General features: G+C 47.5%; 8 protein-coding genes, 2 long non-coding RNA genes and 2 other non-coding genes across 31 annotated transcripts; 6 read left to right on the top strand and 6 right to left on the bottom strand.

Moving 5' to 3' along the window:
- Positions 1-2,228: 2,228 nt before the first annotated feature.
- Positions 2,229-8,620, top strand: ACRV1 (acrosomal vesicle protein 1). Its single transcript, XM_025286367.3, has 4 exons — positions 2,229-2,332; positions 4,621-5,145; positions 7,164-7,283; positions 8,247-8,620. Exons 1-4 carry the CDS (start codon positions 2,281-2,283, stop codon positions 8,369-8,371), a joined length of 822 nt encoding a protein of 273 aa, XP_025142152.3. The 5' UTR covers positions 2,229-2,280; the 3' UTR covers positions 8,372-8,620.
- An 8,697-nt stretch (positions 8,621-17,317) lies between these two features.
- On the bottom strand, positions 17,318-36,432 carry CHEK1 (checkpoint kinase 1). 3 transcript variants are annotated; one of them, XM_006057674.4, is made up of 13 exons: positions 35,140-36,432; positions 34,307-34,391; positions 32,360-32,583; positions 31,209-31,273; positions 31,045-31,114; positions 29,896-30,084; positions 29,378-29,482; positions 27,158-27,253; positions 24,513-24,621; positions 24,144-24,321; positions 23,437-23,568; positions 19,834-19,935; positions 17,318-18,189 (listed from the first exon to the last, which is right to left on the bottom strand). In XM_006057674.4, exons 1-13 carry the CDS (start codon positions 35,567-35,569, stop codon positions 18,094-18,096), a joined length of 1,881 nt encoding a protein of 626 aa, XP_006057736.1. In that variant the 5' UTR covers positions 35,570-36,432; the 3' UTR covers positions 17,318-18,093. The 3 variants fall into 3 exon arrangements, with proteins under 3 accessions (XP_006057736.1, XP_006057738.1, XP_025142151.1); XM_006057676.4 differs by lacking the exon at positions 35,140-36,432 and adding an exon at positions 34,588-35,056; XM_025286366.3 differs by lacking the exons at positions 34,307-34,391; positions 35,140-36,432 and adding an exon at positions 32,684-32,702.
- A 5,288-nt stretch (positions 36,433-41,720) lies between these two features.
- On the bottom strand, positions 41,721-64,589 carry STT3A (STT3 oligosaccharyltransferase complex catalytic subunit A). Of its 2 annotated transcripts, none has more exons than XM_006057672.4 (18): positions 64,446-64,589; positions 62,258-62,390; positions 61,433-61,493; positions 58,986-59,107; positions 58,456-58,601; positions 56,834-56,924; positions 55,396-55,502; positions 54,574-54,738; positions 53,178-53,358; positions 50,975-51,130; positions 49,958-50,049; positions 48,884-49,039; positions 48,422-48,610; positions 47,354-47,470; positions 47,134-47,236; positions 43,875-44,063; positions 42,943-43,058; positions 41,721-41,999 (listed from the first exon to the last, which is right to left on the bottom strand). In XM_006057672.4, the coding sequence occupies exons 2-18, from the start codon at positions 62,343-62,345 to the stop codon at positions 41,961-41,963; spliced, it is 2,118 nt and encodes a 705-aa protein (XP_006057734.1). In that variant the 5' UTR covers positions 62,346-62,390; positions 64,446-64,589; the 3' UTR covers positions 41,721-41,960. The 2 variants fall into 2 exon arrangements, with proteins under 2 accessions (XP_006057734.1, XP_006057735.1); XM_006057673.4 differs by having other exon boundaries at positions 64,364-64,502.
- An 8,203-nt stretch (positions 64,590-72,792) lies between these two features.
- Positions 72,793-87,449, bottom strand: EI24 (EI24 autophagy associated transmembrane protein). 4 transcript variants are annotated; one of them, XM_044943544.2, is made up of 12 exons: positions 87,254-87,449; positions 84,103-84,215; positions 80,520-80,665; positions 79,723-79,783; positions 78,820-78,886; positions 78,046-78,170; positions 77,097-77,120; positions 76,896-77,000; positions 76,524-76,635; positions 75,727-75,838; positions 75,101-75,175; positions 72,793-73,825 (listed from the first exon to the last, which is right to left on the bottom strand). In XM_044943544.2, exons 2-12 carry the CDS (start codon positions 84,142-84,144, stop codon positions 73,663-73,665), a joined length of 1,032 nt encoding a protein of 343 aa, XP_044799479.2. In that variant the 5' UTR covers positions 84,145-84,215; positions 87,254-87,449; the 3' UTR covers positions 72,793-73,662. The 4 variants fall into 4 exon arrangements, 3 of the variants coding, with proteins under 3 accessions (XP_044799479.2, XP_025142149.3, XP_006057733.1); XR_003109598.3 differs by having other exon boundaries at positions 72,793-73,157; positions 73,452-73,825; positions 76,896-77,120; XM_025286364.3 differs by having other exon boundaries at positions 76,896-77,120.
- On the top strand, positions 86,721-102,210 carry LOC123333790. The gene is made up of 2 exons (XR_006551354.2): positions 86,721-86,834; positions 101,902-102,210. It is a non-coding gene; the product is annotated as an uncharacterized LOC123333790 (long non-coding RNA).
- An 18,957-nt stretch (positions 102,211-121,167) lies between these two features.
- FEZ1 (fasciculation and elongation protein zeta 1) lies at positions 121,168-163,496 on the top strand. 3 transcript variants are annotated; one of them, XM_006057668.3, is made up of 10 exons: positions 121,168-121,319; positions 126,892-127,247; positions 135,420-135,519; positions 146,730-146,816; positions 148,720-148,888; positions 151,997-152,268; positions 153,238-153,318; positions 155,839-155,914; positions 160,082-160,147; positions 163,143-163,496. In XM_006057668.3, the coding sequence occupies exons 2-10, from the start codon at positions 126,937-126,939 to the stop codon at positions 163,157-163,159; spliced, it is 1,179 nt and encodes a 392-aa protein (XP_006057730.1). In that variant the 5' UTR covers positions 121,168-121,319; positions 126,892-126,936; the 3' UTR covers positions 163,160-163,496. The 3 variants fall into 3 exon arrangements, with proteins under 3 accessions (XP_006057730.1, XP_006057731.1, XP_006057732.1); XM_006057669.3 differs by lacking the exon at positions 121,168-121,319 and adding an exon at positions 121,672-121,918; XM_006057670.3 differs by lacking the exon at positions 121,168-121,319 and adding an exon at positions 122,286-122,397.
- Positions 161,384-161,456, bottom strand: TRNAG-CCC. The gene has a single exon. It is a non-coding gene; the product is annotated as a tRNA-Gly (tRNA).
- An 11,751-nt stretch (positions 163,497-175,247) lies between the features above and the next one.
- PKNOX2 (PBX/knotted 1 homeobox 2) lies at positions 175,248-472,545 on the bottom strand. Of its 6 annotated transcripts, none has more exons than XM_044943541.1 (13): positions 472,416-472,545; positions 387,723-387,788; positions 279,674-279,844; positions 259,893-260,001; positions 245,279-245,418; positions 226,083-226,254; positions 211,915-212,103; positions 198,456-198,585; positions 197,910-198,007; positions 196,956-197,075; positions 179,810-179,886; positions 178,421-178,599; positions 175,248-177,400 (listed from the first exon to the last, which is right to left on the bottom strand). In XM_044943541.1, the coding sequence occupies exons 4-13, from the start codon at positions 259,977-259,979 to the stop codon at positions 177,174-177,176; spliced, it is 1,419 nt and encodes a 472-aa protein (XP_044799476.1). In that variant the 5' UTR covers positions 259,980-260,001; positions 279,674-279,844; positions 387,723-387,788; positions 472,416-472,545; the 3' UTR covers positions 175,248-177,173. The 6 variants fall into 6 exon arrangements, with proteins under 6 accessions (XP_044799476.1, XP_006057729.1, XP_025142148.1 ...); XM_006057667.3 differs by having other exon boundaries at positions 279,740-279,844; positions 472,416-472,538; XM_025286363.2 differs by lacking the exon at positions 279,674-279,844.
- On the top strand, positions 204,003-214,612 carry LOC123333789. Of its 3 annotated transcripts, none has more exons than XR_006641128.1 (5): positions 204,003-204,251; positions 204,639-204,735; positions 211,716-211,916; positions 212,008-212,132; positions 213,948-214,612. It is a non-coding gene; the product is annotated as an uncharacterized LOC123333789 (long non-coding RNA). The 3 variants fall into 3 exon arrangements; XR_006551352.2 differs by having other exon boundaries at positions 204,004-204,251; positions 208,020-211,916; positions 212,008-212,122; XR_006551351.2 differs by having other exon boundaries at positions 204,004-204,251; positions 208,020-211,916.
- A 48,816-nt stretch (positions 472,546-521,361) lies between the features above and the next one.
- On the top strand, positions 521,362-539,051 carry TMEM218 (transmembrane protein 218). Of its 3 annotated transcripts, XM_025286362.3 has the most exons (5): positions 521,362-521,534; positions 529,986-530,185; positions 531,286-531,388; positions 532,961-533,050; positions 535,278-537,866. In XM_025286362.3, the coding sequence occupies exons 2-5, from the start codon at positions 530,076-530,078 to the stop codon at positions 535,410-535,412; spliced, it is 438 nt and encodes a 145-aa protein (XP_025142147.1). In that variant the 5' UTR covers positions 521,362-521,534; positions 529,986-530,075; the 3' UTR covers positions 535,413-537,866. The 3 variants fall into 3 exon arrangements, with proteins under 3 accessions (XP_025142147.1, XP_006057728.1, XP_044799474.1); XM_006057666.4 differs by lacking the exon at positions 532,961-533,050 and having other exon boundaries at positions 521,377-521,534; XM_044943539.2 differs by lacking the exon at positions 521,362-521,534 and having other exon boundaries at positions 530,076-530,185; positions 535,278-539,051.
- A 7,965-nt stretch (positions 539,052-547,016) lies between these two features.
- On the bottom strand, positions 547,017-574,495 carry SLC37A2 (solute carrier family 37 member 2). Of its 3 annotated transcripts, none has more exons than XM_006057661.4 (19): positions 574,336-574,495; positions 559,738-559,819; positions 559,176-559,269; positions 558,982-559,060; positions 556,690-556,825; positions 556,233-556,309; positions 555,112-555,278; positions 554,550-554,587; positions 554,162-554,314; positions 553,745-553,835; positions 552,197-552,259; positions 551,839-551,924; positions 551,327-551,375; positions 551,083-551,156; positions 550,741-550,819; positions 550,523-550,620; positions 550,226-550,290; positions 549,941-550,012; positions 547,017-547,962 (listed from the first exon to the last, which is right to left on the bottom strand). In XM_006057661.4, exons 1-18 carry the CDS (start codon positions 574,392-574,394, stop codon positions 549,970-549,972), a joined length of 1,533 nt encoding a protein of 510 aa, XP_006057723.2. In that variant the 5' UTR covers positions 574,395-574,495; the 3' UTR covers positions 547,017-547,962; positions 549,941-549,969. The 3 variants fall into 3 exon arrangements, with proteins under 3 accessions (XP_006057723.2, XP_006057727.2, XP_006057724.2); XM_006057665.4 differs by lacking the exon at positions 574,336-574,495 and adding an exon at positions 562,073-562,167; XM_006057662.4 differs by lacking the exon at positions 549,941-550,012 and having other exon boundaries at positions 574,336-574,493.
- Positions 568,048-568,120, top strand: TRNAE-CUC. Its single transcript has one exon. It is a non-coding gene; the product is annotated as a tRNA-Glu (tRNA).
- Positions 574,496-575,080: the final 585 nt, after the last annotated feature.

Genomic DNA, 575,080 nt, shown 5'->3' with positions numbered 1-575,080 from the left:
ACAGGTTTCTCAAGAGGCGGGTCAGGTGGTCTGGTATTCCCATCTCTTTCAGAATTTTCCACAGTTTATTGTGAGCCACACAGTCAAAGGCTTTGGCATAGTCAATAAAGCAGAAATAGATGTTTTTCTGGAACTCTCTTGCTTTTTCCATGATCCAGTGGATGTTGGCAATTTGATCTCTGGTTCCTCTGCCTTTTCTAAAACCAGCTGGAACATCTGGAAGTTCACGGTTCATGTACTGCTGAAGCCTGGCTTGGAGAATTTTGAGCATTACTTTACTAGCATGTGAGATGAGTGCAATTGTGCGGTAGTTTGAGCATTCTTTGGCATTGCCTTTCTTTGGGATTGGAATGAAAACTGACCTTTTCCAGTCCTGTGGCCACTACTGAGTTTTCCAAATTTGCTGGCATATTGAGTGCAGCACTTTCACAGCATCATCTTTCAGGATTTGAAATAGCTCAACTGGAATTCTATCACCTCCACTAGCTTTGTTCGTAGTGATGCTTTCTAAGGCCCACTTGACTTCACATTCCAAGATGTCTGGCTCTAGGTGAGTGATCACACTATCGTGATTATCTGGGTCATGAAGATTTTTTGTACAGTTCTTCTGTGTATTCTTGCCACCTCTTCTTAATATCTTCTGCTTCTGTTAGGTCCATACCATTTCTGTCCTTTATCGAGCCCATCTTTGCATGAAATGTTCTCTTGGTATCTCTAATTTTCTTGAAGAGATCTCTAGTCTTTCCCATTCTGTTGTTTTCCTCTATTTCTTTGCATGAAGTAGAGAAAAGGCAACTCATTCATTCCTTCATGCAGGAAAAAAAATGTATTGGGGTGGCCAAAAAGTTCATTCTGGTTTTTCGTTAACAGCTTATGGACAACCCAAGTGAACTTTTTGGCCAACGCAGTATTAAACACCTGTTGTGTGTCAGCATGCTCTCAGGTAGCAAGGACACAACAGTGATCAAGACAGACTGAAACATCACTTTCATGGAGCTTAAAGCCTAATGGGGGAGAAGAGCATTCAATAATTATGAGTGACAAATATGTCTATTCTAGATCCAGCATTCTGTGGTATATGTAATGAAGGGTCCAAGAGAGGTGAGCAAGGAAGAGGAGGAGATGGGGGCTAGGAGACCTCTGCCACCAGTCATGTCTGTAGCCCTCCAGGCTCCTCTGTCCATGGGATTCTCCAGGCAAGAATACTGGAGTGGGTTACTATGCCCTCCTCCAGAGGATCTTCCCAACCCAGGGATCGAACCCACGTCTCTTACATCTCCTGCATCGACAGGTGGCTTCTTTACCACTAGCACCACCTGGGAGGCCCCGTCTTCCAAAAGTTCCAGCGTAATACCAGGTAGATGCTTCGCTGCACCCATCTTTTCAGCAGTCAGCTCGAGGCTGTAAATCCCTTTTCCATGTCCGTATCAGGTACATTCTCCTGTCACCCATCTGAGTTTGCCATCTGTTTCCTGCCGAAACCATGATTGATATGGACCTTTATGAAAAGATGATTGACAGAAGTGAGCAGGGTTAAGGAAAAAACAAAAATAAAGTTGGGGCATCCAGGTTTAGCAACAGTAAGAAATTATCATCCTTCTTAGGCCTCAGCGGGGAGGGGAAGGAAGCCATGCTCCCATAGCCTGGTGGAGAACTGGAGCCATGAGGAGAGACAGTCAACAGAAACTGTCAAGACCCAGCCAGCGTCAGAACTGTGGTAGGAAGGTAATAGGAGGAATAAATACTTCAGTCTCAATCTGTATCTGTGTTCCCTTCTCCAGTCTTCCACTGGCTCAACACAATCTGAAGCCAAACCCAACCAGCCTTCAAGGTGATCAGCTCAATAGAGATCGGCCTTCTGAGGCCCCCAACCCAAATAAAAGGGCTCATATAGAGAACCAAATAAAAAAATAACCAGCTAATCACACCTCACTGTCATGAACACTTTAAAAAGAGAGTAGATGGCTTTTAAAATTTATTACAGAGAGTATATATGTTATTTTGGCAACTTGATTTTTTAAAGAAAAGGCAGAGGGCCACAGTAAAGTACCAGGCACAGGGCATATCAGCCCCACAATCTGGTTTGCTGGGGGTTGCCAGAGCGTCAACATGCCGGATCAGGCACCTGATCAGCACAACCCATTGTGAGGAATCATGGATTGTTTCTGAGGTTCTAGAATTCGCAGACTCTGTGGCTCGGCACTGGAAGCCTCCGCTCACAGGTTTTCTTCACTGCTCTTGGGTGCCCCACACCAGGGTCCCCTCTTGCCCAAAATCCAGATGAAGAATTTCCTTCTACTAGTGAGTCTGTGTTTCCTTGGATCTGCCAGAGGTGAGTTCTCTCTCTTGGTTCCAGGTGGACATGGAAGAGGCCTGTTTAAGGCCCTTGAAGAATGAAGACCAGTATCTTAGTTACCCAGATCAATCTGAAGCAGGAGTGGCTGAACAAGTTCAACTCTGAGAGTTGTTGAATCGGTTGATTCCCCCTAGTTAATGGCTTCACCATCACAGACTAGCTTGGCACAGCTCATTCCTAATACTTTCAGCCACTCGACATTGTACCTGATGCTCTGTGAAATGAGAAGACAGGTCTAGGGTTCTGGAAGTCTGGGAAGGTTTGCCCCAGTGAACTGAGTGTGTGGGATCCTTGTGTACTTAAAATAGAAGGAAAAACACAGGAGAAGGGAGTGAGGTATGCCTGAAAGTCATCCAGGGGCCAGAGATCCTAGAACCCTCCTCTTCTGGGTTCTGGTCTATCTGTTCAGTCATCTGTTTCTCCTCTCTCAGGATCCCCATTCAGGGTGAGCTCTATTCCCTTCTTCCTTCTGCAGAAGCCAGAGGCCATGAGTTTCGAGCTCTCCATTAAATGAGAGTGTTTTCTGTAATGTTGGTTCTCTGAGATTTTGTCTTTTGCCCTCTTCAGTTTTCAAAAATTGACTCAGAAACAAGCTACATACCAGATGGTAGTATGTGCCAGCCACTTGGTGAGGCAGTGAGTCATAAATGATAAGAATGACTAAGAAAGGAGTGTGCTTTTTCAAGCCTCTTTTTTTTGTATCAAAAATCTCTTTGTTAAAACTTCTGTTCACTTTTGAAGAATCAGTCAAGCAGGTAGTATTTCTGTAACAACTTTTTAAAATTAAAAACTCCTAAAAGCCTTAGTCGGATTTCCCAGGTGGCACAGTGGTAAAGAATCCTCACCTACCAACACAGGAGATGCAGGTTCTATCCCTAGGTCAGGAAGATCCCCTGGAAGAGGAAATGGCAACCCACTCCAGTATTCCTGCCTGGAAAAATCCCATGGGCAGAGGAGCCTGGCAGATGCACAGGGTTGCAAAGAGTGTACACAACTGAGCACTTATGCAAAAGCTTTAGTCTATCTTATCTTTCCTTTATCAACATAGTCTAATGCTAGTCTTTTAAAAGTCATTGGTTATAAGGACTTCAAATCACTCAAGATACACACACACACACACAAATTCTTACAGGATCATAATCAGGATGATACTGACTATATTATATTCCTCTCAGCTTTTTGATAGGATTAATAACATACTCATCATTAAAGTCTATTCCCCACCCTCTTCTAGGTTATTCAGCCTAAATCAGTTACTCAAAGAGTAATAATAATTTAAAAAAGGGTAATAATCAAATTGTCTGCATGATGCTACACTTAATAAAATAAAAGCTATACTTAAGGAGTATTTGTCTGACGGTCATTGATAAACTGGATTAAATGTAGGAGAGACACGTCAGAAGAGAATGACCAGCTAAGAGTTTTGGAATTCCAAATGCAAGGTCAGGAGGAGGGAAAATTAAAGTTAATTAAGCACTTCAGCAATGGACTAGGCACTTCACAATTTATCTTATTGAAAACTCATGACAACTCCATGAAGTAGGAGTAAATGGTACATCAAAAGGAATCTCAATGCAGAGATATAGAAGTATATAATATTTTTGTCTTAATAATTCATGGCAACTTGGTTTTCGGTTCCCAACCACATGGATAGGGGATTGGGTGTGGGAAAAAACATGAACTTGCCAAATAAAGGTCTTAATCCCTTCTGGTAATTTTCATGGCCTCATTATGTATCTGTCATCTCTAGTTTCAAATTCATTTTGTTTGGAGTTTAAAATCTTCCACCCTCGGTTTCAGGTAGAATTACTCAGTTGCTGAAACACTGCAGAGTCTCTCTCTGTTGTATCTCCATTCCAACCTTTCACCCACAGGGGAACTGGAGGGAGGCGAGCGGTGGAATTCTGGTTACATGAACGATGGGACGTTGATTTCCTGATGCTGGCTTTGTCAGGGAGGCACAGGCGCTTTTGGTGCCCCATGCCCACTCAGGGTACACAGATCCACACAAATATTGCAGATCTTAAAATTCTTCCCTTCAATCACTAAGGTAGCCTCTGCGGTTCCTTAACACCCCTGGCCTTCATGGTCCCTTGAGCAATCGGTTGACTGCCTCCAGCCTCTGCAGTATCTTCAGGTGCTTGACCAGACCCCCAGAAACCCAGCGTTCCCACAACATGAGCCTTGCTTCATAGGAAAGGACGCCTTACCGGGACATCCTCTCTCACCCTCACCAACTCTCTTCTATTACTTCTCCACCCCAGGAGCATCAGCTCAATCTGATGAGTTTCTTGGCTCTATGGATCATCAAGCATCAGTTCAGCAACTCTCAAGTGACTACTTTTCACTTGCAAACCCTTTGGATGAGGCTTTATATGAGACTTCTTCAATCGACAACACTTTGAGTGAGCGTGGCTCAAGTGAGACCGCCGCAGCCCAACACGCTTCCGGTGAGCCCTTGGCAGTTGAACATGCAAGTGCGCCCGCTTCAGTTGATCACGCTACTGCGGTTGAGCATGCTCCAGGGGAGGCTGCTGCAGGTGAGCACACTCTGAATGAGCACACTTCCGGTGAACAACTTTCTGTGGAACAACCTATAGGTGAGCGGCCTCTAGGCGAACAGTCTGTCGGTGAACAGGCCATAGGTGAACAGCCCACAAACGAACAGGTTGCAAGTGATAAACCTGCAGGAGAACAGTCTGCAGTTGAACCGATCTCAGCCGAACAGGTCTCAGCTGAATCATCAGGGGAACAGCCCTCAGAGCTCCCACCTTCAAGCACATTCTCAGGTGAGTCGTATTTGCATGGGTGCCCTTCCTTGACTTTCGGGGGGAAGTAGGTGACACATCAAGAAAGCCAGTTTTAAGGCATCAGAAGAAAGAACAGTTCAGACAGAACAAACAACTCTCTCAAATAATCTCTTTACATTTCTTTGCAATAATCCCCAGAGGCAGAATTTAGGTGTTGTGGGGCTTTTGAAGGCTAAACAGTTCAGAGGGCCCTCTTTAAGAAAAACAAAATACAAACTGCCAGCTGTCCCTGCAACTTCATTCCACATAAGAAATTAGGAAAATGAATGCCCACAGCTCCACTGGAAGAAGGGGCTCATGGAAGACAACCTTGGTGAGCTTCAGGCTAAATCGGCCTGTTCACAAACTATGTTAAAATCTTTGCAAATCCTCCAACAACATGGCTAGCACCAGACAGGTAGCTCTGGGCTTTTTTTGTCTGAACATGATGTCAGTGGAAATAATAAACAATCATTAATAATAGAAAAGTTTTATTTGAGCCAAACTGAGGACTAGCTGGCTCCGCAGATTAGTCTGAGAAACGGCCCTGGAGAAGCAGTTTTCGGCACAGTTTTATATCTCATCCAGACAAGGCATATTGAACAAGTCAGGGTTATATTTCTTCACGGTTTTAAAAAACCATAACAGACCAGTTCATACACATACAGCATGTACAGTTTGGGCTCCCCACCTGGAAAGGGAGTTTAATCATCAGTGGAGGACTTGAATCGGTGTCCCAGAAAGAAGGGTATTTAATCTTTATTTTTAACGTGAACCTTTTTTTAACTTCTGGTCAATGTGACCTTTTCTTTACTAATAAAAGAGATGTACAATGTATGTTTGATAGGCCACAAAGAAGTTATTGTAGTTAGCAAAAAATTCAAGTTAACTCATGTATAAGCCAGAATGACTTCTCTAGACCTCAATATGTGACCGTTTCTTTTATCAATGGAAAGTCAAGCATGCCAACACTTTGGTCTACAAGATACAGAAATAAGTTCCCAGGACAACTGCAGCTCTTTGGCTCTTACAAGGGTTTATTCAGGAAGAAAAACAAGATTGAAGGTTGTCGTCTCAAGTTATTACTAGACATAAACTTTATGTTCACCCCATTTGTGTAAGTAGCAGTATTCTAGAAGAGTATTCCAGTATTTTCAGAAGACAGAGTGAGGTTTACCTCATCTGGCTAGAAAGAAGCAGAGCTAAGATTCCCACTGAAGTATGACTCCAAAGCCCATATTCTTTCCACTTTATGCTTCCTTAATTAGGAAACTGGCAGTGGAAATAGGCAATATTGAGTCATTTCAGAGAGGCTCTGCCCTTTGTGACAAACTGCCCTGATGGAGCGAATTGATACAAACACTTTGCCAGGTTTGCAACATTAGAACATTCCAACATAGTCTTTTAAAAAAAAAGCAATTTCTCTTTTCTTTGTTATTTACTTTTAATGCATACCGTTTAAAAAGTCTTTATTGAATTTTACAGTACTGCTTCTGTTTTATGTTTTGATCTTCTGGCCTTAAGGCATGTGGGTTCTTAGCTCCCCAACCAGGGATTGAACCTCCCCTCCCCCTGCATGGGTAGGAGGAGTCTTAACCACTGGATCACCAAGGAAGTCCTTAACACAGCTTATTAATCAGTCAAATTTTACCGCAAGTGTCTGTGCCTTGTGGATAAGTGAGAATATCGTGAGGAGTATGAATGTCATGTGAAAAGTTCCATCGCTCCTATTGAGTTAGACACAGCAGAAGGACATCTAATGATCAATGTCCAGGAAGCCACTGGGCTATGAATTAAAGTCAGTACTGGAGGGAGAAAGGTGGGATTCATCAGCAATGAATATCATAGATGAAGCAGTAAGGATGAAGTCATTTTCTCTGGTATGGAAGAGAAAAGATGCTTTCTCAGACCTACAAAATGGTTCTACTTGTTGTCCATCATCCCTTCCCAGATGTGTGAGTCAAGGCTACACACTGGATCACAGGGTTATTTCATCAGGCTGATCTTAAATTTTTCAGGCCCATCGTTAAGCTGCCACACATGCTCTTATATGAATGACCAAGGGAAATGTCTTCGTGGAGAGGGAGTCTGCTCCACTCAGAATTCCCAGCAGTGCATGATAAAGAAGATCTTTGAAGGTATGTGGGGACTTCATGGGCTGGTCTTTGACAGAGAACTCATCAGCCAGCTTGAGTACTGATGGGGGAGGGGGTGGTTAGGGTGGCAGGGGCCGAAGGAGGGATCAAGCTGGGATTCCCTAGAAGCTTAGAGATTCAAGAGGACCTCAATTCTTACAAGAATCAAGAGTAGAATTCCAGCTATTGAGGGAGAGGCCCTTCCCCAAAGGCCTCTGATGTCTTAAAAGAAGACAGGGAGATTGTCTCTTCCTATTAATGTGTGAGTTGCCCCTTGGGCCAATGGGACATTGACTGCAAGCTCAGGAATGTGTCTATCTTGTTCATGGCTATATATTCCTAGCACTTAGCACAATGCCCAGTCCATGGTAGGCATTTAGTAAGTATTGAATAAATAAAGTAGTCAACAGTTGTCCACTAGTCTGTGTTCACAAGTTGCCAGGCCTGAGTATATTCCCACACCCCTCCACCCTTACACTCAGTCCTTGTGCTCGGTTGCTCAGAGGTGTCCAGCACTTTGTGATCCCAGGGAATGTAGCCCACCTGGCTCCTCTGTCCATGGGATTCTCCAGGCAAGAATACTGGAGTGAGTTGCCATTTCCTACTCCAGGGGATCTTCCTGACCCAAGGATCGAACTTGCATCTCCTGTGTCTCCTGCATTGGCAGGCAGGTTCTTTACCATAGTGCAACCTGGAAAGCCTGTATTCAGTCCTTATCCCTCAAATAAGGGAAGGGATCTTGGTTACTTTATCCTGTGAACCCCATTGCCTGACTTCTCTTGTGGTTTGTCTGGTCCCTCACTAGAGAGCATAGGCAACTGATGGGGAAGCAGCCCAGAAGAAGCAGGTGGAAGGGGAGGGGAGAAAGAATATGCAAGTTGGAGGACTTGGTCATGCCTGTGCAAGGACTCTGGGGACCATGATGAAAGCTCTGTGCTCTTTACAGTCTGTCTCTGCTTCTTTCAGGTGGAAAACTTCAGTTCATGGTTCAGGGCTGTGAGAACATGTGCCCATCCATGAACCTCTTCTCCCACGGAACCAGGATGCAAATTATATGCTGTCGAAATCAGTCTTTCTGCAACAAGATCTAGCAGCCTATGCCCTGGCTTCTTGATCTGACTCAGCCAGCAAAAATCCTCCACCACACTAATGCACTCAATTTAGTGTCTTCCCCAGGCAACTGCTAATGACATCTTTCTCTGCCTGTCAGACCAGAAGCTCTAATATCCTATCTTTCCTCTCCATGTCATTACCCATCCTTCTCTGCCCTCCGTCTTTCCCATTCCTTTACCCCATCTCTCAACATTCTTTCCTTTCTCAATAAATTTTGCAAAATTAGAGTACTGACTCTAGGCAGACATCTTTTCCCATCAACCAGGGGCAGGGTCACCCTGAGCTTCCTTCTGCTCCACACACTACAGTGGTTGCAATTTTTAAAAAGATTTATTTTATTTTTTGGTTTGTTTTTGGCTGTGGTGGGTCTTCGCTGCTGTGTGTAGCTTTCTCTAGTCGCAGCTGCGGAGCACAGGCTCTAGGCACGCAGGCTGAGTAGTTACAGCGCACGGGCTTAGTTGTCCCGCGGTATGTGGGTTCTTCCCAAAGCAGGGATCCAATCCGTGTCCCTTGCATTGGCAGGTGGATTCTTTACCACTGGACCACCAGGGAAGCCCTTGAGTGGATGCATTTTTAAACAATTCCACATTCCTCAAAGTGAAGGGGTCCCCCAGGGCAGGGACCATGAAGAGGAATGCAAAGTAGGTGCTAACATTTTAGGAGCTTAAAATAATATTGCAAGTCCTTGTCTCTGACCCCAACCTTTCCATCCCTATGGAAACCAAACTCACTTCTACTTACCAAGATGTTCAAAACCCACCCCTTCTTGGGACCTTGAGAGTTATAAGTGGAGACTCTATGCTTAACAGAATTATAATAATGATTCCTTCTAATTTATCTGCTACATAAATAGAACAGGTCATAATTATCTTAATTAAATCTTTTTCTCCCACACAATGTCACTGGTTTGTCTCAGCATAGAGGGCAGGTGGAAATTGCATACAGCCCCTTTCATCTTGTATTAGAGTTACACTCTTCAAAGTGTTTTTACATCTGATCCACTGAAAAGGGCCCAGAAAGGCAGGCAGGAAAGATAGCATCATCCTGAGTTCACAAGTAAGAAAGTCTGACATAGAAATGTTCTATATATTCAGATTCCATGTCATTCCAAACATATCAAGGTTACAGAGCAGCAGTGAGCCAGGGCCAGATTGCATGATCTCAATCTGAGCAAATAGCACAGTATAAATATTAGGTAAAACAGTTCTTTCAACACCAAACCAAACCTCTGTCCCACACAAGCCCATTTCTTATCAGCCACTGCTCCCACACCTCTGTTAAAAAGCCCCTGAAAAATCAATGCTTTTGCTCTGGTTCTTATCAAGGATTTTATGTGTGTGTGTGTAGGAAAGATCTACCTGAAGAAATACTACAACATATAAAAACTACATTAGGTCTTAATTTCCACTCATACAGTGGTAAATTTGATATGATACATAATAAAAAACTTTAGGAATCCAGAATAGACACAGTACTGCACAGTTTGATCACTAAGTCAAATTAGCTAACAAGCAAACTTCACAGAACAATCTCAGCCAAGGTCAAAAACACCATGTACAACACATCTGAACTGACAGATTTTAAAATATACTAAAAATATAACAATGGTGGTGCATGTTGGGAACCCCCGGTATCAGAAGCAAAGAGAAATAAAACCCTACTAACATTATAGATGCTCTTTTTTTGATGGAGGGAGATAAATATTAGCTAAATGTATTAAACATAGCTAAATCTACTGTGCTGTGCTTAGCCATTCAGTTGTGTCCGACTCTTTGCGAATCCATGGACTGTAGTCTGCCAGGCTCTCGTGTCCATGGGATTCTCTATGCAAGAACACTGGAGTGGGTTGCCATGCCCTCCTCCAGGAGATATTCCCAACCCAAGACCCCCGCATTGCAGGGGGATTCTTTACCGTCTGAGCCACCAGGGAAGCCTAATCTATTAGCTATGTATTTTGAGGAAATAAATTCAAATATGTTGTAACAATTGAAGGGTAGGGGAGTTTTGGCTTCCAATAATGCTGGATTATTCAATATCACAGTATTCAATATCCAAGTCTATGCCCCGATCAGTAATGCTGAAGCAGCTGAAGTTGAACAGTTCTATGAAGACCTGCAAGACCTTCTAGAACTAACACCCAAAAAAGATGCCCCACTCCAGTATTCTTGGGCTTCCCTTGTGGCTCAGCTGGTTAAGAATCCGCCTGCAATGCGGGAGACCTGGGTTCGATCCCTGGGTTGCGAAGATCCCCTGGAGAAGGGAAAGGCTACCCACTCCAGTATTCTGGCCTGGAGAATTCCATAGACTATACAGTCCATGGGGTTGCAAAGAGTCGGACACAACTGACCAACTTTCACTTTCACTATAGGGGACTGGAATGCAAAAGTAGGAAGTCAAGAAACACCTGGAGTAACAGGCAAATTTGGCCTTGGAGTACAGAATGAAGCAGGGCAAAGGCTAAGAGTTTTGCCAAGAGAACGCACTGGTCATAGCAAACATCCTCTTCCAACAACACAAGAGAAGATTCTACACGTGGACATTACCAGATGGTCAATACTGAAATCAGACTGATTATATCCTGTGCTGCCAAAGATGGAGAAACACTATAGAGTGAACAAAAACAAGACCGGGAGCTGACTGTGGCTCAGATCATGAACTCCTTACTGCCAAATTCAGACTTAAATTGAAGAAAGTAGGGAAAACTACTAGACCATCCAGGTATGACCTAAATCAAATCCCTTATGATTATACAGTGGCAGTGAGAAATAGATTTAAGGGCCTAGATCTGATAGACAGAGTGCCTGATGAACTATGGATGGAGGTTCGTGACATTATATAGAAGGCAGGGATCAAGACCATCCCCAGGAAAAAGAAATGCAAAAAGGCAAAATGGCTGTCTGAGGAGGCCTTAAAAATAGCTGTGAAAAGAAGAGAAGCAAATAGGAAAGGAGAAAAGGAAAGATATACCCATTTGAATGCAGAGTTCCAAAGAATAGCAAGGAGAGATAAGAAAGCCTTCCTCAGCGATCAGTGCAAAGAAATAGAGGAAAACAATAGAATGGGAAAGTCTAGAGATCTCTTCAAGAAAATTAGAGATACTGAGGGAACAATTTCATGCAAAGATGGGCTCAATAAAGGACAGAAATGGTATGGACCTAATAGAAACAGAAGATATTAAGAAGAGGTGGCAAGAATACACAGAACTATACAAAAAAGATCTTCGTGACCCAGATAATCACGATGGTGTCATCATTCACCTAGAGCCAGACATTCTGGAATGTGAAGTCAAGTGGGCCTTCGGAAGCATCACTACACACAAAGCTAGTGGGGGTGATGGAATTCCAGTTGAACTATTTCAAATCCTGAAAGATGATGCTGTGAAAGTGCTGCACTCAATATGCCACCAAATTTGGAAAACTCAGCAGTGGCCACAGGACTGGAAAAGGTCAGTCTTTGTTCCAGTCGCAAAGAAACACAATGCCAAAGAATGCACAAACTACCACACAATTGCACTCATCTCACACGATAGTAGAGTAACACTCAAAATTCTCCAAGCCAGGATTCAATACATAAACTATGAACTTCCAGATGTTCAAGCTGGTTTTAGAAAAGGCAGAGGAACCAGAGATCAAATTGCCAACATCTGCTGGATCATCGAAAAAGCAAGAGAGTTCCAGAAAAACATCTATTTCTGCTTTATTGACTATGCCAAAGCCTTTGACTGTGTGGACCACAACAAACTGTGGAAAATTCTGAAAGAGATGGGAATACCAGACCACCTGACCTGCCTCTTGAGAAACCTGTATGCAGGTCAGGAAACAACAGTTAGAACTGGACATGGAACAACAGACTGGTTCCAAATTGGGAAAGGAGTATGTCAAGGCCGTATATTGTCACCCTGCTTATTTAACTTATATGCAGAGTACATCATGAGAAACACTGGGCTGGATGAAGCACAAGCTAGAATCAAGATTGCCAGGAGAAATATCAATAACCGCAGATACGCAGATGACACCACCGTTATGGCAGAAAGTGAAGAAGAACTAAAGAGCCTCTTGATGAAAGTGAAAGAGGAGAGTGAAAAATTTGGCTTAAAACTCAACATTTGGGAAACTAAGATCATGGCATCTGGTCCCATCACTTCATGGCAAATAGATGGAGAAACAATGGAAACAGTGACAGACTATTTTGAGGGGCTCCAAAATCACTGCAGATGGTGACTGCAGCCATGAAATTAAAAGATGTTTCCTCCTTGGAAGAAAAGCTATGACCAACCTAGACAGCATATTAAAAAGCAGAGACATTACTTTGCTGACAAAGGTCCTTCTAGTCAAGGCTATGGTTTTTCCAGTGGTCATGGATGAATGGGGAGAAGGAAATGGCAACCCACTCCAGTATTCTTGCCTGGAGAATCCCATGCACAGAGGAGCCTGGTGGGCTGTCGTCTATGGGGTGTCACAGACTTGGACATGACTGAAGAGACTTACCAGCAGCAGCAGGTATGGATGTGAGAGCTGGACTATAAAGAAAGCTGAGCGCAGAAGAATCGATGCTTTTGAACTGTGGTGTTGGAGAAGACTCTTGAGAGTCCCTTGGACTGTAAGGAGATCCAACCAGTCCATCCTAAAGGAAATCAGTCCTGAATATTTATTGGAAGGACTGATGTTGAAGCTGAAACTCCAATGCTTTGGCCATCTGATGCGAAGAACTGACTCATTTGAAAAGACCCTGATGCTGGGAAAGATTGAAGACGGGAGGAGAAGGGGACAACAGAGGATGAGATGGTTGGATGGCATCACCAATTCAATGGACGTGAGTTTAAATAAACTCCGGGAGTTGGTGATGGACAGGGAGGCCTGGCGTGCTGCAGTCCATGGGGTCGCAAAGAGTTGGACAGAACTGAGTGACTGAACTGAACTGAATGGTGGATTAGTTTGGGTGAACTTCCTTCAGATAAGAATTAAAAACTATGAACCAAAAGTTAGAAACAACTACTTAAAAATTCCTCGAAAGGGAACCAGAGAGAAGTCACCCCTAAAAAGACTAGGACAGCACTGGGTGAGACAGACAGTTCTGAGGTTTTATGCCTAAGGGTATTCTCAATCCATATGTCATAGGGTGGCAAAAATCCAGTCTACTGGCTTGAGGTCAGAGAACATAGGCTGGAGCTGGCAGAGCAGCTGTAAAATTAGGGGGAAATCCTGGAAAGGGAAACACAGAGGGGATAAACTCCAAAACTTGAGTATAAACTGTGACCACATTCTTGGTTGACACTGATCCGAGGAGGCTCAACAATAGCACCTGGAAGGAGAGAGAACTGAGCAGAGATTTCAGCTATTGTCCACCTCAAAGAAGACCAACTTTGGAGTTCAGGTCAACCCAAGCTACCTATCTACCAGAACAAATGTCAATACTCTTCAGAGGAACAGAGTCCAGAATCTCTCAAATGCATCATTCACTATGTCCAACACATAATACAAATCATCAAGCAGAAAAAAAAAAAAAAAAAAACAGGAAACTGTAACTGATAGCTAAGAAAATTTTTTTAAAAAGATACTGGCCCCAAGCTGAACCTGACATTGAAATTAGTGAACAAAAGCAATAAACAACTATTTGAGATATGTTCAAGAGCTAAAGGAGAGGATTAAGAGGTGTAAACTTCCAGGGACAAAAGAAGTCAGGGGAATATAATGAATGTACAGCATACGAAACACAGTGAACAATAGAGTAGCAACTTTGTATAGTAATAGATGTTAACTAGACTTATTGTGGTGATCATTTTGTAATGTATAAAAAATACCAGGGACTTCTCTGGAAGTCCAATGGTTAAGACTTCACCTTCCAATGCAGAGAGTGAAGGATCGATCCCTGGTGGGGGAGCTAAGATCACACATGCCTCATGGCCAAAAAAACAGAACATAAACAACAGAAGCAATACTGTAACAAATTCAATAAAGACTTTAAAATGGTCCACATAAAAAAAAACTAAGAAAAATATCAAATCACTATGTTGAACACCTGAAAATAATACAATACAAGTCAATCATGCTTAAAGATAAATGAATCCAAAATTTAAAAATTAATTTAAAAGGTGGGAAAGAATCTAAAGGAAGTTAGAGTTATATGAATAAACAGACTCTCAAAGGTTTAGAAACACAAAAACACAATTCTAAATGATCCATGAGTCAAAAAATAAATAATAAGATAATTAGAAAAAAACCTTGAGCCAGGTAACAAAAATACAACACATGAAAAGTTGTGGCATTTAAGTAAAGTGAAACTTAGAGAGAAATGCATGATTTTAAATACTTATATGCATAAATACTTATATGCAACATTTAGGGGCTTCCCAGGTGGCGTTAGTGGTAAAGAGCCTGCCTGCGGAGGCAGGAAGCAGGAGACAGGAGACCCAGGTTCGGTCCCTGGGTCGGGAAGACTCCCCTGGAGGAGGGCACGGCAACCCACTCCAGTATTCTTGCCTGGAGAATCCCCGTGGACAGAGGAACCAGGCCGGTTACAGTCCACGGGGTCACAAAGAGTCGGACACGACTAAAGTGACTTAGCACACACAGGCAACACATAAAACTGACACAGGACTAGTATCCTGAAAGTAAAAAGTTCGAGTCGCTCAATCGTATCTGACTCTTACTGATCCCATGGCCTGTAGCCTGCCAGGCTCCTATCCGTGGAAATCTCCAAGCAAGAAGTGGGTATTCTTGGGGAAGGGAGAAGATTCCCTTCTCCAGGGGATCTTCCTGACCCAGGATCAAATCTGGGTCTTGTTCACTGCAGGCAGATTTTTTACCATCTGAGCCACCAGAGAAGCCCAAATGTCTCTATTTACAGAAAACACAACGGGCAGTTGAAACATGTAGAAACTGAACCACATTGATGCAAATTCAGACTAAGAGTTAGACAGTCAACCAGCTGGGTTCTTCTACCAATAAATGACAAGGAGAAAAAAAAATCAGACAGAGGGAGAACAAAGGGGGAACTTGCAACCAAAAGCAACTTAGACATCAGTCAATTTCTAGTATGGACTTTATTTCAATCCTGATTCAAAAAACTGTAAAAAGTAAGAAGTGGAAATCTGAACACTGGATAGATATCAATGAAGACCCATGGGGAAAGGATAATCTTTTCACCAGAGCTAAAACAGATAGCCATACGGGGAAAAAAATGCTACCTGACCTCCTATTATACACAAAAATCATTTTCGGGTAAACCATAGATCTAAAGGTGAAAGCCAAAACTATAAAGCTTTTGGAAGATAACATAAAAGAAAATCTTCATGATTTTGAAGTAGGGAATGAGTGTTTAAGTAGGAAACAAAAACTGCTAGACAGAGGCAAGTCTTAGTTGAACTACATTAAAACTACAATCTTATATGAAGTGTGAAATAAGTCACAGAATGGAAATACACATGTTGTTGTTGTTCAGTGGCTCAGTTGTGTCTGACTCTGTGACCCTATGGACTGCAGCCCACCAGACTCCTCTATCCATGGGATTTTCCAGGCAAGTATACTGGAGTGGGTTGCCATATGCCCTCCTCCTCCTCCAGGGGATGTTCCCAACCTAGGGATTGAACTTGAGTCTCTTATGTCTCCTGCATTGGGAGGCAGGTTCTTTAACAGTAGCGTCACCTGGGAAGCCCTATTTTGTACATATTTGCTGAATTAAATAGGAGCTGCTGAACCGAATTCAGAGTATAAAAACCATATCAAGGATGATTTCTAGAGTTTTGGCTTAAGAAACTAGGGGACTAAATGTGGCACTTATTGAGGTGGGGGGAACTAGGGAGGAGTAGGTTGGAGGACAGGGATCAAAAGTTGTATTTGGTCAGGAGATGACTATTAGTCAAGGGGAAATGTCAGGTACACCATGGCTGTAAAAGTCTGGAGTTCAGGGGAGAGGTCAAAGCCAGGGACAACTTTGTTTATGAGAGTTACCAATGATTGGCTGACAATTTTCTCTCTTCTTTTATTCTTTTGGCCATGCTGTGTGGCATGTGGGAACTTAGCTCCCCAACCAGGGATCAAATCCTCGCTCCCTGCAGTGGAAGCTTGGAGTCTGAACCACTGGACCACCAGAGAATTCCCTGGCTGACAATTCTCAAGAACAAAATTTCTTATTTGAGAATGTACTGGCTTAATTCTTAGAAGTTGCCTGTAGGTTTAAATTTATTCCTCCTGTGGGTTGTCGTTGTTGCTCAGTCGCTCATGTCTGACTCTTTGACCCCATGGCTGCAGCACACCAGGCCTCCCTATCCTTCACAATCTCCCAGAGTTTGCGCAAACTCATGTCCATTCAATCAGTGATGCCATCCAGTCATCTCATCCTCTGTTGTCCCCTTCTCCTCTTGCCTTCTATCTTTCCCAGCATCAGGGTCTTTTCAAATGAGTCAGCTCTTTGCATCAGGTGGCCAACGTATTGGGAGTTTCAGCTTCAGCATCAGTCCTCCAATGGAATATTCAGGATTGACTGGTTGGATCTCCTTGCAGTCCAAGGGACTCTCAAGAGTCTCCTCTAACACCACAGCTCGAAGGCATCAATTCTTCGGTGCTCAGTCTTCCTCATGGTCCAGCTCTCACATCTGTACATGACTACTGGAAAAACAATAGCTATACCACAATAATACCATTTACCAAGATATACAATATATGATAAAAAGTTTCATGTTCTTGGCTTCAGACTAGAATAACTGGCTAATATTTATAAATCACCAAGAAACGGGAATACTGGGACCCAATCTAACACATTCAAATGTTAATATAAATTTCACTGAAAGAACAAAATCTTACTAAAATTAACAGGGGAAAAAAGCCAGGAATCAGATCAATTTCCATTACTTTCTTACATCTCCAACCTCTTTCATTCCTCACCATCTAGAAGTTTAGTCACCATTGAGTTTACAGAGTTAGCTATTCATTTTCAAAATAGAATTTATTTATGTAATAAAGAATTAAAATATGGCTGTGAAAGTAGAAAATAATATAGAAAAATATTTAAAATGTGCAACAGTAATTCCAAGTAAAAGTAGTTAAGCACTAGAGTTTATGCTCAACTTCTATTTGAAAGACCAATCATACATATTAACTATACCAGAAAAAAACATACCTACTTGCAATTTTAATTATTCTTCAAAAACAGCTTTATGTACCTGGTCAGGCCCTTTTAAGTACAAATCTTGGGGTATACATTTTGAAGCTGGCTTCAATTCACAGACTGATAAATTTACTGTCCCACAAATAACAAGGTGGTTTTGTTTTTGTTTTTTTAATTTATCCATGTGATTAAGTCAATGTGCAGGAAATATGTACTTTTTGGATGGAACCAAATGTTTTGGTAGAATGGGACAAGAGTAACATTTTTCATTATATTGGTATAAAAGCTGATAAACTCATGTAACCCCAGAGCATGGTTTCCACCAGGCGGGTCTCAATTCAGACGCTAAATGCAAATGAAGGAATATCTAAATGAATTCTATCTACCCTTTCCCCAAAGTTTCACTTACAGTTAGGATATAGATTATTATTTGTATGAAGAATATACAAAAGAATTGGAAAATGTTTCGCTAGAGGGAAGACAACTCTTCAGGGATTATTGTTTGCAGTTTGCAGAAGAGATAATCTTCTCTAGGAAGAATAATGTCCACATAGCAGCACTATATTTACCAGGAATCCCAGAACCAGTGGATCTATCATGTGACAGGAAGCCAAACCTTCTGGCTGCTCACAACATCACTCAGCTTCCCCTTGATCTTCAGGAAGTGTCTCTTGAATTCCAATCCATCACCCTATATTAGGAATAATATCCAAAACTCATGTTAAAAAAAAAAGACTATGCCATAAAATCAAACTTTCTTTAGTGGTACATAGAGACAAACATCCATAGATATGTCCAGCTATCCTCATCTTCAGGTCCTCTTACAAAAACAAAACACCTTCGTAGAAGAAAAGTGAAAGTGAGAGTCGCTCAGTTGTATCCGATTGTTTGTGACCCCATGGACTATACAGTCCATGGAATTATCTAGGCAAGAATACTGGAGTGGGTAGCTGTTCAGTTCTGCAAGGGATCTTCCCAACCCAGGGACTGAACCCAGGTCTCCCGTATTGCAGGCAGATTCTTTACTAGCTGAGCTACAAGGGAAGCCCACGAAGAAGAAATGGCTACATAAATAATTCTGACTTGACTTTGGGCCCATTTCACTGGGCCCAGAGAGCAGAAACCAATGGCATCTTGTTTGTTTCAACTGTTGATAGCTCTGGACCTAGGTCACTGTTTTTCATAGGTACTGGAAGTTTATAAACTAAAAATAAGCTACACAACTACACTTAAGTCTTGCCAAAACACTGTGGCAACAAAGCCAGTGATTCAGTTATGAGAAGGATTTCACTACTCTAGTATCTTAATTTAATTCCATATCAAGCATCTGGACAATAGTATTGCAGCAAGCTGCCAATATAAAGAAAGTGACCAACTCTTCCAGCCTCGTTCAGAGCCATGTACAATCTTATGTATCAAGGGCTTTAAAACTATAACCTCAGAACCACTAATTTCTACAGAAAGAATCAGAAATGTGAGTAAAACTCTGTATATGAGTATGAATCACAAAGTAGTTTGGAACAGATAAAGGTTCATTAACTATAATGTGCAAACATTTTGACAAATCACAATTTTCATGAAAAATACTATACACAAATTCAATAAGGAAAAGCTTAAAATGCTACAAAATGCCAAAGGTAATTAAAGCTAAAAATAATCTATGACTATTTTTATTCTGTTATTTACAGATTACACAAAAAACAAAAACTTTTATAATAAAGAATGTTATTTGAAAAACTGTTTTAGAAGACTAGATAATGACAAAAACAAATGTTCATAATATTAACTAAAAAAAAAAAAGTTAACATATATCTAAAATATAATGCCAGTAAAAATCTCCACATGAGTATTTCCATATAGCATGTATTACAAGTAATAGGTTGCTGCTGCTGCTAAGTCGCTTCAGTCGTGTCCAACTCTGTGCGACCCCAGAGACGGGAGCCCACTAGGCTCCTCTGTCCCTGGGATTCTCCAGGCAAGAACACTGGAGTGGGTTGCCATTTCCTTCTCCAATGCATGAAAGTGAAAGTGAAGTTGCTCAGTCGTGCCTGACTCTTAGCGACACCATGGACTGCAGCCCACCAGGCTCTTCCATCCATGGGATTTTCCAGGCAAGAGTACTGGAGTGGGTTGCCATTGCCTTCTCCGAATAGTAAGGTTACCCTAATACAATATCAAAAATAAATTTGTTTTCTATGGAAGATAAAATTAAACTCAATTCTTACTTTCTTCTTTACACTTTGTGTTTTTAAAATTTCTAAAATGAACATGTAATACTTCTTCAAAAATAACAAAACAAAGTTTTCTCTCTTAAAAAATGTGCTAATCTATATACCTTAGAAAGCCGGAAGTCAACTAAGATCTTCTCATCCATTTCTACCAGATTCACTTTGAAAATCAGCTTATTGTTTCTTCTATCAGTTGTTGATACAGTAACCTAAGACAATAAAAATAAGGTTAAAGCATATATGTGGATAGAAAATACTCTAAATAAAAGCTATAATCTCAGTTCAGTGATATTACTGGGATGCAAATTTGAGAAAAGCTTCTACAGTAGGAGCAGTGCTGCCGAACATCCCATTCCTTCCAGGACTTGTCCTCTCCCGACGGGTACGTGTGTGACCACCCAGGCCGACGTGTAAACAGAATGCAGTGCATCACTGGGGACTGAGTCTATGTGAATGGTTAGCAACAGAAGAAATTTAGTGTTTTATCAAAATACAACTAAAAGAAGAAACAATTGAAGAGAATGAAACCAGAATGAGAGGGAAAACAAGATTATTAAAACAGGGGAAAGAAAAAGAGAGGCTAGGTTTTGGGGTAAAAAGCTACAACGGTGATCAGAAGATGGCGAAGGTTCTAAGAGGTCTTTCAACTTCCATGTTCAGTGTTTTAGAAGCACAGGTTAGAAGACTGATACGGAAAGAAAGGCCCAGCCAACAGGCAGCACCAAGATCCCAAAAGTGGATGAGGCTGCCTTGGACCACCAGGCACAGAAAAGCCATCAACTTCAGCTGGATGGATAAGCCCAAGATCAGCAGATTTGTCTAGCTAAGCCCAGCCCAAAGTACAAAAACATTTTTAATAATTCTCATCTCACACAGGGAGGGCTTTCATTAAAAAGAGACAATAGCAAGTGTTGACGAGGATGAAGAGAAATTGGAACCCTCATACATGGCTGGTAGGAATGTAAAATGGTGCTGCTGCTTTGAAAAATCATTTGGCAGTTCCTCAACAGATAAACACAAGAGTTATTGTATGCCCAGCAATTCTGATCACAGGTATATACCAAAGAAATTGAAAACATCTTCTGGACTGACACTGTGTCCCCTCAAATTCAGATGCTGAAGCCCTAATTCCCAATGCCTCGGAATGTGACTATTCTGGAGATAAAACCTTTAATGAGGTAGTTGTTGTTGTTGTTGTTCAGTTGTTCAGTCGTGTCCAACTCTTTGTGACCCCAGGGACTATAGCACACCAGGCTTCCCTGTCCTTCACCATCTCCCAGAGCTTGCTCAAATTCATGTCCATTGAGCTGGTGATGCCATCCAACCATCGCATCCTCTGTAGTCCCCTTCTCCTGCCTTCAATCTTTCACAGCATCAGGGTCTTTACCAATAAGTTGGCTTTGCATCAAGTGACCAAAGTATTGCAGCTTCAGCTTCAGCATCAGTCCTTCCAATGAATATTCAGGGTTGATTTCCTTTAGGATTAACTGGTTTGACCTCCTTGCAGTCCAAGGGACTCTCAAGAACCTTGTGCACCACCACAGTTCAAAGGCATCAATTCTTTGGTGCTTAGCCTTCTTTATGGTCCAGCTCTCACATTTGTACATGACTACTGGAAAAACCATAGCTTTGACTATACAGACCTTTGTTGGCAAAATAATGTCTCTGCTTTTTAATATGCTGTCTAGGTTTGTCATTGCTTTTCTTCCAAGGAGCAAGTGTCTTTTAATTTAGAGGTGACTAAGTTCAAAGGAGATCATTCAGAGGGCCCTAATCCAATCTGACTGCTGTCTTCATTAGAAAAGGAAATCAGGATACAGAAAGTGACAGATATGGGGGATGTGTGCACAGAGAGGACAAAGCATAGGAGGGGACAGCAAGAGGGTGGCCACGTAAAAGCCAAGGTTCCAGAGGAAACCTGCCCTGCCAGAACCTTGGTCTTGGACTTCAGTGTCTAGAACTGCAGGAAAATAAATTTTTGTAAATAACCAAATAAATACCTCCTAGTCTGTGGTATTTTGTTATGATGGCCCTTGCAAACTAAAATACCTGTGTTCATACAGAAACCTGAATGCTCACAGCAGCATTATTCTTAACAGCCAAAAAGTAGATACATCATCCCAAATGTCCATCAGTAAATAAATGGTTACACAAAACAGTCTATTCACATAACGGGCTATCATTCACCCTTTAAAAGGAATAAAGTACTGATAAATGCTACAACATGAATTAACCTTGAAAATACTATGTTAAGTAAAAGAAGACAAACACAAAGGGTGATATACTATATGATTCCATTTATATGAAATGCCCAGAAATAGGTAATCCACAGAAAGTATATTAGTGATTGACAGGGAGGAAGGAACGAAGAATGACTGCTAATCGGTACAGAGTTTATTTGGGGGGCACTGGGAAGTTCTAGATTTAAATGGTGATAACTCCACAATCCTGCGACATACTTGAAACCACTAAATTGTACACTTTAAAATGGTTAGTGATTTTTATATCATATGAGCTTTATCTTAGTAAATCTACCTAAATTAGAAAAAAAAAGTAAGATATCTATATAAGTGAGAAGATAATCAGGCTGGCTTCAGGTTTCCTCACAGTAACATTTTCCCCGAACTTTTAATTTTGAAAGTTTACAAATCTACAGAAAAACTGAAAGAATCCTACAATAAATAACCACAAATGTTTATTGGCCTTATAAACCTAGATAAGCATGTTTACTTCTTTTTTACGTGATTGTCTTTTTTTTTTTTAGTTTTTAAACTAAGTTATAAGTTACACACACTTTACCATGTGTCTCCTGCAGACATTCTCTTACAAACCACAGTATTATGATCACACCAAAGAAATCTGACACGGATACAAAAACATTATCTTACATAAAACTCATGTTCAAATTTTCCCAATTGTTCTAATAACGTCATTTATAGCTTTCTTTTGGAGAAGGAAATGGCAACCCACTCCAGTGTTTTTGCCTGGAGAATCCCAGGCACAGGGGAGCCTGGTGGGCTGCCGTCTATGGGGTCGTACAGAGTCGAACACGACTGAAGTGACTTAGCAGCAGCATAGCTTTCTTTTTCTTTAAATCCATGATCTAGTGAAAGATCATGCATTACATTATTTATCAAGCCTCTTTAGTCTCCTTTAATACAAAATATTCCTTTCTCTTCGTTTTCCACAATATTAAGACTTTTGAAAAGCCTAAAGACAGATCAGAATGTCAGTATTATAAATATGCTATAACAATGTAAACAACAAAAATCGGCAATTGGGAGCAGGGAAGATGCAGGAAGCATGGAATTGTTAATGGATCCATCTTTCACAGAAGGAAGCTCATTGCTGTTACAATTTAAGTATAATGCATAGTTTTAAAGAAAATAAGACTTGAATCTCTTAGTATGTGTAATAACCTTAGAGACGTCTTCTTTTAAGAAATACTAGTTCTTAAGGAAAAAACATTGTACTTAAATTTCAATGGTTTCTTTTTCAAATTAAACTAATTACTTTATATTTTTAATATATAAATAAAATGATAGCACTTTAAAATTTATTTTTAATTGAAGGATAATTGCTTTACAGTATTGCACTGATTTCTACCAAATATCAACATGAATCAACCATAGAATGATAGCTCTTTTTTTTACTCAAATATTTTAAATTTTTCTTCAGGAAAAGATCTAACAAAAATCAATGAAACATACCTGATTCATACAACTTTTCTTCCACTGATAGCCCAATTTCTCACAAGTTTCTTTCAGGCATTGATAAGATTTGTCTGCATCCAATTTGGTAAAAAATCGTGTCATTCTTTTGACTAAGCGCTGCCAGGGGTTCTACAAGTCAAATAGAGGAAAGCTGAATAAATGATCAGATTTACCACCAAAAGTAATCATACTATAGCTATTTGGCCTGAAAATTCTTTTTTCTGACTTCAGATTCTTATACTTAAGTGTCTCCCCTAGGGAATTCCCTGGCAGCCCAGTGGTCAGGACTCTGCTTCCAGTGCCGGGGGCCAGGGTTCAATCCCTGGTTAAGGAACTCAGAACCGCATGCCATGATGTAGCTAAAAAAAGAGGAAAAAAAGTCTTGAGTCTCAGGATTTCTCTGGTGGTCCAGTGGCTAAGACTCTGCGCTCTCAATGCAGTGGGCCCAGGTTTGATCCCAGGTCAGGGAACTAGATCCCACATCCTGCAATGAAGATTGAAGATCTTGTGTACCACAACTAAAACCCGGTGCAGCCAAATAAATAAACATTAGAAAAAAAAGTCTCCCCTAATTCTCTCCTCCATGTCAAAAAAAAAAATCTGTATCAAGTGTTAATACTGTATTTCTTAGATTGACAAAAAAAAGACTTTAAGACAATAAAAAAGAGTTGCCATTATTTATTTGAGGAACTAAATTCCCTTACCTGCGAGGATCCTGGAGTGCCGAGCAATTGACTATTCAGAAGCATGTGATCAGGACAAGTGGGCTGGGAAAAGCTGATCCCTTGTACCAGTTTGTCAATGTATGAAGGGCTGGTGTCCCATAACGAAAGGCCTGTCCGTGGTTCTGGCTGAGAACTGGAGTACTTCACACTTTCTTCACTGAGGCATTATGATATGGAGAAAAATATAGCTTTAAATAAAGTTCTTTAGGCCTTTCTTATATGGCATTATCATTCTCATACTGAAAAAAATTGTATTCATCTTCAGAAAACATTATGTGCAAGGATTATTTTTCATGGGAACTATTATATCCAATAACTACTTGATCTTTTATTATTAACTGACCTTACCTAGAAGCACAGTTTACTGGAGAGAAGTCCAAGTTGGATTGAATATGCTTAGAGAATCCACCAGGAGACTCTGATACACCACTAGAAGTAGCCCGGGGCCTCTTTGCCCCTAAAAAAGAGAACATAAATACAAATGCTTTCCCAGTTGGCAACTTGAAGAAGCAAAACCATATCTAAATTCATTTCTTAAACACAAAATACTTATACAATAGAAAGTGGCTTTTCCTACATAATTTTATGAGAAATGCGGTTAGGAACTTCTGACTCGGACTCACTTGTCAAATTGTGCAAACTACACATTTCATAAATCTTGGCCTGTAAGTATGTCCCAAGTGCATGGTGTCAATGTTAAGGCAGTCATTTTAATGGTACCATTTTTGGTAACAGAACACTGTTCTATGAAGACTGAGAGACCCAGCAACAGGATCAAAACCTTTTAAAATAAAAAATAATTTGTGATAATGACAATGAATGTTATGAATCTGCCCTACTCAACCTTCTTTGCTTGTGAGAGAGTCAATTCCTAGGTAGGTTGATAAGAAGTCCAAGGTTTCCAAGGAGGAGAAAGGGGTCTGGGGCTCTCAAGGAGAAAAGGTCAAACCTTTCTACATTGCTTTGTCTTAGTCAATATAACTAAGAAGGCAATGGCACCCCACTCCAGTACTCTTGCCTGGAAAATCCCATGGATGGAGGAGCCTGGTAGGCTGCAGTCCATGGGGTCGCTGAGAGTCAGACAGGACTGACCGACTTCACTTTCACTTTTCACTTTCATGCATTGGAGAAGGAAATGGCAACCCATTCCAGTGTTGCCTGGAGAATCCCAGGGACAGGGGAGCCTGGTGGGCTGCCGTCTGTGGGGTCGTACAGAGTTGGACACAACTGAAGCAACTTAGCAGTAGCAGTCAATGTAACAATGTATCTTGCTCAATGACATGTTTCTCCTCAATAAGAACCTTCTGACTAATCCTGTCATCTTAAAATGTGTATTATGGGGGTGGGTGGTAAGATTTTTCTACTGTTCGTTCTAATCTTATTAATTTAAATGTATGTTGTGGGAGTGGGTCTGATAAGGCCTTGATAAGACTAGCTGGTGGGGGCGGGGGGGCATTTTGTCCCCTTTCTGATGTCTATGTCAGAAGCTTTCTCAGTCCCTTCTCACTTTAATAAAACTCTGCTATACAACAGCTCTTGAGTGACCAAGGCTGGTCCCTGGTCCCAAAGTTAAATCTTCTTTGAAGATCACTAATCCGAGATAGTTCACCATAAGCTATCACTCCCTTGGAAAAGCTTTATGGAAAATAATCATTATAGAGAACAGGATGCCACTGTAAATTCAAGGCTACTCCCCTCCACTGGATCCTCACCCCTAACAGGCTATGCTACATTTCTCTAATCAGTTTCCTCTTCCTTTCCCCATAATGATTCTTTCAAAACTTCTGTACTCCTGTCAAATTACCAAGACACCCTCCAGTACCTCATTACTTACATACATCTCCCATTTCAGTCATTGGAAGCTCCCTCGATTTGCCACTACCAAATCTAACTTACTTGCATTCCTACCTGTCCTCTCTTCCCTTCCATCCTCCCATCAAATATTCATTTCTCCACTTGAAAAGGAGCCCATACCCTCCTTTCTCCTCAAGGACCTTGCTGCTTTTTTCTTCCCTCTCTCTTAGACTTTTAGCGTTTTCCTCCCAATTGGATCTGGTGGCTCAATGGTAAAGAATCTGTAATTCTAGAAAGATCTTTTAAAACCAAATATATAAGCATGTCATTTTCTTGCTTAAAATCTCCCAGAAGGTTTTCCCATGGCCTTCAGTTAAAGCCCAAGATTCTTAGCATGGGTTATAAGGTCCTCCATGGCTTGGTTCCTATCTACCACCTCATCTCAAATCTCTCTCCCTCCCCTCCTTCTCTACTCACTTATTCACTCCATGAACATTTATGAAATGCCTACAGTGGACTACACACTGTACTAAGCACTGGCGATGCAATGCTGAACAAGCCAGACATGGTCCATGCCACACATGCCTTTTCCAAGCTCCTCAAATGCACTACTTTCTAACCACCAGGTCATCCCTGATGCTGCTTCCGTGTTTGGAATCTGCCACTCGTCTTGCTGCTACTCATCTGGCTAGCTCCCCTTTAATCTTCAAATCTTAGATTTAATGTTATTTCCTCAGCAAGGTAAGCGTTCTCTGTCACTTAAGATTAGGTCAACTACTGTATAGCTCAGAGAACTCTGCTCAGTGTTACGTGGCAGCCTGGATGGGAGGGGAGTTTGGGGGAGAATGGATATGTGTATATGTATGGCTGAACCCCTTCACTGTCCACCTGAAACTATCACCACAGTGTTAATCAGCTATACTCCAATACAAAATAAAAAGGTAAAAAAAAAAAAAGACTTGGTCAAATTCTTAGCTACAGTACCCTGATTTTCTACTTTATAATTATTAATGAACTAAAAATTATTTTTTTATATTTCTGTTTTTTGTACCAGAGGCTATCATCTCCATGAGGACAGAGACCACAGCTATCTTGTGTTGTTGCCTTATGCTGACTTTACAAGTACCTTTTCTTTCACAAAAAAAAAAAAACAAAAAAAAAAACACTTAAAAAAAAAATTTGTATTTTAAGCATATTACCTTTCTTGAGTGGTTTGTTGTACCATCTGTCTTTCTTAATGTCTGAGATGGTAATCCTTACTGATGGGTTCTCAACTAAGATTTTATGTAGCAGAGCTGAAAACAAAATATTAAGACAACATTTACAAGAGTCATGCAGATTAGAAAAGCCTATAGCTTGTAGTGTAAAACACACATTCTCTATTGCTCTCCTTATGTCCAAATATTACTTCTGGGGAAGAGAAAACAAAGCCACTAAATTTTTGCTTGAATGTCATGCAATTATTCCTTGCTACTATCTATATCTTTGAATATTCTTCCCAGATCAGACTCTCAGTTGTTTGCAAATAGAACAAGAGCCAGGTGGAAATGTTTCCCTCCACTTGATGATATTTACACAAAGATAATAAAAAATAAATAAAAACCCTGAAAACCCCTATTTACACAAAGATTAAAAAAAAAACCTCATCCATTTTCAATACCAAACTTCATTGTTCTAACATGTCATATTAAGTTCTCATTCACACAATTTTATAATGAAAATTTACTTTCCAATAACTTTTTAAGAGACAGTAATAAAAGCAACAATCATCCTAAGACCTTAATTTTATTGATAAAGAATTCATACACCTCCCAACACCAAAGAATCTTCTAATGGACCAAAGATTTAAATAGAAAACAAAACAAAACGAAGAAAGCCATGAAAACACAGGTAATTTTTTTATACTGTTGAGGGTAGAAAAGCAGAGAAGGCAATGGCACCCCACTCCAGTACTCTTGCCTGGAAAATCCCATGGGCGGAGGAGCCTGGTAGGCTGCAGTCCATGGGGTCGCTAAGAGTCGGGCACAACTGAGCGACTTAACTTTCACTTTTCTCTTTCATGCATTGGAGAAGGAAATGGCAACCCACTCCAGCATTCTTGCCTGGAGAATCCCAGGGACAGAGGAGCCTAGTGGGCTGCTGTCTATGGGGTCGCAGAGTCGGACACGACTGAAGCGACTTAGCAGCAGCAGCAGAGGGTAGAAAAGACCTTTCCAAACATGACAATATAGTCAGAAATCAAAAAGGACAAGATACTAGATTTAAATACATAAAATATAAAACTTCTGTATGTTCAAATAGCATAACAGAGTAAAAATACATGACAAACTGTCAAAAATACTTGTAACAAATGCAATGATATAATGACACTAATATTTTCTTAAAAACGTCACATAGAATAAAAGGAAAACTTCCTGCCAAAAATGAGCAAAATAGACAAGTCCACAAAAATAGACAAAAAAGCTAATAAATCCAAAATGGATGTACAACTTCATTGATACTAAATTTAAAATAAAAATTTTAAAGTTAGAATATATTTCTTATAGGTAGGCCTATTAGATTAGTCAAAAAGAAAAATGTGTAAGGGGCCTCCCTAGTGGTCCAGTGGTTAAGACTCACTGATTACACTACAAGGGTACAGGTTCATTCACTGGTGGGAAAACAAAGACCCGTGTGCCTCAAGGTGTAGCCAAAAAATAGCTTAAATGTAAACTAGGTAGACTGTGATGAAATGGTACAAACTTTCTGGAAAATAATTTGGCAAAGTAAACCATAATAATTAAAGACTGTGTATATACATCTTTGACCCTGCAATCCCACTTCTGGTGTTTCACTTTAAATAACTGAGACGTATGTACAAAGATTAAGGTATATGGATGATCATATCTCTTTAACAACAGTGAAAAATTAGAAAAAATTCTGAATCTCTAAAAAGATGAACCGGAGAAGTGTAGTAAGGCATGTCCATATAGCTGAATTTACCATCACAGCTTTTAAAAACAGGGATGAATACTTACAAGTATAGTCATGAAAAAGTGTTCACTTAGCATTAACACACACACTCACACAAAGTTTACAAAATAACATGTATAGTGTGATGTCATTTTTTTTGTGAAAACAAATATACTTATAAATAATATACATATATAACAAACATATATACTTACATATTTTCTACTACAAAACACAGAAGCAGATATCAAAATAATAAAGGAAGCTATTTCTGAGTACTAGAATTATAGGATTGGATTTTTAATATTTTATTTATTATTTTTCTACTTTATCTACAAAGATTATGTATTATTTATGTAATGAATTAAAAGTTAAAAAGAAAAATATACGTAAGAAAAAAAAATTCAAACAGCACTAGACTTCATTTTGCAGGAAATCAGTACTTTATATCAAGATAACCCAGTTACCTAGAGGAGCAGAATCAATTTTTTTCCAAGGGTTGAGGTATGTTTTCTTTTCTTTCCAATCACAATATTCCTGACAACTATCACTAGGCTGGTCCCATGGCAATTCTAAAAAGGAAATAGGACTCGGTTTTCTGAATGTTCAAATCATTTTACAGTAACGATTTTAAGGGAAAATAATCGGTGACACAAATCCATTAAAAGTTTTCTTCAAATTAATTAAATATGGTTTAAGAAATTTTAAAGATACTTCTAAGATAGATAATTCACTGCCGTCTTACTATTTCCAAAAGTATTCACATAATTTTAAGAGAGAGCTACTGTGATATTTCATTTAATAGCTACACATAAATCATTTTTTTAAATCTTTGGGATTAAAAGTTCCAACTTAGTTATAAATAGGTTAATATTAAAATACTATTACATAAATATGGATCTCCTTGATTTATTTCATTTATTTTGGTACAGGAAACATGGCCTTCCAAAGGACAGGAATTTTATCATGATTAAACAGCTCTTACCTCCAGCCAACATTGCAGTAAGTACTATTCCACAGGACCAAATATCGACTGGCTCTGCATGAAATTCTTTTCTCTTTAGAAGTTCTGGAGCAACATATGGTAAAGTACCACACATCTTGTTCAACAAACGCTCCCGATTATTATGCCGAAACACGGTTGCCAAGCCAAAGTCAGAGATTTTGAGGTTATCTAAGCCAAAGGAAAAAAAGGATGGCACCGAATGAGAATGTTTTGTAAATAGGTATGCTTAAAGGGGCTTCCCAGGTGGCGCAATGGCAAAAGAATACACCTGGCAATGCACAAGACTCGGGTTCATTCCCTGAGTAGGGAAGATCCCTGGAGGAGGAAATGGCAACCCACTCCTGTGTTCTCGCCTGGAGAATCCCATGGACAGAACAGCCTAGCAGGCTACAGCCCATGGAGTCACAAAGAGTCAGACCCGACTGAGCAACTGAGCACACACACTGATACTTAAAGGAGTCAAGGTTTACTGGAAAACTGCTGGTGTTATTTTAGATTTGTGGAACTTCTCTACCTTAAAGTGATCAAAAATAAATTGTAATAAATAAGAAATAAAAGACATCATCATATAACTAAAACTAGAAAAAGGCCTCATGGCTTCTATTAACTTAAGACAAATACTGTCAATATACAAACAGCATGGACCAGGTTAGAGGAAGATCCTGGAGTCAAAAGAGTCTTCTGGAAAAGAGCACTTAGACACTGAGAGCAGAGCCATGTCCTCACCCGGCTGTGCAGAGGCAGGAGGTATCAATAATACTCTAGGCACAACGTTCTCAGAGATGTAAAAACCCAGCTGGCTGGAAGGAAGCATATAAAGACACATAGAAACTCAAGATCCACAAACCTCCAGAGCTTCTCATCAAGGTGGCTATGTTTATAAAAGGAGGAGGAACTCTGTACAAAAAACAAATAAGAAGAGCAAATTTCCTCTCTAACTTGCCACCTTTAAGACACACAAACTGTAGGCAGAACTTTCACCTTAACTATACTTACTGAATATTTACCGTAACTGAGTGGCAAATTAAGAAGCTGCCCTGAAATTTGAGTAATGCAAAAGCCTTGATCCTGCCTTTGTAAGGCTGTATTAAAATGATTTTGGTAGCAGTGACAAAATGCTAAACTTACCCCTTTCATCCAATAGGAGATTTTCGGGCTTAATATCCCTGTGAGTTATTCCAATACCATGCAGATAAACCTAAAAGAGAAGCAGAGGGAACCATATCAGAACTGAGTAACTTATTTCACTAAGACAAATTTTAAATAAAAGGAAAAGAGACCACTGTACCTACCACCCCTGCCATAAGTTGATGGAAGAACCTCTGAGCATCTTGTTCAGGCATGCCTATGTCTGGCTCTATAAGAATTAATTGTGAAAGTTAGTTTATCAGGTAAATATAGTCAGGCATCAACCACATGGTTTCCTAATTCTAAAGTTAAACATCTATGATCGTACTTTTGCAAAGAGAATCTAATGCTTACAGTGAAATGATTCTGGAGTCCACTAATACATATATTGCTAACAATTCACATTTCCCCAGCTGTTAAGTGGCAAAAATAAGTTAACATCACAGGAAAATTAGAGAATAACAAAATATAACCCAAATCAAGAATGCAAGATATACCTTGAAAGCCCCGACTTTTACTACTTATGATTTACTTTATATACTTCAAATTCACCCCTAATTTCTTCTAAATGCTATGCCAATATTTTTTCTACTCCTGAAATGTAAATGTCAAAGCGGAAGCCTAAGCAAATCTGATTTCCTAAATATTTAACAACAAATTTAAATTTCATATAATTTCTCACACCACAAAGCCATGCATGTCTGTGAATTGATTTCTTTTATACTCAATTCTTTTCTGAGATACATTTTTTTGAAGATTCTAATGATCACTTTTTAACTATTAATACATCTAAATAATAAATTTAGGTCCACAGAATATATTTTATGTACTTCTCGGTATTCTTTAATATCAAGACTTTTAATCTTAAGTAGCAAAAACAGTACTTAATATATATATATAAATCCTATAAAATTCTCAATTATTTCACTTATTTAACAAACTCTTATTTCAGATCTGTAAATGAATGCAACAATTTCATGAGACTAGAATATCTACAAAGAAAACAACTGCATAGGCATACAATACATTGCACTTATGATACTTCACGCACCAAGAAACCACAGCTTATCATTCGTAAACTCTACAAAACAGAAATGCCAACCAAAATCACTTATACAACTTGGGGAAAATTTTCTTTGATGATTCTACATATGCATTCAGTGTTGACATAAGTTGTAAAAACAAAAAAATTTACTCCAGTTTCACTATTGCATAAGCAATTCTGAATGGACAGTGAACAAACAGAAGCCCCAAAATTAAAAGACAAATTTAAAAACTTATTTAGCAGAAGAATTATCTGAAATTTTTTCCATACCTATTCTATCAAAAAGTTCTCCCCCACTGCAGTACTCCAAAAATAGATACTGGATATTGCCTTCTCTTCTGTGACCGTAAAATTTCACTACATTCTCATGATTTAACATTTTATTGATACAGATCTCTTTCTTAATATTTTCTGGACAGTCTATGGCACGTTTCATATCCACAATCTTCACTGCAACTGCTTCTTCAGTTCTTCTATTCACAGCAAGTTGAACTCTAAAAAGAAAAAGGAAGAAATATAAAATTCCAGACATTTGAACTGTAATTCTTTTAAAACTTCAAAAGATTAAACATAACTCATCCAAAACTATTTTACCTTTATTACTTTCGCCACCTGGAAGAAACCATGGGAATGGTTTCTGCCATGTCCTCAACAGATAATACTCCTTTCTGAAATGTGAAGTATAATAGCTAATGCTCCAAAGAAGTCATTATGTTGTACAACCAGAAGTAATATATAAACACTTGATAAATTAAAAATGGAATAACAGCAATTCTAGGCCACATCACACATATAGATGCTCTATTCATTTAATTTCTCTTCCAGTTTTACTGAGATATAATTGCCATAAAGCACTGAAATGATTATCACGATAAATTTAGTGACAATCCTTTTACAGATAAAAAATTTAAAAAATAGAAAAAATAACTTCGCTTGTGATGAGAACTCTTATTATTTACTATTTTAAATTTAATGTATAACTTATAGCAGTGTTAATAATATTAATAATGTTGTATATTACATCTCTAGAACTTACTTATCTTATAACTGCAAGTTTGTAGCTTTTGACCATCTTCACCCAAATCCCCCTCCCCCCACACCCTGCTCTGATAACCACAAATCTCATCTCTTTTTCTATAAGTCTGTTTGTTTTTGAAGTGTAATTGACTTACAATGCTGTGTTAGTTCCTGTTACAAAATAGTGATTTGATATTTCTAGACATTTCAAAATGATGACCACTGTATGTCGTTAGGATATGCTACCATACAAAGATATTACATAATTACTGACTATACTCTCCAATTGTACATTTCATACTGGAGAGTTATTTTGCAATTGTAAGTTTGTACAAGTATTTCTCTCCCCCTCCCACCACCCTCCCCTCTGGCAACTACCTGTTTGTTTTAACTCTGTTTCTCTTTTGTTACTTTTGTTTATTTGTTTTGTTTCACCTAGTAAGTGAAACCATACAGTATTTGTCTTTCTCTGTCTGACTTATTTAAACTTGGCATAATACCCTCCAGGTCCATGTTGTCCCAAATGTCAAGATTTCATTCTTGCTCTAGTCATTTAATTTTAATAACATTACCTAACATTTATTAATTTGATAGTATATATGTCTATGGTAAATGTTCTAAGTACCTACACGATATGTACTATTATTGCCATTTTACAGCTGAAGAAACAGGCACACAAGGATATTAGGAAGCTCACCTAGGGACTTCCTTGGTGGTCCCCTGGTTAAGACCCCACCCCATGTTTCTACTGCTTGGGGCACAGGTTCAATCTCTGGTCCGCCTCCCTGCAAGCAGGATGGCACCGCCAAAAAAGAAAAAGCTTGCCAAAGCTTCACAAAACAAAGGCCAGTAATGTGGCTCCAGAGTCTGTTCATTTGCTCATTTAACCACTATGTTTAAATCCCAGGAAAGAATATATGGGAGGAGAAACCGACTTCAGAAATCTCTAAATTTTAGGGGAAAAATGCTTAGCTTTGCTGTTTTGCACCCCACCCCCCAAAAAAAGAAGAAAAAACAGTTAACCCTTACAAAAGACTGTGTAGCTTCAGTTTCCCAAAGTTTTGGAATTTGCATGCAAAGATCTGTTCTTTTGGGCGCCACAGTGTTAAAATAAACAATTCCAGAACAATGACTATGTACTCAAAGGAGACAGAAAACTAAAGCAAGTGTGAAGGCGGGTAAAAACGGACTCAGACTCACTCTCCATAGGCACCTTCTCCCAGGGTTTGCACCAAGTCCCAGTCTTCCACAAAGGGCACTGCCATGACTCCACTCAGTCCCGCGGCTGTAAGAGCAGGAACCCAGAAAAGACGGTTGGTGAGGACTAGCCTCAATCATTTCTAAAGCCTCTGAGCTCCGCCTCTTGCCGTGATTCCCTCAAGATAAATCACAGCTCCTGGTTTCACATCATCCGTATTTTATCCAAGTCTTTTAAAGCATGAGCAAGTATCCTAAACTGCGGCATTTGGTTGATAACTCACAAGGCCCACTGCCACGCAAACCCAAAGCTGAAACCCATCTTTCCAGGCGGCAGAGGAAATGTACTAGCAGCGCCGAGGAGCTGGCGACCAGTGCTGTACGGTGGGGACTGGTGAAGGGGGTGAGAAGTGAAGTCTCGGGTTAGAGTAAGGGGGTGAGGGCTAGTGGAGGAGGAAATAACCGCGGGGACCGCAGCCACTCCTCCCCACCCGCTCACTCCCAATTCCCACCCCTACCCCGTCCCCCAAGGCCAGGAGGAGCCCGGGGCGGGGCCAAAACTGCCCCAAGAAGCGGAAGGAAGGGCTGGGTGGCACGCGAACCGCCGGGCCCCAAGGGCTCCCAGCCAGCAGAGGCGGCTTCTCTCCAGTCCCTGTACAACGGGGACCCCCGCCACCATACTCCTCCACCCTCCGAAACCACCCCTCCGAGGGAGCCTCTCCGATCCTTTGGGATCGGAACCGAGAACGTTCTGTCACCGTGCCCCTCCTAAATCATGTAGTCCCCGAACTCCAGCTCCAGGCGCCCTTCCCACTCTACCGGCCGCCCTTCCTCACCAGGCCGTCCTTTGCCCGCCACCACAGGAATCCAAATGCAGGGCTTTTCCCGCCAAAACTTGCTGGCGTCACATTGTCGCAAACGCGCGCTCCCTTGCCGTAAAGCAGAGAGGTGCGCGTTCCCGGCCCGGCGGATCTGCAGATTGGCAGCGCCTGGGGCCAGCGTTGGTCCTCCGTGCCGGCGGAGACCGGCAGGACCAGGGTTACTTTGGAATCGGGACGAGATCCTGGCGGAAGAGGTTTTGGAACTGCAGACTGAATCGGTTGCGAGTGACCTCCGGGCCCAAACGCGAAGTGGGACTCGGCCTGTGACTCCGCCGTCCGGCCTCGCGCTCCCGGGGACAGCGGCCCCGCGGGGCTCGCTGCCCGCCACCGAACCCCCGAGCACCTCGCCCCGTGGCCTGGCAGGGTAACCAGGAGCACACGCCATAAGAGCTGCTTCAGTGACTTTAAAGCTCGGCCTAGGTAAAACTGGAGCCTAGAAGCTGGGAACAGCTGTTGAGAATTGATCCTGTTTAGAATGAAAGGAACTTTGTGATGTGAGCGAGAAGCATCAAACACTGGCCACACAGCAATGGGGTGGGAAGGCATCCGGGTGAAGAAAGCTATTTTTTTGTGGCTTGAGATAATGTCAAGAAAACCAATTTTGCCCTGTCTTGTCCGAACAGGTACCAAAACAATACCTCCAACTCAACCTTTTTGAAGGAAGTGCAACTGCACAGCTTAGTTCTACCCACTGTCTTTATAAGAAACAGGCAAAACAGCGTTTTGTATAAGCAAAAACGCTGCGTTTTTACAATGCATAGTTTAAAAGCATAATAACCAGTTTAGGTGGGAAAGTAAATTCTGGGAAAGAGATTGGCTAGAGAACAAAACAATGTGGAAAAACTGAAATAGATACTCCCTCTCGACAGTAAAGACTAGGAACTCAAGGCACAAGTAAGGTCATCTTCATCAAATTCTCCAGTTCTTAAAACTGGGCCACATACATTTAACATAATTAGCTCTTGATTGTGATACGGGTAAAATAAGTGTACAAAAATGCACACACTGGATTTAAAGTCAGGGACAAAAAACAAGTCAGAACACTTCGAAATTCAACCACGCTTGAGGTTTCATGTAAGTTTTCCAGGTTGTTTACTCCATTTTCTCTAGTTTCTGCACGGCCTGTTGCAAGTAAATATGAAGCGAAGGCCTGCAGTTTTTTGTGTCTGGATACAGTAAAGGTATCTTACCCTGAAAAAAAATGAGGTATACACATTTCAGGCAGCATATCAGCTAAAGATAGCATATGGGAGAATACATACAAAAAGCTCTGTTCCTTTCTGAAACCTTACTAAAATACTAAATTTTAATAGTAAATATTAAAATATTCCATTAATTTAGTTTAATATTTACTATTAAAATTTACTATTTTAGTAAGGTTTCAGAATGGAATAAAGTTTACTATTTTAAAGTAGACTTTTTAAAGGCAATAACCTACAAATATAGATGAAAAAAACAAAATTTTAATATGGATGAAAGATGAATTCCATCTTAGAATTGCCTAAAGGCTCAAGTTCAATTAGTTATATGACAACATGTAATTGAATGGGGTTTTGCAGGTGGCGCTACTTAAAGAATCCACCTGCCAGTGCAGGAGACACAAAACACAGGTTCAATCCCTGGGTTGGGAAAATCCCCTGGAGTAGGAAGTGGCAATCCACTCCACAACTGAGCACACACATACATGTAACTGAATGAGGCAAAAGTGAAGTTGTTCAGTCTTGTCCGACTCTTGGTGACCCCATGGACTGTAGCCCACCAGGCTCCTCCATCCATGGAATTTTCTAGACAAGAATACTGGAGTGGGTGCCATTTTCTTCTCCAGGGGATCTTTCCAATCCAGAGATCAAACCTGGGTCTCCAGCATTGCAGGTAGACACTTTATCCTCTGAGCCACCAGGGAATCCCTGGTGGTAAATGACGCAAAGGTGGGGCTAAAAGATGGTGAAGGACTATTAATGAAGCAAACAGATCCCTGGTCTCCTCCCTTTTCTCTGTAAGGAAGGAACTGCCCCTCTGTAAAGTAGGTCCTAGACTTGAGAGGGAAAATACATGGTTATCTAAACTGCAGAGGATCAGGCCCAGTTAAGTCTTGGGTACCTAACTGAAAACAAAAGGATTAAGTTTATACACTGCAGGTTATTTTCCAATCCCAAAGAAAGGCAATGCCAAAGAATGTTCAAACTACTGCACAACTGCACTCATCTCACATGCTAGCAAAGAAATGCTCAAAGTTCTCCAAGCCAGGCTTCAACAGTACATGAACCGTGAACTTCCAAATGTTCAAGATGAATTTAGAAAAGGCAGAGGAACCAGAGATCAAATTGCCAACATTTGTTGGATCATCGAAAAAGCAACCGAGTTCCAGAAAAACATCTGCTTCTGCTTTATTGTCTACGCCAAAGCCTTTGACTGTGTGTATCGCAACAAACTGTGGAAAATTCTTCGAGAGATGGGAGTACCACACCACCTGACCTGCCTCCTGAGCAATCTGTATGCAGATCAGGAAGCAACAGTTAGAACTGGACATGGAACAACAGACTGGTTCCAAATTGGAAAAGGAGTACATCAAGGCTGTATATTGTCACCCTGCTTATTTAACTTTTATGCAGCATACATCATGCAAAATTCCAGGCTGGATGAAACATAAGCTGGAATCAAGATTGCCAGGAGAAATATCAATAACCTCAGATATGCAGATGACACCACCCTTATGGCAGAAAGTGAAGAGGAACTAAAAAGCCTCTTGATGAAAGTGAAAGAGCAGAGTGAAAAAGTTGGCTTAAAACTCAACATTCAGAAAACGAAGATCATGGCATCTGGTCCCATCACTTCATGGCAAATAGATGGAGAAACAATGGGAACAGTGACAGACTTTATTTTGGGGCACTACAGAATCACTGCAGATGGTGACTGCAGCCACGAAATTAAAAGATGTTTGCTCCTTGGAAGAAAAGTTATGACCAACCTAGACAGCATATTAAAAAGCAGAGACGTTACTTTGCCAACAAAGGTCCGTCTAGTCAAAGCTATGGTTTTTCCAGTAGTTGTGTATGGATGTGAGAGTTGGACTATAAAGAAAGCTGAGCACCAAAGAATTGATGTTTTTGAACAGTGGTGTTGGAAGACTCTTGAGAGTCCCTTGAAAAGCAAGGAGATCCAACCAGTTCATCCTAAAGGAAATGTCCTGAACATTCGTTGGAAGAACTGATGCTGAAGCTGAAACTCCAGTACTTTGGCCACCTGATGCAAAGAACTAACTTGTTGGAAAAGACCCTGATGCTGGGAAAGATTGAAGGCAGGAGGAGAAGGGGACAACAGAGGATTAAATGGTTGGATGGCATCACCGACTCAACAGACATGAGTTTGAGTAAACTACAGGAGTTGATGATGGACAGGGAGGCCTGGCGTGCTGCAGTCGATGGGGTCGCAAAGAGTCAGACACGACTGAGCAACTGAACTGAACTGAAGGTTAAACCTCTGAGCCTTTTTTCCTCACTTGACTCCCAGAAGTCTGGCAGCCTGGCTTATATTCTTCCAAGGACATAAAAGCCATCTCAAGGAAATCTTACCTACACAGAAAAGACTTAAAGATAGCGATATCAGGGACTTCATAATGTTAACAACTCAGCCAGATCACAGGAGCATGAAGCCCACATTCAGTAATTCTCTACCCCACCCCCAACAGACCTTCCAATCAGCTTTTTGGGGTCCTTCTTTTTTTAAAAAAGAAATCTTTGTTTATTCATTTGGCTACACAGGTCTTAGTTGCAGCATGTGGGATCTAGTTCCCTGGCCAGGGTGTGAACCCAGGTCCGCTGCATTGCGAGCACAGTCTTAGCCACTGAGCCATCAAGAAAGTCCCAGGGTCCTTCTTTTTAAAAAGAGCAGACAAGCAAGAATTTGAAATGGACTTCAGTACAAAAGATGTCCAAACAAAGGAATATTCAAACACAAGAAGCTCTTGGATATTAAAAAAATACGACAGTAGGAAAAAAGGAAACAAAATAGATAGGAAAAAAAGTTTAGGAGATCTCCAGAAGGAAGAATAAACATAGAAAACAGAGGAATAAATATAAGAATATTGGAAGACTAATCCAAGAAGTCCAAAATCCAAGTAACTTGTTTTTCAGAATGTAAAAGGGAGTTGGGGGAATCCAGAAACAACTCAAGGAAATTTCCCAGACTGAAGAACTTGACGTTCCATATTTTTTTCGTATTTTTCCAAGTTTAAAGTACCCAGCTTTCTGGATACATTATTGGGAAAATTTCAAATTTTACATACAAAGGGAAGAATACTAAGAGTTCTGGGGAGGGAATGAGATGGAATGAACACATACAAAAAATTAAGAATCAGAATATCATTGTACTTCTCAGCATTTGGAAGACAGAAAGCAATGGGCCAATGCCTTCAAAAATAATTCTAAGGAAAAGTTATTCCCAACCTGGAGCTCTACACCAAGCTAACCTATGATTCAAGTGTGACAACAGACACTCAAGATCTCAAGAAATTACCTCCCATACACTTTTTCAGGAAGGCAGTGGTGATAAAGCAAGCAAGAAGTCAGGAGATTAACACACAATATGACAGTGAAAGGAAACACGACACCAAGTCCAAACTGGAATATACCAAACAGAAGGCATTGCTAAGAAGGAATACCTGGTGAATCTGAACATACCGTAAGGACGCTGGCACAGATGAAGGAGAACTAGGGGAGAAATCAGTGACAACTACAAAACACAAATGAAAAACCTCCCCCCTCAAAAGTTATACAGAAAAAAAACAAACTTGCTGCAGTATACCACATGGTCTCGTTGTGAAAAGCCTTAAGGTAAAAACTACTGAGTTAACCTAAACCGTAACTGTAACAGAACCCTGAGATGCTAAGGACGTGTCCATGGGAATAGCAGGATGGTGAAAAAGAGCTAAATGCTCATTTTCCACACCAGAAAGTCAACAGATGATACTAAAAATTGAAGACCCAACACAGAGCAAAAGAAAGCAAGTTATTTAATGATATGGAGGTAAGTAATGTGAGAATCAGCAGAGTTGAAAGTACCTGAACCTTTGGGTACCTCTGAGGGGGGTTGAAAACAGTGTTGTCTCTTTTTAGAATTAATGTTTTTTTACACTCAGTTCACTGTAACAGTGGAAATTACAAGTAATTAAAAAAATATATATATATAGCTTCGTGTAGTCTAGAAAGTAACAAAATCATAAGAGCAGCAAGTGCAGTGATAAAGGGTTATCATCCTTACAGAGGAAGACACTAATGATCTCTGGTATTACTCCCATTGGTTTAAAAAAAAAAAAAAAACAATAAACAAAAAAAAACCCACCTTAGAACAACCTCTTCCACTAGGAAGGAATTCTGTATATAAGTCATGTATTTACATACAGTAAGTCAAGTCTTAACATCAGTTCTAAATCTCACCCACAACTGAAGCACTTGGTTCATAAATTGTCTTGGAAGGCTGCTTCCTGGGTACACAGGTACACCTTTCAGAACACCATTCTGACTTATCTGAAAGTCATGTCATTGCTCCTATTTCTTAAACAGGTAACAGTAAAGAGTTACTTTTTTTTTTTTTTTTTTCAAATAACTAAGGGTTTATATATCTCACTGATGTAAGTCTTAAAATACCCTAGTATAACTGAACATAAGGCTGTTTGTCCTGACATTAAATATGATGGGACTCCTGTGCTTTCTGTAGCTAACTTGGCAAGGCCTTCAAAACCAGATCACAGAGCTTCTTAGTAAGATGTAATAATAAAGAGGCTGAGACGAAGGGACAAAAGCAGCTCACCTTTAAGTAAAACCAACAGGCTGAGTGCACAAACTAAAGGAAACTAGCAGAGACATGGACTATATCATGGATGGGTGAGAGTGCTAAAAAGCGAGATTTCAGATAGATTTGTATGGTTACAAGTCAGCTAATTCAAGAACACCTACTGACCATCAAGTTCTATACATAACGTTGGAAGAGCTTCTTCCGTTCCATTGAGAACACTGTACTGTTTGCCTCAAGTCTTCAAAACTATTGATTTAGTCTCCCTGGATGTACTCCTGCTCAAAAATAAAAACACACAAAAATACCGAGGCTAGTCCCAAAGAAGACTGGTGTGATCAGGTCTGGGTAGCCACCTCCTGTCCCTTTGTAGTCAAAGCACCGCTAAGGACAAGCGATGTTGAACAGAGACATTATGGCAACACAGCTGCCTTTCCTGCCCAGAAATGGCACTCCTCTGGTCCCGTGAACTTTTATTCATTCAGTAAATGCTTAATGAGCACCCACTATGTGCAAGGCATTGGGCTAGGTGCTGCAGTTTTTGAAATGACAAAACTCTATATGTAGGATCGGCTAGTCCTTTATAGTTTTCCTGATTCGAGAGAGAAAGAATGACAGAATGCCCCATACATGGCTCATTTAGAGAGCTAAGACCACAGATGAGGTCTGCTCTCTGTCCTTCTACCAGCCTGGCATAAACTTTAGGCTTCCTCAAATCAGTTATAAGTCAAAACAAATAAGGCACATTTAAAAAAAATTCCCCCCTTTAATTGACCAAAGTAAAGCCACGACATTTCATTTGGTAACCTGCTCAGAATTATAAAGATCATTCCATTTGGCCCAGCCCACACTGCCCAGGGCAAAACCTCCGGACAATTCTAATCTCATCGCGCTCTGTTCTTATCAACTGCATATTTTTTAAACTGTCTTCAGCGCCCTAAATGGGACGCACTCAGTGCGAAGCAGATCAGAACCAGACGTAACATTTATGTTCTTGACAAGCCTCGATTATCCAGGTCCTTCACCTGCAACACAAAGGTATCAGTTTAATGTTTATAATCAGGTCAGCACGGGAGAGCTTTTCTACTGAGTTGGGTTCACCCAGACAGGAAGGGGTTACACTGGATTCTGCTCCCTGGTTTGCCTCTGGTGTGAGACTAGCTATTCTCTGCTGAGTTTCTCAGGGTACCTTGTAAGGAGCTGTGTAAATGATCTATCCTCCAAATACAGCAAAGGTTCTCAACCTTTTCTTATGTAAGAGATATAACACACTTCTATGTGACTCTGAGCACTGAAGAATTGATGCTTTTGAACTGTGGTGTTGGAGAAGAATCTTGAGAGTCCCTTGGACTGCAAGGAGATCCAACCAATCCATCCTAAAGGACATCAGTCCTGAGTGTTCATTGGAGGGACTGATATTGAAGCTGAAACTCCAACACTCTGGCCACCTGATGCGAAGAGCTGACTAATCTGAAAAGACCCTGATGCTGGGAAAGATTGAGGGTGGGAGAAGAAGGGGACGAGAGAAGATGAGATGGTTGGATGGCATCACTGACTCGATGGACATGAGTCTGGGCAGACTCCAGGAATTGGTAATGGACAGAGAGGCCTGGCGTGCTGCAGTCCATGGACACGACTGAGCGCCTGAACTGAACTGATGTGACTCTCTATGCCATAAATTCTTCAGTGGGAGAGAAGAAAACATAGTTCAAACAACACACACACTCTCCTACTACCTCCCCCAAGCCTGAGAAGCACTAAAACAGACCAAGCCTAACTCCAACTGGGAAAATATCACTGTAACCACTGCCAGAATGACAGCAGACTGGGGTGTCTACTAAGAACAATCTAAAATAAAAGAAAAATTCCAAGCAGGCTATTTTTCAGACACAGAAATATCCCTATTTTAGAAATATGTGGCCTATTTTTAAGCACTAGAGCTGCTTTCACAGTGTAACACCTGCTCACCTTGTATATCCTGACCAGCCAATGTTCTGTGGTGTATGCTTCTTCTAGGACATCAAGCTCGAAGTCTTTATTCCCAATCTCAGCATTCCGAACACGGTCATAGCCTAGTGGACGCTCTAGAAAGGGAGGAAAAAAGACGATAAATTCCTTTCTACAGTGCTCATTTCCTAAGGAAACAGTAAGTCCATGTGCTAAATCATCCCACTGGAATGTTACTCCTTAGCATGCAGTTTATGCAGAGAGTAGGGCCTACAAAAAAGGACATCAGTCAGGAAGGGCAAATTGAGTGCTATCCTAACTCACATCTTCCTCAAGATGGTGCTTGGCAGAGTCCACGGAGGTTTTCTCTTCTAAAAGACAGAGGCCTGACCTCCAAGCACCTCTATTCCTGAGGACTACCACCCAGGACCCCTGGGACACACCAGTAACCCTTCCATGGGACAGAGAAGAACTTTCCAGATGTCACAGGCCTGCATCCACGAAACAGTCCCAATTGCAGAGCCAAGAAATTGTGAGTCAGAAGGAAAAGACTTAACCTAAGCACATTCCTTTCAATTTATCTGAAGAAATGTAAAGTCTTTTATCATACTCTATTCCCTTTCATAATCCTTTCTCCAGTAAAACACCTTTTACTGAGAGGTAAGAAAAAGTAATGAATAAAAGCACAGACTTTTCTAGAGCCAGACTGCCTGAGTTTAACCTGACTCAGCACTAGTTATAGGACTTTGTGCAGTTAAGGAACCTATTTGTACCTCAATTTCATCACATATAAAATGGGAATAATATTAGCATCAACCTTTTGGACTGCTGTAAGGATTACATGAATTAGTAGAAATAAAGCATTTAGAGCAGTGCCTGGAATATAAAAAATATCCTGTATATGTTAGCTACTACTCTTCTTACTGTTGTTAAGGTTCTCAGGAATCACTTACTGGCTTCTGTGTAAACCTGTCCAAATCGGTAGTAACACATCTTGTACATAAGGCAGTTGAGCAGCACTGGAGAGCCCTCACGGTCCACACGAAACTCCCCAGTTGGAGTATAATAATCGTGCTCCTTGATGTGTTTCCCTGTATCTGTGCTCCCTCCAATCCGGACCATCCACAGAAATTTGTTGATGTCTAGAAAAAGAAAAAACTGCTTTATCACCAAGGTAGCTACAGCTCAATCACATAATGAAAGTTCACTATTTCTAATACTTTCCTAGTGGCATACAGTACCATATAACTCTGAAGTTATAAAAATAAGAAAGCTACTAATGAGCGTTGTGATGAGGGTGAAAGAAGAGAGTGAAAAAGCTGGTTTAAAACTCAGCATTCAAAAAACTAAGACCATGGCATCTGGTCCCATCACTTCATGGCAAATAGATGGGAAAAAAGTAGAAGCAGTGACAGATTTTATTCTCCTGAACTCCAAAATCACTGCTCATGGTAACTGCAGCCATGAAATTAAAAGATGCTTGCTCCTTGGAAAGCTATGACAAACCTAGATAGTGTATTAAAAAGCGGAGACATCACTTTGCTGACAAAGGTTTGTATAGTCAAAGCTATGATTTTTCCAGTAGTCATGTAAGGATGTAAGAGTTGTACCATAAAGAAGGCTGAGTGCCGAAGAACTGAAGCTTTTGAATTGGGATGCTGGAGAAGACTTGAGACTCCTTTGGACAGCATAGAGATCAAACCAGTCCATCCTAAAGGAAATCAGTCCTGAATACTCATTGGAAGGACTGCTGCTGAAGCTGAAACTCCAATACTTTGGCCACCTGATGTGAAGAGCTGACTCACTGGAAAAGACCATGATGCTGGGAAAGATTGAGGGCAGGAGGAGAAGGGGGCGAAAGAGGATGAGATGGTTGGATAGTGTCACCAACTTACTGACATGAGTTTGAGCGAACTCCAGAAGACAGTGAAGGACAAGGGAAGCCTTGGAATGCCCTCAAGTCAACGGGGTTGCAAAGACTCGGACACCACTGAGCAACTGAGCATGCACACAGGCAAATCAGAACTACAATGAGGCATCACCACATACCCGCTAGAATGACTCTTGTCAAAAAGACAAAAGTCATGCTGGTAAAGATGCTAAATAAAGGGAATCCTTGTGCACTGCTGGTCGTAATCTAAATTGGTACAGACACTATAGGAGTCAGTAGGTAGGGTCCTCAAAAAATTCAAAATAGAACCACCATGTAATCCAAAAATCCCATTTCTTGGGATATATACCCAGAAGAAATGAAATCACTACTCCCAAGAGAAATCAGTATTCACCGCAGCATTACTCAAAATAAACAAGATATGGAAATAACCTCAGTCTATCAACAGATGACCTAATAAGAAAATGTGGCAGGCAAATATATATATGTCTTATGGAATACTAAAGATTTCAGGGAACCATCTATTTCTACCACCTATGTGTATACATTCACACATATAAAAATACATATGCATACAAACACATAAGCACACAAACATACATACACAAAAAACTTTCTGTACTATTTACATATATTCTTATTATCAATAAGAAAAAAACCTAGAGTCACACATAACCAAATAGTGCTGAAGCAATTGTCTGTGAAAGTGCAAGTCCACGGGAACACATCCCGGCTATTGTCATTCCTCCTCTGCCTATACAAGACACACATAGAAACTAGTCTTACTACATTATACTGACACTTTATACATTCTATCCAGGTGAATCTGGTAAGTCTGTCCATATCAGAAGCCAGATATAATCTAAAATTTGAACATCTCTAAGAAGCAACCATATAGTCAAAATTAAGATAGAAATGAGAGGTAATTATTAACTGCAGGAAAACAAGTTATTCTAGATAAGAATGTTAACCACAGTGTACAGGTTGACTCAGCAGTACATAGTATTTATTTAGTCATGATTGTGAAAACGCTTTATCTGGATTTAACCAAAAACTGATCATTAACTCTACCGAGAAGATGCAAGATGGGAAGAGGGAGAGAGAAATACAGAGAACTAAATTCCTTATCTAGTACAAGAAGTTGATAAAGGGTATCTAAAATGATCGATCCGTGGACAGAATATACATATTATTTAGAAATATGAATATAAGTACTAGAAGAAATAACTGAAGGAATAATTTTCCTGGGAACTGATATTATAAGGTGGTTTAGAAGCAGAAGCACCATTTTTATTATAAACTTTCAGAAGTGTTTAACCTTTTAAAGTTGAAACAGGTATTGCTTTAAGTTTTTCAAGGTTTTTTTGAGGCAGAGAACTATATTTGGATGATTCTTCTAACCAGAGGATTTGCTAATAATTATAAGGAACATGGTTAACATATGCCATATATATGTATATACACACACACACACACACACACACACACACATATATATGTGTGAGAAACATTTTAAGTTGGGAGATGATTCTATGGCTTAAACCCACTAAAAAATGCTAATTCTTAAGCTCATTCTCCGAGGCCTTATGTTCTTTATTGTTCACTGCTTGTGGAACTATTCCTAGGTCTTCAGACAATTATAGCATGCCATACTTACAATGGCACCCCACTCCAGTACTCTTGCCTGGAAAATCCCATGGGCGGAGGAGCCTGGTAGGCTGCAGTCCATGGGGTCGCTAAGAGTCAAAGACGACTGAGCGACTTCACTTTCACTTTTCACTTTCATGCACTGGAGAAGGAAATGGCAACCCACTCCAGTGTTCTTGCCTGGAGAATCCCAGGGACGGGGGAATCTGGTAGGCTGCCGTCTATGGGGTCGCACAGAGTCGGTCATGACTGAAGTGACTTAGCAGCAGCAGCATACTTACATGGAGCTTCCCTGGAGGCTCATGGTAAAGAATATGCCTGTAATGCAGGGGACCCAGTTCAATCCCTGGGTTGGGAAGATCCCCTGGAGGAGGAAATGGCTATTCTTGCCTGAGAATCCCATGGACAGAAGAGCACGGCAGGCTACAGTCCATAGGGTCACAAGGAATCAGACATGACTGAGTGACTAACACTTTCACTTCTCATACTTGCATGAGAATTCTTTACATCTACGTCCTACTTGTTTGAAACAAAAATCAAAATAACCAAACCTCAAGTTGCATATATGTATCAACTAAGAAAATATGTTGATAAGATAAGTAAAAGGATAGAAAAGTAGGAGATTCATCTAGTTTTCTTAGTCTTGTAGCTAGAAATATAATCAATTTCATTACCATCTGAAGAATACCCAGTGAGGCCTCCAAAAATGACCAGCACGTAGCTGACATCAAGCTCCCTCATGATCTCATAGGCTTTTTCTTCTGTGGATGCCATTGCCTAGAAAAACACATGCACATTTCTCAGAGCAAAATTCTAGGCCATATGATCCCTGGTGGAGAAGTATTTCCCATGAGACCCTGTGCATCAAACACTCAAATGACCCCTTCACCTTACCTGCCCTACTCGAGATATATGGGTATTATTCCACGTGTTATTATCCACTAAAATCGTCCGATTCGCCATAGCTGTAATCTGGTAGCCATAATCCCACCATGACATGACCTTCGCATCCTGAAAAGAAGAATGAGAAACAGAAATTACAAGTGTCTCACCAACTCCAAAAATCAAATACTAGTAGTGGAAAGGCATCTGACAGGAATTAACATACAGCTAATTAACATCTTTACAGAATCAGTTCAGTTCAGTTCAGTCGTTCAGTTGTGTCTGACTCTTTGCAGAATAACGCGTGCCTAACAAGAAAATAAATCTTGGCACCTGGTCCTACCTTTGTATACCATAATGAAATCTCAAGGCAAATTATACAATCCAACATTGCCAATACTTTCATTCCAGATAATCTTATAAAAATAAACATAATGGCATGGGAGGTGTAGGGAGCTATGTAATATTTCCAAATAAACAGCTTGGTGTCATCAGAGAAATGATCATCATAAAAAATGATCATAACAATATCATAAAAATCAGCTCCTATAAAGAAAGGAGGTAGGAGGTGGGAGGGGATAAATCGCAGGATATGACGAATAAAGAAAAAGAAATTCTTATAAGAATCTAACTCACAATTGCCAATCTCAGTAGCTACTGGAAAGGAAATGCTCCAAAGGTATAAACCAAAATATTAAAAGTGGTTATCATTAGGTGATCCTTTATAGAAAATTTGTGTCTTTGTTTTTTGCTTCTGTTTTCTGATTTTTCTACAATAAACATGCATTACTTACTGTTAACCTTTCTCTTTTATAATTGGGATGGCCTACCTCACAATAATATCACCATGCTGTCAATACAAATGTCCAAGCAGAGTGCAGATAATCTGAACCAGGAAGGGCTGCTACAGAAGACATCCTAACTTGAGTGGAGGTTGACCTTTAAGGCCCATTCACCACCAGGTTCTATAGTTCCAATTTCTCCAAGCTTTCTACCATCTAAAAGCTATTTGATTCACTGTAACAGCAAATGTCTTTCCCGTCCTCCTACCCCACAATCCCACACCTCCCAAATTTTCACCTCTGGAGTATTGTGACGAAGCCAATAGTATGCTTCTCGAAAATCATCAAAAATGATCCTACTGCCATCTCCACCACGAGCGGACAGCACAATGGAGGGAGAAGAGTAGGCCTCACTGGTCACCCAGGTCGAATGGAAGGTGTAGGTGATGAGAAAGAAAGCCATGACCAGTATCATGCCACTTGCCACCTAGACAAGGAAGAAGAATTGTGTTGTAAACCAAATTAAATTTACAATAGCACAGAACAGCTTCTTACAGACAGTCAATGATTTAGAAAAAATGAACCAAAACAAGTCAGAGGCTATATGCATTAATCCTGACCCCTGGTGACAGTGCTCCACTTTACGCCCCCTCACTCAAAAAACACCCCACAGTGCTTGCACACGCGCGTGCACACACATGTGCGCGCACACACACAACACATGCAGTTCCCCCAGCCTGTTCTATGTGTTGCCTCTCACTTCATTCTTAATAGGGTAAGTAGAATCCTGCTGTTTCTTGCTCTTCTTGTCTTGTCGACTTATGTCCAAATTCTTCATGTAAGTGGACAGCACCTGAGAGACTCCAATGCCAGAAAGAATGCACATAACAGGCGCCAAGACTAGCATCAGACGCACCTGAAAAAACAGGAAGCAAAATCACAATCTAATTGGTGTTTTACAAATTACAGATTTCAGCCTATTAGTAGATGATGACATCTGTTTAGGGGTTTTCAACAAACATGGTCTGTCAATGGAACAGAACAAAATAGGAGAGAAAATACTTGACACATCTAAAATAGAAGTTATGTGGGGTTTTTTTAAGTCTTTTTTTCCCCCCAGTTCTACATGTATGAATGTATGTACATCTTGAGTAATGATAGGCTATAAAAAGTATTTCTTAATTGTGGTTTGGAATCAAAAAAGTCTGAGAAGCACTGTCTTAACTGCAATATATAAAATCTCTCTTCTCTTTTAACAACCTGGCACTCAGCACCCAAGCCTTTAAGAAAAAAACATCATCTCCCTTTCTGAGACTCCAGGAAGAGGGGGGAAGGAACCTGCACAGGGCCTCTCCCTGACACAAGGGTACGAATCCAAGAAAGGTGGGCCTCACAATCAGAAAATGTGAGTACCCTGTACCTTCCCGGGAAAGGTCAACAACAGTGAGCAGCTTTACCACGCAGCTCCTCAAGTGCTCAGAAGGAAGCCTCTGCACAGCTGCAGCACTGCATCCTCCCGTGCCGGGGGAGGAAGAAAACCCCCAGGGTCAAGATGGAAAGGTGCACCAGGACTGAGGGCATTCCAGCACTGAATCCTCCCGTGCCGGGGGAAGAAGAAAACCCCCAGAGTCAAGATGGAAAGGTGCACCAGGACTGAGGGCATTCCAGCACTGCATCCTCCTGTGCCGGGGGAAGAAGATAACCCCCAGGGTCAAGATGGAAAGGTGCACCAGGACTGAGGGCATTCCAGCACTGAATCCTCCCGTGCCAGGGGAAGAAGAAAACCCCCGGAGTCAAGACGGAAAGGTGCACCAGGACTGAGGGCATTTCTCACCATTACAGCTGAAAAGTACATGCTGGTCACACCATACATGATGATGAAAATCCGGGCATCAGACAGGTTGCTAAAGCAGTAATAGAGACCAACTACAAAAATAAAGGGAAAAAAGAAGTGAAGAGCTGGAACAATCAGACACATGCAAAGATGTTACTATGGCACTCTAAAATAGCACAAAATCTGAAACCACCTAAATGTCCAACATAAAGGAGGTATTTAACTACAGAATATTTATAAAACAGAATAAAACACATCAATTAAAATTTTGCTTCAGAAGTTTATGGACCATTTGCCACCTTCTTTACATACCTCTGTACTTAAACAATTAACAAATGCTGTATCTTAAACACTATTTTGCTGACGTAATCCTAAATAACATAAATTATGATTATAAAATTTTAAAAGTCAGGAGAAAAACTCTATCATCTGACTTTTAATCAGTAAACAACTGGATGAATATATGTTCCAAGTGTTAACAGGAGCAACAGGTGTGTGGTGAGAACTCCTGAAACTTTAAATTTGTCTCTATTCATATAAAAGACAACTTATTTTCATAGTAAGAAAAAATATAGTTATTTCAATTAAAAAAAAAAGTTCCCTACCAGTGGTAAATTCTTATCTCTGAAATGGCCAGAAGGTAAGTTAGATGAAGAGGCTTTACAATCAGCTATGCCTACTATCAAAATAATATCAAGAAGATAAATGGGAAGGAGTCAGGGATGAGGGGTTGGGTACACTATAAGTGATAAAAAAAAATCTGAATTAGAGTTGAATTTTATAATACAACTGAACAGAAAACTGTGAGACTCTGAACTTGCCAGTATCTGCAATTGTTCAACTTCTGATTTCCATCCTGCTTCAAATATTAGAAAAATGTGTTTAGCCATCTTCAGTACCACATAAATACACAGGCAAAAAACAAAAACAATAAAAATATACGGATGGGGGTATTTTACTTATTTTCAATCAAATAATTCTTGCAAAGAAGACCACTTCAGAACAAGGCAGACAGACCTGGAAACATGAAGACAAGAAGCTGTAGGTCGAAATAGTACGAGGACCAGGTCGTAGGCTGATGCTCAGACACGGAGGCGATGATGGGGATGTTATTCTTAGCATAGGAAGGGTCCAACAGTGAGTAGAAACGCCCCGTCCAGGGAGATATTTTTCCTGGCAGCAAAGAGGCAACAAATATTTCACAATTACTTCTGAAACAAAATAACATCTGATCCTAACTAATCATAACTTTCCATTTTAATAAGATTCTCTGAGACAAAGCAAGACTAGGTTTTTGTCTAAATGTCACGAATACCTTGAGAATTTCACCGATTCCTTTCTTTCAAATTTGAGAGTACTTATGTCAGCAGTCAGCAGAATAAAGTCAGGCTGTATGATAAACTCAGAGAAGGAAGGTGGAAATGCTTCCTGGAAGGGTTAGACTAAATCTGGTCAAACCAAGGCCAATGCTATAAACTAAGTCAGGCCGTCCTCCAGTGTTGCTCTGAATTAGACAATACAGAGGACTGGGCAAAATCAAATTAGACTCTGAGACATCTACGTGAGGAAAATATGCAATGCTAACTGTTGGGGGCCAGAGTGAGGCACTCCGCCCATGGCAAAGGTCATGAGGAAGGAGGCTCAACATACGCATAGGTGGGATTGGGCCATGGGCGTCCCCCTGGAAATCCTCGAGCATCTATCCCCATAACCAGAGCCTGCCTACTTTACTACTTTGTGCTCTCATCTACACCTGACTTTACGGGGGGCTGTCCCCCACCACCTCTTTCGGAGAAGGAGGTAACTTAGAGCTCCAGTTAATAAAAACTCCTGGGCGTGACAAGAGTGTTTTAACCTACAAACCCCTCTGAAGGTTCTCTGGCCTGCCTGACAGGCTCGTCCGGCCACATGTGAGGCACGAGATGCTTTAAACCCTCTAAAAACAGGTTCTTTAGAGAAGTTAGAAAACTATTAGTATAAGTATAGTGGGCTGATTAGAAATTGTATTGATGAAGGGTTTTTCATTTGTTGAGCCGATTGTTGCTAAGTCTCCACATCCCCTGCCCTTACACACATTAATGAATATATAGAAGAAATAAGTATTAACTTTTGATATTAATCACGTTAGACCTTAGGCTAAGTAAATTCTTTCCTTAACTAAAACCCACTACACCCTCACCCTATAGGAATGTAACTTTATTTGGGTGGCGTCTGTTTTAAGAATAATCACCCCTGGAGAAATAAGTGTCCTGGTTGACTGACTGCTGTCACAAGGAGAGGGTCATAAATTGTCAGCAGGCCCCCTGGCCAGAAGATGATGTAACACCCCTAAGACCTCTGTATACATTTGTATGAAGCACCTGACTTTAATAAAAGTCAGGACTGCTGTCCCCGCGTGACTTTTGCATAACATCTCAGTGTATAAAAGTAGACCATGGAAAATAAAGAATTGGGATCAGTTTCTCGAAATACTGGTCTCCCCATGTCTCTCTCTCTCTCAAATTCTGGCTGAGCCTCCATCTGGAGCGCGGAACCCACCATGCTTACTAATTATGCCTGGGCTTCTAAGATCTGACTGGGGAGGCCTCAGTGTCTCCTCTCCTTCGGGAGAACGGAAGGACGCCTGCAGCCTACGTAAGTGGTGCAAACTTCTTGTCTTGAAGTTTTATTGGTCTCCCGCATAAACCAAGCTACTCAGCCTCTTTTCTCCACTGAATTTTCCTACTGAGGTATCCTCATTCTATTACTCTTTATATCTCTAATTAATATTTAAATAGTCGCCGACGCTGTCTCCCCTTCGAATACCCTGGATCAGCCGGGCTGGACCCCGGCAGCTAACCAAACTAAAGACACAGTTCTGTCATTTAGGATTAGATGAAGTCACGTTGTAGGGCAAACAATGTTAGGATTTCTCCTAGCCTACCAATATAGGAAAGAAAAGGACAAAAGAAAAAAAGAGAAAGACAAGCATGGTAAATATAGTTCTGTTACCAAGTGTGAATCTTCTGAGATTAAATACTGATCTAGTAAGATCTTTTTTCTATGCTGAATCCAAACACTGGCTGACAAATGGATTGAGTGTGTAATATGGATTTAATATGCATGAAATCAAGAGAAATGGAAAAGAATGCATCTTCCTGTGGTCAGGAAATAACCCATGTTTTTGGAGTTTATGCTATGTTCATACCCATTTACACTTAATACTAAAAGTCTTTCCTACCTGTCAGCATGAGGAGAGCTCCAATGGTGAGAAGGACAAAGCCCACCAGGGAGATGACACTTCGGAAAAGAACTTCAAATTGCTGTGGATTCAACTTGCTGCGTAGATAATCCACAAAGGCGTGAATCTGGCAGAGACCAAACACCCCAAAGGCTGCCATGTGCTCTGATGACAGGACGGGCTGTAGGTGAAAGCAGATGTGTGAGAATGTCAGGAAAACAACGGGTCCAGCCTTGACCTGAATTATCCGGACCAAGTTCAGACCAAAGGGTCCAATGAGTTCTGAGGCTACCAAGGAATTAGGGCCAATCCAGGGGAGGGTCTAATTTACCTGCCACATTCCCACAGAATACCTGGAGTCCAAAGTGTACCATACTCTATCAATATCACATGCCTGGCCTTTGCTCAGGTATTTCTTGAGCCTCGATTGTAATTTTCTCATTTTCCCAAAATTTGCATTCATTGAAATTCCCATCATTCAAGGCCCCAAGCAAATACTATTGCCTCCTACTCTGCCAAGCTGAAATCCATCACGCTCCTCTATATCTACACACCTTAGATCTCTCCTGTAACTTAGACAAACAGTTCTCAAACTCCACCAGGCAGCATAATCATGGTAGAGTGAAGGGGGGTGTTTAGACACAGACAGCTGAGCCCTACCACCAGAGCTTATAAAACTCAATAGATTCAAATCCTGAATTTGCATTTCTAATGTATTCCCTGATGCTGCTGAGCCTGCTGGTCCAGGACTACATTTCTAGGACCACTACATCACAGAGAGCTATATGGGTGTCTTTCACAGCAAGACTTCCTTAAGGACCAGGATCAAATCTTTAGTTTTTATATTTCCCAGTTATTAGCAAATTGCACATTGTAGGGGATGAGCAAAGAAATACTTGCTGAGCTGACTAAGGGTTCCACTTTTCATAAGAATTTTACATGAAAAATCACACATCACTCCTCTGATTTAATAGCTGTCTCTTAACCCTATGGAGTAATGTGGTTAAAAGGTCTATGTTCTGCTTCCTAAAGGACTTAATTACTTGGCCCCATTAACAAGTTCAGGGGTCATTACTACTGAATGGGATCATTCACATTAAGGACTGAAAAAGATAACTGTGATCACCCACATCAACTCAGTTCTACCAAAATATCCCTGCTTCTCCCCAAACTTAAGCTAACTTAAGAGCAATTAAACGACATGAACAAATATTAATACTCTCAGGGGGCAGACTTTATCGACCAATGATTCTGTTGTTTCAGTTAACACAAGCAGTCCAAGGTCAGACCTGTAAGTTTTAACATCCTCACCAGAATCCAAGATAAATCAATTTAGTTGGAGATGATTAGGAAAAAAGTGGAAGAAACTAAAAACTCCACTCAGTCTAGGGCTCACCTGGAAACCCACAAAGGAGATCTGCATGGAAAGAATGGTGCCCAGGCAGTAGACAGTACAGTAGGCCACGTAGATCCGGTGGGAGAAACGTCCTGTGAGCATCAGCACTAGTACATGAAGAGGGATCAAGTTGATCAAGAACACGTAACCTCCCCAGGAAGAGACCTAGGACAGGAGGAAAAAGGACAGCTCCTCTCAGCACTCCTCGTTACCTGTGACCTTTTTACAGAACACCTATTTATGGTAACCAAAAATTTTATTAATGCCAAGTGGTTTAAATAGTTTAAGTAACTGACTTCTTTAAACAGGAAAATCAAATTAAACCCATTACTGTAACTCAGTCCTCTGTTCTATATGGCTCTTGTCATTGTGATCACAAAACAAAAGGCCCCTAACCCTCGGTGTTAATCTGGATGCAACCTACTATAAGGTCACATGGAGGATTTAGGGATACACGTGAAATGTGAGCAAGCAAAAGAGTTAACGGAAGAAGTCTCAGGGTTAATGAAAGATTGAACAGAAAAAAATATGTGTTAGGAAAGGAAAAAGTTAAGAGAAACATATCAGAAAAGAGAGCTGGCCAACCAATATGTATCCATAAGAAATACAGTATCTGGAGACCTCTAAAAATTAAAAAAATTTCCTCTATCTTATCATCCATCTGCCTTGGGTTAGGCTTTGTATGGACACAAGAGACAATAAAGGCTTCTGTCCTCTGCTCTACGGTCTCAAACCCCAAAAGCTACTTCCAGTTTACATCAGTTGATCCCAACAGGTATGCAGACATAGAGAGACTCCTGGAAGAAGGGAGTGAAGAGTTACCATGTAGAAGTAAGCAAGGGCACACTTTGCTGCCCAGTAGATGGAACCAGTCTTGACTGCTTTGATCCACATGTAATAGGTAAGCAGCATGCAAAAGATGGCAATCCCTGCAGAGAGAACACAAAATTCAATAGAAGGCCACACTGGGATATTAAATCCTGATCTGCAACAAACTACCTGCATATCTCAGACCTACAACCCAGTAACAGTGTAACTGCTCTACATCTCTTTGTCTTAGTTTCTGGTAGAAGAAAAAAAGAGTCCATAATAGTGTCTACTTCATAAATGTGTCATAAAGGCCAATTTAACCACTGCATGTAAAGCACTTGCAACAGAATCTAGCCTGCAGCAAGCACTCAGTGTTAGTCATTATTGCTACTCTTCTTTTCAGGCACTGAACCTGCTATTTGAGTCCTAATGATATCCCATACGATCAAGCACCACCCTGCTTCTACGTCTTACCACAAGCTGGTCTTTATGCCCTGACTGCCTCGCTCCTTAATATTTGCCTAATGAAGTTCCAACTTCAGGGCCCAGTTCAAACACAACTACTTCCAAAAAGCCTTCCCTGATCCCCAAATCGGAATCTCTTCTCTCACTGCATTCCCAAAGTAACTCTGTTCATACTTCTCTCGTAGCATACAATACTATCTGCCCATTAGATTTATTTTGATAGGTCTGCATTAATCTGCATTAATAGATTATGGGCTAAATTATTTTGTTCTTTATCTATCTCTGTAATTCATTAAGTATAAGCCAATACTCTTATTCATTAACTATTCTGTAATACCTAACACTGTTTTACCAATAACATTCAATAAATACAGAGTGATTTGGAAATAAGTCAATAAAAGTCATTATGGTTTTAAGAATATCCATTCCTTTCATCTAAAGTAAAGCAAATGATTACAGTGTTAAAACAACAGTATCATTCAACCCTGGAGCTTGGTGGGCTACAGTAAATGAGATCGCAAAAGAATCAGACACCACTGAGTGAATACACAATAACAAAAACCCATCTAGACTTCACTTTCACTTTTCACTTTCATGCACTGGAGATGGAAATGGCAATCTACTCCAGTGTTCTTGCCTGGAGAATCCCAGGGACGGCAGAGCCTGGTGGGCTGCTGTCTATGCGCTGGCACAGAGTCGGACATGACTGAAGCGACTTAGCAGCAGCATCTAACCCTAAAACCTAACTCTCCTTTTAGGAATATAGAGATGAGCCAGAGGCCTTATTTAAGGAAAATTACCAGCTACCTTTCTAGAGAAAATGAGAGAGAGAATATAAACTTAACAGTCTGAGGTCCCTTCCTGCCCACTTCTAATCTTCTGAACCAGACACCATTTTGGCTATTGCTAAATAGCAGATTTGAACCCAGATTCTATTACCCTTCACAGAGCTCTACTGGATAATAAGGTGAACTTGAAGTCTTACCTTCATTATCATAGGAGCCAGCCACAGACCGGGAGATATAGCCAGGAACCACAGCAATCATGGCGGCAGCAAGAAGCCCAGCTCCTGCATCCTGTAAGGCAAGAAGGGTAACAGGAAGTCAACACCAATACAGCTGTGGAGAGGAGAGGGTGCACTAGTCCAATCTGCTTCTACAGGGCCCAGAGAATAGTTCGACACTTTGCAAGGGAGATGTGACGCTAGGAATGCTTGCAGCAGTGCAAGAAAGTTCCACACTTCACAACCAGTTCCCTCCCTGCCATGGCACTAAGTCTGAAACTGAGTACACGTGTGCCAAGAACAGACAAATCATGAAATCAGGCAGATGCTACCCCAGAACGGGCGGCTGGGTCGGAGTACCCCCGGATTCGAGTCCCCCCGCAACAACATCTGCACACCACAGGAACACCAGTCACACCCCTAAAAGCTATGCAAGAATAGACAAAGGAAGACATAAGTATTTGAGCTAAAAAGTCAACAAACAGAGGTGATAAACTACAGTGGACTAAAGATGCCATCTTAGATAATAGAGCTGGAATATTCCGAGTCAATCTGTGAACTCGGGAAAGAGGAAAAACAAAATATAACCCACACACCGAAAGAGGAAGGACCTGTCTGTTGGTAAGAGTCAAATCTGGAACAGGGCAGCAAGGAGAAGGATGAAAGAGCTTTCAAACTAAACTCAAGTTTCCCAAGCCCTCCAACTGGTTTAGCACCTCCAGTATCTCCCTGACACCACAGCCACAGAGAACAGCATCCCAGGAGCCAAGGTCAGCGAGGCAGACACCTGGGGAAGCAGAGCCCCTATCACAGACTCTAAGTATAAGAGCCAAGGGGTTTCAGAATTTTTAAAGAAATGTTTCTTAAAAAATCAACAAAATAATTGTTAAGCTAAGTGTCCATTTCCAGTAGGAAGAACTAACTGTTTTGGAACATATCTTGTAGCTATTTTCTCTCTCCCTAGATTGTGAGGGATACTAGATTCAAAATCTAAATCTCACTTTAAATATTTTTTTCCAGGACTTCCTTGGTGGCCTGGTGGATAAGAATCCACCTGCCAATGCAGTGGACACAGGTCAGATCCCTGGTCCAGGGAGATTCACACGCTGCAGGGCGAGTAAACCCGTGCGCCATCATCATAGAGCCTGTGCTCTAGGGCCCTCGAGCCGCAACTCCCGAAGTCCATGTGCCTAGAGCCCAGGCTCTGCATTAAGAGATGCCACCACAAATAAGCAGCCCCCTCTCGCTATCTGCACAAAGCAATGAAGACCCACTGCAGCCAAAAATAAAGACAGCAAAAAAAAAAAAAAAAAAAAAGGGCAGTCCTGTGATGAGTAAACTAACACAAAAGTTCTTTTTCCATATACAACAATTTACATTTGACCTTCAAACATTCCCTTACATGGACAAACAATTGTTAATGATAAGACACCACATATTCTAGGGAGGGACTGGGATGAAACTAGCAATTCGGCTCATCAAAAGCTATCTTTAGCCCCTAGCTCCCTGCCCTTCTTAAGCTCTCAGTCCCCCACCCTTTAGCATCTACTAGAGAGGTTCAACAACATCCATTCCCAAGCCTCCTGTCACCCCAAATCCTTCACCTTGAGCTCTTTGGTAAGGTGGTACGTGACGATGGTGGTGAAGGAAGAGAAGAGAGGGGCCAGGAACACACAGACATTCCGAATGTCGATGGTGATGTGGAAAAAATGGAGGACATGGTAGATTGCAGCAGAGGTGATCATTAAGCCTGCAACAGGAAGAAGAGAGGCCAACAGGTTAACCCCTAAGACAAAGAACGCAAGGGAACGAGAAAGGGAAAATCCAAGTTATCAATACAGTGGTAACACGGGTCTCAACAACCCACCAGAAACACTAACATAGCAGCTGCAGGAGGCCTATAAATTTCCATCCTGTGGATTCAATCAGAAGTCCAGAATTTATGAAACACTACCCATCCCCACTCTCTCATACACGTTCTGCCTTCTATATAGGATCTACTTTTACGAATCTGTAATCAGAATGAAATTACAAGTGTCACAAACCAAAGATATTAGAAATAAAACACACTATTCCATATTATACAAATAAGTTACTGCTGTAAGGAAAAAAAAAAAAATCCTGTTCCCCTCACCTGGGTAAATTGTTCCTCCAATGATTCGTCCCAAGGGGTACCAGGCCCGGTCATCAAACCAGTTATGGAATTTATAAAATCCCTCCTCAGCCAGGAACCGGGTGGTGCGATAATTAAAGTACCTGCAGCAAGACAGGGAAGAACTGTGTCTGCTCCTCCCCACACCCAGGTATTCGCCCCAGTGTGCAGTGAATCGGGCTCCTCAGGTTCCACCACCGAGGACCTTATCATCACTCCAATCAAAGTCAGTGTGGTACCCAGAAGTATTCGAAGCAGGAAAATCACTTCACATTACCACAAGTCTCCTCATTTGCAGCTCCATGTCTGTCTCAGTTAAACGCTGCTTCTCTCGTAAGGAAATGCAACTGGAGGCTAATTAAACAAAGGACACTTCACCAGGCTGGCATGTAGTAGGCATCAGCCCCAGCCAGAAGATTCAAGCACTCAGAAGACAGGACAGCTGAGATGTGGGCACCAACAGATTCTTTTCAAGTGCCAGCGACACACAAAAGAACATTTCCATAACACACACGAGGACACACGGGAACTTCAAGTGAGGAGCATCTCTATAAAGATGTGGGTGTTAACACCAGATGCAGGATGAACATTTTTTAGTCTACTCCATAACACACACCGCTTAATGAGTATTTAAATTTGTAATCAGATCTACTCATGTTGTTATTTAAAATAGTTCTGAATGCCACCTAAATGGTAGCATAAAAATAAAAATCACATAAAAAGCATTTTATACAAAATGCTTAAGAGTTATACACAAAAAAACACAGTTCTTTAGGCTCAAGCTATGAAGCCCCATAAGTTTCTCATTTAAAAAGTAAAAAAGAAAGACAAATAAAATACTATGTATATAATTTATCATATAATTTATTTATATATATATCACATATATATTAACAAGTTTATTACAAATAATAAAATATAAACAAGTAAAATGAAAAGAACTGTTTAATCACTAAAGATGATTATGACTAACCATCTTTCCTGCCCACTGCTCTAACCCTATTTCCTCCTTGGTCAGTCAAATTTTAGCAGCTGAAGTGAGTAAAGAAGCAGATGGCATAGATATCTATCCTTCTATTTATTCTGATGAATGTTATTTTGGTAACTGCCAGGGACACAGAAAGGATAGGGGTAGCAGGCAGTCACCAGGTGTCAGAATCATGCCCTTCACCTAATGGCAGGAGCGGCAGAGTGAGACAGAGGAAGTGCAAGTTAGGGGGAAAAGGTCTGGCCTGGGGTCACACTCTGGGCATCAGCTTCCTGCTCTGCAAAAGGAAGTGTCAAATCACATGATCTGTACCATCCCGTCTGTCTCTATGACTACAGAGCAGATACTCTTGCTTTCCCTGACCATCTCATCTCAATGTTCACTCATCTAGAGTGTGTGAGAAAAAGCCCTAACATACTGGTGATCAAGAACCAAAAGAATATAAGTTATCTCATTCCTGAGGGAAAAAAATTTATGACTGTATGCCTCCAAAGTGCTTTCAAATATCTACCCAAAACAATATGACAAACTTGCAAACACATGTGGGTATTAAACTTGAATCAATGTTCCATAAGCCTAATATTGTATTTTTATGATATCAATAATGCATCAAGATTCTATGATTCTAGCTCTCTAAATTTTAATTGAAGCCTTAACTTTCAGTAATACAAGTTACTCCAGTGTCTAGAAACAGACAAACCTCAGTTCAAATCTTGGCTCCTCCATTTACTATACATGTAACATTTACTATATGTGTAACATTTACCATACATGTGACATTTACCATATATGTAACATTTACTATACATGTGACCTTGAATGGCCTCTGCCAGCCTCAGTTACATTTGTAAAAAGGGGACACTAATACCTCCATCTCATAGGGTGACTGGGAGGATTTATAGATAATCTGTACAACAGCTCTTGGAACAGAATGAAGCTCAGTAAATGTCTTTCACCTATGCCTCTTTTTAGCTAATAAAATCCCTAATCAAAATCACAACTTTAAATTTTCCTCAATGTCTTAGAACTTAACTGACAGACCCAATTTATACCACACAAATTGTTAAACAGAAAAAAAGTCATGGATCTCAAGTTTACGACCTCTGATTTTTCTCTTGAGCCTCAAACACACACCAGGCCCAGTCCCCTTTCCCTTAGCCTGTACCATTAAGTGTCGACCAAGCTGAGAAGTCAGACTTCTCTTAGCTTACCCAGGTCTTAAGCAACAGGTAGGCACACCAGCAAGGCCTCTCTCATTTTTTATAAGTTTGAGAGACTCATTTGGTCTCAAATTCCACTGGAAATGTTTCAAAAAGGGGACCATTGTAGAAATGCATAGAAAGTACATCCCCATTACCAAGAGTTCACTGGAATTTGAATCTGAAACCCATTAACCTGAATGCTTCTTGAAGGAAATACCAGACCAAGCAAAGGTACTCACGGATCAAATTCATGGATGACACTTTCAAATCTCAAGACAGCAAAGAGACGAGTAGAGAACGCTGCACAAAACAGAGAACTAATATTTAATGGCAATATACCATGAAAAACAATAGTAGATAGTAATGTTACACAGACAGTAGTATTATCCAGCACAGAAGTCACAGGAAATACAAAATAATGACTGAATCAAGTATTTACCCATCCCTCCCACACACAAGAAACAAGGAAGTTCATTTTCCCGTGACAATAATACCCACATTTCCACTGAAGTAGGACACATTGAACTACTCATTATCAAGGCCTATAACACCACATTCACCCACTAGTGTTGCGCCTAATTTACATGGTCATCTTCTACATACGTTGACCTCCTCTTTCCACAACCTTAGCCTTGGAGTGAACTAAGAGGTAAGGGAATCTAGACCACTTATGACTCATGAAGAGCAAGAAAAACCTAAGAAAACATAATAAGTGCTGGAAAGACTTTCAGAAATACTGAGGCAGGCAACTACGGAAGACAAATATCTTTTACAAAACTCAGTATCCCAGGGTCTCTGGTACCACTTTCAGTTCTAAGAAAAACCAAAATTGACACAGCACGCTTCCCATTCTTTCCCAGATGACCACTAGTCCAAACTTCTACAATCCTTGTGTTTCTTTTGATTTCACAAAATTCTACTGGTTGAGAACAGTAAAAAAGAACACATTACAATCTGCTGCAAGAAAAGCAAAGCATTTAAGAAAGCCATTGCTAATTTTTTTTTTCTTCAGAATTTTCTCCCTTCCATATCCTGAAGAAAGGGAGGTCCACATGCACACTCACATAACACAGCAGCCATCGACAGAATCAGAAGCTTCAGAAGTGTGTCCTGCTTCTCATAGGACAACCGCAAAAATCCCAGCTTGGTCATCTTCACATCGGTGGGCGGCAACAGATGACAGTCAAACAGCTAAAACTGGAAAGCCAAGACCATGAGATATCAAACACCTTCAATTTAGCTAATTCACTTTCATATTTTATGGTGGGAGAGAACCACAGAGAGAGGAAGTAGTGAACACACAAGAGAGGGTCAGGACTAACTGAGACCCAAGCTGACCCTGAATTATGACCAACAGACAAGGAAGTCGGCATGTCAGAGCTGTAAGTCAAGGACGAAGAGGAATGATGAGACTCTATCACCGTAATTCTGTTTCTCAGTCTTTGCAGCTACCAAGGAGCACAACTGGCAATCGTGTGGTACGACAGGAGTAAAGAAGAAACACAGAAAAAAAGAGAGTCGGAGGAAGAGAGGCAAAGCAAACAGGAAAGACTGAAAACAGAGAAAAGAATAATTAAATGGAGAAACACAGCATTCAAGAAAAGGCAGGAATGTATGAAGGAAAGCAGGGAATGAGCACAGAAGTGAAAGCAGAAGGCTGAGAAACAGAAGTCATGACTGAATTGGCACCGTTTACATCCCTAAATTTCAGCTCCAAACTTTCTGGCTACACACTTCTTTCTGTTCCAAATCCCAATGGGGTTGCAGGGTCAACTAGAGCACACGACTCTTCAGCAATACAAGTAGTTATGCAGTCAGGAAGGGAGGGAGAGGCACACAGATCACTGCACTTTCAATCTCTTCTATCACACTTTAACTGCGGCTCAAATCTACACCCACTTCCCATCAGCTGTCTCAAAGCATCCTGTAACTGACACTGCTGATTTAAGCCACTGATCCGAGAGACAGAACCAGATAATAATCTGGAGGGTAAAGAAAATAAAAATTTTCTTACTAAGGCCAAAAAAAAAAAAAAAAAGATTGGGCTGTATGTGGGAGGAGGGGGTTTATTAGATTAAAATAAAATGTTGAAGGAGGGAAGTAGTCTCTAGACCATTCAGAACGGTGATCACTTAATGGACAATATTTTATCAGCACTCAGTAGGAGCATAGCTATTTCTGTTTAAAACAGCACTGCCTTCTTAAATCATAAGCTGGTCAAGGGCTAAGGGATAAAGAATATGCAACACTAAAGACTGCAGGAAAAAAAAAAATAAAAGGAACCTGGATCCCTCCTGATCTTTTTCCAACTATTACTAGAGGAAAGGAGGGGAAAAAGTAACACTGGACTAGGTGGAGGGCATCAAGAATCATATATTCCTAGCTCCAAAAGTAAGGACTCAAGCATCTTTTTCCACAATTAACTGTCCCAGAGGAGCAGTTGTACATTTATTTTTAATTATAGTCCCAAAGGAGAACCATACCTTGCAATCAAAAATAAACACCTAACTGTAGGAAGTCCGTAACACAGTTACATCCCTCAGGACTGTACTTGTTTTCTCCAACGCCTGAAACAGGAAAACTTAACCACTACTGAGCTGATAGGAGCCACATGCCTAGAAGACTAAGCGGAGGAAATGAGAGCACTAGAACCTTTCCTTGAAAACGGAGTAAAGAAGCTGGTAATTTAGGCCAGGATCTCAAGGAAGTTTCCATACTGTGCTCACTGGTGGTGTTCGCACATCGCTTAACGGCAAAACGCACTTTTCTTAAAACACTGGGCATCTGTCCTCCACTTCAACTGTGCCTGCAAAGTGCGGCGTCTTGTCTCACCCTGGTTCTTGTTCCCAACTTGCTCACACTTCCTCACGCCTGTCCCTCCCTCCCCCACTACAGCAGGTCCCTCCCTCCGTCTCCCATCTTCCCAGAACTCAACACCTCCTGCACCACCCGGCGTGGGACACCCCACCACCCAACGATCCTAAGCGCCACCCCCTCCCAGGACTAGTCGGTGCCGGAGCTCCATCTTTCCCACGCCCACCTGGCCTAAGTGCACGACCCATCCCAGACGCTCACATCCTTCCATGCCCCCCACACCACGTCCCACGCCCCCTCCTCTGCAAGGCCCCAGACTCTGCCTGCGCCCACAGCCGCAGCCATTAAAGCCGCACCTCCTGCGCTTCGCTCAGTCCCACCAACGCCTTGGACTGCACCTGCCGCTAATCCTCAAGTTACATCCCAAGGCCTTCTCACCTGACCGGCGTTCCTCAGGAATCCGCTCGCCTCCCTCTGCCATCTGTTCAACGGTGCACCCAACCCTGGCAGCGCCGGGTCCGCCTCCCGGACTGCTCCCCATTGGCTAGTTCAGGTACAATCCTACACTTAAAGGGAGCGATAGGGTTCTGGAACTGTCTGTCAGACTCGGAGGCGTGAACGCAGCCGCGAGCCCATGTTTTAACTGGAAAATACAGATATCACTTAGTACCAGGAAGGCGGGACTTCGTCCAACTGCCCAGCCGTGATAGGCCGGCTCTTGAGAGCCCGAGCACGAAAAGAACACGGTCGGAGCAGTTTGGTTGAGGGACGAGCAGTGACGTGTCGGTCTGCGGACAGCGAAGGAGTCGCGGGCGGAAGATTCGGCGCGTTTAGCCCAGTCACGTGACAAGAAGCGGAAACGACGCAAAGGCATAGGCCGAAACTGCAAATCCCCCAAAGCTAAACTGAGATTGTCCGCTTCCGTTTCAGAGAATCTTGTTTTTTGAAAGGTAGAAATTGACGTTACCTTAATATAAGGTTAAAGGAGAGGTGAGAAGAATTTTTTTTTTACTAATTCTCAACGAAAACTCAAGCGCTTCACAATCCAGACTGTTACCTCTTGTACAGGATCTTATCTGACAGTTCGCTGGAAAGTCATTTTGACCTTGCTCTGGTAAACCGGTGGACGAGAGACCTGCAAATACCACGAGGCATTTCTCTTAAGCCCCTGATTCGTGAATGGGCATGCGTAGGCTAAAAGGGTCGTGGGGTTTCGGTGGAAGAGTCTACGCGCGGGCTGCGTTCACCAGGACGGCAGAGGCGGTCCTCCCAAGTTGTAGACAGGCTTCTTCCTGGAACCAGCTTGCAGCCTGGCGGTGCTTTGCTTATCCCTTTGTAAGTTACCTGCCAATGAAAAGTGTCCTAACTGCCCCCTCTTACCCCTCACACCCAAAGAAACGTTGCTCAGGGCAGGGAAAGGGGCGAAGTTTCAGCAACGATTCTGTCATCTCTCAGACACGCACTTCCGCTCCCTAGAGACCTCAGTGAACAAGAGCCACAGCGAAGAAAATGGGAGCATCTGGCAATTGTGTAAATCTAGTGCCAGTGTACTCAGTTCTCTTTAGCAGTTACAGTACTATGAGTACAACCCACCAAACTTACCGAAAGTATATTAAACTACTGCTTTAAAAAAATAAATTAGTGCTTCAACATCACGAGTACTTTTTACAAAATTCACATAGCCAGGTTCACCCCAGGACGTCATGTTCCAATAGATCTGCTTTTTCGTTTTGTCTTTATAATGTAGTCAATGTAATTGTATTAATAGAAGGAAACTGAAGCTGAACCTGAAGGAAACTTCAGAAGGAAACACAGAACTTCAAGTAAATGCTTCTTCAAAATGAGGTTGTTTTTTTTTTTTAATGAAATAAAATTAAGAGGACTCCTCTAAATGAGAAAACATACCATTTCAAGAACATTAAGATATCGAGATTCTCAATTTTTTTAAACTACCGAACCTGTTTCTTAAAGGGAATATCTTTAAGTTTCCAAGTGGTAAAATTAAGTCAATTTTTTCAAAAGCCAAAATATACATCTAAAGAATGAAGTTCAAAATCTAAGTCAAAGGACTTTAATGGTGGTCCAGTGGCTACGTCTCCACGTTCCCAGTGTAGGGGCCTGGGGTTGGATCCCTAGTCAGGAAACTAGATTACATGCTGTAACCAAGAGTTCCAGTGCTGTAAGTAAAGATCCTGAATGCTGCAACTAAGAAATGGCCCAGCAAAATATATTTTTTAAAATCTCAGCCTGTTTTTAGGATGATTCTTTAATATCAATTGATAGGGAAAGGCTGAACTACAGGTAAAACTCAGGATGGCAAAGTTGTGGGGTAGGGGGGGAATTATAGTTATTATAGACCCAGAGATTATATATGAACATTCAGCATATCAGTTAATCCTTCTCCCTCCTGACTTATTGCACCGAAAGTTTTGAGTTGGTTGTTTCAGAAAAATGTTTTACAATCCCATCATTGTTTAAAATAATGCTATTTTTTAGCTTGCTTTGTAGGAGTTGACTTAAATGGAAGAAAGTAGGGAAAACCACTAGACCATTCAGTTATGACCTAAATCAAATCCTTACAGTTGTACAGTGGAACTGAGAAATAGATTCAAGGGACTAGATCTGATAGACAGAGTGCCTGAAGAACTATGGATGGAGGTTCGTGACACTGTATGGGAGGTAATGATCAAGACCATCCCCAAGAAAAAGATATGCAAAAAGGCAAAATGGTTGTCTGAGGACACCTTACTTATAGCTGTGAAAAGAAGAGAAGTGAAAAGCAAAGGAGAAAAGGAAAGATATACCCATTTGAATGCAGACTTCCAAAGAATAGCAAGGAGAGATAAGAAAGACTTCCTCAGTGATCAGTGCAAAGAAATAGAGGAAAAAAATAGAATGGGAAAGACTAGAGATCTCTTCAAGAAAATTAGAGATACAAAAGGAACACTTCATGCAAAGAAGGGCACAATAAAGGACAGAAATGGTATGGACCTAACAAAAGCAGAAGATATTAAGAAGAGGTGGCAAGAATACAGGGAAGAACTATACAAAAAAGATCTTCATGACCTAGATAACTGTGATGGTGTGATCACTCACCTAGAGCCAGACATACTAGAATGCTAAGTCAAGCAGGCCTTAGAAAGCATCACCAGAAACTAAGCTAGTGGAAGTGATGGAATTCCAGTCGAGCTATTTCAAATCCTGAAAGATGATGCTGTCAAAGTGCTGCACTCAATATGCCAGCAAATTTGGAAAACTCAGCAGTGGCCACAGGACTGGAAAAGGTCAGTCTTCATTCCAATCCCAAAGAAAGGCAGTGCCAAAGAATGTTCAAACTACCACACAATTGCACTCATCTCACACACGAGAAAAGTAATGCTCAAAATTTTCCACACCAGGCTTCAACAGTACATGAACCATCAACTTCCAGATATTCAAACTGGATTTAGAAAAGCCAGGGGAACCTGAGATCAAAATACCAATATCCACTGGATCGTCAAAAAAGCAAGAGAGTTCCAGAAAAATATCTACTTCTGCTTTATTGACTATGCCAAAGCCTTTGACCGTGTGGATCACCACAAGCTGTGGAAAATTCTTCAAGAGATGGGAATACCAGACCACCTTAACTGCCTCTTGAGAAATCTGTGTGCAGGTCAAGAAGCAACAGTTAAAACTGGACATGGAACAATAGGCTGGTTCCAGATCGGGAAAGGAGTACATCAAGGCTGTATTTTGTCACCCGGTTTATTTAACTTCTGTGCAGAGTACATAATGAGAAATGCTGGGCTGGAGGAAGCACAAGCCGGAATCAAGATTGCCAGGAGAAATATCAATAACCTAAGATATGCTGATGACAGCACCCTTACAGCAGAAAGCAAAGAAGAACTAAAGAGCCTCTTGATGAAAATGAGAAAGGAGAGTGAGAAAGTTGGCTTAAGACTCAACATTCAGAAAACAAAGATCATAGCATTTGGTCCCATCACATCATGGCAAATAGATGGGAAAACAATGGAAACAGTAAGAGACTTTATTTAGGGGGACTCCAAAAATCACTGCAGATGGTGACTGCAGCCATGAAATTAAAGGATGCGTGCTCCTTGGAAGAAAAGCTATGACCCTAGACAGAATATTAAAGAACAGAGACATTGCTTTGCAAACAAAGGTCCATCTAGTCAAAGCTATGGTTTTTCCAGTAGTCATGTATAGATGTGAGAGTTGGACCATAAAGAAAAGCTGAGTGCTGAAGAATTGATGCTTTTGAACTGAGGTATTGGAGAAGAGTCTTGAGAGTCCCTTGGACTGCATGGAGATCCAACCAGTCCATCCTAAAGAAAATCAGTCCTGAATATTCATTGGAAGGACTGATGCTGAAGCTGAAATTCCAATACTTTGGCCACCTGATGCGAAGAATGGACTCCTTGGAAAAGACCCTGATGCTGGGCAAGATTGAAGGCAGGAGAAGGGGACGACATGGGATGAGATGGTTGGATGGCATCACTGACTCAATGCACATGAGTTTGAGCAGGCTCTGGGAGTTGGTGATGGACAGGGAAGCCTGGCATGCTGCAGTGCACGGAGTCACAAAGTCGGACATGACTGAGTGTACTGACTGAACTGACTGTAGGAGTTGTCATTCCAGTGGAGCTTTTGGTCTTTCCTGAAGTGTCTACTTATCTCTTTTATGTTATTGATAAAAATAAACACATCTTCATCTAATCGGGAGCAGACCAATATAACATCTGATTTTTTCTTGAAGACGTTCTCCCCAGAACCCACCTTTCCAGGTTTCACCACAGCTATATTACCAAGATTTCTTCTCAGCACATTCTGATTCCACTGTTTCACTTTGTTTGATTGGGCCTTTGTTTTAATTAGTCATCTATTTCTTGGACTTTTTCCCTTTGGTAGATTCTTCAAGTAACTTTTTCAGAAAAGTTGAATGGAAAGCAAACAATGCCTTTATTTTGTCCTTGATAATATCGTTAAGAGTTTTAAGAACACAAAAGGGACTCACCAATCTTACACACACACAAGCACACATAAAAGCACACTTTCAGGGCATTACAGTTTTATCTTCTATTACTCAGAGTTGTTCTTGAGAAGTCTAATACCAATGTGAATCAGGGTCTCTTGGAAGTAACCTACATTTCTGATATTTTTCCTTAGAGATCCCATCTGGCTTTTGTTTTTTCCTTTCATTGCTTTTCACTTGGCAGTGGAAAGCATCTTATATGGAAACTACTGGGACTCCCCTGGTGGTGCAGGGGGTAGGAATCCACCTGCCAATGTTGGGAACACAGGTTCAATCCCTGGTCTGGGAAGATTCCACATGCCTTGGGCAACTAAAGCCCAAGTGCTCTAGGGCCCTCAAATCACCACTAATGAGCCCCTGTGCCACAAGTACTGAAGCATGTGCTCCTCAACAAGAGAAGCCACTGCAATGGGAAGCCCAAGCACTACAACAAAGAGTAGCCCCCACTCACACAACTAGACAAAGTCCATGCAGCAACGACGACCCAGGACCACCAAAAAAATAACGAAAAAAAAACCCTGTAGATGAAACTATCTATATGAAAACTCCGATTGTAGACCCAGCACCACCAAAAGAAAATAATTTAAAAAAAGAAAACTCTAGATGAAACTATCTATATGAAAACTCCAATTGTCATGATCAGTCCAGAAAAACTTCCTGATTTTATTGTCTCCATGCTTCCGTTCTCATTTTTTGAAAAAATGTTGGATATGATTCTTGGACATTGTGATTATTAACTTTTTCCATGTCTTAGTCTTTTTGGTCTTTGTACTGAGAAATTTCCTCAAGTTTACATTGTGGTTCTTTAATTTAGCCTCCTCAGCATCATTTTTATAAGCCATCTCATTTTACTTCCACATTTTGTTAATTTCCAAGAAACTTCCTATTCTGTCCCCTTTTCACAACAATCTGTTCTTACTTATGGATGCAATAGTTTACCAAGTTCCTGTGAAAAGTAGTTATTAGAATTTAACTTTTATTTTTAGCATTAAATTTCCTCCAGGGACTTCCCTGGTGGTCCAGTGGTTAAGAAACCACCTCACAATGCAGGGGATGGCAGTTCAATCCCTGGTTGTGATCCAAGATCCCACATGATGTGGGACAACTAAGACCACAGCAAAAGATCCCGCATGATGCAACAAAAACCCAATGTAGTCAAATAAAAATACATTTTAAAAATAATTCCAGGTCCAAGTGGTGTTCCTGTGCCTCTTAGGAAAGTCCTCAGATGATGCTGATGTTAGCCCCTGGTTAAGAACTACATACTTACCTAAATGATCAAATGGTCACTACTTGTCTCATAGGTCTGAAGGTGCAATAAAACATTTAAACTTGAAATCAGAGAATGAGTCTGAGGATGGGAGGCTGAACACATGGGAGACACTCTTATCTTACCCAAAGCTTCTCTGAATTCCAGTGTTTTATCCAGCTTTGAGACATATGGGAAACAGTAGGTATTTGAATACAGAATTCTTCAGAAATTGATCATTTCTCAGTCTCCTACACGGTACTGTTAGATCCAAGAGGACAGCAATCATCTCTCTGGCTTACCCTTGAGTCCTCAGTGCCTTGCAAAGACTGACAGGGAAGGCACTCAAATGGTCATTACATGAGTAATGTTATCTTTTAACGTGGTTCACTAACCCCTAACCCATTAGTCACCCTCTTCTGAGTTTATCCCAGTTTGTCACTTCTCTTAAATTTAATCTTGGCCCCTTTCTATGTTCAGAGCAACGAACAAGTCAGTGCATACATATGTCCATTTAAACACTTCCAGCAGACTTGAACATACTCAGGTCTGAAGCTTTTACTTTTTAGAGTTGCTATAATGGACAACTCGACTTTAGATAGGATAAAAGGGTTGTGCTTGGAACCACACATACCTGTTCCTAAAGAGAGCTTTGTGCATGTGATTACTTAGATCCTCCTGGCTGCATGACTGAAGGTCAAGCTCTCATTTTCATCCGTAGTGATGTGCTCTCCCTTATTTTCAGTTATTATTAGTCCACCTTAAGCTGACTAACCTAGATAGCATATTGAAAAGCAGAGAAATTACTTCGCCAACAAAGGTCCGTCTAGTCCAGGCTATGGTTTTTCCAGTGGTCATGTATGGATGTGAGAGTTGGACTGTGAAGAAAGCTGAGCGCCGAAGAATTGATGCTTTTGAACTGTGGTGTTGGAGAAGACTCCTGAGAGTCTCTTGGACTGCAAGGAGATCCAACCAGTCCATTCTAAAGGAGATCAGCCCTGGGATTTCTTTGGAAGGAATGATGCTAAAGCTGAAACTCCAGTACTTTGGCCACCTCATTCGAAGAGTTGACTCATTGGAAAAGACTCTGATGCTGGGAGGGATTGGGGGCAGAAGGAAAAGGGGACGACAGAGGATGAGATGGCTGGATGGCATCACCGACTCGATGGACATTGAGTTTGAGTGAACTCTGGGAGTGGTGATGGACAGGGAGGCCTGGCATGCTGCAATTCATGGGGTCACAAAGAGTCGGACACGACTGAGCGACTGAACTGAACTGAAGCTGCCATTGTGAATTTGGCAAAAATAGAGCCTGCTCTCCCTTTGATCCCAATTTCCTAATCACTGCCCTCGCTGCCTGTGTGCTAGTGAAAAGGCAAGAGCAATTTACACTGCTTCTGTGTACACCTCGCAAGATTAGGCTTATCTACAATAGACATTTGCTAACCTAGCTTTTGTACATGCCTGGGTCTCTCAGTCACACTAATAAAACTTTACAGATCCCTCACTTCCAGTACGAAGAAGGCAATGGCACCCCACTCCAGTACTCTTGCCTGGAAAATCCCATGGACTGAGGAGCCTGGTAGGCTGCAGTCCATGGGGTCGCTGAGAGTCGGACACGACTGAGCGACTTACCTTTCACTTTTCACTTTCATCCACTGGAGAAGGAAATGGCAACCCACTCCAGTTTTCTTGCCTGGAGAATCCCAGGGACGGGGGAGCCTGGTGGGCTGCCATCTATGGGGTCACACAGAGTCGGACACGACTGAAGTGACTTAGCAGCAGCAACAGCACTTCCAGTAACTTAAATCATTTTCTATAGCCAGGCATATGCTGGATAATATCACTTACCTTTATCTAATCAGGTTCCCTCATCCTTCTAAGACCAGCTTAGCAGACACAATTACACATTTCAGACAGCAAAAATGTGACCTTTTAAAATTTCATTTTAAAAACTACAACAATTTATCTTAAATAAGGCAACTGCCGATCAGTTGCAAACTGATGAAACAAACTACACACTATTTTAAAACCTTCTGTATTCAAACTTGGTTCGCATCTCCTGGCAACAATTTTTAGATCCTTATTTTTGTCTTGTATTTGGTAAAGGTTTCTGTTAACCATGTCTATTCTCTTCCCTCATGAGAATGTCCAATTCATTGAAGTCTGGACAGACCTCTCTTCTTCACAAATATAGAGGAGATGTATAGACTTTAAAACAACTCAATTCCAAATTCTTTCACTAGGTGCCAACAAGATTATAACAACATATCCCAAACTTCCTCAGGGAGTATTTTTCAGAACTAATTTTCAGAATTAATCATGACAAAGTCTTGTGTTCCATGAATATGTTTCCTGAAGTGACAATTTATAAATTCGACGATTACACATATGTGAGAAACCGGCTCACACCTGTGACATCTTAACACTGTACAGGTGTTTTGACATCTGCCCCCTCCCTCCATATTTAGTCTCTTTGAAATGACAGGAAAAAAACCAAGCAATCACAGGTTTAATGGGTTTAATAAGTTTACCCCTTCAGTTCCTATTTGCAGCACCCAATATTCTTTGAAACACCAGACAGACCCAGCAGTGGCCAACAGTCAAGATCAGACCTCCCGAGTGTAAAAGTTCAGGTTCTCCGAGCATTCCGTGTTGCAGTGGCACTTGTCCGAAATTGGTACCTCCCTATCTTTGGGGAGCTTTAAATGTACCAGTGAAAAAAGCTTTTTCCCCTGCAAGGGGAAGAAGGAAAGTCATTCCTCAAACCCAGTGGAGATCTGGCTGAGGTCTTTCTTCTGTCCCATGTCTTCAGGCTTGTGTTTTTGTGTGTTTTTTTTTGCAGTGGAGCAAGAGACCAAAATCTAACCTGAGTTACAAGAAACAAGACAGTGATGGCTATAAAGGGAGTGACCAGGAGCAGCGGAGCCTCCTGTCCCTCCCACATCCAATATATGTGCTTCACAGAAAAACAAAAAAACAGGTCCACAAAACACAACAGCTAAAATTACAAAAATCCATTCATCCAAGGGCGGTGGGAGGCAGAAAGGGAAAATGGAAGGGAAATGGCACAGGGAGAAAGAGTATTCAAATCAGTCCAGGCACGGGGCTGGCAAATGCTAGAAAAGAGCTGCAGAAAAACCTGTGGTCCTTTCAGACTCACCAGTGTTTAAAATCCATACTGGTCGCAGGAAGATTCTGCCTTACGTGCACCAGAGACAAAAATCTGGATTCCTCAGAGAGCAGGGAATGTGGGCAGGGCCCTTGGCAGGGTGGGCCTGCCTTCCCTGGGAGCGGATGGAGGTGAACCAGAGAAGAGCTGCCACAGCATCCTTCCCATCCCACCCGGCCCCTCCGGATGGCGGGTGACCGACTCAGCGGCCTGCGGCAGCCTTCAGTTTGGCAGGAGACGGGTGCGGCGAGGGTAATTTTTCTGCAGAAGTGGAGCTGCTCAGGGCCGACTGCAGGTAGACCGTCTTGTGGAAGAGTCTGTTGCTTAAGAAAACCACCAAGGAGAAGAGGCGCAACTGGAAAAGGCTGCAAGGCAAGACAGACCCAACCTCTTAGACCGGCCAGTTGAGAAAAACCGTTTTAATCATTTGGCCACTTATTTGACTATTTTCAATTTAAAATGATACAGGGGAAAACAAGACCACTGAAATTTGATCAAGCGACTACATATATTGGACACACAGATTAAACAGGTAGCAACTACAGAAAGCGCTGGCATTGTCATTGTCAGGAGGGCAGTGGAATCAGGTTCGATCCCTGATCCAGGAGGATCCCACATGCCACGGAGCAACTAAGTGCATGCACCACAACTACTGAGCCTGTGATCTGGAGCCCACGATCCGCAACATAAGAGAAGCCACCACAATGAGAAACCCGTGCACTGCAACTAGAGAGAAGCCCCTGCTGGCCGCAAACAGAAAAAAGCCCATGCAGCAACTAAGACCCAGCACAGCCAAAATAAAGACTTCAAGCTGTGGTCTGAAGATATCACATGCTAGGTATGGTTCACTTTCAGGAGAGTTCCAAGAGAAAGTCAATTACGCTATGATACACACTTAACATTAATGGATCGCAAGAACATGTAAGACCCTAAGGCAGACTGGAAACTTTTCTAATGCATGGGTCCTCACTGACTCAACCAAAACTGTCAAAAGATTGGGGTTTTTTCTGAAGTGATCAAATTTCCAGAGTGCTAGTATTGCTAAAGATTCATTTTTAAAATACTGTTTTGTTATCATTATCAATAAACTCATGTAGCCACATCACATGACCCAGTATTTTTAAAAAGGTGGCCATTCTTACAAAATGAGCTTAACTACAGGTATAAGCGTCTTATTCAGTGAACTGTTGCATTTTAAGAATATGTATAAATATGTATAATAGCATCAATTTTTGAAACAGAAATGCACACATATGCATGGGGAAAATCTTGGGATACATCCCAGAAGTGCTACTCTCATAAAACTGTATATTAATATTTTCCTGCAATGTGAGGAAAATAATGTCACAAACTTCAGCAACTTTTCAGTTGTAGAATAAGCACCCTATAGTGTGTTAATGACTGAAACTGTACTTGTCTTCAGGTGTGCCCTAGTCTGTCAAGTTCTGCTAGGGAGAATTGTTAAATTGTTTCCTTAATAAACAATTTTCTCATTTGTTAAAAAAAAAAAAAAAAGGATCAGTTATACAGTTTTTTAAAAACTGTAAAAATGTCTCATTCACATAACTGCAGTGTTACAACCCCAGTATTTTAGACAGAAAACACTTGCTACATTTTAGCTAATACTGGCTAATACTTACTATGCTTTGCCAGGGGTCTTTGCTTCATTGGCGCTGATAATGAATAAAGGAAAGAGGATAGAGAAGAGGCAGCCACTGTTTGTGAGGAAAAAAAAAAAAGAATTAGTCACCTTCGAAATAGCCATGACTCTGAAGATATTAGAAGCCCAAAGTTAGTTACCTCCAGTGCTAAATAGCATGGCTTGATGGACCCTTAATCTATCAAACACATGTTTAAAATTTTTTTTTAAAAAAGGATTTTTCTAAACACAGGCTATGTTTAACATTGTTCCAGGAAGCAACATAGAAGAAAGAATATGGGATATAGGATCATGCAGACAATATTTTAATGCTAGGAATTCCTTGGCAGTCCAATGGTTACAATTCCATGCTTCCACTGCAGGAGGCTAAGATCCTGCATTCTTCAATGTGTGGCCCCCCCACAAAAAATAAAATAATGCTAACTGACAGACATCCGTGACTATCTGTCAGGGAGAAAAATCCTACAGACCTCTAGACGGCCAAGTAAAAATGCAGAATGCCTAGCACCGAACCAGTGCGCACAAGGTGCTCCCTACACTGAGTTATTATTATTATTATTACTTTTTTTTAAACTAGTTCCCTTCAAGTCCTTGCAGTCCAATTACCTGACAATGTAGGAGGACTGCATTGCTGTGAGGAAAGCCAGGGGCAAACCAAATCCAAAGTAGTAAGGCCAATTCCTTTCTATGTTTGATAACCGCTGGTGCATTTCAATTCCTAAAACAAGGAGCCAACATAATTAGGCTGCATTACTTCCTTTCAGTCAAATGACTAAATATCATTGACAATTTATTTGAGGTTTGAGTTTTAGGTTCAGATCTGCTATTTAGAATACAACTAAAGTATACTAGAATTGCCCAAATCCCATAAAGCTTCCATGCAAAGATTTTACAACTGAACCATCACAGTTCAAAGCTGGCAAGCCAAGTGAATTCTGCATTCAATACCAGCAGCATCCTATGTCAGTATTAGTTTTGAACAAAGCAAGATATATCAAAAAAAAAAAAAAAAAAAAGGCAGCCATCCTCTAGAAATCAATTAACCTCTTTCAACCATCCACACCCAAATATACCAAGGACTTTCAACATATCCCTCAAATGATCTGTATGCACCAGCATCAAATTAACTTCTCTGATTCAGAATAACTGGTGCTTTTATGCCACCTTATGGCTCTGTCTGAGCTACATGACATTGAGCTCCACAGGGTAGTCCTACAGTGCGACATCCTCCCAAGCACCAAAGGGTTAAAAAAACCTCTAAGCCAAATGTAAGTCCCCTCTTGCCAAAAAGGCTGCTTCATTCCAGTGATGGGTTTGCCAAGGGCCTCAGTATTGAAGTTTCCTTGGCAGCACCATTTCCAAACTGGGCCTCCAAGCTCTTGAGTTTCTTTGGACAGGCTTACCTTTATTGAACCAACGATATTCGAAGCAGTATAGTGAGTAGAGGAGAGACATATGCAGGAGACTAACCAGCTGACCAACAAGATGGATGGGAAAGAGACTCACAAACATCCCCTGGAGAACAAGTATGGAAAAGCTTAATTCCAACGCTTCAGAGACCTAACGCTGTTCACCTGCCACTCTGAGTTATTGCTCTCGCTCTCTACCCAGCCAGCCAGAGAGCTGCTTCTCAAGTTTCTAAAATAGCAGGTGAGTGCAGAAGGCTCAGGGTGGCTGGGAAGAGCAGGTAAATTCATGTTGTTGTTTTTTTAAATCATTTTATGATTTTAAAAGTCTCTAGTTGTTTCTATGAAAAATGATTTAAAAATCAATACCTCCCATAAACATATCTGCTCAGTATAAACGGGATACCCTGCTTTTGTGAAGCTCCCTCTAGTGGATCTTTGTTTAATCCGCCCATGTGCCCGGAATGGTCTCACCTGGAGAAGGAAGAGAGCCTGAAGCAAGAGGTTGAAGAGCATGTCAGCAATTATTTTGCTGACACTAGGAAATGGGTGAGGTTTCCTCCCAGATACCTCAAATGCCAGGTCCGCTATATCCTGCAAGAGAGAAAAGAGCTCACCAAAACGTTCAGTCACTCAGTCGTGTCCAACTCTGCAACCCCATGAACCACAGCACGCCAGGCCTCCCTGTCCATCACCAACTCCCAGAATTCACCCAAACCCATGTCCATTGAGTAGGTGATGCCATCGAACCATCTCATCCTCTGTCGTCCCCTTCTCCTCCCGCCCTCAATCTTTCCCAGCATCAGGGTCTTTTCCAATGAGTCAGCTCTTATCAAGTGGCCAACGTATTGGAGTTTCAGCTTCAACATCAGTCCCTCCAATGAACACCCAGGACTGATCTTTAGGATGGACTGGTTGGATCTCCTTGCAGTCCAAGGGACTCTCAAGAGTCTTCTCCAACATCACAGTTCAAAAGCATCAATTCTTCGGCGCTCAGCCTTCTTTACAGTCCAACTCTCACATGACCACTGGAAAAACCATAGCCTTGACTAGACAGACCTTTGTTGGCAAAGTAATATCTCTGCTTTTTAATATGCTGTCTAGGTTGGTCATAACTTTCCTTCCAAGGAGCGTCTTTTTGTTTCGTGGCTGCAGTCACCATCTGCGGTGATTTTGGAGTCCAGAAAAATAAAGTCAACCACTGTGTCCACTGTTTCCCCATCTATTTGCCATGAATTAAATGGCCTAATTATCCATCCCCAAAGTGAAGGCCACTAATTTGCCATGAGACCTACCAGGGGAGAAAAGCCCCTGGACACCTGGCCATGAGACGCCCTTGTGAGCTGAGAGAATAATTTCATTTTACAAGAGCCCAGATCTCACCCACTGGCTGCCTGACCAAGAAAAGTTCAGGCTGTGGAGTCGCTCCCTACGTAGCTACTAAATTGACAGACTGAAATCTGCCACCAGGTGACCAATCATGCCGTCAGACCCAGACTCCATGCTGCCCTGGACTGACCTGAAACCAAATCGCGTTGACGACTTTGCTGAGCACAAAGAGGGGGAGCACCCAGAGGGCACTGAAAATTGATGTGAGGAAGAACTCCAGCCACGACCAGACATCCCCATGTAGCGATGGGTCACCTAGGACGGGGGGAGGGCTTATTAGTTTACCTGGAGAAAGGGAAAGCCAGAAGACCAAAGGTGCATCCCCTGATTTGTGACTGTGCTTCCCCTCCACACACACACACCTTTGCTTCTTGCCAGCACATCACTGTACCTGTTCCAGGCAGTCTAACTTTGCCATAGAAACACCACATTCTGGCCATGACTCCAATTCAGAGTGGCCATGGATGTGTGCTGCTTACTTGGACACAAAAGTGCTCCCTTGGTGGTGGCTGACGGGTCAGTGACTAGTAGTCACTGGATGCAGGAATCCACCTGAGTTCATATTCCAGCTTCGCCACTTACTAATGGTTTAACCGTGGTAACCAATTTGCATTTCCTCATCTACAAAATGGTATCCACAGCAATACCTTCTCAAAGGGTTGCTGAGAGATTTGACTTCGAGGAATCTGCCTTGCAAAGCAGGGGACATGGGTTTGATTCCTGATCACAGAACTAAGATCCCACATGCCTCAGGGCAAGTAAGACCTGATGCAGTCAAACAAATAAATACATAAAAAACCTAAAGCTCCGGGTTCAAAGTAAGTGTTCAATAAACTGAGGGAGACAGGAAAAACCTCCCCCCCTCTATCCTGGGCAGATAGCACACAGCAATGGAGTTACTTACCAATAATCTGGGCCGTTACTGATTGAAGGACGGGAATAAACACTCGATAAAACAAGAGGAGACTGAACTAAAGGAGAGAAGCAATAAGGTAAGCATCAAAAGCCCTTCTTTAAAACAAGAATTTCAAGTTTCAGTGTGCTCATTTTCCAGATGGAAGTGCCTTTTATAAATCAGGAGTCCTGCAGGGGCATCAGAACCGGACTTGCTGCTCTTTACCAGTTCTCCAGCGGAGACACACACCCAACACTGCCTACGAAAACAGACTTTTGGAGGCACAGGAGCACAAGTCAATCAGTATCCATGCCAATACCAAGAACACAGTCTAATTTCATTAATTAAAGCTAACACCTAAAAACATCTGTGAAATGCTTAGATTAACAAGTTGAATTATACTGAATTTCAAGTCAAAGAAAATATTTTGACTCTTTGTTTTTCAAAGTACTCAAATTTCTCCTGGGGCTGTGTTGGTTCTTGGTCAACTGTAGACAACCTTCTGGTGTGAGTTTCCATAGTAATCAGTTTGAGGACACTGCTGTGACCAGCTGACGGGAGAGCCTTGCTAATGTCCATCTGTCCCTCCCCTTTGCGCCTCCACAGTCACTCTGAACCAAAATGTCCAGACAATGTCATGAGAAATTGTTACCTATGACAATAAAACTTGTTAAGTCATTTAACAAAAGAAGTGTATGTGCAGGGCTGTCCCTGACATTTACATACAAGAAGTCTGAGGGGACATAAAATGACTGAAAATGCACAGAATCCTGAGTGATGGCCTTAGGAATGTATTACTATGTGAAAGTTACCTGTCTCAGGTTTAAGAGGACAGCTGAGAACCATGAACACTGCAACAACCTGAATAAAGATGCTTCTAAGGCACTTGGAATTTGAGGAAAAAGAACTTACCCAGAAAACTCCACCATTCCAAGCGCAGCACTGAAAAATTCTGCTCACAATACGTGGTTCACTGGAAAAGACCACATGTGTTTAGCTTAACAGGTATATAGGCTATTTCCATATTGTCATTCAGCAGCTCTCCTTTTTATATATTTTCTTAGCACCATATTATTTTTTAGCACCTATTGTTCTTCCAATGTTCTTCCTAATATCAATGAGAAAGGCTAAAAATATTTCAAGAGAAGCATTTTTTCTTAAAAACAAAACAAACTCCTTTATTTCCTAAGTCCAAGACTGGAGAAGATTAGAAGGGAATGTCAGGTTCTTTTATCAAATTCCACATAGGTGCTCCTAGAAGCATCCACTCAGCCAAAAATATTTTTTATGGTTCTCTATTCACCATTCTTGGAGAAGGAAATGGCAACCCATTCCAGTATTCTTGCCTAGGAAATCCCATGGACAGGAGCCTGGTGGGCTATAGCCCATGGGGTCACAAAGAGACAGACATAACTTAGCAACTAAAACAATAACAATATTCATCATTCTGATTTCTTTTAGACACCACAATATTTTGAACAAGGATTACTGCTAGACCTCAGTTTAATTCAGTGTGAGGGAAGTGGGGAAAAATCACCTGTAACTTTTATGGGGAGAGAGTACAAAAGACAAATAATGGGGTACTGAAACTCCACATCATTATGTAGTGTCTGAATTTTATGCTCAATCTGATCACTTCCTAAAGTGCCCCCCTACCCCCGACTGGAAGGGAGTTCAGATGCTCCCTGACCTCAGCCTCCACTCCTTACCTCTCCTGCTTCCTCTCTATGCTCTGGGCTCTCCTCTGAGCCAAGATACTGCTTGCCCTTCTTCGACGCTGCTCCTCTCTCTTTTGTTGAATTCGAGCATCTAGCTTTGAGATGGTACAAATTCCCCAGATGGAGTCTTTGATTCCCTGTCGACATGAGTATTTATTGTTTTTAAAGACGGAAAATTAGGGATCAGAAGACTTCCCAAAGTTAGATACAATGAAATAATAGTGTAAATCATTCTACTTAGTTTGCTACAAGGCTGAAGTGACCCTTGATATTCTTCTGTTTAGAAATCATTCCCAATTTACAGAAGAGTTGCAAGAATGGAGAAATTCCTAATATCCTTTCTCGAAATCACCAGTTGCTGTGCCACACTGTTATTTACGGGCTTCCCTGGTGGCTCAGAGGTTAAAGACTCTGCCTCCAATGCAGGAGACTCGGGTTCGATCCCTGGGTCAGGAAGATCCCCTGGAGAAGGAAATGGTAACCACTCCAGTATTCTTGCCTGGAGAATCCCATGGACGGAGAAGCCTGGTAGGCTACAGTCCACGGGGTCGCAAAGAGTCGGACACGATGGAGCGACTTCACTGTATACATATATACTCATTTCTTTCTAGATCATTTGAGTAGGTTGCTATATCGTGTCTCTTTACTTACAACTGTTCATTGTGTATTTCCTAAGAACAATGATATTCCTTAATACAAGATCAGTTCAGTCAGTACAGTCGCTCAGTCGTGTCCAACTCTTTGCGACCCCATGAACCGCAGCATGCCAGGCTCCCCTGTCCATCACCAACTCCCGGAATTCACCCAGACCCATGTCCATTGAGTTGGTGATGCCATCCAATCATCTCATCCTCTGTCGTCCCCTTCTCCTGCCCTCAATCTTTACCAGCATCAGTCTTTTCCAATGAGTTCATACTACAATTTCCCCATTTGTCTCAGAAATGCCCTCTACAGCATTTTTACCCATCGCATACCACACATCAGTTCAGAATCACACATTGCACTTAACTCTCGTATCTCTTTAGTCTCCCTCCATTAGGAACAGCTCTATAGCTGTCTTCCTTTTTGAAGTATACACATCAGTTATTTTATGGGGTGCCCTCAATTTAGGTTTGTGACTCATGATTAGACCCCAGGTTACAAATTTTTAGCAGGAGTTATCACCTAAGTGGGGCTTCCCAGGTGGCTCAGTGGTAAAGAATCCACATGCCAATACAAGAGACATGGGACTGAACCCTGGGTTGGGAAGATCCCCAGAGAAGGAAACGGCAACCCACTCAAGTATTCTTGCATGGGAAATCCCAGAAAGAGGAGTCTGGTGGACTGTAGTCCATGAGGTCGCAAAAGAGTTAGACACAACATAGTGACGAAACAACAAGAATCACCTACGTGATGGTGTGCCTTTCCAGGTGTTACACCCAGAAGCACGTGATGTCTGTGTTGGCCCTTGCAGGTGACACTGATTCTACATATTCAGAAGGTGTTATCCAGCTCCATTGTATGGCTGCAAATTTTTCTCCTCGCAACTAGTAAGGAATCTGCGGGCAGACATTTCTGAGACCAGACAAATATCCTGCTCATTAAGTCCTCTTCCCTAGATTTGGGCATCAATTAACAAGTCTTGATCAAACCAATCTTGAATAACACGTTGCAAAATAGTGGTTTTCTAATCTGTCTAAGAGTTACCAATACTGTTAAGCCAAGTTATAGCCCTCCTTTATACTCTTCTATTATCAGTTGAATGCCTACAAGTATGATTTACATCCTATATCAAACAAGGATAGATTAAACACTGGTCTCCAAAAAGGACCAGGGCTGGACCAAGGCTGAAGGAAGACACAAAGAAATAATTAGCATAAAAGTATGAAAAGCTATTGCTGAGTAAGACATAAACAGCATGGCAGTATAGCTGGAGAAGAATGTCTTTAAACATGTATGGTGAGGGAGAGAATGATTAAGTCTATAAGTCACTGACGGGGCCACTTGCCAATAACTGTAAGAGCCCCAGTGGTAGAAAGGTTACTGTCATTACCACGAACATTAGACCTGCCTATTACCCAGTTCAAAGGACTACCCTCATTCATCAACCCACTTTCATACTGAGCATCCTTAATGAGCCAGACATCAGTCATATGGATGTGCTTAAGAAACTCGTAACTCGGCAGGAAAAGTACATAGGCAAACAACAACAACAAAAATGTATAGTTTAGTAAGTGCCAGAACAGTTTTATATCCAAAGTAGAGAGGGAAGAACTAGGGTATTCAACATCATCAAGAAGCAGAAAAAGGTATTCTGGAAACAATGGTCAACCTGGATTTAAGAATGACATTTTCTCCTATTATGAGCAAAAACAAATTTTAGAGAAAGTTGTCAGAATACAGAGAAATGGACACGTTCATGAACTACACACTGAAAGGAGCATACATTGGCAAGGTTCACATGATCTTTTACCTATGAGTAATGTTTATTCTTATTTTGCTTTTTAACTTGAGTCTTCCACAAACAGTTTAAAATTTTAAGATCATTAAGTTCAAGTGGCTTAAGGCCTAGCATGTGCCAGGATGACGACAGGATCCCCACCTCTGTCTGATACTTGCAGTCTGTCTGGGGCAGACACACACACAAAGTGCATGCTGTATAACTGATCCAGAGTTGACATTTTATCGCACAAGAACGGCAAGACAAGGATGTAAGGTATTAAAAGAAGGTCACATTGCATGAATTCGCTTTGGCCCTTCTGAGATATTCCTTCAATTCCACCTCTTTTAATCAAAGGAAATAAACTTATAAACACGCCCACTCCCAGGCAGAACTTGTCTCTCTCCTGCCCTCAAGAATAAAGCGACAGGGGCTCCAACTAGGGCACTGGACCTCAGACATCACTATAATGCAATGTCATACGATAGATCATTCGGGTTACTGGGTCCTAAACAGACCTTTATGGGTCTGTTGATTAGGGGGTCCTAAATGTCCCTTTAATGGGACATTTTCCTAGAGCATCATCGTCTCCCTTGTAAATGGGAGAATAAGAGAGGTTCTATACTGTAGATCCAAAAAGTAGGTTAGGTATTACACCAATGTTCATTGCTTGGTTTTCAACAATATACCACGGTTACATAAGATGGCAGTATTAGGAGAACCTGGTGAAGGATACAGTGGAGCTCTCTGTATGACCCTACAACTTTTCTGCAAGTCTAAAATTATTCCAAAATAAAGTTTAGGGAATTCCCTGGTGGTCCGGTGGTTAGGACTCCATGCTGTCAAGGTCAAGTGCCCGATTCAGTTCCTAGTAGGGGAACTAAGATCCCACAATTCACTTTGGTAAAAAAAACAGTTTAAAAAAAAAAAAGACAGTCTGGGCCCAAGCTGAACAGGATCCCCATACCAGAGACATTCACTAGACAGGTCTCCCAAGTTTCTGTGAGATGCAGGATAATTCCTCTCTCTTTGAGTAGTATGGATTAGAGTGAAAACCTGTATGTGAAGAATCCAACAAATACAACAACACTACGTAACAGATTTTCTAGTCCTTTCCTGCAGCAAAAGGGTCAGAAGAAGACTGGACGTACTCACCCTGGCAAGGTCCTGCAGAAAGGTTTTGACACTGTCAGCCATCTCTTTACCGCCCAAACTATCAGCTACACAAAGGAGAGAGAAGTGTCCCCAGATTTTTCATCATGAAGGACCTGAAAACAGATGGAGTATAATCAAGGAAAAATATTTATCTTCAAGTTACATGACGACGTTTTCCACATACTTCTCTAATAGGAGTGCAGTAGATTCTATCAGTTACATAGATACTAGCAAGTGAACTAAGTGAGATTATAGCTGTAACTGCTGAAAAACCTGAAATCAACAATTTTTAAGTCACTTACCCACCTTTCACTTTTATTCGGGGTAAATGTACTCTTGGACCAGTAGCCTCTTCTCTGGGCCATGATGTCCCTAACTATTCCTCCTCTGTCGTTGTTCAGTTGCTAAGTTGTGCCCAACTCTGTGACCCGTGAACTGCAACACACCAGGCTTTCCTGTCTTTCACTATCTCCCAGAGTTTGCTTAAACTCATGTCCACTGAGTCGATGATGCCATCCAATCATCCCAGTCACCCTCTTCTCTTCCTGCCCTCTATCCTTCCCAGCATCAGCGTCTTTTCCAATGCGTCGTATCAGGCTACCATCCCTTCTGCATGCCCCAGGTATTTTTGAGATCCGAGATCATGAGTGACAATTACACTTCAATATCCTCTTAAGCAACATTTGTGCTTGAAGTTACGTGAATGCAAATACGAGAGCAAGATGAAAGTTCTAACCAAAATTGTTAAATACGCACTTCATACACGGGGCCCTCCGGCAGCGGTAAGTTTGGATGATGATGTGAAATTTCCCACCAAGACCCTCAAATATGCCTTTCCTGTTTTCCAACTTTAAATACATACATACATATGTACAATTTTAATAAGCATGCAAAAAATAATGAATTTTAAACTAGGCCCAAAAAAGGTTAAGTTCACATATGCAAATATTCTTTAACACACTATAACTTTCCCACTGTATTTTTTGAGTCCATCTATGTCTCTGCAAACAACTCAACTTTGCTCCTTTTTATGGCTGAGTAGTACTCCACTGTTGTACTTCCTCTGTTGATGGACATCTAGGTTGTTTACATGTCTTGGCTATTGTAAACAGTGCTGTAATGAACATAGGGTTGCGTGTGTCTTTTTGCGTGTGACTTTTTGAATTATGGTTTTCTCTGGGTTCCCACTGTATTTTTTTATTAGGTGAATGAAAAATCTAGCTTCATAAAATAATAACTTGAAAGTTCACATGTATAAATATTCTTAGACTATTATGCTCCCAAGTAATGTGTTTAAGGTGAACGAAGAACCCATTTTCAAAAACTTAATTAAGAACTTGGGATTCTAAACTTCTCAAATGTGACTTAATCAATCTGAGATATCCTCAGTTTAAGAGAGAGCGCATAATGACAGTATCATAGGCAGCTTCTATAAACCTCAAATTTCAAAACATAAGCACCCTTTGCTTAACGACCACTTCATCAAACTATACCTTACTGACCCAACTGGACTACTGCCACCCAGAACAGGAAGAGCAGGGAATACAGCAGTAGGAAGGCAACTTGCCCAACAGTGTATGTACCATCTGCTCCTTGGGTCAAATCCTATACAGATACACTCAGAGTCAGGTGAATAGTTAATGCTCATGATGATACACAAGACACTGGTTGCTAAAGACTATCACGGATTCACTCTTAATCATCTACTTCCTCATCAATGAATTAAGGGTATTAAATTTCTTCCTAGGTGTTGAGTATACAGTGCAATAACATGAAAATAAAACCTTAACTTCTAATATAAACATAACCCCACTACAGAATGAGCTAGTTTGGGAATTTAAGGAAACACTACTTAGTCTGGGTTTCTCACAAGGCGCTGACACAACTTGAAGCATGTTGGTCCTAATTCAAGGGAAAAGAGCTCTGTTATCTGAACCATGGCCATTAACACCTGGCTTCTGAAGGGCTTCCCTTGTGGCTCAGCTGGTAAAGAATCCGCCTGCCATGCGGGGGGCCTGGGTTCCATCCCTGGGTTGGGACGATCCCCTGGAGAAGGGAAAGGCTACCCACTCCAGTATTCTGGCCTGGAGAATTCCATGCACTATACAGTCCGTGGGGTAGCAAAGAGCCGGGCACGACTGAACGACTTTCACTCTGCAGGTAACAAGTCGCGAGTTACCTACTGACCAACAGGGGCTTTTGAGGACAAGTCACTTCAATTTTACACGGAAACCCTAGCAGCCTTGCTACAGAAATAGGTGAATTATCCGGTTTAGCAAAAAAGGTCAGACATGGAGAAAAACCTGCCACAACTGGAGACCAGAGACTGAATAATAATACGGAGGGAATCCTCGAACTGAGGTGAAAGTAAATGAGATACATCTAGTTCACATGATTTCACAGAGGGAGGAACTGAGTCTCTGAAGTTAAATGGCTTGCCCAAGATTACAGCACGCGAAAGGCTACAGAGAACTTCAAAACTCCGGTATTCCAAACCCCTCAGTCGAGACTGTCTACTCAAGCTTTGCAATGAGGAATTTTGTTTAACCAGAGCATCCCAGGGACAAAATGTTTCTTATGCCTGTAAACACAGCTGGCCATTAAATTTCTAAGCAGTCATGAGAACTGACCGAGTATCTACTGAGGCACAGTCCTGTACTTTCATTTCTAAGTCACTAAACCCAAGTCCGGAAGGCAGGTGGCTGTCACATCCCACTCCAGGTGCGCTAAAGGTAAGCATCCTCTCTTCTCACCGGGCTCCGCGGACGCTCGGAACCCACAGGTCCCTTCGGACCCGTCTCCCTGCAGCTCCTGGGCAAACTCCAGTGGAGGCTGGTCTCTCTCGACAACCAGAGCCGTGCACGAGGCGCGGGGCAAGCTCACTTCCCGTCACACGGTGAGCTAAACCGAGCCGCGCCGCACCTGGGCAGAGGTTCGCCCGCGTCTGCCGGCTGCGTCCCCCGCCCCAGCCCTGCCCCGCCGCCGAGGCACTTTCCGGTTCGGGATCCCCGCCCGCAGCCTCCGCCCGCACCTCCCATCCCCGCGCTCAGGCCCTGCTGCCCTCCCACGCCCTCGCCGCCCCAGCCGCCGGGGTCCACCCCGCGAGCGTGCTGCGCGGCGCCAGAGCCTGGCTCGGCCGAGCTGCACCTACCCGGGAGCTTCGCCGCCGCGGTTCCGGCTCCGGCTCCAGCCGGGTCTCTCGCCCACCGAGGGCCCGCTCGTCTCCTCAGAGCCCCTCCGCACCGGATCGCACGCTCCCGCCCGGGCGCTGCCAGGGCCGGGGCCGCTGCGCCCGCACTGGGCATGCCCGGGCCGCACGGGGCCGCTGGGAAGTCGGGCGGGCGCCGAGTTCAGCGGCCCAGGAGGAGGGGGCGGGGCCACGGCGGAGGAGGGGCGGGGCTACGTGCGGACGCAGGCTGGAAATACCGGCGGTGCGCAGAACCGGTTCCGCGCGCCTGGTCTGTCCGCGCAGCTTTCCCGGACGCTGTTCCTCCACCGCCGCCCAGTTGCCCTCCTTCCCGATCCAGTATCTATTAACAGTTCTTTGCTCTCTCTTTTTTACTTCTCCGAGGTTGCCTGTCTTTCTATTATAAAGCCTAACAACGGAACAATAAGATGCAGAAGTCATCTTGATCTATTTGGTTGGAGATTTTCTATAACCAAAGAGTACTAAGGAATGCTGGGTTTAAATCAAGCTCATTCACCTATTAAGAATAAAATGACTAAGAATAGGTCAGTGGGCCTTCCCTGGTGGTCCAGTGGCTGAGGCTCCCGCGCTCCCAACGCAGCGGATAAGGGTTTGATCCCTGGTCAGGGAACTAGATCTCACATACCACAGCTAAAATTTGCTGCTGCTGCTGCTAAGTCGCTTCAGTCGTGTCCGACTTTGTGCGACCCCATAGACGGCAGCCCACCAGGCTCCACCGTCCCTGGGATTCTCCAGGCAAGAACACTGGAGTGGGTTGCCATTCCCTTCTCCAATGCGTGAAAGTGAAAAGGGAAAGCAAAGTCGCTCAGTCGTGTCAGACTCTTCGCGACCCCATGGACCACAGCCCACCAGGCTCCACCGTCCCTGGGATTCTCCAGGCAAGAACACTGGAGTGGGTTGCCATTCCCTTCTCCAATGCGTGAAAATGAAAAGGGAAAGCAAAGTCGCTCAGTCGTGTCAGACTCTTCGCGACCCCATGGACCACAGCCCACCAGGCTCCTCCATCCAGGGGATTCTCCAGGCAAGAGTACCGGAGTGGGTTGCCATTGCCTTCTCCAACTAAAATCTGGCGCAGCCAAATAAATAAATAAATATTAAAAAAAGAAGAAGAAGAAGAAGAAGAATAGGTCAAGCTGCCATGCAGTTTAGCTGCATTAGACTTTGTCTTCTGGCAGCACAGTGTTGGCCGAGATGAAAACGGTCAAGTAAATAGAAATGAAACTGTTTTCACCTCTGAGGCCACCAGTCTGTCTACCCCAGGGTGTCGAACCATCAAGCCTGACTTATAACCTTTTTCACCCCTATTCCCAACCTCCTATATCTCTCACTCCACATTTTTTTTTCTTTCCATTTCCCTTTTCCTTCACCTCTAGGTGTGCTTAGAGCTGCTCTGCTCGGGCCACCAATAGAATCAGAATTTTACAACTAGAAGCTATTTAGTATTATCTTACATAGTGTAAGCCCAGATGTCTTCTGACTTACTCAAGGTCAGTGACAAAACAAATACCCAGACCTCTTGACTCTCCTTGAGTTAGTTACTGACCTCTTCTTCCCTGACCAACTTCCAGCCCCATTCCAGAATAGCCAAGACCCCTACCCTGAGCCTGTGGAAACTACCAGGAAGACTGTCCCGGAGTAGAAACTAATAAGATGGGAGAAGAAAACTAAGTGTTGAGAATAGCACAAGCCTCTGAATAAAGGGCCAACCTGGAATTTATATATGTAAACCCCTTGGGAGGGGAACTTTTTTCTTATTTGTTTTTGCCTTGGCAATAATTTCATTTTCACTGAGAATAGATCTATGACTATCCAGTCAAGTTTCCTTTTCTTATAAATCTACTGCTTGATTTTTTCCACAATTAAAGAGAATGGAAAGGTGGAGCAGGAAGAGGTCTCATCTCACTTGCCTTCCCTCTCAGGATGCCTGTTCCGTGTTGCCTGATAAATTGTTTCATGTATGTTGTCTGTTTTACTTAATGCATTTATTTTCTTTTTTGGCTATACCTCACAGTTTGCAGGATCTTAGTGACCCAACAAGAGAGGGAACCTGCCCCCCTTGCAGTGGAAGCATGGAGTCTTAACCACACCAGGGAAGTCCCTGTGTTGTCTGTTTTTGTATTGTTTCAAATGGAAAGTGAATTCAGGTCCTGTTACTGCATTGTGGCCAGGAAAGGAATTCCCCTTCCTACTTAATTTGAGTCATAATTACTCTGCAGTGCTTCATAGGTGGCGCTAGTGGTAAAGAACCCTCCTGCCAATGCAGGAGATAAGAGACTCAGGTTCAATCCCTGGGTTGGGAAGATGCCCTGGAAAAGGGAATGGCAACCCACTCCAGTATTCTTGCCTGGAGAATTCCATGCACAGAGAAGCCTGGCGGCTAAGGTCCATGGGGTTGCAAAAGAGTCGGACATGACTGAGCGAGTTAACACTTAAAGTCATCACAAAGAGGAGACGTTCCTAAACTTTCTTTTTGTCACAAGAGTAAATATCTTCAACTATTTGTTATAAGGAACTACATAGAAATGATTTTTATTTCTTTTGGAACTTAATTTTGATTAAAATATAAGCAGGTCGTCTGCTGAGTCTTAGCTATCTTGTTATAAGGAGATTTAAGTGGTTTAATGATAAACTGATTATTGTAATTATTACAGTAGCAGTGATCCCTCCAAGCTGCAGCCTTTCTCAAAAGTGTGAATTTAACTGCTTTATATAAAATGGATAACTAATAAGGACCTACTGTAGAGGATAGGAAACGCTGCTCAATGTTCTGTGGCACCCTATATGGAAGGGGAGCTCGGGGGAGAACCAATACATGTATATGTATGGCTGAGTTGCTCTGTCATGCACCTGAAACGTGTCACGGTCCGGGTGCAGGTTGGAAAAGAATTTCCAGACATGAGGCAGAGTGAAAGAAGAATCAAGTTTATTAGAGTGGTGAGGGGAGAGTCGCTGCCAGCACAGGGGGCCAGCTTCCTGATAGTCAGAGAGAGCTGATGTTGAACAGGGGTCCTTGATTCATTTTTATACCCAGGGTGTAAGGAGCAGGATAGGGGTCTTAGATGAGGCAGTTATATGGGAGGAAGGGCAGGAGAGAAAGACATACCTTCTCCCTTTATGCGGAAGGAGAGGAGACAGGTTATGCTGGTCAGGAGGACCTGAAATTCATTAAGAGTTACAACATTGGGGATGGGAGGGAAGGATAATAAAGGTCTGGTTTTTCCATTCCTGTATTCCAAGACCCTCCTTGGTTTTATCTGCTCTTTCCTCCTTCAGTTCAGTTCGTTGCTCAGTCATGTCTGACGCTTTGGACATGTTGGACCTCTCTGTCCAACACCAACTCACAGGAGTTTGCTAAAACTCATGTCCATCGAGTTGGTGATATCATCCAGCCATCTCATCCTCTGACACCCCCCTCTCCTCCCACCTTCAATCTTCCCCAGCATCAGGGTCTTTTCCAGTGAGTCAGTTCTTCGCATCAAGTGGCCAAAGTATTGGAGTTTCAGTTTCAGCATCAGTCCTTCCAATGAATATTCAGGGCTGATTTCCTTTAGGATGCACTGGTTGGATATCCTTGCAGTCCAAGGGACTCAAGAGTCTTCTCCAACCTCAGTTCAAAAGCATCAATTCTTTGGTGCTCAGCTTTCTTTATAGTCCAACTCTCACATACATACATGACTACTGGAAAAACCATAGCTTTGACTAGATGGATCTTTCTTCACAAAGTAATGTCTCTGTTTTTTAATATGCTGTCTAGGTTGGTCATAATTTTTCTTCCAAAGAGCAAGCATCTTTTAATTTCATGGCTGCAGTCACCATCTGCAGTGATTTTGGAGCCCAAAAAAATAAAGTCTGTCACTGTTTCCGCTGTTTCCCCAACTATTTGCCGTGAAATGATAGGACCAGATGCCATGATCTTAGTTTTCTGAATGTTGAGTTTTAAGCCAACTTTTTCACTCTCCTCTTTCACTTTCATCAAGAGGCTCTTTAGTTCCTCTTAGCTTTCTGCCATAATGGTGGTGTAATCTGCATATCTGAGGTTATTGATATTTCTCCCTGCAATCTTGATTCCAGCTTATGTTTCATCCAGCCCAGTGTTTCTCATGATGTACTCTGCATGTAAGTTAAATAAGCAGGGTGACAATATACAACCTTGATGTACACCTTTCCCAATTTGGAACCTGTCTGTTTTTCCATGTCCAGTTCTAACTGTTGCTTCTTGACCTGCATAGATTTCTCAGGAGGAAGGTCAGGTGATTTGGTATTCCCATCTCTTGAAAAATCTTCCACAGTTTGTTGTGATCTACACAGTCAAAGGCTTTGGCATAGTCAGTAAAGCAGAAGTAGATGTTTTTCTGGAACTCTCTTGCTTTTTTGATGATCCAGCAGATGTTGGCAATTTGATCTCTGGTCCCTTTGCCTTTCCTAAATCCAACTTGAACATCTAGAAGTTCTCGGTTCACGTACTGCTGAAGCCTGGCTTGGAGAATTTTGAGTATTATTTTGCTAGTGTTTGTGATGAGTGCAGTTGTGCAGTAGCTTGAACATTCTTTGGCATTGCCTTTCTTTGGGATTGGAATGAAAACTGACCTTTTCCAGTCCTGTGGCCACTGCTGAGTTTTTCAAATTTGCTGCCATATTGAGTGCAGCACTTTCACAGCATCATCTCTTAGGATTTGAAAGAGCTCAACTGGAATTCCATCACCTCCACTAGCTCTGTTCCTAGTAATGCTTCCTAAGGCCCACTTGACTTTGAATTCTAGAATGTCTGACTCTAGGTGAGTGATCACACCATTGTGATTATCTGGGTCATGAAGATCTTTTGTGTATAGTTCTTCTTTGTGTTCTTGCCACCTCTTCTTAATATCTTCTGCTTTTGTTAAGTCCATATTATTTCTGTCCTTTATTGTGCCCTTCTTTGCATGAAATATTCCCTTGGTATCTCTAATTTTCTTGAAGAGACTTCTAGTCTTTCCCATTCTATTGTTTTCCTCTATTTCTTTGCATTGATTACTGAGGAAGTCTTTCTTCTCTCTCCTTGCTATTCTTTGAAACTCTACATTCAAATGGGTATATCTTTCCTTTTCTCCTTTGCCTTTCACGTTTCTTCTTTTCATAGCTTTTTGTAAGGCCTCCTCAGACAACTGTTTTGCCTTTTTGCATTTCTTTTTCTTGGGGATGGTCTTGATCCCTGACTCCTCTACAGTGTCACAAATCTCCATCCATAGTTCTTCAGGCACTCTGTCTATCAGATCTAATCCCTTGAATCTATTTCTCATTTCCACTGTATAACTGTAAGGATTTGATTTAGGTCATACCTGCATTGGAAAAGACCCTGATGCTGGGAGGAATTGGGAGCAGGAGGAGAAGGGGATGACAAAGGATGAGATGGCTGGATGGCATCACCGACTCGGTGCACATGAGTTTGGATGAACTCTGGGAGTTGGTGATGGACAGGGAGGCCTGATGTGCTGCGACTCTTGGGGTCGCAAAGAGTTGGACACGACTGAGCAACTGAACTGAACTGAATGGTCTAGTGGTTTTCCCTACTTTTTTCAATTTAAATCTGATTTTAGCAATAAGGAGTTCATGATCTCAGCCACAGTAAGCTCCGGGTCTTTTTTTTATTTTCTGATTATATAGAACTTCTACCATCTTTGGCTGCAAAGAATATAATCAATCTGATTTCGATATTGATGATCTGGTGATGTCCATGTGTAGAGTCTTGTCTCTTGTTGTTGGAAGAGGGTGTTTGCTATGACCAGTGCACTCTCTTGGCAAAACTCTATTAGCTTTTCCCCTGCTTTATTCTGTACTCCAAGGCTCAGTTTGCCTGTTACTCCAGGTATTTCTTGACTTCCTATTTTGCATTCTTTTGTCCTTGGGTCACCACGAAGCTGTCACAACATTGTTAATCCACTATGCTTCAATATAAAGTAAAAAGTTTTTAAAATAAATAAATGCCCAAAAAGTGTGAGTTTAGAAAGAATTTAATAGGTGAATCTAACTTGCCTGATGAAGGGCATTTTACAAATTCCAACATGTATAATACAATCTAGATTTTAAAAACAGTAACAATTATACCTTACATTTTTAAAGAGCTCTTGCATACTTATTGAATATTGGGTGTCATCCATGAAGCAAGTAGAAGGTGTATTATTTTCCTAATTGTATTTTTGTGTAATTATTTATTTTGTGCAATAATTGTGTATTATTGTGTATTATTTTCCTTACTGAGGAAGCTGTGTGGCAGAGCACTGAACTCAGAAGACTTGATCTCCAGTCTAACCTCAAGCCTTAGTCTCCATAACACAGGGCTGCTAAATGGGATCTATGTGAAAGTCCCTTCTAACTCCGTACTTTCTTGATTTAGTGAATTGATGTCAATACTAGCTCCAGAAGCCATAAATCCTAGTTTCAAGCCTTAGAATATTCTAGGGGAGAGACATTAGTACTATAATTTATTAGGTATCTACCATGTACCAGACCTTTCCCATTTATTATTTCACAACCATCTAAGTGTCGTAATTGATTTAGGAAAAAAGAATCCAACCTGGTTTGCCAGGTTCCCAGAACACTGTCTTTTTAAAAACATATTTATTTGTATTTATTTATTTGGCTACACCGGGTCTTAATTGCGGCATGCAGGATGCATATGGGATCTAGTTCCATATGGGATCTGTTTACTACTATTGGCAGGACCAGAGATGTAACCTGGGCACCCTGCATTGGGAGCACAGAGTCTTAGCTACTGGACCACCAGGGAAGTCCCTCATGCTTTTCTCCTTACCACACCTGCCCTCCCTTATGGCTCACAAGGCCACTCGGTTAAATTAGGGCTTTGTGTATCACCACTAAAGTAGCACCCCTCGAATTCAAAACCCATCACCTGGAGATCTTGCTAAATAGATTCTCATTCAGTTCATCTTGGGTAAAGGCCAAGACTGCATGTCTAACAAGCTCCCAGACATATAAGCATTTACCTAGTGCCTATTCTGTATCTATTGGTTGGCCAAAAGGTTCATTTGGGTTTCTCTGTAAGATGTCATGGAAAAACCTAAACAACCTTTTTGGCCAGCCCAGTACCTATCTTGGCTATGTGTTTGCCCTCAATTTGCTTCCCTCCAGTGGGGCTTCCCAGGTGGCGCTAGTGGTAAAGAACCCGCCTGCCAATGCAGGAGATATGAGATGCGGGTTCCCCTGGGTCGGGAAGATCCCCTGGAGGAGGGCATGGCAACCCACTCCAGTATTCTTGCCTGGAGAATACCATGAAGAGAGGAGCCTGGCGGGTATATAGGGTCACAAAAGTCAGACAGAACTGAAGTGACTTAGCACGCACATGCTTCCCTCCAGTGGGAAAACAGACAAGAAAATGCAATGGGATAAACGCAAAGTCTCAAGGGACAATGAGGAATTAGCAAAGAGAACAAAGGATCGCAAGGGAATTCTACTCAGAGGAAAAAACACCAGCAAAGCTACCCAGAGTATTTAGAGCACTGTAATTTGTCCATTATGGCCGGAATAGAAGAGGAGGAGAAATGGCAAGAGATAAACTTCCTATTTACTGAGTGCCCTCGATTTGCCAGACTCTTTTCAAGTAATAGGATTTAGTGGTAAGCAAGACAGACAAGATGTCTGCTTTAATGGAGTTTACATTCAAGTAAATAGATAGAATAAAATAATGTAATAGTGATAAGTGATTTTAAAAAGTAAAACATGAAAATGTCCTAGAGACTGATTGGCAGGGCAGCTGCCACTGGCTCTTCGAAGGGAAGGCAAGTTTGAGGAGCTGATCTTGTCTTTAGATTTGAATACAGAGAAGAAGCCAGCTATGTAAAGGTCTGGGATTAGCAGAGGAAACCAAGGATACAGCTGTAAGATCAAAACTTGCTTGGTCTGTTCCAGGAACCAGGACAATGCGGCTGCAAATATGACGAGGCCGTATTTGGCTGCCTCTCCTTTACCTCCCATATCCAATCAGTTACCAAATAGTTTTGTTTTTTTTAAATATGTATTTATTTATTTGGCTGTGTTGAATCTTAAATGGGGCACACAGGATTTTTAGCTGTGACATGCTGGATCTGGTTCCCTGACCAGGGATTGAACTCAGGCTCCCTGCACTGGGAGTGCAGTCTTAGCCACTGGACTGCCAGGGAAGTCCCAGTTACCAAGTAGTTTTGATTGTACTCCCTAAAGAAATGCTCAAATCCATCCCCTTGATTCCATCTCTACTGGGCTTCCAATCAACTGCCTCTAATTGATTCCCTACACAGTAGCCCCTCGACCTTTAGGAAATGGAAATTCAATTACTCTTTCTTCTACCTAAAACCCTTGAGTGGCTCCTATTCCCATCAGAATAAAGTCTAAACTTTTTATCATGATTTGTAAGGGCTCTGGGGGGTCTGTGTCTGCATACCTCTTTTACCACATGTCTCTCTGTACTCTCTATGTCAGTCATCATTCCTAAAACACACCAATTTCCTCTGCCTACTAGGTCTTCACATAGCATTCTTTCTGCCTCCCTCCATCCTCCCCACATACATATCTTTCTTCTGGCGAGTCCTCCTCATCCATCACATCTTCTGTGAAACCTTCTCCAGCTACCTCCCTGTTCATCCTTTGAGCTCCTGGGACATCCTGAACTTCTCTTATCAGAGTGTTCATCCTGCTAAATTGTAATCACTTATTTAATCTGTTTCCCCCATTTATATCCACATGTCTAGCATTGGAGTAGTAGGGACTCAAAAATTTGTTAAAAGAGTAAGTCAATAAATTAATGGAAGTCGAGATAGGCAGTTATATCATAGCTTTAGGTCACTACATGAAATTCGGACACTATCTTGATGGCAGCAAGGAGCCACTGAAGAACTTTAAGGAAATGATTCTATTTGTATTTATGAAAGATCAACGAAGCAACAAGACACAGATATCAAGTGAATGAAACTGGAAATAGTGAATGTAAAGGTAGGAGGCTGGTTGTTTCCATTACTGAAGGGAGGAATGATGAATACCTGAATCTGCAGAAAACGGTTTAGAGAGATAGCAGGAAAGAAGAAATTTAAGGACTTAGTAGCTGGATGAGAAGGTAGAGAGAAAAAGGCCTCAAGATTGGCACCTACATTTCTAAGTTGGCTAACTTGATGGATAGAAATGCCATTCCCTGAAACTTGAAATATATAAGCAGAAATTAAAGTAGAAGATAAATTCAGTTTTAGACATGTTGAGTTCCAGGCCATATGTACAAGTGGAGATATTTTGGTAGGCAATTGGATCTGGACTTAGGAAAGAGATCTGGGTGACAATACAGATTTGGGAGTCGTTGGCATATAGATGAGATTTAAAATCATGTAGGTAGAAGAGATCACCCAGAGAAAATGCACAGATATTAAGCAGCATAAACTGAAACCACAAGCTTAACAGTTTTCAGTGAGTGGTGTGTATCCTTCTAGCAAATTGTCAGAACTAAGGAAGGTCTTGGAACCCATGACTTACAACTAGTGTCAGTAGTAAGGGTGATCTAACAGGCTGTGCTCCCTCAAATTTCACAATTCACCAAAAGTCACACCTAAGGATTCATAGCAGCACTCTTCCTAACTGTCAAGTTCTAGAAACAAACAAACCCAAAAACATCCATCAGCAGTAAGTGCATAAAAAAATTTTCAGTGTATTTTTAAAGTTGAATACTATATACATAAAAGTGGATCAATCTCATACATGTTAAATTTGGGAAAAAAGACCTACACCTAAGGTAGCTCAGAAATTAAAGCATCTGCCTGCAATGCGGAAGAGCTGGGTTCAATCCCTGGATTGGTAAGATCCCCTGGAGAAGGAAATGGCAACCCACACCAGTATTCTTGCCTGGAGAATGCCATGGACAGAGGAGCCTACCAGGCTACACTCCATGGGGTCGCAAAGAGTCAGACACGATTTTGTGACCAAACATCAACAAGCGACTTAGCACACATGCACTAAGAGCCAAGAATACTTTGTGTTCCCACCAGCCACAGTGGGAAAAACCGGATAATTAGAAATTGCCTCAGTAGTAGGGAAAACTAGCCCCTACTGAAGGCTACTCTGGTCCTCCCTTAGGTGAAAGTTTGAAAGCTATCCTTATTCTTGAAAGTACCAAAGTATTTCAAGTAAGATAACTATGTCCTAGGTTTCCCTTGTAAGTCAGTGGTGAAGAATTCACCTGCCAATGCAGGAGACAAGAGTTTGATCCTGGGTCAAGAAGATCCTCGGGAAAAGGAAATGGCAACCCACTCCAGTATTCTTGCCTTGAGAATCAAACAGACAAAGGAGCCTGGTATGCTGCAGTCCATGGGGTTGCAAAGAGTCAGACATGACTTAGTGACTAAACAACAACAACCATGTCCCAGGAAAAAAAGCTCAAGGATATGTATATGAATCCAAAAATATCCAACTCCCAACAAGAAAATATGCATAGTGTTTGGCATTCAAATAAAAATGACCCGGCATGCAAAGATGCAGGAAAATATGATGCATTATAGAATAACCGATCAATAGAAACGTCCATGAATGATGTAAATTATAGAATAAGTCGACAAAGACATAAAAACCTTTTTTATAAAGAAAGTTTTATTTATTTGGTCGCATCAGGCTTTAGTTGCAGATCTATGGATCGTCATTGCGTCATGTGGGATCTTTCCTTGCCAACTCTGTATAAGTGTTATGTTATCGATTGTTTCTCTCTGAACTAACAGATAAGAAACTGAGATTTAGAGAGGTTAAGTAATTGCCCAAGGACAGACAGATAAGTGGCAGAACTAGTCCAAACACAGATCCATGTTACTCCAAAGTTTATATGCTTAACCATTGTTCTATGCTGTCTCCTGATATTGAAGAGGAAACTACTGGTTCAGGATGGTCACTGATACCAAATAATTAACAACTGCCTTAGACCTAGTTCTGACACAGATGCTAAGGATACAAACACACACACACACACACATATATAGATAGACATATATTTGGGCTTCCTTGGTGGCTCAGTGGTAAAGAATCTATCTGCCAACACAGGAGACTTGGATTCAGTCCCGGGGTCACGAAGATCCCCTGGAAAAGGAAATGACAACCCACGCCTGTATTTTTACCTGGAGAATCCCATGGACAGAGGAGCCTGGCGGGCTACAGTCCATGGATCACAAAAAGTTGGACAAGACTTGCAACTAAATGACAGCTATATGTGCAACACATATTTATATACATACACAGTATTTGTGGTATTACATCAGTTGTGACTGAATGAGTTCACTGAACTTCTCAGTTTTTCTGTCATTTTTGGTCTTGTCAAGGTCTTGTTTGTTTTACTTGTTTTTTAATTGAAGTATAGTTGATTTACAATGTTTCAGGTATATAGCAAAATGATTCTGTCACATATATATTATATATATAATAATATATATATTCTTTTTCAGATTATTTTCCCTTATAGGCTATTACAAATACTGAGTATAAGTTCCCTGTGCTATACTGTAGGTCCTTGTTGTTTGCCTATTTTGTATATAGTAGTGTACATATATTAATCCTAAACTCATAATTTATCCCTCCCCAGCCCGATTTCCCTTTGGTAACCATAAGTTTGTTTTCTATTTCTGTGAGTCTATATTCATTATCACAGTAATCCAAGCCTATGCCCCAACCAGTAATGCTGAAGAAGCTGGAGTTGAATGGTTCTATGAAGATCTACAAGACCTTCTAGAACTAACACCCCCAAAAAGATGTCCTTTTCATTATAAGAGACTGGAATGCAAAAGTAGGAAGTCAAGAAACACCTGGAGTAACAGGCACATTTGGCCTTGGAGTACAGAATGAAGCAGGGCAAAGGCTAATAGAGTTTTGACAGGAGAACGCACTGGTTATAACAAACACCCTCTTCCAACAACACAAGAGAAGACTGTACACATAGATATCACAAGATCTTCAATACCAAAATCATATTGATTATATTCTTTGCAACCAAACATGGAGAAGCTCTATACAGTCAGCAAAAACAAGACCGGGAACTGAACTGACTGACGGCTCAGATCATGAACTCCTTATTGTCAAATTCAGACTTAAATTGAAGAAAGTAGGGAAAACTACTAGACCATTCAGATATGACCTAAGTCAAATCCTTTATGATTATACAATTGAAGCGAGAAATAGATTCAAGGGATTAGATCTGATAGAGTGCCTGAAGAACTATGGATGGAGGTTCGTGACATTGTACAGGAGGCAGAGATCAAGACCATCCCCAAGAAAAAGAAATGCAAAAGGCAAAATTGTTGTCTGAGGAGGCCTTACAAAAAGCTATGAAAAGAAGAAACACGAAAAGCAATGAAGAAGAGGAATGATATACCCATTTGAATGCAGAGTTCCAAAGAATAGCAAGAAGAGATAAGAAAGCCTTCCTCAGTAATCAATGCAAAGAAATAGAGGAAAACAATAGAATGGGAAAGACTAGAAGTCTCTTCAAGAAAATTAGCAATACCAAGGGAACATTTCATGCAAAGAAGGGCACAATAGAGGTCATAAATGGTATGGACTTAACAAAAGCAGAAGATATTAAGAAGAGGTGGCAAGAACACACAGAAGAACTATACACAAAAGATCTTCATGACCCAGATAATCACAATGGTGTGATCACTCACCTAGAGTCAGACATCCTAAAATGCGAAATCAAGTGGGCCTTAGGAGCATCACTAGGAACAAAGCTAGTGGAGGTGATGGAATTCCAGTTGAGCTATTTCAAATCCTAAGAGATGATGCTATGAAAGTGCTGCACTCAATATGCCAGCACATTTGGAAAACTCAACAATGGCCACAGGACTGGAAAAGGTCAGTTTTCATTCCAATCCCGAAGAAAGGCAATGCCAAAGAATGTTCAAACTACCACACAATTGCACTCATCTCAAACGCTGGCAAAATAATAGTCAAAATTCTCCAAGCCAGGCTTCAGCAGTATGTGAACTGAGAACTTCCAGATGTTCAAGCTGGATTTAGAAAAGGCAGTGGAACCACAGATCAAATTGCCAACATCCAGTGGATCATCAAAAATGCAAGAGAGTTCCAGAAAAACATCTACTTCTGCTTTATTGACTACGCCAAAGCCTTTGACTGTGTGGATCATGACAAACTGTGGAAAATTCTTCAAGAGATGGGAACACCAGACCACCTGACCTGCCTCCTGAGAAACCTGTATGCAGGTCAGGAAGCAACAGTTAGAACTGGACATGGAACAACAGACTGGTTCCAAATTGGGAAAGGAGTATTTCAAGGCCGTATATTGTCACCCTGCTTATTTAACTTATATGCAGAGTACATCATAAGAAACGCTGGGCTGGGTGACGCACAAGCTGGAATCAAGATTGCCAAGAGAAATATCAATAACCTCAGATATGCACATGATGCCATCCTTATGGCAGAAAACGAAGAAGACCTAAAGAACCTCTTAATAAAAGTGAAAGAAAAGAGTGAAAAAGTTGGCTTAAAACTCAACATTCAGAAAACTAAGATCATGGCATCTGGTCCCATCACTTCATGGCAAATAGATGGGGAAAGAGTGGAAACAGTGACAGACTTTATTTTTTTGGGCTCCAAAATCACTGCAGATGGTGACTGCAGCCATGAAATTAAAAGACGCTTGCTCCTTGGAAGAAAGGTTATGACCAACCTAGATAGCATATTGAAAAGCAGAGACATTACTTTGTGAACAAAGGTCCATCTAGTCAAAGCTATGTTTTTTCCAATGGTCATGTATGGATGTTAAAGTTGGACTATAAGGAAAGCTGAGCACAGAAGAATTGATGCTTTTGAACTGTAGTGTTGGAGAAGACTCTTGAGAGTCCCTTGGACTACAAGGAGATCCAGCCAGTCCATCCTAAAGGAAATCAATCCTGAATATTCATTGGAAGGACTAATGCTGAAGCTGAAACTCCAGTACTTTGGCTACCTGATGTGAAGAACTGACACATTTGAAAAGACCCTGATGCTGGGCAAGATTGAAAGCAGGAGGAGAAGGGAATGACAGAGGATGAGATGGTCAGATGGCATCACCAACTCAATGGACATGAGTTTGAGTAAACTCTGGGAGTTGGTGATGGACAGGGAGGCCTGGCATGCTGCAGTCCATGGGGTCACAAAGAGTCAGACAGAACTGAGTGACTGAACTGAAATGATTTCTGTTTTTGTATGTAAGTTCATTTGTATCATTTTTTTTTGATTCCACATATAAGCGATATCTTATGATAATATTTGTTAGTTTTCATTTATATGTTCCTCTTTATCACCAATAAAAGTGATAAGAGATTCTCCCCTCTATCCTTTCCTACACAGGTGTTTCAAAATGTTTGATAGCTATGTATTAGTTTATTTGAATTTGTTCTTGTAAAATGTGAATTGTTTTATTATGGGTACGTAGTTTTAGTTTTTGTAAAAGATGGGCTTTTACAAAAAGATGGCTCTGAGCCTGTTTCTTTTTTCCACTCAGCTGTTTTGAAAATGGCACCACATTTGATACTGAATGACAGCTAATCGTTTACCTCTCATTGCTGCCTGAGGAGACAATTTTGTTTTTTGACTTTTTCCTGCAGACCCAGAGGAACATTCAGACATGATTTTGAATGTCAGATGTCTGCAGGGCCTGTGACAGGCTGAACAGGATGCTCTCGGTGGAGAAGGCTGTCACTTGGGTCCCGGTAGTTGCTGCCATTCGGCAGTACAGGAAGTGCCGCAGAATGGTCACACTCATCGAGAGGCCAGCATCAAGATTTTCAAGTAAAATCTCCTGATTTTTTAAATGTTGGAAAAACTGAAGACTAAACAAAATACTGGATTCAGCAGCCTGGATTCAGCCAAGGATTGCTCCAGCCTGACTTTTACATTAAAACGTTTGAATCCAAGAAGGAATGAGATCAGATTTGTTTCAGAAATTAAGAGGGGCATGAAATAGAGTAGAGGGTAGGAGACCGAAGATTAGGAATGGAGGCTTAAATGTGAATGAACCTATGGCTTATGGGTTGAAATTCCAACACTGGCTTATGGGTTGAAATTCCAACACATGCTACATGGAGGAACCTTGAAAACATTATGCTAAGTGAAAAAAACCAAGCATAGAAAGACACATATTGTATAATTCTACTTCCATGAAGTACCTGGAATAGAGACAGAAAGTACAATAGTAGTTCCGGAGGGGAGGGCAGGGGGGGTGGAGGCTGGTGCCAGGAGAGGGTGGAGAGTTATTGTTTAATGGTTATGAAGGTTCAGTTTGAGATGATGAAAATGTTGTAAAGATGGATGGTGGTGGTTGCAACAGTCGTGTGAACGTGTTGCAGAGAAGCCCAGGTTCTGATTTCTTGGTGGATTTGTTTCTTTGACTTTAACCTTTGCTTCTCATTGTTTTTATCATTATAATCATATGTAAATGACCAGCCTCAAGGAACCCTGCCCCCTCTGATTAACACATCCCTGCCCTGAGGTTGGTCATTCCAGGAGATATCTGCATGATAATAGCCCTTACTTCCTCAATTCCTGCCCTTCTCGGTCCTATAAAGGAACCTGGAATCGTGGTCAGCCAGCTCAGTACCTTGTCTCGCAGGTAATTGGCCTGCCATGCGGCAAGCGGACTGAGTTTGGACTGGGTAACAAAGGCACTTAATGTCATTGAACAATACACTTAAGGGTTAAAATGGTAAATTTTGTGTTGTGTATATTTTATCACACACAAGCTTACTACCAAATCAGCCCTCTTCTGTTAACAGGACAGAGCTGAGTTTCTTTCTTTCTTTCTTTTTTTTTTTGAGTTTATTTCTTAGGGCAGTAAAAGGGAACACCACCAGGACAGAACTTTCACAGTGTCTTAGAGGTCAAGGTTAAGTTAAAATTTATTGAGAAATTGCAGTTTGGTTCAAGGCAATTCTCCCCGTACTAGGGACTTGATTGGATAAGATGAGTAAGAATCATGATAAACAGACTAGGCATGGTAGGAAAAGCAGGCTGAGGATTTGAGAGGAAGAATTTAAAGAATCTTTAAAAATAGGAGCTTTATGGAGATATAACTCCCATACCATTAAATTCAACCATTTAATGTGCACAATATGATGGGTTTTAGTAACTTCACAGAGTTATGCAGCCATCATCACAATCAATGTTTAGATATTTTCACTAACCCTCCAATTAAACCCCTACCCATTAGCAGTCACCCCTATTTTCCTCCAATCTTCCGCATCCCCTCTGTTGGGAGGAAAATCTTTCGTCCTACCAAATTAGGTTCAATAGTTTGAATTAACAATTGAGTAACTGGAGAAAAGAAAGCAAGTCATATTTATAGGCAGACAGGATCATTCGTCACTTTCACTTTCAGGACCATTTAGATGAAGAGGCTCTCTGAACTGCTGGGGTGTGTGTCCGATTCTTTGTGAGCCCACGGATTGTAGCCTGCCAGACTCCTCTTCCATGAGATTCTCCAGGCAAGAAGACTGGAGTGGATTGCCATTTACTTCTCCAGTGGATCTTCCTGACCCGGGGATCAAACCGGATCTCCTGCATCATAAGCCGATTTTTTACCATCTGAGCTATAGGGAAGTCCCAAACTGCTGGGGACAGGAGTTTACATATCATTTTAATAGGGTAATGAGAAAGGAGAAAAAGAGCTTCCATGGGAAGCACAGAAGGCTTGCTGTTGTATTTTGTTTTAAGAAAGACAAAAGGCTTTTTAGGAAAACAAATGCATTGACAGTTCTTGATAAAGTTTGTTTATGCAATTTCTCTTACTGAGAGTGAAGCTCCCCCAGGTGATTAATGGCAGTTTTACACTTGCAAGGACTTGTCTATTGATCAGATAGGGATGCTCTTGAAATGCTTCTTTCTGCATTTGCTATGTCTCTAACATCTTCCATTTAAAGTAATCTTTATGTTCACAACACTGTAAATCAACTCTATGTATATGCTCAGTCATGTTCAACTCTTTGTGACTTCATGGACTGTAGCCCACCAGGCTCCTCTGTTTAAGGGATTTCTTAAGCGAGAATACTGGAGTAGAATGCCATTTCCTTCTCCAGGGGATCTTCCCAACCCAGGGAGCGAACACACTCTCCTGTGTCTCTTGAATTGGCAGTTGGATTCTTTATCACTGTTCCACTTGGGAAGCCCAGGTTAATCAACTGTACTTCAATTAAAAAAAAAAAAATCATCAGTGAGACTTCCTTGGTGGTCCAGAGGTTAGGACTCCGCACTTCCACTGCAGGGAGAGAACAGGTTCAACCCCAGGTCAGGAAACTAAGATCCCACATGCTGCATGGTGTAACCAAAAACACAACACAATCATCAGGAAAAAAATCTTTTTTCTTTCTTTTGTCTGCATTGGGTTTTAGTTGCCTTCTGCAGGCAACTAAACTCTCTGGTTGTGGCTTATAAGCTTAGTTGCCCTGCAGCATGTGGGATCTTAGTTCCCTGACCAGGGATCATACTGTCCTGTCTGGAAAAACACAATATGATGTTAGGGATTGCCCCTCAATGAATGTTTAGGAAGGTTAGTCACATTTATTCCCTTCACTATGACAACATCCAGGAGTTAAAAGTAGCAAGACGTTTATGGCAGAGTTAAAAACAAAGGTTCTGGACTGAATTTGCTGAGTCCAGGAATTAGGACAAACTTTAAAGCAATCTGCTCCATGGTTAACTGTAGATTCAGGCCAAGAGATCTGCTTTGTTTGTCTTTTTGCGTTAAGTTACTAGAGCTACTGGAACTCAACAGTTTACTAAGAACTAAATACTAGTTTTGTTTTTATTTTTCAATTTTTAAGAAAGTTTTACTGAGATATCATTCACATACCATACATTTCACACATTTAAAGAGTGTAATGCCATATTCCCTGGTGGTTCATATGGTGAAGAATCTGCCTGCAATGCAGGGGTCCTGGGTTTGATCCCTGTATCGGGAAGATCCCCTGGAGAAGGAAATGGCTACCCACTCCAGCTACTCTCTCTTGCCTGGAGAATTCTATGGACAGAGGAGACAGGGTCGCCAAGAGTCGGACATGACTGAGGGACTAACACACACACGTAGGATGTTTTATAGTAAATTATTTCATGTAACTGAGTGGGGCCCTCTGGGGCTCCCGGGCACGGAGGCCTCTTTGTCCCCCATTTCTTGTAGGTGTTGACTAAAAAAAGATGCACAAAGTGAAAGTTGTAGATTAAGTTTTATTTGGGGGCAAAATGAAGACTGCAGCCTGGGAGACAGCACCTCAGATAGCTCTAAGAAATTGCTCCAAAGAAGTAATGGGAAAGGCAAGACTACAGCCTTTATGACCTTTCCTGTGTTCCTAAGGTCGAATTTAAACAGTTGCTAATCGAGGGAGGAACCGCCAAGAAATCATCTGACGCAGATTAAGGGACTAGAGAGGAGGCTGACCACCTGAGATCCTGCACACACCCTAATCCTGTCAGACCCCACCTTTGACCCACGGTTATGAAAACCTTCATCAAGTTCTCTGGGGTTGAGATGCATAGTTTTTCTAGGCAGAAGTCTGGTGTGTCTCCCTTTGCCTGGCAAAGCAATAAGTTATCCTTTTCACTAGCCTGGTGGCTCAGATGGTAAAAAAAAAAATCTGTCTGCAATACAGGAGACCTGAGTTCAATCCCTGGATTAGGAAGATCCCCTGAAGAAAGGAATGGCTATCCATTTTGATATTCTTGCCTGGGAAATCCCATGGACGGAGGAGCCTGGCGGGCTACAGTCCACGGGGTTGCAAAAAGTTGGGCACAAATGAATGACTTTCACTTTTCTAGTTTACCCAAAGCCCTGTCTCTAGGACTTAATTCAGTACCCACGTACAGAGAGGCCGAGATCTTGGTTACACAACCATCACATCGTCCTCAAAAATGAACCGTTCCCAGTAGCTGTCACTTCCATTCCCACCTCTCTCCAGCCCTAGGTGACAGCCCTTCCTGTCTCTATAGATGCCTATTCTGGACACTTCACATACTTGGAATCTTACAGTATGTATCTTGTGTGTCTTGCTTCTTAGCACCACGTTTTCAGGTTCATTCATGTTGCAACATGTAGCAGTTCTTTCTTCCTTTTACAGCTGAAATAATATTCCATTGTATGAATAGACTATCCATCAGTTAATGGACTGGTGGCTTGTTTCCTTTTGTTTTTTGTTTTTTTTTTCAGGAATAATGCTACTGTGAACTTCCCAGGTGGCTCAGCGGTAGAGAATCCACCTGCCAATGCAGGAGACACAGGAGACACAGGTTCAATCCCTGGGTCAGGAAGATCCCCTGGAGAAGGAAATAGCAACCCACTCCAGTATTTCTTGTCTGGGAAATCCAATGGACAGAGGAGCCTGGAAGGCTACAGTCCATGGAGTCGCAGAGTCAGACACTACTAAGTGACTGAGCATGCATGCATGCATGAACTTCCTGCACACATTTTTATGTGGACATATGTATTTTAAATTTTCTCCTGGGTATGTACCAAGGCATGGAATTGGTGGGTCATATGGTAAGTCTATGTTTGTTTGTGTTTTTTAGATTGTGGTATAATGCACATAAAATGTACCCCCTTAACCATATGTTAGTGTACAGCTTCATATTAAGTATATTCACACAGTATGACCCATCTTCAGAAGTTTTCATCACATAAGCTGAAGCTCTTCACTCATTAAACAATTCCTCATTTCCCCCCTTTCCCTAGCCCCCCAGAAACCACCATCCTGCTTTCTGTTTCTCTGAATTTAGATACCTCAGAATTTATTTTTCTGTGACTCATTTATCTCACTTAACATAATGTCTTCAAAGTTCATCTTTATTACAGCATGTGTCAGAATTTCCTTTTCAAGGGTCAATGGTACTTGTATTCCATTGTATGTGTCTGTATATACTACATTTTGCTTATCTATTCTATCTATTGTTGGACACTTGGGTTGTTCGCTGTTGTCTATTGTGAATAATTGTGCTATGAACATGGGTGTGTCAGGGAGGAAAAACTTTTCTCTACCCTTTTAACTTGCTCTACTCTTTGACTTCCTTATAGCTCAGATGGTAAAGAATCTACCTGCAATGCAGGAGACCAGGGGTTTGAACCCTGGATCAGAAAGATCCCCTGGAGAAAGAAATGGCTAATCCACTCCAGTATTCTTGCCTGGAGAATCCCATGGACAGAGGAGCCTGGCAGGTTACAGTCCATGGGGTCCCAAAGAGTTGAACACGACTAAGTGACTGACACACACACACACCTGGGGCCTGTGAATTAAACTGAGAAAAGGCCAATCGAACAGGAGCTGCTGCTGCTGCTAGGTCGCGTCAGTCGTGTCCGACTCTGTGTGACCCCATAGACGGCAGCCCACCAGGCTCCCCTGTCCCTGGGATTCTCCAGGCAAGAACACTGGAGTGGACTGCCATTTCCTTCTCCAGTGCATGAAAGTGAAAAGTGAAAGCAAAGTTGCTCAGTCGTGTCCGACTCCTAGCGACCCCATGGACTGCAGCCTACCAGGCTCCTCCGCCCATGGGATTTTCCAGGCAAGAGTACTGGAGTGGGGTGCCATTGCCTTCTCCAAATCGAACAGGAGAAAAGACACTTAATTTTTAATAATGTTCATATGCATGGGAGATGACAGAGAGTAAAACTCAAAGAAGTGTTTACACTTGGACCTAATTTACTCTTTTAACAAAAAGAATTTGGCCTTCAACAGACAATAAATTGTGGGCAAGTGATTAGGAAACAGGAGAAATTGATGGGAGATAAGGACAGTTTCAGTAAGGTCTATTTATGAAAATGTATCTTGATGTCGGCTTCCCATCTTAAAGGATAAAAGTCTCTTTTCTCTCAAAGGCAAGTTTACCCAGGTTTTAGGCACAGAAGGTCTATGTTTTCCTGAGGAACTGCCATTTTTAGTTGACAACTAATAGAAGCAAAGAGAAAAGACACCATAGCAAAACCTGAATAAACTAAATTGTATTCCAAAAATGATGTTCCACAATTACCCTATACAAACCAGTAGCACACAGCAGCAGCAACAACAAAAAGCTGTTCGTTTTTAAGAAAAGAAGTAAATATTTTGATTTTGGAACCATGAATGATTTTTTTTCTTTGTTTTTGAATTTTGTATTTTAATCCACTTCTTTATATTTAAGAGAAAACAAACTTTGTTTGAAAAAACAAACAGTCCTGGTGTGGCCTAAGACAGTCAACCCAGGGAGGAACACCATAAGGAGAAAAGCATATTCTCAGAGAAGATATCCAACAGACAAGACCACAGAGTATGTTTTGCCTTTTGCCACTTTCCTAGCCAGAGCCAGACAAACAGCCCAGAAATATTAGTAAATTTACATATCAACATGGTCTTCACAGTCTCCTGCCTATTTGGACCCCACACTAGGTGAAACAATGGACTTGAACTACTGCTGGGTGCTCTCTCCCTAGGCTTAAGGAAGAGAAAACTTGAGTGGAAGCCGCAGGATTTGGTCCAAGGTCCAGCCTGGAAACATCAAAGATAAACAAATCTGTCCTTCAACATCCCCTGGACTGCGATCCCCTTTGGTCCCCCTTCCCTCCCCCATCTCCGTTTTTTTTGCCCTGGGGGCCATGCTGGTCCCCTTTTCTCTTTTGTTAGGTAGGTGCTGCCTATGGGAATGCAGCAGCTCTTCTTAGTAACCATGGGAACCTTATTGGCATGGCAACCTGGCAGCCCGAGGAAAAGGCAGCAAGAGGAGGAGGATGGGAGTGGTGGGAGGTAGTTCTATGGCAGAAGGGAGGGGGTAAAGCCAGTTTTCTTCCTGCTGAGGCAAGAAAAGGAGCAGAAAAGATGCCCACCTCTCTAGATGGCCCCAAGGAGAAGCCCCTGATGAGTTTAAACCTCACTCCATAGTCCAGTTCAGGAGGAGCTTGGGCCATGGCTGTAAGCCAAACTGGACACCAGGTCCTAGACCTACTGGTGCTTCTTTATTCTATGGCATGGCTCAGCAGGGGCAGAGGGGCTGGGAGACACAGTGAAGCATCTCATGTGAGCATATTCTGACACTACATTCTGATTACAGGCAAAATACCACGTGGAGCTGTTGTTCCACTCCGAGAGTCCAAGCACCTTTTGTTAAAGACGTCTAGGGGCCAGGAAATTTCCAAGCAGCATCTAAAGCAAGAAACAAATCTGTGCAATATGATTAAAGAAGGCCACTGATGGGAGGGGGGTTTGGGGGAGAACAGATACATGTATATATATGACTGAGTTCCTTTGCTCTTCACTTGAAACTACCACAACATTGTTTATTCGGCTATACCCCAATACAAAATAAAAAGTTTAAAGTTTGGAAAAAGAGAAAAGATTAAGGAAGGCTGTTGTTGTTTAGTCCCGAAGTCATGTCCGACCTTTGGAACTTTAGCTCACCAAGCTCCTCTGTCCATGGGATCCTCCAGGCGAGAATGCTGGAGTGGGTTGCCATTCTCCAGGAGATCTTCCTGACCCAAGAATAGAATCTGAGTCTCCTGCTTGGCAGGTGGATGGCTGAGAATGTAGTAAAAACAAAACAAGATCGAGAAAGTACTTCGACTGGAGAGGAAGGAGCGAGCAGCACGGTCGCTGCCAGTGCCCTGATGGTCCTGTTGCTAGGCTGAGCTAGAATCCCTGGCTTTCTGGGTTTCTCCGGTGGATAGGTGTGACCTGAGGCTACCCTGCACCATGGAGTCTGATGCTGCCTTGCACGGTACTTACCTGTGTGTGCCTCAAGCAGATTGGTCTTTCAGAGTCCATGTCCCCTTTTCCTAAGACAGAGGATAATAATACTCTATAGGGCCATTGTGGAAATGAAAGGAGATTAAGAACTTTAATAAACAGTAATAGTAATTGAAGCTCCTTGCATGTCAGGCACACAAATAACAGCTACTCTGGTTACTCTGCTGGCTCTTTAGAACTGGCTCTCTTTGTCTGGTTCTGTACCATCACCTGAGGTTTGACCAATGTTTTTTTTAATGCACTGACTTTTTTTTAATGTCATAAAATTTTTAGTTAGAAAAATTCATTAGGTTTCTAGAATATATATATTATACATATTATATATATGTATACAAGAGCTTTTCTACACTTGACAAAGGCTTGAGAAAGAACATTAAAAAAAAAGAAGAGATGGAGAAATTGGAGAACATAAACTAAATGAAATGGGAACACTGAATATGAAATAGAGAAAGTGAAACAAACTAGATAATAGTAAAAGATCTTCATATAGTTCAATTGTTTTCAAACATGGCTTTAATGCATTGACTTTTAAAAAAGCAACTTTATTGAGATGTAGTTATATATCATTAAAGTCACACTTTTCAAATTGTACAATTCTGTGGATTTTAGTATAGTTACAGAGTTGTAAGCATCATCTGATTTTAGTACATTTTGATAACCTCAAAAGAACCTAGAGAGGGCCTTCCCTAGTGGGCCAGTGGTTAAGACTCCAAGCTCCCAATGCAGGGGTCCCCAGACTGATTCCTGGTCTGGGAACTAAGATCCCACTTGCTACTGGGTAGCTAAGCTCACAGACTGCAGCAAGAGAAAGTTCGTGTCCAACATCAAAGACCCAGTACAGCCAAAACAAAAACAATTTTTTTTGTAATGAATAAAGCTGCTATGAATTCAGTGAGCCCCGAAAAATTGATGCTTTTGAACTGTGGTGTTGGAGAAGACTCTTGAGAGTCCCTTGGATTGCAAGGAGATCCAACCAGTCCATCCTAAAGGAAATTAGTCCTGAATATTCATTGGAAGAACTGATGCTGAAGCTGAAACTCCAATACTTTGGCCACCTGTTGTGAAGAGTTGACTCATTTGAAAAGACCTTGAGGCTGGGAAAGATTGAAGGCAGGAGGAGAAGGGGATGACAGAGGATGAGATGGTTGGATGGCATCACTGACTCAATGGACATGGGTTTGAGTAAACTCCGGGAGTTGATGATGGATAGGGAGGCCTGGCATGCTGCAGTCCAAGGGGTCTCAAAGAGTTGGACATGACTGAGCGACTGAACTGAACTGAACTGATGAATTCAGGTATAAGTTTTTTGTGTATATGCACTTATCAAGTTTTAGTTCATGGTTTATCATGCCCCATGGCCTACATATGACCAGATAAAGAAAATATAAATATGAAAGATAGGTTGACATGATTATTTCTTTTTAAATTTCCCTCAGACTACTTTCCTTTACTCCTATTCTCCTCCTTACTCTTACTCTCATCTCTCTCTAGAGAACAATCTAGTCAATCTCATGCATATTTCCAGATATGGCATCTGAGATGCTCACAAAGGATATTTTCCCCCACAAAGATATTCTTAAAGTGTGGAAAGGGGAGAGGTAGAGAGGGACAATGAAGTGTAGGCCAAGTTTATTATTCAATGACAATCAAAATATCACTTAGAAACATTGTTTTAAACTTTACTGAGATAGGCTAGCCACTCTAAAAACTGTACAAGTCAATAAATTATCACACACACACCACCATTTAGGAATTGCCTACCTTTACCAGTCCGTCCTAAAGGAGACCAGTCCTGGGTGTTCATTGGAGGGACTGATGCTGAGCCTGAAACTCCAATACTTTGGCTGCCTCATGCAAAGAGTTGACTCGTTGGACAAGACTCTGATGCTGGGAGGGATTGGGGGCAGGAGGAAAACGGGACGACAGAGGATGAGATGGCTGGATGGCGTCACCGACTTGAAGCATATGAGTTTGGGTGAACTCCGGGAGTTGGTGATGGACAGGGAGGCCTGGAGTGCTGCGATTCATGGGGTCGCAAAGAGTCAGACACAACTGAGCGACTGAACTGAGCTGAACTGAACCAAAGTAAGGATAGATGTAGAGTAGCCAGAAAAATTACAGAGATAGAGTGCCCAGTGATATTTGAATTTCAGATAAATAATGATTAATTTTTTTGTATAAGTCTATTTTAGGCAATATTTGTGGCAGTTTTTTTTTTTTTTTTAAATCCATTGTTTAGGGCTTCCCTGGTGGCTCAGTGGATAAGAGTCTGCCTGCCAATGCAGGGAACATGGGTTCGATCCCTGGTCTGGGAAGATTCCACATGCCACAGAGCAACAAAGCCAGTATATGCCACAACTACTGAGCCTTCACTCAAGAGCCCAGGAGCTGCCAGCTACTGAAGCCTGTGCTCTGCAACAGGAAAAGCCACTGCAGTGAGAAGCCAGTGCACCGAAACCAGAGAGTAGCCCCCACTCTCCGCAACTAGAGAAAGCCTGTGCACAGCAGTGAAGACCCAGTGCAGCCAAAAGTAAATACATAAATAAATTTCTTAAACAGTCAAAGACAGGGATTGAAAAAAAAAAAACTAACTGGATGTCCCTTATCTTTCCTTGGAAAATCCCTAGAAGGGGAAATTAAAGAACATCCAATGAATATAAATAATTTTCATGACTGGGTAGCAACTGAGGTTTAGTTGTAGGAAGTCTCAGAATAAAATGGAATTTAGAGCTAATTTGTTGATTTAATTTACTTTGCTCTCTCCCTAGGGTTCTGTGCAACTAAGTGTTGTGTCATCTTTCTTTCTCACAATATCTCTATGAAATACTTAGTCTACACATGGAGAAAGAAAAGCAGAGGTATTTAAAGATACTCCAAGGACTCCCCTGGTGGTCCAGTGGTTAAGACTGTGCTTCCAATGCAGGGGATGCCAGTTCAGTCCTTGGTTGGAGAGCTAGGATCCCACATGCCATGGAGCTACTAAGCCCATACATCAACTATTGAGCCTGAGCATCACAACTAAGAGCCCAAGCACTGCAAGGAAGACCCAGCACAGCCAAAAAATAAAAGTACATATATATATATAAAAGACATTCGAAGTGAGTTTGGAGTCACTTTAAACAAAATGTCATGAATGGTTTTTGAAAGAAAACATAGATTTTAAGAAGAAAGGTGTGGGGATGGATAATCGGGAGACTAGGATTGACAGGTACACATATACCACAATGTATAAAATAGATAACTAATAAGAACCTACTGTAGAGCACAGGGAACTCTACTCAGTACTCTGTAACGGCCTATACAGGAATGAAATCTAAAGAAGAGTGGATATGGGTATATGTATAACTGATGTACTTTGCTGTACACCTATAACTAGCACAACATTATATATCAACTATACTCCAATAGGAATTGAAAAATAAATTAGAAATATAGATTTTAGATTCATTAAACTTAAGATTAAGATAAGATTTTACTGGAAGCCCTTTACATTAATATTATGAAAGAGGAAACTGAGATTCAGAAAACCTAAATAATTTTCTCTAAGTCACAAAGCTCACTAATAGTAAAGTTGATACTGAAGTCTCAAACACCGGACTCCTAGCCTATGGAGTTTTTCCTAATTTAAACTAAATTGTGCCCCTTCCCTTTAGTTTGTTTGCTTCTGTCTCAGTCGCTTCAGTTGTGTCCCACTCTTTATTATCCTGTGGACTGTACCCTGCCAGGCTCCTCTGTCCGTGGAATTCTCCGGGCAAGAATACTGGAGTGAGCTGCCATGCCCCTAGAGTTCTTCCCAAACCACGAACTGAATCTGTGTCTCCTGAATTGCAGGAGGATTCTTTACCGCTGAGCTACCAGGGAAGCCCTCCCTTTAGTTTTCCTCTCCATTAATGTGGTCTAGATAGTCAGATCACCCATAATCACACAATTAGTGAAACGTGAAACTGGGAATTCTCCTTAGATCTTCCAAGTATTAATAGTAGAGAGCTAGATTCCTTAACACGGAACAAATAGTTTCCTGTTCTAAACAAGATTTCCCGAAGGGTTTGAGATTAATTTCTTTTTATATCTTTTAGCTGCAAAGAGTTGCCGTGATCGAATTTGGGGATAATCTTTCTTTTCTAATTGGAGCTTTCCTAGCTCAGCTGGTAAAGAATTCGCCTGCAATGCAGGAGACCTGGGTTGGGAAGATCCCCTGGAGAAGGGAACGGTTACCCACTCCAGTATTCTTGCCTGGAGAATTCCATGGACAGAGGAGCCCGGCGGGCTGGGTAATGAGTGAGATTCCCCTGATTTATACATTTTGCATTTCCGTGTCCAGTCGTCATACCCAACAGGCAAATTCTTACTCCGTAAAGTAGCTGGATTTGTTTGAATATGCAAATCTGAAAAAACAAGTCAGCAGATTTTTGAATGCTCATAGATTGCCAAGCCTCTCAAATCTTCTGGTTTTACATTCATTCTATGTGGAACTAAAACAACAGTTTTAGTACTTTGCCTCATCACCTTCTCACACATTCCAGGGATCTGATCAATATCCAAAAAAAAAATAAATAAATTTTTCCTTTCATAGCTCTCCAAAACTTCCAGTACTGGGTCATAACAGTATTTTTATTTATTTATTTAAAAATTTATTTTGGTCCGTGTATTTTATTTAATAAATTATTTTATGTTATTTATTTACTTGGCTGTACTGGGCCTTAGTTGCAGCAGGCAGGATCTTTAGGTTTCGACTTTGGAATTCTTAGCTTCAGCATGTGGGATCTAGTTCCCTGAGGAGGGATCCAACTGGGCCCCCTGCATTGAGAGTGCAGAATCTTAGCCACTGGACGGACCACCAGGAAAATCCTGGTGTGTGTACTTTAAAGGGAAAAATCTTGACCATCGCCAATCCAGCATTCTTCTTCGACCTTGGTGTTCAATATGGTCAAACTGTCACCTTGCCGGATGTGACAACTAGAAGAGGCTGACTTATATGAAACCTGGCTACAATGACTTTGCCAAAAAGACTAACTTAAACTGAGGCTTTGGGGAAGAGATGGCTTCTTTGCTCATCATTTTCACAGGGTTGAAAATGCTGTTGTCACCCGCGCCTTAGGATAGCTATGGCCCTGGGCAGGATTTGCAGAGTGTGCTGGGCTCTAGGGGTTTGCAGGTGAAGTGATTTTTATATGGCTAGACTGGTGCAGGAAAATGGCAACTTTTTTTTGACATTTTTCTTCCCTCAAGTTTATTTCTGATTTGTCTCTGAATACCAGGGCATCCTGGGGATAGCAGAAAATAGAGACGTTCCTTGAGATTGAGGGGATGGGAGTCAATCTTCAGGGATTTATACAAATAATGTCCCTGAGTGGACTAGGGAGGGGCTCATAAAGAACCAAAAGTTAACCTAAAAGTGAGCCTGTGGAACTGAACCATGTCATGAGCGGCTTTCCCTCATGACACTGCCTCTAGGCTCTTTGCTATTGTGAGGACGTGGCACCAATGGGCCAGTCTATTCTGTCCCCATTCACCCAGGGCACATGCTGATTTGCGCTAATGAATCACTTAGTAGCCACTGAGAAAGGGAGATTAATGACCTTTATTTTATTTATTTTTGGCTGCACTGGGTCTTTGCTGCTGCTTCGCTGTGGGCTTTCTCTAGTTGCAGTGAGAAGGGCTACTCTCTGGTGGGGTGCATGGACTTCTCATTGTGGTGGCTTCTCTTGTTGCGGAGCATCAGCTCTACGCTCATAAATGTCAGTAGTTGCGGCATGCAGGCTTTAGGGTGCAGGGACCTCAGTAGTTGTGGCTCGTGGGCTTTGGAGATCCGGCTCAGGAGTTGTGGCGAACAGACTTGGTTGCTCGGAGGCATGTGGAATCTTCCTGGACCAACCAGGGATTGAACCTGTGTCCCCTTCACTGGCAGGCATATTTTTATCCATTGTACCAATAGGGAAGTCCAGGACCTTTCTTTTTGACCACTGTAGACATGAAAGCTTTCCTCACACTGGGGACTTCATTTGTGTTTTCCTATTAAAATTTGTAGTTCTCCTTTCTTGAAATATCTAACTCGTTTCTAGAGTAACACTTACAGCATGTCCAAGGGAAATCTCATTCTTTAAGGGATGAGATTCTTCAGGATCTTAAGAGATCTCATTCTTTATTTGCCAACTAGCTCATGTATTTTGTCTTTTTTCATTAGAAAACAGAAGTGACTGTTCTAGAGTTTATCATTGTTCTTGGGTGTGATTTATTGTCAATTTTTATAATGCTGCTTATTCTTTTTGAAAGTAATACAGTCTTGTTCTTGGTGCAAGTGCTTTGTGGTAGGGAGTAATTACTTGCTGACTGTATGGTTATGAATGGAATTTGAATCTTGGGGAATGTTCCTTTTCCCTTGTGGAAACAAATCAGGGAGTTTAATTAACCCTGGAGCTTGAGGATGGAGATGAATATAGGCTCAAACTGAATGTTGCTGCTCAAGAACTACCAGTGATAGAAAAATCAAGTAATCTTACAATGTTAGCAGGTGTGATGATCTCATCTTTATTTGCTGGGCTGTGATAGACATAAGTTTTCAATGAAGATTTAGCTGCTCATTTCCAGAATGTCATGGAAAACTGGCTTCTTCGAGAAGGGTCCTTTTAAGGAAGGTCAAATACGATGAGCACAATACATATCGTACTTTCACTGAATTTCTAAACTGAAAAAGCCATTTCTAGCCTTGAAAGCCATTTAAAAAAAAGGAATGGGCAGCCCTGTAAGATCAAGTTTCTCATCACGAGAGGCATCTAAGTAGAATCTGTGTATAACATAATCTAGAAGGATATTGGTTTCTGCATCAGGTGAGTGATTAGACCAAATGACCTTTAGGTGCTCTATTTATGCTAAGATTCTTTGATTCCATCGAGTAAATTTGGAACTAAAATAAGTTCAGTTCGGGAACTAAAATAAGACCCTAGAAAGTTTTTGGTGAAATTTCAAGGGTGGTGGTTCACCCTGTATTGTCAACAATCAGTGGTTTTTACCTCTAACCCAGTCTTCATCTTTCATACTTAAAAGGTGTGTGTGTCTAGGCTTTAGTCCTGCTAATGCCCTATGTAGGAAAAGCAGTACCATTCTAGCAGAATGTTTACTCCTGAAAGATTTACATCAAAGCTCGTGGTTTTCAGCTGGGGCAATTTTGTAATTTTTTTTTTTCAGCCCTGCAAGTCCAGTCTGGAAACATTTTTGGTTGTTACAGCTAGGGGGTTGCTACTGGCATGTATTGGCCATGGATGCTGTTAAAACATCCTACAGTGCCCAGGACAGCCCCCAAGGACAACCCCTCAACTCAAAATACAACAGTGCCAGGTTTGAGACCCTTGGTCTAAGTTAGGTGACCTTTTGGGCAACCCCCTGCTCTGTTCTCCACTATCACATAGCAATCGTGTGTGTGTGTTTGTGTGTGTGTGTGTTCAGTCTCTCAGTCATATCCAAGTCCCTGACCCCATGGACTATAGCCTACCAGGCTCCCCTGCACATGGAACCCTCCAGGCAAGAATACTGGAGTGGGGTACCACTTCCTACTCCGATAGCAATTATAGAGCTTTGCTTAAAACACTTTTTAACTTCTTTAAAACACATATACCTTTGTCCATTGGGAGTGTCATATATTTAGAAACTTTTAAAGCTCTAGGATGGAGAAGAAAATGGCAACCCACTCCAGTACTCTTGCCTGGGAAATCCCATGGACAGAGATGCCTGGTGGGCTACAGTCCATGGGGCCGCAGAGTCAGACGCGACTGAATGGCTAAGCACACACTGGGTATTGTATATCCTAGGGCAAAATTCCTCTCCATTTCTGGACCTGTGAAACTGATCTGCTTCCAAAATACGATGGTAAGACAAAGGATTGACTTTCCCATTCAGAAAGGGAGAAAGTGAAAGAAGAAAAGAGATTACTAGTGTAAAGCTACTTCAAAACCCAGCAGGGCAAGTTCCATGAGGTTTCAAGGACTGAGAATCATCCTCTGAGGCTCGAAGCTCCATCCTCTTGGCCCTGCCTTCAGAGTCATTCTTTCTGTTTCTCGAAGGATAACGTTCACCTCTATCAGCCTGTTTCTTAAACATGAAATTTCAGAAGTCTTAACTGTCTATCTTTACCGTGTTCCATCTCTGTGCCTTTTAGTTCAGGCTGGCAGTGTTTCTGCTGGTATAACATTCTCAGAAACGTTACATGCAATTTGATGCTTCGGAGCGAAGGGTGTCCAGGCCATCATCCTCACTGCATTTTAACATCAGCAGCAAGGAGAAACCAGGCCACATCCTCCACACTTTAAACATCTCCTCAGCTAAACATCTAAGTTCATTGCTTACAAATCTACTCACCACTCAACAGCAAAAGACATTCCAGCCAAGCTTTCTGCCACTTTCTAACCAGGCTGCCTTTTGTCCAGTGTCTAATAACGTGTTCCTCATTTCCATCTGAGACCATAATTATGAGAAGCACTTTAACATTCATATTTTTAGCAACATTCTGCTCATGACAATACAGGTACTCTCTATGATAATAGAAGCTTTCTCTATAATTCATCTTTTTTTTTTTCTGAGCATTTGCCAGATTTGCCCTTTAACCCATATTTCTACCAACAATGTCTTCAAGGCAACCTAGGCTTTTTCCGTCATGTGTCTCAAAGTTCTTCTAGTTTCTATCTTTTTCCCAATTCCAAAGCCATTTCCACATTAAATTCTTTTTTTTAAGCTGCACTGTGCAGCATGTGGGGTATTAGTTCCCTATCAGTGATGGAACCCATCCTCCATGCTTCAGAAACTCAGTCTTCACCACTGGACCACCAGGGACAGTGCGTGTTAGCCTCTCCGTTGTGTCTGACTCTTTGCGAGCCCATAGGCTGTAACCCTCTAGGCTCCTCCGTCCATGGGATTCTCCAGGCAAGAATACTGGAGTGGGTTGCCATGACCTCCTCCAGGGACTCTTCCCAACTGAGGGATTGAACCCAGGTCTCCTGCACTGTAGGCAGATTCTTTACCATCTGAGCTACCATGGAAGCCCGGATCACCAAGGAAGTCCTAAATATATGTTACAGGAGCACTCCACCACCAAAGTCTGTGTTATTTCCCTAGCATTGCTGTAACAAATTACCACAAACTGATGGCTTAAAACAGGAGAAATTTACAGTCTCACGGTGCCAGAGACTAGAAGTCCAAAATCAAGGTGTCAGCAGGGCCATGCACCCTCTGAAAGTTCTGGGAAAGAATGGTTCCTTTCCTCTTCTTGGCTTCCTGTGGCTCCTGGCATTCTTTGGTGTCCCTTGGCTGGTAGTTGTATCACTCCAATCTCTGCCTCCATCATCACGTAGCTTCTTTCCTATTTCTCTGTGTCCTTTCTTCTTATGAGGATATCATTCACTGCATTTCAGTTCAGTTCAGTCGCTCAGTCGTGTCTGACTCTTTGCGACCCCTTGAACTGCAGCACACCAGGCCTCCCTGTCCATCACCAACTCCCGGAGCCTACCCAAACTCATGTCCATTGAGTTGGTGATGCCATCCAACCATCTCATCCTCTGTTGTCCCCTTCTTCTCCTGCCCTCAATTTTTCCCAGCAGGGTCTTTTCAAATGAGTCAGCCCTTTTTTATCTGGTGGCCAAAGTATTGGAGTTTCAGCTTCAATATCAGTCCTTCCAATGAACACCCAGGACTGATCTCCTTTAGGATGGACTGGTTGGATCCCCTTGCATTTAGGACCACCCTAATCCACTATAGCCTTTTTTTTAGCTAACTATATCTGCAAAGATTCTGTTTCCAAAAAGGTCACATTCTGAGGTTCTAGGTGGATATAGATTTGGGGAAAGACACCTTTCAACCACTACTGGTTCCAAGTAGCAGAGTGTGGAAATTGACAGACTAAATTCTGCACCTCTTGAAGACAGGCCTGAATTTTTACCTCCCCAGTGTCTAGCACAGGTCATAGAACAATGTATTTTTTTTTTTTAGAACAATATTTTTTAAATGTTGCCTGAAAAGTGTACCCCTATGTTCAACAGCTGAAAGGCAGAAACAACCCAGGTGTCCATAGATGAAAGAATGGATGGGTCTGACTCTTTCATGACCCCATAGACTGTAGCCCAGGAGGCCCCTCCCTTCATGGGATTCTCTAGCCAAGAATACAGGAGTGGGTTGCCATTTCCTCCTCCAGGGGATCTCCCCAACCCAGGGATGGAACCCCCGTCTCCTGCCTGAGTATTTTACATTGGCAGCTGGATTCTTTACCACTTGAGCCACCTGGGAAGTTTGTTTTATGTACATTCAATGGAATATCACTCAGCCTTAAATGGAAATAGAATGCTTCCACATGCTATAACACGGATACACCTTGATAGCCTTATGCTAAGGAAAATAAGACAGACACAAAAGGACAAATGATTCCACTGACAAGAGGTATTTAGAATAGCCAAATTCATTGAGACAGAAAGTAAAATGGTGGTTACCATGGGCTGCAGAGAAGGACTGAAGAGTTAATGTTTAACTGGTACCGAGTTTCTGTGTGGGACCCATGAAAAAGTCCTGCAGATGGATAGTGGAAATGTTTGCAGCTTTCTTGGCCTGAAGCCAGCCCCTACCCTGCATCTTTGGGTGCTAAAAGCGTTTATTACTTTTGAAACCTCGAGTGGGTTGTAGGCATGCCTCCGCTTGCTCACGGCAGTCCCCAGCAGAATAAAACGGGGAGTCCAGAAAGTCCAGGGAGGTCTTTGAGTGTGACTGCGGGCATCCGCCTGCGCACCCCGCCCATCCATTCGGCCACCCGCCTACTCTTTCATGGTGAAGCTACAGTGCCCGGCCCTCCCAGTGAGAAACCCACACTGGGAGTTACTGCAAGTACGCATCTTGAGCTTCTGAATATTCATGAGCGAAGCAGAAAGGCCAGCGCTAAAGGGTAGGGGGAGGAAAGAGAAATAGTAGTCATAAATATTCATAAAGGCAAGCCACATGCACCAAGGAAAGCAAGGAATGTTAACGAGAAGATGACGTCCGGGTCCTGCGCGTGCCCGCTGTGCGGGTGCCCGGCGCGCGCCACCCTCCCCCCTCCCCGGAGCCCGGGCACGAGCGCGGGGAGGGGCGGAGGGGGCGGAGTGGAGGAGGGGAGCCGAGAGCCGGGCGCCGGCGGAGCTGCGAGGCGAGCGCTCTCTGGCTCGCCGCTGCCGCTGCCGCTGCGCTCCGGCCGCTCGCCGCGGCCCTTGGATGGGGGTGTCCAGCTGAGCCCCGCGATCCGCCTCCCTCTGCCAGGACCCGCACAGGTGCCGTCGCGGGGGGCGACCTTTAGTCCGGACCGACCCACTGCCGTGGGTGGGGGGTGGACCGGGTTGTTGAAGGAGGCCCCGCGCGACTTGGGATGCTCCGGTGGGCAGGGCTGGGGGCACCGAGTCTCTGCACCCCATCCTGTCCCATCCTGGAATCGCAAAGGGAGAGTCCGAGGGCCATCGCCCTCCTGCCCAGCCCTTCGCGGGAGAGCACGGTGGGCTGCCGTGCCCGGGGCCGTGGGATTCGGGAAGACCCGCATTTTTGAGCATCCTCAGAGCCGCGGCCCGCCAGCCAGGGGCGCGCGCGCGTGTGTGTGTGTGTGTCTGGAGGCTGCCTGGTTTGGGGCTGGGGGAGGCAGGGGACGCTGCCGGGTGGTGCTGGAGCAGTGGGTCAGTACCTCCTCCCAGGACTGTCATCTGGTCCGGCTCCCTTACACGCCCCAGCATCTTTCATGCCAGTAAGAACCTGGCCCTCAGCCCGCCCGCGCCCCTCCCTGGGATGCCGAGCCTTTCCCCTGGACCGTGCATTCCTGCAGTGTCAGAACCACTGGCAGCTGCCGCAGACGCTGGCGGAGCGATTGTTTTACTACGAACAGGTCAGAGAAAGGACGAGTGTGATGCTGGTGGGGGCGCACTGCGCTCCTGTGGGCCCAGGGCCTCTGGGGGCTGGGGGCGCATCCGACAAAGCCCCCCAGGGGCCTGTCACCGCCTTCTCTTCTACTGTCTTGCCCGTCCCTTCCCTCCTCGCCGCGACACCACCTCCTGACCCCCCATTCGTCCCCCGCGTCCGGGTCTGGTTGGGCCGAAAGGGCCGTGGCCGTGGAGTATGTGTGCGGCCTGCGCGGGGTGAGCCCGGCTTTCTCGGAGCACCAGGCTTTGTGCTGCTTGGAGGGGCCTTTCTTTACCCCGGCAGCCTGGGGGAGGGGATGTGGGATGAGGGTGGATGGAGCAGCAGGAGGGAGAAGGGGGGAGCAGAACTACAAAGAGGCTGCTGACTTCTATGCGGTGAAATACTCTCTGTCCGAAGGTGCGGCTTGGCACTGGTTTTTGCTGAGGAGCAGTGGGGAAACCGAAGGTGGGTTAGTGGACCATCAGCTTCGGGGACGGTTTGGAGGGCGGTGGGCACATAGGATCATTTGATCTCTGGGGCAAGTAGTGGGAAGAAGAAGGGGAGCTGGAGTGGGGCCTGTGTGGAGATGCAGAGGCCCGGCAGGGGGAGGCATGGTGAATTCTTTGCTGCTCAGCTCAGCAGAGCAGGCACTGGGAAACCGGTACCCGCAGCCTGAGCTGAGGCGACCGTGTATCATTGTGCTGCACGAGAGGCTTGTGTGTTTCCTACTGGGTCTCTGTTAAGCTCGGCGCGGTCCTTTCTTTTCCAGATGACACCATCTCTTGGCAGCCTAAATAAACGGAATAGGACATAAACAAACTGTAGTCCTGCACTCTCGTTCTATGATAAAGAGAAAAAGACAAGACCACCCTCCTATGATTCCTTTTTTTCTGCCATTCTTCATTTTTATGTTTCTTCAAGTTGATTTTGGAAGTACAGAGAAGGAGGATAAATGCTCAATTGAATTCACCCCAGCTTTAAGGGAAGGAAGCTTCTGAAATGAGCTGTGACTGAAGACAAGCATGAGCTTGCCAAGATACAAGAGTAGGACATCTTATTTGGGGGCAGAGGCACTCCACTAAGGGAGAAGAGGAAAAGGAGGAGAGAAGGGGCACCGTTTAAGAAGGATGGCCAGCCCCAATTCAGGGAGCCCTCCTTGAAGCTGAGGTGGGCCAGATGCTTGCACCTCCTCTGCCACAGCCTGGGCTCTTTCTACAAAATCTGGGCTCAGTTTGGGTGTCAAGTGCTTTCAATTTTAGCTTCATCCGCCGCTGGTCAATCATGCAGACCTTCTCGGCGCTTGGGGAGTGAGTGAGTTGATGAAAAGAAATCAGGCTATATTGTGAGTTTTCCAGTGATCATGTTTCGGAACTCCAGAGTGAGTGGTGATATCAATTTCTTCTTTTATAATCTTCTAGGTGAATCCATTTTCTCTAGAGCCTGTGCTGAGGACAGGTGCTTTTAGAACAATCTTGCTTGTTGCCATCACTCAAAACTCAATTGTAGTCTTAGATTCTGATTGGATTGCCCTCTTGTTACTGGTTGATGGGATAGATTCTGTTGTTTGCAATCAGCATCCTCCTTGGTATAGCTTCTCATGCCAGCTCCCTTGTCCCCTCCAGGAAGAGTACAGATTTAAAGGAAGTGTGAATATTTGGAATACAAGCTGGTTAGCTTTCATGTCTTGCTGAAATGGAACCAGTGATCTGAGAAGCTTTGACCACATGAATTGAAAATAGCAGGAGTGCCTTAGTAAAAAGCATGATAACATTCATTCAGCGATAGTTCTCTCTTTTGATAAGCATTCTGAAGCATCACACAGGGAATATCTTGGCAAGGGTAGTTTTAATTTTACTTGAAGCACTGTCACCTCACATTTTCATGTAACTGTCTTTGCTTTCCTAATATTGTTGACATTTTTGGACACTTCATGTATTCCATACATTGTGCATAACACTTCAAAGATTGTCTCATTTACTGCACAAAGCAACCTCCAATATAAGTACTATTGTAAACCCCATTTTACAGATGAGGAAATGAAGTCAAAGAGGTTTATAATTTGCCCAGAGTCTCAAAGCTGGGAAGTGATAGGATCAGGATGGGAACCTGGGGCTCTCTGAACACAAATCTCTCATCTGTAAACCTTTCCCTAATTTCTGTCACACTGAGTGATCTTTTCTAACTCACTCTTTTGGCACTCAGGGATTCCTAATCTTTTTTGTGCGATGAGCCACTTTAGCAATGTAGAGGAGTGCTTTGGGATCTTTCTCAGAATATGATTTTATCTCTCTTCTTTTTTTTTTTTTTGGCCACATTGAGAAGCATGTGGAATCTTAGTGCCCCAACCAGGGATCAAACCTGTGCCCCCTGTAGTGGAAACTCACCGTCTTAACCACTGGACCACCAGAGAATTCCCTGAAATATGCTTTTAAATGCAAAAAATGAAGTGTGGTATATTCAAAGAACCCTCAGGAGTCTGTTGACCATAGGTGAGGAAGCTCTGACTGGCAACTAGTTGTGTATTGCTTAATAGTTGGGGTGTCTGATATGGTAGCCACTAGCCATACGTGGCTGTTGGACACTTGAAATTTGACTGGTCCAAATGGAGACACAGTGTGAATGTAAAATACACAGTATATTTTGAAGACTTAGTATGAAAAAAGAGTGTCAAATGTCTCATTAATATTTAAAAATTTGGATTAGATATTGAAATGGTAATATTTTGGATATATTGGATTAAACTATATTATTCAAATATACAGTTAAATTATTAATTATGTTAATATGTTATTAAAAGTGACTTCCAAAAGTATTAGCTCTATACCAACACTTTCTTTTTAACAGTTGAGGAAATCAAGACCCACAGTTCTTCTTACTCAGTCAGACATTGGCAGGTCTGTTGACTCTTGACCCTGTGTTCTTTCTAAGCTGTCATACTGCTTTTGTATCTTTTTGTATTTTGAGGTCTTAATCCCGTTGCGTTTGCAAACTATAAATACTCAGAATGTGTTTTGTTGAGATGTGGTGGTAACTGACTCAATCCCAGTAAAATCCCAGGAAGAACTGTCCAGGTCCTCACCTGGCATGCCATCTGCTTTGCTTATGTAGAATTTTAGTTTTAAAGGTAGGGGTGGAGGATGGTTTTTGCTCTCTGTTTGCTTCTCCTTGGGTAGTGGTTCCAATTTAAGCATCTGACTGGATCCGTCACCACACAGATAAGAGATAGAAGTTTGGTTGCCTTGCTGTGTTCCAGGGAAGGAAACGGAGTAGGTAGAGAAGGGCATGATAGACAATAAGCTTGTGCTGCCTGCAGTGGAAAATGAAAACTCTGTGAGGGGGACGGAAGATCATTTGTCAGTGAGCACACATTGATTGATTGCCTTGCCGCAGGCCGTGTGTGCTAGAAACCGTGGAGGGTATCCAGAGGATGTTCATGTCCTCGAGGAATTTAAATTAAAATTGGGGAAGGGCTTGGTTGTATACATACGGATGGATAAATCACAGCTGAAGGCCCGGAGCTATTGGGAAATAAAGGGAGGCCTGAATGTACAGCTTTCTGGGGTGCAGTGCCCCAGGTGGCTGTGGAGTCTGGCTTTGGAGGACACGGGTAGTTGGGTCTCTCTCTTACAGGTCACTCATCCACTCTTCTAGTTCCAGACGTAAGCTGTGTGTCTGGAAAAAACTCAGGTGCTTGTATGAAATTCTGTATTAGTGCTCTATTAGTCTACCGTTTATTGATGAGAGTAGTAATACCCAGGTCCATGAAGCCCTGTCGAAAACCCCTGGGGCCGGGCATGTTTCAGAATTGAGATGATCTCAGGTTTTGGAATGCAGTAATAGAGTGCATATTCTGCATATCATCCCTTGGGGGCTGGGGATGGGCAGCCATCTCTATAATTAAAAAAAAAAATTAAAATTTCTGCAGCAAAACACACTAAATGGGATACATTAAAACCATAAACAGCTCTGTAAGCATGTAGATCAGGTTTAGTTGCCAAATGAGTTTAGGTCATGGCAGGTTTTGCCACCAAATAAGTAATGGAAAACTTCCAGGTTATTTATTTGTTTTGGCTGTGCTGTACCACGTGTGGAATCTTAGTTCCCTGACCAGGAATCAGATCCATTCCCCCTGTGTTGGAAGTGTGGAGTCTCAACTACTGGGCCACCAGGGAAGTTCCTTTTCAATATTTATTAAAATTTAAAAAAATTGCTTATTTGGCTGTGCCGGGTCTTATTTGCAGCACGCAGACTCTTAGTTTTGGCATGTGGGATCTAGCTCCCTGACCAGGGATCAAACCACGGCCTCCTGCCTTGGGAGTGCATGCAGTCTTAGCCACTGGACCAGCAGGGAAGTCCCACAAACCTCCAGTTTTGAGAGCACACGGTTAAGGATGTAGACCTATGTTAATCATCGCCATCATAATACAAAGAACATAAATTGAACAACATTGATGTTTATTATCTCCCAGGCACTGTTCTAGGCACTTCCCTGTGTTTACTCCTTTAACCTTTAGGACAGCCCTTTGAGGTAGGTCCTGCTATTATTTCTGTCTTAAGGAGAATAAAAGAGGAGCAGAGAGAAGTTAAATTACTGCTACGATCACAGCTGGGCAGGAGCTGAGGCGTGAGCAGATGCACACCTAGGCAGGCTGGTCTAGGCGGGCTGCATCCTTAACCTTTGTTAAAGTTAGGCTTTGTTTTTGGGGGCAGGGAATGGAAAGCAGGTGTGTCTCCAAAATGCATGCTTATTAAGTTAGCATTATTCACACTGATAATGACGTTCGCACTCCTTAAGGGTATAATAGTGAGGAAGCACAGACAACGGAGCCAGTAAAGCAGGATCTTTGTTTTTAGGGGCTGAGAGTAATGAGTGATTATGTAATAAGTGATTGTGGCTCCTCAACAGAGCTGGCATAAAAGCCCAGTCCAAACTCACATTACCGTGTCTATTTCTTCCAGATAAACGAATCCTGAACGTTGCAGTTTTCTGATTGCTGTGCAAGGATGGAGGCCCCACTGGTGAGTTTGGATGAAGAATTTGAGGACCTTCGGCCCTGCTGCTCGGAAGACCCCGAGGAGAAGCCCCAGTGTTTCTACGGCTCGTCTCCCCACCATCTCGAAGACCCCTCCCTATCTGAGCTGGAGAATTTTTCTTCTGAAATCATCAGCTTCAAGTCCATGGAGGACCTGGTGAATGAATTTGATGAGAAGCTCAACGTCTGCTTTCGGAACTACAATGCCAAGACCGAGAACCTAGCTCCCGTGAAGAACCAGTTCCAGATTCAAGAGGAGGAGGAGACCCTGCAGGATGAGGAGTAAGGCGTCTCAGTTGTTCTCTGTTGTCTCAGATTAGAGCCCTGGGGTCTGGGGCTCCCTGACATACAACGAGTTTCTGTCCGTGGGTTTATGGCATATTACTTATATTTTTGTATCAGTGAGACCGCACCCTGGTAACTGCTGACCTTGTTCCCTTATATCCCTTTACAGTCACCTGTAGAGTTTTCTTAAGTTGAAACCACAAAGGAATAAAGTATTTTTAGGAAAGAGATTTCCCCAGATACAAAATCAAAATTCAGGAACATGGGAAATTTGGGGGTCTGTCTATTTTCAGCTTTTTTAAATCGTAATAATCCATCCAGATATCAGAGATAAGGGCAAGAAAAAAATGAACTAAGATGAACTATGTTGTTGAAACAATTTGCTTTACAAAACACCAGAACTGTGAAAATCTCCAAGTTGTTTACACCCCCTCAGGACTGGAAAGATAATCTGCAAAAGTTAAGTCTAAATAAGAAAGCATGAACATTGAACCAAGAGATTGAGGAATTACCCTGGACAAAATAAAGATGATAAGCAGGTGAAGTGGCTTTTGAGTATTCCCTGTGTCACTTAATAGTCACATTCCAGGGTCTTAACCGGAGAAGGCAATGGCACCCCACTCCAGTACTCTTGCCTGGAAAATCCCATGGACAGAGGAGCCTGGTAGGTTGCAGTCCATGGGGTCGCTGAGTCGGGCACAACTGAGTGACTTCACTTTCACTTTTCACTTTCATGCATTGGAGAAGGAAATGGCAACCCACTCCAGTGTTCTTGCCTGGAGAATCCCAGGGACGGTGGAGCCTGGTGGGCTGCCATCTATGGGGTCGCACAGAGTTGGACACGACTGAAGTGACTTAGCAGGGTCTTAACAGGAGTCAAGAACAGAGATTTGAGAAAAGTGCTGTTCAAGGAAGGACTAGAAAGAGAAGAGGGTGTTTATTGTATGAATTAAATAAGATGTTTGGGGTATTTAGTAAAAATAGGCATAAATTCCCCATAGGGATAAATATGCATCAACTATTCTTTAGGGATCACACAGGAAATGTCAAGTAGTTGGTAGTGGAAGTTTCAGTCAAAAGAGTAACCGCACTTTGGGTTTCTCTTTTTTATGTACTTGGGTGGGAAAAGTTGCCTGTAAGTAAGTGGGGGAAGAAGACCCCTTCCACAGCAGGGGTCCCCATCCTACAGGCTGTGGACTGGTACCTCTTGTCAGGTCAGCGGTGGCATTAGATTGGAGATAAAGTACACAGTAAATGAAATGCGTTTGTCATCCCCAAAGCATCCTCCCTACTCTCGGTCTGTGGAAAAATTGTCTTGTACGAAATTGGTCCCTGGTGCCAAAAAGACTGGGAACCTCTGCACTACAAGATTGAACCTGATTATATTTGGCAGATAGTTGCTTATTGGAAAACTACTGAGACTGTATCTCTGTGAATATTAGGGCTGTCTGTCTGTCTGCCTTACTCGCTATTCTGTCTCCAGTATCTGACACGGTGCGTGGTATATAGTAAGTGATCAAATCATGTTTTTTGAGTGCATATTGAATGACCTGGATGAGCAATAATAGCTAGCCTCATAGGTACATGTAATGCATTTCCTTTTCTTTTTAATTAATGCTAGCCTGAAGGTACGATCACAGAGGACATTTCACTCTGGTGACCAATACTGTGACTGTGGGCTATGTGTTTCAATTCAATTTTAAGTTTCAAACTGATTTTTTTAGATTTGGGGCCTGTTACAATTTGCTCAACTCCTCGAGGTGAAAAAAGAATGGTTCTGGGGCTTTATTATAACACAGAGCTTCTTTGACCATGGCTCACTGCAGCACGCAATGGACTAGAAACACTATGAACTGTCGTTTTTACACTCTCACTCCCTGTGTGACCCTGGGCTCATCGCTTAACTCTAGCTGACTGTGAAGGTGCTCGTCTTTGGAACCTTTGGAGCTCAGTTTGGATGAGGCAGGGCTAAGGACTGGCTAAGAACCTCATTTCTCACCTCACCCAGGCTGTGCTCTGAAAATTCCTTTTGCTTCCAACAGATCATGTCTCCTTGTCTAAACCACCCTCTGCCTCACTAAGGACAGAGGTTCAACAACCAGGTTCTTACCCTTTTCTAGCACATTAGCAGAGGCCACTCAATGTGAATTACCATCACATGGGATTATTGGTCTTATCCTGATTTCTCTGACTTGCCTCCCTTACTGACTGCTCAGCTAAATGACTGAAAGCTGAATAATTCTTTAGAGGTAAAATATGATGTGGGGATAGTGTGGTGGGAAGAATCTGGGGAGAGAAATCGTAATACTGTGCTTTCTGGGCATTCAGCGTGTGTTTCATACATATCTAAAGCTTTACTGCTTAAAAATTTGAATCAAGAAAAAAAAGAAAAGAAAAAATTTGAATCAAATTACACACTTTGTTTTATAGACACCCATCCAGCTACTTCAACTGTAATATTATGATGGGGTAAAGGAAAAAGATAATTTAATATCCAACCTGGTTAATAGTCTCCTGAGCCCAGCCTTCTTGTTCTAATAAACTTGGTAGGATTTGGTAGTTAGAGGTTTCATCTGCCAATGAATTGCAAGTCTTTTGGATGGGCTAGAGCTACATAATGGAAGCTTCAAACAAAAACAATGAAATTCTTGGCCAAAGTAATCTCCTGAAAGATAGCACAAATCAGAAAGCAAGGGGAGTGATTCCCTTTGCAGTTTTGATTTTTTTTCTTTTCTTGTTCTTGACCCTGCCATGTGGCAGGTGGGATTTTATGTCCTCGACTAAGAATCAAAACTGGACCCCCTGCATTGGATGCACAGAGCCTTAACCACTGGATGGGCAGGAAAATCCCAAAGTTTTCATTTGTAACTATTTGGCTCAAAGAGAATTGGCTGAGATATCAACTTATCTCTGCCTTGTCAGGGCATGGAAGTCTTTAAAAGAGAGTCAATCTGTATGAAAATGTATTTTCAGTTTTTTAAATTTAGAAAATATTCCAGAATCTCTTCTCTGCATATGTAGATTCACCCTTTCTCTGTCATAAGAGATCCAACCTGGAGGCCTACCGAGTGGGAATGGTTAGCCTTCACCCCACTTCCTACCTTTCTGGGTTTCCCTGTCTGTCCTCTTACAAGGACCCTAGTGACAGAGGGGCCAAATATATGAGAACACTGAGTTTCCTGTTCCTCCAATAGAATTATTGGATTAAAGGTCAGGTTAAAAATCAAGTTCCCATGATAAATAAACAGATTGTAGTCAGCCATGCTTTAAGTTGAAGACAAGTAAATCCTAAATAATCAGATAGGGAAAGTCGACAGATAGATGTGGTTTTTAGGAAAGTTAATTCTCTTCTCAGAGGTTCCGTTTCCCCATATGGAAGGCAGGCATAGTGTGGATTCTATTGAAGCATTTGAAAGAATCTAAAAAGTTGTTCAAGGTCATTGGTGTGTTAATAATTCGTAATTCACAAGCGTTAACAGCAAAAGTGTACTCATGTTAACACACATCTAAGTGTGGATATTGGCCTGACTTGAAACCAATAAAACAATGGATGAGGACAGTACGGCCTAAGAGATGTTGCTGCTGCTAAGTCACTTCAGTTGTGTCCGACTCTGTGCGACCCCATAGACGGCAGCCCACCAGGCTCCCCTGTCCCTGGGATTCTCCAGGCAAGAACACTGGAGTGGGTTGCCGTTTCCTTCTCCAGTGCAGGAGAGTGAAAAGTGAAATCACTCAGTCGTGTCTGACTCTTTGCAACCCCATGGACTGCAGCCCACCAGGCTCCTCCGTCCATGGGATTTTCCAGGCAAGAGTACTGGAGTGGGGTGCCATTGCCTTCTCCGCTAAGAGATGTTTCCAAGCTGGAATTCTAATGAGCACCTTACCCTGTGTACCATATGTCAGGAATATGTATATGGGTGTGTGTATGTGCAGCAGGATTGATGTAGCCTTGATGGCTATGTTGCCAGTTCCAGACCCAGATTTTAGTGTACACGTCTTGTCTAACTTCCCTTGTGGCTCAGCTGGTAAAGAATCCGCCTGCAGTGTGGGAGACCTGGGTTCGATTTCTAGGCTGGGAAGATCCCCTGGAGTCAGAAAAGGCTACCCACTCCAGTACTGTGGCCTGGAGAATTCCATGGACTGTATAGTCCATGGGGTTGCAAACAGCTGGACACGACTGAGTGACCTTCACTTTCACTTGTCCAGTGAATTCTGTTCGCTTTGCTCCTCCTCTACTAGCATCTTTTTCCAATCCCTAGCCCTCCACGGTAAAAGACGGTTTTGTCATTTCTTCAGGTATATGTGTATACTCAGTCATTAAGTTGTGTCCTATTCTTTTGCCACCCCATGGACTGTAGCCCTCCAGGCTTCTCTGTCCATGGGATTTCCCAGGCAAGAATACTGGAGCAGGTTACCATTTCCTTCTCCAGGGAATCTTCCCTACCCAGGGATCAAACCCAATTCTCCTGCAACCATATAAGCCCAAGGTATAAAATATGCACTTGAAAAGGCATTTCTATTATTATAGGGACTGAGGAAAGGTGGCAGTAGTGGTAAAGAGCCTGCCTGCCAATTCAGGAGACATAAGAGAGTCGAGTTCAATCCCTGGGTTGGGAAGATCCCCTGTAGTAGAAAATGGCAATCCACTCCCGTATTCTTGCTTGGAGAATTCCATAGACATGGGAGCCTGATGGGGTGCAGTCCATGGGTTGCAAAGAGTCGGACACGACTGAAGCAACTGAGCATGCACGAGGGAACAAACTGGATTTCAGGTGTCATGACAGCATAATAACGAGAATTGCGGGAACTTGTTTAATCTGAATGTTTTTGATGAAAGATAATAGTGGATAGCTTTCAAAGTCTCCTTTCCCTAAGATAAGTGTAATTAGGAGGATGCCTCTCAGGAAGTGGAATTTTACAGTCCACCCAGGGTACTTCTGACAGGGAATACATCTCTTCCCAAGGATCCTGCTTAGGATAGGATGGACGACCTCTCTGGGGACAAAAGTCTAACCCATTCTCTCCCTCCAGAAAGCTTTGTGTTTTCCCCTCCCAGGCCTCTCTTCGTTCCCGGGGCTGCGTGCCTGCCAGTGTGCCTGCCTTTGCCTTCCATTTAACCTTCCCCGGGCTGGAGATCTAAACAGAAAGCAGGCGTGTACCCCTGCTGACCTTGCCAGTTCTCCTTTCACAGATTGATGAAAGCACCATGTCCAGAATAATGCAGTTATAGACCTTTCACACAGAGGCGGCTGCTGCCCTGCTGTTCTCAGTTGTGATTTTTAACTTGGCATGTGTTCTGATGCTCACGAGAATCATAAAATTTATAAAGAATTGGAATAGTCGAGTGGGTAGGAATATAGGCTGTAAAAACTGTATTGCATGGGTTCATATCCTACCTCTGTTATTACTGTGTGAATTTAGATTAGTTAACTTCTCTGTGTTTCAGTGTTTTTTTCCTCCTCATCTGCTTTACAGTGTTGCTGTGAGGAATGAGTGAATTGATCCACATAGAGAGTTTAGGATAGTACCTGGCTTGTGTTTAGTAATTGCTCAGTAAGATTGGCTGCTATGGTTATTATTGTTAAACGAGCATTGAATGAATATGGCAAGGGGTGCAAATGACAATGAGTCATTCTATTAAAGGTTGCTTATGAACCTCAAAGGATAAAAAATGTCTGTGAGAAAGAAAGGAGAAAACTTGAAAGAGAACAAGGATGGCTTGAAATCCCAAGGAGATAAAGGTTTAGGGAATTGTCACTAAAAATCTAGAACTAGAAGATGAAATCCAGGGTCTGTTAGTGAAGGCTCAGGTGAGAAAAGTTGATGCCCTAAATGATTTTAGAGCATCTTCATGTGTCACTTTAAAGATGTAAACAGTTTCAAGGTCATTGGAAAATGTGTAGTCCCCCATTCAAGGTCCCAGCTTCCATCCTATCTAGGAGAGGCACTGCCTGTTTTGGGTTTTGCTGAAACAGTTTTCCAGGCACTTGCTGCAGGGTCAGACTTCAAGGTCAGTGCCTGCATGCCTGGCGTTCATTCTGAGTGTAACGCCGTGATGCACGGAGGGTTTGTCCGTTGATCTTCCTGGTGGGTGTGGTGCTGGGATGTTTGTCTTGGAGGCAGCAAATCATGTTTGCTCCTTGGCGTTAGAGTGCTAACAAGACTTGGATTTAGAATTAGGCTGGATTAATGACGCTCTAATAGTGCTTGATGGAGGCTAGACTGTCACCCATGTTTAAGATGTAGACGCTCAGTCCTGCTGAATGAATGTCTAATGAACACTTGATGAGCTCTGTGGAAGTGCTTCCTTATAATTGTAGGGGAAAAAATGAATTGGTGGAGAGCCAAAGCAGTGCCATTAAGTTGTGTTTTCTTGATTGCTTTTGTTTCATCACCAAATTGTATGCATTGTACACTAGGAAAATCTCCCTGTTTATATACTTGTATATTATACATATTTTATATATGTTAAGAACACTCCCCTCCCTCATTTTATGTATCTGATTTCAAGTGTCTGTGCTCTGACATATATATGTGTGTGTGTATACACACACATATCTACTTGTATATATATCTATATACTTGCTATATATATATATATGTACACTTATCTTTTCAGCATCTTAAACCATACTTTGTCATGTTTTGGATTTGATCCATTTGTGTACATATTTGCTTGTTTTTAAATGGCTATTTCCTTATATTAGTATAGCTAAATAAAATATCCCTTCTTGTACTTGTTTCACAGGTATCAGTCCTGTTTGATGTGCACAGGCATCTGAAGGAGATTGCATCGAGCCCTCATTATTTCATTACTTCATATTCACTCAAGTGCTGCTGACTTCCATGGAGAGCGTTGTTTTAGGAGCTTGGTTTACTGATTTACATGAACTCTTGCTGTTAACTGATTTATTTATTTTCCTGTGTGTGAAAGTTTGTGACTTCAGGATTTTCCCCAATCCCCTTCCCACTTTTTTCCCCAAGAAAACCTTTCTGAAATAGTGAGTTAAACAAAAAGAATTGTAGAATATCCTTTTTTATAATGTACCTATCAGAAAATTTTTTTTAAAATATAATAAAGGGGACCCCATCTCCCCCCACTAAAAACTAATTGTGTAGGCACTGGTGTGTTTCATATTCCTTTCATATATTTTCCTTAGAGTCTCTGTGATGGAGACAGGGCAGCTTAAACTCTGCATTCCTAGAAACAGGGCTGTGCCACCCTGGGGTCCCCGGAACATTTTGGGTAATAAGAAACTTAATAACATTGGCATCATCCTTTTACCTCCATTAGGTGTCAAGGAGTTAATTCCTGACTGTTTGGATTGTAGGCATCTGAAACTGAAATACAGTTAACCCTTGAACAACAGGGGGGAATAGGGGTGCTCACCCCTTACGAAGTGCATTTTTCTGCTATTTCTGCCTCAAAAACAAAGGAATTGATAAATGACACGGGCAGGAAGCTGAAACAGTTTGAAGAGAATCAGGGCTCAAACCCTAGTTCTTTTGATTCCACATATTGTGATCTCTAAACTAACACAAACTTTCCCCTGTACTTTTTAGTTAATATAAAGATCTGTGAAATGAAAATATTGGTACTACAATATTCCTTGGAAAAATATCCACATGTAAGTGGATGCTCACAGTTTAAACTCGTGTTGTTCAAGGGTCAGCTGTATCAATAAACCAGACGATGACCTTGTGCTTAATGAGATTCAGCCAGAAAATCTGCCCAGATCAGTCTGTCTCTCTCTTCCTTCCTCTTCCTCTCATTCTTCTCTACCCATAAGAAAGGAAACATGGACATTTCTTAGATTCATGGGACAGGAGCCATTTGGTTGAGGGGCAGATTTAGTTCTGGAGTAGTTTCTTTATGTCCGTGGTGTTTTAATTGTAGACGCTACCATTGGTATCTCAATGATGAGAAATTCCTCCTTTTTTTTTTTTTGGCCCTGAAGTTCCTGGCTAGGGTCCATTCCCTTGGCTCCTTCTCTCCTGGTAGTGCCTGAAATTCAGTTTTTAAGCTGCTTCACTCCTACATGCTGGAAGGCAGATGATCTCAGCCTGGCACGCACAGAAGCCTCTCTCCTCCCCCGGCCTAGCTCTTCCTTCCTCCAGGCGGGGCCAGGCCACAGATGTGCGCTAATGAGAGCTTCTCTTTGTTTCCAGGGTTTGGGATGCTCTGACAGACAATTACATCCCTTCACTCTCAGAAGACTGGAGGGACCCAAACATGGAGGCTCTAAACGGCAACAACCCTGACACCGAGGTACCTCTGGGGCCCCTAACTTAACAGGGCTTGAGGAGCTGTGGATTCCAGTTTAAAAAAAAATTTAAAAAGCACCCAGTAACTCAGCAGTCTTCCCCATTATGTAACAAAGCTCAACATCATTGCTGGGAAGGCAGGGATTGTGGAGGAAGTGAAAAGTAAGATGAAGAAGGACATCCAGGGTATATGAGGTGAATGGAATGATTGTAAAGTAGTGTAAATGCAGGTCACTTCTGTTGCTCATCTCTGTCCTCAATGTGCAGAATTAGGTGATCTGAAGTAAGACAGGAGGGTAAGTATCACAGGCTTCTTTTGTGTTCAAACAATGATGGTTAAAAAAAAAAATCAGGGTTTACCATCTAAAATGAACAGTTCAGTCCCATCAAAAAACAGTATTGACAACATGCATGGCTGAATTCCTTTGCTGTCCACCTGAAGCTATCAAAACATTATTAATCAGCTATATTTCTATATAAAATAAAAAGTTAAAAAAAGCAGTATTGACAGGCTTGTGACAAGCTCAGGGCCTGGCTAATGGCCACAGTTGGGGCCCAGATAATAAAGAGGTCATCATGCAATAGAAAGCAATTCTTTTTTTTTTTTTCCATATAATTTTTGTTGGCATATAATCGCTTTACCATGTTGTGTTAGTTTCTGCTGTACAGCAGAATGAATCAACTATATGTATATATATCCCTTCCCTCTTGGGCCTCCCTCCCACCCTCTAGGAGGAATTCTTTATGAAACTCAACCAACCAGGCATGCATATGACTGGACCTGAGTCATAGTCTGTGGTTACCGACACCAAAGAAGAAGGTAGCCTACTGGCTTCTGAAAAAAGCAGAAAAGGGAATACTTGTTTTGAGTTGATTTGCATAGGTTACAGGAGCTCCAAAATGCCCCTCCTAGCTGAATATAAGTGTAGAAAAGTATTACTAAATCATATAATGGCTCTGTCCTTGCTCAAAGCCTCGTTCTATTCTGCTTAGTTTTCTCGTTTTAGCTGCAAAGCAGATCTGACAATTCCCTATCAAGAGGTGCTGCCACGATTCTGTGGGCTCAGCAAATGAGGGAGGGAGGGGGATCTGATCTTTCTAGGTGCTCCAGGGTTGAGTCCAGGGAAGGGCAAGAACCAGATTTCCCTTACCAGGCGATATTTCTGTAGACCATTGCCCAAAATAGCAAAGCAGAGAGATCAGCAATCAGTTGATTTGTTGAAAGGTGGCTCTATATAGCCTTTCTAACTCTTCTAATGATTAGCTATTCAAAATACCCAGAACCTTGAGGCTTCATTTACCGGGCAAAATAGACTTTGAATCTCAGAGATTTGCTACAATCCTACTTAGCATGGATATAGGATATCTCAGGTCCTGTTTTGAACTCCTGAGTGCTTTTTTTCCTCTTGCAGTGTTTCTATGGACAGTGTTGAGTCCTTACCCAAAATGCAAAGGAGAAGATAAGCAGTAATAGAGTAAACCTCATCACTGAAATGAAATCAGGCCTGTCGTGGTGCAAAAGGCAGATTTTGCTTTATTATCTCCTTTGTCACCTTTCTGACTCATTTTGTGGATTTAGCCAAAAAAAAATATAAGATAACCTCCCCTTCGAAAGGACTCTAATTTATCCTCACTTGCAGATTTCCCTCAAGAGGGTTAATATTTCAGGGGAAACTGAGTGACCCTGGGAAAGATGATCTGATCTCCTCATAGAATTTTCTCTATCTAACCCACAGAAAAGGACGGGGTAGCAATAATGGATGGATTAAGGCTGTTTTATTTCAGCCTCCTTTATTATCTGTGTTCGTTACAGCAGAAGCCCTTTTCACTGACCTCAGTTTAAATCACTTGCTATGTTACCCATGCTCTGTGTTCCTTCTGTAAAACATGGTGACCAAACACCCTTGGCATGCAGTGTCCCCACGGCTGGTCGGCCTCTCTCTCTGCCAAGTCCTCTTCTCTCTACTTCTGCTTAGTTCATTGCCAAGGATCAGTTATATTTGCTTTCAAACCTGTTCATGCTTGTCCTTGCAACTATAACCAATTTAATGAAATAGAAGCTGTAGGGTTATGACTGCAAAGACAGTCATTTTTGCTTTTACAAAATTAAAGTAACACATGTACATAATTTTAAAAGTCAAATCATGCTTTTAAAATAATAGGAGACAACAAAAAATACATACAGCAGCCCCTGACTTACCTTTCCCTGTTCCACAGAGGCAGCCACATCTGCTGTTTTTAGTTATTTTTTGGTCAGGCATCTACAGTTTCCTAAATAACACTTTTATATTGCTATTTCTTTGATTATTTAAAAAAGCAATTTTGTTTGTTATCTATTATGGAAGAGAAGATTTAATTCTTTTGCATCACCTCAAATACTCCCATTTGGCCTTCCCTCTTGTCACTAATTTATTGTTAAATCAATCTTATGTATAGATACTGGGCTTTCTGGTGGTTCAAAGGGTAAAGAATCTGTGTCCAGTGCGAAAGTACTGGGCTTGATCCCTGGGTCAGGAAGATCCCCTGAAAAAGGGCATGGCTACCCACTCCAGTATTCTTGCCTGGAGAATCCCATGGACAGAGGAACCTGGTGGGCTACAGTCCATGGGGTCAGAAAGAGTCAGACAGGACTGAGTGAGACAGGGGAGGAGGATATATAAATACGAGTATAACTGAGTAAATACTCTTGGTTGCTGAATCATGGAGTTTTTAAAAAAAAATACTTCCTCTCTTAACTCGGAGTGAAAAATTGCCTTGGTTTTCACTTGCTTAGTTTCCTGTACATCTATCATTAGTTCAACTCCAAATTCTGAGTGAACTCTAAATCTCATATATATATTTTTAAAATCAGATAGTCTTTTAATTTTTAAAATTAATTTAAAAAAATCAAAATTAGTACCCTCTATCTTTCTTCTCTAAACGAATATAGTTGTATTCTAGATCTAGTGCACAGCTCTTGTCTTGGGAATTCTTCTTGCCTCTCTCTCCTGTCCTGACTGCCATATTTTTATCTTTCTGGGTGTATTCTCTTGTTCTAGTGAAAATAAATTCAGTGTATTCTTAAGAAAGGGTGGAAGGAATGTATTTGTTAGAATAGATGAGCGTGTTTTTATTTTCCTGTCATACATGTGACTGAGAATTTGACTTGATAGAGTTATTTTAGGTTGCAAAGGAATATTTACTTAGAATTGCATAGTACCATTCTCTTATCTTTCAGCTTTCAGTTCCTATTGAGAAACCCCAAATCCATTCTGATTCTTTGTCTTTTATATGTGACTCTCTTTTGGTTCTCTTTAGAAGCTTTGAGGATATTCTCTTTTTCCTTTCTCGTTTCTTTTACAGTAATGTGCCTTAGAGTGAGCTGTATGTTTTTCATCCATCCTGCTTTATACTCCGTGGGCCCTTTCAACCTGGAAGCTCATGACTTTAGATTGTGGGATGTTTTCTTGTTATTTCTCTGAAGACAAACTGTTTCTGTTTTCTGCCTCTATTGAGATGATTATATGGTTTTCTCCTTTATTATGTCAATGTGATGAATTACATGAATTGATTTTCAAATGTTAAATCAACCTTGCGCTCTTGAGATTAAACTCACAGCTTTACTGAAGAATAATTGGCATGCAGTGAACGGCACATGTTGAACTATGCGGTTTGCTAGGTTTTGACTTATGTTTATGTCTGTGAGACCATCACCACAAGATATTAAGCAAGATAGGAAGCATGTCTACATGTCCATCACTCTTCCTTCCACCCCCTATCTTCAGGCGACCTGATTCTGTCACTGTAGATCAGTTTGCATTTTTTAGAATTTTGTATAAATAGAATCGTGAAGCATGCACTCTTTTTGTCTTTTTTTTTTTAATTCAGTATAATTATCTAGATATTCATTCATTTTATTGCATGTATCTACATTCATTCCTTTCTATTGCTGAGTAGTATTCCATTATATGGATATACCATAATTTTCCTATTCATTCACCTGTTAATGGACATTTGGGTTGTTTCCAGCCTTTGAATATTGCAAATAAAGCTATTATGAACATTCTGGTGTAAGTCTTTTTGTGAAAATATGTCTCTGTTTTTCTTGGATAAAATCCTATGAGTGAATTGGTTGGGTCATATTGTAAGTTTATGTTTCACTTTTTAAGGAACTGTCAAACTGTGTTCCAGTTTAGAACTCAAATTACCCCACCAACCCTTGGCATGCACAACCTTTTTGATTTTAGTCATTTGAGTGGGTATAAAGCAGCATCTTATTTTGATTTTAATTTGCATTTCCCTGATAATATATGATGTTGAGCATCTTTTCATGTGTATCCTCTTTGGTGAAGTGCCTGTTTAAATCTTTTGCCCGTGTTCTTAGTGGGCTGTTTGTGTTATTATGGAGATGTTCGAGTTCCTCATGTTAAAAGATAAAATGAAGCATATTAAATTTTTGACAGTTTATTTGAGCAAAAATCTGTTGAAATCTGACAGTGCCAAACCTAAAGTGGTTAAGAGTGCTCCGCCCACAGAAGTTAGAGGAAGGACTTTTACAGAGAAGAGGTGGAAGCAAAGGAAGAAAATAAGTTGATTGGCTCTAGTTTGAGTGGTTGTATTATTTGGGAAAATCTGATTGGCTGTTTGTGAGTGGTTGTCCTTTGGTTTGATTCTTAGCTTTGAGGCATTGGAGGTTTTGGTTTTGCTTTGCTTAGGAACCTCCTGAAGCACTGAAGTCACCTTAGCCTAATGGTCTCTTTGTTTAATTAATTTAACACGTACATTCTAGATATAGATCCTTTGTTTGTTGTATGTTTTGTGAATATTTTTTTCTTGTCTAAGAAAGTTAAAACTTTTTTAACATTATCTTTTGAAGAGAAAATGTTCTTTTTAATGAGACAAAATCCAATTTATTCAGTTTTAAAAAACAGCTTCTGCTTCTCATGTAGCATTTAAGAAATTGCCAAGCCCAACATCACTAAGATTTTTTCTTATCTCCTAGAAGTTGTGTAGTTTTAGCTTTTATATGATTTATGATCCGTTTCAAGTTAGTTTCTGTATATGGTGTTAGGCTAGATCAGGGTTCATTTTTTGTGCATGGGTATGGCTATCTAGTTGTTTCAATACAATTCATTGGAAATATTATCTTTTTCATATTTAATTGTCTTGGCATCTTTGTTGAAAATCAGTTGACCTAAATGTGCAGACCTATTTCTGAATTCTCGATCATGCATCTATCTGAATGCCAATACTCTACTGTCTTTGTTACGTAGCTTTATGGTAACGTCTTGATAGAAAGCACATGTCTTTCCACTTTGTTCTGTTTCTTCAAAGCTGCTTTGGCTATTTTAGGTCCTTTGCATTTCCATATAAATTTTGGAATCACCTGATAAATTTGTACAAACTTGCCAGAAGTTCAGCTGTGATCGTGTTAAATCTATGGAACAATTTATGTGTATAGATCAATTTTTTATGTTAATGTGATGAATTACTGCCCTGGGTCTCCATTGCTGCATGCGTGGGCTTTCTCTAGCTGTGAAGAGCAGGGGCTACCCTTTATTGTGATGTGCAGGCTTTAGTGTGGTGGCTTCTCTTGTTGTAAAGCACAGGCTGTAGGTGCTCAGGCTCAGGAGTTGCAGTGTGTGGACGTAGTTGCTCCGTGGTGTGTGGGATTCTCCTGGACCAGGGATCAAACCCATGTCGCCTGCACTGGCAGGCAGACCTTATCCACTGTGCCACCAGAGAAGTCCCTTGTTAACATTTTATTAAGGACTTTTGCATCTATGTTCATAGGACTCTTTTAGTTTTCTTCTCCTGTAATGTCATAAAATGAGTTAGAAATTTTTCTTCTATTTTCTGAAAAAGTTTCTGTTATGCTGGTATTATTTCTTCCTTAAATGTTTGATTGACTACACCAGTGAAACCATCCTTCTCTGTGAAAGTTTTTGATTACCGATTTAATTTCTTTAATAGGTATAAGGCTATTTAGATTTTCCATTTCATGCTGATTTTCTTTAATTTTGGTAAATTGTGTTTTTCAAAGAATTTATTCATTTAATCTAAGTCATTGAATGTACTGACCACAAAGTTGTTTCTGATATTCTCTTATTCTTTCAATGTTAATAAGAGCTAGAGTGATGTTCCCCTTTTTTATTACAGATATTGTTGATTTGTGTTTTCTCTCTCCTTCTGTCCCTTCCCCTCACCCCCACTGCATCAGTTTATTTATGGGTTTATCACTTTTATTAATTTTTCCAGGGAACCACTTTTGTTTTTTTTTTTTCCTTTGTTGTTTTTTCATTTTCTGGTTTGTTTATTTCTTCCCTTACCTTTATTGTACCCTTCTTTGTACTTAAACTAGGGTTTTACTTCACCGTTCATTTCTTTAAGCTTCTAAGATGGGAGCTTGTGGCTTCCTTGGTGGCTCAGCAGTAAAGAATCTGCCTGCCAATGCAACAGACTCCGGTTTGATTTCTAAGTCAGGAAAATACCTTGAGAGGGAAGTGGCCACCCACTCCAGTGTTCTTGCCTGGGAAATTCCGTGAGCAGAGGAGCCTGGCGGACTACAGTCCATGGGGTCACAAAGAGTCAGACACGACTTACTGACTAAAAGCAGCAACAAAGGTGGGAGCTTAGATCCTATTTCAAACTTAGAAAAAATGATGTTGTTCCATTTGGGCTACAAAGTACCACAAACTGGATGGCTTATGAACAATAGAAATTTACTTCTCACTCTTAGGGAGGCTGGATATCCACAATCAGGGTGCCAGAACGGTTGGTTCTGTTAAAGGGCCTCTTCCAGCTTGAAGACTGCCAACTTCTGGCTGTGTCCTCACAGGACACATTGTGCAAGGAGCTCTGGGAGCCTCTTTGATAGGAATACAGACCCATTCACGAGGGTCCCACCCTCCTCAGCACCTCCCCAAGGCCCTCCTTCCTAATGCCGTCACACTGGGGGCTAGGATTTCAATGTATGTGTTGGGAGGACACAAGCATTCAGACCATAGTCATAACACAGCATCTTAAAACAGGAAAGTTTTAAGCATTGCCTCAACTGAATCCACAATTTTAATATGGTATGTTTTCATTATCATTCAGTTCAGAATATTTTCCATTTTTCTCTTGTGCTTTCTTCTTTGGCCCATGGGTTACTTAGAAAAATGTTTATAGATATCATTTTGTCATGGATTTCTAATTTAGTCAGAGAACAAAATCTGTATAAATAAATCTTTTAAAATATACTGAGACTGATTTATGACCAAGCGTATGTTGTATCTTGGTGAATGTACTGTGCGCCATTGAGAAGAATGCTTATTTTGCAATCGGTTGTGATGTTTGTACAAGTCAACTAGATTAAGGTGGTTTATGGTACTGTTTGGAGAAGGCAATGGCACCCCACTCCAGTACTGTTGCCCGGAAAATCCCATGGATGGAGGAGCCTGGTAGGCTGCAGTCCATGGGGTCGCTAAGAGTCGGACACGACTGAGCGACTTCACTTTACTTATGGTACTGTTGGACTCTCCTATATCCTGATTTTTTTGTCTCTTTGTCTTATCAGTCATTGTTATATATTCCTGATTGACCCTTTTATCATTATGATATGTCTTTTGATTTTATTTATTTACCTATTTTCGGCTGTGCTGGGTCTTCGTTGCTGTGCGGGGTTTTCTTTAGCTGCAGAGAGCAGGGGCTCTTCTCTGTATGTGGCGCGTGGCCTTCTCACTGCAGTGGCTTCTCCCGTTGTGGAGCACGGGCTCTACAGCACAGGATCAATAGTCGTGGCGCATGGACTCAGCTGCTCTGCGGCGTGTGGGGTCCTCCTGGACCAAGGATCAAGCCTTCCTGTGTCTCCTGCATTGGCAGGTAGATGCTTTACTCCTGAGCCACTAGGGAAGCCCTGAAATATCCTTCATCTCTGGTAATACTCCTTGTTTTGAAATCTACTTTGTCTGATATGAATTGAACCACAAAAGCTTTCTGTTGCTGTTACGTAAACATTTTTCAATCCTTTTACTTTTCACCTATCTGTGTCTTTAAAAATATATCTTTTATAGATTATATGTAGTTGGCTCTTTTATATTTAGTCTGACCATGATGATCTATGCTTTTTTTTTAATTGTGTTTAGTTCATTTGCATAGTGTTTAATTCATTAACTTTTAATGTTAATAGTTTGTGTTTAGGCATACCATCTTGCATTTCTATTTGTTCCACCTGGGTTTTTCTTTTATTGTTGGTATTCCTCTGTTTCACCTTCTCTGCCTTCTTTTGGGTTAATCGAATACTTTCTGGTCTTCCATTTTATTTCTGCCATTGGATTTTTAGTTATACCTCGCTCTTTTATTAATTTAAAAATATTTTTTAAATTATGAAAATATGATAACACTTTCATATTATCATATCATATCATATGAAAGTATAATATGAAAGTTTACAGGAAAATTGAAAAATACAGAGCAAAGTTACATATAGTCCCACTATATCTTAAATTATTTTTTTAAGCAAATAAATTAAGATTTTTAATTGGAATTTCAATATCAAACTCTCAAAAATTAATAGAATGAATATAAGAGAAATAGAAGAATACAGTAGACTTGAAAAGCACTGTGAACCAATTCAACATAAGTAAGATTTATTCAATTTTCACATAATAAGGATACAAATTCTATTCAAGTTCCCATACAGTGTAAACTAGGAGACACTGGAACATATCCAGGGACATAAAACAAGCTGCAAAAATTTCATGGGATCTGAGGATGTATGAGTTAGATATAGCTCCCATGTTACCAGGAACTCACAGTAGCATTCACACATGTCTGATTTTTTGTGACCCTGTGGACTGTAGCCCGCTAGGCCCTGTCCATGGGATTATCCAGGCAAGAATACTAGAGTGGGTTGCTATTCTCTCCTCCAGAAGATCTTCCCAACCCAGGGAACAAACCTGGGTTTCCTGCATTGCAGATGGATTCTTTTACTATCTGAGTCATCAAGGAAGCCCTCACAAGCTTACAGTTCATTTCAAATCATTTTTGCCCATGCCTGACAAATCAGACTAGTACACTGTACATCAGAGAGAAAAGAGAAGGCTCTAATTAGGAGTCATCCATGCTGCTGCCCAGCTTCCATGCTTCCATAATGTCTGAATGGCAAGAAGGGTCAATGCCTAAAAACTCTCTCCCCGCCTTCACCAGGAGCCCAGGGGGAGGACCTTGGGCAGGGGGCTGGGATAGTTGAAAGATGCAGTATTAACAGTCAGTGAGGTAAACTTGCTAAAATTGGCCATATCTCAGAAAATGTAAATATTCCATTTAAAAAATAGACTTACTAGAACAAAATTCTGCTTAGAGACTAACACTGGCTGTCAGATGCTTGTATATTATTATAAAAAATAATCCAAACAAGAAAATAAAACTTTCTGAACAGGAGCCTAACTCCTACCACAGGACTTCCTAGCCCTAAAGAAAGTTCTACCATGAGAGAGTAGTTGTGAAGAAGCCGTGGCTACAGGAGTTTCCTTCTGCACAGCTGGGAGCTGTGGGAAGCAGGCATGTACCACAGGTGGTGGGCTTGGCAGAGAGAGGAGCATATGGGTTCGACAGCAGAAATAGATGTCACCATCTGGCACAAAAGCCCCTCAAATAATCTCATTACCTCACTGTCCTACCCCTTACCCAGGTTGAGAGCAGATGGCCTTTGAGATGTATTTAAGTTTTTTGTTTTTGTTTTTTTATGACATAGTCCTGGTTTTAAGCAAAAGTAGATAGAAGGTCATATGTTGTTGGGGGTGCCTGCCAACGTAGAGTTTAAGGAAACAGGGAGATGTTTCTGAGGATGGATTCCCTCTGACATGACTGCTTGGACTGGAACCGGGGTGTTTCCTGGGGGTGCTAATTAGAACAGGAAATGTGTAATCCCCAGTAGTCAGTCAGACCAGCATGCCAGCTGTTGGTGTACAAGTGAAATTGATTCCTGGATGAGAGGTGTCTGCAGAAAGGTTTCTTGGAGGCACTTCTTGCCAGGCTGGAGATGACTTTCAAATGAGACTCCTGGACACAGACAGCTTGTTAGTTTGTTAATGGCTAGTTGTTCAGTCACTCAGTCAGGTCCTACTCTTTGCGACTCCACGGACTGCAGCAGTCCAGGCTTCCCTGTCCTTCACTGTTTCCTGGAGTTTGCTCAAACTAATGTCTGTCGAGCTGGTGATGCCGTCCAATCATCTCATCTTCTGTCTCCCCCCTTCTCCTCCTGCCTGCAATCTTTCCCAGCTCTGTGCTTATTTGTGCAGGATTTGACCAGCAGTACCAGGCCTCTTGGGACACGGGTAGTAAAGTCAAACACGTTGTGAATACCTTGCCGGGCTTCAACATCTAGAACCTCGATGGTTGTCGACTTTCAGTCTTGCTTGGGATGGAATTTGGAGACAGTGCAAATATTTCAGTATTTGCTGTTGCCATTGGAGTTTGTTCTTTGGTTTGTGTGGTCAGGTTGTTCCATGGCATGTCCTGTGGAGCTCTGACACATCCTTCATCCTTCATCAGCTATGACACCATGCCTAGATTCCAACACGATGACTTTTTGTCACATTTTAAAAGCATGACTCTTTGGGCTGGAACAACTCACCCTTTATAATATCTGCATGTTAAGTGGCTTCAGTTGTATCTGACTCTGTGTGACGCTGTGGCCCACCAGGCTCCTCTGTCCATGGGATTCTCCAGGCAAGAATACTGGAGTGGATTGCCCTGCCCTCCTCTAGGGACTCTTCCCGTCCCAGGGATCAAATCCGTGTCTCCTCATTGGCAGGCAGGTTCTTTACCACTAAAGCGCCATCTAAAGTAAAATCTGAAAACAGAGTCCCAGTTGAAACTCCTTATATAAACAGATGTGCCTTTGCTGCAGGAGTTGATTGCCATTATTATTCACCTTGAGAAGGTTCCTTGTTCACCTGAAGGTGACCTGTCTATGGGTTAAACAACTATGCTTCTCCCCTTGGGTGAGAATGGTGCTGGCTACACACGCCTCACTGTCTTTTTCTGACCATGTTGGACCCAGTGATGTATGCTGTATGGACGGAGTATTCTTGGAATTGAATGAAACTCTGCACACCTCTCAGATTCTCTCTTTACACAGTGGGTAGCCAGGGTGCTCTCTGTCAGTGCCATCGGTTCTAGAGACTGGAGAGAATCCTAGTTCTGCTGATGGTCAACCAGAATTCCATCCCCCCTCTTTACCCCTTTCAGATCCATGAGAAAGAAGAGGAAGAGTTCAATGAGAAGAGCGAACACGATTCTGGAATCAATGAGGAGCCTCTACTCACAGCAGATCAGGTATGAATATGTCTTGGTTCTTGGGACTTTTGGTTATTTTGATAGAGAAAAAGTTTGAGTATGCACTTGCCACATCCCTTTAAGGTGACAGAAAAATGTATGGTCTTGTGGTGGCTATGTCATGACTGAGAGTGTGTTTGATAAGGGATTGCATGTCTCTTTAAGACTCAGTTTACCCACCTGCAATAAATGGGAATGTAACTCCTGACATGTGCGTCGGGTGGGGTCCGTGTTTGGTAACAGCCAGAGAGGGGCCCAGCATTTACTGCCTCCATTTCCTGCTAAGCCTTTTTATTGCAACTCATTGTACTTGGTGTCAAGATACTTAAACAAGGGTCCCAAATCCTTGTTCTCACGAGAATAGAAATGACAGATGAGGCTTTCAAGTGATGGATATTTTCTCATATTTCATAAAACATTGCAAATGTTGAACCTTCCTAAAAGAGTCTTAGAAACACTCGTTTGGTAAAAAAAAAAAAAAAAAAAGATATAATGCTTCACGTTTTATTGACTTACTTACATTTTGGTTTTAATAATTTGTTACTTAGGGAGAATACTCCTGGGTCTCTGGATTCCTCATTCAACCTTTCAGTCAACAACTATTTATGGGCACTTGCTTTGAGCAGGCACCTTTCAAGCATTTTCACAGAGCGATTCTGAAAAAGCTCTACCAGGAGCCTTTGGTGCCAGAAAGTGCTTTTCAGTAAAAGGAACTCTTTCATATCTGTGGTAAAGGGTGGGATATAAACAGATAAGGATCAAGAGATTAAAGGGAACTGGATTGAAAAGAAGAGGTACTAGCATTTATTCTTGTGAATTTTGGGAGGAAATGCAGTTCAGTGATCCAAATTCAATGATAACGACTTCGAGGGAAAGAGGAACTCTGCCATAAAATTCCAAAGAGGGGTCATGTCATTTGCTTGTATTCCATGAACGGCTTAAGTATCCCCAACATTTGTGAGTGGAGATGTGGAAGCTTTGGAATAAAATGGAAATTATTCCAAAGGAGGGAACTCTAAGCGCCTTTATCTTTGGTCCAGCCTAACATAAAGGAACCCACTTCAGTGACCAGTGGCCTTGGAGCCAGAGCCCATCACAGCATCGAGAACAAATATACAGATGCTCTGTTCTGACCAGACTCATCAATGGCTCCTTCCAAAGAAGCAGCCTTTGCTCATTCCCTTTTTTTCACGTGTGAACAATTAGTGTCCAAAGTCTTGTGCATTGTTCAATAGTTCACACTTTTCCCTTTTGGCAGTTATCCAATTTTACTCTCATCTTCTAGAACCAGTCCCGTACAATAGTCTAGATTATAGCTGAGTTTCTTACCTATTTCCTGCTGTCTAGACCCTACTTATTCTATTACTATTTGTCTTGATTTGTACTTGTTGGCCAGCTTTAGTTCTTGTCCTGGTGAATTCTGGAGGCAGAGCTCTTTTCCTCTATGTGAAAAGCAGTACATGAGTTTGAGCTGTCCTAGGAACACGGCCATTTCCGGTCATAAGCATCATCACAATGAATGGACTGGATTTTGTGTTTGAGCTGGGTGGATGAAATATTCTTCCACTCAGGAAGAAAGTGCTCAGCAAATTGAAGTAAATGTTCCCTTCCAGGCAGCTCTGCTTTGGTTCCTGAAAGAGCAGTTTATTTCCAATAAAGCACTCATCTAAATGGTGTTCTTGGAAGAGGTTTGACATTAAAGAGGGCTTTGCATTAAAGGAGAATGTTTGCAAGCCTTCGGTCAGATCTATTTTTATTATTATTCAATATTTATTAAGTAACAATGTTGCTTTAGGAATTTTACAAAGACAGCAAATTAGGCACATCCTTCATTGATCATCCTTCACTCTGAGATATTCCTGCAGCAGAGAAGAGTGAGTGCTCTCTTGTGTACCCTCTTCAGGTGATTGAAGAGATTGAGGAAATGATGCAGAATTCCCCCGACCCTGAAGAGGAAGAGGAGGTCCTGGAAGAGGAGGATGGGGGAGAAACCTCCTCCCAGGCGGACTCGGTCCTCCTGCAGGAGATGCAGGCCTTGACCCAGACCTTCAACAACAACTGGTCCTACGAAGGTGAGGGTCCTGGGGGTGGACTCGTGAAGGATGAACTCAGCTCTGCTGGGTAGGGCGTGAGCTTCACGTGCCAGTAACAGAGCCTCAGGATCTAGGGAGTTGATGTCACTGTTCTTACTGTATATCAGTAGAGAAGTTCGCATCACAGAGGGTGGGGAGGAGGCAATCAAGCAAAATTAAAATGGTGAAATGAACCAAAGAACAAGTAGAGGAAATCTGAACTCACTATTCCAAATGATGCTTCCCTGGTGGGCTTCCCTGGCAGTCCAGTGGTTAAGACTCTGCACTTCCAACAGAGGGGGTGTGGGTTCAATTCCTGGTTGGGGCACTACGGTCCCACATGATGCACAGAGCACCCCGTGAAAACCCACATGATGCTACCATAAAGTCAATGAAAAAAATCTACAAACAGTGATGATAATAATAGCTCGTATATTTAGAGAGCTTTGGAGTGCCAAATTCTGTTCTAAAACTTTGTATGCATAATCTCATTTCATGCCTGTAGCAGCCCCATTAGGACTGAGCTAACTGAGTTTCTGGACGAGTAAGTGACTTGTTTGAGGCCATTGTTGGGGAAATATGATTTAAAAATAATATCTCCTCCCCACCTGAGAAACCTTTTCACAGTAAAGGAGAAAGGAAACAATTTTATTATTGAATAAGCAGTAAGCCAGAATATGGTGCATATCACAGTTCAATCAGTTCAGCTGTGTCCAACTCTTTTCGATATGAACTGCAGTCTGCCAGGCTTTCCTGTCCATCACCAACTCCTGGAACTTGCTCAGACTCATGTCCACTGAGTTGGTGATGCCTTCCAACCATCTCATCCTCTGTCATCCCTTTCTCCTCCCGCATTCAATCTTTCTCAGCATCAGGGTCTTTTCTAGTGAGTCAGTTCTTCGCATCAGGTGGCCAAAGTACTGGAGCTTCAGCTTCAGCATCAGACCTTCCAATGAATATTCAGGACTAATTTCCTCTAGAATTGACTGGTTTGATCTCCTTATCACAGTCATCCACCAAGGGGCTTGCAAAACCAGAAAGAAATCTCACCTTTACCTACAGGCAATTGGACACAACCCATTGTATTGAGGAGGTTTTGCAATTTGGAGTCAGGTGACAAGTGAGGCCCCTGTTTTGTTTCTTGGTGATGACTTTTCAAAGCAGTGGCTCCCAGATCCTTGAGGAAACATTCCTGAGTCCTGAGACTGGCAGGAGGTGTATTTAGCCATGAAAATGAATGACACACATTTGAAAAGGACAGAGAAAGAGATTGTGGAAGAAAAGGGAAGGAAGGGAGGGGGGAAAGTCTCTTCCCTTATTTTCAACAGGGAGAATCGAGCCTCTTTCTTTTTTTCCCCATCATGTGGTACGTGGGATCTTAGTTCCCCAACCAGGGATCAAATCAGACCCCCAACAATGGAGGCATGGAGTTTTAACTGCTGAACCACCAACGAAGCCCCAAGCCTCTTATTTTTAATGCGTATTTGCCCCTACACCACCTTCAGGTCATAAGGGGTGGAGCCAAAATTTGAAGGCAGGCAGGTTAGCTGCAGAGTCCACACTCTTAATCTGCATATCGTATTAACTCTCTGACACAGGTTTGTAGTAATTATGATCCTGCAAACAAAGAGGCAGATGAAGCATGAAATTAAAAGATGTAGCACCAGTGGCAAAAACGGTTATAAGCGTATCAGTCTGTAGGGATAATGGTAACCATGCTGCCGGAAGGGCCACATTCCCTGGAAGTGGATTTGCATGGGGGTAGCAGGACTTAACAAACGACAGAGAGGGAAGGCGGGATGGTTAGGGTATAAAAGTCCAAACTCTGATGAGAATAGTGGTGAAAACAGAGGCGTGACCTGAGGGACCGCGTCCGATAAGTAAGACCGTGGCTCCAGAGAGCGGAAGCAGGGCGATGTTAGCAGAAAGAATCTGTTGGGAGCCATGGGTTTGGCCCCGGCACTGCACTCACAGAGGCTCCAATCAGGCCATTCTCCGCCACACAAAGGTCCCATACACAGAACTGCTCGGTGAAAGACTGGGGAAAACAGCTGAAACGCAGAGTTAAATGGCAAAAACAGAAGGAGGAGGACAACTCCAAAGAGTGAATTGAAAGAGAAGGTTGAAGTAAGTCAGCAAATACCCCGGGCAAAGCAGGGAACACAAAGAGAGAGGAAAATGGATTCTGATGTAGAAGAAACAAAAGATGCCATTAGAAAGGAATACATTCGAAAAGATGCTCCCGGATCTACTTTAAATGAAGAAGTCTGAGGGGATAAGAATTTAAAATAAAGTGATCTGTGTTCTGTTCTCCCAGGTTCCCTTTTCTTTTCTCTAACACTAGCAGAAGACTCGGTGCCAACAGGCCAGGCTTCATTTTCCCATGTGTGTTGCCTGTCTTTGCATGTCTCACGTATTTTTGGACACGTATGCTGTGACACAGGACAGTCAGTGTAGAGAGGCCTCAGATGACTCTGCCTGTTTTGCTGTTGGCTCTCTCTTGATCAGATTTTGGGAATAGACACCACCTCTCTATTGCTCTTCGACACAGATGTTGAAATCTTTATGTCCCCCTCTCCCAATTCTTGACCCATTTCACGTGAGAAATATTATATGTGCTCAGTCGCTCAGTCGTGTCCAATTTTCTACGGCCCCATAGACAGTAGCCCGGCAGACTCCTCTATCCGTGGAATTTTCCAGGCAAGAATACCAGAGTGAGTTGCCATTTTCTACTCCCGGGGATCTTCCTCACCCAAGGGTCAAACCAGCCTCTCTTGTGTCTCCTGCATTGGCAGGTGGATTCTTTACCACTGGCACCATCTAGGAAGCCTGAGGAATATTATAGAGACAGAGGAAAACTAGGGAGACCAATCAAGCGATCAAATGTCACATGTCTGTCCACCTGCATTTTTGTGGACAGAGTCCACAGGTCTCCCCCGAGGTTGGTTTTTCTCTCCCCTTTGTTTTCCCGAGATGATGTTTTCTTTCACAGTCCATAACTGGTCCTCCCCTCTGGCATGCGCCTGAATCGTGCAGGTCCTTCCAGGCCCCGGGAGCTTCTCCTGTGGGCTGGAGGCAGTGACCCTGCAGGACGGTCTTCCCCTGCAGGCCTGAGGCACATGTCTGGGTCTGAGCTGATGGAGCTCCTGGACCAAGTAGAGGGAGCCATCCGAGACTTCTCGGAGGAGCTGGTGCAGCAGCTGGCCCGCCGGGACGAGCTGGAGTTCGAGAAGGAAGTGAAGAACTCCTTCATCACGGTGCTCATTGAGGTGCAGAACAAGCAGAAGGAGCAGCGAGAACTGATGAAGAAGAGGAGGAAAGAGAAAGGGCTGAGCCTGCAGAGCAGCCGGATAGACAAGGGAAGCCAGATGCCTCTCAAGGTAAGAGGACAGCCCAGCACGAGGACCAGGGGTGTTCAGCTTCTGGGGTCCCCATTGCGGGTCCTGGGACCAGACCAGCTGTGGCCCCAGACAGACCTGTCCTGAGCCATGACTGGGCAGGAACCCCTGGCAGACAGTGGGGCCACGAGAAGGAGAAGAGCCCACCCATCTCCTCTGCACTCCCAGAGGACGCCTGGTCTAATTGAAGGAGACAGGCTGTAACTCTAGAAGAGAAATGAGTACAGCTATGTGCTTTAATAGGCAAGACTCTAGGAAGTGGGGTGACGGTATTTAAGACTGAGTGGAGTTGTGCCCTGGGACTCTGGGTTCAGAGTCCCTGTTACCAGCAATTTATAGTTCTGACTCATCTCTATAGGAGGTCATTGGGGTGTTTCAGGATTGAAAATTATGACACCTTGTTATAGTGACCAGATTCTTCCAACCAGTGGTTTTCAATCAGGGAGGCTCAGCAGAATCATCTAAGGAAATTTCTCAAAATACCTATTTCTGAGTTCTCCCCGAGAGCTACTGAATGGGGCCTCGGGCATGTGCATTTTGGAAGAAGCTTCCTGGATGAGGACAAGTGCTTCACATCCATCCTTCCCAATGACTGGGCATTTTGTTTTCTTCCCTGAGACATTTTCATCGTCATCTGTCCAAGTTTCCTTGTGCTGCTTTATTTTTCTATTTACATAACAGGCTGAAATGAGGAAACCCAGGAGTGCCTGGGAGAGGTGGAGGGGGGGTGTTGAGTCTTATCACCCAAGGGACTTACTCAGATAAGAGACTTTGAGATGCTGCTATTTCTTCTTGCAAAGCACAGGCTGAAATTTTGGCCTGTCTCATAGCCCAGGTCTTTACTTTCTAGTTATAAAACCCCGAGGCCCTGATCTGGGATGGTGTAGAAGCTGACAGGTCTGGGTAGCTTAGGGAAGACTTGCCCTTCTGAGTCTCGCTGTCCTCCCCCAGCGCTTCAGCATGGAAGGCATCTCCAACATCCTGCAGAGTGGCATCCGCCAGACTTTCGGCCCCTCGGGAAGTGACAAGCAGGTACGGCCTGTCTCTCTGCTCCCAGTTTCCTTCCCAGGCTCTTGCCACTCGGTCTCCTCAACAAAGTGGGGGATGGGGATACACTAGAATTATCCCAGCATGGGGGAAGATTGAGGGCGTGGGAGGATGTCCTAACAATTTCTTCCATTAGGGTCTTCCATTCGAAGGAGAAGCAGAATGTGTCTTTTTAAAGGCAAATGGTTTTTTGAACTTTTGTATTAGAGGCCATGATGAAAACTCAACACTCCTTGTAGACCTGTGAGTTCAGTTGCTTTCAGAACAAAATGTGTTAAAGGAGAACCTGCTTCATGAAAGATGCTGTCCAAGAGCTTAATTAGCTTTACCACACTGGGCTTCCGTGGTGGCTCAGTGGTAAAGAATCTTCCTGCAATGCAGGAGTCACAAGAGATCAAGAGATGCTGGTTTGATCCCTGTGTTGGGAAGATCCCCTGGAGGAGAACATGGCAACCTACTCCATATTCTTGCTTGGGAAATCCCGTGGACAGAGGAGCCTGGTGGGCTAAAGTCTGTAGGGTTGCACAGAGTCAGACATGACTGAAGCAACTTAGCAAGCACACTGGCCTCCTAGCGGAGCCAGTCCCACCAAGACTTCCTCTTCAGCTGCCTTGCTGACTGTAACCCACACTGCGGGGTCTCCAGTTTGGCTTCACTTAATCAATTACTTCCCTGAGAAATGGTTTGCATTTCTGGCTCTCTGGTGCCTGCCATGTGCTGAGCTCTGTTGCTAGGCCCCCAGGCAGTACATAGATGAGTGAGTCCTGGTCCTGCCCTCATGGAGTGCATAGTCTAACAGAGAAAGTCGGTATGTCCAAAGACACCTTTGAGATCGTGCACAAAACTGTATGTTTTAGACCTGTTTGTGACTGAATCCTAAGTATTCGAATTCTGGAGCTACAGGCTGGGAAGAGATTTTTGTTGTTGTTGTTCAGTCGCTCAGTCGTGTCTGACTCTTTGCGACCCCGTGGTAAGTCTTCCCTGTCCTTCACCATCTCCTGGAGCTCTCCCGGGAAGAGATTTTATGAACATGTAACTTGGTCCCCTGAGTTCACAGAGGTAGAATGAAGGCCCAGAGAGATTAGGCAATTTTCCCCCAGGCCACACTGCTAGTGGCAAGGCCACGGCTAAAACACAAGCCTCGTGCTTTAGAGCTTTTCTCAATCGTGATGTCAGGCTCCCTCAGGACCTTCCAGGTCCCTCTGGCCAGTGCTTTTGGATAGCCCACTGGACAGGAAGATGATTTTGTTGTAGGAGCACCTCATCTCCACCAGAGGGAGCAAAACCAACATCCCAGACCCTGGGCGGGGTTGAGGTTTTCTCACTAGTCATTTTGACAAAAGAGAAAGCGTTCATTCTCTAGTTACACTGCAGAGGAGAAGAAAATATCATACGCCCGTAAAATGTTCTCTGCTTTTAGCCTGGAGGACCAAAAGCTCACCAGTATTCCTAAATAAAAAAAAAGTTTCTAGTGTTAAAAGAAGACTTTGTTAGTTGGAGGGACCCTTTTCCTGGCTAGTATGATCAAGTCTTACTTTTGGTAAGAGGGAATTTTACTTTCTTTTTTATTTTTTTAAATTACGAAAGTATGATAACATATTTACAGGAGACCTGGAAAATACAGAACAAAGTTACATATACTACTACTACTACTAAGTCGCTTCAGTCGTGTCTGACTCTGTGCGACCCCAGAGATGGCAGCCCACCAGGCTCCCCCATTCCTGGGATTATCCAGGCAAGAACACTGGAATGGGTTGCCATTTCGTTCTCCAGTGCATAAAAGTGAAAAGTGAAAGTGAAGTTGCTGAGTCATGTCTGACTCCCTAGCGACCCCATGGACTGCAGCCTACCAGGCTCCTCTGTCCATGGGATTTTCCAGGCAAGAGTATTGGAGTGGGTTGCCATTGCCTTCTCTGAAGTTACATATAGTTCCACTATATATTATAATTATTTTTTAAGTAGATAAATTAAGATTTTTAGTTGGAGTTTCAGTATCAAACTCTCAAAAATTAATAGAATAAATAGAAAAGTAGAAGGATATAGTAGACATGAAAAGCACCATGAACCAAAATATGGGGGTTATTTTCAAATATCTTTTGATATTGATTTCTAACATAATTCCATGATGACAGAACAGACTCTGTTGATTTCAATACCTTTAGACCGTGGCATTTTTGCACTCTTCTTTATGTCCTTAGATATGTTCCAGTGTCTCCTGGTTCATAGTCTATGGGAACTCAGAATTTGTATCCTACTGTTTTGTGAGAATTGTATAAATCTTAATTATGATAAAGTCTTCCTTTAAAAGAGACATTTTCCAAAGATGGGGGGAAATCCTGAAACAATGGTGCGCACACTGTCATGTAGGTTGTTGAGAACATCAGATTTGATGGAGTGCGTGTTTTTTAGAGAAAAACCCAGTTCCTGTGCAAGTTGTCGACCCCTATCTCGGCCCCGGGAATGGGACTTCTGTCTCACGTGCAGCATGTCCTGTTTGTCTCCTAGTACCTGAACACAGTCATCCCTTACGAGAAGAAGGCCTCGCCCCCGTCAGTGGAAGACCTCCAGATGCTGACTAACAGTGAGTTCCTCCCATTCTCAGCCAGATCAACTGCTCATTTCTGTCCCTCTTGCCCTGTGAGTTATACCCTTGGTGTCTCGGGCCTGAGGTTTCCCCAGGGCAATTTCTTTTTTATTTTTGTTACTATTATTATTTTTAATTGGAGGATAATTTGCTTTAAAATGTATTGGTTTCTACTGTGCAACAATGTGAATAACTCATAACTATATATATATATGTGTGTATATATATATATCCCCTCCTTCCTGAGTTTCCCTCCCATCCCCACCTTTAACTTTTTATTTTATATTGGAATACAGTTGATTAACAATATTGTGTTAATTTCAAATATACAACAGAGTGATTCAGTTATTCGTATACATGCATCTGTTTTTTCAAATTCTTTTCCCAGTTAGGTTGTTACAGAATATTGAGCAGAGTTCCCTGTGCTATACAATAGGACCTTATTGATTATCTATTTTAAACATAGCAGTACAGTTTCAATGGATCAAAATGTGCTCCACACCATTGCATCATGTCCCTTCCATGGGGCAGAATTAAAGAGCTCTTCAGTGATACTATGAGCTGCTTTGTCTTTTCCTGGTTCCTGGAAGGGAAGAGACTTGCCAGAAAAAACAAGCAGATGGAGGAGGTTGAGCAGGGGAACTTTCTGTAGTTCATCCACAGGTCTCAAGGCCGTGTGCTCTCCGCCTTGCCTGCAGTTTGAGGTTGCCTTGTGTTCCCAAAGCAGGGAGCTCCTTCTAAGGGACTGACTGTATTTAATGAGAAGCAAGGTTTCTTGGGTGGGGTAAGGCTGATGGGAGAGAATAGATTCTGGTTTTCCTCCCAGGCCCTGACTCTATTGTCAAGTAATATTAGCAAGCATTCAGAGCGGTTGGGGAAAACAGCCTGTGATCGGGAGCCTTTTTAGGCAAAATCTCTCGATACCCATCAGACACTACAGCCCCCAAAGGGCTGGGGCCACAGGGTGTTAGCCATCAGTGTCCGCTTGATTTTTTAGGAAGAGAAAAATCCTAGGCTGAGATGTGAGGAAGGGCTCAGTAAATCACAAGGCCATCCATCACCCTGGCAACCGCGCTCTGCATTGAGTAACACACTAACGGGATGCCCGTCGTTGCTGTGCTGCCTCAGAGGGAATGGGCCGCCGTAGGGCTTTTTGATGCCTAAGGAGAGGGAAGGGGGTCTTCATCTATTTGGCTGAAGAAGATAGATACCTCCTGGGCCCCTTGCTTAAGGTTTCCAAAGATTTCATTTTTATCATTTTGGAGAACGAAAGAAGTTTCTGATAAATGGAAATCTTGCCTCCATCAATAGACACCATGTCCTTGAGAACCTGGAAGTTTAAATTCAAAGTGCATCAGCTTCCTCTTAACTCATCTGAAGCTCTTTTATTTGCATAAATATGCAGTAAGATTTTTTTTTAATGGGAGCAGATAGAAACGAGCTGACATTTATAGGTGTTGGTGTTTTCACAAGCAGCAAGCATTTGGAAAATAATTTGGACAAATTGTGAAGGTTGATAATTGTAGAGCACTCTATCATGCTGTTTTTTAAAAAATAAAGAGCTATAAATTTATTACAGATCCCCATTCAGGAATTTAGTGTGAAATCCTTTCATTTTAATCAAGAAACGGTGGTTTGTGTACACTTTGAAGTTCATTTAAAAAATTAGGGCTAGAGTATATCCATCATTTAGAATACTTTGGAAACATAGAAATGTGAATAAAGGAAAATAAATAGCTTCTTCCTCCCTTCACTGTGGTTACTATATGGTGTTTTTCAACCATAGTATTTTATGTCTTTCCCATATAGTTGGGATTACACAGGCTATTAAATTTCATATCATGATTTTAGTCACATCAGTTAACATTTGGTTAACATTCTTTTTATGGCTCTCTCTTCTGTCGTATAGACATACCACATTCCAATATTTTATTCTTTTTAAAAAAGCTGCCAACTTCCCTGAATAACAACTTTGCTGCATGTTATGAGAGCTCTCTTTTTTGGCACATCTGTGTATGGGTTTGTAAACAGTAATTCCTCTTTTCCCAACTCCTGAGTCAAGAACATAAGCCCAAGACTGGCTCTGAGGACTGGACAATTCTTGTAAATTTTGGATTTTGGAGACCACCTGAGTCACATGTTGGCTGGGCTGAGTGCAATTATTGTATTTTTATTGCTATCTTCTTGGTGGGCAGCATTTATTTTAGTCTTCGCATGCCCAGCTGCAACGTATTTTCAGCCTGTTATGTTGAAATGAATCCATGTCTAAAAATACAGAAGAAAGAAAACAAACCATTGCCTGAATGGCCTGAGGTCCAGTCTTTTTCTGGACCTGGCCATGGACTCATGCCAATGTCAGCCTCTGTTTCTTACCCCCTCCTGAGTTTTGGAGTCAAGTGGGCTTCCCTGGTGGCTCAGATGGTAAAGAATCCGCCTTCAGTGTGGGAACCCTGGGTTCGATCCCTGGGTTGGAAAGATCCCCTGGAAAAGAGAGCAGCTACCCACTCCAGTATTCTGGCCTAGAAAATTCCATGGACAGAGGAGCCTGGCAGGCTACAGTCCATAGGGTCGCAAAGAGTCAGACACAAATGAGTGACTTTCACCTTCCATGACCCTGATTTGCAGCTTGTTAAGGTAATCAATGGAGAACAGGACCTGGGAATAGACTGGGGAGTCTCTCGATTTTCAAGTTGCCTCCTGACCTCAGTCATCAGGGCCAGTTGATCTTCAGTGTTTTCTTCATTTGCAAAAAGCAATACATGTACACACTGCTATATTTAAAATGGATAACTAACAAGGACCTTCTGTACAGCCCAAGGAACTCTGCTCAATGTTTTGTGGCAGCCTGGATGGGAGGGGAGCTTGGGGGAGAATGGATACATGTATATATATGGCTGAGTTCCTTCCCTGTCCAGCTGAAACTATCACATTACACTGATAACTGGCTATACCCCAATATAAAATAAAAAAGTTAAAAAAATGAAATTAAGTGCAAAGATTATTGTATCCAGTGGAAAAAAAGAGTAATACATGTTCATGGAAAAAATCTGGACCTTATAGCAATATGATGCCGAAGAGAGCATGACCTGGGGCCTCATACTCAGAGGTAACTGCTTTTAAGTTTCATGCACATTCTTCCAGATTTTTTTTCTATGAATGTTAACATTTATTATTTACTCTTTTAAAATTAATATATTAAGTTCCACAACCTCCTTTCTTCATTGATAAGTATGTCTTGTATACATACACATCTATCTTTTTTTATGAAGCTGTTTGAGGTGGCATAGATAGCATATACCAGAGTTTACTTAAGGCATCTATTGATGATGAAATCTCTTGTTGGATACTCCCATCCCTTCCCTCGTTTTTTGATAGTATAAACAAGGTCCAGATATTAATATTTTTTGAAGGATTTTTTTACAGCGCTGACTTCTGCATCATGAATAATGAATACGAGAAGGTACTTCTTAGTTTAATAACAGAAAAATCTCTTCTATGAAGAACCTTAAGTTTTAATCACTTTCCTATTGTTCGCTTCATATGTAGTTCATATCCCTTTTCAACAAAAAGTCTGTAAGCTCCTTGAAGGTCATCAGTACTTTTGCATTTCCACAAATTCTAGCGCTGTACTGGGCATAAAGTAAAAGATATTTGTTGAATTAAATTCATTTGCTCTTAATAAACTGGAGATGAGAACTTTCCTAATAATATCTGTATGAATAGGATGTCTTTAAAGACCGATTTGTCAGAGTTTCAGCAGTGTGACAGCTGGTATTCTTAACATTTGGATTGCATCTGAAAGTTGATTCCTTTTTTAAATGGCTTTATTTATTTTTATGATCATTAAAGACACATAATTCATAGGTGATGGGGAAATTACAGATGAGCACATGCCTACAAAAAGGAAAGACTAAAAGAAAAAGAGAAATAAGAGAAAAGAGGACGTCAACTCATCAGTAGGGCTACCCTGATCCTTTTGGTGGCTTCTCCTTCACCAGCAGGTGAATGCTGGCTCTTGACAGAGGCTTCTAGACTTTGCTCAACACTCAGCAAGTGTCTGATTTCCTTGACTCCTCTCACTGTCTTTGGGTTGGTGGACTGTCTGGCCCAGAAGTGAGCTATGTGTCCTGATTTGTCTTGACTCTTCTCTCTCCCCTCCCACAGTTCTCTTTGCCATGAAGGAGGATAATGAGAAGGTTCCCACTTTGCTGACGGACTACATTTTAAAAGGTAAGAGCCGCCCAGGTCTCTGGGAGCAGAAGTGACCTCCGGGGCTCCCCTCCCCCAGGACTCTTGTCGGCCGGATGCACAGAGCCCACACTGTGGGCCTCCCAGAGCCTCCACACTGGGCCAGACCAGGCAGGGCCGGGGAGCTCCGTGGACAACTGTGAGCGGGCCCTTGCCTTTGGATGTTGCTAGGAGGCCTGAGGAGGACATTCCATCACCCCCGAGTCACCAGAGCGACTCCACACAAAGAACAGCCAAACCAGTACAAAAGGCTTATTGTTAAAGTTCTGTGGAGCTTGGGCTGTTTAGTTGGCAAAAACAAAGCCTCAGGATACCTTTAACAATCTCGACTACTTGAAAGGCAGCAAACTAGGGACATGATTAGCTACATCCTTTTATAGCTATTTTTTGTTTCATCTTTCATTGTGGATCATAGTTTTCTGTTTCATCTTTCATTTAACATATGCAGAAGTAGAGCAAATGGTGTGGTACAGCAGTACCCAGCGTTTTTGGCACCAGGGACAAGTTTTGTGGAAGACAGTTTTTCCAGGGGGAGGGGAAGGGGATGGTTTGGGGATGATGCAGGTGCTTTGCATTTATTGGACACATTATCTCTATTATTATGACATCAGCTCCACCTCAGATCATCAGGCGTTAGATCCTGGAGGTTGGAGACACGTGGGTAGTAAACCGTCACGTGCTTAGCATGTGGCTTTAAAAATTATTAACTCCTGGCTGATCTAGTTTCATTTATAACCATACCCAGCTTCTCCCCTCCATATTATGTTGAAGCAAATACCAACCATTATATCTTTTTTCATCCATAAGTATTTCAGTATGCATTTCTAAAACATGCTCACAAGATCATGATCACAGCTAGAAAAATACAACATTTTAAAGTATCTTTGAGGGACTTCCATGGTGGTTCAGTGGTTAAGACTCCACACTTCCACTGCAGGGAGCAAGAGTTCAATCTCTGGTTGGGGAACTAAGATCCCTCATGCCATGTACATTGGCCCCCCCCACCCCCGCCGTCCCAAAGTATCTTTGACTCTTCAACCAGTGTTCAGATTTCCCTGTAAAATTTTTTCAGTTTATTTCTTTGAATTAGGATCCAAAGAAGTTCCATACATTACAATTTCATAATGTTTCTCTTAAATCTCTTCATTTTATTTATTTGACTGCACCGTGTTTTATTTGCAGAATGTGGACTGTTTAGCTCCTGCATGTGGGATCTAGTTCCCTGACCAGGGATTGAACCTGGGCCCCCTGCATTGGGAGTGCAGAGCCTTAGCCACTGGACCACCAAGGATGTCTTTTAAGTCTCTATTAATATATATTCCCTGGTGGCTCAGACAGTAAAGCGTCTGTCTACAATGCGGGAGACTCAGGTTCGATCCTGGGTTGGGAAGATCCCCTGGAGAAGGAAATGGCAATCCACTCCAGTAATATTGCCTGGAAAATCCCATGGACAGAGGAGCCTGGTAGGCTACAGTCCATAGGGTCGCAAAGAGTCGAACACGGCTGAGCGACTTCACTTTCACTTTCACTTTAATATATATACAGTTTCCCCTTTCCTTCATCTCTCACATCCTTTGAATTTTATTTCATGAAAAAACCAAGTGATTCGATCCATAGAATTTCCTTATTCTGGCTTTTACTTGTTAGTTTCGTCTTCGTGGTTTCATTTAATATGTTCTTCCACCTTTTGCACTTCCTGTTGTCCAGCGGAGCCAGAGGGCTGAACACATTCAGAGCATCCACACCAGACCAGACCAGGCAGGGCCAGAGGCCCAGTACACTAGCATCCACAGTTTTTTGGAAAGCATTAGTTTATCAGTGGTTGGGAACTTCATTAAGAGACAGCTACCATCTGGTTGTCTTTCTTTTGGGGGATGTTAATATCTATATTAGTGTGCTCAGGCTGATAAAACAGAATACCACTGGGTGGCTTAAACATCAGAAATTAATTTTCTCACAGTTCTGGAGAGTAGAAGTCCATGATTAAGGGGCCAGTAAATCGGGTTTCTAGTGAGGGTTCTCTTCTCAGCTTGCAAGCAGCTACCTTCTTGCTATGTCCTCACATGGCCTTTCTTCTGTTGATGAGAGAGTGCCAGAGCCTCTGTGCTTCTTCTTACAAGGACACTAATCCTAGCAGATCAGCACCCCACCCACATGACCTCATTTTAACCTTTCTTTCTCAGAGGCTCCATCTCCACGTATACCTGGGGGTTAGGGCTTCACCATGAATTCTTGGGTGGGGACACAAACATCGACTCTGTAACACTTTCCACTGGTTGCCATTCATAGTCCAGATCCTTTTTCTCGTTAGATTTTGCTCCACAGGCGCAGACAACCTTGGGTGCGGTTTCTGAAGGCTTGTAGACCTCAGTTTAGAACCTCTGGGCTGTACTGTTCTGTAAGGATCAGAAAGATGAATCTTAAATTTCTGCAGGATGGATTTAGGCTCAACATTAGGAAGAACTTCTGGCTCTTAAAGGTTTTAAAAGAGCATCCCGTTTCTCAGAGGAGGTTTGTGGAAATGGGTTCTATAAGTCTGGGAGCCCAAGGGCTAGACTTTACCCCTCACGATCAGCTGAAATGTCAGTGAATGTATAAAACTAGTTAACATTTATGAGCACTTTCTGTTTGCCTCTGAGCAATGCTGTGGGCTGGGCAGAGGCACAGGCTACTGTATACATGAAGAAAAACAGACACAGGTTAATTCCCGAAGGTTGTGGTTAATAACAGCCAGACCCAGGATTTGAACCAAGGTGGCTGGACAGCAGAGAAGACCCACTTCATCACTACACTGAACCACCAGCCATCAGTGGCTCATTCTCCTTCTGGAAGGAAAACACGTGATTGCCATCCTTCCCTGGTTCTAAGGGGGCGGGTGGTTCTCTGCTCAGGACACTGGCGAGAGGTCAGGGCCACCCTGGGCCGGGAGGTCCGGCCCCACACTTGCTCTGACATGCCCTCTCTCTTCTCTTTCCAGTGCTCTGTCCCACCTAACCTTGCCCTTGGGAGCAGCCTTGCTGCGGAGGTCACCGAGCAAGAGTCATCCCACCACAGGGACTGCATGACACCGCGTAGCCTCCGCCGTGTATTTAAACGTGTATAGCTTAACCTGGATTAAACATGAGTAAACGCGCGGGGTCCTTTGCTGTTGGCTTCTAGTCCTAGTAACCTTTGGATGCATGACTGTCGGGCAGGGCTGGTGATGTCGCCTCTTCTCCGCCCATGTTGGAGGGAGGCAGATGCTGTCACCGCTCATGATGTAGTCTGGCTCCAGCCCTCAAAAACAGCTTCCACTCTAAGACTAATTTTGAAATAAACCTTCATTTAATTAGTATGCGTCATGTGCTTTGGCGTGTGGTGTCCCTTGGCGCTCTGGTACAAACCTCCAGAGAAAGGACGTGTTGCTGCCTCCACGCAAGGCTCCTGGCCACGGCAGTGGTGGGGTGTTAGGGGATGGGGTGGTACCTGTTGTGATCTTTGGTGGGTTCTGGTGACGCTGCCATTGTCCAGACAGGGAGGAGGCCGTCCACAGACTCCTAAGATCTTGTTGCTTGACAGTTCCAGATGGGGCCACACAAGGTATGGTAGGAAGTACTGGCTGGGGAGGAGACTGGGAAGTTAGCAGCTGGAAAGTGAGGCTTAGGGGGAAGCAGGGCGACTCTAGTGCCTCCTGTTGGGATGGCCGGGTGGACACCCTGAGGTCTGAGGGCTGGACGGCTTGAGCTCCGCTGGGCTCTCTCGGTGTGGGGGCTGTGGCTGCTTTCCTGACCGCCCCTTCTGACCCCTGGTAGCCTCTGGCTGTCTGTGTCCTCCCCACCTCCCCGCGGCCCTCGCCTCCCACGTGCTGTCCCCGGCATTGGTGACAGGCAGCTGCAACCAGCCAGCAGGTGAAAGATGTCCATGTGTCTGGAAGGGGCTCCGCTTTGGCACAACCTGAACTGTCTTGGCTTCCATCTTCTGGCTTGAATGGCATTCATTCTGTGGATTCCCCCAGTCCTGTCTTTTTAAAAAAAATCTTTTTTTTTTATTGTGGAAAAAGTCATGTCATATAAAACCTACTATTTTAATTAACCATATTGAACTTACAGTTCAGTGGCACTAAGTACATTCCCCTTGTTGTGTGACTCTCACCACCATCATCCAACTCCCCAGTTTTTTCGCCTTCCTAAACTGAAATTGTCCTCATTAAACACGAACTCCTCATCCCCTTCCTCCTTCCCAACCCCTGCCCCCTGGCTTTTACCAGTGTACTTTCTGACTCCATGAATTTGACTATTCAAGGTACCACGTATAAGTGGAATCAGTGTTTGCACCTAATATATATCAGAATGCATTTTTAAGGTTAACTTAATATATGTGCTACAAACAGGACTTTTACCCCCCCATGCTATACAGTAGGTCCTTACAGGCCGTGCACTTCATACATAGCAGTGTATATATGTCAATCCCAACCTCCCAGTCCATCCCAACCCTTCTCCCCCGTTGGTGTCCATACATTTGTTCTCTACATCTGAGTCTCTATTTCTGCTTTGCAATGGATAGGTTCATCTGCACAGTTTTTTCTAGATTCCAACGTGTATGCGTTAATGTAAGATACTTGTTTTCTCTTTCTGACTGACTTCTCTCTGTATGACAGTCTCTAGGTCCATCCACTTCTCTGCAAATTGCACAGTTTCATTTCTGTCTTAAAAACCTTTCTCAAGTACTTGCTATGTACCTGCCACTGGCATAATCACCTCGACAAATTATCTTGCGTCTCAACATTGCCCTGATAGACGGACGAGGACACCAAGAAGCAGAGATGCTCAAAGTGGTGGAGTCAGCTTGGCGCTTTGGCCGCTTGTGCACCTAGATCTCCACGCCTCCTTAGGAGTTTGGTGTTTGTGTGCCACACGGAAAGCTGTGCTTCGTCACACAGGCAGCTCCCTAGAAGGTCACAGATGGACGCAGGTGACAGTAGAAGGCATCTTGGCCCTTTCTCACTCCCTGGGCCTCTGCTTTTCTGGAGCTCTGCTACAGAGCAGTAGCAATCTCCCCTGGTGGGGAGGGGTACCCACCAGGGAAACCGCCCCACTGCCGGCAGCTCTCCAACTCAGGCATCCACACAGAGCAGGGCTTCCATGTGGACAGCACCCTGGCCACTACAGGAAAATGGAAACAGCACAAGGTAGTTGTACGGATGCTCAGGCTCAGCACGTGGACCTAAGTACCGGAGCTGTGACGAAAGGGACACGTGCAGCTCTGCGTTCCCTGGTGCCACGGTCACAGGGCAAAGGGCCACCAGCAGGGTGAGGCCCTCAGCACAGCTCACGCTTCGCCAGCTCTGGGGGAGCAGTGAATTCCCCAGGACCCTGCCTTCCTGCCTTGGGTTTGTCATATCTGGGTCAGCCGCTCCTTTCCCCCAATTTATCCTGCCAGCAGGTGTCTGAAGCAGCAGTGACAAGCTAATCAAAGTGGCTGGCAGTTAAAAATAAATCTCAAGTGTCAAGGAGACGCTCCATCTCCGAGGAGGTGAGTCTTGGAGGAGGGGTGGGAGCAGTGACTGCTGTTTCTCGCCTATGGTCCACATCGGGAGCCAAGTGGGACGGTAGATCCATGGCCTCTGGTTTTGCATCGCTCTTTCCTCTGTCCTTGCTCCTCAACACGTGGGGCCCAGCCCAGCAGCAGAGACAAAACATCTAGGAATTTATTACAAATGTAAAGAGCTCAGATCGCAATCCCCCGCCCACCCATCCTCTACCCCAGTCAGAAGCTGCAGGTTTTTTCCTTTTTGCCATGCCATGCGGCACATGGGGTCTTAGTTTCCCTGACCAGGGATCGAACCCATCCCCTCGGCTGTGGAAGCCTGGAGTCTTAACCCTGAACTGCCAGGAAAGTCCCTGGAAGCTGCATTTTAATGCGATTTCCAGGCAGTTGGTGTTTGTGTTAAGTTCAGAGACACTTTGAGAGTTGCTGGAGCCCTGACTCTCGAAGACCGAACCTGGAAAGCATGGATAGTGTGATTAACATGTGACTGCACCTCTCCTCTCCTCATCTTTCAGGAGGAGTCCCAGGGCAGATGATTCTTCAGGCCCCAGTCAGTTTGGACGGCAAAACTCAAGTCCACCCAGGGTGTCCACTCTCAGCCAGAGCACTGGGGAGACAAGTCCTGCAGGTGCCCTCCTGGGCAGGTCGGACTTGGCCTGGCCAGCGGGCTCCTTTACCGAGGCTTGTCTCCATCAACTAAAGGCCTCCATGTGGGTTTGCGAAGCCTAATCTGATCCAGTCCTGATGAGGAAATGTCCCTGTAGGGCATGACGCCAGCCTTCAGTTGTGTAGAGTTGAAACAAATAACCCTGTGAAAGTGAAAGTTGTTCAGTCGTGTCCGACTTTTTGTGACCGCATGGGCTATACAGTCCATGGAATTCTCCAGACCAGAATAATAGAGTGGGTAGCCTTTCCCTTCTCCAGAGGATCTTCCTAACCCAGGGATCGAACCCAGGTCTCCCGCATTGTGGGTGGATTCTTTACCAGCTGAGCCACAATGACCCTGTGGGGACAAGCTATTGTCCACATGGAATGTCCACACACTCCCTAATCTTGTATCTCTGCTTCAGCGTGGGAGACAGATGGGTTATCTCAGAAAGAAAACCCAAAGGGAAGGGTGTTGGGGCAATACGTTTTATGGGATAAATTGGATTTTTAAAATGAAATAAACCTTTTGCATATACACTGGAGTATTATCTGGACTAGAACTGTCTTCACTTAGAGGTCAGGCAAGAGATGCGAAAAATCCAAAAAGGTGCGCTCCTCTGGATGTCTTAGGATGCATGATGAGCCAAGTCCTAATGGACGTGATGAGTCTGTTCTGTGGGCTTGCATAGCCCCGTTATGCACACCACTTCATCTCACCAAAGGCCAGGGGCCGGGGGCACCAGGGGCCACCCCCTCCTCAGCAGAAGCCTGAATTGGAGATGGGGGTGCCTCATCTCCAAAGGAGCCAGGAGAGGTGACTCTCACCAGGGCCAGCCTCCATGATTAGTATGCGTGGAGGGGAGAGTAATTAGATGCCTCTCTTGGAGAAGAGACACTCACATTTTGTTGGGGTCTGATTATTTACTTTCTTGGGAGGATAAGAGGAGAGTCCTTAAGCTTTCTGTCTGAGCCTCAGCTTTGCTCTCTTCCTCTCTTCACCAGAGAGGCGGACGTAGAGGCCACTCTGCTGACCAGGAAGGTACTTAGCTTCATATTAATGCCTTTCTTTAAAAAGAACAATGAGCCACCTTAGCCCACAGCCCTGCAGCTCCACACCCCCACCCAGGCCCTCATGCATATTCATCCTGCTTCAAAGAGCACAGCATGGAATATGCAAATTGGCCAGGCAGGAGCTGGTTGGCATTTTGATAATAGCTTTGTCTGAAAAACCCCAGAGACACAAGCACATCTAGTCCATCTCTCTCTCCCCTTCCCTCCCTCTCTCTTCTTCCTCTATCCTAAGTCCCCGTCTTGGTTCTCTCTTCACTCTCCAACTGCCAGAGAACAGGAAAATGAATCACAGAACCAGAGGAGGGAGTCAGTGAAAGGCCAGGGGTCTGTCCTCCAGTCCCATGTATTTCCACTTCTCTCTCCTCTACTCCTCCTCAAACAGGACCATTTTGTTTTTCCCATTAAAGCGTTCCCGACCTGACCATGTTGGGGTCCCTGGGCCTGCCCTCTGCTCTCAGCAGCCTCCCCCACTTCATCTAGGCTCCATGCTCCATTCTATCTCCCAGACATGAGCTCCTTTCTCTTTGTCCTTCCATCTTTCAACCTGGTTTTACTTTCAGTGCATGCCTGCTCGGTCCCTTGGTTGTGCTGACTCTTTGCAACACTATGGACTGTAGCCCACCAGGCTCCTCTGTCCATGAGATTTCCCAGGCAAGAACACTGGAGTGGGTTGCCATTTCCTCCTTCAGGGGATCTTCTAGATTCAGGGATCGCACCTGGGTCTCCTGCATTGCAGGTGGATCCTTGACTGTTGAGCCAGCAGGGAAGCCCTCGGTATTCCAGCCTAAAAAACCCAGGAATCTGGCCTTGCCCTCTGAACAGAACGGATGGCATCATCTGCAGAGGCCGGAAGTGAGGCAGGGAGGTCTGCTGTCATACTGTCAGATCACTGACCTCGCGCGTCCATCTCTACTAGAAAAGGACGCAGAGAAATTTCTTAAGGGCTTACGTCCTGCCCCTCCTCCCAAATGTAAATAGTTCCAGTGGGAGCCAGTGGACTAGTGGGCAGATGATCTGTTGTGCGAGAAGCAGCTAAAGTCTGGACCCTACTTCTTTAAACTTTTTTGGCCGCACTGTGCACCATGTGAAATCTTAGTTCCCCAACCAGGGATTGAACCAGCACCTCCTGCATTGGAAGCACAGAGTCTTAACCACTGGTCCACCAGGGAAGTCCTGGACCCCATGTCTTTGAAGGCTGTTTCATCTCGGAAACTAAGAGGAGGAAAGCAAAGGCAGATGCAGGGATGCATGGACCTCCAAGGAATTCAGGGACCAGAGGAGTCTCTTCCCTTGGCCTTGAAACTCAGCCCTGGTCAGGCCAAAGCTCAGGAGGCAAATTATCTCAATCAAGGAGTGTGGGTTTGAGGATTGGGGTCAAATCCCAGCTCTACTACATATTCGCTGAATAATTTTTGAGAAATTTAATTTCTCTATCTCCTTATTTTGGGGCTTCCCAGGTGGCGCTAGTGGTAAAGAACCCCCCTGCCAATGCAGGAGACATAAGAGACACGGATTCGATCCCTGGGTCAGGAAGATCCCCTGGAGGAGGGCATGGCAACCCACTCCAGTGTTCTTCCTGGAGAATCCCATGGACAGAGGAGCCTGGCGGGCTACGGTCCATGGAGTTGCAATGAGTTGGACATGACTGAAGTGATTTAGCATGTACACATCTCTTTATTTTAGAAATGGGAGTATTAATATTAGCAATAATACCAGTAATTCTCTCAGGGTTGTTTTGAATCATTTACAGTATCTAGCATATAGGCAAAGTGCTCAAGAAATTGTGACTTTTATTTTTGCTGGTAAACTTCAAGGAACATAAGAGAAAGAACTGAGCCCAGGGCTTCTTGAGCCTCATCATTTTTTCAACCCAGTGGTCACGGAAGATCTGAAAACAAGACCAAAACAAGACAGGGTGTGGCCTGTTCCCCTAAAATCAGCCCCACCCCACACTTTAGGCTCTCTAAATCCTGCTTAGTGGTGGCCCATCTGACTCTAGAACCCATGGCCTCCAGGCTCTCCTGCATAAAGAGACAAGCAAAGAGCTGGATCATGTTCTGATTTCTCAGCAATTTCACTCAAGGCAGGCAGTGGAGGAGGGGCAGTGCAACGTCACATTTATTTTTGCACTTAGAGAAAAGATTCTATTTTCACTGGAAAAGAGACAGGTGGAGTGACAGCAGAGGAATCACACAGACCACCCCAGACACACTTTGAGAAGCCTCACATGCTTTGTGATTAGGCCACACAGGTGGGGACTAAGGAGCTTTCTGGTAAATCAGTTGGTAAAGAATCTGCCTGCAATGCAGGAGACACTGGTTCAATCCCTGGGTGGGGAAGATCCGCTGGAAAAGGGATAAGCTACCCACTCCAGCATTCTTGGGCTTCCCTGGTGGCTCAGCTGATAAAGAATCACGTGCAATGAGGGAGACCTGGATTTGATCCTGGGTTGGGAAGATCCCCTGGAGAAGGGAATGGCAACCCACTCCAGTATTCTTGCCTGGAGAATTCCAAGGACTATATAGTCCACGGGTTCGCAAAAAGTCCGACACGACTTTCATTCTAGAGGTTGGGGACAGGTGTTGCAATCTCTCGCATAGGCGTTAAGCCTGGAAGACCGCCACTTCCTCCCCCCGCCACCAGAGGGCAGCTCTCAGCTCGCAGGGTGGAGGTTGGCGGGATCACCGGGAGACACTGGGTTCCCTCGCTGGACGTGGATGGTAAAGGTGGATGACAATTTACAATGCTGTGGATAGGGCTCACACAGAGGGTGAGAAAGTTGGGTTTAATGACCTTAAGTTCCCTTTCCGGGACTGAGAAACGATTGTTTTCACTCTAGGCTTGGATCCTTGTCACCTGCAAAGACCCCTGGAGGGGGAGGTACTGAGGGCCACAAGGCTCTTTCAGTTCAGAGCGACTGGCCGCAGAGCTTTTTCCGAAATCAGGCTTGGGTGAGACAGTGATTCGGCATCTCTGGGTTGCTATTCAAAATGCACTGACCTCGGCCCCACCGTTGGAGGGTCTGCTCTAGCAGATCGAGAATAGAACCTGGGTGCCTGCACCTCCAAAAGCCTGCTCAGCAATTCTAAGGTGCCCCCAGCAGAGTAGTCCAAGGGTGGGAGTTGGGGTGTCATAGATGAAGATGGCCTTAGACTGGGAGGTGCTGGGGGATTTCATCACAAGAGTGCTGGGTTATTTCATCTCCTTCCAAAATGTTGAGGGACTTCCCTGGTGGCTCAGACAGTAAGTGTCTGCCTACAATGTGGAAGATCCGGGTTTGATCCCTGGGTCAGGAAGGTCCTCGGGAGAAAGAAATGGCAACCCACTCCAGTACTCTTGCCTGGAAAATCCCAGGGACGGAGGAACCTGGTAGTCTACAATCCATGGAGTCGCAAAGAGTCGAACACGACTGAGCGACTAAACTTTCCAAAATATTGACCCCCATGTGGATACCGAGCACCATACAGTCAAAGGGGCAGCAGGAAGTGTGGAGAAGCCTGGCTGCTGGGAGCCTGGGTGGTGATGTGGTTTCAGCTTCTCCAGCAGGGTGGGGGCTCCCAACAGAGGAGCAGCACTCCTAGGAGATGCTGGGGGCTCGTGGTACTGTCGTCTGTAGGACAATATAGAAGATCCCCCGAAGGCAGACTTAGCAACCATCCCTTCTCGCTTTCTCACTGTACAAGGGAGGAAGTAAATTTAGATGGTCCCTGTGTGTGAGGGGCTGTATTGCCAGAGTCTCCCCCAAATCCAGGGGAATCCAGTGTTCTTCCTTTCACTGCAGAGGAGCCATGGGAGGCCCACAGGTGGGCAAAGCTGGCCTTCCATGAGTCTGATGTCATAAAAATGTTGCAGTACCATTGGGGGAACAACCACCCAGAAATGCACGAAAGAACAGGTGGATGAGAAAACTACACACCTGATGTGAGTGCTCTGGATAATGCTTGGGTGTAATAAGATGGAAAAAAAATCTGAAAATGAAAAGGTATAATGAGATGTACACAACTGAAGGGAATTGTCTTAAATGGCTGATTGTAATGAGATGTACATAAATTGTCAGGCTTGCCTGCTAATACTGGGTGTAATGTCTACACCTGAAATAAGTCGTCTCAGTGCACTGAGTAATGAGATGCACATAATTCTAAAGAGTGTAATGAGATGAAAAATAAATCAAACACTTGTCTTAAAATGAAAGATGTACTAAGATGCACACACCTGAAGGGCATTGTCCTAAATGGGTTTGGTTTAATGAGATGCATTTAATTTGCGAAGGGGCTAAATGAGATTGGCCCAGAGAAAGGCTGAGAAATATAGAAGTGTAAGGTACACTTGACAGGGGTGTAATAAAATCTGCCTGGGGGCTTCCCTGGCCATCCAGTGGTTAAGGCTTCATGCTTCCCCTGCAGGGGACTCTGATCCCTCAAGCGGAACTAAGATTCCCAAGTTTCATGGTGCAGCCAAAAAAAAAAAAAAAAAAAAAATCTGCCTGGTCCGAGGGATGAAAATAAGACACCACCATAGAAACATGGAAACATGTGAGGCTTCCCAGGTTGCTCAGTGGTTAAGAATCCGCTGCCAATGCAGAAGATGCAAGAGATGCAGGTTCGATCCCTGGGTTGGGAAGATGCCCTGGAGAAGGAAATGGCATCCCACTCCAATATTCTTGCCTGGTACATCCCATGCACAGAGGAGCCTAGTGGGCTACAGTCCACGGGGTTGCAAAGAATCGGATGCGACTGAGCGTTTGAGCACACAACCACATAAAAACATGTGGCTGCTGCTGCTAAGTCACTTCAGTCGTGTCTGATTCTGTGCGACCCATAGACTGCAGCCCACCAGGCTCCTCTGTCCATGGGATTCTCCAGGCAAGAACACTGGAGTGGGTTGCCATTTCCTCCTCCAATGCTTGAAAGTGAAGTCGCTCAGTCGTGTCCAACTCCTAGCGACGTTGGAGTAGGATGCTATTGGCATTCTTTCTGCCAGTCCTCTGTGACCCTTGCCCTGGGATGCTCTGCAAAGTTGAATCATCCTCTGTCCCTCATTCGATGCCAGGCACATAGTAGGCATCTGTGGATGCTCACTGAATGATGAACAGGTTCAGGGGGTTGTAGCGTGTTTAGCAGAAGGAAGTTCATGGGAGCAGCTGTAAAGCAAGGAACTTCTTAAAGGCAACTGAGAGCAATTTTCTGAGAGCGGTGTTTCTCAAAGTCTTCAGCATCTTGATCAGAATCTGGGAACGATTAGTCGTCGTGAGACCTGATCTGTGTATAGCACAAGCAACCCTGGTGGCTTTTATGCCCCGAGGCTCACGACCCCCTCTGGAGGCCAGGCAGGCAGGTGACACAGGACTGAAGGCGTCTGGTTATAAGGCCCAGGTACCTCTGCAGTTAAAGGTAGGAGATTCTTGTCTTCCACAGGCAAATATATTCTCCCCATTTTTTATTTTTAAGTGCAGAGCCCTCTTGGATTCTCTTGTTTTCTCACTCTGGATGGAGCAATGGGTATAGAGATATGTTTTCCTTTTTATTTATTTTTTAATTAAAAAATTTATTATTGTTATTTTTGTGGCTGCATGTCATGTGGGATCTTAGTTCCCAACCAGGGATGGAACATATACCCCCTGCTTTGGAAGCTCAGAGTCTTAACCACTGGACCACGAGGGAAGCCCCAAGTTTCCTTTTTAAAGACAACTGCTCAAATATTGGAGGGAAAGGTAAAAAAAGGAAAAAAGAGAGGAGAAAACATAATTAGCCAGTGAGCCAACTGAAGAATGGCAGTCCAGCAACAAATGGCAGCTGACCCTCAAGCTCCGTGTTGGGCGACCACGTGAGTGGCCAATGTCACGACAGCCTGGAGGCCACGTTGTCAGGGGGAGCAGGGACTCCACTACCCTCAGCCGTGGCTGGGTGGGAATCTAGGTCCTAGGTTGCCTGTGTGCTCGATTTTTCGAGAGAAATCAGGAACCCGCATTTTATGTGCAAACTTCTGACTTAAATGTTGGCCCGCAAATTTTCCAAAACAAAGTATGGTCCAAACAAAACATGACTGTAAGCTGGATTTGACCGAAGTGTCTCCTGTTTGCAACTCTGAATGATCAAGTGGGCGGTTATTGTCTAGGACATATGGTCATAGCTCAACCATTATGAGGATACGATGAGTTCTCTCTCAGCCTCAGTCTTCGCCTAGAGTGTGAATTCCCTGAAGGCAAGCACCGTGCGTTCGTTGATCACAGCTGAAGTCTCAGCATCTAACACTGCCTGGGACAGAGCTGCTCAGTGCTTGAGTGCATGCGCCCGTGCAGCCTGTGCTGCGACAGCCGCTGCCAGGCAGCAGGGAGGTCACAGGGCCCAGGAAGTTCAGCTCTGGTCAAGAACTTCCTTGGGCAGGAATCTCCAATCAGGTCATCCCTGATGGGTTTACGGGGTTGGGGCCAGAAGTCAGTTCCCAGGGTCTGGATATCACAGCTCCGTCTTGAGGATAAAGGAGATCTTCCTCATCCCCACCCCACCTTGTCCCATCTCTCTTCTTTCCACATGGACTTCGAGACATCCCCGCGGGTTGGATAGGGTCGGGGTCTAACGCAGACAGAGGTTGCTGCTTTCTCACAACACGACCACCCACATGTCAGATGATTTAGGAGACCACTTTTTAGTTAGCCGCTTTGTATAAAAAATGGCAGAACTTGAGAGAAAAACTTAGGAAGGGGTGGGAGAGGCTGGGCTCAGGCTATTACATAATTTCTCAGAGGTGTGTTTCCTAAAATGCATTTTGTGCCATGCTAGTATGATTGATTAGCTATTACTTGAAAAACAAAAGATAAATACATTTGGGGAACACGTTAAACAGGTTTCTTTCCTGTAGGACCTTTCAGAGGCTTTTATATTCTAATTCACATTACGAAACCCCTTTAACAAAGTATAATATGCAGTTCATCCTAGACTAAGCCGGCTATCTCGTAAGAGTGTGTTCCTTAACTCCAACTACAAAATCTTAATTTATCGCCTTCAAAAAATAATTGTCACATATAGTGGAATGATATGTAACTTTGCTCTGTATTTTCCAAGGCTCCTGTAAATGTGTTATCATACTTTCATAATTTAAAAAATTAACAAGAAAGAGGGAAAAAAGTTTGTTCCTTGCAAATCACTGCTTTGAAAGTCGTCTTTTGCCAGCCCTTGCCAGTGGGAACGAAGAATTCTAAACCCATGCTGGGACGTCTCAGCACATGGCCCAAGTAAGGAAACCTCTAGGATCAAAGTAACAAGGCTGCCTCTCACTTAGTTGGGGATATTAGCTGTCTCTCAAATTCTTCCTGCCCCAGGGGATACAGTGCTGAACTCTGGGATTCAAAGGGCAGGCTCCCCTCCAAACACAGCTCCTGGATTCAATGTGGCAGCAAGACTGCCTATCCTTCCTGATTCCTGGGGCCTTTCACACAAGGGATAGGGCGACGGGGGCATGTGAGGCTGGGGGATGGGCAGTGTTGGCACCAGCTTGGATGGAGGTGGGATAAGCAAGGGTCTTTGAGGGTTGGGCGAGGTGAAGAGGAGACGGAGTTCTGAGCTCCCCTGCCATGACAGCACACCGCCAGGAGAGGGCAGTGCAGAGCCTCTGCCTGTCTTTTGCTCTCTGTCTTAGAGAAGATACCTCTGCTGTGATTGTGCCAAACTTAGCCATCTTCCTCCCCAGACTGGCAAGCTGAGGACACCCAGAATCCCTCTTCCTCGGTCCCTTTCATGGGTAGTCGAATGAACAAGGATTGTGGTGAGGCCTCCAGATTTCCTCTGGTCCAGGGTCCCCCTAACCCTTAACCACGTGAAAAGAGAATCATGCACCAGAATTATGGTAGGTAATAAGGTTTACTGAAAACTCGGCCACATTCAGTACTGGTTTGGTGGATACATCAGAAGAGGTTGCATAACATTAGGCAGGTGGAGGGGGGCTGGGAGGAGGATGTGTGGGCACGTGTGTGCAAGAGTGTGGGGTGGGATGCCTGTCCAGAGTGATAAGTGGAAGGGTGTATGTGTGTGTGTGCATGTGTGCGCACGTGTGTGTATGAACAAGAAAAATGAAGCCGAACAGGAAATGTATTTATCCCACTGCACGTTGCAAAAGTCTCACACCAAAAAAGCTAGACTTTCCTCTACCTATGGCATCAAAAGGGAGTAAAAAAATGATTGGATCACCCAGATTATAAATAAGGTTATTTGTTTCTCAAAAATCCCTATTAAAACATTAAATATCAGCTCTTTTGGGGGAAGAAATACATTCATTTCAGGGAGACCTCAGGAAAGCCACCATCCTTTCACTCCACCTTACAGGGCCCTGGCAGGGGGCCCTCGAGTTGAGCCCAGCAGCCCATTCACATCCTGCTGCTGCCGGAGGTGGCCAACGCACATCTGACAGATGAAGCTGCAAGTCCATTAAATTAAATTCAATGGAAAACACACGTGTGATCAGTCCTGTGGTTCACAGCCATAGGGGTGGGAGGGAACAGGAGGGCGGGGTGCCAATCCTGGGGGCCTGGGGGTTGGGGGTGGAGGCTGTGTGTCAGGGCAGATGGTGGGAAGACTCCTCCTCTTTGTGGAGCCCAGGTTCCTCCAGGGCTGTGGTGGGGATGGAGTGTGGAACAGTGAGGCGGGTGGGTGGGCACCTCCCCCACACTTTGGATATTGATGGGAAGGGGGAGGTAGCTAGCACCTTCTCCAACCCCTGGCTTCACACTGGGCTGGATGCTTCTTTCCAAAGTTTCTTCTGCCTTCTCGGAAGGATAGAGTGAAGAAGAGAGGATGAAGGCTGGTGGAGCCAGCCTGGGGGCAGAGGGACAGCGGAGAGGGACAGGAGGGGTGGACATCTGCCAAGCTAACCTGGCTCCACCCTCTCCAACAGCCCATGGAAGGCGTGGAGCATCTGGAGAGCTCCATCCCAGGGCTGCGACATCTGGGCTAAGACACCACTGACCACCTGGGGACAGCTGTGGTCCCCAAGGTCACCTTGATATGGCTCCTAGCCCAGGTCTTGCCATCTCCTTGTGTCCTGGAGCCAACCCAGGTGAAGGGCCTCCACTTAACCTATAATTTGAGCCCATCAGCTTACCACTGATTTCCAGGAGGCAGAGAGAGAGAGAGAAGGTGGCTCTAATGGCTGTTGTCCCCTCTACCAAGTCCATGGGCCTTGGAGGACTGAGGGGAGCCCTAGAGAATCCAGGTCCCATCTTATTCTACAGCATGTAACGCCGTGGCACCCCTCTCCCTCTGGAGTCATGCATTCCGGTTCCCTCCTGCCTTTGAATGTCTCTCAAAGAGCTGAGGACCCTGTGGAGGTGGAGTCCAGACCCCCTTTGTCTCTTTCCTCCTGACTCTGTTCCCTGGCAGAGGCTCACTCCGTGAACAGCAGTGGTCCATGTCCCAGGGGGGGCTTGTAAACAACTCAAGTCCTTCAGTGGGGGGGGTGCTGTGGGTGCCCTCTGTCCTCAGGGATGCGGTGAGTCCAGATCTCACTCCTGCCTCTCTGTCCAGGCTGCTTGACCGGCCCCGCCACACGGAGTCCTCTGCAATACTAGGGAAGTGGGGCCGGGGTTCTCGGTGAAGCTTGGTGGTTGGGAAGGAGAGGGTGTTTCCTGTGCATTTCCTCCAGCTCCTGATTCCGGGAAGCCAGGGCCCAGCTTCCTGTGTGCCGCCTGCCCTGTCCCCTTCCCCCCCACCCTGAAGCCCTCCTGATGACACTCCTCTTCCGCTCGGTGACCAGTGCCACCTGGGCGGCTCGGCTACTCCAGGGAGTCACTGTGTTCCAAGCCCAGGTCGCTGACATTCGTTGTCTGCAGCTCGTCCGCCTCCTCCTCCAGCTCCTCTTCCTCCTCCTCTTCCATCTCATCCTCCTCCTCTTCTTCCGTCCCGTCCAGTGAATCGTCGTGTGCCGCCATCATAGCCTGCTGCATGGCCATGGTGGCGTTGTCTGAGGACAAGGACTGCAGGCTGTCCAGGTTGATGGACCCTAGAGCGAGAAGAAGGCCGGGGTCAGGCCCAGGAGCCCCTGTGGATGGGGTGGTGAGTGCCTACGCTGGACAGTTCCCTGGTGTGAAGTCTCCTGTCCACTCACTGTCAGCCACCCCTTGCCCCATCCCAGGCAGCAGCACTCCTGGGTACCACTTCCTGCCAGTTTCCGTGTAAGTGTGGCAGACACTGCTGCCTTTCGAAGAATTCTGTAAGTAGGTATTGTCATCCTCACTCTAAAGAGGAGGAAATAGTCTCAGACAGTTGAGTCATTAGCTCAAATGAATACAGTCAGGCACGATATTGCTGCGCTTTTCTCCCTGGTGGGTTTAGCTCAAAATCTGTTGATTTCCACTCTACCTCATAAGACTGTTCACCACCACATAGAAACTGGTTCACAGCCATATACATGCACATATACATGAAGGTGTGCACGCACACGTGTACACCTCCACTCCACTTCCCACACAGAGCTAGCTTCACATGCCAAGCTATAAAATGCCTGGCTCATGGCTCATTGAATTATTCATTGTGCACCAGGCGACCGGCAATTAGAAAAGTGTATACGGAGGGTGTGATGGAGAAACTGGGAAAACAAAACTCTTCCTGGCCTCCGTTCACAAGCCAGCTGCCTGCCTCGGTATTTATAGATGGCCCTGGCTCCTGGGGGACCGTGAAGACACTGACTGGTGCTAAGAAACTTCGGGTGGGTGTGGGAGTGAGGAGGGGGCTCTGCTGAGCAGCCATTGACTCAGATGCCCACCAGTGGACTCCCACTCATCCTGGTGAGATTGCTTTTGACTTGTTAAAATATGTACCCAAAAATCTCCTTCTTTCAGGCTTACGTACATCCTTTGGCTGGGATCGGGAGAGTTAACTCTTGTGACAGAGCTGACACTGCCACTCAAGTGAGTAGACGTTCAACCTTTGAGTCTGTACAGCCGCACCTGTAGGAGCTTCAGGAGCCCCTCTTCCATCCCCCCACCCCAGGGTCTAGAGTACCCTCAGCCCCAGTTCTTACCATCGGGGTTTGTCCCTGGGGCACCGCCCTGTTGCTGCAGAACCCCTGCAGCGATGGAATTGGGCCAAAATCTTTGGGTGGGCCGGTGCTGCGACTTGATTTTCTTGGCTTTGGGGGCAGGGTCGGGGTTGCTGGCGTCAAGCATAGGCTGCAGTATGCGTCTTCGGGCATTGATGAACCTGCCCCGGGGTCAGATGGAGACACGTTAGCCACCACTGGGGGGCGGGAATGTGTGTGCGCAGGTGTGAGCATATGTGTGCACATGTGAGCACACATGTGTATGTACACGTGACGGGCGCAGGCGTGTGCATGTGCACACATGCATGCATGCATGTGGATGAGTGTGCAGGGGTGCGCACACGTGTGTGCACATGTCCTGTGTGCATGCACGCACGTGTGTGTATGCACATGTGTGCATGGGTGCACATGTGTATGCACATGTGTGCAGGTGTGAGCATATTTGAGCACGTGCAGGTCTATGCATGCATGGGCACATATGGGTGCGCACATGCATGTATGTGTCCGTGTGTGCACGTGCACACCGATGGATGTGTATATGTGAGCGTGTGTGTGTGCACATGTGTATGTAAGCACATGTGAGCATGTGTGCAGGTGCACATGTGTGTGTGTACACCCATGTGCAGAGAGCACTAAGCTGCTTCTGGACTCCCACCAGCTGGTCCTTGAGTGGAGCAGACTGGGGGTCTGGCCCAGGGTATGAAAGCACAGCAGTGATGAGCCCTGGGCACCGAGGAGCTTGTGAGTTCACTAGGAGCTTGGGGACTTGTTGGGATGAACGCGTGAGAAGGCCTGGGAATCTGCTCCAGACCCGTCAAGACTGAACAGTGAAGGAAGAGCTCCTTAGTCAAAAGCACTAACCTCTGATCTCTCTCCGGGGGGCCAAGGGTCCACTCCCACCCACCAGACCTTGCCCTCTGAGATTCCCATGACACCCCGGCCAGCCACAGAGGAGGGAACACGGGGAGCCCTGTGGGTCAGGACTGTTGCCTCCTCCCTCCTTCCAGCTCCCAGCTCTGCAGAATATTTTAGCTTGAGCTCCGTTTACACAGGTTGTGAGCAGAGCAGATAACCCCTGGGGGCCTGGGGGCCTGGGGGCCTGGGATGCAGCCACGCCTGTGTGTCTATTCATCAAGTTTTCCGTGATGTTCTTGACACAGCTTCCCAGCAGAGGGCGCTGAGAAGCTGCAGATGAAGCTATAGGTGTGGATTTCAGCTTTCTGTTTCCAGCCAACATGGGAGGGCTGGCACAGTGGCTGGGTGGAGACTGAAGTGAGCTGGGCACTCCCACCTTTTCCCCTGCTGTGCATCCCGCTGCTGAGCAAGTGGCCCCTGGGTCTGATAGCCTCTGGGCATGTGATGCTAACTCACCAGTTATTCACTTGCAAGAGGGTGAGGTTTGTCTGGGCTGCGATCTGCCTCTTCTCATCCTCCGTGGGGTAGGGGTGCTGAAATGAGAGGCGAAGAGCTAGTGAGGGGTGGGCACGTGGTGACCTGGTCCCGCTAGAGACCATGCCCACGACACAGGCAGCGTCCCGGGCAGGCAGCCTCCGTGGTTTGGAAGCCCAAACGGGGAAAGTTAACGTTTGTTCCCCAGGAAGAATGGACTGCTGGCCTCAAGGGAGGCTGCTCTGTGCCTAAGGAGGGCCACCCACCCTCGGCCCAGCCCCTCTTTGGTGGGGAACCAAGTGGTCTCCCAGGAGCCGGTACAGTTCAATGGTGGTCACTCCCACAGCACCGTCACACCCTCCAGCCCGCCCCCCAGCAGGCATGTCAAGCATGATCAGTATTAGGATTTACAGTGGCCTCCAAAGCCCAGGGGACTCTCAGAAGGTGGTAAACGGGGTGAATGAATCCGTTTAATTTACACTAACTGACATTTACTGAATATCTACTCTGTGTGCAGATTCATGTAGGCATCCTAGGAGACAGAAGAACAAATGTAAGGACAACTACAACTTGTATAATATTTTACAGCCTGTGAAATGCTTTCATGCACTAATTTCACTTAATAAAAGCACCTCACTAAAACTCAGTAAGGGGCAGGTTAGGGGTTGTTCTTCCCACTTTACAGATGAGGAAACTGAAGAACCATCTCCATTGTCCCCCAGATGGTGGCATCGGCTTGGAACTCAGTTCTCCTGACTGTGGCCCGGGCGCCCCCATCACTGCACACTGCCACCCTGTGACATGGAGTCAGTGTCTTTGGAGGAGGGTGAGTGAGGACGTGGGCCAGGGCCTTCAGTCCCTGCACTGATTCCATGCTTGTCTGTCTCTCGACCTGTGCTTCATGAGGGCAAAGACCAGCTCTTATTAATTCATCTTATTAATGTATCCCCAGTGCCCTCCACATGTGCATAATGCACAAATGACGTCGTGACGTCAGTGACGCACAATAACACCCAGTGAAAGGAAGCAGACACGAGGCAGTAGATGCTGGGATGAAAGAGCAGTGGGGTGTTGGCCGGAGCACTGGGAAGGCTGAACAGGTCACATTAAAGACTGGGAAATTTTGTGGTGGCAGTGGGTTAGGGTGCTGAGCCCTTTGACGACCAGTTCTGTGTGACTCTGTGTCTTTCTCAGGCTTCTGCATGCCACCTGGTACCTGGCAGGCTGGCAATAGGTGTGATGAGAGTCTGAATGGGTTGGAGCCTTGCCCGGGCAGCTAGGGGAGGTTTGGGGGCTCTCAGAGTAGAGGGCCCAGCTGTCCTCAGGTTGGAAATATCCCCTTATTGAGGCGGTATGAGATACTGGAGCTTGGGCCTTCCAAAGTCCCGAAGACCAGGACTCAGATTTTTGCTCTATCATGACAACCGGTGAGATCTCCGGACCATCGCTTTACCCTACATCAAAAAGTCATGTCATGATTAAATGAAATTGTCCTCGTAAAGTGCTCAACAAGAGATGGCTCTTCAAACTATTATTGGATGATGCTGGCAAGGTGCTTAAAGCTGTCTGAGGGATGAGCTTGAGATCAACAGCCTCGGTGGAACGCTCATTATCAGTGACAAAGGAAAGCAACCTCTTCAGTGGCCTCAGCGTCCCCCGGCTGAAGCAGTCGGGATCGTGTGTTGTTTTAATTCACACCTCTGACCCTGCCTGCCATGCCAGGGCAGCTGGGGCTTGTGAGCCACATAATATTAAGATTCTAACAAGAAGGAAAGCGCAGGGTGTCGCAGGAGCCAATTCCATCTAAAAGGGGACGAGCAGAGGGAGGTGGGGATGAGGCTGTAGCCCTCAGCGGCAGAGGAGGAGGGGCTCCGTGTCTTCTGACCCCCCTCCATGGAGGGGTGGCGGCTGAGCCCTCCTCCCCTGTCCGTGGAGTTTCAATCTCCATGGCCCTCATTAGAAGCTGAGCAGCCTCCGTGTCATCCATGGCAGCTGGTCTGAGGATACAGTAAAAACAGAACAATGTTCTGGCCTCTCCGGGCCCTACTAGCTCCTCCACATCTTCACGCCTTTGCACTGCTGCCCCCCTGCTGGAATACTCCATCTCCCACCTTTCTACTGCCTGCGTTTCTGAGCTTCTGCAAAAGACCTCTCCCTTTGTCAAGTCCTTTGTGAGGTCTCTCCCAGCTCCCCGGGGCAAGTCAGTCGCTGTGGCCCTGCCTTCAGCCCACTCTCCAGTGACAGATCTCTCCCCTATCCTGGGAGTTGCTCAGGCAGGGACCCTGTCTTATCAGACACCACATCTCCAGCGTCCAGACCAGTAGCAGGTGGCGTGGCTATTCGGTGTTTGTGTATGAGACAGATGAGTGAACCAGCACGGGAAGGAGCTGGGTGACTTTTTCCCTGAGCCTTGACAACCATGCCGGCACATCAACCATAAACTCAGGGAAGCTGCTACTGCCCAAGAGAGAGACACCCACCCATGGAGCCCACAGCTTAGAGGGAAAAGCTTCAACCACAAAAGAAAGCCTCTATTAAAGAGGAGTGTGTAGAGGACTTCCCTGGTGATGCGGTGGATAAGAATCTGCCTGCCAGTGCAGGGGGCATGGGTTCGATCCCTAGCCTGGGAAGATCCCACAGGCTGCAGAGCAGCTAAGCCCAGGTGCCACAACTATTGAGCCTGAGCTCGAGAGCCCATGTGCTTCAGCTCCTTAAGCCCGTTCTCCACAACAAGAGAAGCCACCACAACGAGAAGCCCGGGCACCGCGACAAAGAGCAGCCCCCGCTCACTGCAACTAGAGAAAGCCCACCGCAGCAATGGAGACCCAGGGCAACAAAAAGAAAAAGATACGTAGCGCGTTTCAGTATACACTGGGTGGTCAGAGCAGTCAGAGGAGCCTTCTCTAGGGAGGCAGGCTTCAGCTGGACTTTGAAAGAATGGCCAAGCCATCTTAGTAATGGAGGGCACGGGCTTTCCAGGCAGGGGCTTTGCGCTAGGACTTATTGTCAGAGGCACATTTCTTCCACTATTAAGATCTCCAGAGAAGGAAATCTTTTAGCCTCCTGCAGATAGTTTGCTGTCTCTAAGGAGCCTTCCAGGGCAGGCCTCCATTCTGAGTGGATGTCATAAATCCACAGATTAAGTTAATGGGAAGGGATGAGAGGCAGGGTCCCCCAAACTGGCTGGTTATTCTCTTACAAACACAGACACAAAGCCCTGATCCTCCTTCAGTGCAAGTCCCCCCTCCCCCACGGCTCCTGGGATGGGTATCTCAGGAAGCATGCGGTGGAGGCGGGCGAGGCTGGGGGTGGTGGTGGTGAGTGCAGGGTTTGGCACGGCCTTGAGGACAGGTGTGTTGCCAGAACATTCCTGGCACCCCATCTGAGTGCTCATGGGAGCAGTCCAGCTTGTCCACGCCTCAGACCAGATGATTCCTGAGGACAGAGTCAAAATAGCCCTGGCCCCTGGACAGCCCTTGATTTGGTCAGCTCTACTTTTAGCACCATCGGAAAGGCTGGGGGCCAGGGGCAGGGAGAGGAATCCAGCGTGATGGCGGTGAGCCCTCGGGCCTCAGCTCACTATTTGGACGAACTTCTCCTCCGCAGCCAGGAGGGAAGGGTGAAGACAGAGGCCCTCTAGGAGAGACGCGGATGGACCAGACAATGACAGCTCCTTCTCAGGCCAGCCAGGAGCCCCATGTGACTGGGCAGTGCTGCCGGCTGGTTACGAGCATGGCCTCTGCAGAGGTCACTCACTCCAGTATTCTTGCCCTGGAAACCCCATGGACAGAGGAGCCTGGTGGGCTATAGTCCATGGGGTCACAAGGATTCGGACACAACTTAGCGACTACACCACCACCTGTACCATCTTTGCAGATGTCGAGTCCTGCATCCACCGCTTAACCAGACACAGGACCTTGGCAACGTATTGTTTCACATCTGCCATCCTCAGTTTCTGGGCTTAAGATGGAAATAACAAGACGGGGCCTACTCCTTGGCTTTTGAGGATGATTGAATGAGAACATGCTGTGCCGACTCACTCTGGACCAATAGTGACACCTGCCAGACTTCACCGTTCAGTTGAATATTCAGTCTCTGGGGAAGGGAACTGCCGGATTTAAGCTGAAGAGGCATTTCACGATACCACGGTTGCCATCAGGAAGCTCCTCTGACATCTAACCCAACTCTTTGCTGACACCTCCCTTTGGGCCCCATGACTCAAGTCTCATCTGGGCTAAAGTGAAGCTGAAGGCATTTTTGGTTTGAACTACGGGTTCCCTTCTAGGGTCCTGGGTCTGAAAGCAGCTCAACCAGGCTGGTGTATGGGCCCTTGGCCACTTCTCTCACTCAAAGCCCACCCAATAGGGAGCACCCACGTCCTCACCCAGGAAGACAAGCAGGAGGCCAGCCAGATCCCTGAGAGACACGGCGCATTGGAAGCAGCAGCCTGCAGGTGTGAGATGGAGCTGCGGCTGGAGCAGAGCTTGAAGCTGCTATCCTGGCCTGCTTTCCCACACTGGGGTCAGCCACACCCTCCTTCCCTTCCCGCTCCTGACCAGCTGTGTGCATGTAGCCTGCTGTGGCTACAAAACTTCTTAATCTGGCCACTGCTCTAGCAGGGCCAGAAACCAGCCAGAGGGAGGCAGCTGGGATGGTGAGGGGCCCTGAAACAGCCACATTGCATCACACAGAAGATGCCATTGATGGCAAGGCACACCTTGACCTCAGAGATGCTAAAGTGGGAGAGACGAGCAGTTTAGAATGGAGAGGGGTACAGAAGGTACCCAGGGGCCCTGCCTTTCCTGCTAGAGCTGTCTTGGCTCAGATGTCCCACTTTACCATTCCTTTCTCTTTTCCACTCACCTCCCCATTTACAATTGTGCACACACAGAAAAGCACGGGGCCTTCCCAGGTGGCTCAGTGGTAAAGAACCCGCCTGCCAATGCAGGAGACAAGAGATGCTGGTTCGATCCTTGGGTTGGGAAGATCCCCTGGAGGAGGAAATGGCAACCCTGCTCCAGTATTCTTGTCTGCAAAATTTCATGGACAGAGGCGCCTGGTGGGTTACAGTTCATGGGATTGCAAAGAGTCAGACATGACTGAGCGACTGAACACACAGGAAATCACAGGGAACTAAAATCCATAGCTTGGTGTCACCAACACCCATGTGACCACCACCCAGGTCAACAAAATAGATTTCTACTGGTACCCCAGAAGCCCCTTTTCTGTCCCCTGCCAATCACCACTTCCAAAGATATCCTCCCCCAAGATAACTCGATGTTCCCTGTAATTCCTTTTTTTTTTTTTGCTTTTCTTTATACTTTTACAATCTATGTTACATTCTTAATCAATATGGTTTAGTTTTGCTTGGTTTTTGGACCCTATATAAATGCAATTATAGAGCACGCAGTATTTCAATCCATAGTATAGTTGGGAGATCCATCCATGGTTGTTCTATGTAACAATCACCTTCATGTTCATTGCTATATAGTTTTTCATTGTAATAATCTACCACCTTCCTGCTCTTCGTTTGTTCCTCCAGTCACTAAGTTGTGTCCAACTCTTTGCGGCCCCATGGACTATAGCCCGCCAGGCTCCTCTGTCCATGGGATTCTCCAGGCAAAAATACTGGAGTGAGTTGCCATTTCCTTCTTCAGGGGATCTTCCTGATCCAGGGATCGAACGCTCATCTCCTGCATTGGCGGGCGGATTCTTAACCACTGAGCCACCTGGGAAGCCCTTCCTGCTCTTCACCCTTCCCCCTGGTTTCTATTTCAATCAGTCCTCCACAGAGTAGTAAAATTTTGATCCTTAACCTGCCCCCAACGCCTTAAATCCATTTGGAACACTCCCTCCACTGCCATGAGGTCTGAGCCCTCACCCTATCCAGAATTCCACACACTACAAGGATGATCTGTTTTTCACCCCAACCAGACAGGCTGCAAGTTTTGAGAAAAGGATCCACACTGTTCTTTTCACCCCCACCTCATTGGCTCGGAGGAAAATGCCAGGTTTGTGCCAAGTGTTCAATACATCTTGGTTGAATGACCATAGGATCCTGGGGGGTAACTGGTGCTTATCCTCATTCCCTTTGTGCGTGTCTGTGGGTGTGAAAATGAGTAGGAAGGGGGTGGGGAGCATCAGTGATTCAGGCTCCCCGGGCCACCTGCTTATTAACAGTGCTGCTCTCACAACCAATGGTTTCAAACATATTTGTGGGGGGATGAGAAGGAGAAGGGGGTCCTTAGGAGTCAACTACTTCTCTAGAAGGGTCTCAGAGGCAACATGGTAGCAGTAGGCAAGGACAAAGAAGAAGGCCTCTAGGGACTTCCCTGGAGGTACAGTGCAGGGGGCCCAGATTGGATCCCGGGTCAGGGAACTAGATCCCGCAAGCCCCAAGAGTCTGTGTGCCACACTAAAGATCCTGCATGCCGCAGCTAAGACCTGCTGCACCCCAAAGAAGAAGAGCAGGGCTCTAGAATCAGACTGCCCGGCTTTGAACCCTGGTCTCTCACCAGCTTGAGACCCTGGGCTCTCGTGTCAGCTTCTCCTTCTATAAAGCAGGGAGAGCAAATACACCTTCCAAAGGTCGTTTAATAACAATCAGTGTGTTAATATCTGAAAGGTGCTTAGAAGGGTGCCTGGAACACTCCATGATGCTGCTGTTTAGTCTCTAAGTCACGTCTGATGCTTTGTGACCCCTTGAACCGTAGCCCGCCAAGATCCTCTGTCTATGGGATTTCCCAGGCAAAGATACTGGAGCGGGTTGCCATTTTTCCCTCCAGGGGATCTTCCCGACTCAAGGATCGAACCCACGTCTCCTGTTTGACAAGTGGATTCTTTACCACTGAGCTACCAGGGAAGCCTAGCGCGCTCCATGAGTGTTTGTTAAGTAAATCAGTAACATAAAATAAACCTGCTGCTCAGCGCAAGTGGCTCTCTCTCCGGGAAAGCCACAGCTTGTTTTTCTGAGGGCAAGACCCCCAGCAGCCCCTGTGTGCATGTACAAATGTGCTTTCTTTTCAAATAGGTTTATTCACCAGCCCCTGGGTGTATATGATGGGGCATTTTCTGCTAACCTGCCTTCAGGCTCCTTGGGGGATGCTGTGGAGGTGTAAATCTCCCCTGGCCATTTTCAGGTGGAATCTTTATTTTATTTTTATTTTTTAGTGCTTGTCAGCGACGTGGCAAGTGAGATCTTAGTTCCCCAACCAAGGAATTCTCTGTTGAACTCATCTGCCTCCCTATTGTCCAACCAGAGAGCAGAGACTGTCTTCCAGAGCCACACAGGGTCTGAAACACCTGGCTCTCGCCTCCTAACAGGGCTCGCCGCCACTTCCTGGAAGCGGACAGCTTTTTGGAGAACTCTGAGCACTTACAGAGCATAGAGCACCCTGTGAGAGTACTTGACATGTATTCTGATTGAATTCTGAAGGCATCTATGAAGTAGGCATCATTATTCCCATTTTACGCACGAGAAAACTCAGCCCAGAGGGTTAAAAACTGGCTCCAGCTTACACAAGGGGTATGAGGCAGAGTCAGGACCCACACTCCCTGTATTTTTTTTTTTCTTGTTGCCTCGGGTCGTCGTTGCTGTGTGCGGGCTTTCTCTAGTTGCCGTGAGCGGGGCTACTCTCTAGCTGCCGTGCAACGGCTTCTCACTGCGGCGGCATCTCTAATTGCCGAGCACAAACTCTAGGTGCATGGGATTCATTAACTGCAGCACACAGGCTCAGCAGTTGTGGCTCTTGGGCTCAGTTGCCCTGCAGCATGTGGAATCTCCCCGGACCAAGGACTGAGCCCATATTTCCTGCATTAGTAGGCAGATACTTAACCTCTGGACCACCAGGGACGTCCAACCCCCTGCATCTTTTTTTTTTTCTCCTGTATCTTTAACCATGTCCACTTCACCTGTGTCAGCCACTGCGCTTTTTAACATATTATTGATCTTCACCATGCATATGTATTATTGCCTTCACTTTATGAAAAGGAAACTGACATCAGAGAAGTTAATTGACTCATTCAAGGTCATATAGTAAGTAAAAAATGGAGCAGGGCTCAACCTCACGTCTGTCTGCCTCCAATATTTCTTTCTACTGCACAGGCTGCCCCAAAGGTCCCACAGACCAACAATCTCCAGCCCTCAGCCCTCAGCCCTCATTGTGTGACGTGCTTCCTGTAGGAGTCATCTGAACAGATACGTCCCCATCCTGGCTGCCCTTCCCTGGACATGATTTGTCAAAGGACCTTTTGGAATCTGATGCCCAGTCCTGGATACACATACCTGACCAGGAAGATGGGCAAACCCCCTCCCCTCTATTGAGTTGTCAACCCCCTGCAAGTGTGTTTGTGTGAGAGCACTTGGCTACATCATGGGGTGACCATTCGTAGGATGTGCATGATTTATTCCCTCAATTAAATGACCAGTCCTAGGAGTGCTGAAATCATCTCTCTCACCTGAAGGTCAGGTATTAGTGGACAGGTGTATTATTTGGAACTTAGATCACCTTTCTCCATAGAAACAAGTTTTTTTAAATAGGTAGTTTTCTGGGCTAGCCTTAAAGACCGATTTGGTTGAAGATCTGTGTTCTGGTGGAGAGAAGGATTCAGGAAGAAAAAATGAGAGATCTTCCTCTGCTTTCAGGGAACAGAACTAGACCCAGGTAAATGCTGAGACTGGTGAGCATAGACTTCCTCAGCCTTTCCCTTTTTGTGCTCCATTGACTCTTCCCAGTCCCTCCTGTGACAAATCCCTGGATCCTTATGCTATCCTCCCATCTGCTTCCTGAATCGGAGGCTTCCAGCCTTTAGGACTTTAAGGTCAAATCCCCTGCAGTGATGTTCATGATGATGAAGATAAAGCTTTCATCAGATTCTCAAAAGGGTCAGGAGAGGTTGAAGACGATTGTTAGGAGCCTTTCCTCTGGCACCCCATTCTGGCCTACCTCCTCAAAATGCTGTGCTTACAGATGCTCTGATCTTCATCTTCCACCACTAATAAACACTGGCACTCTTTGCCTGAAACTGATCCTAGTGGAGTGGGTGTAGAAAACCAAGCTTTTGGACTAATTCATACCTAAGCTATGAAGGAGTGATGGCCTCACTGTGGGCATTCTGACAGGGATAGGATAATTTTAAATGGATCTCTGATGAGTGAGATTTCAGATAAGGTGATGAAATTAAAGGAAAAAGTAATAGATAATATATGCTGGAGCAAGAATGGTGCAGTCTCCCTAAGCTATTTTCTTGCTTTTCCATGTTTTTTTACTCCAGTTTCCCTAGAAGTATCAAGTTTTCTCTCTGAGGTTTCCAAGGCAGAGCAGATCACGGGGACTTTCAGAGGTATTTGTAGCAGCAGCTGTGTCTGTTTCAGGACAAAGGACCTCCGCATCCATCATCTTATTCTATCCTTGCAACAGTACCATGAGCTGGATATTGTGGCTCCCATTTTACAGCAGAGAAAACTGAGGCTTGATGAGGTCCAGCAATTCACTGCCGTTCTGCTGGCTAGGCACAGGGGGCATGTGTGCGCGCGTGCACGCTCAGTCATGTCCCACTCTTTGTGACCCCGTGAACTGGAGCCGGCCAGGCTTGTTTCCCAGGCAAGAATACTGGAGTGGGTTGCCATTTCCTTCCTCAGAGGATCTTCCCTGACCCAGGGATTGAACCCAGGTCTCCTGCTTGACAGGCTGACCACTAAGCCACCTGGTAAAATTCTTTACCACTGAGGGGTCAGTGAGACTTATATCCAGATCTTGTCTCCAAGTACCATGCCTTTTGCATAAACTGTCTCTATCTGCTGCGTAGGTGGGTGTCTGATAGGGGTAGATGCCCTCTTCCTTTAGACTTAATGCTACGCTAGGCACAGGGAAGCAGGCAAGGATGTTTGCTGAGTGATTGAAGGCAACACTGATGTGCAGAGGCAACCGGCTGACTCTCTCCTTCACAAGCCCTCCTTGGCCGGGAGCCTGCATGGAGGGCACATGCTGTACCTGGGTGACTTCCAGCACGGATGAGCCCAGCATGTGAGGCTCCAGCCCTGTGGGTGAGAACAGCTGGGAACCGGACAAAGAGTCTCAGAGACAAGAATCATGAGGTATACACCAACGTGTGTAGCAGTATCACTCAAAGCCAAGAAGGTGAAACCCAAATGTTCATAAAGTGATGAATGGATAAACAAAATGTGGTCTCTCTGCACAATGGGATATTCATACACAGAAATGAAGCACTGCCATGTATTACAAGAGGGTAAACCCTGAAAACATCACGCTAAGTGAAAGAAGCCAGTCACAAAAGATTCCATATCATACAATTCCACTCGTGTGAAATATCTGAAATCGGCAAACCCCTCAAGACAGAAAGTAGACCACTGGCTTCTAGGGGTGGGCAAGTGATGGCTAATGGGTACAGGGTTTCTTTCCAGGGTGATGAAATGTTCTGGAATTAGATAGTGGTGATGATTACACCATTTTGTAAATATACCTAAGGCCTCTGAACTGTATAGTTAAAAAGAGTGGATTTTATGGTATGTGAATTACACTTCAATACCCAAAGAATCAAGCAGAGAAGGCCCTTGGTTTTGAGCACTCAGTTTGTGTGACTGCAGCCAAGTGTATCTGACGGCCCTGGAGCAAGGTCGTCAGCTCCGTCAGGTGGGGGTGAGGTGGCAGCAAGCAGAGTGCAACCCTGACGAGACGTATGCCTGGCTGGTGGATGCGATGGTGGCCGGAGGAAGAGGAACGGATGAGATAGTCAGGCAGCCTCACTGTATCTGAAAACGAGGGCCGGGCTATCAAACCCCATACCTGTCCCAGGATGGGGCTCTGCGCCTCGACTCAGAGTTGGGGTCCCCTTTTACTTTACCTAGACTTTGTGTGGGAGCCAAGAGATGCTGCTGTTTCTTGAACCAGTGGAGAGGCGGTACCTCCTAGTGGGAAGAAATTAGAGCCACATGGACCTGGTTTCAAGTCTGGTTACCTTTTCAGAGCCTAGTTTTGTAATTGGTAAAACAAGGATGGTAGCAGTACTCCCTCCTAGGCTGACTGGGCAGGTGAAATGAGACGATGCAGAAAGAAGCTTAGCCCGCACCCGGCAAGCCGCAGAGGCTACTGGAGTAAGGGGCTCCGTTGGTGGTGGTGGGGCCACTAGGGCTTGGTTTCCTCTCCAGGATCCCCCCATAGTGAAAACATTCTGTAAAGTGGCTCCTGTGCCTGGGTGGCAGCAGCAGAGAGCAGTCACATTTTTGATGGAAATGAGCAGAATCATGCAGGCAGGATGGTGGGGGGAAGCTGTGATCTGGACTGGAGGGGATGAGGGCAGAAGTGGGGACTGGGGAGGCTGGGAAGAGCAGCAACCCTCCCCTCCACAGAGGGGACCCTCTGCCAGGGTTTCCCACCCAATCTGGATTTGCAATGAAATGATCGCTTCCAGCAGGAATTTAGCTGCTTTCAGCCAGAATGCAATAGCAAGAAAATCTCACTGGAGCAAGGAACTAATGGATGAAACCATCCCAATCTCACAGTAGCCTAAGAGCAAAAAGGCTCAGGGGTTGAGCCTCTATCTCAGGAGCACGCTGTCATCTGAACACATTTCCGGAGCGGCAAGTGCCATGGGACAGTGGAAAGGACAAGAAGTCTCGGACACAGGGCGAAAGGATGAAAGAATACTAACTTCTGCCTGAAGGAAAGAAGACAACAGAGAACCAGCACCCACAGAAGAAGTTCTGAGAGTTGGTATCTGTTAAACAAATCTGCATATTATACCGCGCTCTCCCCTCCTGCTGTCAGCCATCAGAACTGCTGTCTACATCCTGAAAGCTTAGGAGGAATAGCTTACTTTGTAGAATGTTCATTAGCCAATTTATCTGCTTATCAGGAAGACAGCAGTTTTGCATTGACTAGTTTATGCTACTTCTGTGTGTTACTGTAATTATGGAACTTAATTAACTATTCTGTAAACCATGAAATATGAGTGCAAAAAAGCAAGAGTTGTTGCTAAGACTAAGTGGAGTGCTTTGGAAAGACTCCAGAGTCAAATTCGCTTAAAAGTGAGATCAGGTGAGACAAGTGAAAGAGACTGGGATATACAGTAAAAATCTAAAAAGATCCTACAGCCAGATTACTTCCCCAAAGCCAAGGTGCTTATTCCATTTTAAATAAAAATGAAATTTATAGATGCTATATTATAGGAGAAATATGTGCAAGTAAAAATGACAAACTTCAATGAGAAAATGACCTTGTTCCTGTATCAAAACATTAGCAAACAAATATACATCTTTTAAATCCAAATAAAATGTATCTTTCTTCGCCTTGCTTGCATGTGCGCCCAGTCATGTCTGACTCTTGGTGACCCCATGGACTGTACCTCGCCAGGCTCCTGTGTCCACGGGATTTCCCAGGCAGGAATACTAGGGCAGGTTGCCATTTCCTACTCTGGGGGATCTTCCCAACCCAGGGACTGAACCCACATCTCCTGCATCTTCCTACATTGACAGGTGAATTCTTTACCACTGAGTCACCTGGGAAGCCCACAGTGGAATACTGCTTAGCCATAAAAATGAAATAATGCCATTTGTAGCAGCGTGGCTGGACCTAGAGATTACCATACTGAGTAAAGTAAGTCAGAGAGAGACAAATACCATGTGATATCATTTATGCATGGAATCTAAAATAGGACACAAATGAACTTCTCTACAAAACAGAAAGAGACTCACAGGCAGAGAGGACAGATCTGTGGTTGCCAAGGGGACGTGGGGGTGCGGGAGGGATGGGTTAGGAGTCTGGAATCAGCAAAGGCAAACTGTTATACTTAGAATGGATAAACAGCAAGGCCCCACTGTATGGCACAGGGAACTATATTCAATATCCTGTAAACCACGGTGGAAAAGAGTACAAAAAAGAACATATATACGTATAACTGAATCACCTTGTTGTACAGCAGAAATTAACAACATTGTAAATCAACCACACTTCAATGAAATAAAATAAAAATTAAAATGTATCTTTTTAATGGTTGTTCCTTTCTTCAACAAACTTTTCCAAATAACCAACCAACAAATGAGTTGCCTTGCCCTGGATGCGAGACCATCTACTGATACTGAGATCTGCCCTTATTCATACCTTTTCTACGCTTCCTTCCTAAAACTGAGCAGCTACTATGTGTCTAACACAACATTGCCACAGAGCAGTACTCGCCAACAACTATATAGAGTTGTTCCTCAAAGCAACAGTGAAAACAAGAGTATGACTCAGAGTGACCAAATGTCTGGGGAAAGCTTCAAGCCATGCACCCTCTTGCAAATTCATGAAGCCCTCTAGTACGCTAAGGGTAAAGAAATAAGCTAAACTTTGTATAACCCATATTTTCCTAAACCTATTTCATCACGCTACCCTTTCTTGGGAGCAACATCTATAATATCCTGTAAGACACACCCTTGGGGATCGATCAGTGCTTTGGGGCCCATAGAAGAGGTATTATCTATGATCCCTATTGAGGAATTTACAACTGAGTCAGACATAAAACATGTAGACTGGACACACACATATACACACCAAACTGACAAGTAACAGAGTTAGTCAATGCATTCTTAGGATCAAGTGAGAATCAGTAGCTATCACGGATGAGAACGGATCAGTCAGCTACCTCTAAATAACTTTCACAAATGTTGAGTCTTAGCCTAAAATCCCTGCCCATGGTCTATTCTTCTAGAAAGTTCAAAGAGAACTCACATTTCTTAAGTGCGATTGTGTGTCAGGCATGGCTCTTTATATATGTTATTTCATTTAATCTTCACAACTGTGGGAAATGGGTTACTATCTCCTTTTTCAAGGAAATAGAATGCGTGCACAGCTAGTGGAAGGCCCTCAATTCACACCTCTGTCTGGCTGGCTTCAGAGCCTGTCTTCTTTTCACTGTGCCCTGTGACCAAGCGCTTTCACAGAGCCTGTCCTGAGCTGGTGTTTAGCGGGGGCTGTGTTTCTGCCTGTATCTGCAGAGCCAGCCTTGGGCCTGAAGAGGACAGCTTGTCATGCTGAGTTACTAGAGCCCAGACTTCTCCAGACCCTCTTCCTCCCCCTCATCCAGAAGTTCTGAGTTCTGACTTTAAAGGCCGAAGGGTCACTCCCTTGTCCTCTCTCCATGGCCTCTGCGGGGAGGACTTGCCAATGTCAAGTGCTTTAGCAACAGTATCCACTCTGAGTGCACTCTGAGCTGCAGAGGGCCTGGGGTGGGTGACAACCTCACTCCCGCAGCTCAGCAGGTCCCTCCATCATTCCAGGTCCTTCTGCAGCTCTAACCTGGGTCCTTCCTTCCCCTCTGCTTTGCTCAGCTGCTCTGCTGTCTCTCGCCTGTCTGGCTGGAGGTGGCAGTGGAGTGGAAGGCAAGGACCGACCCTGAGCTATGGAAGGGGCTGGGCAGGAAGGGGTGGAGGCAGGGTGAGAGGCGGGACATTGACCTGAAGTCCAAGGTCAGAGGGCAGGTACAGCCAGGAGGGATGGATACTATGACCTTCTGCCTCAGGCTGAAGGCTTAACTCGGGGGTGGGGGGTGGGGTGGGGGGGTGGGGGTGGGGAGAGCTGCCATCTGGGGGTGGGAGGCAGCTGAGGTGATGGGAGGCAGTGGGGGTGCTGGCCTGGATGCTGGGATCCTGGGCAGTGGGGTGGGGACTTGTCTTGCAGCCTCCTCTCCCTACTACACTTGCGTTTTCTCCCCTGAAAAGCGAGGTTGTAGATGTATTCTGTCTTCAAAAATACACTGGGGGGTGGGGAGAGGGAAGAGAAGTCAGCTAACACTTTTTAAGACCTAGGACGCCAGGGCCTCTGCACTCATTTCATTCCTTTGTCATGATCTCCACAAGAGATGAGTGTGGCCAGACCTCAGAGGACTGAGGGAAAGCCTAGATACGAAGCCATGCTTGCTTGTCTCAAAAGCCCACGTGTTCCCAGCATTCCCACTCCCCTACAGTTACACATTCTCACAGCATGACGCAGGGGGCGCCTGCTATGGCCGGGGAGGTTGCCTGGGTGCCGCAAACCTGGGTGTCACAGGTCAGCACAGACACAAAACCTCCGCTACTGAAGCCCTCTTCCGGGGTAGGGGGCAGGGCTGGAGCTCAGCACAGACACCAGGGTCTTAGGGCCACCCCAGCCCTCTGCTCTCTGCCCGCGTGGAAGAGAGACCAGGCAGGGGACCTGGGCACCCCCACCACGAGCTCCAGATCCTGAGTTAGAGGAAGAGGCTGGGCCTGGCCCTGGCTCCCTGGCTTCTTCACTAGGCTCTGGACGTCTCTTCATCCTCCTCTCCTCACCTTAACCTTCAGCCTTCCAGCTCCTTCTCTCTAAATTTGGTTATCGTCTGTGCCCAAGGGGCTGCTTTCAAAATGGGCTTCCTCAGCAAAGTACTGGGGCGGCCCTACATCCCCAGAGTCTGGGGAGGGTGTGGATCTGGTGGGATGCAGAGCTCCAGCTGCATCCAGCACCCCAGAGCAATGCTGGCTGTCTGCTGGGTGGGCAGACCCCCTGCTTCTGGGGCAGAGATCCTCAGTTCAGTTCAGTCACTTAGTCGTGTCTGACCCTTTGCAATCCCATGAACTGCAGCACGCCAGGCCTCCCTGTCCATCACCAACTCCCGGAGTTTACCCAAACCCATGTCCATTGAATCGGTGATGCCATCCAACCATCTCATCCTCTGTCGTCCCCTTCTCCTCCTGCCCTCAATCTTTCCCAGCACCAGGGTCTTTTCAAATGAGTCAGCTCTTCATATCAAGTGACCAAAGATCCCCAAACCCTGGGCCTGGGCTCCATGGCTTTTGGAGGCTCTCCCATTTCAAATAAAGGGCTGATGATTAATTAATTAGTTCCCAAGATCCACTGACTTTCTCTCCTCTCTGAACAAACAGCCTCCCTAACTCCTGGTTCTTCTCCACACTTTGCCAGCCAATATGCCTACAGCCCTAAGCCTGGTATTTATCTTCTGTCTGTGTGTCTATTACTTCCATGCCAGGCCAAGAGCTTGCAGACCACTGGGAGCCTGCCTGTGCTTGAAGATTCTGCCTCCCTATCCCAGACACACACACACACACACACACACACTCACACTCAGCCCAGACAGAGGCACCGGCTTTATTGCTCCAACCCTTGAATGATGCAAGAAGGTCACAGTTTTGAAGTCACTCCTGATACTCAACCCAAGGCCTATCTGTTGCAACTTACCATGCACACAAACACAACCACCATCCTGCTAGGTGCACATGGCAGGTTTTTTATAAACCCACGCCCCCCACAGTGGAAGCTCAGAGTCCTAACCACTGGGCCACCAGAGAAGCCCTATAAACGTTACTCTTTTTTTTTTTTTAGTGAAAAAAATTTTTGGCTGTCCCACGGCCTGTGGGATTAGTTCCCTGATCAAAGATTGAACCCAAGCCACCTGCCTTGGAAGCGCGGTGCCTTAACCACTGGGCCATCAGAGAAGTCACCCATAAATGCTACTATTAAACCTCAGGCTGCATCATCATCTCATGAAAGAGACCCAAGGAAACAACTGCTCACTCTGAGCTGAGCTGGCTCTCTGATGCTAGGATTTCAGCCTGGGCTGGCTGCCCATCTTGGGGTAGGGGTGGGCTTAACCATGGCTCGCCAGTCCACGCTTCTTCTGGCTGCTCTGATCAGAAGGAAAGGGATGCACACCCTCTGCTCCCTCCCCCAGCACCAAGGACTCAGGAAACAGAAGGGTTCTGGTGGAGAATCAGCATTTTCTTCCACGGGAGAGGACAGGGGTGAGCGTGGCTGCTGCAGGAGCAGTGACCACAGCCCTGCTCCCACAGAATCCCACTCTGTTCATGAAACAACACTGCCCACTTGCCCACAACTTTACGCTCTTCAGAACGTGTCCATCCCCATTACCTCATGGACGTCATATTCTTTTGAGGCAGTGGCCACAAGCACTGGAGGAATCTCCAGCTTTAGGTCCCATTTAAGCATCCCTCTACCCTGGCCTCTGGAAGATGGTATCCCTACAAGAGAGCCTCTCTCTGAGGCCACACCCTCTGAAGATGTGGGAATCACGGGCCGATGTCCCAGGGCTTACTCATACCCCACACTGCAACTCCACACCCCATCACACACACACTCACCATGAGATGCTGGAAGAGCCAAGAACGCATTATATTGGTGGCATGCTTGGGCAAGACTCCTCGTTTGTTCTTGGACTTCTTATCCTCATTGTCCAGGAGGGAGGTGAGGTCAAGGTTAACCTTCAGGGCACGTGGAGAAAAAATCAGCATCAGCAGCCTGGCGGGCCAGCAGCTAGGGACCTGTTGCCATAGAGACGGCAGGCTCTCGCTGCCAATCCCCTATCCCAACTCATTCTGAGGGTCCGGGGGAGGTCACCTTTCCTGTCATCTGGCACCAACCCCTCAGAGAATGGGAGAAGGGAAGAAGGAGAGAGAAAGAGAAGAAGGAGGAAGAGGGGAGGAGGGGTAGGGGATGAGAGAGGAGACAGAGGAAACAGGCTCATGCAGAAGGTATAGGAGAGAGGTTCGCCATAAACCATCCAATGGTTATTAGCATTTCTGGGGTACGTGAGCTTTTTTGGAGGGTTATCCTTTCAGTTACCATGGTCGGCCCTCACATCAGCTCTGTAGGCTGGTGGGGCCGTGGGCAGCTGATGTGAGTCCCTCTTCTACGGAGAGGAACTCGGAGGCTCAGAGGGCTCAGCTGACCTATCTAAGATGGCGGAGCCAATGTCTGCCCTCCAGCCTCTGCCTTCAGATCTTCCCATCCCAGCCTGGCCTCTGTGTGTGCCCTCTACCCCACTGAGCTACAGACTGGCTCAGAGTGCAGAGCAGGAGGAGGAAGTGTAGGATCCCTCCACGAGACCCCAAGAGGCACTGAGATCTCAGGAGCTGGTAGAACCTTTCCAATGCCCACCTTCTTGCCCTCAGGTGGGGGTGATGATACCTCTCCGGGGAATGATGAGAGGCGAGGGAGCTAGTGGTAGAAAGCGCCTAGCAGATGGCGACTGGGCACGGAGCCCTCCCCCACGCCATGCACATATGCACACACCTGCACTGCACACACACACTCACCTGTGTGTTCTGGATCTGGATGGCTCCCTGGGGGATTGCCTGGGTGACCACCTGACCCTGGGAGGTTACCATGGTAACCGGCTGGTATAAGGCTCCACCTGAGGAGACAACCAGTTTTGGGGTCCCCTGCCATAGGGATGGGTAGGAGTGAGGGCAAGCAGGGCTCCCAATCCACTTGGCACTCACGTGTAAACACTCTCTACTCTGGAGGCCTTCAGCCCCTGTGGGGAAGGGGTGGGAGGGGATGGGGTGCAGAGAACAGAGTCTCTGTGTGTGTTTGTGGGGGGAAGGGTCTTTGGGTGGGGCTCATGAGACTCCGACCCAAATTTGTTCCAAACCACCATCGTCAGGTCTTGCTAATGATCTGTAAGCTTATGGAACACTTTAGGCAAGAAACTTAGCTGGGAGCCCCTCCCTTGGCAGGGGGCACCCCCTCCCACATTCTAGGACACTTTGTTCAGTGTCTTGCCCCCCACCAACCCTGGAATTCCCTCAGGGCCACCCACTCTCCTCCCAGGGGTGTTCCCCAGAATCCCCTGCACAGACCTGACACCACTTGTGAGTTGACGGTTGTCATGGCGATGTTGCCCTGCTGGAGCGCTGAGGCTGGGACCACAATCCCCTGGGGGTTATTGGAGACTCCAGACATGGAATTGGGGGAATTCTGCAGGAGGTCCTGGCAGCAAGGGAGGCGTGGTTTGTGACAGTGTCACTAAGGGCTTAGCTGCCACAGCCCCAAATTCCTCCTCTTCCCTCCCACTTCCTGCCTTCCCGCCTCCCGCCTCCTGCTCCTCCCAGGCCCAAATCCAAAAGGCATTCTCCCTAGAAAGTGTGAATAAGGAGGTTCAACTTTACAACCAACCAACCGACAAGAGTCATCCGCTGACCTATTCCATTCCCCTGTGAACTTGAGACAGAAATTATCCCCCACACCAGTGGTGCCCACCTTGGCTTCACCGTGGAAGCTCCAGTATCGATGCCTGGGTTCCATTCCCAGACATTCTAACTTAATTGGTCAGGGGTGTGGCCAGGGCTTTGCGGGGAAAGTGCATGTTGAAAGCTCCAGGTGACTCGGATATGAAGCCAGGGCTGGGAACCGGGCTTTACCTGCTTAGCACATACTCATCCTTCACCCTCAGCTATCCCCAGAAGCCTCCTGCCACCGAGGGCCTCGCTGCTCAGCACCCGTATCACGGCGTTTATGACACAAAGCTCCACACAAAGCAGCCGCCAACGTACTATCTGTACTTAGTTCAGATCTGCTGTATCGTGGCTACTAAAATATTTGCTAAATAATAATAAAAATAGCCCCCTGTCCTCTTCATCACCCATCTTCCAGGGCATCCCATAGGAGCGTCCCCTCAGCTGGGGGCACATTTCATCGGCTCACCCCCTTCCTTAGGCCCCCAACACAGAGCCCCCTGAGGAGGCTCACTTCCCTCGCTGTCACCTGCGGGCCCCTTTCCTGCAGACAATCCAAAGCAGCTAAGGGGGCCTTTTTTTTTTCTGGCACCCTCATCATTGCCACCTAAGAGCTGGGCAGAGAGTGCTTGGACTCTGATGTAGGTGGACAGGAAGCAGGCTCAGCTGAGGGCCTCCAGGAAGGGGCAGTGAGGCCTCCCTCCTTGGTCACCGGGCACTCTGCTCCGCTAGGGAGGGTTTGTGAGGAAGGAATTGAGTGTGAGGGTTGGTGTCTCTAGGTTTCTTTTGGAGAAAGCAAGGCAGGCATGAATGGCGGAAAGTAAGTGGGCTGGAAAAGATCCACTGGGGTCGCTGAGCAGCCCCCAATCACAGTTTTTCCTGTGAAAACAAGACTTATACTGGGTAACCTGCTGACTAGGATGGTCATTCCCATGGCGAAGGCCTGGAATCACAGGCCTGAAGCTTTTAGGATTTAGACAGGAAAATGGTTAAGAAAATGGACAGCAAGGTGATCAAGCCAGTCCATCCTAAAGGAAATCAACCCTGAATATTCATTGGAAGGACTGATGCTGAAGCTGAAGCTCCAATATTTTGGCCATCTGATGCGAAGAGCCAACTCATTAGAAAAGACCCTGGTGCTAGGAAAAGATTAAAGGCAGAAGGAGAAGGGGGTGACATAGGATGAGATGGTTGGATGGCATCATCGATTTAGTGGATAGGAATGTGCGCAAACTCTGGGAGACAGTGAAGGACAGGGAAGCCTGGCGTGCTGCACGCAGTCCATGGAGTTGCAAAGAGTCAGACATGACTGAACATGCCATGGTTAAGAAAATCCGGGGGAAAAGAAAGCCCCCAGTTCCCTAGCTTTGGTTTAAGGACCGGATGAGCTTGGACCATCAGCTGCAGGAAGATCGAGAGCATGCAGCAAGAAGTGTGTGCCTGGAGCAAAACCTGGAGCCATTGCCTGCAAATCTGGAGCTACAGACCAAGAAGACACATCAGGGGCCGGGGGACAGCCATGGCACATCACTTCCCAGACCCTAGCTCTCAGAAGCTGGCTGAGCCTTGCAGGTGGAGGCAGTTGGTACAGACAGTTTCACTCGATTCAGCTGCTTACCCACCCTTGGCATCTTCTCCAGAACTGCCTTTTTTTACCCTCCTGGACTGTCCGGCCCAGGGCTGAGGCGATCAGGCTATAAATAAGCAGCAGTGGGACTGGAGTCTGGTTGCCCCTCCTCCAAGCCCTCGCCTCCTATCTGGCTTCTGATGGGGCGGGGTGGGGGAGGAGGCCTTGCTTCCCCACTGGCTCACCTCTGCGGCTGTGACCTTGGTGAAGGGAGGAGGGGCCAGCTCCTGCCTTGCTTTTTCCTTTCTGGGACCTGTGAGGGCCTCCCCGCCAGTGAGGTTTATTCTTTGAGCAGGACTCTCAGCCTTTCCATTTGGACAGCTCAAGTGTAACACCATCTGAGCTGCAGAAATCTAGAAACTGGAAGGGCCCTTTTGCTGTTGCTGTTGCTAAGTCGCTTCAGTCGTGTCCGACTCTGCAACCCCATGGACTGCAGCCCACCAGGCTCCCCTGTCCCTGGGAGAAGGGCCCTTACAGCCTGAGTATTCCAGCTCCCTGGGGTACAAACAAGGAACTGAGGCTAAGAAACCCAAACCACTTGCTCAAGGTCCCCCAGGTGGGTAGCAACAACAAGGTTAGGCCACAGCCCTCCTTCACCCACAAACACTGCACCCCCACCCCAGGGCCAAGAACTGGGCGGCAAGGTGCTTCTGGAATCACAGGGGTTCAATGAATATGAACAGGTGAGCAGATTAAAAACAACCCAAACCTGGACATACAGAGGCGGCATGGGCACCCGAGGAAAGGATGGTGGATTAGGAATTAGCACGTCATGGCTCTTTGGTCCCATGGCAACCCACCCCGGTATTCTTGCCTGGAGAATCCCATGAACAGAGGAGACTGGCAGGCTACAGTCCATGGGGTTACAAAGAGTCAGACACGACTGAAACAACTTAGCACGCACACACAGCCCTTCAGTGGGCTCCTTATTTATAAGATGTGTCTGGCCCTGTGTTCACACCCAGGAATCCTCGAAGCCTGACTCTTCAGCTTGAGTCTGCTCTGAACTTAAGCTCCCCTCGATCCAGCCTCCCAGCCAACCTTTCTCCCAGGGTGTAAACCAGTACTGAGATTATGAAAAGCTGGGACAAACTTGAAAATTTAAAAAAAACCAAACTATTTATTTATTTTATTTGACTGTGCCAGGTGTTAGGTGTGGCCTGCAGGATCTTCAGTTGAGGCATGTGGGATCGAATTCCCTGACCAGGGATCAAACCCAGGCCCCTTGCACTGGGAACATGGAGTCCTGGTCACTGGATCACCAAGGAAGTCTCTGGAAGGTACATTTAATAGTTGGGGACAGCCACTCCATTGACACTTACCATAAAACTCATGGCAAATGACTTTTCAATGACCTCTGGTTTGGAACCATCCATGCCACGGTGCTCATCATTGAATAAGGATATTTGGGAATTTCCAACATAAAAAGTTGTTCCAGACCTTCTTCCATCCCCAAAATAAATCCAGCAAGGTTAGGACAATACATGCAAAGCCAGTAAAATAAATACAAGATGTATGACTTGGGATTCAACCAGCACATCTTTACCAGCCAGAGGCAAGAGAGTGAGTTATCACTTGGATCTTCCGTGGCTTATTCACACTCTGACTGGTTCTCAGCCTTGTGGCTTGGTTAGCCTCTGCACCAGCTTACCCGGTTTGGGTAAATAAAGGCAATTTATTCTTTGCATCAGACCCTTCACTTTCCTACCCTCTCCTCCTACTCTGGGTCTTTGCTGGGAGGTGCTAAGAGGCAGCTGAGTTACATCAGTAAAGGAATGAAACAGAGAACCTCCTGGGTGGAGACTGTGGGCAGGGGCCTGTGCTGACCACAGCTTAGCTGGGACAGAGAAGAGGCAAAATATTGGCATCTCTGGGGTCTAGGGAAGTGATATTCATCTCTTTGTTGGTGGTGTTGTTCAGTCGCTCAGTTGTGTCCGACTCTTTGTGACCCCATGGAGTGTAGCCTGGCAGGCTCCTCTGTCTTCCACTGTCTCCCAGAGTCTGCTCAGAATCATGTCCATTAAGCAGGTGATGCTATCTAACCATCCCGTCCTCTGCTGCCCCCTTCGCCTTTTGCTGGCAGTCTCTGACATTTGTAAATATGAGCTGTTTCACAAACCTGCCTGAGCACTGGGGTGTTTTTAAAGACACAGATTCTCAGGGCCTTTAAATGAGACCATCAGCCATCTCGTGTTTCTTTTCTTTTCTTTTTTTAGTTGTTGGCATGTGGGATCTAGTTCCCCGACCAGGGATTGAACCGAGGCTCCCTGCCTTGGGAGCACAGTCTTAGCTGCTGGACCACAAGGGAAGTCCTAGCAGTCTGTGTTTTTAAAAAACCCCTCTCAGATGGTCCCAAAGATCAGCTGGGATTGAACACCACATTTTTATTATACACATTGAGTATCAGAGAACATTCTCTCACTGCGCTATTTCATCTTAACCTCACCACTACCTATGGGGTCATCAGAGGAGAGAATTCCCAAATATCATCGATTCTGTTTGCCTGAGGAGGAATCAAGGTCCTGAGAATGGAAGTGACATTCTTGAGTCACATAGCTCTTGAATCCGGGTCTTCCAGTCCCAAGTGTGGCACGGATGCTGCGGTGGGGAGATGAGCTTTGGAGCCAGTCAGCCAGGCTCCAAGGTAAGCATGGTGTCTGGCGCATTTAGGCACCTAGTAAATCATTTCCCACTTCCTCTGGCTAAGGTCACTCCACTAGGGAACGGCACAGCCAGGGTTTAAAACCTGTCCTAGAAGTCGCAGAGCCTTGCGGGTTCCTTACTTAGCAACAGCGGAGGTTCACCCAGAGTTGCGCACCTAGCCATGATGGTCAGTGCCACGTGCCCTGTGCCAGCCTCCCTGCCCAAACGGTGCTCCTGGGCCAAGGCCAAGCCACAGAATTCGAAGCTGCAGTCTCTGTCCCAGACGAGCCCCGTGACTTGACTTTGCAGCTATTTCTGGTCCTGCCTTAGTCTCCAGCCTGCTAGAGCCTTGTCTCTATGGAGACAAAGGGACTGGGTCTCTGGGGACCACCTCCTGGTCTTTTCTGAAGGAGGAGCTACTATGGCAGCAGCAGGAGCCCCCTGGGGAGAAGATGTTGGCTACGCACACAGTGTTATTATCTTCTTGACAGCTTCCTCCTGGGGCTCATCACACTCCAAACCAGGTGGATGCTACTCCATCTAGACCCAAACAGAGCTGTTTCCTGCCAGGCTCCTCGGCCCCGTGAAGAGGTGAGGGGCACATGTGGTAGTTCCAGTGACATCCCAATATCCGGGGTCTCACATCCCTTGAGTTGCCCAGGAACCAGGGGCTCAAAGCTGGTTATCCAGCCCAGGAGTTCTCTGCCGTGTTCAGGAGCATGGCAGGGGTGTCCCCAAGCCTCTGGAAACTGCCAGAAGCCTAGGAATCATGGGCATTCTTCCTGGCTTCTCTGCTGGAGCTGTTCCACTGGGTCTCTTACTTTCTAGTAGGAAATGGGCCAAAAAGCTGAAAGCTTAGAGTTTCCCAGGAAGGACATCCATTAGGGAGGGGACCAGATGACCAAGAGGTCAGATGGAAACCAATGAGCCGGCCTCCACAGGCCGCATCCCTCTCCTGCTCCTTGTGTGCTGTTTCTCAGAGACACAGGCTGAAAGCCCCTCGGGGAGCTGGTGAGCGGGGCAGAGAGAGGCAGGAGAGCAGCTTATGACAGCTGAGAACTTGCACTCCTCGACACCGCCCATGGGCCAGCTGCCAGGCCCTTGGGCCCTGGGGCCATCGGTCATTTCTTCTGACCCACAGTGGTCACTGGGTGAGTTCTACTCCACATTTCATTTCTGGAACAAAAAAGATGACTTGTTCAAAAGGAAGCCCTTTTGAACTACGAAAAAGTGAAGGGCTCCATGATTACTTTTAAAAGCAGAGGGTGGGGTTGGGGTTGGAACTAAGCTGGCATTGACTGTGAACTCTGACACTGTGGCCTGATGTCAGCCCAGGGGGAGGTGTGTCAGCTCCTTGGACTGTCTTCCTTCACTAAGTGGAGGGCTTGTGCTGCCTGGGAAGACTTAATTTCCACTCAAGGAAGAAATTCCTGGAACAAATTGTGATGGCAGGAAGAAATGAAGAGTGAAGGAAAGAACTGATTAGCGTTTTCCTTTAAGTTGTTTTGCAATAGCTGGAATTTTTTTTATCTTATTAGGATGCCTGCGAAACAGGGGAGTGAATTGGATGAACTCGCAAAGGCCCTTCCAGTTGGGGATTTTAGAAAAAAACACCACCACTCCCTGAGACGTATTGTGAGTGGGTGGAGGGTATGCGGGGGCGGGGCGGGGGGTGGGACAGCCGGAGCGGGCTGCCCCAGCTGTCTGCCATCCACCCCCAGGCCACTAGGGGTCTCTGCTGGTCCACCAGCCCAGACGTTTCTCCCAAAGCCTCCCCAGCCTCCTAGGAGGACCGGTTTGCGCCTAACTTGCCTGGGCTGGGGGTGGGGAGCCAGTTCTGAGAGCCTGGGTTCTGCTGGGAAGCTTGTCCTGACCCACTCGGGCATGCCCTTGGCCCATCCTCTCAACTCCTTTTTAACGCTTCCTGTTGGCTTGGCACACTGGGCACACAGCAGAAGGTATCTTTCTTATACCTGTGTCTTTTCCCCTGTTTGGTTGCAGGGTTTTTCTTTTCTTTTTTTCTTTTAGGGAAACAGGGGTCTTTAAATTCCCCCAAGCTACCCAGCACAGCATTGGGTGCCTGATAGATGCCCGGTAGGTCGGCGGCCTGCCTGAGCTGAGGTCTGGACCTGCTGAGGAGGTTACCGTTGTCCCCAGGCACCCCATTCTTGGCAGTGTCCCTCCATTTCTGGCAAAGCCAGCGGGCTAAGAAGAGTCGGGTTCCCGAACCCAGGAAGCCAGTCACATGTAAACAAGCCACCTAACCCCATTCCTCTTCCTCTCCTGGTGGGAGCTGACATCTCAAGGGAAAGGCACTTGGCCTGCAGGGACACGCAGCAGCTGCCGCTCTTAAGGAACACTCCCTCGGAAGGAGGGAGCCGCTCTGGTTTCCGAGCCTGGCAGGGCCGCCTTCAGCGGGTCCTGGCCCCTGAGCTGGAGGGTGGGTGGGGTCATGGGGTGGGCGGCTAGGGACCCAGGAGGGACAGCCTTAACACCCATGGAGGAAGAAGGCAGTGGAACTCAGTGTCCTGTCACTTGGGTTGGGGGTGTCCCCTTTCCATCTCAGTAGTGACCCTGCAGAGTGGACCACCACTCCCACGCTCGGCCACGACGCAGAACTTCCAGGGGCTGGCCTGAGGTGCTGGCCCTCCACCCCCTTGGCTTCCTGCTAATCCTGGAAAAGCAGACTCCCTGTGGGTCAATCGGCAAGTCCCCTTCCCCAGGCGGGGGTGCACTGATAATGCCCTTCCTGTATTTTTAGAGAGCAGCGCACCTGTGGAGTGACATCTGGTGGGCCACGCCTGGTATCTCAGAACTCTGCTCTCTGTGGCCTCTCCCCTCCCTACTTTCAATATTCTTTCTTCTCGGCAATTGCTTTCTCACTTGCTCTCTCATCCCTGATTGACAGCTAGACAGGGTCATGGCTCCCCACTCGGGGTCCAGGAACCCTGCTTCTCCTTCCTACACATCACTGAAAAAGTAAAAGGACCTAGGAAATGAAAATGGGCTCTGGAGGAATCCATCCCTGACTCTGTCGCTTATTAGGCATGGGGCCTTGAGCCTTAACTGCCCTGAGTTTCCCTTTCCTTGAGTATAAAGTGGAGAAAAGAATGTGCACTTTGCAGGCTGGTTGTGATGAGTAAGTGAGAAAATCTGTGTCAAACACCCAGTACACACAGTGTCTGAGACCAGGGAGCTCAATAAACATGGACGTTTTCGCCCTTTTCTCTGCCAGTTCTCCCTTGAGCAGCTCAAGAGGTAGCAACTTAGTTCATTTATCTCTAATGCGTCTTCAAGCCTTAACCCATTGCCCACATTCTCACTGAAGAATGGAAGTCTTTGGCAGTTATGATGATCAGACTCAAGGCATAGCCCCCACAAATCTGGCTGCAAGATACTCCATTTGCAGTTAGAGATTGTGTTGCAGTGGTTTTTATGCCCTTGGAACTGAGCAGGCTTGGTAGATACCTGAACAGATGCTTGAGGCATGAGTTTCCCCCTAAACCCTGGCCTCTTTGCTCCAGGGAGTGTTCTCTCTGTTCCTCCCCTTCTCCAGACTTCTCTTTACACTGGGAACACTCACACCAAGAGCTCCCAGCTTGTCTACTAACTGCCCTCCACTCACCTGAGTGAAAAGAAAAAGTGAAAATGAAAGCTTTAGTCACTCAGTCGTGTCCGACTCTTTGCAACTCCACGCACTATAGCCCACCAGGCTCCTCTGTCCATGGATTTTCCAGGCAAGAATACTGGAGTGGGTTGCCATTCCCTTCTCCAGGGGATTTTCCTGACCCAGGAATTGAACCTGGGGTCTCCTGCACTGCAGGCAGATTCTTTACCATCTGAGCCACCAGGGAAGTCCCAAGCCTAACTACCCCAAGCCCCTACTGACCCAAGCCTGCCTGAAATGCTCCCTCCCTCAGGAAGTCCTCCCAAAGCCAGTGAAGCTACAGCTTCTCCAATCACATTAGCTTTGGAAATTCTCCTGCACACCTATCTGATCCCTCCTGAGGTTGGCTCAGTCTGTCTCTGGGCCGGAACAGACCCTGGCCATGAGGGTATACAGGTGGGGCCTGGTCTTTCCCAGCGGGAGGTAGAAGGATGCTGAGAGGTGACTGGGCAACCTCAGGCCATATACATGCTTCGCTCAATCCAGACCCCTTCCAGCGGCTGCTTTCCTGTCCTTTCTCAGGGCCCTCTTGCCCCTGAGCTCTGTATGCTTACAGAACTTATCTAGATCTTCAGGTAGGACACAAGCTCCCTCCCACTGAGGTTGAGTGCTCATCCTGGAAAATTCACAGTGTTCTCTCAGGACCTAGTGCAGTGCATACAGTAAGCGTCCCCCCAGTGCTTGGCAACTGAGTGAGAACTGTGGCTCAGCCCGATCTGCCCTGGAAGAGAGCTGAGGTTTAATCTCCAAGGGGAAAGACGGTTTAAGGTTAAATGCAAGCTTGGCGTGAGGGTCTCTTCAGTGGAATCAAGGAAAGTGAAAGTGTTAGTTGCTCAGTTGTGTCTGACTCTTTGAGACCCCATGACCTGTAGCCCGCCAGACTCCTCTGTCCATGGGATTTTCCAGGCAAGAGCACTGGAGTGGGTTGCCATGCCCTCCTCCAGGGGATCTTCCCAACCCAGGGATCGAACCCAGGTCTCCCTCATTGCGGGCAGATTCTTTTACAGTCTGAACCACCAAGGAAGCCCCCGGAATCACAGAAGAGGTTCCTTGGTAAGGATCTGCCCACACAGGAAGCCTGGGCTCTGCTGAGTAAGAAGCGAGGATGTCATTAGACACAGGCAGGGCAGGATGGCTTCCTGGGGAGGGGGAAGACCAGGCTGTGGTCCAAGTCCTTGGAAACCCCAGTTTAGCTCTCCTGCTTGGACGAAGCAGTCTCCTCCACTCGGCACTCCCGTTCTACCCCCTATAGAGAAAGCTCACGCAACGAAATGGAAGGCCACGTGGGGAGTATGCCCAGACCCCATTGTGCCAGATGGGGACACGGTATGGAATCCGAGAGAGGGGGACCAATGTGAGTAAAAAAAAAAATATCTCCCACTTTGCAACACAAGACTGGATGATCAGCACACAGGCAAAAGCATGAGCCAGCAGTTTGCAACAAAGCTGGCGGGCGTCCGGAATGTTGATCCTGTGGATCATGTTCCGGAGGGGAGACACCCTCCCCAGGCCAGGCTGGCGCGCACTGCGGCTATTTCAGGCTGGGGGGGATTAAGGTCGAACCATGACGAATGTGTATGCAGATACACACGCACACACACACTCACACACACACACATGCTTCTCCTCTCTCCTTTCTGGTGCTGATTCCTACGCCCAGACGCCAGGCCTGCCTCCTGTACTGAGTCTCTCAGCCCCATGGGGCTCTCCTTCCTGGGGAGGCCCAGGGCCAGCCCGCACCCACCTTAGCAAGGAAGAGATGGGAACCTGGGAATGAGGACGGGGCGACACACACAGGGCATCCTGCCCACCTTCTCCTCTGCACAGCCCCAGGACACTGCACCGCCCCCGCCCCAGCCCCTCCCCCAACTGCTGTCACTGTCTGTCTTTCCATCTCTTTCTGCCTCTGTCTGTCTTCAGACTCACTTTCCTCTTCCTTGTCTGTGTCTCTTTGTCTTTGTTGCTCTTTTCCTCCAGTTCTTCATCCTCTCCGCACCTCCCTCTCAAACATGACCCTTGAGACCTACTGTACAGCCTAGGGAACTCTGCTTAATGTTATGTGGCAGCCTTGGATGGGAGTTTGGGGAAGAATGGATACGTGTATATGTATGGCTGAGCCCCTTCGCTGTTCACCTGAAGCTATCACAACATTGCTAATCAACTAAACGCCAATATAAAAATTAAAAGTTTGAAAAAAGAATATGACAGAAAAGCAAAGCATACCCTTGATATTTGCCTTTCTTTCCCTCTTTCTCCCTATTTCTCCTCCCCTCCTCAGCCTTCTTCTTGCCTCTGATTTTTCTCTCTCCATCTTTCTCATCATATTACGTCCTTCAACAGAAAATTATTGGTTAACTACCATGCACCAGACTCTGTGTGGTTACTGTCGGGTATAGATATAATAATGCATAAAATCCCATCTTTGCTCAAAAAATGTTTGTTATCCAGGAGAGGAAAACAAGGCTTACACAGGTGATGATGATGCAAAGTCACGTGTGATATTTACCACATAAATGGCCCGCCATGCCCAGGAGTTAGCTGAGAGCAAGGAAAGTCCAGCTTTGGGGTGGGGCGTCCAGGAGGCCTCTATGGGGAGGGCAGCCTTCTTACTGCCCTTGGCGAAGAGGCTGGGTTCGGTCCTGCAGAGGTGTGGGGACATCACCCAAACACACGGGCATGGAAGAACAGTGACCAAGGAGAGCCTTGAATGTCAGGTGAAAGGATGTGAAAACCCTGGGGGAGCTGGTGATGGAGTTCTTGAGCAGGAGAAGGGCTTGAACAGTGCTTTAGATGATAAAGCCAGCCGCAGAAGCCTAAGAGGTGCGCGGGTGTGAAAGTGTGTGTGTGTGTGTGTGTGTGTGTGTAGGAGGGCCTCGAGGTAGCCACAGAAGAGCAGAATAGGAAGCTATGAGAGTAGCTCATGTGTAATTACCTTATTCACCCCCTGAAGCCTGAACCGAGGAGGTGGGGGCAGAGACAGGAAATGAAGGGGCCAGTCTGAGAAGCGGCAAACAGGACCACCTCGCTAAGTGTCTTCTCTCTCTTTCAGCGTCTTTGTTTTTGTCAGATTGTCTGAGCTCCCCTTTCTAAGCGGATCAGAGGCCTTTCTGCAGCGGTCACCCCAGGGCCAGCTCCACTGTCAGGCACCGATGTGATGCTTGAGGTGATAGAGATCAAAGTTCCTTCCTCTTCTCTCTAAACTCAGAGGCATTGGATGCTGGGATCCCCCAGGAAGACTGACTTCTGCAGACAGCATCGCCCATGCCTGGTTCACCCAGCACCCATGTTATCCTTCTCTACTAGTGTCTCCCAATGACCCTGCTTCCTGCAGGACGAACCTGTCGGCCCCAGGACTCCAACCTTTCGGGGGCCCCTGTGGCTACTAAGCCCCCTGGCCCTCCTTTCTTTCCCCTCTACCCTGGTACACCCCCAATGCCAGAGCTCGAGTTGGGGTTGGAGGGCCCAGAAGGGGAAACCCGGTGCCTCTCCAAGGACCTGATTATTTCCAAAGACTTGTGCTAATTTTCTGATATGATCCTCACATCTCTGTGAGGCACTAAATCCTCATTACTTTTCCTGACCGATGCATTCTAATTAGATCAACACTTAAAACAAATTCACAATAGCCACAGGATGGCTTTCCATCTCATTAACTCCTCACTTATTATTTTCATGAAAATTACTGATAAAAATGTGCATCTCCATTTGGTGAGGCCTCACAGCCTCCTCGGCTCCTATCTTGCATCTCTCCCGTCACCGGGGCTGTGCAGCGTCGCCATGGTAACCCACAATAATAGAAACTAATAAATTACAAACGAGATGCTCGTTGAGCAATTATTGTCCTCTTTTATGCAAGTTTCTTGCTAATTTTGATCATAAGGGAAAGTACAATAAGACTCTGAAGGAATGAGTCTATTTCAAGAGAATATTAGCAAGCAGAAGCCTGGGCGGCGGAGTTTAGATCTGTAATAAAGTGATTTGGTGATTTCAAGCAAAGGGAAGAAGAGGAAATAAACTTCCTGCCTCGTGTCTCCTGCAGTACTCACTATTGAGTCCCCCAGAGATCCCCTGGGGGTGGGTTCGATGTGACTTTTGTGGTCAACATGTACAAGACGTGGCTGGCCTTCTAGAGGTCACCCTGTCCCTTCCCCTACCTCTGCCAACCTAGAGAAATAGATGATATGTGTTGGTCCTTAAAATTTACAGGTTAAAAATGGCATCACCTTTCTTTGGCACTCTTTCCAGCACATTTCATCAAGCATTCTTAGAAAGTTCAGCTGTATCCCCAAGCCTGATTGTCTCATGGGTAGAAGGCTACTGCAAACCTCCTGTGGGATCTCCATGTGCCTGTCCTGGACTCAGAGCTCAGTGGGAGAAGAAGGTGGTGAGCCTAGGGCTTATATAGACACCAGTGATTGGAAAGGTATCGCCAGGAAGCTTTTACAGTTCATGGGTTTGGGGCAAATATTCTGCCCTGGAGAGAACCCATTCTCTCCTAGAGCACAGAGTTAGTTTCCACAGTTCCCGGTTCCCAGGATGAAGGTGGCACGTGAATCTTGAGAGGAGGGGGTGACTTTAGGTGACTTATACAGTGGCCCTGAACCACGAGGAGACAGATGTGCCAGGGTGGGGTGAGCAACTACAGAATGATCGGGGAAAAGCTGTCCCTTGGGAAGCTTCTGTCTTCTTCTATTGAGTGGAATTCAGGAGAGGACCACTTCCCCCAAACCCTCCTGCCCAGAACACAAGAACTCATTAAACCAAAGCCCCTGGAGAATGCAAGGGGTGGTGCTGGCATGTCTGATTCCATTCCCAGCTCTGTCCTGCCTCATCCTCCAGCAAAACTCTCCGTTTCCTTAACTTTTGTGCTTATTTCCTGCAATTTCTTGGACCCGGAAGCCAGGAGTCACTTTGAACATTGTCCCTCTCAGATCTAGTCATTTTCTAGGGAATATTGATGCCCTGGCGTGGTGAGCACTGGGCTTTCGAGGGTCTGGCTGCCTGAAAATAGCAGGAGGAATGGACCAGAGGATGCATCTCATGATGAAAGGATCCAGTGACTCTAAACCATTTCCCTAAACCACGGGACCTTCTGATACCTGGCTTTGGAGCCTGGCTAGGAGAGAGGACCCAGTGCTCCGTGTTACCTGTGAGTGAAGGTTTATGGAGGGCTGGTTGGGGGAGTAGGGCCCCCCGAGGTCGTTCCTGAGCAGATTATCACTGTGCATCTTGGTTTTGAGGCAGGTGATGTACCGGTTACAAAAGTCCTTGCAGAGTTCATTGACTTTCTCCAGCTCCAGCAGGTGGATCCTCAGCACCTGGATCGCCTTCACCATCTGTGGAGAGGAAAGATAGGTGAGCTCAGGTGTGCCCAGATTCCAGTGCCCTCACTGCCTTGACCCTTGAACCCCAAGCACACCAGCAGAGAGAAGCCCATTCCTGCTCTGGCGATGGAGGATTTAAATATTCTCTGTGGGTACATGCAGATTGTTAGCTTGTATTTTTAAATACACAGATTTTTTTTTTTTTTACTTAAAAAAAAAAATCTATACACAGCTACCCTGGGTCTTTGTTGCTGCATGCAGGTTTTTTCTAGCTGCAGCGAGAGGGGGCTACTCTCTAGTTGCGGTGCCCAGTCTTCTCATTGCAGTGGCTTCTCTTGTTGCAGAGCGCAGGCTCTAGGCACTTGGGCTTCAGTAGTCGTGGTGTACGGGCTTAGTTGCCCCGAGGCATGTGGAATCTTCCTAGGCCTGGAATTGAACCCATATGCCCTGCATTGGCAGGCAGAGTCTTATCCACTGGACCACCAGGAAAGCCCCTGTTTACTCTTTTGAGCCTCCTGTTATCATAGCTGTCATGAGGGCAGATGTGCTATTCTGAGAACAGCCTTAGAGATGGAAGGCCAGGTCTCCAGCTCTGGGCCTGCCTGTCTGTGTGGCCTTGGTCAAGTGCGTAAGTTCTGCACCTCACTATCTGACAGCTGGACGCAATGACGCCCTTCCTGACAGCTGTGCAGGTTTGCAGAAAGGAGCATCTTAGGGAAGGCACAAGATTCGAAGGGTGTGGCCCTGAACCAGCACGAGGAAGACAGGGATCAGAGCTCCTTAAGAGCCCCAAGAGGCCAGGGACCGGCTATTCTTAGACGCGTGGTCTGAGTGCCTCATGTGACGCCAGTCACCATGCGGACACCCCATCAACGCTTGTTGACTGACCGCATCATCCAGCGTGACTGAGCTGGGTGCTGGGATACTCAACTGTCTGCGCTGGCTTTTTCCATGCCCTTCGGGTGGTTGTACGTGAGCCTGCCGCCTCTTCAAATGGACCTTCCTAACCTTTCAAGGCAAGAGGCTATTTCTCAATTGAACCTTTTCTTTTTATTGTTGCTATTATTATAAAAAGAAAGCACTGTGGGAAGTAAGGAAAACAGAGGATGAAAAAGGCTGCCCTTGACCCAATCACCCTAAAAAAAAAGGGTTTTCTGGGGGAGGGGTTCACATGCATGTATGTCAACATAGTTTCAGTCACTTGGTACATGCAATTTTGTTTCCTGTTTTTCCCCTTAGTTTACCAGATGTATTTTTCTAAGTGGCAGCATTGTTTTCTCTATTCTCGCTTCTGGCCTGTGGGCTTCTAGAAGGGAGACGTGGCATCTAATTTGCTCATCCTGTTATCGTGGTTATTAACACATGTGGATACTGAGTATATAGTTCTCGAATGGGTAAGTTATTGAGTAAATATATTTTAAACTATTGCATACCATTCCATGCAATAATAAAGATAATAATATAATAAAATAATGAAAAAAATAATAAAAATTCCATGGGGCTTCCCCGTGACTCAGACGGCAAAGAATCTGCCTGCAATGCAGGAGACCTGGGTTCAGTCCCTGGGTCAGAAAGATCCTCTGGATAAGGGAATGGCAACCCCCTCCAATATTCTTGCCTGGAGAATTCTGTGGACAGAGGAGCCTGGTGGGCTTCAGTCCATGGGATCGCAAAGAATCAGACATGACTTAGTGACTAACACAGCAATAACATATCATTCCATGTGTGTGCCCTACTTAGCCAATTCCTTATTGTTGGGCATTTAGGTTAATTCCAATTTTTCAACTTTATAAAAAATGTTAAGTGAGTATTTTCCAACTTTACAGCTTATTAATGCTTCTTCATTATTTCCTTAGGACAAGATCCCAAAAGTGATCGGAAAAAAAAATCTATGGACATTCTTTTGGTTCATGGTAGATATGGCCAAATCACTTTTCAAATAAAGATGTTGGAGCAACTGGCCATCTACAAGCAAAACAGTGGATTTTCACATCTTACACAAAAATTAACTCAAAGACCAAAACATAAGGCATAAAACTAAAATTTTTAAGAAAGAAAAAAAAGAAACACAAGAGAAAATAATCAGGACAGAGGGCTAGGCAAAGAAGTCTTAGATTTGACACCAAAAACATGACCCAGAAAAGGGAAACTTGATGAATTGAAACTTATCAAAGTGTAAAATGTTTGCTCTTCAAAAGACCCTGTGAAGAAGATGAAAAGACAAACTACAGAACAGGAGAAAATATATGAAAAACATGCATCTGACAAAGGACTTATATCTAGAATATATAAAGAACTCTCAAAACTAACCAGTAAAATAACAAGCAATCCAATTAGAACACGGGCAAAAGACAACATCAGACATTTCACTGAGGAGGATACATAGATGGCAAATAGCTGCATGAAAAGATGTTCAGAATTACCAGGGAAGGGTCTTCTCTGGTGGCTCAAATGGTAAAGAATCTTCCTGCAAAGCAGGAGACCCAGGTTCTACCCCTGAGTCGGGAAGATCCCCTGGAGGAGGGCATGGCAACCCACTCCAGTACTCTTGCATGGAGAATCCCACGGACAGAGAAGCCTGGTGGGCTACAGTCCATGGGGTCACAAAGAGTTAGATACAACTGAAGTGACTTAGCACACGTGTATGCATCATCAGGGAAATGCAACTTACAACCACAGTAAGGTGCTACCACACACCTATCAGAGTGGTTAACATTAAAAATAGAGAGAACACTAAATGTTGGCAAGGAATTAGAAACTGGATCACTCATGTGTAACTGGCGGATATAAAAAATGGTCCAGCCACTCTGGAAAACAGCAGAATAGTTGATCACAAAACTGAATATATACCATCCAGCTCAGCAGTTGCACTCTTGGGCATTTATTCCAGAGACATAAAAACATGTGTTCACCTCAAAACTTGTATATTCCAAGAAATCTTATTTTTAATAACCCCAAGCTGGAAACAACCAAAATACACTTCAACAGGTGAATGGATAAAGAAACTATGGTACATCTGTATCATGAAACCATTTCTTAGCAACAAAACCAAACCACTGATATACTCAACTACTTGGATAGATTTAAAGGGAATGATGCTGAGAAAAAAAAGCTAGTCTCAGAAAGCTATATACATAATGCCATTTATACAACATTCTTTTCTTCTGTTTTTATATATAGAACATTCTTTAAATGACTAAATTTTAGAGATAGAGAACAGGTCAGTCATGGCAGGGGGTGTGGTGGGGGAGGGAGGGAGGGACTGCTCTGTATCTTGACAGCCGTAGTGTCTCCATGAATACACACGTGCCAAAGTGGCACAAACTAAACATACACGCATATCGCTATGACTATATGTAACACTAGTGAAACCTGAATAAGTTTGGCGGTCATACCATTGTCATTTCCTGGCTGTGAAATTGTCCTCTAGCCATGCAGAAAGGGAATCAGGTCTTCGCTATACTAATTCTTACCGCTGCATGTGAATCTACAGTTACATCAAAATAAAAAGTAAAAAGAAAAGAGTGGGTGCTTGCCTTCCAAGACGATTGATGCTGACATAAGCCATGTAGAGGTGTCTTTCTTTAACCCCACCCTGCTAGCATTTGGCCAACATCTTGATGACCAGGAAGACTAGCAAGGGTGTCACTCCCAGAGAATCCTACTGTCAGATGTGTTGGCCACAGCCTCCCTGAGCTTCATCAGCATTTCAAGTGGAGCGTGATAGAGGAGCCCCCAGACTCTCATCTGGATTGTCTGATAGGTAGGGATTCAGTTCAGTTCAGTTGCTCAGTCGTGTCCGACTCTTGGCCACGCTATGGACTGCAGCACGCCAGGCCTCCCTGTCCATCACCAACTCCCGGAGTTTACTCAAACTCATGTCCATTGAGTCGGCGATGCCGTCCAACTATCTCATCCTCGGTCGTCCCTTCTCCTCCCGCCTTCAATCTTTCCCAGCATCAGGGTCTTTTCTAATGAGTCACTTCTTCGCATCAGGTGGCCAAAGTATTGGAATTTCAGCTTCAGCATCGGTCCTTCCAGTGAATATTCAGAACTGATTTCCTTTAGGATGGACTGGTTGGATATCCTTGCAGTCCAAGGGACTCTCAAGGGTCTTTTCAAAAGCACCAGTTCTTTGGTGATCAACTTTCTTTATAGGGACAGGGATTGTGCTTGGCTAATTAAAGGTTCTTGGAGAATTAGATGAAGTATCACTCAGAGGCAGAAACTGACAACTGTATATTTTCCTCAGTGATCAGTGTAAAGAAATAAGAGGAAAACAATAGAATGGGAAAGACTAGAGATCTCTTCAAGAAAATTAGAGATACCAGGGGAACATTTCATGCAAAGATGGGCACAATAAAAGACAGAAACGGTATGGACCTAACAGAAGCAGAAGATATTAAGATGAGGTGGCAAGAATACACAGAAGAGCTATACAAAAAAGATCTTAATAACCAGATAACAATGATGGTGTGATCACTCACCTAGAGCCAGACATCTTGGAGTATGAAGTTAAGTGGGCCTTGGAAAGCATCACTACGAACAAAGCTAGTGGAGGTGATGGAATTCCAGCTGAATATTTCAAATCCTAAAAGATGATGCTGTGAAAATGCTGCACTCAATATGCCAGCAAATTTGGAAAACTCAGCAGTGGCCACAGGACTGGAAAAGGTCCATTTTCATTCCAATCCTAAAGATGGGCAATCCCAAAGAATGTTCAAACTACTGCACAGTTGCACTCATTTCATAAGTGGGCAAAATAATGCAGAATTCTCCAAGCATGGCTTCATCAGTATGTGAACCAGAACTTTCAAGCTGGATTTAGAAAAGGCAGAGGAACCAGAGATCAAATTGCCAACATCTGTTGGATCATAGAAAAAGCAAGAGAGTTCCAGAAAAACATCTACTTCTGCTTCATTGACTATGTTAAAGCCTTTAACTGTGTAGATCACAACAAACTGTGGAAAATTCTTCAAGAGATGAGAATACCAGATCATCTTACCTTACCTACCACCTTACCTGACCTGTATGCCGGTCAAGAAGCAACAGTTAGAACTGAACATGGAACAACAGACTGGTTCCAAATTGGGAAAGGAGTATGTCAAGGCTGTATATTGACACCCTGCATATTTAGCTTATATGCAGAGTACATCATGCAAAATGCCAGACTGGATGAAGCACAAGCTGGAATCAAGATTGTTAGGAGAAATATCAATAACTTCAGATATACAGATGACATCACCCTTATTGCAGAACATGAAGAGGTACTAAAGAGCCTCTTGATGAAAGTGAAAGAGGAGAGTGAAAAAGCTGGCTTAAAATTCAACATTCGAAAAACGAAGATCATGGCATCTGATCCTATCACTTCACGGCAAATAGATGGGGAAACAATGGAAACAGTGACAGATTTCATTTTCTTGGGCTCTAAAATCACTGCAGATGGTAACTGCAGCCATGAAATTAAAAGGCACTTGCTCCTTGGAAGAAAAGCTATGACCAACTTAGGCAGCATATTAAAAAGCAGAGACATTACTTTGCCGACAAAGGTCCATCTAGTCCAAGCCACGGTTTTTCCAGTAGTCATGTATGAATGTGAGAGTTGGACTATAAAATAAGCTGAGCACCGAAGAATTAATGCTTTTGAACTGTAATGCTGGAGAAGACTCTTTAGAGTCCCTTGGACTACAAGATCAAACCAGTCAATCCTAAAGAAAATCAGTCCTGAATATTCATTGGAAGGACAGATGCTGAAGCTGAAGCTCCAATACTTTGGTCACCTGATACAAAGAGCTGACTCAGTAGAAAAGACCCTGATGCTGGGAAAGATTGAAAGCGGGAGGAGAAGGGGCGACAGAAGATGAGATGGTTGGATGGCATCACCGGCTCAATGGACAAAAGTTTGAGCAAGCTCTGGGAGATGGTGAAGGCCAGGGAGGCCTGGTGTGCTGCTGTCCATAGGGCTGCATAGAGTTGGACACGACTGAGCGACTGAACAACAGCTTTCTATAGGCACCAAGAACATCTAGCGCCTCCATCAGGACAATCTCTCTTAATTTTTAAAAATATTTATGTATTTGTCTGAGCCAGGTCTTAGTTGCACTATGTGGGATCTGATTCCCTGACCAGGGATCAAACACAGGTCCCCTGCATTGGGAGGGTGGAGTCTTAGCTGCTGGACCAGCAGGGAAGTCCCTACAACCTCCCTTAATTTAACATTATTATTTCGACAAATAGTAAGTCTCATTAAATACCAAACGCTGTACAAGACCTCTCACTCGAATAAGATGCCAGTCAGCTTTGTCTCCTCTAGCCAAAATAATCCTAATTCCTTAAATCTTTCTTCTTTTTCTCCTCGCTCTGCTCCTTCTTCCTTCCATCCTTTCATTTCTTCTTCTCTCTTTCTCCGAGCTTTCCTTAACTGGACTTTTTCCTTTTCAATCAACATTTACTCACTTTAAAATCTTTCTGTGAATACACACACACACAGGAAAGTACACATACCTGTAGTCGATAAATACTTCTTATGTAAAAAGAATCAGAAAATACAATTAAATAGAACAAAATAAAATCTATCCAGAATAGCTTTGCTCAGATGAAATACGTGTGCAATGTGTTTAAATCAGATCTGATGCACAGTGGCTGAAAGTGGACCTACCTTTTGGTTTAATGAAGCACAGGTGAAGGATTACTTTTTTATGAGATAACAGACTTGGTTTAAAGATTTAAGAACATAGAGTAAATCACAATGGTATTCCAAGGCAATGAATATGTAGGATCTATTCAGTATTAGAGAAAAAAGTGGGCAATGCCATTAATATGGGGCAGCTGCCTGGCATAGCACAAAGCCTGTGGGATTTACCGTCAGCCCAGATTTGAGTCCAGGCCTACTGTTTACGGATTGAGTGACACTGGGCTAATTCCACGACTTCCCTTAGCCTCAGTCTTCCTCATCCCTGACTCACAGGATTTGATTAGGGCTAAAAGAGATAATAATGTGAAAGTGCTTTATAAACCACAGGGAACCAAAGGCATATACATTTTTGCAACCTCTTTTAATGATTTCTAATATCCTGTTGGCTTTTCTATTGCTATTCCATTTTCAGAGAGTAGAAAAATAATCATCCCCAGTTTTTTCTTCTATATTTATGTTTCGTGAATCATACTCTAGCTTATTTCTAATGCAATTTTGGGTTTTTGCCTCTAAATCAGAATAAAACTCTGGCGTATTAAACTATTTCCCTAAGTGATCCATGTCATATAAAAGGTTATTCCAAATCTTCTAGTGCAATGAACAGTTCCATTTAATTTAATATCATCAACAACTGTGATGAATGTATCCTTAATTCCTTTTCTCCCAGTTTGGCTTCATCTTTTAGCTTCTCTCCCCACCCTTCTCTTTCAAAATACTAATTAAAAAAGCAGCTCTCTTTTTCTAAGTAGCATCGTTCACTAAAGCAAAACAAGCTGCAATCTTACATTTTAGTCTCATGTCACAGCACACGGGCCCCACATGCGTGTGTGTGCTCAGTCGGGTCTGACTGACTCTTTGTGACCCCGTGGACTGTAGCCCGCCAGGCTCCTCTGTCCATGGGATTCTCCAGGCAAGAATACTAGAGTGGGTTGCCATTTCCTCCTCCAAGGGATCTTCCTGAACCAGGGATCACTTAAGTCTGAACCTGGATCACTTAAGTCTTCCTGCATTGGCAGGTGAATTCTTTACCACAAGCGCCACCTGGGAAGCCCGCATGGCCTCACAAGTCTCAGGAAAGTCCACAGGATGGGAGGGAGCCTCTCTTTTTCTGGAAAGTCCCATGGTGTGATGTCCTAAATCTATTATTTTCTGTCTGAGTATTTGGAACCAGACCTTTAACTTCATCTGTAACATGTAAGCTGATCAATAATACACCAAAGAGCTGTTGTGAACAGCTTCACATGGTTGAATGAAACCATGTACACATGTGTCCTGGGCACACAGCAACTGTGTTGTATGTCGATTATTTACATCAACATGCCCCTCCCTCCTCCATCAAGCACTTTTCTGAAAAGTGGCCTCTCTTGTAAGATTGCGACCTCTTCATTTGATAATAATAAATCCTTGCCTTTCAAAGCATTTATATACATAGCACTTTACAATATGCAAAACGCTTCTCTCTCCATTACCTCATTTGAGTCGCATAAACCTGGGGACCCACAGGCACGGTTATCATTCTCCTGGAGAACTGGAAATCAAGACCCAGGGGTTAGGTAACCTGCGAAATTCCAGGCAGCAATTAGGGAGTAGCTTGGCCCTGGAGGGCAGACTCCTTTTTCCCTCTCCTTCTTCTGCATTTTGGGAAGCTGGAATAGTCTGCTTCACGTACAGATGAATTGGTAAACATGCATTCCTTCAAGTGCTCTGAAGTGCTTCCTGTGTGTCACTAGGGCAGCCGGAGAAGGCAATGGCACCTCACTCCAGTACTCTTGCCTGGAAAATCCCATGGATGGAGGAGCCTGGTAGGCTGCAGTCCATGGGGTCGCTAAGAGTCAGACACGACTGAGCGACTTCACTTTCACTTTTCACTTTCATGCATTGGAGAAGGAAATGACAACCCACTTCAGTGTTCTTGCCTGGAGAATCCCAGGGATGGGGGAGCCTGGTGGGCTACCGTCTATGGGGTCACACAGAGTTGGACACGACTGAAGTGACTTAGCATAGCATAGGGCAGCCAAAGCTAAAATCTAATTGGGAAATTTTCTAGGCCAGCCAAGCCTGGCCTGAGCAGTTGGAAGGGTGGGGTCCCTGGAACAAGGCCTGGAACATGGAAGAAAGGTGAAGACCAGGGGCTGGAGACTGCCAGATGACTGGGGAACAGGATGAGCACTTAGGGAGGCTGCCACACAGGACAAGTTAAATACTTTTAAGTCACAATGTGGCACTTCCCCTCCCTCCTCCTCAGACTCTGGAGAGGCCTTGTGGTTCAGGGAAAAGACGTGGGCTTCAGGAGCTAGACAAATACCAGCTCTGTAACTTAGTGACTACAGGGTTCTCAGTCTTGGATTCTCCCTTCTGTAAAATGGGTATAATGATAACCCCTCCCAGGGCTATCTCGAGAATTAAATAGCAGAGCTGGGTGCTAGGAAATAGTGGATTTTGGAGGCTGAGTCTGGGGCCCTCCACCTTCTGGGATGCTCTGCAGGATTCACACAATCTCTGTACTTCCTTGTTCTCATCTGTAAAATGGGATAATAACAGCAACTCCCTCAACATCATACTGAGGATGGAAGGAGATTTGGCCAGAAAAGAACTAAAGACGAGTGCAGAGGAAGTACTAAGAAAAGACTGCGTCTAGGGCCGCATAATTGCTGAGTGTGGGCCAGGGCTCCGTGCCTGTGTTTGACTCACGTTTGAGCTGTGTGGTCTTGAGCTATGATTTCACCTCATGTCGCAAGATGCTCATCTTAGTGAAAGTCGCTCAGTCCTGCCCAACTCTTTGTGACTCCGTAGACTGCAGCCTGCCAGGCTCCCCTGTCCATGGAATTCTCCAGGCAAGAATACTGAAGTGGGTAGCCATTCCCTTCTCCAGGGCATCTTTCTGACCCAGGGATTGAACTTGGTTCTCCTGTGTTGCAGGCAGATTCTTTACCATCTGAGCCACCAGGCTTCTCTTATCTTTAAGCCCCCTCATCTTAAAATAGGGATAGTAATAATCTGTGCCTTGTGGGTCTGAAAACAGGATTAAATAAGATAATACAGGTGTAGTGTTTAGGACGACGGCACCTGGAGCCCAGTAAGTATGCTATAAATGTTATTTATTACTGGCTTTGATTATTATTTCCTTTCCCTGTTCTGGGGTCTTGTGGGATTTTCTGCTCCTGTCACGGTGAAGAGAGTCTGGACAGAAGGCAGGAGGGAATGACTCTCTGAAGGGGTGCTGCCTGGGGTCCCTGTGGACCCATGGCTCCAGCCTGCCTCCTTCACATGTCTCCATATTCACAACCTCTGGCCTCTGCACCCCACCCCCTTCAGAGAGGGCCCAGGGGCCTGGGGGGCCCCATGTTGGAGCTGGCTTTGCGATCAGGCAGCTCTAATCTGTCCCGTGAGCCCCACCAGAGTCTCATTAAAACGTGCCCCATAAATGTTAAAAAATTTACACATAAAAAAATTCCATGCATGAAACTGAAACCGTACGTTTTACAGCCTCAGTTTGAAATCTTGCATAATGTATAAAACCTCGGCCCTGCACTGGGGGCCCGTAAATCAGATTTTATAAAACAAAAAGCTTTTGCCTTTCAAAGGGGTTTGGGGAACTTGCAAATTTTACAAACTGTACCAACTGCCAGTCAGAGGCTGCTGGGCTCAAATAGGGGATCAATGGGCCAGGTGACAGAGGGCTGGTGAGCACTGGGGGGGTGTGTGTGTGGGAGTTGGAGCCGGGGCGGGGTGGGGGGGGTGTCCCTGGGGGAGCTGACCAGAGGAAAGCCACCCCCATGGTACTGAAATGGGGAGGTGGAGAGGGTCAGGGAGTGTGTGTACCATGGGGAGAGATGCTTATTTTTTTATTTTTTATAATTAATGTCATATGTTTTTATTATTCAGACTTGCACTTCTCTTCACCTTTCATATCAGGGTTGTTTTTTGTAAGACGGTCATTTATAAGTGAGGGTTCTGCTGCCCCTGCGGGAGCAGAGAGGTGGGTGATGGAGTGGAAGGAGTTAGCAGACCTGGGCGCTGACAAGTCACTGCCCTTCTCCAGACTCCAGTGTCCCCATCTGTAAAATGGACGCACTGCTCTCTATGCTTGGGGTTTTCCCCCAGTGTTTTATGATTCTAAGTTTCTATTCCAGCAGCTGGCTAACTGAGAAGGAAGTTTCACTTAGAAACCTACACTCTGGGAACCTCTCTGGTCTCTGAACATCTCTGGGAGGGCTTTGTCAGCCATGGTTCCCATGGGAACCTGTCTGGGAGATCGCAGGAGCTGGGGAGGTGGACACAGCGATTTGCTTGGATGGGAGGAGAGGGACCAGTAGGAGGGGGAGGACCCACGTCCTGGGGGGTGGTATGCCTGGTGGGGCTGGGGAGGAGGCAGGATCTGAGCCCCGCTTCAGGATCCAGGGTGGGACAGTTTGGGGGGATCCCAGTATCCTTGTGACAAGCCCGTCTGTGAAAGTCAACATTCAAGGGCAAAGGAAAGCCGCCCTGACACACATATATATAAAAAATAAATCTCTCAATTATCTCAGCTCATTTGCTTGGGGTCTCATTTTATGTCCCTGCTCCGCTGTGCAGTATATCTGTCCGGATAAAGAGTTACAGTCCGCTGGGCTACGTGTGCGGGGTTGTAAAAAATACAGATGCCAAATTAACTGGCTGTGGCACTCGGCAGCTGATTGAGCTGATAATGACGCGATCTGACCTTTTTCTAATTTCTAATTATGTGCATCTCGGCAGTGCCGGCTGCACGACTCTTGTTCTAATGATGGCTCCTGTGGTCGGCCTCCTCATCTCCCCGCTCCTGACACAGGACCACACGTGGGATGGCAAAGGGCACTGCCTGATCCCAGCCCCAACCCCCGGAAAGTTTCAGGCTCTCCGCCACATGGTCTCTCTGATGGCCTGGAGGTGAGGTGAGGCGGCTGGAATGCCTGGCCTTAGTGATACTGCATTTGACCTTAACCTTCTGGATGCCACGCATTTTCAAAGGCCATTTAGTTCCACTAGTCATGGCGTTAATTTTTTATGACAGTCACAGGAGACAGGTGGACTGGCTCTACAGATGGGGAAACCGAGCTTCAAAGGAGCTGCCATCAAAGTCTCCCAGAAGGTGAGCTTGGCCTCGGGTCCTTGGCTCATTCAACCACCTCCATTTAAATAATTGATCCATCCATCAGTCATTGACTGTGGCCAACTCCCCCAGGTAAACTCCTCCGGGTCCATGTGAGGGGGTGGGCTGTGCTAAGCCGGCTCCACCAGTGGACCACTCCCAGCCCATCACTTGGGATAGAAGCCCAGGGAGCACCAGGGGTCTGGGGCCACTGGGGCACCTCCTCCAGCAACCCCACCCTCAGATCAGGCATGGCACATGGTGGATACTACCACGTCTTGCTGGATTAGATGAAGAAATCTGAGTCTTTCCGTGAGCAGACCCCTGAGAGACCCAGGTAGTGTAGGCCAGGGGAGAGCATGGAGATGGTCACTTTTTGGTATTTCCAGGCTGTACTCTTGGGTTGGCCAAAAAGTTTGTTCAGGTTTCCTCACTACATCTTATGGAAAAATCCAAATGAACTTTCTGACCAACTTAATAGAATAAGAGGTTGTGGGGCTGGGAGCGGGGGGGTGTCTTCCAGAACTCACCTGGCAGGTGGCAGTGGGCAAGTTTGTAAGGTTGGTTTCTCCAGGACTCCTACTTCCGAAGATGTTTATATTCTTTCATATTACTCAGCCTATTTTAGGTATTTCCCACCAATTGAGGCCTCAGCTTCTTTGGGGGGTCAAGTGAAGGGAGTGTTCATTCCAGCTCCCACACAAACGGCTGCCTCATCTCCTGGCCCCATGACTGCTGCAGGGGTAGCTTCTAAAGACCTGATTCACAACTGTGGTTCTGAGATTTTGATCAGATGAACAGCAGGGCAGGGGCAAGTCTACCTGCACTAACTGTCCAACCAAATGGAGAACCTGCATGGGGACGACTCTCCCAGGGGACCTGAGAGATAGGGGACTGCATTACCAGGAAGGATGTTAGCTCAGTCACAGCCAGGAGCCGAGCAGAGGTGCACCTGGGGCTCCCAGAAACCTGCACTCATGCTCCTGACCTTGGCCAAGTGCGTGTCCTCTGTCCTGTATCATAACACCATAACACTTCATAGATTTCCAGGCCAAGGAGGGGGGCCTCTCCTGGTAGCGCTGCTGGACTCCATAAAGTATCATATTCAACTCCTGAGAGAAGCAGTGGGGTGGGTCATTCACAACACAGAATAATACCCAAGTCATTTAAGTCTGCTCTGCAGATGCACTGCGTGTGTGTGTGTGTGTGTGTGTGTGTTTCTTCCTTCCTTCCTGGAGTCACATTTGCTTTTCTAAATCTGTTTCCCTTTGGGGAGTAGGTACTAACTAAATTCTGGATGGAGGTCAGCCCTATAATCAATCAACTTGTGGAAGACATATTTTCAGAGTTTCCAAATTTACCATGCACGATCTGGATAATTCACCCACAGCAAAATCAAGAATCGTGGTTAATAATCCCAGGATAACTGTTGTCACGATGAACAAACAGAGCAGTCTCTCCACAGCTCTTTTCTCAGCAGGATTCCCAGGGCTAGACGAAGAGTTAGAGTATCATCTAATCTATTGGCTCCCAAGCCTTATTGAAGATTGCAGTTGTCTGGGAAACCTTTAAAAATGTACATGTGGAAGTCCCACTAAACTTACTGAATCCTGGTTTCCAGGTGGAGGGGCCCAGGAGCATGTATTTTTAAAGCTGTAGTGATGATCTGGATGACAAGCTAGGCTTGGGAGCCTGATCTACTGTATCCTAAATGGGCAGGACATCTGCTGGTCTTCTCAGGAGAGAAGCTGGTCTTCGCGTCTGTTGCTTCCAGTCTTCCTATCCACTGATGTGCTTGAATATGCATGTCACCCTCCTCCTTCACAATGTAGCACGTGGCCATCAGCTCCTCTTTGGGCAGCCCAAGACGGATTTCCCAACCTGCCAGGATTCTAGCCCTCAGAACATTCTGGATGCCATAGCCCTCCCTCCTCCTGTCTGCACTGCAAGAGGGTGGGAGGTGACGCTGGTGCTGCGGGGGAGGAGGAAGGCAGAGCTTTGGCAGCATCACCAGCGTGTGCAACTCTTGGTTAAAAGTTCTCAGCTGCTGGAACACCAAGGCCTGCCCACAGCGGGGAAGCACATTTCTTTGCTGAATGAATAAATGAAAGGATTGCTTTTGGGGCATTTGGAGAGGATCAGAGGGCGGGACAACCCTAGCCAGGGTGGGGGTTGGAGGGTCTTTACCAGATTGTCCAGTTCCGGGTCATCGCTGAAGAAGGGTTTGTGTTCCTGCTCCTGCTGGTGAACAAAGTTCTCGATGTCCACATCGAAGCTGGCGGACGTGATGCACTCAGAGCCCTGGGTGGCCTGTTCACATTTCTCAAACAGCAGCGTCAGGAGCGGGAAAAGAGGATGCCTGCGGGGACAGCGAGAGCTCACACATGTGCACTCAGAGACCTGCTGCCATCAGGGCTTCTAACAGTGCAGAAGCCTTCAGGGGCCCATCTCACCTTCCCATCACCTCTTCTCCCAGGGTCCCACTCCTGGAGGAAGGCCCCATCCCAATGGTCCGCCGGGACAGCAGCATTTCATACCCTGGCACGGAGGATCCAACCTCCTCATTTCTCGGGCCTCAGTGGCTTCTGTTCCTCCCCTACCGGGAGCCTAAATGTTCTCTTTGTCTAGATAAGTTGTGTGGCTATTTGATGAGGGATGCTGGGTATAACTCTTCAAAGAGGTAGGTGTCCATTTCGGGCTCAAGGTCAACCCAGGAAGGAAATATGGGAAATGTCCAGAAAAGTCCTGGATGTAAACATTCATCGTTGGTCACAGATCCACACTTGGCTGTGTAGAGTCAGCCAAGGGCAGTACCTGTGTGTTTGCAAGTGTCGATGGGGGTGGGGGCGGTGGGGAGGAAGGTGTGTGTGTGTGGACCTGGCTACTCGTCACACGTGGTGGGCAGATGTCCGCACCCGTCCTGCCTCTGCTGGCTGACTCAGTTTAGGTCAGACACCCCACTTACATGTGACACCTCCCTACACATTTCCATCAACACCCACTTAGCACAACTGCAATTAAATAATAATACGCATCATTACTTGGCCACTGTTTTTCCCCAAGACTGTCCCTGTCTCACTGATCATTGTATCCTTAGGACCTTGCCTTGATGCTCACAGCAGGCACTTAATACATATTCGGTGACTGACAATGAACTGATGAATGAAGAATATGTGAGCATGAGCATGTTTGGCGACACGGGTCGTTCTGTGATGGATGGATGTAAGCTGAAGTGCTGACCTGGCCGCTCTCTGGGTCTTGGCTTCCACATCACCAGCTCTGGGAAGCTGCCCTGACTGCCCGACCCTGAAACCTATACAGACCTGGCTTGTTTGCCTTACTATCTGCCTTCCTCACTAAACTGTCAGCTACATGAGGGCAGGAAGCAAGCCCATTGTATTCTTCACTCTCTGCCCAGAGTCTAGCAGTGGTATGTGATCCGAATAAACATTTGTTGAATATACATGTATGCTATGTGTGAGATGTCATTTGCACATGTAAGTGCATCTCATTCTCATTTCTCTGCAGCCTGAGTGAGCAGCTCTGTCTTCACACCCAGCACCTGTGCGTGTGCTCACATGGGTGTTGACACTGGACTCTGGAGCCCCATTCTCCCCACTGTGGTTCCCAAAAGCATATGCACATCCCTCTCTGGCTTCTCACTGAAGTCCCCTGGGACCACGAAATCTGGCTCCTTTCTTTTTGATGAAAATCTGTTTGCTGGTAGAAGAGAAAGCATGTGTCAGGCCTGTACCCCAGGCTCCTGCCAACAGGGCTGCGGTAGCCAGCACCGCCCAGCAGAACTTCCTGCAATGATGAAAAGGTTCTACAGTCTCCACTAACTAACCGAGGCCAGCGGACACTTAAAATATGGCTCCTGTGATGATACGAATGAACTGACTTACAAAGCAGAAACAGACTCACAGAGAATGAACTTCTGACTGCCAGGGGGGCAGAATGGGAGGAAGGATAGGTAGGGAGTTTGGGTTGGACATGTACACACTGCTGTACTGAAAACGGATAACCAATAAGGACCTAATGTAGAACACTGGGAACTCTGCTCAGCGTTATGTGGCAGTCTGAATGGGAGGGGAGTTTGCAGGAGAAAGGATACATGTATATGGATGGCTGAGTCCCTCTGTTATCCACTCGAAACTATCACAACTTATTAATCGGCTATATTCGAATACACAATAATAAGTTCCAAAAAATAGCTGCTTTGCCTAGGACCTTGAATTTTTAATTCTAATTTTAACTAATTTTAATTTAAATGGCAACATGTGGCTAGTGGCTACCATATTGGAAAGCACAAGAAATCCTGAGGAGGAAAACCCACTACGCTTCTTCCAGCAGGAACACTGAGATTAACCACGCCAAGAAGGAATGAACAGCCAGCCTACAGAGTGTTTGTAGGCAGATGGGGAACCCCTATGAGCCTGTCCCATCCTGGGATTCTAATAATTCTGGACAGAAAGGCAGAAAGTGCTGAGACCCATCCACACCCAAACCCATACCTGCTGGTCATTCTACCCAAGCTCAGGGGCAGGGGGCACGGAGGGGAGGTGAAGTCCTGTCTCTGATGAGCCGCCTGGCTTGGCAGAGCTGCTCTGGGACAGTGCTGCCCTGACCCTTGGTTTGGGAGCTGATGCATAAACAGCTGGGCTCCAAGGCTGCAGGCTGGGTGATAGCATGGAGAGAAAAAGGGTCACTCTCCGAGGCTAGCCTATCTGCAGCCCCCAAATTGCTAGAAGATCTACTCAGCCCCCTCAGGAAGCTGGTGGGAAGACAATGGGTTCGCTCAGCCAGCCGCTGAAGACAAAGAGAAAACCAGGTGAAGGGGTTAAACTCCAGTCTAAGTCTTCATTTGCAGCCACTGATACCGCAGCATATTATAGTCTAATCTAACCTGATCCCAGTTTAATGCAAGATTCTCCTGGCCCTGAGTGGAATACCAAAGAAAGCCTCCGCGGCTGTGATTTAAGCAGAGCCCTGCAGTGGTTTAGCTGAGGGACATGAAAGGCAAATTCCAGACGGTGTTATGAATTATTGCGCCTTATGAACCTTCCTACTCTCAACAGATGCCTGCTGCCATTTAAACAGCCACTAGATCAATTAGGAATGAAAGGCACAAATCGACTCTGTACAAGGGCACTAAATTACCAGGAACTAATAATCCGCAGCATCGTGCCAGGTGGTGGGGGTGCAGCCCGCCCCCCCACCCCCACGGCAGCCGCTGGTCACTGCACGTTCCTTTCTCACGGGTTGGAAGGAGGGTGGGCAGCTGCTGGAAGGAGAGGGGATGGGGTGTGTGTGTGTGTGGGTGTGTGTGTGGGTGTCTGTGCATGCATGTGCACCTGGGTTGAATGTAGGCTGTCAACAAGAGCAAGTGTGAGTGGCATGTCAGTGGACTGTCCTGGGCGCTTTTATTTGTGTGCACACATGTGTTATGTCTTGCAGGACTATGCATGTACGGGTTGTGTGCATGGAGCTGGGGTGCAGGGATCGTGTGCTGTGAAATCACTGTGCATGTGCCCTGCATTATATGCAGTGTGTGTGTGTGTGTGCTACATGTTATTTGTATGCAGTGTGTGTGCGAGCATCGTGCGTTCTGTGTACACAGTGAGTGTGGCATGTGAGGCAGGGAAGAGGGAGCTGCTGGTGGCTACATCTCCCAGCCACCAGCCTTGGGGCTGGGGTGGCGGCAGAAGGCGGGCTCCTCGGCTGCTGTCCTGGCCCCTTCGGAGGGGAGAGTGGTCAGGGAGGGCCTCTCTGAAGAGGTGGCATTTGAGTGAAGCCTCCAACGATGAAGAGGCACTCAGGCAAAGATCTGAGGGAGGGGCATTCCAAGCAAGAGAGGACCAAAGCACTTGGGATAGAGATGAGTGTGGCGTGTGTCTGGAACAAAGTCTAGGTGTGTGTGGCTGCAGTAAGGTAGGTGAATGGAGGGAGATGAAGTCCAAGAGGTGAACTTGCAGATCACAGGGCTCACAGTGAAGTGGGCTTTCAGGGACTGGGGTGGAGGCTCTGTCCCTTCCACTGGGGGACAGTGTGCACCTTCAAGGCAGAGCTCTAGCACTGCTCCATCTTATAAACCTCTCACCAGGAGGAGTCAGATCTCCCTGCTGTGGGGTGTGTGTGTGTGTGAGAGAGAGAGAGGGAGAGAGAGAGATGAAGGCATACCCGGAAGTGTTTTCTATGACTTATGTAAAGTCTCAGTAGAAGAAAACCTGCTTTCCTTCCTGGTCCTGCAAGTGAAGCGAGCACCTGTAAGCCCAGAGCAGGCTTCCTAGTGGCTGCCATGGCCCCTCTCCCCAGCCCCTCCTGGCCTGAGCAGCACTTTCAGCTCCCAAATCCTCCCTTCATATCCCACCCTCCCACCTCTGGGTGGAACACCCACCCTGATGCCAGGATCCCTGAGCTTAGGAGCTGGGATGATTCCTGTGCTAACCCACAGCTTCTCACATGACCCCCAGGCAGGGTTTGTGGGGCTGCCTGTGGCTCCTCTGCTTATCCATCTGGATCTTTCCATCACCCGGACAGCTACCTGCTAACCCCAAGTGTGGGGGCTGCTGAGACACTCTGGGCCAGCCCCAAGAAGCAAGTTCAGTTTCCCAATGACTCAGCTGTTTGTTCCATGGCTGTGTCGATGCTATGGGCACCTTGAAGGCTGTTCCCAGCCCACTCCACGGCCCCTTCCCCAGTGGCCCATCTTATACCTGCCTAAGTGTTGACTTCTATTTCTAAGATACCCTCCAATGTCACTCCATAAAGCTGGGGAAGAGGCTAGAAGCCACCCTCAAGGAGTCCTTTCCAGTAGCCCTATTTTGGCCCTGGCATGGAGGACACAGTGGCTAGGGCAGGGACCATGGGAGCTGTACACATTAGCCACCCAGGACACGAATGGCCAGTCTGATCCAGGCATGGGATGGGGAAGGGGAATTTCCAGCTATGGATGGGATACTGATGCTGCCATTCTTGACATTCCCTGAGCTTCACCCTCTCCAACAGGAAAATGAGTTTTAAGGAGTTTCACTTCCCACTGTCCAGATCTCGCCCACTGTAGATCAGTACCCTTGAGAGGCTGGAAGCAGAAATGTGGAGACTTGGTCTCCAGTGCCCAGATGCTGACGACCGAGATGTGAAAGATGGCCATTAGGCTTTCTTTCCAAAGAGCCGAGGACACCTGACCTCCAGAAGAGCTCACCTTCTCCCTCCCCGATCCCTCTCCACTCTTCTCCCCGCGTTGCCTCCCGCCTGGCTGCCCCCTCCACCCCAATCTCTCTTAAGCCGTTCAAAATTTGGAGGAAATAAATCTCACTGCACTAATTCAGGGAGAGTTTGAGCCTCGTCGGTGCAGAACAAATAAAAGGAGTGAACCGGCATGACATTTTACTGCAGAAGAGAGGTCGTTTCCAGCCACTAATAAAAAGGATTTGACACAGACTAATAAAGAGAAATGAATTTCTCTAATGGCCTGATTTAGCACATTCAGCACTGTGCCTCTGACTGGGTGCCGGGAGGGCGGGACGCCCGAGTGCCGACAGAGCCGGGCATGAGGGGCGAGAGATGATCTCAAATAAGATTTTATTATTTCTTTTCTCTTTTCTGAGTCCTCACCAACCACCGCCCCCTACCCCACCTCCACCCACATCAGACCTCTCCCCAGGAGGATATGAACCAAAAGCAAGCTCATGATACGCACTTCTTGTTAACGATCCAAAGAAATAAAGAACCCCTCTCCACAGACCCGCAGTCTTGTGCTAGCTTAAGAAGGTGATTAAACCGGATGTGTTGATTTCTACAGGGGTTTAAGCCATCATTTGGTTTAATTACTTCTGACATTTCTGCCTTCTTGTTTTTTCTACATTGCCCAAATTCGGCAGCCTAGAATGCCCAGTTTGGGGCCAGGATGTGTGGGGTTGCCCCTGGGAGACACCCCACCTGCCATAAACTGGGCAGGATCTTGGCTGAGTCCTTTGAAGAATTGACTGTGACCCTCCCTCCAGCAGCAGAGAGGCCGAGACCCCCTCGGCAAAGCCCCAGATTTTCTTGAGAGCAAAGTGATCCAGGTCCTCCCCACCTCCCCCCACACTGGACACACATTTCTGATGAAGCTTCTGAGCGCATCCTTGGGCAGCTGTGCATTTTATTCCTTCCTGTCTCAAGACAGATGTTCATAATGTAGATGGCCCGATAGGTCTCACTAACATCTCCAAAGACCTTTTGGGATAGAGACCCCAACCTCCTTGGTAATTTTTACACTCACATCTAACTCAAAGTTCCCTTCTAAGGCTGAAGTTCATTGCCTTTTGTTAAAGGACTCAAGAAAAGACAAATAGACCTTTTTCTGCTTCCCTTCCTTCCTCCTTGGACAACCTGGATTTAAAAAAAAATTTTTTTTTTTTAACATTTCTTTCTACTCAGAGGACCACAGACAGAGAAGCAGAGATAGGAAAAGAAAGAATGCAAAAATATAGAGCTTCTGTAGACAACCAACAGGGACCTACAGGACAGCATGGGGAACTACACTCAATATTTTGTAATAACCTATAAGAAGAAAGAATCTGAAAAAGAATATATATATATATATATATATATAAAAAACTTAATCGTTATGCTGTACATCTGAAACTAACACAAGATTGTAAGTCAACTATGTTTCAGTTTAAAAAGTTTTTTGAATAGCGCTTCAGAGAGGCTACAATGCAAAGAGCACAAGAGACAGAGACCAGATAGGTAGAGAGAAACAGAGCCCCATGGGCTGGGGGAGGGCAGATGATGGTCACACGCAGGGGCAGACATTAGCACTGAGCTCCCTTTCTGGGTGATAAACCTTGTGATTCACAGTCATGCCACTCCGTCACTTCTGAGCCTCTCAGCCATCCCTCGCCTTGTGACCTTGGCCAGAATTGCAGACCTCAATTATGGGTCCAGCCATGTGTGTGGCAGCCTGCCTGGCTGTCCACTGCCTGACCTTGGAGCCCCCAGGCCTGTCCTGCAGCTCCCTTTACAGCCCATCGTCAATGCTCACCCCTCCCTGAGCCTCGGCTGCTGCCTCCAATGGGGATGGGGTGGGATGTCAGAGCCCCCAGGCACTTCCTAAGAATGGACCGTCCCAGAGGAAGCAATGTAGAGTGGGAGAGGAAAATTTCCAGGTGGAGGTTTTTATTTTTATTCTATTTTTTTTTATTTTTTTAAAAATATTTATTTATTTATTTATTTGGCTGTACTGGGTCTTTGCTGCGGCATGCGGGATCTTTAGTTATGGCACATGGGATCTAACTCCCCAACCAGGGATTGAACCTTGACCCGTGCATTGGGAGCTCAGAGTCTTCTCTACTGGACTGCCAGGGGAGTCCCAGAATGTGGAGGCTTATAGTGATGAGGCAGAGGGACTAGAGCCTGGTCAGGGTCAGACCTCTGCACAGGACATGAGTCACTGGCCAGAGAGGTGGGGTGAAGGAGGGCAAGCAGTGACACGACCGGCTCACCAGCCACCCAACCTAGTCTCCCACACAGTGGGGGTCTCAAGTTGCCAGAGGCCCACCACCCTGGAAACTACCCAGGGGGCTGGCGTTGTGACCTTTTATTTCTAGTGCTCCCTGTCCGAGGTCGCTGGGACCACAGAATCAGAGTCAATAGCCTGGAGCCACTTTGCTGGGTGGCCCCGCCCCTTTCCCTTTCACAGCCAGAAGGCCCATTACCAGCAGTCAGTCTGAGAAATATAGAGACATCGCTCCTGGATGTTGAGGAAACAGAGTCAGCATCATCAGATGAGGCGCTTCACAGCATGGCCTCAGGCTTCTTTTCAGCACTAGTTGACAGACTCAGAGACCTACTGATGGCTGGACAGATAGCAGGTGGCCCCCAGCCCCTTGTACCTGTATCACGCCCTTCACCAGCTCAGGCAAACCAGGCTGTTCACGCCCCTGCTGTTCCTTCCACCTGAAATACCTGTGCGTAGGCCTCTCCTAATAGCCTAGCTCAGAGTGCCAGCCCTAGTACCAAGGCTGCCCCGACTGGTCTCTCCAGCAAGAGACGTCATTGCCTCCTCTGAGTTGCCACTGAGATGTGCTTGGGGGTGGGAGTTCTACTTTGACCTCACAAATTCAGTGGGCTGGGTGGTCTGAAACCAGCACAGTCTCTGGAGACGGATAATTAACTGTATAACTCTGGGGCAAGTGACTGAATATCTCTGAGCCTCAGTTTCCTCTTTTATAGAATGGGGATGATGCCACCTGCCACAGAGGTTATCTCAAGGAGAAAAGGAAGGATAGTACAGAGTGGCTGGCACTTAGGAGGCTGTCAGTTAATGCTTGTTCCGCTTTGCTGGAGTGGTGTGGGGGCACCTTTTTTTAATTCAGAGCAACGTTGATGCTATCCGCTCCAATAAATGTATAATTCCATCTCCACTGACTCATTTGGCAGGGAAACAAGCCCACGTGTCAGTTCAAATAGAGGCAGAGAAAGAGGAGGAGGAGGAGAGGCAAAGTATAACTCATCAGAACTCGAAATCCTCTTTTTAAACCAAAAAACACTGCAGGTAAGCATTTATTTTTCTTTCCCTTAGGACGATTGTTAAACTCTACTGACTACAGTTGTTTGTGTTCAGCCGTCTTCCTCACTCCATGGGGAGCTCCTGTGATCCACAATCTCACTTCCTCTCCGAATTCCCCAGGGTCAAGCACGCTGCCCGGCACACAGCAGAAGGTGGATAAATCTTTGATGAATCAATGCATGGGGACAAATGAATGAATGAAGTGACCACCGGCAGCAAGTGGGGGTTCTGAGACACAAGCCTAAAGTGCTCTTTGGGCTCAGAATCCACTCACTTCTCTAAGGTACCCAGACCAGCTACGGCCATCTGGCAGTTTCTAGCTGCTACAAAGGGACCCGCCTCCTCTGGGCTCTGCCGGGGGTAGGGGCTGCCAGGGTCCCGGAGGCAGAGGAGCCAGTGTGAAGGAAGAGCTTAGCCAGCCCGCCTCCTCTCCTCCCCGCTCTTCCCCTCGAAAGACCAGATGGAGAGAGCAGAGCGGGGTGGGGGAGACCAAGCCAGCAGCTCCCGGTTTGATGTATTTTTACTTCAGGTGTGACGTGGAAACCATGCGGGTGTATTTTTAGCCCTGCCCAGTGGGCGGTGTGTTCGCCTGGGTTGCCTTGGAGAGGACTTCTTCGTGTTGCTAAATTGGAATTGCATCTGCTGGGTTCCTGGGCTCCAACCAGCTCTCCTCCCGGCAGGTGGGCGGACAGGTCCGTCCCTGGCGAGGGTGGGGTCCGGGGCAGGCCAGAGTCTGCTTTGTCTCCATCCCTTTACACACACACACACACACCTCCCTCCTGACACATTAAAAAAAAAAAAAAAAAAAGAAATGTGAAATCTCCACAAATTGATTGTTAAGGCTAGTCTACAAGGGCAAGAATACAAAGAGCCTAAAACTTGCAACCTGTTAGGATCTTATGTCATAGTCCCTTCATTCCCGGCACACACCGCACCACCGCCCCCCTCCCCTCCCCGCCCCGCCCCAGTTCTATTGAGAAATAACCAACTACTTCACTGTATAAACTTAAGCTGTACAGCATGACGGTTTGATTTACATACATTGTGAAATGATCATCACAATAGGTTCAGCTCACACACATCTTCTCAGATAGATAAAAAGAGAAAAGGGGAAAAATTTCTCCTTGTGATGCGAACTCTTAGAATTTACTCTCCTAACTTTGCTGTATATGATACAGCAGTATTAACTACACTCATTGTGTTGTACGTTACATCCCTTATAGCTGCTGTGTGTGTGCTCAGTCGTGTCGGACTCTTTGCAACCCCGTGGACTGTAGCCTGCCAGGCTCCTCTGTCCGTGGGATTTCCCAGGCAAGAATACTGGCGTGGGCTGCCACATCCTCCTCCAGGGGATTTTCCTGACCCAGGGATTGAACCCACATCTCTTGTGTCTCCTGCATTGGTGGGCGGATTCTCTACCACTGCGCCACCTGGGAAGTCCCATGTCACATCTTTATACTTACTTATTTTATAAATAGAAGTTTGTGCCTTTTCTCTGGAAGTTTGTGCCTTTCAACTACCCTCCAGGATTGCCCCCTACCTCTACTTTCTGCCTCTGGTAACCACGACCCTGATCTCTTTTGCTGTAAGCTATTTTTTATTTATTTTTTGGTTTTCACATATAAGTGAGATCACACAGAATTTGTCCTCCTCGGTGAGGTGTCTTACTTAGCATAATGCCTTCAAGGTCCCTCCATGTTATCACAAATGGCAGGATTTCCTTGTTGCTGTTCTTTTAATGACTGAATACTATCCCACTGTGTGCATATATGCCGCAACTGCTTGGCCCACTCATCCAACAGTGGACACTTTGGTTGTTTCTGCGCCTTGTCTCTTATAAACAATGCTGCTCTGGACGTGGTGGGTGGGGCGGTGTAGATATCTTCTCCAGTTAGCGTTTTCATTCCCTTTGGGTCCCCAAAGAGGGATCACTGGATCTTACGGTCATTCTAGTTTTAATTGTTTTGAGGATCCTCCCTACTATTTTCTATAGTGGCTATGCCAATCTACAATCCCAACAACAGTTCACAAGGATTCTCTTTTCTCCAATCCTTACTATTATTAATCCTTATTATCTCCTGTCTTTTTCACGTTCAGCCCCTTCATTTTAAGGGGAGGAAACTCAGAAGAGAAAAAAAATAGAAGTATCTTTCCCACAGGTAGGCAGCTACAAAGAGGCAACTTCTATCCAAGTCCCCAGAGATTCAACCAGTCCCCAACGAAAAAGCCCTGGGGAAAGGGATGCTTTGGGAAGGGGAACTCTATCCATTTTGCTTTGGTCATTGGTAGTGACACACCCATGCACATTTGGTGGCAATTGGTAAGTCACATTTCATGTGCTTATTGCACTGGAACACCCAATATTTCTTATTATTCCCACTTTACTGATTTGCAAACTGAGGTGCCATGTGGTTAAATAATTACATCATCAGGCTAATAGATGATTGCGTTTAGATTTAAACCTGGGTATCCAAACCCTAAACTTCATGCTTTCTCCCCTCTCCCAGGTACCATTTTTGAACCATTATTAGAATCATTTCATTGTCCTCCCCTTTTTTCTCTACTGTCCTTGAATCTTGGGTATTCTGGGGTCACAGAACTGAGCTGCCAGACTTACTTACCCTTTGAGCATTAGGACCTTTGCAGCACAAGGGTGCCTCATCAAATGAGTTCCCAAAAGAATCTTTTCCCATAGTAATACTTCTGTGTGTTGAAGAAGACTTTGACATTTTTATAGATCTTTGATTTTCTCATTTGATGCCTACTCTATGGAGTAGGAAAGCTTATCTGAAGAGGTTAAATGGGTTGCTCAGGTTGCTTCAGAACTTAGTCTGAAGTCTTAGTCTTACGTTCTTTTCACTTGACCACAAAATGGTCCAGTGGCTTGGGAAAATCAGAAAGTGGGGCTTAGTTAAAAGAAGGGCTAGGGACTTCCTTGGCAGTCCAGAAATTAAGAACTCGCCTGCCAGGGCAGGGGACAAGGGTTCAAGCCCTGATCCAGGAAGACCCCACATGCTGCACAGCAATTAAGCCTGCATGCCTAGAACCCGTGCTCTGCAATAAGAGAAGCCACGGCAATGAGAAGCATGTGCAGCACAACTAGAGAGCAGCCCCTGCTCACCGAAACTAGAGAAACACTCACACATAGGAACTTATACCCAGAGCAGCCAAAAATAAATGAATAAATTAATTTTTTTAAAAAAAGGATGGGTTACACTAGCTTAGTCCATCCCTGGTGAGAAGGCATGGGCCACACGAGTCCTCAAAGCCCCAGCTTGCCGGCTCCCATCCCACCCCATTTGCTCCAGCAGGAGGACCAATGACTGTCATCCTCCTGCTAGGAAGGGGGCCTGATCCACTGTCACTGCTCACAACTGTGGCCACCATTCATTGGGAGCCTTGCCTGTGCCAAGCACTGTCAGCTGTGAGCATTGGTTATCTCCTTTAATCCTTGTGAGAATAAGTCACTGGGATTCAGGGCTCCTGGATCTCTCATCCATGTTCCTGGTCTTGGGGAGTATCTGGACTTCTCAGCTCTACCTAGGCCAGGTGGTGAGCCGTGGAAGCAGCCAGAGCGGCTGCCTCTGAACACACCTGCTCCCGGGGCCAGGCAGCCGGCGTCCCTGTGCCTGCCAGCAGCGTGTGCGGAGGCTGGGCCCAGGGGCGGGGGCCTTCAAGATGCTGGCAGGAAGGGCAGGGAGCAGGCGATGCCTGGCGCCTGGGGGAGAACTGAGCACGGTTTGACTTTCAGCTGACGGCTCCGGCAGGATCACTCCCCTGACTGTAGTCAACAGCTGAGATGTTTTCTCGGATGCCAGTGAATCCAACTGCTTCCAAAAGCAAGGAGTGTCTGCTAGAGCCCCAGCCCATAAAACCCCGCCTGGAACATCTGCTCCCAGCAACTCGTTTGGAAGCATCTGGTCCTGACTCTTCGGTTTGGAATGGTTGAACTTCTATCCCCCTCCATCCTCAGGCCACCTCGCCCAGCATGTTCCAGGAATGACCCAGCCCTCTGCCAGGGAAGGCACAGGGTTAAGCCCCAGGGTCAACTCCCTGAGATGAAACACCCTTTGGTCACAGGGTGGAAGAGTTCCCTCAAAGACGCTTCAGCAGGAAGGGCCAGTTCCCAGGGTCCTGGCCAGGCAGCTGCTGAAGAGGTCGGTCACACAGCAGCCAGCCCCCCTGCCCAACCTCAAGCTGCAGGGGGCTCCTCTCATCCCATCCATGGTCCCGGTCCCAGGAGAGGCCTCTTGGCTACCATTTCCCTTGGGCTTCATGTCCCTTGGGAAAGCAATCCAACACTCCCACACTGCACCATGGGCCAGGGGCCTTGCAATCAATTCCACAAATACTTTTTTGAGCCCGAACCACGTGCCAAGTTTATACTCTAGCTACTTCCTACGCCTATTTTCCTCCCACTCCCTGGACCGATCCATTCTAATTCAGAATCCCTCTTGGAACTTGACACGATGCTTACACATGGCAGAGCTCAATAAATGTTTAACCAAATTGCAGTGCGAACAGCACTCAACTGGGAGCCCTTTCCTGTCTTGCTTCTTGCTGTCTCGCCTCTCAGCAGTCACCTTCTAGCCCTACCAACCCCCGTTTCATTTCCTCAAACATCTAATAGCAGCTAATGCCTGCAGTGCACTCTCTAAGTACCAGATTCCTCCCCTAGCACTTTATGGTATTATCTCACCTAATCCTCATGACCAGCCTAATGAGGAGAGGGCACTATTTTCAGTCCCATTTTACACATGAGGAAAGGCCCGGAAAGGTTTAGAGGCCAGTGGTGGAGACAGAATGGAAACCCAGGCAATTGAGGTCCCCAGGCCCTGTTCTGATGCCTGAATTTCACCTCCCTAAACACACAAGATGCCTCACACAAGCTGGCCTCTCTGTTTAAAACACCCCCATCTCGGGACTTCCCTGGTGGTCCAGCAGTTAAGAGTCTGCCTGCCAATGCAGGGGACACAAGTTCAATCCCTGGTCCTGGAAGATCCCACATGCCAAGGAGCAACTAAGCCCATGCTCCACAACTATTGAACCTGCACGCCTAGAGCCCACGCTCTGCAACAAGAGGAACCGCTGTGATGAGAAGCCCAAATGCTGAAACTATAGCCCCCGCTAGTTGCAACTAGAGAAAGTCCGTGCCCAGCAGCAAAGACCCAGCACAGCAAAAATAAATAAATAGTAAAAAAATGTTTTAAAGAAGTAGCTTCACCATTAAAAAACAAAAAAACCCCACCTTCACTCCATCCCATGCAGCCAACACTGATCTATCTGTTAGATATCATAACATCATCTCATTTTAGTCTAGCTATGACTATTTCCTTTTTTTATGGTTGAGAAAACAGGCTCAGAGAAACTAACTTGTGCGAGCTGACCAAATTAATTACCACTACATCCATTTCTAGAGCTCGTCCTGCCACCCAGCATGGTTGTTCTATGACCTTTGCCCCTCTAGCTACAGGACCATCAGGACCAAGCCTGAACTTCAGTGACCTTTCGAGGGACAGTCTTAAGGGAGGGACCTGCCCACTACTCTGTTCTGATCTTTCCCTAAACAAGAGTGGAGTCTAGAGTGATCCAGTCTGCATGTGATAGGACAAATGGATTACAAACAAGGCTTTAGGAATGAGTATTGCTTTCACTGCGCTAGAAGTGGACTTCAGCATGAGCTGTCTAGGGCAAGGTCCCACGTGGGCAGAAACTCTGATTGTGGTTTACAGAGAGATGAGACAGGAAGAACGATAAACACTATGTGGACAGGCCGAGACTGACGGCTGAGAAGCTAAAGAGGAGGCAGAAGACTGGTTTGATGACAGGTTTCTGGAGCTGCAGCAAAGGAGCTCATCAACGGAGAGACCAGGAAACGTTTGGAATCTCCTTGGGGAAAGTGGGAAAGTTAGGGCTTTGCTCAAGCAGATGCTGAGAGGTGGATGGAGCTGGATAGATTCTAGGAAGGAGAAAACTCACTGTGTTGGGGTTGAGGTGAAAGATCACAATTGCAGACACTTAGAAGGCATTCCAGGACTTCCCAGGTGGCGCCAGTGGTAAAGAACCTGCCTGCCAATGTAGGAGACATTAGAGATACAGGTTCCATCCCTGGGTCTGGAAGATCCCCTGCAGGAGGAAATGGCAACCCACTCTAGTATTCTTGCATGGAGAATCCTATGGACAGGGGAGCCTGGTGGGCTAAAGTCCATATGATTGCAAAGAGTCGGACACGACTGAAGCGATTTAACACACACACACACAGAAAGCATTCATTCTATGCTAGGTCTTGTTCTAAGGAATAATTTGTTAAGAGAGACCATTTCAGATTTGAAACTGAGGAGTGGACCGGATAGGACCAAGGAGTGCAGAATTGTGGCTAATCCATCCCGGACAATCAGTTATAAAGGAGCTGGTAAAACTGGGTACCTGTAACTTGGCTCCTGTGTGAGGTTTGTACTTGAGGCTGGTGGGAGCCATCTGTGTGCTTCTCTTCCCAGCTATGTCATGCAGCATCACACCGTAGCTTGAAAAGGGCCGTGGTGGGTGCAGTCACACCATGGGGATTGACGGATGTTACAGTGAGGACTCTCCCGGTCCCTCTCCCCCCAGGACCAGTTTGCTAGCACCCCAGCCTAGAACCCTGAAATATGTCCAGTCCTTCCTCGCCTGTTTAAGGAATCCACTCAACCAGCTCTGATTTAGTATACCCTCGTCCAGGCTGCAGGCTCTAAGGTGCTGTGCAAGGCACTGGGGATAAATCAATGAAAACACACAGACCCTGTCTTCACGGAGGCAACGATCTAGCAGTGGAAACAGAACTAATATTAACACAATCCATTCAGTTGCGAGTAACGCCACAAAGGAGAAATACAGGGCCCTGCAGCCCCCTCAGCCTGCCCACCTGATTCACAACTCAGCTCCCTGGCATTTTTCGTGGTGGGACTGCCCCCACCCTTCGCTCACTGTTCCCACCTCTAGCCCAGCACTTCCCGTCACTAGCAGGTAACTTCTGCTGTGCCTGGCGGGCCTCTTCCCGGGTCCTCAGACAGGATGTCAGCCTAAGCGGCAGGAACCCAGCCTTAGCAGAATGGTCTTAGCAGAGTCCCCCTCCTCCCCACCGCACCTGGCCGGGCCCAGCTCCTGCCACTCTTCTGCTCCCCAGGACATCATGGTTTCCATGGGAACCCACTCACTTCAAAGGGGAACCAAGGAGACTGCAGGGGAGGAGGGAGAGTGAAGGCCGGATTAACCTCACCCTCTTGGCCTGTCTCTGTGGTTGCTGGCAAGCCAAGCCCCAGGTTCCCAGCCACCTAACACCGTCCAGCCCACAGCCCACAGTGGAGGAAGGGGCGGGGAGGTGTGGTCCAAGCTAAATTTTAACTTCTTGTGAGGTGAAAACCCCAGGGGTGAGGTGGGCCTGGGGAAGGAGATTTTTGAGCTGGGTCCAAACCTGCGGTCCCCAGTCCAGGGGGCCTCCCCTCCACAGACCCAGGCTCGGCATTGCTCACGGGCCACAAACACAATTACCCCCGATGTGCATCTAATCATGGGATCTGCTTGGATTAGACTGCAATCATTAATCTGAGCCCGAGCTCCTGGTTGCCTTGCTGATTAGCCCAGATGATGCTCTGGTCTGATCCAATTAAAGACAGGCTCTGCCTCCCCTCTCCCCGGCCACACACACACACACACACACACACTACACACACACATATACAGACACAGACACACACACACACACACACACACACACCCAGCTTCCACATCAGAAGGAACCAGTACATTTCATTAACACATCCTCACATACAAATAAAGCGTCAGGGCACTGACGGGCTCCCTCCCTCTTGTGGCACTGTCTCCTGCCGCCCTGAAGACCTGGCCAGGGAGGGGCCTCCCTCACACCTCCATTCTTTTGCGGATCTGGGAGGGGCCTCGGAGGGGGCTCCCAAAAGTCAGAGCCGGGCACTAATCTCCGTGGAAAGGGTCTGGTTACATTTATTGACATGAAATGCCGACTCCCTGATGTGCTCTGGAGCGCCGGCTGCCCCAGGCAGGCAAATCTAATTAGAATTACCCGACCCTGCAGGAGGCGGGGCCCCCTCCTCCTCCCTGCCTCACCCCCCAACAAGGGGCTGTAGAGAGGGCGACTGGCACTAATGGGAGAGGTGTGGTTGTGGGAGACAGACACCCTGGGGCCCTGGGGCAGGAAGGGCTGCAGAGGAAAGAACCGGGCAAGGATGCTGATGTCTGTATGCTTGGTCGCCCTGAGAGGCTGGGCGGCAATGTTTGGCTGGTTCTTTGGTGGCATCAGCTTGGGGTTTCTTCTTCACCTTCAGACAGTTGCAGAGATTATTGTGCAAATGCCACGGGCTGTGAGGGGACCTGCCCCACAAAGGTGAGACATGTTGATTGAAGGACCATCTGGGCCTCCATACATCAAGTGACGCCATGATGGACCGTGGAAGGCAGCCCACTTCCTGGCTGGGCCTGGGTGGGGCATGACCCTGGGGTCTTGGGAAGGGCTATGGAGCACGTGGGTCCCACTGTGGGACATAGAGAACTGTCTGCTTTGTGCCAGACATGGAGCCAGGTGCTGACATGGGTTGTCTCATTATTCTTGCTGAACCAGTGATTAGGTTCTATCATGAAACCAATGCTGAGATGAGTACCAGGAGAAGGGAGGACTCGATTCTAGGTTTCCAGAAGCTTTTTGTCACACCACTAACTGGGGGTCTTTCTAGACTACGATCGGTGCTCACTACATGCCCTTGCCCCCTGGAGTTTGGGAAGGGGTTGGGGACCCATCTGCAGTGGGCACATGAATCACCCGGGATCTCGTCAAAGAGCAGAGCAGGAATCCCGAGGTCGAGTGAGGCCTGAGAGTCAGCGTCTCCAAACAGCTCCCAGGGGATGCTGCCAGTCCGGATCGAACTCGGAGCATGTCAATCATTAAATGAGGCGTGATGACTGTACCCCATCGCATTTCAGAGGCCACGTCACTCTCCTGTCCCTGCTTCTGTTCCCCACAAAGACACAAGCCCACCACACAGTTGAACTTATAGACCCCATGTAACCTCGTGTCCCCACACCCAGCTGCTCTGGCCAGCGGCTGTGCTGGGAACTCACCAGGCTCTCCTCTGCCTGGAAGCCACCCCCGCCTCCACTTCTCCTCTTGCTGAGCAGTCTTACTCAGGTTTCAAATCAAGCTTGAATACTGCCTCCCCCTTGAAGCTGTCTCTGTTAAAGCTCTGACCACTCTGTGTTGGTTTCTTGTTCTCGTTTTCAGAGAGTCTGGCAAGAGCCCGCACATTACCTTTATAATTTACCCTCTTTCCCCTGCACCCACCACAGCACTAGTAACAGCAAGGACTCAATGCCAACGTGATGGGAGGACAGGAGCACTTACTGGTCTGTGTTGCAGGAGGGGGAGCTGGAGTCTTTCTCAGGGTCTCTGACTGGCCCTGTGACACCAGATCCAGGCATTCGTCAGAGCCCAAGGCAGAGGTCTCTATGCACAGGGGCCTGGCCTGAGTGTGTGTGTCTGGGGGTAGGGGGGTGGTCCTTGGCAGGCAGGCACTGTGTTATCCAGGCCTGGGAAGAACCTCCAGTCATGATCTAGGGATCAGGGCCCATTGCTCTGGACCCCCAACTGTTGGATTAGAGGCATTCATTCAGCCCATCTGAGTGCCTACAGGTAGTGCCAAGGATAATTATGATAACAGCTAAAATTATGACCATTACCATAAAGCCTGTCAGGACTGGGGGCAGGGAGTGGGTTAGAGGAAGGACTCAGTCCTCCGATTCACCCTGGGTGGGCCGGTCCGAGTGTGGGTGGCCTTAGCTCCCACTGCAGGGCTCGCCCAGTGGAGGTCAATGGTGCTGATGCTCTGGCTGTTCGTGCCCACACGAGTGGATGTGCACAAGGGTTTGACCTCAGTACCGACGCCTCCATACTTGGGCATCTTTTCTTAGTGATGTGGGCTGCCCATGGATAAATGATGACTGAAATTCCTGCCAGGGCCTCATCAGATCTGCCTTCCAAGGCACTTCACCCATGTACACAAGACAGACCGGAAAGTCCCTGAGCCTCACCCACCCTCTGCAACAATCAGGGCCCAGCCCTGGGTGCCAGGGGCTAATGCAGACTAAAACAAGACAAGCAGCCTGCTCCCTGCAAGCAGCCCCTCTCGGGGAGGGTGTCAGAACCTCCACCGTCACATACAACCTCTACTGCTGAAAACCAAAGTCGACCGTAAATCACAGCATGGGCCAAGAGGTAGCTGCATTACATCCACCTGGAATGCTTGTTAAAAAATTCATGTCCTCTTCCTACAGCTTGACCTACTGATTCAGCATTTCCAAACACGGAGTCCAGCTATGCGTGTTCTAACAAGCCTCCCGGAGGCTTTCAGGTGGACTCAAGTTTGCTCATGAATGAGTCCTGGATGGTGTGTGTTGGAGTGAAGGTGACAATGGGCACTGGGGCCGGGACAGTCCTGAGGCAGCTCTGAGCGGTGGTGGGGGTAGGGGCATTCTGATGCTCATCGGGACTCATCCCCCCAGTTGGGCTGGGGAGGGCCCCTCCTGGGAGACATAGCCCAGGCTGCATTTCCCTCCCTGGACGATTCCAGGAAGCTGGAGCCCACCCTGTGTGGCCAGCTGAGGGCTCTCTGGGGTGATTTCAGAGGGAAGCGGGGAGAGAACAGCCTTGGCTACTGGCTTCCATGAGCCCACCCTCGGGCCTGCACTCTCATCTCTCAGGGCTGGGCTGGGCCTGAGGCTACCTGGGGGCTTCTGAGCGCAGCCCGGCCGGAGTGTCTCCTACCTGTACACAGCGCGCTTGTCAGCCTCCAGCTGGGCCTGGGGGTCAATGGGGGCGGTGGGCACGGGCGTGCTGGCAGCAGCTGAGGGCGTGGAGATGTGGACAGCCTGGGCCTTAGAGGGGGCTTGAGCGGTCGCCGTCATCTGCAGAGACAAGGGAGAGGAGGTGTGGGTTAGTGGGCCAGGACTGCTGGTTCCCCGACTGGAATCGTGAGGTCTACATCGTCCCGTGTTGTGTGTGTGGATAAGAGAAAGTGTACAGAGAAATGCGAGTGTATAATGAGCACCCATGTGTACATGTGTTACAAGTGGGCAGAGAGCAGGCATTTCTTCAAAGCAGAAAGTTCTGGAGAACAGTTTAGGACCATCCAAAACCAAGTGATGCTGAAGTGAGCTCACTTTAAAAGCCATAGTTCTTAATGCAAATTAAGGTGGTGGCCTCTGCCCAGAAGCTGGGGGAAAAAAAAAAAAACCCAGATGATGAGCCCTTTAAATTTTGCTTACGAGTCACTTGGGCTGTGCCGAGCAGTGCTGCGTTTGATTCTGTGACTTTGGAGGGCAGGAAAAAATTAGCTGAGTCAGTTCTCAATTGGGCAAAGATTTATTCCATTTAACGTAAGCCAGAGGTAACTGTTTTAATGGTTTTGATTGATAACTGAGTGTTCTGCAAATTTTGGTTTACTTGGGCACTTGAAGATAAGCGGGTTTTAGTGGACAATGAGCAGATTTCTGTTCTCAACGCTAACGAATATTTGGAGTAGTCGTTTTCCTCCTCTGTTACATGCCTTGGAAGGTGTCCCAAATTTACGTCAATCAGAGCACCTTTTAAAAATATATTGGACTTTCTGTATAAGATTTCATTTGAAGAAATGATTAAATGGCTTTAAAATTTTTGGCAACAACCATCATTACAGAACTTAATGCTTTTACATTTTATTTTCTTTGATTAAATGGATCCCTGAAACATCATATGTGGTGATAAGCCTCAACTGTTCCCTTCCTCCAGCCTGTCCATAGCACCTCACAGCTCTCATCCTCTCTGCTCTTGGGACTTGACATCCTTGTCTGCCTCTCAAGATAACACGTTGTTCACCCCTTCATCCCCAGCACGCGGCTGGCACAGAGTGAATGCTTGGTATCTCTTGAGAAGATGAATGAGGGACTAATGAGTGAACACACCTTGAGAGAATTAGACGTTTTTCAGCTGGAAAGTTCATCTTATGATCTAGGTCCCTGCTTCCTAGAAGAAAGAGTATGGTATTTCCACAAATACGTGATTGGTGGCGCCAGTGGCCCCCAAACCCTTGCTGTCTCAGTTTCTTCATTAGATCTGTCAGATGCTGCATCTTCAGAGTGAAATAGAGTCCCTCTGCCCCTTGCTCTCCCCCTTGCTCTGCCTCATTTCACAGCCGTTATCGTGACCATGTATTTCACAACCCTTGGACTAGACACTACACTACTTGCTATTTTCTCTCCCACCTCCAACTCAAATTTAAGCTCAAAGAGGGCTGATTAACAGTTGTGTTTGCAGGGCCTAGAATAGCCTGGCACTAGTTGATGTTCAACAAATATTTATTGAATGAATGAGTGACTGATGGTAAATAAAATTGAGACTATAAAAGAAATATACTGTCTCCTCATCATTTTTTGTTAGGTAGAGATATTCTTGTCTCTGTTGGCTGAGCTAGGGGAACTTTCTCAAACTCAACAGGCTAGACAGAACATCACGATACCTTGAGGCCAGCAAGGTACCACACTTGACTCCTACTGTCTCCTGTTAATAGCTTTTTGACTTAGAGCAAATCCCTCAGCTTTCCTAAGCTCCTACTTTCTCATCTGTAGGCAAACGGGTGTCCTTTTAGGATTCACGGGTATTAGGGCTGCAGTCTATGGGGCCACAAACTGTTGGACCCAACTGGGTGATTGAGCATGCACAATAAGGGAGAAAGCAGAAACAAACGCTGTTCTCATCTTCAAAATACAGAAATAAGGTGCAATCAGGAAAGCTAAATACTTCTAAATTTCACATTGACTTGGACCAGTTTTTTTTTTTTTTCACTCACTAATGCAACTGATTATTTTCCCAATACTTTTTGAGTTCCCACTGGGTGACTAGGATGAATGCCTGCTACAATAGTGCCCACTATCTGGGCTTAACAGGCTAAAGAGCAGGAGAATGTAGTAGACAGAGGTGCCGTAAATGACCTCCCGTGATTTCCTCATGGAAAATATGGAGACATGGCCCCGTGGATAACTGTGTGGATTATTAGGACGCAACACCCAAAGGATGGCAATGAAAGGAGAGATGTCAGTAGGAGAAAGGCTTCTGGGAGATGCTACATTCTTTCTCCTCGACCCTCTTCCTCGGTATTTTAATCAGTGACTCAGAAAAGTTCTGAAAAAAACGCTTGACAAATTTATGGGTGACATGAAACCTGGATCCAAATGATCTTTACGGATTTTGGCAACGTGCTAATTCTAATAAGATTAATTCTCATCTAATAAGTTGGAATTTAAACTTCTAACACTTTGGCCAAAAAAAAAAAAAAAAAATCGATAATGTAAGTACAGAACAGGGGAGATGTGGTTTAGCACCATGTTTCAGTTGACAGCAGGCTCAGTCTGTCCAAAGTGCAATGTTGTCTGTCAAACAAACCTCTATACTGATGCTCTGCGAGGACCCATGAGCAGAGGCATGGCTCATGCAGAGCTTCCAACCCCACGCACTAAGCTGAGACGTGGCACGAAGGTACACTCAGAGGAGAGTGGGTCAGGCTGCTGAAGGGATTCCAAAGAATATTTGCAGGGATCTGCAATAATACTAAGATGGAGAAGGCAATGGCACCCCACTCCAGTACTCTTGCCTGGAAAATCCCATGGATGGAGGAGCCTGGTAGGCTGCAGTCCACGGGGTCGCTAAGAGTTGGACACAACTGAGCGACTTCCCTTTCACTTTTCACTTTCATGCATTGGAGAAGGAAATGGCAACCCACTCCAGTGTTCTTGCCTGGAGAATCCCAGGGACGGGGGAGCCTGGTGGGCTGCCGTCTATGGGGTCGCACAGAGTCGGACACGACTGAAGTGACTTAGCAGCAGCAGCAATACTAAGAAAGATCTGGGGGATGGGTGGGAGATGGAGGGACATGTGAGCCCCCTTTGAACCACTGAACCCGGGGTTAGATTGTGCAAGTTCTGTACTGTGGGCTCCAAAGTGTCAAACTGCAACCGACGCATCAAACCTGCAACACATAAAGCACATTTGGGTTCGACCCACATAGTAAGTTTCCAAGCCTCTGAGCTCTCCAAGGCTGGGATGCACTGCCTCCAGGAAGTTTCCACTGGCACAGGGGCCAAGCAGAGACTCACCCGGAGATGGTGGAAGCTCCCTAGGTGGATGGGTTGGCTTAGGTGGTATCTGAAAAAGCACCTTCTTTTAAAAAAAATTTATGTATTTATTTTTGGCTGCAACGGGGCCAGCTGTGAGAAGGCTTTCTCTAGTTGCGGCTCCAGGGGCTACTCTCTAGCTGTGCGAAGGTCTTTCACTGCGGTGGCTTCTCTTGTTGCGGAGCACGGGCTCTAGACTGCGGACTCAGTAGCTGTGGTGTGCAGGCTTTCTGTAGTTATGGCACACGGGCTGATTTGCCCCATGGCACATGGGATCTTCTCGGACCAGGGACTGAACCCATGTCCCCTGCATTGGCAGGTGGATTCTCAACCACTGAACCCCCGGGGAAGTCCCCAAACCCCTTCTATTAATAGCAGTGACAGGCCATGAGAATGCTTACGCCATCACCACCCACCCTCAGCGATGGCACATGGCTCCCATTAGATGACATCCAGTGGGTAAAAGTGTTTTGAAACCCTAAAGTTTTTCCCACATGGAGGGTGGTTGTAGTTATCAAACACAAGATTTCCAGAACATGTATCTTGCAAAAAGAAAGGCACAGCTATGTGCGCGGCTCGTTCAAGAGTAAAATACACATGGGCTGGTGTGCTCTGCTGGGCTCAGTCCTCTAAGGGTGAATTTCCTGTGTCCTTGAAGGAATCTACAAGGCGCTTCTATGCAGATGAGCTTCTAGGAGCAGGAGGGCTGAGGGGAGGGGCTTCTTTTCCTCTGACCTCCCATTTCTAGGCAGGACTTCAGGGAAAGATGGGGCAGAAAGGCCTGCTGGGGTCTAGAGGAAAGCGTAAATCAAAAGCAGTCATTGCCAGCATCCCAAGAGGCTCTAGCTGAGAGGCTGTTGTTGGGGTTCAGAGAGCCGGGGAGCTGGCCTGAGGAGGACAATGATTCATATTTATTTACCTCCTGGGGGTTAATTCACCAAACTTGGCATTTCCTCCAGGTTTGGAGAATGAGTGTTTATCTCCAAATAGATTTCTTTATCTAGCCAGAGACACCCATTTCTCAAGAACCAGAGCGCAGAGGGAGAGGCCTACAGCTGTCCCAGGGCCTGGGGGCAGGGGGAAGAGGGTGTTGGGTGGTGAGATTTTGGCAGGAGGTTCTGGCCCTACAACAGAGAAGCTGTTGGGAGAGATTGCACAGATGGAGGGCAGAGATCCCTTGCTCTGGTCAATGAAGGCCAAATGATAATTTTTCGGGAATTTTGCAAGTTTGATAATCACATTAACAGCTTGAGAGTGGCCACGGTGGGAGCAATCACACCATGGAAACTGACAAATGTTGCAAATCAAATCCTTTCCCAAACCCCACCCTGACAGCCGGTTGTTAAATATTTACAAGCACACCCCTAACATCAGAGTTTCTCTCCAGGTAACGTTCTCTTGTTCTCCTCAATCTGTAGTGAGGAGACTACACTCTCTGAGGCCACGTGATGTGTCTCCAGCTGGTCCCAGAAGCGGCCACTCCAGACTAGGAGCCCTCCTCCAAGGAGAGCCCTGGACATCCTCCCCAGACAGGCTGTGAGCCTTGATTAAGAAAGCAGGGGACTTCCCTGGTGGTTCGGGGGTTAAGAATCCGCCTTCCGATGTAGGGATGTGGGTTCCATCCCTGGTTGGGGAACTGAGATTCCCACATGCCAAGGGGCAACTAAGGCCATGCACCACAGATACTGAGCCTACAAGCCGCAATGAAAGGTCCCGCACCCTGCAACTAAGACCTGACACAGCCACATAAAAAAATATTAAAAAGAAGAAGAAAAAACTGGATACAAAGAGTGGATAGGGACAGATGACAGCATTCCCCAGAGGCCTGCCCGCGGTGAGCTGCACTGGTGGGTCCAGAACCTACACAGGCTTCTACAGCCCCCATCGCCTCTCCTAGCATGGGGTCCTTCATCCCACAGATGCTCTAACCCACTGGACTCTCCGCTATCAATCAGCTCCGATCCAGCCCTGCATTAAGCCTGGAGCTAAAGGTCCCTGCCCAGATTCTCCATCTGTGACACGGTGAGATGAAAGTTCCTGATGCCCTGGCCCCAATCCTAAAACACCAAGGGAAGAGTTGGGGGTGTACGCTGTGTGTGTAGGACGGCAGGAAGGCAGAATCTGGAGGGGCTTAGAGATCCATCCCCTCAACAGTCTAGTCTGCCACAAGAACAAGCAGAGGACGCTGGCATGGCTTACGAGGTGCTCGCTGACACCGGAGTAGACAGGTTCACCCGGGTACCTCCCACAGGTGCTTTCTGCAAACCCTGGGCCTCCAAGGTCTGCACCCCCCACCACGACTCAGCCCAGACAGCACTCCTGAGGGAACACCCCCTCGTCTGACATGGCAAAGTGGGGCTGCCCATCCCCAGGGCCTGCCGGCCAGGTCAGGGAAGCCTTGTGTTTTGAGAACATGGGGGCCTACACAGGCCCGGCCACTGGGGGCTGCTGAGGCTCCAGGAGGGCTGGTCTGGTCTCGGGGGCGGTAGGGCCAGATCTGGCTTCCCCAGTGGCTCAGCAGTAAAGAACTCTCCTGCAACGCAGGAGACTTGCAGGAGACCAGGGTTTGATCCCTGGGTTGGGAATATCCCCTGGAGAAGGAAATGGCAACTCACTCCAGTATTCTTACCTGGAAATCCCCATGGACAGAGGAGCTTGGCAGTCTACAGAACACGGGGTCGAAAAGGGTCAGACACGACTGAGTGACTAAAAACAAACAAAAGGCCAGATCTGGTTTCCTGTAACCTAGATGGAGTCCAAGGACCTGGAGGTCAGGGCTTGAAGCCATTTAGTAAATATCAGGTTTGGCCTGAGCAGTGCGGAGGCAGAGAGGGTACAATGGATGGTTTTGAGGGGAGGGCACAGTCCAGGGTGCTCAGGCCTGGACCTGCTCACTGATCCAGCCTCATCTCAAGTACAGCACCCCTCTCCCACCCTGCCCCCCAGCAGACCCTCCTGGGTGGGGGTGCCCAGACACGCCCCGTGATTGACATCTTCACGCCCCCGCCCCCACGGCTGCCTCAGCAGAAAGGGTCCAGGCTTCCCCGCCTGGTGTCACCCGCCCCACAAGGGTCACCCCGGCATGCCATCGATGCTGTGGTCACTCTGTCTGAGACACTGGGGCTACAACAGTGAACAGAACAGACATGTTCACTGCCCTCCAGGATCCCCCCCGACCACGTGTGAACACACCTCTCTTCCAAGACTCAGCTGGAGGGAGCATCAGCCCTCCCGGGAAGCCTGTCCCAATTCTCCACACCCCTGTATAGGTGGAGAAGGAAATGGCAGCCCACTCCAGTATTCTCGCCTGGAAAATCCCATGGACAGAGGAGCCTGGTGGGCTACAGTCCGTGGGGTTGAAGAGAGTCAGACGACTGAGCAACTAAGCCCTGACCAGGTAGCCCCACCCCCTGCCTCCTCTGCATGTGTGGTGATGGACCTTAAACCCTGTAGCACTTCAGGCCCTCTTCTATCCATCTCCCCGAGTGGACTGGAGTCCAGCTCCCATCACCAGCCCTGGCTCCCATGGGCTCCCAGCCTGTTTGTGAAATGACTGAATGACTGACTGAATGAGGATACGAGAGTGTGCATGCTCAGTCAAGTCCAACTCTTTTGTGACCCCATGGACTGTAGCCCACCAGGCTCCCCTGTCCATGGAATTTCCCAGGTGAGAATACTGGAGTATTCTTGTAGATTCTTGAAGGATCCTCCTGCTGATCTTCCTGACCCAGGGATCAAACCTGCATCTCCTGCATTGCAGGCAGATTCTTTACCACTGAGCCACCAGGGAAGCCCAGGAAATGAGAGAGTGGCATGTTAAAAGGGCTAGGGATCCAAAACCAGGAGGAGTCAAGCATGGTTCCTCCAAATATGCCCCAACCCAGTCAGCTCAAGGAAAGGAAGGGCTGGAGGAGAGGAGGGTAGTCCATTTGGCTCCTGCAACAGCAGGCCTGGGGCATCTGCCTTCTGATCCCAGGACAGACCAGATAGAACAAGCCACGCAAAGAAGTTACTTTGTGGTGCAAAATGGAGGTCTTCAGCAATTAATTAATTTTAAAAGGGTTTGTAGGCAGTGGTTTACAGAATGAAACTTGAAAGTGTTTGCTACCCTGCCTTCACTGCTGGGGTGACTTGCCATATACCTAAAGGGAGGAAAACCATGGACTGTGATCCAAGTCTTTCACTTCCCAGCTTCACGCACTTTCACGGGTGCTGTCTTCTCCCCATCTTTCCCTCCATCCCTGGAGGATCCTTTGCTTGTATAATAGTCCCACAACAGTGAATTCAATTAGGCCCTTGAGGGTATGTGTGTATGTGTGTGTGTGTGAGGGAGTGTGTTTACAGCTAGAGACACATACTTGATATCCCTACTGTGTTCCCAATAAAAAGGAGAATAATTAAAGTTCAATCCAGTCTTGTCTACTAGAGACATATAGAAGATCAAGAAAAAAAAAAAATCAATGTCAGGGTCACGGCTGAAAGAAAGCTGGAAAACACCATGGTACCCTTCACACCCACACTCTCAGCTGCCCTGTGAAGCAAGGAGGGCAGAAGTTATTCCCATTTTACTGACGCAGAAAGGCCCCCAATAAGCCATAAGCTCCATTAGGTCAGGGACATGTGTCCCTGGCACATGGCACAGGTTTGCAAGACCCATGGAAAGCCCCTTGTATTTATTAACTGGTTGAGTGAATGAAAGAAATAATATTGAAACTTCTTGTCCAACTTTGTATAATTCATCAGCATTGGAGTGGGACAGGCCTGGGATTCTGAATTCCTATTTTTCCACGTTGACTTGAGTCAGCTCACTCTTCTTCCCCCAGACCACAAACTCCAAGGACAGCACACACCTCAGAGCTGTGCTCACCCACCCCCATCCCACCCTGCTCCACAGATATCCGAGCTCCTAGAAGATCAACTGGAAAAGGGGGTGGGGAGGAAGGCAGGTTCCAGCTCCCTAGGCCCGCTGCTGACGGATCACCTGTTGCCTGATTTATTTTAAGCTTTGTGTACTTCGGCCATCAACTATTTTTGTCACTGTTTAGAACGCTCATCCTGCTTGCAGGCAAGAGGACAGACAATAAAATATCTGAATTTTTTTTTTTGTAAATATAAGAATTCGAGTAGGAAGTTCATCAAATAAAAACCCTAGACAAGGCCATGAGAGCACGGGTGTCTTCTAGCAAAATCCTGTGGCTAGGCCACTGTCTCCTAAGCGAGGCTTAAGGCCCCATGGTCAGACCTGAAGGCTGTTTTCGCCTTTGCCACAGTGAAGAATCCAGGCCTGGAGTGAGCTGGAGTTCAGGAACATGTCCTGTTGAAAGACATGGGTGGCCCAAGCAGGCCACGGAGAGAGGTCACTGTGCACAGTGAGAAGAAAGGCCCGGCAGAAAATAAAAAAGAAAGAGAAGAGTCCGTTTTGATGAGTCAAAGCAAGGGAAGGCAGGTCACCCATATGGTCCCTCTGGTGCTGGCCCCAGGGGCAGAGGGAGCCGTCAATCACAGCCACAGAAGAGGCTTTCAAAGCTGTGGAATTAACTCTAAAGCTGCAGAGTGCCTCACCGGCAGCTGAGCAGAAGGCCCTGCATGGCAGGGGGCTCCTACCCCGTAAAGAGATGAGAGGAATGTAAAGTGTGAAAACAACTGAACCCGCTTCTGCCTGGTCCAGCTGCATGGCCTGGATGGAGGAGGGCATTCACAGCCAGGGGCCCTGACCACTTCCCATCCCCCTCCACCTAATGAAACCAGCGTGGGGATCCTAATGACTGATCAAAGCCCTTCCAGCTCCCCCAGGTATCTGCTCAGGCCTCTGCTCAGAGAGGGCACGATGCCTGGACAGGGAGGGAAAGAAGTTACTCAGAGGGCAGGAGAGACAGGTCTGGTCTCCCCCGACATGGCTGGCCCAGCCTTAGCCTTGCCGGTGCCACATGGGGGTGGGTAGCATCATCTGGACCCCTCATCTCCCAGCATGGCATCTGAACACCATTCTCCTGGCTCTGAGGGTGGCAGGAGGATGGAGGGTGTGGGGACTGGGGAGGAGTCCCAAGCAAGGGTTTGACTCCCTTCTGAAGTGAGCTTCCCATCTGGGTCCTGAGCTGAGAGTTCTGACTTTGTCTGTCTTGCCTGCCTCTGGTCAATAACGAGGCTGCATCCTTGGTGAATTGCCAGAACCCTTTCAATACCCCCTATCATGATGTCCCACTATGCAAGCACCTAGCCACCTGCAGAGAAATTGGCTCCTAATCCAAACTGCAAGAGTGCCCCCATCCATTGCCACTGTGCCTAGTGGGTCAGACTGGCCACCAGGATTTCTGCTTTCTACTCAAATGCTCACGCAGCCGACATGCTGGGGACACACAGAGGAGTACTAAACGCTGAATACACACACACAAATAGACCAGATAAAATATTTGTCTTGCCTATAAGCCAAGGGCAAAGGTATTTGTGGAACAGTAGGTATGTGTCTGTGTTTGAGGAAGGGTGGGGGGAGGTTACTGGCAGCAGGAGTTTGGGACGAGGGGGTTAGAGTGAGGGGTGGGGAAGCCGCTGCCTCTCCAGTAAAGCTGTCAGTTTCCTAAAATTGCTGGTGGAGCCACAGAGCAAGAACTCTGGTGGGTGGTGTTGCCCACGGGGTGTTATAGGAAACGGGAGAACTTGAATGACACTTCAGAGGTGGAAAGAATGCATGGATAGAGGGTATGTGCCCGGATGGGTGAGAGGGAGGCTGTGTTACCAGGAAAATTCTGGGAGGGAGACTGGAGTGGCGCTTGCTGGGAGGGGGGAGTAACAGCAGAGAACATGACTTTGAGGCTCCCTTAGGGATCCGTGGGGGTGCTGGGGCAGCGGGAGGAGGGGCTGGGAAAGTCCAGGTGACAGATGGGCAGGCAGAGGCAGAGATGCGAAAGGATGAAGAGTGATGTAGGCGCCGAATGGAGGGACCACAGGCCTTGTTCGCATCCAGGTCTCTCTGAAGACAATGTCCTCATTAAACAATTATTGGAGAATTCCACAGTCCTGTGACTTGCCCTACCTCTCCGAGCATAAAGTGAGAATCTGCATCCAGGACTCAGGTGTTATCACGCCAGAACTGAGGTACTGGCGGTGGACAGCAGAGGGCGCTGTGGCTCTGACAGAATTCAACAGGGAGCCACAGGAAGGAGGAAGCAGGCCACAGGAAGGGTCCCAGTGGGTTGTTGCTTTTATACTCTCTAAACTTAGGATCTGTCTTCAGTGCACAATGAACACAGAGGGACATTCTTACAAGTAATCACGGAGTTTTCCAGGATGGACGGGAACAGAACTGAGGGGACCGGAGGCTGCTTAACTGTTATATCACTTGGCTTGTGCCCAATAGCATAGAACCATAACCACGAACATTTCTGGACTAAAATGGGAAGAAGAAGAAAAAAAAACCCTCCCTCATTTTTAATAACTTTATTCCCCAAACTTCAAAAATGAAATTGCCAAGTTAAGAATTTGCCTTGAAAAAATTTTTCTTCCTAATTTATTATAAAGAAGGTCCGGGGCTTGGGAATTTTTTAATGCAGATTCCTAATTTTCCAAAGCGAGATTCTCCTGTGCATTTGAATAGATTATGCTCGGTATTGCTAGCCCTTAGCACAACGGGAACATTATTAAAACGACTGCATGGGTCTCAGAGGACGGGTCCTGCTTTCTCGCTTCCTTTTTCATTTTGGGGACTTTGTAGCAAAGATTGTCCATTTCTGCCCATGGAAGAAACTGGGTTTCTGAAGAGGTGATAAAGAGATGCACTCAGCAGTCTAGGCCTTGAGGAGACAAGTCATATTGGGTCCAAAGGTAATGAGATTAGACCTGAAGGAATGGAAAAGTGTGGGACCCTTTCCAGACAGCCCTGTTCCAGAAGTGATACCCTGTGGGCCTGGCCCACACTATTGGGCTGGGCTTTCCTGAGGACATGGAGTGTCAGAAAACAGCTGGTTTGCCAGGATGGTGAGCATGATGAGGGCAATGGAGCAGGCTTCTCCTGGGAAGCAAGGCTCCACCCCTGATTGCTCAAAGGGAAGAAGGCAGGAGGACCAGAGAAAGTTCCCCATGCTTGAAAACCCAACACGGAAGACATGCTCACATGGCAGCCACTCAGAGAAGCCCTGAAGAGTGGGGAGAAGGGCCCCCCGAAAGCCAACTGGCCTCAAAGTCTAGCACTCTGGGGAGAGCAGCCCCTCTCTGTGAGTCAGAGACTCTGCCTGCAGTCTTCATCCACCTCCTCTATCCCACCCATTCCATCCATGCCCTAAGTTCTCCCTGTGATCGCTCATCCTGGTCAGTTTCCTTGGGAACCAGTTTGGCTCAGGGAGGACCCATGGGAATCTAGCCACAGCCTAGTGGCCTAGCCAAGGCCATAAAAACCCCAGGCCTTGGCCTGGTCACTTTACCATGGACACTGAGACTTCATCCCTGGACTTCTGTGGTTACAAGGAGATATGTGGCTTTGCCATGGAAAATTATTCCTCTGCTATAAATGTGAGTATTTTCGATGGCGAGGTTCCAGTGGCTGCTGGAGACGAGAGCCTTAGGACAGCCCCCTCATTGGGTTTCTGCTCTGAGGCCTCAGCTGGGGGCTGGAGCCTCCCTTCCCTCCCTAAAAGGCTACAGCAGCTTGGTGGTGGCTTCTGGAGGTGGGGGCTGAGCACCATCAGGCTGCAGCCCCACCTCCCCCACCTCCCTCAGCACCTGGGATGGATGACTTCTCAGCTGTACCCTCCTCACTCCACTGGGACCAGCATTCCTGAACAACACAGGTCCTTGCTACAGCTCTCCTGCTATTCCCCCACCAAACCCAAACTTCTTCCAGCTGCCTGGGAAGGCAAAACAGGGGGTGCGGCTGGAAGCAGGGAGGCAGCTGGGCCAATCTGGTGCTCCCTGACCTCTCGGCCCAACTCTGGTCTGTCCCTGAGCCTTGGGGATGGGGATGGGAGCCCTGGCGACCACCACCTGCTAAACACAAGCAGTGTCCTGATTGTCATTCCCGGATGGCACTGTGGAACTTAGAGAGCATCATCCAGCTACAAAAGAAATGGAGCTGATGTTACTGCCTCTTCATTAATACCCTCAGGTATCAGTACCCATTAGTACCCCACACGGCCTGAGCAGACGGGGGGTGGTTCTGGTCTATGGAGGAAGGATGGTGCCTCTCCCCCATAAGGTCCTTATGTTCCCAGGTCTCCACAGTTTCAGGCCTCCTTCTATGCTTGGTTCTGACCACAGAGGGAAAGGCTCTGACACAGCTGCACACCTGGAGGCTTTCAAACAGGGGGATCGTGCAAATGCCAAGCCCAGCCCACAGTCATTCATGGGAAGCTACTGACATGAGCAGAGGTTCTGCTGAAGCCAAGGTCAGGGCAGGGTGAGCCTGGGAAGGAGCACAGAGTTGACGAGCAGGAGCAGGGGTGGGGATGAAAGGACGTGCACTCGGAAGTCAGCGCTTCCAGACTTAAAAGGGGAGGAGTCAGGGGTGGTCCATGTGCTGGACCAAGTGGTCATTTTGTCAGGGGGATGACAGGGTGGACAGGGCAGCCCCACAGGCTCACACTAGGCTGGGGTGGCAGGGCCGTGGGACATAAGGCGATGCCCTCTGTACCTGCATCTCTGCATCCTGTCCATGCGGCACAGATATCCCCTGTGGTCAGGAGAAGGGCTGTGTCTGAAATGCTAACGAGTGAGGGACGGCAGTGCAGGGCAAAGACCAGCGATCAAGACAGAATGGGAATGACGGCCTGGCACACAGTAGGGGCTTGCTGCACTTTCATGAAATGAAAGAAGGAATTCAGTTCAGTTCTAGCTGGCTGCATTTCACATTACAGGGACTCGATCAGTAATAATTGAGAAAACAGGAGAGTGTGAAGGTGGAGCCTCCTGTGAACACATAGCCTCAGGAACTCTGAGTCTCAAAGAACCCAGCATGGAGGGGAGGCACACACAGGGGACCAAAGATCAGAAGTGATTGGTCTCAAGGACTTGGGGAGCCCGAACCACAGAAGCTGGGCCGGGTATCCAGAGGATAGGGAGGAGAGAACAGGAATACAGGGCGAGGCCGATGCCTCCTGCAGGAGGTGCAACTGGGCTGGGCGTCTCAGAAGGACTTAGGGCTGCTGTGTCCAAGCTGTGGTTAATGGAGACTGGGAATCAGAAGAAAGGATAGGAGGGTGTAGAGAAATAGTCCTGGCCTTTTTCTGGATAGAAACTGAATGGAGTCCTGAACAGAAGGGAGATTCCTCCCATAGGCACAGAGAGACCAGTGAATGAGGGAGCTGGTAGATCAGATCAGATCAGATCAGTCGCTCAGTCGTGTTCGACTCTTTGTGACCCCATGAATCACAGCACACCAGGCCTCCCTGTCCATCACCAACTCCCGGAGTTCACCCAGACTCACGTCCATTGAGTCAGTGATGCCATCCAGCCATCTCATCCTCTGTCGTCCCCTTCTCCTCCTGCCCCCAATCCCTCCCAGCATCAGAGTCTTTTCCAATGAGTCAACTCTTCGCATGAGGTGGCCAAAGTACTGGAGTTTCAGCTTTAGCATCATTCCTTCCAAAGAAATCCCAGGGCTGATCTCTTTCAGAATGGACTGGTTGGATCTCCTTGCAGTCCAAGGGACTCTCAAGAGTCTTCTCCAACACCACAGTTCAAAAGCATCAATTCTTTGGTGCTCAGCCTTCTTCACAGTTCAACTCTCACATCCATACATGACCACAGGAAAAACCATAGCCTTGACTAGACGAACCTTTGTTGGCAAAGTAACGTCTCTGCTTTTGAATATGCTATCTAGGTTGGTCATAACTTTCCTTCCAAGGAGTAAGCGTCTTTTAATTTCATGGCTGCAGTCACCATCTATAGAGGGACCCTGTATTCAAGGGTTTCCCTAAACACTCAAAGACAGACTCAAGTACCTGGAGCTGAGTCTCCCTTAGTGAGGGGTTGGGCATTTGTCTGATCTGAGCAGGAATCGGGGTGGGGAGAGGCACCAGACCATGAGCAGGTACTGCACCCAGGGGTGCCAGGTCCTTGATGCAGGTGACAGCTGCCCAGGTGGGATCTGAACCCAGTGCTTTGCCAAGTGCAGACTCCTTTCAGGGAGTCTGGGAAGAGAGGCTCCCCAGGCTGGACAGGAGGAGAGCTGGGGTAGGCCTGGCCCTGCCCTCTGCCCGGGGATGGCCTTCAGGTCCCCTCCACCCCACCACTGGTCAGTTACTCACCTGTGGGCTGTCCTGGTAGGCTGGGGGTGGGACATTCTGCGTGGCCATCATCGTCAGAGCGGGTGCTGGGGAGGCATGTTGCATCATGGGATGGATTCACATGAGGGACCTGTGGCAGGAGAGAGGGGGCCGTACCGTTAATCGCCGAGCGCAGGGAGTCCTGGGGACCAGCCACTGGATGTGTACCCAGGCCGGGCCCCCGGGGACCGACCAGATACAGCGAGGGCTGGAAGCCCATGGGGGAGTGCAGGAGAGTTAAGGGGAGAAGCCTGAGTAGGGAGGGACTTGCTGTGCTATTTGGACTTGGAATAAACAATATTCAAATCACATGTAAAGCAACCTGGGCAGCCAGCGGCCCTGCTTTTGTTCAGCACCAGCTCCAGCCTGGTGGGGGCCTGGGGAGAGGCAGGAGTCGGGAGGGGCCCTGGTCCGTGGCAGCACTGGAGGAGGGCGGGGGAGGGGGAATTGGAGGCCACGTGGGCACGCCATGGTCAAGCGTGCTTTCCCTTCCCAGGCCTCCTGGAGCCACCCTATACCCTCAGGGCAGAAACCTCAGCGCTGGTCCTCATCATATACACTTGGCCTGACTGTATGGCCTCTCCCTGTTCACCTGGGAGGGGGCCCAGTTCTTGAGGCTCTAGCTTACTGTGTTCCCCTTTTGCCTGGCACAGTAATAAAGCCACTCTTAACCTTTCCTCTTCCATAAAAAATAAAAGAAGACGAAGCCTCAGCCCTCATAGTTCCAGATTTCCAGATTCCCCCTCCCCTCCCCAGGAGTCTCCCAGCACCACAGTAACGGGACCTGGAGGTGTGCTCACCACTCCCCTAGTGATGGGGAGGGACCTGGAGGTGTGCTCACCACTCCCCTAGTGATGGGGAGGGACCTGGAGGTGTGCTCACCACACCCCTAGTGATGGGGAGGGACCTGGAGGTGTGCTCACCACACCCCTAGTGATGGGGAGGGACCTGGAGGTGTGCTCACCACACCCCTAGTGATGGGGAGGGACCTGGAGGTGTGCTCACCACTCCCCTAGTGATGGGGAGGGACCTGGAGGTGTGCTCACCACACCCCTAGTGATGGGGAGGGACCTGGAGGTGTGCTCACCACACCCCCTAGTGATGGGAAGGGACCTGGAGGTGTGCTCACCTGGAGGTGTGCTCACCACACCCCCTAGTGATGGGGAGGGACCTGGAGGTGTGCTCACCACACCCCCTAGTGATGGGGAGGGACCTGGAGGTGTGCTCACCACACCCCCTAGTGATGGGGAGGGACCTGGAGGTGTGCTCACCACACCCTCTAGTGATGGGGAGGGACCTGGAGGTGTGCTCACCACACCCCTAGTGATGGGGAGGGACCTGGGGCGCCGGCTCCTCCCCAGCTGGAGGGAGGGGCGGGTAGCCCCAGGTGACCGCTTGGAGACCTTCCAGGAAGGGACAGAGGCCGGGGAACAGGGGCCACTGCCGCATGAATGCGCCTGCACATTCTACTAAGACTTCCTCAACCTGTGTTCAACTCTGAGTTCAACCATAAGTGGAGCCAGAAGAGCCGCAGAGCCAAGGGTCCTCTTACAGAGGAGGAAGCAGAGGCAGAGAAGACAGACGTGTGTGTGTGTGTGTGTGTGTGTGTGTGTATGTGTTTCAGGGAGGGCATGATGCTTGGGAAGTAGGGTGGAACCAAGATCTCTAGATTTCCCCTGGTGGGGACTGCTCTCATCTACCAGCCCTCCCATCCCATCCCCCAAAAGCAAGCTGCCCCCATTGGCCTCAAGGTCTCTTCTTGAATCACTAAGTGGTGCTGTAAGAGGAGACAGCCTGGCTGTACCACCCAAGGAAACAGAGTGCTCAGAGAGCTGTTCAGTTGTAGGAGAGGCCCTGAAATATTCAGAGCTGGAAACCATGGCTTATTGCCCAATACAGGCCTGTCCATCGAGAGATGTGGGGACTCCTGAGAACGTCCGCGAGTGCAGCGCCTGGCCTCCTCCTTGGTGGAGGGCTCTCAGGAGCAGGCAATCTTGGCGAGCGTGACAGTTAGACCCTCCCTCCCCTTCCTCCCTCTCCCTGGGGACCTCAGGGCTCCATCCTCATACTCCCTGATGTCCTCCCAACACCCCCTCAGCAAGGCCTTCCAAAATGTTCACATCTCTGAATTCTGTGGGAATTGGAGGGAGTCAAAGGGAGGGTCTCCAGGGCCCCATATGGAGTGTGTGTGGGTGTGTGTTGCTGTGTTAGTTCTTTTTCAGGAAGAGGAGGAAAGACCAGCTTTGGTGACCCGAGTCTCCAAACCACCAGGTGTGCTTTGATCCGAAGTCCACATGTGAAAGCCCTGGAAATTCAGGCATTCATTCAGTTCAGTCCAGTTCAGTCGCTCAGTCGTGTCCAAGCCTTTGTGACCCCATGGACCACAGCACGCCAGGCCTCCCTGTCCATCACCAGCTCCCGGAGTCCACCTGCCGGGAGCTGGCCTGAGGAACTCCACCCGTGGCAAAGGTCATGAGAGAGGAGGCTTGGCATACGCAAAGGCGAGATCACGGGAGGAGTTCCTCAGGCCAGCTCCTGGCATCCACCCAAACCCATGTCCATTGAGTCGCTGATGCCATCCAACCATCTCATCCTCTGTTGTCCCCTTCTTCTCCTGCCCCCAATCTTTCCCAGCATCAGGGTCCTTTCAAATGAGTCAGCTCTTCGCATCAGGTGGCCAAAGTATTGGAGTTTCAGCTTCAACATCAGTCCTACCAGTGAACACCCAGGACTGATCTCCTTTAGGATGGACTGGTTGGATCTCCTTGCAGTCCAAGGGACTCTCAAGAGTCTTCTCCAACACCCAGTTCAAAAGTATCAATTCTTCGTCGCTCAGCTTTCTTCATAGTCCAACTCTCACATCCATACATGACTACTGGAAAAACCATAGCCTTGACTAGACAGACCTTTGTTGACAGAGTAATGTCTCTGCTTTTTAATATGCTGTCTAGGTTGGTCATAACTTTCCTTCCAAAGAGTAAGCATCTTTTCATTTCATGACTGCAATCACCATCTGCAGTGATTTTGGAGCCCAGAAAAATAAAGTTAGACACTGTGTCCACTGTTTCCCCATCTATTTGCCATGAAGTGATGGGACTGGATGCCACGATCTTAGTTCATTCAGCAGAGGTTTATCAAGAGTCAACTACGTGCAAAGACCTGTGCTGGGGGTGAGGGGACAGATGAAAAGAGGCAAGGCATTCTCCCCAAGGAGGGAGGTGATGGTGCAGTGAATCGAGGTTCCTGTGGAGAAGGCAGGGGAAAGGATGACTTCCCATGCTGAAAACCCGAGACTGAGGGAACGCCTCTTGGCCTCACTGAACTTTCACCCCATCCACCCTGGCCTCACTTCCGAGACGGACCGCCAGGTCATCTTTGTAGCCAAGTACCCAGGGTCACCCCATCTCACACACACTAGGTACTGAGACCCAAGCTCTACTTCTGCAAAGAGGCTTGGAAGGAAGCCCCGGGTGGAGCCTAACTCTGCAGGCAGGGAAACCAATGCCTTTTTCATGGCTGGGTCTTGTCCAGAAGGTGAAAAACATCCCAGAAAGGCTAGAGCAGAGTGAAGAGGATTGGGGGACAGGGCATAGGATATACACTCCTTGAGACATCAGAAAGAACCTGAAGAATCAAGACTTCTGAGATATTAAAAGGGGCACGGAATCTCTCTTTTTCAGAAAACCTGGAGGGAATAAAGGAAATACGGGCATTTCAGGGATGTGCTAGGTTCAGCTTTCCTGGGAACTCTGGCAGATGGGGTAATTTTGGATAGGTCGTACAGGTCCTGAAGGCAGGATCCCTTCCGGGGAGCACCAATCTTAAATGCTCCTTGCCCAGAAAAAGCAAACGTCTGTGGGGCTGTAGGGCCAGAAGCCTCCAGAAGGGGGAGCCCGGGGGGCAGAGTTTGGCGGCAGATTTTTCTTCCCCTTTTGGGGGTAACTAGGGACGGGGGAGCCTGGTGGGCTGCCGTCTATGGGGTCGCACAGAGTCGGACACGACTGAAGCGACTTAGCAGCAGCAGCAGTTCCCTCCTGGGTTTCCCAGGTGACTCAGTGGTAAAGAATCTGCTTGCCAATGCAGGAGACATGGGTTTGATCCCTGGGTCAGGAAGATCCCCTGGAGGATGGACAGAGGAACCTGGTGGGGTGCACTTGAGTGAGCACACTCACAGTTCCCTTCCATCTTGGGTTTGGGTATATATATATATATATATATATATATATATATATATATATATACCTATTCCACAGATGAGAAAGTCATCGTGAAGGCAAAGCACAAGAAGCTCAAAAGGAGGAAGACTGAGGCTAAGAAGAGGACTCTTTAGTTTGCATTCTTTTGTTCACTGTCCAATGGATGGGAAGTAGGGTCACTTTAGAAATGTTTGCAACAGCTGGTGAACTGCCCTACCTGGGGGTTAAAAAGAGATGGCAAGTGTAGTCTAGGGCTTCCCTGGTGGCTCAGATGGTAAAGAATCTGCCTGCAATGTGGGAAACCTGGTTTCGATCCCTGGGTCAGGAAGATCTCCTAGAGAAGGGAATGGCAATTCATTCCAGTATTCTTGCCTGGAGAATTCCATAGACAGAGGAGCCTGGCGAGCTACAGTTCATGGGATTGCACAGAGTCGGACATAGCTGAGCGACTCACACACACACACACACACACACACCCCCAAGAGTGGTCTGCACCCAGAAATCAGCACTATCCAGGCTGACAGGAGATTTTTCCATCTGGAGCCTGCTGGGCTGTGGAGCAGGGTCTAGAGGCCACGGGAACAATTTTCTGAGGACCCAGATGGCCTCTGCCCCTCCTCTCCTTCTCTCTGGGGTCACCACAGGCCACTAGGCCACTGCCCTACTGCCCTCTGGGGGCTTCTCCTGAAAAAAACAGGAGGCCTTTTCATCACGGGCTTAAGTTTCCTTCCCTACGTGCTCAAGCACAGAGCCTCTGGTAACCCGACTCCGGGGGGACCGGGAGCCCACCACCACATCCGGAAGCTATTGCTTTTCTTCACCCGCACAGGTGCCCCTTCTTCCCACCAGCTGGGCTTGGGGTGCAGAGGGTCCACGAGGGAGCATCCCGGAGAGGAATGTGGGGGTCTGACTTCTCTTGGCCGAGGCTCCACAGTGGGGGTGTGGGGAACTCCTTTAGCCATCACTGGGCGCCAGGCCCTTTGGGGAACCCTGCCTTTCTGGTGCTTTGTTTGGGAGGCTGGAGGGCGCGGGGGCCTCGGAGTATTCGTTTGTGGCCGACGGCCGGGAGGCTGCTCCACCCTGTCCAGAGGCCCCAGCCCTCTGTCACCGGACACCAGGGCTCTGGAGGGACACAGCCAAGACTGCAAATGGAGGACACACGAGGAACAGTTTACCACCGAGAAATATCCCACGTCACAGGACTGTTTTCAACGCTGAGCACCTTTATTAAGGGGAAGCTAGGAAGGAAAAAAAAAACAAACCCTAATGCAACACTCAACCCCACAGTGATATCCAGGAAGAAATCATTTGTCACTGATATTATCATCCAAAGGAGCTAAAACTGCCATTTTACAGAGCTCAGGGGCCGAGAGAGGCTGTGCGCACAGGTTGGGGGTGGCCGAGGGACGTGAAGGCCACCCCTTAGGAATTAGGGAGGAGCAGCCCGGGAGCACTCACTCCCTCTGCCTCCTCAGCTCCAGCTCCCCAGCCCCACAAGGTGAGGCTCTACTGGAGCCCAAACTCCAGCTTGTTGACAAACAGACTGAGAAAAAAGACCCAAGCTTGTTAGGAAGGAGCTCATTAGGACTTGTTGACAAGAAACCCATTAGACCAATTAACATTCTATTAACAGCCCAGGGCACCAAGGGGTTAACGCTGCCCAGCAGTAATTGGGCTGGGGTGCCTGGGTTGGGGGCTCAGGGCCTTAAGGATGAGAAACTAAGTCTAATTGGGAACTCTCGGGCCAGGCCAGCCGGCCCCACAGCATCAGGAGCAAGCTCCCTGACCCCGGCTGACCCTCCCCTGGAAGGCCTGAGGTGGGAGAGGGGACAAAGGGATCAGCTTCCCTGTGGCTCCCCACTGTGCCTCCCCCCCTCCACTGGAGGCTGGGTAGGTGGCTGGCACAGGACAGGCTGGGGAGATGTTTCCACCCTCTGGGACACCTACCCTTCTTCCCTCCCTTCCCCTAAACCCCCTGGACCAGGGAAGGGTTCTGTGTTAGCCCTGGGAAGTAAGTCTCTTTTGGAGAGCTTTTCAGTAATATTGCCCTCTCTTACAGAACCTCTTTGGAGCTGCTAGGATCCTTGAGAGCCCAGGGCCTGAAGAGGGGTGGGGAGGAGTGGGAGGCAGCTCTGGTCCTGGGCCTGCCCCCTTTCCTCCCACCTCCCCCCTTTCCTCCCCACCCCTACCACCCATCACCCTCCCCGCCTCCCTGTTCCCATCTTCCCTCCCTCCTTCTCTCGCTCCACATAAGGGCATCAAAGAGGCAGCACTGAGGCGCCCCCTGGCCCAGGAGCCCTCCTCTTCTGTCCCCCCTACACTGGTAGTATTTTATCATTTTCCTTTCCCTGCTCCTAGAAGAGGCGTGGCAGTCTGGGCCTCCATTTCCTCATCTGTAAATCCCCAGTGATCATATGGAGGCTGAGCTTAGGGTCAGAAAAGGCTGGGCTCCACACCCAGCTCTGCCACCTCTCTGACTGTAGGAGTCCCTTTCCCTCTTGGTCTGCAAAACGAGGGAATTCACTAGAATATTCCCAAAGCCTCTGCCCAGGGTTAGCACACCACACAAGCTCTGCTGAATAGAATGGAAACAGTTGAAGCTGGTAGCTTCGTTCTAAAGCCTCCCTCATTTGAGAGTGAAGCAAGGGGGCCCCAGAGTCCAAGAGAGGCAGGAAGCCTCCTCCACGCCCCCAGCCCAGGGGCCCCCAGGTGGCTCCCGCCCCCTCCCCCAACCCCAGGCCCGCCCCTCTGAGCAGCTGCCCAGGCCAGGGTTCTGACGTCTAGACAGATTTGCAGGAGGCTGAAATAACACAGTGAACTCAGCAGGAGGGCCCGAAAGGCTGCATTAGTAACCTGGCTGGCTCAACCGTAGGCAGTTCCCTTTATTTTCCTTCCGCGGAGAGCCTGGTCCAAAAGGGAGTCTCCGGCCCAGCTCCCTTGCCAGAAGCAGCCTGTAGGTGGCGCCGCGGAGCCCCGCTTTAATTGCATTATATAATATAACCTGTTTACTAAATCATGTAATCAGTCGGTTTAGGATTTACAGCTTCGGATGTGTATAGAGAATTGGACTTTGAGTCAAATTTAAAAACAAATAAAAATGAGAGGCAGCTGTTGCTGATAGTGTGATATTCATCTTTTGGAAACAAATTCACCCCGCTGCTATAAATTATGCCTGGGGAAAAAAAATGTGTTGGTGGTGGGAAGGAGTTGGCTACGTCTCCTATGCTGGCAACTCGGAGCGATGAATCTTGAAATAACGGTGTCAACCTGTCACTGATTTCATGTGACTCTGTGGATTTATCTAAAGAAACACAAGCATGCGCGTGCACACACACACTCAGACAAACACACACACACACACACACCCCCCCCAGGTCTCTTTCGCAAAACCCAGTAAGGGTTAGAAACCGCAAGGGGAAAGCTGAGTGCTTAGAGGAACTGGATGGTCCCCGATCCTTGGTGCTTGGAGTCAGCACCGGGGTGACAAGGCTTAGGCGAGTGTGGGGATAGATGGTGGGAAGGATGGAGGTGAGAGAGAGGACACACCCATGGGTGGGAAGCTTCACAGTGTAAGCAGGTCTGGTGGAGGTGTTTCAGAGAGGTGAAGGGTCCTTGTAGAATAAAGGGAAAGGGCCAGCCCCCAAGAGCCGCCCCGGACCAGCATAGCAAGCGCTGGATCTGGGCTTGCCGTTCAACCCAGGTGCTAGGGAGCCAGGCGGAACCTCAGGGCCTGGGGTGACAGGAATGCTGTGGCCTAGTGACTGTTGTTTCCCACTCCCCCCGCACCATCTTTCTGACTTTGGGTCCTAGGGGCAGATAGAATCCTCTCAATGTAATGAGGCCAGGATCAGCATGGGAGCCAGAAGAGTAATCGAGTCTACACTGGAGGAAGTATTAGGATTCGCATTCAGGATCAGACTCCCCAGGCTCACTCACTGAGCTGAAGGCTGGCCGAGAGGTCACACCTCCCCCATCACCGGGGTCCCAGGGGGTCACTGCTCCCAGCACAGAGCTCAAGTCCTGGCAGAACGTCTCAGCCAGAAGGGCGACCTCCCTGGCGCCCTTCTGGTTCCTGCTTGGAACTCTCAGTGGGGAATGATTCTCTACAGCAAAGGTGACAGCCAAGACAGCAGGCAGCTCCGGCCCTCGTGGTCACCCACAGCCCTCTGCTCTGACTGCCCTTCGCCACCTCTCTGGGCAGCCCACTTGGGAGGTGGAGCCAGGTCATGACCTCTTGTGACGGTGCTGGTTTCCAAGGAACAGAGGAGCCAGTGGGTCCAGCCTGAGTTTGACCAGCCTGGCCAGTTTCAGTCTCCTTGGGAGATGGGGAATCTCCCTCTCTCCACCTCTCTCTCCTCCTTCAGCCCGTAACCTCCCTTTGGTCTCTGGAAGAGGTCGGAACCATCTGTGGACCGTCCCAGCAGCGAGGTCCTCTCCGTGGCCTGTGGTCCTCCCTCCAGGAGCCTCCTCCTCCTCCCCTCTCCCCACTCCAAGGCCATTTCATTCTTTGTGCTGGAATAACAATATGTCTCCTCTGGGGCCAGGTCTAGGAGTCATTTCTGTGCTCAGGGACCCCAGTCTGGGGATGGGCTACAGCTTGCTGCAAGACCCAGTTCTGGGAGGAAGGGGCTTATAATCCACTCTGGACTCCTCTGTGCCCACAGTGTAGTGTGTGTGTGCTGGGGTAAGGGGGGTGTTGGCGGGGCTTGTGACATTCCCTGGGTGTTGCAGGGATGCTGGGAATCTCTGACGCAGGTCAGTGGCTCTCCTCACCCCTGATCAGCTTTCCAGGGGAGGAGACCCATCCTGCCCCACTGCCTCTGACTCACGGGGGGTCCTGGCACCTCAGCACCCAGAGTTAGGGCTGTAGCTTTCTTTCCTTTATGTACCCGGTTCCCTTTTACTGTTCAACTTGGTTTCCAAAAAAAATGGACCAGGGTCAGAGTTAGGAGAGCAGCCTTTACTGTGGCCCCAGCATCTCTCCTGTCTGCTCCTGCTTCGCACACAGGGACCAGGAAGTGACAGTCCCCCGTTTTCCTCCCTGCCTTGGCTGTCACACCTTTTCTGGCTTCAAAAAGCCGCTGATATATTTTACAAACTGAAACAGCAATTTAATTCCCCCTGATAGCGGCAATTGTCCATTAGATCTTCCTACCGAGGAGCTTAACAATAATTCCTTTCATCCAACTGCTTGCTTCTTCTTGATCTGAGAATCAATCCCATAAATAGCAGGCGAGAGTCTTCACATTACTCTCCCCCTCCAGCTTTTAGCATTTTGATGAAGATTCTCATCTCCTCTTTAAGCACTTTACAACTTGGTGATTTTTCCCCCCTTTGGTTCCTTTAAACAAAATAAAACAAAAAAGCAGAAAGGGGTGTGGGGAGGAGCATGCTAGCTATAAGGGTAAGCACAGCCCTGCATTCTTCTTACAGAGAAGTGGTATGTACTTTCTCCTGCTGGAAGGCAGGGGGTTGGCAGCAATGACCCCCAAGGGTCACCTCCAATCTGCCTTCAAGCAAGTGCTGCGCTGCCCCAGAGGCCCCATTGGTCTGGTCCTAAATTTCACCCACAGCTGGGTCCTGCTTTTGCCAGTGATGCTCGACTTAGCCCTGTCTCTGCATCTCAGGAAAGGGGGTTGGGGGAGGCCATCGCTGGTTCCAGGCACGAAGCATCTCCCCAGGCCCGTGACCAGGGTCCCGCCCATCCCTTGGGCAACTCTGGAGCCTAGAGATGGGAGTCCGCCCTCTCTTTTTCATCTCCAGCCCTCTTCATCTCTATCCAAACAGCATGAGTGAGAGAGTGGGGAGGAACGGAGACAGGAGAGAGCTTGAGGCCTTTCATTCAATTATTTTTCTTCTCTCTCAAACGTGCAGGCAGTCCTAGGGGTCTGGGGCAGAGGAGGGCCCTGCAACTCTTCCATGGGAGCAGCCAGGGTGGATTGCCAGGGCAGCTGGGAGCCCTGGCCAGCTCCCCCGGGACCCCATCATGTGCTCCTTGTCTGCACACATACACAGAGAGAAACAAATCTAAAAATGAACCCAGGGACTGAAATCCCCCTCGACAAACCCGAATCCCAGGTTTATTATTATTTGTTGAGAGCTGACAGCAGCCACTGCTCAGGAACTGAGCTGAGAAAACAACACGGGCTGGGCCCCTGAGGCTTGCGACTCAGCAGAGACAGACAAACAGCTCAGACGCTGGGGACCCCAGATGGAAAGAGTGTTTCTGCTGTCCTACCTGCCTGCTTCCTCCTATCAGTCAACTGCCTTCTCAGAGGCAGTCACCCGGGAGGCCGGCCCTCCCTGGGAGCCAGGAAGAAGAATAGAAGTGAGGGGCTGGGATGGAGGTGCAGGGAGGGATCTGGTTGGGGGAGTTCCCAGAACTAAGGGACCCAGGCACCTATCGGGCATGGCACCTGAGACGCTCTCAGATTCTCCTGGAAGCAGAGGATGCTAAGAGGGTCAGCCAGGCCCCCTTTCTCTCTGAGAAGGACTGCACCACATTATCTGGCTGGATGATATCTGATTTCATTTTTAAAAACTGCCTCCAGAGGGGAAAAAAAAGGGGTCAAGAATCAGGGCTATGAAAGCAAGTAGTCCTTTGGGCTCAGTTGATCATTGAAAAGCCACTCATCCCCGATACTTCCTGACTCAGCCCATAGCTGTCCTCACTCTGGGCCCTCGGTGAGCCCATGAGAAAAGACAGGGGGACCCCGTAGAGTCCACAGCAATGTGGTCAGCTTGTGGGAGGACAGGGCACCAGCCGGGTGCCTTGGTCCTCACGGCTGTTTGGAACTAGAGCAGGTACGCTGGCTCTGTGTTCCTGATCTGTCAGAAAGGCAGCCCTGGGGGGTAAGGGAAGGGAGGATGGCATCTTCCATGTGAAAGGGGGTGATGCCGGGCAGTCACCCTTGGGTTTCAGCATCCAAGCCCCAGCTAGCAGACAAGCCCCATCTACCTCCCGAAAAATGGTTCCTCTGTGGTGCTTCTCTGCTGGCAAGGTCCTCTGTGTTACACGACCACACCTCTGCCTGCATCAAAACTTTGCTCAAAGCCTTCTCTTCCAGGAAGCCTTTCTTCACTTTCTACTCCAGGACCATCCTCTCAGCTGGAGCCCTGCCGTCAGGCAGAGGGAGGGCATGTAGCAGGATTTAGCGCTACGTTGTTTCTATGTCCTGGAAAGCCTGCTTCCCACTTAGGTCTCATCTTGCCCATTGACCTCTATGTTCCCAGCAGACAAGATCATGGCCTTGCCTTCCTTTTCCTTCTGGGGAAAAAGGTCTGTGCAATGTGATTTTACAAGGTCTACCTCCTTATGGAGGGCTTCCCAGGTGGCTTTGTGGTAAAGAATACGCCTGCCAATGCAGGAAATACAGGTTCGATCCCTGGGTCAGGAAGATATCCCTTGGAGAAGAGAATGGCAACAATTCCAGAATTCCTGCCTGGGAAATCCCAAGGACAGAGAAGCCTGGTGGGCTACAGTTCATGGGGTCGAAAAAGAATTGGATACGACTGAGTGACTAAACAATAATAACAACCTCCTTACAGAGCCTGGATAGACATAAAACTTCCTTTGGTTTATTGCTGAAATGTCAAACAGACCAATAAATCTAAGGATATTAGATACTAGGACTTGAAGAAAGGATAAATCTTTAAGTCCCAGCAGTCATTTACACCTTAGTGAGAATGAGTTTGTTTCCCTGGAGCCAGTTTTGCCCTGGAGTGAGATGATAATCCAGAATTATTAACGACTTCAACTCACTGAGCCCTTGCCATGCACCAGGCATTATGCTAAGCTACTGTCACAGAGAACCCTATTTATTTTTCCCAGCAACCATAAGGTATAGGTGTGATAGTTGTCCCCTTTCAAGGATGGGAACACTGAGGTTTGGAGTGGTGGAGAGAGTTCTCAAATGTGACACAAGGCCTGATTTCAGAGTCTGAACGTTTAACCTAGAAGTCTGGGGTGGAGGCGGGGAACACCAGCGGAGCCCTGGAAATGGAACAGGAGAAAGACAAAGCTGACTGTGCAGAAACTACCATCTGGAGTCAGGACACCCAACACAGGTGGTCCCTCACTTCCACATGCCCTGAAGGTCAAAGGGTCACATCGTATCGACACACCTAAATGTCACCCGTCTGCCAAATTTGGGCTTTTGCACCTCACTAACGGGCACATACTTTATGCCTGTGGATGGTGAGGCCTCTTAAACAGCAACTGTTCATTTCTGTCAGTCCTGTCTTCTCTGGACAGCAGGGTGTGTGCAAATTCATTTAAATACTGTATTGCATTTGCTCTTATTATTGTATAAAAATGAATGGAAGACGGGAAACAAAATGCTGCTAACACCCATGAGAAGTCGCGCCTCACAAACACAATGCAACCAAGACAGAGATGCTTCCATGGGCACTGAGAGAGGCAGGTCTGAGCCTCCGTCGGGAACTCACTGGACTGTGGGTTCAATTATGAAGGGAAAGAACAAGATTTGAGAACGACTATGAAATGACGGAATACATGGTTGAAGATGGCATGTAGCAGGTGATCACGTGTCTCGGCCTTGGGCTCAGAACCCTGGGAGCTGGTGCCAGGCAGGGGCGGGGGCTGCCTGCGCCCTGACCCCTCACCATGCAGGCAGCTCGGGGCCGGGATCCGACTCACGTCGGCGGGGATGCCGGCAATGTCTCCCTTCTGTGTTGCAGCCTGGGTGGGGTGGGGAGGGAGGGTGCCTGCAGTCTACTTGCTCCCTGTGAAGTCTCTCTGCTTGGCCTTCTTTCTCCGCCCCACCCATGGTTTTCCAAGGACCACCCGCAGCTGCAAAGAAGTCCCTGTTCTGGAGGGAAATATGCCGTGACTCACAGGCTCAGAGGCACCTGGCTCTATCTGAGGAAAGCCTGTCTGATGGAACAGGACTGGCTTTTATTCAGGTTAGGGGCACCCCATGCTCAGGGAGCATCCCTTGACATAGCTCCCTGAGTCCTCACTTTATCCCCTTGCAAAAGCCCCTTTCCTGCAAACCTTCCTTTCAGAACTGCCTCCTTCTTCTCCCAGCCCAGAGAGGTTTCAGGCAGCTTCTGAAGGGGTGACCAGCAAAGACATCTTTGCTGGCCAGCAACAGGATTATTACCCACAGCCTCCAAAGCAGGAAGCAATTAAACAAAAGTGCAGGGGGCTAAAGCTCTGTTCTGCGTCCCCCTGGCCCCTGCCAAGCTCCATCTCTTGAACCTCCAGCTTTGAAAAGGGGTCAGTAGTTCTTGGGTTTCTAACAGGGAAAACTTGAGTCATAGGCTGGCCCTTTCTACCGCACTCAACTAAGAAGTGTTCCATATTAGCAGCGGGTGTCTTTGAATGCTAGCTGCTTGTCCAAAAATTATAACTTGCCTCAAATGCTGCCCTTTGCAGGGACGACTCATTCCCTATCATTGTGGTCTCTGTGGAAAGAAATCCCGCCTTCATTAGAGAAACTTTGGGAACTCGAAGTTCAAGTTGTGCTTCTACTTGGGCCATTTAAGACAGACCCCATGGAGGGCAAGGTCAGGGCGGGGAGGCGGGGACATGGAGACAAATTCACGAAGTGGACTCTGGACCTGGGGGACCAATTAGGATACTTCGATTAGAACAGAGAATGATCTTTTAGGATCTGAGTGCTTGTTGATCTGGGTGTTCCAGGGTCTGGCCCGTTCAGGGAGAAGGAGAGAAGCATGTCAACTCCCAGTGTAGAGATTCTATCCAGAGCAGAGTGGCCTGGGCAGGGCAGGAGAGAAGAGTGGGAGGTGTCTGCTCCCAGAGCCCATCGCTGGGGAAGGGAGGAGGAAAAAGTGGGAATTCTCAGCCATGATGCCTCCAAGGGCACAGGTGGCCTCAGGCTGGGCAAGATCCCCACTATCCACAAGCCTCTCTGATCTCCTTTTTAGGGCCTGGCTGTCTCAGGTCAGAGCATCGGCTCTGCAGCCCCAGGGACAAGAAGTCTGCTGTTTCTTTGTTTTGGGATTCATAAAAGTGTAAAAAAGGATCTCACCTAATGAGGCCCTTGCTGTGGTCAGGGATTATTTCACGAACAGGAGCAGTGTATGCATGTGAGCTGAGATAGTCTGGGGAGTTCAGGGCAGGGTGGGCAGAGGGAGATGAAGAGAGGAGGCCCATGTAAGAATGATCAGGAAGGTCAAGGAGAGCGGTCCCCAACAGGATCAGTGTTCAGGGGATGCTGATGAGATCTGAGGTTTCAGAGACCTGTCTGTCGCTGGGGGCTGGTCACTATGGCTGCCCTGGCTTGAGCTGACCGTTGTCCTCACTCCTTACTCTTAGCTTCTTCCTCAAGCCCAGAAGCAGCGTTGGACGCAAAGCTCCAAAGAAGACTGTGCAGAGCAGTTTGCCGGAGGGCCAGCAGAGCCGTGGTGGGTCTGAGTGCTGCCTAGAGGAGAGGTACAGAGGAGAAAATCCCGTCCGAGGCCACAGGCAAGTTGAGCGGGGCTCCTACCCAGAAACCAACAGTCATTTACTGAGCACCTGCAATGTGCCAGGCTCTGCAAAGGGCCTTGGACGTCCCAGAAGGAGAAAACAGGGACGAGTGGAATAAATAAAGATACGAGATGAAGCAAGATAGATGACTTCAGATTTCAAGGGATCCCGAGGGCTGAGTAAGAGAAATAAAAAAGGAGCAAACCAAATCTCAAGCCTCAGCACACAGTGGTGGAAATTCAGAACTTTAAAAAGAAAAGAAATCTAAAAGTGGATTCTCACTGCCAGACTGGAAATAAGAGAGTGAAGCAGCACCTTCAGGATCTACGAGAAAATGGTGTGGAACGTGGGACTTGCTCTGAGTTCTCTCAGTCAGGTTCAAAGAGAAGATCAAGTCTGTTTTGGATACATGAGGACTCAATTTACTCCCCTCCCATCAATATAAAAATAACTAGAGGTGATAATTCAAAAAACAAGGAGGCTGGAGGAAGAAGACAATGGAAAACAAAACAGAGCTGCAGCCCAACGGGAGGAAGGCAGCTGGAAGGACGGAGGGGTAGGCGTCAACCTGGGGCCTCGGGAGGCTCTAGGCAATGGCCAAGTGGTGAGAACAGGGTTCCATTCCTTTTCCTGGGGTCAAATCCCAAGAGTAAGTTCTGTGGCTGAATAACATTTCCACCTTGTTATCAACCTATAGACAAGGCCTGGAAAATTCAATGAACTGTATAGTCCATGGGGTCGCAAAGAGACGACACAACTGAGCGACTTTCACTTTCACTTTGGGGCTTCCCTATTAGCTCAGTTGATAAAGAATCTGCCTGCACTGCAGGAGACCCTGGTTCTATTCCTGGGTCAGGAAGATCCCCCAGAGAAGGGAATGGTTACCCACTCCAATATTCTTGGGCTTCCCTTGTGGCTCAGCTTGTAAAGAATCCGCCCACAATGCAGGAGACCTGGGTTCGCTCTCTGAGTTGGGAAGATCCCCTGGAGAAGGGAAAGGCTACCCACTCCAGTATTCTGGCCTGGAGAATTCCATGGACTGTATAGTCCATAGGGTCACAAAGAGTCGGACATGACTGAGCGACTTTCACTTCACTACCAAGCTATAGTCAACATGCGGAGGTAACCACAGTTATTTAACAGAATAAAAATCTTCTAAATCTTATAAAGATAGCACATAAGCTATACTAAATAGTATAACACTGTGCACTCTGTAATATATATATTCTGTATTATATATAATACTATTGACTAAAAATAGATAATATCGAATATAGTTTGATCAAACTAATATAAATTGGAAGGAGAAGAATGTGTGCTTGTTTCCCCAACTTCCACAGCAGATAATTCATAAATAAACACATACATTAGCAAGAGGGACTGAGGAAATTTCCTGGTGGTCCAGTGGATAAGACTCCAAGTTTCCACTGTAGGAGGCACGTGTTCAATCCCTGGTGAGGGAAGTAAGATTCCCATGCTGCCCAGAGAGGCCAAACAAATAAATAAATAAATAAAATATCTTAAAAAAGAGAGAGACTGACACATATTGTATGACATAATAAGCAACCACGTGCGTACATGCTCAGTTATGTGACTCTTTGTGACCTTATGACTGTAGCCAGCCAGGGGATTCTCCAAGCAAGAATAACTGGAGTGGGTTGCCATTTCTTCCTCTAGGGGATCTTCCCTACCCAGGGATTGAACCTGTGTCTCCTGCATTACAGGTGGATTCTTTATCACGGAGCCACCTGGGAAGCCCAATAAGTGGCCACAAAATCAGCCAAATCAGAAACTGTTTCTTGGGGTTGCCTGGATGGTGAACTAGTGGGTAGAGGTAGGGGAAAGAAGGGAGGCTTTTTAGAATACTATGCAGCAATCAAAAACAATAGACTGAATCGATTTATCTTGACCTGGAAAACTCTCCATTATATAGCCTAGTTTAAAGCAAGTTTTTAGAACAGCATTTGAAACTTAAATCTCACTGTGTTCAATTAAACACCCAAACTGATAAGACGCAGTCCGTGTCCTCGAGGAACCCCACCTCTGCAGCCCCTCTCCATTCCTCTGCTCTACCCCACCGGCTTCTGCTTCTGGAACATCTCTCTCGCTCAGAATTCTGCAAGATGCAGATCTCTTTCTATGCTAGGGGAGAGCTGTTTTATGTATGTTTCAAGTCACAAATGCAAGTTCTTGACTACAAGTTGTAAGTTCAAAGATGGACCTGGATGAAGCCGCCCAGGAGATGAAAGCTTCACGCACAAGTAACTGGCCAGGGGGAAATCAAGTCGGGAAGGGAAATCTGAGAATTACAGATGCCGAGGCTAAAAGGCATCTCACAGCGCTCCCATCCGCATTTCACATTCACAGATAAAGAACATACGTGGGGCGTGATGGAAGGTCACTGTATTGAATTAGTGCCCAGAAGAGGGGGAGTTGGGCTTGTTACCAACCAGAGGCAGGAAAGAAGCCAAGAGATGCTGAAGCTGGAGCAGCAGCCTGATGCCAGGGCCCTGCAGAGGAGCCCATAGGGAGATGGTGGGGGGTGTGGTGTTTGGGGCTGGGGTCCACTTCGGGAGCTGCTCATGGAGAAGGTGGCTTGACTTTGGGGAAGACCAGGGGAAATCAGACAGGAACACACTTCCTTAGTGTCCACAGAAGCTGGAAAGAAGCAGCTTCGATGTGGGCAGGAGGGGACACGTTGGGGAAGGGCTTGGGAGCACCCATCGTGTGCCAGATGTGCGTGAGGTGCCCTACAGTAGTTCCTGGCATTTCATCCTCACACAAGCCCGGCAAGGTAAACGCGGTTGTCCCAGTCCATCAAGACAGTGATAGTTAGAAAACCTAAGTCATGTAACTTGCCCCAAATCCCGCAGCCAGCAAATGGCAGAGCTGGAATCTGAAGCTGGGCTGCTTTGATCCAAAGTCCCTGCTCAAGGAATAAGAGGGCATCAATCAATGTGTGGTCACTCATTGCTAGGAGGAGTGTCTTTCCCAAACTGGGATAAACTAACCCTTCTCACTTCCTGAATCCTGGGTATGGACTCAGGCCCCCTGCCCAATCCATGAACACCCAGGCATAATGGCTGGCTCAACTGGCCCAGTAGGACCCTGAAAATTCCCACCTCGGAGGAGAACAGGAGTTGGGGTTCCCTTTCTCCCAGCCCCGAGCCCTGCATTGCTTCTGAGATGTCTGGAAGGAGGTGCACTGGAGCATGAATACAGAGTGGAGAAGAGAAGCTGGAAGCCTGGACCCTTGGTTTTTAGTGCTCAGCTCCATACCTGCCCTCCTCCAACCGCCAGGGCACCTCATTGCCCTCACTCCCACCCCCAGATGCTGTCGGCTCCCCCACTTCTCCCCAGCCACCTCCACCCCCAGGGAGCCTCTGACTTCAGCAGGAGGCAGGCAGGCAGGCCCACAAGAGAATGTATGTCAGTTAGGGGTTGTCGTTGACACGTGGAGATCATTAACGAGGCTTATTTTTAAATTGTAATTGCAAAATGTAAATGCTCCCCAAACTGATGTGTAATTGCTACCCCCTCCACCCCAGCCCTTCCCCTCTGGTGCCAGCTTTGCAAGGAGAGAATTAGAAAATAAAAAGGGGGTGGATTATGTAAGCAAAATGATTTTAAAAAAAGAGAGCGAGAGAGCTAAGAATTTAAGTGAGACAGCTGGCGGCTCCCTGATTGCCACACTTCCAGCATTAGCTGCAAAAATTGTCCTTGCCGACTGCACCCACCCAAGCAACGGTGTCAACTGTATTGAGTCCCAGAACACAGAACAGACTGGCGCTCTCTTGGCAAGATGGTTCAGTGGTCAGTGGTCAGTGTGAGTGTGTGTGTGTGTGTGTGGTCCTCTTCAATATACATGACATTTCTAATTACCTGCCTCTCTCCTTCTTCTTCTCTTGAGGGAAACAAGGTTTTGTGAGGAATCTGGCAATGATTACTGCCCCCCAAACAAAGACTGGATCGCAGGTGGAACTAGTAAAGAATCTGCCTGACAATGCAGGAGACTCGAGAGACGTGGATTCGATCCCTGGGTCAGGAAGATCCTCTGAAGAAGGAAATGGCAACCCACTCCAGTATTCTTGCCTGAGAAATCCTATGGACAGAGGAGCCTGGCGGGCCACAGTCCATGGGGTTGCAAAGAGTCTGACATGACTGAGTACTGAGCACATATTGGGTCACAAAGACTGGGAAACTAGAAGATCATGGTGGCCCTAACACATCAGGGAAACTTACAAACACCCCAGCAGGGTCCTGTGGATTTGGGGTTGGGGGGTGGAGCCCATCTCACCATAACAGATCCAGCCCTTATCATGGCATACTGGAAAGAAAAAAGACTTGTTTTGGATAACTGGATTTCTAAACCCCTGCCTACACTGCTACTTAGGTCTGTGAGATCATCAGGTTACTTAAGGGGATTTTAAGAACCCTATCTGATAAGAGGATTAAGTGAGATTCTCTGCTTTATACTCTCTAAGGAACTAGTTCTCACAGTTCATCACACACATCTTCGATGCAGTTTCCTCTGTGTTCATCAGAAACACTGGGGGCAGGGTGCAGATTCTCAGTCTAAACCTAGACTCACAATTTGGGATCTCTGGTGTGAGGTCCAGGAACTGAGTTTTTCACAAACACCCCTGGAGACAAGGCTTGCTCCAGAGGGCTGGACAAGTCTTAACATCATGGGTGTGAGCAGCAGCCCATCCCTCCATAGCAACAAGAGTTTATTGTTCATGGAATATGTAGAGGGAAATAGAGGTAGTCAGGGACTAGGCATAGCCCTCGCCCCATCCACCAGGGGCCAAGGAGAAACAGAACGGGTTTGCGTGTTCTGCAGTCATGTGCAGTAAGTGTCAGCTAACGTTATGGGCTGCTTCTCAAGGTTGTCAGAAGAAAAGACAATCTACCTGGAGGGTTTGCTAAGTACTAGTCACTCAGTTGTGTGGGATTCTTTGCTAGTCCATGGTCCGTAGCCCATCAGACTCCTCCATCCATGGGATTCTCCAAGCAAGAATACTGGAGTGGGCTGCCATTCCCTTCTCCAGGGGATCTTCCCAACCCAGGGATTAAACCTGGGTGTCCCGCATTGCAGTAGGATTCTTTACCATCTGAGTCACCAGGGAAGCCTGGAGGGTTTAACCACGTGTTGAAGGATGGAGAACGTTTCTTACTGTTCGGTGATCCCGGTGGCCTCTAGGATGGCCCTCAGGGCACTCAGTCCTCTCCTCACTTCCAGCTGGGCCAGCAATCCTTCCTGTTGACCAGAACCAGTGCACCTGTGAGAAAGGGCAGAGCAGCACTCAGAAGGGAAGGCTAGAGGTGCAGGGATAAAGGGGGACCCCACTCTGCGCCCCCTCCTCCCAGGCTGGTGGTGAAGGATACACTCTGTGTGCTCTGCAGACCTCCTACTACACGATCATTCAAGCCCCTCTCCTCGTTGGGTGTTCAGACCCACCGAGCCGTGTTAGAGCCCAGCCCTTCTCTCAGCAGGAAATGGCCTATGGTTGCCTGTCTGGTCTCCTGGCACCAGACAGCCCCTCTGCCCCAAGTGTGGTCAGGTCACTGAGTGATTTGTGAAGCTTGGGGAAGCACAGCTGGCTTCTTGCTTTAAACTGTAGGGAACTCAGAGAAAGAGTGGCAGTTGCCACCTGCTCAGATGTGTGCAGGAGTTTCAGATGCTTTCCCAGCGGACAGGCTTCATCTGGGGGTCTGAACGCTGTTGGGTGGGAGGAGAGCACTGGTGGGCAGCAGGAAGGAAGAGTCTGGAGGGCAAAGGACCCAAAGCAGTGAAGAACAGCCTTGACCTAAAGGGGGCTTCAGCTGCATGACTTATTTATTTATTATTAGATTTGTTGGTCTTCAGTCACTCAGTAGTGTCCAACTCTTTGCGACCCCATGGACTGCAGCATGCCAGACTTCCCTGTCCTTCACCGTTTCCCAGAGTTTGCTCAAACTCATGTCCGTTGAGTCGGTGATGCCATCCAACCATCTCATCCTGTGCTGCCCCCTTCTCCTCCTGCCCTCAATCTCCCAACATCAGGGTCTTTTCCATGTGACCCTATGGACTGTAGCCCACCAGGCTTCTCTGTTCATGGAATTCTCTAGGCAAGGATATGGGAGTGGGTTGCCATGCACTCCTCCAGGGGATCCTCCTGACCCAGGTTCTCCTGCATTGTAGAAGGACTCTTTACCATCTGAGCCACCAGGGAAGACCATAATTAGATTCAGTTCAGTTCAGTCGCTCAGTCATGTCCGACTCTTTGTGACCCCATGGACTGCAGCACACCAGGCCTCCCTGTCTATTGCCTGTCCAACTCCTGGAGCTTGCTCAAACTCATGTCCATTAAGTCAGTGATGCCATCCAATAATCCCATCCTCTGTTGTCCCCTTCTCCCCCTGCCCTCAATCTTTCCCAGCATCAGGGTCTTTTCCAATGAGTCAGTTATTTGCATCAGGTGGCCAAAGTATTGAAGCTTCGGCTTCAGCATCTGTCCTTTCAATGAATATTCAGGACTGATTTCCTTTAGGATTGACTGGTTGGATCTCCTTGCAGTCCAAGGGACTCTCAAGAGTCTTCTCCAATGCTACAGTTCAAAAGCATCAATTATTCGGCACTCGGCTTTCTTTATGGTCCAAGTCTCACATCCATATGTGACTACTAGAGAAACCATAGCTTTGACTAGATGGACCTTTGTCAGCAAAGTAATGTCTCTGCTTTTGAATATGCTGTCTAGGTTGGTCATAGTTTTTCTTCCAAGGATCAAGGGTCTTTTGATTTCATGGCTGTAGTCACCATCTGTGGTGATTTTGGAGCCCAAGAATATAAAGTCTGTCACTGTTTCCCCATCTATTTGCCATGAAGTGATGGGACCAGATGCCATGATCTTAGTTTTTTTGAATGCTGAGTTTTAAGCCAGCTTTTTCATTCTCCTCTTTCACTTTCATCAAGAGGCTCTTCAGTTCCTCTTCACTTTCTGTCATAAGGGTGGTATCATCTGCATATCTGAGGTTATTGATATTTCTCTCGGCAGTCTTGATTCCAGCTTGTGTTTCATCCAGCCTGGCATTTCGCATGATGTACTCTGTATATAAGTTAAATAAGCAGGGTGATAATATACAGCCTTGACATACTCCTTTCCCAATTTGGAACCAGTCTCTTGTTCTATGTCTGGTTCTAACTGTGGTTTTTTGACCTACATACATATTTCTCAGGAAGCAAGTAAAATGGTCTGGTATTCCCATCTCTTTAAGAATTTTCCAGTTTGTTGTGATCCACTCAGTCAAAGACTTTGGCATTGTCAATAAAGCAGAAATAAATATCTGTCTGGAACTCTGTTGCTTTTTCTGTGATCCAATGGATGTTGGCAAACTGATCTCTGGTTCCTCTGCCTTTTCTAAATAATTAGATTAAAATGGATTAATTTTGTTTCTCAACATTTGAAATGGACCAAAATGTTCAAAAATGAGTTTGGTGGTCAGTATTGGTATAAGGCCTGGCCTGATACTTCCCAAACACATCAATTTCTCCTTGTGGATCGAGTTTCTAATTTGACTCCAGTTGAGGCTGCGCTTGGGGCAAGGATGACAGGGGGTGGTGGGATGGGGGTGTTTAGGAGGGGGGCTGCTATACCTGAGCTTTGTTTTCAGGGCAGCCTCATGGACCACCTCCAGCCAAGAGCCCCAACCCTGCAACCAGAGGTAAGTGTGTCTTTAACATTGATAATTCCTTCCTAGTTAACACCATCTTAGTCTCCCTGTAAAAACACATTTGCACCTTAGTAAAGAATGTAATTAACTAGTGACATGACAACAGGAGGAGCTAAACAGCGGCTGGGCTTGGAGCTGCCCTGGGAACTGGGAATTCAGACATTTGCCTGAACAAGACTTCCCTACTTCCTTCCTGGGAGTTGTGCATGTGTGTGTGTGTGTGTGTGTGTGTGTGTGTGTGTTTGGCCTACGTGCACTGCTGGGAGGTGAGGATGGCAGAAGCGCAGCATCCTGGATCCTCAAGGGTGCATGAATTCCCAGCTGCAGGCCCGAGGAAGCAGGGGAGCTGGGAGATGGGATGAGCTGAGAAGAACTCCAAGAACAGGCAGGGTGGTTAATGAATTTCCATGAGCACAATCTGGGTTGAAACAACCCCCTTCACCACCCTGGACTCAGATTTCTTCAGAGAAGAGATGGCAGATATGAGACATTCTAAGTGGCAGGAGGCTCAGGCCCCTTGGCCACTGCCCAGAGAGGATGCCGTGAGCACCAAGGTACTCCTACCCCAGGCCACTTCTCCTCCACTGGTCTTGACTGTGACTTCTGTGAGTGACTCCCAGTCCTCTGCCCCCACCTTCAGAGAACAAAACTGGGGGACAAACCCACTTCTTCCCTCCTTAAGCCCCACCTCATGTCCTCCTCCTCTCACTTCCCCACTTCCCATCCCTTTCCAGTCCAGGCGGAAGATGGTCTCCAGCCTTTCTGTTAGGGGAAGAACACTGATTGAAACCACCCACCCTGGCCAGGCACCATAGTAAACCATTTGCATGAGCTGTTTTACGACAGGAGGTCCTGGTAAGGAACACAGAACTAATAAGCCTCCACCAACTGGAAGACTTCAGGAAAGGTCAAAATCAGACACCACATGTCTGACCACCTCCCAGAAGCCTCTCTGTCATTCATCCTCCCAGAATCCTCTCTGGCATTCATCTTGGCTGAACAAGGTATGTACCACCAGGAAGGATTCTTGACTTAGAATGATTGGCTAAAGACAACCCAGGAATTAACCCCACCACCATAAAACCCAAAACTGCAAGCCATGTGACAGAGCTGTTCTCCTGGGTTGCCTTACCCTCCTGCTCTCTGCCCGGGTGCCCTTTCCCAATAAAATCTCTTGCTTTGTCAGCACACATGTCTCCTCAGACAATTCATTTCCAAATGTTAGACAAGAGCCCAGTTTCGGGACCTGGAAGGGGTCCCCCTTCCTGCAGCATTTCCACTCTCAGGGATATTCCTAGAAAGGGCCCTCCTTCCTGGTCATGCGGGCCAAGTCCTTCCAACTTGTGAGCCACCTCCAGGCTTCCCAGGCAGCCAGCTGCATCCTGCATCCATCCAGACCCACGCCCGGGATGGGTGCACAGCTGTGTCATCTCCCACTCCAGAATCCTCAGTGACTCCCTCTTCACAGGCACCTACAGGTGTTCAGTCTCGCGGCAAACCACTCTGCCTTCTGGGCTCAGCTTCTACCCTTTACCTGCAGACTGTCTACCTTCCATCCACTCATAACACCTTCCATTCCCCAAGCTGCTCCACAACCTCCTCCTGTTCTCAATGCCCCAGTTCTACATTTCTACCTGAAAAGACCCTCACGATTCTTCAGTGTTCAGTGTGAACATTCTGGCTTTTTCCTCTACAGCTAGCCGCCATTGTATCTCCCTCTGAGTTTCCTAGGAACACGCTGCTTGTCATCTTCTGAAAGCTCTCGCCACATTCCGTATTATGGTCTAGTTATTTTACATGTCTTTCATTTCTTTCCAAACTGGAGGCTCCTCATAGGCAGAGACCCTGTCTTACATCCATGTAATTGTTCAGTTTACAAAGTACTTTGATATGTAATATCTTCTTTAACTCTTTAAACAATCTTTAGATGGCAATATTTCAATATAATGGCTTCCCAGGTTGGGCAGTGGTAAAGAATCCACCTGCCAATGCAGGAACTCACATTGGATCCCTTGGTTGGGAAGATCCCCTGGAGAAAGAAATGTTAACCCACTCCAGTATTTCTTGCCTGGAAAATCCCATGGACAGATGAGCCTGGCGGGTTATAGTCCATGGGCTTGCAAATAGTCAGACACAACTGAGCGACTGAGCATGCATTCATTTCAATACAGTAACAACTTTTATTACCTTTACAAATTAATATATGTTTATTGCACAAAATAGATAAAGAAGACAGAGAATTTTTTTTTTTTTTTTTGGTGGTGTGTTGCAGCTTCTGGGATCTAGTTACCGAGCCAGGGATTGTACCTGGCCTCTGGCAGTGAAAGTACTAACTCCTAACCTCTGGACCTCCAGGGAAATCCCAGAAATTTTAAAGTGAGTTGTGATCCTATCATACAAAAATAATCACAGTTAATATGAAGGGTAAAACCCTTCTTTCTTCAAAACAGCATCATACTATACATATTGTTTGTTCTGGAAGCAGTTGTTTATATTTAGCAGCATACCATAAATACCTTTGCATATGATCTTAGTGACTATGTCATGTTCCATTTACAGATGTACTACAATTATCCAACCAATTGTCTATTATTTCCAGATTTTGCTACTATAAACAAATAATTCCCATTCCTTTATTTTTTTTTAATAATGTAGACCATTTTTTAAAGCCTCCACTGAGTTTTACAATATTGTTCCTGTTTTATGTTTTTTTTTTTTTTTTTTTGGCCAGGAAGTGTGTGGGATCTCAGCTTTGCGACCCAGGGATCGAACTCACAACCCCTATATTGGAAGGCAATGTCTTAACCACTGAACCGCCAGGGAAGTCCCATAAAGCCCATTCTTATAGCTGAGTTTTGCTCCAGACTTGATTATTGTCTTAGGAGAAGTTTATAGATGTGGAGTTGCCAGATCTAAATGCATATTCATTTGAAAGAATAATGACTTGCAGAAGGTCACACGTATTTACATCACATCTGCAATTTATGCGAAATACCTTTTTTTCCTGTTGGGTAGTTCATCTCATCGTATCAAGGTGGATATCGAGGCTGAGGAAAGTCGAACATCAGACTTGCCTAAGAAGACAAGCGGGCACACAGCACGTCTTCTGGCTCCGGATATTTCGCTCTTCCAACCTCCCCACCTCTCTTTGTTCTTGTATTTCTTACCGGCACAGAGGGAAGCCTGCAGTGTAAATGCTACGGAAACGCTGGGCTTCCTGAAGGACGAGGCAAGGTGATGTGTCCTAAGTAGCGGGGTGGGCTACTCCTGGGGGCTCAGCTCGTGTCAGCCTCCCCTGCCTCGTGTCCCAGGGGTCTGAGACCTATTTTGGCAGAAGACAGCTCTGGTCTTAGGTAGACTTTTAGCTATTGCTTCCTCCCTTCTTCTGGGCAGATGCAAACTGCTTCAATGTAGACTCCATGCATTGAGAATCTACCATGTGTTAGGGCCTGAGCGTGCAAAGATGAAGCACACACACACACCGAAGCTCCCCACATCTCAGAGGGCATAACTTGTCGTGCGTGGATGCTGCTGCTGCTGGCTGTTGGTCCCACTGCCCCTCCTCTGCCAAAGCCCTCATTGCCAGGGGCAGAGGACAAGGCCCGAGTCAGGGTTGCAGAAGGAGGCTGACCTGCCTGCCCAGTGTGTCCGGCAGCCCCTTCTTGTAATTGCAACCCTTTCTGGCCCTGAAGGGCCAGAGCTCCCTCTCTGCATCTCGCTGCAGTGCTTGCTTCTCTGTCTTTCTGCTCCAGCTGTACCTCTGCCCCTGCCCTCACCCCTAACACAGCACAGAGGGAATCACACCAGTTTAGGGAAAAGACGCCAACCCTGCCCCACTGGGGGACTAATAAATACATAGCCGAGAGGGGAAGGACGGTCCCTGGTGATGCCCACGTGTCCTATGCAGGGCACCGCTTCAGGGCTACAATACACACAGATTTCCCCTTTCCCAGAACTGACAACTGCCTGGTTCCCACCAGCCTGGAGAAAGCTTCAAGGCGGAAAGAGAGCCTGTCATCTTTTTCTGTCACTGCCATCTCTTCCTCTGAGCATAACAGGGCAACTCATAGGGCAGAAGGGCCAGAGGAGAGTGAAAGACCGTTTGGGCCAGAGGGCAAGGCCATCCTCCCCCATGCTCATGCCCACCTTGCCCCGAGGAGGGTCCCGCATGTGCCTTTTTAGATCTTTCCAGAGAAAACTCAGTCCCCTTTGTTTTGTCACCATGCAAAGTCCTTCTCCTCTAAAGGCTTGCAGGCAGTCTGTAATACCGCTGCCCTGACCCCGGAGCTGGGCTGGGGTCCAATTAACAAACAGCCGGATAGGCATGGAGGTGGACAGAGAGACAGACAGAGAGACAGATGGGGAGACATGGGCCCATGTGACCCAATGGCCCAGATGCTTAAGGGACAGGAGGAACCAGGACCTTCAGCTTGAAGAAAAGGTCCCTCTGTCCCCACAAGATCCCCAAGGAAAGCAGTGGCCCTGCCCCTGATTTTTAGCTCTGGTCAGGCCCCTCTCTGCCTCCCTGAGGCATTTAACCAGGGCGCCCTCTGACCTCTGATGGACGGCAGGCTTCCCTGGAGAACACCTTTGCCTGTTCAGCGGGTCTGATTTACATTTTTCAGATGAACAGGGCAGTGCTGAGGACCGAGCCTCTGGAATTCTGGCCAGACACCCAAACCAAAGGCCTGCCCCCTGTCCACTTTAGGGAGCTACCCCACCCTGGTATCTGTCCCACGAGCAGAAACACTGGAGTCTTTGTCCTCACTGACCCAAGAGCCTCGAGAGAATCCATTCTGTCTGGAGACCCTCCAGGGCCTGTGTTTGCATAGTACAACCATGTGATTTGCCTACTAGGACCCTCGGGCATTTCCCCAAAGATACAGGTTCCTCTCACCTCCCTGCTGGGGTGGCTGGTTCCAGCTCTGCCAGGAGCTTGCTCTGCAATGTGGCACAAAACCCTCCACCTCTGAATTCCGGTCCATCCCCATCATCGGCACTCTTCATCACTGCTGTCTGCATATAAGAGGTGGGACCTGACACCGTGCCCCGTTCTCACATGACCCCATTCTCTGACTGCTCTTGAGCAGCTATCAAACTCAAACATCCCAGCAAAAGACTCAGAGTTCACCAGAGCTGTGAGGACCATCTCAAAGAGACCGGATTCTAATCCTCTAGGAAGAGAGGGCCTCCTTGGAGGCTAAAATAGTTTACAGGCTTGTTTATACTGCTTCTCCCCAACTCAGAAGTCTGCAATGACTTGCCGAGGTCTATGAAGACAAAATTCAAATTTCATAGCCTCTTTTCTTGTCTTTCATCATCAACCCCAACCTACTTATCTTACTTAATCCCTTGGTTTTTCAAGCCTGAGCCTTTGCTCCAGCCATACCAGCCTGCCCTATCTCACAACTGAGCACACGCCATGTCTGGGCCCTCTTCCTCTCTTTCTCAGCCCACTAGGGCTGCCTGGAGGGCTTGGTGGCCCTCCTTCCTCTGCGATACCCAGGTCCTAGCCAATCCTCAAGTCTTACCTTTCTCTGAATTTCTGCAGCTGAGTGAAGTCAAATTCTTGCTCCTCCATCCTATGACTGGCCCTGAATCTTACTTTATTTTGGCCCTTATTTTGTGAACTTCTGCTTTCCGTGTTTGTCTAAATCTCAATGGCATGCATCATAGATGTTTGAGGACAAGACTGGTGTCTTTGGGACTTGCCTGGTGGTCCAGTGGTTATGACTCTGAGCTCCAGGGGGCCCAGGTTCAGTCCCTGGACAGGGAACTAGATCTCACATGCTGCAACAAAGATTGAAGATCCTGAGTGCCACAATGAAGACCCATGCAGTTAAAGAAATAAATATTTAAAAAAAAGAAAGAGAGAGAGAGAGACTCAAGTCTTCCATTTCTTTTATGTCTCCCATGTGTAACTAGGTTAGTGGTGTGCCTATGCAGATCATCAGCAGGATCATTCTTATCATAGGAAGGGCAACCACTACTGGAAAATGCTAAATCAGATCAGTGCTTAACCAGTTCAGCTAGACTTTGCCTGTTTAGTCATTATTACTCATTGTCAAAGGCATCACAATTCTCTATGCCTCAGTGTGTCTCTGAATTGAAAGATTTGAAGAAAACAATGGGTTGTTTTACATGCTCCTTACACATGCCTCTTAATAAGTTGGTGTGGGAGACAGTACAGTGGGAAAAACTGGATTCAAATCCTAGATCTCCCTTTTCCTAGTTGTATGTGGTATGCTCAGTCACTTCAGTTGTGTCCAACTCTTTGCAACCCCTTGGACCATAGCTTGCCAGGCTCCTCTGTCCATGGGATTTTCCCAGTAAGAATATTGGAATGGGTTGCTGTTTCCTCTTCCAGGGGATCTTCCTGACCCAGGGATCGAACTCACATCTCCTGCATTGCAGGCTGATTCTTCACCCCTGAGCCACTGGGGAAGCCCCCTTCCTAGCTCAGTGATCACCAAACTCAACAACAAGGAGTTTACTGGGACTGAACTGAGCGGTTTTACATCAGACATAAGATATGCTCAGTGGATAATAAAGGACTCAGCGTTGACATAGACAAAGCCTGTGATAAATGGTGACTATCGTTGTTAAGACAATGACAGTACGGTGGTTTGTTTAGATCTTGTTTGGCAAAATCATACTCATCCTTTAAGATTCAACTCTGTGAAGTTATCGCTCAATGCTCCTCTACCCCCACAAGGCAAGTCACTCCCTCCTTCCCGCTCCCCTGATAACTGGGACTGTTTCTCCTGTAAGATAAAGCCCAAAGTTCTTAGCTATGAACTCCAGGCTGAATCTCATCAATTTATTATTATGTGTCACTAGAGGGGTCCCTCTCATTCAGCTCTGAGCTGAACAAGGGATCCTTACCTTTTATGTTTTCAGCTCTGGCCTAGCATCAGGCTCAATGTGTGTTTGTTAAATGAGGGGATGAACAGACGAGCAGGAGGGCCAAGAGCAGTCAAGAGGCCCGGGCAGAATTTGCCCAGACCCAAAGGTGAGCCTGGTGATAGGAAATCCCGCGTGGAAAGCAAGTGTCCCTTTATTTTTTTAAGATTTTTTTTTTTTTTTTGGATATGGACCATTTTAAAATTTTATTTTTAAATTTTAATTGGAGGATAGTTGCTTTACAATATTGTGTTGGTTTCTGCAATAGAAAACCATAATTGAAGGGGGTTTTCCTGGTGGCTCAGAACGTAAAGAATCTGCCTGCAATGCAGGAGACCATAATCGAAAAAGACATGTGTGCCTCAGTGTTCACTGCAGCACTATTTACAATAGCTAGGACATGGAAGCAGCCTAGATGTCCATCGATGGATGAATGGATACAGAAACTGTGGCACATATGTACAATGGAATATTACTCAGCTATAAAAAAGAAAGCATTTGAGTCAGTCCTAAGGAGGTCGATGAACCTAGAGCCTATGGTACAGAGTGAAGTTAAGTCAGAAATAAAAAGACAAATATTGCATATTAATGCATGTGTATGGAATCTGGAAAGATGGTGCTGATGCAGACCATTTTTAGTCTTCATAGAACTTGTTACAACATTGCTTCTGTTTCATGTTTTGGTTTTTTGGCCATGAGACATATGGGATCTTGGTTTCCTAACCAAGGACTGGACCCACACCCCTTGTATTGGAAGGCAAAGTCTTAACCACTAGGCCACCAGGGAAGTCCCTAGCAATTAGCCCTTTAAACTCATCTAAAATCGGCCTCAAATTTAAAGAATTTGCTCAACTTTTCCAGCATGATTAACCTTCTTGGGGAAAGCCAGCAGCTCCATCACAAGCCCTTTGACCTTCTCTGCAAACCCTTCCTGTGTGCACCCTCCTTTTCCTCAGCTGAGCTCCATCCTTTTCCTGCTGCTCCCCACCATTCCTCTCCCCAACGGTCAGACCTCCAGCCTTGAAGCCCCTGCTCCCTCAGCCCCCCAGGCTGTTGAATGATCCTGGGTTCTAAGACCGCCTTCCCAATCCAGAAATGGGAGAAGGTCAGTGTGTCCTGACACAGGCTAATCATTGTCTTTCGCCCCCAGGCAAAGCAAGCTGCACTTTCCTCCTCTCCATCAGCTCTGCCACGCCTGGCTCAGCAACAGCCTCCTAATCAGTTTCCCTGAGCCTACCCCCTCCTCCCCATTTGAATGCAGATTTCCAAAGAATAGCAAGGAGAGATAAGAAAGACTTACTCAGAGATAGATGCAAAGAAATAGAGGGAAACAATAGACCGGGAAAGACTAGAGATCTCTTCAAGAAAATTAGATGTACAAAGGGAATATTTCATGCAAAAATGGGCACAATAAAGGACAGAAACAGTATGGACCTAACAGAAGCAGAAGATACTAAGACAAGGCGGCAAGAATACACAGAAGAACTATGCAAAAAAGATCTTCATGACCCAGATAACCATGATGGTGTGATCACTCACCTAGAGCCAGACATCCTGGAATGTGAAGTCAAGTGGGCCTTAGGAAGCATCACTGAACAAAGCTAGTGGAGGTGATGGAATTCCAATTGAACTATTTCAAATCCTAAATGATGATGCTGTGAAAGTGCTGCACTCAATATGTCAGCAAATTTGGAAAACTCAGCAGTGGCCACAGGACTGGAAAAGGTCCGTTTTCATTCCAATTCTAAAGATGGGCAATCCCAAAGAATGTTCAAACTACTGCACAATTGCACTCATCTCACACAGCAAAGTAATGCTCAAAATTCTCCAAACCAGGTTTCAACAGTATGTGAACCATGAGCTTCCAGATGCTCAAGCTGGAATTAGAAAAGGCAGAGGAACCAGAGATCAAATTGCCAACATCCGTTGGACCATTGAAAAAGCAAGAGAGTTCCAGAAAAACATTAACTTCTGCTTTATTTATTATGCCAAAGCCTTTGAGTGTGAAGATCACAACAAACTCTGGAAAATTCTTAAGAGATGGGAATATCAGACCACCTTACCTGCCTCCTGAGAAATCTGTATGCAGGTGAAGAAGGAATAGTTAGAACCGAACATGGAACAATGGACTGGTTCCAAATTGGGAAAGGAGTACGTCAAGGCTGTATATTGTCATCCTGCTTATTTAACTTATGTGCAGAGTATATCATGTGAAATGCTGGATTGGATGAAGCACAAGCTGGAATCAAGATTGCCAGGAGAAATATCAATAACCTCAGATATGCAGATGACACCACCTTTATGGCAGAAAACGAAGAGGAACTAAAGCGCCTCTTGATAAGTGAAAGAGAAGACTGAAAAAGCTGGCTTAAAACTCAACATTCAAAAAATGAAGATCATGGGATCACTTCATGGCAAATAGGGAAACAATGGAAACAGTGACAGACTTTGTTTTCTTGGGCTCCCAAATCATGGCAGATAGTAACTGCAGCCATAAAATTAAAAGATGCTTGCTCCTTGGAAGAAAAGCTGTGACCAACCTAGACAGCATATTAAAAAACAGAGACATTACTTTGCCAACAAAGGTCCATCTAGTCAAAGCTATGGTTTTTCCAGTTCAGTTCAGTTCAGTCGCTCAGTCGTGTCTGACTCTTTGCGACCCCATGAACTGCAGCACGCCAGGCTTCCCTGTCCATCACCAACTCCCAGAGTTCACTCAAACTCACGTCCATTGAGTCGGTGATGCCATCCAACCATCTCATCCTCTGTTGTCCCCTTCTTCTCCTGCCCCCAATCCCTCCCAGCATCAGAGTCTTTTCCAATGAGTCAACTCTTCGCATGAGGTGGCCAAAGTACTGGAGTTTCAGCTTTAGCATCATTCCTTCCAAAGAAATCCCAGGGCTGATCTCCTTCAGAATGGACTGGTTGGATCTCCTTGCAGTCCAAGGGACTCTCAAGAGTCTTCTCCAACACCACAGTTCAAAAGCATCAATTCTTCAGTGCTCAGCTTTCTTCACAGTCCAACTCTCACATCCATACATGACCACTGGAAAAACCATAGCCTTGACTAGATGGACTTTTGTTGGCAAAGTAATGTCTCTGCTTTTTAATATGCTATCTAGGTTGGTCATAACTTTCCTTCCAAGGAGTAAGCGTCTTTTAATTTCATGGCTGCAGTCACCACCTGCAGTGATTTTGGAGCCCAAAAAAATAAAGTCTGACACTGTTTCCATGTTTCCCCATCTACTTCCCATGAAGTGATGGGACCAGATGCCATGATCTTCGTTTTCTGAATGTTGAGCTTTAAGCCAACTTTTTCACTCTCCTCTTTCACTTTCATCAAGAGGCTCTTCAGTTCCTCTTCACTTTCTGCCATAAGGGTGGTGTCATCTGCATATCCGAGGTTATTGATATTTCTCCTGGCAATCTTGATTCCAGCCTGCGCTTCCTCCAGCCCAGCATTTCTCATGTTGTACTCTGCATATAAGTTAAATAAGCAGGGTGACAATATACAGCCTTGACGTACTCCTTTTCCTATTTGGAACCAGTCTGTTGTTCCACGTCCAGTTCTAACTGTTGCTTCCTGACCTGCATATAGGTTTCTCAAGAGGCAGGTCAGGTGATCTGGTATTCCCATCTCTTTCAGAATTTTCCAGTAGTCATGTATGAATGTGAAAGTTGGACTATAAAGAAAGCTGAGCGCCAAAGAATTGATGCTTTTTGAACTGTGGTGTTGGAAAAGACTCTTGAGAGTCTCCTGGACTGAAAGGAGATCCAACCAGTCAATCCTAAAGGAAATCAGTCTTGAATATTCATTGGAAGGACTGATGCTGAAGCTGAAATGCCAATACTTTGGCTACCTGATGTGAAGAACTGACTCTTTGGAAAAGACCCTGATGCTGGGAAAGACTGAAGGCAAGAAGAGAAGGGGCCGATAGAGGATAAGATGATTGGATGGCAGCACCGACTCGATGGACATGAGTTTGAGCAATCTCCAGGAGTTGGTGATGGACAGGGAAGAAAGAAGTGCTGCAGTCCATGGGATCACAAAGAGTTGGACACGACTAAGTGACTGAACTGAACTGAACTGACTCCCTCCTCCACTTGGCTGCCACAGGATATTTCTAGCAGCTTAGAGCACCCTGTGCACAATTCTCTTAGCACTTATCCAGCAAAATTGTGGTTCTCTCTTTGCCTACCCCAGTAGATCATATCATCCTAAACTGAAAGTGTTTAGAGCCTAATGTGTGTTTTGTTCATAAAGAAGTAAATAAATATATCTATTCAGCAGAGGGGCTTTCCCAGGCATTGCAGTGGTAAAGAACCCAGCTGACAATGCAGGAGATGCAAAACCCTTGGGTTCAATTCCTGGGTCAAGAAGATCCCCTGGAGTAGGAAATGGCAACCCACTCCAGTATTCTTGCCCAAGAAATCCCATGGACAGAGAAGCCAGGTGGGCCACAGAAGTCCATGCGGTCACAGAGTCGGACAAGACTGAGCACACACACACACACACACACACACACACACATATTCAGCAGAGGATCTGTAGAATGTATGGCACACAACATGCTATGTCCTTTACAAAGAACTACATCGCCCGGTTTATTACTCAGTCCTTGCAACAGCCCTGTAAAGGAGGTAGAATTAGTCCCTATTTTTGAAAGAGAGAACTGAGGCTAGAACAGTGACTCGCATAGTCACAAAGCTGGTTAAGGGGTGAAGGGAAAGGGCAGAGTTCAAGGCTAGCCTCCTCTGCCTCCCTAGCCCCCTGCCCACCTGTCCCCCTCCCTGCCCAGCCAGGGAGAGGATGCACAGAGGCTGAGCTGCTGCTGCTGCTCTGCCTCACTTGGGAAATAAACAAGAAGAATTCTTCTTCTCATCATTTGGTGAGTCGGTGACATTTCGTTTGACAAAGAATCTAGGAAAAGCCTCTCCTGGGACCAGTTTTGGGACTAGGCTGTGATAATATTGCTTTATTGAAAAAGGATGCTAGGAACTGAGCTCCGGATGGCCTTTTACTTGGAATAATTTATGCAGGAAATGAGAAATAATTTTTTTAAAAAGAAACACACATTGATCTACACATGGTCACAAAGATAGAAGTGATGGCAATACACACACACACACGAATAATCCCAGAGACACAGACATGCAAAGGCATAAATTCCAGTTCTCCATCAAGATCGTGGCCACACACCCTGTAAAATACCAAAAGATTGCAAGTGTGGTCAATTCAGAGCCCTGTGGACACACCCACTTGCAAAACAGTCTGATGGCTGTGACTTCCCTTCCATGCCTACCAGCGGAAATTGTGATTTTCCCCACACATGTAAATTTCAGTCATTAAGGGATGCACAGGAAGCTTGACATTGGAGAAATTAATCTCTCCGTGCCTCCGTGCCCTTCGCACTGCCCTGTTCCCTCCTGTGATGATCACACAGCGTCTGGAGAGGCTGCCTATCAGATGACCTGTGCCCCAGGCACCAAGTCCCCACTCTGGATTCACACTGCCTGCGTCTCCAAGGCTTCGGTCATAACCAGTGCCTGGAGAACCACAAAGGAACCAGGAAAAGGCTGAGAAATGAAACGTCTGTAAAATTCTCATTCGGATACCTCTCAGAAATGAATGTCAGATACAGATGGGATGGGAAAGTTTTATCTAAAATATCTCCCTCCCTAGACTGCTTGGGAAGGGCTGGGATTTGAAAGGAAAGCTGAGAGTCAAGAATTCCCCTCCAGCCATGGTGATTTTGACCTGGGCTGAGAGCAGCACCCAGGATCCCTGTTCTTGTGGAATCAGCAACTGAGGAACTCAGAGAGGCCAGGAACTGCATCAGAAGTCAGGACACTTGGGTTCTATCCATCACCCTCCTGGTTGAGCTCGGGATGTGACCCTGGGTACATCTGGTCTCAGTTTCTCCATCTATAAAGTAAGAGGTTTAGGACTGCGACTTCCCTGGTAATCCAGTGGTTAAGAATCTGCCTGCCAATGCAGGGGACATGGGTTCGATCCCTGGTCTGTGAAGATTCCATATGCAGTGGGGCAACTAAGCCTGTGTGTCACAATTACTGAAACCTGCGTGCCCTAGAGCCCATGGTCTGCAACAATGAGGGGCCCAAGCACCACACCTAGAGAGTAGCCCCTGCTCGCCACAGCTGGAGAAAGCCCAAGCACAGCAATGAAGACCCAGCACAGCCAAAAGTAAAGGCAGAAAGATAGGACTGGATGGTCACTTCTGCTGCGGTCTCATCAGGTGAATCGTGGCTCTGCCTTCTGCATGCATGGTCTGTCGTGTCCAGCTCTTTTCAATCCCATGGACTACCACCTCCCAGGCTCCTCTGTCCATGGGGTTTCCAAGAATACTGGTGTGAGTTGCCATTTGCTACTCCAGGGCATCTTCCCCACCCAGGGATTGAACCTGTGTCTCCTGCATCTCCTGCATTGGCAGGCAGATTCTTTACCACTGTGCCACCTGGGAAGCTTGGCCAGCTGCTAATGAGACCTCGAACACCTCTATGTACCCATGATGATTATATATCCCAAAGCATGTCCAGCTAGCTTTTAACATTTTGCTTGATAAAAGATGCTTACTCCTTGGAAGGAAAGTTATGACCAACCTAGACAGCATATTAAAAAGCAGAGACATTACTTTGCCAGCAAAGGTTCGTCTAGTCAAGGCTATGGTTTTTCCTGTGGTCATGTATGGATGTGAGAGTTGGACTGTGAAGAAAGCTGAGCACTGAAGAATTGATGCTTTTGAAGTGTGTTGGAGAAGACTCTTGAGAGTCCCTTGGACTGCAAGGAGATCCAACCAGTCCATTCTGAAGGAGATCAGCCCTGGGATTTCTTTGGAAGGAATGATGCTAAAGCTGAAACTCCAGTACTTTGGCCACCTCATGCGAAGAGTTGACTCATTGGAAAAGACTCTGATGCTGGGAGGGATTGGGGGAAGGAGGAAAAGGGGACTACAGAGGAGGAGATGGCTGGATGGCATCACCGACTCAATGGACGTGAGTTTGAGTGAACTCTGGGAGTTGGTGATGGACAGGGAGGCCTGGCGTGCTGCGATTCATGGGGTCACAAAGAGTCAGGCACGACTGAGCGACTGAACTGAACTGAGACAGTGACTTTGTGAAGTTGGTAGTACTGGAATCAATACACCCATTCTACAGATGGAGTCTCAAAACTGAGACTTGGAGGATCTTGGCCAAGGTCACAAAAAGAATCAGTATTCATTCAACTCACAAGAAGTTTAAATCTTCCCTTGGACATCACTCTCTATTAAAAAGGAAAAAAATGTACAGCATACCTTGGAAACCCTGAAATTTGCTCTGGAAAATATTTGTTTCTTTTGGCCAGCTTGGACTTGTTAAGTAAAAACTGTGATTTCAAAGCTTCTGCTGCCTTTTTGCACACCTTAGGGTAGAGGCCCAGGGCAGATGTTCTTTCATTTAGGAAAAAGGTTTAAGGTCTTCTGGCTGTTAAAGGGGAAGCCAGGCCTACTCCAGGAGGGGAAAGAGGAAAACAAAAGGGAACTCAATTGTTATTCACTCATTCAACAAATATTTATTGAGTGTCTGCTATGTGCCAGGAACTGTTCACAACTATTAACAAAACAGATACAAATCTCAGCATTTGTGGGGTTTACTTTCTGGTCTGGTCGAGATGGGAGTGGTGGACACATGATAACAAGGCAGTAAATAAAATACACAGGGCCGGATAACAAGGGCAAAGGAGAAAAGGTAAATGAAAGGGAGTGTGGGGAATTGAAAGTTCCCCATTCACTTCTGGAGAATCTAGGCCAGAGCCTTATAAACATAGAGGAGCATAAAACTCAAGAGCAGAAGGGAGGAGCAGGAAGGTGCTGGTTGGGAGAACAGGTGAAAAGGTGGCAAGCCAGGCTGTGAAGGAGAAAATGGACAGTGAGGAGGAATTTCTTCTGGGAGGATTCAGTTAGCTCAGTTCAGTTCAGTCGCTCAGTCGTGATTAGGAGAGGGATTTAAAGACCTGGTTATCTCCTATATCAAGTTTAACTTGTTCTGCCCCCTGCCCTAGAGCCATATGCCCTCCTCTGGCATCTCCTGGGGCTGGGACCACTGGTACCTGCCTTGGCCACAAAGTTTAAGGGTGCTCCACAAAGTTTAATGGGGATGAAATCAGGACCGGTAAGTGTGCTTAGACACGTTTGAATTTAACTCAAAAGGAAGAATCAGTAATACTGATTCTGCCAGTGTTGAAAATGTTGATGCTTTGTTTATCATACATTTTTGTCATTAATTTGGAGGTCTAAAAATATTGCATTAAAATATGATTTCTCTTGATTGCTGAGTTTGGGGGCACCCCCTTAAAGTTATGGGTTTCCCAGGTGGCTCAGTGATAAAGAATCTGCTTGCCAGTGCAAGAGACTCGGGTTTGATCCCTGGGTTGGGAAAATCCCCTGGAGAAGGAGATGATGACCCACTCCAGTATTCTTGCCTGGAGAATCCCATGGGCAGAGGAGCCTGGCGGGCTGCAAAGGTCCATGGGGTCATAAAAGAGTTGGACACGATTTAACAACTAAACAACAACAACTTAAAGTTATGCCTGGGGTTAGACCCTGGCTGCAGAGCTGAAAGGTGGCGCAGTTAGCCATCTGCCACCTGGGGTGAGTGAGCCTGGCACCAGTAAAAATGTACCCAGGCAGCAGCTTTGTTACAGGAAAGAAAGAGAAGGGGCCCTGCCACAGTGGAGAGAGCTGTGTTGGGGGCCGAGGAGGCCGCATGCCTAGGACCCCAGGACTGAGGGAGGAAGCAGAGCAGGGCTTTCTGCTTGACGAGACCCTGAAGCAAAACAAGACCAGGAAAACCTAACGCCCCTTCTCTCTGGGACTCCACAGAAGCTGTGCCTTCCGCAGTGTGGGAGGACATCTCCAGTTGTTCTATGGGGATGTTCACAGGAACAGTGGGCTTGGGGGACACGCGGGTGGTTTGTTCTGTGGGGATGTTCACCAGAATGGGTGGGGCTTGGGGGACACATGGGGGACACATTGCTAACTGCACCCCCTTTCAGCTCTGCATCCAGGAGTCCTCCATAATAATTAAACCATGAAAGCACCAGAGTCCATCCCTCGGAAGTGATGGGGATGGAGCGGGGGCAGTCCTGGGGTACCCCCGTGGTCATGAGACCCTGACCAGCCATCCTGCATAGCCGGAAGGCAAGGGGAGGGTGGTCTCTAATTGTCTTGGCTCCACGGGAAAGGAGGGGTGGCACCTTGTCACAGTGTCTGCCCACAAGAGTGTGAGCCCCCTGAGGACAGGGAGTGGGCAGGGTGTGTGTCAGAACAAAAGGGAAGGTTCTACAGAGGACAGAGTCCAGGAGCACATCCACAGACCTGCCTCCAGGGGGCTGTTGGGTGGGCCCAGCCAGATGCTTTCCTCACTGCTCCCTGCTTCTCTCCAGTGCGCTCCAAACCCTAGGGCCTTTGATGAGTCACTCCTGTGTTCACAGACACTTTTATTATTGACATAAATAAGTCAGCTATTTGAGACCTCTCAAGTCCTGTGGAACTTTCCAGGCATATGTCTCATAACTCTCCTTCATAACCTCTAGATCGGGGCTGGCAAACTACACCCAGGCCAAATCCTGAGGCTGCCTATTTTTTGTAAATAAAGTTTTATTGGCACACGGCCCTACTGTTCCTTTACTCTGGCCTAGGTCTACTTTCCACACCAGTGGCAGTTGAGCAGCTGCAACACTGAAACCTGAAATATTTAAACATAAAACCTGAAATATTTACTGTCTGAAACATTCCATAAAATGTTTGCTGAGCTGGTCTAGGTTGCAGGTAAGCCATGCTCATCTCCTCATAGCCTCTGCGAGGCCTGTGCTGGTCCTGCTTTCCAGGATGAAGATGCTACATTTCCCTGCTCTAGTCACTGGAATACGGCTGATTCTTCAAGGGCTTAGGTGAAACATTATTCATCATGTGATGTCTCCTGGATTCCTGCAAAGAGTAGCTCACTCTTCTGTACAGCCTTGATCCATTGTTAGGGTAACCATGTGCAAGGTTCCACCAAAGCTGAACAATTTTGACAGGAGAGGAGAGCACGATTAATAATTACACAGACACTACAGGCTTCAAGGCTTCCCTGGTGGCTCAGATGGTAAGGAATCAGCCTGCAATGCAGGAAACCCAGGTTCGATCCCTGGGTTGGGAAGATCCCCTGAAGAAGGGAATGGTAACCCACTCCAGTATTCTTGCCTGGAGAATTCCAAGGACAGAGGAGCCCGGCAGGCTACAGTTCATGGGGTCACAAAGAGTCAGCTGATACTGCAAGGCTTCAGCTGAAACAGTCCCAGGCAAACTGGGCTGTCCAGTGGTCCTATATTTGATGCTTGATTCATTCTACCTCCTTTGGGTCAATCGTTTATATATCTGGCTCCTCCAATAAGCAGGCTGCTCCAGGGCAAGGAAACTGTGGGGGTTTTGGCCCTCAGAGCATCCTTATCTATAGGCTAAGATCAATGAATGTCCATTGAAATGAAAGAGAAAGAGCTCCATTCTAAACAAGAGCAGTTTCTGTAGGAGCAGCAGCTGGAAAAACAGAGACAGAGGAGCCATTAGCAGGAACGGGGAAGAGGCACTTGCAGTCCGTGGAGGTGGCACGCTTGTGTCTGTGTCATTGTTCCTGCATACCCAGCACAAGACTTCCCTGGTGGTCCAGTGGCTAAGACTCCACACTCCCAGGCAAGGGAGCCTGGGTTCAATCCCTGGTGAGGGAACTAGATCTCATGTGCCACAACTAAGACCTGGCGCAGCCAAAATAAATAAATAAATTTATATGTTTATTTTCTTAAAGAGCCAGGATAGTGCCTGACCCTCCGGAAGTCCTGCCTCTGCTTCCCTGCTCCTCTGCAGCACCCATCCTCTCTCTTCCTGCTCTCCCCGTCCATCCACTCAGCTGCTGCCCCTCCTGGCACCTCCCAGGGAGGTGGTCACAACTACATGAGTCTCTACAGAGTTAGAAAAAGGGGCATGCCACTTCAAGGGTGAGAGTTTATTTTTGCAAGTTCCGAGCTGGGTGATCAGAATTTAGGTATATATACATCTCCCTTCATAAAGTTCCAGCAACAGGGGACTTTCCTGGGGGTCCAATGGCTAAGATTCCGAGCTCCCAATGCAGGGGCCCTGGGTTCAATCCCTGGTCAGGGAACTAGATCCCACAGGCCACAGCTAAGAGTTCACATGCCGCAGCTAACGATCCCACATGCTGCAGTGCAGACTGAAGATCCCAAGTGCCTCAACTAAGAACTGGTGCAGCCAGATAAATAAATATTAAAAGGAAAAAAAGCTCCAGCACATTCTATAGACTTCAGCTCACCAAAGTGGGAGCTAGGAAACAAATGGCTAGGGGCTAAGATGACCCACTGAATACATAGATGCTCGCCATCTGTTCTCTGCTGAACAGCTGGGAGACCTCTTTGAAGTGAAAATTCCATTCTAAGCCCTCGCCTTCTTCTCACTGGTTTCAGTTACTGGTTTCCCACTCTTCTTGAGATCAAGACCAAAATCCTTACCTTTGCTCAGAAGGCCAGGTGTGGTCTGGCCCTGCCCACCTCTCCTCCTTCATCTAGTTGGCCCTTGGCCTTCCAGCCATTCAGGCCTCTGGTCCTCAAACAGGACATGCTTCTTCCCATCACAGGCCCTTCACCCAGCCACCCCATTTCCTGCAAGATGCTCTTCCCTCATCCACCTGGCACTAGCAAGTCTGCTTCACCTTCACATCTCAGCTGGACCTGCTTCCTCCAGGGGAGCAACATCGACCTCTCAGACCAGGGAGGCCTCCTTTGTATATTGCATTTCAGGCTTCAGTACCACTTACTGCTATTTATAATTACATACTCAACTGCGATGATGTGGGCAATGCCTGTTTTCTCCCCTAGGCTCCCTGTGGGCATGGATTCAGGTTTGCTCAGCTCACCTTGACTCCTAGCACACAGTGGCACTCACAGACATTGGTTAAATGATCATCCATGCCAACCCAAGCCAAAGATCAGGAAGGTGACCTCTGGCCACTGCTCATGTCGTAAATTAAAGTGGTTGGAATTGAGAACTGGGCATTAAAGTCCTCTCTCTTCTCATCCTCCATTTTCAGCTCTTACTCCTTCTTCTGAAAAAGCTGTCTTTAGGGACCTATAACACAGAGGACCACAAAATGGAGCTTACGTGGGGCTAGATGCTGACTTTGAGTTCACAGGTCAAGACTGGCAAGAGATGTGGACAGACCCTAACAGAGCAGACGGCCAGCCAGTAGGAGGAGGGCTGAGCCAGCACCAAGCAGGCGGATTGAGGGCCTCCCAGCAGGTCTTGTCTCCTCCACAGCATCTTGGGCTCAGAGAAGCCAGAGGAGCCCTTTGTTCCAGCCCTCATAAAGTTCCAGCAACAGGGGACTTTCCTGGGTGTCCAATGGCTAAGGACCAGGTTTCCTCTTTCCTTCCTCCCACCCTTCCCCAGGATCTTTTGTGCCCGGGGGGTGGGGGGCGGAGGGTATATGTTCACCTCACTGCAGGGCAATCTCTCTGAGGGCAGGAACTGGGCCCTGAATGGCTTTGGCTCCCCATAGCTCCTGGTTCAAGGTGCAGCTCAGGACTCACATTTGTAGATTCTTGTACTGATATGCAGGGTATACGGGCTGCCTGCTTAGATGCAGAGCCAGAGGATGGCGTTCAGGCCTGGTGAGGGTGGTGCCAGGGAGCCCATGGGGCACAGTGGGCTGAGATGTGCAGAAAGGTCCAGACCAACCTGCAGGGCTTCACAGCTGTGCTAGACTAAGAGGCTGCCTGCTCCCTGGGCTGGCTCACCTGAAATATAGAGCGGCTCACCACACCCTCTCGGGTCAGAGAAAGACATGTCCATACCTCCATTCACCCACCCACCCACCCACCCCAGCAACCTGGCAGCTGAACCCTGGGGTGGGCCCAGCCCACCAGGGAGAAGACAAAGCGGCTGCCTTTAAGCTGGCACCAAGCCCGCTGCTGTGAAGAGAGGCCTCTCTGCACGACGCCGATAAATAATAGAAAGTGCAAGTGGCCCGAGGTAGCGACCAAGCCGCTGGGCCTCAGGCAGGATGGGGCGAGCGGGCCCCCAGGTCAGGAGCACAGGGATTAATAACGTATCAATTTTAATGTAGGGAGAGGGTTTTTTTTTCTGCTTCACAAACAGCAAAGTGAATGTTTGAGCATCCCGGCAGGGGGTTAATGAGGACTCTGATTAGTTATTCGGATTTCTCCACACTGCCTCAATCCATCCTGCTAGGAAGCAGAGGAGGGAGGCAGCCGGGTGGAGAGCTGCACAGGGCCCCTCGGCTGAGAAGACAATCTCAGTCTGTGAGCAGGTCTCAGCCCAAGGAAAACCGTAGCCCACTCCCACCCCATCCTTGCCACCTCCACACACCGTGGTAGAACAGGGAGCTAGACGGACTTCCAGATGACCTGTCCAGCCCCTGGATTGGAGGGGCTTGACTCTGCAGCCACATGGAGTGTCAGTGAGAGAGAATGTCCAGGCTGGAGTCCAGAGGCCTGGGGCTTTCCCAGTATACCAGACTGCCCTCCCCACTCCTCCTGCCCAGCCAAGGCGAATATTCTCCTTTTGCCTTCAGGGAAGCAGCGGATCAGGGATAAGCCCATGTCCGTCTATCAGAAGTCCTCAGCTAGGGCTGTCTGCTGGGCTGGGGGCCCTTGGGACCTCCTTGTTGGGAAATCTCTGCCTTCTGGTCCGGGCTGGTGCCCAGCTCAGGGATGGAAGATGAGGCTTGCTGTGATGGCCCCTGAGAACGGGAGCCTCCCAGCATCACTACCTCCTTCTCTGTCCCAGCTGCCCGGGGGAACTCCAGCCACAACCCCTCCACCCTCCCTGCAGACTCCCAGGTCAGTGACAGTTCCTGTTCATTTGGCCCCAGACACGCAGGGCACAAAAGAGGGGCGGGAACCTGCAGAGAAGCAGCACGCGCTCAGGAAGAGACATCGTCAGGCCATCTGGACGCGTGCTCCATGCCTTTCCCGCTATTGCACCGCAGATGGACTTTGGAGCCAGGGGCCCCACTCCCCTCCTACTCCCAGGTCCCAGCCCATCTGCTACAGTCTGGGACCCAGACCCAACCCACACCCAGATCCACAAGGAAATGATGTCACCATAGGCACTGCCCCGCAGTTTTCCCGAGATCATCTGAGGTCCCCCAAGTGCCTCTTTCCGGAGGTTCCTGAGGAAGCGCCTCTCGCATCACCCCCAAAATTCTCAAAGCGCATGCTGAGGTCCTGTCAGCTCTCCCTGACATGAATATTTATCGTTCCCAAAGCCAGGAACTGTCATATTGGCACTCACAGGCACCTGTGGCTTTTCATCTTGGACTGTCGCCCCGTTCACGGTGAATATTGCAGCCGAAGTTTATTGAAGGTTCCCGTTAGCCAGCCGTCTCGCCCAGCTTTACACACATGACCTTGTTAACCTTTGGAGACCCAGTGAGGTGAACTCTCTGCAGCAAGATCTCCTCTCTTCATAGTATCAATACCGGAGACACCACGTGGCTAGTAAGCACTTGCATTGTGGTTGTTGCAACTGAGTAACTGAATTTGTAATTTAATTTCCTTTTAATTTTAATAGACACATGTGTCTGGTGGCTACCAAACGAGACAGCACAGACTCCAGGGTCGAGCAGCACACTCCATACCCCAAGCCTGGTAGGGGCACAGACTGGAATCACTGGGTTTGTCTGCTTTTCCGTACTGCCTTTAAAGGCATTCTTGAGTGTGTGAAGAAACTCAGGCAGAGAAGATAAAGAGATAGCGTGTAACCGTGGAGGGCTCGTGCTACATGCCAGAACTGGGTACAGAGGTGAGTGGGATCTAGTCTCTGCCCTCAGGGGCTCTAGTGCTGCTGATTCTACTCGGGACAGCAGGACTTAGGTGCACGACTGAAGGAGGTGGGATGTGGTCCAGATACTCCATGCTACCCCCTACCCCAAACTCAACCACGCCCAGCTATGAGCCCCACCGTCTCCACTCTGCCCACGCTCCCCACGTTTGTTCCTCATTCTGGATGAATGGCATCATTGTCCCTGCAGTCACTCAAGAAGGAAACCTGGGGACTTCCCTGGTGGTCCAGTGGCTGAGACTCCATGCTCCCAATGCAGGGGGTCCAGCTTCCATCCCTGGTCCGGGAACAAAGATCCCACATGCTGCAACTAAGAGTCTATGCGCCACGACTAAGACCCGGTGCGGCCAAACAAATAAACAAAAAAGGTTTTTTTGAAAAGAAGAAAACCTGGAGACACCCTCACCTCCTCTTCTTCCTTCCTCCCCCTTCTCTCACCTCCTTTCCATCACATCTGATATCTCACTGTTAAGGTACTTTACTCTCTCCTTCCCACCCGCACTGTCTATGCTCCCAGCTCTGCCGTCTCTTCCCTCTCTCACGTCACCCCGTGATACAACTGCACGGTGTAAACAGGCATTTCTAGGCGCTCAGCACATTTCCCTGTGCCCCGTGCTTCTGAGTCTGCTGTCTGCTCTTCCTGGAACACCCATGCTGGCCTCATTTACTTGGACACACACGGTATGTCTCTGGACTCTCTCCCGCTGAAGGCTTTGCTGAGTATCCTTCCTCTTTGGCCGCTGGTGGCTCCTGAGACCCTGAGCACTCCTCTGTTACGCACTAACCGCCTTGGGTTAAGAGTTCTGGCATCTCCCCTGGCCTTCTCTGAGGTCAGAGACGGTGGCTTTGTCATCCCTGTGTCCAGAGGGCCCACAGGGTGCGGCGTGTGGCAGGAGGTGGACAGGCAGGGCACGTGTCTGCACCAGCAGTTATCTGAGGCCTGAAGCACCTTCAGGCCCTGCCTTCGCACCTCCCACGCCCTGCCTTTCCGCATTAGGAGTCTTGCAGCATGGCACCGAGAACATTCCTGATTCACCTCACAGCCTGCTTCCTGGAGGCATGGCAGGGTGACGTCCCACAGAGCCCAGCACTCAGCGTGAGCTCCCGCAGCTCTGAAGAGTCTCAAAAACAGCCCCAACCGAAATGGGCTTGGGTCTGCGACCTCCGAATGGCCTTGCCCACGTCTCTGCCTTTGTCTCTGGCCTCCCCACCCGGCCCCACTCACCTTCCCGTTCCCTTCATGAGTCGCTACGCTGAAAGGCGCGTTGGGCACCACCCACAGGAAACCACAGATTCATTCCTGACAACTTACCACTCTGGGCTCCCGCCCCGGGAGGGACCAGCATCATCGAAGAGGCGGTGCCCTTGCTTGCCCGCAGCACTACCATTCGCAAAGCAGTTCCTTCCACGTTTTCTCATCTCATCCTCATGACCCTCCTATGTGGGGAGGGAAGTTAGGCCCTGTTCCCCCAGTTTACAGATGAAGAAATAGAGGCTCAGGGACTTCCCTGGTGGTCCATGGATAAGACTCTGTGCTCCCAATGCAGGGGGCCCAGGTTCGATCCCTGGCCGGGAAACTAAGATCCCACAACTGAGTCTGAGTGCCCCAACTAGAGAACACGTCCACCACAACTGCTGAGCCTGCGTGCTCTAGAGCTGACACACCCAGTGCACTTCCGGCATGTGGCAAGGAAGACACGGCACAGCCAAAATGGACAGAAAACGAAAGAGAAGAAAGAAAGGTTCAGGGAAATGAAGAGCTAGACCCAAGATTCATGTGGAGATCTTTTGATTCTAAGTTCAGTGTTCAACTTACTGGGAGGATGCTGATGTCACCAAGAAAGGTGGATGAGGGAAGTGATAACAGGGGAATAATAGGTTCAGAGGAGGTGTTGATGAGTTTATTTGAGAGTGTGTTGTGCTCAGTGTTTTGGGTTTTTTTTAACTTTTTGTTTTGTATTGAGGTATAGCTGATTAACAAACAATATTGTGATAGTTTCAGATGAACAGCGAAGGGATTCAGCCATACATATACATGTATTCACTCTCCCCCAAACTCCCCTTCCAGTGTCGGAATGGGGCACCATGGTAGAGGACAAAGCTTGGGATGCATGTCTGGGGGTGTAGTCCACCCCAGTCCACCCTGTGGTCCAGCTACATAAAGTCATCTGCTGTTACCCAAACACCATCCTGTTTCTTCACCTTTGTGCCTCCCTAAGGAATTTACAGCCTTCTCTGCATCTCTGATTTCAGATACACTCCCCAGCCTTCCACGACCGCTTCAGATGCTACCTCCTGCATGATCTTTCCCTGACCTTCTCAGGTAGAAGTGGTCCCTCTTCCCTGGGGGCTCCCGCAACGCTTTGTATAAACCAACACTGTCATCTGCATCTCATCCTGTCTAGGGCTTTGGTGATTTGTGTGTCTGCCGTGTCCATCGTGGGGACATTCTTGCTCACCTCTGTATCACCCACTATATTTAGAACTATGCCTTGGGCAAAAAAGGAAATATTGGTTGGGCTGAATTTCATTGCTAATTATGTTTTTAAGAGAGGAGGGTTTGACCTATGTCTTTCTAATGGGGAATAAGAAACGTAATGGACATCACATCTTTTGCCTGCATTTTCAAATCTGAGCTCCACGATGGCTTAGAAGCACACATGCAGAAGATGAAAGGAGGGGCTTATCAACAAAAAACAAGACACAAGAGTAGCCTGAACCCATTAGAAGTGCGCTGGGAAGGCCAAAGCCTAGAATGAAGTGGAGACTGAAAACACTCTCCTCCCTACACCCCCTCCCTCACACGCTCCCTCTCTTCTCTCTCTTAAAAAAAAGCAATACTTGAAGCAAACAGAAAGAGACAAAAATAAGGGATGAAGGCGGCTACAGCCTGGGGCAGACGGAGGAGGTTACAGATGACAGAAGGAAAGCAAATGATTTAACTCCCACTTTGCTTTGTTTTCTTCAAGGACAGTGATCATCAAACCAGAAAAATGATTTATAAAGGTTTCAAGTTTGAGATAGGTGAGGAGATGGTAAATGAGCATCTTATAGCTTTAAATAAAATCAAGGCTGCAGACACAAGCAAATCACATCATAGAGTAAGGAAAGAGCTTCGAACTGTAGAACCACTGCTTGCTATTTGTGAACTGATGGAAAGAAATCGTTTTTAGAGATGGAAGATGCAAAAGCTGCGTTGTCTTTCTTTTTTAAAAAAAGATCTTTTTGATGTGGATCATTTTTTAAAGTCTTTATTGAATTTGTTACAATATTACTTCTGTTTTATGTTTGTTTGTTTGTTTTTTTTTTGGCCAAAAGGTATGTGAGATCTTAGTTTCAGGGATTGAACCAGCAGCCCCTGCATTGCAAGGTGAAATCTTAACCACTGGACTGCCAGGGAAGTCCCAGAAGTTGTATTTTCTTAAAGGGGTAAACATTCGATTCTGGAAGCGACATGAGAGTGAGTCTGATATTCATTGCTAACACAAATTCCAAATTGGAATATTTATGAAAGAAATACGTGATGACCCCAAACCAGAATAGTTTCATTGAAAAACAATCACATCAAACTAACTTTATGGCCCTTAAAAAACACTGAGAATCCCTAGGCTGGTAGATAAGGAAGATTCCAAGACCTATCTTGATTTTAGCAAGCTCTGTGACAATATCTGTCTGGATAGGATAAGATGGGATAAGATGGAAGTGTAAGCTGGATGCATGGGGACAAATAAACAGTTACTACACCTACCATGGGAGGCATTTTGTAATACATGCAAATATCAAATCACTAGGCAGTACACCTGAAACTAACATAATATTGCGTGTGTACTATGTTTCACTAAAAAGGAGTAAGTTGGATGGGGAAAGTGGTAGGTGAACTTTTAGCTAGATTGTGATTGTCCCCAGTCAGTATTGATTAGTAGATTTCAGCACGAAGGGAGGTCTTTCATGTTGAAATAACCAGCTTGGGTTGTTGAGCATTGTTACCAACAATTTGCATACCACTGGAAAAGACTCTGATGCTGGGAGGGATTGGGGGCAGGAGGAGAAGGGGACGACAGAGGATGAGATGGCTGGATGGCATCACTGACTCGATGGATGGACGTGAGTCTGAGTGAACTCCGGGAATTGGTGATGGACAGGGAGGCCTGGCGTGCTGCGATTCATGGGGTTGCAGAGAGTCGGACACGACTGAGCGACTGATCTGATCTGATCTGTAGAAGGTGTGTCTACCATCCACACACTGAAGGGATACTTAATGTGTTTAAAGACAGAATTAAGATTGAAAGCGTGTGAGGCAGGAAACACAGGCTGAAAGCAAGGCCTGTTGAACAGAGAGAAATAAAGTTATACTGGGAGAGTAAAATGCAGACAGTGTAAGTGAGGGAGATGGAGCTTAAAAGCATCACATATGAAAAAAAAATTCAATAGGTACCAGTGTTATGATGTGGCTGCCAAAAACAATAAAAAGGTAATTGCAATCTGAGGCTGCACTCCTACAAGTCCAGGTGAAGGGGCTAATGGCTCAGACCACTTTGGAAGGTTGTGTTTACGTCCGAAGGGGAGACCTGATCATCAGCAGTGCATCTGGGCAGGGAGGCTAGGGTGCCAGCGAAAGGTAGACATCTGCAGAACAGAAGACATGGGGAGAGGAGTGCGTATTACCTTCAATATTTAAATTAGAGCCATTGTGCAGAGGAGGGGCTTCCCAGGTGGTAAAGGGGCCCAGTGGCAAAGAATCCGCCTACAATGCAAGAGTGCAGGAGTTCCATCCCTGGGTCGAGAAGATCCCCTGGAGGAGGAAATGGCACCCACTCCAGTATTCTTGCCTGGAGAATCCCATGGACAGAGGAGCCTGGTGGGCTACAGTCCAAGGGGTTGCAAAGAGTCAGACACGACTGAGCACACACACACAACACAACGCAGCAGCAGCATATGCCGAGGACACATTGGTTTCACACTGGGCTGCCAGGAGAACAGAACTGAGACAGAGAGGTGGAGGTGACAGAGACAAATTTCCCCATCACGTGAGGGTGTTCTACCAGCGACAGCTGCCCCAGCAGGAAGAGCCACCCTCCCCGGGAGTTATTAGGAAGGGGACAAAACTCTGCTGCTGGAGGTACCTTCATGGTATGTCAGGTTAAACCCATTGACCTCTGAGGTCCCCGCAGGCTCTAAGACATGACGAGATCCCTGAGTGAGGAAGGTGTTTCTGATTGGGGCCAAGCCTCTCCAGGGTCCCTTGAATGCATTGCAGAGGTTGCCATCTCCTTCACCAGCATAATAAATCTGGTCATGCATTCTGGGCACTGCTCTTGGGAAAGATCATAGTCGTCAGGATGTGTGGCATTTGGAAGAGAGCCCTCATGCTCCTTTGTGCTCCTCACAGAGATCCCCCGCTGCCAGCACTTCAGGAAGGAAGGTGGGCTCCTGCTGCACCTTCCCCTTGGGCTGAGCGGGACTGGGCAGAGGTAGCAGAGAAGCTGCCATCCGTGGAGCTGGCAGGGCCCAGCCTGGGCACAAGCCAGAGAGCCAGCCACGTGGCTGAGAGCGTGACCACAAGCTGATAACTGGTCAGGAGGGAGCAGCGAGGAGCAGAAAAGGGGCAGGTTCTAAGGAAGGCCGACCTAAGAGCCAAATGGTCTCCCGGGATCGTGCGCTCAACACCTGGGGATACGAATTAAGCATCTGCGAGGGATCCTTATTTCCAGCCATCTCTGTGCCTTCGCCCACACAGCTCCCTCCTCTTGAATGTTCTCCCTGGCCTCCAGGTTTGCCTTTTCTGGTTTTGTTCATCCTCCAAGGCCCGGATCCTTTGTCCCACCCTTTAGTCTCCCAGTTGAGGATGTTTTCCACGGTGGCACTCATCGTGAGCTTGACCCCTGGGTGAGGGGAGGGGTCCCTGGCACAACCACTTTGTGGACTCATCCACTAGGTCAATTCTGTGCCTCATGTGTCCCCTGCACTAGGAAGCAAGCTCCTTGAGAATAGAGAAAGTTTCTCTTGCATATGACTAGCCTGCGTGTCAGTGGCAAGATGACAGGTGGTAGAGAGCTGAACCTGTGATCCAGTGTTCTAGTCCTGGCCTGGAGCCCAACCCTCTAGGTATCCTGTTCAGGAAGAGTGAAAGGAGCACGGTGGCAAGCCCCGAAGGCCCATTTGAACCCACACGCTTATGATTTTCCTCCGTAAATGTTGTTTCAGGTATTTCCTCCTTTATCATATACGTCAAACCCTGTTCATCTAATGGCCTGCTTTCATTTCTGGATCTTTTTCTGTTGCTCTCCCTCATCCAACTATTCATCCATCTACCTATCCTTCCACCCATCCATGCTTCCCCACTTTTAACCAACATATAATGAGCATCTGCTACAGGCTAGGTTACCAAAAAGACTAAGATGGGTTTGCTGCTTGTATGGAGGGCACGGTTATAGCAGGGGACACAGCCATGTAAACAGATAATGAAAACCCAAGGTGGTAAGTGCTGTACCAGAGGTGAGGGTGGTGTGCTGGGGCCGCAGGGGGAGTGATGGAAAGAAGGATGCTGCTGGTCAAGGTACCGAAACTGCTCATCACCCTCTCAACCCTGCATGTGAGCGGGTGCCTCGCATCCTTTTCCCTGGCCAATCCTCCTAATATAGCCCTCAGAAGAAGGATGGGGACTGTGGAGAACAGGGACAGAATGTAAAGGGCTTGGCCTTGTGGTCCATAGAGAGTCCGTGGTCAGACTTAGAATGAGCCCCAGACTCCTCTGCAGCCATGCTGGGGTCTCTAAGGTCCAGAGTCTGCATTTTCGAGCCGCTCACCTCCCCCCACCCCCAATGCAGCAGCACACTCGGCAAGTCATTTATTCCTCCATAACATTTGCTCGAAGGAACGCTGCCACTGAATTATGGCTGGGACCATTATCTCACAATAACTGTCTGGGAAATGTTAATGTTAATGCATGGATCATGCAGAATGCCACATTAGGGGTTTTATGGTGGACATAACATTTTTATGAACTTTTTCTCTGGTAGCATCAGCCTTTGATGGAAAGAAAAGAAAAAAGAAAAGGAAGAAAGACAGGGTGGGAAGGAAGAAAGAGAGCTGGCATGGGGAGCAGAAGTGCCATCTGAGAGTACCCCGGACTGAGCCAGTGAGCTGCTCACCCCCAGGAAGGCCCACCTGGCCATGCTCCAGGGGCCGAATATCTTCAGCATTAGGTATTTGTGAGCAGGAAGCAACCGGCCAAATTGGCGACTGGTGGGAGACAGGGTCTACTGGGGCAGACCCATAAAACTTCTCAGTCTTTTCAGCCACCTGCTGCCAGGCGGGCACTTGGTGCCAGCCAGGGAGGGCTGGGGAAAGGTGTGTGAGGCTTAGGGGGGCGGCCAGCTTGCCCCCTGGGTGAGGGGAGGGGTCCCTGGCACAACTGCTTTGCGGGCTCACCTTGAGGAGTGATGGCTAATGGCTTAAGGAGATTTTAATTTCTGCCATTAAAAGACAAAAAAAGGAAAAACACGATCTTGGGAATGGCAGTATTTTACATCTGGCTTTTAGAAAGGACTAATAAAGGCAGTGTTTAGCATTTTATATCCTTACTCAAAAATAACGATCTTTGGTTCTCATCTCAGACATATTTTAAGTGAACTCGTGTCTCCTATCTCCAGAATCTTCCTTCAGGAGGCTGGATTTATAGCTCTGTTCTTTACCTGCCCTGGGCTTCAATTTAAGTCTCATAACTGCTGCACAACGGTCAGGTTGCCTCTCCTCTCCCCTGCACGCCCGCTCCCCCGTCTTCACCTCTGCAGCTGCCCTGATGCTGTTACTGCAATTTTTCTTCCAGACAGAGTACTGTTTAGCTCCTGACCCTGCAAGACACCTGACACCTGTTTACAGTCATTGCTTCGAGCACAAACTCGGGCTGGGGGTGGCGCAGCCACACTGCTTGGCGGCCCCCTCCCTGGAGCCTCCAGATCCTGGCCCAGGGGAGTCAGTCCCTGTCCAGCCCGTGGGTCCCTCTGACCCGGGACAGGCAGGGCAGGGGGACCTGGATAGGGGGGTCCCTGGCCTCTGGAGCTGACAGGGGGCTGGATCTTAATGGGAACACAGCTGCGGGCATGCTGAGAAGAACTGACAAGCTAGCATGGATCCCTAGAAAAAACTGCCAGGCTCCTCTTGGACGACAGTGTGACTGGACGTGACCTTAGGCAGGTCACTAAATCTCCAGGAGCCATTTTTCCTCTGGGAAAGTGAAGCCAGAGCAATCCGTACACCTCCCTGCGCCAGAGTCGGTGATCCTATGGCCGCGCAGACCACCTGGAGGCCGGCCGTGTGGGCTGGGGTGTCTTGTCTGCCCCTGAGGCCAGGTGAGCGCCACTGGCATGGGGCCAATGGGTTTAGATCCAGACCATGCCACTTCCTAGCTCTGAGAACTTGGACAGGTTTTTACAAACTCTGAGTTTCCATTTGCTTGCATGTAAAAAGGCAATCACAGTGCCGACCTTGTCAGTTGGGAAGGCAAACCTCAATTGACCGCTGTGCCACGTGTGAGGTTCCACGCTAGAGTGGAAACGCCACGAGGGCAGGGGTCTTGGCTTGTCACCTCCACAATGTCTCTCTAATACCTGGGATGGTTCTTGGCACAGAGTAGCCCCTGCCATCAGTATTTTCAGTATTTAGGGAATGAATGAACATCCAGGGATGTCTGGATAAATAGGAGCTCCTCAGGATCCCCACCTTTACCCAACAGAGAACCTGGGCATCTACCCTGAAGCTGCCTAGAGGAGGACATCCTCCAGGCTCACGGGGCTGTTCCAGTCTCCTGACAAAGTGCCGGCTTAAGGGACATCGGATGCAGTCATGATCTGGGATACAGAAGGTGTGTGTGCAAGCCCACACTTCTGCTCCCTCCCACAGAGAGCAGGGGTACCTGTTTAGAGCACCCCTTTCCAAACACCCCTCAGCTCCTAGCTAGGCCACTCCCCTTCTTCTCAGGATGCCATATTCTCGTTCCTGGGGACCCCCCACCATATGTTCCATTTGAGCTCTAAACTGCATGCTAATTGTCCTGAATGAACAGCTCCAGCTGGAAAAGCAGGCAGGCCGTTTACAGACCTTAAGATAACACCCAGTTTCCCGTAAGTGAGGGGGTTTCCTGGGAAGGGGAATGGAAAGTCTTTCTTTCAGGGCCAGAGCTGGGCGAGACGGGTCCCTGGGGTTGGGGCCACAGTCCAGGGCACTGGCTCTTCTGGTCTCTACCCAAGCAAACCCGTTTCTGAGCGGCCCTCCCTGTGGGGATTCAGAGCTGTTCTCTGGCTCCATCAGGCTGCCAAGCTCCCATACATACACTCGCTCTCCACGGGTGATGAGGGTCCCCTCCAACCATTTCCCTTGCCGTTCCCAGAGTCCAGCAACCTCCCTGCATTCTTCAGGAAGCCTGTTGGGATTGGCCTGCATTAAGCTCCTCAAGAAGGCTGAGCACTGAAGAATTGATGCTTTTGAACTGTGGTGTTGGAGAAGACTCTTGAGAGTCCCTTGGACAGCAAGGAGATCAAACCAGTCAATCCTAAAGGAAATCAACCCTGAATATTCATTGGAAGGACTCATGCTGAAGCTGAAGCTCCAATACTTTGGCCACCTGATGCAAAGAGCTGACTCACTGGAAAAGACCCTGACACTGGGAAAGGTTGAAGGCAGGGCGAGAAGGGGACAATAGAGGATGAGATGGTTGGATGGCATCACCAACTGAATGGACATGAGTTTGAGCAAGCTCCAGGAGATGGTGAAGGACAGGGAAGCCTGGTGTGCTGCAATCCATGGGGTTTCAAAGAGATGGACATGACTGAGCATCTGAACAACAGCAGAGCCCCTAATTCAGACAGGCTGCTCGTGTCCATCTTGAGGCAGCAGGGAGGGAGTGTGGATTGGAGGGCAGGTAGAGAGTTAGGCAGTGAACACGAAACCATGTTATCGTGCAGGTGAGGACCTCTGCACCTGCTCTCACCCACCGGCCTCCGTGTCCTCCGGTGGTAAGGGGCAGAGATGGGGTTTTTCTCTGTGTCACCTTCCTAATGCCTGTTCCTACATGGAGGCCCAATTCTTCCCATGGTTCTGCAATGCTGATTCAGCTCTGTCCTCCATTTCTGTCAACGTTTGCCCAAAGCAGAAGGAGAAATGTTTAAGCAGCAGTTTTCTGATAAAGCAGGAGCCTTGAGAATGGGAGGCATCTCAGAGGCCTGGGCGCCGGACTGAATCAGGGCAGAGGAGGCCGAGGCCAGGTGCGGACTCTCCAGACTGGCACTGGCTCTGGGCGGGGAAGGACCCACCGCTGCCCTCGCCCCTTTCCCAGGGCCTGAGGCCTCCCTGGGGATGCAGTAGAGAGGCTGCGGCCCAGTGCCAGCTCTCCACAAATGAGCTCTATACACTCAGACACGGCACCCGGGCTGGGCCCCCATGTGCTCATCTATAAAAGTGATGGTGAGGCAATGCTTGTTCTCCTTACCCCTCAGGGGAGTCTGAGGCTTACAAGGAAACAAGTGCAAACAGGAGATGAAAACTGAAAAGCAGACTCCAAAGGTAAGCGACTAAGGTTATACTTATTTCCAGGGCTGGGGTCCTCGCACCCCCGTGGGGATTAAGGTTTTGGAAGATGGGAGACATAGCCGTCCAGGTGGAAGGAGTCTTCTGCCCGGCTCTCCGCACCCAGCAGGGCGGCAACAAGTTAGTTGCTGCAGAAACCAGTCAAACACTTGGGCCCCCTCGGCCTGTCCCTTCTAGAGCCTGGAGCTGACAAGGCCTGACCTCTGGACAACTGGCCGCTCACAAACCTCCCTGTTTAGGAGGAAGCCATTGGTGGAAGTCTTCAGGTGGACGAAAGGAAGAGCCCACCAGCCCTGAAAAGGGCACCTTGTGGGCTGAGGAGCGGGGTTAGAGCTGGGGGTTCGGGTTAGAGCTGGGGGTTCATGTTGAAGCTGGACAACCACACTGTACCAAAGACTTCTGCGGCCCTCAAGGTCTCTCAAAACTCAGACATCCCCTGACTTCTGTGACCTCCTGGGGAAAGAGAGGTGGGGAGGGCCGGGAGGAGGGGATACTGAAGCTCCCATTGAAGGGGTGTCCAGTCAAAGAGGAAAAGCTGGGGGTGGGAATTCCTGGCCCACCTGCCTGCCCTGCTTCCTTGTCAGGCATCGTGTGTACACGAGACTGATGGCTCCTGGCAGAGGGAGCCTCGAGGGCCTTGACCCTGGAGGGTTTCCCCAATCTCCTCTGCCCTGTGGCGCCCCTGTACACAGGGTAGCCAAGAGTTCCCCACTAGTGGGCCTCTCTCCAGCCTGAGGAGGGCAGCTGGGGAGTGAGTTAGAGGCCAGCTTCCTCCTGGAGGGCTCTGAGCCCAGCTGCAAGGCCAGCCTGCTGAAGGCAGTGGAGCCAGGTGGTCAGTGGGAGCGCCACAGGTGGAGAACCACACCCATATCAGCATCAGAGGCTAGACAGTGTCTAGTCTCTGAAAAGCAGAGACATCACTTTGCCAACAAAGGTCCTTAAGGTCAAAGCCATGGTTTTTCCAGTAGTCATGTACAGATGTGAGAGATGCACCGTAAAAAAGGTTGAGCACTGAAGAATTGATGCTTTTGAGCTGTGGTGCTGGAGAAGACTCTTGAAAATCCCTTGGACAGCAAGGAGATCAAACCAATCCATCCTAAAGGAGATCAATCCTGAATATGCATTGGAAGGACTGATGCTGAAGCTGAAGCTCCAATACTTTGGCCACTGGATGAGAAGAGCTGACTCATTAGAAAAGACCTTGATGCTGGGAAAGATTGAGGGCAGGAGAAGGGCGTGACAGAGGATGAGATGATTGGATGGCATCACTGATTCAACAAACATGAGTTTGTGCAAACTCCTGGAGATGGTGAAGGCCAGGGAAGCCTGGAGTGCTGCAGTCCATGGGGTTGCAAAGAGTCAGACATGACTGAGAGATTGAACAACAGCAGCATCAGGGAGAGAACAAAACAGATCTCTTATCAGACAAGGCCTCAGTTACTCAATGGGTGGCCAGGGGCTGGGGCAGCTCTGGGCTCAGGTACCCTCTGCCCTTTAGGCCCAACTTCTAGGTCTGATGCTGAATGTGGCCTTTCAGCTCCTGCCATCCTGCTATCTTCTCTGTGTCTGCGATGCTGGTGCTCCCCTCCTGGGCCAGCAGAAAGCCTACTCCTCCTTCAAGGTCCAGCTCGGATGTCACTTTCTCTGGGAAGCCTTCCTGAATCTCCTCCAGGCATCACAGCCAGCCTCTCTCTGGGTTCTCCAGGCAGACAGAGCTAGCTGTGTCCAAGATGCTATGACCACATAGTGGATCATCAGCACTGAGCCCGGAGTCCCTCGAACCAGCCCTGGGATCTCCAGTAGCACCACACTCAGAGCCCTGCACACAGTAGGCACTCACACATTTACAAGTGTGCAAATGTGCGATCTCATGCTTGCTCTGGCCTAAATATCAGCCAATCCATCTGTGAAACTCACACCCAGAAAGGAAAGAATGAGAAAGCTGGCCCTGGGAAAACATGTGTATCTTCTTCTCCTAGTGCCCATCTCATGCTTCAGCCCAGAGCCCCCCAAACCCAAAGCCCGCAATGAAACAATAGATGATCTTTTGACATTTCCAGGGCTGTTTGGAAGGAGGAAAGATAATATGTAATAAATTCATATACTTCTATGTGTTTCTTGGCTCCGGCGGTTCTATTTCCATCTCTTTATGCAGGAGTCCTGGGGAGCTGAAATCCTTGATAATGCCAAACAATTCAACACTTTATTCTCTCTTTACTCTGTCTGCAACCACAAAAATATATCGACTTTATGCTAGCAGCTGTGGGAAGTGAAATCAGATGCCACGTTCCTTCCTGCACGCAGGAGTCAGTCCCGCTCTGGAGGCACTGTCCCTACGCCAGGGTCCTGGGCAATGAGAGTTTAGGACCTTTTGTCTGATGGACCCAAGGGGAAGGATGGCCTGGCCGCCCCCCTTTCCCCAGGGGATATGGGCTGGAGGGTCTTGCATCCCTGAGATATCCAGTATGAGCTGAGACGTTTTTCTCTCTGCCCTCTGTCCTCACTGTCTGTGGTCTTTTTCCAGTCTTCCCACCTCCCTCAGTGGACTGGCAGCATCTGATCTGACTCCAAACAAAAGCTTCGTGGGCCAGAGCCAGGCCAGGGCCCCGGAGGAAGCCTGAGCAGGCTGCTATCTTTGAGCTCTGGCTTGCAACTTGTGCAGCCAAGTTTCAGCCCGGGGCTGAAATAAGCATCTATTACCATCACCTTCATTTCCGGGAGGAGGGAGCCGGGGACTAGAGCGAGGACAAGACTCGCCCAGGGCCACACGCTGCAATCTGCTAGAGCTCAGAATTTCATCTTCCCACCCCTAGGTCAGAAATGTGTCTATCTTTGTGAGTCATCTAACACATATTAGATGCCTGCCATGTGTCCAGGTCCCAGGAAGCTTTCCCTGGCTCTGGAGCCTTTGTTTTCAGGTTTCCCTGCAGAGGTGAAAGCTGGGGCTCTGCCTGTTTGGATCTGGGTATGTCCTGTCCGGACAAATAACACCTGACATCAGCAGTCACTAAAACCCCTCTTTCTGCACCCACCTCTCTCTTTCTTTCAACCATGCACACAAACACACACACTCACACACACTCACCCCCTTGCCCTCCAGGCACCCTCAAGCACACTGAGCACCCCGAGGCGACTCTCCTACATTAATGGACCATCCCTTCCCTTCTGGGCTTCCCGAGTGGCACCAGTGGTGAAGAACCCACCTACCAAAGCAGGAGACACAAGAGACGAGGGTTCTATCCCTGGGTTGGGAAGATCCCCTGGAGGAGGAAATGGCAACCCACTCCAGTATTCTCGCCTGGAAAATTCCATGGGCAGAAGAGCCTGGCGGGCTACAGTCCATGGGGCTATGAGAGTTGGACCTGACTGAAGCGAGTGGGCACAAAAAACAAACCCCTCCTTTGCATGTAATTCTCAATGCCAGGGTTTGAATCTTGGTTCTGCTTCTTGCCAGCTAGGGCACCCTCTGTGCCTCACTGACTGTATCTGTAAAATAGGGATAATACTAATAAACCGCCCCCTGCCCCAGAGAGGACTGAATAGGATACACATGCAAAGTGTTTAGCACAGTGCCTAGTGCAGAGTGTTCAAAAACCGCTTGCTGCCATTATTATTATTTTATTTTTGTTATTATCAATCTGGTAGGGAGTGCTTCGTTCCAGGTTTGGAAACAGCCCTCCGACCAGGTGGCCAGGCTGGGCGATCGGCAGGCCAGGTGTGCAGGGAGCAGGCAGTGATGTTCCTGCAACCCTGTGACCAATTCCCGCTCCAAGGCGCCCCACGTGGGTCTCTGGCCAGGACCCTCACGTGCACAGATGGCCCCCAGGGCTTATGTCTCTCAGCAGGCTCAGCCTTTCCTCACAGCCCATTGTAAGGGTGCCCTGTGCAGGGCCCCTTGTGTGCCCCACCCACACTCCACCGCCCAGGGGCTCCTGTTTCCTTGACGCCGCCTCCTGAGGGACCTGACCTCAGTCTGCCGCTCATTCCACCAGGGCTGCTCAGCTGCTGTTTCCAGCCACTCTCATGCTGGTGGGTCTTCCCAAGCCACAAAAGTCCTCTTCTCCCCTCCAGCCCAGGCTCAGCTCAGTCCAGCAGAAGTATGTTGAAGGACTTCCCTTCCAGTGGTTAGGACTCCGCGCTTCCCCTGCAGGAGGCACGGGTTCGATCTCTAGTCACGGAACTAAGATCTCAAAATTGTGTAGTTTGACCAAAAAAAAAAAAACAAAAACATTGAATGTCCACCATGTGAGAGGTCCGCTGATGTCACACAGCAGCAAGAATGACGGGGTTAAGACTGTTTGTCCTCAGAGAGGTCCTGGTTCGGAGGGGGTCACACAACTGTGACAGTGAGCTAGTCTGTCAGGAGGGTAATACAGAGCTCAAAAGAGAGCACAGAGCCATCCTGGGGTGGAGGGGACACTGAGGGGTGGGGAGGAGGGCGGTCCAGACAGAGGAAGTGGCATTTGCAAGGGCAGGAAATAGCAGCGCGATCCAGGAACCAATAAGAAGTTTATGGAGGAGACGAGGCCGTGACTCCAGCGCAGACTCGGCTGTGGCCCCACGTGACGGGCTCAAGAGTTTGGCCTAGGAAAATCCCTGATGGTCCAGTGGTTAAGACTTTGCCTTTCAGTGCAGGGAATGAGGGTTTGATCCCTGGTCAGAGAGCTAAGATCCCACATGCCTCGGGGCTAAAACCCTCTAGAAACATAAAACAGAAGCAATGTTGTAACAAATTCAATAAAGGCTTTAAAAACAGTCCACATTTAAAAAAAAGAAAAAAAATCTTATAAAAAAAAAAAGATCTTGGCCTGTATCCTTCCAGGAAGAGCCTATTTTCTTGAACACATAACATTCAGAGATTCACTGCCAATGTCACCTCCTCCAGGGAGCCCTCTCTGACTTCTCTAGATGAAACCCTTTCTTGCCCATGCTTTCTGAATGATGAGTTTCTATCTCTTTCAGCACCTACCATATTGCTCTAAGTTTTGTTTAAACAGCTGTTTCCACCATCAGGCTGGACACTGAGAATAGTTTTCTATTCAATTTCAGATCCACAGAAACTAGCAGAGGACATGACATACTCAAGTGCTTCCCAAATATTTTATGGGTAAATGAATGAGAGCAAATGGAAGTTGAATGATCTCCTCATCCCCTCTACCTTGCTCTCTGCCTCTAATCTGAATCCTCAGCTTGAATAATAAATATTGATTTATATCTGTATTTATCTGTTTCCTCATCTATACAATGGGAATAATAATACTCTACAGATTGCTTTGAGGAATCTGTAGAGTATTATTTGATACGCTTTAGAGTAACAACTAAATATTAGTCAAAGTGTTCAAGACACAGCTCAGTACATCTTAAGTACCCTGCGAATGTTAGTTTTCCTTCATTCAGCTCCTGTTTATTATCCACCCACTATGTGCCAGGCACTGAATTCACAGCAATAAAGAAAACAAACTCTCCGTCTTCATAGAATACACTTTTAGGGACTCCCCTGGTGGTCCAGGGGTTAAGATTTTGCCTTTCGGCACAGGGGGTATGGGTTCGATCCCTGGTCCAGGAGCTGAGATTCTACATGCCTTGAAGCCAAGAAACCAAAGTATAAAAAAAAAGAAAAAATTTGTAACAAATTCAGTAAAGACTTTAAAAATGGTCCACATTAAAAAAAATCTTAAAAAAAAAGAATACAATTGGATTAGATAATAAATAGACAAGCAAATGCACAGTACTCAAGACAGACAAAAATAAGCCAGAACCAAAGGGGTTGGGTGGGTATCAGGAGTCAGGCGGGGGTTGCTCTTTTCTACGAGGTGGTCATATTGGTGACAACCTATAGGCGTCTCGCTGGTTAGATGGCAGCAGAGCAGAGACTGGACAGTGTTCCAGGCGGGAGGGGATGTTGGAGGAACAGAGAGGAGGCCAGTGTGGCCGCTCTGGGAGATGTGGCTGAACTGGCAAGCACCCGGTCAGGCAGGGCCGGGCTAGGCTTGCATCTTCATTCTGGGCAAAATGGGAAGCCACTGGCGGCTTTTGGGCAGAGGAGTGGTGGGATCTGCTTATCATGTTGGCATTTCTGGCTGCGGGCTTGACAACAGACCGAAGAGGGAAAGGGTGAAGCAGGACAATGGGTCGGGGGTTTTCACAACAACCCAGGTGCGAGGCAACGGAGACACGGACCAAGGTGGGAACACCAGTGGTGATGGGTTTGGTCCAACCAGGTTTCTGAATTCACAGGTGTCAACTGTGAGAGGAAGAGAGGGGCTGGGATGACCCCGAGGTATTTTTCCTGAGCACCTGGGAGCTCAGCTTCATCCTTCACTGGATGGAGAAGCTGCCTCCCAAGGGCGAGGTGTGCGAGGTGGAGAGAGCAAAAGGACATTCTCAAAATGCTTGTGCACACGCGGGCAGGGGGAGACTCACACAAGGTACAGATGAGGGAAGAGGGGGACCCAGCAATCTAGGAAAGAATAAACAACTGAAGCCAGACGCAAACACGGTCCAGACAAGAAAGGTTATGGCTGGGCAGGAAGGGGGCAGTTGTGTCGGCTCAGGCTCTGAAACCGCCCTCTCTTTGAAAGCCACCTTCTCACGAAATCCAGCGGCCTTGTCCTGACCTCATTTCCCTTTAACTCGGTGCCCATACGACCCCGGGATCCACCCTATTCGGTGTGGCCCCACCGCTACTGATCACTGTGGACACAGGCATCCACCAAAGGCCACCTCGAGCCCTCACGATGCTCTCTGGCTCTGCGCGTGGCACACACATGCAGATCACACACACACGTGCACACACGTGCACCATACACAAATGCACGTGCACAAGTGTGCACAGCCGCAGGTTCGATCCACGGGAGGGCTTGACTCACAAATTCCTCTGGAGCTGACCACTCTCCCTAGGACTTTCCTCTCAGCCTGACGTTTCCTCTGGGTGTCCGGCTGTCACCTCAAGTCAAGCTGTGCTCAGTACCAACCCCCCCATCAGTTTTTCAGGGCGCCTGGCTCCTTTCTGTCCATAGCATCATGGCAGTCTCCACACTCTGGCTCCAAGGTCTAGGTTCATCATTGGCTTGTTCCTCTGCCCATCTTCTTATCCACAAAGTCTTTAAGCCCGATCCCTATGTTCTAGGAGATGCCACTTATATCCATGACAAAATTCCTGCAATACTGTGGTCCTGCCTCTAGTTCCCCTGCCTGGCCAGTCCTCCCAGACAGAGGCCACCATGAGATGGATCCAACTAAAGCATGACCCTTACTACTCTGTTTCTCTGGGTCTTTGTGCCTGGCAAGACAGAGCTCCAATTCCTCAGCCTGGTGTTTACTTCTCCCTGTAACCACATCTCTCTCCTTCCTCTTGCATGTGTGCAAGAGTGCTAAGTCGCTTCAGCCATGTCTGACTTTTTGCGACCCTATCGACTGTAGACTGCCAGGATCCTCTGTCCATGGGATTCTCCAGGCAAGAATACTTGCCTGGAGTGGGTTGCCATGCCCTCCTCCAGAGGATCTTCTCCACCCAGGGACTGAACCCAGGTCTCCCGCATCTTCTGCATCACAGGCGGACTCTTTACCGCCGAGCCACCGGGGAAGCCCCTTCCTACCTCTTACTGGACCCCAATACTCCACAAGAGGCAGGTGGTGAGAAAGCTGGTGATTGTCAGGTACCAGTAGCACCACGCATGAGCTTATGGAATCTTAAGACAACCTTGTATGACATGCCAGCACCGTGCATGCAGATGAAGAAAAGGATTCTTGGTAGGGTGACATCCTGGATGCCACGGAGCTGATGAATAGCAGATGCAGGATCGATGCACAGGTGTTTTTACTTTAAAGCTCACGCCCTTCCCATCAGAATCACACAGGGTCCTAGACACGCACAAAACTTTTCTGAGGAGAGCTGGATCTCATTTCCCAGCTCACTCAAGTGCCGACCACCGCCTCTCCACCCACCCTTTCCTCTCCCCACTATCTTTCATCCTCCATGGCCAATTCCCAAGGCTCTTTCTCCATCCAATTCCATTTCTCCTAGACTCTCTACTTAGCTCGATTTTCTCCGTCCTTTCCATGCGTTCTTGCAGCTCCTAAGTTTGGGGAAGGGGGCTTATCTCAGGCTCCTGAATAACCCACAGTTCTGTAAGGGCCCATAAATACTTGTGGAAACGAAAGTAATGAAAATACAATAACAACTAGTTCCTTCATAGGGACATTCAAAACAACTTAAAGCAAGAGTCATTTGTGTTTCAGTTTAATGTCTTAATTTCCTCCAGTTAACATGGAAATAACTGTCTGAAATTACAAGTTAAGTGGGATAGTCATGTTAGGGAGCTTTGTTATTTAAGAAAAATATTATGACAACATTAATGGCAGTGAACTACAGAGTTCAGCTCAGGAGACAACTTCCTTCCTTAGCACACAGTTTTCCGTTGCCCAGAATATTCTGTAACACTCTGAGTGTTTTTCTCCCTCCATCAATGTCTGGGGAAATGAGATTAACGGTAATATCCTCAGCCATTTTGAAGACATTTGAGTAAGAGGGTTATAGTGAGAAGGGAGACGTTGTATTTCCCCAGGGGTGTGTGTGTGTGTGTGTGTGTGTGTGTGTGTGTGTGTTACAACTATTCAACAAAAACTTCAACATGAGGCTGCTCATTGATAAGGCCTGCTGCTGCTGCTACTAAGTCGCTTCAGTTGTGTCTGACTCTGTGCGACCCCATAGACGGAAGCCCACCAGGCTCCCCCATCCCTGAGATTCTCCAGGCAAGAATACTGGAGTGGGTTGCCATTTCCTTCTCCAATGCATGAAAGTGAAAAGTGAAAGTGAAGTCGCTCAGTCCTGTCCGACTCTTAGCGACCCCATGGACTGCAGCCTACCAGGCTCCTCCGTCCTTGGGATTTTCCAGGCAAGAGTACTGGAGTGGGGTGCCAGTGCCTTCTCCGCATTGATAAGGCCTAATTCACCCCAAAATTTAAAGAGAAAAAATGTGCAAAAGAACCCTGAGAGGGAGAAGAGTCTTTCAGACACATGGGCATAGGTATTCCTCCAGGAGGTTGGACAAAGAACAAGCAAATGAATTCTGAAGAAGAAATTTCTCTTCCTAAAAAAGAGATGCTAGGAACACCCAACACCTGGATGAGTTCCCTGGGGAACAAGAGCGCCTCTCTGCCCACATGTCCACCATCCCTGGAAGAGCACTGGCTGCAAGGACCCAGAGGAGTGGGTGCATAGAGACCTCTCCATAACTTGCCCATTAGCCACCTGCCTACTTACAACACGTAGTTTGGCTAAAAAAAAAAAAAAAAAAAAAATTAAAATTTGTTTCTGTAATTAGGCGATTAAAAGCATATGTAGGACTTCCCTGGTGGTTCAGTGGATAAGAATCCACCTGCCAATGCAGGGGACACGGGTTCCATCCCTGGTCTGGGAGGATCCCACATACTGCAGAGCAACTAAGCCCGTGGGCCACAACTACTGAAGCCTAAGCGCCTAGAGCCTGTACTCTGCAACAAGAGAAGCCACTTCAATGAGAAGCCCTCGCGCTGCAACCAGAGAGTAGCCCCTGTTCGGCGCAACTAGAGAAAAGTCCGAGCGGCAAGGAAAACCCAGTGCAACCAAAAATTAATTAATTCTTAATTAAAATTTAAAAACATACAGCAAAGAAGGTAAAGAATTTAAGGAGCAGAAAACATTAAGTATGGAAACCTAAGCATTTCTCATACCTCTGACCTTGAGTCCCCATTCTTCCACCTCACAGCCAGAGGCGATTAGCATCACAATTTCTAGATCTCCCTCCCAGGGATGTTCTGTGCACACCCAAACAGGTCTGTTTTCACACAAAGAGCAGGGTGCTCTAGGATGCTGCTTTGCCCTTTGTTTGGTCCCTTTGGTGTTGGACTGTAAATAGCGTGGGGGTCCCTGATCAGCCTGTAAATAGCTTGGTGGGTCCATGGTGACCGCCCCCCTTTCCCTAAAGCAAGCCTGTAACACCCTCAGTCTGCCCCACCCTCTGGGTTCTTGTTCACCCCACACCTCCTCCCCAGTTTCCACATTTCACACGCACATCGAGAGTGGATAACTGTCTCCAGTCTTGACCTGTTGTACTTCCTCTCTCTCAGGGCAAACACTTCTAGGTATAAAGTAGCCTGGACTCAGGTCTGAAAGGACCCCCTGCCTGCCTTCTAGGGCTGCAAAGTCACTGATAGATAGAAAGGAAGGGGGGAAAGGAAGGGGTGGCCGCAGCCAGCCTCATGGATGGAAGCCATCTTCAGCACAAGACTGGACCCGCTAAGTCCTGACGATCCTAACCTGCCCAGCCGTGTAGTAGGATCTGGGGAGTCAAACTCGAAGCCTGCCTTTCGAGGACACCACAGCAGTGCCCCCAGGATCCAAAATCAACGTTACCACAGGCAAGGGTCCCTTGAACCTGAACCAGCTGGTCTCAGCCCCTCGCCCCCTACCCAGTTCCTGAACATGACGCACCAAAGGAGACCTGTGTGGGGGGGAGCTGGCACTCACTCCAATCCTGCAACCGCCGCCGCCTCCATCAGAGACTGTCATTAAAGCTTTGTCCCGGGCGCTCTGATTTACATGTACAAATAATCGCTGTCAGGGGCATGAGCCCCGGAGAGCAGTAATAGATTCTGGTGGTAGCAGATGCAGATGCAGGAAATAAAAACAAAAATGAAACACGCCAGCCTGGCAGAACTCAATGCTGAGAGAAATCCTAGGGGGGAGAAAAGCCTGCCGGGTAGGCGGGCCAGAGAGGGTCCATGAGATCAAGTATTGATTGGTTCGTTCATCTTTTGCAAAAGCCAGCCTAGGACTCTTTAGGAAAAAAAAAAAAAGTGGTGGTCACATATATAACATAAATATGCCATTCTAACTACTTTGAAGTACACAATTCAGTGTCATTAATTATATTAATGCTATGCAACCATGATCACTACCCATTTCCAAAACTTCTCCATCATCCCAAATGGCATTGCTATATTATTTTTCAAGCAATAACTCCCCAGCCCCGTGATGCCCCCAGCCCCTGATAACCTCTAATCTACTTTATGTCTTTATGAACTTGCTTGCTCTAGACAGTTCACAGAAGTGGGTACAGGGATTTCCCAGGTGACCCAGTGGTAAAGAATCCTCCTGCCAATGCAGGAGACCCAGGTTCGATCCCTCATCTGGGAAGATCCCACATGCCGTGGAGCAACTCAGCCCGTGTGCCACAACTATGGAGCCTGTGCTCTAGAGTGCAGGAGCTGAAACTCCTGAAGCCCACATGCCCTGGAGCTGGTGCTCTGCAACAAGAGAAGCCACTGCACTGAGAAGCCCATGCACCGCAACTAGAGAAAGCCCGCAGAGCAAGGAGGACCCAGCACAGCCAAAAATTAATAAATAATTTTTTTTAAAGTGGGTTCACATGACATTTGTCCTTTTGTGTCTGGTTTATTCATTTTTTTTCCACTTAGCCTAATGATGTCAAGGCCCATACCAGTTGTAGCAGAATCAGTTCGCTTTTATGGTTGGACACTGGTCCCCTGTACCTGTATGTATATACTACATCTTGTTTATCCATTCATCTGCTGATGGCCGCTCTTCCACCTTTGGCCATTGTGAATAACACTGCTATGAATGTGGGTGCACAAATGTCTGTTAGAGTCTCAGCGGTCAGTTCTCTAGAGTATAGCCATAGGACTGGGACTGCTGGGCTATGTATGTGGCGACTCTATGTCAAGCTTTTTGAGAAACTTCCATACTGTTTTTCCCAGTGCCTAGCCAAAGACGTGAGGGGATGACTCGGCCCAGCTCTAGAAGGTGTGTTCTGGGCACCCCGGCCTTGGAGACTGCACATTACTCTCGCCTGGCCAGCGTGGCCCAGGGTGAGAAGAGGAGAAGAGTCCAGAGCTTAGAGGCTTCAGAGTAGGGCCTGATGGGCCTGGCCCCCCAAGCCCCACCCCAGGTACCCATCCGGCTCCGGGGAGAGAGCCTACTATAAACTCCCAGGGTGGGAGACAGCGAATCAGTGCCCACTGCCTCCTGCTGTATGTGTGAGACAGTGACCCCACACTCCACCAACACTTGTCCTGGGCCCCCTTGCTCTCCCTGCTGTGCCAGCTGCCACCTCTGGGCTGGGGCATCGTCATGACGCCCATGTGCAGTCATAGTCCTGGGCCCGGCTCCGCTCCCTCTCAGAGACCCCTTCTCCCAGCAGTGCTGCCTGGCTAATTCCTGTGCACCCTTCCAGACTCAGCTCAGGTATTACCGCCCCTGGGGAAGCCCCCATCTCCTCAGTGGAGGTGGGTACCCCTCTCTGGGCTCCTCAGCACCTCGGGAATCCACTCTCAAGGCTGTCATCATGCGCTCACTGATGCTTTCAGCTTACTGATGTGTCTCCCCAGCAGACAGTGAGCATTTTATCTGTGCATTCCCAGGACAAACAAGGCCTGGGGCATAGTGTTTACTGAATGAATGAATGAATGAAAGTAAATGACTGAATGAACTGCACACTGTTTGTAACCCTGAGGAATGTTTGTTGACTGACCTAATGAGTGAATGAATGAATGAATGAATGGTATCCCCGGAACTGCATGAGCCTGTGGAGCAGACCCTCAGTCCTCATTCATGCATTCATTTGCTTATTCCAGTCACAGCTAAGTGTCAGTCTCCATTAGGTACTGGGGTTCAGCTGCAAGTAACACTCAGCTTCAGCCATCAGGAAACCCACTGAAGAAGAGAAGGAGACCGAGATAAACAAGCAGTGAGCTTCAGGCAACTCCATCTCCCCCTAAAGCACACAGGGACTTACATCACATCAAAACCCCGGCCAGGCCTCCTTGGCTCCACCAGTTGCTGGCACAGCTGGCTGCGGGCAGAGGGGCGATTAGCATGCTATATACACCTGTCCGCACTGCTCCGCAGATCCAGGGGCCAGAGAATTAACAACCAGGAGGATTTTTTTGGAGTTCCCGGAACCCAACCCCACTCACATCAGAGACCTCATTCCCCTTTAGGGATTCATTCGCTCTGCACAGCTGGTTAATTTTTCATCAAGGGTGGGGGTGGGGATTGGGAGAACGCTCTGATCCTTCACTCTTTCATGCTGGGGGTGGGGGAGAAACACAACATCCGATCCATTTTATTTTTAGATGAAATAGGAACAGATTGTGGTTGCCAGGCAAGACCCAGCCCTCGCAGGGCTGGTGCTGCTGCTGCGGGCTGATTAACGGTTATTGGGCAAAGGATGAAGCATCCAGACGGCACAGGCCTCCGGTGAAGGTGCTTACACATTTAATGAGCGCCGGGTGGCATGCTGGTGGTAAGCAGCAGTTTTTTAAAGTGATTTAAGGTCCTAGTCTTCCGACCCACACCTTCATCTCCTCTGCCATTAGGACCTGGTTGGGTGAACTCCGTGCTCTGGCCAGGGTGACCCTTGTTCCATTCCTCTGTAAGCACCCCCTCCTCCCATGGAGCCTCTGACTACAGCACCAGGGGCAAATGCTTCTGCTCGAATCTGACCCAGAACCCACAGCTTGGAGCTGAGAACTGGGCCTCAGTTTGCTTATCCAGAAAATGGGAAAGAGAAGAATAAGAAAATGGCCTTAGAACTTCCTTGGTTCAGTGGTCAAGACTCCGCCCGCCATGCAGGAGACATGGGTTCCATCCCTGATCCAGGAAGATCCCACATGCCTTGGGGCAATGAAGTCTGAGCGTCACAACTACTGAGCCTGTGCTCTAGAGCCTGGGAGCCACAACCACTGAAGCCCTTGCACCATAGAGCCTGTGATCCACAAGAGAAGACACAGCAATGAGAAGCCCAAGCACCGAGAGAGTAGACCCCGCTCGTTGCAACTAGAGAGAGCCCATGAGCCTCAGCAAAGATTCAGCACAACCAAAAATAAATTAATTAATTAAAAATAAATAAATAAATAATTTTAAAAAGAGAAAGTGAAAGTGAAGTAGCTCAGTCGTGTCCGACTCTGTGCGACCCCATAGACTGAAAGAGAAAATGGCCTTATAAATAAATCAGGGTGGAAGTGGCAAAGGGCCTTCATGCTGATTATCTCATTGAATTATCATTCAAAGCATTTACTGGCTGCCTACCAGGTATCCCCTGGCTTCCCTGGTGGCTCAGATAGTAAAGAATCTGCCTGCAGTGCAGAAGACCTGGGTTTGATCCCTGGGTTGGGAAGATACCCTGAGAAGGGAATGGCTACCCACTCCAGTATTCTCACTTGGAGAATTCCACGGACAGAGGAGCCTGGTGGACTACAATCCACGGGGCCACAAAGAGTCAGACGTGAGTGAACGACTAATACTTTCACACTCTCACCAGGCGCCCCAAAGTTGAGGTGACCTCAGCAGGTCTGTGGAACAGATACTAGCCCCTCTATTTCGGAGAAAAGGAACCCGGAGGACCAACCTGCAGTACCCACCCAGGTCACACGGTGGCCAGTGGCCGAGGTGGGTGAGGAGGAGATGCTCCGTCCTCCCCTGCTGCCCTGGCTGGGAAGTGGGCTTGCTCCACTGGTTGGGGCTGCTCCCAGCCGGCAGCTGAGAGCTCTTCCCTGGGTGACAGGGCCCTTGGCTGTTATGGACTCCGGACTCTATGTCCATTCTCCTGAGATGTCCACACACGATTGCTCCAGGTCAGGGGAAAAGCACCTACTGTGCGCCTAGGACTGTGCTCTGAGTTCCGTGCTCTGTGTGAGACCCAACAGGACCACAGCCACAGTCCCCTTTCTCAAGGAGAAGGCAACTCGACTGTTGAGACACAAAATCTCGACACCCGTGACTCTGACAGAGGGTGGGCGTTAAAGAACAAACACCAGTGCTTCTCCACCTTCCCGGTGCTTATGAATCACCTGGGGATCTTGCTCAAATGCAGGTTCCGTGGGTCTGGGTCGGGAGCTGAGACTGGCAGAGGCATTTCTAACCACCTCCCAGATGGCCCTGGTGCTGCTTGTCCTCAGGCCACACTTTGAGCAGCAAGGCTTTGTATGGTCCCTTATGACAAGTGAGAGGAGCTTGGGTGGACAGGTCCTACAGGAGGTGTGCTGATGCCCAGTTCTGAGGACGGGAGGGACACAGGCATCTTCAGTACAGGCTCTGGGAGCGAGGAGTTGCCTGCCTTGCTTAGTCGCTCAGTCGTGTCCAACTCTTTGCAACCCCAGGGACTGTAGCTGGCCACGCTCCTCTGTCCATGGGATTTCCCAGGCAAGAATACTAGAGTGGGTTGCCATTTCCTCCTCCAGGGGATCTTCCCAACCCAGGGATCAAATCTGTGTCTCCTGTGTCTCCTGTATTGCAGGAGAGATTCTTTATCTGCAGAGCCATCAGGGAAGGAGCAAGAGGTTATGGGGCCACAGAAGAGGGCCCCTTGTTGCCTGGTAGAACACATTTTCAGCTGCGACTGGAGGTAAAGTAACTGGTCCTGATCATGGGACTGTGAGCTGATCGCTTCCTCAACCTGGGCCTCATTTTCCTCCTCTATAAAGGGAGAGTTCACCGGTTCCCAACCTGGGCAGCTCGTTGAAACATCTCGGGAGCTTTTAAAATAAAACATCTGGAATCCTTCCCCAGAGGATTTTATGCAGTGATCTGGGGTAGGGCTCAAGCCCAGGTCATTTTTAAAAGCTCCGCAGTGATTCTAAGGGGAGACCTGGGTGGAGACCATGACACTGAGCGATCTCAAAAGTCCTTCCTTACCCACCTCTTCTTTACATTTGGACAAAAAGCTCCAGAAGTCCCAGCTTCTGTTTCTGGGCATGTGGACTGAAGCAAAAACAACAACAACAACAAACCCCAAACCAGTATTATAGAAATCCTCAGAAAATCTTCACCACAATGCCAGAAATCTGAGCATTCTCTGGTGGAGGCCAGGTGGAGGGGCCGCCCTGCCCATCTGGTTCCCATTAATCCCAGGGCATGTTTCACATCCCTGGCAGGTACCTGGGAGCAGCCCCCTGGGTGGCCCTCGGCAGGAGCCTTTCAAGCCAAGCCCTGCTGACAGGCTGCAGGGCTCTGGGGGGCCCTCCTGGCTTCCAAGTCACTTGCCCCCTCTCAGGGGCAGAATCCCAGGCAAATTAGAAAGCGAAGAAAGCAGAAGCCCTGGCCGCCCTCATTAGCAGTCTGTCATAACGCGTGAAGGCCTTCGATAAATTCTGCAGCTCGGCAGCAGCTGCCGAGGAGACCCGGGAGGGGGAAGATTCGTTTGTTCCTCAGAAGACTAAGTCTTCAGGAATTTCCAGCCCCATTCCTCCTCCCCACCGCCCCACCCCCTTAGCTGGGAACTAGCCCAAAGCCACGTGTTGCTCTCTGCCTGTGGATTCCAAGGCTTTGGACAGAGCGGAGAGGGAGTGACTACCCCATCTGGTGAGACCCTGAGGACCCCTTCCTCCCTGCCAACACGGGTGGGGGATCTGGGCTCTTTTTCTAGAAGGACCCCCAGAGTATTTGGCTGCTAACACATCCTCTCCCCAGGCTGCAGGCCCAGTGGCTCTGTGCAGGGTTGGGGAGTAGTCTTTACCAAGTCACCCCACAAGAGATGCTCAGTCAGCTTGGTGGAGTTGGGAGTGGGTGAGTAGCCTGCATGCAGGGTACCTCAGCTGAGCCTCCACTTGAATCTTCCCTCAAAGAGATGCTGCTGCTTCTTTTCCCACCAGTCACTCCCTAAATGCTACAGTGTCTGCATTGGCCTGGACCCTGGGGTCAGACAGATCTGAACAGAGTCCCCATGCCACTGTGTAGTAGCTACAAGATCTCCTTGTGCCTCTGTTTTCTCATCTGTAAAATGGGATAGTAAAATCTGCACTTCATATGGTGATGATGGGGATTAATGTAGTAAGATGGTTAATGGTGAGGGGCCAAGGGAGAGAAAGGCCCAAGTCAAAGGGTCTCCGCATCCCCGGCTGGCAAGCAGTTGGGCAGCAGGGGGTTCAGAAGGGCCTGCTCTCATGAGCTCTCATGAGCCTGGTCTCATGAGGGGACCCACATCCAGGATGAAAGCATCGGTGACTCCGCCCCTTTCAGGAAGGAACAAGAAGAACCTCCAGCTGTACTCTGCCTGACGCTTACGACACACACCATCCTTCCTCACGCATTCTGGCCAAGCCACCCCTGGGAACTCTGGCCAAACAGCCTCGCCAGCCCCCTGAGCGGGAAAGGGCCAAGGGCTCCAGCTGCAGATGTCCCTCCCAGAGGGAGCCTGAGGCCCGGCTCACACGGAACTTGGAGGGGAAAGAGGAAGGAATGCTTAGTCGCTCAGTCGTGTCTGACTCTCTGCAGCCCTGCAGACTGTAGCCCTCCAGGCTCCTCTGTCCATGGGATTTTCCAGGCATATTTCCAGGCATATTCCTCTGTCCAGGGATATTTCCAAGAATACAGGAGTGGGTTGCCATGCCCTCCTCCAGGGTTTCTTCCCAACCCACAGATTGAACCGAGGTCTCCTGCATTGCAGGTGGACTCTGTACTGTCTGAGTCACCAGGGGAAGGAGAATACACTGCCAAGCACTGCCCTGGCCCTTATGCGGCCAGCCGAGTAGTTATCGGGGCGGGAGGCTCAGCAGCACCCTCAGGCCAGGACGCCCCCAGCCCCAGGGGCTGGCAGGGAGCGGTGGGGAAAGGGGCTCCCAGCCCCTTTCTCAGCCAGAAGCAAGAGATGGCACAGTCAGTCAGCACACACCAGGACCTTGGACTCAATCCTTTTATGAAGTCTGATGAACTTTACTTTGAAGGAATTGAGTCCAAATCCATTTTTACACAAAATTTCAGTTTGAGGGGAAGAAAGTTTTATTTCAGAAGGATTCTCTCCTCTACAAAATTGTTTACCCGGAGATGTTTCAGTGACAGCTTCCTAATAACTTTAGGATATTACTTGGTTTTTAAAAAACCCAGTTGACACACAAAGTGTTCAGGAATCCAAGTTGGTGAAACACTAAAGTCCCTTTCAGGTGCTGACTCTGCACGTTCACCCACCTGTCAGCATCGGTGTCCTGTCCCAAGTTCTGCTCTTCCTCCTTCCTTTCTTCCTTCCATGTCTCTGCAGTTCCGCCCATCGTTTACTGAGTGTGCAGGGTTTCCCTGGTGGTCGAGTGGATAAGAACCTGCCTGCCAATGCAGGGAACACAGGTTCGATCCCTGCTCCAGGAAGGTTCCACATGCTGCAGGGCAAATAAGCCCGAGAGCTACAGCTACCAAGCTTGAGACTATGCTCGGTATTAAGAGAAGCCACTGCATTGAGAAGCCCACGCACCACAACTAGAAAATAGTAGAGAAAGCCAGCGTGCCTCAGTGAAGATCCAGCAGTGTCAAAAGAAAGAAATTAACTAATTAATTAAAAAAAAAACTGAGTGTACGCCGTGTGCCCAACACTGAGATGGGGGCTTGTCTATTGGTCCCTCGTTAATCCTCTTGACCAGACCCTCACAACGCCTCCCTGGTCACTCGTGACCCACCCGGGACCTGTGGACTGCTGGTAAATATTCAACAACAAACTGCTCTCTGAAATAATATTCCCACGTGGCCCATTTAAACATACCAATAAGGGCAGAGATGCAGAGTAAGTAGTATGCCATCATATATAATAGCATTTCCACCATTCAGACACAATAGGCATCAACAAACTCAAGGGCATAGATAACAGTAAAATGTAGAAGAATGCCCAGGAACCCATGAGTTTTGAGTATTTATTACCTTTGTGTTCAATATAATTTAATTGAAGCCTACATAATTTTAATAATGGCTGTGCTTTTGGCTTGCCAAATTCCTGAAAATTTAGCAGTCAGCTCTTGCAAGCTGGCCCACGCTGGCCCTGGTACCCCACCGCCTAGGACAGAACTGCTGCTGCGATGGGATGGCTGCCTCCGCTGCTACTGCCACCACCGCATTAACCCCCAGGAAGAAGGAGGAGGTCAAGCACAGCACGTTAAATGCAACCTTTCATCGGCATCTCATTGCAAACCTATGGGCTAAGTCATTTATTATCCCCATTTTACAGATGAGGATCCGAGTGAGGCTACCCTGAAGCTTCAGAGAAGTTCGGTGATTGATAGCCCCTCTGACAAAGCTAGACAGCATATTAAAAAGCAGAGACTTCACTTTGTCAACAAAGGTCCGTATAGTCAAAGCTACGGCTTTTCCAGTAGTCATGTACGGATGTGAGAGTTGGACCATAAAGTAAGCTGTTGTTCAGTTCAGTTCAGTCGCTCAGTCGTGTCCGACTCTTTGCAACCCCATGAATCGCAGCACGCCAGGCCTCCCTGTCCATCACCAAAGAAAGCTGAGCACTGGAGAACTGATGCCTTCCACTTGTGCTGCTGGAGAAGACTCTTGAAAAGCCCCTTGGACTGCAAGGAGATCAACCCAGTCTATCCTAAAGGAAATCAACCTTAAACATTCATTGGAAGGACTGTTGCTAAAGCTGAGGCTCCAATACTCTGGCCACCTGATGGGAAGAGCCGACTCATTGGAAAAGACCCTGATGCTGGGCAAGATTGAAGACAAAGGAGAAGGGGGTGGCAGAGGATGAGATGGTCAGATAGCATCACCAACTCAATGGAAATGAGTTTGAGCAAACTCCAGGAGACAGTGGAGGACAGAGGAGCCTGGTGTGCTGCAGTCCATGGGGTCATAAAGAGTCGGACACAACTTAGCAACCAAATAACATTAGATCAAATCCAGGCCCCTCAGTCTAACTGTCAAGACTATAGACCAGACAATTGGGTCTTCATTTTATTCAGTTTAATTTCCCAACACCTTATCTCAAGTGGATTTCAGGAGAGAATGGGAATCTGGGGAAGGTTTTCTCTGACTAGTGTGAGAGCCTTTTTCAAGGTAGAAGAGATGTGTAGGAGCACTATCCTGGGTTCTAACTTTGGCTCTGTCTCTGATTTATTGGACCTATTACCCACCTGAGGCCTTGGGGTCCCCAGCTGAAGAAGAGGGGGAACAACGGTCTGCATGATCTTGATCCTCCTCCAGACTGTAGGCTCATGGGACAGAGTGTCTGCCTAATAGCCTACAGAAAGCACAGGGGCAAGCCTGGATTCCATTCTCCGCTGTGTGGCCGACTCACTCCCAGATAGGGCTTCTTCTACTTCTCTCAAACTAGAGCCGATCCCCATGTGGTCAGTCTTCAAGAAGAAGATTGCTGCTGCTGCTGCTGCTAAGTCGCTTCAGTCATGTCTGACTCTGTGCAACCCCTGAGACGGCAGCCCCACCAGGCTCTGCCATCCCTGGGATCCTCCAGGCAAGAATACTGGAGTGGGTTGCCATTTCCTTCTCCAATGCATGAAAGTGAAAAGTGAAAGGGAAGTCACTCAGTCGTGTCCGACTCTTCACGACCCCATGGACTGTAGCCTACCAGGCTCCTCCATCCATGGGATTTTCTAGGCAAAAGTACTGGAGTGGGGTGCCATTGCCTTCTCTGAGAAGAAGATTACTGGTTACCTAAAAAGCTGGACCAGTACGTGCCCTCACAGAAGATGGGGGACCTCTGTAGTGAAACAGTCATGAATGAAGAATGGTCTGGGGGAGGCTGCTCAGATCTGAGGATGGGGATGGGCAGAGGCTCAAACGACCTCCACAAGTCTCTGGTGTCCTCTCCCCGAGGAGGCTGGTCTTGTGGGTTTCCTGAGATAGATGGATTACAGGCCTGGAATCCATCATTCCCTTCATAACACAAATAATTGCCAAATGCGCTCAAGCACTCGGTAGCCTGGATATTCACTCTAGCAATTCTCTGTGTGGACGGTGATTAGACCATCATTATCTTAATGCTTCTTAATTTATCTTTCTGATTAGCAACTTACCATTTTATTTGCAAAAAATAGCCTTCTGCTGGGTGGAAGCCAGCCGAGCACACCAGCTGTCATTTTCTCTGTACTAAATCAGGCCAGGCTTAAGTTGGTTCTCTGGTGATGCTATTTCTTGTGTCTTGGCGCTAACACGCACCACTATCCATCATGGTTGTTGTAAAGGCTCACTCCTGGGGAGGAGGCCTACAGGCTTAGGGGTCACCTCTGCCCAAGGAAGGGACACCCCTCCCCGATCCACTCACCTAGGGAAGGACTCCCAGAGTCTGACCCTCATGCTGCCCTTATGGGACAGCCCATGGCTGCCGAAACTACGACTGAGGTCAGTGGTATATGGAACAAAATAATAGTTCCCATCTCAAAAGTACATCATGTAAAGTACACGAGCCCCATGATTTCATTTAATTCTCAAAACAACCCTGTACTTGTGTATCATGATTATTTCCTTTTACAGATGGAGAGACCCAGGCTTAGAGAGGTTACGTAATTCATGTAGGACACTATGACTCGGAAGTGGCAGAGCTAGTTTTCAATAAGAACCTTTTCCCTTTCAACCTGACCCTTTCATTTTCCCAACTTAACCATGAACAAATCATACTGCCTTCTGGTTCCTATTTCCTTCCAGAAAATGCCTTTATTGTTTTCTCTCCCCATAACACATGGGTCACGACCCTGGTGTATTGCTGCTGACATTGTCCCTAAGAGATCCATCATATTCACTCTACTTGGATATCCAAACCCTACCCTTCATATATTCCAACTATCCCTGTCTCCCCCAGAGAGCAATATACCTAGATATTCATGTACATAAAGGAAGGCAGAGGTTTCATTACTTGAGTCCAGAGAAGGTCTTTAGGTAGAGGGAACTCACTGAAGGAGGAGGTGGCTGTAATATTGTGTCTTAACCTAGCCTTGGTTCTTGAGATGCCATCCACTTAACTATGTATCTTCCTGGGTAACAGGATATTTGCCCTCACTAAGCTCTATCTGGCTTCCCTGATGGCTCAGCGGCTAAAGAATCCACCTGCAGTGCAGAAGAGATAGGAGACACAGGTTCTATCCCTGAGTCAGGAAGATCCCCTGGAGAAGGGAATGACAACCCACTCCAGTGTTCTTGCCTGGAGAATTCCATGGGCAGAGGAGCCTGGTGGGCTACAGTCTCTGGGTTCATAAAGAACTGGATATGACTGAGTGACTAAGCACACAACACAAGCGTGTGAGACCAGTCTGCTCGCCCAATATGGCGGTCATTAGCCACACACAGTTATTCAAATGTAAACATAAAATTCAGTGCCTCGGTTGTACTAGCCGCATTTCAAGTTTTCAGTCACTGGATGTGGCTGGTGGCTACCAAATTGGCCAGCACAGATATAGAACATAACTATCACTGCAGAAAGTGCTACTGGACAGCATGTGTCTAGATAATTCAGACCTCTAAACCCACTTGGAAGCTTTTGTTAACTAGCTTGGATATCTATAAGGTGCAAATTTAATGGATTATGGTTAACTATTTTCCTTACTTTGGATAGCATTTGTTGTTGCTTAGTCCATAACTAGTGTCTGACTCTTCTTTGACCCCATGGCCTGTACCCCAAACCAGGTTCCTCTGTCTATGTCATTTCCCAGGCAAGAATACTGGAGTGGATTGCCATTCCCTTCTCCAGGGGATCTTCCTGATGCAGGGACTGAACCCGCATCTCCTATCTTAGCAAGTGGGTTCTTTACCATCAAGCCAACAGGGAAGCCCTTGGATGGTAAAGCCTGTACTTTTCAAAATGTGATCCTGTCTTCTGGGAATTGATGAGAAACGGGAATCTTCAGGCCCCATCTCAGACCTGAGTCAGGGACTCTGCAGCTCGGGCAATCTGCACTTTAATTCTCTGGGGATTCTGCATGCTCACCAAGCACTAGTACATCCCTTGCTATCCCCTGGTGATTGAATCCAGGGCCTCCAAGGACACCCAAATCCATGGTTGCTCAAGTCTTTTATGTATCATGGAATAATAGTTGTATATAGCCTATGCACATGTACCTATATACCTTAAATCATCTCTAGATGACTTAAAATATCTAATACAATGTAAATGCCATCTAAATAGCTGCTGGAGTGCAGCAAATTCAGGTTTGCTCTTTATAAGCTTCTGTATTTGGGGGAGGGAATATTTTTATCAGAGATTGGTTGAATCCACATAGAGGAACCCACGCTTTCCGAGGTCTGACTGTGTAGATAAATAATGATGCCACGTGCTCAGAGATTGCTGTGTGCTGGGCATGGCAGCGAGCTCCTACAAGTATTATTCCCCCTTGACCTGGCAACGATGCTGTGAGATAAACATCATAGTCCCATTTCACAGATAAGGAACTAAGGTGCTGAATAGGAAACATCTTGCCCAAGATCACTCCCCAGTGGCAGGGTGGTAAAGAACCCACTTGGAATACAGGAGACGTAGTCCCATCCCTAGGTCTGGAAGATCCCCTGGAGGAGAGCATGGCAACCCACTCCACTATTCTTGCCTGGAGAATCCCATGGACAGAGAACCCTGGAGGGCTACAGTCCATGGGGTTGCAAAGAGTTGGACATGACATGGCAACTGAGTATGCACGCATGCAGCCCAAGGTCACTTAACAGCTGGCAGAAGCAGTTTTCAAACCCAGTTTGGTACGACTCCCAAAGCCTGTGCCGTAACAGCCCCATGTTTGAAGCTAGCAGAGAGCTCCTCCTGTCAACTGAAGGTACTTGGAGATTCTCTCATTTGACAAGCTGAACAGTGGGACCTGAGACGGGGAAAGGGATGAGGCCAAACTTCCCACGGAGCAGCCATGACAACAGCAGTTGCCCAGCAACAACAGCTCCAAGTGGGGAAATGTCCCAAGTGGGGAAATGAGCTGGATTTGGGACATTCATAGACCAAGCCGCCACCATTCAGGACAGCGGTCTTTTTCTGGGTCTTTCTAGTTTGGCCAGCCCAAACTCAGGCATCTTGTTTTAAAGGTACATGTGAGTTCAGAGAAATGAATTGCTCTAAAAATAAAGTTCTTCCCTGGAAAAACTGTGGATTTGTTTTTCTTAAGCGTCCAAGAAAACCTCCCGTGATTGTTATAGGGGATTAGAGCTCGAAATTGCTGTTTCCTTCTTTAATCTCCGCGGTGGTCCCTAGGCTGGCAAGTTGGATTTCACAGTAAAGGAAACACATGATTTGTTTTGTACAAAAGTTCTGTGCCCGAAACATTCAACAAACATCCACTGAGCATCTATGTTATCCAGATACTTTCCCTCAGGTCATCTCATTTAATCTTCAGAACTACTCTCTCTGGACCTGTTATTTAAGACAGTGGCTATTATTATTACCTCCATTTAATAGATGAGGAAAGAAGGCTATTCACTGGGTAAGTGGCCAGTCAGAATTCAAACCCAGGTCAGCCCATCTTACAATTTCTCACTGTTTACCACATATACAAGCTTACTCTGGCACTGGGGTAGATTAAGGAAGGGACTGGACTCTGGGGATCTGGGGACAAATACAAGAAAATCTCAGGCACACTAGCCTGGTAAACACGGAAAAGGAAAGACATTCATTCTATGGGACGGCAGGTCAACCTCTGGGAAGACTTCGAAGGAATATTTCTAAACGGATTTGTATAAATTGGGCCTGTTCGACATATTCCTAGAATCACACTTGACCGAATCCCATGTCTATATCCCAGGCTCTCAATTCCTTTCCTCCTGAGGCAGGTCTGGGCTGATTCTGGCCATCAACTCCTACAGCCCCAGGGGGAGGCTTGGCCCAAGCAAGTGGCCTGGGCTCCAGAGGATACTGACCTCTGGGCAACCCTGATGTGACAGCTGGGCTTGTCAGCCCCGACCAGCAAGTTCTGAATAATCTTTAAAGTGTGAGCAACTCTGGGTTCTGGGAAAGCTGTCTAGCCAGTGTCCAGGAAGCCAGTGGGATCACTCAGATCCCCAGGTCCCTCTGGCTCCCCGTCTGTCTTAACTCTCTGCTTGGAGACCCTCTGCCTCCTGGCCTCACACAGACACCCCTGAACCCCCTGATTCCTGGAAAGCAAGCAGGACTGGAGGAGGGAAGGGGCCAGGAATAATCCTTGCACAATTCAGCCACGGATGTCCAATCGCCCTGGCACCGCAGACAGCCAGACCTTGCCATGCCTGTGCTATTACCGGCCAGGCTGGGTGGGGCGTGGGGAGCCCAGGAGGACATGTAAGGGGTGAGCTCATGAAACTTGGAGCCTCATCTGTGGGAGGACTCCAGCCAGGTCCTTTACCTGGAGCACCAAGTAGAAACATGTGCCACCCCCTCCTCCCCAATACTGCCTGACACTTGCAAAGCAGCCTACACCAGGGATCCCATTAGAACTCAGATCCAGTAAGGGTTTCCTCCAGATCTCCCAGGCGTTCTCTAAATTATGGGGGTAAAGCTAGAGAGGACCCATCCCCTTCTCTCCCTGACTCAGACTGACCTGGGCTGGTCCTTTCCCAAAATTTTTGATGCTAAGAGAACTCCTGGATGCCAGAGAGGAACTTTTTTAGGGGAGACAAGGCCTCCGTTTGCCTCTGTGCAGATGGCCTGGCCCCCTCCTCCCCCGGCCCTAATTTCCCATTCAAGATCCCCAGTGTCGTTCCCCAGATGCCGGCAGGTTAAGAGGGGTGGTTATAAGCTGAGCTTCAAGCAGCCCCAGGAGTCTGGGTGCAGGTTCAGACTGTCACGAGGTGCATATCAAAGCCGGAGTTTAAAAACTGTACTGGGAATAGTGCAATTATCTCGCTTCACCACATTTCTCAGCCCCGACTGAGGTTTAATTAAAGCCAAGTAAAAACACAGAGTCGCCATTTCAGTTATCACCCCCATTGCATGCTGGTTAAAAAAAAAAAGAGGAAAGGGAAAAAAAAAAACCCTTTATCAGGGACTTAAAATTTTTTTCCGTGGGTATCTTCCAGCTCAGTTGGATATTATTCCTTCATAACAGCCACTTTAAAGAAAAAAATATATATTTAATATATACGTATAAAATGAGTTAATCCCCCATAATCTCCTTGAGTTGTACCTAAAACACAGTTTCTTGCAGGTGACCTTTTCAGAAGAGGCTGTTCCTATGGCAACCGCATTGTTTGATTCAGTCAAGAGAAAAATGCTTCATGGAAATGTATTTAATTTTGCTTAATTTGATGCTGTATTTAACACTTGCGCAGGCTGAAAGGAGAGAGGGGCTGAAAGGCAGGAGTTGGCTCTTCAGGCCACGTTCATGGGCATCCTATTCTGAGGTCCCGAGGGCCCCCCAGGCCCCATAATGCTCTCGGTACAGGCTCCTGGCTTAGGGCTGAGGGAGAGAACTGCGAGTTCTGCAGGGAAAAAGAGGGACAGGGCCCATGGGGCAGCCGCTCCAATGGTGGGCCACCCAGCAGCCATTGTGATTTGAATAAAAATGTAGGACGCACGGGTGGCAAAGCTTTGGACCAGGAGTTAAGGGGCCTGGGTGAGGTCTTTATTCTACTGTTCCCCGCGCATGTCCTCACCCGAAACATGAGGCCACCGAATCCGACCACCTCCCAGGTATCTTTTAGTGCTGAGCCTGAGTCCCGTGTGCAAGACTGGTCTCCTCAAGCCGACTCTGAGCTTCACGGAAGGAGCACTGGGCTTCGGGTAGACACACAGTAAACGATTTGTTCGTGTCATCAGGTAGGAGCCCACTCAGGGGCACACCACAGCCCGGTCCTGAGAGAGCTGGGTGCAGCCTCACCCGCCGCAGGTCACAGGCGCTGCGCCTACTTCTCACCACCCAGGCGAGTCCACCGTCACAGACAGGGTCCCAGAGCGGGCAAGCGCGGGCACTCGACTAAGGCGCACCCGAAGCTGACAGGGCTGGAGGCCCTAGTCCAAGCTTTCTGGTTTGCAGTGGCACCTCTGCTGTTTGGAGCAAACCACGAGGTGAGACCAAGTGTCCTCCCACCCACAGCCGCTATGCCTCGGCTCCTTCTGCCTCAGCCTCAGACGAGCAGCACCCATAAACTATACATGTACCTCTGTTTTTTAAAATTTTTATTTATTCATCTATTTATTTATGGCTGCTCCGGGTCTTTGTTGCTGTGCATGGGCTCTCTCTAGTTGCGGCAAGCAGGGGCTACTCTGTAGTTGCGATTCGTCAGCTCCTCACTGTGGTGGCTTCTCTCGTTGGGGAGCACCAGCTTTAGAGAGCCCTGGCTTCGGAAGTTGCCCCGTGGCACGTGAGATCTCCCGAGACCAGGGATCGAACCCATGTCCCCTGCATTGGCAGGCAGATTCTTAACCATCGGACTACCAGGGAAGTCCCGTACCTCTGTGCTGAGTAAATTCTAACTCCACTTTTTAGCTTGATGACCATGGACAAATCGTTTCACGTTATTGGTCCTAAATTTTCTCACCTGAAAAATAAAGGCATTGACTGGGGATATCTAAAATTACATTCTCTGTGATACAAATCTAATCTTCCATTCCCATATGCCAACAGCTGACACATGTCCAGTGGTGGACGGGATTAGTCACCCAGATCTTCAGTCACCACGTGGCGCTAACTCCAGCCATTCAGCCCTTCCTCTGAGGTCTCCCGCTGAGGCCGCCACTTCCCCATCACAAGCCAAGCATGGCACTGCCACTGTCCTTAACCACAGACTGTGATGACTTTCAGGACAAATCCCGTCGTGCCTCAGCTTCTCACTCCCCCAAGTCGTCATCAGTATCTCAGACCTCCCAGATTCGGCATCGCCGTGTGGACACTGAAGTCCCTGCTGTGCATGTCCCCCTAACCCCCTAACCTCCCCTCCCACTTCTCTTCCTATCCCTTTACTTTGCCTTCTAGGAATTCTGGTCCATTCTGACTATCTCCTTCATTTTCTTGCTATAACTGAATCCTGGTGTCCCCTCGTCCACCCCAGGGTATATTTTCTTGGAAGCCCTTCTTCCTGGTGGAAGAAGTTTTGTCTCCCACATCTGACATTACTTCAGAATGGGAAGGTGAGTATGTATCTTCCTTGCTCCTCTAAGCAAGGAAGCTGTCTCCGCTATCTCTTTTTGCTTTCAAAATTCCAAGCTCCTTTGAAAAGTTTACCATCAGACTTTGTGACCCTCCCCCTCCATACATAATGCCATCATTCTACCAAGTTCCTGGTCACTCCCCCTCATTCCTGGATGATGAATGAGCATCATGCTGAATGAGCAGCGTGCGTATCACTGAGGCTTTCTCTCTACTGTTCCTGCCACCATCGTTGGAGACTCCAACATCCATGAAGATGGTCCATTCCACATCCTGACCTCTTAGTTCCCAGACTTTTCCTTGCTCCAATGAGCTTTTGCTCCACTCACAGGGCTTTTCCCTAGGCTTGGTCACACCAATCACTGAATCTCCCTCTAAGTGAAGATTTCCAACTCCCACTTTCGGACCATCACCACCCTTTTTGGGGCTAGCTTACTCCAACACTCCCACTCCAGTCATTCTCCAACCTTATCAAGATCTCATTTCATCAAAAAAAGAAAACAACACTTTTTCTTTTTGTCATCTATTGCTGCCACTCCCCACACATGCCTACTTTCTTCCTTGCCCAGCTCTAGATTCCAAAATCCACACTCCAGCCACGCCCTCGCCAATAGCCTGAAACTTCTGGCTTCTCTCCTTCTGCTGTGCTGATCCGTTATGCCTCCAGCCTGGTGTCCTAGCCACTTATGTGGAGCCTGCACCAGAGCAGCTGAACATTGCTGGAGAAAAATGACCCAAATTTGCTGACTAGACTTGCTACAAACATGACCACAAATCTCACTCAACACTGTCAGAAAAACCTAGTACACTTCTCTAGAAAATTCAATTTCCCAATCTCTGAGGAAACCATCACACTTCCTTCTCTCCGCTCGACTCGCCAACACACCCTTCCCTGTCCCGCTTTCCAGCTGATGACCTTGTTATATATTTCACAGAGAAAATAGATTTCTGTAAGATGAGAACTACCTCATCTTCCCATGAACAAGTTCCTCACTATATCTGCACCCGAACCCAAATACACTGCCGGCCCCTTCCCCAAGTTCAGTCGAAAAAGAATCCTGGCTCCTTACCCAAGGGCAGCACCTTCACTGGGCTCTGAACCCATTCTTCTGTGCCTTTTTGATAACTTTTTTTTTTTTTGCAACTTCTGTATTGCATTATCATTTCTCCCTGTTTTCTGAGTCATTTCCACCAGCATGCTAACATACCTCCTTTTAATAAATGCTCCCTGGACCTCACTCCTCCCTGGACCCTACTTTGTCCTCATTTTCTTTCTTTCTTTTTTTAATATTTATTTTTGGCCATGTGGGGTCTTAACTGCAGCACTTGGGATGCTTCATTGCGGAGCTTGCAGTGGTCTACTGTGGCTTTGAGAGCTCCAGAGCACGCAGGCTCCGTAGTTGCCACACTCAGTCGGGCTTAGTTGCCATGGGATCTGCTATATGGGATCTTTACAAGGGACTCAGGTTCCAGCCCTGGGTCAGGAAGATCCCTTGGAGAAGAGAATGGCAACCCACTCCAGTATTCCTGTCTGGGGGATCCCATGGACAGAGGAGCAGTGGGGTCACCATGCCTGAGTATGCACCTAACATTTTTCTTACTGCCGTGCTTGTCTCTCATTTGTTGACTCTTTCCCTCCCACTTAGAACAGGGGCTTCCTCAAGGCAGGGAGCCTGTCTTGTTTAGCACTATCCCCTGCACCTACCACAGGCCTTGCACACAGGAGGAACTTTGCATTTATTGACTGCCTGCCTGAAGGGAGCAATCTGTGGCTAGGTGTGGGGGCAGAGGTGGTGAGGGCAGGCTCTGCCATCTCACTCACTCTGTGCCAGGACTGGCCCTTCACAGCGCCTGGTGCACAGCCTGTGCATGGGGAATACATGGGATGCATTATTACATCTTGGAGTTGGATGCTGTCTGAGCAGCCCTGGATAAAAGAAAAAGAAAGTGAAGTCTCTCAGTCATGTCCGACTCTTTGCAACCCCACGGATTGTAGTCTGCCAGGCTCCTCCGTCCATGGTATTTTCCAGGCAAGAGTACTGGAGTGGGTTGCTATTTCCTTCTCCAGGGGATCTTCCTGACCCAGGGATCGAACCCAGGTCTCCCACATTATAGACAGATTATACACATCTATACACATTATAGATGCTTTACCATCTGAGCCACCAGGGAAGTCACCAGGGAAGCCCTGGTTAACCCTCCACCTAAAGTAGGATTTTCCCTGTATTCAGACATCCCTCTGATGCCAGGTGGTCACTGAGCCTTCCGAGATCCTTGAATGTTCAGTGAGGAAGCCCAGCAACTGAGAAGGTAGCCTGGGGCCACTGCCCACAGAGCCTGGCCTGGGCGGGGCCGTCTCCTGCCCCTGGTCAGTACTGTATTCTGTGCCCCACCTCCCGGCCCCCTGTGCTCCTTGTTGCACATTCTTGCCTGTGTTCTTGTTGTCTACTTGGTTCTGTAATTTATCAAATGGTGAAAAAATAAAAAACAGGCACAGTTGGGGGAAGAACCCTCCGCTGCACACCGGGCTAGAACCACAGCAGTGACGGAGCTGCATGAAGCACGCCCTCCATCCGAGCTCCCCTGAGGACCCCCCTCTGGGAGCTGGGGTGCCTCACTGACTGCTGAACATCCCTCTCCCTTCTAGGGTCAGGTGCTCCCTTCCCCAGGACCCTAAGGTCATGAAGACCATGTGGTTAGGGATGTGGGCCATTCAGACCTGGGTAAGACTCAGCTCATGTGACCATGGGCAAGTTACCTGGGTCTCTGAGTCTCAGCCGTGAAGTGGGGATATTAATAACACTGAGCTCAAGGGATCAGTAAGAAAGTAAATGAGGTTGTGGATTCAAATCACAGAGCACAGCTATGGATATACCAAAAGCCCTCGAGAAATGAGAGTGACCATGGGTTTTAGGTCCTCCAGTTCCACCCTCTGGCTCCAGAGCCTGGTAACACCCCCTTCCCCATGGTTGGGAGGAAGGAACTGCTCATCAGGCCTCACCCTGGTCTGACTGGGAAGAGAGAAGATTTTTCTTCTGCTGGTACTGTTCCTGGGAGGGGACCAACCTAGGGGAGTCTCAGAGAGTACATTCCCAGAGGATCTGGGTTAATCACACCCATACTCTCTTGAATCTCACAGCTTAACAAGGAGTTAGAACTTACCCAAGTCTTTGTTGATTATGGGGGGGAAAAAAAAAACCAAACTGCAATATGTTAGAGCTGAAAGGATCCTCCCTGTGCTCCAAGTAATCATCTAGTCCTGCCTTCTCATTTTGCTAATTAGGAAACTGGAAGGACTTCGCTGGTGGTCCATGGTTAAGACTCCATGCTCCCAATGCAAGGGGCACAGGTTCTATTCCTGGTTGGGGAACTAACGTCCTGCATGCTACAACCAAAGACCCTGCATGCTGCAACAAGACCAGGTGCAGCCAAATAAATAAATAAATAAATATATATATATATTTTTTTTTTCTTCTTTTTTAAAAAAAGTAAACTGGAGCCCATAGGCCCCCACAAGATCATACAGTAAGAGCCGGAGCCTCCTAACTCAGGACAACACGCTTGCTCCCAATTCCCTCCCACTGTAGAAAACCACGTGTAAGGCACCAAACCACAAGGGACTTCATTCCTAAGTGGCTCCATCCAAGCCAAAGCCGAGAAACTCTTTCTCTGCTCTGTTTTTTCTCACCCCTTGAGGAAGAAAGTGGTGGAAGGGGGTTTTCCAGGAGAGAGGGCAGCACCGTGCCAAGAGGGCTGGCAGTGGAGACCCTGGGCCAGGTTCCTGCTGGCCTCTGCATCCCTGGCCTCTCTTTTTCCATCCGCCCACCCCTCCTTTTTCATTCTCTTCTTTTCTCGTTTCGCCTGGGCTGCCTGCCTTTTCGGTTGTTTGCTTAGAGCTGGGCTCTGTTTGCTGAACCGTTATTCATTTTCATATTACCTGGGATATTTTCAGCTGCTCCTCTGGGTTTTTAGGAGAATTTCAAGCGGCAAGAAGCAATGTGGGCTGCAAAGGCAAACACACATTCATGACCTCTGAGCCTCGCCGGGGAATTTGTGCATCTTATCAGCTGCCTTCCTGACTAGCACGGCCACTGTCTCCTGGCCTGACACTCGGCCCCTCGCCCTGGGCTTCTGGGGAGCAGGGCACACTTTCAGGGAGACAGGCTGCAAGATCTCATAAATCTGAGACTGAGGCAGCGGGCTGGCTTGGGTCAAGGACATGCAAGGCCTTTGGCCTTTCCTCCTCTTGCAGGACAGCCTCCCTGCACTGTGGCCAGAACCCAGAGAAGAGCATCTCAGAAGCGCTTTCATCACCTCTCAAACAGGGGAACAGCGAGGCATCCAGAGCAGTCGATCCGCCCCTCCTCCAGCCAACAGCTTCCTCTGCGCATCCCAGCCCAGCAGTGGCGGCCCAGGAAACAGGTGGGAACGACAAAGGAAGGGGCACCAGGGAGAATAAGGCTGCTCCTCTGGGGCCTGCTGAAGCTTTGCCCCTTGGACTCTGTTTACTTGACAAGATCAAAGCCTGAGGAAGAGCTCCTGAATCCTCAGCCTGGTCCCTGGTGGAAGGGGACCTGAATCCCTCACCTTAAGGAGAGGGGGCACCAAAGGGCATAAGCAGTCAGAGGAACCTGGGGTATAAGATGAGATCTTGACTGAGTCTTGGCTGGCCCATGGATTAGTCATGTGACCTCAGCAAGTCAAACATTCAGCATCTCAGTCATCTCAGTTAAAAACCTGGGACGAAGACCCATCTCAGGGTTAATGGAAGCATCAGTAAGTGGTGAAGGGCTTCGGAAATGTCATAGATTACTCATCCAGAGTCAGACATTCCATCAGTGGATCAATCATCCAGGATCGAGAAGCAGCCCCGTCGAGACACATGCCTTGCTGTCCTCACGGCCCCGCTCTTCGAGACCCAGAGGCACCGCGGCTGCCAGCTCTCATCTCTGCCCCTCCTCCAGGCCTCCATGCAATTTGTTCCAAATGTTCCAGGAGACTAGGCGAGAGGCCTGGGTTATTGGATGTCAGGTTTAATAAAAGGCCCTGAGCGGCTCTGGGCTTGTCATGCTCTCTGGCTTTGTCACCTTAGCACTGGTGGCCCTGGCCCTGAAGCTCCAGGCGCCAGACATCAGGAAAGCAAGAGCCGTTTTATCAACAGGCCAAGGCATGAGTGGTGCATCTGTCCCGGGGGACAGGCAGTGGCAGCCTCCCCATCAGCATGTCGGGCCCCTCTGCGGCTCCAGCTGCAGTTACCTCACTTCTGGGCTCCGTGGGCTGAGTGAGTGGAGCCAGGAACAGGCCCATGAGCTGGAGCAGGGCCTGCAGAGGAGATGACTCCTTAAAGAACTGGTGGTTTTTTTCTTTTTCTCTTGAGGAAGTCATCAAGTTACTGCCAGCTTTCCCTTAACTCTGCTAGTTTTGTGATAGCGCATACATGGATGGACCGAGTAGAACTGAAACCAGAGCTCGTGGGTCAGGAACCACGTCTCTTCTGAAAACCAAGCTCCCTGCAGAATATCTGAGGCACAGAGTCTGCTCAGTGAGTACTGAGTGAATGAATGAATGAGACAGGGGAGGGGCTGAAAGCTGAGCCAGGCATGCACTCCAGGTGCAAATGAGGGGAGAGAAAGTCCACTCAGAAAATTCGAACACGAAACACATCCAGGTAGCATTCAACATCCGAGAAGTCCAGAAAGAGATTATGAATCTCTTTACCCATAGGACACAGTGGACGAATGGGAATGTGTTCTTATAAAGGCAGAAGCAAGACAAAAGACTGACAAAAGAAGGTGAATATACAGCCCAGAGCCTGGCTAGAGCCCAGGGGGTAGCATCCTGTGGCCACTGCCGTAGAGGGGAGAAGGTGACATGGCACAGGGCAGCAAAGTTATTCACATCTTCCTGTTCCTCAACCCCTAGAAGCAACACCGGTCCCCTGTGAAGGACACAGAAATCATGCTACTGGGCGTCATTGTCTAGAACCTTCTGTTTCATCCTCAAGCCAGCAGAGGCTCAATATCTTTGATCCTAGCTAAGGAGGAGCCCCTGACAGGCCTGGAAAACCCTTCCCATGGGTCAGACGTCACCCGCCCCAAATAGCCCATGCCTGTCACAGACCCAGAGCCAGGAGCCCGAGTGTAGGAGAGAGGGTGTCAGTTCTGGTTTCCATGTTTCTTCCTATCATCCTATTTTGGGAGACAGTAAATGCAAGAGCATCTAGGAAGGTGGGCAGGGAGTTAGGCACCACTTGTTCCAGTTTTCTCCTCAATGAAATTCCAGGCTGGGGAGGCCGCACTGGCCTTCCAGACCATGACGAGTAACATGTGGCTAAGTACAAAATAAAGATTTTTCCAAGGCATTTGTTATCCTCTCATTATCCTCTACCCCACCAGCCAGTTCATGAGAGTCTGGACCATAAGTGAATGGGAGATTTTAAGCTTGGGAATGCACATTGAATGAAGATATGATGCCAGGCCTGGGGACAATTTGAGAAGCCACCCAATGGGGGAGAGACTGACAAATGCTACATTAAAGTTAAAAGTGAATCCCCTGGGACTTCAGCCCAGAGTCTGGGCCTTTAGGATGACACGCAGCGGGGCACGTCACAGCAGGATCAGACTCAGTCACTCACCTCCTGCAGAGGGAGGACCACACTGGGGTCCAGGAGCAAAGGATGCGGATGTCACTCACCTGATTCTCAGGATCCCTCCTCAGGATTTAGCAAGGTTGGGTTACATCCAGAGGCATCAAGAAATCCAGAAACACCGAGCTATTCAAATATTAGACCTTGAAGCCTGGGGGTGGAGCTGCTCTCCTACAGGTCCCTTGAAAGATTATTAATGGGGAGAGGGGATGTGCAAAGGCAAAGGGGGAACAGTCAGGACCCCGGGACGTTCTCCTCTCCATCGCCTGTCTTGTTTGCTGTCGCATCTCTAGTGCCAATGACAATGCCCAGCACAGAAGAAGAACTCAGTAAACTAAAAAAAAATTAGATGAATACAAGCAAGAACTCTGATCTCTAGGAAACCTTTTGTTAGCCAGTCCTTCGTGGGAACTTACCAAAACAAAACCCAACCCAAGGACTGCCACCACCCCCTGCCTCCACCCTCAAGATCTAAGAATGCCTACATCTCTAAGTCCCAGCATCCTGAAGGACGCAGGCTATCAAATGCACTTGGAGAGACGTTGGCCATCCCACTTCCTTCTAGCCTCACTCTCAGCCCCATGCTGGGCAGTGGACACCATCTACCTCCATCAACTAAACACACACATAACCAATGGCCAAGGGGTCTTCCCCTCAGAGATTTGCCACATCTCTGCTAGTGTGAGCAGACGGGCTGGATTCTCCAGCCCTGGCATTAATTGTAGCCCATGTGCTATGATTACAAAGCGGAATTAAATGACATGCCAAATTAAAGAGTTATTTTTTCTAATAAATATTTTGCATAGGATGTGTTTATAACGGCATTAATTATTTATGCTGCCATATAGAGAAAGCATAAATATAAAGAGAGAGAGATCAGACAGTTCCTGTAGGAGAAATAAAATGAAAATTTCCATCAGGATGATGAATACCTGCAGGGTTCTTTGGGGGTAACTTTGGGCTGGGGCTGGGGGGAGGGTGGAGAGAGAGGGACGGCTCGAGAACAAATCTGACAAACAGTTATCGAGGCTTTTGAGGGAGGAATACGTTAGAAATGAAAGTGAGTACAGAAAGTTTAAATATTTAATACCTGCATTAATTCTAATTCACACTTTCTTTATTTTTCAGATTAAAAATTTACAAGAATTCCCATCTCTTTCATCCTTCTCCCCTCGTGAGACACTTCTCGGTCACACTTTCAGGGACCACATATAGCAGCACCCTGGTGGAAAAGGGCATGTGATGGAACACCTCCATGCCCCCACCACATGGCACCCTCCCCCCACTGGCAGTTCCCCCAGTGCCACCCCAGGAGGCTACAGTTGTTGGCCTCTGGCGCCAGAGTGACTGATGGACCCAAAGCCACTTCCTGGCCTCCTCAGCTCATCCCAGAGACGGCCGTGGAATTCTCAGAGATGACGCAGCCACCTTGTGGGTTTAAAGTGCTCGCCCATGTCCAGACCTTGAGGGTAGAGAAGAACCACCACCACTGAACTGATTCCTCCTTGAAGCAAGAGATTTCTGTCACATACAGCCCAGACCCCCTGCCCTCCAGGAGCTTTTGTTCTAAGGCCTTCCAACTTCTATATGCTTTAAATGATGTTGCTGCAAGCCAGAGTTAATTTGGATGCAAGGGAGGAATAACTTCCTCAAGATCTGAAGGTTGCACTCGAGAGAGTAAAATTCTGCATCCGTTCCAGCTCCCAGCTTCAGGCCCAGCCTCCAGCCCAGCATTAAGCTGGTGAGCAAAGTCTGCTCATAAGAATAATAAAACATATATCCGTAAGCTTTGAAAAGGAACTTTCCCACATCACATTTTAATACGCTAGAGAGCATATTAAAAAGCAGAGTCATTACTTTGCTGACAAAGGCCCATATAGTCAAAGCTATGGTCTTTCCAGTTTTCCAGATGAAAACCAAAACTATGGTTTTCATCCAGTCTGTATGGATGTGAGAGTTGGACCATAAAGAAGGCTGAGTGCCAAATAATTGAGTCTATTGAACTGTGATGTTAGAGAAGACGCTTGAGAGTCCCTTGGACAGCATGGATATCAAACCAATCAGTCCTAAAGAAAATCAATCCAGAATATTCATTGGAAGGACTGATGCTGAAGCTGAAGCTCCAATACTTTGCCACCTGATGCAAAGAGCCAACTCACTGGAAAAGACCCTGATGCTGGGAAAGACTGAAGGCAGGAGGAGAAGGGGACACGACTTGGATGCTGGATGGCATCACCAACTCAGTGGACATGAATTTGAGCAAGCTCTGGGAGATGGTGAAGGACAAGGAAGCCTGGTATGCTGCAGTTCATGGGATTACAGAGTCAGACATGACTGAGCGACTGAACAACAACAACACATCACATTTGACCTCACAGTGTCATAAAGTGGTCAGAGGGTTGTTGGGAGCCTTCATTTTAGACACAGGAAACCCAGGTTTGGAAAGCCCACACGACAGGTCCAAGGTTGTCTACTTCAAATCAAAATTGCTCCCACTGTTACAGGAAGCAGCTTCACCAGCACATGGTCCCCAGACACTAGGTACAGAGGGAGAGGGGAAAATGGACCGAGAGGTGCTTTCTGAGCCCACGCACGGACTTCGGAGCAGCAGTCGGCCTGGTGACATTTGCAGAGATGGGGACAATACGGGGGGAGCGACTGCTCTCTGCTCACTCCAGGGGCCGCTGGGTCCTGGCCCCATGCTCCTCCTGAGGGTCCTGTGACCCTTAGGCCAGAGACTCTCAGAGGAGAGCTGCAGACAGACCTGTCTCATGTCTCTGACCCTCTGGGTGTCAGACACCCATGTGGCATTTTCTCCTTTTCTCTCTCACAGCTCTCCGCCTCCTCCCATCACTCAACACAAACTCCTGTACAAAACACCTTCATAAATAGTGCTGATTAGCTCCTTGTTCTAATCAGGCCTCTGCTCAAAGACAATACCCTGCCCCCAGCCCCCCTCCTCCTCTTGTGTCGACGGATCCACAAAGTGTCTGTAAATCAGCAGAGAAAACACACACACACACACACACACACACACACACACACACAGGCTCCTCCATCAGAAAGCTGAGCAGGAAACCGCCTGTGGTGGGATCGGAGCTTATCGATCTGATGCTGGAAGACGTTTGGGGTTGTTTGTTGTTTTCACTCCAGATACCCGCTGGAGCCGGGCCAGCCCTTTACATGAGATGAGCAGAGCTAGGATCATCCGGGGGACAGAATCTTCCTTCTTCCTCTTTCTCAGAAAGCTTGCATCGGAACGGGCAGAGGGAGAGAGGCCCTGGCAGGTGGAGGGCAGGACCAGAGGAGCTGAGGAAGGCTGACTTCAGGGACATTCCTCTCCAAGTTCATCCTTCGATTCACTCCAGGGACAGGAGGGAGGTCTGCCTGGGCACACGAGTGTGCCCGTGAGCATGTGGAGACAAGTCTGGTAGACCACCTGCTCGAACTTCACCAACGGGTCTACCCACCCCTCCCAACTTCACTGGTTGTGGTCTTTACAGATGATGATGGAGGAATGGAGGTGGCAGAAAAGAAGGTATTGGGTTGGCCAAAAAGTTCATCCAGGTTTCTTCATAACACCTTATGGAAAAACCCGAATGAGCTTTTGGCCAACACAATTACTTAGCCAAATGAACCTGCTGACCAGGGTCTATGCTGTGCTCGGATGTCAGTATCAGACCTGATGACAGTGATAGCAATCACAGAGCTGACTCCTTGCAGGAAAAGAACCCCTTTCACCTAAGGCTCTGAACGGCTTCCCTCGCACCGACATAAAAATCAAAAGCGAGAGACGATGTTTGCAGAAAGCGCGCTCCTAAGATCCTAGCGCAGCGAGGAGCACATTAAGGCATTCTTGTTTTTCTCATTTCTCTCTATTCTGTCCTCATTTCCGTGCACTAACTAAAATGATTTAAAGCCTGAGTTGAGTCGGAAGAAAGCACTGAGGCCTCTCCTACTCCCCCACCCCTACCCCCAGGTCTTGTGTGTAGATGGGTTTTGCTGCTATAAGAAAAAGGGGCAGAAACTGGGTAAGAAATTCTGCAGGTGACGTGAAGAGCTACCTACTGCTTTCTCAAGAACAAATGCTCGCTTTCCACCTCCACACCCCCAGCCAAACCCCTCCAAGAAAGCAGGCCTGTCCTGTAGTCTCTCTCTAGAAAGCATTTCACTTGCTCAGGGAGAGTAATAAGTTCAAAAGTAAAGGAAATCACAATGGCTAAACGCCCTCCAGAAACAGTGAGACATGTACCCACTCAGAGGCATTTTCCTGGAAATGACATAAAATGGGAAAGCAAAGGATTGGAATCAGGAGGCTGAAAAACTGTGAGACCTTGGATAAGTCGCTTAACTTTTCTGAACTTCAATTTTCTTCCCACTAAAAATAAAGAATTCTTGCCTCTTGGGGGGTTTAATTCCCCTAAGCTGAGGCTTACTGGGTTCTTACGTGTTGGCCCTGTCATGTTTATCATATCATTTAGTTCTTTGAAGAATCCTGCAAGAATGCAACTAATTCTTCCTTCTGAGAGACGGGACAACTGAATGGAGGGCTGACGGAGGGGGCCCAGGTGCTCTGCCTCAGTCAGGTGTCCAGTCGTCACGGCTGTCCCCTCACGGGCAGATGTGGGCATTTCCACCCAAGGTCTTTGGAAAATTTAAAGGCTGGAGAATGTGAGGTGTTGTTTCTGAGAGTTTGGACAGTAAAGAGAGGAGAAGGGCACTTTTCCTTTTTTGGTTTAATTTATCTATTTTTGGCTGCACTGGGTCTTTGTTGCTGCTCAGGCATTTCTCGAGTTGCAGCAAGCAGGGGCTACTGTCTAGCTGCGGTGCATGGTCTTCTCACTGTGGTGGCTTTTGCTGCAGCTCCTGGGCTCTAGAGCCACAGGCGCAGTAGTTGAGGCCCATGGGCTTAGTTACTCCGGAGTATGTGGGGATCTTCCTTGATCAAGGATCGAACCCATGTCTCCTGCATTGGCAGGCAGATTCTTTATCACTGAGCCACTAGAGAAGCCCCTGTAGTTTTCCCTTTTTAAGCTTCACCACTCACGGTCCTCCTTCTAGACGCTTGGGAGCCAGAACTTTCTCCTCCCTTTGTTCTAGAAGCACTGCCTCACTTTTTAAAGCAGTAAAATCACAGATGACCCATGAGCCTTGGGGGGAGAGTTGGGAGTTGGGGTGGAGCCAATGAGGGCTTCCCTCCCTCGAGAAACCTGAGACATCCCAGCACACTGCTTCTCCACTTCTGCCCTGGCTCTCGAGGGTCCAGGGCGAGACCTCTCCTCGTACCAGACACCAGTGTCTCCATCTGGAATGGAGATAATCTGAGCAAAGCTGAGCAGCCAGCCAGCAGGAGGTGGTGGTGGAGGGAGGGCAGGAGGATTGAGCCCAGGGTTGGGGTGTGGTCACAGGACCGTCTGTGGTGCCGGGAACATCTCAGACATTCAGATGTGGGGGAAGCACCTCAGATGTTGAGGAGTAACTTGGAAGGCCTTGGAAAGTCTGGTACAGGCTAATAACTGCCAGGTGGGTTTGTTCGTAGGATGGGCACTAAGGGTGCCATGGTCATAAATGTTTAGGAAGTCTGGGTTAAACTGGGTTGTCTTGAATCCTGAACTTGTTAAAATCTTTAAAATGGTAAGGAGCCCTGTAACTCTTCAAAAGGAATTGTTTAGGCAGCATTTCCCAAGTTTGCTTGGCTTCAGGGCTCTCCCCTCCCTACCCCCCACCCCCCAAGGAGCCCACTGTGCTGCAGAGCCCACTTTGGTAAGTGCTAATCCAAGGCAACACGCCCATTTCACAGAGGGGGATGAAAACTCATGCAGCTTCTAAAACTGGTCGTCTTCCTGAATGCCCCTCATCCCCAGGGGCTGAGAAATCCTCCACACCTGTTTCCGGGGGCTAGGGGAATGTGTCTGGCTGCAGCTGTGGTGTGTGGAAGAAAGGACATCTGTCCCCTCCTTTTAAGGGGGTAAGAGAGTGGATGGGATGAGAGGAAGAGAAGGAAGAACTAGGCCCTTTGAAAGTGCATAACCGTTGATCAGAAAAGATGAGCAAGACAGCCGGACAGGTCACTCTGGGGACACTACGCCTCCCCAGGCACCATCCCGGTCACTTGTCAGGACACCAAGTCCTAGCCCTGTGCCCAACCCTGAGGTTATTAGGCCTGCTCAGAGACACCAGCCCTAATCCCAGTTTCCCCATTTGCTAATGGCTCCATTCTGGAAATAAACTTAAGTCCAGCAACAAGGGCCCTATGGCCCCCAAGTTCCCTGTGGCCTGAGCTGTGTTCCAAGGGGCCTAGGGAAGAAGCTCTGGCCTCCTTCACCGTTTCTGGACTTGAACAGCGAGCCCAACCAGGGAGAGGAAGGAGGGGAGGAGTGATGGCCTCTGCCCAGGAATGGAGGCCTGGTGCCCCTATGCTATCCCATCCCCACACAAAGCAGTCCACCCCCTCCACCACCCCGATTCCTCACCCAGAAAATGGATCAAGGTCCCTGTGAGATTCTAATGTGTCTGTTCTCTACTGAGTCTCCCTTTCCGAAAGTGTCAGGCATGGCACCAACCTGCTCAGGTTAAGGGAGTTTATTTCTAAGGGGCTTGAGAAAGGTGACCTTTCCCATCCTCTGAACATGTGGAGGGGACAGACTCTGACCCTGTCTTCCCCAGAGGTCACTGAGGGTGGGCGGGTGGAATTCCGATGGCCCTGGAGTGGGATGGAAGGGTGCGTAGATGGAGGCCAGCAAGCCCCCTCCCCCGCCCATCCTACACCATTCCGGAACTTTCTCCTCCCAGCTCTGAGCCCAGCCAAGGCAGCTGTGATCCAGACAAAGACCTGATACGTCCAGCCAGGCCGAGCTGGGCGGTCTGTGGATGAGTGGGCGTGGGAGGGTGGCAAAGAGCAGGGGGCGAGGGACAGCCAGAACCGGAAGAGAGTCCGCCTGCCCTGTCCTGCTGGTCCACACCCTCTGTACTCAGACGAGACTGGAGATAGCTAGTTTCTGCAGGGGGTGGGGGGGCCATCTGGCCCTTGGGCAGCCTTTCCCCCTCCTGCTTTGCTCCTCAGCCACATGCCCTTGGGCTGAGCTAAGTCCAGAACCCGGCTGAGTAGGGGAATTGTTCTGAGAAAGTGGCCCGTTGGCTGGTTGCTATGGAAACCGACATACCACAGCGCTGACCCTGGAGAGGTTTAGCACGCTCCCCCAGCAGGGATGCCAGCAGCTGGACTGCAGCTGTTACCGCGTAAGTGGGGGCTGGAGCCTCCGCCAGCAGTCCCTGCTGTTTGCCTAAACTGGTCCGGGCAGCAGATCCCCTCCATGTGCTCCCCCCACCTCCCAGTTCTCACACTGCCTCCCACTCCTGCAGCCAGGCAGGAGGAGGCGGGGCGGGGGTGGGGAGCACACACCAGGGAAGCATTCTTGAAGAGTAGTGCCACATTCTCCTACTGCGTTTCTGGGGAAACTGAGGCCCATAGAAAAGGGGGGTTGGCATACAGGTGCTGTGGATCTTCGCTTATGTCCCTCTCAGTACAAATGGGCATGTACCGTAGGTCGTCTGCTCCTGCAGATGCTTAACCCAGCATCACTCCCGGACACAAGCCTGGGGTCAAGGGGGAGTCGCTGACAACAAAAGAAGCACCAATCAGTGAGCATAGAAATAGAAAGAGGAGCACATAGAGAAGGAGCGAGCTGGGGAGCCATGGGAGAGGCAGACAGATCCAAGGGGCAGAGTCAGAGATGGAGGGAAAAGGGGGTGATGAGGTGCCCAGAAGAGAGCCTAGGTCTCAGCTAGTTCTGACCCCCTACCCCAAGCATGTGGCCTTTGAGGACAGGTGGTGGCTCAGACGGTAAAGAATCTGCCTGCAATGCAGGAGACCTGGGTTCGATCCCTGGGTTGGGAAGATCCCTTGGAGGAGGGCATAGCAACCCACTCCAGTATTCTTGCTCAAAAATCCCAGGGACAGAGGAGCCTGGTGGGCTATAGTCCATGGGGTCGCAAAGAGTTGGACACGACTGAGTGACTACACTTCACTTCAGGGGATGGGTAGTGGTAGAGGGCAAAAAATACTGGTTTTGGGGCGGCATCTCCAGCCATCCCACAATGCCTGGAGCTCCCCAAGTGGCCCTGAGCAAACATACCAACCTGTCAAGACTCAGGCTGGACACTAGACAAACACCCCCTGCCGGAGAAGTGAGATGGCTCTCTCTGCCCGCCCCCCTCCTCCACCCGTTAGCTGGCCATCCTCCTGTGGCAGCCAGAACACAGGTTCCTTTCATTCTGAGGTCTGCCTCATGCCCGGCTTGCTCTGACCCTCATCCCCAACCTTGAAGGTCACTCAGGCCCACTCCCTCCCCAACTTCCCTTCCTCTAGAACTGGGATGTGAGCAGGCAGCCCCCTCCTCCCCTCCACTACCCCTGTCTCACCACTCCCGATGAGTTTACACCTTTTTCAATAATCTTCCCCTCCAGCCACCCTAAAATCGTTGGTTTCAGATGACTGGGTGGCCACTCTGCACCCCTTCTTGCTTCTGAGCTCCCTCATGGCAGCAGCTTGCTTTTGCACTGACCACTTTGAAAACTCCAGTCTCTCCAGTGAGTGATTTCCACTGTTTTTGCAGCTCCAACAAGTACAGCATCAGAGCCGGTGTCATGTCCGCTAGCCCAGCCCTCTGCCTACAGAGCAAGACCAGCTGTGTACATCTGGGCCCTTGGCCTTGACTTGGGAGCAAGCAGGACTGGAGCCTGCCCCTGGCCAGCAAGGTCATCGGAGAGCGTTTATTGAACAATGACCCAGAACCAGGCATTGTGGGTGTGGTGGTGAGGGGAGCATGTGGAAGAAATCTCAGGCAAGGACCCCTGTCCAGAAGTTTGCAGTTTTACCTATCACAGGAAGCAGACAAATCAGCGCTCATCAGTACCTTGCATATGATGCCACAGGTGCTGAGTCCCCACTCTTGGGAGAAGAGCTGCCCACGGGGAGGGTCCCTGCCCCCTGCCCAACGCCAAATGCAGACACTCACTCAGCATCGACGGATCTTTGCTCAAAGTGTGGTGGTGAGGGTGAAACCAGACCCACCAAACCCTCCCAGTGGTGCAGCTCCGGCCAGAGCTGGACATAAGACACAAGCAGTGGACTCCAGGAAGCAGCAACATCCCAGGCGACAGCAAGCATCGCTTTACCTTCTCACCAGGCCATCCAAGACACGAAGTGGGCCAGGACCCATGGTGTGACTCACTTTAGGACTCGGTCACATCACACCTGAATAATGAGCAGCATTTATAGTTTCCATCATCACTGTCTCATTTAAATCTCTACCATCTCCTGTGAGGTGGGTGCCATTATGACACTCATGTAACAGATGAGGGCAAAGAGGCCTAGGGAAGTGAGGGGCTGCACACAGCAGAGCCAGAATTCAACTGCACCCTTTGCGTCCTTCCCACGTGGGCCAGTCCACTTTCCATGACCACGGGGCCTCTCTGATAGTTTTATGTCTCTCACAGAGTCTAGCACAGGACAGCTGGTCAGTAAGCCTTTCTCGGATAGCAGGAAAGCACCAAGTCGCCCGGAAGGTTGCAGCAAGGCGTGTTCTGCTGCATCCATGTGCATGGGGTGGGAGGTTCTGGTAGAGGATGAAGCCCACCCTGTGGTTGTGGTCAGGCTCCCAGGAGGGTCGCCTAGCTCCGAGCTGCCTTTTTGAAGGGATGGTGGCAAAGGAAACGAAATTCCTTTTAAGTCGAATTTGCTTCTAAAACATCTCCAAACTCCCAACCCAAAAGAGCAGCAAACATCTTTCTGATTAAAAAAACAAAAATTGTGGAGAAGGAAATGGCAACCCCCTCCAGTATTCTTGCCTAGAAAAAATTCCATGGACAGAAGAGCCTGGAGGACTAAAGTCCATGGGTCACAAAGAGTCAGACACAACTGAGCGACTGAACACAGCACACATGCCATGAAGACCCAGCACAGCCAAAAATAAATATATAAATAAAATCATAGTTTCAAAGAAACAAAAATTGGAGGGGAAGGGTAGGTGGGAGATGAGGAGTGAGGTGGGACGGTCAGCAGAGAGCAAGCTCTGTGAGGAGGAGCAGAAGTTCAGCAGGAAGACGACACAGGAGGCTAGGCAGGTCCTCAGGCAGGCTTCCCATAGCGAGGCCCACGGCCAAGCTTGTGTCAGCAAGGGAAGGTGGGCTCTCCCCAGGGTCCTGAGAGGAGGAGATGCCGTGGGTGCCCTTTGGCTGGAGCAAAGCATTGAGAAGGAGAATCCTGGTGGCCAGGCTGAGTGACCAAGAGCCGGACCACAACGCCTTATCCATCTCAGCAGATGCCTGGGGACTACTAGGTACTGGGGCAGGATGGTTGGAAAACAGAGAGGCACTCAGGGAGCCTGGCAGAAAGAGACCAAACCCTGAGCGCACATGGATTGATCTAGAACCAGAAACCCAAGCTGGAACAAAAAGGCCACTTTACTTATTTATATTTTATTGGTCACTTATTACAGATATTTTTAAAATGCGGGAGCTGGTGGGGATTTTAGGGATCACTTTGTACATGTCCCCTAGAACACAGTATGTGTGTTAGTCACTCAATCATGTCCGACTCTGTGAGACCCCATGGACTGTAGCCCTCCAGGCTTCTCTGTCCATGGAATTCCCCTGGCAAGAATACTGGAGTGGGTAGCCATTCCTTTCTCCAGGGGATCTTCCTGACCCAGGGCTCGAACCCAGTTCTCCTGCATTGCAGGCAGATTCTTTACCGTCTGAGCCACCACGGAAGCCCTGGAACAGAGTAGGTGCCCCCCAAATGTTTGTTGAACGAATAGAGAGAGAAGCAGAGCTCTGATCCTGTAGCTAATCCTCATCACAATGTGCTGAGACCCTAAGACATTGACAAAGCTTCTGAAGCATCCAGGAGAAGAATGTATGCTGTACACTCGCTAACATCCTTTCAGGGCTGGGTTTGAAAACCAGTGCTCTGCTTCTGATCCCAGGAAAGAAGGCAAACGAAGAAGAGGGCGGCAGAGGATGAGATGGTTAGATAGCATCACCGACTCAGTGGATACGAGTTTGAGCAAACTCCGGGAGATGGTGAAGGACAGGGAAGTCTGGCGTGCTACAGTCCCTTGGGGTGGCAAAGGGTGGGACATGACTGAGCCACTGAACAACAACAAAGCTCTGATTACGGTAACTCCTTGTGAATCAGAATTCAATTCAACTCCATCTCATCAGCCTGTATGGGGTTCCTAGCACATGCCAGATACTGTGCAGAAGTGGCCTGTGCCCCTTTGGTTCCAGATTGTTCACTGCTGCCGCAGCTGAGGCTGCAGAGGGGGCCGGGCTGCAGCAGGAGCTGCGAGGACCCCAGGGCCAGAGGCATGTTCTGTGCATCCCCTTGGGTCCCGGGCAGCTTCTGGTTTGGGTTAATGGGGACCTAGCTGACCTTCTCCTGCTCAGCCCTCCCACATCAACAGAGTCCCCCCCCATCCCCCACCCTCCCTAGCAGCCTGGGGAGGCCAAGGGAGGGGCGGAAGGCTGCCTCTCTCCCCTGCCATTTCCTCTGCGGCTCCCTCACTGGCCCTGTTTTTCAGACCTCTTGTAATAAAAACAAGCCAATAAAATGAACATGAAAATATATTCATTAGGATTTATAATGCTCATTAAAACTGCCTGTGTACGAAAGCATGACTTAGCTTCATATAAGTGGGAAAAAAATGCAAATTATACTGCATGTGAAGAAGATATTTCCCTAATCGTCCAATCAAATGCCAGCCCAATTATCTGTGGCCAACCCAATGGGTTAAAATTATACTCTCTCTCCTTGGACACAGTGAGGCGCCTGAAAGTGTTTCATTTTAATAAAAATGAAATCTGGACCCTGCAGAAAACCAGCTTCACTAATGACGTGTTTACACAGAGAAAGACAATTTCTAGTTAATGGTGATTACTACCGAGAACAAATTAAACTTCCCAGAGTATATGGGTTAGAGATAATGGGAAAGGGGGGAAAAGTTATGGTTTTAGTGTGTGTGGAGGCATGGGGGACCGGGTGACAGGGAAGAAGGAAGCTGAGGGGACCCTAGGAGGAGGCTGAGAAGGCAGGGACCTCGGGCTGGGTGCAGGGAGGAGAGCTCCAGACATGGGCTGCATTGCTCCTGTCCGGTCCAGCTGGGGCAGGGGGCTCTGGCAGATGGCTCTGGGCTCTCAAAACCCCAGGGCGGGCCACCTTCATAGGGGCAGAGCCCCATTCCCTCCGCAAGCTCAGGCCCCTGCAAATCTGCCCTGTTTTCTTCTTGAGAAGGTAGGTAAGTTACTCCTATCAGCCCCCAGTAATGGGGAGCATATGCAAAGCACTTGTGATTCCACTCCACTGGCTTAGTGATGACAGAGAGCAGAGGAAGGCTTAAGGGGAGCCAAGTGGGTAAACTTTGGGACAGGCAATGGAAGAAGCAAAACAGACAGGAGACAGAACGAGAAGATGCTGATGATGAGGATAATGTAACTTTACCTGCCCCTCGCTAAGTCCTCCTTATCTGGCGGGCACCATTATCCCTTTTCATCCTTACCAGTGGGGCAGTATTATAGCATCATCAGAATTTTCCTGATTTTTCAAGCAGAATCAGAGGCTGAGCAATGTTATTTAACAGCCCAATGTCACAGGCCTAAGGAAGTAAAGAAGCTGGTAATTTGCAGGGTATAAAAACGAAGCCTCAGGACTTCCAAGGTGGTCCAGTGGTTAAGAATCCGCCATGCAATGCAGGGGACATGGGTTCGACCCCTGGTTGGGAAGCTAAGATCCCACATGCTGCGGGGCAACTAAGCCCATTCGTTGCAACTACTGAGCCCACGAGCCACAGCTAGAGCTGAGCGCTGGAAGGAAAGATCCCACATGACGCAACAAAGACCCGACACAGTCAAATAAATAAATATTAAAAAAAAAAAAAAATGAAGCTCATTGGCCACCTCGCCCCCAACCTCGAACTCAATTTCCAATCCTCTTCTTTGGCCATTAGAGGCTATGAAGGTGCTCTAATAGGAAAATCTTAAAAATTGTCAGATCCCCTTTGCTGTCTTCTCTCCCCCACCTCCTACAACTAGGTGAGTCGAGGGGTGGGAGAGGAGAAGGGAGCCAGGATTCCTCCAGTGCTGAGTTGTAATGTATGTTCTTTTGTAAACAAGAACAATCATTTGTGAACAGGCCCAGATGCAAACAGTCCCCAAATCAGGAATTCCAGCTCAGAGGCGCAGAATAATACAGCTTTGGGGAAGATTTAATAATAGTAAAATTAAAATTGTAACTGAAGCATAATGAAGAATGTGGTACAAACAGGCACTCCAAAGAGGGGGGAAAAAAAACCCAGCACAGATTAGCCCCTATGGAATAGTGATTGGTTGAGAGTAACAGTAAGCAATGCACAGAAATGCAACTTAATTATCTCGCAATTCTTAACATTCTACCAAAGCCACGCAGAAAGCTTTGATGTTGGCAGCAGCGGAGGCAGCAGCAGCAGCTCCTCTCTCTCCCTGGCTCCTGGAGGAAGATCATTACTAAGAAATCTGTACCCACCTCAGCAGCTGGGTGGGGGAAGAGCAGTGGGGTCCATCCGCCGAGAGACCCGGAGTGGCCAGTGACCTGGGAAGAAAGCATCTCTCCAGGGGCTACTGAGTCAGGGGACTGGTGGACAAAAAGGGATTGAGCACAAGAATCAATACACTAGGAGGGGAGGCCCGGCTGACCATTAACCCCTAGGGCTAGGTGAATAGGCCCCCTTGGGGATTCCCGGATCTGTCAGCCCAGGACTGGACTGGATGAAATCTGGCCTGCCCCTCTGTGCCTACCCCAGATACAGACACAGTGGGTGTTATCTGGCCAAGAATGTCTCTGTTGTTCCTGGTTTTGCACCTGAGATGCCCAGTTAGCGTGGGAGGCAATGAGGAAGAGACGCAGAAGAAGGAAGACACTTGATTCTGAGTCAAATGTTTCTTTTAAGAATTCTTCTGATGGATGTCCAAATTGTAGCAGAGGGAAGTCCCTGAGCCCCTCAAGGGGGTAGTGATGAAATCTGAGGGGTCTTATTCTGGATTCGCTACTTCCTGCTGTGGGTTGGAGGCTGGGCAGGGAAGAGACAATCTCAGTACCGCTACATCATTTGGGAGCCTGAGCTTTAGAGGTGAGGGGATAGAGCTGAGCAGAAGTTCTCCGTATGCCACACCCCTCACGCCTGGCAGGGCAACTTTTAGAAGCAAAGAAAATCTGCCTCAACCCCCTGGCCCACACCCCACCTTCACTGCCCCCTAACCCACTATCTGGGTAAGCTCTACTAAATCACACTGCAAAGGAGTGCAGTGCCCCCTGAAGGCAGGAGAACAGGGAGGCAGAGGATGAGATGGTTGGATGGCATCACCGACTCAATGGACATGAGTTTGAGCAGACTCCAGGAGACAGTGAGGGCAGGGAAGCCTGGCGTGTTGCAACCCATGGGGTCTCAAAGAGTCAGACACAACCAAGCGACTGAACAACAACAACAACAACAAATCTTCCTGCACAGGACTCTCACAGCACTCTCATAACACTTATCATTTGGCAAATACGTGGTTTACTTATGGTCCAACCTCCTTCCCCATTGACAAACAAACCCCTCAAGGGTGTGGGGCTTGTGGGGTTGTTCAGTCCCAGGGCCTGGCATAAGGCACACTCTCCATAAGCCTGGGTTGAATAGAAGAATAAAATGCCAAGAGCCGGAAGCCTCAGACCCACTGTCCTTCCCACCCTCCCTTTGTCAGTGTCGCCTTAGAGGTGCGGCCCAGTCTCATCTCAAACACTTGGACTCAGGACACAAGAGGTGCCATGTGGGACAAAGGCCCCCACTCCTAGAGCCTGTGGCCCCAGCGGATGCAGGTACAGCGAACTCACTGGACAGGTGCCTAGCATGGCTCTGAGCCCTTGGTGTGTATCAGCTCATTTCAGCCTCACAAAGCAGATTTTTGATCCTGCCAAGTCCACCGACTGGCTATGTGACTCTGTGATAGTCACTTTATCCCCCGGCCGTCTGTCCTCTCATTGAATGGAGAGGATTGGGCACTAACCTGGAATACCTGTTAGCCCATGAGTTCTGGAAGGCCAGGGGCTGCCGGCACAATGCCTGGCACGTGGTAGGTCCTAGGTAAATGCTTACTAAATGAACAGTGATGTTTTGTCCAGCTCCATTCTAGGCTCTGAAGACTTCTTATCCACTGTTCTGTAGCACAAAGTTCGGTTCCCCATTTCCCTTGGGCTCAGGAGGCCTGGCCTATTGTTTCCAAGAGCCCCAGGAGGCCCCAGACTTAGAACTCACTTAGATCCTCATCCCCTATGGAGAGTGAGGTGGGGAGCCCTGACTCAGCTTCGGAGCTGGCAGGAGAGAGAGCAGGCAGAGGGTTCTGTGCTACCCAACTTGTATGAGAGGCCACATCACAGAGGGGTCACGATCCCACGCATTGCCATGGGGTGCTGCTGCTGCTGCTGCTAAGTCACTTCAGTCGTGTCCGACTCTGTGCAACCCCATAGACGGCAGCCCACAAGGCTCCCCCATCCCTGGGATTCTCCAGGCAAGAACACTGGAGTGGGTTGCCATTTCCTTCTCCATGCCATGGGGTACACAGCCTCAAAACCCAACAAGGCTGCAGGTGAGGGCAAGGGTAATGGTTCTCTTCATCCACAGATTTAGAAACTGAGACTCAGCAAGGGCAAGGCACTTGCCCCAGGTCCCACCGCTGTTTAGTGATCAGGAACCCTAGTGCTTCCTTCCTCCTCCTTCTCCCCTTGTTGCCCTCCAGCTGTGATCAGAGCCCTGATTCTGGAGGTTGAGAAGGGAGCTGCTCAAGAGATGGCCCCAATTCTCCTGAGCACAGCATCTCCCGGCACCCCATCACGGCCTGGGAGGAATGGCGATCAGAGCAAGATTTGAGGAGCTGGAAAACTATCGTTGACTTTTGCACTTGAGTATTCAGACACATTTTATTCTTTGTAACAAAAAGCTGCCTGGAAATTGCACTAAATTTTCACACGAGACAGCAGATGCGAGCACCTCTTCACTTCGCTTGTCTAATACAGCGAGTGGCTCGCCGCTGTCTTCCGTTTGTTTGTTTCTCTGGTGTGTGCTCCCTTCAGTCCCCGGGAGCCCAAGGAAGCCTGGTGTTACATAAGCACCTCATCGGAATAAACATCCAGTTCCACGCTGCTTCCTTCAGTCCTTGCCCTGGAGGAGCGCTTACCTCAATCCCCACGTTCTCCCAGAGCACACAGAAAATTCTGTTCCTGGCCGCTGGCTGCCCCTTATCAGCAGGCAGCCGACCCAGGGAGCCAAGCCCAGTCTGGCGCGTATCTGGGCAGCTCGTCTGCTCCTCCTGTAATGGACAGGGGGCAGGAAGTTCCTGTCTGCTGACCTCCCAGGCCCCCCCGAGCATCCTGGCATCACTAATAGTATATTCATAGATCACCAGTGCACCAGGCCCGGTGCTGGGTACCAAGGGTATAAAGAGGAGTGAGCCAAGATCCCCTCCCAGGGAAAACCCAAAGTAGAGCTGAGGTGACAGACACGCTAAGAACTCACTACAGATCAGCAGCTATAACAGAGAGAGAGGAGTGTATTCTGGGAACCAGGGTGGGGGCGAGTGCCGGCTCTGTTCAGGAATTAGTGGCATTTGCATGAGGCCTTGAAGGACACACGTGAATGAATGAATGAGTGAGTTAGGACATAAGCAGAAAAGATGATCCATAACAAAGGGCATGAAGAGTACAGAAAAACAGCAAGCAGAGGATGGACTAAGCCACTTCTCTTAGCCCTTGGCTGCCCCCAAGCCGGCTTTGGCATAGCCCATTCCTTCCTTGCCCTGAGAAGGAATCCGCAGGCTGGGAGTCCAGGGGGCCTGCTTATGTAACCTGTTTGTGATGATAACAATACCAGCACAATGGGGTTGTTGCAAAGACTAAATAAGATACTTCAGGCAATGGCTGATAGGGGGTCCTGGGCACAGCAGCCTGGATAAACGGGGAAATCGTGCCTGATAGGGGGTCCTGGGCACAGCAGCCTGGATAAACGGGGAAACCGTGCCTGATAGGGGGTCCTGGGCACAGCAGCCTGGATAAACGGGGAAACCGTGCCTGATAGGGGGTCCTGGGCACAGCAGCCTGGATAAACGGGGAAACCGTGCCTGATAGGGGGTCCTGGCACAGCAGCCTGGATAAACGGGGAAACCGTGCCTGATAGGGGGTCCTGGGCACAGCAGCCTGGATAAACGGGGAAACCGTGCCTGATAGGGGGTCCTGGGCACAGCAGCCTGGATAAACGGGGAAACCGTGCCTGATAGGGGGTCCTGGGCACAGCAGCCTGGATAAACGGGGAAACCGTGCCTGATAGGGGGTCCTGGGCACAGCAGCCTGGATAAACGGGGAAACCGTGCCTGATAGGGGGTCCTGGGCACAGCAGCCTGGATAAACGGGGAAACCGTGCCTGATAGGGGGTCCTGGGCACAGCAGCCTGGATAAACGGGGAAACCGTGCCTGATAGGGGGTCCTGGGCACAGCAGCCTGGATAAACGGGGAAACCGTGCCTGATAGGGGGTCCTGGGCACAGCAGCCTGGATAAACGGGGAAACCGTGCCTGATAGGGGGTCCTGGGCACAGCAGCCTGGATAAACGGGGAAATCGTGCCTGATAGGGGGTCCTGGGCACAGCAGCCTGGAGAAACGGGGAAATCGTGCCTGATAGGGGGTCCTGGGCACAGCAGCCTGGATAAACGGGGAAACCATGCCTGATAGGGGGTCCTGGGCACAGCAGCCTGGATAAACGGGGAAATCATGCCTGATAGGGGGTCCTGGATAAACGGGGAAACCATCATGATCCTTTCATCACTATCACCCCCACTGTTGTACCCACAAGCTTCCAGGAATCCAAAAAAAAGTGCCCGGGGGCATAAAACACCTCTGGATGAACGGGATTCACCACTTGTTGTAAGCTTACATTCTTCACTCCTAACCCAAACATATCAGGAAGGGTCTTCCTGCTCCTTCTTGACTATGAAATAAAAAACCCTTTAAAAGAGACGACCCTGGGGACTTCCCTGGCCATCCAGTGGTTAAGACTCCACGCTTCCAATGTAGGGGTCAGGGGTTCAATCCCTGGTCGGGGAACTAAAATCCCATATGCCATGTGGCACGGCTGAGAAAAAAGAAGAGACAGCCCTTAACTATGGGAGATGCCTGGGCAATGCTCAAAGACCTTGGTACAGATTGTGTTGCCTGGGTCAGAAGTCAGAGCCCAGAGGGGACCTGCTTAGCCTGGAGCACAGAGTTTGATGATGAAGCTGCTTATCGCCCCTTAACGGAGCGAGCTGATGCCCACCTGCAACCCATGGACCCTGCTGGTGAAGAAACTGGGGCTCCACAGCTGTCACTGGGGACAGACACCCCACCTCTGCTGGGATTTGAGCCTGGTAGCCCCACATCCTAGGGAGCTCCCCGGACCTCTCACGGTCCTTGTCCTGAAATGGGAACCCCACCACACACATTCACCTGACTGCTGGAGCCAGAAAACAGCTCTCATCCTTAACACCCCCCTCCCTCACCACCACCACCCCCACTTGGAGCCCATCATTTCTCCGCCTGTAACATCTCACTAATGTACACAGCCTTCTCGTTCTCCTCCGCCTCCTCCAGGCAGGACACCACCATCACCTGCAGCAGCTTCCTCAAAGGTCTCTTGCCTTTTTGGGGGGGCCTTCCCTCAATCCACTCTATGGGCTTCCGTGGTGGCTCAGTGGTAAAGAATCTGCCTGCAATGCAGGAAATCTGGGTTCGAACCCTGGGTCAGGAAGAGCCCCCAGAGAAGCAAATGGCAACCCACTCCTGGTTGAATTTGTCCTGTCTTGGAAAATCCCATGGACAGAGGAGCAGAGTGGGCTACAGTCCATGGGGTCGCAAGACTCAGACACGACTTAGCGACTAAGCCACCACACCACAATCCACTCTACACACTCAAGTAGGAGCAATCTTTCCAAGGAACATCTGGCCAAATCAATCCTCAGCTTAAAATTCTCCCATGTCACTCAATCTCTCAGTAGCCGAGCCTTCGGGACTCTTCCTGATCTCCAGCCCCTCCTCCCATCACAGCCCTTGCCCCACACCGGCTCCTGTCTTGCATCTCACTCTTCCAGGCCCTCTCTTGCTACAGAAGTTCCCTCCGCCTCAAAGACTTCCACCCACGCCCTTGTTGCTTGGCAAACTGGTCATCCTCCCGGTGTCAACCCAGACCCCATCCCCTGCCCTCTAGAAGTCACCCTCGACCCCACAAGATTTTACTAGGTGCCCTCCTGAGAGCTTTCCGGTGGTCCTCCCTTGCCTGATGACGGCACGTAGCACGTTGTACTAGAAGTGCCTGCTTGCCCGTCATCTACCTCTGTTCTTTCACTCATCTGTAAGCTGCAAAATGTCATATCCCCATCCTGAATCATGCCTGAACACAGCAGGCAATAAACATGCGTTGGGACTTCCCTGGTGGTACAGTGAATAGGAATCCACCATGGATTTGATCCCTGGTTCAGGAAGATCCCACGTGCCGCAGAGCCCCTAAGCCCTTGCACCACATCTACTGAAGCCCGAGGGCCTAGAGCCTGTGCTCTGTCTGCCCCGATAGAAGCCACCGCCAAGAGAAGCCTGCACACCACAACTAAAGAGTAGACCCTGCTGCAACTAGAGAGAGCCCACTTGCAGTGACAAAGACTCAGTGCGACTAAAAATTAATAATCAAATAATTAAAAAAGAGTCCATCTCCATTTTTAAAAAAACAAAAAATGTGCTCAATGAATAACAAATGAACAAGTAAACAAATAAACAACAATGAATGAATGAATGAGGATATATAAACTGAAAAAAAATTATATGCAGCAGGAGGTGGTACATCATCCAGTGGGAGTCAGCGCAGGATGGAGGCATCAAGAGGTCAGGGGTCGACAGGAAGGGAGGGGACCTGGCAGAAAGGCAGGGAGGACATCCGATTAGAATGCCCCTGTCTTCCTGCGCCCTGGAACCCTGGACCCCATCTGCGTCAACCTCAGCTACCCGGGAACAGAGAGTTTTCATCAACAGGGAGACTTGCACTATTTCATAAACTTTCTTTAAATTAAAATCAGGCAACACACACACATACACATATACCCCACAGACATCTTCGTCGCTGAAAAGTTGCTCCCTATAAAATAAAAGAAGCTGTTTAAATGTCTTCCTTCCAAGCTAGCCCCACAGAGCTGGAGCTGAGAATACATTAGCCTTTAATGAAGTGAGACTCTCATCTTCCAGGAGACACCTCATTTAGCGCAATTGTTTCAGAGCCATTACAGAAAGACAATTACAAGGAAGCGGGGAGAGTAATTGGAAATGCTGGCAGGAGTTGGGCGAAATGATAATAAATAAAAATATTCAACCTAATAAGCTTCCAGGAGGGGGTGGGATGAAGAAAATCAACATAATTAGAACTGAACCTTAGCAAGGAAAAACAGACAGCAGGGTGGCAAGTGCTCAACTCGTACAGGAAGAAAGAAGAAGTCACACACAGCCCGTGATCATTGTGGGGCCGTGGGCCACTGGCCCCTCCAGAAGCTGCTGGAGGGAGGGGGTTGCATCCGCAGCCCAGCAGCACTGGGGACTTTGAGGATTCTGGTCCTGGCTGCATAACCACCTGGGGTGGAGGAAGCAGGTCCAGCCTGTGCCCCAGGGTCTTCTGTGTGTGGATCCCAGGGAGGAGCCAAGAGCCCTGATTCAGCCACTGACTATCTCCCGTTCTGCAACCCTGGCCAAGAGGCCCCCGGCTTCTGGTCCTAAGAGGAGGGAGGCCAGCTGTCAGATCTATCAGTGTCTGTCTTCTCGAAGGCCATCTCCCACTACTGATGGATCTTCCCTTCAAACTCAGCCCTTATGATAGGCCCCTGCTTGGCTTCTGAAATTTCCACATAGAAGCCTAGAAGTTGAGCTGAGAGACAGCCTAAATATCTTTCCTGGTCCCATTCTATCTCCCCATCCCACCCTCATGGGAGAACTATCACTCCCAGCTTGCACCGGACTCTGACCACATCCACGGAGGGGTAGCAGGGCCCCTAGAACACAACTGCATTGGTTGATGGGTTCTGCCCTCCCTAAAATACCAACAGACCGACAGTCTAGAGCATCTGCTGAGGAAATGGTAAGATTCCACAGGACCCATGACCGAAAAATAAATAAATAAATAAATAAACATTTTAAAAAAGGAATATAAATAACTTGAGATCAGAGACCTCAGATTTGTCACCCAGGACCTAACTCAGAACCTGGTACCCAGTAGGCATTGCTGTTCAGTCGCTAAGTCACGTCAAACTTTTTGCAACCCTATGGCCTGCAGCTCTGCCAGTCTTCCCTGTCCTCCACTGTCTTCTGGAGTTTGCTCAGATTCATGTCCACTGAGTCAGAGATGCTACCTAACATCTCATCCTCTGCTGGCCTATATACTTATTTTTTGTTGTTATATAATAGACCCCAAGTAAATATATCAAGCATACTCTCTGAGAGCAGACATTTGAGGATTAAATTAAAGTCAAATTTTAAAACTTTAAAAGACTCTCAGATGTCTCAATTTAAATAAATAGTATTCAAGCCCCATGTAATTTATTGAGTATCTGCCATGCTCCAGGCCCTGTGGAGTCACTGCCACGTGTCACCACTGAAGAGGGTCCCCAAATCACTGTCCCCAAGGAGTCTGCCCTCCAGCGAGATTCAGGCTGTAAAGCTTTAGGCATGATATGGGGCCACGCTAGGGGACAGGACATTTGTCCGGATACACTGGCACGTATGCCTTGAACTCATGTCCTGGACAGTGGGCCAGGGGCCCAAGTCCAAGGTTTTCAGACGTGTTTACAACTCTATCAGTAAAAAATGTTTAATATACCTCAGTACCTACATATATGAAGATGCATGTGTGGGAGAGTATATAAAGCCTACTGCTCTGCCAATACATGAAATCTCTTATGCAGCATATTCAAAAATAGAAATCTGGACAGGATGAGATAAAATATCCATATAAACAAAGGACTTCCCAGGTGGTGCTAGTGGTAAAGAACCAACGCAGGAGACGTAAGAACTGCTAGTTCGATCCCTGGGTTGGGAAGATTCCCCTGGAGGAGGGCATGGCAACCCACTCCATATTCTTGTTTGGAGAATCCCATGGACAGAGGAGCTTGGTGGGCTACAGACCATGGTGTCACAAAGAGTCAGACATGAGTGAAGCAACTTAGCACACACACAGCACAGAAACAAAGTTGTACTGTTTTCTTCTCTTATTCCAATGGCCCATCTTGCTCACTCTGGTTTGGAGACTCTGCATGTAGCGTATCAGTGTCTGGGACTTGACAGTCCTGCCATAGAGAAGTAATTCCAGTCTGCTTAGTACACCAAACAGAATTTAACACCTGTTTTTCTTTTGCTGGCTGGAGCCTCCAGTTTCCAGTACTTGGTGACAAATGAGCCTCCAGCTCCTTTAGAATCATGGGGCAGAAAAGTCAAAGCAAGAGGATGCGGGGAGAACCCAGACACCCCCCTCTCTGAGACAGACCAGGAGTAATCCTGTTCGTTTGGCAAACATGTGCGATAAATTCAGAATGTGCCAGGCGCCATGCCACGTGGAGTGAGGGCTTACTGCAGCATCAGCTATGTGCCCTGTTCTGACATATCTCCATGGAAAAGGACAGACAGGTGTACCCAGGATGCAGGCAGACTCTGTTCAGAGTCACCAGGCTCTTGGGAACGGAGACACTGCTTGCGTTCCCCTGAGGGCTCTGGAAGAGGTGGTGCGGGGCTGGGGAGGAAGGGCAGGCTTTGGCTGAGCAGGGAGGACTTTTCAGGAAGAGGAAATGCCCATGGCAAAGACACAGGAGCAATAAATCAATAGGCGCATTCTTCTCTGCCATTCTCAGCTCCATCTGGAGATCCCATATCCTGAGGCCGGTGAAAGGGAGAGAATACTTATAGAATTGAATATAAAAGGGACAGGGACGTGCTCTCAGACCAAACACCCTGGAAACTAGAGAGCCAGGCATGCTGCCATGACAGCCTCCCTTCGAACCTGCCAGTGGTTCCTCCAACAAAATAAGCACTTACTGAGAACCAGAGGCTAACGGGAGGGGAAGGCATTCTAATAACAGGCATTCTCTGCTATGAGGGATGAATTGAGCAGGACCTGGCCTGTGGCAAGGTAGAACAAATGAGTCCTAGGGTGTTGCATACAGTAGCTTTACTCTTAAAGAGCCCAGCATCCCTAGTAGAAGCTTAATGAAAATACGATGTGATTAATAGTCACAGAAGACTTCCCAGGTGGCTCAGTGGTAGAGAATCTTCCTGTAAAGCAGGAGATGTAAGTTGGATGCCTGGTTCAGGAAGATCCCCTGGAGAAGGAAATGGCAACCCACTCCAGTATTCTTGCCTGGAAAATCCCATGAACATAGGAGCCTGGCAGGCTACCGTCCATGGGGTCAAAAGAGTTGTACATGACTGAGCGACTAAAGAACAACAACAGTAGTCTCAGAAAGATGCCCAGTGTGCACCAGGAGCTCAAGGAGGATAAACCCTAGCTGAGATGAGGTCACAGACCTACTGATCATGGAGAACCTGAGCTCTAACCAGGTAAATGAAGGGGATGGGATGGAGGGCACTTCAAGGCAGAGACGACCTTGTACAGAAGCCGAGAGGCAGGTAAGGGCACCAAAATCCCCAGTCCTGCTAGCAATGGCAGATTGTCTTGGGATCTGGCAAAGCCGAAGAAAGCAACGGTCATCGGAGCCCTTGGGAGGAGACAGGAAGCCCAGGGATCACTCCCAGGCTGACCCTGCCAGGCCTGGAACTGGGTACCACACACAGTGGTGCTTAATAAATGTGTGTTGATTGTAGATTGTCATTTCTAGGAAGTACTGTAGGCTGGGTTAAGCAATTCATTCTTATAAAGCCCCAGGAAGGACCACATGCTGAGATGCATTTATTAAAGTCTTCTGATGAGAGAGGGAGGGAGGGAGGGAAGAGAAGAGGGAGGGGGAGGAGCTGAGATAGGGGCTGCCCACCCTTGGCTCTATAGAGCCCTTGGCCCCTTGTATCCAGTTCAGAGTCTAGAGGGGAAAGTAGAGCTGAGCCATGGAGAAGAACGGAAAACAACAGAGCTCTGCTTCCAGAAGTAGGGTCAAGCATGCCTACTATTTCCTTTGATTTTCCCAGATATTTTGTAAGATGAGGTTTTCTTTTTCTTTAACAGATGGGGAAACTAAGGCTAAGACCTGGTCCTGACTCGTTGGGGAGGAAGAGGGAGAGGGGACTGGAGTTTGAGTCCATGGCACCCTGGGCAGATGGGGAAGGGGGAGGTGAGCTGGACACTGTGGGTGCACAGTCCAGGGTCTCTGGACTCCTCCAAGCTCCCCAGGTTCTACAGCCCCTGGATATCCCTAGGTAGAACTCTAGATACTGGTGCAGACCTGCTGTAGGTCAGACTTGGCCAGTAGCCCTCTAGGACCCGGGAGGTTCTTCATTAAAGGTGTCCACAAGCATCCTTAGTAGACGAGTCCACAGCAGCCATCCATCCCCTTCTCACCCTGGTTCCTTCTCCAGCTTTGACTTACACACTTTGTATCTAGAATGCCAGCATATCCTACAGAACCCCTGCAGCCTCCCCAGGCCCTGACATCACTACCCTGCCAGGAGGTGGGAGCTCTAGTTTCCAGTCCAGCCTCTCCCACTAAACCCTCAGTGGCCTTAGGCAGGGGATGCCTCCTTTGAGCCTCAGTTTTCCTATTTAGTTCCAAAGATTTCAGTGATCTCTAAGTCCTTGAGCAACTCATGAGCCTCTTCCTCACTTCCTCTCCTTTTCCTCCCTGCCCCACCACGCAAAAACCAGGAATCCCTTCTCTCAGATAAGTGACCATTGAAGCCCCTGGGCATCCCAGTTTATGCCACATGAAGGCTCTTGAGAGTCCCTTGGACAACAAGAAGATCAAACCAGTCAATGTGAAAGGAAATCAACACTGACTAGTCATTGGAAGGACTCATGCTGAAGCTGAAGCTCCAATATTTTGGTCATCTGATGTGAAGAACTGACTCCTTGGAAAAGACCCTGTTGCTGGGAAAGATTGAAGGCAGGAGGAGAAAGGGACGACAGAGGATGAGATGGTTGAATGGCATCACTGACTTGGTAGACGTGAGTTTGAGCAAGCTCTGGAAGTCGGTGATGGACAGGAAACAGTCCATGGGGTCACAAAGAGTCTGACACGACTTAGCGACTGAACAACAAATAGAGGCAGGCAGGCTAGGGCCAGGGGCCTCTGCACAGCCCAGCTAGGGTGTCCTGGCCACGACATCTGGGGATGGGGCAAGGTCCCTGACCCAGTCAGCTGCTTCATTCCCAAGAGATGTCCTAATGTGGCAGGAAGTACATACATCCTCTCCGGGGTCGTGTAAACCTGAGTTCACATCCCCTCCGCTCCTCTTTAGCTATGGACCAATGCTGAGTGTGTTGCTCACTCTGTCTGATTAAGCCCGGCTTTCTGATCTGTCCTGAGGCCCTGTCTCAGAGGGCTGGGGGGAGGGTTACGACAGGTAAACACACTGAGCAGAAGCTATTCTTCTTCAGTGCCTCCTGGATTGGGATAACAGCAGGGCTCCCAAAGTCCTCTACAGTCCTGGGGATCACGCGGTATGGGGAGCAGTGCCGACACCCACACTCGGCCAAGTCACCAAGGCTGAGCAGTTCCATGATGAAAAAGCCCACCTTCCAGCAGGAAATGTCTCCTCCAGGGCGAAACCCAGGTGGGTCACTTGAATGTGATACAGTTGTTTTTGTTTTCTTTTAATGAGTTTAGTTATAAAGCAACCGCAGTGAATTCCTCCTGCTTCTGCAGGTACTAATACTTGGACAGTTGGGGATCATGCTAAGTCACTTCAGTCATGTCCTACTCCTTGGTATCCCATGGACTGTAGCCTGTGACACTCCTGTGTCCATGGAATTCTCCAGGCAAGAATACTGGAGTGGATTGCTATTTCCTCCTATAGGGGATCTTCCCGACCCAGGGATCAAAACCCTGTCTCATGTCTCCTTCATTGGCAGACGGGTTCTTTACCACTAGCACCACCTGCATCAGGGGCATTAATTAAACTCATCCAGCCTCCCCCACAAGACCGGGTGGTCCCCAAATCAGACACATCCCCTGCTTGGCCCCCTGCCCCAGAAAGCGGCTCCTCCACCAGTTCCGGCCTGGAGATGGATCCGCCTTGTGGACCAACCTCACAGACACCCTGAGACGCCCACCCCAACATCCACCCCAAGCTAGCCTAATTCAGTCCTAAGTATTCCTAAGGTGCCTTCCCATTTCCCGCTGTAATAAATGGCACAGAATGCAAATGGAGGTGGATGTGGGACACAGATGTTTGCACTAATTTAATTGAGGGAACACCTTGGATTAAACACTTTGCAAAACACTCACAAATAGGTTCAGTGCATTCGGTAATGAAAAGCCTCCCAGCCCCCTGGCACTTGGCTGCGGCTGCCTGGGGGCTCTGGAAGGAGCAGTGCTGGGAGTGGGAGGGCATGGAGGAGAGGCCAGAGCAAGGTGGAGACAAGATGCCTCCAAACACAGGGAGAAGGCACCGGAGCCAGGGTCCTGGGAGCGCTTCCAGCAGATTCTTCACCAGCTGGGACTGACTTCACCAACAGACAGGATCTGGGGGTGCTGGGGATGGCGGTAGGCAGCACCTGTGTCCCCACATGGATGGCGGCTCATCTCTGGGGAACCATGACAGGCCGGCGCCTCCCTCCTCGAGACTCAGCCCCAACACTAATGCCTCACTGCTCGCCTGGCTGCTGGCCAGTCACCAACCTGCATGGGATTGAGGACTCCAGGGACCCCAGGGAAGATCAGCCTACTTGACCCTTTGGACCTGAGAGTGGGTGGGAACTCTCAGAGATTTGGGGGTTATTTACACAGCAGTGCTAATTTCTCTGAAGCTGCTTCTTCCTTACCTTCCCCTGCAGCTTAGAGTGCTTCAAAAGTTCAAATTCTGTGCATCTACCAACCCCCAAGCACTCCTTCACCTTTCACCTACCCACCCATCCATCCATCCATCCACCCACCCATCCATCCATCCACCTGCCCACCCACCCATCAATCCATCCACCCACCCTTCCATCCATCCAACCACCCATCCACCCTTCCTCCCGCCCGCCCACCCATCCATCCATCCACTCATCCATCCATCCATCCCCTACCTCTGGAACTACAGACATAAATGACACCTGACACCTGCCCTGGAAGTATGTGTTGTGTCCCAGGAGGCAGACTTCACAGTCCCAGGTCCACATGATAAATGCCTTCAGGGAAGTAAACTTGGTAACCTGAAAGCCCAGGGATAGGGAAGCAACTTGGCATGACAGTCTCAAAAGACCAGAGGAGAAAAGAAGAGTTTACCTAGCAGAGGGAACAGCATATGCAAAAATAATGAACATAGAAAGCCTGGCAGCAGCTGAGACTCAAGAGAGATCGTGTGTGTGGGTCCACACGGGGGACAGGTAGCACAAATGAAGATCTGCCTGCGCCATTTTCACCAGACCCCTTCTCCCACCCCAGGCCCGGAAAGTTCCCATAGTCGGGCCAGTGTGGAATCAGTTCCTGTGATGCTTGCTCCTACATCTCAAGAGTTCCAACAAGGTCTGGGTGATTTTATATTCCTGAAAACAGAATCCTTAATTTTCAAACACAATGATCACTTCAAGCATAATAACCATTATAATAATAACCTCTTATACTTGCATAGTGCTTTATAGTTTATAAAACACTTTCAGTTATCTCTTATAATCTTCCACCAACGACCCTTCGAGAAAGATAGAATAGGCACTATTAGTATTTTTGCTTTCTGGATGAGAAAATTAAATCCCAAGATCCCAGCTACCTAAAGAACAGAACTAGGGCTCACATTCAAGACTTCCTGATAGCAAAGGGCATGCTTGCTGACTCATTCACTCATTCAGTGCATCATGGAGTATTTGTTGAGCACCTATTATGTACCGAGAAACCCTTCAGACTCAGAGCATAGATAACAGGGTGGGATGTTAAGATAACAGGAAGCCTCGATGAAGAGACAGAACATTGGGACCAAGGGGAAAACATCAGGGCAAAAAGCAAAGCACTGAAACTCAGAAACAGAGGAAAACATAAAGCACTATCTTCAAACACTGCCCCCTGCCCCACACACACATGAACACCCTACAGTCTGCACACATACAAGCAAGAGGCATATACCCTTATCACATAGGAAGACACGAGCCATTTCTCCTCAACTGCCCTCATGTTTCCCAGCATGGCCTGCAGACTCCTTTATCCTTACAGCCCCACTCCTAGCTGGGCAACAGACCAGAGCCAGCAGCCGGAGGCTGCCTGTGGGGCTTCAGCTTCACCCGTCTCCCAGCACACACACAGGTTCTCCCAGTGCAACAACCCAGGAATTCCAGCACGGGGAGAGCCCAGGGTGTGACACACATCCAGGGCAGCTTAGGTTATAGTCAGGATGGATAGACAGGATGGGATGGGATAGGATGGGATGGGATGGAGAGATAGATGGATGGTGGATGGATGAATGGATGGGTGGATGAGTTCATGGATGAATGGATAGAAAGATGGATGAATGGATGGATGGATGAATAGATGGATAGATGGATGGATGGATAGATGAATGTCTGGGTGGATGAATGGATGAATAGATGGATAGATGGATGAATGGATGGATGGGTGGATGAATGGATGGATGGATGGATGGATGGATGAATAGATGGATAGATGGGTGGATGGATAGATGAATGTATGGGTGGATGAGTTCATGGATGAATGGATGGAAAGATGGATGAATGGATGGATGGATGAATAGATGGATAGATGGAGATGGATAGATGAATGTATGGGTGGATGAATGAATGGATGGATGGATGAATAGATGGATAGATGGATGGATGGATAGATGAATGTATGGGTGGATGAATGGATGAATAGATGGATGGATGGATGAATGAATGGATGGATGAATGGATGAATAGATGGATGGATGGATGAATGAATGGATGGATGAATGGATGGATGGATGAATAGATGGATAGATGGATAGATGAATGTATGGGTGGATGAATGAATGGATGGATGGATGAATAGATGGATAGATGGGTGGATGGATAGATGAATGTATGGGTGGATGAATGGATGAATAGATGGATGGATGGATGAATGAATGGATGGATGAATGGATGGATGGATGAACAGATGGATAGATGGGTGGATGGATAGATGAATGTATGGGTGGATGAATGGATGGATGGATGGATGAATGAATGGATGGATGGATGGATTGGATGGGTAGATGCATGGGCTGGTTGGATGGCTGGCTAGCTGGATAGATGGGGAGGGAAGGCTGGGAAGCATAGGAGCTTTCACCTACCTAGAGCCTGCTGGGGCCCTGCCATTCAGCCCAGTTACAGGCAAGCACTGCCTTACACTCTGATGAGGACAGATAAGCCTCAGTGCCCTCTACAAAAATAATATCCACCTCACAAGATCCATGTCAAAATGTACGACAAGAGATGCTGATGTACCCTGCTGATGTGCAGGGCCTGCCACACAGAGGGAATTAGGACCTTCCCACCCCGGAACCAAAGGTAATGGATGAGCAAGTAACTCTGCAAAGCCCCTACAGAAATCAGTCTCCTGTTGCCGCACCATCACTCATCCTGGGGTTTGGAAGACTTAATGGAGAAAACCTCTCCATCACTCCACCCTCTTCCCCTTGGCTCATTCATTCGTTTTTCCATTCAACCAAAACTGTAGGGGCCTACTGTGGCCAGGCATGATTCTAAGTACTGGGATCAGGAGAAGAATAAGATTCAGTTCCTAACTTGGCTAGACAGACAGATACCTCGTTTGAGGTCCTGTGACAACATACAGGATGTGGAAATACAGCACCCTTTCAGGAAAGGCAGGAAGCCCTGTCAATGGTAGTCAGAGAGGAGATGCATAAGCTGGGCATTGCAGGAGGAGCAGGTCTATCCAGGCCGAGGAGATTCCAGATGGAGGGAGCAGCAAGTGCAGAGGCACCGAGGTGCGAAGTTACGCAGAGTATTTGGGGAAAACTGAACAACCTGGCATTCTGGGCACCAGGAGTAGGAGTGTCTGTAAGTAACAGGGAGGAGGGAGCTGCAAGGCGGGCAGGAGAGGAAGCTGGCAGGTAGACAGAGCTGAGTTGTGCGGCCCATGGCCAGCCAGGCCCAGGAAGCCGCAGACAGTAAAGAATCCCTGGGGATGCGGGGGCACAGGTGTGACATGGGCACAGGCTCACAACAGCATTTATTAAGCTCCAGCTGTTGCAGGCCCAGAGCTAGGCTCCTTCATATTCTGGCTGGCTCGGTCAAACATGAATTTGACAAGGTTTTCTCCTCTTTGATTCATTCAGTTATCCCTAGAGAAATGGCCAGTTTGGCCAATCTTCCTCTCTGAAGAGCCGGGCTGGCTGGCTAACAGCGGAGGCCAGGGGAAGGTTCCCACATCACCACCATCACGAAGCGCAGCTAGAGCTGCTAGAATCAGTGCCTGGAAGGCTCATAGAAGCTCCTGAGGATCGGGAAGAACTTGAGAAGGGATAATGGTGGAGGTGACAGGAGCCACAGCGGAAGCAGACAGCAGGGAAATCCCTCAGGCTGGACAAAGGTTTCTAAGTACCCATATATCCAGAGAATAGGAGAGAAAGGCCAGGTGGGTGGTGGCAGCCACTTTGTACTTCCAAACCCTGCTGGAAGCTTCTCCAGGCCTGCTCACAGCAGGGAAGTTTACCCTCCCTCCCTTCCTTTTCTCCCTTCCCTCTGTCCCTCTTCCCAGCTCCTCTCCAGAAAGGTTTATGGAGAAGACTCCAGATAACCCTGTCTCCTGCAGGCATAGTCACACCAACTGAAAGGAGATTTAATTAGCAAAATCTCGTTAGGCAAACGAAATTATCCGTAAGACAATACTCCTCTGGACAGGGGGTATGATTAAACAAAGCCATTAATTGAGAGAGTCGCTTGGGCAGCCCCCCGGAAGCGTTCATCTCTGGGCCCGGCTCCACGGTGCCTCCTCGGGCCAGTGGAACAGATCCGGCCCCCTCTACCCACCACACCCCCTCTCCACTCCATCTCTGCTCTTCCAGGACCCTTCCAGTTGGGGCTGCAGACCTCGTAGCTCATCAGCGGCCTCTCTGTCGCCAGATTCCTGCTAAAGTGCCTTGATTGCATAATGTCTATTTGCATAATGTAAATTGCAATCTCCTAGCTCGGGAGGCAGGAATCACAGAACAGCCATTATTTTTTACCACTCCACAAAAATTCTACATTTAGAAAGCAGATTTGCAGCTCAGAAAGCCGTATAAATCTGAATCCGCCACCAACGCCATTAAATCACACCAATTAAGCCGGACCAACGAAGAGGCCCCTGTCACTGTTCTCTGCACACTCAAGGACTCCCAGCCCAGATGGAGGCCACGGAAAACCTGAGGCTGTTGGCGGCGGGGCTGGAGCCAAGTGGCAAAGGCAGGATGTTCTATCTTGTAAACCTTCAGACACACGCCCCGAGCACAGGTGCCCATCAAGACTTGGTGGGCAGAGGACAGAGAGGGGATGGAAGCTGGCTACGTTATTTCTAAGCTCATAGCCTGATTTCTTGTGGGCACATTATTTGAAGACTCTTCATTTATAGAGCAGGACACTAGCGACTGAACTGAACTGAACTGAACACCGTAGGTGGGGAAGAAGCCAGCACCTTCCTCAAAGAGAGAGGAGAGATTCCAGGAATTTCACACAAGGGTGCAAAGTCCAGACCTTCAGCATCTCTTTAATGACCTTTTTCTGTCTTTTCCCAAGTCCCCTTCAGCCAAGTAAAAGAAAACCAAGGGCAAATTCTGCTCAGACTGGGCTGGGCTGGGCCAGATTCTGAGCTCCTTCTGAGAGCTGTTTCCTAGGGGTCACTAGAGAGAGAGGCCAGTCACAAGGTCCCCAGAGAGGAGCCTTTCCTCTGAGAACCACTTCCCCATAGCCACATACCTGGTTACTCTTTTGCCTCTTTATTGCTCATTCAATATTCATCTGTCAAAGGGCAAGATGCTAATGTGTATTATTAAAATATCAATAGTTTATGAGTGAACTTTTATGAAGAGTACAGTTAAAGGGAAGACGCTTGACCATTTCCGTCAGAAGCAATGGAAAGGAACAGTCTTTCCAACTCCACTTTTTTCCCTATGTACTGTGGGGAGGGGATGGCTGAACCATTACAGGGTATCTAATGTGTGCCAGGAATGGCCCTAAAGCTCGTATGTGCTGAATTTCATTTAGTCCCCAAGCCACCCTGGGACGCGTGTACAATCCCATTTCCATTCCAGAGACGAGAAATCTAAAGACCAAAGAGATGTGTCGGGAATCACAGAGGTTCTAAGTCATAGGGCTTAAACTTGAACCCCAGCTTTGGGCTTCACACCCGATGCTCCACCCCCAAATTGAGGCCTTGAAAATACAAATGGTCTTTTAGGTTCTTATCTGTTTCCTTCACCTGCCCAAATTAAACATTGGTTTTCTCACTCAAGTTTCATGAAAGGGGAAAGGAGAGAAGAGGAAATCATTCCATGCTTTCACACAGACCCATGTCCACAGAGTCAGTCTCTGCTTTAGAGATGTCTAAGCCAGTTCAGTTTTCATTCCAATCCCAAAGAAAGGCAATGCCAAAGAATGTTCAAACTGCCACACAATTGCACTCATCTCACACAGTAGCAAAGTAATGCTCAAAATTCTCCAAGTGAGGCTTCAACAGTACGTGAACCAAGAACTTCCAGATATTCAAGTTGGATTTAGAAAAGGCAGAGGAACCAGAGATCAAATTGCCAACATCTGCTGGATCATCGAAAAAGCAAGAGAGTTCCAGAAAAACATCTACTTCTGCTTTATTGACTATGCTAAGCCCTCTGACTGTGCGAATCACAACAAACTGTGGAAAATTCTTCAAGAGATGGGAACGCCAGACCACCTGACTAGCCTCCTGAGAAATCTGTATGCAGATGAAGAAGCAACAGTTAGAACTGCACATGGAACAATAGACTGGTTCCAAATCGGGAAAGGAGTACATCAAGGCTGTATACTGTCACCCTGGTTATTTAACTTATATGCAGAGTACATCATGTGAAACGCTGAACTGGATGAAGCACAAGCTGGAATCAAGACCTTTTAAATCAATGTTGAGGGACTGCTCTGCCCAATACACAGAGGTACTTTCTGAATCGACCCTGCTGGACACTGATGTAGGAATTAATCATATGCTTCTCAGGGCCCCTGTATTTTGTCTTCTATTACAGTTCTATTACATCTGTCTCCCTCCCAGACCATAAGTTCCTTGTGGGCAGGAACAGTACCTTGCTTATTTATTCATTCATCCAGTCATCCATTTATTCCATTTATTATTAAGTTAATAATAACTGAGTATATCATGCAGGGTACAATATGCAGAGTACATCATGAGAAATGCTGGGCTGGATGAAACACAAGCTGGAATCAAGATTGCTGGGAGAAATATCAATAACCTCAGATATGCAGATGACACCACCCTTATGGCAGAAAGTGAAGAGAAACTGAAGAGCCTCTTGATGAAGGTGAAGGAGGAGAGTAAAAAAACTGGCCTAAAATTCAACATTCAAAAAACTAAAATCATGGCATCCGGTCCCATCACTCCATGGCAAATAGATGGAGAACAATGGAAACAGTGACAGACTTTATTTTCTTGCGCTCCAAAATCACTGCAGATGATGACTGCAGCTGTGAAATTAAAAGGTACTTGCCCTTTGAAAGAAAAGCTATGACCTAGACAGCATATTAAAAGGCAGAGACATTATTTTATCAACAAAGGTTTGTCTAATCAAAGCTATGGTTTTTCCAGTAGTCATGTATGGATGTGAAAGTTGGACTATAAAGAAACCTGAGCCCCGAAGAATTGATGCTTCTGAACTGTGGTATTAGAGAAGACTCCTGAGAGTCTCTTGGACTGCAAGGTGATCCAACCAGTCCATCCTAAAGGAAATCAGTCCTGAATATTCATTGGAAGGACGGATGCTGAAGCTGAAGCTCCAATACTTTGGCCACCTGATGTGAAGAACTGACTCATTAAAAAGACCCTGATGCTGTGAAAGATTGAAGGCAGGAGGATAAGGGGACGACAGAGGATGAGATGGTTGGATGGCATCACCAAATCAATGGACATGAGTTTGAGCAAGCTCCGGGAGTTGGTCGTGGACAGGGAAGCCTGGCGTGCTGCAGTCCATGGAGATGCAAAGAGTCGGACACGACTGAGTAACTGAACTGAACTGAAGCCAGTTCCCATGAAAGTAAAAGACACTTGCTCCTTGGAAGAAAAGCTATGACAAACATAGAAAGCATATCAAAAGAAACAGAGACATTGCTTTCCAACAAAGGTCCCTATAGTCAAAGCTATGGTTTTTCCAGTAGTCATGTACAGATGTGAGAACTGGACCATAAAGAAGGCTGAGCACCAAAGAATTGATGCTTTTAAATTGTTGTGCTGGAGAAGACTCTTGAGAGTTCCTTGGACTGCAATGAGATCAAGCAAGTCAGTCTTAAAGGAAATCAATCCTGAATAGTCATTGAAAGGACTGATGGTGAAGCTGAAGCTCTAAAATTTTGGCTACCTGATGGAAAGAGCCAACTCATTGGAAAAGACCCCGATGCTGGGGAAGATCGAGGGCAGGGGAAGAAGCAGGTGACAGAGGATGAAATGGTTGGATGGCATCATTGCCTCAATGGACATGAGTTTGAGCAAACTCATTGAGGAGATGGTGAAGGACAGGGAAGCCAAGTGTGCTGCAGTCCATGGGGTCACAAACAGTTGGACACAACTTAGTGACTGAACAACAACAAAGCCAGTTCCCAGAATATTTTCGGCACGTTTGGAAGGTAAGGAAGGACTGAGGGTGATGTTGGAGATGAGGTCATCAGACTTCCCCCTTTTACGGGAGAGTAAACTGGGTTTCTCGGAGCCTCAGGATAAAGTGATTAAGGCTTTAGAATAGAGTCTTAAGTTTGATTTCAGGTCTGTGGCTAACTTACTGTATCCCTGACTAGGGTTCCTCTCTGGTGTCTGGACCTCTGCTCCCTTTCTGTAGGTACTATTGAGATAATAACAGTGTCTCATAAAGCAGTAGAGGGTTTTAAGGAGAACATGCCCATCACATGCTGATCAGAGTGTCTAGCATATAGTAAGTGCTCAACTAACATGGTTATTAATATTAATATTTAGCCAACTTGTGGAAGACTTCAGACGCTCCCTCCAAACCTTTTCATCAAAACCATGCCCCTTTGCCCCTCTCTTCCCTACCCCCTCCCTTTTGTCACTAGCCATTCCCGTATCTTTGGAAAAACAAACTGGTTCTCCTTCAACCCTTCAGCTGCTTGAGTTCTGGTTGTATCCCCTTAAGTCAGGACAGGGCATCCAGAGGACTCAGATCCTCTTTTAAAACTTGGCTGCAACTGGCTCAGGAAAACGGCAAAGGACAGGGAGTCTGGGCCTCAAAGTTTCCGCCTCCCACAGGGTATAGTGTGTCTATGTGTGTGTGTGTGTATGTTGTGTTTGTGTATGAGTATGTGTGAGTGAATGTGTGTGAGAATGTTATGTGTGTGTGAGTGTGTGTGTGAGTGACTGTGTGTGAATGTTGTGTGTGTGTGAGCGAGTGTGTGAGTGAATGTGTGTGAGAGTGTTATGTGTGTGTGTGAGTGTGTGTGTGACTGTGTGTGAATGTGTGTGTGTGAGCGAGTGTGTGAGTGAATATGTGTGAGAGTGTTGTGTGTGTGAGTGAGTGTATGAAGGTGTGGGAACGAAGCAGACTGTGGCCTGCCCTGGGCCCCATGCAGGGATGGACCTCTTCATCCAATCTTTGGCCAAAGCTGAGTCTCCCAGCTTGGAAAGCCATGGAGTCAGGGGTGGGGGAAGGAGCTACACCCCAGGGAATGAAGGGCTCAAGGCTTGTGGCATCTGTGTCACAGGTCTAAGTCCCTCTCCAGACCTGGCACTTCAAGCTGTGGGCTGCAAACTGGAGCCCCTCTTGCTGAGAAGGACCATTGGGTAGAGGTTTCTACCAGCTGCAGAGCCTCAGCACCAGCATGTCCTCGGGGAATCCTGCCAGGGGGAGGAGCCTAGCCTTCCAGGGGGGCTTCAAACACAGACATTGTGTGAGTTAAGAGACAGTTTGATTCTTGAAAGCAGGGCTTTCCTTAGCCTGCCTCAGGAGGCTGTGCTTTGCCACACCCGATGAACACTAGCTGTGGGCGTGTCCTCGCCAAAGACAGCTGCAATGACATATTACCACCCCCCAACACATTCTTCATTGAACGTGCTGTGGCTATTCCTCCTTTGAGACGGGATTAGGGGGTGCCCACGTCCCCTTCTTTAAACCCAGGTGAGCCTTTGTGTCTGCCCCAAACAGAGGAACGTGTGGAAGTGGTAGCAGGGCTGCCCGACTTGGGCAGGCAGCCCCGCCAGCTCCTGGCTCCTCTCGGGGGATGCTCCCTCAGGGCACCATGTTATGAGGATGTCCAGGCCACAGGGAGAGGGCACATGGGTCTGATGTCAGCTAACACCTCAGCTGACAGTTGGTATCCACCCACAGAGTGACAAGCGAACAAGCCTTCCAATGATTCCAGCATTCAGCTTCTGCCCCCGAGGAGACCCCAGGCCTGTGGACCAGAGACAGTACCCCCCACCCTCGTGCCCTGTTTGGACTCTTGACTCACAGAATAAATGAGCTCAATAAATGTTGTTAAGTCACTAAGTCTTGGGGTGGTTTGTTACATAGCCCTAGGAACTGGAACACCACCAAATTATGTTTGACTTTTCCTTTTCAAATCCAGCCCTCACTTCAGACTTTGAGACCTTCCCTTCTCTGCAGGCTCCCCTGCGTGGGGCAGCCTGAGCAAAAACCCTGCTCCCTGAAAGACCCTTTGAATCATCCCATTTCAGCATCCTGGGACCTGTAGATCCCCGCTCTGCCTCCGTCCTTTGGGCAGGTACCAGAGTGTCCCCGAGAGGGCGCTTCCCTGAGGCTGGGTGGTCGCAGGCCGGGCACCAGCTGACTTCACGGATCCAGGCAGAATGTGTGCAGACCTAGTTCCCCTACTTGCCGGCTCTCACGAAGTTCACGCTCGGCTTGCTTCTCTCACACTTGACTTGACTTATGGGGTCCCTCTAACCTCCGCCTCGAGCAGACATCGATTCTCACAAAAGGTCATTATCTTCCTACCCTGGCTCCCCCCTCCCGCCCCCTCGGCTCCATCTCTGAGGTAGGTTTTCCTGGAACAGGAGGGAGGGAGGCACCCTTTCCCACCCCCGGGCCTGCGGGCTTGAGAGGGGGTGCCCTGGGAGCCGCACCCGTCAATCACGGAGGCACCGGCAGGGCCCCGCAGGCCATTAGGCGGAGGGCCGGCGCCCTGCTCAGTCACCGGGCAGCCATTGGCAGGATGTTAGACGATCGCAGGGTGGCCATTCTTATGATTTATTCAAATACTCATTACAGTCAATCTATTTTTACACAGAGGTGAAGATGTGCGCTGATAACGGTTAATCATTTATAATTCCATGGACTGGTTGGGAGCCAATGTACTATCAAAGTCGCGGCTGCTGGGGCCCCGGGAGCCCCCGAAGCAGAGTGGGGGAGGTTGCCCAGCCACAGGCCCTTCCAGCTGACACTGCCTGAGCAGGGCCGGGATGGAGGGCACAGCTGGAAATAAGGACGAGGGGACCCCAGACCAGTCTCCAGAAGCTCAGCCTCATGAGGGCACTGTGTGGGCAGAGAGATGCTCAGCAGACGGATAAGGCAAAGAAACCCAGAAGATGGAGAAACCACCTCTAGCTGGATTACCAAAGAAAGTTCCACTGAGCAGACTGGACAGAGGCCAGGGCCTACGGATTAGAAGACTTCTGCCAAGTGGGAGAGTCTGAGGAGCAAATACATACACATGTAAGGTGCAGTGGTTCCTAGACTGACCAGGGGGAAGCGACCAGCAGTATTTCCTTTTTCCTCCCTCGTGTCTCTCTAGAAACAACCAGACATAAAAGCAAGTGCGAGCTCTGAACTTGGCCCGGTTCCTCCTCTCACAGCCTCCCACGCTTAGCTCGCAGACCATAGTGGCTGGGGTCTGGCCTGGCCTTGCAAACTCAAGAATCTCCCTCTCCAACACTCATGACTCACAGAACACATCAGACCCACCGTAATGCACAATCAATACAATCTAATTAAATAGGATGTCCTGTTACAGGGCCTCTTCGTCACATTCAGGCCTCATCTAATTACAGGTCCACCATATTTCACGTCCTGACCAGCTCATTGTCGAGCGCGTCCCTCGAACAAGGCATGGTTGTGGAAGATCAGGTTCAGGGCTGGTCTTTAACCCATAACCTTATTGAGTTAGCTTAGAAAATGCCAATCAAAACTACTCACAGTTCACAGTCCCTTTGCTGGTAAGCGGCATGGAGGTCGGCCTCAGAGTCCCACTCCAGTTTCAACCTGATAGTGAAAAAAGACATCTTTATAGACTGCGTGTGATTCAACACCTCCCCTCTAGGAGTCCCAGAGAAAAAGAAGCTCATGGCTGTGGGGTGCCCTGAGCTGAGCAAAGCAATGATCATTTACCAATGCCTCTTGTCTGACCAAAGCCCCCGGCAGAGGGGGACAGAATGGAGGAGCCCCTGGGAAAGCTTGAAGCTCATATGGGGGGGCTGCCCAGACAAGCAAACACCACCGCCAGTGCTGTGGTTTATGGCAGGATTACGGAGAAGTGAAGAGTCCCATTGGGTTAGAAGGCAGACGTTCGTGGGGAACAGTGATGGGGTGTGACTGATAAGATCAGAAAACATGATTGCTTTACCCTGGGATAAAGCAACGACAACAATAAAAAGAAGAAAAACCCAGCACAGGGACTACCCTGGTGGCCCAGTGGTTAAGAATCCACCTTGTAATTCAGGGGACTTAGGTTCAATCCCTAGTCAAGGAACTAAGATCCCATATGCCTTGGAGCCACTAAGCCCGAGTGCCCCAACTCCTGAGCCCAAGTACCGCAACTAGAGAGTCTGTGCCCTGCAGCGAAAAATCCCACATGACACAGCGAAGATCCTGCATGTTGCAACTAAGACCCAGTACAGTCAAATAAATACATTTTTAAAAGAGGAAAAAAAAAAAAAAAAAAGCCAGCACATATTTATACCATCTACACTCACCCAGCCCAGCAAGAATAAAATCCATGGGTCCCATAATAAAAGTGCTGCCACGTCATTGGTGAAACAAGAATATCCATCAGATAAGATGAGAACGTACATAAAGCAGTGCTGAACTGTGTGGTAGAGACTATAACTCCCTCTCTCTCCACAGAAATGGGGACCGTGAGAGCTGGAGACTTCAGGGAAGTTTTCAGGGAGAGGGAGAACTTGACCAGGATCTTGGAGGACGGGTCAGGCAAGATTCAGCTGGTGGAAGAAGACAGGTGGCATTCCAAGAAAGGGTACAATCTGAGCAAGAATGATAGGGGAAAGCGTGGAGTGTCCAGGGACAAGGCAGAGGCTGCGTGCCTGAGACACTGGAGGAGGAATTAATGCTGAGTCAGCCAGCTGGGGCCAGAGCATCCCAGCTCGAGTGGCGGCTGGAGAGGTCAGGCTTAGGCTGGGAGCTCCTGGAGCCATGGAAGGTTTTCCTACAAAGAAATATCATGAAAGAGAGAACCCTCCCCACCCCCACCACTCTGTAGTATTTTCCTTTTAGTTAAGATGAGAGGCTCCCTGGAAAAGGTGGAGTTTCAGACAGGACATTCAGGAATGGAGTGTGATACAACGCACTCCTGGAAAAGATGTCCCTCTTGTTCATGATGACGTCACCCAAGATGAGGCACTTCCTGGGGCTGTCTACTAACATCTCCAGGACCAAGACTGCTGACTCATGGAGGTGCTTCAGAGACAAGACCAGACCACTGATGGCACGTGGCTGAGGACGAGGACTGCATTTATGCATCTGTTTAGCCCACAACGTAACAGGTTCTCACCAAGTGTCTGCTGCAATGTCCAGAGGTGGACTCTGTTCATTCTAACCAGAACCTGACAACCAGCTCCTAGCTGGCAATGGGCTCCAACGTGTAATCTTCTACATTATTGACACATTTCTACTGAGCATATATGAACTCAAGACAGGAAGTTTCTTGATTGAACTGCATGCAGTGAGGATTTATCCCTGCCTGCTGGGACTGACTGTTGAGACACCAGAGACTTGGAAGAAAATAGGTTGGACTTCCCATGTGCACATGCTGGTCAGCTGGACAGGACAGCCACTCTGTTCGGGAGAAGGATTCTGATGGGCACGTGTTACAAAGCTTTGAACAAGTTGAAAGGACGGGCCAAAACTAAAAAGTCAATTTTTCCCACGACCGGTTTTTATCTCTCACACAATAACATCATGACAACCATAAATGAAATAAATTTGAAAATAAAAAAATTCTTATTACATCCTATCACTCTAAACCATCAAATTATTATATGCTATGTCCACATGCAAATCCATTTTAGTTTTTTACTGAGTTGTGGAAAAAGATTTGACAAGAATAAATATACCAAATACTACTCTTAACATTCAAAAGTCAATTGCAAAAGTCACTTTTTTGTGGTCCAGGAGTTAAGAATATGCAGGGGACATGAGGTCGATTCCTGATCTGGGAAAATTTCATATGGCAAGGGGCAACGAAGCTTGTGCGCCACAACCACTGAAGTCCAAGCCCCTAGAGCCCACATTCCACAACAAGAGAAGTCCTTGCCCTGAAACTAGAGAGTAGCCTCAACTAGAGAGAACCCATGCTTAGCAACAAAAACCCAGCACGGTCAAAATAAAAGAAATCACAGATTGGGGTCATCTGGTTTTTTAAAAAAGGGCAAGTGTTATTTGAGTTAAATGCAAGTTGAGGTAGAGCCCAGGGTGTGATGTTGCTGCCAAACCCCTTACATTGATCTCAGTTGCCTTAATAGCTGTATGATAGGCAACCAAGAGAATGGTCCTCTCACTTTAGACGTAGCGATCTACAGTACTTTCAGATGCAGTTTTGACATCATATTTTAATAACTTTGACAGTGATGGGTAGAAGAGAGAGGTGAGCAAAGATGTCTAGTGGTCAAAGTACTGGCTAACAGTTTAGTAATTCAAAGTACAACCTCTGGAATCAGACAGTACAGGTGTCTATCACAGCCCCACCGCTTCCTGGCAGTGGGCCCGTGGGTAAGTTACTTAACTTCTCTATGTCTCAGTTTTTCATATGCTGTTGTTCAGTTGCTAAGTCATGTTTGACTCTTTGCAACCTCACGGACTGTAGCACACCAGGCTCCTCTGTCCTTCACTATCTCCCAGAGTTTGCTCAGATTCATGTCCATTAAGTCAGTGATGCTATCTAACTATCTCATCCTCACCACATCCTTTTCCTTTTGCCTTCAATTTTTCATAGCATCAGGGTCATTTTCAATGAGTCAGCTCTTTGCATCAAGTTGTCAAGTATTGGAGCTTCAGCATCAGACTTTCCAATGAATATTCACGGTTGATTTCCTTCAGGATTGACTACTTTGATCTCTTTGTAGTCCAAAGGGACTCTCAAGAGTCTTCTCCAGCACCATAATTCAGAAGCATCAGTTCTTCGGCACTCAGCCTTCTTTACAGTCCAACTCTCACATACATAAATGACTACCGGAAAAACCATAGCTTTGATTATACGGATCTTTGTTGGTAAAGTGATGTCTCTGCTTTCTAATATGCTGTCTAGGTTTGTCATGGGCTTCTCTGGTAGCTCAGCTGGTAAAGAATCTGCCTGAAATGCAGGAGACCCCAGTTCAATTCCTGAGTCAGGAAGATCCCCAGGAGAAGGGATAGGCTACCCACTTCAGAATTGTTGGGCTTCCCTGTTGGCTTAGATGGTAAAGAATCCACCAGCAATGCAGGAGACCTGGATTTGATCCCTGGGTTGAGAAGATCCCCTGGAGGAGGGAATGGCAACCCACTCCAGTATTCTTGTCTGGAGAATCCCCATGGACAGAGGAGCCTGGCAGGCTACAGTCCACGGGGTTGCAAAGAGTCAACATACAACCCCATGACAGAGCATCTAAGGATAGCACAGCACAAGTTTGTCATAGCTTTCCTTCCAAGGAGCAAACATCTTTTAATTTCATGGTTGCAGTCACTGTTTGCAGTGATTTTGGAGTCCAAGAAAATAAAATCTGTCACTGCTTCCATTTCCCCCCTTCTATGTGCCATGAAGTGATGGGACCAGATGCCATGATCATTGTTTTTTAAAGTTGAGTTTCAAGTTTTTTCACTGTCCTCTTTCACCTTCATCAAGAGGTTCTTTAGTTCCTCTTCACTTTCTGCCATTAGAGTGGTATCATCTGAATGTCTGAGGTTGCTGATATTTCTCCCAGCAATCTTGATTCTAGCTTGTGATTCATCAGTCCAGCATTTCGCATGATGTACTCTGCACATAAGATAAATAAGCAGGGTGACAATATACAACCTTGACGTACTCTTTTCCCAGTTTTGAACCAGTCCACTGTTCCATGTCCAGTTCTAATTGTTGCTTCTTGACCCACATACAGGTTTCTCAAGAGGCAGATAAGGTGGTCTGGTATTCCCATCTCTTTAAGAATTTTCCTTTGTTGTCATCCACACAGTCAAAGCCTTTAGCATATTTAATGAAGCAGAAGTAGACATTTTTCTGGAATTCCCATGCTTTCTCCACGAATGTTGGCAATTTGGTCTCTGTGTCCTCTGCCTTTCCTAAACCCAGCTTGTATGTCTGGAAGTTCTCAGTTCATATACTATTGTAACCTAGCTTGAAGAATTTTGGGCATAACCTAGCTAGCATGTGAAATGAGTGCAATTATATGAAACTTGAACTTTCTTTTGGATTGCACTTCTTTGGGACTGGAATGAAAACTGACCTTTTCCAGTCTTGTGGCCACTGCTGAGTTTTCTAAATGTGCTGGCATATTGAGTGCAGCACTGGAACAGCATCATTTTTTAGGAGTTTTAAATGGCTCAGCTGAAATTTCATCACCTTCAGTAGCTTTATTTGTAGTAATGCTTCCTAAGGCCCACTTGACTTCACATTCCAGTATGTCTGGCTCTAGGTGAGTGACCACACCATCACGGTTATTCAGGTCATTAAGACCTTTTTCGTATAGTTTTTCTATGTATTCTTGCCACCTCTTCTTAATCTCTTCTGCTTCTTGTAGGTGGCTTCTGCCCTCGCTATTGTGCCCATTCTTGCATGAAACATTCCTTTGGTATCTCTAATTTTGGGGAAGAGATCTCTAGTCTTTCCCATTCTACTGTTTTCCTCTACTTCTTTGCATTGTTCATTTAAGAAGGCCTTCTTATCTCTCCTTGCTCTTCTTTGGAACTCTGCATCCAGTTGGGTACATCTTTCCCTTTCTCACTTGGCTTTTGCTTCTCTTCTTTTCTTTGCTATTTGTAAAGCCTCCTCAGACAACCACTTTGCCGTCTTGCATTTCTTTTTCTGGAACTCTCTTGCTTTTTCCATGATCCAGCGGATGTTGGGAATTTGATCTCTGGTTCCTCTGCCTTTTCTAAAACCAGCTTGAACATCAGGAAGTTCACGGTTCACATATTGCTGAAGCCTGGCTTGGAGAATTTTGTGCATTACTTTACTAGTGTGCGAGATGAGTGCAATTGTGCGGTAGTTTGAGCATTCTTTGGCATTGCCTTTATTTGGGATTGGAATGAAAACTGAACTTTTCCAGTCCTGTGGCCACTGCTGAGTTTTCCAAATTTGCTGGCATATTGAGTGCAGCACTTTCACAGCATCATCTTTCAGGATTTGGAATAGCTCAACTGGAATTCCATCACCTCCACTAGCTTTGTTCTTAGTGATGCTTTCTAAGGCCCACTTGACTTCACATTCCAGGATGTCTGGCTCTAGGTCAGTGATCACACCATCGTGATTATCTGGGTCGTGAAGATCTTTTTTGTACAGTTCTTCTGTGTATTCTTGCCATCTCTTTTTAATATCTTCTGCTTCTGTTATGTCCATACCATTTCTGTCCTTTATCGAGCCCATCTTTGCATGAAACATTCCCTTGGTATCTCTGATTTTCTTGAAGAGATCTCTAGTCTTTCCCATTCTGTTGTTTTCCTCTATTTCTTTGCATTGATCGCTGAAGAAGGCTTTCTTATCTCTTCTTGCTATTCTTTGGAATACCAGACCACCTGATCTGCCTCTTGAGAAATTTGTATGCAGGTCAGGAAGCAACAGTTAGAACTGGACATGGAACAACTGACTAGTTCCAAATAGGAAAAGGAGTACGTCAAGGCTGTATATTGTCACCCTGTTTATTTAACTTCTATGCAGAGTACATCATGAGAAACGCTGGGCTGGATGAAGCACAAGCTGGAATCAAGATTGCTGGGAGAAATATCAATAACCTCAGATATGCAGATGACACCACCCTTAGGGCAGAAAGTGAAGGGGAACTAAAAAGCCTCTTGATGCAGGTGAAAGTGGAGAGTGAAAAAGTTGGCTTAAAGTTCAACATTCAGAAAACGAAGATCATGGCATCTGGCCCCATCACTTCATGGGAAATAGATGGGGAAACAGTGGAAACAGTGTCAGACTTTATTTTTCTGGGCTCCAAAATCACTGCAGATGGTGACTGCAGCCATGAAATTAAAAGACGCTTACTCCTTGGAAGGAAAGTTATGACCAACCTAGATAGCATATTCAAAAGCAGAGACATTACTTTGCCAACAGAGGTTCGTCTAATCAAGGCTATGGTTTTTCCTGTGGTCATGTATGGATGTGAGAGTTGGACTGTGAAGAAGGCTGAGTGCCAAAGAATTGATGCTTTTGAAGTGTGGTGTTGGAGAAGACTCTTGAGAGTCCCTTGGACTGCAAGGAGATCCAACCAGTCCATTCTGAAGGAGATCAGCCCTGGGATTTCTTTGGAAGGAATGATGCTAAAGCTGAAACTCCAGTACTTTGGCCACCTCACGCAATGAGTTGACTCATTGGAAAAGACTCTGATGCTGGGAGGGATTGGGGGCAAGAGGAGAAGGGGATGACAGAGGGTGAGATGGCTGGATGGCATCACTGACTCGATGGACGTGAGTCTGAGTGAACTTCGGGAGTTGGTGATGGACAGGGAGGCCTGGCGTGCTGCGATTCATGGGGTTGCAAAGAGTCGGACACGACTGAGCGACTGATCTGATCTGATCTGATTTCTTTTTCATTGATATGGTTTTATTGTTTACTACCTCCTGTACAATGTAAAGGAACTTTTGTCCATAGTTCTCAGTTCCCATCTGTAAAATGGCGCTAATGAGGGTCTGTTCTGCCTTTGAGGTTGGCTGTAAGGGTTGAATGAATCCATATACTGTAAAGTGCCTAGAACAGTGCCTAGCACAAAATAAACATGCATTGCATATTACCTGTCATTGTTGTGATTTTAATTATCAGGAGCCATAAGGTAGAAGATATGGGAGAAGAAACTGGAGATGGACCTCCATTTGCCCCTCTTTAACATGACCCATTGGTCCTAGTTCTATTGACAACAATCTCTCTCCCACATGGAGTCCTCCAGATATTTGAAGAGGGGCTGGTGTTGCTCCACAGGGTAGACTTAGGGCTAATTGACAGATATTAGAGGAAGCCAATCTGCAGTTCAATATATAAGGACTTCTCTAGTCCTCAATGGCACCCCACTCCAGTACTCTTGCCTGGAAAATCCCATGGATGGAGGAGCCTGGTAGGCTGCAGTCCATGGGGTTGCTAAGAGTCGGACACGACTGAGCGACTTCACTTTCACTTTTCACTTTCATGCATTGGAGAAGGAAATGGCAACCCACTCCAGTGTTCTTGCCTGGAGAATCCCAGGGACGGGGGAGCCTGGTGGGCTGCCATCTATGGGGTCGCACAGAGTCAGACACGACTGAAGCAACTTAGCAGCAGCAGCAGCAGAGGAAGCCAATCTGCAGTTCAATATATAAGGACTCCTCTAGTCTGAAGAACCATCCAAGAGGGAGTTAGGCTTCTTTGGAAAATGAGCTTCCGACTCAGGAAAGAGGATCCTGTGTTGGGTAAGAAGATGCCCCTGAGCATGGTCTCCCAGACGTGGCTCCCCTCACCCATAAAACACTAATAAGAAAACGCTGGGAGACTGGGAGGGGTGACAAACATGCATATCGATAAAATATTAAAAGTGTCTTCTTTTATCATTGTTTTATAAAGTAAATCAACCCTTCAAAGTAAGGTGAGCACAAAGGGCCACTCATTGAACTCTCTGAAATGAATGGGGCATCATAAACAGCAGCAGCCCTGCCCCACCACCGTCACACCTGTCTCCTCTTTCTGTCTCTGTCTCTTTCGCTCTCTATGTGCCCATCTCTCTCTCTCACACCCAACACACATGCACACATATGTGCACACACAACCTCTCCACATTGTCCTTGATTGCCACTCCTCACTCTGCACCAGCGGAAAAGTCTTCCTGTCTGGCACTGACCCAGGGACGCTGCTGGGGAGCCAAGTGCATGTCATTTTAGGGCCTTCCAAGGCCAGCAGCCTCTCTCCCTGGAATGCCACATCAAAGGCCTTGTGACAAGCAGCCCTGCCACTACACAACCAGAATCTAAACTCAGGCCTGCCTTACTCAGCAATGAAGATAGATGTGAATCATAAATGGGATTTATAAATATGTGGACATTCATGAAATGGTAAATGAGGAGGGAGCTGAAGAACATTCATCATTAAGAGGTTGAGGGGGACAGAAGAAAGCTTCCCACAGGAGGGGGCACCCTAGAACTTGACTCTGCATGCCCTAGGAGAGCTGAGCCAGCTCCCATGAAGCATTCTGGGTAAGAGAGAAGGCTGGAGGGAGATGAGCTTGGAACTTAGCAAGATGGGTCTAACACAGAGGGCACTAGACCAAAGGCATCATGGGTTCACACCCTGACTCCATCATTAACTTACTGCGTGGTCTTGAACATGGAACTTTAACCACTGCCTGCTTCCGTTTTCCCATCTGCAAAATGATAGTGCTTGACTACATGATTCTGGAAGCGTGTGACTTCTACACATCTCTGATGTTGCCCAGACTCACCCCTTCCCCCACAATCCCATGGAGGCCCTGAAGTAGCTCAGTCTATGACTGTGGTTAAGAATATAGACATAGGAGGCAGCAGTTCTGGGTTTAGCATGGGTCCATCGCCTCCCTAACCTTAATCTCTACAAACATCAATGTTTGCATCTGTAAAAGGGGAATAAGAGCAGCGCCTTTAAATGAGGTGATGCCCCAAGAGAGTTTTGTGCAATGCCTGGAACATGCTCATAACAACGAATGGGGCTGCTATTGCTGCTCTTCAGCATGAGGAGGTGAGGGCTGGCATCAACTCGATGGGGAAAGGGAGGCAAATCAAGAAGCCTGAGGGCCTCTGCCTTCATCCCACCACCCATGACAAGCCGCTCTGCTCTTCCCCCGACCAGGCCTTTTGGAGGAGGACAAATTGTGACATGACAATCTGTTCTCAGGCACCCGGAGTCTCTCTGGATGGTCCCCATCTCTGATAAACCTCTATAGGCACATAAGCAAAACTCCCCAAAGAGAAACAAAACTTAAAAAAGACGCTCCCAGGGCTTCCCTGGTGGCTCAGTGGTAAGGAGTCCTCCTGCTAATGCAGGAGACTTGGGCTCGATCCCTGGTCTGGGAAAATCCCACATGCTGTGGAGCAACTAAGCCTGTGCACCACAACTACAGAGCGTGTGCTCTAGAGCCCGGGAGCCCCAACCACCGAGCCTGTGCGCTAGAGCCCGGGAGCCCCAACCGCCGAGCCTGTGCTCTAGAGCCCGGGAGCCCCAACCGCCGAGCCTGTGCTCTAGAGCCCGGGAGCCCCAAGTGCCGAGCCTGTGCTCTAGAGCCCGGGAGCCCCAACCACCGAGCGTGTGCTCTAGAGCCCGGGAGCCCCAAGTGCCGAGCCTGTGCTCTAGAGCCCGGGAGCCCCAACCGCCGAGCCTGTGCTCTAGAGCCCGGGAGCCCCAACCGCCGAGCCTGTGCTCTAGAGCCCGGGAGCCCCAACCGCCGAGCCTGTGCTCTAGAGCCCGGGAGCCCCAAGTGCCGAGCCTGTGCTCTAGAGCCCGGGAGCCCCAACCACCGAGCCTGTGCTCTAGAGCCCGGGAGCCCCAAGTGCCGAGCCTGTGCTCTAGAGCCCGGGAGCCCCAACCACCAAGCCTGTGCTCTAGAGCCCGGGAGCCCCAACCACCAAGCCTGTGCTCTAGAGCCCAGGAGCCCCAACTGCTGACGCCCTCACTCTACAGCCCACGTTCTGCAACAAAAGAAGCCACCACAATGAGAATCCCACATACCAGAACTAAAGAGTAGCCCCTGATTGGCACAACTAGAGAAAGCCCACACAGCAATGAAGACCCAGCGCAGCCAAAAATAAATAAATAAGATCCTCTGAGACAGAGTCACCTGCAGGGTCACAGTGGGTCCTGCGTCTCCCGCCTCATCACCCCGAGAACCCTCTCTACTCCACCTCCACTCCCCTCACACCACCCCCCCGTGAAAGCTCGCTGTGGTTTATGTTAATGTTAGAGTGAGGCTGTCAGTCAGTCACAGCATTGCAGGCCCTGAGCACCAGCCTCTCAATAACACAACAACTGAGGAAACGAACACTGAGAGACTCAGCGGGCACTAAGTGCTTGGCTCTAAGAAACGTATCTGTCCAGCCCTGAGGGTGTTGCACAGGTCTCCTCAGAGCCGGGTGAGAACAGGCTCATTTCCCGCCGTCCTCAGCCCCCTGGGCTGCAGGCAGGTCTGGGCGCCCAGCTGCAGAGAGGACCAGGGAAATTCTCTCAGTCATGCCCTCCGGCCTCAGCCCGAGACTCTAAGCCAGGTCCTACACCTGTAAAGAGGGCACCCTCGGGGATGAGAAAACACCGAGACACAAGACGTACTTATTCTCCATCAGGAACATCACTGCTCTTCTTCCTGGCCCATCGTCACCTGCCTTAGGCTTCCTTCTCTCTCCTGGGCCCCTAATCCATCTCTGAGCCTCCAGCCTCATCCCTTTTCGGCCCGTCCACCACTTCCCCCAAGCCCGGGATCTCCCTGAAACACAAATTCCGTCATGTCCGTTCCTCCTCCAAACCCTCCAAGGACAGCTCAGCGTCTGGCAGAGGTCACACCCCGGCAGCCCTGAGCCAGCCTCTTGCCTGCTTGATGTTTTCGTAAACACTGACAACATCTAAAAAGCTGAAAGTTGCACATTTGAAAATCCAGATCCTAGGTTTTTCTCCCAAATTCGGGATGAACGCCAAACTTGCATCTTCACGTGGCAGTCGCTGGATGACAACAAGTGTCAGAGGCCCCCTTTTCAGGCCTGGGTCCCCCTGTTTGTCTCACAGAGAGAAGGCAGGTGTCGCTTGCAAGAAGCCCACAGGGCCGGGCACCTGGAGGCTGACTTATGCTGCCGGCTGAGGGCCCAAGGTGACAGTGTGGAGGTGGCTCATTGCGTTCGCAGCCGCGCTGTTCCCAGCCAGGCCCACAAGCGTTCCTCCTTCTCTCTCCCCTGGCTCGCTGCTTCACCTCTGGCCAGGAGACAGCCAGAGAAGGTCCTAGGGCAGTTTCTAGGAATGCCAGGACTACAGGGCCCCACCCCTGAGTCCAGCCTCTCCCCACCCCCAACTCAGTGGAAGCTGCACCCCCCTCCCTTTATTTCCATCCCACTGTTCCTATCAAAGCCCTAACAGCACATATTTTGTTAATTGTACAAACCTAATGGGGGAATGCATTGGCAAAAAAGGGTAATGGCCATCAGACCAGCAATAAAACAAAATTAATGGCCCATAGGAAGAAATCATGTCCACTTAATCCCGGCTCTGAAACTCTAATAGAATAATGGAATACCAGTGGAGGGGTTTTTCTCTCCATGCAGATTGCTTACACCATGTTAATCACTTGCAAAGCAGGCCACATACCACTCCAGCTCACATGACCCTCCAGGGAAAGTAGCAGACCAGAAACATTTAGTGCCAGGCTCATTACTGACATGCCCCACCAGCAGCGACACCTTCCCCCCTTCCTCACCGCCCCAGGTGACTCTGGGACAGCAAGTGGGGGTGTCATTGAGAGCCATCGGGTGTGGTGGGCCAGAAAGCGAGACACACACCTAACAATAACAGACCTTTACTGAGTGCTTACTATGTGCCAGACACTGGGCTGGTTGAGCACTTTCCAGGTATTGTATTATATCTTCATCTTCTGTAGCTACAGACGCCAGCAAGATAGCCACTAGCTACCTCTGGCTTTTTATTTATTTTTTAAGTTTTTTTTTTAATAAAAAAAATTATTTTTGGCTATGCTGGATCTTTAGCACTATGTACGAGCTTTCTCTAGTTGTGGTGAGCAGCGGCTACTCTCTAGTTATGGTGCTCGGGCTTCTCGTTGCGGTGGCTTCTCTTGTTGCAGAATCTTCCCTGTAGCTCAGACAGTAAAGAATCTGCCTGCAATGCAGGAGACCTGGGTTCGATCTCTGGGTCAGGAAGATCCTCTGGAGAAGGAAATGGCAACACACTCCAGTACTCTTGCCTGAAGAATCCCATGGACAGAGGAGCCTGGTGGGCCACAGTCCATGGGGTCACAAAGAGTGGGCCACGACTGAGTGATTAACACTACTGCTACTACTCTTGTCGCAGAGCATGGGCTCTAGGGCACGTGGACTCGTTAGTTTCAGTTCCCAGGATCTAGAGCACAGGCTCAGTAGTTATGGCATATGGGCTTATTTGCTCTGCCGCATGTGGGATCTTCCCGGATCAGGGATAAAACCAGTGTCTCCTGCACTGGCAGATAGATTCTTTAGCACTGAGCCACCAGGGAAAGCCCTATCTCTATTTTTTTTAAGGTAAGATTCTTTTTTGTTTGGCTGTACCACGAGGCATGTGGGATCTTAGTTCCCCAACCACGGATGAACCCGTGCCTCCTGTATCGGGACCGTGGAGTCTTAACCACAGGACCATGTGCCAAGGGAGTCTCTACATCTGGCTTTCAAAATACAAATCCTAATTCATGAAAATTAAATAAAATCTAGTCTTCAGCCTCACTGGCCACATTTCAAGTGCTCGACAGCCATGTGCGGCTGTACTGGGAGGCCCAGAAAGACCACGCTCCCATCATCACAGGCAGGCAGTGCTGCTCTAGTATATGAAAGTCAATTGTCTTGCTCATCGAACCGATTCTGAAATCAAGGCACAGAGAGGTGAGGCAAGCAGCCCAAGGTCATGGCTGAGCTGGGTTCAAGCCCAGGTCTCATTCAGCCTGGCTCCAGAATCCCCACCTTCCACACAATTTCTTGATAGAACGAGTGGTGGAGGTGGCTAGGAGACCCTTTGATGGTTAGCTGTAGAAAGACTCTTATGTCCGCCGCAGGCCCCTGGATCCCTAGAGAGCAGACAGACTGCAGGACTCCACTTGGGGGCCAGCACTATGGGGTCTCAAACCCTGGAAGGTCATCTGGAGAAGGAGGGCTTCATACTTCATCCAACCCAACCTCCCTCAATTTATGGATGAAGAAACCGATACACAGAAAAGTTAAGTGGCTTGTCCAAAGTCAGACAGCTGATTAGTGACAGAGTTAGGACTACAGTTCAGATTTCCTGACGACCATGCCTCACTGGCCAAGGAATAGGATAGAACCAGGCTCTGAGAGAAGGCGAGAGAAGGAGGCGGTGTCCCTGCAGCCTTCCTGGGGAGTCCTGGCCAGGTCAGAAGATGCTGGGAGGCACCTGAGGGGACTGGGCTCCGTGGAGAAGCAGCAGAGGAAGAAAGAGGGGCAGCCACGGGCCTAGAAACTTCAGCGATTCAAAGCATGACATTGCATGGCTACTAACTTTGGAAAAAATAGTATGTCAAGATCTATTGCAATTAAAAACACACAGACACTTCTCCTCAGCAGCCCCAATCTGAGAATGTATCCTATAGAAAGGAAAGTACCAGAGATTTCCCTGGAGGTCTAGTGGTTAAGACTCCAAGCTTCCAGTGCATGGAGTGTGGGCTTGATATCTGGTCAGGGAACTAAGATCCCACATGCCAAATGGCACGGCCAAAAAATGAAAATAAATAAATACAATTTTTTTTAAAAAAAAGGAAAGTACCATGCATGAGGATAATGCAGCAGCAATTTGTAGTGGGAAGAAGTGAAAAAGAAGCTAGATATACACCAGGTGGGGAATGTTCGAATAACCTGCAATACAGCTATACTGTCATTAAATGCTGCTACTCAAAAGGCCAGGGCTTCCCTGGTAGCTCAGCTGGTAAAGAATCCGCCTGCAGTGAGGGAGGCCTGGGTTTGATCCCTGGGTTGGGAAGATCCCTGAAGGAAGCCATGGCAACCCACTCCAGTATTCTTGCCTGGAGAATTCCATGGACAGAGGAGCCTGGCGGACTACAGTCCATGGGGTTGCAAAGAGTTGAATATGATTGAACACAGCACAGTGCATCCAAAAGAGCAAGTTAGATCTACATCTTTTGCCACAAGAGATGGCCATAATGTTCCAAGTAAGAAAACTGAGTAGCAGAATGATGTGTGCGGTGTGATTCCATTTCTGGAAAAATAGAGAAAAACTCCAGATTGAGTGCATCCATGTGCATGAGTCTGTGTGAGCACAGAGATGAAAGGAACAGCCTGCGTGTTCACGCCGGTGCTGATGTGGGACAAGGAACAGAGGGGTGAAGGACCACCGTGGTTCGGGCGCCTTTGCCTAGTTTCAGGTTGCAGTGATCACTGCCACCTTTGTAATTTTTGAAAAGAAACTCAATTTTTTTTTTTTAAATTGCTCAGTTGTGTCCTAGTCTTTGCGACCCCGTGGACTGTACAGTCCATGGAATTCTCCAGGCCAGAATACTGGAGTGGGTAGCCTTTCCCTTCTCCAGGGGATCTTCCCAACCCAGGAATCGAACCGGGGTCTCCTGCATTGCAGGTGGATTCTTGACCAACTGAGCTATCAATAAGGAAAAGAAGATAACTGATAAAAGAAAGAAAAACTGGCTGGACATGGGAGGTAGTCAAATCCGACTTCAAACCTGCCTTACTGGGACTTTCCTGGTGGTCCAGTGGCTAAGACTCCAAGATCCCAACGCAGGGGGCCCAGGTTCGATTCCCGGTCAGGGAACTAGATTCTACATTGTACAACTCAGACCCAGAGCAGCCAGATAAATAAATTTAAAAAAAAAATGCAGCCTGCCTTACTAGCTGCATTGTGTTGGGCAAGTTACTTAACCTCTATCCATCTTTGTTTGTTTCCTCACCTGGAAACTAATGATAATAATATCATAGCATGGTTGGCGGTGGGTGGGGGGGTGGTGGAGATTGATAAGAAAATGAATTTAAAGCTACTCAATAGCCTGGACCTTTTTAATCAACGTTGAGGGACTGGTCTGCCCAATACACAGAGGTACTTTCTGAATTGACCCTGCTGGGCACTGATGTAGGAATTAATCACATGCTTCTCAGAGCCCCTGTATTTTGTCTTCTATTAAAGTTCTATTATGTCTGTCTCCTTCCCAGAACATAAGTTCCTTGTGGGCAGGAACAGCACCTTGCTTATTTATTCATTCATCCAGTCATCCATTTATTGCATTTATTATTAAGTTAATAATAACTGAGTACATCATGCAGAGTAAAATATGCAGAGTACATCATGAGAAATGCTGGGCTGGATGAAACACAAGCTGGAATCAAGATTGCTGGGAGAAATATCAATAACCTCAGATATGCAGATGACACCACCCTTATGGCAGAAAGTGAAGAAGAACTAAAGAGCCTCTTGATGAAAGTGAAAAAGAAGAGTAAAAAATTGACTTAAAGCTCAACATTCAGAAACTAAGATCATGGCATCCGGTCCCATCACTTCATGGCAAATAGATGGGGAAACAGTGGAAACAGCAGCAGACTTTGTTTTCTTGGGCTCCAAAATCACTGCAGATGGTGACTGCAGCCCTCAAATTAAAAGACGCTTACTCATTGGAAGGAAAGTTATGACCAACCCAGACAGCATATTAAAAAGCAGAGACATTACTTTGCCAACAAAGGTCTGTCTAGTCAAGGCTATGGTTTTTCCAGTGGTCATGTATGGATGTAAGAGTTGGACTATAAAGAAAGTTGAGTGCTGAAGAATTGATGCTTTTGAGCTGTAGTGTTGGAGAAGACTCTTGAGGGTCCCTTGGACAGCAAGGAGATCTAACCAGTCCATCCTAAAGGAAATCAGTACTGAATATTCATTGGAAGGACTGATGTTGAAGCTGAAACTCTAGTACTTTGGCCACCTGATGCAAAGAGCTGACTCATTTGAAAAGACCCTGATGCTGGGAAAGATTGATGGCAAGAGGAGACAGGGCCTACAGAGGATGAGATGGTTGGATGGCATCACTGTTTCAATGCACATGAGTTTGAGTAAACTCCAGGAGTTGGTGATGGACAGGGAGGCCTGGCGTGCTGCAGTCCATGGGGTCACAAAGAGTCGGACACGACTGAGGGACTGAACTGGAATGAACTATTAATAACTGAATAATTGTGTCTTACATACATGTACCAACACTGTGTCTGATATCAGAGATGCAACAATAAATAGAACAGAAAAGTTCCTGCTTTCATGGAGCTCATATTCTAATAGTTCACATTATATAATTCACAATTATATAATGTTGAAATGATAAGCACTGAAGAAAAAAGATGCCCAAGGCAAGGACTTACTGTACAGCACAGGGAACTCCGCTCAATGTTATGTTCCAGGCTGGATGGAAAGGGAGTTTGGGGCAGAATGGGTACATGTATTAATATATGTATGGCTGAGTCCCTTTGCTGTCCACCTGAAACTATCACAACAGTGAAAATAGACTATACCCTAATACAAAATAAAAAGTGTTTTTTTTTTTTTTTTTTTAGAAAAAAAAAAAAGCAACAGGCTAGGGAGCAGAAGCAATGGCAACCCACTCCAGTACTCTTGTCTGGAAAATCCCATGGACGGAGGAGCCTGGTGGGCTGCAGTCCATGGGGTCACTAGGAGTCAGAAACGACTGAGCGACTTCACTTTTACCTTTCACTTTCATGCATTGGAGAAGGAAATGGCAACCCACTCCAGTGTTCTTGCCTGGAGAATCCCAGGGACGGGGGAGCCTGGTAGGCTACCGTCTCTGAATCGACTTAGCAGCAGCAGCAGCAGCAGCAGGGAGCAGAAGTGACTGGGGAGGGCATCTTTGAGAGGGAGGATATGAAAAAGCCTCAGAGTTCCCTAAGAAAGTGCTCTTCGGACATATTCCACAGACCCAGTGAGGTTAGTAGCTATGCAAATGATGTTAGTTGAAGAACAAAGTAAAAATAGATTCGATGGAGAACAGAGAATAATTAAGACTCCTTAAAAAACATCCCTCTACTTCTAAGTTTATACCCCAAAGAATTGAAAGCAGGGACTCAAAAAGCCAATTTGTATTCCCATGTTCATAGCAGAGTCATTCATGGGAGCCGGAAAGTGAAAGCAACACAGGCATCCACGGCTGGATGATGGATAAACAAAAGGTGATCTCTAAGTACTACGGGGTATGGTTCACCTGACAAAAAGAAGGACAAGTGCTAGTGGATAAACCTGGAGAACATTATGCTTTGTGAGATAATCCAATCACAAAGGAACAAGTGCTACATGGTTCCACTCACATGAGGTACCCAGAGTACTCCCATTTAAAGAGGGAAAATAGAAAGGGGTTATCAGGGACTGGGCGAGAGAGATGAAGAGTTTTGGTTAATAGATACAGAGTTTCAGGGACTTCCCTGGTGGTCCAGTGGCTAACACCCTATGCTCCCCATGCAGGGGGCCTGGGTTCGATCCCTGGTCAGGGAACTAGATCCTACATGCCACAGTTAAAAGAGTTCACACACCACAACTAAAGAGATTCCACATGCTTCGACTAAAGACCCCGCATGTCACAGTCAAAACTGAAGAACCCATGTGCCACAACTAAGAACCAGTGCAGTCAATAAATAAAGAAAGAAATTTTTTTTAAAAATACGAGTTTCAGTTCTGCAAGATAAAAGCATTTTGTAAATGGATGATGGTGATGGTTCAACAGTATGTGGACCATGAACTTCCAAATGTTCAAGCTGGAGTTAGAAAAGGCAGAGGAACCAGAGATCAAATTGTCAACATCCGTTGGATCATCAAAAAAGCAAGAGAGTTTCAGAAAAACGTCTATGTCTGCTTTATTGATTACACTAAAGCCTTTAACTGTGTAGATTACAATAAACTGTGAAAAATTCTTCAAGAGATGAGAATACCAGACCACCTTACCTGCCTTCTAAGAAATCTGTATCCAGGTCAAGCAGCAACAGTTAAAACCAACTTGTTCCAACAAAACCAGACTTGTTCCAAATTGGGAAAGGAGTACGTCAAGGCTGTATACTGTCACCCTGCTTATTTAACTTATAGGTAGGGACAGCGGAGCCTGGTGGGCTGCCGTCTATGGGGTCGCACAGAGTCAGACACGACTGCAGCAACTTAGCAGCAGCAGCAGAGTACATCATGCAAAATGCCGGACTGGATGAAGCACAAGCTGGAATCAAGATTGCCGGGAGAACTATCAATAACCTCAGATATGCAGATGACACCACCCTTATGGCAGAAAGCAAAAAGGAACTGAAGAGCCTCTTGATGAAAGTGAAGGAGGAGAGTGAAAAAGCTGGCTTAAAACTCAAAATTCAAAAAAACGAAGATCATGGCGTCTGGTCCCATCACTTCATGGCAAATAGATGGGGAAACAATGGAAACAGTGACAGACTTTATTTTCTTGGGCTCCAAAATCACTGCAGATGGTGACTGCAGCCATGAAATTAAAAGACACTTGCTCCTTGGAAGAAAAGCTATGCCCAACCCAGACAGCATATTAAAAAGCAGAGACATTACATTGCTGATAAAGGTCAGTCTAGTCAAAGCTATGGTTTTTCCAGTAGTCATGTATGGATGTGAGAGTTGGACTATAAAGAAAGCTGAGGGCTGAAGAATTGATGCTTTTAACTGTGGTGTTGGAGAAGACTCTTGAGAGTCCCTTGGACTGCAAGGAGATCCAACCCGTCCATCCTAAAGGAAATCAGTCCTGAATATTCATTGGAAGGACTAATGTTGAAGCTGAAACTCCAGTACTTTGGCCACTTGATGCGAATAACTGACTCATTTGAAAAGACCCTGATGCTGGGAAAGACTGAAGGCAGGAGGAGACCTGCCGACAGAGGATGAGATGGTTGGATGGCATCACTGCTTCAATGTACATGAGTTTGAGTAAACTCCAGGAGTTGGTGATGGACAGGGAAGCCTGGCGTGCTGCAGTTCGTGGGGTCACAAAGGGTCAGACACGACTGAGTGACTGAATGAACTGATAGTGATGATTGTACGGTATGAATGTGCTTAATGCCACTGAATTGTAAGCTTAAAATGGTTAAGATGGTGAGACATATGCTCTGTGTACTTAACTACAATTATGAAAAAGAGGATAAGGGAGTGCAGGGCAGTAAGAGAGATCAGGGCGCCCCAAGTCTGTGCAGCCACAGTGGGGGAACACAGAGGGACTGGGGTTCCCAGGCCAGTGGGCCAGCAGGGGAGGCAACCTTCCTATGGGAACATCTGATTCCAGGGTGCTGAGGCTAGACAGATGAGACAGCTTAGGGTGAAAAAGAAAAGGAACTGTTGGGAGGCTTTGTAGAGGCCTGGGCTTCCCTAGTTGCTTAAATGGTAAAGAATCCACCTGCAATGCAGGAGACCTGGGATCAATCCCTGGGGGCGGGAAGATCCCCTGGAGAAGGACATAGCAACCCACTGCAGTATTCTAGCCTGGAAAATCCTCACGGGAGGAGCCTGGAGGACTATAGCCCATGGGGTCACAAAGAGTCAGACACGACTGAGTGACTGAGTGCATGTCCCCAGAGAGGTTAAGAATCACTGGAGGGGATAATCGTTAGGCTTATATTCAACTAGAAAATTCTAAGATTCTGAGAGATCTTGGACTAAGTACCAACAAATATTGGGCCTCAAAGAAGTCAAGATGCTTATTCCTGCCTTGCCTGCAACAGAGATGTTGTAAAAACAGAGCAAAATGATGATATACTTTGAAAAGTTAAAATTATTTCCTTTGTGCAAATAAAGATGGTTACTGCTGCTGTTTCAAGGAAAGCAGAGGCAGTTCTGGGCCAGGCATACAGGTGGAGGAGGGAGGCCAGCTCGTCCAGGCCCTGAATCCTCAACAAAGGATACACAGTGACTGGATGGGATGCGCTGCTGGGCAACTCTCCTTTGATAGGAAGTAAAGGCCCTGGATCCTTCTTGTGGAGAGGGGTCTCGGCCAGAGAGAAAAGTCAACACAGCCTCCCCAGGAGGTGCAGCTCCAGACGGAGCAAAGGCGTCCTCTGTGCCAACAAGCCCCCTTCTTGCATCTGGCTTCACACTTGGGAGGAAATTTTCAACTGGGCGAGTGGCAGGCTGAGGAGGCGACTGGCAGAAGAGCCCAAGTGGAGGATGGCATGTATCACCGGAGAGCAGGACCCGGCTTGGAAACCTGGGTCATGACGAAAGCAGGGGCATGGGAACCTGGGGCACCAGGGCAGAGGGAACCTGGGCATAAAGGAAGCACCAGCCAGGAAGAGCAGCCCAGAGGCAGTGTCAGAACCGCAGGTGCTCGGACCTGGATGGGACCTTAGAGACATCTATTCTGACTCCTCTTTTCACATGTGAAGAAATTGGTTGAGAGAGGGGTGGAGACTTAGCAGGGAAGTCAGGCCAATAGCTCCCTTCATTCATTTATAAGATGTGCTTTGCATATCAGAGGCTTCCCTCCGGTCGGAGATCAATAATAAAGGGTGGGGCTTCCCTGATGGCTCAATGGTAGAGAATTTGCCTACCAATGCAGGAGACTCAGGTTTGATCCCTGGTCTGGTCGGAGAAGATCCACAAGCCTTGGAGCAACAAAACCTGTGCATCACAACTATTGAGCCTGTGCTCTAGAGCCTGCATTTCACAACTACTGAAGGGCATGCCCTAGAGCCTGTGCTCTGCAACAGAAGAAGCCGCCGCAACGAGAAGCCTGTGCCCCACCGGCAAAGAGCAGCCCCTGCTCACCGAACTAGAGAAATGCCCACAAAGTAAAGAAGACCCAGCACAGCCATACATAACTAAATTAACTAACTTTTTTTAAAGGGTGGCAGTTTTGAAAATAATGATAATAATAAATGGTGAATCAGCTCCCTGCCCCCAAGGAGCCCAGTGTAATGAGAGAGACAGACGAAAGGGTGAAGGGTCGAGAGTCCCCCACTCCAGGCAGGTGCATCCAGATGGGGTGAGGTGGGGACTCAGCCACTCCCTCTCAGACCAATCAGTGCTGGAGGGAGTGGGAATATTCCCTCTGAGGTCAAGCCAAGCCAACAGCCCCTTGCATCTCAGAGAAGGGTACCCACCATGGCAGCCATGGAAAGGAGCCTCGAGGGTCCAGCCCTGCTATTAGAGGCCATGCTTGGCCAGCCAGCCACAGGTCCCAGGAACCAGACCTCTCCAAACTGCGCTTCCAGTCCATCACTTCCTAACTCACCATGGGGCCACGGGGCCTGGTCTTGGATATTGCTTTGTCAGTAACATGAGAGGGCTCCAGCTTGTTCAGCTGAGGATAGGCAGATGCGCTCGGCACAGCTGATGATGCTGAGTGACTCTGGGGTGCTGATTCTCTGCAGAGCGGTGGCTCCGTGGAAGAGAAGCCAGCCACTCTGCTCGTGTCCCCACCTGGATCCTCAGATCGCAGCAGGATGCTGAACGAGCATTTGTTCCCAATTGTTCTTAGCCACTAATTTGGCTCCAGGGGATAACACCAATCTGAGAACAAACGGAGTAGGAAAACTATGCCTTTCCTGAAGGAGGCCCAATTCACCATCAACAGGGGAGGGTCCGGGAGATTTCCCGAGTTTGTCACACTCACCCTCGGCCTCCTGAGCAGACCTGGCCACCTCCCTCTCCAGCCCGGAGTCACCTGGCTGCCCTGCCATCTGCCGTGGCTCACTTGCTCAGGGCCCCTCCGAGGTGCCTCCAGCAGATTACTCTGAGGGCAGGTAGATAAAATGAGATTCCTTGCTAGCAGTAACTAGCCAGAACAATCTCTCTCCTGAGCCGCTTACAATCTCCACCCGCCACCTGCCAGCAAAAGAACTGGTGAGCGTCATAGGCTGGCTCAGGCCACCCTCCCCGGGTGCCGAGAGGACCACCGAGGCCCTCTCCAGGCAGGACCAGCTGAGAAGGCCCTCTGTCGGGTTGCAGCAAGGTCGGCTTGGGATGCCCCTCCCGAGAGACACAAAAGCAGCTCTGTTTCTGGCTGAGTGAAGAGCAAGCACCCTCCAGGGGTAAAGGGGAAGGAAGAGCTGGTGAGCAAGGCCCCAGCAGCAGATGCTTTCTCAAGACTGATGGGCAGAAACCCCTGGAAACAAGAGGCCCTGCTCGTCGTGAAATTGCCTCCTTGTGGCTTAAAATAACTGAATCAGAAAACATTCCCTACGACGCTCTTGAAAGCAAACTGGTAGATAAAATACCTTTACCAACCCCTGCAGCAGTCAAGCCAGAATTTCTATGACAAAGATACCTTTTTCACCAGCATGTGGCTTAGCTCGTCAGTAACCTCATAAATTCAGCATAGTATGAGAACACTGGAAAGTAAACAATGTTTAAAAAAATCTCTGAGCAGTCAAAGGACATGTTGCAAAATCTTTGCACTAAAGTCTATAAACCTGAGTCATAAGAAAACTCCCTGGCTTTGCTTAGAGCTTCTTCACTGATTTCATTTGTTGTCGTTTTTGTTTAGTTGCTAAGTTGTGTCTGACTTTTTGCAACCCGATGGATTGCAGCACGCCAGGCTTCCCTGTCCTTCACTATCTCCCAGAGTTTGCTCAAACTCATGTCCATTGAGTTAGTGATGCCATCCAACCATCTCATCCTCTGTGGTCCCCTCTTTTCCTCCCGCCCTCAATCTTTCCCAGCATCAGGGTCTCTTCCAGTGAGTCAGCTCTTCTTATCAGGTGGCCAAAGTATTGGAACTTCGGCATCAGTCCCTCCAATGAGTATTCAGGCTTGATTTCCTTTAGGATTGACTTGTTTGATATCCTTGTTGTCCAGGGGACTCTCAAGAGTCTTCTCCAGCACCCAGTTCGAAAGCGTTAATTCTTCATATGCGTTTTTTATATGCTCAGTTATCTGAACCCTGGAGCCACAGCTGATTAGAAGCAAAAACATGAAGAGGGAGCTTGGGCTTTGCCAGAACACAGGTTGAGGGGATGGAGGATTGACCAAGGAGAAAGCTAAGGGGAACCTTGTGAATTACCACACAAGTTCCAGTCATTTTCAGGGTCATTTTCTCAGGAAGTTAGGAAGGGGTCCACTGATGATGTTTAAAATATCTTTGGAGGACTTTCAGGAGTAAACCTTTAGCCATTCAGAAATCCCAAGTGAGTCTCCTTCTAGATGCTTCCAGGTTGCTGGATCCTTCCCGAGGTTGTCTTTTTTTTTTTAACCAAAGGAAAGCTTTACTTCTATTTCAATGACTGCAGCCATGAAATTAAAAGACGCTTACTCCTTGGAAGGAAAGTTATGACCAACCTAGATAGCATATTCAAAAGCAGAGACATTACTTTGCCAACAAAGGTCCGTTTAGTCAAGGCTATGGTTTTTCCTGTGGTCTTGTATGGATGTGAGAGTTGGACTGTGAAGAAGGCTGAGTGCCGAAGAATTGATGCTTTTGAAGTGTGGTGTTGGAGAAGACTCTTGAGAGTCCCTTGGACTGCAAGGAGATCCAACCAGTCCATTCTGAAGGAGATCAGCCCTGGGATTTCTTTGGAAGGAATGATGCTAAAGCTGAAACTCCATTACTTTGGCCACCTCGTGCGAAGAGTTGACTCATTGGAAAAGACTCTGATGCTGGGAGGGATTGGGGGCAGGAGGAGAAGGGGACGACAGAGGGTGAGATGGCTGGATGGCATCACTGACTCGATGGACGTGAGTCTGAGTAAACTCCGGGAGTTGGTGATGGACAGGGAGGCCTGGCATGCTGCGATTCATGGGGCCGCAAAGAGTCGGACATGACTGAGCAACTGAACTGAACTGAAATGAACTGAACTCTTGATCTCACTCATGTATTTTTTTAATCTTTTTACTAATTTTATGTGAGTATAGTTGCTTCACAATGTTGTGTTATTTTCTTCTGTACAGCAAAATGAATCAGCTATACGTATACACGTGTGCTGTGCTTAGTTGCTCAATGGTGTTCGACTCTTTGTGACCGCATGGACTGAAGCCCACCAGGTGCCTCTGTCCATGGGGGTTCTCCAGGCAAGAATACTGGAGTGGGTTGCCATGCCCTCCTCCAGAGGATCTTCCCACCCAGGGATCGAACCCAGGTCTCCTGCATTGCAGGCAGATTCTTTACCATCTGAGCCACCAGGGAAGCCCAAGAATCCTGGAGTGGGTAGCCTACTCCAGGCTACCCTGGATTTGCAGGCGGATCCTTCATAGATTCCCTATTTTTTGGATTTCCTTCCCATTTAGGTCACCACAGAGCATCTAGTGGCGTTCCCTGTGCCATACAGTAGGTCCTCATTAGTTATCTGTCTTCTACATTGTATCAATAGTGTATACATGTCAGTCCCCATCTCCCAATTCATTCCACCCTAGCCTTTACCCCCTTGGTACTCATTCATTTGTTCTCTACATCTATGACTCTATTTCTGCTTTGCAAGCAAGTTCATCTGTACCATTATACTAGATTCCATATATGTGTGTTAATGCACAATATTCATTTTTTTCTTTCTAATTTACTTCATTATGTATGACAGTCTCTAGGTCTACCCACGTTTCTGCAAATGGCACAGTTTCATTCCTTTTTATGACTGAGTAATATTCCACTGCATTATGTACCACATCTTTATCCATTCCTCTGTCGGGCATTTAGGTTGCTTCCATGTCCTAGCTATTGTAAACAGTGCTGCAATGAACATAGCATGAATCTTTTTGAATTATGATTTTCTGTGGTATATGCCCTAGACTGGGATTTCTGGGTCATATGGTAGTTATATTTTAACTTTCTTAAGGAACCTCCATACTGTTCCCCATAGTGGATGCACCAATTTATACTCTCACTAACAGTATAGGACCCTTTTCTCTACATCCTCTCCAGCATTTATTGTTTGTAGATTTTTTTTTTTTTTTGGATGATGGCCATTCTGACCATGAGGTGATACCTCATTATAATTTTGTTTGCATTTCTCTAATAATTAGTGATATTGAGCAACTTTTCATGTGTTTGTTGGCCATCTGTATATCTTTGGAGAAATGTCTAGTTAGGTCTTCCACCCATTTTTTGATGGTTGTTTGGTTTTTTGATATTGGTCTACATGACTTGTTTGCCTATTTTGGAGAGTAATCCCTTGTCAGTGGCTTCATTTGCTATAAACCACAGACCTATAGGTCATCTTGAGCTTGTGCAGAAGCTGCTTGTATTCATTCCTGGTTGGCTTATTCATTCAATCAACAGGCATTGACTCTCTGGATGCTGGAGTGGTCCAACAATGCATAAAATGAGAAGAAGACAAGGGTGGCTTTGATATATTACACACACACACACACACACACACACACACGCACACCAGGGGCACTCATTATGCCTTAGATGCTCAACAGACACATGTCGTACAGATGTAGAAAACACATCTGTAAAGAGGATAGGCAAGCCAGTCAGACCATCCTTTGACGCAGTCCCTAGCTACTCAAATGAGAATCTTTGTGGGGAGGCACTGTAATATTTCAGGAGTCAACTAAAAATGTCATCTGATCAAAACTTTAAACTGTTCCACCAAGAAAAACAAAAAGACAACACAGTATCGGGTCTGGAAAAACCCAGAACAGATTTTCCAGTTCATCTTAGAGAAAGCGGTTGCCCCTCGGTGAGCCTGGCTTCCCCATCAATAAAACAAACAGTTTGGAGCCATCAATGTCTGAAACACTTCCAGCTCCCTAGTCAACAGGATCTGAGTTTTATGCAAGGACTGACCCTCCCTGCTTGATTTCTTTTATTTTCACCAAAGCTTTGGAAGGAAGGATTTTGACCAACAGTTATGGCCTCCAGCCAATCATCCAAAAACACGTGTGTTTTCTCCAGAATCCCTTTAGATCTCTGCCCCAGATGACTGACCAGAGGGGACAGCAAGGGACTCTTCATCCTCTCCCCAGTCTCTCAGACGGCAGGCCAGGGGACATGGTGCTGTCATCGTTTGGGGGACAGGAAAATCTTTATGACACTCGTAAGGGGTGGTTGGGAGAGGCTGGAATTCGGGCAATGTGTTCTGAAGAATTTGGGTTAATAATTTATATATGCGTTTCTTTAAAAAAAAAACAACCCTCTTCTGAAACAAATTACATACAAATTGTGTGACATTTGAAGGAAATTTGCCAGTGTTGCTCAGTGAAGCATAATAAATATATGCAGCTAGCTCATAATAATAAGTTACTTAAACTCCGGGCACTAAATGATTTATTAATTGTCTCCTAATCCTTTCCAGCTACAATGAAAACCAGGAGTGTGGCCATATTTCACATACCAGTTCATAATGCTTCCGACGCCAAACAACAAGGCTGCCATTAGCTATCTCATCCATTTTTCACTCTGGGCCCTGACTCTGCAGATGGGCCTGGAGCAGGGCTTGGAGGAGGGGACTATCACTGTCAGCAAAGGGGTAGATGCACCCCAGAGACACCCCACCCCACTGGCGTCTCCCAGGGGCGTCCACTTTGCCTCGAGTTCTCCTCCTTGGGGCCCGCTTCCTGCCTGTCAGCACTGCCGTCCGTACACGGTGCGCCTGTATCTCTGATTCCTGGAGAACACAGCACATTGTCTCCTGGGATGCCCAGCGCCAGGCTCGTAGCCCTGAGTCCTCTCCAGCAGCAGAGAGTGAGCCAAAGCGATCGGAACCAAGATGGGAAGTAGAACACCAAGACCTGCCCTTTCTCGAGAACAGGCTGACCCAGTGGGGAATGTGGATTTCTGCTGTCAGTTCCACTCATCGGGCCTCCTCCCCACCCCTAGTGCTCCAGACATTGGCCTCTGCTTCCTGGGAAACTCTGTGCTTAGACGGTTGCCCAGAGCCATCTGCAGCCCCAGTTCTCTCTTGGGATTCACACCCACGTGGCTGCACTGACCGTGTGTCTGGCAGGAGGAACATCACCAGGAAGCTAGAAGTCTAGCCAGATACACTTCTGGTGGATGGACAGCGAGGACAAGGTAGGGTCCCAGGAACTCAGTGACTCGAGAATCAGAGGTTGAGTTCAAGGGTGAAATGATTCTCCAGGCCGCCTCGCCTCCCCCAACATTGTGTTCTTCTTTTTGTTTAGTCTCTAAGTCGTGTCCGACTCTTTGTGACCCCATGGACTGTAGTCCACCAGGCTCCTCTAGCCATAGGATTTCCCAGGCAAGAATACTGGCATAGTTGCCATTTCCTTCTCCAGAGGATCTTCCCAACCCAGGGATTGAACTTGCATCTCATGCATTGGCAGGTGGATTCTTTACCACTGAGCCACCTGCGAAGCCCACCCCCAACATGCTTCTCTCCAATATTCCCATCTCAGAATCTGCCACCAGGTACCAGCATCTGAGAAGCATCTTCCATCCTGCCTCTGCCCTTTTTCTCACTCTCACACCCAGTCCAGGGGGCTTCACTCCCCAAGCACACTTCTCAGATCTATCTCTTCCCATCTCCACTACCACTGCATAATTCAGAGCTCAGGGGTGAAAATCATAAGCAGCTCTTACCCAAGTTTTGAGGGATATCCTTAGAGTTTTTGTTCTATTTTTTAAGAGGTAATATGTAACCTGGTTCCAAAATGAAATAGCACATAAAAGTTTACGCTAAAATGTCTTCCTCTCATCCCTGTCTCCCGCTTGCTCAAGCAAACACAAATGTAGATTCTTGTTTTCCCCTTTTGTGCACGCTTTTCTGCATCTTGGTGGATTTTTTCTTTTTACACAATGTATTTTTGGAGGTCTTTCCATATCAGTACAAAGAGAGCTTCCTTATTCCTTTTTAAAGACATATTATTCCACTGTCAGTATCGTCTATAATGTAGCTAATTGGTCCCCAATTAATGGACACTTGGGTCTTTTCCAATCTTTCATTCTTACAAATGATGTTGCAAGGAATAAATAAATAAATACTTTTTTTTTTTTTTTAAAAAGGGACTTCTCTGGTGATCCAGTGGCTAAGACTCTGTGCTCCCAATGCAGGGGGCCCAGATTCCATTCCTGGTCAGGGAACTGGGTCCCACATGCCACAACAAAAGATCGCAAATGATGCAACAAAGACCAAAGATGCCACATGCTGCAAGTAAGACCCAGCACAGCCAAATAAATAAATATTTTTAAAAAGAATAACTTATGCATATGTCATTTCATATATGTGCAAATATATCTTTAGGATCAGTTCCCTGATATGAAATGGCTGGTCAATGGGGATATGATTTATAATTCTGACAGCTATTGCCAGATTGCCCTCCAAGTATAGCTGTACTGATTTATACTATAAGCCAGTCAGCTCCCCCCAAGACTTGCCAGTACAGTGTGGCAACAAACTTTGGGGATTCTTGCACATTTAAAAGATGAATGAATAATGCTCACTCAGGATGGTTTCAATTTGCATTTCTCTTATTATGTGTAAGATTGAACATCTTATATATGTTAAGAGTCATTTGTATTTTCTTTTCCGTGACCAGTCTGTTAGAATTATTTGCCCGGTTTTACTAATGGGTTCTATTTTGTTGTTGATTTTTAGGAACTCTTTGTATAAGAGGGAGAACAGCCCTGTGATTCGAGTTGCAAAACTTTGCTCCCAGTTAGCCATTTGTCTCTTGACTTTGCTTTAGGTATTTTGCAGGTGCTTCCTAAAATGTTTAATTTCAATTCTAAAAGGCCAGCAGCATCCACTCTCCCATTTGTCGCAAGCTCTGTGACTCCCCAGTTTTACAGTTGACTTGCTTCACTGTTTTTAAATGTGAGCCAGGACATCAGTGTGAGGTCTGAAACTGCCGCCATCATTGTGTGACCCAGGGGGAAGCTGGCCTGAAAACAGCTGATACAGAGGGGGACAGAGAAAGAACCTGGGGGCTTGTTGATGTCCTTGAGTCACTGAGCTTATCCAACCCTAGAGCAGTCCTGCTTCTGAATGTCACAATACTAAGAAAATGAATCCCTTCCTGTTTAACCCACTTCTGGTTGGATTTGCCACTATTAGCAGCCAAAGGCCTTCTGACTGATATACACCTTGAATGTTCTAGCAGAAGTCTGATCCCTTCCAACCCACGCCCACTGCTGCTGAGGCCTGTGTTCTAGAATATTAACCTGGCAATGCCCTTGCCTTATCCTAATACATCCCAAGGCTCCCATCACCTACAAGATGCGATCAAGCGCTGGAGCACACGGTCTGTTGCCGGCCCCTCCTCCCTTCCTGCTCCTGCTGCCTTATGCCTTCTCCCTCCGTGGAGAGGCCATCCCTCCTTCTCCTGATCCCCAGGACAGTCTGTTCTGACATTACCTCCTCCAAGCAAACTGCACACCAAGTCCCTGTCCCCACCCCATCACCAGCATGAGCAGCCAGAGCTTTCTCCCAAGGCTGCACTCACCTCTTGGTCTATACTTCTTTCTACGTGCCCAAGCCCCGACCCTGCTCATGCCCTGTGAGCTCCTTGAAGACAGGGAGATATCATGTTTATTCTGCATCTCTAGCTCAGGATTCCATATGTGGCAGGCATCCGAGCAGTGTCTGCAGACCTGAACAGAGCTCCCTAATTTCATCTCACCTGTCCCCCAGATGTCCCCTCCCACCTTCTTCCTACCCAAGTCCACGTCACTGTAGAGAGAAGCTAAGAGAGAGGTCCCATCAGAAAGGGAAGCAGATGACCTATTAAACCACCAGATTAAACCAGGCCATTTGCCCTGGGTGTGGGCGCCACACTTGGGGACCCGGGATTGCAGCCCATCACCCCCACCGCACCAGCAGGTTGGGGCCGGGGGCCGGGCTCCAGCCACTTAACCAGCTCTGTGAGCACAGAGAAGCCACCTAAGCCCTCTGTGCCTCCGCCTCCTTATTCAGGAAGGAGGGATGAGATGAAGATGACCCGGCTGTCATCAATCAGCTCACAGAAACTGCTTGGTAACGAGAGCCACACTGGCTCCCCCTTAGAGCTGAAAGCAGCCCCCGGAGAGTGAGGCAGACCCCAACCCCTCACTAGGAGGCCACTTGTCTAGTTCACACACCATCCTCGTGACCACAGAGCAGAACTACATTTATGGGAACAAGAGGGAGAGGAGAGCGCGGGCGGCCACTGGGCGCTTCTGTGTGTGGCTCCTGGTGCCTATGTGTCCCCACATGCACATCACAGCCACCCTGCGAGGTGGTGCTTTCCATCTGGTCTAGAGAGAGCGAAGCTCACGAGAGCCAGACAGCTTGCCAGAGTGTCCCCGGCAGGCACCCGGTGCAGCGGGGCTCAGGTCTCAGCACAGCACTGTCCGGCTCTCACACCTGAGTTCTCCTCACTGCCTGTGCTATCTCCACACCACGTGGAATGCGGCCGGCCTGACAGATCCAGGACTTGTGTTCCTGCTGATGAAATCAGAGGTGGTGACCAGGGACAAGGGAGGAGAGAGGGGTACAGGGTGAGAGACAGGGAGATGCGAGGGTGAAGGAGAAGCTCCTAGAAGAGATTTCTCCCTCGTCACCAGCATGCCTCTGCTCGTGTGTGTATGTAAGACTCTGTGTGTGCCTTTGTGTGTGTCTATGTGAGACCACGTGTGTGATTCTGTGTGAGCATATGTGCACACATGTATATGACTGTGTTATACGTATGACTCTGCATGTGTGTGTGCCTGCCTGTGTGTGTATCTGTGTATGTAAGACTCCGTGTGTGCTTTCGTGTGTCTATGTGAGACGATGAGTATGATTCTGTGTGTGCATACATGCACGTGTGTATATGACTGCGTGTTATAGGTGTATATGACTGTGTTAAAAGTGAATATGACTCTTCAATGTGTATGTGCATGCCTGTGTGTATATAAGACTCTGTATGTGCCTTCGTGCATATCTATGTGAGATCACATATATGATTCTGTGAGTACATACATGCACACGTGTATATGACTGTGTTATACATGAGTGTGACTCTGCAATGTGTGTGTGCATGTGTGTGCCTGTGTGTGTATGGAGGAGGGCTGAGGGGAGCCCACATGGACTGGCCCCCTGCTTCCTTCCATGCCAATTCACACTCAGGCCACAGCAAGCCCAAACCTGCCCCCGATCCCCATGAACTCTGCGTGGGGGCAGCAGGGGAAACTTCACTTGTTAACTCGCCTCTTCACAGTGTCCCCATGTTCCCGGCAGTGGCAAGCAGCCATGCGACACAGCAGGACTGGCTCTGTTATTAGCACAAGGGTGACCCAGCCAGGGTGCCGAAGGGACCGAGAGGGAGGCAGGAAGCGCTTTCTCTGGATGGACCTTCCCTAGCCTGGACGCATCATGGTCGGTCTGGTCAGAGAGGACTCTGGGGAGGCCCTTCTGCCCGCGGGTCTCTCAGTTTTCAAAGACTTTCAGAGCACAGAGTGAGACACATTCCTCTTTCCAATCCATCAATCAGCAGCGTGGCCTCCAGCTGGGAAAGGAGTGGGGGGAAGGGTCCCAGGAGAGCAGGCGGCCTTGGTTCCCGGCCAGCTCTCTCGGGACCCCTTGGTACCCACCAGCACTGCCCCCAAGTTTCTCTTCCCTTCTGCCCTTCATTCCATCTGACGCTGTCTGTGGGGGAGAAACATGCCCAAGGTCGTCCAGCCTGTTGGGAGCAGACAGACTCGGAATCCCAGCTCTCCCCCTCCCTGGCCACTGCTGCCCAAGTCCTCTGAGCTCTGTCTGATGACAGTCACAATCAAGGATCTTCTCTCTCAGGTGAAAGAAGACAGTTTGATGGGGCCTGGACCCAAAGCCAATCCTTACCCTTTCCCCAAACTCCAGGGGGAAAAAAGGAAAAAAAACCATCCCAGCAGATGAGGCAGAGAGCCTCATTGTCTGCATCTCCAAACCCTGCGAGGACCGGTCCCCAGCTTTTCTCTGACTCTTTCTAACCTTGATCAGAAAACCAATTATCACCACACCAGCTCCCAAGCCCTGTCTTCCCGGCAGGAGGAAAATAGTCCCCTAGTAGCAAGCTGATATTTAGACAATCTGAGATCCTCCCAACTGCTCCGGAAGACCCAGCCTTCCCCTTCCAGGACTTAGCGTCCTCGCTGCCAAAACAGGGGGAGAGAGCTTCCAACAAAAGTTTGTTTTCATGGAGATTTTATTTCCTTCGCAGAGGCTCTCCCTTCACAGATTTCTCTTTGTTGGAGTTTGCATTCAGAAGTCACCAGATACACAGCCCCCTGACCCTTCAAGCCCTCGGGGGATCTCACGCCTTTATCTCTCCTCCCAGGCCCACAGCCTGCCTGCTCCCCACTGAAAAGACCCTTTGAGCCCCTCTGGAGAGAGAGGGGCTCTTCAAATGGACCGAAGCTTCAGTGGGACTGAGTCCTGCATGTCAAGGATGGGGGAGTAGGGAGAGAAAGAGAGAGAGGGAGAGGAGGAGAGGGAAGAAGGGGGAGGAGGGAAAAAATGGAGCGGGGAGGTGGAGGCAGGGGCGCTGCATGTCTCAGACTGTCAGCAACTAACCACAGCCCTGTATCCATCGGGTGGTGGCTGGGCTCCCCAATGGCAGAGGATGTGGTTCTCCCAGACTGTCCGCAGGCCTTGGGTCAACTTGCACCAAGGCAGGGATAGCTCCAGTGAAACTCGGAAGGGGATGACATTTGTCCTAGCTGGGCAAGCCTTTCTTATTTGCCCTTTTGGGGATCAGCCACCCTCCAGGGCACACAATTTAGAGATTCTGCTCTGGCCATCTCTCTGAGCCAAGAAAAAAGGGGCTGACAACATGAATCCATGCCTCATGGGCAACCCTCCCAGTGCGTGCGGTCAAGAGAGAGGAAAGAGAGAGGGAGTGAGAGCAGGAGGAAGAGAGAACCAGGAGGGTAAACGCTTAGCTCTGGGGACCAAATTGCTCAAGGTAGAATCACAGGTTCAAGATGCGGGTGGGATGCAGAGGCAGCAGTGAGGCGCTGCCACTGATGGAGGCCAGCCGTCCTCAAAGGCCTCCTCCGGGAGGGGTGATGTCACACGCGTGGGCAGGAGGGCCAGGAGGAGCTGCGTCTGATTCTTTGCTTACGACTTGCTCACTTTGTGATCATGGACAACTTATTCCATCTATGTGAGTCTTCTCTCCATCATCTGCTCAAATGGGGACAATGGCATTTCAAGGGTGGTGGGAGGACAGACAGCAGACCCTTAAAGCCAAACAGGGGACCCCAGCACAAAGACCCCCACCACTGTGAGGACTGGGGTCGAGCTGGACAATCCATCCTTCTCTTCAGGTCTCCTCTGTGCATGGCCTCACCCTTGTCCTAGATTCCCTGCGGTCAGCAGCAGAATTTTATTTTGTTCTGTGTTTTTTTATTTTTGACCGTGCCACACAGCAAGTGGGATCTTAGTTCCCTGACCAGGGATCAAACCCACATCCCCTGCACTGGAAGTGCAGCGTCTTAACCACTGGACCACCAGGGAAATCCCCCGACAGCAGAATTTTAAATGTTTAAGTGTCTATATTAGCTTTTGTCATAAGGGCACAGTGAAGAGAATTTACAGAGCACTTTTCAAAACTATGGGCTTCCCTGGTGGCTCAGTGGTAAAGAATCCACCTGCCAAGCAGGAGACACAGGCTCCATCCCTGGGTTGGGAAGATCCCCTGGAGAAGGAAATGGCAACCCACTCCAGTATTTTTTGCCTGGATAATCCCATGGACAGAGGAGCCTGGTGGGCTACAGTCCCTGGGGTCAAAGAGTCAGACGTGACTGAGTGACTAAACAACAACAACAATTCCTTTTCCTTTTCAAAACTACTATCTCATTTGTTCCTCAAATGGTCTTATTCTCATTTAATAAATGAGAGATAACTGGGAGTCAGAGATATGACGTGACTTTTCCAAAGCCAAGCAATAGGTCAGCAGCACAGGTAAGATGAGGCCGAACCCAGATGGTGTCCAAGGCAGACACGACTAAGAAATGCCACCCTGTACAGGACATGGTGGGGGCACCGATGGGAGGGACCTTGGGGCTTCTGCCAGAAGGGAAACCACAAAGGATGACAACTTTTGGAAGATGGAGGATTCTAAGCAAACCTTTAAAGCCTGGATTGGAAAAACCAGAATCTGCGAGCAACGCAGAGGGACGTCTGTTGGACAAGGAGACAGGAGAGAGCAGCTTCACACCATTTCCATGGCCTGAGCGGGAATCCAGGGAAAGCTGTCCACTACATCTGGGACATGAAGACCCATGAGAGGGGGACCTGGGCCAGACTGGGGCGCAGGAGACTGACTAGGTGGTAGAACCCAAATCGGTTAAAGTCCACTTCCCAAGGCCACTTACTAAGTGTGGACCCATAATTACCATAGGACAGACGAGCCTGGTGGGCTATAGTCCACAGAGTCGTAAAGAGCTGGGCATGACTGAGTGACTTAACACACACACACGCACACACTATAGAACATGTGTCCGAGATCGCCACCATATGGTACTCAATAGCAGTGGGGGAGGAGCCAGAGAAAGCTTTGGGTCCTGGTCTAATTTAGACCCACCCAGAGGACCTTCAGCCTCGGGGCTGGCTTCCTGGCTCCTATTTCCTCTCCACACATGCCTCCCAGGAGGCTAGGGACATCAAAGATGTGTATGACGTTCCTTCTCTTTCCCCTCTCTTCCCATCCTGTTCAGTGGGGTCCCCTGACAGCACTGAGCTCTGACCAGCCCTTTATGAACTCCTCCTTAACCTCCTGACTGGTTTTAACCCACCCCCAGGGCCAGGCCAGGTGGAGTCCCACTTGGACTAGAAGGATGACTCCTGGCGGACGGTCTAGCCAAGGATTCTGGGGTCTCAGATCCATAATTACCAGCTCCAGAATATACAGGACTGCCTCCTCCAGAACACACAAGACTGCCTACACTCTTCTAGACTGCTCTCCTGCTTAACTAGCTGCAAAGGAACTCTTTTAGAGGGAAGATGAGGAGTCCCTCCTGGGTCTGGGGAGGCTTATAGTGAAGCAATTTCAAACCGGCTCCTTTTGCTTTCAAATGTACTTAATCAACATGAAAAGGATTGTGAGGGCTGGAGCTCCTACAGGTAGACCGGTGGAGAAGAATAAGGTTCATAAATCATTTAGCATGCAATCCAAACAAGGGTGCGTCTTTTTTTCTTAAAGTAAAAGGCCAGGTCAAAAAGTGGAGCTGTATAGGAAACCAAAACCACTGTAACTTGTCCCAAATATAGAGTGTCCTCAGGTGGGGTTTATTTTATTTTCATCTGTGATCTGACCCTCAATACTCTTTTCCCAGCCTGAGTCCCTCCCCCATCCTGGAGGCTGGAACCAGCAAAGGGGTCAAGACCACAGAAAGACAGCTGATATAAACAGCTGCACCCCACCTCCCCTGCAGGCCAAATCGGGCACTGACAGTCTCCTCGCCAGCTGACTGCAGCCTGGGCAGCTGGGCCTGCGGTGGGAGCTCTGGGAGGCAGGGAGCAGGCCCGTGGGACCCAGGCAGCATCTTCACGCCTCAACTCAACTGTCACCTTCTCAGAGGGGCCGTCCTGCCTCCAGCATAGACATAGACGTCCCAGCCACTCCACCCCCAGGCCTGCTTTGTTTCCCCTGATGAGCAAATATTACTGATTTACATTATATTAGATAGATTTTTTTAATTTTATTTTGGCCATGCCATGCACCATGCAGGATCTTAGTTCCCCAACTGGGGATCCGACCTGTGCTGCCTGCAGTGAGAATGTAGAGTCCTCACCACTGAGCCAGCAAAGAAGTCCCAAGATAGATGCTTACTGTGTGTCTCCCCCAGCAGGATTTAAGTCTGAAGAGGGTAGGAAATTAATGTGTTTTGTTGACAGTTAAACTCTAGCACCTAGAGCACGACTTGGCACATGGTAAGTACTCAATATTTGTTGAATGGATGGATGGATGGATGGATGGATGAATGGGTAGGTGGGTGGGTGGGTGAATAGATAGGTAAGTAGACAGATAGATAAAAATATAGTTCCTTTCCCTCATCCAGGGAACATTCCATATAGAGAAACTCTTATCTACTCCAAAGTAGGAAGATGATAGTCAAAAGCTGCAAGTCTGCTGTTGATTTCTAATTCTGACTGTCATTTTGATCCAGAATAAAATAAACCCGCTCATCAGCCTCACTTTCTCCATCTGCAGAATAGGTATCCCTCCAATGCAAGGAAAAAGAAGAGTGAGAAATTAAAGAGAATTAACGCTTACTGGAGCTTCCCTGGGGGTTCAGTGGTAAAGAATCTGCCTGCCCATGCAGGAGATGTGGGTTCGATCCCTGGATCAAAGGGAAGATCCCCTGGAGAAGGAAATGGCAACCCACTCCAGTATTTTTGCCTGGATCACTTCATGGCAAATAGATGGGGAAACAGTGGAAACAGTGTCAGACTTTATTTTTCTGGGCTCCAAAATCACTGCAGATGGTGATTGCAGCAATGAAATTAAAAGACACTTACTCCTTGGAAGGAAAGTTATGACCAACCTAGACAGCATATTCAAAAGCAAAGACATTACTTTGCCAACAAAGGTCTGTCTAGTCAAGGCTATGGTTTTTCCAGTGGTCATGTATGGATGTGAGAGTTGAACTATAAAGAAAGCTGAGCACCGAAGAATTGATGCTTTTGAAGTGTGGTGTTGGAGAAGACTCTTGAGAGTCCCTTGGACTGCAAGGAGATCCAACCAGTCCATTCTGAAGGAGATCAGTCCTAGGTGTTCATTGGAAGGACTGATGTTGAAGCTGAAACTCCAATACTTTGGCCACCTGATGTGAAGAGCTGACTCATTTGAAAAGACCCTGATGCTGGGAAAGATTGAGGGCAGGAGGAGAAGGGGACAACAGAGGATGAGATGATTGGATGGCATCACCGACTCGATGGACATGGGTTTGGGTGGACTCTGGAAGTTGGTGATGACAAGGAGGCCTGGCGTGCTGCAGCTCATGGGGTCGCAAAGAGTCAGACACGACTAAGCGACAGAACTGAACTGAACTGAACTGAACTGAATCCCATGGACAGAAGAGCCTGGCGGGCTATAGCCCATGGGGTTGCAAAGAGTCAGACACAACTTAGCAACTAAACACACACACACACACACAGACACACACACACAATGCTTACTGATGGTCTCCCAGTGCCCTGTGCTAGGCACCTGACTGACAAAAGTCACCCCATTTAATCCTCACAACCACCTGTGAGATTGATATTGTGATTACCTGATCCCAGATAAGGACACTGTCAGAAACATAAAGTAACTCACCCAAACTTGAACAGTTAGGCAGTGACAGAAAGGGGATTCCAATCCAGGCCTGTCGATCCCCAAGCCACATCTACATCACACACTGCAGAGTTTATCCATGACCCATGTGGAGAGTGCATCCACCCAGAGGAAAATCCAGGCTGTACCCAGTGGAATTTGGAGATCCTGAACTTTGCCCTTTTCCAGAAGTCAGCATGGGGACTGAGGTGACCAACTTGTCCCAGTTTCCCTGAGACTTTCCAGGTTTCCATATGCAGGACTCCTATCCCAGTTCCAGGGCCTCAGTTCCAGGCCAACAGGAACAGCCAGCCTCCCCTGGTGGAAGGCAGCCACAGCTAGAGACCCTGAAAACTCTGAACCCAAGAGCAGGGGGCTTCCTGCGAAGGACCATGGCCCCCATGTGCTCCCACTTCAGCGATGGGAGGGCCCAGCTGTGTCTGGTCCACCTGGCTGTACGTCCTCCAACACCTCGCCTGCAACTGATTCTCTACATGCAAGTCCTAGCCCATGTTGGTGCAGGGGGAGGACAGGAAGCTATGAGGGGTCCTGCCCCCCTCATTGCCCCAAATGCAGACTTTGGCCTCAGAACAAGAACAGCGTGGGCTCCTTCCCTAAAAGATTGCAACCGCCGGGACGAGATGACCTGCTGAAGGCAAGGAGGGCAGATTCCTGGAATTCCAGCCAAGGAGCTGGGCAGTAAGCGCAGAATTTAGGACAGCCCAGAAGTTAGCAAGAAGCACAGCAGGGCCCACGGGGTGGAGTGTCCCGGCTTCCCAGACCACAGGCATGAACTCGAGCATGAGGTCACCTCTGTGAGATGCTCTTTCAGTACAAGAGACCACACCTCTGCTCCCCGGCAGACTTTGGTGGAAACTTTACTGCATGTTTTCATTCCCCTGCCTCCAGAGGGGTCCATCCTCCAGCCTCCCTCCTCCACCTGGCTTCCCCTCCATCCGGAGTAGGGGCGGGTCACTCCTTCTCCTGGGGCCTACAATGAGAACAGGATGGGCAGGAAGGTCACAGGAGGCCAAGGGCAGGTGAGGGTAGGAGTTAAGAAAGATGCTGGGGCGCATGTAGGGTTGCATAGGACACACTCCTTTGAGATTAATCTGTTCAGGGCCTCAGGAGAGGGGCCCTCCACACTTCCGTTCATTTGTTCTTTCACAACAAAGGTGGCTCTGACCTGCATCTTCTAGGCCAAAGCAGTGGGCCCACAACCCACTCATTGCCTCGCACATCCTCCAGCCAGTCCAGCTCATCCCTGTGCTCATGGGCACTTTACTTCACAAATGCCTGAGTTTTTCAGCAAGGCATTTTCAGTGTCCTCCAACTCTGGGACTCTGAGTTTGCCTAACAGCCTCCCTTTCTTCTCAGCATATATCTTTAATCTCCCTTTCCTTTCCTCCCTTCTCAAAAGCAGACCCCACTTCCTCCTTCCTAAGGCCTCGCCTGTGCTCTGACCCTCCATCCCACGGTGCCCATCTCTTGTGAGTGTGTGTGTATTCATGTGTCTATGGTCTCTCCCTCTGCTCAGGCTATGCCCCTGGACCTATGCGCATACAGAGTCTCCCAGACCCAGCTATCATGTGACAGGCATGTGTGTGTTAGTCATGTCCGACTCTTTGCAGCCCCATGGACTGTAGCCCACCAGGCTCCTCTGTCTATGGGATTCTCCAGGCAAGAATACTGGAGTGGGTTGCCATGCCCTTCTCCAAGGGGATATTTCCAACCCAGGGATTGAATCTGAGTCTCCTGCATTCCAGGTGAATTCTTTACTGTCTGGAGCCATCAGGGAAGCCCCGTTACAGGCATGACAGCCCCACAGACCCATCACCGTCACAGATATGAAAGCATAGTGGAAAAAATGATAGCCCAGAAGGCAGGACTCCCCCCAAGACATATATTGGCCCCTGTGTCCCCAGAAACTCCATTTCTTCATCTGCACATGGGTGCAATGGCCCCTGTCTGATTCCCCATCCAAGGGTCCTCTGGCAAAGCCAGGCTGACAGCTGGCCATGCCCCGCACACACTGGCTGCCCCCGCTTCCTCACCCACATTCATGGCTCTTCTCCCTCTGTACCCTCTTCCCTGGTGATCTCGTTCGCTTTCATGGCTTTGACCACCAGGCATGGCTCATGGTTTCCACACCTTTATCGCAGTCGCATCCTCTAAGTGTGCATTCAACTTCCTGATAGACAACATCTCCAACTAAGTATCCCACAGATGCTGGAACTCAAAATGTTTCCTTTTTTGAAAAAAGAATGAAGGAAGAAGGGAGGGAAGAATCTGCAGAAGGAAGGATGAAGGAAGGGAGGGATGGAGGGAAAAGGGGAGGGAGAGAAGAAGGGAGGGAAGACTCCCAGCCCAGAAGACCCTTTGCTCCTCCTGGATTTCCTGGCACAGTTGCTGGAAGCACCGTCCACCCAGTGGTGGTGTTGTTGTTCTGCCACTCAGTCATGTCCAACTCTTTGTGACCCCATGGACTGCAGCACTCCAGGATTCCCATCCTTCACTGTCTCCCAGGGTTTGCTCAAATTCATGTCCATTGAGTCAGTGATGCTATCTAACCATCTTCTCCACCCAGAACGTAAAGTGAAAACTCAGAAGTCTCCTTGGAGCCCTCCCTTCCCCTTATTCTCAAAAAGCTCTGGGGTCTGGACCCCGCCCTCTAGCCACAGCGCCCCTGTCTCCATCCAGCCCTCCTCACTGCATGCCTGGAGTGCTGCGCTAAGTTTCTAACTGGCTTCCTTACATCTAGTCTTGCCCACATTGATCCAGTCTTCTCAGGACGGCCAACATGATCTTTCTAAAACACAAATCTGCCCGAGGCACTTGCCAGCCTAAAATCCCTTAACACCAATGAAGGCTACAATTTACTGAGTATTCTCTTTGTTCCAAGACTGCTCTCTTAGCACTCTGTGGTGACTGACCCACTCAGTCCTCATGAGAGCCCAAGGCAGTCAGTACTATTTTTATACCTTTTTTACAGATTAGGAAATTGAGGCACAAAGAGATGATCTTTCGGCCAAGGTCACACAAATGATGAGACAGAGCTGGACCTGTTTCTCCAATGCTATTTCATGTTGCTCCCTCAAGAGTTCCCCACGGGCTAGACGAAAATGCCAAGTTCCTTAGCTGGCATTTGAGGCTCTCCAGGACAATGGAGACTTCCTCCTGCCCCCAGAAACCCTGAGACGCTCGTTTTGTACATTCTCAGTTGGCTGGTTTTGTATCTGAGCCTCCATGCACATGACATCCTGGCTTGACTCTCCCCCTCTTGCTTTTGGCCACATTTGGACAAACTTCCCCTCAGGTCACTTTAGACGTCACAAGGGATGGACCCCGCCAGCCCCCCTGACGGCCATCAGCCTGAGCCCGGTATCCCTCCTTGGTGCTCCACAGCCCCCCACTCCACCCTTGAACTTCCATCCACAGTTCTCCCCTGGATTGTAGACTCCTCAGGGGTGAGGACTAGGTCTTATTCCCCTCGTCTCTGCAGGGCACAGCATGGTGCCTGGAATGTAGTAGCAGATGCCCCGTAAGTATTCACTGAGATAAACTCAACTCTGCCTTCCTCAGCTTACCCCATCCCACGCCAGTCATTCCAGATCACCTCGGCGTACAGCAGTTTCCTTGTTCCAGAATTCCCTCAGCACAGAGAATCTGTGCCACTCATTCGGTGATTGATCCATCCCATCCCATCTCGTGACACCTCCTGCCCTGCCGTCTTCATTATTATTTAACTCCTACATTGTCACTTTTCTTCTCATGAACTGCCTCCCCGGTTAGAGGATAAACTTGGAGATGGAAATTAGGGGCTAGATTTCACTTCCTAAATGCTTCCCGGTGGCTCACCAGTAAAGAATCCGCCTGCAATTCAGGAGAGCCAGGCTTGAGCGCTGGGTCAGGAAGATCCCCTGAAGAAGGAAATGGCAACCCACTCCAGTATTCTTGCCTGGAGAAACCCATGGACAGAGGAGCCTGGTGGGCTAACAGTCCATGGAGCTACCAAGACTCGGACAGGACTGAGGGACTAAACAACACACAACAAGTGCCTTGTGCAGCTTCAGTGCTCAGCAAACGCGCGGTGATGTAACTAAGTGCAGCCTGAGGAAGCCGAGGCTGGGCTGAGGGCAATGAGAGAGGGACAGACCCTCACTTTAAAGTAAGGGCTGCTTCGAGGGGCCAAAAATCGGGGGCTCATCCTCATCCCAAGCAAGAGAGTCAGCTGCCGGCTTTGAAATCGATTTTTAATTGAATGTAATAAAACATTGAATTAAAATTTTAGTTCAGGAGTCACAGTGTATGCATAAAAGCCAAAAATATCACTCTCTGCCATCCGTCAAGAAGCAGCCACCCTGGCCTGCTGGGCCCCAAAGCCCACTCCCCCTCAGTTGAGCTAAGAAGCATGTGGAGCCCCTGCAGGCCAAGTGGTAATGGGGAGAGCCCACCTGGAGCCTCGGGGTTCCAGGCCTTCGACAAGGGCTTACTCCGCCCCTTCCTCTCCAGAAGCAATTCCGTGCCCAGCAACACAGTTTCATTAAAAATAAAAAGTATCCAGCCCACTACTGCCAGGCAGAATGGATACAAAACTAAATGCCAAGAACTCAGGCATCGAAAACCATTCGTGATTAAAATATGTACTGAATATCTTCTAACTCACTCCAATGTGTAATGAACACATAACGGGCACAAACTCTGTGCCAGGCCCTGCCCGCTGAGTCTTGGGAATAGAGTCGCCCGCAGGACAAGCCCCATCCTTCCAAGAATAAACAACTGCTGTGTACAAGGCATGCAAAGGACGCAAAGAAAGAGAGGACACAGTCCTCGTCCTCCGGGAGTGAGCAGCCTATCTCTGGAGTCAGGCCCTTTGTGTATCAGATCAGATCAGTTGCTCAGTCATATCCGACTCTTTGCGACCCCATGAATCGCAGCACGCAGGCCTCCCTGTCCATCACCAACTCCCGGAGTTCACTCAGAAAACCTTTGTGTATGGGTGTGGAGTATTCTCATGGCTACCATTAGTCCACTTGACAGCCAGTGGCACCAGAGAGCCTGCGCCAAGCACAGTTGGTCCCAGAGCTCAGAGAAGGGGAGGATCACCTGGAGAAGAGGCAGCCTCGGCCAGGTCCGTGGCCTGAGGAAGAGTGTCCCGATGTGTTATAGAAAAGGCATTAGCAGAGCTGGGAGAAGGACAATGTGAGCCTGAAAGGGGGTTTGAAAGTGTTAGTCACTAAGTCGTATCCAACTCTTTTCAAACCCATGAACTGTAGCCCCCCAGGCTCCTCTGTCCATGGCATTTCCCAGGCAAGAAGACTGGAGTGGTAGGCATTTCCTTCTCCAGGGGCTCTTTCCAACCCAAGGATCAAACCTGGGTCTTCCAAATTGCAAGCAGATTCTTTACCATCTGAGCCACCCGGGGAGCCCCATAAAATCTCATCCCACCTTTAAGGCAAACCCCTAGGGGCTGCAAAGTAAGGCCAGGAGTGGGGTTTGGACTGGGGTCAATTAACATTCTAAATGGAAACCCTATGACAGGGTGAGGCCCAGGAAAGAAAGGTGATGGCCTTAAAGACATAGTCACCTGGAGGAGAGGTTTGGACCTGGGTGGTCAGCCATTTAGGGAACTTTCATTGACAAAACCGGGGAATTCCCAGGGAAACGGATAAGCGGTCATGTTTTGACAGGAATAGAGCAGTCGTTCAAGCCACAGGCCAGCAACTTTGCACTTAGTGAGCACAGCACTGCCAAATCCTCCAGCCCCAAACTATTCACTATTCACCCTCACCGTGGGTGTGGCCCACAGACCAGCAGCATCAGCGTGACCTGGAAGCCGGTTCAAAATGCAGGATCTCGGCCCAACCCAGACCTACTGACTCAGGATCTGCGTTTGGCTTCTTTGGTGGGTCAGTGGTAAAGGATCCGCCTGCCAATGCAGGAGACACTAGTTTGGTCCCTGAGTTGGGAAGGTCCCCTGGAGAAGGAAACGACAACCCACTCCAGTGTTCTTGCCTGGGAAATCCCACAGACAGAGGAGCCTGGTGGGCTGCAGTTCCTGGGGTCGCAATGAGAAGGACACAACTGAGAATCAGCATTTTAACAAGACACCCATGTGTCTCATTTGTTCAATAATGCTTGAAAAACGTGTTCCTGGTGGCCCTTTCTCTCCTGGACATCCAACTCCTAGCCACCCTGGCTGCATCCTGAGGACCAAAACCAGGGCCCTGCCAGCCACACCCACAATCCTGCCATGGACTAACCTCCTCTGTTTAGAAAGCAGGAGGCTGTGGCTTCTTCCCCGTGCAGCTCATCATGGGGATCCTCTCCAGTTTCAGAGTCTCTAAGATTCAAGCAACTTTGAAAATGAGATTTACTCTCCAGGTTCTGATCTTGCTCCCTGCCAACCCCCAATGTATGGATTTCTGGTAAAAAGCAGTTCCAGGAGCCACAAAAAGCAACACTAATTTTTTTTTCCCCTGAACCTATGACCCGCAGACAGAGGAACCCAAGAGGCTTGTACTTCTCCCTACAAGGGAAGCAGAGGTCAAGGTAGAGCATTGGTCGGGGGACTTGAAGCTTGGGATGAAAAGGGCCGACGCCAGATTGCCCCAGAAATGCCATAGAAATTCTGGAGTTCTGAGTTTTAGTCCCTGCTTCAGGGGCCGGGCAAGCAGACACACACTTCTTTCAGCCACACAATACATTACGTGGATCAGTTTGCTGATGCAGGTCACACGTGGCTTCAAGCATCGTGCTGGTGTGCTAACGAAAGACCACCGCAGCCTGGGTTTCACTAGCCTGACTGTGCTCCCAGAAAGGCCGACAGGGAGGATATTAGGGTTTGTGGCTTGAAACCGTAGACTAGGGGAAAGAATGCCCTTGTCGAGGGGATAGGGGTGGAAGGGAGAGAAAACCAAGGCCTTGCAGTCCTGTCTCCAGGAACATTTTAGGTGCTCTCTTCCCGCCCAGGCTTTGCTGTCTCCCTATTTCCCTGAAGGGCCAAGGAAGCAGGGAGGCATGGGAAGGAAGCAGGGGGCTGGCCCCTCCTGAGGTGGCAGCACCCTGGCTGCATATCAGGCCTGATGAGACAAGATAAATATTGATAATTAGAGGCCAGATGTGGGGCCCCACCCCTGGACCCTCTGTTTTGGGGTTTTGTGCACAGTGTGTCTACAAGGCCTAGACTCATCCAGCTCCCAGAACTAGAGTCTTTCCTCTAAGACTTGAGATGAAGGAAACAGGAAGGAAACTTAACCACAGTGAAATTCCATCATGAGGGTCATATATTTAGGGACTGCAAATGTTTTACCTCATCAGAAAAGGTTTTTTTAAATTCTAAGAAAGAAAAAAAAATTCACCAGGCAGCCGAGGGCAGGCAGTGAGAGAACAGTGAGTGCTCCCACTAAGGCCTGATGCAGCCAAACAAATACATTTTTAAAAAGACCATTCTGCTCCTAAACCAGGACCTCTCCCCTCAGTGCACCTGCCGAGCACCCCCTGCCTCTGGGGGCAGGCACTTCTCCACCTGGCAGTGCAGGTTCCTCTGCTGTGGGGGGTGTAGGAAGATGTAAGGTTTGAGGGGAGAGGCAAGGATCGGGAAATGGAGTCCAGAGACAACTGGGCACGTCCACTGCCTCCCCTTCCACCCCCCCCACCAGCATTTGACATTTCCCCAGGACCCAGAGAGACCAGGGCTAATGCCCCTGCAGGCGTGGGGGCGGGGGGGTCACAGCTGCAGCCCCGCAGGCCCCCAGCATGTCTGGGGTGAGATGGGGGGCTCTCTTGGGGATGCCATTCAAGCCCTGTCTTTTGGGGGAAAAAAGCCAAAGAAAAACATGTATTTATAACATGAACTTCCCTCCGCTCCTTCCCCTCAGCTAACTGATTAATTAAATGAATACAAAGGCCGTCTTGTTGGGAGCCCCAGCCGCACGGACCCTCTGTGTTTTCTTTAAGCCGGCCTAGCAAACAGGAAACAAAAGGCTTAATTCTGTCTGGTTTCATGAAGGGGGCTGTATGTCACAGCCAGAGGCTGGGGCTCTGCCAACCCCGCGGAGCAGCCACAAGGCAACTCGCGACCCCTAGCCCCCTAGCCGAGCCCACCACCCCTCAGACACCTCTCTTCCCCAAACCAGAGCTGATGCCAGACTAGCCGGGCTCTAGGGGGAAATGACTGCACGCAGGAGAGAAACTAAAAAGAGAGCTGGGAGTGCCCAAGAGAAGGCTCTGGAAGAAAACCTTCAAGGGAGTGGAGGAATTGGATCCATGGGGTCGTTCACAATGGGAGAGTGGGAGGGTGTGCTGAAGCTGGGGCTCTCCTGAAGAGTGAGATGAAAAATGACCATTTCCAAGCTGTCTTACTTTCTATTCCAGAGCCTCTCAAATAGTCTTCAGCTTGGCTGCACACAGGTATCCCAGCCTCCCTCCCACAGGTGGAAACTGCAGCTCGGAGAGGGACCAAGGTGGGTAGTCCCAGCACAGCTCGCCTCCCAGAGCTGCCTTCTCCCCAAGGCTTTGTCCTCTCTTCTGCGGCCAGACCTTGTGGACACTTTCCGTGTTTTCTGGGAGTTACCAGAACTTTGAATGAGGAGGAGGTAGGCTGCTTTTCTCCTTCAAAGGAGAAGAGCAATATTTGAGAAGGGTCAGAGCTGCATTGCTGTAGTTCCAGCTTCCCAGGTGGCGCTAGTGGGAAAGAATCCGCCTGCCAGTGCAGGAGACGTAAGAATCATAGGTTTGATCCCTGGGTGGGGAAGGTCTCCTGGAGGAGGGCATGGCAACCCACTCCAATATTCTTGCCTGGAGAATCCCATGGCCAGAGGAGCCTGGGGGACTACAGTCCATAGCATTGCAAAGAGTTGGACATGGAACGAATGAGCACGCACACTGCAGTTCCAAAGTGCTCCAAGGCTTGTTCTTAAAAGTTCATGGAAAAAAAAAAAGTTCACGGGACCAAAGGGCATGGCCCCAGCACACCTCACCATCGCTCAGCCCTAACCCAGAAATGACAAAGAAGACACCACTTCCTCCTCGAGGGGGTCGCAGGACACAATCGATAGCAATTCAGCCCCAACCTAAGCTCCCAGCTCAGAAAGCGCTTCTGGAACCAAAGGCCTGGGAGGCCTGGGAGACGGAAAGAGAATGAGGTGGTGGTCTGAGAATGTCGTGGTGGTCTGAATCTCGGCCAGTGGTCTGAGCTCAGGAGCCTGGTCACACCTTCTACTTTAGAGCCTCTCAAATCACTGGGCTCTATGACCTTTACAGAATTTCTGGATGTGCGGGTGTTCTAGGCTCTAAGGAGACAACAGTGTATAAAAGAGATAGACCCCCACTCACGTGGAGCGCACATCCCTTTGGAAGAGAGAGCAAGAAAGCAAATGCCCCACCTGGCCCTCCATTCACTCATTTGCTCAACAATTGCTTATCCAGAGCGCTGCGATGGCTGTGGTGATCAACCCAGACACTCCCTGACCTCCTGGAGCCTGTCTAAGGGGCAAGTCAGACGACACAAATAAAGACTCGACTGCAAATGGCCTTGATGAAGAAGAGACTCGGGGTAGGGAAGATGGCTCTAGGCTTCCATGTAGAGGAGAGATCGGGGCACGAGGGTGAATGGGAAGCCAGTTGGAGGCACTGAAGCAGCCAGGCTGACAGCAGAGATCTGGCCGAGGGCATGGCATGGGGAGTGCAGAGCCATGGTCGGGCCAAGACTTACCTTAGACCTTAAGTCAAACGGACAGGATTGGCTATGTGGAAATGGGGGAAAGTGCAAAGTCAAGGGTGCCCTGGTTTTCAGTTCAAGCAACCTGGTGAATGCTCCTGCTGTCCCCTGGGGTGGGGCAGGCTGGGGAGGTACAGACTAAGTTGAGGGCGAGGAGAGCAAGTTGGGGTGACCTTTCTGTCCCCACCCCACACTGGCTCCAGCTCTTGGAAGAGAATCTCTGCTCATCACTTTGTCTTATTTCTTTCCGTGACTAATGACTGTGACCAGGAAAGCAAAACGCCTTGACAGAGGGGACCTTTGGCCTCACCTCATTACACCTGCAAGGCAGGGAGGCCGGCGGCCGGGACCCGGCGGCCAGGACCCGGCGCTGTGCCTTGAATGGAACACCAGATGTGCTCCTCGGGTACTGCTCTCAGAGAACATTAGTGTCGCTGCTGTGTAGACGGGGAGCCCGGGTTCCCCCTGTGAGTGGACATGGCCTGCATCTTAGCCAGTCCACAGAGCATCACGGAGAGACCGGGAGCCACACACGGCTTCATCTGGGACAGCGAGATGCATCACACCATTTTCTTTTGCGCTGACTGACTTAACCTCCTGGTTTGGTTTTTCTCAGATGGATAATAAATTTAATTTGTACTGAATGAATGTGAGAGGGTGGCAGGGGCACCTGGAGCTGAATGACAGTGAGAACGAAAAAGGGCTTTGCAGCGAGAAGCTCCCTCCTTGCAGACAAGGAGGGAGCAGCCTGCATCCCACTCCAGCCAAGCTCCTCGGCCTCTTCAGAGTAGACAGGGGCCTGGGTGGGTGACCAGGGCCAGGGGAGCAGAGGCTGGTCAGCTGAAACATCAGTCAGGTACCACCTGGGGGTGGGCTGAGGGCAGGGGGGTAGGGACTCTGACAACCACCAATGAGAAGGAGAAAGACAGGAAAGAAGAAGGAGGGTGAGGAAGAGACAGGGGAAGAGACAGGTGGGGAGCAGGGCCAGTCAAGGAGCAGAGAGGGGAGGTGGGTGGCCGGGTGAGTGGGGTGGGGGAATATCTTGTCTGAAGAGTCTGAAGGTCAGATCTGCAGGGTTAGGATGCAAGGCTGCTGGCTGTCACAGGTCAAAGGGACTCAAAGGAAGTGGAGACAGAAACAAACCTACCCTGGTGAATGTGCCCGAATTCACATGTGCCCAAGTCAAGTTGACCTTGGCACTCATATCACCAGGCAACAATGGGCAGGAATGAGCGTGTTGAAGTAGAACCCAAAGCAAGTTTTGAAGGGAGGACTGGCCCCCTCCCCTGCTACCCCCCACCCTTCTTATCTCTTGGGGAAGGCACCAATAGGGAAACCAAGGTGGAAAGGCTGGTCCATGGGGTGTGTTACCTGTTCCCCACCACCCCTTTGCCTTTCTGCACTTTCCATCCAAAAAGCTGACGGGAGCAAGGATTCCATATAGAATTCTTTGTCCCCTTGGGAGGGAAGCCTGCTATAGAAATGATGGTGGAAGATCTGGCCTCCTCCAAATGAGACCTCCACTCTAAACTTCAACACAATTCATCTCTCTTTGGTCAGTAGACTTGAGAGCCCCCAGCAAGTCCCAGGAAGACGGCCCTCCAGGCCTTAGCCTGACCATAGGTTGGCAGACACTGCCAGGAGGCCCAATCCTCCCAAGCTTCTTGCTATTCAGTCACTTAGTCGGGTTTGATTCTCTTTCTAATCCCATGGACTGCAGCATGCCAGGCTTCCGTGTCCTTCACCAACTCCTGGAGTTTGCTCAACCTCATGTCCATTGAGTCGGTGATGCCATCCAACCACTCATCCTCTGTTGTCCCCTTCTCCTCCTGCCTTCAATGTTGCCCAGCATCAGGGTCTTTTCCAATGAGTCAGCTCTTTGCATCAGGTGGCCAAAGTATTGGAGCTTCAGCTTCAACATCAGTACTTCCAACGAATATTCAGGCTTGATTTCCTCTAGGATTGACTGGTTTAATTTCCTTGCTGTCCAAGGGACTCTTAAGAGTCTTCTCCAACACCACAGTTTGAAAGCATCAAGTCTTCTTTATGGTCCAGCTCTCACATTCGTACGTGACTACTAGAAAAACCATAGTCTTGACTATACCTTGAGGTCCAGACAAAGAATCAACTACCTCCCAGAGGGCCCTCCACTGGCCTGCAAGCCAGGATTATGTTGCTAACATGTCATGTGGGGAGGTAACAGCCAGGTTTCCCAGGATCCTCCAAGTTGCAACCCACAGCTGTGGTGTGGTCCTCAGAGACGGCCGCAGGCGTCTGTGTGCAGGGCAGTGTAAGCAGGGGTGGAAGTCACCCAGCCAGAGGTCACCGTGATCCTTTTCCAGGAATCCCATCAGCTCTGTGCACAGAGAGCTGCTGCGAGAACAACCCCAACCCCCTTACTGACCCCAACTCTACAGCAACCCGGGACCTCTGGGGATGTGCACTCCTCCTTGACGACTCTCAGCTCACTCCTGCTGCAGCTGCTGTGTCGGAACCTCGACCTGGGTGTCTTTCTTCCCTGCCAGGGGCAGACAAGGCTCTGAGGCACAGTTATTTATTACTAACAAGTCCCCAATGGGAGAATGCTCCCTGTCTGAGGCCTCAGCGGAGACTGGAGGGAAGCTGAAGACCCCCAGTGAAGGCCTAGGCAGGACCTTTTTCTCAGGTAGGTATGGAGCAGAAGAGCTTTCTCTGGGGCCCCAGTCAAATAGAGTTTCAGAAAGAAAGACCCTGGGGCGGAGACAGTCACAGGACACCAAGAGCAACCTCTGGGCTGTGCTCACTGCCTGCCCCAGAGGCTGGGCAGTAAATAAATGAGTCTGAAGGTCAGAGTGGCTGTGCCTGAGAAATTGCATCTTCCTCTCATCCTAGATACAATGAATTACACAAGACTGGGGTCTCCCCAAGCGCCATCAGTCAACACCCGCCCTCTCCAAACACACAAGGCCTCTGCCCCCTCAGAGACACTGGGCCCTGGCTGGGGCTGGCTTCTAGAGTAGCTCCATCCAGCAGAGCTTCCTGCAGTGATGGACATGAGGCGACTGAACTCTTGCAATGCGGCCAGTGAAACTGAGGAACTGAGTTTTTCATGTGACTCATTTTAATTCACTGAAATGTTTTAAAATTTTTATTTATTTATTTATTTTTGGTTTGTGGGATCTTAGTTCTCCCACCGAGGATTGAACCCAGGCCCATAGCAGTGCAAGTGCTGAGTTCTAACCACTGACTGCCAGGGAATTCTGGCTCAGAGCGTCTGCCTACAATTGTAAGCGTCTGCCTACAATGCGGGAGACCTGGGTTCGATCCCTGAATCGGGAAGATCCCCTGGAGAAGGAAATGGCAACCCACTCCAGTACTCTTGCCTGAAAAAGTCCATGGACGGAGGAGCCTGATAGGCTACAGTCTATGGGGTCGCAAAGAGTCAGACACGACTGAGCGACTTCACTTTCACAGGCACACCGTGGTGGCTACCATATTCTTACCACACAGGGTAAAAGCCAATGGTCTCAGGGAAGAACGTTCTCCATGCCTTCCCAGCACTGACACAGGCCTCCTCTCTAAGTGATGAAGCACCGGGGCCCTGCCTGGGGGAGGCATGTTGTCAAGTCCCTTTAGTCGTGTCTGACTCTTTGCGACCCTATGGACCACAGCCCGCCAGGCTCCTCTGTTCATGGGATTCTCCAGGCAAGAATCCTGGAGTGGGTAGCCAATCCCTTCTCCAGGGGATCCTCCCGGCCCAGGAATGGATCCCACATCTCTTGCATCTCCTGCTTTGTCAGGCCGGTTCTTTACCACTAGTGTGGGGGAGGAGGCATGCTTTATCCTCATAGTCTCAGGGCCACTTCCTTCCAGGAGCCTTTGAAAGCAAGCAGCGGCTCTATACTTAGAATCATGGAAAATTAACTTGGATGAGACCTTGGCCATGACCAGATCCAGCTCCTCTGCTCTATTGATATGGGAATCCAAGCCCAGAGAGGTGCGGCAGCTGGCCAAGGTCACAGAGGAAACTGTAGCAGGGCCATCAGAAGCCAGGCTTGACGTCACTGCTCCACGACCCCCGCCCTCCCTGGACCGCCTCCAAACCCCAGTGTACCCTCCCTGACTGCCACACTTCCACCCCCGTACAGACTGGAAATTCTCAGTGAGAGAAATACACAACACTCCGTGAAGGTGCTGGGGAGACCCCTTGGGTCTGGCGATAGGCTCAGAAGACGGACTTGACGGAAGCATCTGATGGGCTCGGGCCCTGCTCAGGCTCTGTCCGGAGTCACCATTCCTCAGGGGACACCTAGCCCAGCCCCTGACACGCGGTCAGCACTCAGCAACATGAGTGAATGAGAGGAAAAAACTGAACAAACTCAGGGCCAAGTTTGGGGCACACCCAGGGATGCACAAGCCCAGGAAAAATGACCTGTGACCCTCCTGTTGGCTCAGAGTCTGAGAGGAAACCCCACCCATGCTGTTTCCAGGTACAAGCTTTGAAATGGGGAAGTGTCTCTTCGAGGAATTCTGGCATAATCCACACGTCCAATACGCAGAGACAGAGCCTCCCAGGACATCCGTCTCCAGCTTTCCAAGCAGACCCAGTGGTGGCAGAGCACAGATGCCCTCAGCCAGGACAGAGGCCCTAAACCGAGTGCTGGTAACCTGGAGACCCTGAATCCTAGCGATCCCCCATGGGATATTGTCAATACACTTTGTGTGTGTGTGTATGCATGTGTGTGTGTGTGTACGTTTTTCTTGGGCTAGAATCCATCATTCTACCACGCTCTCCAAGAGGCCATGACACCCAAAATCAAATTTGGAAGTTGGAGAAATGATCGAACATTGCTCACAGGACTCCTCCCCCCGATGTTTGCACGGGGCTCAGAGTCAGCACCCGTAAAAAGAGACCCTTGTCCCACAAGAACCTTGCTCTTTTCATGACTAGGATGTCACTCCCTCAACTCTTCAGGCTGGAGATTCCACCCCAAGGCAGTCTCCCAGTACCTGGTCAATCACCAGGTTCTACTGGTTCTACAGAGCTCTCAAGTCCATCCTGTCGCCCATTCCTCCCACTGTAACCTGGACCGCACCCCCTCTCCCATCACTGCCCAACTCCTGCCAAGTTCATCCCCTTGCTCCTGCCTCTCAGGTCTCCCAGCACAAACCATCCATATCTTCTTAAAAACTTCAGTTTTACGATATTACTCATCTGCTCACAATGTTAAGAACTGGGAGTGGGAAAACCATGTGTCTTGAACCCATATCTTAAGCCAGTCAGCAAAAGGATGGAGGGTGTAACAGAAAGACCTTAGGCTTGGGAGTCAGACCAATCCTGGTTCAATTCTGGTTCTGCCTCTTCCAAGTTGTGTGTTACTGAGCAAGTTATTTGACCTCTGTGAATATCAGTTTTTACACCTATATGCATGCTAAGTAGCTTCAGTCATGTGCGACTCTTTTGACTCCATGGACCCTCAGGCTTCTCTGTCCATGGGATTCTCCAGGCAAGAATACTGGAGAGGGTTGCCATGCCCTTCTCCATGGGATCTTCCTGACCCAGGGATCAACGCTGCATCTGTTATGTCTCTTGCATCAGCAGGCCAGTTCTTTACCACTAGCACCACCTGGGAAGCCCTCTTACACATATAAAATGGAGTAATAATAAATACCTTCCTTAAAGAAGCAGTATTTCTTGTGTAGTGGTTAAGAACTCAGAAACCAGGCTCCTCGGGTGCCAATCCTGTCTTCCCAAATGCCTAGCTGTGTGACTTTGGGCAAGTTCCTCAACCTCTGTGTGCCTCAGTTTGATTATCTATAATATCAGAGGGTAATAATAGTACCTACCTCACGGAAGTGCTATGAGGACTGAGTTCATGTGAAGAGCTCAGAACAGGGCCTGGCGCATAGTAAGGGCCGCATCCCCTTTAGTTTTTATTACTGGTAGGATTTGTGGTGATAATGAAATTAGGAGCATACAAAACACTTTGCCCACCGCCAGCCAAATCGTTGATGCTTAATAGGTGACAGCGTCTTTCCCTTCACTAAAATGTGCTGAATGAGCCCGTTTTAAACTCGTGGAGTTCACATCAGTGGCAAAATATCCAAGGGTGAGCACTCCAGCAGGAGCAGAGGAGGGATGAGGCTTAGAGGGAGGCTGAAGGAAGGGTGGGATTCAGGGGACTCACCCACACCCCCAAGGAAGGGCTGAACATCCCCCTTTGTCAGCCGGTGTAATAGAGCAATCCCACCTTGGGGGATCGAGGGCCGAGGCCCCCACAGTGCAGTGAGGGCCCCCCTGTGGGGACACAGGGGACCGGGGTACAAACTGCCTTCCTCTGGGCCCCCAAGACTACTGGACAGCAGCCTCCCTGGGAGACGGCTAGAAAAGCCGCCCATGTCATCTCCTGATGAGAGGCGTCAGCAAAGGCCAGGAGAGGATTACTGCCCCCGAGGAAGGTTAGGGGTGGGAGCAGGCCTGGAGGTGGGGAAGGGGGTGCCAAGGAGCTCTTACCCAGGGTTCAGAGGATCCTAGTGGGAAAGGAGGAGCCGAGTTCCCAGGGTTCCCACGGCCTGCTCCGCATGACAGAGCAGAGCTTGGCGAGGCCCGCCAGAGGCACTGCCACTGGACTTTGGAAAACCCTGAGGCATCACGTTGAGCCTGGCTGTGCCCCCTCCTCTGGGGCCCTGCCCACAGTTCCGAGCTTGGAACAGCTACCAACCAGCCCTAAGATGTTTGTTGCCTAAGCTTGGGACGGGCTCTCACAGCCATCATTCTCCTTGATGCAACACCCCAGTGAGAAACCTCCAATTGTACCCCCATCCTGCAGATGAGGACACTGAGGCTTAGAAGGTTCCACCTGGAACATGCTCCTTTCCAGCCTGAAATCCTGGTCTCTCGCGGCTCTGACCTTCCGGCTCGCTGCATCCCGCAGCACCAGAAAGAACCCTGGAGCAGGTTCGCACAGTGAATTCCTGCCATTCGCCACTTTCTGTTCCCAGGCCAGTGTCCCTCTCTGTCTCCACTCCGGGGCCCCCTCCCGGGGTTTGAAGAGGGACTGGGAGGGAGTCCGGGTTAACTCGGGCACGGGACAAAGCTGCCAAGCCTCTCTCGTAACCAGGAAGAACTGACTGTACATTATGCACACATTTGTAAGTTATGAGCATCCCGAAGAGAGAAAGAGGCACATAAATTAAAATGGCCAACTTGTATGCACACATGCATACTGGCACGGGCAGAAGGCTGGCTTTAAATGGTAAAAATTAGCAGCTTGAAACAGTAAAAAAACCTCAACTTTGCCTCAGAAAGATGCAGGGCAACTTCACAGAGTTTTATGTGGCCCATAAATTAGAGCTGAGAAAGGGCCTCTGCAGACTCCTTGGGACAGACGGGGCTTTCCGCCGAGCAGATAGGCGGCGTGGCAGCATTACAAATGTCCCGAGCAGTTTATATACAACAGCACAGCATGAGTTTGCTGGGGGATATTGGAGCTGGTAATTGCTATTCTAAAACTGGCCTTGTAAGCTTGAAGAAATGTTTTGAGGGTGGGGAAAGAGCCAATTTAAGAGCTTTATAAAGCCGTAAATGCCTTCCGAGCAAACCAAACATAATCTGTCTGGGGAGACAGGTCGTCCCTCGAACCCAATGGCGGACACCGCAGGGCCGCACAGGGGGGTTACCCTGCACACCCCACTGCAGCAAGTGGGTCACCTGTACGGAGACAGGGGACTGTCCCTGATGACTGCGGTGTTTCTAAGTCTCCCCCGGGGGCAGTCTGCTCTCCGGGTACCTCAGGATAAGCTTCCCATCCGAAACCCCACTCAGCTACCTTCTCTGCCAGCCAGTGCCGTTTCCTTCACCACCAAGACCCGCCCCCTGCGCACCCCTGCCCCCCACCACACACACACACACAGGACCAGCCGGGCCTGCTTCTTACTTGCTGACCAAGTGTTCCACTTCCTGTGGCCCTCAGAAACAGGGAGGGGCTGGAGACCCCAGAGACATGGCAGGGAGTCCTCCAACTTGGCCTCGGTTCCACCCAGAAAGAGGGGCTTTGTAAGAATTAAGTTAGGAAATGGACATAAAGCACCTGCCACATGGCACTCAATAAAGCATAGCTATTATTACTTTATGGTTGCTGTTACTTAGGGGAGGAGCGTGTGCTCTGGGTAAGAGGCTCCCTCAGGCTCCTGGTTCAGGTCGCGGGTCGTCATTGGAGAGGCCCCAGGCATGGATGCCGCTGGCTTCCCGGGAAACCATTCCAGCGCCTGTTTCCTGACTTAATTTGCCCTTATCTCCCACAGAGGCCTGCAGACACATTCTTTCTCCCAGCCCCTGCCCTCACCTCGAAGCTCTGCCAGGACCCCAGAGTCCTTTTCTAATCCTCTGTCAGCTCAGAGCCTCTTCACGCCCTGAGATGTGTGAATTTCCCCAGGTTTATGGCTGGAAAAGCCAAGACCTGCCGGACTAGAAGCAGCCAGACGCCTGCCCTCCCCTCCTCTGCCCTCACCGGCCCCCTTGGCCTCCCTCTCACGGTCTCTCCCACAGCGCCCTCCACCACGATAATCCCACTGTCTTTTCGGATGTCAATATTTCATATCGGAAAACAAAAGCCATATAATGCACAATTACCCACTTTCCATTGTGTTTTAACAGCTCTACTGCCAGCGTGAAGCACCACACAGGAGCAGTAGAGAGGGATTCGAGATCAGGCTTCCAGAGAAATGTGTTTTTAGTTATGTGTATGTTCATAGTTTCTGCAACACCTTATTAAAGTTGAAAGCTATATATAACGGTGTTACCGGTGGCACTTCTCAACACCGCTCAAGTCGGGCTTCCTTACCGCCCAAAGTAAATGCGACCCAGCCGCCTCCAAGCCGGCACCTCCCGAGACCTTCTTTGCCCCCCCTGAGCTCTCCCCGACTCCCCCCGCCCCTTCTGAAAGAGGCATGTGTCTTAGAGAAGAGACATTCTTCTAACAGTCTTGCAGGTGCCTTTCTGTGACAGACATCTTACAACCTGAATCAGGAGCTCGGAGATCTTCCTGAACCCACCCCTCCCCTAAAACTCTCACATAGGCACAATCTAGGCCTGACTGCTCTCCCCACATAATTATGCCAAGCAAGTTTCATCTCTGGGACTCTGCTAAGGCCGTTTCGTCCTCCTGGTTTGCTCACGTTCTTTGCCTGTGCCTTCTAAATGCCTATTCATGCTTCTAAAGTGTTGTAATCCACTCACAAAATAAAATCAACGCAGGTAGGAGCCTGGTATTGGGGAAAGTACAGCCACTTCCTGATACACACAGGGGATCGGTGCCAGGACCCCGTGGGTACCAAAATCTGTGGATGCTCAAGTCCCTTATATAAAATGGTGTCGCACGTGTAGATAACCTAGCACATCCTCCTGTATACGGTACTTTGTAATGCATGTGTGCTAAGTTGCTTCAGTCGTGTCTGACTCTTTGTGACCCCATGGACCCTTCCAGGCTCCTGTATTCATGGTATTCTCCAGGCAAGAATACTGGAGTGGGTTGCCATTCCCTCCTCATACTGTACTTTAAATCATCTCTAAATGGCTTATAATACCTAATATAATGTAAATGATATGTAAATAGTTGTAAATACAATGTAAATGCTATGTAAATAGTTGCTGGCATGTGGCAAATTCAAGTTTGGCTTTTTGGAACTTTCTGGATTTTTAAAAAAATACTTTTTGATCCACGGTTGGTTGAATCCATGGATATGGAACCCGCAGACAGAGAAGGCCTGCATTTGAATCCTGTCTGTACCATTTGCAGAGCTGGGTCACCTTGAGCAAGTCTGTTGATGTCTTCTGTGTTCATTTTTCTGTTTAGCTACAAAATAAGAGTCTGAACTACCTGATTAGAAGGGTCCTTCCAATCCCAGGATTCCTAGATGAGCACCGATTCAGGGTTTCTGGGAAGAATTTCTTTATACCTACCAGGCATCCGGTCCCATCACTTCATAGCAAATAGATGGGGAAAAAATGGAAACAGTGGCAGATTTTATTTTCTTGGGCTCCAAAATCACTGCAGACAGTGACTGCAGCCATGAAATGAAAAGATGCTTGCTCCTTGGAAGAAAAGCTATGACCAACCTAGACACCACATTAAAAAGCAGAGGCATCACCTTGCTGCAAAGGTCCATAAAGTCAAAGTTATGGTTTTTCCACTAGTCACATACGGATATGAGAGCTGGACCATAAAGAAGGCTGAATGCTCAAGAAGTAATGCTTTTGAACTGTACTACTGGAGAAGACTCTTGAGAGTCCCTTGGGCAGCAAGGAGATCAAATCAGTCAATCCTAAAGAAAATCATTCCTGAATATTCATTGGAAGGACTGATGCTGAAGCTCCAATACTTTGGCCACTCGATGTGAAAAGCCAACTCATTGGGAAAGTTCCTGATGCTGGGAAAGATTGACAGCAAGAGGAGAAGGGAGCAACAGAGAATGAGATGGTTGGATAGCATCACCAAATCAATGGGCATGAGTTTAAGCAAACTCCAGGAGATGGTGAAGGACAGGGAAGACTGGCGTGTTACAGTCCATGGGGTCGCAAAGAGTCGGACACAACTTAGCAACTGAAAAAAAAAACAACCACCAGGCACTTGGTGCCATAAAGAATATAAGCATGAATAAGACTTAGTTCCTGGCCTCAAGGAGCCTACAATTTCATTGAGGAGAAAGGTCTATGAGAACCAGAGTGAAATTACCACAAATACTCGCAGCCCTTGTGCAAGAGAGTGAGGGCACATATGGAAAGTCATGAGGCAGTACGTGATTAGATGCTAAAAGAGTTGCGCAGCAATAATTGCTTGAGGCCGAGGAGTTCAGAGGACGAGGGAGCACCGAGGGACACCTAATCACAGAATACTGAATGGAGAGGTGGGCACCCACGCTGGGCTGAATGACACATGGGCAGGGATTTGCATCCATGGGAACTGCCAAGCAGGAGCTCTTCATGAGCATGAGTACTCACTCGCTAAGTTGTGTCCAACTCTTGCAACCCCATGGACTGAAGCCCACCAGGCTTCTCTGTCAATGGGATTTCCCAGGCAAGAATACTGGAGTGGGTTGCCATTTGCTTCTCCAGGGGATCTTCCCGAACCAGGGATTAAACTCAAGTCTCCTGAATTGGCAGGGGGGTTCTTTACCACTGAGTCTCCAGGGAAGTCCTTCATGAGCAACAGTGGTTCCTAAAGGGCAGGTCAGAGGACAGGTCATTGACTAATGAGAGTGTAAATTTTAGAGAAATCAAAAGGCAGAAGACAAAAGCAGAGGTTGAGTTACAAAGGATTTTAAGTGCCAGACTCAGGAGCCTGACTTATGTGCTGTTATCCAGCAAGGGATCAATGGAGTGAGCATAGAACACTGTTTTTTGAAAGGACGAATTAGGCAACAGTTTACAGAGTGGACTGGAAGTAAGAAGACCAGACAGAAGGCAACTAAAGCAGTCCAGGCAGGAGGTGACAGCGTCTGAGCCAGGATGGTGGCAGTGAAGATGCAGTGACATGCCATTTAAAAAATGTTATTATTAGAGTATAATTGCTTTACAATGTTGTATTCGTTTCTGCTGTACAACAATAATCGCATATATGCCCTCTCTCTTGAGCCTGCCTCCCACCCATCTAGGTCATCACAGAGCACCAAGCCGAGCTCCCTGTGCTACACAGCAGCTTCCCACTAGCCATCTAATTTACACATGATAGTATATATATTATATATGTCAATACTACTCTCTCAAGCCATCCCCCCCTCTCCTTCCCGCACTGTGTTCACAGGTCCGTTCTCTGTGTCTGCGTCTCTATTCCTGCCCTGTAAATAGGTTCATCAGTATTATTTTTCCACATATATGAGTTAATATACAAATTTGATTTTCTCCTTCTGACTTACTTCACTGTGTATGACAGACTCTAGGTCCATTACATGTCTACAAATCACCCAATTTTGTTCCTTGTTATGGCTGAGCAATATTCCACTGAACATATGTACCACATCTTCTTTATCCATTCCTCTGTCAACGGGCATTTAGGTCGCTTCCATATCCTGGCTATTGTAAATAGTGCCGCAGTGAACACTGGGGTACATGTGCCAGGCATGGAGAGGGATGGGAGGACAGCCTTGGCTGCTGGAAGTTACAGACTGGCTGAGCAGCTACCTATCACCTGGAATTGGACACTTCAGATGACGATGGCAAGCCATCACAATTACACCGGCACAACAGGCTTAAGCCAGGACTGTCCTCGTCCAACCAGAGAATGAAGCCGGGGGTGCAGGAGAGATGGACTCCAGGGTTTCAAGCCTGCAAGCAAGGAAAAGCTTGGAATTGACAGGGACAGGTGGGAGGGGTGGTAGCACAGAGCAACAGAGAAATAAGTGATGAGGGCAGTTTGTCGAAACTGAGTGTCCAAGCAGATTTTGAATTCTATAAAGACAAGAACTGCCTCTAACCTGCGTTATCACACAGGTATTTTCTAAATTGAGACAATAAAGACCTTCTGAATTTAATCTAAAGAGGGCCGATTGTTGGGGAAATAGGAGGCAAGGTTACCCCTCTCCCCTCAGCTTCGTTTGTTCATATGCATGCTTTTAGAATTTCAGTCACTGTGCCTCTTGGTGGGCTTGTCCTCATAGCCATCTGCAGCCCAGGGAAGTCTCATCATGAACTGATGATTCTAATGTTGCTGAAAACATAAATGGGGCATCGAAATGGCCAGCGCTGGCAGGAGACTCAGTAAATCCTGCTCCAAGCAGAACAGAGGGAGCAGGGAAGTAAATTCACCAGGTCCCTCTTCCAACTAAAATGCAGAAAATGAGGCGGAAAAGAAAAGAAAAGGAAATTCAATCCCCTCAAGATCAAGAGAGCAAACATGTAGTCTTCCCCTGTACTGGGCTGACATGGACTTTTGTGTGAGGACTCAGAAAACCTAAGAGTTTTCTACAGGCTGCCTCCCACCATCCTCTTTCCACAGTCGGGATTCTCTATTCCAGGATCATGTCCACCCTTTTTCTATGGAAGACACACAAGTCCACCAACTGGGTCTTGTATCATTGTGCAGAATAGGATCTTACAGAGCTCCAGTGACCCAGAAATTTGAGGCAGAAACTAACCATTGGCTATGAATTATCCAAGTACCTGTGGCTGCAGTTTCGCGATAAAGCTAATCTCTCTAAGAGTGTTGATTACTCCTGAGTTAACAACGCAGGGTTTGGGGTATGACGAAGTTGCCTGGCCCAGCACTTCTCCTTGAACTCCAAGTATGGTGCTCCTAATCCTTAGAAAGTTTTCCTCCTTGGAATCGCCTGATGGAATCAAGTCCCCAAGTCTCTCTAGCCGATCTGGTGACATCAACAATGTGAAAGAAAAAGGATGCTGTGGTTTGCAGTGGCCCTCGACCTTTTCTCCACTGCTCGCCCCTGCAGTTTGCAGCAAGCTCTGTAGTCATGGTGAATCCTTGCAGCAATGATTCCCTACTGGGGTCAGATCACCCCTGAATGAGTGATCAGTCAGGATGGGCTGAGGGGTGGCAGTGTCTTTAAGAATGCCTTCCTTCCCTCCACCCCCAGGGAGGTTCTGAAACACCCTGCAAAGAAGGGCAGTTATCACTCTCTCCCCTTGAAAATTACTGGACAGAAAAGAAGTCAATTTACAAATCAGGAAAGTCATCATACACACCTAACTTCTTTTGAATATCTGCCTGCTGTATAAATCACCTTGCCCCGTAGCCTTCCTTTCCCCCCTCTAAAATGGGGGAGGTAATAATAAAAAACCTGCTTCCATGGGCTATCATAGGATCACGTGATGTAATGAAAGTGCCAGCAACATAGCAGGAACTTAACAATTGCGGGGTGGGGGGAGGTTGTTAGTTCAACTCACACTTTATTAGTGTGATTGGTGTTGCCATAAAATTAGTATTTTTGAATTAGTGGGTATTGTCTTTGAATAGGCTCCAGATATGATTCTCTGCTATACACTGAAAATGTGCTCCCAAAATTCACATGAGGAAACCCCAATTCCTTAATATGATGGTATTTGAAAATGAGGCCTTTGAGAAGTGATTAGGTTGTGAAGGTGAGGCCCTCATGAATGGAAATAGTGTCCTTATAAAAGAGACTCTGGGGAGTTTCCCTGCCCGTTCCGCATGTAAGGTCACAGCATGAAGATGGACATCTATGAAACAGGAAGTAAGCCCTCCATAGACACCAAATCTGCCAGTGCCTTGATCTTGGTTCTCCCAGCTCCATAACTGTGAGAAATAAATTTATATTGTTTATAAGCTATTGAGTGTACAGTAATTTGCTATAGCAGCCCCAAAAGACTAACACATTCTCCTTCAGGAGAAATACATTTATTCAGTAATAAAGCAGATAATATCCCCCATTCCCACGTGGCTCAGGGCCCTAGGAGTGGTCCATCATCAGAAGGGCAGTGGACAGCTAACTCGATGATGAAAGACTTTCCCCCTGAGATCAGGAATAAGACAAGATGCCCACTTTTACCACTACTATTCAACATTGATTAGAAGTTTACCCACATAAATTAGTTAGGAAAAAAAAAAAAGAGCTAGTGAATTTGTTAGTCACTCAGTCATGTCTGACTTTTTGTGATCCCAGGCTCCTCTGTCAATGGGATTTCCCAGGCAAGAATCCTGGAATGAGTAGACATTCCCTTTTCCAGGGGATTTGCCCATCCCAGGGATCAAACCTAGGTCTCCTGCATTGCAGGCAGATTCTTTACCATCTGAGCCACCAGAGATGGGCATTCAAAAGGAAGAAATCAAAATTTTTATATGTAGATGACATGAACCTACATATAGACAATCATGAAGAATCCACAGGAAAGCTACTAGAACTAATAGATTCAGCAAAGTTGTAGAGTACAAGATCACATGCAAAGATCAGTTGTGTTTCTATATACCAACAAAGAGCAATCTGAAAAGGACATTAAGAAAGCAATTCTATTTATAATAGCATCTAAAAGAATAAAATACCCAGGAACATATGTAGCAAAGAAAGTGAAAGACTTTTACCCAGAAACCCAAAAAAACATCGCTGAAAAAAACTAAAGAAGGCCTAAATAAATGGAAAGACATTCCACGTTTATGGACAGGAAGACTTACAATTGCTAAGATGTCAATACCACTCAAAGAAATCTACAGATTCAACACAGTTTCTATCAAAATTCCAACAGGTTTTTCCATGGAAAGAGAAATACTGATTCTCAAATCCACATGGAATCACAAGAAGCCCTGAATATAAAAAACAATCCTGGGGGGTAAAAAAAAAGAACAAAGTTGAAAAACTCACACTTCCCAACTTCAGATTTTACCACAAAGCTACAGTAGTCTAAACAGAGTTGAATCAAGAGTCCAGAAGTAACCCTATACATTAATGGTTAATTGATTCTGGCAACTCACTCCAGTATTCTTGCCTGGAAAATTCCCTGGACAGAGGAGCCTGGTAGGCTACAGTCCATGGGGTCGCAAAAGAGTCAGACACAACTGAGCTACTGAGTATACACAGGGTGCCAAGGCCACTCAACTGGGGGAAGGAATAGTCTCTTCTACAAATAGTGCTGGGACAACTAGATTTCCATGTGCAAAAGAATGGAGCTTTAGACCTTACCTCATGCCATACAAACCACTAACTCAAAATGGATCAAAAACCTAAAGTTAGAGATAAAATTAGAGATAAAACTCTTTAAAAAAAAAAAACATGGGGATAATTCTATACGATCTCAGATTTGGCAATGATTAGAATATATCACCCAAAGTGTAAGTAACAAAATAAACGTATATAAATTGAACTTCATTAAAATAAAAGCTTGTTCATCACAGGACAATATCAAGGAAGTGAAAAGACAACCTACAAAATCTTTGCAAGGTACGTATCAGGTGAGTTTGATATTCAGAATATATAAAGAACTCCCACAACTCAACAGCAAGAGGAAAATCCATTTTTAAAATGAGTAAAGCACTTGAATAGAATTTTCTCCAAAGGAGAGATATAAACAGCCAATAAGAAAAAAAAAATTTTTAATAAAAAAAATTGGCCAATAAGTACATGAAAATATGCCTCACCATTAGTCATTAGGGAAATGCAAATCAAAACCACAAAGCTCATAGAATGACTATAAACAACAACAATAAAAGCAGAAAACAACAAGTGTTAGTGAGGATTTAGAGAAATCGGGACCCTGGAGTTTTGCTAGTGGGATGGTGCAGCCACTGTGAAAAACAGTTTGGCAGTTCCTCAAAAAGCTAAATGTAGAATTATTACGTATGTGTCAGTCACTCAGTCATGCCTGACTCTGCGACCCCATGGACGGGCTCCTCTGTCCCGGGGATTCTCTAGCCAAGAATACTGGAGTGGGTAGCCGTTCCTTTCTCCAGGGGATCTTCCCAAACCAAGGACTGAACCTGGGTCTCTTGCACTGCAGGCAAATTCTTTACTATCTGAGCCACCAGGGAAGCCCAAATTACTATATGACCCAGAAATTCCCTCCCTAGGTACATACCCAAAAGAACTCAAAATAGAGACTCAGACAGTTGCAGCATTATTCACAATAGCTAAAAAGCAGAAACAACCCAAGTGTCCATCAACAGATGACTGGATTAAACAAAATATGGTACATATATATACAGTAGAACACTGTTCAGTCGTGAAAAGGAATTAAATTCTTCTATATGCTACAACACAGACAAACGCTGAAATAGCCAGTCACAAAAGGACAAATATACTATCATCCACTTATATAAAATAGCTAGAATAGATAAATTCCCAGAGACAGAAAATATTTAGAGTTTACCAAGGGCAGAATGAGGGTGGAATAGGAGTTATTGTTTAATCTGTCTGGAGTGGTGAAAAAGTTTTGACAATAGATATGATGACATTTGTACAACATTGTGAATGTGGTTAACATCACTGGATTATACACTTAAAATAGTTGAAAATGGCAAATTTTTATATTTTATTCAAAAAAAAAAGGACAAGGATAAAGTGTCATTATTTAATTTCTCACGTGAAACTAAATTGAACACAGAGAACCTAACCAAAGAGAAAAACTCAGATTTCTTTCAACCTTGAAGTCAATAGTTTTAAATGCATGTGGGCTTTGCAACAGCTTCTACTTGGCTGAGACATGGGGCCACTGGGCACAGAGAACACCAAACAAACTCTAGGAGAGAAGGACAGAAATGCTGCTTGCTTTCCACAGAGGGGCTGGAATCTGGTACACACAAATGGAGTGAGACCCAATAAATGTTTATTGAGCACCTCTTATGTGCTGCACACACAGCAATAAACAGTGAGTAATCTTCCTGGAGCCCTGGCCTGTGTTCAGTCGTCAGGACGTCTTTCTTCATGGTTTGTTTCAGGTCTCAAATGAAAGGACTGTGTAGATAGAAATGCATTATACAGGTGAGATGGTGTTGTTATCATTACTGTTACCACTAGGGATTTATTGGGTCTTCTTGGAGGATGCTGGCCTAGCCAGCCTGTGACTCAGGCCAAGAGAAAGACATTGGGTGCTTCTGAGTGTGGCGAGGAGAGGTCCTGAGGAGAACAGCAGTCAGCATGTGCAAAATTCTGGAGGCTCAAGTGTCTACCCCACAGTAGACTGGGGGTGCTACTCCCCAGGAAAAGGCTGACTTTTCCCCCTCCTGGCCGGCTGGCTAACACCCCAACACACGCCCTTGCTTACGGCTCTCCTTTCCCTGATTTTCTTCACTCACACCCTTGCTTACGGCTCTCCTTTCCCTGACTAGTCAATCCTTCCCAAATTTCAGGGTCTAGCTCATGGGAGACAGGCTTGCTCTTGGAAAAGTTGAGATGAAGATAGGCCTGGATTCTGTGCCAAAGTTATCAGCTGGGCGGCTTGGCCTTTGCCATATGTATAGATAGAATCAGTCACTCACAGACTTAACGAATGAACTTATGGTTGTCGGGGGGTGGTGTTGGGGGGAAGGATGGAGGCAAGGGATAATTAGGGAATTGGGGATGGACATGTACACACTGCTATATTTAAAATGGATAACCAACAGAGATCTACTGTAGAGCACAGGGAGCTCTGCTCATTGTTATGTGGCAGCCTGGATGGGAGGGGAGTTTGGGGGAGAGTGGCTACATGTAGCCATTGGGGAGCCATGTACTTTGGGGGAGAGTGGCTGAGTTCCTTTGCTGTCCACCTGAAACTATTACAACATTGTTAATCAGCTATACTCCAGTATAAAATAAAGAGTTTAAATACTGGAAAAAATAAACAAATAAAAAAATCGAGGCAGTCACACCTGCATCCCAAGCCTGCTCCAAGATCATACATATCAGGGGTTTGGTACCCCACCCGCCTGTTCCATCAGGTCTCTGGGTCCTGCAGCCCTCTACATCTCCTTCCTCTGAGACGCTCTTCTCTGTGTCTCTTGTTCGGTAAGGAATCCTCTCTGTCCTGGAACATCTCTTCTGACGATCCATCCTCTTGTATTGCTATGTAACTCCTCCAAAATAATTTAATTTTCCATGTTTTCACACTTCTCTCTCCACTCAAACTGTAATCTCCTTCACGTAGAGGCCAAAGCTCATCATCTTTGTTTTCCTCCCTGGTGGCTGGTGCACGGTGGGTGCTAAACAAATTGAAAATGGATTTGAGCCAAATGGAGGGGCCACAGGCAACAGAGGAAAACCTCACAGGAAATAGAGCGTGTTCAGCTTCGAGTAACAGCCCACTGGTCTTCTCTTCTCTGCATGAGTCCGTCCCCTGCTCAGACCGGCCCTTCAAGAATACTCCGTTCATCGAGGGAGTGCAATCTGCTGATGCCCCCAGCTCGTCAAAGTCAGTGTTAGAGTGGAAATCCAGGAAAAGAGTTGATCTGAAAACAATCATCTCCTTTTGTGACTTTTAGAATGCCTTGGAAATCGTGTTTATCTCCTTTGTTTCATTTTGGCCATTGAAATAAGCAATGTAGGGATTTCCCTGGTGGTCCAGTGGTTAAGACTCTGTGCTCCCAATGCGGGGGGCCTGGGTTCGATCCCAGATCAGAGAACTAGATCCCATATGCTGCAGTGAAGATCTGTGTGCCATGTGCTTAATCGTGTCTGACTCTTTGTGACCCCATGAACTGTGTCCCCCCAGGCTCTTCTGTCCATGGGATTCTCCAGGCAAGAATACTGGAGTGTGTTGGCATGCCCTCCTCCCGGGGATCTTCCCAACCCAGGGATTGAACTCACATCTTCTGTGTCTCCTGCATTGCTGGCAGATTCTTTACCTGCTGAGCCATCGAGGAAGTCCCCAGTGTAGCCAAATAAATAAGTAATAAATTTCTTTTTTTTTAAAGGTCAATGTAAAATAAAATTCATTTAAAAAAAAGAGTTCCTGTCCCATGAGCACAGTTCACCCTCCATCAGAGAGAGGTGGCAGGGAGTAGCTGGCCATGAATTTAAGGTGTGTCTCCAATAATCCATACAGCAGGGGACCCACGGTCAGAAAACATACTTGTCACGTATTTCAGCCATCATGCCCTGAGTCCCTTGACCAGATGACTCCCAGCTCATTTAAGAACCCTCTGTGCATGGCACTGGGGGTGCATAGGCCAGCCTCTCTGAGAGAAAGGAAGTGGTGATTTCTCCCATCCTATAGCCAACACTGGGAATAAATGCAACGGCAGGGATGACCTAGCCTGTGACAGGAACACCTATCATGTGCCAGGAGTTATATACACATCAGACCATCTGAGTCCCCACCCAACACCATCGTGGAACTATTACAGTCCCCATGTTTACAAAAGAGGACCTTGAAACGCAGGTTTACATGATAGTCAAGATGATAGTCCGCAGCAGACATGGAATTTGAACTCTGGAGAAGGAAATGGCAAGCCACTCCAGTATTCTTGCCTGGAGAATCCCATGGACTGTAGCCTGCCAGGCTCCTCTGTCCATGGGGGTCTCAAGAGTTGGACATGACTTAGCGACTAAACCACTATCTCTAGCCACAAGCTTCTATCTTTCTGTTAGGCCCTCCGGGGTCTTCTGTTATTGCTCAGAGATTCAGAAGCTGGATGGAGGGAGCAAGGGGACAGCTTTTAGTGGCTGTATGAGTCTGTCTGAACTGACTCACAGGGTTACCAACCACCCCAGCGCCCGGGACCCAGGGCTCCGCCTGAAATTGAGGCTTTCAGCACCAAAGCACTAAACCAGTATGGCTCCTGGCAAACTGAGATGGTTGGCCTCCGGTGACTGAGGCTTTCCTGTACTCTGTGGCTCCAAAACAAAACAAATGCATTTTCAGAATGCAAACAACAGCTGAAGGATAACATTGATGGCTCCCACTCTGAGTAGGAGCACAGCTTGAGGCCTGTCCCCCAGCACAGCCCCCAAAGGCCCAGGCACCAGGGCAAAGATATCTTCTCTGTGTGTCCCAGCTCCAGCCTAAGACCAAGAGTGGCCAGTCTGGGTGGAGCTGGGGCTTGGGGGGGGCGGGCAGAAGAGCAGAGTGCTCAATACCAGAAACTGACTGGACCCAGGTCTTGTGAAACAAATGCTCATCATTGTTGGGAGATTATTTGCCCACTTCACACACAGAACAGCCACAACCTCATAGACCATTTGGAGCAGCGGTCCCCAACCTTTTTGTCACCAGGGATCAGTTTCACGGAAAACAATTTTTCCATGAACCAGGGGTCAGAGGGGGTGGTTTCAGAGTGATTTAAGCTCATTACATTTACGGGGCACTTTATTTCTATTATTATTACATCAGCTCCACCTCAGATCACCAGGCACTAGATCCCGGAGGTTGGGGACTCATGACTTGGAGGATCTTCTCAGAAGTTCCCCAAATGTTTAAGAATCCTGAATCCTGAGGGTCTCGCCCTCAGCTCTGCCTAGATCAAAGCGAGTCAAACAAAGGTCAGGGAAAGAGGGCTCCAGGCAGAGAGAACAGCCAGTGTGAGAACCCCAAGGGAGAACAATGCCTGACCCCTCTGGGTTCCACAGGGAAATCTGGGTGGGGATGGTCTGGCTGGCCAGAGCAGTGCAAAAGGAAGACAGCAAGAGGAACGGGACTGGGGAGGTGGGGATTCAGCCACTGTGAGGGCTTCAGCTTTTATTCAAGGATGAATCCAAATCATTAAGGCTTTGACGTAAATGAATTTGACACCGTTCACTTATATGATGGATTTGCTCATTTTTCACTTCTACCTCCCTCCTCTCCACCAAGGACCTGCAATCTATTTATGATTTTTATTATTATTACTTTCATTTCTGTTTCTCTCTCCGGGCCTATAGCCAGCGTTTTTAAATTTTTTTATTTCTTTATTTATTATTTCTGGCTGCGCAAGGCATTGGTTGCTGCACTTGGCCTTCTCTCCAGCTGCGGCGAGCAGGGACCCCTCTCTAGCTGGGGTGTGCCAGCTTCTCGGGGCAGTGGCTCCTCGTGTTTCGGAGCACAGGCCCTAGGCACGCAGGCTTCAGTCGCTGTGGTGCATGGCTTAGTTGCCCCTGGGCATTCCCTGGGAATCTTCCAGGACCAGGGATCGAACTCGTATCCCCTGCATTGGCAGGTGGATTCTTCACCGCTGGACCAGCAAGGAAGTCGCTTTAGCCAAGCTTTAGCCTGGTCTCTACTTTAGAATCACAGCCTCGGTCTTCCCTTCTCATCCGAACGTGCTGCCTGGTCCAGATCAGACTGCTTGTGCGTGCTTCCAAGCTCTTCCAAGTCGTCCCTCCAGACATGGTTCTCCGCTCTGGCCCCCTGGCCATCCGTCAATACCTTCCTCTGTCCCCAGAGCCTTCACACCTACTGTTTCCCCCACGCACACACCCTGGAATACACTTTGCATGTGCGCACAGTTGCTTCAGTTGTATCCAAGTCATCAGGACACCATGGACTGTAGCCCACCAGGCTCCTCTGTCCATGGGATTTTCCAGGCAAGAATACTGGAATGGGTTTCCATGCTCTCCTCCAGGGGAACTTCCCGGCCAAGGGATTAAACCCTACTCTTTGCTTCCATCTTTATTCACTCATGTCCTCCTCTCCCTTCAGATCTCAGCTCAAACTTCTCTTCCTTGCAGACTCTTCCCTGCTCTCTCTAAATAAAATCTCCTATTTAAATGCTCTCATAGTTCTACATTTTTCCCTTCAAAGCTCCTATTACATGTGTTGTTTCAAATTTATTTGTATGATTTTTTTTTTTAATTAATGCTTCTCTCCATCCACTGAAAACTCTATCAGGCTAGAGGCTACATCTGTTTTTGCTCCTTTCTAGCCCTTGGACTGCAAGCAGATCAAACCAGTCAGTCCTAAAGGAAATCAACCCTGAACATTCACTAGAAGGATTGATGCTGAAGCTGAAGCTGAAGCTCCAATACTTTAGCCACTTAATGTGAAGAGCTGACTCACTGGAAAAGACCCTGATGCTGGGAAAGATTGAGGGCAAAAAGAGAAGGGAGCAGCAGAGGATATGATGGTTAGACGGCATCACTGACTCAGTGGACATGAATCTGAGCAAATTCCGGGAGACTGTGAAGGACAGGGGAGCCTGGTGCACTGCAGTCCATGGGGTCACAAATTGTTGGACACGACTTAGCAACTGAACAACAGCAACAATAAAGCCCAGGCACCAAGACAATGTCTTGCACACACTCGAGATTCCTATTAAGTACTAGAATAACTGAATGAGGAAATGAATGAGTGCCCCAGGCCTCCTGTGTATTGGCACCCTAGTGGGGACAAGGCTGGACCAGCTCAAGGCTCTTTGGAGGCCCTGTGGGTGTGGTCAGAACCCTGAGCCAAGTGGGGAGGGGGCAAGGCTGAGACAGGAAAGGATTCAAGCCCACAGAGCCCCCTTATCATATCGGGCACTTTACCTGGGTAATCTCATTTCTATTTCATGGCCACCACTTGCATCGAGAATTACTATCCCATCTTACAACTGAGCAAACTGAGGCTCAGGAAGTAAGTTTCTCTAGGTCATACTCTAAGCACGTTTGTAGTCAGACTTAGACTGTCTAATTCCAAAATCTGTGCTCTTTCTGCTCTGCTCCAACTGTCCTGGCCTGGGCAGTTTCTAACCTACCTCTGCCACCAGTTTCCTGTGTGACCTTAGGCAAATTACTGCCCTCTCTGAGCCTCACTTCTCCATATACAAAATACAGAGGCTGAAATAGATGTCTTTATGTCCTTTCCAGTTCTGAGATTTCTGAGACTAAAATTTTATGCTTCTACATTTATAAATTCACACAATGGGTGCTAAAGCACCTAGCTCAAGGGCAAGCACAGAGCAGACTCTTCCTAAGTGTTCATTTCCTCCCTCCTATCCTCCCAATTCAAAGAATCTCTGCTCTGCAGCCCTCCCACGGCCACTTACCCTGTTCTGATTATTGCGGGAGCCCCAGAACACTGTGCCCGGCCTTTGGGGAAGACTCGCCAGCTCTGACATCTATGCCTCCAGCCTGCAGTCCTCGGACAGCCATTCCAGCTGGGCTCCCCAGAGAGGCCCACACCTCCCTGCACCCACTCCTTTCTGACTCCTGAAGGGGAATTTTGTGTCCAGCACTGTGGGGAGAGAGAAGGACATGCAGGAAAGGAACCCACACATCTTTAGTACCCTGTGCCAGGGACTAGGGGCTTCCCTAGTAGAGAATCCACTTGTAATGCAGGAGACCTAGGAGACTAGCTTGATCCCTGGGTCGGGAAGATCCCCTGGCGGAGGGCATGGCAACCCACTCCAGCATTCCTGTCTAGAAAATCCCATGGACAGAGGAGCCTGGTGGGCTATGGTCCATAGGCTCTCAAAGAGTTGGACACAACTGAAACAATTAAGCAAGCAAGCAACCAGGGACTAGACCAGGCTCATCGAACCTCTGCAAAGAGTCTTTGTTCTCCCCATTTCACAAAAGGGAAGAAACTCAGGCTCAGAGGTTTAGGAAATTGCCCAAGATCACACATCCAGCCTGTGGCATTAGTGAGGCCTTACCTCTCCAACCCCAAGGCAGATACACTTTGCCAACCCCGGGGGATGCTGATGCCTCGGGCAAAGGTCCATTCTGTACCACCAGCTATTCCCTTGCAAGCATCCTTTTTTTTTTTTTTTTTTTTTTTTAATCATCTGTTTAACTTTGCATTTACAGCCCTAGTCACTTAAACTCATCAGTCTGTCTCTGGCTACCCACTCCTGCCTCTCCATTGCCCCCTCCAAAGGACCAGACTACAAAATATTCATCTATTGTTCCTAGTGTTTCCAACTTCACCAAGGAAAACAACTCAAGAGGTTGACTTCATCCCATCTAGGGGGAAGGACCAGATCTGTGATGAATACAGTCCTCTCAATGGTACCAAGAAAGAAGGGTGAGCCTTCCTCCCCAGCTCACAGCTGCTGCCCTTAAGGGGTTTCCAGAAATCAACTCAGGTGAGACATGAATGTGAACATCACCAGGCAACATCACCAGGCAGCCCCAGATACGAGCAGGGCCCCAGCCGGGAAAGAATGGGCAAGGGAGGCCTGCATCATTTAAAGGCTCCCCTGGAGGCTGTGCCCTGGAGGAGTGTGGAAGGATGGGTTAGGGGGAAGGGCTCTGTGGGAACAGCATCAGCTCTGCTCTGTGAAGCCGCCTGGTAAACTCAGGTGAGAGCAAATCCCTGGCAGGCTGTCTCTGGCGCCCACTGGCTTTCTCTCACCTTGTTCTGCCCTTGCCTGGGATGGAAAAGGAGCCCCCCAGGAGGAGGGGTTGGCCTCTCTCTCTTCAAGAAGGGCCTCAAGTGACCACGAGGTCAGGCAAAGCCAGCCCAAGGTGACTAGAATCCTCACCGGCTCCCCTTAAACCTCAGCATGAAGCTCATGTCCCCAGGATGCCCTCCAGATCCCCAGAGGAGCGCACATCCCCCAGCTATGTGCTCATCACTTTCTGGACTTCTCCTCCATGCCTCTTATCATGGTTTCACTAATTACTCACAGAACTCAAACGCCCATCTCCCCCGAAGACTGTGAGTTCCATGGGCAGGGTGCCTGTCTGCCTAGTTCATGGTCTCCCCAGCACCTTTGCCAGGTCTGACATGTACAAGGTGCTCAGTAAAAATCTATAGCATGAATGTTACCTACAGGGAGGAGCCTATGGCCTGGTGCAGACTGACGGGACCCAGCAGAGGCCAACCCTCCCCACACCAGGCCCGAGATGGCCCCTCTCTGGGCCAAATGGGAAAACGTAAGTGGCGACAACCACTGGCACACAGTAGGCTTGCAATTCCGGTTTGCTGACTCTATGCGGGAATCTAGAAAACCACCCATTCACACCCCAGCTGTGGGGCCATTGTGAACGGCCACCCTGCCAGCTTTCAATCACTTAAACAGGTTTGTTATCACTCTCTGAGTGAGCATGAGGGGTGTGTGTGTAGTATGTGTGTGTGTGCATGTATGTGTGCTCAACCCTAAACTATTAAGAAACATAGAGTCTGCCAACCGATTTTCTCCCCCACATGTTACGTGTGAAGCACAGTGCAGGCACTTTTGTTTATGTTTATGTAATATGCCAACACATCCTCATCCGCTAGCTCAGGTGGTCCTGGCCAGTAGGCGTTATCACCACCATTTTACTGAGGAGGATGGTGGGGCCAGCTTTTAAGGCCATGCACTAAGCATATAGCTGAGTCTCAGCTCAAACCCAAGGCTCTGGCTCATGAGGCACTGGTCTACCTCAGTCATGCTCCTTGTCACACCACAATCTCATCACCTGTGACCTACCCAGTCAAAGCCCTGTATCTCACACTGAGCCTGCTATGAGCTGGAGCAGAGGGTCTAGGATGGCAGACAGAAGGAGAAAAAAGTTAGCAAGCCATCCATAGCAACTTACCCCTAAACACACGTCTCCCTAGAGCAGGCAGCAAGCTGGGCTGGAAAGACCACTGATCCAGAGGGACACTGAACCAGATGGGTGACCCTTGGCAAGTTCTCTTACGCACGCTGAGCCTCACTTTCTTTCCTGGGTCTATGATGATGGCCAGATAAAGAGTGAGTGCTCCCAGAACGTAGTGAAAGGGTCCCCACTCTCCTGCGGACTTGTGCAACTACTCAAAAATCACAGGACTCAGAAGAGCCCTTTTCTTCCCGTGGTCTGCATGCTCGCTATGGCAGCTGGTCTCCTCCCTCCCAGCAGAATCCAGCCCCACTGTGGACGGGCGGCAGCTGGACTCTGTGCAGAAAGTGGGGGATGTTCCCCTAGTCCCCTGCCAGCAGCTAACTGCACCACCCAGAGCACAGCCGGCGAGTGCAGAGCTCTCTCCATCTTCTCTCCCTTCCAAAGCCAATGGAAACGACTCTGAAGAGTATTCCAGGAGACCAGACGTCCAGCTTGGAAAGGGCTTTTCCCAACAATCTGGGCATCTACAGGTGGTAGCATCCTCCCATCTCATTGCTGCTAACTGGATGCCTTCCTTCGGCCCCCAGGGAAAGCTGAGGAGTCCCACCAAGCTCTCTGGCTGTCCTCCGGGTCATACTAACAATGAGTTAGGAGCCCCCAGGGGACTGCTGCCCCACTGTGCGTCTAGCCAGCTCCTCCCAGAGAGGGCTGGAGGGAGATGGGGCCATGAGACACACTCCCATTAAGGCAACAGTGCAAAACCACCACTTCTGCTCAGGCCACAGGAGAGCATCAGACTTGAGCTCCCTAACCGCTGGTCTCTCCTGCTTGATGACTATCCCCCTGGTCCTCCTGGAGCCTGGAGGACTCAGAAAGGGCCCCTCGGTGGGAGCTCACCAGCTCCAGCACCCAAATAAGTGAGACCTGGCTGCCCTTAAATCTCCTTCTCCCCACCCCACTTTGCTTAGTCAGAGCCCGGCAGTCCTACCACCTCTGGGCCGAACATCCCCTGGAGCCCACCACCATCTCCGGACGCAGGGCGCCTGGGCGTCTGGAGCACACACTCCAGCATGGATAGCCCCCAGAGTCACAGAATAGCAGATCCGGAAGGGGCTTCGAAGACAATCTTATCTAACCTCCTCCTTGTATAAAATGAGGACACCAAGATCCAGAGAAGCTAAGAGGCGTGTCGAAGGTCAAACACGCGAGGCCCTGAGAACCACACAGCACATTGCCAGGCTTTCATTAAGCAGGCGGCTCGCTGACGGATTTAAGGACCACCATGGAGGGCTCGGGACTGAGAACACACTCCTGTCACCACGAGGCCCTGGGTGCACATGTGGAATCTCTCTGGGCTGCTTCTCTCAGCCCCTGACCTGGAGTTGAACTCACAACCCACACAGAGCAGGGCCTCACCTGAGAAAGGGTGGGGACAGCCCTGGACCCCCGGCTCAGCACAGGCCTGGGAATGGAGACTACTCAGAGACAAGGTACAGCGCAGTGAGGACCACATGAGGGACCTCTGGGGGTGGGCTCACTCCCCCTGCTCCATCTAGACTCCCTGAACCACCCTAGACTCAGCCCAGACAGAGGCCCTGCCACTTACAGCCTCAGGGTCCCCCGTGTCTGTCAGGACGGAGAGCCAGAGGACCACACGTGTAGCCCCAGGACATCACCTCAGCCGGCTCACTCTGAGCCACCTCCCAGCCACGGCGGCCGGTGGAGGCAGGGTGACGGCATTGCAGCTCTGCCACCCACTGCCCCTGCCATCACCCCGCCTCCCTGCCCGAAACCCACCTCCCCCTCTCCGTGTCGGGCACCCCAGCCCTCCTGAAAGCTTTGTGGAAGTGAAAAAACAGCAGCCCAGAGAGACTCCAGGTGTGCGCCCAGGGCCTCAGGGTGACAGGAGCTCGTTCTCAGTCCCGAGCCCTCCCTGGCGGTCCTTAAATCCATCAACGCAGATAGTCTGGGTTTCCATAACAGCCGGGAGGTACCCGCAGTGTTTGCCAAACAAAGGTTTGGGTGGCGGGGAGCTGGGTTCAGGTGGCTCCTGTGAAGAGACTCTCGGGAGAGGGCAAGGTGGAGCTCAGCACACGGAGGCTCTCAGAGCTCAGCGGCACTTGTTCTGTCTCTGGAAGGCTAAAGAAACAGCCCTCGTCATCATAGGTGGACCAGGCCACCCTAATTACCGTGTGTCCCCCTGGACAGACGGAGGCATCTGCCGTCCCTTCCTGGCTCTGTCGCTTCCGCCACTCTCTGAGCCCAGGTTCCTCTCCCTTGTAAAGTGAGACAGCGTCACAAAGTTGAGAGGCTCAGACGAGAGAGTGCATGAGAAAATTCTTTAATTGGGGGAAAAAACTAATATTCACCGTGAAAGCTTATGGATACTTTCTTCTAGAAAAGTCACAGTACTCCTCTTGTTGTGTTAGTCACTCAATCCTGACTCTTCTCGACCCCAAGGACTGCAGCCCTCTAGGCTCCTCTGTCCATGGGATTTTCCAGGCAAGAATACTGGACAGGGTTGCCATTCCCTTCTTCACACAACAGTCCTATGTGCTTCGTATTATTACTATCCTGCAATAGCAACTCACTCCAGTATTCTTGCCTGGAAAATCCCATGGATGGAGGAGCCTGGTGGGCTGCAGTCCATGGGGCCACTAAGAGTCGGACATGACTGAGCGACTTCACTTTCACTTTTCTCTTTCATGCATTGGAGAAGGAAACAGCAATCCACTCCAGTGTTCTTGCCTGGAGAATCCCAGGGACAAGGGAGCCTGGTTGGCTGCGGTCTATGGGGTCGCACAGAGTCGGACACAACTGAAGCGACTTAGCAGCAGCAGCAGCAGCAGCCTGTCTAGCTAAGAAAACTGAGGTTCAGGGAGGTTCGATGATGTGCTGAAGGACACACAGCTTAGTTGTAGTAGATCCAGGGTCAGAACACAGAATGGCTCCAAAGCCAGTGACCCTTCTCCCAGCACCACACCAGCTCAACAAAAGAAGCAAACGGCACTTTTTAAAGAGGCAGGTGAGTCTTCAGACAAAAGGCCACCTCATGGAGCTGTCCCTACTGTTCTTTGTGAGTTGTGTGCTCAGTTGCTGTTGTGCCCAACTCTTTCGACCCCAGGGACTATAGCCCGCCAGGCTCCTCTATCCATGGGATTTCCCAGGCAAGAATACTGGAGTGCTTTGCTATTTCTTCCTTCAGGGGATCTTCCTGACCCAGGATGGAACCCATGTCTCTTGTGTCTCCTGCACTGGCAGGTGGGTTCTTTACCACTGTGCCACCCGGGAAGCCCACCCCTACTGCTAGACTTGCCCATTCACCCTGGGAAGGCCATCGATCAAGCCAAAGCCAACTCCCCATTGTCTTGGGAGACCCTACAACAGAAGGACACCCCAGGGCCAAGCCCTCACACTCCGTGCCTTGGGTGCTACGTGTCATACTTGTTGGTTTGGTGCTTCAATAGTGGTTCCAATGACCATCTCTGTGTGAATCAAGTCCATGGAAGGAAACACAGGATCACAGAATTTTGGGCTGAGCGGGGCCTCTGAGAGCAAGTTCCAGCTCCTGGTTAGATGGCCGAAGTAGCTGACATCCACAGGTCAGTCACATGTTGTAGGTCAACAGCAAGCCAGTGGCCAGTCTGGAGCAGAATCCTTGTTCTCCACATCCCAGCTGCTCTGGCATCAGCAGCTTTGTGGCCCCCGAGAGGGCCGAGTGTGGGCCTAGCCTCTGCTCTCCTGGCTTAGGGAGTGCAGGGATGGTAGGTAAGAGAGTTGCATCACAGCCGGGAGTGAAATTAGCTGGTTGGCCTCCTGCACTAAATCATAATCCTAAATTCTATGCATTGAAAGATCAAGGTGTGAAACCAGCCTATTCCCCAACAAGGAGGCCTGGGAGGCTCTCCTGAGGCAGTAGTGGCCCCTTCTGGCCCCCTGGCTGTGGTCAGAGGAGGCTGGACTTTTTAACGTAGTACAGTCTGCCCACCACCCACCCCCCACCGCCAGCCATCACCAGGACAGTACTGGAGCGCCTTGACCTGGACAGTCTCACGTTTTGTCCCTCCAACTCCAGAGCAACTGAGAGCTCACCTCCACTCAGCCCCCATCACTTGGCAGCCTCCCATCCTCCTCTTGCCTCTGTTGTTAACAATTGATTTCTACCTTTTTTTTTCTTTTCACTTCAGTGCATGCGCACGCATCTCTCAGTCCTTTGTGGGTCAACTTTGTCCTTCCTGGAGCTGCACAGTCCCTGGGGACACGCTCTGTGTCCCCATTTCTACCACAGCCCCTCCTGAAGTCTGCGTGCAGACGGGAGCACATGGCTGTTTGTTCAGCACTTGTTGCTGTGCCAGTGACCTGTGGGAGGCCCAGGCCATGTCCTGGGGAAGGAAAGGCAAGGGAAAGGGCAGGCTGGATAAGCCACAAGCTGGACAGAAAACCAACTGAGCCCATCCTGGGGGACAGACACTGTGCTCGCACTTTACAGACCCTCTCTCCACAGTTCTATGAGCTATGTTCTTCTATTTCCCTCTTTACAGATGGGGAAACTGAATCGGAGATGGTAAGCAACTTGTCTGTGTGTGCATGGTAAGTCACTGCAGTTGTGTCCGACTCTTTGCAACCCTATGAACGCTCTCTCTCCAGGCTCCTCTGTCCATGGGAGTCTCCAGGAAAGAATACTGGAGAGGGTTGCCATGCCCTCCTCCAGGGGATCTTCCCGACCCAGAGATCCAACCCTCTTCTGTCTCCTGCATTGCCAGGCAGGTTCTTTACCACGAGTGCCACCTGGGACGCCCAAGCAACTTGTCTAAATTCACTCAATTAGTAACTAGTAGAGTTAGACTTTTGATGTGGTTTTTTTCTGAAGCTAACCTGTACTCTGAACTTGTTGCAGCAAACTACTCAAGGGCAGTGACCTGATGGTTACATGTGTTTGTTTTTGATGCTGCGTCCTCAGTGCCGAGGACCATGCCAGGCACAGAGGAGCCACTCTAAGTATTTGCTGAATGAAGGAACAAAGGATTGAATGGACCCCCTGCTGCCCATCCTGGTCAAGACAGAGTGAGGGCTTCTTCTGCCCCATTATTGGTTACTCTATTACCAGGAAGTCTGCACAACTGCTTGTTCCTCTCTCCACCCAGAAAAATACCCAAAAACTGAAGTGAAAGTGAAAGTCACGTTCCATTCTTTGGGACCCCATGGACTGTAGCCCCCCCAGCCAGCCTCCTCTGTTCATGGAGTTCTCCAGGCAAGAATATTGGAGTGGGTTGCCATGCCCTCCTCCAGGAGATCTTCCCGATCCAGTGATCAAACCCAGGTCTCCTGCACTGCAGGTGGATTCTTTACCTTCTCAGTCAGGAAAGCCTGTACAAACTAAGGACCCTGCAAAGGCCACGTGGCGGATGGCTGGGTTAACTAGGCTTGGGATGGGGCAGTGGGGGGCGGGTAGGAGCATAAACTGAACACAGAAGACTAGATGATGTGAGGGAGTTAAAAGGTTCTCAGTGCCCTGTGACCTGCTGACTCAGAACCACTCTCTGGCCCCTTTGGGTAGGGTCTCCTCCCCGTCCTCAGGCTCCCTCCTCCCCCCACAAGGCACCCCCCTGCCTGGCCTGAGCTGTACTGAAACTGGCCTCGTTCCTACTGAGCAGAGAAAGTAACAGTTACGCCACCCTCCCCAGCCCCATCCAAACCCTCCGGAGTCTGCCCTGGGCCCTAAGGGCTAGCGGCTTTTCTCCACATTCCAGCCAAAAATAATATGAGAGCGGAGCTGTTTGGTGGAGAACTTAATCTAATCTTCATTGCTTCAGTTTTAAAATATCCTGCCTGGTTTAGGGTTTCTTATTACACACTAAGATGTGTTTTTAGTGAGATAGGTCTTAGCAGAACCGTCCTTCTTGTAATTAGAAACCCAGGCGGGCAGGGCCGGGGGTTGAGACATCCAAGCCAAACAGCAGATCTCCCTCAAGACAACACTCTGGCAGCAAGCTCTTCCCCAGCTGCCCTGGGCTGGTTCCTCCTTCCTCCTGGGGGATCTGGACCGAGGAAAAGTCGAGCTCTGGTAGAAGGAGTGCCTTCCATCTCCCTCCACCCTCATTCTATGTGTCCCAGCTCTTCCCCCATCAGACTGGAAACAGATGCTGCCTGTGACCACTGGAGAAGGATGTGCGGAGGGAAAAATTACCCCAAGAAGTCTCCCCTCACCCCCGGATGAGGGAGATTTAAAGGCAAAGCATTCCATTGCAGCCTGTCTCCAGTATCACTGGCTAGCTTTGAAAAATCAGGCGCCGGAACGGAAGGAGGTTCCAAGTGCATATGCACTTTTGTGTAAGGGCCGGGAGTAACTTCTCAGGCTTTCTGGCCTAGAATTTGCTTTGATCTGCCAGCGTGGAGGCTGCTCAGCGAGGTTCAAGCTGCGGTTAGCTCCAGACCAGCGCCCACCCCGCTCTCCACCACCACCCCCCACCCCCAACCCCAGCCTCTTCTTCCCAGTGACATAAAGAAAAGAGACAACATTTCTGATCAGTCAGATTCTGTGTTCATTTGATGGGTGAAAGCTACTCCAGGTGGCACTGTTGGGAATCAGTACCCTGGTTCCCCCAGCTCGGGGTTAATTGCCTTTCCGGGAAAAGTCCAGGTGGATTTTGGAATCACAGCAGGGATTTCAAATTCTAGGATATAAGAAAGGCAGGAGTGCAGTCCCTCCACCCAAGTCTAACTGGGAACTCCTGAGAGTTGTGGGGACCAGCTCTGGGGCCCGGAAGGGCAAGAAAACACAAAGAAAGCAAATTTACTTCTCAGAAGTCTCCTCCCTCCAATTTCCTTTATTATTTAGAGTGCGGGATTAGGCAGCAGTCTTTCTCAGGGCCTAATGAGGAATTTGTGTGAGACATTCCACTTTGCAGATGAAGAAACCAAGACCTGGAAGCTTAGCTAGCTGACCCACCTTAGTCATGAAGCCAGACAGTCACAGGGCATAAAACTGCCAGGGCCCCAACCTTCAGCCTGAACACCGCCCGGCACACTGACCTGCCAGCCCCCATCACCTCCCTCCTCCCTTTCACACCAGGCATTGTTGGTGCTCTTCAATCGCACAGTTGTGTCCAGTTCTTTTTTGACCCCATGGACTGTAGCCCACCAGGCTCCTCTGTCCATGGAATTTTCCAGGCCACAATACTGAAGTGGGTTGCCATTTCCTCTTCCAGGGGATCTTCCAGACCCAGGGATCAAACCCTGGTCTCCCGCATTGGCAGGCAGGTTCTTTTCCACTGAGCCACCAGGAAGTCCCACCAGGTATTAGCTTTAATTAAATTAGCAGATCCTCATCACAACAAGCCTGGCCATGCAGCCTGGACGGAGCCCAGCCAGTAAAGCTCCTCCTCCAAAATTCGGCTTCTCAGCCTAATTCAATCTTCAATAAGTCACGGATCTCATCTGAAGTGTCATACAAAGCATGGTGTGTTGGCTAGAATCAAGGCTAACGGTGGCTCGTGATGATTTCATTCCCCACGTAACTTCCTCTGTGGCATCATTTTCATCCTCTCCCTACACTGATCTGCATTTTGTTTGATCCAGACACTCTGCTTCACATGCCGGCACCTCGGGCAATTGCATCACACATTTATATATATCTTACAGCATCGCTGTCCTGGTGCCGCACGGCACAGGAAAAAGAAAAACTTATAACTGCATTTCTCACCTTCCCTGAACTAATTTAGAAAATGTGCTCCAAATTAAATAAATCGGGAACAAAAAGTTTGAAATTGAAGATAGAATTTCAGAAGAGGGGGAAGAGGCTAAATAAATAGCAAGGAAATCTTGCAACATGTTGGAAGCCTATAAATTTTATAGGTTGTTTCTTTAATAAAAACAAATTCAATTGCTAACAACACAGTATTATTAAGCCGCTAACATTTAAAAATCTAATTTGGTCTGCTCTGCTGCTGTTTCTGTTGCATATTGCATTCATCCAGGGTAAGGAAGTCAGGTTGATGGGTTTGGTTTGGTTTCTAAACCAGGCTAATAGAGAGCCCTTTAAAACCTAGCTTTTTTGCTTTCTAGGCATGCCTTGGTCCCTAATGAGTTACAGCCCCAGGTTGAAGATGGACATAGCAGAAAGAAATTTAACACACACTCTGGTACACCCATAAACATCAAGGCCAAGGAAGAGGAGGTATGTTTCCAGTTAAGCTAGAACTCCATGAATTCAGGATTCTCCACTCACAAGACAGTAATTCTCCTTATTTCATCACTAACTTACTTCAAATGTGTTTATACAATTTATTGCTACCGAACTTCCAGGCAACTGGTGTAGAGTTAATGAAACCCAGCTTGGAGAAGCTTTGGGCTTTGAACAACTAACCACAGTTTAAATGGTTATGACATGCGGTCAAAGCCGCAGGCCAGCCCCACTGCAGTTTCTGTGTTAGGACCTAGTCAAAAACCTTGTCATCTCACCTTTTGTGCCAAATAGATTGAGAAAAGGAAAAAAGCCCAGGAAAACAGCCTTCCATGTGTCTTCTCAAGGTTCCCAGCCATCCTCCCTGACATTTTAACACATCTATCTCCCTGAATGCCAGGCAAAGCCCCTCCCCCAGTCCCGAGTAAATATTTTAGTTGCAGTTTGAATGGGCAGCCAGTTGAAATCCTGAAATCCAGTTTGAGTTTAATTGAACAAGGTCAGGCCTACATAAAGCAATGCGGAGAGGGGGGTGTCAGGGGGAGGCACCCCGCCACATTTGCAGTCAGACTCAGTGCAAGTCCAAAAGGCAAGACAGGAATGTACAGGTGGCGCTGGACTGGAAAAGAAGTGAACTCCTCTTGCCGAAAGACTTGAACATTGATTTTTATTAATCCTCATTGTCATACGGCATCCTCCCCCCAAGCTCCGTCCATGTGAAAACTCCAGGAGGCTCCCTCTTTCTAAACAGGCCCATTTTGGAAGAGTAAAGGGGAGGTGCTGGACTTGCCAGGGCCGCACAATAAAAGCCCTTTTTGAAAGCAGCACTTTCATTAACTTAAAGCAATCTATGGACTTAAAAGCAGAGAGCTGTAAACTCGCAGAAAGGATCATAAAACAGCCAGTCTCAAGTTGGGTACACTTCAGTGCAATTTGCACGAGGCATTTTACTGTGAGCGGTGGCCGGGCCCATCTCCCTCCGGTAACCCCCTGCCCCTTATTCTGAACAGCATCCCTTTCTCTCGGCTTTCATGCTTTTCGCGCTCACAAAGGGGGAGGCGGTGACCGGGGAGTCTCCGTGGGGTCACGGCTCCCTCCCGCCCTCGGGCTCTCCGCGGGAGAGAGGGCGCCTGAATTCCAAGCCTGCAAAACAACAGCCTCGGAGCTCCGCCGCCGGGCGGCCGCCGCGCCCCGGGGCCGCCGCGGCCACTCGTGGGTCGCGCGCCTTCTGCGTCCCGGAAGCGCCTTCCGGCTGCCCCGGCGAGGGGCGCGGTGTGTGCAGAGTGCTGGGACAGTGGGTTTGAGATAGCAAAGGAGAAATTTCAAATCTTCCTCCTGTTCACTTCCCAACTCTGCTTCTCCAGTGGCCCAAGGGGTAATCTCCGTTCCTAGTCGGGACTTCTCTTCCCCCTCCCCGGCCCCCCCCAAGCTAGGCCAGAGCCAAGTGGGGTGCAGCTTGAGTGGGCGATCAGAGACAGGAGTCCCTCCCTACCTTCCGCCCACCAAGGTCCTGAAGCCTCGGGAAGGCCAGAATGCAGGGCACGCGGTCGGGCTAGGAACCAGGACTTTGCGTAATAGAGCTTGTGTTTGGACACCATCATTTTCTTAAATTTGAAGAGGAGGAGATAGTCTAAATTTGCTTCAGATGTGAAGCTTTCGGTTTCCACTAGTTGGAAAACATTTCAACACGCTGGAGGAGTACTGGGGCAAAGGGTTAAGGGCAGAGGACCCCAAGTTCCCCCCTTTCTCAAGCGGATCGTCACACGGGCGGCCCGGCGTGTGGGCTTCCGGACGAGGCCGGGGGGAAGTGCAGACAGAACCTGCGGGTCAACAGCTGGCGGCTCCGGTCCGGGCGCTTGAGTTCGAGCCCGGCATGCCCTCCGCCGCAGCCCGGACTCCCCAGGCCTGGAGCGAGGCCTTACTGCTAGCGCCCCCCGCGCAGGCCGCGGCCCCTGCGAGCCACGGCACCCACCCCGCCGCGCTGCACCCGCAGACTCCAAGTGGCTTCCGGAGCCCGCCGAGCCGCCAAGGTCCCTATCCATCCCCGGCCCTGCGAGGCTACCCTGTCGCTTCGCCCAGAACACCCCTTCGAATTGTCCGCTTCCCGGAATCTTTCTCCAAGGACCCGGTCCTGCGCTCCTCAAGTCCTTTCCTCCAGATCCTCTTTCGGGGATAAGCGGCAGGAATTTGGGGCTCGCCGGCCATGGCGCCCATCAACTACTTTCATTGCCTACCTAATCGTTTTTCAACCCACTGAGCGTGGGGACTCCCGGGCGCGACCCTCCCCAAATTCCAATAGTTTCAACTCCCCACCCCCCCTCCAAAAAAAGCCGTGAACCCGTGGCTAAACCCTAAAAAACGCCACCAGTTCCTCCGATTCCAGCCTCAGATGTAAGCCCAGGCCCCTAACTCCAGCCTTCCGGCTCCCTGCTTTGACCCGTGTGCAGATTCGATCGGCGGCCCTTCGATCCGGCTTCTGAAAACAGCTTGGATCCTAAAAACCCGAACTCTAACCTCGTCCCGAAGCCCAGCCCTCATTCAGGGCTGATGCACAACCACCACCCACCCCTCGCCCTACTCCCAGTCCTAGCCCCTGGTCTCCACACAGCGCCGGAACCTCGGGTTCTCCCCTGAGAGCCCCCGGAAAAGGCGGCCCGGGCGCGTGCCTCGTTTCTTCCTCTGGATCTGGAGTCGGGAGAGCCCCGCACGCCTCACCCGAAAGAAACGCAAACTTTGCGCAGCAGACTCGGGACCCTGCCCCATCCCCCTAGGCTCTCTCTCTTTGAGCGGTTTCCGACCCCACCTCTTACGAACTCGTGCCCTAGTTCTTGAGCCAGGAGGGCTTCCAATTCCCGAACCTCGCCGAGGGCCCCTACGCCTCCCCACACCTCGCCAAAGACTCCCAACAATCCTTGGAAAGCTAGTAACGCTACAAATTAATGGCTCCTCCCGCGTTAGGGTCCCCGAGCCTGGCCCCTGCGATCCCGGCTTCCCTGATCCACAGCTCGTGCTCTGCTGTCCCCACGGATCCGCCTGCAAACCCTCACTCGTCCCGGCTCCCCAGGCCAGGCAGGACTCGGCCGCGGCTCCCGGACTCCAGCCACCCGGCCCGAGTCTGGGGCTGCTCCGGCTTCCAGCCGCTCGAAGGCAGCTCCAAGCTGCTGGCGCCAAGGAAGCGCCGGCCCGAAGGGCGCCCGAAGCCGGGAGAAAGAAAGCGAACCTGGAGCCGGCCCGCCGATCTCAGCCTCCCCCGCGGAGCGCCCAGCCCGGAGCTGCAGGCACCGGGGCTCCGCCGGCCCGCGCGCGAGTCCCTACTCGGGTCCCCGGCGCACCCAGCGCGCAGCTCCCCGCCCGCCCGCTACGGTGTCTTAGGCCCGCTGGGGTCCGAGTCCGCAGCCCCGCTCCTCGCACTCGTGGACAATGCACGCCCCGCCACGGGCCCGAGCGGGGCGAGGCGGCGGGGCGGCGGGCTGCGCGCTGGCCGGGCCCGGGCGCGGGCGGGCCGCCTCCTTCCCGGGCCTCAACGCCGCTCGCGCTGCTTTGCTCCGCGCTCTCCCGGCGCTTCCCCAGCTCCTCTGCACGCTCCCGCCGTCCCTCGCTGCTCCCTGCCTCCCTCCTCCCTGCTGCCTCCCTCTCTCTCCTCCCTGCTGCCTCCCTCTCTCCCTCTCTCCTCCTTGCCCTGTCGCAATGAATAATACTCTGGCTTGGGGACTGGAATAAAACACACGCGCTCTGAGGCAGCCGCCCGCAGCAGCAGCACCCGCCGCCGCCGCGCCGCCGCCGCCTGCAAAAGCGTCTCTGACATGGAAATGAATGACAGCTTACCTGATGCCAATCTTCATCAGACTGACACCGGCGTGACAACACAGCCTATACTTCCCAGCACTGCTCGGGACGTCAGCGGCACAGGGACCCGCCCCCCGGAGCCCCCCCTCCCCGCTCCACACACCTCCCCTCTCCCCACTCCCCCTTTCTCCCCACCCCCCCATCACCCCCACCCACTCCCGGCCCCGGCCGCTTCCAAGTCGGAGCAGCCGCCGGAGTGTCTCCCTCTGCTGGAGACTTTTCTAAGACGTCTAAGCCGGCTCCGGCTGCCGGGAGAAAACCTCAGAGTGAGAAGTCGCCTCTGATGGAAGAACGCAGCCGACCCCCCACCCCCACCCCGCCCCCCAGGAACTCGGGAATACTACCTGCAACCCAGGCCAAGTTCCCCTCGGCAGACAACCGAGGCGGGGCTTCCAGACAACTTGAGTTCAGCGGGGTGGAGATGCGGGGAAATTTTCTTCTGTGGACCCTGAGAGCACTCCCCAGAAATTATGAAACTTAAGACTGGCAAGAAATCCTTCCCCCTACCCCCACTCCTCTCCCACCTCCACCCCATTCCTGCCTGGCTGGCCTCATTTTTATGATTGCATTTGAATAATTCTCATTACCCTGGCCCCAGAAAAGGTGCTCAGATGACACTCTGGTTAGTTATTCCTGTTCTCAAGAGCTCCTTCTGCTCTGGGCTTCCTGGGGCGGGCGGTTGGTTCTTCCAGGGGAAGACTGTTAACGGGTGGGGCAGAGGGAGAGATAAAAAGGTGTGGGGGCTTTGTCAGTAAAACACCTCTTTGCAAATGCCAGGCAGGCCTGTTTTAAGCCTCTTCCTATTTTCATTCTAAAAAGTGGCAGAGTTCTGGGGATCGGTGAGGTGGTGTAAAAGGAGAGGCCAGCTGGACTGTTACAGCCTGGGACTGACTACTGGGGTGGCTTCCTCTGCTTCTGGGAGGAAATTCAACAGGAGGAGGACCAACACAAGCATGTGTGGTCAGACATGTGCCTTCTTTCATTCCACCAAGATTACAGTCCTACTCAGTGAGTGTCAGGTGGAGGCTTGCTTGCTTCCACAACTTAGCACGTGGCCCTCTGTGTAAGGGACAAGAGAAGCCTACTTCCCCTGTGAAATTTGCTTCTTACTCTCTGTAGAGGAGCCATTTCAGCCACTGTCAAGCAGCGATTGATCCTCTGACCCCAGACCAGGCAGGGGGCCTGGATAAAGCCTAGACAAAAGACACGGATGTAAGTGAGGAAAGCAGAAAGTGAAACCCAAGCAGCCCAGGTTTTCAGGTAAAGAAGCTGACCCAAGAAGCTGAAGGCTGCCCCTTCACTCTTTCCAGGCCTCTGGGTCATTCCTTGTCTGCCTCCTTCCTGGCCAAGAATGAGAGCCATTAGCTACTGCTCAGAGGAGGCAATTGAATCTTTTTTTTTTTTTTTTCCTTTAACATCACAACCCAGATATAGCAAATACTGTTTATACAGATCCTCCCAGTGTCCGCCCCCACCCCCAACCCCACCCCATGTCCCACCACATTCCACTTCCAAAGTCGCTTGTGGAAGACACTTCACTGGAGCCCCCATCATAGACAGAATTGAATCCTCTCACCTTCTCATAGGCCCTCCAAAGACCTCACTAGGTGTATTTATGTCACCCCAGCTTGATCTGTGGTCAGAAACTCTGGCTGCTGACAGTATAATCGCTCTTATCTATTATACATTGATAATAATATAATAATAATGACCACACTTGCCCTTTTTATGTAGTACAGAAGCAGCCAGATTCTCCAACTCAGAGACTGGAGGTCAGGCTGCCATAAACTCTCAGAGGGAAGCCCAGTTCAGATCCAGGAAGGGGAGGGAAGATCCACTAGCCCCTGGATCCCTGGAGGGAGGGTTTTCTCTCTTTCCCAGGGCTCCCAGTGAGCTGCTGTAGCTTGCAGAGTCAGAGGGAAGAATCAGGCTGCATGTAAATACTTAACCCCATCAGAGAGGTGTCACTGAGCCGTAAATAGTGCTGCAGGCAACCGCCATGCATCACTGACTCACACTTGTCACACCCCTCATTTTCTGAAATCTAGTTCCTTGCCCATCTCTCTCTCTCTCTCTCTCTGTACAGGAGATCCATTGCCATGAGCTATTTTGGAGTCTACTTAAATACTGTGATTTCTACACTAATATCCTTTTGAGGCTTTAAAATGCACACTGTAATTTTAAATAAAGATCTCTTACTTTGACTATTTTTGTAATTTGCAGAAGTTTTAATGATTATCTAAATGTAACCGTTCTGGGACTTCCCTGGCAGTCCAGTGGTTAAGAATCCACCTGTCAGTGCGGGGACACAGATTTGATCCCTAGTCCAGAAACTAGGATCCCACATGCCACAGAGCAAGCCCATTTGCCGTAACTACTGAGCCCAAGCTCTAGAGCCATGCACTGATGCTCACAAGAGAAGCCAATGCAGCGAGAAGCCTGTGCACTGCCGCTAGAGAGTAGCCCCCACTCACTGCACGTAGAGAAAGCCCATGCACAGCAACGAAGACCCAGCACAGCCAAAAAAAAAATTTTTAATGTGACCATTCTTATAATCATTCAAAGCAAATGTTTGTCCTGTACCCAAGCTCAGCTGTGTGCTAGAGCTAAGGATAAAGGGCAGAAACAAAGAAATTCAAATAACAGCTCCTGTCCTCAAGAAGCTTCCATTCTTGAAGAAGACAAAGTCCCAATAGAGAAAACATTAAAAAATAATAATACAAGAATCCAACAGGTGACACAGCTCACAAAAAAATTAATGAACAAGTGAATCGACAATATGTCAAATTCCATAAGCTCCATTTCTAAATGTTGCCTTTGTCAGTGAGTAGAGAAGGAATAGAGTAGAAATGAAGTCTGTAGAATTCATTTCAGATATCCACCATCTCTCCCCCATCATCCTTCTGAGGATGAAGAAGAGGGTAGAGAGGGGCACATATGTCACTTAAGTCACCAACACATCAACATTAGAACCAACAGGAGTTCCTACCACTCTTGCCATCTTTCTTCAGTGCTGGAGTTCATCAGGCGTGGTTCTGGGCCATGTTCTCAATCTATCTGCGCTTAATTCATCTTTAGTAGAAGAAGCTAATAGCAACCTAAGTTGTCCCTTCTGAGCCCTTGTGCTCATGCTCAGTCACTCAGTCATGTCTGACTCTTTGCGACCCTATGGACTGTAGCCCACCAGGCTCCGCTGTCCAAGCGATTTCCCAGGCAAGAATACTGGAGTGGGTTGCCATTTCCTTCTCCAGGGCATCTTCCCAATCCAGGAATCAAACCTCTGTCTCCTGCAGTGGCAGGCAGATTCTTTACCACTGAGCCACCTAGGAAGCCCTCTTCTGAGTCCTAGACATGTCTAATCAGTGGCCTAACTGAATCCTGTCTATGCTGCTGTCTATATCACCTTGTAAATTAAAGACTTGTCTGTATTAGTCTGCTTGGGGTACCATAACAAAATACCACAGACTAAGAGGCCTAAACAACAGACAGTTATTTTCTCACGGTTCTGGAGACTGGAAGTCCAAGGTCAAGGTGCCAACGAGGATTATGATGAGACCTCTTTTCCTGGCTAGAAGATGGCACCTTCTTGCTGTGTCCTCTTGTGGCCTTTCCATTGTGTGCGCCAGACAGCAGAATGCCCTCTGGTGTCTCTTCCTCTTCTTATAAGGGCACCAGTTGTATTGGACTACGGGCCCACCCTTATGACCTCATTTAAGTTTAATCACCTTAAAGCCCATCTTCAAATACAGCCACAGTGGGAGTTAGAGCTTCAACACATGGATTTAGGAGGGACACAATTCAGTCCGGAACACTGTCCACGTGCTTGTTTCCTTTATTCTCAACATAAAGACTGTGAGTTCTTTGAGCATGGAGACAGTATCTTATTTCATCTTAGAATCCTTAGAACCTGGTACTGTGCTCAGTTCAGTCCAAAAAAAAAAAAAAAAAAAAATTGTAGAAATACTCGTTGAATTGAATGGAATGGAATTTCTTCCTCTGTCATTGTCCCAGTTCAGTTTAGGGACTTATCACCAATCACCTCGAGTATTTTGATGATTTTCTAACTGGTCTCATTACTCCAACATGTCCAATACTTCCCCTATACTGTCACCAAAATGTTCTTTCTAAAACAAAGGTTGGCTCACACGTTTGCTTCCCCTCAAAATCCTCAATCACTTTTCACTGCTTATAATATTTAGCCTAAAATGTTTATTGAGCCTTATAAAAAAAAGGATGGCTTTCAGTGCCACATTTCCTACCTCCTCCTCCTCATCTGGCCCTGGCCACCTTTCAGCTCATCTCCTGTATTCTTGCATACACCTCCCAACTCCAGCTTCAGTGGTTCCAAGTGCTGCCCATGGACTTCCTGCATGACAATCCCCTGGGAAACCTCTTTATAATTCAGGGTTCCTGGTTCCAGCCCTGGAGGAAGCTGGTCTGGAGAAGGGCCTGGGAATCCGTCTTGTTAAAACTACTGCATGAAGAGAATGAGAAGACAAGCCACACACTGAGAGAAAATATTTGCAAAGACATGATAAGGGACTGTTATCCAAAATATATTAAAAATTCTTAAAATTCAACATGAATAAAACAAACAACCTGATTAGAAAATGGCAAAAGACCTGAATAGACACCTCATTAAAGAAGGTATACAGACAGCAAGTAAGCATATGAAAAGATGTTCAACATCATATGTCATCAGGCACATGCAAATTAAAACAAGATACCACTGAATAGTTATTAGAATGGCCAGAATCTGGAACGTGACAACATCAAATGCTGGTGAGGATGCAGAGAAACAGGAGCTCTCCTTCACTGCTGATGGGGATGCAAAACAGTGCAGCCACTTTGGAAGATGGTTTGATAGTTTCTTACAAAACTACGCATGGATCTTACTGTAAGATCCAGCAACTACACTCCTTGGTGTTTACCCGGATAAACTGAAAACTTACATTCCCACAAAAATCTGCTCACAGATGTTTGTTTCCAGCAGATGTATTCATAGTTGGCAAGCCTCAGATGCAACCACGATGTCTTTCAGTAGGTGAATAAACTGTGGTACATCCAGACAGTGGAATAATATTCAGCACTAGAAAAGAAATAAACCATCAAGCCTTGAGAAAACATGGAAGAAACTTAAATGCATATTACTAAATGAAAGAAACCAACCTGAAAAGGTTACACACTGAATGATTCCAACTGTATGATTTTCTGGAAAAGGCAAAACTGTTTAGACAGTAAAAGGATCAGTGGTTGCTAGGGCTGATGACTACTGGAAAAACCATAGCTTTGACTAGACAGACCTCTCTTTCTAGAGTGGGGGAAAGGATATGAATAGGTAGAGAACAGAGGATTTTTAGGGCAGCCAAATACTTTGTATGGTATTATAATGATGATATGTGTATGATATATGATCCTATTTGTATGATACTATAATGAAACAGCTCCTTGGAAGAAAAGCTATGACCAACCTAGGCAGCATATTAAAATGCAGAGACATTACTTTGCCGATAAAGGTCTGTCTAGTCAAAGCTATGGTTTTTCCAGTGGTCATGTATGGATGTGAGAGCTATACCATAAAGAAAACTGAGTGCTGCAGAATTGATGCTTTTGAACTGTGGTGTTGGAGAAGACTCTTGAGAGTCCTCTGGACTGCAAGGAGATCAAACTGGTCAATCCTAAAGGAAATCAGTCCTGAATATTCATTGGAAGGACTGGTGCTGAAGCTCCAATACTTTGGCCACCTGATGCAAAGAACTGACTCATTGGAAAAGACCCTGATGCTGGGCAAGATTGAAGGCAGGAGGAGAAGGGGATGACAGAGGATGAGATGGTTGGATGGTATCACCAACTTGATGGACATGGGTTTGGTGTTGGACAGGGAAGCCTGGCGTGCTATGGTCCATGGGGTTGCAAATGGGCAGACACAACTGAGCGACTGAACTGAACTGATAGTGATGACTGCTTGTCCATTACACATTTATGTGTAATGATAATGACACTCTGTACACTGCATGGATGTGAGAGCTGTACCATAAAGAAAGCTGAGTGCTGAAGAATTGATGCTTTTGAACTGTGGTGTTGGAGAAGACTCTTGAGAGTCCCCTAGACTGCAAGGAGATCAAAGTGGTCAATCCTAAAGGAAATCAGTCCTGTACATCCCACAGAATGTACAACGACAAGAGTGAACCCTGTTGCTGACTACAGACTCCGAGTGATGATGTGGCAATGCAGGTTCATCAGTTATAAGAAATGTTCCACTCTGATGTGAGATGTTGATAATGAGGGAAGCAGTTCATGTTGGGGCAGAAAGCAGAGAATATAGGAGAAATCCCCATCCTTTGTGTTCAGTTTTGCCATGAACCCCAAACTGCTCTAAAATATAAAGTTTCTTAATGTTTTAAAAAGTCACTGCGATGGAGAGGTTTGGGCACTTTCATCCCAGCCACCCTGGGCACTCATGGATGTGAAAACACTCCACGTGCACCCAACACTTCCCATACTTGATCAGCTGTGCCTTCAGCCTTGACTTTTTATTCTTACCCTACCTTCCAAAATTGTAACTGCTGTCGAGACTTCACTGAAATATCACCTCTTTTCAAAACTTCCTTGGTTCTTCCAGCAGAGAGCACTCACTTTGGAATTACAGGGACCTGACTCAAATCTCCACCCTATCACGAAATAGCCAGGTGTCTGGAAGACTCCTGATGCTCTCCAAGTCTCCGTTTCTGCCCTTGTGAAATGAGGATGATGATAATATCCAACTAGTGAGCCCGTGGAGATGAAAGGACGTACTGAAGGCGAGGAGCTCAGCACAGTCCCTGGCACATGGGAGGCTCCCTAATAAGCAGAGCCATTAGATGTAATGGCCCTTTCCCAGGGTTTCCATGGCACTTCCTGTGCCTTTATTATAGAGCTTCTTTAATTGGCCTGAGGATGGGAGATAGCATTTATTGAGAATGCTGCAACAGGCTCTGAGGGCTGAAAACACAGATAATGGGAGCAAGGGAAAGCGAAAATGGTGCTTACTCTTTACCTAAGGCCCTTTCCTAACCCTGGAACCAGGTGGGACAGTGGTGCTTCGGCAGTCAGGGCCAAGTGAGAAGAGTCTGCTTCTGATTAAATGCCTGAAGGCACGTTCCCTCAGAGACTGGGGCTGGGGACCAGAGCAGTGAAAAATCAGCCTCTATAAATCATCTGAAAGGCAGAGCTCCAGGACGGTGCTCTGAGCTGCAGGAAGGGACGTCGAGGCCCCTCAGACTCTGATTCTTTTTTTTTCTTTTACCCTGAGAAAGCCTCTCTGGGTATTCCGTTGTGTTCCACTCCCGCCCTCTGAAGCACAGGGGCTGCAGCCTGTCCTCTGGGCACAGACAGGCAGCTAATTGGGTCATGTCTCTAACCGGCTTCCCTAATAGAGGAGCAATATGGTCCCCAAAGCCTTTCAGAAAACCCATCCTTCTTATGGTGCCGACATACGTCTGGGGGGATTCTTTAAGCACCATCTCCCGCCCGTGCCTTACTTATGCCAACCCCCACTCCCAACACACACACACACACACACACATGAATATATAAGCTCTCAAGGGAGCTGCCAGGCCTTAGCTCCAGATGAGGGACTCTGCAGGAAACAGGAAAGAGTTTGGAGTGATTATGCACTTTGTTCCAGGTGCTAGCAAGGAGTAGGCAGTGTCATAGCCGGTCTGAAAGAACGGAGGAAGAGGACTATTGGGAGAGAGGATATTGAGACTGGAACATGCTGAGATGATCGCCAGAAAGAGCCACTCGTGGGAGGGGATACATGTATACATACGGCTGATTCATGCGGTTGTACAGCAGAAACTAACACAACGTTGTAAAGCAAGTGTCTTCCAATTTAAAAAATTAATATTTAATGGATTAAAAAATGAGTCATTTGTGGGAAACGGCATCCCAAGAATTTAGCCGCCAAAATTTGAGGAAGGAAGGTGTAAAGCTGTGCTTACCCACCTGGCAGCCACTGGCCACCAGAAGCTGCTGAGCACTGGTGTGCAAATTGAGATGTGCTATAAGCGTAATGCCCATAATAGATTTAGAAGACAGTATACAAAAGAGTGCAAAGTATTTATTCATAATTAGCTTATATGTATGAGATAATGCAGGCTTTCCTGGTGGCTCAGCAGTAAAGAACCCACCTGCCAACGCAGGAGATCCAGGTTCCGCCCCTGGGGTCAGGAAGATTCCCTAGAGAAGGAAATGGCAAACCACTCCAGTATTCTTGCCTGGGAAACCCCACTGACAGAGGAGCCCAGTGGGCTATAGTCCATGGGGTCACAAGAGTCAGACACGACTTAGCAGCTAAACAAAAACAACAATGAGATACTGAGATGATAGTCTTCTAAATACATTGAATTAAACAGAATAAGTTACTAAAACTATTTTCACCTGTTTCTTTTACCTTTTTAATGTGGCTATTGGAAAATTTAGAATTATTATGTGACTTGCCTTCGATTTTTATTAAAGCCTCTTGTCTGGGCTTTGGATTTGCCCTGGTGTAACTGTGGATGCTGAAACTTGGATCATTGATCACGTATCACTCTGGTAGCTGAGGGGTGATGGGGTGAGGGGAGGCCAGCAGGACATCCAGTGCCTCCTCCCTCAGACTTCAGAGGTTGCTAAGATGCCCCCTCCTCTGCCCCCAGGGTTATATGGAGTATTTGAAACATCCCCCTCCAAAACCAAGACCTCTTCTCCTATCTGTACGGAGGGACCCGCCCCATATCCTTTTCAACCACCACCGTCGTCACCTCTCACCACCCTCCCCCTCAGCTCCATCCCCATCCTCACCACCATCATCATCCCCGCCCTGCATCCTTCCTCCTGTCCAGGGGACCACGTCCTCCCCGTCTCCAGGGATGAACTCGATCTGTATTTGTTGCCCCTGATGCTGCAGCCAACCTCTAAGCCCTCCTGAACAGGAGGGCTGGATGCCCAACTTCATGCTGGTGGCTGGGACCTACAGCAGCCTGATGGCAGGGCTCTGAGAACCAAGGAACAACTCTAGGAAGGGGAGAGGGCCACAGCCCTGGCAGAAGCTGATCATGTCTTATCACTTCATAGGAGGAGGCTGAAGAAGAGTGATCTAATGAGAAAAGAAGATATCCGACTTACGCAGCACGGGGAACATGGCTTGTTTAGCAAAAAAAAAAAAAAAAAAAAAAAAAAAGAACAAAATAGAGTGACACCAATAATAATAATAGCCAATACGTATGGATTTATTTGTTCAGTGCCAGACTCCATGTAAAGTGCTCAGCATGCCATGTCACATGAACTCCCCGTGAAAGCTTAGGTAAGTAACTTATCACCAGGAGGGGACTCAGGCAGCCTGCCTCCAGAACCCACACTCCAAACCACTGTCCTGCACTGCTTCCTTAAAAGCATACACGTCCACTCCCTCACTCCCTCATTCACTCATTCATCCTCCTTCAGCATGTGTGTGACTGACAGCCGCTAAGCCACGTGCCAGAGTATTGGTTCCCCTTCAGCATCCAGGCTGACCAGGCACATCCTAAGCCCTTGGACTCTAAGGATGAACAGATCACCCTCCCTGAATGCACAGGGGTCTTACAGGTGTTTGTCTTCAGATCCCTCTCCCATTCTACAGGCAGAGAAAGTGAGGCTGGGTCAGAGGGGCAAGAAGAGTGAGCTTAAAGTTCTCCTGGCTTAATCTCAGCTTGGATTCTCCATCCAAACCAGGGTGTGTCATCCAGCCCCACCCTTTCCAGGACCTCTGGACAGACTTGGCTTGGCTTCTTCTGCTTTCCTCCCCACTGGCCTCTATTACAACTTGCAGTGGGAAAGGCCACACTCACGTCAAAACTCAGCCTCTCCAGAAACTCTACATTCGGACACCCGTGTCCTGGATCCTTCTGCATTCTTATGCTCACATTTCCACTCTAGCAGTGTGCAGTGGAAGGCTGCTTTGACTGTGTTCTTTAATTTCAAGTACAGAGACTTTTGTGGCAGTCCAGTGGAAGTCCAGATTCCACACTTCCAATGCCAGGAACTCGGGTTTGGCCCCTGGTGGGGGAACTAAGCTCCCACACAGCACACAGCATGGGCTAAAAAAAAATTTTTTAAAAGTAAAAATAAAAAATTTCAAGTATGCATTATATCTCCAAGCAGATTTTGAACTTTTCAAAACCAAGGAGTGTTTCTTTTCTATCTTGTCCTTCCCAATCTCTCAGCATTTGTTAGCAACCTCAGCCTATCTGAATTGCCTAATAAATACCAATGGCTTGATGTGCTGTGGGCAGACTTACTGTGTCTGTCTGTCTGTCTGTCTGTCTGGGTGGTACGCTGAATCAGTATGCACAGCAGGAGTGTCTGTGCATCCAAGGATCAGTGTCAGCATGATGCACGTGTGTGGATGAATTCTCCAGCTATTACGGTTATGGAAACTTAGACACACATCAGCACAATCCGTCAATTTCCAGACGTTATCTCTCATGATAATTTCCTGCCAAATCTTTGAGTTGCAATTAAGAAAGCAGATAATTTGAAACATTCTCCTCTGCATGTTGAGATGGATTATAATCCTAATTTGATAAAGACTCTTAATGACTCATTAGCCACCCTTGGCTTCTCCTCAGGTCAACCAACTTCCCAGGCGCTGGGAGGCAGCGACGCTCGGGCCATTACATGTTATTGCTTCAGCAGCACTAAAACAAAAAAGACACGACAAAGCCACAACCGCCCCGCGGCTCTTGAATTCTCTTTTCTTCAGCTCCCAGATTTGGGCGTCGATTTTCTTTTCCTGGCTTTGAACAAAGCCTCTAATTTCCTGACAACCACATGCTCTCCCCAGAGTCTGCTCACGGCCAGAAGTGGCACGCACGCCGCTGCAGCCAGCCCTCTGCTTGGGGAGTAGTGGGGGCTGCCACTTCTCCAGCCACAGTGTGTTTCCTGGGAAGTGATCCCCAAGACCAGAGGGCGGGGTCCTTGGGAGCAATGACGATTTCAAGTTATTTGTGGGTGATAATCACATAACAGTCCCCTCCTGTGTTGGCTGAACAGGAGTCAGAAGTAGAGGAGGCCATTTAGAGCAGGGGTCCCCAACCTCCGGGATCTTAATGTCTGATGACCTGAGGTGGAGCTGATGTAATAATAATAGAAACAAGAAGTACACAATAAATGTAATACGTGTGTGCTGTGCTAGTTGTTTCAGTCGTGACCGACTCTTTGTGACCCCATGGACTGTAGCCCACCAGGCTCTTCTGGCCATGGAGTTCTCCAGGCAAGAATACTGGAGTGGGTTGCCATGCCCTCCTCCAGGGATCTTCCCAACCCAGGGATCGAACCCAGTTCTCCCATATTGCAGGCAGAATCTTTACTGTCTGAGCCACCAGGGAAGCACTAGAATCATCCCAAAACCACCCTCCCACTCCCATCCATGGAAAAATTGCCCCCAAAAGGTAGAGGACTGCTGATTTAGAGGCTTCCCCACCCCTCCAGCCCCAGGCTTCAATCATTAAATTTTTCACAGAAGCCAAAGCCATGGTTTTGCTTGAGTCATCCACTCTAGAATTTAAGAAGCTTGACTCTCATAAAGTTCTTTCTCGTGTGTGGGCTTGTGTGGACACGTGTGCAGTACAGAGGCACCTGTGCACACACACACACACACTCATCACAGATGAATACGTAGGACCCACACCCACACATCCACAGAAGCACAGAGGCAGCATGCCTCTGTGTGCCAGGATGTCTCAGAACGGTCTCTGAGCCTGAGATCAGGTAAGGAAGGAAGGAGGAAGGGAGGCTTGGTCAATCAACAAATGCGTGTCTCTGCAGCGTGCCTACCATGCAGTGGGCACAGTTCTATAGGAGGCTATAGGATGGTACCAATAGGATGGAGAAGCTGGTGGTCGTCCACCGTGGCTGGACCTGGGGCTGCTTGCTACATTCTGAGTTGGAGCATGCGAGGATGGTACTGGTGGTCACCAGCAGCTTTCTGAGTTCCAATTCCCTTCCTGCCCTCCCCAGGCGTTCTCTCACCCTCGTCCCCCTCCATTCAATCTCTGCTGTCACAGGGTAGGCTTGGGCTGAGCTAAAAAGCCCCCAATCCCCCCACCCCTTCCCGCCCTGTGCCTTCGATCAATGTGACAAATGCTCTCTGGGCAGAACCCCTGAGGCTGTCTTCTCTGCCACCCACCCCTCCTTCCTTCCCAATGAGTCCAGGGAGATCTGAACAGAGGGGTGATGGATAGCCCTGTCTCATTGTTCCAGACTCCGAATACACCAGGGCCGGGGAGAGCTGCATAAATCAGCCCGGGCTGGGCTCTCACCAGCGTGATGACTCGACAAGAGGAATGGAAGGCGAGGGACCGTAAAACTGTCGATGGGCTAAGTCGTTTCATTCCAAGTCAGGGCCAGGGAGAGAAAATGTTTGGTTCTTGGGAGACAGACTTATTTGAAGAGGATGGATAAGCTGACAGAGGGAGGTCTGCATGTCTGGATGCTCAGAGGGAAGGAGGCAGAGAGGGGCTGGTCCTCCAGGAGAACTTCAGCTGAGTCGTCCCTCATCTGTGTCCATTCACTCCCATCATCCTAGAGGGGTGGGAGATACTCGTGTTCCAAACCTGGATAATGTTTGGAAAAATTAGCCTCTAGTGAGGATGGAAGATTCTCACTCAGATGGCCGATAAAACATACTTTCCCCTTCTCTAAGGCAGGAACAGTTCGGCGGGGGGCATGTTGAAGAGAAGGCACCACTGGCCATGGCTCTATCAAACTGTGATCAGGGACTTCCCTGGTGGTCCAATGGTTAAGAATCTGCCTGTCAAAACAAGGCTCACAGGTTCGAACCCTGGCCCAGGAAGATCCCACAGGCAGGGGAGCAACCATGCCCAGGTGCCACAACTACTGAGCCCACGCTCTCGGGCCCACGCTCCACGAGAGAGGCCACCGCACTGAGAAGCCCGCACAGCACAAGTGCAGAGAGAGGAGCCCCGACTCAACGCAACTAGAGCAAAGCTCATGCAGCAATGAAGAGCCAGCACAGTGAAAAAATAAATAAATGAATAAATAAAACTGTGATCAGGAGTTTTATTTATTTAAATAAATGAAAGAATAAGACTCCCATTTTGTTTACTCAAATGTTTACTGAGCAACCCTGAGTGCCAGGCACTGTGCTCTGTGCTGGGGAAAACCCTGTTAACACAGGAGCTCACAGTCAATTGGAGGGACAAGGAAGTAGAATCATACGTCAACAGCAGGTACGTCATTGTCCTTAATCACAGCACTTCTGACATTTGTTGATTTGCTTGTCGTTCTCCCCTTATGAGACTGGAAGCTCCTTAAAAGGAGAAAGGGGAAGGAGACAATATCTAAGGGCCAGTTATATGCGCCCATGTTATGTACCATAGTGATTCCATCTCCACCCTAACGCTTTGCGGTGGATTTATTATCTTCATTTTACAGATAAGAAGATTGAGGCTCAGAGAGGTTAATTCACTTGCCTGAAGCCAAAGCAGTGTGTGGGAGAGCTGGGACACCTAACTAGGACTCAACCCAAGGCGGCATGTCCCCACACACTGCTCAGGGTCTCCCCACGTTCGGCCCCTTAGCCCCCGCAGCAGTGCCTAACCCAGGACATTATTGATTATATCAGGAGGGAGGGGTTAGGAGGAGTGTGGTTAAGGCTGGGGAGCGGGTCAGGGAGGACTTTGCAGAATAGCCTACTAAACAGTTTTAAAGAACAGACGGACTTTGCCAAAATGACAAGGGAAGGAAAGCCAACATGCAAACGACAGGGAGACGTGAAGCAGCCCCCTACTCAAAGCCCCCCGCTCCCCATGAGTCCCCCTCCCCCTCCCACCCCAAGCCTGAGAAACAGGAGCTCGGCAGTGACACACTCGGGGCTTCTGCATCATGGAGTGGCGGGCTTTCGTTTTGTTGTTATTGTTGGTAAATTTCCTGGGACCAGATGATAAGATCCAGGGAGGATCCAGTCTGCTTTTCCCCCAAGTGTAATTCCAACACCTAGTGTGGTGCCTGACTCATTTTGGAATGGGTGAAAGAGCTGGACCAGGAAAAAAGAGGTTTTCCTTACAGGCCTGCCTTCCCATGAGGCCCGTATAATTGGGCCAGTCTGGGAGCCCCTCCTGTTTGGGGTCACAAAAAACCACTTTAAGGCCGGACAAGCAGCAAGGTCAGACCAAAGGAAGAGAGAGCAGAAGAGAGAGCCAGGGGCCTCGAGCAGTTGGCAAAGAGCAGCCCTGCTCCTCCATCTTCTCTGCTTCTTTCTCCAGTTCTGGAGCCAAAACCAAGCTATGAGCTGAGAGAAAGGGGCTGCAGAGCAGAGAGTAGTCCTGGCCCCTGTCTTTAGCTCAGCAGATGGTGCTAGTGGTAAAGAACCTGCCTGTCAATGCAGGAGACATAAGAGACTCAGATTCGACCCCTGGGTCAGGAAGATTCCCTGGAGGAAGGCATGGCAATCCACTCCAGTATTCTTGCCTGGAGAATCCCATGGACAGAGGAGCCTGATGGGCTATAGTCCATAGGGTCACAAACAGTCGGACACAACGAGGTGACTTAGCACGCACAGGGCCCACAAGAGTCCTTGTGAGGCAGAAGCCTGAGAAACACCAACATTCAAGGGACAATATGAAGAAGAGGAGCCAGCAAGGGGAATTCAGGAGCTGTGAGACCCAGACGGACATCCAGTCACCCATCCCCTTCTTCTCCAGGACACAGGCATCACCCCAGGGAAGCCTGTGAGCCTGTGGGTCAACAGCCTACCCTTTAGTAACAAACTACAAAGACACGAACCAAGGACACTAATGTGAGAGGGAAAAACTGAGAATTAGAGAGTTTCACAATTATTTTTTTTAAGAGAATGAAGGAGGAAGAATGGTAACTGGGTCAACAGAGAGAGGAATCACAAGCCAAGGGTCCATGGAGCAGGCAGCCTCACCCTACAGAGCCCTGGAAAGCTCAGCCTTTGGCGGCACCAAGCACTGTGGGGCTGGGTTTTGATGCCTGGCTGGACAGGGGGGCATGGGTGGAAAGTCTGTCTGCGGAAGGGGCCCCTCCTCTCCCAACACAGCCAGTCAGTCAGGCCCTTTATCCTTCAGGAAATGAGAAATGTTTTCTTTGGAGAAACTAAATAAGCACAATATCGGACTTGAGAACACCAAGTATGGCGGAAGGTGAAGAGTAAGGAGGAGAGGTGGATTTAGTCCTTTCTCTGACCCACCTAGCAACTCTGAACCACCACCAACCAGTAGATTAAAACATTATACTCTGAAGAATTGAACAGCCTCAGAGAGAACTCCAGTTACTGATATCTGAAGTTCCCTCAATAAGAAGATTTATTTTCCATCCAATCACCCTGATAAAGCCCATCGGTCAGCAAATTCTGGCACTTACATAACAAGCCTCTAAAATCAATGTTTAGTGCCTCTTTCTTAAATGTGAATAAACAGTTGAGAATCATCAGAGTTTTTTTTTTTTAATTTTTAAAGTTTTAAACAGGAAAAAAGGGGATCTAACGATAGAAATTTTGCAAGGAACAAAAGTTCAGAAAGAGTAATAACACCAGTCCACAAAGATAAAAGGAAAGATTGTATTCACAAAACAAGAAGAGGCTACAATGAAAAAGGAAAAAATTAAATGAAAAAAGCCTCTTTTAAGTTAAAAATATAATTAAAATTTTTTTCAAAACTCACATGATTCAGAAGACAAAAACTGAAGAAATCTTCCAAAGAGTGAAAATGCAAAAGAAAAAAGAGAAGACTAGGAGAAAAACAAAGGATGTTAGTCTCCTGATTAGCCCTGCACAAAAAATGAGAAAAAGATATATACCAGTCAGTGCCTGCCACCATGATCATTATGACATGTTAAATCATGAGGAATAAATGAAAGTTTCTAAAGTCTTCTAAAGAGAAAAAAACAAATAAAAGACATAAGACAAAGAAAACATCAAACTTCTTCAAAAACAACATCAGATGTTAAATATACCTTCTAAATTCTGAAATAAAATATTTTTAAATCTAGAATTCTATCTCAAATAAATTATCAGTCACATGCCAGAATAGTATAGAATATTTCCAGGTAGCCAATGACTCCAGAAAGTTACCTCCCAAGCACGAATTCTTAAGAAGTTATTAAAAGTTGGAGTTTAGTGGGGTTCAGTGCACTAAAGAGATGAGGGATTCAGTAAATAGAGGATCCAATGTGGGAAGGCAGTAAAGGAAATATTCATAATGATGATAAAGGAACGTCTCAAGACGACAACTATCCACTGTTTCAATTCCAAGAGCAGCCAATCCAGACTGGAGCAGAAAAACAGAAAGTTCTTGGAGGAATAGCTGTAGAACAAAGTGGAACTGTAGGAAAAATTGACAGGTATTAGAAGAATTGTTAAACCATCTGAGAAAAATGCATGATAAGTACCTTTGGACATCCGGTCAATATAAAGGAGGCAATTATTAACTCTAGGAAGAAACAAAGAACTGTACAAAAGAGGACATGTGGTCGCAGTACACTACTTGACTCGGGAAGAAATATTTGCACATTCATTAATATATAAACACAGATATCGATTTAACAAAAAATAAGTTTACGTTGGAAAGATAGAAGGAGAAGTGTAGGAATGAAATTGAGGGAGAATTGTGTGGGAGAACTAAGTTCTCGTCTATCATGATAGAAAGTCAATGTACAAGTTCTAAAATTAGCAAATCAAGAAATAGCAATAAAGGATCTCATTTTAAAACACAGCCATGTATTTAAAAAAAAAAAAAGAGAAATGAGTTATAAAAACAGAGTGACTGGTCTGGAGACTGGGAGTGTGAAGGAGAGAAGCAAGGCAAACTATGTATATGTACTATGTGATTAAAATAAAAATTAAACATTTGAAAAAGGGCCCCTATGGCTCACACACAGTCCAGCTTACATCCCCAGGGTGTGAGATCAGATGAAAAATTTTAGCCAAAGCTCTGATCAAAATAAATGATGCAAAGTCAAATAAAAATTAAAATGAAATAAATGATACATTTTTTTTATCTGAGTGTATGCATATACCCAATAGGCTTCAAAGATGAAGGGATCTGATCCTGGCCTCCATTTGTGGACATTACAGGCAATTCTGAAAGATACCATGATATTTCATGTCTGTGCGTGCTGGTCTTTCTGATTAGAATGCCTCAAAAAACAAACCTCCCAAGCCCCTAAGATGATGAATTTCTCTTCAACCTTTAAAACCTTTCAGAGTTACTGCGTCTTTTAGAAAGTCTTTCTTGATACCTCTTCCCCACAGTTCTTTTTCCGTCTTTTGGCCTACGTCTGACTCTTCTGTGTATCCCTCTAGCAGAGCATCCGTCACCCCATGTTTCAGCTGGTAATAAGCTGACTTCCTAACTAACCCCCGACCTTCTCCGCAGTCATCAGCTTGTGCTAGTTATGCTGCAGGATGAGCGGCCACAGGGTCTCAGACACTCATTGCACGAAGGTTTCTCTCTCGTCACGTTACATGGCGGTGTGGCTCTGGATCTACTCCATGTCTTCTCCCCAGGTGGTACCCAGCTAAAGGTGCAGCCCTCTTCTAGACACGCCACTCTCCTGGCAGATAGAAAATGTGGGCAGGACCATAAAGTGCCTCCAAAAGCCTCTGCTCAGAAGTGACCTACATCACTTCTGCCCAAGCCTCATCGGTCAACGCTACTCACATGACCACATCTGACGTCAATGACCCAGGTTAAGTACAGTCCTCTCACGGTGAAAGGAAGAAAAGAACTGCATACAATAACACCATCTACTGCAGTCTCCTTGGTGGGGTCCACAGCTAATTTTTGCATCCGGGACCTGACATAATGTTTGGCCCCAAGTAGGCATTCAGTGCATTTTCACCAACTTGAACTGAATTATCAAATATACAAATCTGAGAACAGAAGAATTGAAAAAGGGGAAGGGCTGAGGTACAAACTCATGGTATGTGAAATAGCACTGGGCCTGGAATCAAAAGACTAAGCTCCAAAAGCCAAGACACCTTTCTGGGCTCATCTTTAACTGAAGGAGATGAACTAGAGGATCTCTGGGGTCCCTTCTGGTTCTAACCTTTAAAAGAGATTGTAATGTGTTCCTTAGTACCTGCTTGCCAATCTGCTAATTTCTATTAGTCATGTGTCCAGGCCTAAAACTGGAAAAATAAAATAAAAATAAGCCCCTAAATCAGTTCACGTGCCAAAACTGAAAATTCGCCCCTGTCTGTAAAAGAAAACAAAACTATACTTCAAAAAGGAGTATGTGTTCAACAAAAATATTGTGGCAACAGTGTTTTTCTTTAATAAACTATTTTCTGTTTTGAGCACATTGTTCTAAGCCACAAGATTTCCAGCTACAGGAAAGCTAGCATGGCATTGCAGAGGGGTGATTACACATCTGAATGGATCAACACGGGGTTCAGGCTCACACGTGGAAATTGTCACATCAATTAAAACTGTCTCACACATAGCAGAAATTCTTCATTTGTTGAACAAATACATACCCGTCTAGGTTGGATTTTGTTAGGCTCTGAAGCTATCATTCCCAATCCAATTTATCCTTATTTCTGTATATGTGTACGTGGTCTTTTTTTAAAGCTTTTAGAAAAAAAAATGTAAAAAGGGTTGAGAAATCCTGTAGCTAATGGGCTGATCTACTAAGAGAATTATTTAACAGAGGCTGAGTCCTGAGCCCTGTGTTCGCCTCAGCAAAAGGTGAATGCTTTGATGACCCTGTTTGATTAGAGAAATGTGTATCCTTAAGTTTCCATCCATAAATCACAGGTCCCAACCCAGGTATCCATCACTGTCAGATCATAAAAACAACATGTACATGGCATTTACTATATACCAGGACTGTTCCAGATTCTTTACATATATGAACTCTTATATTGATCAGAGCCACTCTAGGAAATAGGTCTTGTTATCATCTCCATGTTACTGATGGGGAATCAAGGTACAGAAAGTTTAAATAACCCATCTGAGGTCACACATTAAGAAGCAGGGCTGGGTTTTAAAACTGAGCAATCAGGTTCCAGTCTGAACTAAAGTCAGCTCTTCTTTATTCTGCCTGAGCACGTGGCATGCTGTCAAGTGAGCTGGTTCCATTCCTGGATATAGGTATAGCCTGAAGCCATCAGCATACAATCTCTCTCCGTCTTAAAGACCCTTGCCATAAGGCTTCCCTGGTAGCTCAGTGGTAAAAAAAAAAAATCCACCTGCCAATGCAGGAGACACGAGTTCCATCACTGGGCTGGGATGACTTCCTGAAGAAGGAAATGGCAACTCACTCCAGTATTCCTGCCTGGGAAATCCCATTGTCAGAGGAGACCGTGGGCTACAGTCCTCGGGGTCACGAAAGAGTGGGACATGATTAAGCGATTAAACAACAACAAACTTACCCTGCCCAGCCCAGGAGACTAAGGTTTCCACCCTCAAACTGGGCACTATGATTAAAGTGAGTGTGTCTGGCTCCCTCAGATGCCAGAAAGAGTCTTTTTTTTTTTTTTTTTTTTTTTTAGGATGAGGATGCTCATCTATCCTCATCCATCTCCAAGCCTTGAGACTCTGTGCCCTCTTGCCTGGATGAGTGTAAGCAAAGATGATGTCTCACTGGGACAGCGGGGTCTCATTCCTTGTGGCCGCAGCACTGCAATCGTCAGGCAAGGCTCTTTCCTGTAAAGGCCAATCAATACTGCTCCACCCCACGTCCCCACCCTTTCCTGCTCCTCGCTCTGTAACTGCTATTGATTACAGCAGAGCTGGGAAGCAAATGCCAAAATATATCAATCAATCACCAAGATGGCAGAGAGACTTTATTAAAACCATTACACCTTCTTCTGTTTTCCTGCCCACCCCAGCTTCCTCCGCCCAGTGGCCATTTCTCTTGGAAGGTTTCCAAGAACTTTGCAGACATGATCTGATGGCTGGTGGAATTTCCTCTATTTGGGGAAAATTTAGACCCTGAGAAGGAGCAAGAACAAGTCCCGTCGTGAGAAGATGGAAACCAGGTGTGTGAAAAAACACGCATGTGTCTGTGTGTAGTATGTATATGAAAATGTGCACGTATGCCAGTTGGTTTAAAGGAAAACCTAGAACTTAGTCACATTTCAGAAACACTTGGTAATTATCGCTGAATTTTTTACAAATCAATTCCTTCTGGTCGCTTAATGTCCTTCACTAAGTGGTTTAATTGTGAAATTTCACTTTATAATTGGGTTCATGTTAATGCAGAAAGTGGTAGATTTGCATAAGCAAATGACAAACAGTTAACAAAATCCATTAGCAGAGAAGGAGGCATCCAATGAGCCACACACCTGGGCTTGGAATCAAACCTGCGGTGAGGGAGTGCCCGCCCCAGCCCAGTCCTGTTGCCCCTAAGCAGACGGAGGGGAAGCAAAAGAAGCATTTCAAGTGCTTTCCCAGTGCTCAGCATGGGAGGAAACCAGCTCATGCGCAGAAAACACAACGTGAGGAAGAATTTTTCCTTGTCCCTCAAAGGCCAGAGACATTTCTGTGCAAGGAAACTCAGGCAAGGATTTTTCAAGAATCCAGAATGTACACAGATCTTTGACAACTCTTATTCCGGGTTTCTGAAAAGACCATTAGACTCAGAATAATCCTCTCCAGTATTCTCGCCTAAAGAATCTGATGGACAGAGCAGCCTGGTGGGCTACAGTCCATAGCGTCTCAGAAAGTCAGACATGACTGAAGCGACTTAGCATGCACACAGAAGGGAGTATGGAGCCCTGACCTCCAGTCCTCATTCTGTCATGGAGCCTCCTGTTGGGAAGCTCAACAGATCCTGTCTAAATGTCTGTGTGTCTCAAGCTCCTGCTATCAACACAGGTAACTGACAAAGTGATTCATTCATTCCAAAAATATTTACTGAGCCCTTGCTATGAGCAGGTACTGTAGAAATTACAAAGACTCACAAGGAGGTGGGGTAAGGACCAAGCTGGAGGACACGCAGATAAGCTGGAGAAAAAGCCCTGCTCTCATGGAACTTAGGGTCTGATGGAGCGTTATGAACTGGACTGTATCCTCCCTAAATTCACATGCTGAAGCACTAATCCCCTGTGTGGCTGTGTCTGGAGACAGAGTCTTTAGGGAAATGCGTGCATGCATGTTCAGTGGCGTCTGACTCTTTATGACCCTATGGACTGTAGCCCGCCAGGCTCCTCTGTCCATGGGATTTTCCAGGCAAGAATACTGGAGTGGATTGCCATTTCCTTCTCCAGGGGATCTCCCACGTCTCCTGCATTGGTCGGAGCCAATGAGCCACCTGGGAAGCCCCTCTTTAGGGAAGTAATTAAGATTAAACGAAGTCATGAGAGTGGGGTCCTGATCCAATAGGACTGGTGTCCCTATAAGAAGAGGAAGGGATGTCAGAGCCTTCTCTCTCACCACGCACACACAGAGAAGAGGCCACGTGAGAACATGGGGAGGGGGGTCCATCTGCCAGCCAGAAGGAGAATCCTCACCAGAAACCAACTCCCCTGCCAGCTTGTCTGGGCCAGGCAGCCTCCAGACCCATGACAAAATAAAGCTGTGTTGTCTCAGCCACATACTTGGTGGCATTTTATTATGGCAGCTGGGGCAGCCTAACATGTTTCAGGATGGGAGGGGGCCAGATCAGGTGCACCCTGCCCAATTCTAGGGATAAGGGAAGGCTCCCAGAAGGATTGGCAGGGGAAGAGAAACCAGGGCAGGGCACATCTGTGGATGGAGCCTGTAGTGTCAGAGGAGGAGTGGAGAGAACAAGGCTGAGTAAGTGAGGGGAGCCCTCTGGGGGAGGTCTCATGAGTAAACGTGCCCTTCAAGATCTTGAACACCGAGACATTGTTCTACCTTGTAAAACTTTGGACCCACCCATTGATGATTCTGATTCTGCTGGGGGGGAAAATGCCAGTGTGGGTTCTACAGGAACGAAGAAGTAGTCAGCTTTCCTTGCCACCCTATGCAGAGGAATCTCCTTTCAGCATGTCTGCATACATTCCCTGTGGAAATCTTTTGCTTTTCTGTCTATAAGCTTCCCCCTAGCCTTTCAGAGCATCTGCTGGGATGGTTCCTTTTTCAGGTGCTTGCTTTCAATTCTGCAAAATTCCCTTGCTTTTTGTTAATAATTGCTAACATTAGCCCCCAGTGGCTCAGCTATAAAGAATCTGCCTGCAATGCAGGAGATGCCAGTTCAATCCTGGGTTGGGAAGCTCCCCCAGAGTAGGAAATGGCAACCCACTCCAGTATTCTTGCCTGGAAAATCCCATGGACAGAGAAGCCTGGCATCCATGGGGTGGCAAAGAGTAAGACACGACTTAGCAACGAAACAACAAAATTGAGTTAGCTAACACTAAGGTGATGGACAGGGAGGCCTGGCGTGCTGCGATTCATGGGGTCGCAAAGAGTTGGACACGACTGAGTGACTGATCTGATCTGATCTGATCTGAACACTAACTGTGTACCAGACACTGTTTTGAGGGCTTTTTGTGTATTGGCTCTTTTAATCCTCAAAACCACCACATAAAGTAGATTTTATTAACTCTAGTTTATGGATGAGAAGGCTGAGCACAGAGAGATTAAGACGCTTGCCTTGGGCCACTCAGCTAAAATGGAGCAGCCAGGATTAAAACCTGCAGTCTAGCTTGGGTGTCCTTACTCCTAACCACAAATCCATATTGTCTTTGGCGGGGGGAATGGACAGAGAAACCAAGACTCGGGTTCCCATAGCTAGTTTTAAGTGCAAGAGTCTTTCTGATTCTGGAGCCTATGCTCTTGATCTCTTAAGGAAATGGAGAAGAGGTAGGCGGCTTTGAGAGTCACTCAGGAAGGAAATTAATTAGAACCACCATGGCACAGTTGAAAACTAAGGGAGAGGGGGAGAGAGAAAGAGGAGGTTGGGGTGACAGCCAGGTCTCTGGTAAATCGCATAGCCAGACCTTCATCATCTTGTGACACCTTCTTAATTCATTTATTTGTTCAGTGGCGTCTGACAAATACTTCGCCAGAATCTACTATGATTCAGCACTGGGCTGAGAAAAGAGGAACAGCCACATACTGATGACCATGACACTAATCTGCCCCTTCCCCTTGCCCTCATCCAGGAGCTCAAGGACTTTACATTCTAGGAATGGGTTGATATCTGAATAAATGCAAAAATTATCACAGTGTGATTATAGATGTCCATCAGTATATGTCTTTCTATCCATAAAGCATTGAAAGGAGGACAGCCCTTGAGGAAGGTGCCATGTAAGCCTGTTGTGAAGGATGATGGGAATATCCCAGGAGAGCAGCTGGGCTCCTTGGAGCATCCCTGGAGAGCATATGAGAGATCCCTGAATCCCTGGACACAGAGGTATAGAATCAGAGCATGTGAGCAGTGAGAGGAACCTCAGAGGTCATCTCCTTTCAGTGCCGTGTCAGGCCCTGCAGGCATAGCCCCATCAGAGAATCAGTCCAGCCCTAGTTCCAGCCTGGAACCCAGGCACATCTCCCTTGGGGAGCACAGAGACAAATGGTCCACAATCATCAGGACAGCATCTGTGTTCTGGGCCTTGTGATCCACCAGTAGCAGAGGGTAAGGGAGACAGAAGTGGGGGAGGAGTCAAGAAAGGCTCCAGGTCCCTGGTTTGTACAACTAGAGACAGCTCTGAACCTTCGCCTCCCCCAGCGCCTCCCAGGTTCCCAGCTTCCGGCTTCCACACCCGGCTCCCCCTACCCTCCCCCCCCACCCTGTCTTAGGTTTCCAAGTAAGGATCTCTTTCTCAGCCCTTCTCTTCTCTCTGCTGTTCCAATTCCACCTTCAGTTGCGGGCTCTCTTTTCAACTGTTCCCAGGGAACCCAGCTACTTCTGGTGACCTCCTGCTCTGTGGTCCATCACGGTCAAAGGGCTGCCGTTCAGCAATCGGCCAGCAGGGGGCAGTCCTGCAGCCGGTCTCCATCCCGGCCCGAACCTCCCAGCCCCGAGGCCGGTCACAACTTCTTAGAGATGCAAATTGAGAGGCAGCTTTCCTAACCCGAGAGGGCTGCTAATTCTCTGAAGAGTATGCAGATTTCCAGCCTGCCTTTGCCTGGGTTTGTTTGTTTTACTTTGCAATAAATTTAATACAGATTGCCTGAAGCAGAGAGGCAGATGGACTATAAACTCTGCATTTTGAGCAGCCTTAGTTACTGGGTTGGTATGGGTTTTGATCCCTGTTTAAATTATATCTATGAAATTTGACATGGATTTGGGTCTGGGGTTTGCTGGCTTCGTGGCGCTCTGGAGCCGCTTCTAGAGAATTTACAAGGGCTGATTTGATTATGGGGACTTTAATTTCTCACAGAGGCTAACAAGGAGGCTGAGAAGCCTGGCTGATGTGTAAACAGAAAGAAGGGAAAAGGAGAAAGTTGGGTTGGGTCGCTGCCTGCCCCAGTGCACATGATGTCAGTACTGTTTTCTCTCACCCTTTGCAGGGCCTTAAGTTAGACACCCCAGGGACCCTGGGCTGAAGCCTGTGCTGACCCAGGGGGAGGGAGGAGGTGGAGTTCTGCAGTGGAAAGCGTCCACAAGAAGCTCAGTGTCCAGGAAAGAATCAGGCGTGCATATGGGGCAGAGAGAACTAAAACGTCTATAAAGAGACATTAACACGAAGCACACACAAAGCATTGTATAACTGTGTAAACTGGGCTTGAGGGGACGTGGCAGAAGCAGGGAAACTGCAGCTCATCGCTCCCACTGGCGCCTGGTCTGTGTCCCAAGGGGCAGCCCTCTCCCCTCCCCGCTCCCTCTTAGACCACCAAAGGAAAGATGATGCAATGAACCAGGAGTGGGACAAGCCCTGTTCTAGTCCCAGCTCCTCCAGATGTTTGTTGCAAAGTTGGGTAATAGGTTCTGCTTCATGGAGCCTCAGTTTCTCTATCTGCAAAATCAGAATCACATGATTGTCACAAGGTCCAAGTAGGATAACTTGGGTAAGAATGCATGTATGTTGGAAAAGACTGGAACATAAACTGTCTCTAAGTGATGGGGCCATTTTCTCCATTACGAAAGAATCACTGATTAGAATGGGAAGGCCTGGGGCAGAGGGGAGGTATGAAGGGAATTCTGCAAACTTGTCTTAAGACTGAGAGTCGGGCCCCACAGTCCAGACAGGTGCAGAGGCCGGCTCTCGGACTTGGCCCTTCTGCTCACCTGCACACAGAGCCTGTATGTGAGCAGAGGCCTGGCTGGGCACCAGGGGTGGTTTCCAGCAGCAGCAGACTCCGGGCACTGTTCTGGGGAACTCTGGGGGCCTGGACCCCCAGCCTGAGCTGGACAGGCAGGTGGGACCACAGAGTCATCTTCCCTGGGAAATCCCAGAGTCCAGGCAGAGCCAGCCACAGGGGAAGGGCCCCTTCTCTGCTCCCCCCTTCTGCGCATGTCTGCATCCTTTCGCAGAGACTGGGCCGGGAAGGGAGCTACAAAGAGTCATTGAGGCAAAGGGACAAAGAGAAGGAAGGAGGCAGATAAAGGAAGAAGGAAGGAACACAGGACATGCTGATGTGTGTTCCTTGCTGGTGGGGGAAGATTGCCAGAAGACAAGCAAAGAAGTGGGAAGCCTGCAAAGCGACCAGAGAAGGAAAGGGCCAGGCTTTGCAGGGGGAGGGTGGCTGTGGGAGGTAGAGGCTGAGATTAAATGGAAATGAGGGGCTTGGTCACCATGGAGAAAGAAGCTGGAAGCTTTGGCAGCAGCTAGTCTATTAGGAGGAGAGGAGGGGATGAAAGCTGCTGTGGGTGTGTCTCTACACACCAAGGGGTTGGAAAATAGCCAGCTAATTCAGCCCCGAGCAGGGGGTGGGGTGGGGGGAGGGTGAAGACCACCAGTTGAATGGTTGAATTCTCCCCAAAACAATAATCCTTTCCCCCTGTCACTTCGACATTCTACCTGTTCCTCTGGCCTCAGAACACAGTAAATTAAAACTGTTAGTTGTCAAGATTTTGTTAAATTAAATTTGCTGACCCTCTCCACCACACCCACACACTCCCTCTCTCTCTCTGTCTCCAGTGATCTATATGGCAAGGAAAAGAAAGTGTGTTAGTCGCTCAGTCGTGTCTGACTCTTTTCGACCCCGTGGACTGGGATTCACTAGGCTCCTCTGTCCATGGAATTCTCCAGGAAAGAATACTGGAGTGGGTAGCCGTTCCCTTCTTCAGGGCATCTTCCCAACCCAGGGATCAAACCCAGGTCAGGGCATCTTCCCAACCCAGGGATCAAACCCAGGTCTCCCACATTGTAGGTGGATTCTTTACCAGCTGAGCCACAAGGGAAACCCAAGAATGCTGGAGTGGGTAGCCTATCCCTTCTTCAGGGGATCTTCCCGACTCAGGGCTCTAACTGGGCCTCCCACACTGTAGGCAGTTGCTTTACCATCTGAGCTACCAGGGAAGCCACCAGACAAGTGAGGGAAGGAAGCCCTAAATCCTGTGGCATCGATGGAAAGAGGAAGATGAGGCTGAGGCCAGGAAGGATTGGGGAGAGGGGAGGGATGATGGTGGAAGTGAGTGTAACCAGACGCCTTGCTCTTCATAGAACCTCCCAATCGAAGATGAAGAAGTTCAGCTAGCACAGGCCATAAGCCCAGAGGATGGTCACTCTGCTTTCCAGCTTGTGCCTGGGCAGTACCACCCTTAGACCCCCCACTGGGACTCTGCCGGACCCCACACTTTAGAAGGGCTTGTGCCCCCTCTCATATGGGCATTCCTCCCCAGGAGGTAGGGAGCAGAAACCTTGCTCCCCTTTCTGGGTCATGTTCCAGGGGCTGGGCCAGCCTCAGGGTGAGCACTGGAAGGGGAGTGGGGAGTTATGATACAGACACATCTTGGGACAGGGATCAAGGGACATGGGGCTCCTGGCAGACCAGAGCTGTGCTGGTGATGGAAAGGTGGGGAGGGGAGGTGCTGGGGGCAGGCTTCCCTGCACCCCCTTGCCTTGGCCCGAGAATGTCAGCTGCTGCCCTGAGCAGGGGAGAGCCTATCTTCAGAGATGGAGGTAAGGAGATTGAAAAAAAGCCAGGAATCCAAGATTGTTAGAGGTTAGAAGCTGAAAGAGAAAAAAGAGCCAGAGGAAGGACAATTGAACTCTGAGCGTGTGTGGCATAGGACAGGGGAGAAAAAGAGAACTGTAAGGGCATCTCCTGTGAGGTTTGGTACACGCTCATACCAAAACCCATTCATTGTTTATCTGCACTTCGAATTTGACTGGCTGTCCTGTATTTTATCTGGCACCCTCTCCCTGAGGCTGGAGGAGTTGGAATGGTGGCCGGGAGGCTAGGTCACGAGTTCGGTGAGGACAAGAGTATCTTCATAGATCTGAGAGGTAGACAATCTTCCTAAAGCTAAAGCATGCCAGAGAGCCCTAACCATACGGTGGCAGTGGGTCAGGCCAATTCTTCCAACTATGATGGGTTATGAAAGACCCCGTCATTTCCAAAGGCCTTGGGCTGTGTAGAGAGTGTGGCCCCTTATCTGTCAATGACTGAGATGGAACCAAAATTCAAGTGGTAGACAACTGAGTCCCCCAAAGGGGAAAAAAAATCTCTTTTTGCACCTGCTGGAATCCCAGAGGCTAGCGAGGTTCAAACTGATAAGAAAGAATTTCCTTCACTGAAAGCATCTTGCCTCAGTGCTTCATGTTGAACAGGGGGTCTCTGCCAGCAAAGGAGAAGTGTAATTCACACTTTTTGCGAAAGTTGACACAACTCTATGCTATTTTTTACATTAAAACTCTCCTACTGTAACTGATGCTCTTGTTTTCGGAATCTAACCTCTTAGATGCTACGTTCCAAGAAGAAAGTAAACAAAGAAATACATGAATCAATAATAATCCTACATTCATTTTGAACTCAGTTATGAAAACAGAAGCAAAAGAAATCAATGGATCCCAAACAAAAAATGATGGACTCAGAAAAACAATTTTTAATCTCCAAAAGTTTCACAAGGGTAAGACAGACAACAGAGAATATAGTAATATTAAAGCCTATTAAAATAATAAAGGAACATAACAGCAGTGTCCTGTTAAGTAACTGGATGGGATTCATCAGTGTAGCAACTGGTGCTGAGCGTTTTTTAATTTTCTCCCTGCTGGAGATTCGCCTCTCACAGTCTCAACAAAGAGATGAACTGCTTGTCAGAGATGAGACCTTCCACAGAGCAAAATGGCATTCTCCAGTGTTTATTTTCTTCTTCATACCTCCTCCCCAAAGAGGAAAAGCTGATCATTCTTTAAAAGACCCAAAATCTAGAAATGATTCCTTCTGTCCCTGAGGATCACCCAATTACATCATGCAAAGAGTTAATTTCACTATGGTTCATGCTGGGAAGCCGGGTTTAATACAAATTACTAATTGTCTTTCCTTAGGAAGGAATCGACTTTGAAAAAGCAGAAGACAGAGGCAGACCGAGTATTTAAAGGATGCATCTGGGCCAAGGGAAGGCCCAGTGGTGCCATGGTGCTTTCAACAATCTTAGAAAATGTGAATCCAGGAGAACAGTGGGACCCAAGTACTAGGGGAGCCACATGAAAAGAACCCACAGCTGAGCAGTCAGGGCTACATGTCCTCCACAGGGTGATTCAGCTGCAGGGAAATGACATGATGGCTCAAACTGGACTAACGTTGATAAATTTTTTTTATTTTAGAATTTTGTTAGCATTTAATTAATTCTTAGATATGAAAAGCTACAAGTGTTGGGAAGTCATACCTATTCTTTTGTCTGCACCTTTTAAGTCATATTATGATACAAAAAATCCAGGTCCATGTTAGATGTCTGAGAGACTATTTTTCCTCTTTGAGAAAACTCTGAACACTAATCAAATATGAGTAACAATGGTAGAGTGGAAGGACTTAGGCTTAGGGCCCGAGTCTAACATCATTCCTGGGCATCAGGGGCAGGTCAGGGCTTCCCTGGTGGCCCAGGGGTAAAGAACCCACCTGCCCAAGCAGGAGACATAAGAGATGTGGGTTCAACCCCTGGGTCGGGAAGACTCTCTGGAAAAGGGAATGGTAACCCACTCCAGTATTCTTGCCTGGAGAATCCCATGAGAGCGGAGCCTGGTGTGCTACAGTCCATGGGGTCACAGAGTGGAATATGCCCAAAGTGACTGAGCATGCACAGGGGCAAGTCTGTGCCTTTTCACTTTCTCAGGGGTGCTATGAGGATCACAGGAAACAATGGATAACCATTTTAAAAGTGAAAGTTGCTCAGTTGTGTCCGATTCTGCAAGCCCATGGATATAGTCCATGGAATTCTCCAGGCCAGAATACTGGAGTGGGTAGCCTTTCCCTTCTCCAGGGGACCTTCCTGACCCAGGGATTGAACCCAGGTCTCCCGCATTGCAGGCAGATTCCTTACCAGCTGAGCCACAAGGGAAACCATTTTTTAAAGTGTTGCTCAAAGCATGTGAAAAGTATTTTCCATAGTATTGTAATAAAAGGTAAAGAGTCTAATTTTGAGATGGATAGTCCCTGGATTCGCCTGCATGAACTCAGTGAGATGAAGAGTATTGCTTCTGGGGGAACTTCCTGGTGGTCCAGTGGTTAAGACTCCGCCTTGCAATGCAGGGGGTGCAGATTCATTCCCTGGTCTGGGAGCTAACATCCCACATGACTAATGGCCAAAAACACAGAACATAAACAACAGAAGCAATATTGTAACATATTCAGTAAAGACTTTAAAAAAAGAAAGTGTTGTTTCTGTTGTGGTTAACCTAAGAAGACTTCAGGGAAGAGAAGGAAGGACATAGAAGAGGGAGCGTGCGCTGAGCCTGCTGGTTTACTTTGCTCAGCTCAGAGACACTGCAGGGCTGCCCCTCCAGCCGTGCTCCCTGATGGGGTTGGTAGACCCTGCTGCCCTATTCATTCCCAGCTCTGCTTTCTTTCTCCTGCCTTCCAAGACCCCCTTCTGAGTCAGTCTGGGAAATGAGACAGAAAAGGTATTACTTAATGGTGTCTGAGGAAGACTTGTCAATTTTTCCTGCTCTGGCCCTCACCCAACTTTCCAATCAGCAGTACTGCACACCACGTTGGACCCACCAACCTCGGTTCAGTCAGAAATTCCAGGCACTGAATTCTCTGAAGGAGAGAAAGCAGAAGTAGAGAAGGCTGGGGTAGAGGCGGGGGTGCATGTTAGCACCTACCCAGTGTTGACATTTTTGGAAAATGGATGCAAATAAAAATTAGTGACATCTTAGTAGAGTATTTAGACATTAGTAGTTCCCAGACAACAGCAGCATTTTTGGTCATTATTTGACACCAAAAGGGAAGAGGCTGCTCAAATGTTGCTTTTTTTTTTTTTTTTTTTTTTTTACCCCCAGAGCATGAATTAGCCATTGTCTTACCAACAGAGAATAAAACACAATTCTTTTTTATAAGTAAAAACAAATTCAGTATATAATCAGATACCATTGCCTGGAGAATCCCATGGACAGATACCATTGTAGCCTGGCGGGCTACAATCTGTGAGGTTGCAGAGTCGGACGTGACTGAAATGACTCAGCACGTGCCCCTTCTCAAAAGAGTGAAACAGGCCAATGCGATGGAAGAGCAAATCCAAAAACAGGCTTATGCACGGAAAACTTGACATACAGTAAATCTGGCATCATGAATCACAGTAAAAAGAATTATTATTTTGTACATGGTAAAATAAATTTGAATCTATTTCATAACTGAATAAGAAAATAAACTCTATGTGGAGTCAACACCTCAATGGGAAAGGTGAAAACACAGACTAGTAGAAGAAAATACATGATAATATGCTGTGACCTTGAGGTGGGAAAAGAGATCATAAGGAGAAAAATGGCTGGAGTTTACATTGTCATTAAAGACTGCTGTTCAGTGAAGTATACCATCGACCGAGTTAGCAGACAAGTAACGCCTAGAAGAAGACATTTGCACTAACAAATGTTCAGGGAATCCAAAAAATTAGTAAGAAAAATAAAAAGAGGAGACAACAGAAAAAAGAGCAAAGTATAGGTCTATAAATAGGTAGTTCATAGAAAGGGACATCTTAATAGCTAACAAGTCTTTGCAATGATGCTTACATTCACAAATAATATGAAGAACATAGAAAAAAAAAATAAGGTATCACTTTCCAGCAGGGGTCCCCAACCTCCAGGATGTAATGCCTGTTGATCTGAGGTGGAGCTGATGTAATAATAATAGAAATAAAGTGCACGAGAAATGCAATGCACTTGAATCGTCCCCAAACCATCCCACCCCTGCCCGTGGAAAAATTGTCTTCCATGAAACCAGTCCCTGGTGCTAAAAAGGTTGGGGCCCACTACTATACAGCTACTGCTACTACTAAGTCGCTTCAGTCGTGTCCGACTCTGTGCGACCCCATAGACGGCAGCCCAGCAGGCTCCCCCGTCCCTGGGATTCTCCAGGCAACAACACTGGAGTGGGTTGCCATTTCCTTCTCCAATGCAGGAAAGTAAATTAGCAAAAAATCAGAAGTCTCATCATACTAAGTGCTGGCAAGGATACAGAGAAACAAGAAAGCTGATAAATGTGAACACTAGCACAGTTATTTTAGAAGGCGGTTTGGTAGGACTTATTGAAATGAAGACTTCTTGGAGCCCAGGACCCAGCACTGCCACTGTGTGGGTACACACGCCCTGGAGGAACTCGCGCACCGCATGTCTGTCGCCTCCCTGATGGACGTCGCAAAGCGCTAGTGGCTCTGGGTGTCCATTAACAAGGGAAGAGAAGAGTGAGTGGCGGTGGCTACAAAGGACAAAACCGTGAGCAGTGGTAAGACGGAATGAAACAGATCTGCTCAAAGCAACAGGCTTCCCAGGTGGTGCTCGTGGTAAAGAACCTGTCTGCCGATGCAGGAGACCCGAGAGACTCAGGTTCAGTCCCTGGGTGGGGAAGATCCCCTGGAGAAGGAAATGGCAACCCACTCCAGTATTCTTGCCTGGAGAATCCCATGGACAGAGGAGCCGGGCGGGTTATACAGTCCACGGGGTCGCAAAGAGCCAGACACGACTGAACTGACTTAGCACAGGACAAAGCAACAGGGATAGGCTTCCAAACTGGAGATGGGGTATCATGTAGGGGAGAGGCTAGATTCATAGCACAATACCATTTATATAAATTTTTAAAAGACACAAAGGAACCCTACTTATGTTTCAAGGGTACATTTGTGGGTGAATAAACTTCTGGAAGGTGAATTAGAAGGACATAACACGACAGTGGACACTGGGGTGCTCTGGGCATCCCCCTCTTCAGGGCCAGTGCACCCACCGCCAGCTGCTGGGATGTTAGTGCTGAGACTAAGGCTGCGCCTTGCAAGGGAACTGCTTCACCAAAGTTAGGCCCCTTCTAAGGGAAGCGATCCGTGGCTGGCTGAGGCAGGGCTCACAGAGGACCCTTGGGAAAGCTCTCAAGGGTCCTGCCAGCTCTCGAGCTTGCATGGCCTCAGCTGAGTCCTCATTCGCAACCATGATGGGAATCAGCTTCGCCTGCAGTCCTAACCTAGCCATTCTCACTTCCTCATATGTGTTTCTCCTGAGCAAACCTGTGCACAACTCTCATCTCAGAACCTTCTCCAGAAAGCCCTCATCAAGGGACACATTCAGTAATCAAGAGTGGGAGCCCTCAGTGTGGAGAAGAGAGCCCGCATGGAGACAGGGAAACAGAAGGAGGCAATGAGGATCCAGGAAGTCCACGAGAGGTCCCAGCGGACCAGCCCTGACGGCTTAACTCAGAATCAGGAACGTGACCGACGCCGTCAGGTGCAAAACCCACCAGATCAAAACCATCCGCCTGGGGGCAGTTCACACGCTGCCCCTTCCCTGTTCGCTTTACTCTGTCACTGAACACCTGCCTGTGGGCCAGTGGACTCAGAAAAGCCAGGCAGGTAACTCGGCGAGGTCTTATGTTTTCTTACCCTTGTCACCAGGGACATCCTTGAGAACTTGGAAGCCAGGGATGACCCCGCCTCCCTACCCTCACCTTGGCCTAAGCCTATCCGTACTGCAGGGAGCTATGAGAGAGCTCATCCTGTCCACAGGGGAAGGTGGGAGTCAGTGTGGTAAGTGTGTAAGAGTCAGACAGAGACTGTGTTTTCACCTCGGGCCTGGCACAGCCCCAGATTCAACAGAGATAAAGAGCATTTTTTTCCCGTTCACTCTGTCACCAGATGGAGCAAGATCTCTTCATGGCACTTGTGAGGTGGGGATGTTTTCGGGGGAGCAACCCCGGCTGCCTCTGTGAAGGTGCCGCCCTAACTGTGCTCCCGCTCTGCCTTCTGCTCCCCGTCCCGCTGCCCTCTCTTCTCCTCTGACTCTCCTGCTTGATGCTTTTCTGGGACAGGAACGAGTTCACTTCCTTGGGCTCTGACCCAGTCTCCTCTGTACCCGCCACCTACCCACGCCCCCACCTCCCCATCTCCCGCCCTGGCCAGATCTCCAGAGTCTTTTGCCCTCTTCAGGGTCTCTGGGTTAACTTTATGCGCTCAGACATGGAAACAGATGAGGCTAAGGAAAGAGGAAAACTTTTAAGAGAGAAGCCAGAGCACCTGTCCGCACCTTGGAAAGTGTGATGTTTAGTTAAGCCACCCAGTGGCTGACCAGAGGCTGTGTTCTCGCGCCTCATTAAAACAATAGCAGCAACAACAGAAGACCATGTTAGAAGGAATATGAGTGAATTATAATATGAACTCGCCAACTCACCATTTTAATAAAATGCATGGCACTCCTGCAGTATGTATAGCATATAAGTATGTTTGGAAGGCAGGGGCTTCCTGAAGGAATAAGATACCATCCTGCATGTCTGGGAGCTTACAATATGATAAGAAGGTAAGGCTTGCACACAAATATCTATGATGTAAAGTGCAACGAGGTAAGGTCACTGAGAAAGTTACCCCTGAATGCTCCAAGTGTTCAGAGTGGGGAACCTCACGTTAGAAAAAAGAAGCCAAGGTTTCCTGAGCCATATAACTTTTTGAGATGAACTGCAATTGATGGAGAGAACTTGTTGTTAAAATAATTTTCAAATTAACTTGGATGCATTTGCAAAATAAATTGGATAGCATTTTTTAGTTTATTATTTGACTGTGCCAGGTCATAGCTGAGTTGCAGCATGCAACACACTCTGAGTTGCAGCATGCAAACCCTTAACTGCAGCATGTTTATTCCCCTGACCAGGGAGTAAACCTGGGCCCCCTGCATTGGGAAGGTGGAGTCTTAGCCACGGGGCCATCATGGAAGTCCCTTGAATATCATTGTTTCAAAGATGATCAACAACAATTCTACTTGTTTTTTAAGAGTTATAGAGGGTAAGAAGTCAATATTCTCTTCTCATCCACCCCATTCCATCCCCCCAGATTAACTATTTTAACAATTTGTTGTGTATCAGCCCTCATCTTTAAGTGGAAATGATTTTCACAGAAAGAGTAGGAAAAGAGTATCACAGGTAAAGAATGGGAGTAAGAGAAAAGGCAAGTCATGTGCCTGGAGTGCTCAGCAAAAGCAGAAGAAGATGAGGGAGGACAGGGTGAGGGGAGTTGGATTCTTGCCACAGAGGTTCCCCTGTTTGGAATTCTGGACATTATTCAGTAAGCAATGTTAGATAAGAAATGGTAAAAAGGAATTAGGAATTTTTAACTAAAAGAGAAGATCTTAGGAGGCTCATGGCAGCAGCAATAATTCAATTATATAAAGTGCTCTCAAGTGGAAGACAGACAAGGCTTTTAATGTGAGAATCCATAGGTCATAATTTGGGTCAAAAACTAGACCCAAATTACAGTTACAGGAGCAAGATTTCAGTTCTGTGTAGGAAAAGACTTTCTAATAAGCAGACCTGTGCAGTGAGGCAATGGATGGCCCCGTGAGGAGTAGGTTCCTCCCCACGGAAATGCTCACTCCAGCAGAGGCCCCATGACCAGTCACTGCAGACAGAGGACTCAAGCATCCAGCAGGCAGCTGGTGTGAAAAACCTGTAGCGTCTTTTCTAGTGTTAAGGTTCTATAGTAAAACGGGGACGCATTTTAAGGATGTTCAAGGGAGGGGTTAAATAATTAGAGCTGTGCTATAGAAAAACTCATCTGGCAGAAACCTATAGGTTGGGTCAAAGAAGAAACCACCTTAAAATGTGAGCATGAGGCTGAGGGAACAGCTCAGTTAAAGGCAATCAGGACTCTGGTTAAACATGGTGAATTAGACATCTTTATCTATTCTCCCTCAAAAAAATCCAACTAAAATGATGGTAAAGAGAGACTTCCTTGCCAGCTCAGAGGTTAAGACTCTGCACTTCCAAGGCAGGGCATGCAGGTTTAATTCCTGATCCCATATGCCATGCAGCATGGCCACCCCCCAGATTTTTTTAATTGTTTCCATTTCTCATTCTATTCGAATGACCTCCCAATTCTGGAATGTGGGTGTCCTAGCAAGGCATTTCTTTTGACAGCCCTGCACCAATGTGTCTTCTTTCCTAAATACACAGGATGCAGTCTTGATTTCAATAATCCAAATCCTTGATGCTAAGGGCTAGGAAAGTGGATACGTTTTCCTTAGAAAGAAATCAAGTATTTTATATATGACCTCTGAGAATAACAACTTTAAATGAGATCAGCCACCTAACCTGTTAGAAATTCTGCGAAAGGCCAGTCTGTTTTATGAACCAATGTGTTAGCCATGCTCCTCTTTCTGTGATTACAGAGAGACTTAACACCCCTGAGCATTATTCTTTCTATCTGTAAAGCCCTTTTTGACTACTGGTCCTTGATTATAAGCTCAGTACAGCCTAGGTTTGGATTATCAACCTCCTGGGGTTGTGTTTATGAGGGCTTTGTGGAAGTAGTGCTACGTTTCTATCTTCTATTTGCATTAGCCAGAGGAGAACTCAGGGAAACCCAATGACAGGCTTATGATGAATGCTGTTATGAGAAATGCCCAAGAAACAGATGGGCATTTGAAGAGATTAGACATTTTGAAGCATCATTAACCCACCCTCAGCCTGTTTAACTTTTGACCCAGCTCTGGCACCTGACTGCAAGAGGGCCATAGGCGTGAGACACCCCCCCCACCCTCCCACCTGGGTGGGAGCTGATAGAGGCAAGGCGGCTGCCATGGGAAACAAAGAGGCAGATAGCTTCCCTGAAGGACAATGAGATGAGAAGCAGGTAGGAGGGTCCAAGGGACCAGGATACCTGGCAGAGAAGAACTGCATCCTTCCCCAACTCCATCATTCCTCTCCCAGCCTCTGCCAGCTCTGCCTCTAGGGTCCAGGGGCTCACATGGTCCAGCTCCCTCCCTTCTCTTCCAATTCCTCTCCTGGTTCCTTTTTCTGTCCCCTTCTGTCCCCTGCTCTCCCAGTGGCCTTATGCTGTGCTCTATCCCAGCTGCCCTCCACAACATTCAGTCTGCATCCTCCAAGTCACATGTTTTCCTTGTACACTCATTGCCAGAAAGTCTTGATGACATACGGACATAGAAGAAAGACTCCAGTCTCCAGGAAGATTGGAGAATGTCTTTATTTCTATTTAATTACTAAATTATTTCAGTTTTCGTTTTCTTGATCCTGATTCTGGTTCTTGCTTAAGTATTAATTGGTAATGCTTGTTCTTCAAATTGGGGCTTCCCTGGTAGCTCAGCTGGTAAAGAATCCGCCTGCAATGCAGGAGACCCCAGTTCAATTCCTGGGTGGGAAAGATCCCCTGGAGAAGGGATAGGTTACCCACTCGAGAATTCTTGGGCTTCCCTGGTGGTTCAGACAGTAAAGAATCTGCCCACAGTGCGGGAGACCTGAGTTCGATCCCTAGGTTGGGAAGATCACCTGGAGGAGGGCATGACAACCCACTCCAGTGTTCTTGCCTGGAGAATCCCATGGACAGAGGAGCCTGGCGGGTTGCAGTCCATGGGGTTGCAAAGAGTCAGATATGACTAAGGATGCACACACGCTCTTCAAATCACTTTTTATATCTCCCTAGCAATTCACATCTGATGACTCCCATCATTCTAGAACTAGGAGAGAATCAAGGTTTTGAACATGAGGAACTTCTGTTGACTCTCACTAGCCACAAATATTTGGGATTTGCAGATTACAGCATGAGGGAGGGGGTTTCATATCTCCTTCAGTGCAGGTGTTCCGCTGAATCCAGCCCTATGTCCCTTACAATTAGAACAGGCTTGCTTCGTCTAACTGAAATGTATCATGTTGTTGTGCTTGCCATCCCATGAGGAATTTTATCACAGCACCTACCTCTCTGGGGAATCTCTCGCAGGCCTTCAAAACAGCCACCATCTGATCTTCTCAAGCTGCAGGGGGAGGATCTGGGAGAGGGAGGGAGCATCCATCTGCTCTGATGGATGAGGACGCTGACGTCAAGCAGGAGACGGTGCTTCGTCAGAGTCGTGTACCTGAGGGCAAAGGCCAAGCACACAGCCTAGAACCCTGACCCCCAATCCTGTGTGCCTCTGCTGTGCTGCTCTCCATCCCCTTCCTGAGCTTCCACGCTGACCCCTGGGCCTTGTCTTTCTTGATGGCATGTCTCTAATCTACTCCCTCCGGGATCTCCAGCAGTGAGGTTTCGTGTTAGGTGGCTCCGTTTGTCTTTGATTCTAATCATGAGCCCTGCCAGGGGCTCTCTTAATCAAGAGGCCAGCTCTCCTCAGCATCTCTTATTGGCTGATTTCTGAGAAGGATAGAGTTGTATGTGTCATTAGCAGCTTATATCTTCTTTTTCAAACTTTTAACTTTTTATCTTGTGTTGGGGTTTAGCTGATTAACAATGTTGTGATAGTTTCAGCTGCACAGAGAAGGGACTCAGCCATACATATGCATGTATCATTCTCCCCCAGACTCCTCTCCCATCCAGGCTGCCACATAACATGGAGCAGAGTTCCCTGTGCTCTACGTAAGTCCTTGTTGGTTATCCATTTTGAATATAGCAGTGTGTACATGACCTTCCCAAACTCCCTAACTATCCCTTCCCCACCCCGACAACTGTAAGTTCATTTTCTAAGTCAGAAGCAGCTTGTATCTTGACTTCCTTTCAGGATGATCAAAACTGATTTCTACTGGGAGCTGAAGAAAGATGATCCAGCCAGGGCTCCTCTGGGGTAGAAGACAGAGTCTCCCAAGTGCCTCTACATTCCTTCTTTAAATTATATGGACTTTGAAATGAGTGATCTGTTTAGACCCTTGGACCAATTAGACGATGAGAGCAAGAGTATCTGCAGCTCTTTGTTTCTTTGATGAGCTCCACAAGGAAAAGGAAGTAGGTGTCTATGTGACCTACTATTCCCATGACCCAGAGAAGGTGAGTCACTCACCCAACTGTCACTCTAGGCTTCTTGGAACACTCTGATCCAAAGGACCTGGAACTAAGAATACACATGGGAGGTGCCCAATAATATTTGTTGAATGAATGAAAAAGAAGTTTTAATGTCCTTCAGTGTCTCTTCAGTATTTAGATAACCCTCACTCTGGACTTCCCAGGTGGCCCTAGTAGGAAAGAATCTGCCTGCTGATGCAGGTGAAGTAAGAGACGTGGGTTCCGTCCCTGGGTCAGGAAGATCCCCTGGAGGATGAAATGGTAACCCACTCTAGTATTCTTGCCTGGGAGATCCCATGAACAGAGAGGAACCTGGTGGGCTACAATCCATAGAGTTGCAATGAGTCAGACAGGACTGAGCACTTGGGCACACACACAAACACTGGACTAGAGGTTAAAAGGAAAGAAATTAAAAAGAGTTTGGCACTGAGACAGAGGAAAGCTGTGTCTAAACATGAGATAGACATCACATCCTTTCTTAATGCCCCAGATTCTCCATGTGCAGTGACTTGGGAGATAATATTGGCAGACAGAAGAGAATGAAAACTTATTTCCAAGCTCTCCCAAAACACCATAAGTGTTCCATCTCCATGAGCCAGACATCTAGGCCTATTTTTGACCAAAGGAAAGAGACCAAAAGTTTGGCAACCCAAATTTTTGCAGAACTGAAAAATGTGCTGTTTCACAGCTTTAGCTAAACAACGCCAGCTTGATTATCAAATATTAGAATTGGGAGAAACGAGCATTGATGCAAGTAAAAGAATATTCTGCTGCTGATTTAAAGACAAGTGAATCGCTAAATATTTTTATTAGCAGCAAATTTGCTGCTTGCTGGAACTAATTTCACGCCCTGTAGATATGGTGCTTAAGTTGGAAATGGCGTTAAATTGCTCTCTCCTTGAGGCGGGTAACGCTTCTGGTGGCAACAACCGCTAGATGGCACAGACGGGGTCGCTCCTCTAAGACAGGCAGCTTTGGAGCCAATCACAGGGGAGTCCACAGGAAGTTCCACCCTATGTGTCTCCTTCCCAAGAAATGTTTGTGTCTCAAATAGCCAAAACTTTTAAAAAGGAAGTTGTCTAGAATGTGTTGCAGGGAGGAAGCCAATTCTAACTCCATGTTGGAACTGTTCCTTTGACTCGCTTTTCATTGCTTTTGTTATTATAATCATACTTAATAGCTGATCTCAGAGAATCCTGCCCCTCTGCCCGACTATTAAACTAAAATGCATTTGTTCAGAACCCTGTCTGTGCCATGGACGGCAGGAAGGAAGAAATTAACATATCCCCTGCCTGAGGCTTACCATTCTAGGAGAGGTTTGCAAGATTAATGGCCTTTTTACTTTGCTTCCTCACCTCCCACCATCTCTGATCTAGGAAAGAACCTGGTATCCAGACCCCATAAGATGGTTATTTTGAGACGCTAGCCTGCCATCTTCTCTGTCAGCTGCTTTCTGAATAAAGTCTCTTCCTTGCCTCAACAGCTCATCTCTTGGATTCACTGGCCGGCGGTGTGGCGAGCAGAGTAAGCTTGGATTTGGTAACAAAAGGACCATTCCTCCTAAGGTTCTTGTATTTTCCACCTCAACCTTTTCTCTAAACTCATAGAACATTTTTAGTTAGTGCATCCAGTTGTCACTGAGTTGTAACTTAACAGGGTTTCTGGGGTGTCAGTCTTGTCATTTCAATTGAACCAGACAGCTCCAAGTAAGGAAAGATCACATTCTACAGACAGAATTGGAGCCAAAGTGAACAAATGGGTCCAACTTGCAGGTTAGGGAGCTAGAAAAGAAGAACCGAGGCAAAGATGGTAGTGCAAAGGGTGAGCCCAGGTCAGACCAAGGCGGATCAGAAAACGCAGAGGTCACGGCTGCTCCGGGGAAGTAAAAGCATGTGAACAGCAGGAGAGGAGGCCGGGCCAGCTCTGAGGGTCGAGGAATTGCTGTGGCTCAGAGTCCAGAGCCAGAGGGTACATGAAACAGTAAAGGTCAGAGCAAGTTGTGTGCGAACAAATAGAGCAGTAGAATACAGAACACCAATGCCTAAGGAAAACAGGAGGGAGGGGCAAGAGGCCCAAAGGTCAAAGCAACAGTGAGGAAAGCAGGAGAAGCTGAAGATGTAGGAGCAAACGCACGCGAAAAGGAGGGAAGGGAGAGGATGGACTGGGAGTTTGGGGTTGGTAGATACAAACTATTACGAATGGATCAACAACAAGGTCCTACTGTAGTTCAGTCATGCCCGACTCTTTGGGATCCATGGACTATAGCCTTGCCAGGCTCCTCTGTCCATGGAATTCTCCAGGCAAGAACACTGGAGTGAGTAGCCATTCCCTTCTGCAGGGGATCGTCTCAATCCAGAGATGGAACCTGGGTCTCATTCATTGCAGGCAGATGCTTTACCATCTGAGCCACAGGAAACTATTCTCAATAGCCTGTGATGGACCATAATGGAAAAAAAAATTTTTAAGAATGTACATATGTATATAACTGAGTCACTTTGCTGTACAGCAGAGATTGGCATAACATTGTAAGTCAACTATACTTCAATAAAAAAATTAAAATTAAACACGCACACACACAGTTTGAGATGCTCATTAAACAGATCCTTAATAATTGGTTAATACCAGAGCCAATATGAGTTCACTAAGAATAAGTGTTGCCAAACTGAACTCATTTCCTATACAGTAGAGTTAATGACCTTGATACATCAGATCATGTTGCTCAGAGACTTCTGATGTACCTAAAACTCTTCACCTACAAGATAAAGCCTGAATTCCTTAATCTGGCGTTCAAGATCCTTCTCACTCTGTCTCATTTCCTGCCACTCATTTCCCTGAACCTGCACTCCACCTGTATTAGAAGGTCTGCTGTTTCTGAACCAAAGACATTCCCTCTTCCATATTCTGTTTCTTCAGTCTGGTATATCTTGCCATATTCATTCTCCACTTATGTTAAAATGTCATTTCTCGTGTGAAGACCTTCATTTTCCTTTTCCCCATATGAAGAAGTAATCTACTTTTTCTCTGGGTTCTCTGTATATTTTATCTGCTAATATATAAAATGATATGATGTACGTGGGACTTCCCAGGTGGCACCAGTGATAAAGAAAGCACCTGCCAATGCAGGAGATGTAAGAGACTTGGGGTTCAATCCCTGGGTCAGGAAGATCCCCTGGAGGAGGAAATGGCAATCAACCTACTCTAGTATCCTTGCCTGGGAAATCCCATGGACAGAGGAGCCTGGCAAGCTATAGTCCATGGGGCCACAGAGTCATATATGACTGAAGCAACTTAGCACACATGCATATGATGTACATGGCATAGTATCTAGTATAGAAAAAACATTAAAAAAATATATATATCTAATACAAATTTGAGGTAACACATATTTAATTATAGGGCTTTCCTGGTGGCTCAGTGGTAAAGAATCTGTCTGCCAAGCAGAAGACATATGTTCAATCCCTAGGTCAGGAAGATCCCCTGGAGAAGGAAATGGTGACCCACTCCTATATTCTTGCCTGGGAAATCCCATGGACAGAGGATCCTGGTGGACTACAGTCCATGGGGTTGCAAAAGAGTTGGACATGACTTAGCAACTAAAAAACAACAAATATTTAATTATACACATATTGATTTGGATGAGCGTCACCTCCATGAGCTTTTTAAGACACGAGTGATGTCATGATCATTTCTGTGTTCTCAGTACCTACCACAGAACCTAGTAGATAGGAGGTCAACAATAAAAATTTATTGATTTGAATGGGAGGACATGCCAAATACAGTGTATCAAGTTATCACATGAATGATGTTGTAAAATGGGTCACTGGGCAAAACTGAAGCTGTCTGAGCACAGATCCAGACTGGAAGGAGGTCTCCAGTGATACTAAATTCTATCCTAGACAGAATTCTTATTAGTGACCTGGATTAAAGCATATAACAAATGTTTATCAAATGTGCAGAGAGGCCAACTAATATCACAGGAGAAGAAAACTGAAGGCTTAAAAAATGAATCTAGGGACTTCCCTGGTGCTCCAGTGGTCGAGAATCTGCCTGCCAATGCAGGGGGCACGGGTTCAATCCCTGGTCTGGGAACTAAGATCCCACATGCCTCAGGGCAACTAAGGCCTTGTACCACAACTACTGAAGCCCGAACACGCTGAAGCCCATGCTCTGCTACAAGAGAGGTCTCTGCGATGAGAAGCCTGCACACAGCAACTAGCGAGTAGTCCCCATCCACTGCTACTAGAGAAAGCCTGTGCACAGTGATAAATAAACAAAATACTTTAAAAATGAATCTAATAGGCTGGAAGCTAGTAGTCTAGAAAACTAACAAAGTAGCATTTAAATAAATGTAAAGTCCTATATTTAGATTTCAGAAATGAATCGCACATACTGAGTATGGTGGAGAATTTACTTGGCAGTAATGAAGGTGCAGAAGAGTTAGGAGCGTTGGTTAATCAAAAGCTTTAAAAGCAAACAGTGAGACGTGGCCAGTAACAGACTAAGGCCACGAGAGTCCCTGATGGTCACAGTGTGTCCAGCTCCAAAGAAGCCGCAATCTCATGGCCATACTCCACGCCTTTAGGGTTTATTTGAAGTATTATGAGCAATTCTAGTGCCAGATTCTGAAAGGTGCTTCAATAAACCACAGTTCATCCAAATAGGTGTGACCGGGAGGGTAAGGGAGTCCAGAATCGATGAAATAAACACAGAATGAGGGAGCTCTGTGTGTACTTAACTTGGAAAACTGAAAAGGGAAGGAAGGTTTCATTGTATCTTCAAATATTTTTCCAGTGGCCTTTTATGTGTTGCTACAAATGGCAAAGCTTAAACAGAATGAGTAGGAAATATGAGGATGCAGTTTGACCCAATTTAAGAACTTTCTCAGGTTTATAGCCATCCAACAATGAAGCGGGCAGCTTTGGGAGGTTGAGAGCTCCTTAATCCTGAATATATTCAAGCAGAGACCAGAGAACCAGATAAATATCTATAAGAGATTTATGAAAGAGTGTGTGTGTGTATACACACACACACACACACACACACACACACAGGCTTCCCAGGTGGCTCAGTGGTAAAGAATCTACCTGCCAATGCAGGTAATGATGCAAGTTTGATCCCTGGGTTGGGCAGATCCCCTGGAAGAGGGCATGGCAATCCACTCTTAATATTCTTGCCTAGAGAATCCCATGAACAGAGGAGCCTGGCGAGCTACAGTCCATGGGGTCACAAAGAGTCAGACATGATTGAAGAGACTTAGCAGGCACGCGCACACACACCCTCTTACACTATTCAGAAAACAGAGGTGTAAAAATAAAGCCTAAGGTCACATAAACCAGCCACTCCCCATTGATCAGAACTCTAGTTTTTCAAGCAATGATGAGCATAATCAACGTTCAATTCCCTCTCCGTCACCAGCCTTTTCCTCTTTTTCAGAATTAGACCCTAGAACGTCTTCCCAGCATGAGAAATCTTTCCAACTATCAAATAAACCAAGTGAATACAGTCTTGTCACGGTTGAGGACCCTAAAACATTTCATTTGATACTTAATGGTAAAACTGACCAAGTTCTTCCTTATTTGGGCGAAACAGCTTCTTGTAGAGAATAGACAAAATGCCTGACTCCCAGCTGTTGAGCCAACAGGTTGAAATTTCTCTGAAGAACACTCTGGCTTGTAAGAACTGGCAAACAAAAATCAGAAATCAACAACATGTTGCTCGTCTCTTCCATGTCTGAGTCCGGTCAAAGAGGATTTCTTCCCCCTTCTCCAAACCCAGGAAGACAGGGGCTTTTACGAGACACAATGCTGCAATAATTCTGAAGCAAGCCATCCAGGTTTGCTTTCTGTTCTATTGTCTTATCCTGTCAGCTCCCTCATCTCCCAGAATCCAGGCTTAATAATTTACAGCGGAAAGACATTTAATAAATAAACGGCCAGATTGGAGCTGTCAACTCCACACAATGGGGCTGTTTGCATCTTCCGCTCGCTCGGCATCAGCACCCACTCTCCCGGTTTGCTTCAGCTGAAAAAATCCCGTTTGCTATTTTCATAAAATTAGTTCCTCTGCAGTTTCTATTAATCAGAACGCTCTTTGGAGAGAATTATACTGGGATTTCATCACCCTCTGAGTTCAACCGTTATGTGAATCTGATGAATTTTTATCTCCTTTATAAGTGACAGAAGAGGTAAAACACACACACACACACACACACACAAAACTTGGGTGGGCTGATATAAGTGAGCCAAGAGCTCTTCCCTCATACCATCTAAGGTCTTACAAACCTGAGAACCTAGATCAAGTCTCCCCAACCACGCATCTGAGCAGCTTTCTCCCCAGAACACATCCCCTTATATATCTAAAATTCCAAATCTTCTTGGGGTTATGAACTCTTAACATCTTATGAAAGCTAAGGACAGTACTCCCTAGAAAAGCCCACATATGCACATATACACTAAACCTCACCCTTTGATGGGTTTGTGGACACCTACTGCCCCTATCCACACATAGGGTCCATCCATAGACTCCAGGGCAAAAACTGTCCTATGCCTTTCTAGCTGTCTTCATCTCCCTTAAGAACCTAGACTGGAATAGAAAGTCAGCCATCTCTGAATTCCTTTGTTGAAAGAGAAAGTTTTTTGTTTTTTGTTTTTTAAAAAAAACATAAAAGTGAGAAAGTTTTTCATGATGGCTATACACTTTTTGAGAAATGAGCAACATGGAAGACAGAAGACAGCTCATATTGGCTGAAATGGTGAAAATCCAGTTATCCATAAATCTATTGTGGTGCACTATATTTCTTTGATGAGACAAGAGAACAAAATTAGGAAGGTTTTAGAATGCTCCTTGTCTCCAGACTATAGAACATCACTCCCATCCTAAGATAAGCATCCTATCAGAAAAGACACAACACAAATGAAAAAAAAAAAAAACAAAAAAAAAAAACACAAAAACTTAGCCCAATGAAACCACAGTTCTATTAATAATTCTGGTTCTGTCCACTGACTGTGTTTTTAGGAAGAAGCAACTTACCTTTATCAATGTCAGACTTTGAAAGTCTGTTTCAGTTCCAACATTCCATAGAAAAGGATTCATTAGAGAGTTGTACGATAGTAAGAATCAAAACTTTTCCTAAGGGCCCAGTAGTAATTTTTTTAGTCTTGTGGGCTTAACAGCCTCTGCATTAACTACTCAACTCCGTTGTTGTAAATGAAAACAGCAAGGGACCACATGTAAATGTAAGAGCATGTCTGTGCTCCAATAATACTTTACTAATGGACAATGAGATTTGAATTTCAAAATTTTCACATTTTTGTTCTTTTGATTTTTTTCCCAAACATTAAAAAATGTAAAAATCATTCTTAGCTTGCAGGTCACACAAAAAACAGACAGCAGGAAAGTTTAGACCTACAGGCCATAGTTTGCTGACTCCTGATCTATGGCAATAGGTAAATATTATGATCTGAAAAATCACACTGGTGATTCAGAGTAATGTTGGAAGGCCAGTAACTCAGGTCCAACTACTGACAGTAGTACTGGAAAGCTTTTTTTTTTCTAACCCAGTGTCCCAACTAGCAGAATACAATGATGGTAACTTTTGAATCTCAGTGAATAATCAACAAGTATTGAAGTTTTGGGTACATTTTCAGACCTATGGAAACACATGAGAAAATATATGCAAGAAATTTAAGGCTGTCTGGCAGGAAAAGTTTTGATAACTGTAAGATGAATAGGAAAAAATTGTCTTGTCTTGGAATTATTCCTTATACTCAGTAACCCTAAAGAACCCTTGCTGCTGCTGCTGCTGCTGCTAAGTCACTTCAGTCGTGTCCAACTCTGTGCGACCCCATAGACAGCCTCCCACCAGGCTCCCCTATCCCTGGGATTCTCCAGGCAAGAACACTGGAGTGGGTTGCCGTTTCCTTCTCCAATGCATGAAAGTGAAAAGTGAAAGTGAAGTTGCTCAGTCGTGTCCGACTCTTCGCGACTCCATGGACTGCAGTCTACCAGGCTCCTCCGTCCATGAGATTTTCCAGGCAAGAGTACTGGAGTGGGGTGCCATTGCCTTCTCTGAAAGAAGCCTTTCTGCTACCCTATTTCTCTATCAGGTAGCATGATGAATGATTTTACACATTTGAGAGAAAGGAAATTAGACACTGGTTATTGTTCTTGCTTGGACTTTTCTGTTCAAGAGAAAAGAACATTGTAATTAAACAAATTATATGCATACATATATGGCATCTATGTATACTCTACAAGTACGAGGTAAGTGACAGATATACAGCAGAGCTGTGGAGTACTATATGACACCTGGTATACAGAAGATGATTTTTAAAGAGAAAGATTGGATGGTCAAGTAATCACTCTTCTTTAGAGTGAACTTCAATTAAGAGATGGCAAAAGATGGAATGCTACGGTGATAGCACCTCTCTCAATTTCAATGACAGGGTAGGATGTGAACATTTAATAAAACAACTACTACGTGCTCCCAGTGAAGAGGGGAGATAGGGATGGGTTTGGGGGGAGAGCCCCTTCTTAGGAGAGAGAAAACCTAAAAGGCTATTTCCATCCAGGAAGATGTAAGAAGTTGGGAGTGCCTCATCACTCATGCCCTATTCTTAATTTACAATTTAACTAAAGTCAGGTGGTCACTAGAAGTGTAAGGAGGTTAACGTTCCCAGTCTCAAGCTTTTGAACACTTTCCCCCAAAATATTAAGAGCCCAGACCTATCCTCAACAGCTGATCTTCACAATGTTATTGTCCATTATTTGTCTCCACCTTATTCCCCGGATACTCTGCCCTCAATCTTGTCTTGGCCTCTTTGTTGAAACTATTTTCTCTCCTTGGATCCCCTTCCATCTTTGGTCCATGTTTCCCATTCCTACCTATATGCCAGGGCCCAGCATTAGTTCTAGCTGTACTGTGAAGCCCCTCACGAACTCCAGCCAAAGCAATATTTCCCCCAATAATACAAGTCAGGAGTCCACAGCCTCCAGGATTTAATGCCTGATGATCGGAGGTTGAGCTGATGCAATACTAATAGAAATAAAACGCACAATAAATGTAATGTGCCTGAATCATCTCGAAACCATCCCCAGCCACTGCCCTCCCCAGTCCATGTAAACACCGTCTTCCACGAAACCAGTCCCTGGTACCACAAAGTTGAGAACCGCTGAAACAATCGAAGGAGTGCTCTAAAAGCTGCAAAGCTCCTGCAGATATGTAATATTACTATTAATATTAGGATAGTAGTATTACTGTCTTTTGGAGAAATTAACTATAAATAAAGTTTGGTGTTTCTCATGTCTTGCTTTAGAGTGCTTCCTAATTGTTTCATATACAGTTGACATTAACAAACCACAAGCTATTAAGGCAGGAGTCACACATCCTATTTCTTTTGTATCCTCAAAGTCTCTAGTGCTTAGCTACAGTTAACAAACAATTCCAAGGAGATGAATTATCAAAATAATGGCTTTCTTAATCACAGAACTCCTCATTGGGCCAAGTAAACATAAGTTGTTAAACACAAAAGAAATCATCAATCAGTACACATGACTGCAAATGAAACCTTGAGAGCAGAATAAATGTGAGATGTACTTTCAATGGAATTCAACTATCTTCTTCCATTTCACTCATAAAGTTGTGGTTGGGGAGCTGAACCCCCTAAATCAGAGACTGAGTGTTCCAGGATTGAATAGTTTGCTTCGAGATGCTTCAGCATTTTGTGTAAGGTCAAAGGTTCGAATAGTGCTGCTGCTGCTGCTAAGTCCTATTTGGTATGTTTTTTTGGTCTGTCCACCCTTCCTGATTCAGCAGTGGAACATGCATTCTTTATATTATTTCCTTTGGTTGGCCTGATTTACGGATCTTTTAGTCTACAGACTATAACCTCAGGATAAAATCTTGAAAAGTTTTAGTTTGCAGTTAGGCAAGAGCAGTTTGCTAAAAGCATGGACCATCTCCATTCCCAAATGCCAGGAGGCATAGCTACAGAAGATTTACTTGACTTGACCCTGACTTCTCTTTCCCAGTCTGCACCGTGAGTAATAGGATGATCCTTGCCATAGTGTAAGTCCTAAGGCTAACATTGGAATAATGCTAAATACAATAAAGTGAGATGAGGACAAATGAAAACGTGACGTTATTACAGAATCAGTGCTTTAGGGACTCAGTTTTCTCCAAGATGTTTCTCAGGAATCCTTAGTGACTGGGTCTGACCCACTCTCTGAGGCCTAATTTGACTTGATCCCAAGTCCTTTGGTCCACGAAGCCAGTAGGACTTGAACTGTGATACCCACTAGACTCCGAAACAGGAGCTAAGGGGTTGCCTGGACTCTGGGCCTCACACCAGCTGTGCTGTCTCCATGGTAACAGCGCGGAAGGCGTTATAAGCAGTTCTCTTCCGCCCAACAACCCGCCCTCCGGAGGGACTGACCAATGGTCCCGTGGGTTACCTAAGGGATGGTGTGATTGACAACGGGGTGGGGCGAGCGCGGGGAGCCCGGACGACCTCTATTCAATCGAACTTGAGGCCTGTCCCAGCAGCCATCGACCAATCAGAATGCGTAACGGAGGGCGACGTGCCCACCCACCACCGCTCCCTGTTGCCTGGAGCCGCGGCGGCGTAAGCAAATAAGGGGAAATTCGGGAGTTAAAAGAGTGGCGCTGATTAGCCAATCCAGAATCTCCTAGATGAAAGTCCACTTGTGATTCGTCCTGAGTAGACCCAAGCCCCTGTGGGCTGAAACTGGCTGGGCTGAGAGTGTGAGACCTGGGAGATGCGAAGCCAGGTGAGCTGGGTGGAGGTGAGGAAAATAGGGGCGGCTGAAGAGGGGAGAGAGAATGGTAGGGGATTGTGGCTGACGGGGTCTGGAATAAGGCTGGGAGCGATGGCGGGGCAGGGACCTCTCAGACTATCATCATCGCTAATCTCCACCCGAGGTCCGGCGGCCAGTAGATGCTGAATTGGGGGAAATCTTGTGATCAAAACCCAAATTTCTCTCCCAACTCCTGGGAAATGGCCAGGCGAACATTCTGAAGATGAGACCTGGGGGGGCACTGTTTTCCTGTTGCCGGTTTGAATCAGCGACTGGGCAGGGAAACTGTTCACTCTCCAGCACTGTAGGGCTGCCTGCTGGGGGCCCCGGGTGGTGTGGATGACAGACAGGCTGTGGTTGCGCACTTTCAAATCGCAACAGCACCCAGGAAAAAGGGTGGAAGGATGTAATCTGGATCCACTGATCTTCCTTCTCTATCATCACGTGAAGAGATGGTGCCATATCGGTGTTATTTTGGTAGTATGGCAATTCATTTTTCCCCAGACTTTCATTTGATTTCATTACAAGAGTAGAGGCATTATCCTAATATTTTAAAATTCAAACCATACTAAAGTGTTTAAAGTAGAAAAAAGTGTGAAAGTTCACCCTCTCCCACCCAATTATTTTTGAAGACTTGGAACAGCTATAAAGGAAAATGAAAAGGAACCCGCCAGAAAAACCGTTCACTACCGTAACCCATTCTTTTCGCTTTTCTTTAAAACTTACTTTTTATTGAGGTATTGGTTTATAACATTGTATGTTTCATGTGTACAACATTGTATTTCCATCTCTATATGCTCTACAGCGTGCTTACCACCAAAAATTTAGTTTCTATCAATCACCCTACAGTTGAGCCCCTTTAGCCATTTTTTATCCTCCCCACATTCTCCTCTGATAACCACTGCTCTGTTCTCTGGATCTCCCTCTTGTTCTGGTTTGCTTTGTTCATTTTTGTTTGTTTATTCCTAGTATGAGTGTATGTGATATTTGTCTTTCTCAGCTTACTTCACTTAGCCTTAAGAGTGATCCATGTTGGCATGGCAAGATTTCATCTTTTTTAATGGTTCAATAGTGTTCCATTTTATATATGTATATATATTGGTGGCTCAAATGGTAAAGAATCTGCCCTCAATGCGGGAGACCCGGGTTTGATCCCTGGGTTGAGAAGATCCCCTGCAGAAAGGAATGGCTACCCACTCCAATATTCTTGGCCTGGAGAATTCCATGGACAGAAGAACCTGGAGGGCTACAGTCCACAGGGTCCCAAAGAGTTGGACACGATTAAGTGACTAACACTTTCACTTCATGGGTATCTCTCTCTCTCTCTCTCTCTCTCTATATATATATATATATATATATACACCCAACTTCTTTATCCATTCACCTATTGATGGGCACTGAAGTTGTTTCCATATTTTAGATATTGTAAATAATGCTGTGGTGAACACAGAGTCACATATATCTTTTCAAATTGGTGTTTTCATGTTCTTTGGATAAATGCCCAGAAATGGGATACCTGGGGTTTTTGGTAGTTGTAGTCTTAATTTTTTGAGGAATCTCCATACTGTTTTCCATAGTGCCTGCATGCTGCATCACTAAGTCATGTCTGACTCTTTGCGACCTTATGGACTGTAACTCTCAGGCTCCTCTGTCCATGGAATTCTCCAGGCAAAAATACTGGAGAATGGGTAGCCATTCCCTTCCCCAGGGGATCTTCCCGACCCAGGGATTGAACCTGGGTCTTCTGCATTGCAGGCAGATTTTTTACCATCTGAGGAAGATGGCTAACCACCAGGGAAGTCCAATTCTCAGGAGAGGGTTGAAAAAGCCTTGTATATTAAATAAAAGGCTTCCCAGGTGGCACAGTGGTAAAGAATCTACCTGCCAATGCAGGAGACACAGGAGACACCAGTTCGATCAGTGAGTGGATGGGGAAGATCCCTTGGAGAAGGAAATGGTAACCCACTCCCATATTCTTGCCTGGAAAATTCTTTTTATTTTTTTTTATCAAGCTTTACTCAATAATTTAGCTATTCCAATAAGGGAAATAATCACAAGCATTATGCCCACACTCAGTTAACAAGATAAAATGAGTAGATGTTCACTCTTTCCCCACAAAAACATTCTGTACTTTATCCAGCCCTGCCTTTCTATGCTTAGTAAGAAAATGTATGGTTTGGTTATAAAGTGACAAACTTCATTCTTGTAAGAGGTTGGGGATATTCATCTCAATACTTTAAAGCTGTACCGTGTACAGAACCCAATGTCAAATGAATTTTCATGTTTCTCTGGAGGAGTGAAGGGCAATATTTCTAATGATAGCAGCTTCAACTACCTTTTGCTCTGTATTCTAGGTGTTAGAGTTGGTACAAGTCTTACGGGTAATTTACGTAATATCCAAAACAGCAGCAACTAGACTTAACTAGTTATCTTGCTAAGGGCAGTACCATCAGTTCAGTCAAGCAACCAGGAAACCTGAGTCACCTCTAATGCCACCTTCCTAAGCCCCTTCCCATTTCTGCAGCTAAGATGAAGCTCAGACCTGCCTCATCTCTTATCTGGAGAATTGCAATAGTCTCCTAACCTGTCACTAGTCTCTGTTCTCTGATCTCAGCTCATATGTACTCTGCTACCAATTACCATTTTAGAAATTAATATCTATCTCAAAAATTTCAAAAACAGTGAATATTGCCCTGGAAATTATAACAAAGACCTGTGCACAAACAACTAGATTAATAAACATTAACTTTTTTTCACGCATCTGCTTAAGTTTTTTATTTTAAGAAATAAACCATCACAGATTTAGTTCAGATCCCTTTGTTCTCTTTCCTGGCCCCATTCTTCTTCCTTCCTCCCTCCCCAGAGACATACAATCTCCTGAAATTGTTTTGTGCCATTTACGCCCATGGTTTTATGTTTACTGTATATGTATATCTCAAAATATATAATGATTTAGGTATTTTTTTTAATTTTAAAGATACAAATAGTATAGTATTGTGGGCTTCATTCTGCAACTTGCTTTTAGACTCGATATTGTTTTTTATTGGGTTAACCAAAAAGATCATTTGGGTTTTTCCATAAGATGTTATGGAACACACTTTTTGGCCAACCTAGTAGATACATTCATGTCAGTACAGCTGGCTCAAGTTCATTGATTTTAAGTTGTCATGAGTATATAATACCCATCCCCTTACTGATGGGCATTTAGATTTTCTCAGATGTTTTGCTATCATGAACACCTTTGTTCACATCTCTTTATGCCAGAGTTTATTGATCTAGGCTTGGGCTTCTCTCATAGCTCAGTTGGGAAAGACTCTGCCTGCAATGCAGGAGACCCGGGTTCAATCCCTGGGTCGGGAAGATCCCCTGAAGAAGGAAATGGCAACCCACTCCAGTTCTTGCCTGGAGAATCCCATGGACAGAGGATCCTGGCAGGCTATAGTCCATGGGGTTGCAAGAGTCAAATTTGACTTAGTGATTAAACCTCCACATGGTTCTTTAAGGGGGTGGCACTTCTATGCAGAGGACATCATGAGAAACGCTGAGTTGGAGGAAGCACAAGCTGGAGTCAAGATTTTCAGGAGAAATATCAATAACCTCATATATGCAGATGACACCACTCTTATGGCAGAAAATGAAGAAGAACTAAAGAGCCTCTTGATGAAAATGAAAGAGAGAGTGGAAAAAGTTGGCTTAAAGCTCAACATTCAGAAAACGAAGATCATGGCATCCGGTCTCATCACTTCATGGCAAATAGATGGGGAGACAGTGGAAATGGTGGCAGACTTTATTTTTCTGGGCTCCAGGATCACTCCAGATGGTGATTGCAGCCATGAAATTAAAAGACACTTACTCCTTGGAAGGAAAGTTATGACCAGCCTAGACAGCATATTGAAAAGCAGAGACATTACTTTGCCAACAAAGGTCTGTCTAGTCAAGGCTATGGTTTTTCCAGTGGTCATGTATGGATGTGAGAGTCAGACTATAAAGAAAGCTGAGCGCCGAAGAATGATGCTTTTGAACTGTGGTGTTGAAGAAGACTCTTGAGAGTCCCTTGGACTGCAAGGAGATCCAACCAGACCATCCTAAAGGAGATCGGTCCTGAGTGTTCATTGGAAGGACTGATGCTAAAGCTGAAACTCCAATACTTTGGCCACCTGATGCGAAGAGCTGACTCATTTGAAAAGACCCTGATGCTGGGAAAGATTGAGGGTAGGAGGAAAAGGGGATGACAAAGGATGAGATGGTTGGATGGCATCACCGACTCGATGGACATGGGTTTGGGTGGACTCCGGGAGTTGGTGATGGACAGGGAGGCCTGGTGTGCTGCGATTCATGGGGTCACAAAGAGTCGGACACGACTAAGCGACTGAACTGAATTGCCTGTTTGGTCATTTTGGAGTTTGTGAGGGCACCTTTGGTTATTGGTGTGATTTTGGAGGCACTCCTGGGGTTTACAGAGCAGGGCTGGGGCTGCTGGAAGTCCCGTGATACACTGGACAGCCCCTCACCATGAAGAATTGTCCTTCATCCTGCACAACATCCCAAGTGTCTCACAGGATACTCATTTCTAATATGAACCCAGAATCTAACTCCATTTTTTATATAAGCATAATGTATCTTTTGGCACAGTTGAACATAGTAAAATTTCCAGGAATGCAACTCTAATGTAAATCAGGGGGAAATTATACTTATTTGTAGTTTGGAACTCTTAACAGAGTTGTTCATCACTGTAGAAAACCCCATAAGTGAAGGCAGCCCAGCCCGTGGTATTTGAGTTGCTGTGAAACACACCTGCATCAGCCTGCGTTTGTAGTTTTTGTGTTCATGCCGATTCTAAGTTTAGGTGCGAGCATCTGAGTGCGGTCCTTCATTATGTATTCTAGTGTAGTCAGCCTTGAACGTTTGTATATTTAAACATATGCTGTTTTATTACGAATAACTTTCCATTTAAAATTGGCTTCTGCGTATGATATAAAGCAGAGATCTGGTTTTATTATTTTCTGATTGGATAATCACTTATCCCAACACTGTCTATGAAACCCTCTACCCATTGACTATGAAGCCAGCTCTGTCCTGGGCAAAGTTCTCCTGAATGCGTGGCTCTGCTTCTGGGCTTTCTGTTTTGCTGCACTGGCCCATGTGTCTCTATGCCACTATCACACTGTTTTAATTACCGTGGTTCTATAATGTGTCTTGCAGCAGTTGGTAACATGAAAGGCGAGTTTTCCATCCTAGTTCCCAAAATTGTTTTTGCTATTCTTGGGTTTTTGCTCTTGCATGTGAATTTAGGATTGGTTTTCAAGTTCCACAAGAAACTATTTCGAGATTTTGGTTAGAATTGCATTGAGCTGATAATTTAAGGAAAATTGAGTTTGAATATTAAACCATCCCATCCATTCAGGAACAGGGGTTATTTCTCTATTCAGGCCTTTACAATATATATATATATCTTTGAATAAAGTTTTATACTTTTTGCCATAAAAATCTTTACATCTTTTGTTGGATTTATTCCTACTTCCCCATATATACTTATTCATACACAGAACCCTTTTATTGCAAAAGTTTCAAATATATTCAAAAGTATATAAAATAGTATAAGAAAATTGATATATTCACCACTCCAGCTTCAACAGTGAATTCAGGACTAGCCTTGTTTATATTGACCCCTTTCTCCTCTGTCCTAGATAATTATAAAATTCCTAGACATCATTTTCTGTTATTTGTGTTGTGTGTGTTTGTGTATTTGTATATTAAAAGTAATCTTTTAGTAATATAACCACATCATCACGTTAAAAAAAAAACACATTATTTTTCACTTAAAAATAAACAGTGATTCCCTAACATCGTCAAATACCCAAATACTGTTCAAATTCCTCCAGTCATCTCATAAAAGGTTTTGTATAGCAGGTTTGTTTGAGTCAGGAACCAAACAAGGCCCATATATTGCATTTGTCTGGTATGTCTCTTCAGACTTTCTTTAAATAAGCCTTTTTGGAAAAGTAAAAGACACATAATGAAAAATATGCAAATCAGAAGTGTACAGCTAGATACAGTTTAACAGAATTAACAAAGCTGTGTAACCCACACCCAGCTGAAGAAACAAAATTCCATAAGCACCCCAGAAGCCCCTTTAGTCACAAGGCAACCACACTCCAGACTTCTACCCCCAAATTAGTTTGAACTGTTTTTGAACATTATATATGTTATTACACAGTGTGAACTCTTTTGCCTCTAGCTTTCTATACTTAATATTTGCAAAACTTACCCACATTGCTGGATATAGTTGTAGTCTGTTCATTCTTGCTTCTTTTTACTCTTCCATTGTATGAATGAATAAGTTGTATCTATAATACCAACTCTTTGCAACCCTAAGGATTGTAGCCCACAAGGCTCCTCTGTCCATGGAATTTTCCAGGCAAGAATACTGGAGTGGGTTGCAGTTTGATACTCCAGGAGATCTTCCTGACCCAGGGATCGAACCTGGGTCTTCTGCATCTCCTGCATTAGCAGGAAGATTCTTTAACACTAGTGCCACCTGAGAAAGCTCACCTTGTCTATTCAATTGATGTATATTTAGGTCATTTCAGTTTGTAACTATTTCTAATAGGTCTGCCCTGAATTTTTGTGCATCTTTTAGTGAACTTATGACATGTCTGTTGGGGACACACCCAGGAAGAGAACAGTTGGATCTAGGGTTCACATATTCAGCTTTATTAGATATAGCCAAAGAGTCTCCAAAGTGCTAATAAGAACTTACACTCTCCCAGCAGAGTACAAGGCTTCCAGTTACACCACATTTTTGTCAACACTTGGAGTTGTCCATCATTTTCATTTTAGCCATTCTGGTAGGTGTCTAGAGGTACTGTATTTTATTTGCAATTTCCTAATGAAGGAGATTCTTAAAGAGATCAGCCCTGGGATTTCTTTGGAAGGACTGGTGCTAAAGCTGAAACTCCAGTACTTTGGCCACCTCATGCGAAAAGTTGAGTCACTGGAAAAGACTCTGATGCTGGGAGGGATTGGGGGCAGGAGGAGTAGGGGACGACAGAGGATGAGATGGCTGGATGGCATCACTGACTTGATGAACGTGAGTCTGAGTGAACTCTGGGAGTTGGTGATGGACAGGGAGGCCTGGCATGCTGCGATTCATGGGGTCGCAAAGAGTCGGACACAACTGAGCAGCTGAACTGAACTGAGTGAAGGAGATGGGAATACCAGACCACCTGACCTGCCTCTTGAGAAACCTGTATGCAGGTCAGGAAGCAACAGTTAGAGCTGGACATAGAACAACAGACTGGTTCCAAATAGGAAAAGGAGTACATCAAGGCTGTGTATTGTCACGCTACTGATTTAACTTATATGCAGAGTACATCATGAGAAACTCTAGGCTGGAAGAAGCACAAGCTGGAATCAAGATTGCTGGGAGAAATATCAATAACCTCAGATATGCAAATGACACCACCTTTATGGCAGAAAGTGAAGAACATCTAAAGAGCTTCTTGATGAAAGTGAAAGAGGAGAGTGCAAAAGTTGGCTTAAAGCTCAACATTCAGAAAACTAAGATCATGGCATCCGGTCCCATCACTTCATGGGAAATAGATGGAGAAACAGTGGAAACAGTGGCAGACTTTATTTTTCTGGGCTCCAAGATCACTGCAGATGGTGACTGCAGCCATGAAATTAAAAGACGCTTACTCCTTGGAAGGAAGTTATGACCAACCTAGACAGCATATTAAAAAGCAGAGACATTACTTTGCCAACAAAGGTCCGTCTAGTCAAGGCTATGGTTTTTCCAGTGGTCATGTATGGATGTGAGAGTTGGACTGTGAAGAAAGCTGAGCGTCAAAGAATTGATGCTTTTGAGCTGTGGTGTTGGAAAGACTCTTGAGAGTCCCTTGGACTGCAGGGAGATCCAACCAGTCCATCCTAATGGAGATTTGTCCTGGGTGTTCATTGGAAGGACTGATGCTAAAGCTGAAACTCCAATACTTTGGCTACCTGATGCGAAGAGTTGACTCATTTGAAAAGACCCTGATGCTGGGAAAGATGGAGGGCAGGAGGAGAAGGGGATGATAAAGGATGAGATGGTTGGATGGCATCATTGACTCAATGGACGTGAGTTTGGGTAAACTCCGGGAGCTGGTGATGGACAGGGAGGCCTAGCGTGCTGCAGTTCATGGGGTCGCAAAGAGTTAGACACGACTGAGCAACTGAACTGAACTGAATGAGTAATGAAGTTGAGCACTTTTCACATATATATTGGCCATTTGTATATCCTCTGTCAAGGGTTTATTCTTAGCTGCTTGATCTGTCAGTTTCTGAGAGAGACTTATTAAGACCGGTATTGATGACTCCTCCTTCCACACCAATCATCAGAGGTTTCCCAGAATGAATTCAGACTTTCTGTGTCTGACCCCCTAGGAAACCCAGGAGCACCCAGAAGCCCAGCAGCACCCCTAACAGCAGGACCAGCTCCTCGCACTGTGCCCAGTGCTTAGCCGTGCCCCCCGCATGGCTGGCACAGTGCTCGGCGTGGGAGCCGGCGTGTTCGTCCTCGCCCTGCTCTGGGTGTCGGTGCTGCTGCTGTGTGCCCTGCTGTTCAGAGCCTCGGGGGCAGCCAGGTAAGGCCTTCTCTCCAGCCGGGAGTCCGAGGTAAAAGCAATCAGATGTGAAATCGCTGATGCTCATGAAACATTTAGAATTCAGAAGCTCATTGTCATTACCGGCAGTTGGAAGGAGTTGCATTTTAACCTCTTTATCATAAGCACTGACTGTGTTATTTATACTCGGAAGCAGAGGTGGGAGGAGAAGGGAGGGAGTACATGTCAGCTCTCAGCACACAGGAGATGAGGACATGGGAGATGAAAAGAGAATCTGCTTTCGCTGTCACTTGAGTTTCTTGGGGTCACGCGTGTGCTTGTTTCTTAATTGTTAAGATTCATGGCAGGTGCTGGGTCCAGCCCCTGAGGCTCCAGCCCAGGGCCCCAGGAAGCTGAAGGGTCATGGATGACTTGGGCTGGTGTTGACTTACAGAATCAGGGTATAAACTGACTCTAAGGACACTGTAGAGTCATACTCCCTGGCCAGATTGTGTAGGTACAAAACAAGTTACATCATTTACTAAAGTTTTTTGGTTTCAAACACAGCAGTGGGGGATCAGGGAGGGGCCACTTCAGGTTTTCCTATGACCACACAGAGGTCAAAATAAAAGCTACCTATTCCTGACAGAGTACGATTGACATACATACACTATTGTGTATAAAGCTGACTCGTGGGAACCTGCTGAATAACACAGGGAGCCCAACTCGGTGCTCTGCCATGACTTAGAGGGGTGAGATGGGGGTGGGTGGGAGGCTTAAGAGGGAGGGGATATATGTGTACATATAGTTGATTCACCTTGTTGTATGTTAGAAACCAACACAGCATTGTAAAGCAATTATCCTCCAATTAAAAATAAAATTTAAAAATCCCACCAATTCCCATTCTTAGGAACTTGGAATTCCCAGGAATAACAGAAATGCATCCCACTGGTACCTATCTGGGAAGATGGGCTTTGGGAGGAAGGGGAAACGTTTCTGAATTCCCGTGGCACTGGGGCAGCACACTGGGCCCTGTTAATGGACTGAGATGGAATATTGGCCCCAGGGAAAAGCCAGGCCCAGCCTAACAGATTGCAGAGGATGCTAAGCCGTGCTTTTAACCCCCTGTCTTTGGGCCGCAGGTTCTCTGTCATTTTTGTGTTCCTCGGTGCTCTGATCGTCACAGCCATTCTGTTGCTCTTCCCTCGAGCCAGTGACGCCCCAGCCCCCGAGGCAGAGATGAAGGTAAAAGCCTGGGTTTTGTTTCTTCAGTCTTCTTTCTCCTGGTCTAGACCTCTGCCCTGCCCCGTGTGGTCCCCAGTGCCAGGAGGGCTGAAATATGTTCAAAAAATTACAAAGTTGAAACCAGGATGGGGTGTGGGGCGGCCCAGGGTGGGTTTTAAACTCCCTCCCACTTCTTCCCGTGCCTGCTGGCAACACCTCGAGGCAGCTGTTTGCCTGGATTTGCTTCTGAGCGAGCCCGCCGCAGGGCCAGAGACGAATGGGCAGGCTCCCACTCCTGGTCATCTTGGCTCGGAAACTCCAATCCCAGGCGACACTCAGGTAGTGCCCTCAGGTGCTAATCGACTTGCTTTTTCATCATGTGTTTGGATTTTCCCACTGGCGGTGAAGAGGGAGTATTCTCCATAGAGAAGAGCAGAGAGGAAGGAGGAACACTGCTGTGGTGCGTGGACAGTGTAGCCACAGATGCACTTCACACCAACAGCCTTCGGGGAGTCCCTTCTGTCCTCCTTTCCAGAACCAGATCTCCCAGCACATACCTGTCTAAATGGAGTTTTATCATCTCTCTCATAGACACCCCCCATCCTGGTTCCTTCCCAACTGGGGCTCTGGCTTTACCATGGTCTCAGATCTCTACAGTCTTGATAATCTCTACAATCTTGACATCCTGTGGCCCATTACTCCTTCTAGCAACTTCTTTCCGCTATTTTAATTTTTTAAGATGTAATGGTGGTACTTCCTTGGAGGTCCAATGGTTAAGACTTCACCTTCCAATGCAAGAGATATGGGTCCAATCCCTGATTAAGTAACTAAGATCCCACATACCTCGTGGCCAAAAAATCAAAACAATGTTGTAACAAATTCAATAAAGACTTTAAAAATGCTCCACATCACCAAAAAGAAAAAAAAAACTAAACAAAAAAGAAGTAATGGTGATAATAACTAACACTTTAAGGCATCACTATGTGCGGGGTCCTGTGCTAAGCATGTTATCTACATAAACCTCAGGACAACCCTAAGTAGCACGACACAGGTACTGTTAGTGTCCCGTTTCATAGGTCAGGATGCTAAGGCTGGGAGGGGCTGGGGTAACTTACCCAGGAAGAGGCCGAGCAAGGATTCAAGCTGAGGTCTGTCTTCAATACCTTCACACTGGGGACCCAACAGAATATCAGGGACCATCACCAAGAGTTTAAAGGCAACTGTTTTGACACAAGACATCAGTACACAAAATTATATTATAACTTCTGAACTAGACTCGGCACCCCTTTCTAGTGCTATGTAGGACTGTCCGTGGCGAAAGGGAAGACATTCTGAAAATTCCAAGGGAAATAATACTTAGCCACACAAAACTAAGGCGCTGTTTTCATACATGCTGGGTTTTTCGGTCAGCATCTGACACCCACTCTGACCGTGCCAGGACAGTGACCAATTTTCCTGTCTTAAATGGGGAAAGCGATGAAGTCTGGGTATTTCTTAATCACTGGGGATGTGAACATTGGAAGAAGGGCCCAGAGCAAACCCTGTCTTGAAATCAATCCGTCTTCCTTCTTTCCTCTGTCATGTGAGTTTCAGACCCAGTTTCAGACCAGGAGAGCAGATCAGCCTTTTGAGGAAAATCTGTTCATCAGTGCGGCCAGCAGAGATTGGAGTTCTCATTCTCAGGTTTGGAGTCCCAGCCCCTGTAAACGGCCTGGCTCAATACTGTATCAATAATACATGGCCTGGGCCTTCCGCACCCAAGGCCTGCTAATTGGCTAATTAAAAAGTGAACCGTGTCGAACAAGGAAACATGTAGCCCGCAAGAGACGTGTTCAGTCCTGGAACCAAGGTCAAAGTCATGTCAGAGCCGTTTCATCCAACTGACCTTTGTTGTAAGCTGGCTGTTGGGGTAATCTCCAGAGCAGCCCTCTCCCCTAGTGTCCTTGGATCTCAGTGATCACAGGAGAGCTTGGACTTGACAGGTGCTTTGTGCATCTCTGCTGTATTAGTTACTGACTGCTGCTGTAACAAATCACCGCAAGATCGGTGTCTTACAACACACATTTACTATCTTATAGTTCCACAGGCTAGAATCCCCAAATCAGCTTCCCTGGGCTAAAATCAAGGGGTTGCCGGGGCTGTCTTCCTTTCTGGAGGTTCTGGGGAGAAATATTTCCTTGCCTTTTCCGCTTCCAGGGGCCACCCTTGGGCTTGTGGACCCCTTGCTCCCTCTTCAGAGACAGCAAAATAGCATCTCTCTGTGTCTGCCTCCATCCTCACATCTCTGTGTCTCTGACCCTCTCTTCCGCCTCCCTCAACCTCTTCTGAAGAGCCCTGTGATTACATTGGGCCACCTGTATTAAACAGTTCAGGCCAGGCTCCTTATTTTCTTACTGGAGTATAATTACTTTATGATGTGTTAGATTCCACTGTGCAATGAAGTGAGTCAGCCATATGTACACATATATCCCCTCCCTCTCGGACCTCCCTCCCACCCTACCCCCATCCCACCCCTCTGGGCCATCACAGAGCACCAAAACTCCCTGTGCGATAGAGCGGCTTCCCACTAGCTATCTGTTTTACACATGGTGGTGTGTATATGTCAATCCCAACCTCCCAATTTGTCCTCCTCTCTACTTCCCCCCAAAACATAAATACAATGGAATATTATTACCCTTAAAAAGGAACAAAGTTGAGGCATTTGTAGAGACAACGATGGACCCAGAGTCTGTCATACAGCATGAACTGAGTCAGAAAGAGAAAAACAAATATCGTATATTAACGCATATATGTGAAATCTAGAAAAATGGTGCAGATGAACCTATTTGCAGGGCAGGAATAGAGACACAGAGGTATGGACATAGAGAATGAACAGTCTCCCTATTTAAGGTCAATGGATTAACTGTAATTCCATCTACAGCCTTAATTCTCCTTTGTCATGCAATTTAACACATTCAGAGTTTCTGGAGATCAGGATGTGGACATTGTAGAGCCATTATCCTATCAACCACAACCCTGCAGGTATTTGGGGATGTCTTCAGGTACTAGGTTCTGAAAGCTTCGGGAGGTTTCGATGTCCCTGGTCACTTGGTTTGTGTTCCTGCTCTATTAAGTCTGTAGATTAAACTGCTTTTTCCTGCCCAAACTTAGGCAGCACCCTTTGGATCTGTGGAAAACAGAGTTCCAGCAGCGAACAGTAGACAAGTGGGTAGAGCCAATATGAATGGCAGGCCTCTGTCAGCAAAGACCAGCAGCAATGGGGCCTCAAGTGCGGCTGGTTGCCAGGCAGCCGACTGTACAAACTGGGACAAGTTTCCTTTCCTCTTAGTGTTTCAGGACCGCAGGTAGATGGCCATTTCCCCAGCCCTTGGAATGCTGGGTTATGAATGTTAGGGTTCAGAACTCCTCTGGTAAAAGTTTTAGAGTCCCCTTTTCATTTTGAAAATGACCCCTCCTGAGTTGGCCATGGGTTGATGGCGTGAGGGTTTGAACCTTGAGTATGTGGGGGATTATTATACTACTGTATTTTTATACATGTTTAAAGTTCTCCATAATGAAAAGTTGACAGCCACAAAATAAGCCTTTCTGAGACCAAGCAAGCAAGGTTCTCATTCATTCTTTCAGATAACTTATTTCAGAACAGAAAAGGACTTGCCTTCAGAGTGTTTATGAATCTCCTACATCAAGCCTGTGTTTGTTCCCTGTACTTTATTAAGCCTTTTCATTAAGCTTCTGTTTATCTTGTATTTCTGGCTCAGCATGTTGAGAAAAAGGTTCTTATCCATTTTCAGGATGTTACTGGAAGTTATGAATATGGACAGATCCTGGGCCCACTCATCAGAGATTCCAGTTGAGCCCAGTCAAGGCGCAGACGTAACAGTAATTTCACTTTTAATGTTTCTTTCTCCAGATTGTAGACGCCTTTTTCATTGGCCGCTATGTCCTGCTGGCTTTCCTCATTGCCGTCTTCCTTGGAAGCCTTTTCTTAGTTCTAATCCATCACATCCTGGAGCCAATCTATGCCAAACCACTGCGGTCCTACTGAGCCGCCTTCAGGAAAACCAAGACCTTGTTCTCCCCCTCGCTTTGATGTCACTAGTGAGCAGCAAGGTACTGTTCAGAGTTTTGTGTTGACAGCCTTCCTGCCTTCAGATCAGAGGATCATCTCTTCATCACGAAGACAAATCCTTTGAGTCCTGGCTTCCAGAAACAGGATTGCAGAATTGCCCCCGAGGAGAGATTCTCACCAGCTTAAGGGGGATATCACTGTCTTCTCAGCACCTGCACCTCAGGTTTTCCACCTCTTTTGAAAAGGAAATAGCAACAGTGATCTGCTTAGGTTTTTCAATCAAGACATCAGCAAGCGAATTTTGAGAAAAAGAGTACTTTAGCTTCTCCTGTCCAACGGATAGAAGAACTTGGTCCTTTTTGATAATATGTGAAATACTTAATTTCAAGGTCAAGATCATTTGGGAAAGAAAGGCCCTCAAAGTTCAAAAGATTATTTGAATGTGGTGACTTGGAGACATATATCAGATGCCAGCTTTACAGCACTCTGCATGTCACACCACAGGGCTCCACAAAGGCCTTGGTGTCACTTTCTGCTGCCTTGAGAAAGCAGTCAGCAGCAGCCAGAGGACTGACTTTCACCTCGAACTCCTGGGCACAGCTTCCTGAATCTAGCATTTCTACAGTTCAGGTTCATGGGGGGATTAGAGGCAGAGTTTGGAAACATCAGTTGTGTGTCCTGCGGCTCTCTCTAGATTCTTCTTCTTCCAGTATTTGGTGGTCTTTGTTCCTTTATTTAGTTACCGTAAGTGTCCGTGTTGGGTTATTGTCATCCCTTTCATCTTTGTAGCTCTTTCTCCAAAGCTGATGAGGAATGTCTATCCACAGGCTTAGATTTAACTTTATACCTAAGTTCCCAGACCAAGTGAAATCTGTCACTAAATGGTGGGTGGGGGCAGGCAGCTCTAGGCTGTTTCCACCTTGGGAGTCTCAACCTGGCACCCGAGAACTATTTGAAGGACCTTCTGGCTGAAAATTAAGAACCAGAAAACAAGTTGGAAAAAGAACTTTGATAGAATACATGCTATATGCCAGTTAGTGCACAAGTCTTTCCTGCACCCCCCCACCCCCCCGCCGCTCCACAAATGTAAATGACAAGCCTGTGTGTTAAGGGCAAAAATATACTTTTGTACAAAGGGTATTTTAACTCGGCCTGCCTGCTGTAGATCCCATAACTACCAGCAGTGGTGAAGAGAATGATGGATCACTTTATATCTTTATGCTCAAAGCAATCATGTCCAACCCTTAAGAAAAAAAAAAAAAAAACCCACAGGATTGGGATAAGAAATAGAAGGCTGAGAGGGCACAAAATCACAAAATGAATTTCGCTAAGTTCTATGGGGGGAACCCCCAGTAATCAATGGTTAATATCGTTCCCCTTGTGCTCAGGCCTTCCTGGAGACAGACTTAGAGGGTGTCCCTTAAATACAAACAGAAATCATCTCAGTGTCCCCATTCGTTGTTCTATGATCAAGGCCTCAGCACAGGTTGTGCTACCCAGAGGGAATCCTGTGGCAAAGAAACTAGTGATCCCACTGTTTGGGAGGTGGGAGGAGAGCAATTCAGGGCTTCTATGCAAGAAAACAGGTTATTTCAGTTCAGTTCAATTCAGTCACTCAGTTGTGTCTGACTCTTTGTGACCCCATGGACTGCAGCATAGCCTCTTAAAATTGTATCCTCTGACAAAGACCACGTCAGCACATTACCCCACACTGATCCACTAGGTGGCGCTGTCTCAAGCTGGCAGAACACACCAGGTAATTTTTTGACAAGTTCTTTCTGTGTCTCATAAAATAGAGGTAAAGCTAACATTCTTTACTGATGCGCAGTATCAGATATTTAACCTAAAAATTCATCAGAGTTATTGTGCACTGTTGCGTTGCTAGGAAATGCACTACCATTCACCCATGTTGCACACAGCAGGTGTCTCAGAGCTCATTGTGTGCTCACAGAACATGAAGCACGGTCCTTGTGGAATAAATCCACTCGAGAACGAGGCTCTGAGGCTTCCCAGCTGCCTTCCTGACTCTGTCCTGGGATGAAGACATCCAAATCATTTCTAAATGTTTTTACTCTCACATAAAGTAAGCCATTTCTTGTTCTGTTCTCTGAGACACACTTTTCTATCAACTCTGTCCTGTCGTTGCGGCAGTTGAACGATTATGTTTTGCTTTGATTTGCATCGATGGGTCCAGCAACGTGCTGTGGGGACGTCCCTGGTGGCCCAGTGGTTACAGAATCCGAATGCCAATGCAAGGGACACAGGTTCAATCCCTGATCCAGGATGATCCCACATGCCGCAGAGCAGCCGAGCCCATGTGCCACTGCTGAAGCCACTGCAACGAGAAGTCCTGGTACCCCAACAAACAGCAGCCCCCACTCAGCAACAAAGGCTCGGCACAACCAAAAATAAATAAAAATACAAAAGACACCTGCTGCAGTTATTTCACAGGTGAGAGACAAGCAGAGAGAGAAGGGGATTGTACAAAGTTGCACAAGTAGTAACGAGGCTCCCACTTGACACTGGGATCCTGGTATCTCATTTCTCAAAACAGTTTAATGATCAGTTTTGGCTTTCACGCAACTCCTTATTTTTCCATTGGCTAATATTATTTCCTAACTACTTCTACCCACCATTCCTGTGACCCATATCCAAAACAGATAAGTGAAAGCGAAGTCACTCAGTGGTGTCCGACTCTTTGGGACCCCATGGACTGTAGCCTATCAGGCTCCTCCGTCTATGGGATTTTCCAGGCAAGAGTGCTGGAGTGGATTGCCATTTCCTTCTCCAGGGGATCTTCCCGACCTAGGATTCGAACCCGGGTCTCCCGCATTGCGGGCAGATGCTTTACCGTCTGAGTCACCAGGGAAGCCCATCAAAACAGGTAAAGGTCTCGTTAAAGAATTCCTAATTAACACTTAGGTGTTAGTCACCCAGTCGTGTCCGACTCTGTGCCCACCAGGCTCCTCTGTCCATGGGATTCTCCAGGCAAGAATACTGGAGTGGATTGCCATTTCCTTCTCCAGGAGATCTTCCTTACCCAGGGATCAAGCCTGGGTCTCCTGCATTGCAGGCAGATTCTTTACCGTCTGAGCTGCCAGGGAAGCTCAACCAGTTAACATTTCTAGTACAAATAAAAAACATTTTATCAGGACTTCTTGGCATGCAGCTTTAAATATTTGGTTCTTACCACATAGGAGCAACTTTCCAGACATTGGAATGGGAACCGCATGGGTATGAATCTAAAGAAGTGATTATCCTCACAGGAGCATAAAAACTCAGGATTGGAAGAGATTTTATCACCCACAGAATTCAACCTTTCCTCTCTATTTCCAGCCCAGATACTTGGGAATAGTCTCTTCTTTACCTGCTGAACTCACAATTTTTATTGTATTTAGCAAACACGTATGAGGCGCTTTTCTAAGCACCCCTCAAGTATTAACTAACGGCATCCTTATAGCAACTCTTAAGTATTCTTTTTTTTTTTAAAACATAGTATGATTATATTTTAATACACAACCAAAATACAAAACACCACAGTAAATTGACAGCAATAAAATATGGTATTTCATTTGCACTACACTAAGACATTGATATACCAAGGAAAATGAAAGGGAAAAAAAACAGCAAAATGAAATAATGCAAGAGACTATAAGGATTAAGCATATATGAAGATGACAGACTGAACAGTAACAGAAGAAAGGCAATTTCTTTGTAACATCATATTACCAAAAAATAAAAATGTAACATTTATACAGTTTTAGGAAATATATCCACATAAACACTTGTAGATAAGATTGATGAAATCCTGTCTATATAATAGAGGGAAATCTATTTTACTTTGGACTCGAAACTATAAATTTTGGGTATCCTTAGTCTTCACAGTTTCATTGGAATTATTTCAACAAATTAGTTGGATAAATGTACAATTTATATATAAACAACACTGCATAGAAAAATCTGTGGCTAGTATATACAAATCCCCCAAATTGCCGTGAGTGTTAATTTATCAATAAACCCATAAGATATGCACAAAATTTCATCATTAAGTAGATAACACAGACAGAGGTGGCAGAATCAGAGGAGGAAAAATGGCATTTAAAAAGTAAAATGTTACACTTAAAATTTTCCATATCCTTTGAAATCTTGAAAATTGTGTTTTTTATGAATCAATTTTAAATTTCTCTGTGATAAATGAAAATTTTAAATATATGCACTAATACTTCTGGGAGCAATGAAATGAAGCTTCACAGACAGGGAACAGAGGGGCAAGGTGGTTTGCTTGAGGTCACTCAGCTAGGAGTTAAACAGGAACCAGGACTGAAGTCAGGCAGTCTCAGCTCTTCACTGTCTTCTACTATGTCGCCCTGTAAGGTGAAAACAAAGGAAAAGGGAGGAGGCAGGAAGTAGCGAGGAAATGCAGTTGAGTCTACTGCAAAATCTGGAATCTCAGGAATCTAGGGCAAAGCAATCAGAAGCCACACGGACTCAGGGACAGCTTCACTGATCAGCTCTGGTTTGGGAGGCCCTGCGCTGTAAGACTTCAGCTTTTCCCTCAAGTAGGGGTCCTCACTGATGGAGTGACTGGTGGATTGACTGTCAAGGACACACACGACCATCTCTCTCTTCAGCACTGCCTGCCTGGAAAAATGGATACTTGGGTTGGTTTTCAGAGGCGCCAATGGAAGAACCAAAGCCGCAAGGCAAGAATGTGTGTGCATTTCTTGACCTCTGTCTCTAGCAAGCCACATCAGTTGCTGTTTACTCAAGGAAAATATTTCCAAGCCCCCCCACCCACCCACTCAACACACACCCTCCTGCCTCAGTTTCCTGGGACCTAAGGAATGACAGCAGGGATCAAAACCAGGGCCCAGCACCACAGACAGAATGAGAAACTTCATCGTCTGGTTTTCCTCACACATACTGGATACTGTAAAGCAGGGGTCCCCGACCTCTGTGATCTAATGCCCGACGATCTGAGGTGGAGCTAACGTAGTAATCCAAGAAATAAAGTGCACAAGAAACGTAATGCACTTGAACCATCCTGAAACCATCCACCCAGCCCCTTGGTCGGTGGAAAAACTGTCTTCCACAAAACCGGTCCCTGGAGCCAAAAAGGTTGAGGACCACTGATGTAAAAGATGTGCATTTAGCCCAGGTCCTGCCCTCAGGGAACTCAGGGTAGTTACACATTTATTTGGTATTTGGGGGCATTTATTTGGTACTTAAATGCCCAATGGCCATCCTCTCCACTTTTTTTTTTTTTTTTTTTTTTTTTTTAATCTTTGAGGATTTCTTTGGTTTTGCTATCTTCAGATTGATATTGGCCCCTTTTCACCCTGGGCATGTGTAATACTTTCCTATTGCTGCTGTAGCAAATTACTACAAACTTAGTAGTCAAGAGGGCTTCCTTGGTGGCTCAGATGGTAAAGAAACTTCCTGCAATGCAGGAAACCCAGGTGTGATCCCTTGGTTGGGAATATCCCTGGAGAAGAAAATGGCAACCCACTCCAGTATTCTTGCCTGGAGAATCCCATGGACAGAGGATCCTGGTGGGCTACAGTCCATGGAATGGCAAAGAGTTCATGGAACGGACACGACTGAGCAACTAACACTTTCACTTTTTTCACTAGTAATTTAGAACAATACCAATTTATTAACTTATAGTCCTTTTGAGGTCAGATATCTGAAATGAATTCACAAGGCTAAAATCAAGGTTTTGGAGGCTCCAGAGAAGAATCCTGTTTCCTTGCCTTTTCCAGCCTCTGGAGGCTGTCCATATTCCTTGGCCTTGTCTCCATCTTCAAAGCCAGCATCTTCTGGGAATTCCCTGGTGATCCAGTGGTTAGGACTGGGCACTTTCACTGCTGAGGATACAGGTTCAATTCCCAGTCAGGGAACTAAGATCTCGCATGCAAGTAGCAAGGTGGAGGCCAAAAATTAAAAAAAATTTAAATATTTTTTTAAAAGCCAGCATCAGGGACTTTCTTGGTGGTCCAGTGGTTAGGAATCTGCCTTCCAACACAGAAGACATGGGTTCGATCCCTGGTCAGAAAACTAAGATCCCACATCGGGACAACTGAGCCTGTGCACCACAACTAGAGAGAGAAGCCCGAGTGCCACAAGGAAAAGATCCCGTGTGCCACAACTAAGGCCGGCCACCGCCAATAATAAATCAAGTAACTAATTAAATGTTTAAAAAGGCCAGTGTCACCTAATCTGACACCTGACACTCCTGCCTCCCTCTCCGATTTATCAGGAGCAGCTGTGATTACACTGGGCCCCACCCCCAATCCAGCATAGTCTCCCCCCATCAAGGTCCTTAACCACATCTGCAGAGTCTCATTTACTGTGAAAGATAACATTCACTGATCCTGGCATTCAGGATGCGGGCCTCTCTGGAGAAGGGGGCATTATTCTGCGCCCTCCCCCCGCAATGTAGGGCCCCATCCTCCACCCCTAAGGACCACCTCCTTCTACCATCCCTCACCCATCCTCCCCATACCCCACGCCTGCATAGCCGAGGCCTGCCCCTCAGCTCCAGGTCCACTCTCCAGTTCTCAGAGTGCCGACCAACCCCACAGCGTGTCCATTCCTTCCCCGACCTCACTCTTGATGGCCCCCCTCAGAGCGTGGAGATCCACCGAGAGAGTGGCTTTCCTTTTCTTGGCTTATCCCCACTCCCCCTCATTAGCCCAGCCTCCCCATGGATCTCCAAAGGAGGAATTCGAAGAGTTACTGCTTTTTAATTACAAGTGCTATTGTAACATCTATAAGGAAGAACACTTTAAGCTTAATTGAGACCAAATGTGAAGTTAAATTAAATGAATAACTAATTAACGTGATGCTCCCGCATTAGTCCCGAGTGAGTGCGGAGGCCCAGAGAGGAGCCAGGTAGGTCCCAGGCCTCCAGGGACAGACAGCAGGTGCCCAGGGCTGCAGGGGAGCAGGGACTCTGGGCCGGGGAGCCAGGTGTGCCAGGGCAGATCTCGAGGTGAGGGGGCCCCAAACTCCCACCTTCACCCCAGCCCTCATTTCTGAGGCTGGCCCCGAGAGTTCACTCGCCCTTAGGGTCTCCACAGCACCACACTGAGCCGGTGACCGAGTCCTGCGCGTTTTCCAGTCCCTGCGCTCACGTTAGGGGCTTCGTGCGTTTTCATTTTAACTTCCGTCCTTCTGGACCGTCACATTTGTTTGTCCTCTTCCACTGGGGTCACCCTCCCCGGCCCTGCCCCTTCAGGGCTGGACGGGCAGATGGCAAAGTCTCTTGAGTCACCCACCCTGGTGTTTTTCTCTTGCATCGTTTAAACGCTTCCCTATTCCTGTCTCATCCCCTAACTAGACAAGCCCCTGAGAGCAGGGCATGTGTTTAACACTAACTTGTCTGCTTCACTCACAGGGATCCTCCGAAGGACGTGACGTTATTAGTTTTCTAATAAGGAGAAGGTTTAAAGCCACCAGCAGTGAGGATGGGGAAGAGACTTTCAGAGGAAAAGCAAGCAGACGAGGGAGCCTCTGGAAGCCTAAAGGGAGCGCGGGCCACAGGCTACCATGGAGTGAAGGTGCCATCTAGTGGCTTCCCTGAGTGCGGCTGCTTTGTTGTTTTTTAAAGACAGTGATGGGAGCAGTTTATCTATTTTTATTTTTTATTATTTATCTGGCTGCGTTGGGTCTTAGTTGTGCCACATCAGGTCTTCCTTGCTGCACACCGACTCTCTACTTGTAGCGCACGGGGCTCCAACACATGGGCTTAGTTGCTCCACTGCATGTGGGATCCTAGTCCCCTGACCAGGAATCAAACCTGTGGATTCCTTGTGACACTGCAAGGTGGGTTCTTAACCACTGGGCCACCAGGGAAGTTCCTAAACCTGGTGCTGAAAGATGCCTTCTAGAACCTGAATTGCAGCTCCGCCCTGGGGGCATGAGGACCAAGACATCTCAACTCAGTTCAGTTCAGTTCAGTCGCTCAGTCATGTCCAACTCTTTGCCACCCCATGGACTGCAGCACACCAGGCCTCCCTGTCCATCACCAACTCCCGGAGTTTACCCAAACTCATGTCCATTGAGTCGGTGATGCTATCTAACTATTTCATCCTCTGTTGTCCCCTTCTCCTCCTGCCTTCAATCTTGCCCAGCATCAGGGTCTTTTCCAATGAGTCAGCTCTTCATATCAGGTGGCCAAAGTATTTAAGTTTCAGCTTCAACATCAGTCCTTCCAGTGAACACTCAGGATTGATTTCCTTTAGGATGGACTGGTTGGATCTCCTTGCAGTTCAAGGGACTCTCAAGAGTCTTCTCCAACCCCACAGCTCAAAAAGCATCAATTTTTCGGCACTCAGCTTTCTTTATAGTCCAACTCTCACATCCATACATGACCACTGGAAAAACCAGAGCCTTGACTAGATGGACCTTTGTTGGCGAAGTAATGTCTCTGCTTTTTAATATGCTGTCTAGGTTGGTCATAACTTTTCTTCCAAAGAGTAAGCGTCTTTTCATTTCATGGCTGCAGTCACCATCTGCAGTGATTTTGGAGGCCCCCCAAAATAAAGTCTGCCACTGTTTCCACTGTTTCTCCATCTATTTGCCATGAAGTGATGGGACTGGATGCCATGATCTTAGTTTCTGAATGTTGAGCTTTAAGCCAACTTTTTCACTCTCCTCTTTCACTTTCATCAAGAGGCTCTTTAGTTCTTCTTCACTTTCTGCCATAAGGGTGGTGTCATCTGCATATCTGAGGTTATTGATATTTCTCCTGTCAATCTTGATTCCAGCCTGTGCTTCCTCCAGCCCAGCGTTTCTCATGATGTACTCTGCATATAAGTTAAATAAGCAGGGTGACAATATACAGCCTTGACGTACTCCTTTTCCTATTTGGAACCAGTCTGTTGTTTCATGTCCAGTTCTAACTGTTGCTTCCTGACCTGCATACAGATTTCTCAAGAGGCAGGTCAGGTGGTTGGTATTCCCATCTCTTGAAGAATTTTCCACAGTTTATTGTGATTCACACAGTCCAAGGCTTTGGCATAATCAATAAAGCAGAAATAGATGTTTTTCTGGAACTCTCTTGCTTTTTCCATGATCCAGTGGATGTTGGCAATTTGATCTCTGGTTCCTCTGCCTTCTAAAACCAGCTTGAACATCTGGAAGTTCACAGTTCATGTACTGCTGAAGCCTGGCTTGGAGAATTTTGAGCATTACTTTACTAGCATGTGAGATGAGTGCAATTGTGTGGTAGTTTGAGCATTCTTTGGCATTGCCTTTCTTAGGGATTGGAATGAAAACTGAACTTTTCCAGTCCTGTGGCTACTGCTGAGTTTTCCAAATTTGCTGACATATTGAGTGCGGCACTTTCACAGCATCATCTTTTAGGATTAGAAATACCTCAACTGGAATTCCATCACCTTCACTAGCTTTGTTTGTAGTGATGCTTCCTAAAGCCCACTTGACTTCACATTCCAGGATGTCTGGCTCTAGGTGAGTGATCACACCATCATGATTATATGTGTCGTGAAGATCTTTTTTGTATAGTTCTTCTGTGTATTCTTGCCACCTCTTCTTAATATCCTCTGCTTCTGTTAGGTCCCTATCATTTATGTCCTTTTTTGAGCCCATCTTTGCATGAAATCTTCCCTTGGTATCTCTAATTTTCTTGAAGAGATCTCTAGTCTTTCCCATTCTATTGTTTTCCTCTATTTCTTTGCACTGATCACTGAGGAAGACTTTCTTATCTTTCCTTGCTATTCTTTGGAACTCTGCATTCAAATGGATATATCTTTCCTTTTCTCCTTTGCTTTTTGCTTCTTTTCTTTTCACACCTATTTGTAAGGCCTCCTCAGACAGCCGTTTTGCTTTTTTGCCTTTCTTTTTCTTGGGGATGGTCTTGAGGGAGCAAGACCATCCCCAAGAAAAAAAGACACTTCAACTGGCTCCTGCTTTTCAAGCTGGAGTGAGTCTTAATAGTTTGAGACTTTCTATTTGTCATCACTGGTGTGTATACAACCTGTCTCAGTATGTATCCAAAAGATTTGTATCCAAAGAATGAACTAGCCTTCAGGCATACCCTTGGGTTATCAGTATCCCCACTGCTGAGGAAAGGAGTACACAAAGGCTTTATATTGTCACTCTGCTTATTTAACTTACATGCAGAGTACATCATGCGAAATGCCAGGCTGAATGAAGCACAAGCTGGAATCAAGATTACTGGGAGAAGTATCAATAACCTCAGATATGCAGATGACACCACCCTTATGGCAGAAAGTGAAGAGGAACTAAAAAGCCTCTTGATAAAAGTGAAAAAGGAGAGTGAAAAAATGGCTTAAAACTCAACATTCAAAAAACTAAGATCATGGCATCCAGTCCCATCACTTCATGCCAAATAGATGAGGAACAATGGAAACAGTGAGAGACTTTATTTTCTTGGGCTCCAAAATCACTGCAGGTGGTAACTGTAGCCATGAAATTAAAAGACGCTTACTCCTTGGAAGAAAAGTTATGACCAACTTAGACAGCATATTCAAAAGCAGAGACATTACTTTGCCAACAAAGGTCCGTGTAGTCAAAGCTATGGTTTTTCTGGTAATTATGTATGAATGTGAGAGTTGGACCATAAAGAAAGCTGAGCACCAAAGAATTGATGCTTTTGAATTGTAGTGTTGGAGAAGACTCTTGAGAGTCCCTTGGACTGCAAAGAGATCCCACCAGTCCATCCTAAAGGAAATCAGTCCTGAATATTCATTGGAAGGACTGATGCTGAAGCTGAAGTTCCTATACTTTGGCCACCTGAGGCAAACTGACTTACTGGAAAAGACCCTGATGCTGGAAAAGATTGAAGGTGGGAAGAGAAGGGGATGACAGAGGATGAGATGGTTGGATGGCATCACTGATTCAATGGACCTGAGTTTGAGCAAGCTCTGGGAGTTGGTGATGGACAGGGAAGCCTGGCGTGCTACAGTCCATGGGGTCACGAAGAGTCGGACATGACTGCATAACTGAACTGACTGAACTGCCTCCTCTAGGCACAGCTGCCATGAGCACCCCAGTTTGGAGCACCCAGCACACTGCTCTGAGGTCCTGGGATGCTGTGCCAATAGCCCACATGATCCCCAATGAGCACAGGAGCAGCTGGCAACAGATGTTGGCACAGGGGCTGATGGGCAGTGTCAGAGGGCAGACAGAGATGCCAAGAGCTTGCCTGGCAGACCCAAGGGTTCAGGGTGGCCAACAGTGAACACTCAGTAACCACTGCCATTTCATTATCAAAATATTTAATAACATACTGGGACTTTGGGTCATGCCCCCCCACCCCACCGCCCTACACACTTCCCCCAGAGCACTGCCCTGATAAGCCATCTGCCCTGGGGACACAGAGGGCTGGGACAAGAGGGAGGCAAGGTGCCCTCACACTCAGGGACGGGCCACGCCTGGGAGTGACACCCCTCCACCCTGCCCTGCCTCTCCCTGGTCCCTGGAGCATACAGCAATAATGTTTTAATCAGAGTGGGTCAGGAGTTAGAAACAGGATCAAATGGAGGGTAGAAGCAGGGGTGCCAATGTGGGGAAACACATGGAGAAAACAGGCTTGTGGACATAAGGGACCAAGAGAGGTCTGGTGGCTCTGAAATACACACTTTCAGGCAGAGGCTGATTACAGAGGTTCAAGTTTAACATGAGAAGGAGAGACACACTCTTTCCAGGCCTTGGCCTCACTGAACCTCGGCTATCCATCTTGGAATCTGGACAAGAAAGAGTCTGAGCAGACCCCTCCTTGTACCAAAATGCTGACAGCCCTCAGCCCCAATCCCTCCGGCCTGCGGTCTCCAGAGTTCAGGCCTGGATCACTGTCAGCGGAACTGACACCATCAGGGATCCTCACAGTCTCTCCTCTCCTTCCGCTGGGCCTGCTCAGGACTGTATGGTATGCTGAATCATTGCCCTGTTATCAAGGGCTTTGGAAGTTAATAGATACTGTTTAATAACCATTAGGACCAGGTAGCCTCTATGCTCTGCTAGTCCCTAAACAATGATGGAAATCTTCTCTGACATGTTCCCAGCACCCACAAGACTGGTTACGTGTTCATAAATTTTCACTTAGGAAGGCATGTCCTGCCTCCCCGTCCCCCAGGTTAGCCATAGAATCATCCCCATGGCCCCTGGGCAGCATGGGGGTGCTCCCAGATCGCTGTCCAGCCTACCCCATCCTGTTAAGTGACCCTGTAATAAACTGATCCACTGATGGCACGGAGCTGCCTGAGCATTTTGTTTTGGTCTCAAGATGCCTTCTCAGTATGGTGAGCACTCTGCGTTCCCTCCATTCTCCAACAAGGCCCTTGAGTTTTCCATGTCCTCGAACTTGGCGGTCCTTTCCCGTGGAGCATCTCCTAGCCCTTGGAAGCCTCACAGGCTGGGCTGGCTGGTGCTGGGTCAAGGGGCTTTTTGCCTCAGCCATCTGTGTGGGGGGGGCACCTTGGGACCCGGCAAGGTCCCTCCATGTTTCTGCTCTGATCAGGGGCCTCACATTTCTCTATACCTGCATGAAGAGGACAGAGGCAGTGGAAGAGAAGGTGAGACACTGGTTAACAAGTGTTGGCTCCCATCCCAACAGTGGGAACAGGGAAGGCAAGTCCCCTTGCCTTAATACTGGGTCCCTTAATACTGGCCTGGCCAAAAAGTTCATTTGGGTTTCCCCATAACATCATATGAAGGAGATCAAACTGGTCAATCCTGAAGGAAATCAGTCCTGAACATTCATTGGAAGGACTGATGCTGAAGCTCCAATACTTTGGCCATCTGATGCAAAGAACTAACTCATTAGAAAAGACCCTAATGCTGGGTAATATTGAAGGCAGGAGGAGAAGGGGACAACAGAGGATGAGATGATCAGATGGCATCACCGACTCAATGGACAGGAGTTGGAGCAAATTCCAGGAGTTGGTGATGGACAGGGAAGCTTGGCGTGCTGCAGTCCATGGGGTCAGAGTCGGACACGACTGAGTGACTGAACTGAACTGATAACATTGTATGGAAAAACCCCGAATGAACTTTTTGGCCAACCCAATAATTGCTTTTCATCCCGTTCATTGTCATTAGGGCTCCCCGTCCCCTCTTCAGCAGGGAGCACCAAGCCAGAATCATGTTTCAAAAAACTTCACAGTGTTTGTACCACGTCTGATGGCTTTGCAAAGCCATGTCATATTTTATCCCAGCGTGTCTCAGCCTGAGACCAACCCAATCAGGTATTTAGGAATGAGCACCCCCATTGGACACACAAGGACGCGGACATGCGGAGAAGGTGCCGAGGTTTGACAGAAGCAGGCGAGCAGAGAAGTCAGGATTGTCCAGGGTTTCTGGTGCCAAGCCCCGGCTCTGTGCCTCCGCGCCCCCGACACAGGCCTGCCTCAGAGAAAGACCCGCTGACGATGCAGATGGCAGTGAACCCGCACACCTAGGTCCAAAGGCGGGCTCTGCTGGGACGAGCTAAAGGCCTGAGGTGTGTCCTGTGAGCTCTGAGCCTCTGTTCTCTAGCCTCTACCTCTCGGGGCTGCTGAGAGGGACACCAGTACAGGTAGACAGACTCAAGTCAACGCCCAGAGCAGACGCTCACTATGCATCATTCTCCTCCCCTCCTGCCTCCGTCCCTCTCCTCCCCAGGTCCCCGCAGGCCTGGTCTGGGGGGCGGGGGGCAGCAGGTGGAAGCAGCATTGGTCTTGAGGTGCCATCCTCTGCTCCCCCTCCAGGGCAGGGCAGGACAGAGACCCTGCTAACACCTCCTGCCCTGCAGGTTGCTGTCCCTGAGCTGGGATGATGCTTTCCTTAAAGGGAAGTGCCTCCCCAGATATGGGGCTGGTTCCCAGGCCCCCAGCGGGTTCTTCCTCACATTTACCATCCAGACCGGGTTCATCGCTCGGGCTGCTTCTCACAAGCAAGAGCTTCCTAAGGAAAGCCAGAAAGGCCGCAAGAGAACATTCCCAGCCTCGGTACCAGCTGCACGGCCCAGCCTCTCATGCCCAGCCTCAGCCGCGAGCCTGTCTGAGTCACCTCTGCACCCACCACCACTGGGCGACAGGCAGACTGCACCTCAGGTCAGCTTGGGGTTTTGTTCCAGAGGCTTCGCTTGACACTTGCTTTTTTTCTGCATACCCTAGGCAGACAGGCCAGATGCCCTCGGCTTCTGAACTCTGGGAGGTGCAGACAGCTCAGTGTCTGAGTTCAGAGGAAAAACTATTTCCCCAGACGCCATCTCCTCTGTCCTGGGGAGTGGGGTCTGTCCCAAACCCTGTCACTCTCAGTAAAGAGAGGCTGCTGACCTTCCCAGCGGCTCTGGCCTCTGAGGAAATACTTCCCAAGCACCATATTCCACCCAGAGTCCAAATCTTTGGAACTGGCCCCCAAGGAAAAAGCGAAAGTCAGAAAAGTCAGGAAAATCAGAAAAATCACACTGGAGGAGAGAGAGGCTTTGCATGCACTCTTAAGAGCACAGCAGTCACAGACTTGAAGGAAATACTCACAAAAGTCATGGGACTTGAGGAAAAGACTATCACGCGTGGGTTAGGGCCACATTAGAGCTGGCCACATTAGAGCTATGGAGACACATGGGACAATAGACGACAGGTTAGTGGAGCTGGGGGCCGGGCCGGGGCTCATGGAGCACATTCGGGGTCCGCGGGCCACATCCCTGAGGTCTGGGCTGGAGTTGGGCTCAGACTGTGCAGAGCCCCCGAGCGATGGATTTCACTCCCAGGAGGAGTGAGGCTGGGTGGACAGGGCTCCAGCGCTCCCTCCACAGGACTTACCCTCTGTCTTTGCTCAGGGATGACTTCCAGGCCAGGATCTCTTTGTACACCAGTCGGCAGAGGAGCTGGGGGTAGGGGAGGGAGACACGAGCATGGAGCATGTGGCCAGTCCCTAATGCTAGATGACCGCTGGGCTGGCTGTTCACAGTGCCATTCCGCAGGGGGTCACCCATGGGAGGCAGAGTGCTTTGTGCAAAGGAAGCGGTCCTCATCATCCGGACACTTTGGAGCCCCAGGTTCCAGGCCTGCAGGAGGGGACCCCTCCCCCTACCCACCTGTGTGCCCCCAAACTCCTACCAAGCAGGCCAGGACGTCGGCAGCGATGAGCATGTAGAAGACGTTGTTCCAGCCCGTGGGGGATATGAGCCCGGCCAACAGAGGCCCTAGAGCCGCACCTGTGCGGAGGACAGTGTCAGAGAAGGGCCCAGAGCAGGCGCTGTGCCCTCCATCCTAAAACTCTGCCCAAGACCAGGCTCGGGGGTCTGTTGGGAGAGCCCAGGGTGAAAGTTACAGACCTATGGACCCAGTGCCGTCAATGATGGCTGTGACAGTGGACAGCGCCTTGGCGTTGCCCTTCAGGCTCTTGTGCGTCCCCTGGAGAGACAGCAGAGTCGGGGTGGGTGGGGGTGGGGGCCGAACTAAGAGGCAGCACCCTGAGCAGGACTGGGACTGAGAAAGGGGCTGGCTCGGGGAAAGGGAGCGATGAGAGCTTGGAGTTGGGAGGAAACGGGGAACCAGGGCGGACTCTGAAGGACTTTGAGGATCTCATCTCTGCAGGCTGGGGGAAGGGGAAAGACGTGGGGAAGATGAGCCTGGAGATAGAGGCCCTGACCAGGCCCTGAGGTGGCCCTGCTTACCAGATCAGCTGAGACAGCGGTGGTGATGAGCGCGTAAGGGCCGTTGACCAGCGCTCCACAGATAAGCAGCATGACTGAGGTGGTGATGGAGATGGCCAGTTAGAGAGGAGAAGCCACCATCATCCTCCGCCCCAAAGCAGGTGAGTCCCCCAGGCTCCAGGCCGAGAACCTCCACTTCCCCAGGCTGCCCACCGTGCCCCCAAGCCAGCCTCGTGTGGTCCCCAGGGCAGCGCCAGCTCCCCACCTATGGAGATGCCGATTCCTCTCTGGCCCACATGGTTGTACAGGAACATCTGAGAGAGGAGAAGCAGGGGGGCAGGGTCACAAGCTGGCTTCCCCGTGGGCCGCCTCCATTAGCTTGGAGCCCAGAAGACTGGAAACCCCAGAAGCCCGCTTTCCCTTCTTTCCTCTCATACCCTGGCCTCTTGGTCCTCAAGTGTCCCAGGGAGGCAGGGTCTAACACACAATAATCCATTGTTTCCCTTTGCCCCAGAAGTCTCCTCTCCTATCAAATCTCAACCTCTTATTCTTTCCTTGGTCAGGAAGTTTAGCAGCTGACATCCCCCTCTCTAACAGGTCAAAAAGCCACTAGTCCTTTTCCAAAATTCTCAGTCTGGATCCCTTTCCCTGTGCTGATCCTGGCTTCTCCTCCCCTGGCCGTGCACAGGGCTGCACACACGCAAAGAGACGGGTCTGTGTGTGTGATGCCCGGGCGTGCACACAGCTCCTGGCCCTCAGCCTTGAGGTTCTACGCACCATGGGGGCAGCCAAGATCAGCATGACGCAGCAGGTGGTGGCCCTGCCATTGATGTAGTCAGAGATGAGCCCCGCCAGGATGCCGCCTGGAATACAACGTGCACACTGCCGCCCCAGGCACGGGGGGCCCCCGAGTACTGCCCCAGCAGTCCACTCGGGGCACCCCGGGCCGGCAGAGTGCCTCCCTCTGCAACCGTCCCCGTACCCATGGCTCACGGGAGGGCCACCTGGGCAGGATGCCACCTTTTCCCTTGCCACCTGCCTAGGTCACGTCTCGCTGGAACCTATCCCTTCTCTCTGCAACCCAACAAGAGAAGAGGTGGATCCAGCTGAGAGGCACGGCAGGGCATGGCCTTACCTATGATGCCACCAACATCGAACAGCGTGGAGAGGTCCCCAGCCTCCTTGGCAGTGAAGTGAACTGTGGAAAACGAAGCACGTGCTCAGACCTGGGGACTCAGGACAGACAGCGTGGAGGGCCACTGCTGGAAGTGTCCCCACAGACTCCCGATCCGGGATCACTGCCCCCTTCTTCAGAAGGAGTGGGGGGCCTGGGGGGAAGCGACTGGCCAAGGTCACAGGTGAGTCTGCAGCAGTTCGGGACGGGACACCCTTTCTGGCCACCAGGCCCATACTACCTTCTTCCCCTGTTGGATGGCCTTGATCTCCGAGAGCACGGGGATCTGGCCCCAAGGACCCTGTCCCACAGGGGGGCACCCCAGCTCTGTCTGAGCTTCAGCCCATCCAGCCACATGCCTGCCCGCCCCTGACGGAGCAGCATGCCTGCACAGGAGCTTGTCACCTCCTTCTGAGTTCCCTACTGATAAACGAAGCCAGGAAAGAGGCTCACTGGGAAAATGGGCACCTCAGGCCCCTGACCTTGCCCTGGGATTAGAAGGAGGGACGCCCAGCAGCATGACTGGCAGCCCAGCCCTCAAGGTTGACTCACGGTCTGTAGCCAGCATCAAGGCCACAGAACAAAGAGTCAGTGTCCACAGGGCCGCCCTGGCCTCTAGCCCTGTCTTTGGGGGAGGCCCCTCAGTTGCAGACAGGGTGACGGTGGGAGGTGGCAGGCTACAGCTTGAGATTTGGCCCTGACTCATCCAAACGGCATCCTGTGGCCCAAGTGTACCGTGTGGACGGCAGCTTGTTCCCCCAGGACCCTGGAGGGAGGCCGGTGGCCCTGCTGAGAGGTCCTTGACCCTGGCAGGGCTCTGGGGCTCTGGGCTCTGGGGGCAGAGCTGCTCCTTGATAGAGCAGCCCCACCTGGGGAAAACCAGAGACCCAGGACAGGAGAACATAAACATGCTTTTCTAACCACAGAAGTGACCTCTCCTCATATGTCTGTCCATCCTTGGGCAGAGACAGAGGCAGGGGACAGGAAGTCCACAAGGTGGGCAGCCCAGCAGACCTGGGCACTGGGCATCAATGACCCAAGTATCCTGGCAGCCCCTGGGAAGAGAATGGTGTTTCCCACGAGGCTACCAGCAGCTGGGGCAGCTTGCCAGGCCCTCTTCCTTGGGCTGGGGGAGGCTTGAGAGACTCCTGGAGGCATTCAGAAGGCAGACCGTTTCTCCAGGACCCTCCAATCCCACCCATCTATGAGCCAGCCAATGGGCCTGAAGCGGGGTTTCGCCTACACTTGAGGCCAGAGTAGACGTTAGAGAGGATTTGAGTTCCTAACCCTGACTGAGTGCCAAGTGAGGAAAAGCGGCTGGAATCAGTGAGGGACTAGGAGGGTTTCTGCAAAACTTAGCTTCCCATGAAAGAAAAAATCTTCCTTCTGTGCTTGGAGAGGGTCAGCAGAAATACTGCCTATTCATGGAGTCATAAGCACCTCATGGTGGGTTTCCTCCTTGGAGGCCCCCCCTCTTCCTCTCTCCCCTCTTCCTCCCCGTGTACTCACCCACATTGGAAATGTACAGGGGCAGCCAGTAGAGGAAGGTATAACTGACCAGCTTGGCGAAGAGCAGACACAGGGAGAACTCGACCACACCCTGGGAGCACAGCAGAGGGCAGATGGGAAGGTGGGCAGGACAGCCTGGGGCCTGCGGCCGCCGAGCCCTATGCCAGCACTTTCCACCGCCCACCACACGGAGCAGCCTCTAGAACACCTCCAGTCTCAGGTACAGCAACGTGCCTGCTGCCTGAATGTTAGGGTAATGTCCGGCCACATTACCCTCCCCAGGAGGGCCCCCGCCCTAAGCACTGCACGTAAAGAAACTCCGAAAACCATAGATCACCCTGAGCATCCCCATCTCCTGAGACCCAGCAGAAAAATCTAGAGAGCCTCTCTCTCCCTTCTGGTCCACACACAACTCACCGGGATGCGCAGGGCCCCAAAGAAGCTGATGGCGGAAGGCTGAGCACTTGCTTCCTTGGAGCAGGTGACAGCTGACTCCAGGCTGCTCTCTTTGTTACAGCTGGGTCCGTTCACGGGGTCCTCGGGGTGGTCTTGGCTCTCTTCTGGATTACCCTGAGCACAGAAGAGCCCTTACTGGGGGCACGTCCACATACCACTCCCCCACCAGCTAGAGGGACAACCCACGTGAGATGAGCTGCATGAGGTATGCACCCCCCTCCTGAACCGGACTCACCACCTGCCAGGGAGCCACCCGCGGGCCCAACTTTGGACACAGAGGCCCCTCCTCAACTCCCCAGGCCTCTCTGGGACCAGCCCCTGGTGAAGTGGGGCCGGGGGCCACACTCACATGGTGCTGAGGCGGGGAGCAGTCCACGTCTTCTGGGTCTGAAAGGAAAACCTTCTAAGAAGCTTGCCAGCAGACCAGGCCCTCACCTTGCACGGCGTGTGAGCCCCATACCCCCAAGGGGGCCCGCGGACTTTCCAGCATGAGGGAGCCAGGGCTCCGGAGACCACCTTTGAGGCCTGGGTCTCCTAACCACGGGAGCCTCGTGGACTTTCGTTCTCTTGCTTACAAGTGACCATGGCCATGACTCCAGGGGCCATCTGTCAGGGAGCCAGAAAAAAGCAGCAAGCATGGAGAGGGTGCCGTCCAACCCATTTCTCCGGCCTCAGGCTCAGAGGAGCCAGTGTTTGCCGGGCATCCTGACATGCGTCTCACAGACACTCTCCACAGCCCAGCAAAGCAGGTGTCCCACGTGAGAAATCGAGGCTCAGAGAGGTCGTCCTCTGAGTCACACGTCTGGGCCTCCAACCCCGCGACCCCCACGGGACCAGCCTCCTTCTCCCAGAACCTAACTGGGAGGCTTTGCTCTGGCCCTGTGGGGACAGGGGGAGAGGGGTCCACTCACATTCGATGAGGAAGAAGAAAGTGATGATGCCCATGATGGCGGTGATGACGCCAGGCACCACGAAGGACAGGCCCCACTGCTGATCCACCCACACGCCAGCCAGCAGGGAGCCCAGGATGTTGCCCACGGACGTGTGGGAGTTCCAGATGCCCATGATGAGCCCCCGCCTGGAGGGGAGGCGGGGAGGGAGGCAGGGAGGCAAGAGCAGGAATGGTAAGAAGAGAAGCCCTGGGCTCACGGAGACCGCCCCGGCCAAGTGTGAACAGCTGGCTGCCTGTAGCCTCCGTGCCCGAAGACCCCAGTCGGGGAGGAGGGGTAGGGCTGGCTGGCATCGAGTGAGTGACAGCCAGGCCTGCGGTGTCCTGCTCCCCAGCCAGCTCCCTGAGCAAGCCCTGCCTCCCCTCCGTCCCAGGGCCGCAGCCCCACCCTTTCATCTCTTGCCCTGAGGCTGTGACTCTGAAGGCCTCAGCTAAGGGTGACTGCCCCCAGGGGACATGGACACTGTCTGGAGAGTTCTGGTGATCCAGCCCAGAGCGTGCTGGTGGTGTCTAGCAGGTAGAGGCTGCTAAACACTACAACGTGTAGGACGGCCCCCCAGCAAAGAATTACACAGCCCCAGATGTAGCCCACAGTGTTAACAGCGCCAGGGCTGAGAAACTCTGCCCAAAAGAAACTTTTTTTTTGCACAAAAGCCAGTTCAAGGGAAAAATAAATAAATATATAAGACATATTCATATATATGCATTAAAAATATATATGGGTATATGCATTTATATATATACACACACACAGAGTTTTATAGGCTTCATTTTTGTTTTCATGCAAAATGGAAATTCATCTATTATGAGGAAAAGGCATAACGAAGATGGCAGGTTTTAAGGATTAAAAACCTCAGCAATGAAAAAAATCACTGCTTTTAGTCACTAAAACGTTTGTATCCCAGCCTGTGAAAGTCAGCAGGACGCGGAGGCTTATTTCTTTTAAAAATTTTTTTTTTTTTCCAGAGGCTTATTTCTAATCTTTGATCCTAAAATCATATCAGAGGCCACAAGGGACCTCCTGCCCCCACACCAGCCCAGCACCCCCAGGCAATGCCCACCCGCCTCCCTGGTCACACTCACTTGCCCTTCCCGAACCAGTTGCCCACGCAGCTCACCACAGCGGGCCAGCCCGTGGTCTGCACGAGTCCATTGAAGATCTGCAGGGAAAGTGGGGGGACAGAAGCCCCTGGACTGAGTGGTGCAGCCTCTGGGATGGGGGAGCCCTCCAGAATCCACACTATGCTCCCCGTTTCTTCACACGCGTGCACACACCCACCAGCTGATGCCCCTCTGACCCCAGGTTCCCACAGCAGAGACTGGGCCTCACAGGCACCTCCACAGACCTCAGGCTGACGTTCAGTGCAGACTCCCTGAGCTGGCGAGGCTGCCCTGGCTGTGGGCAGGGGACCTCGCACTGTGATATAGGAGCCTGGGTTGGGATCTACTGTGACCCGGAGCGGCTGGGAAGGACTCACAGCCTCTATGAGCTTTCTGTGCAGGAACAGAGCCCCAAGTGCAAGACAGAGGAGGCTCGTACCTGCACCAGCACAAAGTACCAGAGCACATGGATGTTCCAGAAATACCCCAGGCCAAAGAGTGAGGTGAAAAGGCCGCTGAGCAGCATTCCAGCTGTGAGGTAGTACCGGAGGGGGAGCCGCTCCCCAAAAATGCCGCTGCAGAGAGAGTTGGATTCGTGGTTAATCTCTGCTACCTCACACCCCTGCCCTCCTGGCTCCCCCGGGGCCCCACACCAGGGACCTCTGTGTTGCCACTAGGCGCCTCTGCTATGTTTGACGACGCGCCTCATAACGTGCCCGGCAAAGTGGCCTGTGTAACATCCCCATGACCCTCTTCTTCCCCCTTGGCTGACCAGTCCATCTCATGCATTTTCTCTTGCATCACCTTTATGGTTTTACCTGCCATGTATGTACACGTACACAGCCCAGCTGTGTGTCTACAGCCCTGAACTTTCTCCCAGGATCATATCCACATTGCTTCTGGACATCCCAACTGCGGTGCCTCTCAAAAAGCTGCCAATCAACAACTCCAAAGACTGGACTCTTCTGCCTCCCTCCCAGACCCTGCCCCGTGTCTGCGCCCCTCAGCGGACTCGATGGCAGCCCCATGTTTGGCCACTCAGGCCGGAAGCGAGCTACCTCAGTCTCCTGTCCCTGCAGCCCACCCTCCACAAGCGACCTCCAAGACCTGCCCGCTGCTCCTCTTATTTCTCTCCAGCGCATCATTTCTCTCCATCTCTATAATTAATAATACAGTTCTAACTCAAGCTTTCCTCCAAGCCCAGCTAGAGCTACTATCAAATCTGTTCCTTAGTGTGACCTGCTAGTCAGCCCTGAAGTGAAGTGTCAGTCACTCCGTCATATCCAACTCTTTGTGACCCCATGCACTATAGCCAGTTGGGCTCCTCTGCCCATGGGCAAGAATACTGGAGTGGGTTGCCATTCACTTCTCCAGGGCATCTTCCACATTGCAGTTAGATTCTTTACTGTCTGAGTTACCAGAAAAGCCGATCAGCCCTTCTCTCCCTCAAGTCCACCTCCGTCAGCCTCTCAGTATCTGTCTGACATGTAGATCTGAACATGACACCCACTGAGCCACCCACTCAGTGGCTCTCCTGTGCCCACAGCCTAGTACACAATGACCTCGTTCTTCAGCCCCGTCTTCTGCATTTTACATGTTGGTAAACCTGTTAGGAGTCCCCCAGTCCACCCCCTGCCCTCTGTGCAGTCATGCTGCTTCAAATTACACCTGCCTTATTTCACCAAGCCATGACTCCATTGTGCGAGTGTGCTCAGTCATGACTAACTTTCTGCCACCCTGTGGACTGTAGCCCTCCAGGCTCCTCGGTCCAAGGAATTTTTTAGACAAGAATATGGGAGAGGCTTGCCATTTCCTCTTTGAGAAAATCTGCCCCACCCAGGGATCAAACCCGAGTCTCCTGTGTCTCTTGCCTTGTAGGTGGATTCTTTACCCACAGAGCCACTGGGAAAGACTCTTGTCTCTATTCAGTTCAGTTCAGTCGCTCAGTCGTGTCCGACTCTTTGTGACCCCGTGGACTACAGCATGCCAGGCCTCCTTGTCCATCACCAACTCCCGGAGTTTGCTCCAACTCCTGTCCATTGAATCGGTGATGCCATGCAACCATCTCATCCTCTGTCGTCCCCTTCTCCTCCCGCCTTCAATCCTTCCCAGCATCAGGGTCTTTTCAAATGAGTCAAGTCCAATTTCTCTTCATCAGTTCAAATGTCATCTTCTCCAAGAAGCCTTTCCTGACCCCTCTTTTCTAATCCCAGCTCAGACTAAGTGACTCCTTGGAGCTCCATACATAGCCACCTCTGTCTCAGAGCCACCGCACTGTTGATAACGTAGCTGCTGAAGTATCGGTCACTCCACTAGGCTGTGAACTCTCTAGAGGTAGTACCTAGCCTCAGCCACCCTCAACTCCTGGGAACAAACATCATGCTTGCTACATAAAAGCCGTGCTGGGCTTTCAGCTTTCGGGTTATCCGTGAAGGATCCCTGTCCAGGACAGACCATATTCCAGCCACACTGCTGACATGCCTTCTGAGTGAATAAACTCAAAAGAAGATCTAGGAAGGCCTTTGCAGGAGAGTTACTAAAAGAAGGAGTCAGCCAGGTGAAGGAGCAGGCTGGGTGATAGTGGCAACACGCCAGCTATGGGTGACGGGATGTGTGGAAGGCTTGTCTCATTTCCAACAACTTTCTCTCTTTGACTCCACGGCCCCAGGTTGGTGTAGAGAAGACAGCAGCCTGAACCACCCTACAGGCCAACACGGGCTCTGCCTCTTACCTGATAAACATGCCGATGGCATAGGCCACGAGGAAGGCGTTGTCCACGGCCCCCAGTAACTCCTTGTAGTTGCCCTTATCTGAAGGCAGACGGGGGAGACAGAAAGCTGGCTATCTGGATGCCCCCTGCAAGAAGCCCTTCCCGGGCCTGGATGGGGAGCAGGCGTGGGTAGGAGTGGCTCGCCCCGCTCTTACCAAAGGGGGCCCAGTTGCACCACGTGGTGTCATTGAGACTGTGGGTGCTGTTGATGGGCTGGATCACCTCTGAGCAGTTGTGGTGCAGACGGCTCTGGAGAGGTGACGGGTGTGCAGGTCAGGGGTTAGCTGGTGGCCCCAGAGTCAACCCAGCCCGCAAGGGAGCCAGTAACCTCCCCCACCACAGCAGGCCACTGCCCGTCCCCACTGGACTCCCTGCGTCTTCTTCTGACACCCGGTCTGGCAAGGGGCCACGGCAGAGCCTTGGTGAAGGGCAAGGGGTGTCTATGAGCAGCACCCAGGGGACCCAAGGTGCCTGCTCTCTGGTTCCACCCCCAGTTCCCCGACACCACTCTCTTGGTGAAGAAACCCAGGAAACTCTCCTGGGAAAAAGAACTGCTGAAAGTGGGAGTCAGCCAAGGGGGAAGAGACAGACTTGGTGACCAAGATAAGGGACAAGGACGGTGCTTCACTGAGCTCTGGGCTGTTCTACTGAAGTATTTCCGTATTTCTGCTGAGGCCAGCAGTCCTGCATTCTTCCTTACCCCCGGGCCAGACTCACCTTGACGACACTGATGGGCTTCCGGGACATGTGATAGCAGGTGTAGATTAAGAAGGTGATGAGCAGGATGAAGGCTCGGTACCTGCAGGGGAAGGTGGGCATCTGGGTTAGCAGAGAGTCCAGGCCTACCGTCTCCACTGTGTCCAGGAAGCAGTCCACCTGTGCCCGTTCTAGCAGCACCACCAACGCTCCCCTCCAGACACAAGCTGCTTGGGGCAGAGGCCAAGGGGAGGGGAGGGACAGGTGCCCAGAGGCCACAGTGCTCAGAGTTCCTGCTCCCGGGGGCAGAGACCTCCCAACAGAGCTGGGCCAGCAGCGGCGTCCTAGACGGCACCAAAGTGCCTTCTGCGGCTCTTGTCACTGCCCATCGCCTCTACTTCTCCCTCTCCTCCCTAAAATCAGGGTGCCTCTGTGTGCGTGTGGGTGAGAGAGATGCAGGCGCAGGGAGACAGAACCGTGTTTAAATACAGGAAATGGTGGAAGCCAGGAGGAGGATGATGCATGCCAAGTGTCTCTTTGTTTAAAAAACGTTTTGCTTTGTATTGGGGCAGAGCTGATGAGCAAGGTGGTGATAGTTCCAGGTGAACAGCAAGGGGCTCAGCCATACATACACATGTATCCCTTCTCCCCCACACTCCCCTCCTGTCCAGCCTGTGACATAACACTGAGCAGAGTTCTCTGTCTATACAGTAGGTCCTTGCTGGCTATCCATTTTATTTTACTTTTAAAATTTTTATTATTTTTAACACCAGAAACATTTTGTATTGGAGTACAGTCGATTAACAATGTTGAGGTAGTTTCAAGTGAACAGCGAAGGGACGGAGCCATACATATACATCACCCATTTTAAATACATCAGTGTGTACATGTTGATTCCAAACTTCCAGAAAGGGTCTATCTTTAAACCGAGGTCAACTACTCCTCGTAAGCCTAGTTGGTTGCTCAGTCGTGTCTGACTCTTTGCCACCCCATGGACTGTAGCCCTCCAGGCTCCTCTGTCTGTGAGATTCTCCAGGTATGAATACTGAAATGGGTAGCCATTCCCTTCTCCAGGGGATCTTCCCCACCCAGGGACCGAACTCAGGTCTCCTGCGTTGCAGGCAGATTCTTTACCATCTGAGCCACTAGAGAAGCCTAGAACACTGCAGAAATGGCACCTGCTTCAGTCCAGTAGGAGCAGAGTCCAAAACATGGAAATGTGGCAGCAGAGGAAAAGCCAGTTGACAGGACCCAGGTCCTCTGCCTGGCTCTATTCTAGTCCATTCCTCCAGACAGAAGGGTCACTCTTTCCATTGTGGCTCACGCATCACACAGCCCTCTCCCACCCCCGCTTCTCATCCCATGCACTGATCTGGGGTGGAAAACACAGGTCAGCCAAGAACCACTGAAGTTTCCACTGACCGCCCCACTCCCCCCTTCTCCTGAGGATCTGGGGGAGGGCCCCCATGTCCTCCTGAGTCACTGCTTCCCCAGCAAAGCATCAGCTGAGCCGACTCAGCATCCAGGAGCCAGGAAGTACATGGAAAAAGAGAGCTCAGCGTGGACTCCAGCCCAGGAGAAAGGCCAGAGCCTTGGCTTCTTAAAGATCCCCTGGAGAAGGTGGGGAAGGAGGGGAGGGGGCCCAGAAACCCCATTCTATCCCTGGGCTCCTTGAATCAAAGAACCAGGACACTGGAAGCTCGGTCTGCCCTCTCTAGAGATCTGCCTCCAAACCCCAAATCACTTCCCCACAAGCATGTTATGAAGTCTCGAGTTTGTGAAATGAAGGGCGTTACATCAGAGGCTGAACTCAGGTTGGGCTGCCAGGACCCTTCTCACTTCACCCCTGGACTTCTGGTCTATCTCCATCTCTCCACTGCCTCATAGTTCATCTTCTGAAGAGAATGAAGGTACATGTACCCTGCCGTCACCAGGCTGAACATTTCTCAGTGGCTCTCCATTCCATTAAGTATGAAACACTGTACAAAATAAAAAGCTTAAAGCTTGGGGCAAGAATGAAGCTCCAACTCTTTAGCCTGGCTTTCCAGCTCCTCTACTGTGTGGTCTGTCTGGCTCCTACTTCCAGACACAGGGTGCACGGGGGCAGGGAGTCACAAGGGATTCTCCAGGGAATCTGGGGTTATTCCCAGGGACTGTCACAGTGACCCACATAGACAAGCTTGGTGGCAGCAATGTTTTCCAACTGGTAAATGGCTCACGACTCCTGGATCAGGGACTTTCAGAATCTGGCAGCGGGTGGGGGGAGGGGTGGAAGGATTTGGAGACTGTTCCCAACTGGGCTTCTTCAGAAAGCAAAGGATGGAAGAAAACCACAGCCCTGCAGATTAACACTCACCAGTGTCCTGTCTGGAAAAAGCTTCAAGTTTTGTAGATGTGTGTGTGTGCGCGTGCGCACTCAGTCATGTCTGACTCTGCCACTCCATGACTCCTCTGTCCATGGAATTTTCCAGGCAAGAATACCGGAGTGGGTTGCCATTTCCTGCTCCAGGTGATCTTCCCAACCCAGGGATCGAACCCGTGTCTCCTGGGTCTCCTGTATGGCAGGTAGATTCTTTACCACTGAGCCACCTGGGAAGCCTCTAATTAATTGTGCAACCAAATGCAAGCTCTTTAATTTTTTGCCTCTGGTTTCCTCATCAGATGTACAGGGAGAACAGCATCAACCACATCTAAGTCAAACACAGGTGAATACAATGTAACTCTCACCCTGGTCCCCAGAGTCTCTGCTGTGCTACCCTTAAGACCTCTACCCCTGGGCACAGCCAAGTCTCTTTCCGCTGCTACATGGATGCAGTGACCCTGGTGACAAATCAGATATCTTTGGCTTCCAAGATGGTGCCGTGGTAAAGAATCTGCCTGCCAATGCAGGAGACTCAGGAGAGGTACGTTCAATCCCTGGGTGGGGAAGACACCCTAGGGAAGAAAATGGCAACCTGCTCCAGTATTCTTGCCTGGGAAATCCCATGGATAGAGGGAAATCCCATGGACAGAGGAGCCTGGCAGGTACAGTCCATAGAGTCATAAAGAGTCAGGCAGGACTGAGTGACTGAGCACACCCCCTGGGCCTCAACGATCCCCGGGGCCCCGCTGAGGCCCCGGCACTGACTGTCCTCCCTTAACAGGCCTGGCCATGAGGCCCAGGCTGCCCTCAGCCACACTGAGCCCTCAGGAGCCGGTCGGAGTCAGTGAGGGGTCAAAAGGCACAGCCCGGCTGGCAGCCACCCTTCTCCTCCCCACCCCCACCCCCCTGCGCTCCCCACCACACGGCTTCTGCACCAAGGGCCGGCACCCCCCACCTGGGAGGCACCTCAGAGCACCACCCTGGACTTTCTCCGGCCTGTGGCCCCCGGTGCTCTTCTTTATCTGTCCCCGCACCTGGTGTCCTCTCCCTCGGGTGGAGGAAGCTGTGACAGAACAGCAAGCACATCCAGGCCCCGCTGCTGACATCTCGGTCTCCCTGAGATGGAGCCAGGACCACCCCACCCCCATGCGCATCCCACCACGTGCCCGGCCCTGAGCTAGGGACCTGGGGAAACCAACCGTAAGAGAGACCTCTGCCCACCGGGGCTCGCGGGGCAGCAGGCCGACAGCAGGACCAGTGTGACTGTGCTACAAAAGAGGGTGGCCAGCCCTCCGTGACTCCAGAGCAGACGCCCAGACCGGCTGCGTGGGGGCAGGGGCAGGAGAGGAATCCGTGAACCGACCTGAGGCTGTCATGCAGGGTGAAGGAAGCCAGAAAGAGAAAAACAAACATCGCCTATCAACCTGTATATGTAGAAGCTAGAAAAAGGGTATTTGCAAAGGAACACAGACTTAGAGAACAAAAGTACGGATACCAGCGGGGAAGCAGAGGGTGGGATGAATCAGATTTGGATTGATGTGTATCCACTATTGTTGGCTGTGCTAATTCGCATCACTCATGTTCACCTCTTTTGCAGCCCCACGCGCTGTGGCCCGCCAGGCTCCTCTGTCCATGGGGATTCTCCCGGCAAGAATACTGGAGTGGGTTGCCACGCCCTCCCCCAGGGGATCTTCCGGACACAGGGATCAAACCCAGGTCTCTTGCATCTCCTGCACTGGCAAGTGGGTTCTTTACCACCAGCGCTACCTGGGAAGCCCTAAGAATAAAATAGATAACTAAAGAGAACCTACTGTAGAACACAAGGAACTCTACTCAGTGTTCTGTGGCAACCTAACTGGAAAGGAAATGCAAAAAAGAGAGGATATATATATATAGCTGATTCACTTTGTCATACAGCAGAAACTGATACAATATTGTAAAGCAACTATACTCCAATAAAATTGTTTTAAAAAAGAAAGAAAGAAAGAATCCTGGAGGTGAGGTCTCCGTATAGTCTTCACAAACTAGCAGGATGCAGCCAGGTCCACCAGGGCTGGGGCGGGAGCAGGGCCAGAGAGAGGGGAAGTGCGTGTGCAGAAGCGTGCAGGCGTGAATATCACTACCTGTTTGGGGAACTCTGTATGGTTCAGGGTGTAGTTCAGGGTGTCTGGAAGGTGGGGCTGAGCCAAGCACGGCAGGTGAGAGCGCTGGGAAGGAGGAAAGGGACAGGTCATGGAGGGCCTTGGGCAAGATTGGACTGTCTCTTGGGGTGACGGGACGTCACTGAAGTGGGATGGGATTTTCTAGGTCACAGAGTTCTGGGCACCAGCCAGGTGGGGACCCAGGGCTCTGCCCTGCTGGTGAGTTGGGAAAACTCCAGACAGGCTTCCTCGCAGAAGGCAGGGCAGGCTTTCTCTGCCTCATCCATCCTGCCAGCCACTCCCCAGGCACACGGCCACCCCCGGGCAGACCCTTGGTGGTGCCCTGGACTCAGGAATCAGGTGAAACCTGCTCTCATTCCTTACACCTGTGTGTCACTGAAAGTACAGTTTATCACCTCTCTCATAGGGTGATGATAGGCTGATGAGATGATGCATACCTCTTACAGGTTTCTGACACGCAGTCCACACTTAAAAATGACAGCAACGATGATTTCAGGTTTTGAGGAAGGAAAACTGGAGCAGGCGGGAGGTGAGCCGGGTGGGGGTGGGCACCAAGCTGTTCTGAGTAGTGGGGGCTCCAGGCCCTGGATGTGCCGGTAAGGTAGGGGTCTGGAGGCTGGCTAGTCTACTCCTCCCCACCGGCCCAGTATGCAGACCTGGGCTGGAGGCATCTTTGCAGGCTCCTGAGGCTACGAGTGCCCACGGGGGAGCCTGCAAGGGGACAGAGCACAGGTTGGTCTGCTGGGCCCGCCCCTGCACTCCCTTGGGAGTAGATGGAGAGGCTTAGCAGAGGTCCATAGACATGCCGATCGGCCAGATTCCAGCCCTGCCCAGAGGCCTGCTGACCTTTCTCCCAGCTCTGACCCCATCCCTCTGTAGAGAACCTGACACCCAAGAGAGCAGGAGCGTCACAGGGAGGGAGGCTGTGGGGCAGAAGGTCCTCAGAGTGCTGTGTGACACCGGGCTGGGCACTGGCCTCCTCTGGGACTCCTTGCCTGGACTCCAGCACGGGGGCAGGAGGAGCCCAGAGGGGCCCGGCTAGCTGGGCAGAGCGTGCTCGGAGCCGGGCCTCTCCTTGGTCCAGTTCGCTTTCCACTTTGACATCTCTTGAAGAAAAAGGCCAAGGTGCCACAGTTCAAAGGGGACTGGGGACATGGGTGGAGTGCAGGGCTGGGCCGAGGCCAGCGACCTCACAGTAGCTCACTGAACATAGCTGACGGGCTCCTGATGCCTGTGGAAGCCGCAAGTTTCACTTCTGCTCACGAGCCCTTCTTTTAGAACCAAGGGGCCCCAGAAACGGGGCAGGGGGAAAACACTCACAGAGCCTGGCCTTACCCAGCTGGCCCCAGGGCAGCTGCAGAGGGGAGGGAAGGCAGCCCAGGGGCTGGGCAGGCTGGACAAGCAAGCCAGGGACCCCGGAACCTGCTCAGCAAGGCCCACAGACTGTTCCAGGCCGGGCGCCTATCCCAGGACCCTCCAAGTCTGTGTTAGTGAGAAATGTCACTTCCGAGAGTCTCACCTCCCCTTGCCCAGCACTGGTTACTGAGTAACTAAGTCAGATATAGAGGTGGACTGGCTATCTCTTAACTATTAGCTGACAGTCCAACTTACTCTTTCAAATGAGCACGCTAATAGCTTTATGGACCTTGTTAAGACTTTGCACTAGAAATGCTTCTGAGGTAGGGACAAAGAACAATGTCTGTCAAAGCAGTGACCGATAACAAACAAAACCCCAAGGACCTGCTACCACCACCAGCGCAACAATAGAAAATAAGAAAGAGCCCAGGAGAGGGACCTTAGGAGACAGTGGCAGAAGGTTCCTTTCGTCCAGCGTCTACCAGGTCATCCCCCAGTCGTTGCATCCCCCTCCTGGCTTTGCAGCCACATTGCAGACAGTTCCCATTCCCATTTCAGGCCGCAGGTAAAGGGGGACTTGAACTCCCTCATTGACCCACTCCTATCACTTCCTGCCTCAGCCCAGCCCTTCAATGGAGTCTGGGGCAGCTAGTAGATGGATAGGGCCATTCGGGTTGGCCACGTGAGAGACTGGGCTGGTGGTGACCTTGGCACTTGCCCTGAGGAAATGAACTTGGTGGCCTGTCTTTGGATGTGCCAATTCTGGGACTCAGCAGATCTGAAAGGGAGAGAGGGCTGGGGATGGTAAGAACCAGGGCAATGGTGACGATTCCATCACTGTGCTTCCTCCCAAGTCCTCCACTACCACTGGGACACAGCCTGGTAGGGAAAGGCCAGGCTGGAACAGACCGCACAGGGCAGAGCCCCCGAGCCGGGCTTTCCACTGACAGGAGGGGATGGAGACAGGCCATACGGGACGGGCCAGGTCTGTGACCGCCTCTGAGGAACAAAGCCCTCCTGGAGCTGAGCGCATCCTGACCGACGGATCCTCCGCGTGCTGCCCTTTCCTCCATCTGGGACTCAGGCACTTGCTCAGAGGGATCGAGGGGACTCTGAGCTTGGTCCCAAGGTCCTTCTGGAGAAGGGAATCGTTGGCTAGTAGCACAAACAGCCCAGGACTTTCTAGAAGGAATGAGTACATCATAATCTTTTTTAGGAGAGTGGAAACTATAGGCTAGATTGCTAGACTGCTTTGTTTTGAGAAGGAATCTAAGCAGGGGACCCCGAGTGTTCAGACAGAATGAAAAGACCTGGCTTTCAGCTACAGCATGAGGTGTCATGTGGGTACCTGGAAAACCTCTGGGAGCGTGTGAGAGCTGGCAGGGTTTGGGAGAAGTGGGCAGGAAGCTGGTCTCTCTTCTGCAGAGAGGCTATGCAGACAGCACCAGTGGAAGGCACTGACGGTGGCAGCCTGTGGTCCTGCCAGGGCATCAGGATGGGGGCCCTCCTCTGGAGAGTCTCCGGAGGCCTGGCCCCTGGCTCACCCTCTTCTATGCCTCCTCCTCGGCATGAAGGATCCAGGAGGTGAGGCATGAGCCAGAGGCCAAAACGGGAGCAGCAAAGCTGTCCACCTCGCCTCTACCCCACATACCAACTCGGGGGCTGTGAGATGGGGGGTGGGGGTTGTGGGCTTCACTGACTCCACCCTTGGTGTCTGGCCCCAGTTTGGTGTCACTTGGGAACTGCTCAACCCCAACTTCAGTGCTCAGGTGGTACTGCGGACTGGAAGACATAAGGCCTTGGCCATCCATACAAACCATTCCCAAACCCCTGTTGCCTTCTAGATTAGTCGGCGGCCCCTGGGACTAATCTAGACTGCCCCACCCAGAGCCAAGGAAGTGCTTGTCAGTCTGCTCCATAAAGGGGAAACAGCAGAGAGGAAGAGGAAGCAGAACAGCTGGGGGAGAAGACAGCAATCATGGGTGGGTGGGGGAGGGGAGCGAGCAGGGTCACATGCTCTCTGGGGATCAGCCTGAAGACGGGGGTGGGGGTGGGGGGTGCAGGAGTGGGGACAGGGGACAGGCTCAGCCCTCCAGGTCCTTTGCCAGGATCTCTCATTCCTTCTCAGAGCTGCCTCTCACCATCACAGCTCATCCTTAATGGGTACCAGGAAAATAAGACAAGAGAAAGCTGCTTTGGCAGCGTCTGGGACCCCTGGTCTGAAGCTACAGCAGAACAGGGAAAAGTTCGTTAGACCAACAAGAGGCTGGGTCTTAACTTCTGGTCCTGTGACTGCGACCCTGGGCCAGCTGTCTCACCTCTCGGCCTCTGCTTGAGCTTCTTTTAAACAAGACTGTAAACTGTCATCGAGGTGGCCCTGGGGATTAATGCAGAGAACATTTCACCTCTCAGTCTCACTTCGATCTTCCTTTAAATGAGATACTAAGGGACTTCCTGGTGGTCCAGTGGCTAAGACTCTGCACTCTCAATGCAGAGGCCCCGGGTTTGATCCCTGGTCAGGGAACTAGATCCCATAGGCCACAGCTAAGAGTTTGCATGCCACAGCTAAAGACCCCGCATGCCCCAACTAAGACTGGGCACAGCCAAATAAATAAATAAGATAGCGAATTCCTATCAGAGAGGGGGCGGCAGAGAATAATATGGTTGGATGGCATCATCAACTCAATGGACATGAATTTGAGCAGACTCCAGGGAGAGAGTGAAGGACAGGGAAGCCTGGCGCGCTGCAGTCCACGGGGTTGCAAAAAGCTGGACACGACTGAGGGACTGAACATTACAGGAGATGTCCATAAGTACTGTGAGCTGCGATGGACCTGGCAGCAGGCCCTCAGCAAACTCTGGCAGACAGATCCACTGGTCCCTGCTGCAACTACCACCTGCCTCGCCTTTCCAGCTCCCACGGGAGGACCAGAATGTGGGGGAGGACTGCATGAGGGAGTTTGCAACTCCTGCTTTCCTGCCTGTCCGGTGCCTCATCCCGTTCCTGCTCATCCGGCTCCTGCTCCTCTTCCCACGGGCCACAGGTCCCAGGAAAATGGGCCCAGCCCCATGTGCAGCAGCCATAGTCATCTCTCTGGCAAGATGCCCACATTGCCATCTGCCCCCAGACAGGCCCACTCAGAGGCTGGCACCAGCTAGAGCAGGCCCAGCACTGGGGAGGACTCGGAGGGCCGCCGGACACAGCAGGGGTCTGACCGGAGGAGGGGGGTGGGTACCATCTTCCTGGGCAGAAACTCCTCCGAGTCTCTGCCTTCTACCGGCACAGCTCATGCCACCTGCCTCTCAGCCTCCTATCCAGGGGCCACGCCTTCAGACCCCCAGGCTCCCGCCAGCAGGTGACCAGTGCTGAAGGGACAGGCTGTGACCTCCCTGCCCTGACTGCCACTCCACGGCCTCTGCTCAGAATACCTCCCGATCCAGCAAGTCAAATGCTACCTTTTCTTTCTAATGAAGATGAATCCCACCTCCAGAAACTGACAAGCACCAAGCCATTCCCAAGGACTAAGTGTGCTGCACACACCAGGCTAAGTGCTTTCAATGTCTTCTCACTTAATTTCACCAAAGCCCTGGGCTAGAGGTACATGATTATTTCCATTTAAAGACAAGGACCTGAAGCCTCAGAAATTTAGTGATCTGTCTCAAGCAAAACGCCTCTGTTTTATTTTCCCCTCCCACCCTCTAATCAGAAGGAAAAGACCAGGGACTTGGGAGTCCAGCTAACCTGGATTCAAATTCAGCTCAATCATTGACTAGCTATGTGGTGCTGGACAAGTTACATAACTTCTCTGTGCCTCATTATATCCTTATAATGGGGAATTAGGCCGGGAAACAAACAAAGATCTTGCAGTGAACCACAAACACAATGCCTGGTACAGGGTGGTAGGAAGAGCAAGTAGAATAACAGTCAATAATTAATGTTTAGTCAGTGCTTACTGTGAGCCTGGCACTCATCTAAGCATTTTACCTGCTTCACCTTGCGACAATCCTTAATCCTCACAACTATGGAATGAGGCAGATGTTACAAATATCCTTGCTGTACAGACAGCAAAGCCGAAGCTCGGGGGGAGCCCACCCACCAAGGTCCCACTCCAGAATGCCTGCTTTCTTCTCTTCTGTTTAAAAGTCCTCCCTGGGAACGTGTGGAAGCAGCCAGTTTGATAATGAGAGGACACGCCCTCCCTCTGGCTTAATCCTTAATTCCGAGAGAGTAGGACTGTGTCTTGATCAACTTTGCAAGCCTGAGAGTTCAAAACAATTATGTGCCTACAGAAAGAACTACAATGATGTTGGGTGTTTGTTAGGAGTCTGAACCTACACACGTCAAGAAAGAAGTGAAGGAACACTTGCCATGGGCTCTCCATCAGCCACGGGAGGTCAAGAACGTTCATGGATCACTTTTGCCCCCAAGAACCCACCTGACTTTTACTGATGCTGGGGCAGCTGGGGGGTGGCGCTCAGAGAAGTTAACTATACAGAAGCACACAGTGGTGAGCGGATTTCAATTCAGATCTGTCTTAAACCTGGGAGACGTGGTTGGAGTCACACTTTAAGAAGTGTCTCAATGACATGTGCAGCTGTAGAAAGTTATGTGTGTTTCTGAGCTCTTCTAAAATGCTGGTGTGGGACAGGCTACTTCCAATGACCCAGTCTCTCAGCCCTCTCATTTTCTCTGAAATACAAGTTCCTTTGGTTACAAAGTATAGTTAATATATATGAATAAGACTCTACTAGGAACAATTAGTGGCAGAGAGGTACAGCTTTGTATATACAGTAATGAGATGTATTTTTGTTTATTAAGAGAAAAAAGAGAAGTAGAATATGGTTATTTATATAAGTATCTCAGAAACAGTTTGCTGCATGAGAAATTTCCATAGACTTCTCAGTCCCTCTTGGTCCATGATCTGTCTCTATGGATCAGTATCCTGGTGTGCTTTGCCTAATGATGACAGTATTGTTACCAGTCATGACTTCAGCTAATCTTACCCAAGCTGCAACTTCACTTCTTTATTTGAGTCTAGCATCTTCTAGGTCAGTGGCTTTCAACTGGGGAAGTACATCAGACTTTCCTACGGAGCTTTATTAAAACACAGATGTTTAGGACTTGCTGGTGTATGTTCATGCACAGTTGTGCCCGACTCTTTGCAACCCCATGGACTGTAGCCAGCCAGGCTCCTCTGTACATGGAATTCTCCAAGCAAGAGTATTGGAGTGAGTTGCCATTTGCTCCTCCAGGGGATCTTCCCAACCCAGGGATCAGACCCATGTCTCCTGCATTAGCAGGCAGATTCTTTACCACTGAGTCACCTGGACTCACTAAATCTAAGTTGACATTCTTGGTATTCCCTTGGTATATTATGCAAATTATGTCTTGAGACTTCTATATATCTCTAAATACATAAAAATATATATACTGAGATACAAAAAATCTTGAGATATTTTTCCTCTATAAAAATTATCCATTCTTAAAAATCAGATATTGTGTTCACCATCTTCTTTGAAATTAACCTTAAGTGTGTTTTTAGACACTGTCCAATATTTTCTGGGTTGGCTTTGTGTGTGTTACATAGCTCAGGAACAACCAGACTTCACTGTTAGCTGCATTTTTCTTGTCATGACTTCTCATCAGATCATTCACTTTTGAAAATTATCATTAATAAATTAATCCATACCTTTTCAGATCTCTGACCCTTACAGATAGTTTCTGTTCTATTCTGGATGCTCCCTAAAGGCTCTGCAATCATCTACAAGCCGAAGGTTTTATCTTTAACAACTGAGCACTGTCTCACGAAATCAGTGGACCAGGTACACACTCGTGGGTACAGACTCCTGGTGATATCATTCAGATATCTTTAAGAACATACCTGTGGACTGAGTCAGGACTTCCAAAACTTAGGTAAAAATGCTGACAGGTTTATGAGGTTTCTGACCCAAGATTCAGCAGAACAAGAATTAATCACTTAGAACTGAATGGACTGATGAGGGTGATTGTCACCGACTTTCGGAATGTCAGTGACATTATAGCGTTCAGTGTTCTGAATATATAAGAAAGCTCTTTTTTCTTTCTTCTTAATATGCCTGTAACTCATAACAATTTAGGAGATTCTGTTTTTGTAAACTGAAATGAAATATTTGTAAATACTTTATTCTCTCTACCCGACTCCCCAGAATTTAGAAACTTTCATTGTCTCCTTGTTTTTTATAAAATACAGTTATTTGCAAAAGTTCAATAAGAATCTGTCCTCTTTATTTTATCAGGACATATTTGAGAACGGGTTTACCAGGTGTCTCAGCAGTAAAGAATCTACCTGCCAATGCAGGAGGCATGGGTTTGATTTCTGGGTCAGGAGGATCCTCTGGAGAAGGAAATGGCAATCCACTCCAGTGTTCTTGCCTGGGAAATCCCACTGGACAGAAGAGCCTGGGGGACTACAGTCCATGCGCTTGCAAAGAGTCAGACATGACTTAGCGACTGAACAACAACAATTATAAAGGTTGTTGCCTGGAATATTGTATTTGACAATGATACTCGTTTAATCAGATATTGATGCCACTCTTAAGGAATTAAGATTGACAGCCAATACAAAATCCTCCCAACGAAACTGGCTTACTGTCTTCCCTTACAGGCAAATCAGGACTTCACTTCCTGGCAGGCCCAGGAAACTTAGGATATTTTGGGGACCTCAAGAAGAGGGGAATTTGTCTATTAATAAATGTATAGGTACATCAGGTAAAACCTAGTGGAGACAATTTCTTGTCTTGGCTTCCTAATCTCAGAACAGTAAATAACAGAAGGCTTTTAAAAGTCCAGTCTCAGAACCCTTATGAAAACTTCCAGCCAAGTGAACTTAACACAGTAAATTATGTATATAGATAATCAGATCAAACCTAACATGACCAACCTTATTTTGTGACCAAAAATAATCATTCTTTGAGACTATATTTTATCTTAGCAGAGAAAAGTGTAGGAGAGGAAAAAAAAAAGAGTGTGTGTGCTTCTCTGGAACACTGTGCATTGCCTGGAGGACAGCCCTCCCCTCCAAATTATCTGATTCATGCCTGTCCCTGACCTTGAATTTCATCAAATGGTAAGTAACAAATGAAGAAGAAGTGAAGAGAAGTCGCTCAGTCGTGTCCGACTCTTTGCGACCCCATGGACTGTAGCCCACCAGGCTCCTCGGTCCATGGGATTTTCCAGGCATGAATACTGGAGTGGGTTGCCATTTCCTTCTCCAGGGGATCTTCCCAACCCAGGGATCGAACCCGGGTCTCCCACATTGTAGGCAGACGCTTTACCATCCAAGCTACCAGGGAAGCCCAAGTAACAAATAAGTCATATAAAATATGTCCATGAACTGATAGAGTTTCAATAATCTTCTCTTTCAACCAGTTTTGCCTCAATATTCCTGACTTAAATGGGCATCTTCTTTGTATTCTTTTTAAAATTGTGGTAAAACGTCTGTAACATAAAATTTAACTATTTTTAAGTGCACAGTTCAGTGGCATTTTGTACCTTCACATTCTTGTGAAACCCTCACCATTCATCTCCAGAACCTTCTCATCTTCCTAAACTGAAACTCTGTACCCATTAAACAGTAACTCCCCATTCTCCCCTCCCTGGATTTTCTTTTGTGCCAATTATACCATCTTCTGGCACCCTCATCACCAGTCAAATAAAATCTTTTTAACACATGTTCATTTTTATATCCTTACAAGAGTCATCTGACCTTTTTCTGAAAAATACCAAATAAACAAATGAGGAAGGCTGGCAGTGATGAAGAAGGTCCCCAAGGAGGACTGTCACCAATTGGAAAGTGCCTCGGGGGACCATCCTGATTTGCCCAGGACTGAGGGGGTTTGGGGTGCAGGATTTTGTTTTAAAACAAGGCTGGGACCTACTAAGAGCTTGCACCCCATCTAAAGGGTGATGATAATACTCCTAATGATAAAATTTGAGAATTTAGGCCTGATACTGCTAGATCAGAGGAAGGAGGAGTCTGGCTATTAACGTTAAGTTTTATCATTTGCAAGTGATGGCAACTAACACAAAGTGAAACAGAATGAAAGAAAGACACGGTGCAGACTAAGCAAAGTGTTCCGTTGTGTGGCCTCTGATGAAGAGTGGGTTGAAAACTCTCCAGCCCACCAAGCCTCCTTGTGCAGGAGGAAGTCGCTGGCTGGCTGCTGGGGTGACCAGCCAGTTGAGGAGCAGCTGGCCCTGATCTGAGAGGTGTGCCCTCCCCGGGGGTGTCCCTCAGGGCCTGGAGCCGCTCAAGGCAAGCTCCCAGGACCACTAGGTTCTGGTCTTGGAGCTATCCGAGGGCTAAAAGAGACCAAATGGGACGCTCGGCAACTCCAACGGCCACTTTCTCGTAGCAGCAGCTGCCACGCCCTGACCTCGGTTCCCTAGTCTACAAACCGGGGGTCCCCCGGGTGATAAAGGAGGCGCTCTGAATCGGATCTCCCCCAGGGGGGAGTGTGTGTGCGCGGAGGTGAGGATGCGAAAGGACAAGGCGGAGACGCTCCTGGGCAGCGTCCCAGGGAGGGGTTCCGGAGAGGCGGAGTGAGCACGTGCCACCTCACCGCCGACCGCCTGCCAGATGCTACCAGAACCCCCCACCCTCACCCCAACAAGCGCCCTGGGACTCCCGGAGTCGGGTCTCAGTTGCGAGGCCGCGGGGCCCGGCGCTCCCCGTGCCCCCACGCCCCAGCCCCGCTCACTTGCTGTCCCTGGAGAAGGCGCGGAGGAACCAGATGCCGGGCGCCAGAGAGGACCGCATCTTGCCCGGCGGTACCCGAAGCAAAGGCGGAGCGGAGGAGGACGCGGAGCTGGGCACGCGTCCCGAGCTGACAATCCCCGGGGTTTAAATGCCCCGCCGGCCGGCCCGCCCCGACCCCGCAACCCGTGCCCTTTAGCCCCCGCCCCCTTGCACCTGACCGCCCTCGGGGCCGCCGGGCGCTGTGCTGAGCGCACGCGGCCTGCCCATCTTCTGGTCCGTCCGCTCGCACGCGAATTTCCCGTGCTTCGCCTCGGGCCGTGGACCCGCGGCCCTCCGCGCCTCTGTGGGCTCCTCCTTCAGCCCGAACTTGCCGGCTCACTTCCCTGAGGGAACCGAAAGCTGCGATCACACAGGCAGCCGGCTCTGAGCGACCTTCTGTCTGCCCGCAGCGGCTCCTGCCGCGCCTTCCTACCCTGGTTACTAGTGACCCAGACACTGCCGGGGAAACTGAGGCCGGCTGGAGGGCCAGGACTGACTCCCCGCGGCCCCCGGACAGGACCGCCATCTGAGTGCGAGCGCCCCCTGGCCCCAAACAATACTTCCCAGGTCCCAGCAGGGACTTGCTGTCCCATTCAGATTCCAGCCTGTGCGCTGAGCCAGACAGGACCCTCCGATCCTCCCCGCCACCACTCTACTCCCCACGGGGACAGGGTCGCGGCCACCCCTGCTCTCCCGTCTGCAGGCCC

This window comes from Bubalus bubalis, chromosome 5 (assembly GCF_019923935.1).
Source record: "Bubalus bubalis isolate 160015118507 breed Murrah chromosome 5, NDDB_SH_1, whole genome shotgun sequence".
Classification (NCBI taxonomy): Eukaryota; Metazoa; Chordata; class Mammalia; order Artiodactyla; family Bovidae; genus Bubalus; species Bubalus bubalis.
The sequence above is the reverse complement of the archived record's forward strand: the minus strand, read 5'-3'. Positions and strand labels throughout refer to the sequence as shown.

What these genes read in the sequence shown, in the direction of transcription:
- ACRV1 (XM_025286367.3), top strand. Translation starts at nt 2,281, where the DNA reads ATGAAGAATTTCCTTCTACTAGTGAGTCTGTGTTTCCTTGGATCTGCC. An exon ending in ACCTTCAAGCACATTCTCAG is followed by an intron (nt 5,146 to 7,163) that starts GTGAGTCGTATT and finishes TAAATTTTTCAG; the next exon opens with GCCCATCGTTAAGCTGCCAC. An exon ending in GATAAAGAAGATCTTTGAAG is followed by an intron (nt 7,284 to 8,246) that starts GTATGTGGGGAC and finishes TGCTTCTTTCAG; the next exon opens with GTGGAAAACTTCAGTTCATG.
- PKNOX2 (XM_044943541.1), bottom strand. Translation starts at nt 259,979, where the DNA reads ATGATGCAACATGCCTCCCCAGCACCCGCTCTGACGATGATGGCCACG. An exon ending in TCCAGATCCAGAACACACAG is followed by an intron (nt 197,076 to 197,909) that starts GTGAGTGTGTGT and finishes CGTGCCCTGAAG; the next exon opens with GTTAACCTTGACCTCACCTC. An exon ending in GGCTCTTCCAGCATCTCATG is followed by an intron (nt 179,887 to 196,955) that starts GTGAGTGTGTGT and finishes CTCTCATTTCAG; the next exon opens with CACCCCTACCCCACGGAGGA.
- EI24 (XM_025286364.3), bottom strand. Translation starts at nt 84,144, where the DNA reads ATGGCTGACAGTGTCAAAACCTTTCTGCAGGACCTTGCCAGG. An exon ending in TCAACGCGATTTGGTTTCAG is followed by an intron (nt 77,121 to 78,045) that starts GTCAGTCCAGGG and finishes TCTCTCTTGCAG; the next exon opens with GATATAGCGGACCTGGCATT. An exon ending in ATATCGTTGGTTCAATAAAG is followed by an intron (nt 75,839 to 76,523) that starts GTAAGCCTGTCC and finishes TCCTTGTTTTAG; the next exon opens with GAATTGAAATGCACCAGCGG.
- CHEK1 (XM_006057674.4), bottom strand. Translation starts at nt 35,569, where the DNA reads ATGGCGTGTGCTCCTGGTTACCCTGCCAGGCCACGGGGCGAGGTGCTC. An exon ending in AGAACTTTTTGATAGAATAG is followed by an intron (nt 31,274 to 32,359) that starts GTATGGAAAAAA and finishes TAATTCTTATAG; the next exon opens with AGCCAGACATAGGCATGCCT. An exon ending in TTGACTTCCGGCTTTCTAAG is followed by an intron (nt 18,190 to 19,833) that starts GTATATAGATTA and finishes TTCCTAATATAG; the next exon opens with GGTGATGGATTGGAATTCAA.
- TMEM218 (XM_044943539.2), top strand. Translation starts at nt 530,076, where the DNA reads ATGGCTGGCACAGTGCTCGGCGTGGGAGCCGGCGTGTTCGTCCTCGCC. An exon ending in AGAGCCTCGGGGGCAGCCAG is followed by an intron (nt 530,186 to 531,285) that starts GTAAGGCCTTCT and finishes TTTGGGCCGCAG; the next exon opens with GTTCTCTGTCATTTTTGTGT. An exon ending in CCCCCGAGGCAGAGATGAAG is followed by an intron (nt 531,389 to 532,960) that starts GTAAAAGCCTGG and finishes TGTGAGTTTCAG; the next exon opens with ACCCAGTTTCAGACCAGGAG.
- SLC37A2 (XM_006057661.4), bottom strand. Translation starts at nt 574,394, where the DNA reads ATGCGGTCCTCTCTGGCGCCCGGCATCTGGTTCCTCCGCGCCTTCTCC. An exon ending in GCTCCCCGCCTCAGCACCAT is followed by an intron (nt 554,315 to 554,549) that starts GTGAGTGTGGCC and finishes TTCTGTGCTCAG; the next exon opens with GGTAATCCAGAAGAGAGCCA. An exon ending in CCTGTACATTTCCAATGTGG is followed by an intron (nt 552,260 to 553,744) that starts GTGAGTACACGG and finishes CGTTTTCCACAG; the next exon opens with TTCACTTCACTGCCAAGGAG.
- STT3A (XM_006057672.4), bottom strand. Translation starts at nt 62,345, where the DNA reads ATGACCAAGCTGGGATTTTTGCGGTTGTCCTATGAGAAGCAGGACACA. An exon ending in TGGAGGAACAATTTACCCAG is followed by an intron (nt 58,602 to 58,985) that starts GTGAGGGGAACA and finishes TTCCTGTTGCAG; the next exon opens with GCTTAATGATCACCTCTGCT. An exon ending in TCTTGTCTTCATGTTTCCAG is followed by an intron (nt 50,050 to 50,974) that starts GTCTGTCTGCCT and finishes TTATTTTTGTAG; the next exon opens with TTGGTCTCTATTACTGCTTT.
- FEZ1 (XM_006057668.3), top strand. Translation starts at nt 126,937, where the DNA reads ATGGAGGCCCCACTGGTGAGTTTGGATGAAGAATTTGAGGACCTTCGG. An exon ending in GAAGCCAGATGCCTCTCAAG is followed by an intron (nt 152,269 to 153,237) that starts GTAAGAGGACAG and finishes GTCCTCCCCCAG; the next exon opens with CGCTTCAGCATGGAAGGCAT. An exon ending in CCTCCAGATGCTGACTAACA is followed by an intron (nt 155,915 to 160,081) that starts GTGAGTTCCTCC and finishes CCCCTCCCACAG; the next exon opens with TTCTCTTTGCCATGAAGGAG.